Raw genomic sequence first — 576,716 nt, 5'->3', positions numbered from 1 at the left:
TTTAAAGTGAGGAGTTGAAGACTCAAATAAAGTCAAGTAAAATTAATTGCCGGTCGCACGAGACGAACACGGTAGGTCAGAATTCCATTCATATGTATGAAGTGCGTGCGTTACTACGTCATAATAATGACTCAGTGTCTGAAGCCGTCGTTACGAAATGGTCATAGACTTTTACAGATTTTGATAGTTAATTGGAACAATATTTCTTACTGTCTACTCAAATTCAAATTCATTTATCCAAACTTGACTGCTGAAAATCACTCATATACAAAAAAAAAAACTATAAGAACTGTTGGGAAGAAATGGATAAACTCCCCAACGACACATCTAACAAGAACGTATCAAAAATGTTGTATATTATATACAATGACTTTCACCACTCCCTGGGGAGCTCACGCTCTTATAATTAAAATATCTTACTAACACAAGCATTTAATAAAGATAATAAGATAATTATATGCAAAGAAAAATTGCCTCCAATCTATACTAATATTATAAAGAGGAAAACTTTGTTTGTTTGGTTGTATAAATAGATAAACTCAAAAACTACTGGACCGATTTTAAATATGCTTTCACCATTAAAAAGCTATATTATCTGCGTGTAACATAGGCTATATTGTATCCCGGTGCGGGCAGTAGCTCCCACGGGACGCGGGTGAAACCGCGGGAAAACGGCTGGTTGTTTATAACTGTAATAGGATATAAGGGAGTTAAATGTACAACATGAAGAATGAACCTAGTAGATTCGACTTGCTCTATATAATATTAATATTAATGTCGGGACACCTTTAATAATGTCGGGACACCTTTTCACACACGGTCGGTTAGCCCCATGGTAAGTTATTAATTAACTTGTGTTATGGGTGCTAACACAACTGATAAACTACATATAGCTACACATATACATATTAATAAATACATATTGTAACACCCAGACCACGGCTAACAAGCATGCTCATCACACAAATGTCGACCGAACCGGGAATCGAACCCGGGACCTCAGATTCGGCAGTCCGGCTTGGTGACCATTGCGCCATAGAGGTCGTCATCCGATTAGACCGCTTAACCAAATCTCGAAAATAAAAGATGTGTACAAAGACATAATACTACTTATACAAAGTGTGTAAGTAGTAAGTAGTGTGTAAGTATTTTTTTTTTAATCACATTAAATTAAATACGTTAATGTACTGGTTAATATATGTCAATTAACACTTTACAAACTTAAACTATTTAAATATACATATGTATCTTTTTGTGGAACGCATTACCTTCGCTTGGAATGTATTTTGTATTAACTTATGTCGGGTTTTTCTGTTTCATAACATAATGTCGAGTTGAAGGATTAAGGAAACATAAAAATCGTGAACATTTTTTGTCGATGGATCAAACTGAATAACTTAGCTAGTCGTCTGCATAACTTTATCACCATCTGCCTAGACTTTTCCCAGCTATGTTGGAGCCGGCTTCCAGTCTAACCGGATGCAGCTGAGTACTAGTGTTTTACAAGGAGCGACTGCCTATCTGGTTACCCGTCAACCCAATGCCCCTTGCAAAGACTGGTTGTCAGACTTCAAACAGTCCTTCTGACTACTCGTAACAACTGCCGAAACCGGGACCTACAGTTTGTGCCCTCCCGTTCATTGGTGTCCAGGAAATAAGTAGAAAGTACATACAAACTTAGAAAGATTGCATTGGAACTTGCCTGATCTGGAATCGAACCCACAATAATACTTGAGCTTTACCACTGAACTCCAACTAATCATTTAATACATTTTTACGATATTAGTGTGGTATGATTACAATAGGTGAATAAAACATTTGATATTTCCACGTAATTAATTAATGTATAATATTATTCAATATTTAAATACCTATGATGAATTTTAATACGGTTTTATATTGAGTCAATGAACAAATTATGTGAATATTATGTATTTAATTCGAGTAACCTTCATATTACCTAATACATACATATTTGACTAACGTATCTGTATCGTAATATTTATGTCTTCGTAGTTATTAAATTATCTACTCATAAAATTAGGTATAAGTATTAGGAGTCAGAATATTTGTTTGTTTACTAAGCTTCTTCACTTAAACGGCTTAACTGATTTTAAATGAATTTTATGGAGTGTATAGATAGGTTCTCATTAAGCCAATATCCTTAATTAGGAAAAGGCTAGGCAGATGATGATGATAATAATTTACCTCTATTTCAACTTCTCGTTTGCGTCATAAACTTAGGTTTTAATTCATTCATGAACACGTTTTAAATTGAAGGATGCATTAAAAGGAAAATGCACGACCAGAGCTCGGTATGTTGGTTAAACGTCTTCTATAGGAATTCCAGTACTACACCTTTACGTATTTATTTGAATCATCAATGACATAATGCAAGTGGGAAAACCGAATCTCTGTCGCATCCATGAATATTTTAAGGGAAAGAAGAAATAAACAGTTCATTTCACTCCGATAGTGTTAATCGGTATGACCTAATAACTAACCTATAAGTATTAAAATAGCTGTAAGAGCACACTGTAAACATTTAGTTGGCCGATAGTTTGTTTGGGTTCATAAATCAGCATGAAGATGAATGGTAGTATTTAGCCGGTATCAGACCGACTAAAAACATGATTAGAATCAAGATTTTTTCAAAAAATATTTTTGACACACTCCGGATAAACTTTCGGCTGACTATTTAGTCTGCAGTGTGCGCTTAGGTACTCTTCTAAGTACTCAGTCATAAATACTCCATTTCTGGGAACCTACTGGGAACTTGAAAAAAAATCCCATGGCTACCAATAGGAATATATGGCCAATCAATTGAGGTCAATTAATTGGCCTTTGCAACACAAAATAGTGAATCACAACCGAAAATTCGATTGGTGCCATTAGGTATTTACAAATTATATGTATACATAGACTATCGGCGCTTTACATGGATCAACTGCTTATCTGAACTTCTCAATCCACATGTTACTTGGCAAACCAATAATTTTTTATTTTATCTTCTTGTATGACTCGTTGTCAGACTTTCTGGCTTCCGACTACCCGTAACGACTGTCAAAGATGTATAAATGACAGCTGGGACCACACAGTTTAACGTGCCCTCCGAAACACAGCCATTGGTGTCTGAAATATACTTAGAAAGTACATACAAACTTAGAAATGTTGCATAAGTACTTGCCTGACCTGAAATCGAACCCACACACTCATACTTGACAGGCTGGTTCTTTACCCAATAGGCCACCTCAACTGACATGACACACAACTTATTTTCAATCACTGCTATTGGGAATACCCGCTCGTGGTCTCAGAAGTCGGATGGCTCGTGCCCGAATATTTAGCTAGACAGGTTAATTACAATATTATGAATCAGCCCATATAATATTATGAATCATAACGTGCTCTTTCAAAGACAGAAGTGCTTGCCATGACAAGATGGTCACCCATCCCTCAATCAATCGCTTCCACGAGGCAAGCGTTGCTTAATCTAATGATTGATTGACTTGTGTGGCTGTTACTTAGCTACGAAGGCTGTATTCAAACCAAACTGACTGTCAGCCGCCGAATGTGAGCGAAATGTTACGCAGTTTATTGTATTTCCATACATATTCACTTTTTCGTTCACATCCAACCGACGATACTATGCATACGCTGACATTCGGTGGCCGACTGTCAGTTTGGTTTGAACGCAGCCTAACTGCTTGTATACTGCTAATTATAAAACAATGGAAAATCAATTGTGTCTCGCGTATATCCGCGCTCCGGTGTACAAAGGGTTGATGATGATGATGTCCTCCTAGCCGAATATTGGTTATGGCGGCTGTTCTCATGTAAGGAGATAAGCCAAATGCGCAGGACATATTATAGTGCACAAGCATTTGCGCAGACACAACGGGTTAAGCATATCATGAGTAAAGTTTCTATGAACTTGACCCCAAGTCGTGACTTCACGAGCACAGTTCAGGAACATCGTACCCGCGCATATATCAGTTATAAATAGATGTACTATTAGTTCCGACACGACTATTCATTCAATAGTAAGAAGGTACAGCTTCTTTATTAGTCATTGTAGGTAAATAATGAGAACTGTGAGATGTTCAGAAAATAAACAAGAATGTATGCGGATAAAATGACTGAATATTTGTTTGATCAGAATAGACTTCGAAACTTCTTGACCGATTTAAAAAAATATTTCGCATATTCACAGAGGCATGTACACATAGGTATACGTGGATATAAATTGCAAAATATTATAAGATCTGAGTAAAATGAAAAGACATGTCATATTTTACTAATACTAACCAGAAATCTGAAATGACAAAGACCTGGTTAGATGACATAATACGTTCTTCACTACGATACTCTAAAGATAATTCTCATATGGCCTTAGAAAGAACATACATAGACTATTTTAAAGGTAAGATAAAGAGAAGATATTTTATTAGAAATAAGCGCAAATTACTTTTGAACCTAAATTCTTTCTTTCCTGTCGTGTTTCAATGTTGAGTGTGTTCCAAAAAAAACATAAATAAAATAAAAATAATAATATAAGATGATTGTATCAGATTAGGTTCGGGGAATACCATGCATGAGTCGCGTGTCCACTGCAATCTCTTCTTTACTACTTACTTCAAGGAAATAGCATGAATCGAATACCTATTAGTATCAAGATTTACCATGAAGCTGATTCGATTGAATCCTCTTTATGTCTGGAAGAGATCGCTCTTAGCGATAAGACCGCCCATTATGTCACCTACTTTAACTAGATTAAGATCAAAAATGTAAAATTGGTGTACCTAATAAAGTATATCTATCTATCTATCGATTGATTACTGTGCCCGGGACTTATTTTGCGCTCTCTGCTAACTTTACTTTTGAAAACCGATCAAGCAGTTATAAAAATCTGCCAAGCCCCGACTATTTTAGGGTCGACTTCCAGTCTCACCGAATGCAGCTAAGTACAGAGTTATAAAAGAGCGACTGCCTACCTGACCTCCTTAACCCCGTTACCCTGGCAACCCAATACCCTTGGCAAGACTGGTTGTTAGACTTTCTGGCTTTTGATTACCCGTAACGAATGCCAAAAAATGTTCAAATGACAGCCGGGACCATAGGTATCGTGACTGTATACAAACTTACAAACTGTTTTATTAAACAGGAATGTAAGATGATTGAATTAGATTAAATTCTAGGGGAATCTTGAGGAAACCTGGACTATAGTCTGAAATCACCAACCCGCATTGAGCAAGCGTGGTGATTAATGCTCAATCCTTCTCCATGTGAGAGGAGGCCTGTGCCCAGCAATGGGACGATGAAAAGGCTGTAACAGTAACAGTAAACTAGGGGAATTCCACACTGGTCGCGTGTCCACTGTATTTATTTACATCTGCAGTTAATAATTACGTATTCTTATGAAATATTTTCCTCATCTCGACGTAATAGCAACTTGTTTACATTTACAGCCGTTTCTTTGTTGAAAATATAAATAAAGTTAGCAAATTATAGTTGGTTATACCAATGTGGTTAATACTTTAAGCCATTTATTTTTACATAATTTACTGTAAGGTACACTATATGTAAAACTACAGTAAAAGTTGCTTTAAAGCCTTTCTTGATAAATAAACTACTCGTTCAAATAAACACCCAAACTCTTTCCTTATCTCGTGGCGTGTCCACCTATGTCATGTCATATTTATATAGTTCATCATAGTTTCTTAAAGACCAAGTTTGAAAAGGTCAGTTTTCCCAAAACAACTGTTTCACGTTCAATTTCTAAAGCATACAGTCACTTTAGGAAAACTGAACTTGGACCTTGAACATGATTCATCAATCGGAGCATTTTTAATATATTCCTCTTTATCTGCCCAGCGTTTTCCCAACTATGATGACGACTGATGATAACGGATACAACTGAGTATCTGTGTGTGAGTGTGAGTGTTCTGTCTATCTGACCTCATCAACCCAGTTACCCGGGCAACCCAATACCCCTTGGTCAGAGTGCTGTCAGAGTTACTGGCTTCTGAATACCCGTAAGGCCTCGGCCTCGAATTTTGCGGGCAGCGGGGTGGCAGCGGCGGCGGCGCGGGAGTGGCAGGATCTATAATCAAATGGACCGGCCCTCGAATACAGCGGCGCGGGAGCGGGCAATATGGACTGATTCGTCACAACACAGACATCATTTGAAAGATTGTAATAGATCTGATTTGATGACGGTTCCTCACCGGATGTTATTGGGCTATTGACGCCATACGTTACTCAACTAACTGTAAGCGATCTGACCTCAAATATTAGGTACTCTTGAAGGCCCTTTTTTACACATCAATAGTTTTTATTTAGTACGTATTGGTACCTACACATACACATCTTCTAACTCTTATTAGGTGAGACCAAGGCACGAAAACCATTCCGGTCTTGTGCAGCCCACATCCATAGAAACTGTGTATATAATATGTAACTAAAGTGCACAGATAACCAATAAGACAAAATAACTGTAATCACGGAATAGAAGCTATTAAAGGCAATCATTGTAGTTAATGTATTAAGCAATTAATCTGGCGCCTAAGGCTATTATGCAAAAATTTAACAATACTTCAAGAATAATTATATTATCATTATTAATGAAACCAGTTTAAGGAAACCCTCACTTAAAGTATTTTAAACTAGCTGTTTTCTCGCGGTTTCACTCGAATCTCGTGGGAACTACTGCCCGTAAAGGGATAAAATATAGCCTAGATTACTTGGAAAGAGTGTAGCTTTCTAACAGTGAAAGATTTTTAAAATTGCTTCAGTACTTTCCGGGCCTTTAGAGTACAAACAAGAAAATGTTTCCTCTTTATTAGTATAGACAGATGAATGAGAGTTTCAACTTTTATTTTATAGATACAGATAATATAGACATTCTTATAGTATGCCATAATTTTAGTATGCCAATTTATATTATTCTTATTATGCCTATGGAAAAGGAATTGATGTTATTGAATCGATTTATAGAAATCAGGGTGTGTTCGTCAAAATGTTTCGATTCGCTTCAAGGTCGTTAGCGAAACGTCACGTTTGACAAAGCAATTTGGTCTCCATTACTCACTAGCTTTATATATAATACCTACATATATAGTTAGGCACTGAGGGACTTTTTAGGGACTAAACCGGAGGGGAATTTGGGTTTTTTCGTAGACTACAAATTGCTTATAATTGGTTCATTAAAACACAGTTAATTGATTAAATAAAAACAAGAAAATGTATAATCTATACTAAGCTTATTAAATACAATGAAACATAAAGAAATGCATAAAAGTGCTTTGTTTTTTTTATATAGGTACTTACCTCTTTTTTTTTTCCGACGAAATTCTCTATTCGGATGTTTATACTTTTTATTGTTTTAACGGCACGGTAATATGTGTTTTCATAAAAAATTGTACCTAATATCAGAATTTTATTGAAGAAAACATTATGTGCTGTGTGCACCTCTTACGGGTAAAAATAACTGCAAAGTATTATTTTAATAGATTGTTTTTTATATTTTTAATTTATTGCGATTGGCGAACCTTAATAAATAACATATTGGATTCAAAGCTAATATGAATCAGTTTTTTTACCTATGATCATACCTCTTGTTCATACCTCTGATCGACCTACAGTTGTTACTCGCCAAGACTTCTTGTTAAAATTCCCTAAAAATGGTAAATACTAATAAAGTTACGGGTAAATCGAGGTTGAATGAATAATTATAATTATTAATCAATTAAACCGTCACATATACTATTTTCCTTATATGGTATCGTTCATTCAGGTACAACTTATACCATTAACATTAACATTCAGGAAACTTATAGGGATAATGTATTGTAATACACGTGCTCAGTTTTACCACAGGTTTTACAAATGTTTATATTTACCTATATTATATTATGTTATACCTACAGTACCTACATATGCGAAAACCACAGCTTAGAATCATGTCATGATGGAGTACCGTGGCTGTCATTTTAAAGATGGAAGCTATTTTTTTTCAGCCAATAAGAGACAAAGGACCTGAAAATTGAACGTCCTTGGCAGTCGTTACGGGTAGTCAGAAGCCAGTAAGTCTGACATCAGTCTAACCTAGGGGTATCGGGTTGCCCGGGTAACTGGGTTGAGGAGATCAGATCAGTCGCTTCTTGTAAAGCACTGGTACTCAGCTGAATCCGGTTAGACTGGAAGCCGACCCCAACATAGTTGGGAAAAAGGCTCGGAGGATGATGAAGAGACAAAGGACTATTTGTACCCATTTTTTACTTTGCTCAACAGTGATGAAACTCTACGTCATATGAAAGCTTGACAAGCACTTTATTTTATTATCATTTAACTGCCTTGTTGGTCTAGTCGTCGCAAGCGCGGCACCTCTGCACGAGATTTCGGTTTCAATTCCCGGGTCGAGCCAAAATCAAAACAAGGGTTTTAGAAACTTACACAAAGCAGCCCTGAGCCTGAAAGATGATGATTGATACACGTGCATTGGAGAACACGTTAATGTCTTTCTCCTGATCTCTCTCTCATAGGGCTATGAAGAGGAATAGAGAGTGCGCCTGTGTCTGCGCAAAGCCGATAATCGGCTAGGTGGACATCATCATTATTTTTTAATTATATGACAACCAAGACATTTAAAACATAGTTAAGTTAGTTACTACAATGTGTAATATGTAAATAGTGGAAAACATGTTGTACACGTTGTCCAAGTGCGCGTCAATAGGTTTTATATGCGATTAAGCGGAAAACAGCCGGTGTATTATAAACAACGATGTTTTGTTTGTTACCATTTCAGAAGGATCATAAGCCTTCACATGTACCTACAATACTATAAACAATTGTTTTGTACAAACACGGTTTTTACACATTTTCTATTCACCAATAATCTTTAAAGGAGTTGCGTTCTATGACGTGTGTATGATGTCATATTATAATGAATCGAGTGTCGCATTGCTGTAATTATTTTATTTCTTAAATTTCCTCCTTAATATAAGTAGTGGTTACGATCGGCAGTATAGAGCAGTCTTCAACAGACAGTGTTCAAGTGCGGGTATTCAAAGACCACCTTAAAAAAGAACGTCCTCCTTTTTTATAAGTCGGTTAAAAATGGCGCACTTGGCATTGTTTTTTACATCTCTATCACTGCTATTTTGCCTTGCGACTTCTTCTCCTATCTCTGTGGATGTGACGTCGGTGTCTGAGCGTGATGTGGAAACGACGAAAAGTGCCTTACTATCACCAGCGATCGATTTTGAACCTAGTGCTAACACAGTACAAGTGCTAAGTTTGATTGATAGAAGTTTACTGGGTCGTCTGCAACGAAAAAAGGAACAAGTTACTGACAGAAGTTTCGTGTTTCGAAGAACGAAAAGGAACGTTATGAACGTTCCTGGGTGCCCTGAAGGACAAGAATTTCGTAAATATAGATGTTTTGATGAAAAAGATGAAGATGGTGAAGAGTAGGTAAGTTTTAATGCATATTTTTCTATTACCCCTTCGCTTTGCTTTTGAAAGATTTAAGTTTAGCCATTTGACGGCAAAAAGTATAGCCAAAAACAAACCAAGTTATATTCTCATACTGCAATTTTTTAAATGGGAAAATCATCAATTATCCCTTCCGCTGTGGGTGCAGTGTGAGGGAGTGTCAGGCTCTTGTTGATTGAAACCCACCATGTTCCTTCTAAAGTCCTGTATGTACCAGGGCCGCGGTAACTCTTTCGAACAATCCCGCAGCCCCGGCAGGCTTTGGCCCTGGTGAGCCCCACTGGATACTGCGTATAACCAAGCTTGACTAAAAATATGATTTATGTGATCATTTAATTTTGTCTACTTTGTCTACCCAAGTTAGGAAATTCTACTAATTTTAATTTTGTTTTTTTTTTTCAGGTCACAGGAAGAAGCAGTCAGTTAAGGACCATTTTTCGATTCGGCTTGTATGGAAACGTTAATTTTTGCAGTATAATGCCAATTAGTATAATGTTAGTTAGCTTGTTAATAATATTGAAAGAATAAAAAAATCTAGTCAATAATTATAAAAGGTTTCAGACAACAATATTTAAAGAATATTATTTTAGTATTAGCCAATTTATAATTTATGTTTATATATTTATTTTTATTAAGCTTATTATGTAAATAATTCCAAAATTGTGTTATAGTACAAAAAGGATAATAATGAATTTAAATTGTGTAAAAAAACAATCATATCTAGAAACATTATGTTGTTAAAGAATATTATTTCTTTTTTTCTCTAGTCAAACCTATTTGATGTAATAAATAAATTTGTACTGAAAACTGTTGTTTTTGTTATAAACTAATTACTATTACATTACTATTATACATATATTATATTACATTATTATTATAAACTAATTAGTATTAGTTTTCATTCGACTGCCTTGCGACTGCCTCGTTGGTCTAGTGGTCGCAAGCGCGGCTGCTGAGCACGAGGTCTCGGGTTCGATTCCCGGGTCGGGCCGAAATCGCTTTGTGGGTTTTCTTAAACTTTCACAAAGCAGCCCGTAGTCTGGAAGTTGGTGATTGAATCACCCGTGCATCGGAGAGCACGTAAATGTCGGTCCTGCGCCTGATCTCTTTCCGGTCGTGTCGGATTGCCGTCCCATCGGGTTATGAGAGTGAAGGAATAGGGAGTGCACCTGTGTCTGCGCAAATGCTTTTGCACTATAGGTAATATGTCTTGCGCAGCTGGCCTGATCTCCTTAAATGAGAACAGCCGCCGTGGTCGAAATCGGCCGTGGACGCCATTATTATTATTAGTTTTCATTCCATTCATTTGATTTTTTTAAAACTATTGTAAATATAAATAAACAAGGTGTTTATTATTTGATATTTCTTTTTAATAAACTTCTGTATTTTTTTTTCCATTTTGATACTTAGGTACTCTTGGCCTTTAGTCCAATAACCATTAAGTATAAATGAATTAATAGAACTGTCCTAGTGATTATTATCTACTACTTCATAATCCGCAAACATATGATCCCAAATCATAATAATTAATGATTGTATCGGTTCTGTGTCACCATTTCATGAATACACCATTTCATAAAATAAAGTTGTCTCAAAAGAGCTTCAGCTTGTTGGCTTTGGTGGTTAAGCAGTCAGCCAATGTACCGCCACTTCAGACTAAGTCAGCCCGAACTTACTCGGTATTTTTTTCATAATAAAACCTTGATTCCAATAAAAATTTCAGTCTGTTTGAGGCCGGCTAAATACCTGATCTTTGTAATGTGCGTACTGCCATTATTTTTTATACTGATTTAGAAGCTCGAAAAAACTATCAGCCGACTGAAAGTTTGCAATGTGCGAGTACTCTAAGGGACAGTTTTCTTCATTTCTACATCTGTTTTTCACAACATGAGCGAGGACGACACTAAGGGTTTTTTTAACATGAATAAGTTTCTTTGAAATTGCATAGTTTATTATAAAAAAAGTCGTGGTGGCCTAGTGGGTAAAGGACCAACCTCTCAAGTATGGGGGCGCGGGTTCGATCCCAGGTCAGGCAAGTACCAATGCAACTTTTCTAAAATTGTATGTACTTTCTAAGTATATCTTAGACACCATTGGCTGTGTTTCGGATGGCACGTTAAACTGTAGGTCCCGGCTGTCATTGAACATCCTTGGCAGTCGTTACGTCAGTAAGTCTGACACCAGTCTAACCAAGGGGTATCGGGTTGCCCGGGTAACTGGGTTGAGGAGGTCAAATAGGCAGTCGCTTCTTGTAAAGCACTGGTACTCAGCTGAATCCGGTTAGACTGGAAGCCGACCCCAACATAGTTTGGGAAAAAGGCTCAGAGGATGATGAAATTGCATAGTTTATTCAAGTTGCGCAATAATTATGCTGTTGCAGTATTGAATCACTTTCTTAAACATATTTCCATTGGCTTATACTTACACCGTGTTTCAATCTGTAAAATAATAGTAAAAACCCATTAAGCTAAGCGTCCACTTGTCGGTATCGTACGCAACGGACGTATCGCACGCAACGAATCGTAGTATTATTTATATAGAAACTCAAACAAGTGCGTCCACCTGTCCGCATCGTACGCATCGCACATAATGTATAATAATACTACGATCCGTTGCGTGCGTTGCGTTCGTTGCGTATGACACCGACAAGTGTACGCTTAGCTTTATAGTCATACCTACCAAATCACGGGACTATATTTTTGAAAATCGAAGCCAACACGCTGAAGCCTTTTTCAGACAACTTTAATTAAATGGTGACACTAAACTGACGATTGTTCCCGTAAGTATACACTATAGAAATGTACCCAAGGACAATCCCCGGTTCGCTAAACTATTGTTAACTATAGAAGGAAACTATGTACTTGGGCTCTTGTGCTGGTGTTAGTGGACTAGGATATGGGAAACTATGGGAGTATGGCACCTGCTGATGACAAGGTATTGAATACATGTAAAAATGGCAATTGGAGACTCGCCAGCTCACTTACCGGACCCCAGGACTAGGCGTGAAAATTATGATCATTATTGTGATGATCCTGATGTGTGCGGATTATGTGCTGGTAGATAGTCGCTCGAAAAGATCTATAGGAAGCTGAAATAATTCTTCTTAACAACTTCCCTGTCCCACAGACATACTCGTATGTGATACACACCGATTGTCTTACTATTGTGTCTGCTTCGTGGACAGTGAAGTGGTTAATACACATTAAAGGAATAGCTGCGGATAATAAACCGAATGAAGAAATACTCTTTTCTTAAATTGCATCATTCAAGCAAATTAAACATTGGACAAGAGACTTATTCAATTGTAAACAAATTGTGTAATATCGAATAAGTAATACTGTTTGCAATTGCTATCATATTATATCATATGTCATCATCTGCCTAGCCTTTTCCAAACACCTTGGGTCTGCTTTCAATCTCATCGGATGCAGCTGAGTACCAGTGTTTTACAAGGAGCGACTACCTATCCGACCTCTTCAACCCAGTCACCCGGGCAACCCGAGACCCCTTGGTATGGGCTGGTTGTCAGACTATCTCGCTTCTAACTATCGTAACGATTGGCAAAGCTGTTCAAATGTCAGCCGGGACTCACCATTTTATCATGAGTTCCAAAACGCGGAAGAACCCACCCACCCACCACCACCCACCCACGGATCGACTGCGCTAAGCGTTGTTTAACCTTATGATCGATCATCGTCCGAAACGTCGTGGAAATAAAAAGGTATCGTTCCTTTACACGTATGGCGTTTAAGCCCCAATTATTTGTAAATATACATACTCGTTATTCAACGCTAGCTGTATACACATCTACTTTCCACCTTAAGAGCGCGCACACTACAGAGATTTAGTCGGCAAGTAGTTTTAGCTCATAAATCAGTATGAAGATGAATGGTAGTACACACGTAGCAATGATTAAGTTAGGTTAGGTTCGGTTTCAGGAAGCACTGGTACTCAGCTACATCCAGTTAGACTAGAAGCCGACCCCAACATTGGGAAAAACGCTCGGAGGACGATGAGGTTCGGTGTCCGGACGACTAAAAACTTTGATAAACCTTGATAAACTTTGAAAAATCCTGCCAAGGGCCGACTGAATATTCTGCAGTGTGCGCGCAGGCTAAAGGTTATAAAAAAAGGACACAGAGTTTTCTCAACATGAGTCACTGCGAACATAACCAGCGAGTGGCTGATAACTAACTGACGTAGCCGATCTTTCAATATTTAAACAAGATTCAATACGAGCTGTTTCTCATTCGCCGATTAAGCGCAGAGCTGTGAACATACCGTTATAAAATATGGCTAACTTAGTACTGGTTGTCCTCACTTCTCAGTTAATTTGCGCAGTATTTTCTCTGCCTCCGAGTGCGCGAGATTCAACTGTTTCAGTGAGTCCTGTGGTTGATTTGGGACGTGGAAGTGTAAAGACATTGTTATTGAAGTTTTTTGAAGCTGATGTTAAAGTGGGTGAAAGGGAAGGTTTCAGAAGTAGAAGATCTGTGATTACGGAGAATAGCTGTCCATCTGGAACGATTTGGTACGCGAATCAATGCATGACACGTGAAAAGTAAGTTGTACTTTTTTTATAATGTTAACATTTTCTGTTAAAATATACACGGTATTTGAAACTATGCATTTTTTCACGCCAATTATAGTATTGTAATTTTGTTTTTGTTCATTTATTTTATTTTATTTTTTTATTTTTATTCAAATGGAACTCCAACAAAGGATACACCTTACATGCGTAATTACAAAAAAGTTATTTATAGATTTGTGCTCCTTCAATTACAGGAGAACACATCATGCATACATCATCTTTAAGTTAAAATTAAAGAAAGATAAACAATATTAAATTAAACAACACATGAAATTAAATTTCCACTAACGTTTTTCACGATAAACGAAAAACACACTTATTATGTTACGCTCGTAAACTCACTTCTAAGAATGTATTATTATCGTCTCGTTTAAATAAACAAACACACAATAGGCTACCATATAACTCACACAAATATGCAATTATCACCTGTCTTCATAAAAACTTATTTACCTACAGACACATATTATAAAGAAACCAGTCTTACTACACTAACAAGTTTAGTTCTATAAAAAGTGAACACGACTCTGGTGAATACACAGAAGCACGTATGTTTAACTTCACATATACACACACATACACACATATACACATACATATACACACACATACACCTAAGGCTTAGTTGTGTTTGAGAAATAAAACATCTATACTTCCTATTAAACTCGGAAGGAATACAACTTCTCCATAATAATTATCTATACTAATATAAAAAAGAGGATTTTTTTTTTGTATGTTTGTTTGTACCGGAAATGCCCAGAAACTACCAAACCGATTTGAAAAATTCTTTCACTGTTAAAAAGCTACGCTCTCTCCGAGTAACATAGGCTATATTTTATCCCGATACGGGCAGTAGTTCCCATTTGACGCAGGTGAAACCGCGGGAACGGCTAGATTATCTATTTATATTCTTAATTCTAATATCACATGTACTAGTTGTTTTTCTTTGGAAACTACCGCATCTAAATCGGTCCAGTGTTTTGACCTCGAACTCATAATATTAAGTAGCAAACAGGTATTTTTAAATAAGGTTTTAATAATATTATTTTTCTTTCCAGATATAATCAGACGACTGGTGATGAAGAATGAATTAAAAAAATTCTTCTCTTGTAAAGAAATGGGATGGCCTCCTCATTCTCTCATCATTTCCTCATCAGGATATCAAAGGCTCGTCTGCATACAAGTGTGACTCAAAGGTCTTTGACCTTTTGACATGTGACTCAGTGCTGTGACTTATTTTATACCTTTTTATGTAAAAAACATAAGTTGTAAGTATTTATTGAATAGTTTAAAAAAAGGTAGGCGTATTTATTTGTTGAATTTATTGTTTCTGACGTGTTCTAGTCATTAAGGAAATCTGCATTTTATACCAAGATTTGTCTTAAAAACTTGTCTATAAAGACATGAATATATTATTACAGGAAGACTTTAAAATAAGTTATTTTTTTTTTTTAATCAATCTAAAGAAAAAACAATCTATTGATTTTAAGTGTGTATGTAGATTTGATACGTTGAAAACATGTAACTAATGAGTACCTATGTATGTACCTAGGTACAGAGTATAAATGTATGTATTTGTAGAGAACAATCAAACATTTTCCTTTGAAAATTATATGTATTACATAACTATGTATGTTTGCCATCCAGCGTGGCAATGCAGCCAGCCTTTTGGGCACGATCCCAGCTGACAGCGATGCGGATGAATATTTTGATACTTAGTTTTAATATTTCCCTATAATAAGATCATTTTGTAAAACTATTGATTAAAACCCTAAAAGTTGCTACGAAAACGTAATTTTGTATGTTTTGTTTGGTTCATGTTGTCTTTATTGTTAGATAAAAAAAAGATTATACATAAATGCCATAGAGCGAAATAATATCCTTTTAAGTAAATCCATTATGTAATATAATGTTGCTAATGTGTATGTTTGTAAATAAAATAGACTGAAGATAATATTTAGTTATTTTGTTGTAATATTTAAGGGTGTGTTAAATAGTGATAATGTTTGAGTGCCCGACTGAGAGCTTTTTAAAGCTGAAAGTGAATTGAAACAGTGAGACAAAACTTATATTTGGTAAAGTTATGATTAAGTTAAATGACAGTAGGTATATATTTACACAGATTAAATTATTTTGCTTTTATTTACTTATTGATATAATAATGATCATATTCAATCTAGTCAATAACAATCATTTCATTTGTTTTAGGCATCATTAATTTAATCGTAATAAAACTGAAATGTACAAATCGTTAGGTAGATATTTAAAAGATATATTTATTGTTTGTCTATTGAGTTTAAATAAACCGTTAAGATTCAAAACCACTTTTTTTATTTATCCCAGAAAAATATCTTTCCACATCTCACAACTAGGAAAAAAGTAGCCTAGGCACATCTCCTCAGCCTCCTCTCACATGGAGAAGGATTGAGCATTAATCACCACGCTTGCTCAATGCTGTTTGGTGGTCTCACACTTTATAGTCTAGGCTTCCTTGAGATGTTTTCCTTCTAACAGCCGGCTACTACATCTATAAATGTATATCGGGTGTGTCGTTCATAATCACATTAAATGAAATGCGTTAATATACTGATTAATATATGTCGATTAACACAAAGATAAAAGAAAAATACGTAAAAATAAAAAAAATGTTTTTTTCAAACAAAGTAAATGGAATAAAAATTTGCAAAAATTAGAACACCATATAAAAGTCAGTCATTACAAACAACTAAAATTCTCCCTTGAAAACTGACAGCTGTCAACTGATCAAAACATCCGATACTCCTAACTTTATCTCTGCTTTACACATGTTGTAAATTATAAAAACGAAAAATGACTCCTGTGGTTAAACCACTGAATGGATTAGGTTATTTTTTTTACAATTCGCCATAGAATATCATAAAGTATATGCGATATGATTTAATGTGATTGTGAACGACACACCCGATATATACTTTATGCTTCTCTACGTATATGTCCATGTTTGAATATAACAGTCACACTGTTTGTTGTGCGGTAACAAAGTATACATATACTTACAAAGATATAATATATGTAGGTGTTACCTTAAACTAGCTGCACACTGCACACTGAAGACCTAATGGTTTTTAAGAAAATCGTGAATGCAATCAAATTGCTTAGTTGGACTGATACCGGTTAAGTACCTGGGGCCCGATTCTCCTAATTTTACTTAAGCGACATACGATTCATGTTCGACTCGATTCGACTGAGATCCGATCCCGACTCGATTACGATTGAAGCGTATGTGGCATTCCGCTATCTTTTCTTTAAAATAAACGTTTTTATCCTTTTCTGTCATTCAATAATGAATCATTTTGTCTGCAAATAATTTACGATTGCAAAATGATTGGACAGCAAACTACCGTATAGACCAAAATTACCAAAATAGCAGACCAATCGCACACCAATCAAATGTCAATCGAATACGATTGGTCTTTTATTAGTAGCAGAATGCCCGATATGGTTAAAACTGCTATTGCGATCATATTGCGATTCGATTTCTATTCGATTTTGACATTATTAACTTAGGAGAATCGGGCCCCTGATCATCGCTATGTGCGAACTGCCAGTCGTTTCCATACTGATTTATGAGCCCGAACAAACTGCCGACTAAAAGTTTGCAGTGTGATAATAATCTTATTTAGTTTATTTGTTTGTTTGAATGTTTAAATGCCCAGTCAGTTAGGAGTCGTGGATCACTGAGATAAAAGTAATAACGTCTTGTATAAAGATAACTTCTAGAGCACTTATAATATTACGTGCCCGGTAAATGAACTTACTTTTAATAAGATAGATTCATTGATTGATTTTACGATAAACAATCGACATCGTAGTTTTAGATGATTCAAGTTCAATAAAGTTATCGAACAATGTTCAAAAAGCACTTTTAATTAATTCAAATATGACTGACGATTGAAGAATGTCCATAAATTAGTAGGCCCGAGGTTGACCGCTTTTTTTGACTGCAATGAGGAAATATCATTCAATTTTCTACTCTAAAACAAAGTGCATAAGATCTAAATCATTGCTTTGTTTTACGACCTTGTGGAATAGGACAGGAGGCGCCTATTGTAAAAAACGTGAGTCCTCTATATAGCAAACTATTAGTACTAAATCATTACTGTAAGTACTTGAGTAACCTTTTCTTCACTATCTTCATAATTAATTATCAATTCGAAGGTGCAGGAAGAGGAAGGTGACTGGGCTTTGGAGGTCAGATAGGCAGTTGCCATGCAACATTCTGGTCCTCAGCTGCATTCAGCTAATCTGAAACCGACCCCAACATAGTTAGGAAAAGACAAGTCAGATTATGACCTTGAAAGTGAAGGAAAATGATCTACAAATGTTTTTGGTAAACCCAAAATCCACCTTAAATAAGTATAGCGATCTATACTTCTTATGATAACTTTATCCTAACTTATACAAACATGCAATTATATTGGAATTCACGTTTACCGAATCCTTCTGGGAAAAGCATGACATCCAGTTATGTTAAGCCTACTTACATCTCGGTGGGATTTCCAAGGTGCAATTACAGAAACTCGATTTTCACACAAACAGTGTGTTAATTTTTTAAGAAAAAACCTTCACTGCCTTTTTTTAATAAACCTATACTATCCTATTGCTGGGGAAAGGCCTCCATCATATACACATTATATTAATCACAACGCTTGCTCATGTGGGTATGTGATTTCAGACTTTATAGTCCAGGTTTTCGAAATGTTTACCTTCACCTTTAATCAGTCTTTGGTGTCCAAGATATACTTAGAAAATACATAAAAACTAAGAAAAGTTGCATTAGTACTTGCCTAACCTGGAATCTAACCCACAAACTCTTATTAGAGAGGTTGGTTCTTTACCCACTAGGCCACATCTATTACAACGCATTACATTTATAAATAAACAAGTAACTCGGTCTTTTCGTTTGACTGACCCGACTTATAAACAGCTAAAAACTTATAAAGCGCATCAAAAAATCGGTCCTCATCGCTGTTACTTGGTAATACCCAAAAGGCTGGCAGCATTGCTTAATTGTACAAAATAAAATCCATCCTTTTTGTCACGGGAAGTTTCAAATCAAATCAAATCTCTTTATTTTCAGGCTTCATAGGCCCATAGATATATACCTTTAAGACTAACATACATATTATACAAAACATTGTTAGTATATAAAAAACTTAAATCTATGTTAGTAACACTTCACTACGCACTATGTCGCTCCGTGCGGTTCTGTGGTACTTGTCCGCGGAAGCGACGGAACACCACGCCCTGTGGCCAGAAGTTCTCGTCCAACACGAGGTGCAGGAAACACGTCGGCACTCGCACCACGAACGCCTTGAAGTTGGCGTTATGGCGCGACTCCAGCAGCTGCACTCTCGGGGCGTACCTCAGCTTCTGGCGCACGTACTCCGCGATGTCCTCCGCCTTAGTGGTGTAGTGCAGGCGGGAGTTTCAACCAAGCGCTTGGATAAGTCCTTGGCAAGAAGGATATTTTAGTATCTGAGGTAGTAGTACTTTCAATCTCAGTCGAAGAGTAATTACCATGGGACGCAGTTTGAATCGCGGGGAACGTAATGTTTATTTGTAATTGTCGATGGGTTTAAGGGCATTGCTCCTGTCTGTGATGTGACTCACAAGGATCTTGAAAATGTAAAACATATTTTGCAATAGTGTTGCATAATAATTTCATTGCATCGTTTTACGTATGTCGGCAATATCGACTGTGGAGCGCATAAAATTTCTTCGTTTTTGTTGCGCAATCCTGATAGTGTTTTAGACTCAGAAAATACAACAAAGTCAATAAACTTCATAGTAAAATTTTATTTTTGTTTCAAAAATTAGCAATACACTGGTACTCAGCTGCATCCAGATAGACTGGAAGCCGACCCCAACATAGTTGGGAAAAGGCTCAGGAGATAATGAAATTTCCAGTACAAATATTTCGAAACTATCGGGAGCTAGTCCTGCGCTTTCACTCGTGTCCTGTGGGAACAATTTCTACCATGCCTAAAAAAACATGCAACACCAAAAAGCTGCATTCGAAACTGGGTAAATAGAATAGCCTGGGTTTTCCCTAGTTTCCCGCTAGTGACTTACAACAATTTAATTGAAAAATGAATCAACATGAACGTCAAAATGTACTACTTTAGTATGTTAGCAACAAAATATAGGAAATACACTATAGAAATATAATATTATCCTGGATTAGTGACGTATTCATGACGACAAATAAACGATTTCGAGCTCAACTGTCCCGTCGTCAATGGTGACGATTTAGCGAGTGGAGTATAAAATAAAGTGGTGAGACCACTAGCGCCACACACACGATCTGACTGTACGAGCGACTAGACCTATCGACACGATGGCGAAAGAAACAGTTTTTGTATTTGTACTCTTAACTCTTGTGGCCACAACATTTTCAAAGCCTGTTTTAGAAAAAACCGATGTGCAAGTGACTGAAAACCATGCAGTGACGAATATGGATGTCGAATCAGTGAATTTTGAGAGTGTAAATAATTTACCAGTTCTTAAAAGGATTAAAAGAAACAACATTAAATATGATGAATGTCCAGAAAATACGGTACGATACGGAGCTAAGTGCATTCCGGAAGAAGAGTGAGTACAATTTTGAATATATTTTATTTTGTAATAATTGCTATAGTCTGTTTTTTAATTTCGTAGACTAAATTGACACTTGCAAATGTCAAATTTACAAATAATGTTGCCAGCTCTTTTGTACAGTGTTGCACTTACGATTTACTCACTATTTAAGAATTGCAATAAACGGACAACACTCGTAATGTCAATTTAGTCTACGAGATTAAAAAACAGTCTATAATTTAAATATATATTTTTCCTTAACTCATTAGTCCATGTGAAATAATATTTTTCCTTTTACAAATCTTGTTTTTGAAAACCCGTTATGGAATTTAAGACATACAACTTTTACGATTTTATATTGTAATGATAACGAAATATTTTTGAGATTTTTTTGTTTTTGATACTCAAATCCTTTTTATTCAGGAATAGTTTTTTCTCGTCTTCTGTTAACAAAACTTTTATCGTATTAAACTTTTTTTTGGTTGTGTGATTAATAATTTCTTTCTTTTCTTTTCAGGTACGATGACATTTGATCGACCATATTTTTTATTTATTTTTTGTCACGTGTGTCATGTAAGGACATCCATACATTCCGTGATATTTTTATTTACCTCCGAGACAACGATTTCGACTGAGACGAAATTTCGAAACTAGTTATTTATTTTAATACTTATTTACATTTCTAGTCATTTTAATTAAGTATTTATTTTGATTTGGCTCAACCGCATACTGCAGACTAAACAGTCGGCCGACATTTGCCGCGATGGTTGACAATTTTCTTTTCAAAGAAAATCTCGTTTCCAATCAAAGTTTTCAGTCGGTCTAATACGGGCTAAATACTGTGTAATATATTATGTAATGTGCGTACTACCATTCATCTTGATCTGATTTATGAGCCCAAACAAACTATCGGCCGACTAAAAGTATGCAGTATGCGGAAGCTCTTATTGTGTAGCTTTTACAAACTAGGTTAGTATAATTTATTTATTTATTTTGCATAACAAGTTGTTAATATGGTAAGGTCAATGTAGCTATATAATTTGATGAGAGAAAGATGATTTCGTACCATGTAAAAAAATGTTTTTTCAATGTTAACTTTCTTTTTATACATGAAAACTGAAACATGTTATATGTAATTAGTAAATTAATAATTACTGAAAATGTAATTATTTAATTTTACGACACTCTTAAACAATAAAAAACTGCTCAAATGTGTATTTATTATGAAAAAAAAAATATGTAGTATCTTACAAATACTACAAAAAAAATGTGAAGGAAGTGGGACTGTGATAAAATTAGATTTAACTGTTATTTATTTTATTAAGGCCAAATTGTACTACTACTCACTAAGTGTGTTTTTTTTACTTTTTTTATAAATCCAATTAAAAAAAAAAAAACTTTTTTACATAGCTAATGTTTGATTTAGTGATAAGTGGTCCATGTTTGTCTATAGTTAGTGTTCAAATATTTTTATATCGCATTTATCAAGACTCTCTAGCAACCAATGTATTTATTCTGATAAGTACGTAGTAGGTTTTCCAGTAATCTGTTTTTATTATAAATGTTCTAATGTTATGTATGACATTTGTTACGAATACAGTATTATTTTTATGTACCTATGTAGTATTCTTTTGAATTATTTATATATAAAAAAAAACAATATTTATTTTTCAATTCAATAGTTTAATTATGTGTGTATGTATAACGTGTTTTCTGGCACCTATATGTATCCAAAATAAATTTTATAAACCTAAAAAACCTGGACTATAATTTCATTCACCTCATGCTTAGGTCCCTATTCAAATTACGACAGTTTAATGAAAAGTAAACTATCATATATGAAGTTAGAAAAACGCATAAAATATTGCAATATTGCAACAAGCCTTTGTTTGAACTGTGTTGTTGCTTTATTGCATCACCCAGTACGGGAGTTCCCTGACCTGCCTTCACACACTTCATTGAGATAAAAAATTATGAAGTTGGGAAGCGAGCCAAATACTAAAATAATCAAATTACTCCTCCGCTATTTAGTATTTTTTATTCATAAACGAGCTTCCACGAGGTAACTAATTCCCGTACCCATGTGGATAAAAAGTATCATAAATCCGTTTATTTTTAAACAAGCTTTTTTATATTTTTTTAGCTAGGAAATTGCTTCTAATATATTACCCAGATAAGAACGTCCGTCTCTTGATTTTAAAATACCTCTCCACTAATATTCAGTCAAATCAATTCAGCCGTTCTTAAGTTACAAATAGTGTATATAACTACATCCAGAATTATGTCAATCAGTAGTCAAACTTTGAGGATATCCGAAGGATAATACGAGGGTCTATTACTCAAATTTCACTGTCCATCATGAGATGAACAGGTCATCTGAAAAGTATGTCTTTCCAAGCTGTATACAATTTCTGTCGCTTATATAGACCATCTAACACTGAAAGATTTTTTTTTAAATTGATTCAGTAGTTCTTGAGTACAAGTACCAATGCAACTTTTCTAAGTTTGTATGTACTTTCTAAGGATACCTTAGACACCAATGACTGTGTTTCGGATGTCACGTTAAACTGTAGGTCCCGGCTGTCATTGAACGTCCTTGGCAGTCGGTAGGGGTAGTCAGAAGCCAGTTAGTCTGACACCAGTCTAACCAAGGGGTATTGGGTTGCCCGGGTAACTGAGTTGGGGAGGCCAGATAAGTCGCTACTTGTAAAGCACTGGTAGCTGAGTACCAGTGCTTTACATCCGCTTAGACTGGAAGCCGACCCCAACATAGTTGGGAAAAAGGCTCGAGTAAGAGAAAGTTCTCGAGTACAGCGCATTTAAACAAACTTAAATTTTTTTTAAATCACTATTATACATAGTTTTGCATAATATACAATGGTCAAGTATAGTCCCTTGGGGACTGTATGGGCTTTAAGCCTACTTACATCGATCTGAATGTAAAATGACACATCACTGAATATTAATTAGTCTACCTACTTACATGTTCTTCCCAGCGGTTATTGTGGTAGGCCATGATTCATAAAATTGGTTAACTTTACATTTTATTTCCAATTATATGATATAAGTCAGTGTTGAGTTACGAAACTTTTTGTAATTTAATTATTATATGTCGTTAAAGTAGATCTCAAGTACCTTAAGTACTTCTTTTCTCTATCGTTTGCTTAGCTTTTTCCCAATTATGTTGGAGTAAGTTTCCAGTCTAACCAATGCAGCTGAGTACCAGTGTTTTATAAGGAGCAACTGCTCATCTGCCCTCCTCGAGCATCAAGCTAATTTCCCCGGGCAACCATACCCGTTGGTAAGACGGGTAAATTATTTAAATTCTTACAATGTCAACAGACGCAGAACACTCTCATTGTTCTATTAAAAGAATTTGATTGATAGATTCGCTCATTCATTAATGGCATTCGAATTTGGGTATCAAAATGCAGGTTACTAATAGGAAATTGGACACAGCCAAATATTTGAAACATGAATATTAATGTTGATATTGTGAATGAGTGTATGGATGACTCAACTGACTCATGGTGAAGTGTCAGTATCAATCATAATAGGCTGTATCCCGTGCGAGACGTAATCAAATGTAACCATTCATAATGGCGCTGTGATACATGTTATATAATTGCTTCCTCACCTATTGCGTGGCTAATCTATTAATTAACAGGTTATGAGTTAACTGGCTAATGACCTTTGACTTTGATAGTATTTTTTTACTTGAGTTATTTCTCTTTCAAATTAATATGGATTTTAAGAAGAAAGAGAGCATCTTTCTAGCCTTACCTAACTACATATGTTGGGGTCGGCTTCCAGTCTAACTGGACGCAGCTGAGTACCAGTGTTCTACAAGGAGCCTATCTGATCTCCGGACCCGGTTACCCGGGTAACCCTAGGTGAGACTGTTTGTCAGACTTACTGGCTTTTGACTGCCGATGCCGGAGATGTTTAAATGGCAGCCTGGACCTAGTTTATTGTGCCATCCGAAACAAGGAAGAAGAAAGAGACCACATGATAATTCTAAAATAAATCTTAACCCTAAAATTACATTAAAAAATGTCGTGATAAAACGTTTTTGCACGTTTTCAATATTCCTATGTAAGTCTCAAAATATCGACGTATAAGATGAATTCTGACAGCAAATAACAAAAAACTGTTGACGGGTTTTATCAATACCTATGTTACTTGGCGCTCCCAAGATGAACAATTAAATGGGGCTGCGGGTTGTTCGAAAGAGATACCGCGGCCCTGGTACATAAAAGGCCTATGACGGAACACGACGGTTCTTAGTCAGTAAGAGTCTGACACTCCCTCACCGCTGCTAACCCACAGCGGGAGGGGTCATTTGATGATTTTTAACGTCGGAAGAAAAAAAAAAAAGATGAACAATTAAATTGTGCAATATTACGTATATTGATCGTACAAAGTTAATATTGAAGATTGCACAACATTTTCTAGCGACAAAAATTTAAGTTGCGCAATAGGTATTGCATGGCATATATGGTCAATGGGCCACCTAAGTCGACAAATAAATATATAAACGCATATACCTGCTCCGTTCCGTCGTGGGTAAAAATAAGCGGGGTTGTTCAAAAAAGTTAAATACCGTGGCCCTGGTACGGAAAGGGCTCAAGAAAGAACATGGTGGGTTTTAGTCAGTAAGAATCTGAGACTCCCTCACACTTCACTCACGGAGGGAGGAGTTGTTTGATGATGTCCCACCAAAGAAAAATCCAAAAGGCACACTGAAAGATGAAACTTGTAAGGATGAATAGCTTTATCTTTCACGAGCTGTAATCTTATCATTTAAGAATGCTGTGATAAGTTATTACATTATTATATCAGACAGATAATAGAAGTTACATCATTTTGCAATACAAAAAGTAAGTATATGATGTCGATTTTCGCACGGTTTCACCCGCACCCCTGGGGAACTACAGTCCGTATCGGGATAAAATAAACAGAATTAATATAATTAAGAAAATACTTAAATAGTCTATTCTTTTCAAAAAATGGGGTTTCCGTAAATCGGCCAATACCTAATATGGCGTTAATCACAAACGACAGGAAAACCAAGTTATTTTACTATTTCAATTCACACTCAGGAACAATTCAACCTTTGACCACATACCATTTGTGGCGTCACAGTTCTGACGTTTGCAACTGACTCAACATACTGGATCAATGTAGGTCACAATCGTAATGTACTGAAAAGGCCCTAGGTGACCTGATTTAGTTTTATTTGAAATTCCCAACATCATCATCAGCATCCAAACAAAGCCTTTTCCAAACTATGTTGAGATCGGCTTCCAGTCTAACAGGATGCGGCTGAGTACCAGTGTTTTAAAAGGAGCGACTCTGTCCTCCTCAACCCCGTTACCCGGGCAACCAAATACCCCTTGGTAAGACTGGTGTCAGACTTACTGGCTTCTTCATCATCATCATCATCAGCCTATCGCAGTCCACTGCTGGACATAGGCCTCTCCAAGTGCACGCCACTGAGATCGATTTTCGGCTTCTCGCATCCAGCTCCTGCCAGCCGTCTTGCGCAAGTCATCACTCCACCGTGCCTGAGGCCGTAACTACCAAGGATGTTCAATGACAGGCATTTGAAATTTTTGAACATCATTGTTGTTGTACCTATAGTGAAAAATGCATGCATAAACGACCGAACTTTTAATGGTTTCTTATTAAAATTCCGGATTCAATTCCTGGTACGTTCAACATAGTGATGAGCATGATTTTGGCTGTGAGCTGGGTTTTATGATATCGTCTATATGCATAACAAATTATGCCACTTTTCGTCGTAATTTTCTAACTCAAGAATGTTCTCACCTATCCAAAACCAGTTTTAGTTTTGTTTTTAGTCAATTATTTATGTGAAGTTTTCACAAAATCTTACGAGCGGTTACTCAACACGGGGGCTTTTCCGTATTAGTAATAAGGTTTCGTAATATACTACACTCACGTTTTACTCGTAATCTCTTCTTCTTTTTGCCTTGTTCCGAATTTTATTAGGGGTCGGCTCAATTTTCTTCCGCTTCCATTCCTCTCTGTCAAACTATTTTATTCACAATTTGAATCTTGTAAATTAAATACATACTTCTCTCTGCAACAGTTTACATAGGTAACTTGTGGTGTATATGATGATTTCACTTGGAACAATTTTTCCTACTGTGGTGACATCGAATGACGTTGGTGAAAAAATCCAGGTTACCTTTTAAAAGTTACTGGAATCCAATGCTAGGTAAATACTAGTATTGCACTGAAACAAAAATAATTGATTTGTAGTTCTATTTCTTGGAAATGGGCATTGAGAGCGCGCGCTCTACAAACTTTTAGTGGCCCGATAGTTGATTTGGGCTCATAAATTACTATTTTTTTTTGATCCAAATAGGATTTTATCCAAATAGGATACTAATTAAGCCGACGCGTATATTATATGTTCGCAAACAATCTTGGTGGAATCAGCATATCGGTATAGACTTTCTGAGTAATCCTAAAACACGAACACTGAACAGTTATTTAGACAAGACAGATCTTTTTACCTTTTTGACTGAATTTTTTGACCTTGATTATAATGTTCTCAAGATAAAAAATCTTCTCGATTAAAATATAATCAAGGTCAAAAATTATTAAAAAAAAAATAGAGTAAAACATTATGCAACTGTTTTATTTGCATCATTAATTGAGTCATCCCGTTCATATAACGGAAGGGCGTGTCTGCCTTTCACTGTCTTGAACACATGCATTTCTCAACTGCGACCTTAAGTTCCAAGGTCACGGTGAGTATTTCAACAACCTGTGGCTACATTAAACTTGTATGTCATCATCATCTCCCGAGCCTTTTCCCAACTATGTTCGGGTCGGCTTCCAGTCTAACCGGATTCAGCTGAGTACCAGTGTTTTGCACGGAGCGACTGCTTATCTGACCTCTTCACCCCAGTAACCCGGGCAACCCAATACCTCATGGTTAGACTAGTGTCCGACTTACTGGCTTCTGACTACACGTAACGAAGGAAGTCTGCCAAGGATGTTCAATGACAGCCGGGACCTACAGTTTAACGTGCCATCTGAAACACAGTCATTGTTGTCTAAGATATACTTAGAAAGTACATTAAACTTGTATGTACCAAAAATGAATTGACGCAACTTCACCCAACTAACGAAACTCACCCATAAATCACATTGAACACATTAAAAGAGTAAGATTTAGGTAGGTCGATAAATACCTTGCCATCATCCTCCGAGCCTTTTTCCCAATCATGTTGGGGTCGGCTTCCAGTCTAACCGGATTCAGTTGAGTACCAGTGCTTTACAAGAAGCGACTGCCTATCTGACCTCCTCAACCCATTTACCCGGGCAACCCGATACCCCTTGGTTAGACTGGTGTCAGACTTACTGGCTTCTGACTACCCGTAACGACTGCCAAGGGTGTTCAATGACAGCCGGGACCTACAGTTTAACGTGCCATCCGAAACACAGTCAGTGGTGTCTAAGATATACTTAGAAAGTGCATACAAACTTAGAAAAGTTGCATTGGTACTTGCCTGACCTGGGATCGAACCCGCGCCCTCATACTTGAGAGGTTGGTCCTTTACCCACTAGGCCACCACGACTTTATACCTTGCAAAATCTAAAAAGTTGACCACAACTTAAAACCATTAACAAAAAACGATCTTTTACATAATGTTACTAAATATGCATACAAATTTTGTTTTTTTTTTTGGAAATTCCGAAGGTCATGGGTAAAACCGTGGGAAGCTCGTTATTTCTTTTAGTTTATGCGAGTGAAGCAAGCTTCTATTAAATGGTTCAACTAATAAAGTAACTCGATTAATTGAATGTTTCTTGTTAATACTCGTAAATAATGAAAGTACAATAAACATACATTTAATTAAGTACTGGCACACCCATCGCAACATACATTAAAGTGTGGCTTATTCAAAAACTTTGCAACAATTGCGCAAGAAAAACATCACAAAATAATTTCATAATAATTATCTGTCCTCATGCGTGTTTAAGTTGTTTTTACAACAAGAAATAAAACATATAAGAAATATATTGTAAAATAACTACTTAAATATCAATCTATCAAGTAAATATACGACTTACGTTAGTAGAAAAACGTCAAAAAACGCAAAAGACTTACAATTTTTATATTTTTATCAAAACAAAGAGGATGCTATTGTTAATAAAAACACTATTTCTTACGCTACCAGAACACGTTTAGAATCTAAATCAAAGTGTATAAGTTACAAAACGAGTTTATACAATACGTCACCGTTGTCTCAAACATATTAGAAACTCAAGTAGCGTTAAGTATTTATCAAAACTTGTTACGACATCGTCATGACGTCTTCGAGTTCCTTCCAAGTTGTATATATAAACTTAGAGCAGAGTTGAATCCGTCTCTTAGTTTCCAGGACGCGAACGCGTGCGCACGGCTCAAACATGGCTCCTATTTTCATCTTTTTTTCCGTATTACTAACTATGGTGGCCACTCAACCAATTGAATATCAGTTGTATGGAAGTGAATTTAAAACAATTATTGACGATAGTGAGAAAACTGAAGTTTTTCGTGATGTGTCAAGTGATTTAATGCCGCCTTTAAGAGTGAAACGTCATGCAATTGTCGGCAATGGATGCTCAGAAGATCGAATTTGGTACATGGGCAAATGTCGACCATTTGAACAGTAAGTTATGAGATTTTTTAAATATTTTATTTTATAATTTTGCTGGGGAGTTTGTTCCACCACTTCTTCTTCCCAGCAAAAACACATAGGAAGTGGTGAAGGGCGGGCGGTTTGGGGGCTCTCTTTTGTAGATTTGACGTTCAAAAAGTGCTGATTTTCAGTCTACTTTGAATAAATGACTTTTCATTTTTGATTTTGATACAATTTTCTAGTATATTTCTAATTTAAAACTTTACTTATAGAAATATGAAAAAAAAAAACACATAGTCGTGTTTCTATTTAACATACATAATCCTACTAATATTATAAACGCGAAAGTTTGTATGTATGGATGTATGGATGTTTTTTACTCTTTCACGCAAAAACTACTGAATGGATTTTAATGAAACTTTACAATAATATAGCTTATACATCAGAATAACACATAGGCTACAATTTGTAAACATATTGTTCGAAATACTAAACCTGCGCAGACGAAGTCGCGGGCACCAGCTAGTAGTGAATAATTGAGCAAAGCTGGTACTAGACTAGTCACCACGTCTTTATTTAGTTCATACATAAATTGTTATTCAACGCATTTATCCTTATCTGGCCAGAAAGCAGTACAATTTACACAGACTTTGAAATAAACGCAACCTCGAAACTGCTACGGGGTAATCCCTTTAAAATTGATGAATCGATCATAAAACCCTATGTTAAATATATATCTTACGAAATATTAGATAGGTAACCAATATTATATCCTAGCTATTTCGCATGGTTTCACTCATGTCCCGTGAGAATCAGCTTCTTTATACGGGAATAGTGCAACATTCAATCTGAGAAAGACTAATATAATATCTTATATAATATTATGATAATATCGATTCAGTAGTTTCGCAGATTTTAGAGCACAAAGATTTTTATAGATAGATTTTTGTACTTGTTTGAAGTACAAAAATCCCTTTTGTAATATTATTATCAATGTTTATATACACTTACGACATACTAAAAGAAATACCTGGATTTCTTTGTACGCAAGTAAAAATAACCGATGTCTAATAAACGCCACTTAAAGGAAAACGTGAACCAGGAAAAAACAGTTCGAGATAAATCCTCTTACGAATACAATTATTCTTTGATATTGAAATTAGTATAACGCGGGCTAATTAATGATTTAAATCTGAAAATAAATAAATAATTTATTCTTTATTGCACTCTTAACAATAAATATCTATATGTTTTCTATTGTTTTTTATTTAAAAATGTAAAATATATGTTTAAAAATAAATAAATGAGAAAATATCTATATAAACAATTAAGACAGTTTATGTACAACGGCGAGCTTAACCCAGAATTCAAACATTACACATTCAAATTATACACATATGTAGATTCAATAAACCCATTTAGATAAAGTACTTAAATCTTAACCTATATTATAAACCAATTATTAATTATTTATTTTTATTTAAACTTTATTATCAGGCATCAATAGTCCATAGATAAATTATACTAACTTATACATGTGTTTTGTCTGCAGGTACGAAAGGATGATTGCAGATGAAGATAAATGAGTCCTTCAATAGAATGTCACTATCGAAGGAGGGACCAACTTGGTGACAGCTAGTCTTCTATTTAATTAACTTATTTATTTATTAAGCTACGCAAGTACTTTCTTCTGCATTTAAGATATGAACTTTGCTTATAAAATAGTCAAGGGACTTTCAGTCTAAAACACAGATTTATACCTCGAATTTCGAGATCAGAAAAAAAAATAATAAAAAAAAACTTACACAATTAAATCGATAGAAATTGTGACAAAAATTACGACAATGATAACTTTATTTTATACTAGCTTCTGCCAGCGGTTTCACCCGCATCCCGTGGGAACTACTTCCCATACCGGTATAAAAAGTAGCCTATAGCCTTCCTCGATAAATGGGCTATCTAACACTGAAATAAATTTTCAAATCGGACCAGTAGTTCCTGATATAAGCGCGTTCAAACAAACAAACTCTTCAGCTTTATAATATTAGTATAGATTGCTTTCTAATTGTTAATTACTCTGTATTAAATATGAAGTTTGGAAAAGGGTTCATATAAAAAAAAAAAAAACTATGTAGATTATTATTACTATATAGATAAAAAAGTAAATAATAAACTGCTCACTGAAAGATAATGTGTTTGAAAGAATTCTACATTACCTTATCTGTAAAGTTAGACCAAATAATATTAAAAAATAAGTTTTTTTAAACCATCTAAATGTTATTTATAAGCTTGAAATTACATCATTATTTCATATCATTTTTTATCGACATTTTCTCATGTATACCTACTTACTTATGTCTAAGGAAATTCTCTTAACTTATTTGTTAAAAATCTAGTTTTAAGTTAAAACTTTAAAAAGCTATTTATTAAAAAAAATCTAGTCATCCTTATATTATATAGAATTTCCTATATAAGAAACCTGTGATGTACAAATATAAAAAATAAAAATAAGCATTTATTTAATTGTGTTACACCTACCCATATAATTAAATAGTTTCATGTCCACATTCTGTAATAAATTAAGTTTGACTTTGTACTGCACCCACAATAACTGAAGTTATCGAATAAAAAAATATCATAAACATTCCATAGATACACGAATCACTATTTGTTTTAATTTCACCCCTCTACTTAATAATCTTGGACACTTCTTTCTTTCCCCTGCCCTGTTCCCAAATTTTACTTGGGGTCGGCGCAATTTGTCATTTTCTTCCATTTTCCCCTGTCACTCGTCATACTGACACTCAGGCAATTCATATAATCTTGGACACCAATGGCTGATAAAAAGGTGAAGAAAAACATCTTGAGGAAAGACTATATTTACATATACCTAGTCTAAAATCACCAACCCGCATTGAGCAAGCGTGGTGATTAATGCTCAATCCTTCTCCGTGTGAGAGGAGGCCGCAGCCCAGCAGTGGGACGATAAAAAGGCTGTAATAGTAACATCTCACTCTGCTACATAAAAACACAATCATCTATGATATTCTTAGAGTTACCATATAATCATTTATTGGGTGATAATTTTGTAAATATGAAAACTAAGTTAAAAAAAAAAATTTAAAAAAATAGAAGACCGACTTCACATAACACTAAAAGGGATAAAATAAAACTTTTGACAAGGCTCTAGAAGTCGGTGTCTAGAGGTCTTTACTTGTCTTCAATAATTCTCTAAAATCGTCATCATCCTCCAAACCTTTTCCCAACTATGTTGGGGTCGGCTTCCATCCTAACCGGATGTAGCCAAGTACCAGTGCTTTACAAAAAGCGACTGCCCTATCTGAACCCAAATAAATATCCTTAAAATAGGTGATGAGTATGAACGTGGACGGATATAGTGGTAAAGAAACGATTGATTGGATTGTGTGAAAGCCGATATGGTAAGAAAGAATGTTTCTTGTGAGATGACGGCAGATAGAAGAGTATCGAAGGAGAAAACGTGCTGCCGACCCCAATAATAAAAATAAATAATGTAATGAAATTTATTGTAATATATCGGTCCATAAAGTGCCTGAAATTAGCGCGTTTAAACAATCAAACTCTTCAGCTCTATAAGTACTAGTAATATTAGTAACTGATAATAGGTACTGTAGGACCGGGAAATAGTTATCTTGCTCAAAAATGAAAAACTGATTCGATATCACGACGTTTATTGTTTGGGCTCGAGAGGTGAAGTGACACACTTCAATATAAAAAACTTATTCTATGGAACAAATCGAATACATTTAAAATGATTGCCCGGTCAATATCAATTTTGATGAATAAAACCTTATAAATGAAAAAGTTTCTAACTACGTTACACGAGCTACGCCCTTAGGATAAAGTCGAAACTTTATCACAAAAGCGCAGCTGTAGGCTGGCAATCATATTAAATGTCCCTATCTAAACCTAACTTAAAATTTACCTATGCACGGAATTAACAATAACACGTCCCTTACAATGGGATAGTTAACGATAACATGCGTAGTCAATGATTTAATTGTGCCATGTTGCACCACAATAACGCACGTTAGCATTAACTCGCACGCAACAAAAACCGTGCGAAAAAGTTGCGTGGCGTGTTGCTAACAGCAAAGGATATTCAAAGTGAACACCCGTCCTGAAGGGATTACCTTTCAAGCGAAGAAAAACTCTGTATTGATAACTTACAACTTCGCCGGACGCTAACGTGTCAGATGAAGGGATAAGTCACCGTTATCAAAGTTTCTTACCTATCGTAACATAATTAAATATCTTCTCCAATAATTATTTTTAAAAATTTTGGAATATTAAATAATAAATAAATCAAATATAGGGATCATAAATCTTCGGCAGAAACCATTGTGTCAAGCAAACACTCTTCGCGAGGCTATGCCCCTTATTGCGAAGTTGATCTCAACCTCAATTCACCATCCAAATATTTTTCTTCAAAACCAAATCAGATAATAATTTTCGGATCAGATTTACAGAGCAATGTTAAAAAAATTATAAAAATAACACAAGCTTGACCACATTGGTTATCTTCATCTTCCTTCGTACTGAAAATGAAGTAGCTCTGCCGTGGACATCATCTTATCCCTTCACCGGCAATGCTCGTACAACTCGTTCCAGGTAACATGTAATTACAAAACAAGTATTAGAAACATATAAATCAATCACAATTTTTCCTATATTTATATTTATTTACATTCTGTTTATTTAAAAATCCTAAATTATTGTTCATATTACGCAGTTGTATCTGTTTTTGTACTGCGTGTCTATCCTCCCCCCTGAAGGATAAAAATAATGGTAATCATTACTTTTCTTATCATACTTCAAATAATAAGAACCTGAATATTTACTTATTATCACCCTTTTTGGTGATGAAGTCTTTCTCAACTTTGAAACAACACGTGTGTTTCGTTTTTGCGAAACATTACTCCGATTATTATTCACTTTTCCTTTATTTAGAGAAAAAATATAATTAATTTTATTTCTGTTATTGTCACTATCTGTTATTTTGACATTATTTTTGTCATTATGGTGATTGTCTGTCAATGGTGATTGTCTGTAGGACCGGGAAATAGTTATCTTGCTCAAAAATGAAAAACTGATTCGATATCACGACGTTTATTGTTTGGGCTCGAGAGGTGAAGTGACACACTTCAATATAAAAAACTTATTCTATGGAACAAATCGAATACATTTAAAATGATTGCCCGGTCAGTATCAATTTGTGATGAATAAAACCTTATAAATGAAAAAGTTTCTAACTACGTTACAGTACACACACATATAACAAAGCTAGAAAAGCTAAGTATATAAAAGAAAGTCGTGTTTATAACTCAAGAATGGCTGAACCGTTTAAGCTGAAAATTAGAGGGGACAAAGCTTAGACCCAGGAAAAGAACATAGGATATTTTTTGTCTCCATCCGGGGCCCGAGTGAAACCGCTGGCAGAAGCTAGTAAAGTTATAAAAATAAACACCCGCATCTGACAAAAAAAAGTTTATTCAATTTTGTTGCATATAACAATGGGAAAACATACAGTAGACTGACACTTATAACGGTCGCGTGTGAGAGTTAGATACATAGTGGTCATACATGGGTGAGTGCGTCACCCATGACGTCGTGTACCCGACTCTCGAGCGATCCCAATAATGCGAACATGTTACAACTTCAATAGAAAGATGAAAAAATATTCTGAGTACTCTATGACAATCAATCCTCATTAACGGCCAGTTTCTTCATCAAAAGTAAAAGTAAAAGTAATGTCTAAAGTAAAAGTAACAGTCGATTTCGTTTCCTCAAGGCTAAAGTGACAGCAAAACTAATAGAAAAAATGAATTTGACCGTTACTTTTACTTTTGACATTACTTTGACTTTTACTTTGGCTTTTACTTTTGATGAAGAAACTGGCTGTAAATCGCCATAAATCTTATATTTCACATCTCGTCGAAAATTGCGCGGCGATACTTCAGACCAAAGGCACTAATATCATTTAATGGTAGGCGCATCTGTCAATTACGATCAAATGGAGAGCATGATATGTCACCTACCTATCTAATAAAACCCAGCCCAAGCTAATTAAGGAAGAACTGTTACAGTTTTTCCTTAATATAGCCAGTAAGTCTGACACCAGTCTATCCAATGGGTATTGGGTTGCCCGGGTAACTGGGTTAAGGAGTTCAGATAGGCAGTCGCTTCTTGTAAAGCACTGGTACTCAGCTAAAGTACCAAATAGGGAACTACTGATAGTGCTTGGTGACTTCAATGCGAAGGTGGGCAGTACTAAGGCGGATATTAATCTACGTAATATAGTTGGAGAGTACGGGTTAGGAGTGCGGAACGAAAGAGGCGAACGCCTGATACAGTTCGCGGCTGATAATAACCTGACTATTATGAACACAGTCTTCAAACATCACTTTAGACGACTGTATACGTGGACTAGTCCAAACGGCAACTACCGTAATCAGATCGATTACATCATGATCCGATCAAGATGGCGAAGCTCAATATCTAATGCGCACACATTGCCGGGAGCAGACTGTCTCTCAGACCATCAGCTGTTAGTGTCTACCCTGAAGATGAAGTTGCAAAACACAGTAGCCAGAAGAACAAAACAGCGTTTGCAAATATTGGACAAAGAGGCTTTTGCTAAAACACTCCAAGATGGACAGCACATGTGGATGACCGATAAGGAGAACAAAACACCAGATTCTCTGTGGCAGTCTGCCAAAGACTACATTAAAAATTCTGTGCAAAAGTCCCAACCGAAACCAGTTTGTGATAAGCGACAACACTGGATGTCCGAAGATACGTGGAGATTGGTCAACCGACGACGTGATGCAAAAGCCAACGGTGCCAGCATACAAGAACTAAATGACTTGGGTTCCGAGATTCAAGCTGCATGTCGCAGAGACCGAAACTCAGAGCTTAAAAACATATGCACTGAGCTGGAAAGACACTCGCAAAAGTTTGAAACCAAGGACTTGCATATGAAAATAAAAGTCATCACGCGTCAATTTAAAGCCAAAACTTGGGCGGTGGAGAATAGTGCTGGTGAGTCTGTTACCGACATCAAACTGATTGTGAAAGTATGGGAGGACTACTGTAAGTCCCTTTTCACCGACAGTCCCAATGCAACAGACGCTACAATCAGTTATCCATCACAACGGGAACCCTGCATATTGAGAGAAGAGGTAGCCGCCGCCATTAAACATCTGAAGCGCGGTAAGGCAGTCGGCGTTGATGAAATACCCATTGAAGTAATCAGGGACATGGGCGATATCGGTGTGGATATCATGCGTATCATCTGCACAAAAATTTGGGACACTGGAGAATGGCCAAGAGATTGGTCAAAGTCAGTCTTCATACCACTCCACAAGAAAGGATCGACGAAAAAGTGTAACAACTACCGCTTGATCTCCCTAATATCTCACGGAAGCAAGATACTGCTACATATCCTGAACACAAGGCTGCAGGCATTCCTGAACAGAGAAATTGCTCAGGAACAAGCTGGTTTCGTGAAAGGAAGAGGTACACGCGAGCAAATTCTCATCTTGAGACAGATAATTGAAAAGAGTAGAGAGTTTAATAAGCCCCTGTTTCTTTGCTTTGTCGACTTTCGCAAAGCATTTGATACAGTCAAGTGGAGTAAACTCTGGAATATACTCCTAGAAATGGGTGTACCGCAACATCTAGTGTATCTCATCAGACGATTGTACGAAGACGGCACAGCAGCAGTCCAGGTAGATGGGGTTGACTCAGCCAATTTCAAGACGCAGGCGGGTGTTCGGCAGGGATGCATTCTCTCCCCGTTGTTGTTCAATATATACACAGAATATATCATGCGCAAAGTGCTGGATCAGTGGGATAAAGGGATATCTTTGGGGGGTCGCATGATTTCAAATCTCAGGTACGCTGACGACACTACTCTTCTCGCTCCCTCACTACCTGATATAGAAAACCTTCTCCAACTTCTAGAGTGTACCAGTCTTGAGTATGGCTTGGCTATAAACCGCGAGAAAACCAAAATGATGATTGTGGATCGCAAGACCAATAATAGACCGGAGATCCATAACATTGGTAACTGTGCAGTTGTCCAGAGCTACATTTACTTAGGCTCTACCATCAACAACACCGGAAGTTGTGAGGAAGAGATACGAAGGCGATGTGCTGTGACGCGTCAGCTGTGGAAAAGCTCAAGAAGATCTGGAGAGACAGGCGCATAACTAAAAATACCAAGGTCCGACTGATGCGGTGCTTAGTCTTTCCTATCTTTCTATATGGAGCTGAAACGTGGACTATTCGTCAAAAAGATCGCAGCAGAATAGATGCGTTGGAGATGTGGTGCTGGAGGCGGCTACTGAGAATAAGCTGGACTGAACACCGCACTAATGTATCCATATTAAAAGAGCTTCACATCAAACAAAGACTTTCTTCGATTGTGCAACTAAAAACACTTAAAATGTTTGGCCATATCATCCGCAATGAAGACTCAATGGAACGATTAGTTGTGCAAGGGAGAATAGAAGGACAGCGTTCTCGTGGACGATCGCCAACCAGATGGACAGACTTCATAAAATCTGTAACATCAAGCTCAATTGTGGAGTGCGCACGGAACGCCACCAGCAGGGAGAAGTGGAGAGAAATCGCAAGGGCAGCCGCCAGAGACAATCCATGATCACGACCACTCTGCCAAGAGTGTCCGATTAAGAAGAAGACTCAGCTTAATCCGGTTAGACTGGAAGCCGACCCCAACACAGTTGGGAAAAGGCTTGGAGGATGATGATAGACTGATGAGCATAGATAAGGTCCAATCGGCAAAAGAAGAGTAGGAAGACCGAGGAAACGATGGGATGACGACATAACAGAATTAATAGGAAAGGAATGACTAACTATCGGCAAAGACAGAGATAAGTGGAAAGGACTGGAGGAGGCCTATACCCCAGGAAGGGACCATATCAAACCGAACTAACTCTTACTAACATTTAAACAATAAGCTAAACATATCTAGCACTAAAAATAAATAAAAAGTTGATTGATCCACACTTACATTTATGAGTCACTTTTTAGGGTAAATTAGTACAAAAATGTTCGCTGTAACTTCTCTATGGGACACATTTTCAAAGGTTCTGTGGTCCCTAAACTAGGCGCTGCCTGTATCTTGGGAACCTAAAACTAACCTAATCTAATTAAGGGACCTAAATCACTAACATACTAATACAAACAATTGAAATGGAAAATAAGGATAAGGAAATAAAGACTTTCTTATAATAGATAATGATCATGTTTCGAGGAATGTCTGGACTCGATCAAAGGTACCTACTAGGGAAATATTGTGAATGACATCACGACTGAAAAGAATGTTGCGGTGACATCACGTCAGACATAGAAATAAGTATAAAAGAACACTTCGCGAAAGCTAAATAAAATTGGAATAAGTGCAGGATGGGCCATATCATTTATCTTAGTTGACCTCTAATAAGCCGTTAGATATCAAAGATAATTGACAATTTTATTGTTTACGAGTAACAACTTATAAAATATGAATCTTACAAATGAGAGCTTTTATTGAGCTTGGATAGATTCCAATCTTTAGTTAACTATCGATTCTTACAAAATATTTATAGCAGTATAGTATGTTTATAAAATAATACTACCTATATTGCATTTGAGTCACTGTAAAGGTGGTTTCGTAGACCCCGACACTGCTTAGCGACGCGGGCGGCCCAGGAGCATGTGAAAATTCGAAACGCATTCAGTTTAGCGTGAAGTGTCATCGCGAACAGACGCATAACATGTCTTCTTTTACGACCGTCGCGTGCCTTCTAATTGTTATAACTGGCACATTCGCAGTGCCAATCTTGCTAGATTTAAATTCAGAACTACCAGTGAAAAGTGCGTACAACCCAGATAAATCTGTCCATAGTTTTGAAGATCCTGAAAATGGCAATGCAGATCTAGTGAAAAGTTTAATTAGTGAAAGTTTGATTGCTCCTTATATGGAAGTAAAGGATTCTCGTATTCTGAGAAGAACTGTAAGACATCTTATTCAGGAACCAAACTGCGCCAAGGATATGAAATGGTGCGAAGGTCAATGCAGGGATTATGAAAGGTACCTAATTAGATTTTTTCAATTAATTACAAAGTTCTGTAGGGACACATGTAAGGAACCGATCCCTAAACTCCTTTAGCTTTTTCCAGAGCCTAGTATTACTTCTAAAGTCAAAATATTGTGTACGTGAAATAACGTCAAATACAAAGTAGTGTTAAAAACCAATGTGATTAAATGATAATTACAAGACTTTTTTCGAAACCAAAACTAGTGCGACGTTTCGGGTTAGGTTAGGTTAGGTTAGATTATACGGTATAATAACAGTTGGGAAAACTACGAGAAAAAAGTCACACAGGTAAATCGAGATTTAATTTCATGAAATCCGCTCTGGAGCAACACAACTTAATGAGTGCGTCATCATCAGATTGAAATATACCAACAATACCAATTAGTGATTTTATTATTGATCAATAACATACAGTTTGTTACGAGATCTTAATTTACGAGAACGTAATATTCTTAATTACAACAGACCAACAGATTACGATATCGTTGAATTCGTCTTGATTAGCCAAGTATTTTTGCATGTTAAAAATCATCGTTATGGCGATGTCCTTAAAGAAATAATTATATATATGATTTATGCAAACACTGAGCGAGTTTCACAGGTAGTCTTATATTATACCATTTCATTTTATCTCTCAATATTGCAGCCGTTACGCTCACTGTTAAAAAAGTCAATGAGTAAAATAAAACAGTGTACATATGAACCTATGTTTCACAAAACTGATACATATTTTATTTCTCATTACAGTTGCAAGAAAATCCAAGAAGATGATGAAGAATAAATAAGAAAATCATTGTTGTTAAACTTATGACTTGACGAGCTAAGGCAATTGATGACAAACATGTACGTAAGACAGATAAGTGCACCTGCGCATACGCAAATGCACTCTCCGGTCTCTCACTCTCATAGTTTAATGGGACGGCAATCCAACATGATAGGAGAGATCGAGCGCACGGCCATTCGCCTGCCGGGGCTGCCGGGTAAGAGTCTGACACTCCCTCACCGCTGCTAACCCACAGCGGGAGGAGTCATTTGAAAATTTCCCATCAGAACAAAAGGGCTAAAATTTGAGTGCTCCCAGATAATCGCTTCTTCCTCCATGACTCTGATGCATGGATGTATCACCAACGTCCAGACTTCGTCCTGCTCGAATCATTAATCGAGCTAGAAACCAGTGTACAACTTTGCGATTGAAAACCAACAGAGAGAAAATACAAACACAGAAATACACAAAAACGATTATACAAGGAATTATCACATCACAACAATTAAAGTACTTATTCTAACTTATATTAAATGGAACTGTAAGTTTGTGCCAAAATAATCGTAAAAATAGATAGTAGGTATTTAGAATGAATTACAGGCAAATATTTCAGTAAGTAAAACGTCTTACGGTCCTGTAAAAGCCACGTGAATGTACTAATATAGTTTTTTTTTTTTATATAATTGTATTGTGCTGTGAATATCTTATACTATAGTATCTTGCACTATTTTATTAAGTTTAACTTGTCTATTTCATTAGTCAGTTTCATTTTGACTGTGTCATCTGTTAACTTGCAAGATAAAATTAAATAAATAAATGTACCTAAATGTTAGAAGGAAAAACTAAAATTGAAAACATCTCTATTACGAATCCAAAGAGAAAAAATATGAAGTAGGAATCGAACTCATGCCACTTTACAATGAAGGCCGTGCGATAAGGAACTTAACATTCCAACTTTAAACTGTAGCCGGAAAGCAAGAAAACGACGCATATTTTCTCTCAAGAAAGCACAATAACTACTTTGTAAATTGAAGAATTTCATAAATAGAGTAACTGGTAATTAGTGAGCGATACTTGAACACGTAATACTACTTTTAATTACCAACAATTTTCCCAAAAAAATACTTTTTCATTATTCATTCACTTAATCACAGTAGCGAAAAATTATGTATGACACTGAACTTACCAATCGTGCCTCCTTCCGATAAGAATAAAATCTAACGAGAATAAAAAAGCGTGTCTTTGGAAAATTTGTTTGAAATAGTGAGTAAAATCACGTGTCCAAGTATTGGTTACCAGTACTAATTACCAGTCAGCCTATATAGTAATATTTGGTCACTTTAAAAGTTTTGTCGTTAATAGAGAAGTTTCAAAAATAAGCTCTGACCAAATTGACGAATTGTACAGTCAACTTCAGGTCAATGGTAATAGTTTTATAGGAAAATCGTACTTATTACTATTGAGTTAAGATGCATGACAGTTACCACTGATGTGCAGTCTACCATACTTGTAGACTAAGCCAGCTCAGGCAGCATTTATGAATTCTATATGATTCTATCCCTATAAAATTTAATTTAATTTGAACATTCTTTGGTTGTTTAGTATAAAATAATTTAACAAGTAGTGTGTTCTATATAAAAGATTTTATATATTGGTGGGGATAGACTGAGCATTATGTGTGATTGAAAGACACAAAGTACAAAATAAAGACGCATTTATGTATTTCTAATAAAAAAGTCTCGTCAAAGAATATATTTTGTAATCTTTGCATAGTTATAAGTACTAGAAAACTCTATACTCTAAAGACGACTAACTAAGCTAATGATTTAGGTGTTAAAATACAATTATTGCATCATGATCCTCCGAGCCTTTTTCCCAACTATGTTGGGGTCGGCTTCGAGTCTAACCGGATGTAGCTGAGTACAAGTGCTTTACAAGGAGCGACTGTCCTGCCTGACCTCCTCAACCCAGTTACCTGAGCAACCCAATACCATTCATAACCAAGGGGGTTAGACTGGTGTCAGACTTACTGGCTTCTGACTACCCGTAACGACTGCCAAGGATTTTCATTGACAGCCGGGACCTACAGTTTAACGTGCCATCCGAAACAGTCATAAAATACAATTATTGCATATTTTTATGAAATTTTTAACATTGTCTTATAATCATCTTGTCATGCTGTTGTATTAATATGTTGTGCATATAATATTAATATGTTTTTAGTGTAAGATTGGAAAAGAAGATCTCGCGAATGATTCCATGCCATCAGTAGATAAGTAGACATTGAGAGTTTTGTGTTCAGTTGGACCTAGAACGTTCACTAACTGTGGATTTCAATAACGAAGCCATCCGTTGTTTTCTGAATTTGAGATTGAAAGACAATCTCTACTTATAGGTCGGTTATTGAAATCTACTGTAAAATGCTCAATGTATTTTTAATCATAATGTAGAATTATACAAATGTTCCTGTATTAAATAAACTAACTTTACTAACTTATTTGTTACCTAAGAATATTATTAAATACTCAATCTCTAATAATAATATAATATTTTGTAAATATATTGTTTAACTATATTCAGTTGTTTTTTTTTTTACAGACCTACACCTAACAGCCATTATTCGCTCCTTCAAAAAAAATTCTCATTGATTTTTCTACACATCTACTTACCTATTATTACTGTTACAACCTTTTTATCGTCCCACTGCTGGGCACAGGCCTCCTCTCACACATAGAAGGATTGAGCATTTATCACCACGCTTGCTCAATGCGGGTTGGTGATTTCACACTTTATAGTCCAGGTTTCCGCAAGATGTTTCCCCTTCACCTTTTTATCAGCTATTGGTGTTCAAGATGTACTTAGAAAGTACATACAAACTTAGAAAAGTTGCATTGGTACTTGCCTGACCTGGAAGCGAACCCACGCCCACATATTCGAGAGGTTGGTTCTTTACCCACTAGGCCACCACTAATTAGGCACATGATTATTTTCTGAGGCACGGAGCTTTTGATAATTGTAGCGATGCACACAAAACTGTAATGCACATTCCGAAACGAGAAATCAGCAGTTTTTAATAAGAATGAATCACTTTGCGCTTGTTTGTATCATTTTTACGTTAAAACAATTCAATGTCGCATTTTTCTAATCTGGCCACTGCATTTTACATGCTAGGACAGTTAATATTTTTTCTTGTTGGAAAGTGGACCCACAAGAGTTTAACTCATCATCCTCCGAGCCTTTTTCCCAACTATGTTGAGGTCGGCTTCCAGTCTAACCAGATGTAGCTGAGTGCCATTGCTTTACAAGGAGCGACTGCCCTATCTCACCTTCTCAATCCAGTTACCCGGACAACCTAATACGCCTTGGTTAGACTGGTGTCAGACTTACTGGCTTCTGACTGCTCGTAACGACTGCCAAGGATGTTCAAAGGCAGTCGGAACCTACAGTTTAACATGCCATCCGTAACACAGTCATGGATGTCTAAGATATAATTAGATACCGTGCCCAGCAGTGGGACGATAAAAAGGGTGATAATAACGTACTGCGACATCTAGGGGCCAAACATATAACTACTGCGGTTTCGTGACATCATTGCCATGAAACTTAAGGAGGAAAATTTGATGAAAGAAACCCCACTAACTATTAGTCACCTAATATCCTTATTGTTATGTAGATGGCGATAGTAGTATACATCAAAATAAAAGTAACCCTGTATATTGTACCTTTTCATATGTTTTAGAATTGATAAATTAATTGATGAAGATTTATCAGATTCAAAACATTACCCCATCTAACTTATCCCGTAAAATCTCGATATCTTTGAAGAAAAAGGTGAAGTATATTTTTAATATCTTGCTCATATACAGACAAATGAACAAAGAAAATATATATTAATTGAAGTGTACACAGGTACCTACAGTCATTATGTAGAAATGTTTCATTTCTTAGAAAAGATCAAGTTAGTTACATTCTATTATAATGTTTATATCTGAGATTCTAGACCGAGCTTCCGTCAAGGGAGGCTGTTCTCAAAAGAGTCAGCTATGAGGATATATTATAGAGCACAGGCATTTACGAAGATACGAGTGCACTCTCTATTCCCTCACTCACCGAGTCCATCCTCAAGTCGGAGATGGGAATCCATCCTTAGGACCGATAGCTTTACATGTTTCCAGAGGCACAGATTTGTGAAAAGTGGTAATTTGTTTGCACCTACCTATGCTTTCTCTCTCCACCCAAAGGAAAACTGGTAGAGAACACCTAAGTTGTTAAGTCCGCCATTGTACTGTACGTGCAAGAAGCGTTAAATAAAGAAATACATATTTTTTCAATATCCGTCAAATTTCATCCGAAAGTTTTGCTAATATTCTCATTCTCTAAAATGTAAAAAGCACAATATCACTTAAGGAAAAATTATGCTTGTGGCAGGAGAATATTCTTCAAACTAATGTTGTAAAGTCATATCTCAGTCAGTCATGGGATCTCCTGCTTCACCACTATTTCTTATGTTTCAATTTTAATGTGCAGGAGCTTAAGATAGGCAAATAGTCCAAATCACCGATGACAACCTAAATAATGATTATTAAATAAGGAGGTTATAGAGAACCAAGTGACTGCTAGTTGTTGTTTAAGTAAATGTAATTTTTAATTTTGGTCTGTTAAGTATACCTAATTTAAGCATGTAGTGTTCTCCTGTAAGTGATTGTTACACTGCAATGCTTTCGCTCAGCGTATGTTTTATAATTGAAATTGCGTAAACAATTGATGGTCAACCTTTGATAAGAAGAATAAATTAAATAAATTACATTTGAGTCGTACATAAACAAAATATTTTATTAATACAAATCAGTTCATTTTTTAAAGGTAGTGTAAGAGTATAAAATTTTGAATACTGTAAAATATCACAACAATTTTAATAAGTACACATAAATATGTCTATTAAATGCGCTACTGCTTACTTAATACAAACGTTTAAAACGTTATGTATCATATTCCTTTCTTTCTTAACATCAAGCGATGGATATACAATGATGTTAATGTCCTCCTAACGGATTATCGTCTACGGCGACTGTTCTCATGTAAGGTAGCCAACTGCGCAGGACATATTGTTATAGCCCACAAGCATTTGCGCAGACACAGGTGCACTCACTATTCCTTCACTCTCATAACCCGACGGGACGCAATACGCTTAGATAGAATACTATGTTTCTTTAAATTTGTACAAGTAAGCTTTAAGTTAATAAGCGTTTTGATAACTAAATAAAAGCAAAATAATACTAAAATTCAAGAAACAATTCAAAAGCAACACAAATTAAAGTAAATACTGTTTGTTTAATTTTAATTATAAAGGCATTGATAATTTAAAATTAAAATTAAAAACATTCAGTAAAGTGTAATAAAAAGAAAAACAAAATGAAATAAATCAGTCTTACCCTATTTAAAGCAGAATTCCTTACGTATTAGTTCAGTTTCTAATAGAGCCACTCAAAAAATAACGTTTAAATTACTACAAATAGCTAACAAATTCAGATAGCTGATAACAATAACATAGAGATACAATAAAATAACTAAGTTTATAACGTTATACACAACACATTTTGTAACGCACACACAGGTACTTTATACATACTGAAATCATTACGTATTCTACCTGAAATAAGCAACCTACAAAATTAACTCTTCCGACAATATTAGCAAAGAATGTTAAGGGCCGATATTTCTATTGCCAGATAACTTTAATCTGAAAAATGTCTTTGAGATTCTGACAACTTTTTATAGAAAATATGTCAAACCACCATATTTATCCCTCAGATAGAAGTTAATTGTCGATTGAATAATCGGTCCTGGATAAATAATCTTATCTTAATTTACAATGAGATCAATTTAATAAAGAAAAGCAGTCTTTAGCTATTTACTCACAAAACACACAACAATTTCTTACTCAAATCAGAACCCACCCCAGTTCTCTTCAAAGCTGAGAACAGGATAGAACATAGCACGATAAGCTAAGAAAACTTATGTACATACTTAGTTACAAGCCGCCCTAAAGTTTGGCGAGAAACACACTACCAATAAAAAACATATTATATTTAATACACATGTATGTGAACATTTTTCTAAATAACTTAATTACTGTATGTATTCACTTTTGCAGCGTTTTCACACAAGTAGAACTCAAGGTATGCGCACGACGTATTCCGAGAGGCTAAAATCTGTCCCTTAACTTTAAACTTCATAGAATGTTCGTTATTACCAAATTGTTTGCTGTCGCGCGTATAAAACCCAACAGAAAATTCGCTGGTGTAAAAACGCTCTTACAGTTAAAATAACGTCATTCACTTGTCATTTATCGTAAAAGTCATTTCATGTGTTCATACCTCGTCCTAAAGCATATAGAGACGGCTTTGCAAGCAGCTTTCCCTAGCTATTTCGTACTGTAATAATACAATATTGCACTCCACACTATCACATTACTTTTGGAAACAATTCATCTTAAAAAAATGGCAAAATTAAATACTGCGCTAACTAAAAGAGAATATTATGTGTTTATTTGTTGAACGCGCTGTTCTCAAGAACTAACAATCCGATTTGAAAAAAACAGTGTCAGATAGCCCATTTATCAAAGAATGCTATAGTTTCCAAATCTTTTTGAATAAAGTAAATAATAATAATTTGAGTAATATTTACTGTAAACGTAAGTTTATTAACCCTATAGAGAAACAATCAGCGTTCATGACTTTTGAATCTGTCTTTAAAATAACAATACTCAAAAATGCAAAAAAAGAACATCACTTTTAGGTGCAATTTTCGTCAATGTATCATCCGGTTGTAACAAAACGCATTGTCACCAAGAAATTTCTCAATTATCTCCTAAAATCCTCAGCGAAAAGGACACTCCCACTTAAATACAATCTTCTATCTCATATAAACAATTTTATAGCTTCATTAGATATACTTTTATCATCATTATCTATCATCACCCTTTTTAGGGTTCCGTAGCCAAAATGGCAAAAACGGAACCCTTATAGTTTCGTCATGTCCGTCTGTCCGTCTGTCCGTCTGTCCGTCTGTCACAGCCGATTTACTCGGAAACTATAAGTACTACAGCGATGAAATTTGATGGGAATATGTGTTGTATGAACCGCTACAAAAATATGACACTAAATAGTAAAAAAAAGAATTGGGGGTGGGGCCCCCCATACATGTAACTGAGGGATGAAATTTTTTTTTTCGATGTACATACCCGTGTGGGGTATCAATGGAAAGGTCTTTTAAAATGATATAAAGTTTTCTAAAAAACATTTTTCTTAAAGTGAACGGTTTTTGAGATATCAGCTCTCAAAGTCGTAAAAAGTATGTCCCCCCCCCTCTATTTTTATAACTACGGGGTATAAAATTCTAAAAAAAATAGAGGTGATGCATGCTAATTAACTCTTTCAACGATTTTTAGTTTGATCAAAGTATCTCTTATAGTTTTTGAGATAGGTTGATTTAACTGTAATTTACGGAACCCTTCGTGCACGAGTCCGACTCGCACTTGGCCGGTTTTTTACATTGCCCCAGTGGGGGGCTGGTTTCTTCTTATTTAGGAAAGAAATGGACTGTGATGTCAGACTTATTAGGTTGTATTACAAAAAAGTTAAACAGGCGTTCATAACGTGTTTAAGAAAAAAATACGGAGAATTTCCCTTAAACACGTGACGCCTATTGGACGAAAACATTATGCTATGCTATATTTAAAATACACTAGGATACACACATACGTTCATTATAAAAACTACACTTAGTAAGCCTGACTTGAAATTGAACCCTCAAATTGATACTTACTTAAGAGGCAGTCTGTATCATTATTAGTCTATTTTTATACTTACTTAAACTATCAGAGAAACACCTCTTCTCATATAAAGAAGACACGAGATTTGATTACCTCGCTAGCTCAAGGAGAATATTTTATATCTTACTTAACTCTTTACTACAACTACCATCACTGGCTTGTGATGTCTAATTTAGACTTAATACCTACCTTAAACCTTGTAGGAATCAATTTTTACTAAGGTAACGCACACATGCACTTTAAGTACACCTCTAAATAAATCAATAGGTATTAATATTATGAAACGAATTAAATCTATACTAATATTATAAAGCTGAAAAGATTGTTTGTATCTTTGATTTGCTTGAACGCCCTAATCTCAGGAACTACGGGTCCGATTTGCAAAAATCTTTCAGTGATCGATAGCCCATTTATCGAGGAAGGCTATAGGTTTTTTTATCCAGATTCTAGCAGTTCCCAGGAGATGCGGTTGAAACAGAAGCTAATTATTCATAGAACATACCTTAAACTAACTAATTATAAATTAAAATCCATTGCCACTATAATTTTGAATGCATGATATAAAAGCCTGTGTCCAAATGCGCGACTCCATAACTATGAGGAAAATAAGAAATTATATAGAACTTTCTTAGCAGCAAAGTGTGAGTCGCAAGTACGAAATAAACTACAGAAAAATGTATCAAAGTCTTCAATATCTGCAATTAAGACGAAATATCAACATAGTAGTGACTAAACGATATTGACGCGTGAAAAAATAGTAAAAACCCGACAAGGACAAAAATCAAAAACATATAGAAAATATTTAAGATATTGTGCCCATTTTTTTTATACGTGATATGTATGCATTTTGTTAATGGCACATAATATTAATACTAGAGTAAAAAATACTAAAATTTGAACCGTTTATTTTAACTTTGTCGTCGTCGGGTAAATAAGGACTACCTATCGAAATTTCCCTCAAACTGTGACTAGATAATAATAATACTGATCTGTTATGATCTTTCTTAAGGTTGTTAAGTTCAAAGCTTCTTAAATACGTAAGTTTGAGGAAATTTCCATAGAATAATATTGCACGGTAAATTGAATTATAACTGTAAAAAAATAAATTAGTTAATCTTAAAATAAGTTAATTAAATAATTATCTAATAACTGAGTAATTCTCTAATAAAAAATGCTGCAAGTTTATTATTATTGTAAATGATTTTCAGAGTCAAACATATTTATCATGAAAATCATCGTATTAAGCCCACCTGTACTGTATTGTTCTTTAAGTATTTGCATATGTCCAATAAGTATTTCTCTATCTCTTTCAGTCGGTAAAAGTTGACAACACAATTTCTCTTAGATTTGCTCAAAACATATGGTCAGCGTCAAAAGTAGCTGAACAAATCGAAATGTTCAAAAGTGCTTAATTACGTACAGGGTTATACTTAGAGATAATTTCTGAACAACATAAATGTCAAAATGTTGACTTTCTAAACTTCAAAAAAGGTTGATGAATACCTACTCTTTTAAGTTATTGAAGACACTGTGTCTAGTAATTTTAAAATTTAGATTTGTTTGGCTTTTTTTGAAGCTGACTGTACGTACAAGTGGATTTTAAAACATACCTCTTTATACACACTTAAGAAAATAAATTTAAAATGAATTCGAAACTAAAGTGTATCTAAACAAACCAATAATCACAGTTTATAACCATACTATGTCGACTTTTACTAACAAAAGCATAATTACCTTACCTTGAAAGGCCTTTTGAAGTATCACATACCCAAAAAAACTTCTGTACACATCAACACTGAGTATTGTCATAAAAATCACAAGAAGCATACAAAAATAGACTCTATACTGAAGCGAAATAAAGTCTAAATCGGCTTACTTTAACCTCAGTTGCTACATTCGTAAAAAAAGGTCCACATCTGTCAGCTGATCCTTTTTTGTTGCACGCGATCGTAGTGGGACAAACGGGTCCCTCATTGCTCCACGAAGAATACGCCCACGAAACCGCCCTTAACCCGATAAGGATCACCAAATCGTACAGCAAAGTAAGTCTTAACGCACACGTTTCAAAACTCAAAGTCCCTTGTGCAGGAATACATGCTGTATTGACAAGCTATTTATGTACGAGGATCATGTTTCTGTTCATTTGATTTAGTTGCGTTATGTTTGTATGTTTGCTGTCTCGTGGTCTTGACCTGAAAAGTATTAGAAATGTTATCGACAATATAAGGTATATCTGTTATATAACATACTAGCCGTTTTCCCGCGGTTTCACCCGCGTATGTGGTAACTACTGCCCGTACCGGGATAAAATATAGCCTATGTTACTCGTGGATAATGTAGCTTTCGAATGGTGAAAGAATTTAAAAAAACGGTCCAGTGGTTTTTGAGCCTATTCATTACAACCAAACAAACAAACAAAGTTTTCCTCTTTATAATATTAGTATAGATTAGGGTAGTTATAAATGAATGATGTATACATATTTCCAACATTTGTATCAGGCCTACTTGAAGTTAAGTTACATCATGGTACTAAAGAAGTAAGTATCAAGACGATCAAATACTAAAGCTTACACAGAACATAATTGTATCTACGTAGCTTTATAATCATAAGAAAATATCGCAATCAGAGCTACAAGCTGTGGTTAGTTTGTGGCTCAACGGTAACTTCTACAATGTAAAGTTGCTTTTTTGACAATAAACATTATTTTATTTTATTATAAGTTTTATCTTAGTAGCTGTAGTAAATACAGTAAAGGGTACTAGCACACTACAAACTTTTAATCGCTCGACAGTTTCTTCAGTCTCATAAATCAGTATAGAAATGAATTTATTTGGCCGGTATTGAACCGATAAAAGTTTGATTGAATTCACGATTACCTCAAAAATAATATTTTTTTTTAACCATCAAACCAACTGTCTGGCGACTGTTTAGTCTGCACTGTGCGGGTACTCTTTGATACTAAGGCTGACCACATCAACACATCAAAAATATCAACTAAGTGGCAAGTTCACAAAAAAAATCTATGAGTGTATAATAAAATTACTTACATTTCCAAGACACAACTTTGAATGTCCAATTCACGTCCTTTACCATCCGAAAATGAATATGGTTTTATCACAAGCTTTTGACACCATGTAGGTACCAAAAATATGGTCATAGGTATAACTTGAACATCTGAATACGACACTACGTCATCAACTTTACAAATTAGACTTTTATCATTATAAAATTCTGGAGATATTTTATTTTTATCTTTAGACTTTAAGTTTGTCATAAACACAGTCCCTAATTTTAGGGTTAAAAATGTTCTTTTAATTTCAAGATATTTTCACCTTGCTTTCTTGCGAAAGAATGAGATGGTTTTAAAATTGCGAAAGATTATATACTTAGTTTGTGGATGGGATTTCTTATGTCAGTGTTGCGTCACAACATTGTGCTAACGTGAACATTATATTTCATCACAAAATGTTTGCCTGACATAATTTTATGTTTCATGCAACTTGAAGAAATATTGGCCTTTTAGTATTGATGCGTATGTCTTTTCCCAGTCTTTTTGATGCGTGTGTCGTTTATTTGGACTTTTTCTCTTCAGTTACATTGAAATACGATTCCTTGTAGCACTAATTTCAATGCTTAGCCGTTGCCCGAAAAAAATCCAGCCGAGTTTAATTACGGTAAGTGCCAACTAGTCGCTTTGAAATGCCCTAAAGGAGCTGTGAATGCGACTCAAAATGGGTTACCAGAAGAATTTATTCCTAAATTCTTCTTCCCAGTAATATACTTAGGAGTTAGTGAGGTCTTCATTGTATAACTTTCTCAGGAATAGCTAAAAACTATTGTAAATAATTGTTATTTCTTCTTACCGGTTCTTCTCGATAAGACCAACTCTTTGGAACCGAGCAACGAGTTTGACGTTTCGAAAGAGCTTTCATAGGCCTATTTGGTATAAAAAAAACACTTTGACATTTAGTGGTATATCCACAGAATGCATATTTTCTCCGCTTTTGCAGCAACGCAGCCATCACAACACGCAGGTCTAGAAAGAAAGTGCAAGAATGTCGACGCAGGTTGCATCCCACACTAAAGTCCTACCCAACTTCCGCAGAAATTAGTTAAAAAGTATTGAAATGTAAATTAGGACAGTCGTAAGTTTCCCGTTGCGTGCGTCAAGAGTGAATCTATTGCGCAACTCGATACCTACGAGTACGTGGTTTTCTTCGAGGATTCTGACGCAACATCTACTACAATTATAATACAAACAATCGCATAAATAATAAAACATTTAGATACAACTTCTACCGCTATTACAACATTTTAATGTTAATTTGACTTCATCATCTGCGCGACGTTTTCAAAATTTTCAAAAAAAAACTTCTGGTGAAAACGTTATATATATGTACTTAAATATGTTGTACATCTATTTTATGGTTTCACCCACATCCCGACAGAACTATTGTCCACAAAAAAGGCCTACGAAACTCGTAAATAACGTTGCTTTAACCAGTAAATTTTCCAAACTCGGTTATAAACTACCTTTCTACTACGTGACTATTAAATAATCTGTGCTGGCACCGACGCCATAATAGGCTAGTTTCCTAAAAAATAATAATTAGTCCGTCTTGTAGATTGTCCAAAATTAAGCGATACGTATTTTTTCTTTTTTAAATTGGATCAGAACTTGTAAAGATATAGCGTGTTAAAGTTGAGTGTGACGTCACAAGTTGCTACAATTTTCAGGACACTGTGACGTAAAAGGCCCCCACTCCTAATTTTTGAAGTGTATTATCTTTGTCATTTTATGTTTAATTAAAAAAAGAAAAAATACGTATCCAATATTTTTTGATTATCTAAAAAGCGGACTAAATATTATTTCATTATTTCGACCCTGGACACTACCCTATTGCGTCCTAGTCCGTTCGTGCGTCTTCAAACATACCCGATGCGCTGTCCCTACAGTTCTAAACACATCCTGCTTAATATTATAAGTGCGAAAGTCCATTTGTTTGCTACGCTTTCACGCAAAAAATACTTAACCGATCGATTTTATCCGTGTACTTAATAGTTCCCAAGGGACGCGGTTGAAATCGCGGGAAAATGGCATATTATAATCATATATATGTAGGTCGTATATGGACGCCATTATTACATAGATTCAAATTAAATTACTGTATAAGCAATAATATAATTTCAAAGTGATCTACTTCCCATCCAAATCGACACTTACGTGGGCTATTTTCATTTGAAACATTTACCCTTACAAAGTATTTCTTATATAACATTGATATTTTTGTTCTAGAACAAGTATGTAATAATATGTGTCATTTCATGACAAAAGGTACCTTATGGACTTTGGCGCTTAAGTCATTTGGAGATACAAATTCTACAATCTTGCTTAGACTAAAAAAACATAATGTCGTAAGTGCCAACACCCATAAGGTACCTTTTACCGCGAACTGACACATGTGTGCTGCTTTAGAATGATCCTTAACGTCTTTATAATAAGGCTCATTTTCCTTAAATAGTGACTGCTGAGAGTTGTCATACGTCACGGCACGGCAGCGCTCTTGTGAGAACGGCAATCCTCGTTTCGTTCCCACATGAATGAGGAAAATTGAGTCTGATCGAGGAAATTACAATACTCTGACGTTTCAAGATCCGGTAATAATTTTTTGGAGAAAAATCTTAGAGGTGACAACAGCGTGAGTAAGGTAAATTTCATCGAGTCAAATTCATAACTTTTATAGAACTGTCAAAAATGGTTCTCTATGCAATATGTAGGAAAATGGAAGCTATGAAGTCACAGATTTTTACGTCAAACCTATTTAGCTACAACTTGCAATCAATCGTCAAATGACGAAAGCATGCTCATTAAGTGAGATCCATATAAGCAGTAGACTTAAATTACATGCAGGACTTGTAATAAACTAGCTTACGCTAGTGGTTTCACCCGCTTCCTAGCTAAACTCGTCCCGGTCTCGGATAAAAAGTAGCGTATGATATGGTATTCTGACGTGTAAGCTATAGGTATTATCGGCAAGTTTCATGAACATTCCTCCAGTAGTTTTAGCGTGGAAGAAGAACCCACATTATACATTAGTACTCTTTGCTTTTATGATATTAGTAGAATATAGAGATTATTAAATGGAAAAAATAATTAGTTAAGTACTGTATAGCGCGTAGCACGCTAGGGACCGGATCTCGGGAATATTTCAATAAAATAATGTCATAATTTTGAAAACTTCGTTTGTTTGATGGCTGAGGAGAAGTGACATCTTCAATATAAAAACCTAATATGTACTTTTTTACAAAGAACGAAAATATATTGAATAAACACTACTTATTGGTATTTAGACTCTACAGTACCTATTAGTAATATTATAAGCGAACTTTAACAGTCGCGCCGTCCATGGATGAGGTCAACGACCCCGATTCTGTAAATGTCTCTTCATAACAGACTCCTGTAAATTATGAAATTGCAACGTTATTATAGCATTATCATATAATAGCTACTTAAATTATATTATGCAACTGTACCTACTCTATATTTATATTGCATCAGTATTTCGTGCAACTGACAACTTCATGTTGCTTCCAGTAGTTCGTGCTTTGTACCCACTTATATAGATCAACATTATACATAGCAACATACAGTAGCTAACAATTATTTTCCACAGGAATATGATAATATCTAGCAGTGCCCACCTTATCTTATCTTCACCAATCAACAGCTCTGGAAGGATTTAAAACGATAGATCTCTAACTGCGGATTATAATAACCGATCCATCCATTTTTTATCGATTAGTGATTGAAAGACATTAGCATTATAATTATTTCAAATTCCAATCTCTAATCGAAAAACAAGATACGGTTTGGTAATCCGCAGTAAAAGGAAAATAAATAAAACGAATGAAATAAATAAATCTTTTTATTATCAAAAAATTACATAGTTTTAAAGATAAGTAAACCTACATCTAGATAATTTACATGAGAATATTTTATCTAGATACATATTATAATTAGGTATTTCATACACTATACAGAAAATACTGACCACTTTTATAGTAGTTATTAGATACTGCAGTCACCAACCACTTGACAAAATATTTAACTGGTTTTAAAAATAAACTTAAGCCAAAACTTGATGTAGGATCGTAAATTATACCGACATACAATTTTGGAAACAAATAAGTACCTAGGTAGATATGCACGCATATCCTTAAAACGTTTGAAACCAATATTTTACATCTTAGAACTTTTAACGAATGCTCTAATCTAATCTATTCACTGTCTTAACAATAATGATATGAATAGTAATGTTCATAACATATCGACCTTGTATTAAATGGATTTTTTAAAACAGCTGATGATGAGCTAAACACGTGATGAAATACACATATTTCTGGTAAAATTACTTCAGTATTTTAATCTATATAATCTGTTGTAAATTAAACACAATTGCTAGTAAGGGCATAAATGCCAGTCGAATACCGTTAGGTGTGACACGCGAGCAAGTTGACTCATCGACATCGACCATCGGGTGAGTCGACCTTGTGCTTGCCATCAGAATTAATTCATTACGATACATGTAATATAATCGACCACACATTATGTTTAACTCTTTCTAAGAAACACCAATTAAAGTTCTACATGACTGCAAAAAAATCGTAATCGTAGTCACACCTTAATAGACAGGTATATTAAACTAACTAGATTTTTCTATAGGGCTAGTCAAATCATTCTATTCATTAGTTATTCATCATCTGCCTAGCCTTTTACCAACTACGTTATGGTCGGCTCCCATTCTGACCATAGGCAGCTGAGTACTAGTGTTTTACAAGGAGCACAACGGGCAACCTAATACACATTTTATAAGACTGATTGTCAAACTTAGGTTCGGTTCTAACTACCTAACGACTGCCAAAGATGTTCAACTGACAGCCCGTACCTACAGTATTTTCCGAAACACGGAAGAACTCATTATGACAAGATCGTCACCCATCTACGAACTAACCGCGCCAAGCGTTGCTTAACCTTATAACCTATCGGTCCGTGCGATTTTAAGTTAGCCACGATCTCTATAACTGACCTATATTGATAAATTATTTCCTATTAATCATACTTGACACACACATTATCGAAGGCCGGATATTATGCTTAACCTTGATAAACTTGAGAACTTGATTCGTTTAATCGTTTATTGCCGAGTTCACTGCCAAGTAATCTTAACACGTAATTATATACATATTCTTATCAGCTACGTAATACACACTTCATAATATTTATGTATTTAAACTACACGTTCTTATCGCTACGGCTCGTGGCTAAGATAATTAGTAGCTAATAATTTTTGCGCCCTATTTTACAGCGGAGAAAAGTAAAATGGAAAAATTGAGAACGCCTTCAAGTCATATTCTGGGAACTTACTTACTTAATCTATATGGTACGTTGACCTTTAAAAAAGTATGGTTTTCTCCGTTGACTAAATTCTTTGTGTTTTCAAGCATATTAAGTCAAGTGACTTGACGACTTGTCAAGTCGAGCCGACAAGTCAAGTACCTAGTCAAAGAAACAAAAATACAAATATTGATTCTTTGATAATATTAGTAAAGATATACACACATGGTCTTACAAAAAAAAATAAAGATCTGTCGAACACTTGTCTAAAAAAAGTGTGGCTGCAAAATGGACCTTATTTCAACGTCATAATCTGTCATTTTTTAGACAAGTGTTAAACTGACGTTTAAAAGTTTTTTTTTTAAGAGTGGCTATGGAGTTCCTTGCACGTTCTTCTCCATAAGACCCACTCTTTGGTACCGTGCACCTAGCTGGGCACACATTATGCCTCGGTCAAACTAACACATTGTATAGACTGTATCCATTTCTAAGATATACCTAGGTAAATATCATTAATGACGCATTGTTTGTCTTCGTTTGTTATTGAAAACTGGTTGAAAACAGGTAGCGTCATAGGACACTATAACCTCATATAACAATCAAGTTATTAAAGACAATATTTCTTATTACACTCACGACCACTCGATGTACCTGCTTTTGGAGAGGACTTCTTCCTGTACCCGGATAAGAGCAGCCTATATTATGTGATGATGATGATGTCCTCCTAGCCGATTATCGGCTACGGCGGCTGTTCTCATGTAAGGAGATTAGCCAACTGCGCAGGACATATTATAGTGCACAAGCATTTGCGCAGACACAGGTGCACTCCCTATTCCTTCACTCTCATAGCCCGATGGGACGGCAATCCGACACGACCGGAAAGAGATCAGGCGCAGGACCGACATTTACGTGCTCTCCGATGCACGGGTGAATCAATCACCAACTTCCAGGCTTCGGGCTGCTTTGTGAAAGTCTTCTAAAACCCACAAAGCGATTTCGGCCCGACTCGGGAATCGAACCCGAGACCTCGTGCTCAGCAGCCACACTTGCGACAGCTAGACCAACGAGGCAGTTATGTAATAACTCTGCATAGTACAGAACAAAGTCGCTCATTCTGTCCCCATATCCCTATATGTTTCTTTGTACGCTTAAATTTTCAAAACTACGCAACCGATTTACGGGGGATTTCTGGCGGGTCGCTAGGAAGCTATAAAAACATACTACAGATGTTTACGTTTTTTTAGTACACCTACATAAGTAGGATGTATATTGCAAAGTTTGCTGCACTACTTAATGCAAACCAATTCCTATAAGGCAAAATCTTAAGTGACAGCCGTTAATAGTGTGAAAGTAGCTTGACAAGTCCTAGATTTATTAAGTATATCGCATAGATCAGCCTTGCAGAAAATATTCCACTTCCCATATCAGCGAATAAAAAGGCTTATTGATGACCAATGTAGATATCGATTTTGAGTCATATAAAAATAAAAATAACTATCTTATAACCGATTATGTCAAGAATATTTGCTTATATGAGTCTGCCGCTAAGCTAACAACATTGAAATCAAACTCTTATGTGTCATATTGTCACCTGTCTGGCGCCAAGAGCCTTGCCAGCCCCGAACCGAACGTTGAACATAGCCGGTCGGCAAACACGATTCATTCCAATCTCGATTCTCGAAGCGAACGGTAGTGTTTAAACAGTGACTCATATAATATAAAAGATAAATAAAAATGAAGTTTCTATTGCTGATTTTCTGCGCAGCGATGCTGTTCGCGTTTATCAGTGCAATTAAAGATAATAATAGGCATATTAAATCTGCACAGCGTACTAAATGTGCTTCATTGTCCGGAAAATGTGTGGTGAAAATTGCAGAAAAGAACTTCAGGAGCAAAAGGGTGCAACGAAGTGTCATGAATAGTGGTTCCAGTCCATGCCCAGACGGGTACATTTGGCACTACTATAAATGCTGGCGATGTGACAAGTGAGTTCCTTTTTCATTATTTCACCATCTAACGTTCAATAGAGTGTGATTTTCTGTCATAATTTAGTCAGACAATGACTTGATAAGGACATTCAGTGTCATGCAATATTATGAAACTTTAAGCGCTCGCTGTCGGGAACAACCCGGTTTGTTTTGATATTATGTGTGACGTTCCGTTCTTTATTTATAAATCTTTTTTGCGTGATAATAAATACAATGTTAGCATGTTTTATAACTGGTTTTAATACCTCCTAAAGGAGGTGCTAGTTCAACTCAGACAACCTCGTGACATTTTAAACTTTCGATAGACTGTTATATGTAGGTCATTGATCCGTATTAGGTACTGATAATTAACAAAGTTTTTTGAACTAAAAAAATTGCAAAAGAAAAAAATGGAGATTGCGAAAAAAGGCATTTCTCAGCAAAATTAGGTAATCCATATTTCGAACACAGGCTTAAAATTTAGAAATCAATATTCCGGAATTATTTTGAAATTGACCTAGATTACTGTGTCGATTTGTGCATATTTAAATACTTATGAAGGTAAAAAACGTACAGAACATAAGTATGAAACATTCTTCCGATAACACGTTTGAACAAATGATTCATCTGAACGGATAATCAGAGCCGGTAAATTCATTTAATTCCGTGGCATTCAGGTCTCTTAGGATATTTTTCTTTAATAAGCATCTACCTTTTAAATTAAGCCAGCTTACCAATTTTTAAATTAAGTATCAGATATTTTCATCCTGAGTCTACCAAATAAACAAACTCTTCAGCCTTATAATATGAGTATAAAAATACATATCACAAGGTTAATCGACGCATGAGTCATTGACATTATCAATTTAGCAACCATATTACTGAAATTCTCTAAACTTCCATCACTCATCAAGTTTCCTGTTCTGATAGGCATACTTAGTAATATCTTATATCTATTACTAACTACCTTCCCCCCGCGGTTTCACTCGCGTCTCGAGATAACTGCTCCCCATAGGTGACAAAAACTATCTAATCTAGGTATATCTATAAATTTTATTCTTGGTAAAGCCTGACCAAGGGCTCGATTCTGCGAATTTTACTTTAGCGACATTCGATTCACATCCGACTGAGATTGACAAGACCTTTGCAACAGTGAAGGTTGGGAGCTGACCTGATGATGGAGACCAGAGAAAGACGAGGGAACTCTACAACTGAATATGTAAAATACCTCGTTTGGACTTATATTCTTTGTATTGATGAGAACTTCCCACTTGTATGGATAGTGATAACTATTCGTATCACTGAAAAGCTTTAAACAAAAAAACTAAAAAGTAGAAAATAAATAATAGTTTTAAAAAAACTAAAAAACACGCTTTTTATAGAAAACCGAACTAAAAAATAGAAAATAAATTTAAATTAAGAAAATAGTGTTCAAAATTTCAATGAATATAAATTAATAATAGTTTGAATACAAAAAATATATTAAAAAAAAAGCGTGGGGTGCATGGTGTCAATAGTTATAAATATTTTATTGACAGATATGAGTAGAGTGATTTTCATTTCGATAATACCTTAAAAAGCACCCCACGCTTTTTTTTAATATATTTTTTGTATTCACACTATTATTAATTTATATTCATTGAAATTTTTTCTTTTAAATAGGTAATTCTTTTAATTAGGTAAACGTTTTTATCTTTTTCTGTGATTCAAATGATTCACGATTGCAATATGATTGTAGAGCAAACTACCGTATAGACCAAAAGGCAGACCAATCGCAAACCAATGAAATGTCACTGCATTGGTATACGATTAATCTTGTTAGTAGCAGAATGCCCGCTAAGGTTAAAACTGCTATTGCGATTAAATTTTTATTCAGTTTTGACATTAACAGACATGAGTTTAACTTAGCAGAATCGGGCCTCAGACTCATATATTACTCTTCGTTTATCACTTGATTCTACGAGTTTTTAAGAAGAAAGTGATACTGATAACACTTTAATATCGTCTTACTCTCGGAAATATTAAGTATAAACAAAATTATATGATAAGGACTTTGAATTTGATTTCCTAATAAAACTATGAAATTATGGGAGCCCCCCAAAATATTAATTTTATTCTAGTTTTCAGTATTTTTTGTTATAGCTGCAACAGAAACACATCATCTGCGAAAATTTCAGCTCTCTAACTTTCACGGTTCATGAGATACAGCCTGATGACAGTCGGACGGACGGACGGACGGACAGAGGAGCTAAAACAATAGGGTCCCGTTTTACCCTTTGGGTACGGAACCCTAATTAAATGATAACTGCGTTTATTATTATCTAGTCGCATATTTTTTTCACGGGAACATAATTGTACCTATGACTATTTGTCATAATAATGACAAAGGGTTGTTTTATTAACACTTTATTCTCGTAATTAAAGACCTGTCTAAAATATTTGTAAACTATTGTAGTATTTTGTAACTTCGTTAATAATTAATGTTGACCGTACTGAGAATCGAACCCGGGGCCATTAGTTCGGTATGTTGTAGTCCGGCGTGGTGACCATTGCGCCAACGAAGTCGTCAAGTAGGCAGTCAAGTCTAGCAATCAAGTCAAGTAGTCAAGTAGACGCTGGCAAAGGACGATAAGGAGATTGTCATTAATTAACTAAGGGTAGTATTTAAACGCAAATCAAAAAATATCCTTTTTCTATGCAATAAGATTCCGAATTCCCATCAAAATTACTGATTGCACAGCAAAATATTCAACTCAAAATATCACTAAACACACTACAATTTATTTTCGCAGCGTACAGCGATTTTTCCTAAAGCAAAAGCTTTTTCATCAATGCACAGCTAATAATCTTAATGCACATTATACATGTTAACTCTTTTTCTTTTAAATATAGCTTCTATTTTTATATTATTTACAGCAGTTTTTCAGAATGAAACAGCATTTTATTTGTCTCAGTCATCTTATTATTTATTAATTACGGCATAATGAGACCAGCAAAAAAATATAAAATTAAATACAAAATTGTAATTTATTGAATTATTAAAGCGCGTCTTGCTTTCGCGGGGCGTACACGTTTCCTTTTTTGCCCTAATAATAATAGGCAACATTTTTAGCTTCTGCAGCTGGCGCCACGTACTTGAGTCGGATCGCAAGTCCGATGATATGCTTGCATATACATACTATAGTTCTTTAAAAAAATAGGGCTGGTGCATTGTCAGTCATTGTCAGTATTTCCTTTTGGCATACATTTCATATAAGTAGTCATTAAAAGGCTACTACTATAATATCATATTTCAGAATGTTTATAGTCAGAATCATCTTTTGGCATAGTTTTGGAATTTTTATTTTCCTGTAAGAAGCATGCAAACAAGCCTGAAGCATGAAAGCAGGCATGCAGCATGTAACCAGGCATGCAACATGGAAGTAAGCATGCAACATGCAGCAAGCATCACTTCTGTCACGGCTCCGGCGCTTCGTGGCTCCGGCGGTCAAATGCGAGCTTATCGTCGCAGATGATTTTCACGCTCACCACCGCAGCTTCGGCTTACTGGCCGGCCGAGCCGGCCAGCCTCAACCGCGTTGGCGAGCGTTAAAATTACCTGCTCCTCAGCTCGCAGGCCGCCTCGCCCCTCCGCGCCTACGCGGTTTTGAATTGCACTCTAGGGGTAGGGCAGACAAGACTACGTGGAGTCGGTTTTGCAGCGATTTGTTTTCGTTACTAGCTTCAATTTTTAATACAATATTTTTTAATTGAACTCTATCTTACTCACTCGCGCCACTCTGCACTCCAGTGACGAAAAAGCGCGCGAAGCCGCGAACCTTTTTCAGTTAATTTGTTCTGTTTTTAGAAATAATGCAATGTGACAGGATTTTTTTGTTATAATAATCATTTAATTTGTCGAGCATGGCTTCTTGAAAATTAAGACAAATATGATGAACAGGTTTTGTTGTACTTACTGGTTAATATGCGACTGGGATAGTTATTTTGCTATGAAATATGGAAAATTTGCTGTGCAGTCAGTATTAATGCTATGTATGTAGTATTTTTGTACAAGAATAAATTTAAGTGTATTGCATTATAATAAAAAAAGCAATGTCATATTGATGTATAATTTCGAATTATCTGCAGTTTGAGTGTTGTTAAACATTTAGTTTATTTGTAGTGAACTAAGTTATTTGATGTAAAAAAGAATATAAATGATGAGTATTAATTGATAGGCGATTATTTATTTGATATGCAATTTATAATATCCCATTAACTAATGTACCTCTAGGTACCATCAGTAGATATAAAATAAAAAAATCTTTCATTGATGATTATATTATTTTTATTTGTATTATGTAGCATTTCATTTCTCTGATGCGATATCAGAAATGAGATAATCCGTCAGAGAACCAAGGTCATTGACATAGCCCACCGAATCAGCAAGCTGAAGTGGCAGTGGGCTGGCCATATTAGCCGAAGAACCGATAACCGTTAGGGTAAACGAGTTCTAGAGTGGAGACCACGTCTCGGCAAACGTAGTGTAGGAAGTCCTCAGGTACGGTGGAGATTTGCGCAAGACGGCTGGCAGGAGCTGGATGTGAGAAGCCGAAAATCGATCTCAGTTGCGTGCGCTTGGAGAGGCCTATGTCCAGCAGTGGACTGCGATAGGCTGATGATGATGATTATGTAGGCATAGGCTCTAGTAGATTAGAATACGTCCCTCGTTTAGTCTCACATAAGTAATGGCTGATCTCTTCTCTGTTACAATGTGGGTTTTCAATTCAAATCATTCAGAGTGGTTATTTACTATATCATAGTGTCTGTTGTTTTATTCACAAATACAATCAAATTAAGCAATAATGTCAACATAAGCTTCAAAAGAATTCATATCTTTTGTTTCAATAAAGTGTTGAAACAGAATCTGGAGTTTCTCGGAAACAAAAATGATAACACATTTCATAAAAGTTAGGTTATAAAGGTTAAGTCATTGCCATCTATATTTTATGCTAAGAAAACAGTTAAAGCCATACGCTTCTCGTAATTGGTGTTATCTTAACAAAACGAGGAAAAACTAACAATAATATTTCACTAAAACACTAGTGTACAGATTTATAAAAAAACATTAAACGGAACCTTCTAACAATGTTTTGCAATGACACGAAAAATATATTCTGAAAATATTCATCAACAACTTATTTCGACAAAAGCAAACTTTTCAACAGCTTGTCAAATCTTAATCTTAGTTAAATGATTTTTATTTTGTAATAAAAATGTATCCATTTACTTTGCAATCTTATATAAACACACTGACAACACAAGTTGTATGCACTTGATTTATTTACAAGTGTACACATAAAAACATTTAAGAACACAATATCATCATCATCATCATCATCAGCCTATAGCAGTCCACTGCTGGACATAGGCCTCTCCAAGTGCACGCCACTGAGATCGATTTCCGGCTGCTCGCATCCAGCTCCTGCCACAAAACACATCACACGATTTATAATTTATTACACTATACATTTTGATTTCAAAAATGTTCCTATAAACTTAGTTAAATACTCGGAAAGAAGTATTATATCTAAATCGAAACAAAGAAGTGACTTGCATAATTTCAATAATAAGGGTGTTGCTAGATTAAATATCATAATTATTAAACCAACGCGGTCATTTCATATTCATTACTTAAGAATGGAAATTAATTGTGTTATCGCGATTTGTGTCACTGTCACTTGACAAAGATAATAATTCAATGTTAATGCTAGCTTCTTATTTTTATTTAAAATAATTATTATCAATTATTATCTAACTTTTTTAAATAATAGTCTTTATTTTTTTTGCATGGTATGAATTATTTTTTTATAATGACAACACAGAATTGGCTATTGGAGGGGGCTCAGGCTCGTCATATTCAGTCGATTCTCATTTCTCTGTTAGAGTGAATAGGATTCGTGTCGGAGTCGGACGTGTTAATTGCCTTATCATAATGTCACCGTCCAGTGCTTATAAATTAAGTTTGCTTGTGTTTTTAATTCTTGCTATGATGATGCACTATGACTGCAGTGCTATAACTTATGACCAGTGTCCGGAAGGCACCGGAAGGATTTATTACGGAAGTAATAGTCTCTGCGTAATCTGTGAGCTGTAAGTCTTCATTTTTTCCCGCGCTTTTTAATTCTTGTGTTATTGCGTTTTGTTGTTTATTAATTATTAAATACCTTTAACTTGCACTTTCTGGACAATTCTATATCAGACCTAAAGTGGACTAAATATATTTGTATTTATTGTATATTTTGTTAAATATCGGAACAGGGTGTCTATAAAAATGGTGTGTAAATAGTGGTTAAAAGATACACTTACCTATTTTATTAGATTCTTGTAAAATCAAATGCATTCATTAAATTACTGGCTACATTTTCAACGTGCGGCGCCCAAGCTTTTGCCGTGCTAGCTCCACTTTCGTATAATGAGACTTTTGGCCTTGCACTTTCTAGAAAATTAGATTTTTCGAGAATTTTGACCACCCATCACACAACAGAGATTATGCAAGTGTTTCTTACTTTAATAGATTCTTGTAAAATGAAATGAGGCATTCGTTAAATTATTGCTGGCATGTTCAAAGTGCATGCGAAACGCGACAACCACGTTTTATAACGTGGTTGTCAAATTATCGACTTCAATGCTAGGTTTAGATTGTTGGTTCAAGAAGATGGTCTATTTCAAGACCACGTTTTATAATGAGGTGGATTTTTGAGGTTAAGTACATAAGATAGAGGTGGGCTTTCCCCACTGATTATGTCTTCGTATCCGATTTGCTATCGCACTCTACGTCATAGACGGTTCTGGAAACCACGGCCATGCATTTAAAGATTAATTACAATATACTCTATCTATTTATAGACAAAAGGTTCAAAATTCCACCACCCCGTCAAGTGTTGAGCTTTCCCCAATTTTGCGTTATTTATTCAGCTTTTTTTATTAAATAGTTATTCAGCCAAGATATGAATAGTGGCTTTCGTACTTGCATATTTCATACTAGTTAGATTTTCCGAGGTTTTAGAAGCATTTCGAGAGAATTGCTGCCCGAGCCGTGATAAAATACCTATAATCTTTATTTTTCGGACAGAGTGTTCCTTTTCAATAGTGAAAGAATTTGTCAAATCGATTTAATAGTTTGAGAGCATTAAACCAAACAAATAAAAAAGTTATCTCTCTATTATATTAGTATGTATATTATAATCTTTTTTTTATTTTACAGGTACGAGGAAATAACTGGGAATCCATGCTAATAGTGCCTCCGAAAATTACTTAAATTATTTTTTTCCAATTTATAAAATGAAACACATCACTGGAAAAAGCTGCTCAACTATTCATATAAATGTGACTATTTGCTACTGTTGCCTTGACAGAATGCCTTAGACATTCGAACATTGGTAAAGCCGAATTACGCCATACTTGAACAGTGCAAATATCCACTGCATGTTACCTCATCAGAACTGGCCTTGAAGCTGCAGCTGTTGCCATGACAACCCGTGTTATGTTAAAAACAACGTAAAACCAAATTAAGGAAATTATCTAAGGCGAACTTCCGATGGTGTGCGGTACCTTCACTGTTTCTTCTGGTCTACTGTCTCTAGTGAACAATAATGGAGTGCGCATATTTCTAAACGATCTGTGAAATTGCAACGTGTGTGCGGACATAATATGCTAGAAGTGATCTCGCCGACACGTACAAATGTGTGCGAACAGTTGTGGTGTAGTCTTGCCATAGGATTAGTGAGTAGTTAGAAGTTCCTGATGAAGTTAAATTAAAAAAAAAGATAAACAGAAAAGTATGTGTTTCAGGTTTTCGCCTGTTGTGTTATTAATCTATTCTGAATTAGTGGTTGTGTATGTTTTTAATGTATTACCTAAATTTTCTTGTAGTTAAGTACCTGTTACATTTCCAGATTTAGAGAATGCAATACCGAAAAAAATCGCCACATCTTAAAGGGAGAAATGCGAACAAAAAACATTCATTACGGCTTGGTATTTTGTCTGACGATTGCTGATATTATATTTTTCGCATCACAGGAGCAAAAACACATTGGTTTCTTTCAAAGATGATCTTTTTACTACTGTGTGATACTTCTAATTATATTCTCTAGATCTGCGATTGTAATGGCAATTATGGTCTAGGCATTTTGATCTGAAATGAAAATTACTTCAAGATTCCACCTTAAATACAAGACCACCGTTTTCATTCCAGACTACCTATATGTATTTTAAATATTCAATAATTAATTTAAAGTATTTTTTAAAACTGATAACAGATTATGGCCTATTTCTGACTGTTTTATAGTTCTATGATAACAACATGCTGTTTGTCATAGGTACTTAAGTGAAGTGCGTAGGTAAATTAGTCTGCAATGTCATTTCTAAAAACAGTATTACTGTAGTATCTTTTGTACGCACGTTCGTCAGCACGTATTGTTTGAGGCATTTAATTTAGAAATTGTGTAAAACAGAGTCATAATTTAATTTGACAGGTCCCGGCTGTCATATGAACATCCTTGACAGTCTTTGCAAACTGTTAGATTATTGGGTACCAAAATTCGAGTAATTTGACTGACGAGCGAGTGTTAAGTATTGCAAGACCTGAAATCAGCATTCCACTACTTAATGTATTATTGTAACATCGGCCTGTATCTCATCTTCACTTATCTGCATCTGCACACAAGAATCTGGGAGATTTCGAATTATGTTATATAATGAAAAAGTATTGTATAAAAGTATTTGCCACTATTTTTAAATTAACCTTGATTCTTGTGTTTCCGCCGTCTTTATATGTTTTCAATGTTAATCTCATTTCTCATTTAAGTAATAAGTTGCATAAAATATTCTGTCTATTTGAGGCGCTTATGGCTATGTTAAAGCCTCACGAGTAGGCAGTTTGTTCCATGGAAAATTTTAGATTGTAGATGGTTAAATTGTAGATCTCGGCTGTCAGAAGCCAAGACAACTGCTTTCAACCAGTATTGTACCAAGGGGTATTGATTTGCTCAAACAACTGGGTTTACGAGATCAGAGACGCAATTGATCAATGTAAAACACTGGTGCTCAGCTGCATCTGGTTAAACTAGAAGCCGAACCCAACATAGTTGGGAAAGGCTAGGCAAATGATGATATTTATAGCTATTCTGTATTTTTTGATATTGCTAATTTAAATGTTAAATTAAAGATTATTGCAGGCAAAAACTAATTCATTGTTTAGGTATCCTTATTAAAAACTAGCTTCTGCCCGCGACTTCGTACGCGGATCCTGTCCCTTATGCCAGCGACTATGGGGTCAGCAAAATCAAAGATCTGAATAGTCGCAATAGACGTGACCATAGGGATAAAAGTAGTGATTCTAATTAGACCGCATTTAAGTTGTGTGTGGCAAAAATATTACACGTAGGTATTATTTCGTAAAAAAACATTAAATAGATGACAAAGTCGTGGTGACTTAGTGGAATTCGTGGTGGTTTAGTGGGTAGAGAACCAATCTCTCAAGTATGAGCGTGCGTCTTTGATTCCAGGTCTGGCAAGTGCCTGCCAATGCAACTTTTCTAAGTTCGTATGTACTTTCTACGTATATTTTGGATACCAATGACCGTTATTTGGAGGGGATGTTAAACTGTAGGTTCCGACTGTCATTGAACATTCTTGGCAGTCGTTATGGGTAGTCAGAAGCCAGTAAGTCTTACCAAGGGGTAACCGGGTTGTGGAGGTCAGATAGGCAGTCGCTCCTTGTAAAACACTGGTACTCAGTTGCATCGTGACTGGAAGTCGACCCTAACATAATTGGGACAAAGGCTCTTGAGATAATAACGACAATAATAATGAGATATATGCACCGCAAGACATCTGAGGCTGATGACGGGGAGTAGCGACCCCGCGGGGCTATATATACTGAGTTCTCCAGGGAGAGTATACTGTCCCCCATCTCCGGCCGGTCGGAGTGAACCATGACGGGGGTAGGTCTCACGCCTCTGGCTTGGCTTGGCCGTCCAGAGTGGAGTCGCTAGAGCAGGATTAGTGGCCCTGCTCGGAGGGTAGGTGCCTCATGGTAAGCACAGGGAGCGCGTAATCCGCGTTTAAAGTCCGCCGAGGTATCCTCACCCTTCAGCCGCTCATGTCCCTATTGCCCTCTTGTTGCTATTCAGTGACTGGTTACAGTAAGTGAGGTGGCGAGTCTCCACCTGCCGTTTTTACATGTACCTAATACATTGTCATCCACTAACATCCCATCAAAATAGCCCAAGTAGTTTTCCTCCATAGTTAGCAATAGTTTAGCACAGAACCGGGGATTGTCTTTTTTTTAGGAGGTCCACCGGGGATTGTCCTTGGGTTCATTTCTATAGTGTATAAAGGGATAATCGTCGGTTTTGTGTCACCATTTCATTAAAGTTGTCTCAAAAGGGCTTCAGCGTGTTGGCTTCGACCCCACGTTTGCCTCCCAAAAATTTGGAACTCTGTAGTCCCGAGGTCTGGAAGAGATATACAAAATAATAATGAAGATAAAACGCAACAAAGTTAGAGAGTGGAGGCTCGTGACGCCACGTCTAGGTATGTAAAATTTGTACTAAGCAGTGACTTAACACGAAATTCAAGCGTTGTTGTATCTTCGTTATTATTTGTTTGTGAGAGAGAGAAAAGAAAAATGCGTGTCCATTATTTTAGGGTTATCTAAAAGACGGACTAATTACTTATTTTGATTCACTATACCTATTTCATAACATTCATTTCTATACATTTCAAGTGTAGTATTGCTCTTGAAGTTCCACATCAGGTGTTCCAGATCTTCGATGTTTACACGTCAATAGAGAGTGCTTATCAGATTGAACCACTTTTGCTAAAACGTCATATCTTTATAAGCTATAGTCTAGCTGGGCTCCTGGGTTTCCACATTAGGTGTTTTACATCTTCAATTTTTATAAGTCAACAGAGAGTGCTTATCAGATTGAACAACTTTTGCTAAAACGTCATACCTCTATATGCTATAGTCTAGCTGGGCCCCTGGAGTTCCACATCAGGTGTTTTAGATCTTCAATTTGTATAAGTCAATAGAAAGTGCTTATCAAATTGAACAACTTTTGCTAAAACGGCATACCTGTATATGGTACAGAGAAGCTGGGCTCTTGGGGTTCCACATCAGGTGTTCCAGATCTTAAAATTTATAATCTCAGCTGAAAATGCTCATCAAATGAAACAATTTTTGCCACGGCACCATATTTGTATCTCTTATAGTTTTATTGGTCTGTTGGAGTTCTGCATCAGGTCTTCAAGTTTCGAAGATAAATTATAGCCTATATGTTGACCAGGCCTAATACTGATACAACAAAGAAAAAATCATTGAAATCCGTTCAGTAGTCGGAAGATTAGCGTGTACAAACAAACAGACATACAGACATACAGACATACAGACATACAGACAAACAGACAGAATTTTTTTTTTGGATTTGTGCTCCATTACTGTTTCTAAACCCCACCCAATTATTATTTTTTTAATATATTCAATGTACAGACACAGTTTTTTTACAGATTTATTATATGTATAGAAGAGTAAAGATGTTGTGACCTATGTTAAGAATCTTCTATTTTCCTTTTTGACACCGAACCCATGTATCTGGTTACTAATGTAAATTATTTTTTGTGAATGTATTATTTCCATTGCATTGCCAAAATGTGACCAAATTCAAAATTCATCTGTTCTGGGTTCACAAAACTTTTTGAATTATTAATAAATGCCTGTTGAACTTTCTTTGCTTTTATTTTTTGATCCTCGGAACACGACATAGGTATCATTGTATTGTCATCAGAACTACATACAGCTGCAAATTTTCATGATGCGACGATTTGTGCTGCGATCCTTGGAAGATAGTTAAATTGATAACTTTAGGTTCCATTGCATAGTTACTTACCTACTTACAAGTCGACCTAATATATAAGCTTGTTAAAAATAGGAGTACGATGTGTGACAATGACTTTCGCCACGAGTTAAAAATAACACTGGACTAACACGTTTGTCTCAAAAACTTGGAAATTACAACTGCAAATGAGTTCGACAATAGTCTTTTTCAGTATTTTATTATCTCAATTAAAAGTCGGACCCCATAATGACCGTTATCTCACCCTCTGACGTCAGCGATCAACCAATGCAACTCACTTATGAGATAAATTATCTCACTGTCTAAAAGTGATAATATGTATCTGAAGTCACACGATGTCAAACCCCGGAGTCTAATATTAAAGAATAATAATAATTTATGTCACAGTAGAGACACAATAACACACATATATACTGATTTTTACAAAAACTTATACAAAGATTCATCAAGACCCTCTGACCCTATCGAATACCTCTGTGCTGACACTATCTCTCCCATTACTGGTGGCGAAGTTGATATAGCTTTAAAAAGCTTAAAACACAATAAGTCTTGGAGATGATGGCATCAGTACTGAGATACTGAAATTGTTCAAAACCACTTTAACACCACATATCACTAATCTTTTTAATTCCATTTTATATTCTGGCCAGATTCCGAAACAGTTTACCCATTCCAATATTCTTCTTATTATTCTATTATTTGTCGACCTCGATGGCGCAATGGTCACCATGCCGGACTGCCGGACCTGAGGTCCCGGGTTCGATTCCCGGTTCGGTCGACATTTGTGTGATGAGCATGTTTGTTGGCCGTGGGCTGGGTGTTACAATATGTATTTATAAATATGTATATACTAGCTGTTGCCCGCAACTTCGTCTGCGTGGGCAATATAGAATAGTCAAAATACTACTTATCCCGTAGGTGCATTCTTTCATGTGACAGTATAATTAGGATTAGCACTTAGCAGTCGCATAGATTCATTGATCAAGGTTGTGTTGTGGATGTGACCATTTATCTAAACAAAAGAAGTAAAGTTTGTGACGTTGTGAATATCTCTGGATCTAGTCAGCCAATTTGGAAAATTATTACGTATGGTGCGTGAGTAATTTTCACAGGAAACAGCTATAATCTATGTCTATATGCTTTGAGTCTGACAAAGCTGTCATTTGTACAATTTCTGCAGCTGCTGCGACTAACCAGAAGCCAGAAAGTCTGTCAGTCTTACCATGGATATCGTCTTGTGTAGTTGACTGGATTGAAGATAGGTAGATAGGTAGTCGCTCCAAGCAAAATATTGGTACTCAAACAGATTCGGTGACTGGAAGCCAACACCAACATAGTTGGGGAATAGCTGGATGGATTATAAAATGAGTCATCATCATCAGCAGGCGCATAGGATAGGATAGTTTCACTTACTCACTATGGTAAGGCTGACCCCACATTAGGCGTGCGTGATCCTCTTGCGTGTGAGTAGCGCGGGCGCCGCGCGTGCGTCGCGAGCGCGCTGCGTGAACGTCGCGTTTTGCTGCCCTGCGGCATGTGTGAAGAGTGCAAGCGACGCGCTCGCGGCGAGCACGCGGCGCTCGAGTTGCGTTCTTACCCCTTCGCCCGCTATCCCCGCCGCCCGTTAAACACCTTAGCAGTTAAACGTCAAGGAGAGCGGCGCGTGCGCGCCGCGAGCGCGCTGCAAATGCCGCAGGGCAGCAAAACGCGACGCTCACGCAACGCGCTCGCGACGCACGCGCGGCGCCCGCGCTACTCACACGCCCGAGGATCGCGCACGCCTAATGTGGTGGCCTAAGCCGGGACTCCACCGAAATGTTTGCATTAGTTCACGAATAGGCAAAATGTACGTATCTGTGAGAGTCCACTTCATGTGTTCATACTTGAAACCTGCAGTTTTGCCAAGATTTTCAGAATGTACGCTCGCAATTTGTCATTTCTTGGTGGAGCCAGCAAATCAAAAGAAACATAAGTGTTGTATACTGTGCGTCACTACCGCACACCGGGAAAATTTCGCTCTTGCGGAGGACGTTTATATACCATATTTTGTGTCACACGTAAAAAGGACGACAGTAAGTATCCACCGAAACACTTTCAAAGATCTGATGAACGAACAAATCAGACCTGACTTGGTCACCTGGGGCCAATAAGAGCTCTATGAAGCGATAATACGCTTTGGCTCCTACTGTTATTGTGGTTTCTGAAAATTTATTCACCTCATTCAACGATGAATGTAATTCTGATGGTACTATTAAGAACACTTGCTTAGCGCAGAAGCTGACGTTGGCAGGTCAACTCTTTTGACTTCTCGAATAGGATACCATTGGTTTTTGTGCAATGCACACCTGCAATGCATTCTGGATTAGGATAGGATATAGGTGGATAGGATTTGCAACAGAGAACAATTCTGTCTTTGTGATTAAATGACATCAAACGTAGTTTTATATAAAAGGTGTTTTTGTAGACTTGGCTCGGGTCTTACTGAGACTGTTCGTAATCGTGAACAGTGTATTTGCGATCAGAAGTTGAAAGTAAGCATGTCTCTGGTATGCGGCGCGTAATTTGTACGTTTTCAGACGCATAAAGCATTTTACGTGTGTATGGTATTAAATAGAGAAAGCTCCCATTTCTTATCTGCACTTTGTATCTGGGCTTGTTTTTAAAGCTACAGAATCCTACATTACCTACCTCACTCTTAGCAGCGCTTGCGAGAGATAGATCCTCATTTCTTCTAGGATTAAGTTTACATATTTTGCATCAGAAAAAATAATTAAGGTCTACTTAATACTACTCACTCAAAGTAATTTGTTTTAAGGCCACCACATTAGTGGAAGATAAGCTAAACTATGTTTATGAAAAAATCCTGATATGAACTCCATCTGTAACTTTAAATGATAATTAATTGTTCCACTAAAGTCATCATTTTTGACATAATGTTCAAAAAATAATTTAGATGGCACCGTTTTAAATTTGGCTGAGAACTATTAATTTTCTTTTCATCAAGGTAATAATAATAGTTGGATTTTGATGTGGCACGGCAAACTGACAAACACTATTGAAATGTCTATCGAAAAATTACACTACGTGTTAAAATATGGTGAATTTCGGAAAATACACAACTCCATCTGTTGAAATAATAATCCTCTATAAAGAATGTATGGTAATATTGTCATTTACCCCCTCGCTCCTTTGACAAATTTGATGTATTTTATTTACCACAGATGGAGCTACTTTAACCTTGGCTAAACAAAATTTTCATTTTTTTTTTCTTCCGAAGTTACTTATAAAGGTGTGATTTTCTGTGTAAAGATTGATAATAATAGGCCGATCAACTAATATAAGTACAACATTCAAATGTACAGTTTTGACAAATAGATTGCGTGTCGTAATATTTTACATCTTGAATTCACAAAATTAATCATATCTTTTGATAGAGTGAATCGATGTCGATGAAACAAAAACTAAGTAATACCCCAAGTTACGTAAAATTTTTGTATATAAGCATTGTCTGCATTTAATTCGTAGATTTTACGTGAATCGCGAACAAACAAACAGATAAACAGACAAAAATGACAAAAATGATGGAAATGGGTTCTGTTAGTTATCCTTTAAAATGCTGGCTATTTTTTTTGTCAATTTCTTCAATGTAACTAAATTACTTTTCTACAGATTTATTATATGTATAGATGTAGCTATATGTAGTTTATCAGTTGTGTTAGCACCCATAACACAAGTTAATTAATAACTTACCATGGGGCTAACCGACCGTGTGTGAAAAGGTGTCCTGACATTATTATTATTATCTTCTTCATAAAAAAGGCGACAAGTCCGAAATTAATAACTATCGCCCCATAAGCCTAATTTCCCATCTACATAAACTGTTTATAAAAATTATACATAACCGCATAAGAGGCCAATTAGACAAACATCAACCAGTCGAGCAAGCCGGATTTCGTCCTTCCTTCTCCACAACCGACCATCTGTTTACACTTAACCAAATAATAGAAAAATACAACGAGTACCATAAACCGTCATACCTGGCTTTTGTGGATTATTCTAAGGCTTTTGATAGTCTCAATCATACAGCGATTTTCACATCTTTACGCTCTCAAGAAGTAAATGAGACCTATATAAAGCTATTGGAATTAATCTACAGGGCCAGCACATCATCCATAAAACTACTTTCCCCAGGTCCATCATTTTCCGTAGAAAAAGGTGTCAGACAGGGAGACCCGCTGTCTCCTAATCTATTCACCTGCACATTGGAGGAGGTTTTCAAGAAACTCAGTGTGCCGTGGACATCTAAGGGTATCGTCATCGGAAACAAAAGGCTGACCAATCTGCGGTTTGCTGACGATATAGTTCTTTTTGCGTCTACATCAGCAGAGCTCCAAGAAATGCTCCAAGATCTGAGCAGGGCAAGCCAAGAGGTTGGACTTCAAATGAACATGAGCAAGACACACACAATGACCAACAGCACGAAACGTAGGGTCGAGGTAGATGGGCAAGCTCTACACTATGTCGACGAGTACATCTATTTGGGCCAGTTAGTTTCTTTCGACAACAGGCAGGAAAAGGAGATCGATCGCCGCATAGAGAACGCCTGAAAAAGCTACTGGTCCATGAAGCAGTACATGAAAGGGGACCTTCCCCTTTCACTCAAGCGAAAATTAGTCGACATGTGTATCTTGCCCGTCCTAACCTACGGTGCACAAACTTGGTCTCTTACGGAGTGTCAGAAGTCCAAACTCAAGGTTTGCCAGAGCAATGGAGTGAGCCTTTTAGGCATTAAACGGACGGATCGCATCCGGAATACCGTTATACGTTCCAGAACAGGAGTTGCTGATGTGGGCCGAAAGGCGGCAACACTAAAATGGAACTGGGCCAGACACGTCAGCCGTATGCATCCGGAAAGATGGGCCACTATTGTCACCCAGTGGACACCCGAGGATGGACACCGCAGGCGGGATAGGCCCCGGAAGAGATGGCGTGACGAACTGGACGCCTACTGTCAGGACTGGTGGACTCGATCGAGGGATCGAGAAGTGTGGAAGCGGGATGGGGAGGCCTTTGCCCAGCAGTGGGATATTATAGGCTAGTAATAAATAGTAAATATAAATAATAATTTATGTAGAGCCAAGGAGGGTTTTTTTAAGAATGTTTAGCGTAAGGCGGGCCGGCTATAAAACTTACGTAAAACTTACGAATATATTATGAACACCCGCGTCCCGTGGGAGCTACTGCTCACGCCGGGATAAAATATAGCCTATGTTATTCGCAGATAATATAGCTTTCTAATGGTGAAAGAATATTGAAAATCGGTCTAGTAGTTTTTGAGTTTATCCATTACAACCAAACTAACCAACAAACAAAGTTTTCCTCTTTATAATATTGGTACAGATAGAAGCTGTAACGACTACAAGGATGTTCTATGACAGCCGGAATAATATATTTCTACAATCATCCTTTCCTTTAAACAAATGTTTGATTCTTAAAACTGTATAGGTATTAAGAGGTTTGACTAACTTTGATAAACAAATTGCACAATTGCTGACCTTGGCATCGGTTATACGTTGGTTTGCGATTATCCACGGTTTTCATTTCAGTGATACTAATATGAACCTACCTTGCATAAGTGTCAAAATCTAAGTAGGTAAGTTCGAACAAACCAAACCACCTCGGACTCGCCAAGACACGTCGACCGTTTTATCAATGGCTAACTAATTCCACACCATTCAAACTGAATCCATTTCGCCACCTGCCAGAGAATAGGTTAAACGACGTGCGTTGACCTAATCGGGCCGCGTGGAGAGAATTAGGCCCCTCGCCCTCGGCTACTTTTTGTAGCGATGCAGTCGCGGTGCTGTCGCGCATAGGCATTGAGAGAGACGCAAAGCGGTGGCTAGCTGTGTGCCCTTGCCCAGGGGACCAGATTCAGTCCCTATTTAATTCAAATGCGATGGACGTCATTTTGCAACATTGAAAATTCAGAAAACTCCCTCAAAGTCAAAGTACTTATTTATTACTTGTAAAAGATAGGTAAAAATAAAATCCCTCCCCCTCTGTTCTCTCTCTGATGTCGTCCGACACAAGCGATTTTGTAGCGATACAATCGCGTTAGAAGAGATGCATCGCTACAGAAAGTCGCCGTGGGCGAGGGGCATAATCGGGGCGCGCGGAGAGAGTAAGCGCGCGGTAGGCCGGTGGACAGCGAACGGCGCACGGCGGCTGCGCGGGCGACAGAGGGGGTGAAGGCGCGGGGAAGCTTGCGGCTACGCAAGTGCGCAGGCGACGGTAGAGTATGTATTTCAGTAAAAATACAAAATATTTGCGTTTCATATTAGGTCAAAATGCCAAAGTTTAATAAGGGTTAAGTACCTAATGTTTAAAGAATCTATTGGTATCCACTTCCATTATAATGCACACCCTCTTAAACTATATATATCGACATATATTATATTAATTAAGTATATAAGGGATCAAGTGTATTGTAGAGTAATAATGGTAAATCTATTTAGGATTTAGTTAGTTACCTACTTTATTAATAGTAATTAATATCAAATATAATTATTGTTTCTCGTGGTGAAAAGTAGAGATCCCCTCAAGACTTGCAATCTTAAACTAACTAACTAACGCAATCTAAACTGCTACTTACTTGATCCCTGAATAACTTGATCCCTAAATAGGGACACTGCGTAAAACAGTGACGTGGGATCTTAATGTACAGTAGGTACAAACTCCTCATTTGAAAATGAAAATTTCATTGGCAGCTAGAGCGCAATACTTACTCGTATTTTCACATAAATTCAATTGACAGCTCTTTCAGTCAGTAGCTATATATAGGTATGGGTATATGACTTTTCAAATTATTCGGATTGAGCATTTTTGTAATATCTAGGTCAGATCGTTGTTTCATTCAAGAGATGTCGCTATGAACAACGAATGCGGCGTACGTGAGACCCCCTCTCCTCCCCACGCCACCGCTAATCACGCCACCGCGCCCGCTCGAACGTCGCCCGTGCCACTGCACACACAAGAACGAATAGGTGTAACAAATAGTTCAAAACACTAAATAACACGCTTTTTATAATGACGTCTCTTAGCTAGTCATGTAGTGTTGCCATCAGAACAGACGAAATGCACACGCTCTCTGTGCAAAATTTCATCCTAATCGAAGACCGGGAAGTGTGTCTAATTAGATTCCAAAATGTTCTTACTTACATAAGTAGTTACAAGTAGAGCTAATATAGGCGTGTTACAAATTACTGTAATCGAAATCATAGTAAACAGTTGTTTTCAGAAAGAAACGTTTATATTGTCAACTTGGGCTTGGTATTATTATATTGTGGTCATACTTGAGATCAGTCAGTCTGTAAACTTGGCGCATTCAGTTTGCCGATCTAAAGACACTTTTAGTTAAGACCCATATTTGAATGAAATTATTATTGGTACAGACTCCTTTCAGCCACCAATGGCCATTTCCGATGATGTCACTTATTATTAATATCTTAATACGGTATTACTATTATATTCTGAAAATGATTTGGTTACCTGGATTCTCCTAATTAGTTCTTAATCTAAATGCTCAGTGATGCATGTCATGTAGAAGTGCATATAGCTCTTAATAAACTTCTTCAGGTTGACGCGGAAAATAAAAATCATCATCTCCCGAGCCTTTTCGCAACTATGTCGGGGTCGGCTTCCAGTCTAACCGGAGGCAACTGAGTACCGGTGTTTTACAATGAGCGACTGCCCTACTGATTTCCTCAACTCAGTTGCCCGGGCAACATATTATTACCCTTAGGTAAGACTGATGTCAGTCTTAATGGCTTCTGCCAACTCGTACCGACTCCCAAGGATGTTCAATGACAGGCTGGGCCTACCTTCTCAGGAAATAAGAATATGTACTATTAAATAATTTCGCTCTAACTTCAATAATAACACTTATCGAATGTCCTTGCGGTTTCGTCAAGAAGAGGAGACAGCGGAGTGATTCTTTGAGTGATATACTTTATGATTTATCTATGTTAAAAAAGTTATAATAGTTTATCTTAATTATGTTCAGAACGTAGGTAAGTACAGTACAAGAGTTCAAAAAAATATCAAAGGTCCTTTACGGAAATCTACTCTAGCCAAAAATGCTGTCTTGATAAAAATATACTTAACTAGACGGTACTTTGATTACGCAAAACATTTATAAGAGTTTGCGATAAATGTGTCGACATTGAAGTTTGAACTCTATTTATAAATAATTTTTAGCATTTATCTGCGAAGAAATATACACTTGTCACTATCGCGTAACGAGGGTGTGTTCATATTAACATACGTCATATTACAGAAAGGCGACAGAGTCTGTATGAAATGATTGATACAACGTCCACAGAAAACCCAAAATTTCCCAATGGATTGACCTAGGTACTGTAAAGTTTTAACTCAAAAAGTTCGAAATGAATGCCAGCACATTATAGGTAAGTCTTATATTAAACAAACGAACAGTGATTTCAATAGTGAACTCAGATAAAGCAAGCATTTAGTTTTTATAACATGGTTGTCTATATGAATGAATTCTTGAAGACTTCCATTTAGCAGGATTCTTACAACAGTACCGTCTGTCCGTTTACACACACACGCGAATAAAGTGCATATGTGTGTTTAAACAATGCTATGTGTGCGTGCGGTTGGTTTTTGTCTTGTTTTTATTAACGGCCAGTTTCTTCATCAAAAGTAAAAGTCAAAGTAACGGTCAAATTCGTTTTTCCAAGGCTAAAGTGATAGCAAAACTAATAGAAAAAAATGAATTTGACCGTCACTTTTACTTTAGACATTACTTTGACTTTTACTTTGGCTTTTACTTTTGATGAAGAAACTGGCTATAAGTAGGTCAAATTCCCTGAAACGAACAGTCAAATTGGATAGTGGCTGTGAGATCCTGGATTTGGAATGTAATAAAGGCTTAAATATAGATATTGTTCTGCACGTCGCGTCGGCAAAATCAACTTATTGGAATTGTTTTTTTTTTATTTTATAGGTACGTAACTATAGTTATAGCTGATTTCCGTGGTTTCACCCGCATCTGGAGCGAACTTTTAAGATATAAGTACCCTATGTTACTCGGCAATAATATAGCTTTCTAACAATGAATTTATTTTTCTAGAAAATCCTTTGAGTAGAAACAAATATTGAATGATTAAAAAATGTTTCCTCTTTATTAAATTAGTACAGTATGGCGTCATTGTCTAACAGTGAGTTTAAAATGTTTACCCAATTGATTACAAATCCGTCGGTCACTAGGTATTATGAATTGTATTGATAAGGTAATTACGCTGGCCGCCTCGTCGCGTCGCGGCGACTGTTGGTCTGGGCACGGCATAATGTCTATTTAAGGCGATGACGTGTGCCCGCCGGGGCTGCGGGTTTCATCGAAGGAGTTACCGCGGCCCTGGTACATAAAAGACCTAATAAGGAACATGATGGATTGTTATCAGTAAAAGTCTGACACCCCCTCATCGCTGCTAACCCACAGCGGGAGGGGTCATTTGATGATTTTTGCCATCATAAAAAAGGCAATGACGCATAGGTACCTAGTTAATGCGCGACCGTTTGACAGCCATAAAACAAGCTCTAAGTTCGCACTGATAACGTGGCTTTAAGGTGGAATTCAACTGCACATTTATCTCTAGATTTGCTTATTGAAGATAGGAATTTGACATCACTTGTCCATACTAATATAATAAACAGGAAAAACAAATTTATTGTACCCTAAAGTCTCCGAAACTACTGAACCGATGAAAAATTCTTTCACTGTTGTAAATGCCCACTTCTCGATTAACATAGGGTATATAAAGCCTAGGATAAAATATATTTTATGCCGGTAAGGGCAGTAATTTTCACGGGACGCGAGTGAAACCGTGGTAAAATACTTTTATGGCTGGTGTTATATACTTTTATACAATAATATAATCACCATTGAGAGTGAGATGCACCCTTTAACTATGATGATAACCAAGCCACAACCGGCCGTGATTGCCGCCCATTGGTCAATTTACGATTTAAAAGTGAAAATGCATCTGTTATCTTTATTCATGAAAAGTGCTATAAAACACAATTCGATCGAAAATACTTTTAGCTTCGAAGTTCTATGAGTCGGTGGCGTTTTACAATTACCTGTAAACAACAGTCATCATCATTTCCCGAGCCTTTAGCCTTTTGGGGTTGAAGTCTAACCGGATGCAGCTGTGTACCAGTATTTTACAAGGAGCGACTGCCCTATTTGACCTCAACCCAGTTACCCGGGCAACCCAATACCCCTTAGTTACACTGGTATCAGACTAACTGGCTTCTGACTACCCGTAACGACTGCCAAGGACGTTCAATGACAGCCGGGACTTACAGTTTCACGTGCCATCCGAAACACAGTCATTGGTATCCAAAATATACTTAGAAAGTGCATACAAACTAAGACGTAGACTGTAAACATCACACGTCTAGAAACATAAGTGCATTGACATTGGATGCATCATCTGTTCTGATCCAGCCATTATTGTAATTTCACGCCGATCGTGACGTCAGTCGCTTTTAAATTCCACACTGAGCTCAAAAGAACTTATGGCCTTCGAGGTCTTGGCATTCCTGGTACCATTAGGATGACATGGACGAGGTCCATGACTTACCTACATCTGCACGTTGAAACTTCAGTTAAGATAAGGTACCTCTAAGAGGCGTTGTAAATGGCAAACCGAATGCCATCCGAAAAGGAAAATGAGTCTCGCAACTATGGGCTACATCTATTTCATTTAAGTTAAAGCTCACACTACCTACCTATAGGGTAATTGAAGGCACCAGCACGTAACAAAGCGAAATACCCACCCGCGTGCTCTTGTCACTTGCCACTTACGCATGTTGAATTGCTCCAGCTACATGCTCCGAGTAGACGCGCCACGGCTCCTCAACAACACATAGCTAAAAAAATGTCACTCGGTGCTTTGCACCGTGTAGTCAGCGACGCTAAGCCTCCCCGCCGCGCCCCTCCCTTCACTTCACTTCTCGGCGCGTTTGCTGCCGACGCGTAGAGGTCACGCTAGGCTGACTCAACTGCCGAACCACATGCACAGGTAGCTCATCGAAAACCATCTAAATTGATTATTAATTTCTTCAGCATTTCTTAAGGAATATAAAACGAAGAATTTACCAGCGAAACTCTATCATACAACACCTTCTCAGCCCACATAGCTGCTATATTTATGGTTTTATCAGTAAATCCATTAAACCCAAAGGCGGGCCGACGTAAGCCGAAGCTGGCCGAAGTTAACCGAATCAGTGATCCGCCATCCCAAGCTCCGCCTTCTCGACGGTACCCATTGCCGCTTACTATAGTTCGGCCATTCAGAGAATGCGTTCCTGACACGTCGCGATTGAACTGACGACGTAACTACATTCATTGATTATTGATATAATAATGTTGTTTTAATGCTCCTCAATTGTTAAAACGGTAAACAACCAGCAAAAATATTTTTATCGTAACTGCAACGCCATTGCAAAGTTACGTCGTCAGTTCAATCGCGACGTGTCAGGAACGCATTCTCTGAATGGCCGAACTATAAAAATAAATATACGAACGACAAAAGGTTCGTTCTACCGATCGTTTATACATGTCAGCTGTCACCAGTCAAAATATTTCAAGCAAATAGATTATAGGTAGGTACGCGCAACACATTTGGTTTTATAAACGTCATTGATAGTTGTCAATTGTCTGTTAAAGCGCGTTTTTCGTACGAATAACGAGCGGTGCTGCTCAAAAACCCGCCAATCCGCCAATCTGTAAAAGATAGTACTCAGTGCTATAACTATAAGCTAATTTGTACTCAATTACCTAAACATGTTATTACCTATAAGTTCGGCCATTCAGAGAATGCGTTCCTGACACGTCGCGATTGAACTGACGACGTAACTACATTCATTGATTATTGATATAATAATGTTGTTTTAATGCTCCTCAATTGTTAAAACGGTAAACAACCAGCAAAAATATTTTTATCGTAACTGCAACGCCATTGCAAAGTTACGTCGTCAGTTCAATCGCGACGTGTCAGGAACGCATTCTCTGAATGGCCGAACTATAGTCTGACTGCCTGCCACGGATATGCGTCGGTACAGACATATTATCGGCCGATACTTAGTTTATTTTTGCTCATAAATCAGTATGGAGATGAACACACGTAACAACGATTAGGTTACATCTTTTGGTTCATTAATGTCGTTACAAATGTCATTTCGGAAACAGCACTCAGCCTCATTCAAGATTCGCTAACTGCGCAGGAGATGAATTATAGTGTGCTACAGTTCAGTTTAAAAACACGGTGAAATTAAAAAAAAATCTTCAATTTTCAGAGCATGTTTCGATGAATAGAAACATGCTCTGAAAATTGATCATGAATCCTAACCAAAAAAATTACAAATCGCACCCTTAGAATGAAAGTGACCGAATCCAAAAAATGCAATTTGTGGGAAATGAGCAAAATCGTCATCAAAAAATTATATTACTTAATACATCTTAATATATCTCTTCCGTTTTTAATGGCTTACTATTGATTTTTACCAGATTTGTGGATTAGCCTTTTGAGATCACAATGACAATGCAAATTTATGTTTATAGTATTTTTTTATATATATTTTAACATAAAATATAAAGTAGTTTCAAATTAAGTCACTTTATTTCAAAATTATGTTTTCCATTCTATGTTTTTTTAAGAATTAAGTCTGTTTATGACACATATTGGTAATAATTCCGTAGACACAATAAATAATAAGACACTGTCATACTAAAAGTTATTTGGACATAGGGTATTAAATTAAAATGCAATGTTATAAAAATCTGAATGTATTTATTTATTTCAGTCTTAATAACATTTATTCAAGTAACTGATTCGTTATCAGTAATTGAGAAAACAAAATCTACGGGACCTTTGCTTGTGTTTGTGAATAAAATAACAGAATGTATCCAAATGAGCAGGCAATGTCTATTAACCTCCTGCTTCTATTGTGGAGCCTTGTGTTGGCTATAAGTAGAACAGAGGATCAAATTCCTACTTAAGTCTGCACAAAATAACAAATCACTTCTGCAATGAAACCTTTAGTGGCAGAAAAGTGATAAATATATCTTTTAAACAGTTCCGCTAAAAAGTCTACAATTAGCGTCTTTATGCAGTTCTAACGCGTACATCAGCGGCAATAGAAACTTTTTAGCAGTTTTTACCTTTAACATAATTTTTTGAACTCTCTTTTAAAGATGTAGGCTGCAAATGGGTTGTAGAATGATCTCTTGTAAAACCCAGAGTGACATTTGGTTCAGTTTCTGCTGCCTTTAGTGATATTTACAGCTATGAGCAGCTATGAGCAGCTATAGAAGCAATAATAGAACTTAAAGATACTTTCGGAACCCCTAAAGCACTACTGTACAGCTAACAGTTGCCAAATAGGCTGCTATTTCCACTAGTGTGCTAGTTGAGATGGTTCTACTAGTTGGTTAGACCACTGCGTAGTGACAGACGCGGCGTGGAACACTGTTAGAGACGCTAGTGTGCTCTATGACGTGTCTTGGTCGGACCATTTACCTCTAATTATAAAGTGTGATCTTAAGTTATTAAGGCCAAAAGTTGCACTTCCTAAATGTAACAAAGTAACATGGGGTGACAGAGCTTTGCAGCAGACTGAGTTATATAGCAATTATTGTAATGATCTCTTGAAAAATGTAGACTTTCCCTTAGAATTTACTGAATGTAGTAAAACTAGATGTAGAATTAAGGAACATTTTCCATAGTTTTGACTGCAGTAATGGTATAAATAAGTATAACTCTGTAACTTATTGTAAATGGTGTGCATACCTGTAAGTGACATATTCACACAGTAAATACTTACGTAAGAAATTTTGTAACTATACTTGTTTTCGTGTATATGTTGTTGGTTTGCCTTAATAAATAAAATAAAATAAAAATAAATAAAACTATTTTAGACAATATTTATGCGGAAATTGTGCGTATACTCTATGAAGGTGCAATCGCAAGTAACTGTAAGAACGGATTACAGCGCAAAAAGAGTTACATAACGGGCTGGAATAAGCATGTGAAAGATGCACACAGACAGGCTCGGATTTTCAAACCTGGACGTTGTTTGGTAGACCGAAAAATGGTGATTTATATGAAAAAATGGTGGAAAGTAGAAAGGTTTTTAAAAGTAAATTGAAATGGTGCCAAAATAATAAGGACCAAATAAAAATGGACATCATTGCAAGTCATCATGACGCAAAGAATTTTGGTAGTTTTTGGAAAGCCACGAACAGGTTGAATCAAAGGTCGTGTCCATTTCGACCGCGCGGCCACCTCATAATTTTTGATGAGACTTTGCCAGGAATTAGTAGTAATTTGTTACTTTTCACTCCTCTTTTCCTGAATTTGTTACAAAAAAAACCAAGACGCTATGACAAAGAACAGTTGGCCGCTAGAACCGCCACTTGCCGTAGTCATCGCCCGTGATTACTCAGAAACTATACAATGCAGATAGGCGAATGATACATCAAAAGAAAGGTCTTAATTTGTTAAATTTGTTACAAAAATAAAAAAAGGTCAAAACGTAGATAAACAAAAAGTTATGCAATGTTAAGTTTTCAGGTTATGAGTAGGTACTCATAACCTGAAAACTTAACATTGCCTCTATTAATTTGGTACCTACGGTGATATACTTACCTAAGTATAGGCATATTGCCGTCCGCGCGGCCAACTAAAAACGACTCTAACATATTATTGAACCTACTTTCTAGTATTTTTTTGTCTTTTTTCGCTGTAACAAATTAAAGACTAATCTACTATATAAAAATAAGTCCGGTTTTCCTCCCTGACGCTATAACTCCAGAACGCACGAACCGATTTCCACGGTTTTGCATTCGTTGGAAAGGTCTCGGGCTCCGTGAGGTTTATAGCAAAGAAAATTCAGGAAAAACAAAAAAAAAAATATCACCAAACAATATGTTACATAAAACGAAGCCATCTGGTGGCGGAACGGAGTTCGCCGGGTTTGCTAGTTTTCTATACACATTAGCCTCTATTAATTTGGTACCTACGGTGATATACTTACCTACTCATAACCTGAAAACTTAACATTGCATAACTTTTTGTTTATCTACGTTTTGACCTTTTTTATTTTTGTAACAAATTTAACAAATAAAGACCTTTCTTTTGATGTATCATTCGTCTATCTGCATTGTATAGTTTCTGAGTAATCACGGGCGATGACTACGGCAAGTGGCGGTTCTAGCGGCCAACTGTTCTTTGTCATAGCGTCTTGGTTTTTTTTGTAACAAATTCAGGAAAAGAGGAGTGAAAAGTAACAAATTACTACTAATTCCTGGCAAAGTTTCATCAAAAATTATGAGGTGGCCGCGCGGTCGAAATGGACACCAAAGGTCGGGTCTGCCTGTGAGTATTGATGGCCTTAGTGATCCTGGTGATATCGCCAACCTATTTAGTAGAACCTTTAGGGTTGGGTCTCCCCTGGGTACGTCGTCTGGTGGGCTTGAGGTGGTGGGGGGGTCTGAAGACATGCCTATTAGGTTTACGGCCAGGGAGGTAGCTACTGTCATACGCAACTTAAAGAGAGGCAAGTCGCTGGGTCATGACAGCCTAAGTATAGAGCATTTGCTGCATGCTGGTAAGCACTTACCGCGAGTGCTAGCAATGTTTTTTAGCTTGTGCCTGAGTCACTCGTATCTTCCAGCGGATTTACTTAAAACTATTGTTGTGCCTATTGTTAAGAATAAAACTGGAGATGCGAGTAAAAAGAGCAACTACAGGCCTATATCCCTGGCTACCATCATTGCAAAGGTGTTGGACAGTCTGATTGACCAGCAGCTGGATAAGTACTTAATACTTAACGATGCCCAGCTTGGTTTTAAGCCAATCTTATCCACGGAAACAGCTATACTATGCCTCAAACAGACTGTTCAATACTATACAAGTAGGAAAACACCCGTATATGCATGTTTTCTGGACCTCTCCAAGGCTTTCGACCTCGTATCTTACGACTGCCTATGGAGAAAATTGTGGTGAAAATGGAGAAAATATCAAGAACTTCCCAAGCGATATCATTAGGATGCTAAAGTATTGGTATAAAAACCAATACAATTATGTTAAGTGGGCGGGTGTCCTGTCGGATGCATACGGGTTGGAGTGCGGTAAAACGATGTAGGAAAAAAGCCACATCAGGTTAATAAAATCTTATCATAACGTGTTGGAAAAGTTTAAAGTGAGCATCGATCAATAAATTGTAGAAATTCACAGATCTGAATACACTGATGTGTGGCTCTGTGTACCTAAATATCTTAACATACCACACAACTTTAATATTATAGGGGCATATTCCAAAAAAGTTACATCTTAAACTTTTTAATTTTAGTAATAAACAGGTTCAATATTAAGAATAACAAAAATAATGAATATGCCTTTAGTCATATACAGACCTATTATTATAAGCGTCGTTTGTCTTTTATAATTATTTTTTACTAAATAGACCTAATCCTTAAAAGGTCACTGAATACTACCTACATATTTTGTTTTATAAAGACGTATTAATCAAAATGTCACTTTATGGCAAAAAATATTGTGTAACTTACCGTGGCAGTATTCGCAATAAACGGACACTTTTTGAGATTCGCCGATGTTTTACATGTTCACTCGCAAGCGCATCTGACGTAATACTAGTTCTGGCTCTTTCACACAATATGCGTAAACGAATAGCGGAACCAGTGAAAGAGACCGAAATAAGCGTAGTCTCTGTTATAGTTAGAAATAGGTCTCTTTTTATTTACAGGGTTATAGATTATGCTTTTTAAGGTCAGTTTATTGCAAAAACGAGTATTACAGGAATTTTGAATTAAGTCACTTTCATTCTAAGGGTGCGAAATGCTAATTAGCTTTTGTTGATTTTACAAAATCGTCCGTGAACTTATAAAAACGTACCAAATAGGAACATGAAAAATGTCTAAATACGTATGAAACAAATATAAAAATCTGTCGCGACTACGATCGAATTCAGAACTTATTTTAGAGTAGGTTAAAAATAACCTGAATATCAGATAATTAAAAATCACTAACACTGCTCTTACAATTGTGATTTTAGTCAAATACCTACCTACTTGGTAATTTTTAACCGAACAACTCATTTGCAGAGGACAACCACAGCTGATCATTGAAAATCTAAATTATTTCATACCTTTATTGTGCCTATTATTGTATATTCTTTATTAACATCATTATAGTTACTATTATTTACATTTTAATTAAAATCTATTCTAGTATCTAAAAACCCAAAAAAACCCTAATTACAACTAAAAAAAAAACCGGCCAAGTGCGAGTCGGACTCGTGCACGAAGGGTTCCGTAAATTACAGTTAAATCAACCTATCTCAAAAACTATAAGAGATACTTTGATCAAACCAAAAATCGTTGAAAGAGTTAATTAGCATGCATCACCTCTATTTTTTTTAGAATTTTATACCCCGTAGTTATAAAAATAGAGGGGGGGGGACATACTTTTTACGACTTTGAGAGCTGATATCTCAAAAACCGTTCACTTTAAGAAAAATGTTTTTTAGAAAACTTTATATCATTTTAAAAGACCTTTCCATTGATACCCCACACGGGTATGTACATCGAAAAAAAAAATTTCATCCCTCAGTTACATGTATGGGGGGCCCCACCCCCAATTCTTTTTTTTACTATTTAGTGTCATATTTTTGTAGCGGTTCATACAACACATATTCCCATCAAATTTCATCACTGTAGTACTTATAGTTTCCGAGTAAATCGGCTGTGACAGACGGACAGACGGACAGACGGACAGACGGACATGACGAAACTATAAGGGTTCCGTTTTTGCCATTTTGGCTACGGAACCCTAAAAACTAAGACTAAAAAGCGTAAAAAAAATCGTATCGTGTGTGAAAAGTTAGATATGATTGTAAGTGTGAATGTGGAGCTGTAAACTCTGTCTGAAATGAAGGCTTATTATTATCATTGTTAAGGTTTGAAGGTCATGTAAGTGCTTTCGAACTGGCGTACGTGACTCGTGGGCAGGCGTAGCGGCTTTCGGGTTAATGTGCGTCTAGGACAGAGATGGCGAACCACGAAGCTAAATAATTTGACACGCCATTATTCTTAAAGTTTTCAATTGAAATTATGTACCATAAACTTGTACGGATCACATAGGAACTACTTCCCTTATCCAGAATAGAGCCTTTTTTACTAAGAGATCTGAGCATTAACGTTAAAAGATTTTATGAAAATTTTGCAAATAAAAAACAAGTCCCTTCTTCATAACGTTTTACTTTTTCTGTTTACTATTTGCCATAAAGGCACGCCGCTGTAATTATCATTGTGTTTTTTATTTAAGTATATCTTAGACACCAATGACTGTATTTCGGATGGCACGTCAATTGTAGGTCCCGGCTGTCATTGAACATCCTTGGCAGTCGTTACGGTTAGACAGAAGCCAGTAAGTCTGACACCAGTCTAACCAAGGGGTATTTGGTTGTCCGGGTAACTGAGTTGAGGGGGTCAAATAGGGCAGTTGCTCCTTGTAAAGCACTGGTACTCAGCAACATCCGGTTAGACTGGAAGCCGACCTCGACATAGTTGGGATAACATTTTTTTTTATTCAATAAAGGTTTGCCATCCCTGGTCTAGGGTGTTCGGCTCGCGCCCGGCGAGCGCAGCCGCACGGCAGTAATGATGTCACCGATAACCTTCGGAATTATCCATCGTATGATCGAGTTAAAGAACATCTATAATTGATATTTTTAACAACCATTGACAATATATTTTGTGATTCGCTTTGTCTTGTGATTTTGTGACTTTTATGCATTGAATTAAAAGAGCTCAGGTACCTATAGCTTTTTCGGTCTTTGAGAAAAATAATAGTAAGAACCGTGATAGCAAGAGCGCTGAAATTTTCACAAATGATGTATTATTGTTGCCGCTACAACAACAAATACTGAAACCTAGAATAAAATAAATATTTTGAAGTGCTCCCATAAAACAAACGTGATTTTTTTGTCTGTTTTATAAATCGGTACGGAACCCTTCGTGCGCGAGGCCGACTCGCACTTTGCCGGTTTTTATTGTTGACTACTTATTTTGAATATACCTATGTGCTCAGGTATTTGGTATGTTTTCATGAGTTCTCGGACGATTTTGTAAAATCTACGCGAGCTAAGAATATATTTTTAGATTAAATTAAGGAATTTTGTTATTCTGATGTACGATTCATGATGAGGTGACATATTCTTGGAACTTCTGTAACAATATAGCTAGCATCGAAAAATACTCTGAAATGTATTGAAGATATTTGTTATTTTCACCGTGTTTTAAAACTGAACGTGCTCTATACAACACGTAACATCACTAATTAGTATCACTAATTAGTACGTCACTATAGCTTCTGTTTTAAGTTTATATATACCTAGTTATATATAGTTTCTGTTATAAGTATATCTTAGACACCATTGATTGTGTTTCGAATAGCACGTTAAACTGTAGGTCCCGGCTGTCATTGAACATCCTTGGCAGTCGTTACGGGGTCTGAGAAGGCAGTGAGTCTGACACCAGTCTAACCAAAGGGTCAGATTTCATTTAACCAAGGTTGCAGCCATGGCTTATGAATGTATGACTTCATTTATCGTAGATACAAATCAATCCATCTCCCAAGCGCAAAAACTTACAAATTGAAATACAAGTTACTAGCAATTAAGCCGTATTTGGCAAGTCCCATTCATCTTTAAATGGATGACTTCATTCATTCATGGCGATAAAGTAAAGCATGTTGAGTCCGTTCAAACAGACCGGCTCGGAGAGCATCGGCGCGCATTTTTCTTTTCATCGGCTGCGCGAGCATTAAAGTGCATACAATCGGAGCCAAACGTCAAGAAAAAGTAGGTACGCGATCGGGGCCGGTCGGTTCCTCTTATTATTTCACACAGGTCACCGGGCGCCTTCGAGCATTCTTAATGACAAAAGCAGTGCACATCCAACAATAAACCTTACAACAATTACTAAGTACTCGATTTTCAACGTGTTAAGAATTTGCTTTTCTCTCCGAGCCGGTCTGTCTGAACTGACCCCAAAGGTTTCATTACGAATGTTTAATTATGATGTCAATATAAAATCTTTCCTCTTATAAATAATATCAGACCGCCATTCATTAGGTACATCTGTTTTCATTGTAGTATTTATATAATTTACACTTGTTCAATTTATGTCTTCGATCGGAATACAGGAAAATTATTGTAGTAGGTACCTATGATAATTCTATAAATATTACAAACATATGTTTCTTAGGTCATTAAACTGTTGACTTAATACGGAAGGTTAAGGTTAAGTTTGTATATCTATGTATAACTTTATCGTAATGTACAGTTATTTATCCTTACTTAGTATTAGATAAGGCTGATAAATGTCTTCATTTGGAAGTGCTCTCTTGAATATGGAAATTAAAATGATACCTTGTAGATTGTAGATTACTTTGCTCGATAAAAAAAAAAATATTTATTTAATTATTTTTATCCGTCCACGTTCATACTTATCACTTTCCTCACAACATGACTTTCATTCCTCCGCATCACATGCCAATACCATGACAGCCGGTTTCCACGCAGTTTTTCTAATACCGGCGCCACTTTCAAACTTCCTCTTATATACTCATTCCTCACTCTATCCATTCGCGTAACACCACACATTCCTCTTAACATTCTCATATCTCAATCGCATAATCAAATCGCATACCTCAATCTCAATTCTCTCACACTCGGAGCTCGCATCTTACGCCGCACCCACCCGTTATGGTGTTATTTAATTTACATTATTATCCTAAATATAAAAACTTATATAATATATAAGTATATATTATATATTATACCTATAACTTATCATAAAGCATCGAAAAACTCCTCATCGCTGCCCGCTGGGAGCGTACCCAAAAGGCTATTATGAAATAGTTTTCAGTTTCATTTATTCAAATCGATACGGCAGCTTCTAAGATTGCTGAGCAACAAACAAACTCTTCAACTTCATTGTAATACAGGTTGTTCTCAGTACGGTCGCATTGTTAAATGACATCATTCATAATAAATCAGCTCATTTTGGCCTTGCGTGAAATTAGATAGAACAGCTGCAATCTACATATTTAGCAATATTTACTTAATAACAGGAAAGCCAATTGTTTTGGTAATATGTGGTAATATGGTACAAATATATCATGATCCCTGAACCTTTTCCCAACTATTTTGGGTTCGGTTTCCAGTCTAACTGGATGCAGCTGAGTACCCCGGGCAACCCAATACCCCTTGGTTAGACTGGTGTCAGACTTACTGGCTTCTGACTACCCGTAATGACTGTAAAGGAAGGAAGGAGAAATAGGGTACAAGTATATGATGGCTAGAATTCAGATATAACAAAAAAACCGTTTACCAACCACAAGCCCAATGCGGTGAGTAAGTACAATAAAAAGCGAGCACATTACGAGGATGTATGCTCATAAATCAGTATGAAGATGAATAGAAGTGCACACGTAAAAACGATTAGGTATTTGTTCAGTATCAGACCGACTAAATACTTTGATTAAATACACGTTTTTTTTCTACTACAGGCCGACTAAACAGTATGTAGTGTGCGCGTAGATTAAACACATATAAAAAAAGTCAATTATACTATTTAAAAAACTTAAAGGAAATATACCCCAATTAGGTACCTTGTGCTTCAGCTGTCAGTCATTTTTTCTATCGTTATTCAACATTTCACTTCTATTAAAAACTGGTCAAGCGACTACTACGTCTATGCAACTTACCTACTTTGAAGACTCACATTTTTAAATGACAGCAACTGTTCACAATAAACTTAAAAAATGGACCTAAGTACTGGTTCTTAATGGTATTTTCTTCCTATAAATATATATTTAGATTTTTCATAGAACTTGACACAAAGAAATAAATATCTTTGCGCCATTTTTTTGAGATAAAGCCCACAGCCAAGCATAGTTTTTGTAGCGAACTTGGCTCTCCTTTTTATGTTTTTGGTAGTAGGTATATGATCAGTAAAACGCATAGGTATAATAAAAATCGTAACTACAAAAATGTGAGAATAAAAAAGACTGGACGTTTACCTACGCATCTTAATTCCAATGTACAAAGATCATTAATATTTTACCTTCCTATAAATCAAAACAGAAAATTCTTGAAGTAATTTTCGAATTTGAAGCGTAGAATGTTTATCGAAAGTTTGTAAAACAGAGACAAAATTGGAGCAATAACCGTACCTTAATTTACCACTGATCGTTATGTTTAATTAAACGGTAAAGAACTACAGAACTATTGATGATTTTATTAAAAATATGTATTCACACACGACTTCGTTCAGGCAGATACTTACGTTGACAAACAATGTTCCTCTACGGTTTATCATAGAGTGGTACAATCTCAAAACTGTCGTTTTATTAAGGGTTATGACCCATTAATCAAAAACGTATGTTCCCGTGAATTAGTTCTCACAAACTGAAAATGATACGTTGAGACGCTGAGCTGCGAACAATTATTTTTGTAATCATCAGTTAGGCACACCGTTGAGCTACATAGGGAGTGTACCTAAATTGAAAGGCCGTGAAAATTATCCGAAATGGACTTCGCAGCGGAGAATTTTCTCGTGTTGAAAGGTAACACGAATGTTACAGAACCCATAAAAGATGCAGCAGATGCGAAAACCAAAGAAATCTTTGGTCTTAACATTGATCCATCTCAACTTTACTTACCTATCAAAACATCGAAGACAACTAAAGAATTGTACGGAAAACTCAAACATGTTTGGCGATTATGGATTTACCAGAAGAATTGGCTGTATGCCCTGATATCAATTCGTTTGGAAAAGTGTGCATCCATGTTTTCCTACGTTGCTTAAATAATTGCAACAAATCAGTAGATGGATCGGGGTTCAATATAAATCATGTGTGTTCGCTGCTTCTGTCATGTCTCTATAAAAATATTCGCTTATGATTATAATGAATCTTATATTAAGCTGCAGTTTATTTGTTTAATATGTAAAACGTCAGTTGAGGAGTATAAGTCCAATAATTTTAGTAGACACTATCCGTTTTCTAGCCGTTCTACTACTGCCTGTACTGATATAAAATGTAGCCTGTAAATGTAGTTACTCGCAGCTAATGCAGCTTTCTAATGGTGAAAGAATATTTAAAATTGGTTCTGTACTTTTTGAGTTTATCCATTACAAACCAAAGAGCAAAGTTTTCCCTTTATATACTAGCGTTTTCCCGCGTCCCGTGGGAACAACTGCCGTACCGAAATAAAACATAGATCTCAGGAATATTGTAATAATATCCTACATATTAGTGAAAGAATTTTGAGAATCCGACCAAGCGGTTCCAAAGATTAAAACCCTACATACAAACTCACAAAACCTCTTTATAATATTAGTATAGCTATATAAAGTAAAATTGAGTAAAGATGGACTCTCTGGTTTTAATTTAAAAACATGAATACCGCGACTATGTCGCGTTATCTCCGGTGAAGTAGGTACCTCTCCCCACGCCTTGAGCAAGGCCAATCATAGCTCGTGCCAGTCTGTTTGTCAATGCCCCACTGTTCCGCCTCATAAAATTCAATGAGCGGCCATTTTGTTTCCCCATGTGGGTTTACGATTTAGTAGAGTATTAAGTAAATAAGTCTGTCAACCAGAATAACCAAGGGGTATTGGGTTGCACAGGTAACTGAGATGAGGAGGCCAGATAGGCAGTCGCTCCTTTTAAAACACTCAGCTGCGTCGGGTTAGACTGGTAGCCGACCCTAACATAGTTGGCAAAGGACTCGGAAGATGTGGGTTTGCGATATAATCTAAAGGTGATTTAAAAGAACCAAATATTAAGTAATAAATGCATTTATTCCATATTATGTTACTGGTTAACACGACACACCTTATGCTATTGTTATTAAGAAAACAGAATTACAACATAGATTTTCAGTTCAGAAAAATAAGAGACTACAACTATTAGAGAGAGACATCTTCGCTTCTACTTAGACTAATAGTAACTTTTTATATAAAAAACGTACATAAATGTATATAATAATTAATACCCTCCACCTAGGAATTGACGTACTTATAAATACAGTGTAACATGACATGAGCACATTACTGTATTGTGAACATTGATTGATTAAAAAACATTAAAACACACAATTTCCACTGGTCAAGACAAGCAATATACAATCATCGTATACAACAAAGACAGTAACTATCAATAATAATATTCAGAAGCAAATTATTGTAATAATATTATTTCATAAACAAACATTTCAAGTGCAAATGCTAAAAGTCGACGACTTCCTTCGGAGCTTTCGTATAATAAGTCTGAATATTAATACAATCTTTGACTATTGCTCAATTCATCAACTTTGAATTTCTTAGATCATGGAATTTAAAATACTGTGATTAATACAATACTTGCTTATATATAATTACATATACAACACTAGTTTACAAAATTGATAACATGTGAAACCAACATGAAGCATACACTATACACGTACACTTTCTTGTAGATTATTTGATACTTAATCAAAGCCTAGACCACAAAGTTATTCTAAAACATTGGATTTAGAGATATACCATTTTTTAAGTACTAAGTATTATTATTATTTAAGATATTTTAATGCAAACAGTAGATCGGTGCACATAAAAATAACGAAACTCTTAACATGGCTATTCATCGTCAGTATAGACTATTCAGTACAGGAGACAATTTTACCTAATGTCCATAGTTTTTCAAAAATGTTCTGAGGTAACAGAAATCTACCAGGAATTAATCCAGAACAAAGTTGAACCAGTTTCTTAGCAATTCTCCAAAATTCAAATTGACGCTAGATACGCTCTTACGCATGCTTAGGTAACCCTTTCGATGCTATTAACATATTCCAATCATTCAAACTTTTTGAACCAACCAACCAACTCCTTAAAACCAAGATTTCGCATAGGTGCCCGCTTTTTTTGCAAAAGATACTTTATAGATATCGAGCGAGTCAACACTAAGGCTCAGTTAAGTTGATGTTCCCATCAACGTAGCCGCGTTTACAGGAATGACATCGTTTCTTTTTGGAATGAATTGTGAGCAACCTCTTTTCTATAAAACCTACTTTTACATTTATATAAAGGCACAAAACGCTTGCTTATCTATCTAGGACAGTGGTTCTTTACCGGTAGTCCCTGGATGCATACCAAGTGGTCCGCTAAGCTTTGCTTCCCGACAATGCTATCCATCTTACGTATATGTATATCCATCTTACTTGACCAACAGAAAAAAATGTACGTTTGGGCTACATTTTACGTAACTTTGGTTCTGAGTCTTAAAAAATAATTAAATTTTTGATGAAATGGTCCCTCATGACTAAAAGGTTAAGAACCACTGGTCTAGGACATACCTAACTACCATTCCTCAACTTTTTTCTCGAGTTTGTTTAGGAAATAACATAATGTCATGCTTTCTCATACGTTAAAAAAACGATGATTTCATAACAATATTGCAGAAAGCATAAAAAATTACATTTGCATTATTACAGTACAAGTATTTTTATACTCGCCAAGTTGGGAGTTTTTAACGTCGAGCTGAACACTTTTATAATCGAGACAATTTCAATGATTATACGTCTGGATGGACTACGATAGTCAGTCAATAATAGCTGTCGATTTTGAACTTCCTGATTTTGCATTTATTCATCCATATGATTTATAGAAAACTCCAAAGACAAATTCAACGATCATAAGGCCGAACCATGGATAACAAAATGACTAGCGGAGGTGCCGAAAAATCGTCTAAGAAAGTATATAGCGCGTCATAATGTGGATGCGCAGATGACGAGGAACGTTACTGTTTCCGCCTATTTTTCGTAATACCAAAAATCACTGAAAGATGTCTCGTTAGTTCACTCCTAACTGACCAAAAGTCATGCCCACCGTACGAATGTGATCAAGAAGAAGGCGCCTGACCACCATCCTTATGCGGCAACTCCGCTATGTTTCTTCCCTCCGTGGGCCGAACGGATTACGACAATCAAGATTGGTTGGAAGTATAAGAAATGTCGTATGATCGCTGAATTTGTCTAGGTTAAAATTTCGAAGATATGAAGCAAAAAATAACGTTACTTGCATAGGGACCGTAATGACAGCTACTCTTCATCCTAAAGTTTTTTTGTATAAGTTTTGGCATCGATGTTGTAGATGTTCACGTTAAATATTTTCAAAAAAAACATGTTTTTGACTTGAAGAGAGCTTGCCGCTGTCATCGGTTGGTTGTAGTTAATCCCTGTCCTTACAGTCTCTTCCAGTAAGTCCTTTGTATCTGAAACAAAATAAATAATATGTAATAAATCAAAATCACAGGCCTTGTTTATCTTTTTAAATTCTAACTTGGTCTTCAAACCTAATAATTAAACAGATAGAAGTACGAATTGGAATTAAAAACCTAGTAAGTTTTAAGTTAATATTTTAAGGTTTTCACCTACGTGATAGAAAATAGGACAATACATAAAATGAGATAATAAAGACAAATAAGTAGTTTTAACGTTGATTGTTGGGGTAACCAGAAACAATATAGAGAATTGTTGTTCTGGTAGAGTTCGTCCTTTACCGTCGAAGTGATATTTAATTGATTTATCTTTACATCCGTAACAGTTATAAATTAAGAAAAAACATCAACGTAGTGCAGCTGTTAAAACTTTACTCAAAAATAAAAAATCACGCATTTTCCCATTTCATTCACTGATAGTAGAGAAACACTTTTTATGTCTGCACAATATAGCTCTATGAGCAATACATTTTTGTATCAGTACGTAGGCATTCCTTTTGACAGAAAGGAAAACTATATCTTCTTAGTAATGCAGCTGCACGATTACGGAAATCACTTTAATTGATTACGATTTAGATTGAAAATTGACCTAATGCCGGCCATACACGCTACGGTCTACCGGTAGACCGGAGTGTGTGTGGGAATAGGTCGCCTGTGCAGGTTCAAAAAACTGCACAGGTCTATTCCCACGTGACACATTCCGGCGCAGACATACCGGCACAGGTGGACCTCCTGTGCGGCCGGCATAATGTTGGCATGCGCGTGCAAGTTGGGCGTGGCCAGCAATTGGAATCTCCATGTCACGATAAAAATGAGACAATCAGCCTAATTTGTATTGTCATTCATTAAAAAAACAAATAAATTGTATTCAGAACAATAAACAAATAGTCATTTTAACCAATAAGAGAATCTAAAATTGCAAATCGAACTGATGTCATGAAGTTAAATGTAAGCACGTAATTGAAAGTTGCGAACTATGAAATCAATTAGAACTAAAGTAATTAGGTTGGTACTTACAGTTGACAGGTGACACATCTGTAGAAAAACGAGAGGTAACCTTTAGCACATCTGCCATAACTCAAGATACTGCGCTTAAACCTTGCGTTATATTCCACGTTTCCACGGAATAGATTTTCAAAATCTTCATAGAGTCCGAGATTTTTTTCAGAAAGCACTGCAGGGTAGGCCAAGAGACAGCTGCAGAGTAACAGGATCAGAGCGATAAACAGGAGCATTGAAGCTTTCATTGTGATCGTTTTAAATACACTTAGTGAAAACGCGATGAAGGAATAAAACTTTAGATTTTATCTGTCACTGAGAGCGGTCACGTACGAGTGTTTCCGTAGAGGCGATCTGTTACAGACTGTGGTGGAAACGTTCGAGCTTGTTTTATATGGCAAGGCGGCGTGGGCAGCGGGCGGCGAGCGCTACTGGCCACACGGTGGCGCGTGCGCCGGCGAGGCGCGGAGGCGCCCCGCGCCACGATTCCCAATCAGATCCACCAATAGCGAGTCAGGCCGTCTTATTGTCAGTCATAAAAATAATTCAAGTATGTTGATGTTCCAATAAAAAGAAAACATGCTATTTTCAGTTCACAATAAACAAAAAATTGCAATCAACGTAAGCAGTGTTATTATCATTTTAGTATTTATTGAAGTCACTTCTCTGTTCTATAATCAGTACGACCTACTTTCATACCGATAGCTTTTTTTTTTATCTAGTCTAGCAACACCTAAAAAGCTTTCAGATTTCATTTTGTTAAAATTTTGCAGTGAATAATTAAAAAAAATATTGAATTTTTTGCATATATTTGTGGAAAAATTGTGAGTTTTAATAGTGCAGCATGTAAAATAGATTGATGTTCAATTATTCAATTAGTGCACTTTATTCTTATTTTCATAACCAAAGCTAGCGGAATGTGGAGTGCGCAGTATGTCCGATGTGCAGAAATAGATCGTACTCGCGTAAAAGTATGTATTTAGAAACTGTTTCAATTCACGACGCCTAGTTTTATCAGCTGAAATTAATGAGCTTTTATCATCTGAAATACAAGTTTTCGTGGTTAGGTTCAATCCAGGTTTTCGTTCAGAAGTACAAAGTTTTCAGTGATTTACAAAAACAAAATGGCGGTATGCCAGTCATCATTACGGAAATTCGCATAGATCTTGAATTATCAAAATCATTAATATCAGTTCTCAAGCATAATTAATGATTATATTATTATACGTGTTTAATCAAAAATAGTATTAACAAAAATTTCGTTCGGCTGTTTCATATATCGTAAATGAGGTCATAGTTGACAATTATTGTTACGTACGTTGAATATCAGCTAAGTAGGTATATTATCTTTCTTCGTGAATTCTGACCTTGTTTGTTTTTTATTTAAATATAATTTGATCGTAATATACTTCACCACAGAAAAATTTCAGCGTAATAAAGTGTTTATATGTTTGTAAATTGCAGATCCATGCATCGTCACAGTAATTTTACTTAAACGTAAACTGTCGCGCAATAAGGTACAGCAATGGTAAAACCTACATTCATCGGTTAATAGCCAGCACTGGGTGTGAACAAGGTAATGAAAATCAGTCAAATCTATACATATAATAAAAACTTGCTTTAATTTTTATGACTTGCTTTGTAGATAGAAGAGCAAGCGAGTGATTTCATGGCATAAGTATAGGTAGCGTCATTATTTAAATATTACAAGAACGAATACCGATACGACTTTCGTGTAACTTAATCGTAAGAACAGAATTATATACCCAAGATCACTTGAGTCACACTATCTAGTAGAAGTGTTCATCTTGCGGCATCCGATGACGTGTAGGTACATTTTTCATGGTGAAAAACCGTTTCTATGTTTGTATTCATGTGATTGGAGCATTCATGCTAATTGGATTTGTTGGTAGACACCAAATAAATGTTATTAGCGATATGATTGACAAAAGAAAAAGCAGTTTTTGCAGTTGATAAGGGGTTTGAATAAGGAGCATATTGAATTGTGCACGCATGACCATCTTCAGAGGGTAGTAAAACACTTAGCAATGATTATCTTCAGTAAAGTGTTTTGAACTTTTTTTTGGGTCTTATGGCCGATCCACATTGGTGAATCGAGCCGAACGAAAAATATCAAATTATCAGATTCGCTTTATTGAAGTTTCTGGGATGAAAAATCCCAGGAAAACAACGAACAGGAGAACATCGATAGCTTACTGGCGACACAGACGTGAAAGTACACGGTTTAGATGCGAGTATTAGCTTTGTCTATATTGGAGGATACTGAAGTTCATTACAAGTGTCTGGCACTGTCATTTATATTTACGATTATCATAGACCCTAAAAACATGACTGGGAGTGCTTATTTCCACGTTTAATCATATTATACTTACGCCCGAATTCCCATGGGTGGTTTTAACTATTTCCAAAAAAGAGAAGGGAAATAAAGAAAACTGACTTCACAAACCATTTCATCATCATCCTCCGAGCCTTTTTTTCACCTACACCTAACTGTAGGTCCCGGCTGTCATTCAACATCCTTGGCAGTCGTTACGGGTAGTCAGAAGCCAGTAAGTCTGACACCAGTCTAACTAAGGGGTATTGGGTTGCCCGGGTAACTGGGTTGAGGGGGTCAGATAGGGCAGTCGCTCCTTGTAAAGCACTGGTACAGAATGTAATAATTTCTTGTCGATAAAAACGGCATTTTCTCAGTTCCTTACCTTTGTGTTTTAACATTACAGGTGAAATAAGGTGACTTCGCCGAGCAGATTAGGATGGCAACATAGAAAGAGTAGGCAGGTCCTAGGTAGGTAGGTTCTGGACTGGATGTATACGAGTCTAAGCGATTTAACAAATGTAGGTATGTAAAATGTAGAGACGTATTGATAATAATAGAAATAACGTAATATAATTTTGTTACAATTGTAGGTAAATGTATGCCGTTGGTAACATTTCTTCCTCTATCAATTAGTACATTAAAAATCTTGTTTTTTGACACACTTGATTAGACATTTAAATAAAACTACTTTTACGGATTTTATCGCGGTTATATTAATATTATTTAATCCCGATGTTTCAGATCCTTTACAGCACCCATGGTCACGGGCAGACAGGTCACAGGATCAAGACGACCAACACCTTAGTCCCTACACTCTCTGCACCGTGATAAAATCATTAAAAGTAGTTTTATTAAACATCTTGTTATTTTGTCCTGGATACTTCCAACACGAGTATTAAAGTTTAGATCTTACATTATCTGTACTCTTGATAACTTTACTTTATTTTATGATTAGGGAATCCATCCACAAGGGTTGTAATAGCAAACGTGTTACCCGCAGATAATGTAGCTTCCTAATGATGAAAGAATTTTTATAATCGGTCCAGTAGTTTTTGAGTTTATCCATTACAACCAAATAAACAAACAAACAAAGTTTTCCTCTTTATAATATAAGTATAGAAAAACAAACAAAGTCATAAACACTCTTTTTACTATTAGTATAGACAAGCTGTTCCCCGCGGTTTCACTCCCGTCCCGAGAGAACTACTGTCAGTACCGTGACAAAATATCCTATGTTGCTCTGGAAGAGTGTATCTTTCCAGCAGTTAAAGAACTCAAATCGGGTCACTAGTTTCGGAGCCTTCAGGGTACGAAGAAACAAAAAACTGTTTCCTCTTTAGTATATTTATTAATATAGATATGTATTATTTTATGATAGGTACTATCTGCTATTGCTACGTAGGTATGGCTATCAAACAGGAAAATTTCAAATTCCAACAATGATTTCTTTGTTCAAAGAACTCAATGGAGATGTCAGTTGTTAGTGTTGGCCATCGCTGAAAACCAGCGCCGCGACTCTGTCTCGCATAGGGTCGCTGCATATGCTGAGCGAGGGCCATTTCGCGTGATTATGACGCGTATTTTCCTCTAACCACATTCTTCTGTTTTTTTTTTGTGTGCTTTATATGTAAATTCCCTTTGTTTGTGGGTCATGAACGCGAATAAACGTTTTGATTTGATTTGATTTCTTGCGAAAATATGTATAAATTAATAGGTGTGTCAGACATTCCAAAGTGTAGGAAATATTAAATTCGGTGTTACTTTTGTGCAGGTACCTGCACTGAATGATACATACATGTGCATATCTCTGTAGAAATATATTCATAGTATTTTTTTATGGTTCACGTGTGTAATGAGTTTATTAACAAAACTAGCCGCGGTTTTCCACTACTTAGTTACTAGCAGATATGTAAGTAATCTTACTTTCTAATGGTGATAGAATTTTATTTTTTGAGTTTATCCATTACAAACAAATGAACAAAGTTTTCCTCTTTATTGTTATAGTAAAGATATAAGGATACCGCAGTCACAGAGGATTATTATTTAGTTTCCCGCAGCAGTCGCGAGGGGGCGGTGCCAACATGGCGATCGCCATCTCATGTTGCGCGTGGGCTGTATTTTAATGACAAAACGACAACAAGCCACGCAATGAATTCTGTCCAAACCAGAACTAACTAGGTACTTTAGAACATAAAATTCTTTTTACATTTGATACAGAAACTTTTGAAGTATGTTAGAAATTTTAAAACTGATACATACGCCGTCTTAAAAGTCGGGTAAAACGTATTAAGGCAGATGGTAGCGTTATAAATGGGCGGGTAAAACAAAGTGCGTGAATGCTGTGGGCGGGAACTGCGCAAACAATTATTGTTTGTATGAAAGATCAAGCCATACTACTTGTCTAAAGCAAATAAATGTTATTTTAACATCGACTGAACATTACTGGCTAATTCTGGCGTGGATTTCAAGGTAACATGGTCTGTATCAATATAATACAGTGTCTCTTTGTAGGCGCACCCTTAAAACACATAAAAGTAAGGATCAGATCTTCAGTTCTGTAATTTTGTTATTTAGGAAATAACGATTAAGAGCATCCAGAGGCCCGATTCTGTTAATGTTATAATCTGACAATTGGATAGCAATCTACTCGCAATAGCAGTTTTAACCTTATCGGGCATTCTGCTACTAAAATAAGACCAATTGAATTCCAATGACATTCGGATGGTGTGCCATTGGTCTGCAATTTGGTCTATTGGGTAATCTATTCTACAATCATATAGCAATTGTAAGTCATTTGTAGACAATATGATTCATTATTGAAGCACAGAAAAGGATAAAATCGTTTATTTAAAAGGAAAAATAGGGTAATGAAACTCTTAATTGAGTCGTGATTAAATCTTAGTCAGATAACAATTGTAAGTATGTCGCTTACATAAAATTAGCAGTACCTGAGCCCGTGTTATGTTGTATCATCGATTATTTTGAACGACGTGTCGCCGGCCTTGAGCGGTTGAATGCACTGCATTTGGTCATCTTAACAGGAACCCATTATTTCTCATGCGTTTCAAATCACGTAACTTCTAAAAGCATGTAGGTATTATCCATGTTACAGCGGTCTGCCTCTCGTGAAAAAAACAAGAAGAAAATAAGCTTTTCTTACTGACTTTGTAGTGAACAAAATACATAACACAACCTACATAGTTAAGATATTTAAAACTCTTAATAACGGTGCCGTATTTGAAAATCAGGTTATTAGAAACAGATGTTTATCGATTTATAAGTATGTAGGTACAAAAGATGTAAGTATTTTATTTTATTTTTATTTAAAACTAAAAGTGCATCAAAAAATTGATTGTCATAGCTATTTCTCGGTAATGTATCTATAAGGCTTCACCTTTGGCATATGATATCACACAATTCAATGTTTGCACCGTTCATCTCATTGAATTATGACCATGACTGCTTCTGTGTCTACGTTCGTAACAAACACAGTAGGTACTTAATATCGTGGCTTTGAAGAAGGTTTAGGTACCAGTAGACTATCAGTAGGTACATAAATAAAGAAATAAATAAATAAAAAATATTTATTTCATTTATTACACTTTTTGCACACATTTTACACAAAAACAATGTACAAAGGCGGACTTAACGCCTTAGGCGCTCTCTACCAGTCAACCTTTAGGTGGAGGAGAAATTTCATGGCAGGTGCACTAAATATAAAAGAAAAATCGAAAATATATACGTACATAGAATTATTATACATACACATATACATATAGATATATAATATTTAATAAACTTTAATACATATATAAATAACACAAAATTAAATGCACAGTTGTGTTAATTCTGCAAACTCTGGTGAAGATACTCACGAAGCTTCAATTTGAAAGTGAATCGGCTATTTACCATCCTAATTTCCGAGGGCATCTTGTTCCATAAAAGAATAGATTGGACAAAAAAGGAGGAATGAAGGAAATCTGTCCGATGTGAGGGACATTGGAGAAGACGGTTGGATATTTTTTGGAATCAGAACCTTGCTGAAATCCATGACATGAAATTGTGTCACGTCTCGTCAATAATTGTTAGGGACATAAAAATAAACACAGAACAATATTGTACTTTTTTATTAGGTACCTAATCATAGAAATACTGAAATATTCTGCTTAATTACATCAATTTGCTTAAAACTAATTTATTCACAAAACAACAGAAAGAATTTCTTACAACAAATACGATTCAACATTCTAATATTTTCTAACTACCTACTATTAGCACTTATTAAATGTTTTCCTATAACTTTCCGTACAGAAAAAGGTACGCAGTAATATTTGTTTCTCATTAAGAGTACACAGCAGACAAAATATTCGGACAGTTGACCCGATAGTCGCCATTTTTTTAAAAAGAAAATCTTGATTCTAATCAAAGGCTTCAGTCAGTTTGATACCATGTAAATACTAGGATATATCTTCGTTTGCGTACTAGGACCATTCATTTTGTTTTATGAGCCAAAACAAACTATCGGCCGACTAAAAGTTTGTAGTTTACGGGTACTCTAAAGGTCTCTGCACACAGCGGGCGCGGCGCGGCGGGACGGGATGGCGACGCGACACAATGTACTAGATCGTTGCGTCGCGTCGCGTCGAGCGGGACGGCTCTGTGTGGCGGCCTCCGTAATATCTAGTACATTACAACTGGTCGCGTCGCGTTTCCGTCCCGTCCCGCCGCGCCGCGCCCTCTGTGTGCAGAGACCTTAACTCTTCGTGGAAAAATAAGCGGTAATCTTAGGCTATCATTTAGTACTATAATAAATAAATAGTTTTAATTACCAGAAATATACTTTCTAAGTATATCTTGAAGTGATGACTGAATTAAAGTGAAGGAAAACATATTAAGGCAACTTAGATTGTAAAGTCTGAAATCGCCAACCCGCCTCGAGCCTTGTGCAATCTGATAAACGCTCATGCCTTCTCTGAGCCCAGAAAACGGTCGCATCAAACGGGTGCATCGGCCTAGAAGTCGGTGTCTAATGGATGTTACTAAGTTAATTTTGCCACCGACTTCTAGGCCGATGCACCTAAAAATAGTTTTTTTTTGCTTTTTAGTGTTTTGGGAAGTCGGTTTAATTTTTTTGTAAAAAAGTTTTTTATTTAAAGCTTTTCAGTGATACGAATAGTTGTCACTATCCATACAAGTGAGAAGTTCTCATCAATACAAAGAATATAAGTCCAAATACGAGGTATTTTACATATTCAGTTGTCGAGTTCCCTCGACTTACTTTCTCTGGTCTCCATCATCAGGTCAGCTCCAAACCTTCACTGTTGCAAAGGTCTTGTCAATACAAATAATTTAAGCCCAAACACGAGGTAGTTTACATATTCAGTTGTCGAGTTCCCTCGACCCTCTCTGGTTTCCATCATCAGATCAGCTCCAAATCTTCACAGTTGAATAGTGCTTTTAGGCGTACACCTGAGTGTCAAGTTTTTACCCTACGTATGCCTACAACTTTCGAAGGTTGCCCTCGATTTCTCAGGGTTTCCATCATCAGATTCTGACCTGATGACTATGGGACCAACTGGCAGCTATTCCGAGTCGAACAAAAAAAGAATCACGTAAATCGGTTTATAAACCTCGGAGTAATCGATGTACATACATAGAAAAAAAAAAAAAAAAAACATACCGGCCGAATTGATAACCTCCTCCTTTTTGGGAAGTCGGTTAAAAAGACTGATGATAAACATGTTTGACATAAGAGAATCATTATCATTTCCCGAGCCTTTTCCCAACTATGTTGGGGTCGGCTTCCAGTCTAACCGGATTCAGCTGAGTACCAGTGTTTTACAAGGAGCGACTGCCTATTTGACCTCCTCAACCCAGTTACCCGGGCAACCTAAGACATAAGAGAATCTTACTGTGATGTGTGATGTGATTTCAATAAGCAATCTATCGTTATTTTGCGATTAAATATTGAATTTTGAAATTAGCATGATCGGTCATTGAAATCGGCAGTAAGTCGCAAAAGAGGCAAAAGTCATAGGTTTTTTAATTAGATTTCAGGTAACATATTTTTTCATTTCATGTTAATGGACTTTTTATATAGTTTTAGGTAGTCATCTTTGCGTGATCAAAGACAGTTGACAGTTTTGAGCGTTATCTTATAATTATGTTACGTATGCAAACTGTCATAGCAATAAATATGGATTCTAGTGATCTGAAATCTCTAACTTTTTTCATAAGATTTGTACTGATAATATAATTTATTCATCGACTTCAGTTACGAAGGTTTACGTGGGACTAATACTAAGTCTATAAGGAACGTTCTATAGTTCTTTACACGTACTTTATGTTGAAACTAAGTGATAATTTGAACTGTTGTACAGAACCACTTAACGATCAGCTCTGTGTCGATAAACTTAATAAATTCATACTAATATATTATGTATCTTAAAAGCGAAATATCACTTCATTTTATATTATATAACAATAAACCCTTCCGCGTTATTCTGTACTCGAAATAATAGCCAACTATAGGTACAGAAGCCAGCAAGTCAACCTACCCGGATCTGCCAAATTGTACCAATCGAACATTAACCTTCAACTATTGTGATAAGGTTGAAAATCTATTGAAGAAATTTGAAAGATTGCGGTACATAGGTCAACGTGTAGTCATAGGTACAAGTATGTAGGTACTTTTCGCTAGTAGATGCGTACGTTAATGGTCGGCTAATCTCTCAAACTACTGAAAGAATATTCATGCGGTTTCCCTCACTGATACGAGGTGTTTTGAGGAATGTTAAACACGGGGTCTAGCTAATTAAGTATTAAATCCTAACAACAGAACTTTTTACTAAGCATCACAGATAGGCCGGCTAACATCGTTGTACTAGGTTTTACAGTGATCGAATTTGACGCCACCCTTTCTTGAATAGGTTCGCAGTTTTCGTGGTGGTCTTCTGTCAGACACATGGCGTATGCCATGAGGTGTGGGACTACGTTCTGCTCGTAGCTGGCTGTAAAGAGGTGCTGCCAGGGTCCTGAGGCATACACTGCAACATCCTCTCCCCCATGCGTCTCCGAGTCCAACGGGACGAGACTAGGGTACGCATAATTTGGATCACCTGAAAATCATACGATTACGATCAGAATTTTGGTTACATTTATATAATAACGACGATCTTATTTGTTTGTTTGTACCATGAAAACTCCGAAACAACTAAATTGTAGCTACTCTATTCCCGAGTAACATAGGCTAAGTATATTTAATCTGGGTAAGTACGAGCAGTAGCTCCCACGGCATTCTTTTGTAACCGCCGAAACAGCCTTTTCCCAAACTATGTTGGGGTCGGCTTCCAGTAGACATAATAATTACTATATAATAGAAAAATGAGTCAGTAAAATAACTTAAGTCTTAAAATTAGCTAATACTTGTCATTTATTATTGGTAAGTACTTTGAATTAACTGTATCAAAATGTATGCGGTTGCGGTTAAATACTCGGAAACTGATGAGCCGTTCCACGTATTGCTTTAACACTAGCGTAAATTAAAACAGACTTTGATCCTTAGGTTTTTCTATGGCGTTCTTTCTTAAGGCAGGTAGGAAATACAGCCGGTACTTCCCTATTGTTAAAAATATTGACATTTTAATGTGTTTTTCGCAGAAATGAGTGATTTGATAGTACCTAGGTCTAAATATTATGAATCGATTGTTTGCTTTTTTGCTAAAACAGTTATTGCACATACTTGCTTTTTTAACCAGTGTTGAGTAGTGATATATGTACCCACCCAAAACAAAAACGTGAAAGGTTGCCAAGTTCGATAATATAGGAATGGTTCTTGGCAAGTTTTCACACACCTTGTTATAAACCTACTAAACGCAATGAATCAAGTATATAATTTTCTATTAAAACTTGCCAAGTAACATCATTAAAAAGTAACTATTTTTAACTGAGGTATTTGTATGGAACTTGGTACTCATTCAGTTCTCACTTCTTTTATAGACGAAGCATTCCCATATTATCGAACTTGGCAACCTTTCACATTTTTGTTTTGGGTGGGATTTCATTTATTTTTGTAAGGTTGTTTATTTTATTTTTTTCTTATGATTAAGTTAGTTAAGGAAATGTCTCATTTATACTATCTTTCAGATTTTTGAATATGCACTATGCTTCTTACAAAGAAATGAACTAGATTAACTAAATGGAATAGATTTACCAACTGACTGACATGACATGTTATCATATATTATGTTCGTGGATCAAAGTTACACATTCGTTATTTTCGAAAGTGACTCACACTTGGCCGTTTTCAGATTTTTACTTTACTTTGACTAAATACAAACCTTTGTAACGAATTTCAGATCGGTACGACCATTCGAAGATATATTATATAAATATAGATAAATTTAGTTCGTTTTAGTTCCTTAGGGGTTTAAATTTACACCAGGTATAAAACACTTTCATTATTTTGAAACTGACTCACACTTTGCCATTTTCAGATTTTTCCCTTTACCTTGACATAAAGACCTATCTCCATGCCAAATTTCAAGTCAATACGACCATTGGAAGTGGTCTAGGTTTTTGATGAGTGAGTCAGTCAGTCAGTTAGTGAGTGTATAGTAAAAATAGCGATTTTCTGACGTCAATATCTCAAGACCTACAAAAGATATATTAATTAAATTTTGTATTTTAGATAAGTGAGGGGGTCTCAACAGATACTAGAAATTTGATATGCGTAAATAAAATAGATTTTGATTTATAGGGGGGTAGAATTTGGCTCGAAATGGTTCGTGTAATATAACCCACGGCCGGTGTGTCGCTTTTTTTTTGCTTGAACTTGGCGGACACACTGCCGTGTGTCTAATTATTGCAGTTTGCTAACTGAAGCCTTATATTTTACGAACTGAATGAATGCGATAATCATAATTGTCAATGTATTCTGCGTTATACAAGCTCGCCACTCCAGTAGTTATTTTTTTTATTAAATTGATCGTAGTTATTTTTTTTATTAAATTGCAAATAACACCCATATTTGAAATTCGTTCTGTTAACTTACAAAGAACAAATGCAGAAACAACTTACGTATCGAAAATTCATTTTGCAGTGTCACGTCGACCCGCGTACCATCCGCTCCAATCGAATGTGCTTTACCATTCGCGTAGCTAATAGTAGTATACGGCTTCCCATCTAGACCAGCTGCCGAGTCCACTGTTCCAAGAATATCGTTCCCTCTGGATGGGTAGCCAGCTACAGTCATTGTATGAGCGTGGTCGGAGCTGACAACTATCAAGGTATCTTTCTCGCTTGTTAAACTTCTTGCCTTTTTGACGGCTTTAGAGTACTCCACTGTCTCATCTAGTGCTAAGTGAGCTAAGCTGTCGTGGTGGGCGTGGTCTATTCTGCCACCTGGAAACGGAAACATTATGTTATTATTTCGCGACATTCCACTATAAACAGGGATTATCAACCTCAAAATATACCTTCACACCATTTGAGTACACTTAACTAAACATAAACAATTTTGATGTGACCTTTTTGTTTTAAAACTCATGTTAGAAATAAAATGCAATGTAAATACACCGAAATTAGGTACTTAACAGAGCGTATTTTCATATTTCCTATTCTTTGTATTCTCTTATGTTCTTTTGACTATCAAACTATTATTTTAAACCTATTTAACATTACTTAAACAAAAAAGTAAATATCCCCGCGGTGAAAGTCGTTTATCGGTGGATTTTTAATTTTATTTTAGCATGTTATTGGACTCAAAGTCTCAGTTTCTCAAAGTACTAAAGAAAAAATTACCTTCGACAAATAGAAAATATCCTTTAGTACTTCTACTAAGCATTTTGATGGCCACTTCCACCATTTCTTCGAGAGTTGGTTGGTTTTCAGCTTTCAAGTGATAGTCCATGTGGTCATCGCGAAACAGACCTAGTAAGTACTCCGGGAGATCATCCGAATTGAACACCTGGAAAATGTGAAGAAAATACATTGAAACAGGTTCCTACTTGCTCATATAAATATGGGATTTTTCAGGCATTGCGCCAAAAATGCGTGGTTCAGAATCAATGAGAGCGTATCTGCATTCTTAGTTCGCGTATTTTCATAGTTGTCATATGTCGACAGTGACTCAACGTAAGCTTTAGGCTAAGTGCAGTTGAACGCACGATGACGCGCGGTTGGCTTGGTTACAAATCAATTTTGCTGTGTACGTGTAATTGCGTCATGCACCGCGCGCAAGATCTTCAGTGTTGACCCATTGGGGGCCCGATCCAGCTAAGTTTATAATGTGAAAATTGAATCGCAATAACCGTTTTAACCTTAGCGGGCATTCTGCTAATATAAGACCGTGTTCCAGTGACATTCAATTGGTTTGTCGTTGGTCTGCCATTTGGTCTATACGGTAGTTTGCTTTACAATCATAAATTGCAATCGTAAATCATTTGTAGACTACATGATTCACTATTGAATCACAGAAAAGGGTAAAAACGTTTATTTAGAAAAAAATGCAGAATGCCACGTACGCTTCAATCGTAATTGTGTCGTGATTGGATCTCAGTCGGATGTGAATCGTATGTCGCTTAAGTAAAATTAGCAGAATCGAGCCCCTGGTGAATCGCGCGGCAGCCCGCGTCTCGTGCGTTCATCTGAACTTAGCCATATTGTGACGACGTCGCTTGTTGTGGATTTCCCGCGCAACCGCCGGCGTCGCGATCCCTTACACTCCGTTTTCTTTAGAATTAGTCACAAGCAAGATAGAAAGATGTCGGATTATATGAGTTACGAGTTCTTTACGACGTGCCAGTGTCTGCAAAGCGATGATCTATTTATTTTTACTTTATGTACAAAATGGTACATTGGCGGACTTAATGCCACAAGGCACTCTCTACCAGTCAACCAGTTAGCTACAAAAAATAAAATTTTGAAAATTTATGAGCTGCTCCCAGAATTTACGCGTCTCGGAGAGTATACCCTCACTCAAGGAATCCATAAGGTCCCCAACGAAAGAAACATTTTGGCAGTGACCCAAAGTCTCGATTCATTTAGAAACCCGTGCCACGCCCAAGGGTCCGGCAGACAACCACTGGCCGTCGAAATCGAAGACCGAAGTCTAAAATTTTTTGAGCAAGACAAATACAGACGCTGCGCGTGAGATCGGCAGTTGCATTCACCAGTTCGCTGCTAAGAATTACGTACATAGTAGGTATGACGTAATCACGTAGTAGGTGGTCGCTTCATCGATGCGCCGCGCCGACCGGCGACGTTTGACCGTAAAGTCTTTTTTTAAAACACACATCTTTTGTTATCTATCAATAACTTTTGTTTTGTATTTTAGCAATCAAAGTAAAACTATACGTATCTATAATACTTGTTTAATAATAAATTGTCAAAGTTTGCGCACTGATCAAAAATTACTGATTAAAATTATTCCTGTAAAAAAGTGCTACAATATCATGTGGAGCCAGTTTCAAACCGTTATTATTTGCCTCCAATAACGAGCAGTTTCTACCGAATTTCATCTCCCTCGAGGTTTTACCAGAATAACTATGGTGTGCAATCCACCATGACAGTTTTACTTACCTTCAAAAGTTCCTGTCTATCAGTTACATATTGATGCGTGGCGTTCAGATTGACTTTGTCAACATGCCACAGTTCAGTTAAGTCTACACCATCTCGTCTCTTTCCTTTAGTGTTGCCAACTAGACTTGTTACGTTGGGAAGAAATTCTCGCCGACCACCGCCCATGATAACCTGAAATAAGTATAATACCTACATCATTTTAAATTAGACCAAAGTCAAGGTCATGGCCATTATTTGGCAACAAACGAACAGTGATCAATATAAACTTCATTTACATATTTATAAAATGATTAATTCTTTAAATAATGATTGGCACTTCATAGAATTCAGAATTCACAACAGCACCAAACATTTTCATCAATAGATACTTTTTTTAGTAAATAGTATGTTTGGAAGCTAGAGCTTAAATACTTTCTATTGAAAATATTTTACACCACTCTTGATTATCTGACCATTTCAAACATTTTGTCTATAATGAGTTTTTCAAGAAACGATAAATCGTCGATATGGGCTTAGGCAAACATTTTATCGTTGCTCATATTAAAAAAAAAAAAAAAACACTAAAGAAAGGAGCCTATCAGGGAAAAAACATTTTTAAAACTACACTATCGTCTAATCTATTTGGGTCCGGAAAATAGTTTCTTCGGAACGCTGGTGAAACCGCAGCTTGAATATATTAAGCCAAAGCCATAATCATCATCATCCTCCTGCCTTTATCCCAATTTTATTTGGGGTTGGCACAGCATGTTTTCTCCTTCCATACTCCTCTATCTATCATTGTTCTTCGCACAATCCATCCATCGTTTCTCTGGTTGTCCTCTTCCCCTATATCCGTCCACTTTGATGCTCAAAACCTTCCACAGAACAAAGTCAAAGTCAAAATGTACCTTAAAATGTCTTCCAGGGGATTCAGTAACGAGTTGGTACGCGATGTCCCTGCAGCCAGCTGCCAAGCATTCTGGTGGTACATCTGCATCAGACTCCCAATTGCGTTCCGAAGTGTGAGCGTACATACCGGCGGGTGAAGCGTGGGTCACTCTGGTTGTTGTGACTACTCCTGGAATTTGATAGAACAGGGTTTAGTATCTTTGAGGGATGGTTCGAAAGAATTATATCGCGGCCCTGGTAGATAAAGGGCTTAACAAGGAACATGGTAGGTTTTAGTCACTAAATCTGATACTCCCTCACGCTGCACATTTATTTGATGCTTTACCAAAAAGGGGTCAGGTTCTGCCAGTAATGAAAAATTATTTAAGGTTTTAAAAGATGGATAACAACATTTTGTTTCCAGATTAGTTTTGAGTTTGTGTTTTCAAATGCTCATTCAATAGCTTCTTTTGCTCTTTTTATTCTAACTGAATAACTACAAACTGAAGCACTTTAACGACTTTACATAAAAGCATTCTGTAAAATATCTGGCCCATCCGTCCATCTACTACCAGCGCCATCTGGCGGAAAATTGTGAAATTACGATCGCAGTTGTCACCCGTAACTTCCAGTTATTTCAAATAGATGGCGCTGATGGAACCCAATGGCAAAAATTGGGAGAGTAATCTACACAGCTTACCACTTGGATAGTTTACAGTTTCACATAGTAAGGAATATTGAATTTTCATTTATAAATAATTTTCGTTGACCGTGATAATTTTTGGAAAAAAATATGAATGAAAAACCTTACCTAAGTAGGTAGTAATTAATTCTAGTGAAGCTTAACCATGGATGAAAATATGCATCGAAAGATTAATTATACTATAGCTTTGCGATATTATTTTATCCATGTGACCACCAAATAATTTTTAACATGTTATAGTTGCAGTATATCTCACACACAGCACAGTCTCTTCTTCTTCCTATTCTTGACTATGCTGATGCCAGCTATCTTGATCTCAGAGAGGACCAGCTAAATAAACTTGAGCGCCTTCAGAATGTTTGTATAAGATTCATATTTGGTTTACGCAAATATGATCATGTGTCAGAATTTCGTGTTAAGCTCAAGTGGCTTCCAATACGACTTCGCCGGAACGCTCATATACTCTCCTTGCTATATAGTATTCTTTTTCACCCTACGTCCCCCGCTTATCTCAACAGTCGTTTTGAGTTTGTTTGTGATACGCATTCAAGATCACTCAGGTCATCAGAAAATCTAAAACTGAAGATGCCAGTGCACTTTACGTCATTTTACGACAAATCGTTCGTTGTGCAGGCCACTCGTCTGTGGAATGCACTGCCAGTGGCAATAAGACGGGCGCAGTCGATTGCAGTGTTCAAAAAAATGGTGAAGGATCACTATCTGGCTCAATGACTACTGTCGCTGTATTGTTATTCTTTTATCTTAATTTTTTCTACTATTATTACATGTATTTTATATATTTTATCGTTTATTGACTATTTATTTTCTATATCTTTAGTATTTATCGTACATTTATCAATTATATGTACACCCTAAACTACCCATTTTTAAACTATTCTGCAGATAAACTCCATCCAAAGGTTGTCTGGAAGAAATTGCTGATTAGCGATAAGACCGCCATTTGTACTCTTCTTTGTGTATTGTGATGTCCTGTGTTGTAAATTTTCTTTTTTCTTGGTGTACAATAAAGCATAATCTATCTATCTATCTATCTATCTATATCTCATGCCACTAGCATAGTCAAACTAAACATATAAGTAAATCAGTAAGCAGCTATTGTATTCTCTAATCACCAATTGTTCCTTTTTTGTAACACTTAATATACAACTTGACATCAAAGAAGAAGATCAAAATACATTACGACCACTAATCTAATAATTTCCACTACTAAAGTACATAATATATCGCTTATTGTTAGTGAAATTTAAGTGAATGACCTTATAAGTATACCTATTGCAAAGAAAAATAGAGGTATAATACTTGCGGCAATGTTAACCACTGCACTGCCTATGGTTTCGATATTAAAAAAAATCTGTATGTATGATATCATGACTCATGGGACAAAGAAAGTTATAAAATAACCAGATTGGAAATTGACTATAGTCTGTTTTTTAATCTCGTAGACTAAATTGACACTTGCAAAATGTCAAACTTCCAAATAATTTTGCTAGCTCTGTGGTGCAGTGTTGTACTTACGATACCGGTACGTTGAATCGTAACTTTTTACAATAAGTCATCCTGAAATAATGGGCTTATCCTTGATGATTACGCATGGCTTTGCGTGGTCAGATATCCCTGGCAGTTTGTAGCACGTCGTACAGCCATGTATACGTACGTGAATTTTAAATATAAAACTTTGAATGAATATTAAATTCGTCTATTATAGATAAAAAGTTACGATTCAACGAACCGGTATCGTAAGTACAACACTGCACCACAGAGCTAGCAAAATTATTAGAAAGTTTGACATTTTGCAAGTGTCAATTTAGTCTACGAGATTAAAAAACAGACTATAGGATATCACATTTTTTATGGAAAACATCACAATCGCTTCACCAATTTTAGCAAGAGAGCGTAATCAACAAATATGGCATAACTTTCACATTTATCACATTAGTAAGTATATCAATTTAATTTATTTATTTAAATCAGGCATCTTAGGCCCATAGAAAATACTATACTTATAATCCAGGTTTCCTCGGGATGTATTCCTTCACTTTTTATCAGCCAATGGTGTCCAAGTTATACTCGGCTCAACTTTTGTTCCTTCTACAGAACCTCGTCAAAAAGTATCAAGAAAAATCTTTGAAGTCTTTGAGTTAAAAAAAAACTAAAAAAACACTCTTTTCTTAGCCAGTCATTGTCATCCTGATCGAAGGCACTTGCCAGCCTTCTGGGTCTGATTAAGATTCCAAGATTTCCTTACATACAACTTAAGCTAATATAAGCGTGTCAATAAAAATATACTAACCGACATCCATTCCTTGATCTAGAGCCCACTTCCCGATAGACGACGCCCAGTTCGGTTGGTGCAGTTGTGAGAAGCAGGAACCGCGAGTGACATTGCCGTCGAGTCCTATTACCCCGTACTTGGTCTTCACTCCGCTGAGGTAAGATGTGGCTGTGCACGCTGAATCGGGCACTTGAGCATCTATGCAGTAAGTCTGGAAGTAAATATGGATACTTTTATAATGGCGTCCAAGGCAGATTTCGATCAGCCAGCTACGATGGACATATTATAGTCATCATCTCAGCCATAGGACGTCCACTGCTGAACATAGGCCTCCCCCTTAGATCTCCACAGATACCTGTTGGAGGCGACCTGCATCCAGCGTCTTCCGGCGACCTTTATAAGGTCGTCTGTCCACCTTATCGGTGGACGTCCTACGCTGCGCTTGCTAGTTTGAGGTCTCCACTCCAGCACTTTTCGATTCATGTTATAGTACTCTCAATATTCCTTTACGTTCATAGCCTGGACTGCTTTGTGAAAGTTTCTAAAACCCACAAAGCGATTTCGGCCCAACCCGGGAATCAAACCCGAGACCGAGCACAGCAGTCGCGCTTGCGACCACTAACTAAATATGGATAGAGTTGGCATGTGAATGAAGTGGCTCGTGGTTTGGTTATGATTGGATAGTGAATCAATTGGCAAAGGCAATGGTTTGTAGATCTGTGCTATAGAGAGAATCCTGTACAATTTGACTGTATTTTCTGTAGAGTTTTGGCAAGCTAGAAAGCCTGATTTTACTAAAGATGGGTAAGGGAATTGTGTTATGCTTTCACTTTAAATACATATGTTAACCTAGAACTAGACACTAGGTTAACATATGTATTTATCTGGTGGTGGTCAGTTCATGATGATTGGTGCAAAGCCCCTGAAATTATGCTCATAGCAATATTTTTTCAATAATTGTTGCAAGGTCAAAAACAGTAGGGTTCCGTACCAAGGCAAAACGGAACTCTATTGTTTTGCTCCTCTGTCCGTCCGTCCGTCCGTCCGTCTGTCACCAGGCCCGTCAGTCCGTCAGATCTTATGAACCGTGATAATTAGAGAGTTGAAATTTTCACAGATGATGTATTTCTGTTGCCGCTATGACAACAAATACTGAAAACTAGAATAAAATAAATATTTTGGGGGCTCCCATACAACAAACGTTTTTGCTCGATATCCATAAATACATATATATATATATATAGAATATTAGTTTGGATGGTACGGAACCCTGCGTGAGCGAGTCCGACTCGCACTTGGCCGGCCTTTTTTTTATCTTTAAGGCATGCCTAAGTATTTTCACCTCAGTGTTTACGCTTTCCTGTAGCCTTGACTAAGAACAACTTGACAATGATTTAATTACCGTGAAAATAATATTGTACGCTTCCTTCCTCGCATTGTTTGAGAATATGCATGTCACTCCGCATGACAATACGGTAGACTATGTATTACAATTGACTTACTGTGGTAAACTGATAGACCTATGTACACTAAACTCGTGTTTGCTTATTTGAAAACATATCCTACATCTGAATTCATACTTCAAATACCTACTACAAGAAAGAGTGCTGGACCTGAGTAAGGCACGTTAAATTGGCAGGTACCTAAGTCCCGGCTTTCATTTAAACATCTTCGGTAAAACGCCAGAAAACCTGACAACTATTATTCTTATTAACAGTTGCCCGAGTAATTGGGTTGAGGAAGTCAGATAAGGAGTCGCTCCATTGAAACGCTCATCCTACACAGCTGCATCCATCTAGAAGCCGACCTCAACATGGGATAAGGCTAGGCAGATGATGATTCTATACTTTCTATAAGCACCGAATAAATGTTTCAGGTGAATGACTTAGAAATCAACCTATAGTTTTCCATTATAGACTATCATCTTCAAAGACTTATTTTACAACCCGTCCTATTTCGACAATGGTCCCTAAAACGTATATATCGGGTAGTCGAAAACTGCATGCATCCATATCTATATTTCCTGCATATAACACCCAATTCACAAAAATAAATAAAAAAGCCTGCATGTAAGAAGACAGGGACAAGATTTCAAAAAGATACCACAAAAAATCATTAGCTATTCAACAAAAAAAAAACTTTTAAAAGACCAAATTATCTCTAAAAGGAAACAATTCGCAAGGAAGAGAGTGTGACGTCACATAGTGTGCGCGACCTCGGCGCGTGCGCACCTCTCCTTGAACGTGACACGTCGTATGCGCGGTCAAGCGCGTTACCAGAATCTAGAACGCGTTTTGTGTATATCGATTTATCTGAATAAGATCGATCTATGGGACATTAAAATCGAGACTGGGCAAAGCAGTGGATTTATTTCTTATATGATAATGATGATGTTTGGTGAAATATATATGTTGATGTAATTCACTAGTGAAGCCACATTTGTTATACTTGATTGAAATATGGGGCAGTGCACCAAAAACAAAACTCTCACAACTACAAATCACACAAAATAAACTAATAAAAATGCTTTTCAACTATCCATACCTAACAGAAACGACAAAGATATACAAAGACACAAAATTAATGAATATAAAACAATTATACACTTACAACATATGCATTTTCATCAGAAAAGTTCTTAACAAAACCATACACTCAAATATTACTCTTACACAACACAAACAAGTCACTCAATGAAGTACCCGGCGAGCAAGTCTATTAGTTTTACCAAAAATAAGAACAAATTATGGCAAAAAAATGCTCACATATGAAGGAGCACAGCTATACAATAAAATAAAATACCTTCACGCATAAGAAACCTGCACTCATTCAACGCATTCAAAACTCAACTTTACAAATATTTACTAAATCTAAATCAAATACCCGAAAAATGAATGTGTTGAATGGGACTTGTTTATTGTCGTGTTTTGTCCAGATGTTGTCGAACCTAACCTTACCTACCTATGTTGTTATGTTCTCAAGTAAGTGACATGTATGTTATTATTGAGAATAAAGATTCTTTAAACCTAATTAAGAGATTTTTTTAAGGCTTCATAAATACAGAATCGAATTGAAAAAAAAAAATCACTGTTGGAAAGCTACACTAGTATGAGAAGTAATTCCCATAGTACGCGAGTGATACCACGAGACAACGGCTTGTAATATCTGTGGTTAGTTTTTAACATACACCCAGTTACTCCAAGGTCGATAAAAGCCTAAATACTTAATCTTTAGTAAAACTGGAAGCTAGATTGTGTACCTTTTAAACACTCGTAAACATTTTTAAAGATCCATAGATATCAGTCAACAGAAGATCCAACGAACCTAGATAGGACAATACGTCAATGTGGGATCCTATAATATTGATACAGACCTATGAAACAAAAGGACATGGAATAAATAGTCTCATCCATTCATACTAGTTCATCATCATCATCTCAGCCATAGGACGTCCACTGCTGAACATAGGCCTCCCCTTTAGATCTCACCAGATACCTGTTGGAGGCAACCTGCATCCAGCGTCTTCCGGCGACCTTTATAAGATCGTCTGTCCACCTAGTTCATCTAAACGTTTATATAGCCTTGCTTTATCAATTGTTACAATAGTTGCTAATCCAAAAGCAACTAATTAACTAAAATATTTAAACAAATATGTCATGGCGAAACTCCATTGTTTTAAAGCCTTAGAGACTGCGAAAAATAGAAATATCCTCCTGACGTACTTAGGAAAACCTTGTTTAATATAATGGTTAATGACTTTCAGATGGTTTTCTTTACAACTGTCTTAAGTTGACATGACAATATGACAATGTAATTTTTATGCTAAGGCCAGTAGTAAGCGTAGTATGAGCCTCTGAGTAAGACGTTTTTTATGCCGCGTAGTTTACGCTGTTTTAAAAGACTTTTGTCTAATTAATAGATGCTCTAATCGTTTGATCTCTAAAGTTGATAAGTTCATGGTAAGTTGCAGTATTTTAAAAATCTTGGATGAAAATAAACGACTATCTCTGCTGGTTGAGAAACCTTTGGTTGCAATCAAGGCTACATTACCATTTAAATATGTACTTTTTTGTCTATCATACTTTTATTAACATACATAGTTGGGAAAAGGTTAGCCAGATAATGATGATTCTCAAGCCTTTTTAATATGAAAATAGCTTGTTTATTTGCTATTATCCATGTGTAATAATAATATTTACCCGTGTATTCAATACGAAGAATTTCGCAGTTATATTCTAGAATTAATTGTTAAGAACATCAGATACATATTTTTTTAATTGATTACTAAGAATTTGATGTTCTCGATCAACAATTACACGATATATGAACATCTATGCATATTAAACAGTAAGTTGGAACTACGGAATCTTCCTTTGGATTAATAAATAAATACAAACATAAACATGTGAGTATTATGAATTCATGTGATGATATTTAAATAGGTACACAGCTCTTTGGGAACAGCATAAGTTTTTTTTTAAACTAATTGCAATATATACTTTGCATTTGATGCTCCAAGGAAGTGGATAATGTGTACGCGTTTTCTTGATATATTTTGACTATCGTAAAGTTACTGAGCTGAGCTATCTGACATAAACAACTACAGGCCCATTAGCTTAGTCTCGCATATTTACAAAGCTTTTATAAAAATTCTTCACAACCGGATCGATGCCAAATTAGACTCCCATCAACTACCCGAGCAAGCCGGATTCCGCCCTAATTTCTCCACAACAGACCATCCCCAGTCACTTAACCAAATTATCGAAAAACACGTTGAGTTTCAGAAACCATTGTACTTGGCATTCGTAGACTACACAAAAGCATTTGATAGCATTAAACATCCAGCGATATTCTCAGCATTGCAAGACCAAGGCATAGAAAAAACCTACATAGACATCTTAAAACAGATGCTCCAAGAGCTGAGCTCTGCCAGCCTCAAAGTCGGGCTTGTGATGAACCGGTCAAAGACTAAAGTAATGACTAATGGCGCGAAACGTAGGGTCGAGGTAGACGGGCAAGAGATACAACATGTCGACGAATACATCTACTTGGGCCAGTTAGTGTGCTTCGAAAACAGGCAAGACAAAGAAATCGATCGACGGATCGAAAACGCCTGGAAGAGCTACTGGTCCATGAAGTCGCTCATGAAGGGTGAGCTTTCTTTGTCGCTGAAACGGAAACTAGTCGACATGTGTATTCTGCCCATCTTAACCTACGGCGCTCAGACTTGGTCTTTGACCGAATCTCAAAAGTCCAGGGTAAAAGTATGCCAAAGGAGCATGGAGCGTAGCCTGCTCAATATACGGCTTAATGACCGGATACGAAACACCATTATCCGGTTCAAGACATAGTCGATGTGGGCAATAAGTCTGCAAAGTTGAAGTGGGATTGGGCGGGTCACATCTGTCGAATGCACCCGGACAAGTGGGCCAACATCACCACAAACTGGATCCCTGAGGATGGAAGGCGACCGAGAGGGAGACCAAGAAAACGCTAGAGAGAAGACTTGGACAGCTTCCTCTTGGACTGGCCACAAACAGCGATGGACAGAGAAAAATGGAAGGCTATGGGGGAGGCCTTTGCCCAGCAGTGGGACAGCATAGGTTAATTAAAAAAAAAAAAGTTACTGAGCTACATTTCGGCCTAGCAAAGTACTTAACTGGAGAATAGTAACCTATTATACTGCTTTACAAGAGTTACCTTCCTTGCTTGTAGGGTCTGGTTCAATCAATATTTAGGTCATAGAAAAAAATATCACGACAGTACAGTCACGTAAAACTGCGGTTTGTTAGTACATAGTTGTACTTCTTCGTGTTTCGTGTTCCGCTTGGTTGAACAAATTGATCTCTTTTTGTATATTTCGGACAATACTTTATGTAAGCGATTGTACCTACTCTTGCGCTTCCTTCCTTATTTTGTGTTTGTTTTTTTTTTCTTTTATTGCGATTAAGAACGTTTATATAGAGTATGCGAACACTACAAACTTTTAGTCAGTCGATAGTTAGTTTTCGCTCATAAATTAGTGATACGCATATTACACAGATCGGGTATTTATCCGGTATTAGAAAGTCAGAAAACGTTGACTGGAACCAAACTTTCTTTAAAAAAAAATTGCCATACATTGGGTCAACTGTCGGCCGGCGGGTACTCTAACACCACCTCATACTTATTTATAAGCCCTTAATTTTCCGTTACTAAAACTGACTCAATGTAATACATATCTCCTAATAAGTAAAAAAACTTTGGATCATGTAGATACACTTTATAATATACTAGCCGTTTTCCCACGGTTTCACCCGCGTCCCGTGGGAGCTACTGCCCGCACCGAGATAAAATATAGCCTATGTTACTCGCATATTATATAGCTTTCTAATGGTGAAAGAATATTTAAAATCGGTCCAGTAGTTTTTGAGTTTATCCATTACAAGTATTACAACCAAACAAACAAACAAAGTTTTCCTCTTTATAATATTAGTATAGAAAAGAACTCACCCTAGCCAATCCGACGACTGGAAATCTCTCGAAATCTAAGACTGACTCTTCTCCAAGACTTTGCTGAAGCTGTCCAGAGAATGTCCTGGCCGCCATAATGGTTGCCAAGGACATGCCATCACCAATGAACAGGATTCCATTCTTCGCTTTATTAGTGTTCGGTTTCTCAGCAAGCTTGGCCTTCAGAGTCTGTGCTGCTGACTTCTTCCAGAAAGATCCATGTTTCTCTTCGGCCGGTATGTATGCGGGGTTCATGGTGGTGTCCAAAACCTTCTTTGGTTTTGGGGTCGCTACATCGCCTGTCGAAAAAAGGAAATTCAATTGTTATTTTCTTGGTTCACACCGTTTTTTGAAAACCTACTTTAATGAATTATGGATCACAGCATAAACAGCGTATTGAAGGTAATAATGAGGAATTAGACACATTATGAGATTATCTGAAGAAATAGGGGTTTTGTTTGTTTTTTTTTCCATTATATTACACAGATTTAAATGAATCCGATACGAATTACAACAGTAGGAGCAATGTACCTACAACTCTGATATATAGACAGACATGCTTTAGAAGTTACACCAATTGTGTACATTTTTATATTAAATCGAATTACTTATACTAGGTGACATGGCGGTCTTATCGCTAAGAGTGATTCCAGACCACCTTAGGCTGGATTGAGATAATTGAAACGAGAACCAAAAGATTGATGAAGATGTGGTAGGCAGTTAGAAACGGTTTGATTGTCATTGATATGAGATTGAACTACCGTCAAGTTCAGAATAAGCGCTCACCACAATGTTTCTGTCCTAATTGTCTAAAATACATGTTATTAATATTATTCAGTATTTTACGCAAAATGATAGTGGATCGCAAACTCACCGGCGTCTAACCTTCATTTGAGCTAAACCGGTTTTGGTGCAAGTCTGAATTCATAGCTTTAGAATATTAATGAACTTTAATTTATATTGTTTAATTTACCGATTGAATTAGTCATTTTGTTAGAAAAAAATGATGGATTGGCTAAATGAATTAGCATTAGCTGTATAGCCACAATTGACTAGGTTTTAAAACCAGTGAAAAATATTGATTAAATAAGAAATGCGTAATAAATATAGTAGATATATGTCAAGATTTTTGAAATAATGTTTTGTATTTTAGTGTGAATTTTGATATATGAATAATTTGATTTGATTTGATTTTGAGTATCAAATCACGCAATAAAAAATATTTAAACCCAATAGTGTACTGCATGATCAAAAATGATCATTTGAAAAAAAAAGGTAAGTCAAAAAGGTGCCATAAAAACATAAGTCAGGTTTACCTCATTCATAAATTATGGTTAATAATGTAACTTATTTCCTCGTATTCCGAGTATATGAGAAACCTTGTTGTCTTGTTACGTCTGTCCAACAATTTGCGCAAATTATGGTCATTGACACCTATTCGAATTGTCTCATGATTAGTAGGTACCAACAGCAAAAATGATGCTACTACAAGCTGGTAGGTATACTCATTCTTGAAAAAAAAATACTTTCCGCATACAGGTAAATACTACAATAGGTTATAGTCTATCTCAATGAATAAACTATGTAAACACCGAAAGAATTTTTCAAATAGCCGCAGTACCTAATTCCTGAGATATATATTTATATATGCGCTATAAGAAAAACAACAAATACTTCAGCTGTATTATTACTATAAATATAGATAGTTAGTTTTCTTAAGGTAAATGCCATATTTCTAGTTCGAAAATTCAGAAAATTCAGAACTCGTATTCACATCCGATCAATGTTATGATACGTACATCTTATTAATTTATGTTGTAATTTACGTGAACCTCTGTTTAGTAATGTTGCAATCCATTCAAATTAAACGATAAAAAATAATCGCTATTTATTGAAACTATCACTAACATACGTGCTCCTTTACTAAAAAACTCATCTATACGTGATATATTCTAAAAACTATCTCTATGTTACAAATCTCGCTTAGAGTGCCTTATCAGTGGAGAATACAATGTAACGCAAATTATACCGACTGCCGGATAATGGCCGATAAACTGCTCTTCACAAAAACGTAATAAGCAGGTTCAACTGAACAAAAAATGACTGGCATATACTAACTCTTCAGTGTACGTAAATGTTTGTTTTCGAAAAAATACTTCTATAATGCCTAGGTAATCAGATATCAGTTTCAAAAAAACTACTTAGGTACTTGTACTTAACTACACAATGGTTTTCTACTGTTCTATGATTAGTGGCATATAAGCAGTTAACATACAAACATGTGAATTGAGAACCTCCTCCTTATTGGAGAGGAAGAAAGTTTCTTCAAGACCTTCACCTTTACTTGGTGTCCGACAAACACTTAGAAAATACATTCCAGATCTGGAATCGAACCTACACACCTTGTAATTTAGAGACCGATGAATTAACTACTAGGCCACTACTATGTTTTAAGAGGCGTAATCTGCACTATTTACACTTATAAAGAGAAAAACTTTGATTGTTTTGTTTGATATGAAAAAGATCCGAAACTACATACTTGACTGATATGAAAAATTCTGGGATCACTGGGAAGCTACATTATTCCCGAGTAACATAGGCTATATTTTATCTGGGTATTTTGTAGTTCTCACGGGACGCGAGTAAAACCGCGGGAAAACAACTTGTCACCTGATTAAAGACTCTAGTGTAATTCAGTAAGAAATCATTATTATTGTGGATCGTTCAAGTTTTCACATAGAAGAGAAATCCGGTTTTTGTTTGATTGCGTTTGGTGACAAGTTTTTACCGAAACAAAAAGTGTTTCGGTGATTTGACGGAGATAAAAAGATAAGTAGGGCCCAATAGACAATATTATAGTAGTCTTAGAGTACCCTTACATATTGCAGACTAAACAGTTGGCCGACAGTTGACCCGATGTTTGGCAAAGAAATAAAGAAAATCTTGATTCCAATCAAAGTTTTCAGTCACCGGTTAAAGACCTGATCTTTGTCATGTGCGTACTACCATTCGTTTTTACACTGATTTATACATATATCAGCCTAAACAAACTATCGGCCGACTAAAAGTTTGTAGTGTGTGAGTACTCTTAACGCATAACATTGTTATTAGTATCCGAAAAACACTCAGGGGCTCGATTCTCCTAATTTTACTTAAGCGACATACGATTCACGTTCGACTCGATTCGACTGAGATCCAATCCCGACTCGATTACGATTGAAGCATATGTGGCATTCCGCTATTTTTTCGTTGAAATAAATGTTTTTATCCTTTTCTGTCATTCAATAATGAATCATTTTGTCTGCAAATGATTTACGATTGCAAAATGATTGTACAGCAAACTAACGTATAGACCAAAATCACCAAAATAGCAGACCAATCGCACACCAATCAAATGTCAATCAAATACGATTGGTCTTTTATTAGTAGCAGAAAGCCTGATATGGTTAAAACTGCTATTGCGATCTTATTGCGATTCGATTTCTATTCGATTTTGACATTATTAACTTAGGAGAATCGGGCCCCTGGTATGAAAAAATAAGTACTTAATCCCATAAATTATTTTTTAAAAATAGACTTCAATTGTTATTAATTCGTAAAGATTCTTGCATTTTAAAAGGAAAAAACCTACATTGTAATTCGTAACAGCTTGGCAAATAGATTTACGTGGTTTTCTTTTGTAGAAATAATGTATTACTTTTCATTCTTACTACTGTAATTTACATAGACGATTTGTTATGGTTTTTGAATGGAGTATCAGTAACATGTTGTTTTACAATTTAGTATACATGGAAGATTATTGTTTCTGCTACCTATTTAGTATATTTTTACATTTTAAAGTGAATTTTAAATTGGTTCACGTACTTAGTGTCACTTTGTATTATTTATGTTTTTTAGAAATTTTATGTAAAAAGACTTTAAAAAACAGTTCTTCTGTATACTAATTTGGTAATTTTGGGAACCTCTACATATATATTTTTTTTTGCTATGTATGTGTACCTAAAGAAGATAGTAATTCAAAACCCAAAAAGGTTTTATAAAAAGTATCATCCTCAAAAACAAACACCACCACTTTTTTCCAAATTTTGAAAGAGCTCAATACCAAAAAAAAAAAACACGAAACACACATCACAATTTTTTTCACAATTACGCACCTGAAACGAGTTTTGCGGCCAAGACGAATAATATCGTAATATGTACGCGCGCCATTATTGAGATACTGAGGCGTCTGCGCAGGAGTCGCGCGTTTTATCAACTGCAATTCACTTCATTTTCGAGGGCTTAATGCTAAGGGTACCACGCGTTTGGCGAATGTTACGGACAATCCTTTCTTGTGATTGCTTTGTTAATCTTGTAAGATAGACAGATATATATATAGATATACTTAATTATGTAGGTATATTTTTTACATTGTTGATCTAAGAACTAATTAGAGTAGGACATATTATATTTTTACTGTTACAGCCTTTTTATCGTCCCACTACTAGGCATAGGCCTCCTCTCACACCGAGAAGGGCATTAATCACCACGCTTGCTCAATGCGGGTCGGTGATTTCAGACTTTATAGTCCAGGTTTCCTCAAGATGTTTTCCTTCACCTTTTATCAGCCATGGGTGTCCAAGATATACTTAGAAAGTACATACAAACTTAGAAAAGTTGCATTGGTACTTGCCTTGATATTTTTTTTACCGAAACTTAATTACATGAGTTTCGTGCATCTATCCATGCTTCTGCATTACATAAAAAAACGTTTAAAAGAAGACTAATTAAACTCATTGATGAACTCTCATAAAGGTAACATTGTTTTTTTATAGCCAATATTTTGCACTCTAGTAAGTAAAACACGTTTCGACACAGAACATATGTTTTGGTTTAAGTTGGTTATATTTTAGTGGTTTGTAAGAAAAGTATTCCTGCATGATCAAAAAAATTGTCACAGTATAAATATATAGACTTACATTATACTTAGTAGACTTTACATTATAAATTTAAATAAATTAATAGAGTTAAAGAATTATGCTTTAAGTTAATGATTAACGTGCCACAGCATATTTTTCTTTATTAAGGAAAACTCTACAATGCCAACTGAAAGGTTACTTATTGTAATTAAATCATTGTTTTAGAAATTAACTATCTTTGAACAAAAATATGGGCCAAAGTTGTTGAAATAAAATGCATAATCAATGATTCTTTGTAATTTTTGTTGTTTATTGAATAATTATTGTTTTATTTATAGCGTTTACTGAGGCTTGCCACGTGGCTTGTAAATTATCGCAGTGCTACCTATAACTACTTTTATTTAGTTTATTCGAACGTTTTTATCGAAACTTTTTCGATGTATTTTAGATTGTCATAAAAGTCTTCTTCTCAAAAAGAGAATAGAAGCTGAGTGTGTCTGTATGTACTGTACATATATGTCTATGATATATATCATATATACATATCATATATACATATTATCTATGAATACATCAATCAGCTACTAAGTTAATTCATGTCTTGCGCAGCGCATTGATGGTCTGCAACTAAATTCCGAAAACACGTCCGATAATTCGATGACCGATTTTTTGTAGAAGAAAAATAGATCACTGATAGCAGTAGGTTAGGTAGCCAACGCACATGACCTAGAAAAAGTCGAGCGGTGAAACATAGTACGAACGTCCTACAGAAAATCGGCCCGATTAAATATTTTACAAAAAGTCCGACGTGGATTGGAAGCGTTACTGTTAAAAACTGGGAGTGAACATGGCATTGAAAAATCACTACTGAAATTTTTGACATGACAACGATATGCAGTCGTTACGGGTAGTCAGAAGCCAGTAAATCTGACGCCAATCTAACCAAGCGGTATCAGGTTGCCCGGGTAACTGGGTTGAGGAGTTCAGGTAGGCAGTCGCTCCTTGTAAAGCACTGGTTATTCAGCTGAATCCGGTTAGACTGGAAGCCGACCCCAACATATTTAGTTGGGAAAAGGCTCGGGACATGATGATATTAAAACGATATGCTCTCATAATATTTAGATAGTGAATTACTTAGATCATACTTTGATCTAAAAAAATATAGATCATATTGAAATTCACTCTCATTGAACGTAAAGGCTCATATTTTTGGAGTTGCCTCTCCAAAAATATGAGCCTTTACGTTCATGGTCACGTTATTGTTAAATATAAGAACGAAATACCTACGTACGTAGAATATTTACTAATTTCTAAGAGTATTATAATTAGAGGTATGTTTAAAAAAGTCAACGGTGTTACTAATTATCACAAAACATTGACGTCACGCACGTTAGTTTTTTTTTCTAAACATTTTCTTCGGAACTATGATATGTCATTTTAAATGAAATAATGTTAATAAAAAAATAATGTCATTTTAAATGACGGTAAAACCTTCAGTGTAACTTGAACTTGAATGAAGGAGGAATGTTGTGAAAGTGTTGACGTGCAACATTTACGATGATTTTGTTTTGATTCATGACTTATTGTTTTTATAATTAAAAAGTTTTTTTATTGTCTCTTTTTCCTGTTAAAAAAAAAAAACAGGCTATAAAAATAATTATTTCCGGGGAAATCTGTAATGAAATTAACACTACCTAGTAGTTATTGTAGTTTCTGTAGACAAATAGTTGAAATAGTCGTACAAAATGAAATCTTTTATCCCAATATTTCATGGTCACCCTACCGACGAGTCTCCCTGAATATTAATGAGAATGAGTCAAATGATTACATGTGCAGTTTTGGTAGTCGAATATCTATACTTACATATTGTTATGTATTTAAACAGGTAATGCCCCTGTCTTCAAAAATGTGTTGATCAATATCTTTTAAAAATGGCCTGTTTTGGTACGGAAGAATTTATTTGATCCCATATTTTTTTATTATAAAAATAACTTTTAGGTACAGTTTTTTTCCTCTAAAATACCTTATACTCTATTGAGGCAGGCCCAATGATACTTCTCGATTACACAGTAATTACTTAAAAATATTTGATTAAAAGTGCACTAGATTATTACCTTTATTTATCCCCATTTGCTCATCAGCCATATCATCTCCCAAGCCATTTCCCAACCATGTTGGGGTCGGCTTCCAGTCTAACTGGACGGAGCTGGATACCAGTGTTTTACAACGAGCGACTGCCTATATGAACTCCTCAACCCAGTTAGCTGTGCAAATACTCTTACCTAAGGCCCCATTTACTCGTCAGCTGTATTTATAAATTAATTGAAGTATTGCTTACCTTATTGAACCAATAAGGCAAGTAATAAAAAATACTCTTTATGACGTTCACAAGTAACTTCCCTATCCTTTACCTACTCTGATTGCGGAGATTCTGATCTTTAAGTCACAACATGAACTGAATAACGGTAAAGGAAAATATAATCCTGGTTCATTTGTAGGTACCTACACTAAGTTTATTTGGCCTGTAATGATAATTAATATAACATAAAAAGAAGTTGTTATTTGCACCCTAAAGGCTCCGAAACTACATAAGCGATTTGAAAAATTCTTTCACTGTTGGAAACCTGCACTCTTCCAGAGAAACATAGGCTATATTTTATCTCCGTACAAGCAGTAGTTCCCACGGGACGCGGGTGAAACCGCGGAAAAAGGGCTAGTAGTAAATAAAAATGATAAAGGTATAACAAAACACTGTTATCTCAGTTGAAATTGCAAGTAAATACTAAGATGACCGCTGATAGAGATTATAAAAAACACTGAACATTAACATGATCTAAAAAAAAGTTTGGTATCAGTCATCTTCTTTTTCATGTATAATATAAATATTGTTATTCAATTCGGGTGTACCTAGTATTTATATAATTATGATTAGTTAGAGATAAAAAGCAAACAAACAGACGGTTTTTCTTAAATAGTTTTATGTAAAAGCCTCGTCAAGGTAAAATGATCTACCTACTTCTTACCACAGCTTCTGTACTTTCCCGGCCCCGTCACTTAAAATAACCTACTTTTTTCACATCGGTAACCTGATAAGTATTTGTCATTCAATCATAAGTTACCTAACAATTAATTTTGACAGCTCTCAAACTATCGGAAATCCTCTTCAAAGCTGACATTTCACTGTCGACCAATGACATAATCTGAGTTCGGTTACTCGTAACTCGATTTAAAAAAAAAAGTAACTTGTTTCTGATTACCGTGAGGTCGATGGTTTCTTTTTTTGCAATCGCTACCGAAACAAGGCCGTTGACCTCGTGCGCCTGCACAATAATTTGCAGCCGATGTCGAACGGGTTTTTGGGATACTAATCACGGAGCAAGGAAAGGTGAGTGGAGGTGAATTAGTACAGGTAGGTCAGCCGCCTCCTTCTAGATCAAATACGTATGATGGACATCACCAAAACGATCAGTTACAAGTGAACTAAGGAGGCGTCCGGGTTCTTTAAGCGATCTGTTAACGATTTTTGGTATTACAATAAATTGTCGGGTCCAAAGGTCTATAAGGGTAAAGACGGTAACGTTCCTCGTCCCCCGCACACACGCATTTTGGCGCGCAACTTTTTTAGGATTTTCTATTTTCTGTAATGGCACCTCCGCTAGTCATTTTGTTAACCGTGATACAAATCCTTTGCGATTGACGTCATGACAACGAGTATACGGTTTCCATTATGGTTCTTTATTTGAAGTTTGTATTTTTTTTTTATTGCATTCGAACATATTTTATGCCAGTGTTATTAGAAATGATTTATTTATAATGTTATGAGAACCTTTTCATGTTTAGCAAAAAAAAATATGTACCTAACCTTTTTGGATTTATTTTCATTAAAACAATGTCAGTGGGTTAATATTAAAGCTTATTTTGGTGCAGTTAACATTAATTTGCTGTCAGTCAGTACAAACAACGGTATTATCCCTTGCAAACTACTACTAGACGAAACAGTTTAGTACTCATATGTGGTTTTCCTATATGAAAGAAAATCTGCCCCAATACAATCATAGAGATCTATTTTAGTTTAATATCATTACCAATTACAAAATCTGGTATGTTTTAAGTAAATAATATACATTTACCGTTCGAGGCCAACTTCACTCACCAGTTTAAATACTGATAAAAGTATATTATCATACGATTTAACTTGTTTTCATGTTTTTATATTAAATTCTGTAGACACAGCTGTCGCATGTTAATTCATTAACAAATGTTAAATTCTTTTAGCAGTAGACGGCAATTGGCTGATATGATTATGATGAAACTCTATCAAGAAAATGTTTGTAATTTTCATTTGCACTTACAATTTGGTCATTTATTTTGTGAAAACCTTTTTTTACATTTACATGTCCTTATGCAAAGCGCGTGACTTTTTTAAAAATTGCGTAGGTCGATCTAGGTTAAGCAGCGTTTTGCGCGGTAGTTCCTTGGATGTGTTGACGTCATATCGTTTTGTTTTCCCTTTCGGCCACAATAATTTTATGCTTACTTATATATGTGTTTATAAAAATATGAACAATAAATTAAAAAAAAACAAATAAATATCAGAATGAACCATACGATAAATATAATTCGTTCGAATCTAGCATTGTGTGAACAGTCATCATCTACCTAGCCTTTTCCCAACTACGTTGGGTTCGGCTTGCAGTCTAACGGGATGCAGCTGAGTACCATTGCTTTTCAAGGAGCGACTGCCTAACTTACCTACATAACCCAGCTACCCGGGCGGGTAGCAACGTGAGAACCATAGGAATTTAATAATTAATAATTACGGAAAATGTGTAAAGATCGACAGGAACTTGCATTCCATTTTCTCTTCATATTTTACTCTGCTTTTCACATATTATTTTCTTGCATACTAAACAAGTTAGTCATAGGAAGATAATGAAAAATATTTCTTTGCATATATTATGAATAGATAAGAATACCTATATTTTCTTAGAAATGATAAAAACACCAACAGTGAATTTTTTTATTTAATATTAGTCTGAAGGATAGGCTGTGACTGTTATATGTGTGACATTGAATAAATAGGCCAATGTTATATGCTGGAAAAAATACTTTTAATTAATACGATAGAGTAAAATAAATGCGTAATTTCCTCTGTTTATGGTGCCTGCAATGCTAACGATAAAAGATCTCATCAAAAAATTTCATGACATGGTTACCCTATTGCTAAAATTATAAATTGGGCATCACTTAATAGTATGGTCTCCAATAAAAATATAAATATCCTATCTTAATCTAGGTTTATTTCAGTGATTGAAATAATAGATTTGGATAGTATAAATATATCTTGCTTTAATTTATTACTGAAAAAGAATTCTCAGATTAACATAGTTAATCAAAATTGAGCAATATCTGTATTTTAAAAAGCACCGCTGTAAATTGCGTCAAATTATAAGCAATAAAGATTATTGAAAAATATTTAGATATGAATATTAAACCCCGTATGGTGAAATATTTAATAGTTCAGCTGATGTGTTAATACTTTTATGTTGAAATTCTTAATGACTGAAAAATTATATTTTTTGAATAGAGTAATTTAGTAGTTTAGATATTCATTATTGTGAAACAAATAAAACGTTCACAGAAGTTTATCATTTTGCTTATGAATTTTTGATACAATTTTGGGTGAATATGGTTAAACTGTTTTAAACAAGTAAGTTATTGCTTGAATCCAGATAGGAAGTTTTTTGCGAAAACTTTGCAAGATTACGCAAAGCAGGAAAAACTAAGAAACTCAGTCATATTTGTTCCTTAACCCGTCGTATGTCAGAGCGCAGGTATACACGAGACACAACTGATTTTCTATTGTTTCATAATTAGCGACCTACAACAGCCTAAATTCAAATAAACAATTTTTGCAATTAGTGCAATTGCACAGCAAAAACTGACTACAATATTATTATTTATACACAAAAGCATACTTGTCCGTATGTTTATAAAAGAAAAAATGTCGATCTGACCTTCGGCTCGTTGGTGTATTGTGTACCACTTAGCGTTACCGACCTGCGCAGTGTCGTACATATGTTATTCTATTTGTGTGCACTTTGAGTGAAGGATTCTGGAGATATAGATGGTCCTTTTCAGTAGGGAAATCTTTCTAGGATGTGGTAAAAGCCTTAAACAGCCGGCTGTTATTAAACTTCTTTGGCAGTCGTTACGAGTAGTCATAAGCTAGTCGGACAATCAGTGTTACCAAGGGGTATCTTGGTTGAGAAGGTCAGATAGACAGTCGCTTCTTGTAAAAACCCTGGTACTGCCGCATCCGGGTTATAGTTGGGAAAAAGCTAGGCATAGATTGTCGTAATAGTATTAAGGAACTATTTTTTCCTTATCTATCATCAATAACTGGTATACCATTTTGCAGCAGAGGATAAAAAAATATCAAATTCCGTGTTATAACAATTAAAGTTCGGAACCCAATTACATAATGTATGGATTAACCTCTTGAATGCCGCTAATTAGAGAACAATAGAAAATCCATTATGTCTCGCATATATGTATATACGTAGCGGCATATAAGGGGTTAAACACAAGACATTTCGTCAACTCCAGCTCGGTATATGAGGCAGTAAATGACCTAGTATCACTTGTTTTTCAAAATTCCAATGACAATCGAATTCTTATCTTTAGTAACTTTTAGAGTTTCAGCACACTGCTCACTTTTAGTCGGCTGTTAGTTTGATCGGGCACTTAATAAGTATGTAGATGAATGGTAGTACCCACATTACATAATGATGACGTCCTCCTAGCCGATTACCGGCTACAGCGGCTGTTCTCATGTAAGGAGATTAGCCAACTGCGTGGGACATATTATAGTGCACTCACTATTTCTTCAGTCTCATAGCCCGATAGGACGACAATCCGACACGACCGGAGAGAGATCAGGCGCAGGACCGACATTTACGTGCTCTCCGATGCACGGGGTGTATCAATCACCAACTTTCAGGCATCGGGCTGCTTTGTGAACGTTTCTAAAACCCATAAAGCGATTTCGGCCCGACCGGGCATCCAACCCGGGACCTCGTGTTCAGCAGCCGTGCTTGCGACAGACCTACGAGGAGTTACATACATGGCCATTACATACATAACCGGTGTCAGACCGACTGAAAACTTAGATTGATTCATGATTTCCTAAAAAAAATAATTGCCAACCATCGGGTCAACTGTCGACCGACTATTTACTCTGCAGTGTGCGGCTACTCTTAAGTTAAGTAGGTACTGAACCAACGTCATATTATGAAGTAACACACCCATATGTTAGCGGCATGGAAATCATGATAGGCCTGTATGATGACTACTTTACAATTTACTAACAATAGACTTTATGTCCACGATTTAAGACTGAAATTACATTGACAGTTACTTGTTTTTTGTCGATTCAGCGATTGTTCTATCTACCCTGATGACCTTATGTTTGTTTAATATATTTGTATGTATTACATATTTTAATATCATCCCCTTGAGCATGAACTTTAATCCATTAGATAAAAGTTATTTTTCGGCCGATATATTAAGAGATAAGTGATGGATAAGTTCTTATTTACATTTATAATTAGAGTCACGAAGTTTTGACGTGTGGTTTCCGCAGATATAAGGCCACACCCACTATCTGAGCTAGTGATAGTCAGCCTGTTTAGAGTAGGAGTTATCTATAGTTAATTGGACTATTATGATGTTATTAGCGGGATTGTGTGAACAAGGTAATTGACAAAACACTAAAAGTTATGCATATAGACAAAGTTGTATGAGAACGTCTTTTAGTGCTAATGGTAACTTAATATTGAAATAAGTAACAATCGCTTCAGCGTGAAATCAAATTCTGGGAATATTTTAATCGTGGAGCCAAAAATAGTCCCAGATTTGCGAATTGGAAGGTGGATTCGAGGACCTTCGTCGAATGATAAATGATGCGTTGCCATCATGAACAAAAGACAAGTCTCAAAAATGTAGCCGTAAGACAGTAGTGATACTCAGTCACGGACAAATATGGAGTTTGTGAAGTCCTATGCGAACATCCAAGTATTATGGTGTGTCCAGATCTACCGAATGTGATCACACACTGCGCGCATTTAGGGTGTACCTAACTTTGGGAAAGTTATTTGTGATCAGTAGTCGAAACACGTGTTCAAGTACCTATCGATCACTAATTACAAGTCATCATGTAATTTTATTTAGCCACCCTGCAAGCACTTCATTTTTGGAAATAGGTGTTTTCGGCAATATTCTTCTTCATTGGAAACTGCGATTATTTTAAACAAAGAAGAAGTATAGCTGTACTTTAGTTAGGCTGGTTAAGACATTGTTTCATTGCAAATTATCTGAATATTTCAATATGCAAATTAAATGCTAAGGTGTCAATGTTTTAAGGACTAATCTTCATATTTAAATATGCAAATTACCTCTAAATGCTAAAGGGTCAATGTTTTAAGGACTAATAGAGTTATCATTTAGGTTAGTAGGAAATGGGTATAATTCGGGTGAATTAGTCAAGTTTATTTTCTGAATTATTGAAAAGATAGGTAATAATTGCCTAATTCATATTTGAAGAGGTGTAATATGCATAGCCTACAGTTAGTCCAAATACGCACTAAAAAAATACAATTTATTGTCAAAAGAGCAACTTTACATTGTGGTAGTTACCGTTGAGGCACAAACTAAGCACAGCTTGTATCTTGTGGCTATTCTATTTCGTAGTACTTAATTATTGCGTTCTTTATATTTAGTAACGCAGTGATTCTCCTTGTTTTAATTATTGCTTTCTAGTAATTTAGCTACTAACCAATTTGGTTGCTTTTAATTTACTATAAAGAACTCCCTCATTAGACGGTTATTTTTTCCAAGCGAATATTAAAGGATAAATATTGCTACACTAGAAAAAATATATTTTGGACTTGACCTTCCTACTAAGTACCTATGTATTTTATTCGAGACTATAAATATAGGTAATCCGTACTTCTCTCTGTGATAATAATCGAAGAACTTTAGAGTAACTCTAGCGTAATATGAATTCCTAAAACTATTTCCATGAATACCATACAGTTAACAAACTTACCAGTACAGTCAGCAACAATTAGAAAGACAAACAAAAGTACAGTCGGCAACATATTGACGGGCGTGGTCAGACAAATGACACGCGATTGTCAACTGTCAAGATAATCTAGTCCGAGACACTTTATAGTTAATTGGTAACTATATACTGTCTGTTCGGCAATTTGATACCGACTTTATAGTAGAGATAAAGTGCTTGTGGGCTCGGCGTTATATGGGAGGTTTACGGAAGTTCAAAATTAATTTTCATTATTGTAAAATTAGTTATGTAAAGAGAGCTTGTTACTTGTTAGTATAATGCACTTTTTTCCTATATTTTTTCTATTTTTCGGAAAATGTTGCTAGGTTTATTCCTATCAGGAGACAGCTTCAATGATGTTCGTAATTCTATAAAGCTATGGAGAAAATTACAGACTTTACGTTAGGTGCTAGTTATTTCTAGAGTGGCTCAGTAGGGCCAATGCCTGCCGGGGCTGCGGCCCTTCTACATAAAAGGCCTAAGATGGAACATGATGGGTTTTGAATCAGTAAGTCTGTCACTTCCTCACCGCTGCTAACCCACAGCAGCAGGAGGAGTCATTTGGTGGTTTAAAATAAAAAAGATGCCAGTTATTTACACCAACAGTTTTTCTGGTATTCGAATGGATTTTTCTATGTACAATACAATTATTTTATTACTAATGTCCACACTATTTCTACTTACATGCTAATTAAAATAAAATTAAATGTATATGAATATGAAACAGATGGAGGTATACGGTTGTTTTCAATACTTAGCTCTGGTATTGATATTAAGCTGCATCCGATTATCCTGGCAGCCGATCATAAAATCGCTGGAACAAGCTTCTGAAAACCACGAGACTTCATTGTCTGGACAAAAATGAAACATCCCATATAATATCACCACGCTTGAATCCCGTGGGTCTAACTTATAAGCAATTCTGACGCATTTCTTATCACCACATTACTTACTTACATATTATTTCATATTATCTGTTTGATAGAGCAAATTAAGTTTTTTTTTATGTTTAGGTAATTATTAAAATCATTTGTTTAAGGCTGTGGAAGTAGGTTTTGTGCTTTTGAGATAGGTTTATGGCTAAAATGTTTGACTTCTTGGTAATGTTATGATGAAACAGTTCAGGGTACTGTTAATTTTACAATTTATTTTGACACATACAAGATTGTAGTAGGAACGTATAGATGGGTTTTAGTAAGAATAAGACTGACACTCGCTTTCGTTACACCCAAAATGGGAAGAGTGATTTGTTAATGAAGTGCTAATAGGCAGTACTTTTCGTAGTCCTTTCATGGCCACGGGTGAAACTACAAAAAACAGCTCATATTTTTATAATGTAGGTTGCAGGAAAAAGCCTTACAATAAAGATTACTGGTAACCCAAACCGGAATTAAGAGTATGCCCTCAAGTACAAAAAGTACAAAGGTCACGCATCCAAGAAATGGTCGGTGCAAGGGCAGTATAACCTCTAAATTTTAAAAGAATGGATTACGAATTAATCCGTAAAGAATTCTGTACAATGACAGATGGGAAAACCTACAATAGCTTGTAAACACAATTGAGTAACAGTGCATTCGTACTAGCGGATTGTGTTGCGCTGTTTTTGTACGTTTGACACATTCCGCGTGGAAATAGAAGTTGTACGACTTTGACTGTTTTTGACAAATGAAACAGTTGTCAACTATCGATCAATGAATCCAACTCTTGGGAGGCAAATATATATGAGACGAACTGTAAGTAAATAAAGAGGAGCTCGTGGCTAAGTGAAATCGATAAAAAGGTCGTTATGGGTAGTCAGAAGCCAGTAAGTCTGACAATCAGTCTTACCATGGGTATTGGGTTGCCCGGGTAATTTGGTTGTCGAGTTTACATAAACAGTTACTCAACTGCATTCGGTTAAAGTGGAAGCCTACCAAAATACTTAATTGCGAAAAGGCTGGACAGATGATGATGTACAGGTTCTGATACCTAAGGGACACCCGAGGTCTCGGAGCAAAAAGGTCAGGTGCCTCAATATTCAAATGCAATACAATGTGCGCTATTATAGTTAATACTCGTATCCTCTTTAGTGCTGAATGGAGCCTACGCAATGTGCAAGCGAAGCGACGTATTGTAATCAGGCGCAAAACGTAGGTAGGTCATCCACCTAGGCTACATAAATATATAAGGTGCTAAAAATATATCGGCCACTGCTGGAATGGGAGATAGTATTATGTATACATCATTAGCAAAGATTAGTTACTTATTCAGTATAATATAAGTAATCATATTTTTTACACAGTTAAAAGTGCATAATATAAGTTTCACTTGATGACATCCGATAGTTTAAAATCAATTATTCCGGTGTACAAAATTTTCCTCACCATTTCCCATTAAATCCATATGGATAGGCTAACTTGAAAATAGAGCATGGTCTTATAGGGTCTTATGGTCGTAGAATTAAGAAACAGCTGAACAGGTATATAGATCATATGGTTCAGTCACACTTGGTCCGTGATTGTGTGGATGATCATCATGACATGATTAATTTCTTCGTGTTTTGTAAGACACGTTTTTCGTGGGTTCCGGCTGAAATTCGAACAGCATTGGGCGTCGTTATGTATGTGTGGTCAAAAGCCAGAAAAAAACCTAGATGGGGTAAAGAGACCTATAAAAAAAAACTCAGTATGATAAAAAAGAAATGTTTTATATTTAACTAGCTTCTGCCAGCGGTTTCACCCGCATCCCGTGGGAACCCCTGCACGAACCCGGATAATAGCCTATAGCCTTCCTCGATAAATGGGCTATCTAACACTGAAAGAATTGTTCAAATCGGACCAGTAGTTCCTGAGATTAGCGCGTTCAAACAAACAAACAAACAAACTCTTCAGCTTTATAATATTAGTATAGATATTTAAAAATGTAATTTATATGCCTGAAAATGAATAAACAAAAAATGTTTTACTAAAGTATTAAACAAATTCTAGAAGTCAAATAATATAAACAAGTATTCAATTTGATTATAATTTTGCATGCCACATTACATTTGCTAATCATATCAACAAATTGAAAACTGATTGTTACAAATGTTATACAGCATTGTTATGCAAATATACTATTATTATATAATACTTATTGTGTAACAAAGAACATTGTGTTTTCCATAGCTAAAGAGTTAAATCAAATTGGTAAGGCGATTATCACACTGCCCCGCATGATGCAGCGTAGTGCGTGGATGCGTTTTTTTTCCGTTGTATGGAAATATCTCTGTTTGCATGGAAAACACGCATAGTCCAACACACTGAAAATGCATCCACGCGCGTTCATGCGGATCACGCACTTACATGCGGAGAAACACGCACCCCCGCGCGTAGGTGCGGGGCGAGACGCAAGGTATGGCACACTGAATCCCGCAATGCCGCGCGTGATTTTGAATGGGCGTGACGTGTATATTTGAAAACGGAACTCGCTGTGCGTGAATTTACAAAACGCACCTACGCGCGTGAGTGCGTGAAAAACCCGCACGATGATGCAGATCTGCACTCCCGCAGGAACGCGCGTAGGTGCGTCGACACGCAAGATGCAGCGTGATGCGGGGCAGTGTGAAGATCACCTAAGTTTTGAATTTCTTTAATTTACGGTGAACGCGGCAATACTGCAGTGTAATTCTATAAGACTTCACTCTAAACTTCGCATCTGAATCCGCCGTGAGTTACTACACTAGCGCTACTCTTGCGAGCGTGTTTGCGAGTTGAACTAAATTAAACTCGTGATTTTGACAGATAAAGTATGAGATGACTTTTAGAACGTTTTGAACCGAATGCGAAGTGACAGGGAATAGCGAAGTGAAATGCGAGTTGTTGTCTGAATTTTATAAAATCGACGTACTGCTAACGTCTTGGGTTCTTTTAGCACCTGTAAGTTTTGAATAAATTCTTGTATTGTACCTCTAGAAAGTCTGACAAGCAGTATTAACAGAGAGTATCGGAATGCCTAGGTAACTGGGTTGAGGAGGTCAGAGAGGCAGTCGCTCTGTGTAAAAAGAACGTACTCAGCTGCATCCAGTCAAGACTGGAAGCCGACTCCAATATAAATAGTTGGAAAAAGTCTAGGCATATAATGACTTCACTCAAAATCGAGTCTATGCAGTAACAAGTAGTGAATGAATTGTATATACCTAGCTAACTAAACAACAAACAATATTTTAAGAGCACATAGTTCGGCGTATGCGCCACTAAACGACTGACATTGAATCTCGTTCCATTATTCTTCTACATACGGCCTTTATAGTGTCATATACTCTATTCATTTAATAAAAAAGTTGACTTTGACCTACCGTACGTGAAAAGATGTGAAACCATTTTGTGTACCTTGTACCAGAAAGGGCTTGATCGACACTGATTCGAGATTGTCCTAAATATTAGGAGCGATGACCGGTATCTCATTTCAAGGCCACTTTTGTAAAACTGGTTCAAATGCAGGTATTAATATCGAAAGCTTTAGGGTACTTTTGTATTTTAAAGTTACAATAAAATAGTTATCCATAATATGCGTATTTAAAGGATTTCCCGAAAAGGAGTTTCCCAAAATGTTTGTGTTTTTTATTTGTTGTTTTACGCACGACACATTCAGAGCGCTAAAAAGCGCCAGTCGCCGGTTCTAAGTGTCATCATTTGAACTGTAGTTATGAATTAATTGTACGATATGTGAGTTGCCGTGCAGAAAATCGGCTAGTTCGAAACGACTTAAAACTTAGCGCTAGTATGAGCTAATAGTTCGCGTCAATTTACTCTGCGGCTCCGAATTTTGTGAATTGCAGCCCATTTTTATTCGTTGATTTTTACTGTTCTGAAATGGAAAATAATTTCGGAGCAGCGAAGTTAGAAAACTGAGTTTCTTTCTTGCAAATATTGATGTGTAAGTGTGCTTCAAATAATAAAAAGAAAATGAAGTTCTTAGAAAACTAATTTACGTAAACGATCATCAATTTGAGAACTGATTTAACTTGAAACATTCGTATGATGATCCTCTGCGGTTTATGGTTGCCGTAGACAATGTATTGTATTCTTTTATTATGTTTGCATGTTTTTATTATCTGTGACACGGTCTCGGTGTTTGGCGGGAAATGAGCGTGAAAACTGCGTGGATCTTCGTGGGTATGAATGTTGAATAGATTACAGATTAGGGTATTAGACTTATAGTTTGGTACAATATACATTTGAATACTTTATTGAGTCCTATATGCAACTAGAAACGTTGTCTGTTAGCAAAGTGATTAGCAATGTAACTGTGAATAATTATCTCAATGAATCAACATTTTAAAAAGTTATGAAGCAAACTTGGAACAAGACATATTTTAACCCACTTTTATAAGTGTAATATCAATGTAATATCTAATGATTACCTCTGGTAAAACAAAATACTTACTGCACAATACTTAAAATTCTAGTACGGGCCAAGAAATATTGATTCTGATGTATGTGTATTGACAAAACTTAATAAAAATCTACGGGGCAATCCCGTTCATAGAAAGTACATAAGTCCACAATAGTCAATAACTCAATTGATTGTTAATGAAATCCACACAAAAACCGATAAAATATAAATATATATCTTATTATCAAACAACAAAAGCGTGAAGGTTTTCACGATAAGCTATGTGTATATAACTCATATATATTAATAACATCTAATCTTTATCCATAATATACATGTGTAAATATTACAATATTGTATTGAAATATTGTGTCGTAAAGATAAGGTAAGTGTAAAGATACCGCTTTAATCTTTATCTTTTGTCATTATAATGTTAGTAGATAATACGGTAGTTCTTTGTACTGATTGAGTAAGAGAATAATGTTAATGTCAGATACCGTTATCACGTTTTTAATGACTCTCCAATATTCAATAGATTGTGGGTTAAGCATATTTTAATTTCGTATACAACAACTTTCTTCTAAATATGGCTTTTACCAGCGGTTGTACCCGCATCCCATGGGAACTTCTGGGCGTACCTGGATAAAAAGCCTATTATAAGTAGCCTTGCTCGATAAAAGGACTATTTTTTAATTTTAAAACCATATATTTTCCATATGTTTTATAGTTTTTTAAGGAACTATCTTCCATTGAAAGACTGTAATTCTGAATAGCAGCATGTGCGTTCGGCAGCTAGCATTGAAAACATACCTTTAAGCCACACGTTTATATTTTTTTATTGGCTGTAAGTCTGACACCAGTCTAACCAAGGGGTATTGGGATGCTCGGGTAACTGGGTTGAGGAAGTCAGACAGGCAGTCGCTCCTTGTAAAGCGCTGGGTACTGAGCTGAATCCGGTTAGACGGTAAGCCGACCCCAACATACATAGTTGGGAAAAGGCTCGGGAGATGATGATGTTTATAATTTTGTATTGACTCATTTGTTTCTCAAATATTATCAGAGCCAAAATGGCTCATTTGTACAGAAAGATTATATTTTTCAAGTTTGTTGGTTTATGCGTATTTCAGGATGATGAAAGCGTGAAGAAGCTTTGAAAAGTAAATTTCATTTTACTCAGAAAATTTTGTTTACAAAAGTATTTGCTATGCTTACAGTTTACTTTGTACATAATTATGTATGTTTCTTATCAGTTTAATGAATTATCTTTTTGGGGCGTGAACGACTAACGTGTCACTGAGATTTGTAAGGTTAAGTTAGTATGGAGTAGGATTTCGTTTATATGTAATTATTTTTGCCCCATTATTCTTAATTCAGATTTTTGCATTTTTTTGGGTTTCTTATACAAAACTAGGCTTGTACAGTTAGATGATTATTAAAAAAAAAAACTACATTTTAGTATTTTGGTTCTTATTTCCAGACATTCAGAAAACCAGTTTATCAGACATGTGTAATAATAGCGTCCCTACATTCAATTGTCGCTGTAAGTTAATAATCTCCACTTATGTCTACTTGATCTATCTAGATTACACAGGATGATAACGAGAAGTATATCTGAGACTAAACTAGAAAAAACTAAACTGAGGTAAATGAGACAGAGCTAGTTTATGCGGTAACTGTTTTATTTTACTCCTACCGCTTTCCCGTTTACATTTATACCTACTTCAATAACTGAAAAGAAAATCTATTTAACACTAGCTTCTGCCCGCGACTTCGTACGCGGATCCTGTCCCTTATGCCAGCGACTACGGGGTCAGCAAAATCAAAGATCTGAATAGTCGCAATAAACGTGAACATAGGGATAAAAGTAGTGATTCTAATTAGTCCGCATTTAAGTTGTGTGTGGCAAAAATATTACGTAAAAAAACATTAAATAGATGACAAAGTCGTGGTGACTTAGTGGAATTCGTGGTGGTTTAGTGGGTAGGTCATTGAACATTCCATTCTTGGCAGTCGTTATGGGTAGTCAGAAGCCAGTAAGTCTTACCAAGGGGTGTTGGGTTGAGCGGGTAACCGGGTTGTGGAGGTCAGATAGGCAGTTGCTCCTTGTAAAACACTGGTATAGTTCCCGGCACGTAACTTGGCAAGAATCGCGAGATGAAAACAGGTCCTATTTTTTTTAAGCAGACATATTCTCCAATAAATGATGTCACTAACCATAGACTAATGCATAAGCAATAACAGGGACCACTTTTTTGTATAATTTAGTGCACTATGTGCGAGCTCACACTCATTAAAGGTCCCAAATCCTTGCCAACTTATATGCCGGCTACTATACTCAGTTGCATCGTGACTGGAAGTCGACCCTAACATAATTGGGACAAAGGCTCTTGAGATAATAACGACAATAATAATGAGATATAGGCACCGCAGGACATCTGAGGCTGATGACGGGGAGTAGCGACCCCGCGGGGCTATATATATTGAGTTCTCCAGGGAGTGTATACTGTCCCCCATCTCCGGCCATGACGGGGGTAGGTCTCACGCCTCTGGCTTGGCTTGGCCGTCCAGAGTGGAGCCGTCGCTAGAGCAGGATTAGTAGCCTTGCTCGGAGGGTAGGTGCCTCATGGTAAGCACAGGGAGCGCGTAATCTGCGTTTAAAGTCCGCCGAGGTATCCTCACCCTTCAGCCGCTCATGTCCCTGTTGCCCTCTTGTTGCTATTCAGTGACTGGTTCCCGGGGGCCCAGTAAGTGAGGTGGCGAGTCTCCACCTGCCGTTTTCACATGTACCTAGTACATTGTCATCCACTAACATCCCATCACAATAGCCCAAGTAGTTTTCCTCCATAGTTAGCAATAGTTTAGCACAGAACCGGGGATTGTCTTTTTTTTTAACGACGTCCACCGGCGATTGTCCTTGGATTCATTTCTATAGTGTATAAAGGGATAATCGTCGGTTTTGTGTCACCATTTCATTAAAGTTGTCTCAAAAGGACTTCAGCGTGTTGGCTTCGGCCCCACGTTTGCCTCCCAAAAATTCGGAACTCTGTAGTCCCGAGGTCTGACATACAAAATAATAATGAGATATAACGTAACAAAGTTAGAGAGCGGGGGCTCGTGACGCTACGTCTAGGTATGTAAAATTTGTACTAAGCAGTGACTTAACACGAAATTCAAGCGTTGTTGTATCTTCATTATTATTTGTTTGTGTAAGAGAGAAAAGAAAAATGCGTCAATAGAGAGTGCTTATCAGATTGAACCACTTTTGCTAAAACGTCATATCTTCATATGCTTTATATAGTCTAGCAGGGCTCCTGGCGTTCCACATCAGGTGTTTTACATCTTCAATTTTTATAAGTCAACAGAGAGTGCTTATCAGACTGAACAACTTTTGCTAAAACGTCATACCTCTATATGCTATAGTCTGGAGTTCCACATCAGATGTTTTAGATCTTCAATTTGTATAAGTCAATAGAAAGTGCTTATCAAATTGAACAACTTTTGCTAAAACGTCATACCTGTATATGGTACAGAGAAGCTGGGCTCTTGGGGTTCCACATCAGGTGTTCCAGATCTTAAAATTTATTATCTCAGCTGAAAATGCTCATCAAATGAAACAATTTTTGCCATGGCACCATATTTGTACCTCTTATAGTTTTATTGGTCTGTTGGAGTTCTGCATCAGGTCTTCAAGTTTCGAAGATAAATTATAGCCTATATGTTGACCAGGCTTAATACTGATACAACAAAGAAAAAATCATTGAAATCCGTTCAGTAGTTCGGAAGATTAGCGTGTACAAACAAACAGACATACAGACATACAGACATACAGACATACAGACATACAGACATACAGACATACAGACATACAGACAGAATTTTTTTTTGGATCTGTGCTCCATTACTGTTTCTAAACCCCACCCAATTATTATTTTTTTAATATATTCAATGTACAGACACAGTTTTTTTACAGATTTATTATATGTATAGATAAGTAGCACCGACGAGTAGTACGATTAGTAGTACCGACAACATAAACGGCACTTTCTTAAAACAATTATTTAGTTATGTAGTATCTAGACAGATGTTTAACGCAAAAATGACGTTTATTCTGTCAGTGAAGATGGACCTTAATTACTTTGTAAATGATAATTACGATATCTAAAAGTACCATTTCTCCAATAGCTCCTCAACCAAGTACCAAATGATTAAAATAATCTTTTAAGGCTGATTTACATTGAGTCAGTAACTGACGTCAGTGTAGGCGCCGAAAACTGACGCGTGCTATTTACACGAAGTCAGTGTAGTGTCAGTGTTTCGTCAGTAGTACTGTACTGACTTCAAATCAATTTACACGATGGCAGTGCCGGGTCAGCACTGACTTGTCAGTGGACTGACGTCAGTTACTGACTCAATGTAAATCAGCCATTAACGACAGCAGCCGCTTCCACTCTCAAGAGCCTCAGTCGCGCATGCGTGTGACGCGTGTGTTTTCGTCTGTGTGCGCTCGGCACGTGCGTGCGTGACAGGGCCGTATTGTACCAAGTTAGTTGTCTGGGGCCCGATTCTGCTAAGTTAATAATGTCATAATTGAATAGAAATTGAATAGCAATAGCAGTTTTAACCTTAGCGGGCATTCTGCTACTAATATAAAACCGTATTCCTATGACATTCGTTTAGTTTGCGATTGGTCTGCCATTAGGTCTATACGGTAGTTTGCTCTACAATTAAAAATTAAAAAAATACATTTTGCTTCCTAATCCGCCTCTGCACAGTTGTCATAAACAGACATACTGATGATTTTAATTTGAAAGACGGGTGTGGTGTACCGTTTTATTACAAACACTTACAAACGTTCCTAATATATCTGTGGAGGCTTGTTATTAGCAACTGGAAAATATATTTTTGTTACATATTATGTTATTAGTCTGTAAGCCTTCTTAAAATAAAATAAAATAAAATAAAAAATAAAAATATTCTATCTATCTGTTGTTTTGCTTTCAAAGATACTTTACGAGCTCTGCCTCATTAAGACGCCATGTCGAAGTCGCCAGCGGCGCAGGTCTGGCTATTTCTGGCATCCGAAGGAAGAAAACGCACGCTGACTGGCGACCACACTGGCGACTGAGCGATATAGGTGCACTTTACCGTGTACATTATAGTGGCAACCGTGGCAACGTCGCCAAGACTTACGTAGACGCCAGAGTAGCCAGAAACCACGTAGAGAACTGTAGCTCGTAGAGAACGTTTTGGCAACGTCGCCAAATTGGCGTAGCCAGCGTACCTAGCCAGCGACGTCGAATGATCGTCTTAATAAGCAGAGTTCTAACAGAAGTCCCATACAGTTAATGTTTTATTCCTATCTCTGATAAGCATATCAAGAACAGCGGTTAATCGGTATCATTTTTTTTTTTCAAAGTGTTTGCAAGAATGATACTAGCTTATGTTAACTTTAGACATTAAGTCTGTGTGTGAGTCTAGATGTTGCTGGATGATAAAGTTTCAAGATTTCATAGATTTTTCTTTAGATACCTTCAATTTCAAATACAGGTTTTATTGGAATCAACGTTGACTACTGTCAAGAGTCAAAACCTACGTAATGATTTAATTTAAGTACCTGATAAATCTCAAGTTATCTAATACCTATGCAATATCAATTGATAACCTTATCGTAAAAGCTTACAATCAGTTACTTTAATATTTATAATATTTAAAACTATCTTGAGCCCGGGGTTTCATCCGCAACCTCCTGGGTTATCTCTGGATATACCTATTCCCATGACTTGGGTAAATCTTCCACTGACTAGCTTTCTCCCAATTATATGTATAGGGGTCAGATTCATGTCCAGTGCGGCCAGTGTTTTACAAGGAATGACTGCCTATCTGAACTCCCCACCCTAGTTACCCGGCCAACCCAATACCCCTAGGTAAGACTGGTTGTCAGACTTTCTGGCTACTGACTAACCGACTGACAAAAATTTTAAAATGAAAGCCAGGACCCACCAATTTATTGTGCCGAGATGGAAATGGTCACACATCCACGGACGAAGCAAAGTAAGGTTAGTGGTGAAAGGTGAAGGTGAAATAAAATAAATTAATTCACATATCAATTTTATTAAAACTCTTCTTGTTTCATACGAAGCTTGTATATTGATCTAATTACATCAAATATCTAACTTGCATATAGGTACATTACATACATAACTTTTATACATTCAATATTGATTTATACATAAATGTATTAAAATTCAACTGATTTCGACCCAGTCGTGATGAATTTCGAGGTCTTTTTTAAAATAAAATTAATTATTAGGCTTTAAAATTAACAAAATAACTGAGACTGTTACATATTATATTTGCAATAAAAGTATATTCGGATTATTAAACTATTTATAAACCGAATTCAAAAGTTTTAAATATCAAAATAAGCAGCACACAATATTATTATAAAATAATAATTATTAAAATGGATTTTATTCTATACATATCTGGCATTTTAACTTTAAGCATGTGTATATTATTTTAATCTTATAATACGTGATTGTGATTGTCGGAATAATACAAAAAAAAGTTATTATAAAATTTAATTAAAATGACAATGACACCTATTAAGTAATATTCAGCCCAATTAGTTTTGTTTATTTATTAATGTAATGTAATATTATATTATTATGGGAACATTCTAATATAATTTCATTCATGCTATTGATTTCTATATTGGTTTACAATAGTTACCATTACTTTAACACAATGCGTTACCAAATCTACTCATATTAATATATTATTTTATAATTCCATATATATTTATATGTCATGTTTGATATCGTACATGATATAATAAAATATGAAATAAATATTTTTATTTCGACATAAAACTTTGTTGAATTTAATTCAGTAAATTGTCATTTAATATAATTGATAAATAATTTTGTACTATTATTACAATTTAAAATATTATGTGATAAATAAAACGATTTCCTTTTAATTTTAAATATACTTTGGTTTTAAAATATTATTTCTCTATAAGTTAAAATTTGACCTATTTTAAAATTAAGTAATTTTATTGTCATAAAATGCTTTTAATAATCAAATAAATACTTAGATTATTTCTAACGTATCTTTTGGTATAAAATATAGTGAACAACTGTAACGTTTCTGTATATAATCATGTATTTTTAATTTTGTATGACATAAATATTTTTTAGAGTTGTAAATAAAAGCTAAAATTAACTAAACAAAAATGTTTAAGTTTACATACCTAGTTACAAAATCTATACAACTTATTAATCACAAAATAACTTTTAAGCAACAATTTTTAATAAAAATCAACCAATTATTGGATTTAACGTGAAATCTTTCGCTTCTCTCTAAATATACTATTCTAATAAAATAAAACATTGCATGGTAGGATGATCTTAAACTCCTAAACGTTTCCATTAAAATTTTATTATAGTCTTTAAGAGCTTAGCAAAATGTAGAAATTTTTACTATTTCGTTATATTATATAAGTACCCTTTTCGCTTGATTTTGGTAAAATTCCTCCTTTTTAATTAATTTTACAATTAAATAAAATCACCTTAGCATTACTTCGCTAGTACTATAAATATTTTTTTTTTCGATTCCTCGTAACATTAATGAACTCTGGTAATATTTGGCTCATTCAGTCACTCCACATTTTGGAAGACTAACGGAAACCTTTCAGTAGACATTACACATTTTTTTTTTTCTAATTTTATCTACACAAATTCATACAACGTGTATACGTACGATTCTAGAAACTTCTATCATTTTACTGTTTTTACAAAAAATGTTGACACAACCGAACATGTTATAATAATAACTATTTTTTATTCTCTTTAATTTTTATGTTGTCTTAGTCCACCTATTTCAACTATTTGCTTCTAATATGTATATTTGAAACACCCGCACACTGCAGACTAAGGCCTCGGCCTCGAATTTTGCGGGCAGCGGGGCGGCGGCGGCGGCGGCGCGGGAGCGGCAGGATCTTACGCGTATAATCAAATGGACCGGCCCTCGAATACAGCGGTGCGGGAGCGGGCAACGAGCGGTGCACTCCAGTCAAGCGGTGACCGCCCGCGCCGCCGCCGCTGCCGCCCCGCTGCCCGCAAAATTCGAGGCCGAGGCCTAAGGGTTATGAACTTATTTAAAGAATCATTACACTAATCACAAAAGCATGACACTGAGACGACGTATATTACATTTAAAACGTGTAATGAATCCTTAAAATTTTAATTTTATTGTAATAGTTATTATAGGTATATTATTTTACTTTACGGTTATGAAAAGCAATTATTATTTGCAAAACAAATTATTTTTTGTATAAAAGTAAAACGCAGTGAACCCTGCTTTCCGTAAGTTACAAAAATGATGAATTAATTTACAAAATAAAAAAAAATGTTATTCTGTCGTTAAAGGACGATGGGCGTTTTGGTACCCTGTCCAACAGTGTTGATTCTAGTACCATTGCGTAGGTCTTGGCAAGGCAAAAAATGTTTACTATGACGACTAGTCCCAAATCCTTGTCCATTTCGCGTGACATCGACTAATAGAATGTGTAATGTTCATAAATCATCAACGTAGATGTAGTTCTTAAATCGAACTGTATTTAATAAAAACTGGTAAAGTAACAAAAAACAGGAATTAGGCCTTCTTAAAATGTTTGCCTGCCGACTGCTTTAAAAAAAGACTGTGCAGACCTTTGCAGTTCACGCAGAACTAGGTTATGTATTTGATGAAAGTCTTTCAGTATTTACAATCAATTAAGGTTGAAAAGTTAGGAGACGATGTTAACATAGTACATATTACGACTTAATCTTGCTCCTCAAGAGTTGCTGAGATAATGATGAATTTCTTCTTAAAAAAAGATGAATAGAAATGTTTTGAACTTTTGTCAAATCAGATGACGATTGTGTTTCCGTAGTATGACTCCATAGACTATTACAACCTTTAGATTATAATAGAGTGTATCTCAAACAATGTAAGATGTCTATTAACTGAGTTTAAAATTATAACACTGACGACATAATATGCCTCTTAATGAATTTGCATATATGGATGACATACTTGTTTCTATGTCGATTCAATTTTTATCGTTACTCGGATCGGACAGCTAATTGAGGCAGGCCCCATAGTTTTCATTATTCTTCACGCAAATACCTTTCTAATGATATATCATACGTTACTGTTGGAGCGGGTACCAAATCCCATACAAAGTGCCCATTGTCCTTTTATTACAAAACCGTTAATGCACATCGAAGCACTTTTTTAAGCATATTTTTTATATCAATTACTATTATTTTATTTTCTTCAATTACTTACACATAGTTAACATGTTAGAACGGAACTTGCAAAGTCTTTGTTCGAATAAAGACTATTATGTAAATATTATTTTAGTTCGAAATGCTACCATTAATTATTTTGCTATAGTAAAAAATGACCCAATGCGATATTATCACGGAGGAGAAAAGACTAGCGGAGATGCCCTAACGAGAAATCTCCTAACAAAGCAGCGCGCCAAAATTCGGGTGAGCGGGGGACGAGGAACGTTACTGTCTCCACCCGTGCTCCACCCTTATACGCCTTTTATGGGAAGCCACCCATTTTTTGTAAATCCATCTAGCGTGGAATAGGATGATTAAAATCGAACCCTAAACTAACATCGACCACTAGTGACATACTCAAAAGTAATGTAAATACTCAAAATTAATAATTCTTTTAAAATAGTAATTCAATTAGAAAGTTTAAAGAAGCATTCATTTGAAATGAACGAAGAAAGAGAGAGATATAAAAAAGTTAGAAAATTAATTGTTATATAAGTATTATTTTGTGCAGAGAACTTGCCCCACAACAATTTATTTACTCCTCCAGAAATGAAATAGGTATCTAGGAACCATAAAACGGAGACTCGATGAAAAATCATTTTTATTCACCACGGGTGTAAAATACCCCCATGGTGTAATTTAAGTATCAACTTATGGCATTGTGTTAGTTCGTCTACTAGCCGCTATGGCATCACAAGCACGAAAATTCGTTCTATTTGTTCTTGAACCGTGCTGCGATGACTGTTGTTATTTTCGATGTTGCCACATTACGATATTCACCAAGAAAAATGGGAATTAAAATTATAGGGACAGTGTTTATCAAATTAGAGTTTTCACAACTGTATCATAACGGCGCATCCACTAAATAAGTAGCAGACTTTATGTGAGTCGGATGTTGCTCTGAGTAAAGGTACATTCAAAAAGTATGTACGGCAAGAGAGATATACCTATGTAAAACATTGCTGATCTATTCTAATATTATAAAGAGGAAAACTTTGTATGTTTGTTTGGTTGTAATGGATAAACTTAAAAACTACTGGACCGATTTTAAATATTCTTTCACCATTAGAAAGCTATATTATCTGCAAGTAACATAGGCTATATTTTATCCCAGTGCGGGCAGTAGCTCCCACGGTACGCGGGTGAAACCGCGGGAAAACGGCTAGTAATTAATATAAATAAATCTACATAGTTAGAGTTATGATTAATTTTAAGATAATTGCAGCTTTTTTAAATAAGACCTTTTTTAAGAATGGGTGATTGCATTTTCGATGTCTGGTAGCACTTAATTTTGTAACGGGCCTCTCTGTCTTGATGAACACAATTTTACTTCAGATATACGTAAGTCGACTACTTACCGAAAGATGGTGTTTTTATAATATTAAATTTTCATGATAATATATCATATGTTTTGGTTTGTAAATAATCTATAAAAAACTTGTAGAATGCAAGGAAAAATGAAGCTGCTTTTTAAGGCAAAAATTGGTACCAATAATATACATTGATACAAGATTGATACGAAAATAATACAAATTCACTTAGAGGTTCTAGAAATGCAGCTATTCGACGGCAGATGTCTCTAGCAAAAAAAATGTTTTAAAGTTAAAATATTACTTACACGTGAAATGTTATCCTATGGTATGTTTGAGTTTGGGTCCTGAGCAATTTCTACAACTAATGATAGCGCATTTCATCGTTATAATCGAGTAACAAATAAAATCTGTTGAAATTGTGGTAAAAATACAACCATGACAAGATGTCAGTTTGATGTAAAGGACGGTATATGGGCGGTGTCCAGCCACGCCTGTCGTGACGTAGTCATGACGTATTTGACCTACCTGAAGGCGCGTGACCTACCTGCGTTAGGGCATCTCCGCTAGTCTTTTCTCCTTCGTGGATATTATTTTGGCCCGTTGCACGGAGGAAGGAAAGTTAGCGGAGATACCATCCAAGGTTCAGATGCCTTCTTGTAGGTCAAGTAATAAAGTAATGTACGGTAGGCGTGGTCAGTTACTATAAATGACGAGACGTTTGGGTTCCTTGTCAAATCAAAACCAAACTGTCAAAGATTGGTCTTGATTGATTCGGGTTCCATAGAAGGTGTATAAAGTCGGACCTAGTAACGTTCCTCGTCTCCCGAGCACTCGCATTTTGTCTCGCTACTTTCTCTAGAGATTTTGCGTTATGACATCTCCGCTAGTCATTTTGTTCTCCATGGCCCGATGCTATTAAGTTCGGCAATGGCCAACACTTACGGCAGTATTAATGCCGATTAATGACCGATTCAATCGTATCTTTTATTAACTGTTTCGTAGATCTAAACATTTTGTAAAAGGGCTATCTACTAGAGTTTTTTAAGAAAGAATAGAGAATATACTTTGATAGAGTTTATTGGTCACGTGAATAATTAAGTGTAGTCCAAATTCCCAAAAATATAGAGAGGAGATCGATAAACCGGCAAAACGTTTTATAGACTGTCCGATACTTTAGCATAAAGTAACGTCTTCAATGAATTTGTCTGTTACGAATTGTTGCTTTTACAGGTCAATAATATTTAAAAGTTCTTGTCAAATAAGGAACAATATGTTCCATGGTTCGTGGTGTCAAATTATTACTATTGAAAAAGGACATTATAAATTATTGCAAACTTTAACGAAAATACATAGGTGGTTAGTATTCTCTCTACTCTATCTTCTAAAGTAAGATAGCCCTTTTTGCGTTGTTATAAAAAAATCTATTCGAACCGTTCGTTTAGCTTTATTATTTTAAAATATTGTACAACATGACATGTTATCTTAAGGCCTTATAATATGACACTTGAAGCAGTATAAAAACTTAATTATCTGTCACACACCAAATTTACTAATCAGTACTACACATTAAAATTCACATTGTTGCGACAAAATAATCGCAAGTGCGACAAAATAATCGCAAATGCGACAAAATAATCGCAAGTGCGACAAAAAAATCGCACTGTACTGAAATGTGCGCGGAAACTGAAATAAGGGTACGTATACACTGCCACCAAGCGCGTTCTATAAAATGATCCACTTTAGCAACACGTCTATATTGTTAGGACTAGATAAGAGTTTCTTTCCCTCCGTACCGCTGGAGGTACGAGTATGGGCACTGGCTTCCGGGAGGTTCTCTCTTCGGCCTGTGGTCTGCATACTAGTTTTTCGACGTCAATATTGTCACGAACTCTGGAATTTGAAAAGCGTCAACTTTAGTATAAACAACAATTCAGCAATTTTGATATGCATGCTGGGACAAGATTTTTACTTCACATTATCAAGTGCCTAGCCTATACCAAATTATATTCGGGGCGGCTTTTAGGCTTAACCGGTGAGAAGAGTACCAGTATTTTACTTGGAGCGACTGCTATTTTTCCTCCTCAACCTACTTACCTCAACCTTTTGCTAAAACTAATTTACAGATTATTGCGGCAATATGGATATTTATTGCATACCACGAACTTGCTACTTAAGCCAAAACATGTCCTTATCATTGTAATTCACCATATCTGCCTTAACCATCATTGTCTGTCTTAGTTATAAAATTTAAAAATTTAAAATTCAATAAAAGTTATCTCATCATCGTCATTTAGGTACTATGCTGTCACTATAGAGGCCTGCCTCGCAAATCTCTCCCCGTCACATATTTACACTACCTTCTTAATTTGGGTACTTCTTAGTATGCCTATTGGCTTAAGAAATATCCTTACCATCGTAATTGACCATGCCGTCACCATCGAGGTCTGCCTCGCGGATCATGTCGTCGACCTCCTCTTCGCTGAGCCGCTCTCCCAGGTTGGTCATCACGTGACGCAGCTCCACCGACGATATCAGCCCGTCGTTGTTCTTGTCGAATACCCTGGAATTACGAATAGCTTCTTTAATATGATCCAATCATCAGCCATAGCTGTTATTCTCATACAAGAAGTTTAGCCAACTGCACAGGCCATAGTGCACAAGCATTTGCGCAGACACAGGTGCACTCACTATTCCTTCATTCTCAAAGCCCGATGAGACGGCAATCCGACACGACCGGAGAGAAATCAGGCGCAGGACAAACATTTACGTGCTCTCCAATGCATGAGTGTATCAATCAAACTTCCAGACTCCGGGCTGCTTTGTGAAAGTTTCTAATGTATGTAAGTTTATTGGAACGTGTATTTACCTGAAAGCCTCTCTCAATTCATCTTCCCCATCAGCCCCACGCATCTTTTTGGACATCATTTGGAGGAATTCATTGAACTCGATGGTACCGTTGCCGTCCTGATCAACTTCTTTCACCATGTCTCGAAGCTCCGTTTCTGGAATATACAGGGAAATCATATCAGAACTGGATCTGACTTAGGCTACCGATGTATTTTTGGGTTTACGGATTTTTCTTAATGGTTAGGAGTGAGCATATGTCGCACAGAAAAGGAATAGTTTCGTCCAATTTTGCAATTAATACCATTTATTGATAAATGGATTAGTATAAATAAGATAATCTTCCGCCTCAGAACCGTCATTACCGTCTTAGAATTAAATGTGAATTAAAAGAAGTTCCTCCTTATAAATGAGGTATGTAAAGCCCCATATAAAAGAAAACATTAACACGTTTATAATAAAGTAGGTACAATATACACGTATTGTCCCAAACTCAATATTATCATACAAACAGAAAGTAATATCCTCGTAAATTATATCAAAGCGCCTGAGTGAACGTTTTTGCTGAAATAAAAACTACATCAAATATCGTAATAGGTAGACATATTGATTTCTAATACATATTTATTATTTGTTTGAATCATTAAATGTTATAGTAAATAGGCAATAAAAAGTGTCAAAAATGTAATAAAATAAGGAATATGAATTGGTAATTTATGTGCGCAATTTGTAGGATGACTCATATAAGATAAGCGCACTTGTATATATATAAGTAGGTAGGTATATAAATAGTGTGTTGCGTAATGTTAGTACCTACATATTTGTTTAAAAATGAAAAAAATACTGAAAGTTTTCAAGTTTGTGCTATTCATCAGAGTACAAAACTTATGTACATCACAATTACATAAGCTATATAAAATCCGGGTGAATAAAGTAGTTCCCTCACGAAGTCAGGCAAATTGTTAGCAAAAGTTACTGATTCATAATTTCGGCTCTCGCACCCATCGGCGCCGTGGCTTAGTTGGTTAAAGCGCCTGTCTAGTAAACAGGAGATCGTGAGTTCGAATCTCGCCGGGGCCTTGGTTGTAATTCTTTTTGGTCTTTTAGAAATACGTTCAATGATTCAATCAGTGTTTTTTATTATTTTGCCTTGCATTATTATAGAAATTATTTTAATATTTGCTATAAAATCATGTATAAAAGTATGCTATTAACCTCATTTAAAATAGAATTGCATCGTTCGCATATTTGGCAGAGTTTCTAACATAACGTGAGTTATGAAAAGGTGAGGATTATCAACATTTCTTATGTTTATCTTTTAACGAATAGAAACACGAAATACTTTGGTCACCTTGCTATACGGCCGGGAGTCTCACGAGTCATCCTAAGCATTTGGGTCGATTAAAAGGACGCTGAATAAGGTTCATTGAACTTAAATACAAGTAGAGAAAGCTCATTTAATATACTTATTTTTCATTTAAATCAGATACACTCTAAGGAAATTCTTTACCATAACATTGAGCTCCAAATCATAATGATCTCCATAGGCAAGACGAAATGGTATTTTCAAATAAGTGTCCCAAAACTTTGAAACCGCAGATATTCGATATTTCCAAAGACACAATAGCAGGGCTGATATTCAAATTCACCCGGATCTGACCTAATTTTATTCACAACCCTCGAATACCGAAACCGGTCAAGTAATCCGACTTTTTAAACTTCCCTCCATATTCAATAAAATTTTATGATCGTACCTAACCCGGAATATGGACCGTATTGGGGTATAAAACGGATTTATTTAGGATACTCATAATTTTCTAAAAATTAATTCTGGATGTTTGTAAATTTATATTTTATGACGATCTGAAATACCGTCTGTCCCTAAAATTAATTTATTTGCATGTTACCTAAAAGCATATTAGCAATACCAATCTGTTTTGTTTAGTCTCATGAAGAAGAAAAACACATCGAACGGAAACCGCCATGGCTCTTTCGAAAGTCCCATGATAGAAGTCATAGTCAGAAAATGATATCAAAGGGATATTAAATAACTCTACGTAGCCCCGTAATTTAAACTTGTAAAATCGAGCAAAAGACTGTCAAGTCATGTCATCAAGTTTTAAGGCTGTAAATATCTGTAATGTAATGTAGTTACCTACTTATGGTCTTTTATAGAAGTGATAGTATGGTTTTCTGTGTTTACATACCTGAAGGTCTCTGTCCAAGCGATCTCATGACGACTCCGAGCTCCGCCATCGTGATCGTGCCATCCTCATCCTTGTCAAACAGCATGAAGGCTTCTTTGAATTCTGTGGGACCATTAACATTTACAATAAGTTATTGCAAACAGTATATTGCCAAACTAGTCAACAACCGCTTCCAGCCTCTCCCAATAGTCTATCTAATCTGTTGTTTTGCTTACTAGAGATATAATTCGACAATACTCATATGGGGCTTTTTTTAACGACGTCAAAAGTCATCAAATGACCCCAATGGCTGTGGGTTAGCAGCGATGAGGCAGTGTCAGACTCTTACTGACTACAAACCGTCGTGTTCCGTCGTAGGCCAAAAGGCCTACAGGCCAAAATGCTTATTGTTATGTACAGGGCCTAAGGCGGCCCTGGTACCGGCCTGGTACTGGTACAGGGCCGCGGTAACTCTTTCGAACAATCCCGTTGCCCCGGCAGGCCTCGGCCCTGCTGTTCTCTTACTCATATGGGGCTAATGTCAAAATTCTATCTCTAGCAAGCAAATCAAACGGTAGATAGAATATCGCGAACGGACGTAAGACCATACCGTATTTATTTTAAATATAAGTAGGAATGAGTTTGCAAACATCATCTCTTTTTCGGCATTATCGTCCCCCAATAACTGCGAAACGGTTTTAGAAAGCTCTTTTTTAGGTTTATTGAGAAAATATTTGTTGTTGTTACCTGCAACTTGTTCTTCCGTGAGGCCATATTCAGACTGAAATTGAAAGAGATTCTAATTAAACACATGATATAGCAAATAACCTTGTATGTTTTGATTAGTTTGAGTGTGGCCTCGAGACTGTTTCTCTTTTTCGAATCTTTGGGAATGATAAAGTGTTAGTGTTTACGAATAATAGTATGTATATTATGTTACAGCCATACCTACTTAATAATAAAAAAATTGTTTAAATCTGATTCTGTTTTTTTTTTTTAATCTGTTTATTGGTACTCAAAAATACAAGCACGTTATTTCAAATCTTTAGTCAATTAAGTTACAAAAGTTTACGCAAAAGAGTTTGATGGTGAGAAGCGCTTGTTAATTACTTATTTGTGTTTTAGTAGCTATAGAAGATTTTGTATGTTGTATTTGTTAGTTATGAATTTGATTTAAGATTAATGCTCATTAGAGATATTTGATAAACCTATGTTAGCAGTATTATTTTGAACATTTCGAGTATTACGTACTGAAACCTGCCGAATCGCCAAATCACTGGTAAGCCTTCTCAGTCTTCTATACTCTTTGTGATAAATATCCTCAGCTGGCTTCGCAGCCGCCATTTTAAGTTTCTTTCTATATTATCAAAAGTGTATTAAAAAGTTATTTTCAGAACTAATTAGAAACCCATTACGAAAATGTTTTGGAACACGTTCGCAAAAGGTTTTTAGTTTTAGTTAGTTAGTACCTATTCAAAGCTCTAATTTATGGTCGTTGAAAAAGTTTTATATCTATTTTTGAAAACTTTTTAATCATTATTTTTTAATGATCGCCTTTTAAGTTTATTACTTTTCAATTATTGATTGATTATTATTTATGTTCGATAGTAAGTTTGAAAACTCTCTACTATGAATTAAAACCACGCTGACACTTCACGCGTATTTATTTTTGAATATCATTGACGTTTGTCATCAAATCACATTATTTTTATATTCAAGGTTTTGGTAGTACACTCTACTTTTGCTACTTTTTATTTTAAACAAAATGTTTGAAAGAAAACCATTATAATACAGTGTACTTACAACAGTACCTACCTACACTTGAAACGGAGTTTGTATTATGGGCCATATGAACTTACTAAACAAAATAAGCATTCTACTGGATAAAAGATGTCAACAAATAGTATTTAATCATCATTAGATCAACTTAACGCCTTACGCTGGTGAACATAGGCCTATCTCCCAAAAGTCAATCATCCTGGTCTTGGACAGAATGAATCCATAAGCTGTCCGCCAACTTCTTCAAAAAGTTGGTCTAAGTACCGCAGATATTCCTCAATACACAGTACTAACTGTGTTTAAACCCGTTCAAATTCATTTTCTAAATAATTTAATACGCATTTTAAATGCAACAACCACTTATTTTAACTAAATTACATGTTCGATAACTAAAATCACACCAAATTCTACCACTACACTAAAAGTCACAGTTATGTAGCTTACGCTTTTTTCACTTATTGATAAAAACCGCACGACTATTTGATTATCCAAATTAAAAACCGTTTCGAACGTATTTGCACAAGCTCACGACAATTACTACAAGTAAACAAAGCCAAAACAATATGGCGGTGGCGCCAAAAAGAAAAACACATTCTTTTTTTAATTGTTTTCTTTTTTTAAACACGAAACCACGTGAAGGACAATTTTATTTTTAAATAGATATTAGCACAGACACATATTTTTCACACTGAATACTCCTTGGGTTTTTACTTTTTTTTTTTTGCTTTGTTAATTTTATGTTACGTTTGTATTTATTTTTAAAAACGATTAGTGTTATCGTACTGGCGATAATATGCGCGACGCGACATTGTCAGCTTGGATATAAGTGAGATTCTATATTTAAAATAAAATTATTTTCGCTTATTGCTCTAGGCGAGCGTTCTATAATGGTGACAACGCGAGCAAGATTTTGATTGAAATAATCTTGCTTGTTTTCTTCATACGTATATTTTTTTATAAGTTGAAAATGAGGTTTTGATAAAAATAATGAAAGAAGAAGTTAGGACGTATTTTCAGGTGGTAAATACATAATATTTTCAGGCACAAAAAACATTATTTCTCTTTAGTCATCCTCAACCACGTGAGCCTTTTTCCCAACTATGTTTAGGTCGGCATTACCTAGATAGTATCGTATGTAAATAATTGAACACAAAAAAAAATCATTACCAATATTAATAATAAAAAAAATCGTTTAACTGTGAACCGGAGTGCGATATTTAAAATAACCAAAAATAAATAAATATTTATACCCAATTTCATTATCATAATTACATAAAAAAAACGCAGTCAATGTAGAACAAATAAATATTATATTCGGTCTTCTTGGCACAACGCGTGTCATTTGGAACGCGAAACAGTTTTGGCGGGAAAATTATAGACTCATCAACCCGTGACGTCACTAAATACCGAGTATATATGATTTGCTAAAATAAACCATATTGTGTAAGTTTAAGTGTCAATTTGGTTTATCGCTGCATGAACTTCTCGATTTTCGCTATCTAGCGAGGTTAGTCACGACATCTATTGGGAAAACCGTAAAGCATTTGTTATATTGTTTTAGTTTACTTTGGACATAATTAAACTATTTGATTTAAGTTTTTTTTTTAAACTGAATTAATTCAGCTTTAATTAAAACGTTCACGTAAATAATATGATGCGTGTCCCTTTCTTTAAAAAATCAAGCAGCATCTATACTGTAAAAGTATAAAGATTGAAAACTGTGATGGTAAAAGCGGGAAATAAGTGTATGCTATTCAATGTGGGTCTACTGAAACATAATGTACATAGCGAACTGACATGTACAAAAAATATAATCTTCAGAAAATGTTTAGTTCGCCTGTTCATTTATGCATAGCAAATGTTTTTATTTGCACACGAGAAGATAGAAGGATGAAAAGTAGTAGGCACGTAAAAAAATATTTAGCGATGAATAAATTAGCAACCAGGAGGTATTATAAGTATATATAATAGTCGTTTTCTAGTGGAATTCAAATGTTAATTGTGTATTTATAACTATAATTTCATTTTAGCACTTGTGTCCTACCCTTTTGTCCTCCGTGGTCCTACCATTGCATCTGACTTAATCAAGTCATTTGTCTAGCCTTTTCCCAACTATGTTGGGTTCGGTTTCCAGTGTAACCAGATACAGCTAAGTACCAGTGTTTTACAAGGAGCGACTGCCTATTTGACGTCCTCAATCCAGTAACCCGGGCAACCCAATACCCTTTAGTAAGACTGGGTACAATAAATAAAAACCAACTTAATTTAATGTACCAATATTCTCTATACAAAAATACTTAATGTGAAGCATTACTGGCACACCTGATTTTTTACAATAAAATAACTCCCTGATATTAGAGACAATAAATTAATGTTATCCACATTTTATTTGCCTCGTAAAAGCAGTCTACATGACATTGAATTTTTGATACATTTTAATGTGCTATAGAAATAAAAACTGAGCTAAAGTTAGAATGCCCAAGGTTATGGGATAAGAATGAATAGGTATATGGATTACAAAAGTGCGTAAAACCTAGGATAACTTAGTACTGTAGTAGGTACTGGATACTACGAACTAGCTTCTATGTAGGTACTATAAAATAATCGATTATCTTGAAGAAATACAAAACTTCACTAATTGGTTTTTTTCCGCAAAAGAACTATTTATTTGATAAATTAGATTGACTCTTTTCTAAAGCTATTTATTTTTAAATAAAGTAAAGAAGATATTGCTCTTATCGATATGTAAACTACCATACACTTGAATGATGTTTCAAATCTTACTAGAAGCCGGCAGTTTCTAGATAGTTGTCTATTTAAGAACCAAGTTTTTGAGATCAGGACGTAAAACCAAGCCAGAAAACTTTTCAGCTTTCAAATTTTCAAATGGCCACAGGTAGGTAGTTATTATTGACCTTCAAGGGCCTATAGCTGCTAAAAGAATTAAGAACTCATTTGACATTTATGTCACATGTCATAACAAGAAAATTATGATTCCGACGTTCCATCCATTCTTATAATGTGGGCGAATGTGAACACTGGTCATATAAAAACGCCCTAAAATCATAGTGATGAAGTAAATACAACTGATAGTGTCATTTTAACGATCGTCTTTTGACAAAGTATTCAAGAAAACAAATTGTAGCTCTTAAAAGTATTTTGGTTGGTTTTTAGTACTTGGTCAAGGTTTTTAGAACATTCTGAGGTAAAACTTACTATAATCCTATAGTAGTGATTTCTAAAAAGATTCAATGTATGAAAAACTACATTTAACCCCAGAGTTTGTTGTACCTTTTACTGAGTTAGACTCAAAATATTTTCGTATAAAACACAACATCAAAATAAAATATGTAAAAAAAAAAACAGTTACGCTTTCCAAACGACATTCGATAATCCAATCTCATTGACTATTACGTATTCCGTATCTGCAAAAAGCACGCAAGAGGGACAGCAGATATAAAAATGTACAAGTTAGAAAGAAACGGAAGCTAAAGTTTCCCGCGATAAGGCCCACTTTATGTGGCAGTTTGTTACTTTGGCTAGTTTGTTTTGTTTTTGAAATAGCGGTTGATAACGGTTATAGGGAGAATAGAATAGCTGAGTACTGTGGCAACTTTAAGGAACAATATCCTAGTTTTCATTGATCAGGTATTCGATGGGGGAAAAATTGATACGTCCTCAAATTAATTGGTTCCGTCAGTAGACTGGTTTCATTTGAGGTAGACTGATTTCATTTGAGGTAGAGCTCAAAAAGTCGCGGAAAATAGTAAAAATAAGTGATTATCTATGCAAGACCTATTCATTTGTACCTACGACCACCTAATTCTCTGAATTTATGTAGTAAATTAGGCTTTATTAAATTAATCATATGAATAGTTATGCTTCTAAGCGGGTGGAGACGAGACGTTTTAGTAACGATATTGACTTGGTAAGTAGTTCAAAAACTTCTCCAGTTCGCTCTGCTTTTGTGGAATCTAGGCCTTAGAGTTTGTATCTGGATAACGTAGTGTGAGTGTGAGGAATATTGTGTATTTTTAGACACCTATAGTTTCATAAGTAAACAGTCTTCTATCAGGTCTACTCACCAGATTGATGGTAACAATGAGCTCATACTGCTGATGCTTATGCCCTTTCTTCTTCTTGCCCTGAGGAGTTTTGACTGCCGCTGCCGCTGCGGCCTGTTTCGGGGGCGCGGTCTTCGCTGCTCCTTTCTGTGCTGATGGCTTTACCGGGGTTTTTGGGCCACCTATTGTGGAAAGAATAAAATACTTAACAATTACGTAACTAAGGCAAAATCATTTAAAAGGAATTGTACCTAGAGGACTGTTTTGAATAAAAATGAAAGTTAAATTTTATCAGAGTCCCGTAAAAATCTTTTTTACGGATGAGATGTTTCTCCATCATATTGAATCAATAGACAAATTACATGAATTATTAGAACTGGAAATTAACATTTGTACCATAGCTTTGACGGCCAATCTTGTTATCATTCTATATCCCCAGATCAGTGGCGTAGCGTGGGTATCTGCCGCCCGGGGCAGTTGTCGATTTTGCCGCCCCTTCCCGTGTTTTTTTTTAACAAGTGTTACTGGCCGTTTGTCATTTTTAACCGACTTCAAAAAAAGGGGTTTTTTTTGTATCGACGTTAAAAATCATCAAATGACCCTTCCCGCTGTGGGTTAGCAGCGGTGAGGGAGTGTCAGACTCTTACTGACTAAAAACCGTCGTGTTCCGTCGAAGGCCTTTTATGTTCCAGAGCCGCGGTAACGCAGGCTAGCGAAGTAGGTAACTATAAGTATATATGGAATTGAAATAATTTAAAAAGCGGGGCTACTTTAAACTGTTTAACAAATTAATTTAATTTACGGGACTAACACTTAAACTAGTTTCCATGAAACTATACCTAAGCGTGAAATTTGGCTTGTATCTAGGTAGGTATTGCTTAAGCATTCAAGTTTATCTAAACCAGTGAGTGGTTCTTAACCTTTTAGTCATGAGGGACCACTTTAACTAAAGTTTGTCTTGCCGGGGACCACCTCATCGGTTTACCTAAATTAGCACTCTGCTAGACGCATGTCGGCAGTTGTGTAGGTAAGCAAAAGCAAATAAAGAAAAACTTGCCTATGTTGTTTCCAAATTCGCGACCGAAGCGAGCGCGAAATTTTTATCGGACTTAAACCAAATATTACGTAAAATTTAGCCCAAACGTACCTACTTAACTTTTTGTTTGTTGACAGATGCAAAAACAAGGGCGTAGTGTTTTTGAATACGCGAGCGAAGCGAGCGCGAAATTTTTAGCGGACTTAAAACAAAAATTACGTAAAATTTTGCCCAAACGTACTTAACTTTTTGTTTGTTGACAGATGCAAAAATAAGGGCATATCGTTTTTGAATACGCGAGCGAAGTGAGCGCGAAATTTTTAGCGGATTTAAAACAAAAATTACGTAAAATTTAGCCCAAACGTACTTAACGTTTGTTTGTTGACAGATGTAAAATTTAGCGCATACAGTTTCTGAATACTACGCGAGCGAAGCGAGCGCGAAATTTTAATTATTTTTTAGTTAAGACTCAAAACCAAAATTACGTAAAATGTAGTGTTACGTGTGTTTTAAGTACCAAATTTTAACAATAATTAATTTTAAGTTTAAAAAGTTTCAACTTTCTTGTTTAATGTTTTGTTATTGTTAGACAGTTTTATGTAGCGGCGCTCATACTAGTTGCGAACAATTTTTTTTTTAATTGGCTAAATTTTGCCGCCCCCTAAAAGCTGCCGCCCGGGGAATTTGCCCCCCCTGCCCCCGCCACGCTACGCCACTGCCCCAGATTCAAAATATCCCCAGTTATGATAAATACTCTAGCCGACACACAAACGAGGAGGATCTCAATTCAGATATTGATGATCTTGCCACTTCTTCCCAGCAAACACACATACACAGTGGTGAAAGGAGGGCTTTTTAGTGGTTGTCTTTTGTAAATTGTTGACGTTCAAAAAAGTGCTGTTTTGCAGCCGTCAGAATAAATGTTTTGGATTAGTACCTTTTTGACAAGTTGTCGTTGATTTCTGTCCTGCAGCGTTCTTCTGGTTGACGTGGCCACCACCATCGGCTGGTTTGTTCCGTGCCTGCAAACAAGATTAAAACAAAATAAATAATCTTCCAAGACATTTCGTGATCAATTACCCATACTATTATTACACTAGATTATATAGTTTTCATGAAAACTAGAATAAAACTTTGAAAAATATTTTCTAATGCAATATTGCTGGATGACTTGATGACTAAATCTGCAATTCACGGCGATATGATGGGTATCTCTAATAAACTGGAATAAAAGTGTATGATTAAAATAAAGATCATCCAAAAGTATATAGACTCCTCGTTGAATATCAAAGTTGATGAATAAATGATGAAAAAGGAGAAAATATACGTAATTAAAAATTTCAATTTGGTACATACTATTATACACTATAATGCTTGATAACTTCCCTGTCTCATGAGTCATATGTGCATCGTTGACAGTAAATTCTGGTTCAAAAAATCATATTAGACAGAAAATTACTACACAATTTTCCCCTACCAAGAAAATATTCAATTTCAGTAAACGAATACGTACTCAAGCATATGAACTGGCAACACAAAATACCCGAACAATGTTTCCCATGTCAAGCCAGTGTTGCCAGTGGTGACGGATGAGCTTCCTGCGACAGCTGTCCGGAAGCGGCCGACAAGTGTATCTTTTTGAGCATGGCAACACCGACGCCTAACGATGTTTTCATGAATTTGTGTTGGTAGGTACTGTTGTGTGGTGGTTAACAGGTCCGGTGTGATAGGATAGTTACGCATATACTCTAGCTCAGTTTTGTTTGTTCATTGTTCTATTTTTCAATCCCCGATAAGTATGGACACTATGCAGACTATGCATAGTTTGCGGTATCACAGCTTAAAAAGATTAACTAATTATACGTGATCCTTCGAAGTTGGAAGCTGGTTTGGTTGTATGTTTCCTCAGCTGTAATGTAATGTGTGGGATACGAAATAGTAGATCAACAGAGGCAGACATTTATAACCTTTCTCACAAGCAAGGCACTTAGCAATATTTCATCTCAATCGGCTCAACCACATTCTGATTTATTTATATTAGTAAGTATTATAATTTGTACCTATAATGGATACCTGAAGCGATAATAAGTCCTCCCAAATAATTGTGCGAATAAAAATCTTGTCCTACAATACAAAACTCTACTAACAATAGTTTTAAATTTAAAAGAAACTGTAAAAAAAAACATTAAATTGACTCACACAATTCCTAAAGAGGCGTCAGAAGTTTCAGCTTCAAAGAGGTCTAATTAAAATTAATTTTTCAACGTTAAAAGTCGTGAAAAATTCAAACAAATGAACGTCATTAAGGCCACAGCTAAAAACCGGATGGCTCATAGTTAAAGTTTTTACTGGAAACAATTTGGTAGAAGAAAATTGCGGTTTTTTAAGTTCATTCTCTGAGATTTCTATTGAGGTCTGTATTTTGGCTTAAAAGTAATCTATGATGAGCTATTAAAAAGTTATTTTAAGTGGCTTTGCCGTCATCTTCGTGTTCAGTCTTAGTTAGCATTTTAGAAAATTACTTATCATCAGTAAACATCCTTTGGTTTTCTCTCGAAAAACTGGGGCACAATTCAAACCAATTATGTTAAAAAAGATACAGCAAAAACTTTTACTTCATAATGTGCGAGCCTGAAATATTCACATTTTTCAATGAAAACCTACGAAATAATACAAATCGTGTAACTTTTCCCCAGACTTCCGTATTTTTTTAAATCAACTTTTGTTGAATATCTAGTTCAGAATTATTTCCGTATTATAAGATCGTAAAATTATAAATGTCACAAAAATATATGAGATAAATAAAAGTACAGCATATAATTTGTAGTGCTATAAACGTCGACAATAGTTTGTAGGCGAGGCAAGCCTACATGACAAACTATAAACTTTATAAATCTGAACGCCGTGACTTTGTACCTGCGTCATTTTTATTATTTATTTTAAAGGTGTGCTATGAATAATATTTTATTTTTAGAATCAAAAACGTATTAAACATTTTAAAAATATTCTCATCTTTAGATGGGAAATAGGCATGTAAAAGTATTTTCTCTTTATATATTTATTGAATATCTCTAACGTAATTACTTAAAACATCCTGATCTCCAAATTATAATAAACATTATAAATTCCAAGGATTTACGTTCCTCATGGATGTTTCAAATAATATGCTAATGAAAATTATACAGGCAATAGACAAGTCAAATGATTCTGAACGGAGCGTCGCGGGATCAGGAGACAGCCAAGTCTATGCATAAATTAACCGGATTACATCAAACCCGTCACCCTTAACGTTATAGAATTATTTAAAGTGATTATAAGTGGAATATTATATTTCCCTATTTAATGTAAGTGATGTGGCTATTTTGAAACACATCCTTTATCAAACATTATGCCTTTCAGTAAGTTTTCCGAAGTTGAGTTTAGCTGAAATTGTACAGTTTTGTGGTCAAAACTATATAATTTAAGAAAATTAAGATTACTTTAAAAAAAAGACAAGATTGGTTATGTTGCTGTTAAAAGTTAAAAGTAAAATAGATTACAAAAAACATGAGCATAAAATACAGGCAATATTTGAATACGAGAAGAAGATCCCTTGAGATCCGAGTAAAACAGTGGGCAACATCTAGTACCAAAATAATTCCTTATTTTTCCAACAAAGAACCTATACCTCATTCCAACGTTGTATCGGAGTGTTATTTCCTTGGAATCGCGTAAATCTCAAGGGGTATTGGCTTATGGACCGTTGTAAAAGCGATGATTGGCTTGCTTGCCTTTCTCGCTAAGATTTCTCTTAAATCCCTGTTGTGATAATGGTTCTTCATCTTCTTTGAAAATGTATTTATCCGAGGAATTTTCTTAAGGACAAAAATATCTGCGTTCCCTTAAGAATAGAGTGGATTGATAATTTTGTTTTGTTTATGATATAATAGTGTAACTTAAATGCAGGAAACATTGAATAAATCTGGTTGAAATATAAGCATTGAGAATGTCGTTTGGTTTATAAATCACACACACTATAGGCACTTTTTTTTTTAACGACGTCAAAAATCATCAAATGACCCCTCCCGCTGTGGGTTAGCAGCGGTGAGGGAGTGTCAGACTCTTACTGACTAAAAACCGTCGTGTTCCGTCAAAGGCCTTTTATGTACCAGGGCCGCGGTATCTCTTTCGAACAACCCGCAGCCCACACTATAGGCACTTAAGTGACCTTTTATTAAACCACCGTCTTCGAATTATTTTAAACATGGTTAAAAAACAAACCATAAGAGACCTGTAAGAATCTATTATGTTAAAATAATATAGCAGAGAACACGAAATTAAGATAATAAAAATCTAATTTAGACTTAATTAAATGTCTAAACGGTGAGAGGAGACATTCTCTTGGGCTTATATTAAGAATACTTGCACTCTGCAAACTTTTAGCCGGCCGACACTTTTTTCGAGCTCAAAAAAAAAAAAATATGAAAATGAATGGTATTATGCACATAACAACGATCAGGTATTTCGGGTATCAGACCGACTAAAAGCTTTCATGATTTTCTCTTAATCCATCCAAGGGTTGTCTGTCAGAAATCGCTTTTAGCTATAAGACCGCCCATTGTGTCACCTAAACTGGTGTTTTTGTAATTTTAAATTGGTGCACATAATAAATATATCTATCTATCTATTGTTTTATTAATTTTGTTTTTTTTTTTCAATCATCGGGCCAACTGTCGGCCGACTGTTTAGTGTGCTAGCGTGTACTCTAAATGCATACTTTTTCACGGCGCGCAGAACATTTTCTTCAAAAGAATTTTACGCTATAAATTGTCTCTAAACATTTTGCTGGCAGAATGCAATTTTATTTGATGAGTTTTTTATGAATATTCAAATGTTTCTTATGGTTACTTTGCAGGTTATCATAACATTATTAATCAATGAAAAATGTACTACAATTTTTTCTTTAATGTAAGCGTTGAGCAGAATAATTTTTAAATGCAGAGAAATGAAGCCATTTTTTTTAAAGAAAATATTTTGTTTGATAATTTTTGCACTTGTAAAATGAGTTATTAAGCGTGAACAGTAAATAACATTTTACAGTTAAATAACTTTAATCGAGTTTTAATTAAAAAAGGAATCATTTGAAAGTAGTTAGCAGATACAGTGGGAATTCTGAAAAAGGTTTATAGGTATGTTAAAAAACAAAAAGTCATGCTCAGCTGAAATAAATATGTTTTGTAATTCTAAGCTTGCGAACAATTATAATGTTAATTATCTTCATGATTTATGTAATATGTTGAAAAGTTATACAAGATGAAACGAAACAATCTAGGTACGTAAAACTACATAAAATGCTTGATTTATTTAGTAATAACGTGGGAACTCAATTATTATTTAGAAGCTGTCTAGATCATTTTCTTTTCAATATTTTTTTTGACGACCTCGATGGCGCAATGGTCACCATGCCGGACTGCCGAACCTGAGCTCCCGGGTTCGATTCCCGGCTCGGTCGGCATTTGTGTGATGAGCATGCTTGTTAGCCGTGGTCTGGGTGTTACAATATGTATTTATAAATATGTATATATGTAGCTATATGTAGTTTATTAGTTGTGTTAGCACCCATAACACAAGTTAATTAATAACTTACCATGGGGCTAACCGACCGTGTGTGAAAAGGTGTCCCGACATTATTATTTATTTTTTCTTATTTCAGTACACATTATAGACGTGTCGTTCGCATAGATTTCTTTTTCATAAAAAAGATAATCAACGCTATTTTTGCAAAAGAAAATGGCTACCTACCTGTAGGTTTTAAATCATAGCCTCTTTAGAATTTTCAATTTACCTGCCGTGGCAAAAATGCAGGGATTTTAAATACCTTGGGAAATCCGGTAGAAATGTGTACATTGAGACCGTTTGAAAGGGTAGAGTGAATATAAATGATGATGTCTCTAATGTGAAAAATTAGTTGCATAGTTATTCTATCATTGGCTACTTAGCTTCGATCATAGGGAAGTAGGTACATTATTAATTTAATTTTAAAAATTACATTGATAAAATACAAAAATAAATTCTAGGCCGCCGCTACAAGATCACGTCAACCAAAAATTGTCCCGATCAAGCATTGTGCTCGTAACACCTAGTTTAAATTTCGAACGTGTTCCTTCTTACCGGCCAGTATAGTGTACTCGCCGCGCGCGTTGGCCAGAGCCCGCTTATTTTTGAATTTTTGAATAGTTCCATTTGACATTTAATAATTCCAAAATGGTGTGTTCTTTTTTATTGAAAATAAAATTGGTTTTCCTTTTTCTTGTGATAGATACTTGTTTATTTTAATTTGGGCAATAATGAGATTTTTAGTAATTGTAGATATTGTTACGTGTTACAGAGCCGAAGAAAGGATCAAAGGGATGATGGACAAATCATTAGTAAGTTTTTTAATTCATATTTTTTTTTCTGATATTTCATCTTATTAAAATAAAAACTTTTGAATAATAATGACTCTACAATACCTATAAAATCTTGAAAGATAAACCATTATAAAGTATCTATGTCAAAACTATCGGACGTAATTTATTATTATAATAAATATCAACAATACATACATAAATTATCTCCATTAAAATCATACCTCTCTATACGCAAAACTAAATTAACATACTTATCAAAAAGAAAATAAAAAGACACAGCTATAAAAATATTCTACCTAAATTGAAATTTCATATCTCAGAATACATAAAATGCAAAATTGCATGCATGAAGCAAATTGCTAAGCCGCATAGTGCTCTCGGCGCCATTTTTATTTTATCTTCTGGCCACGGAAGGCATATATTCAGCCTAGCCGTAAAAATATGGGCAGATCGGCTACAATATTGTTGCAAATTAAATTAATTGTTTATTTTGAAGTTTTCATTTGTTTGGATTTAAAATGATACTTTTAATAGTCGTTATTTTTATGATGAACAAAAGCAATTATTTTTAACTGATACTTTAACATCAAAATGATACTTTGGTGTCAATAAAAATGTTAAAGCAAGAGTTTTTAAAGTGTCCTATAATTTTTTTCTTGAATCGGTCTTAAGTTCTTTTTTAATCATTATACAAAAAAATAATTAGGTACTCAGTAGTATTAATAGCTTATGCCTTATATTTATATAGACCTTTTTCTTACTCCCCTATAGAAAATAAAAAAAAAACTGTGTAATAAGCACTTATTCAAATATTATCTACGACAAAATGAATTGGAAACATCTTCAACCCCTATCTCGATACAAAAGTTCTGGCAACTCTTAAAGAAGATCCGAGATAGTAAAAACTTTTGCAATTTTATATTTTTCTTTATCAAACAAAGAAGTTTCACTTTACCCTATTCGTCTTTCGCGCAAGCGATAAGCGAAACGCGTGACAGTAAAAAATATTTAACATAAATAATTTGATCATCATCATATTAGCCAATTGCCGTCCATTGCTTAAGGTAATGAATAAATTAAAATAACCCTTTTTGAATATTAATATAACCGACCAATAACTGTTAAAGTGACGGAAAACATATTTAAAAAACCTGGACTGTAAAGTCTGAAATCTCCAGCCTATCATAAGCAAGCAAAGAAAAGCTCTATACTTCTCTGTTTGAGAAGAGCCCGTATTCTGTAGCCGGACAAAAATGCTGATGACGTACTACGCGGAGAATATATGAAATTATCTCAGTATGCGAGTTAAGCCACGGCAAATTTTGCTAAATATATCTAAAGTTCACAAAAATAAGTTTTAAGAACAACCTACAAAAGGGACGAGACATTTAACAAAACAGAAAAATAAAAAGCAAACCTTCGCGAAACGAAGTTTTTAAAACTTCCAAATGGAGAACACGTTTACGTCTAATAAATAGACAAGTTTCTTTCTTTAAAAGATAAAAAAAGATGTTCTCGGTGATCTTTTATAACTGCAGAACAATGATGCGATGTTGAATGAGACAGTTTCAGTATCTTTGCAAGCCTTTTCAGGCAGACAGCTGTGTTCAACAATGTTGGATTAAAATCCACGTCTTTAGAATATTAAATTGAAATATCTCTTTGTCCATTGTGATGGTATAATCTTAGGGTTATAAAATGGCTGTTGTTTATTTAAACAAATGATACTGAAAAATATTTTTCCGAGAATTAGCTCTTCCGTCTGCCAAGCCTTCACGTTGATATCACAGAACTGATTTAATTAAATTAATTATATTTAGTATTAATTAAATATATGTAGTCTACAACCTGAGAAATGAAGTTAAATTTCTTTTTATCCGGTTAAGGGGGTATTTCACTCAGGATAAACTACGGTAAGCAGGTTGTTTTACATGTTTCTTACAATTAAAGTTTTAAGAAGTCTGATGATATTTTATAGAAAGTAAATATTTAGAGAACAAAAATATTAATATTTCTACAAAGATATGGTGCTGCATTAGCAATATAACACGCATCTCACGCACACATACCTACCTCTACACATAGATTTTATTCATAATGTCACCATAAAACGACATGTTTCACGAGCCAATTAAAACCCGTGTCTACACCCGTAAAGCAGCTTTATAATTTCCAGCGCCTTCCAGCGACGACCTGGCTTAATGTTAATGTCGCGAACGTTTTGTCCATGATATGCAGCGAAGAGCGTGCAGCCATTAATTTTGCTGCAGCGCTTAATTGCCATGTAATTATGTTTGTACAGCGTCATTGCTGATGCAAAGACTTGTGCTTATGTCGTTTAGGTTTTAAAAGGCTAAAGCAAGAATACGGATGTTCTGTATAACATTTTGTATGACATGTGTGTCTCCTCACGTCGACAAAAGTTATTTTACATGGTGCTGTTCTGATGTATAATTTACATTCCAATCAATCCAACATCGAAATTCGTTTAGATGTTTTTGCGTCAAAGATGAACAAGCATCTATTCATCCATCCATTACCTACATACAAACTTTCGAGTTAACCCGCTGTTAGCTGTTAACCCACGGTTTCATCCGCGTTCCCTCTCGTACCTAGATAAAATATAGCCTCTTTCATCATGTACCATAGGATAGTGTTATAACTTTCCTGTAACGAAATATTTTTTCAAATCGCTTCAGTAGCTTCAAAGTCTTCGGGCTACAAACCAACAAAAAAATCCTCTTAATTATATTTAAAGTATATACCTGAGTATAAACAAACTTCACGATTCCCCCATCAGTTTACGAGCCCGATCGACTTCAGATTGCCGACGCTTGATAAGGGTAGCAGCCTGTAAACTGGTTAATGATGATAACTTCACGCGTATCGTTCATGAAGTTATTTACGTAAACATTACGTGCTACGTGAAGGTTTGCGTTTGACGTTTTGACAGTTAAGGAAGTATATTTTCTTGTAGTTAACTTTTAATGGGAAATATTACCTACTTTACAATTACTAACTAATGATGTATGAAAAGCACATCATCAGCCTTTTTTATCGTGCCACTGCTGGGCACAGGCCTTCGCTCACACAGAGAAGGATTGAGCGTTAATCATGTACAGTACAATATTCTTAAAAAAGGTTCATCATCGGCCTAGCTTTTACCTAACTATATTGGTGTTGACTTTCAGTCTCACTGAATGCAGCTCAGAACCAATATTTTACATGGAGCGACTGAATATCTGACCTCCTCAACCAAATACCCTAGACTAGACTGGTTGTCAGACTTATTGGCTTCTGTATACCCGTAACGACTGGCAAAGATGTTCAAGCTGGGATCTTCAGTTTATCGTGCTTTCCGAAACACGGTAAAGCATATAATTTTCTAAAAATCTTAAAACCTAAAATAATAAATGGCAATTTAATTTACATACGCCACACCAATTATTCTAACTGTTTCAAACCTAAAATGCCCAACAAAGCCTAAATAAATTACAGAGAGAATTTAAAAACAAAACGGTCCAGAGATTTAAAACAGTAAAACTAGATTTTTGGGACCACAAGCAATCAATTTTAATCTCCCGCCCGACATTACTCATTCGGTGTACACTAGAGGCCAATAAGAAAGGGTAAAACTACAATATATTTATCTCTCGCTAAAACACTTTCAATATTACACTACAGATTTTTGATAAATCGAATTTCAATGACTCTAAGCTAAATATCAATATTTTATTTTATAAATTTGTTTGAAAACTCTCGAGCAATATTTGTCACATTAGCTGATGATTAATTGATTTGAATATAGTAACAAATGATGGTTTTATTTAATGAATTGAGAAAATGTATTAATCACAACAGCTGCAGTAATAGATTATAAGTTCAGTGATAAAATTATTATTAATTTGGAATAACATGACTTGTTACTATAGCTTGTTAGTATATATAAAAGATAACTAAAACCGCATCTGTGTCAAATTAGAAGAACTTGACTTATTATGATCCTCTTGCCCTTATCCCAATTTTATTTGGGGTCGGTCATGTTTTCTCCTTCCATACTCTTCTATCTGCCGTCATCTCAAAAGTAACATTATTTCTTACCATAAACTTGATTTATTAGTAACTCATTTATTAGTTAGAATTATTTTTTTACCTGGTGTCACATTTATAAATAATCTGCATATTAGTTTCTTTTCATTAATGACCAAATATTTTCTGCCTCAAGTGTAAACCAAAAACGCTTTGCTCTTAAATTGTTTCGGCTTTAGAATGCCAAAGCTGGAGCCGGAGTTAGGTTCGTAAAAAGTTTAAAGCCACAACTGACAGAATACTTGGAATTCGTAAACGTGTTTCGTTTATTGTTACCTAAAGTATTATGGACATTCAAAATATGTAGAATTGTTGCTCTTTTAGAGTAACTAGGATTTTAAAAAAAGTAAAGACATAATCATTTACGAAGCTGAATTTTCATAGGAACTAGTAGTCAAACCTGAAACATGGTTACAATATTGGATGAAACATTTTCCAAGAAAGACCAGAGGTCACTTTTATTGCAATAAACACGAAAAGGTTTTTATGAAACGTGAACGAAACCATGGGCAAAAAGAGGCTTAAGTTAATAGTAAAAATGAAAAAAAAAAACCTATAATATAATACCATTTCATTTAAAATTTCATCACCAATATCGGAACAAAATACGTCAATACAAAGTTTGTGGTGACGTTGTACCTATCGCTTTTCCGCAAATACCGGTCTCTTTGAATTAAAAGGGTAAAAGGTTCGCCGATCTCACAGAGCGCCGTTTGAAATTTAGACGCTTTCAATACCAGTAACTTTTGTCGCTTAACTTTTAACGGGTGAAATCAATACTAATTTGTGGCTGTTTTGAGGATGTCCGTTTTAGATAGCGAAGTTCGTTTACTTTTAAGATAACGTTATGAAGTGTCAAGACTTTATAAAATTATTTTCTACCTAATAGATATTTAAACAAGCCTCTACCTTATTGGAGAAATATGGGAACATTTTGAAAAAAATCAACTCTATATTTCATGTACTCTCATGTACTCTCATGTACTTTCGATAAAAAGAATATTTAGACGCCATATTTTTCGATGATTGTACCTACTTAAATCTAATTTTAAAAATAAATAAACATCAATTAATAGGGTCCTTTTTCTGCTTCTAGTGCTGAGGCGCGCATTCAGCATGTTCGACTCGGAGAAGCAAGGCCGCATAGAGAAGGAGAAAGTGCGGACAATACTCAACACTATGGTGCACAACTATGATGACCTTGAACTTGACAGAATGTTGGACAGCGAAGATGCTGAAGGTAAATGAATAAGGTTTTAAGTTTCACTAACTCTAAATGCCCTTCAAACATGCTAAACTTCTGAATGGTTTTGTGAAGTGTTCTTAATATAAATTGGTATAATAATCATACTCTACAGTCGGTTATGTTTCGTTAATTATGTTCACCAATTAGAATAAAATATTTTTTAGTTAATTAACGTCATGCAATAGTAGCTTCTAGTGGTTCATAATCTGACGTTTGCAACAAGACAATTTTCAATTTGAAAGATTAGTCTATTTCTGAAGTAAACATAAAACAGTTCTACAATTACTTTAACAGAAATAACCCCAGTTAATCTCGCCTTAACGCTTTTAAAGAGCGAAGTTTATGTGTTCGCGACGATAAGTCCAGAACATAGTTCTGTTTTCCTTCAAAGCGAACTCACAGTTTATCCAGAGTGCTGACATTTTTATTTCCTGCTGACAATCGGCCGTATTTTCTGCAATACACTGTACGACATAAAGAACAATTTAAAATTGAAAAATTATCGTTTGCGCGAAACTTATAGCCACTCCCACGTTTTGATTTTGACAAATTCGAGTTTAATGTATTCTATTTTATTCCGCGGGATTATAAAATAAATTCCGATGTAACGTGTGACTGAGTAATATTATTTGTGTTATCAATTTAACTTTTTGACCAACCAAAACATCAAATCATCTATTGGTGTTGATTTCGCTTTTGCAAAGTTGACGATTTTATCTTGAATTGTATAGACTGCACATGCATGTATAACTGACCCTCAATGCACCCTAGACTAACAGTTCGAATGTATTTATCAATGATATATACGGAGCAGGAAGAAAAGGTCCACTGTTTTTCAAATTGATTCAACGTATTACTAGCACATATTACATTACTGGTAGAATCGTAGTTATCTAACTCAATTAAATATTAGGAGTACTGTTTCTTGCATTGGTATGTTGTCTTAATTAATTCTTGTAGATGTTTATCACAATATAGAACTGATAAAATGACATTCGACTAAGGTAACGAACCTTCAATGCCGAGGCTGCGGGATTGTTTGTGCCGACATTGTAAGAAGGAACGAACACGGCAGGTTTTAGTCAGTAAGACAATGCTACTCCCTCACGCTGCACCTATAGCGGGAGGAGGTCATTTGATAAATCTTACAAAAAAATAAAAATCCCAACTCATTACTCCACAAAATTCCGCACGCCCAAACGTTGTAACGAGGTTACTCCTGCGACGCATACCCCGTCAACTGTCACTTTAGTGCACACCGTCCGCTTCGTCACGGCAATTTGTTCCGAGACGCGATCGCGACTTCAATTAGAAGCCGCCATGTGCCGCGATGGAAATAGAAGTCAGGTGCTTTTTATTGGGGATAGAGAGCGCCAAAAATTCTGGTAATGTATCTGGATGTTTGCAATTTAAAGGTGAATAGTGTTATTAAAGGTCAAACGAAAATCAAACGTTTTAACCGTAACATTTTTGCTGATAGGTACATGTAGAAATAATGCAACTACATGTTTACCTATGAATGAAGTAGATCAGCTTATCATCTACTACTATCTTACATAGATTTCCAAACAGTTCAACTTTAAATATATGAGTCACAGCAATATGAAATACTTAGACGATCGTCTGTAAGACATCATTGTCAAGGACCCTAATAAAACATTATTTAATCAAAAATAACCACATAATACGAAATGACCGTTCTCGACCCATTTCCCTTCCAATAACATACACTTAGAAACAAACGGTTACTAAAAAAAACACTAAAAGGTCACTAAAAGGGGACAAAAAATACCTTTATTAAAAGCCCAATTCTTGCTACTCAGCTTTGTACCAAGTAGGGATCATCTCCATAAGGTCAAGCGGAGGTTTTCTTCAACAAATACGTACTTAAAAAAAGATTACGAGTGATCTTGAATGGCACTCTTGGTTTTATGAAAAATAACTCGCCTTTATGATGACGAATTGTAAAGTACGGCCCTTGAGCCCATTCGCTTGAGTCTCGTTAGACTATCTGATTTGGTCGTATGAAAAAGGCTGTTGAACAATAATTTGTTGGGTTATAAGAAAGGCACGTAGCGTAATCATATACAAGAGTATTCATTATTCAAATTAAAAAAATTACATACTTATTTATTTCGCATGTAATACCAGACTCTACTCAATTATTTTATTCTGTTACAGTTTTAATATTTAATTTTGCTGTGGTACTGATATTTTTCTGTAATGTAACGTGTACTATATTCATTAAGTTTCATTAAATGAAACATTCAACAACTCGAATTTTACGCTTAATTTAATAGCGAATAATTTTCACGTTTGACGTTTGCAACTGTCAAACATGTTCCACAGATAAAAAAATATCTTCAATTTTGAAATAAAAGTCCGTCATCTTGACACCTGTCTTCGTAATGAGAAAACAGATGCTTGTCTATTGAACAAAAGCGTAATTAACGTGGTATAACAGCGAATAACATTTCAAGTGACATGAACAGCCATTAGGAAAGTAATTAGAGACGGCTCAGATGGTCCTGGGTTTAGTACGGGGCCAGTGTTAGCGGGATTGCGCTAAGCACATTCCCGTAGCGCAAATGCTTCTTGCCATCGTCGTCGTGAATTGACACTGTGACAGCGTAAATACGTATAAGAAGAATGACAGTCACTAGTTTGTTTTTAGTGAAAATCAGCTCTTTTTATAGACAGATAGATGCTAATAATCAATTTGATATAAGTTATAGTCGTCGCCTAGGCAAATAAAGCTGTTTGTCGGGGGTTTGCAGGTATTGTCTGACTACTAAGGCGTAGGTAGGATGTTCGATGAAACGGAGATTATGCAAAAACAAGTGGAGAGCTGAAGACTGAGTTTTCTGACATGCCATTTCTTTGCAATTTACCTACTGAAGAAATCGTACTGACAGACCAAGAATGAAGTCACTATTCTATTGATTTTATAACTTATAAATATGTCAATGCTAAGTGCTGGGATGTGGGACCCAACCCTTAACTACAGTCCAAAGCTACAGCATCTTCGTATCACAGCCGTCTGAAGTTTACACTGCCATTGCAAGCACTCGCTCTTTATATTTTGCTATGAATCAAGATATTAAACTAACGAGATCAGGATATATGTACATAGCTGTAAGATCATAGAAAAAGGTCCATATTTCGCATGCCTTTTTCACATACAAGCTTAGGATTTAAGATTTATCACATTACTGGAAGATTATCTTGCACGTTACCAGCGTGTAAATAAATATTTACAAACTTTCAACTGTCATGAATTCGAACTCAAGTTTAAAGCATGCAGTCGAAGTTTCCTACAACTGGCTCTTACGAACGCGTCAGGCAGAGTAAGAGCTCTTGACCGCACCAGCAATTTTGACCGACGTTGTAGAGCAAAAGAATTTAGTTTGAGTCATTACAAAACTCAGTGATAACTACTAAATTACTTAGGGATTACTACTATTATTAAAATTTTCCAAAGACTGGTCACTTTCCGCCACCCTTTATACCGGTATAAAAGGTATAGAGAATACCTTTTATTTCGGCGAGCGGTTTTTTTAATGCCGTTTATTAAGTAGTGTATAAATTACTCAAGTAATTAGTGCTGACCACTGAAACCCCATCTAGCTTGATATCGATGCACTAATGGCTATGTAATGACACCATTTAGTTTGTAATAGCCTGGATCAACGTCTTAGGGATTATCTCTGAATCCTTGTCTATGTCTTGTTGCGGCTCGTAATGGATTGCTCGATAATAATTTATGGTTTTGTTAAGTACGTAGATAACTATGACAACTGTACTATAATTATAATGACAATATCTGCAATATTGTATCAAAAATCCCTACCGCTCAATTTAGAAATAGTTTTAACTTTAAAAGGGCTGAGCCGATTTTGATGACATATCTCTAAAAACCAGCTTTCATTTCAAAAATTGCATTGAATTCGGTTCATCCGTCTAAGAGTCACAGTGCCACAAACAGATACACAGGTACACAGTCATATAGGCACATATTTTGCATCTGAGATAATAAATGGAATTCTGCAATAATAAGTAATTTTTTAATTTACTTTGTAATCCAAAAAGTTACCAATAGTCCAACACATTTCGAATTATTTAATAAATAATACGATCTAATTAATTTCATTCATTTCCAGCATGTGGGAAGCTGAATTTCGATTCGTTCGTTCGAGTCGCCATCCACTTTTTAGAAGAAGACGATGAAAAACTACAAAAGGAACTGAAGGAAGCCTTCAGACTATATGATAAAGAAGGTAAAGTATTTTATAAATTCATTTTTATGCTAGCTGTTATATGTGGTTCCACCTGCGTCTTGAAGGAACTTCTTCCCGTACCCGGATCGAATATGTCGCCTAAAGAAAGATTAGATTCCCAACGGTGTAATATTTTTTCAAATTGCTTCAATACCTAGAGCCTAATCTTGCTAAGGGGTACAGGCCACCCCGCCTGGGTTATTGGGTTGAGGAGGACAGATATGCAATCGCGCTGGTACTCAGCTGCATTCGGTTGACCCAGACTGAGAGCCAACCCCAGATGGGATCCTGTTCTGTGAACACAAACCATCAAATCATCCCCCTAGCGGTTAAGACAATATAATGCCAAACACATTCTTGTCAATAAATCACCAGTACCTATTTCTACCATCCTTCTCAAAGCTACAAGCGTGAAGATTTTCACAAATTTATTGTAACAAATTCCTCTTCAAGTCTGGAGGCTTCCATTAAAATTTTAATTGAAATTTCTTCGCGTTGACTTCCTAATTTATATCTGGTTTATGTGTTTGGCTCCGTAATTACTTTAAGGATTTTTGTGGATTAATGTTTTATTGGTTCAGACGGAATGTAATGAAAATTTCATCATCTGCCTAGCCTTTTCTCAACGATGTTGGATTCGGCTTCTAGTCTAGAAGGATGTAGCTGAGTGCCAGTATTTTACAAGGAGCGACTGCCAGTCTGATTTCCTCAACCCGCGGACACTCCTTGATAGGACTGGTTGTCAGACGTTCTGCCTCATACATAACTACCTGTAAAAAATCAAAGACTGCCAAAGATGTTTAAATGAGCGCCGAGATACACCAATTAAACGTGCCTTCTGAAACATGGAGGAATGATTTATAGTAAAGATATAGTGAGACTTTTACTTATTACTTATTCTATCGGGTGTGTCGTTCACAATCACATTAAATGAAATGCGTTAATATACTGGTTAATATATGTCGATTAACACAAAGAAAAAAGAAAAATACGTAAAAATAAAAAAATGAATTTTTCAAACAAAGTAAATAGAATAAAAATGTGCGAAAATTAGAACACCATATAAAAGTCAGTCATTACAAACAACTGTAATTCTCCCTTGAAAACTGACAGTTGTCAACTGATCAAAACATTCGATATTCCTAACTTTATCTCTGCTTTACACATGATGTTGTAAATTATAAAAACGAAAAATGACTCCTGTGGTTAAACCACTGAATGGATTAGGTTATTTTTTTTTTACAATTCGCCATAGAATATTATAAAGTATATGCCATAGGATTTAATGTGATTATGAACGACCACGGAGGACAAAAGACTAGCGGAGATGCCCTAAAGCAGGTAGGTCACGCGCCTTCAGGTAGGTCAAATACGTCACGACTACGTCACGGCAGGCGTGGCTGGACACCGCCCATATACCGTCCTTCACATCAAACTGACATCTTGTCATAGTTGTAGTTTTACCACAATTTCAACAGATTTTATTTGTTACTCGATTAAAACGATGAAATGCGCCATCATTAATTGTAGAAATTGCTCAGGATCCAAACTCAAACATACCGATAGCATAAAATTTCACGTGTAAGTAATATTTTAGCTTTAAAACATATTTTTGTTAGAGACATCTGTCGTCGAATAGCTGCATTTCTAGAACTTCTAAGTGAATTTGTATTATTTTCGTATCAATCTGGTATCATTGTATATTATTGGTATCAATTTTTGCCTTAAAAACAGCTTAATTTTTCCTTGCATCCTACAAGCTTTTTTATAGATTATTTTCAAAGGAAAACATAATGATATCATGAAAATGTAAAATTATAAAAACACCATCTTTCGGTCAGTAGTCGACTTAACATTTGAAGTAAAATTGTGTTCATCAAGACAGAGAGACCCGTTACAAAATTAAGTGCTACCAGACATAGAAAATACAATCACCCATTCTTAATAAGGTCTTATTAAAAAGCTGCAATCATCTTAAAAATAATCATAACTCTATAGTCTATGTATTTTTTTTGTTTTATTTAAGAAAAAACAAAAAGGTAAAAAAGTACTTTTGTAAGAAGATTTCTCGATACGTATATGTGAATATGATTTTTTTGTTAGGGTGGATGAACAAGGATTTTCCTGTCTATCGCTATATAGAAAGAATATTTTTCAATTAAAAATAAAATTATAGATAGGTACTGTGTTATTTTAAATATAATATGTGACGAAAATTGGTGTTGATTTATTTATATTCATCATCAGCAATGTTTTACATAGGTATACATATCTCTCTTCCCTTACATACTTTTTGAATGTACCTTTACTCAGAGCAACATCCGACACACATAAAGTCTGCCATTTTGTGGACGCGCCGTTATGATATACATAGTTGTGAAAATTATAATTTGATAAATAAGTTAAAAAAAATATAAACAGTGTCCCTATAATTTGAATTCCTATTTTTTTGGTGAATTTCATAATATGGCAACATCGACAATAACAACAGCCATCATCAGCACGGTTCTAGAACAAAATTTCGTGCTTGTGATGCCATAGTGGCTAGTAGACGAACTATATAACACAATGACATAAGTTGATACTTAAATTATACCATGGGGGTATTTTTAACCCGTGGTGAATAAAAAATATTTTTAATTGGGTCCTCCGTTTAAAGATCAGATCCTAGTAGAATTATACCTTTTCATTTCTGGGGGTGTAAAAAAAATTGTTGTGGGGCAGGTTCTCTGCATAAGATAATACTTATAAGTATTATTTTCCTAACTTTTTTATCTCTCTCTTTTTCTTCGTTCATTTCAAATGAATGCTTCTTTAAACTTTCCAATTCAATTACTATTTTTAAAGAATTATTAAGTTTGAGTATTTACTTTACTTTTTAGTATGTCAGTAGTGGTCGATGTTAGTTTAGGGTTAGATTTTATTTATCCTATTCCACGCTAGATGGATTTGCAAAAAATGGGTGGAGGTCCCATAAAAGGCGTATAAGGGTGTAGCACGGGTGGAGCCAGTAACGTTCCTCGTCCCCCGCTCACCCGAATTTTGGCGCGCTGCTTTGTTATAGGAGATTTTACGTTAGGGCACCTCCGCTAGTCTTTTGTCCTCCGTGTGAACGACACACCCGATATAAAAACTTATTAGGGCACAAAAAAAACCTTCAAAGAAAATAAATATAACGAGCAGCCGTTTAGCGCTTTCGTATGCTAAAACCAGACATAACTGGATTAAACTAGTTAAACTTAAAACGTTGCTTGAAACAAGTACTTGTTTCACATGGAAATTGTATTGAAAAGTTTTCGACTTTCGTAACAAGAAAGCTAATATTCAAGTTGAAGGTTTATGAACGATTTTAGGCCTTATTTATGAGGGATAAAGTCGATTTTCGTTTAGCCGTCTTAAATTATTCGATAGAGTTTGTGAACCGTCCTTTATACAAAGGTGGATAGAGATTTGTGTCATATAAAAGTTTGTTTGAATTTGCATCTTCAGAATTTATATTCGCTGTTTTGGTTTATATCTAGTCGTAGATTTTTACTATGAAATGAAATCAATAAAGACAATGTCTTGCTCTCTGTCCTGCTTGACTTGTACAGTCTTACATTTTCCATTTTGACAATTTATTTGTTTGCTTGCACGACCTAATCAATCTCAGAAACACGACTGATTTGAAGAATTATTCACTCTATTAGACAGCCCATTTGATGAGATGGGCTATAACCTACTTCTTACCCGAGTTAGGCAACTATCTTAGGAAGCGGGTAAAACCACGCCTGGAAGCTATCATAATAAAAGACTTTATACTACAAAATACTAAGTAGGCAGGTTATGCACTGTGTATGTTTAAATAATGTGACTTATTGACGGTTCACTGACTAACATAACTCCTTCGCAAACCACCAAAAGAACTTAATAGTGAGAACATAATCATTTCAACAAATCAACTCCAATCCCCCAACAAAATATGAAAAACATTAAATTAAAATATTAAATTCAATCATTAATCACCATGAAAATCACCAGGTTTCCCAATAAATCGCGTTGTATCCAATTTATGGTGTTCACTGTATGTTTTCAGCAATAATTGTTCGCAATAACCGTAGATCGATTCTTTGGATCGACGCCAAGGCCCCTACGATTTGTCGACGACAGAATTAGTAGTGTAAAAAACTTTTAAGTTAAACGGTTTTATCTTATGTGCACTGAAAACTAGAAAATAAAAAAATAGTTACTTACCTGTCAACCTACGTAGGTGGTCTTGGTCATATTAGACTAAAATAAAAACGTGGGGCCCATTAACTGTTGCTGTAGTACTTTCTTCTAGAGGTATAATAGGTGTGGATTGCATCGACTTACTATAATCGTAACTGGAGATTTTGACAATCAATAAATCAGCCGTAGCGGCTTCACCAGCGAACGCCGAGCTCATGATCTACCAAAGTATAAAGATATGCTTTGCCATAGGTAGGATTTCAGAGGGGCCCCACGTTTTTATTTTAGTCTAATATGACCAAGACCACCTACGTAGGTTGACAGGTAAGTAACTATTTTTTTATTTTCTAGTTTTCAGTGCACATAAGATAAAACCGTTTAACTTAAAAGTTTTTTTACCGATTTTTTATTTTCTAGTTTTTAGTATTTAATGAAAATGCCTACCGAATATTCCTCATTCTATCTAATTCATTTAGTGCATCATTATTACACGGTCTCTTACCTGATAATTTATTACAATCTAATTCCTCAATACATAGCCCTTCCAGGTACTTTTTTTTTTAACGACCCCAAAAATCATCACATGACCTCTCCTGCTGTGGGTCAGCAGCGGTGAGGGACTGCCAGACTCTTGACTAAGAACCGTTTTGTTCCGTCGTAGGCCTTTTATGTACCAGGGCCGCGGTAACTCTTTCAAACAATCTCGCAGCCCAGGCAGGCCTTGGCCCTGTTGGGCCCCGCTGGAGTTACTGACAGTTTTCTACTTGTGAAGCCCTTTCATTTGATACCCATATTGGTGGGATTGATAAAAAATTGTTATCAGCCATTTGGTAGCGGCGGCCATCTTAGATTTCAATTTTGCATAGTAAATTGTATTCTACTTGTTGAGACCCATCAACATGGGTATCAAATGAACCTAAGGTATCCGCCATTTTGTAGAGGCCGCCATCTTGGATTTTAATTTTATATAGTACATTGTATTCTACTGGTTGAGAACTTTCATTTGATACCCATATTGATGGGATTGATAAAACCTACGTTATCCGCCATTTTGTAGCGGCCGCCATCTTGGATTTCAATTTTTTATAGTATATTGTATTCTGCTTGTTGAGCCCTTTTATTTGATACCCATATTGATGGGATTGATAAAACCTACGTTATCCGCCATCTTAGATTTCAATTTTGCATAGTAAATTGTATTCTACTTGTTGAGACCTTTCATTTGATACCCATGTTGATGGGATTGATAAAACCTAAGTTATCCGCCATTTTGTAGAGGCCGCCATCTTGGATTTTAATTTTATATAGTACATTGTATTCTTCTGGTTGAGAACTTTCATTTGATACCCATATTGATGGGATTGATAAAACGTACGTTATCCGCCATTTTGTAGCGGCCGCCATCTTGGATTTCAATTTTTTATAGTATATTGTATTCTGCTTGTTGAGCCCTTTCATTTGATACCCATATTGATGGGATTGATAAAATCTACGTTATCCGCCATTTTGTGCCGGCGGCCATATTGGATTTACAATGTTATTGATATTACTATATTGTATTGTCATCGGAATTAAAGGTGTATACAAAATTTCAGATTAATCGGTTGACAGGAAGAGGGTGAAATTTGAATTACTAAATTTGACCCAAGAATGAATAAAACAAACTGGGTGAGCTAAATAAAACCGTTTAAAAACGTTATAGTGTATATCGCGTGACGAGTTCCAAAGTGATAAAGATGTGAATTTATGTACTACTAGTTGCGTTTTGATGGTAAATCATGTGGTTTTTTATGTATTGTCGCGGTATGTATATAAAATTGGTGATATATGGTTTTGAATTTGAATACTTGATTTGAGTGAGAATTGTAGACAGATCTTCTATCTAGAGTGACTCAGTGAAAATAACTGTACAGAACAAAGTCGTACGATACATAAATTACTCGGTCATGATTCATCTTCAAAGTCAATTGACAAGGTATTTGAGAAAAATTGAAAATTAAGCTATTTAACCAATACAGTGAGATTCCAAGCTGTCTTAGTATTTTTTTTTCTAGTTGTATTCTCAGACAATATGGAAATCGTAATGATTATATTATTATTTATTTAAATCCTAAAGAATCATATTATGTACAAAAATAATATAAAAATACGAGAATTATAATTAAAATGCAGAATATTATATAACCCTGTAAAGTACGTAGTAGTTAAAAGACTTGCAATTGAAAGATTGAATTAATATAATATTAATCAAACTTGATACTTTAATATAGTCTACGCTTTATGTTATTACGTAGTACATAATCTCATAAAGTCTTCATAAAACTGTCATATTCAGCTGTATATATCGTTAATAAACAGACTTAAGACTTTGCATTTGATATACATTTCAGAGTACGCGCATACTACAAACTTTTAGTCGGCCGATAGTTTGTTTGGGCTCATAAATCAGTATGAAGATGAATGGAAGTACACACGTAGAAAAGTTCAGATATTTGTCCGATATCAAACCGACTAAATCAAGTACCTATATCTTAAACATCAATGACTGTGTTACGGATGACACGTTAAACTGTAGGTCCCGGCTGTCATTGAACATCCTCGGCAGTCGTTACACGTAGTCAGAAGTTCAGAAGCCAGTAAGTCCGACAGTCTAACCGAGGGGTATTGGGTTGCATTGGGTAACTGGGTTGAGGAGTTCAGATAGTGCAGTCGCTCCTTGTAAAGCATTGGTAGTCAGATCGGTACCCACCCGTACAGGTTTGTCTGTACCGGCAACCTGTTTCTTTATGTAAGCACCCTTAGACTGGAAGCCGACGCCAACATAGTTGGAAAAGGCTCAGAGGATGATGATGGGCCAACGGTCGGCCGACTGTTAAATTCGAAGTGTGCTCGTACACTAAGCTCCCATCTATCAAAAGCAACGACATTCTCGCATTGGGTATTAAAAAGATATTTATATACGAAATATTACGGAAACAGGTCTGGTTTACGTATTATTTATACAAAGTAGGGAATTAATATTTTGTATATAATGTGAGGTATAAGTATACAAAATGGGTCGGTAATTCTCATGATGAATTGAAGTGTATATTTTCGACTTGATTTTCATAAATGTATGCGCCATTTTTTTTTATGAAATATAACTCATCATCGTTACCTCTTTCAGAATGGTCTGGTCATCTTTAAAAGTTGATTATTTTCAAAAAACGAGGGCAGCATTTATATTTTCCCTTTGAATTTTTATCTTCATTTATGGATAAAAAAACACCCTGAAATCAATTAATAATTGGAGGCCTTCCCTTGCAACATTATCATAAACTAATCAACTTGGAAAATAGGTATTTCAATTATAATTTATTAGCACCACCATCTATGTCATTTGATCCATGGGTTCTTTGAAGGACACCCTCTATATTTACATGTACTTTAAAAATCTTGATATCAGATAAAAAACTAAGTCATTACACCCAGAATTTATGTTTCTAATGATAAAGAAAATAAATATTACGCGTGTCTGCGTTGCCAAAATATTTTGAGTGAAAGTCACGTCTAGTACAAAATAAATTGCTTCATTAGAGAACTATATTTTATTTAATTCAAAGATTTTTCAACGAGACTAAAATTTATAAGTCAGCGAGTTTTGTATGATTCATCTAAAAAGTGTTTCAACTTATCAAAAAGTTTTTTTTAGAATGAGTATAAAATATTTCATAAATAATTTTTCAAAACTATAAGATATGCCTGTTAACATTCGCTTTGCAACAACTGTTTTTTATTTTTTTAATCATCATTAATTTAAGAGCCCAGCTCTTGTCGGTGCAGCTCCTTCCATTTACACCTATCTAGCGCCAACTCCTGAACTTCTTCCTTCAGGAGTTGATTTAATTATAAAACACAAAATTATAAATAAAGTATATCTAAAGGAATACAAATTATATTTTGATGAGTAGAAATTTATTCTAATATTTTACTTTTCCTAATCTTTTATAGCAAATCCTTAATGGGAGATATTGCTTAGATTTTTAAGAAATGATAATAGTAATTTCGCTTTAAGTTCCTCATCAAACATTCTTAGCGCTGCAAAAAAACAAAATCATAAATTAAAACAAAAGACAAATTCTAAAACCAAACAATTACAGAAAATGCCACACATATTTTAATCAAAAAAGCAAAGAAAATCTTCAACGATGACACTTATTACAAAAATGTCAAAACAATCGGTCGTAGTCGGCCGTTGTACAATATTTACGTGGTGACATCACGCAAATGTCACCAGACAGACATACAAGGTTCTCTTCAGCATAAATTATTTCAATTTCATGAATTTTTAAGTTGTCATCGTAGATAGAACAAACATGTTTAAGGATTTAAAAAGAGAGTTTGCAAATAAATGCTTGCTAAAATACGTTGAATTACTTGGATACCAAGTACAGAGTGATTAGATAAATTATTATTAGAAGAGGTTTAGAGCCCACTGCAAACTAAACTGTAGGCCGATAGCTCGATCAAACAATCGGCCGACTAAAAGTTTGCAGCGTGCCCTTAATCTGTAGAGAATTAAGCATGACATTCTCAATCTATCTTTGATACAGTACGATACCATTTTAATAAGGAGCGGTTTTTTTATTTGTATAATTTTCTACTTTTATATCCTATCATTAATTTGCGTATGTTGGTTAACCTGTAATTGGCGACTGTGTAAGTCCTAGTAATAACAGAAATTGTACTCTAAGCTTTATCTACATAGAAGCTGTTGGTAAACCCTTTAATAAATAAATAAATACCAATTCTAATCTGGACATTGTGTTAATATAAAGCGTAATACAGCCCATTAAATATCTGTACATAATAACATTAGAGGGTTGTCAAATCCAAGACTAAAGTAAGTAAAATTAACATTTCAGGTAATGGCTACATCCCGACTTCAAGTCTCCGAGAGATCCTGGCAGCTCTTGACGAACAACTGACCCCCGACCAGCTCAACGAAATGATTGCTGAGATTGACACTGACGCTTCTGGTACCGTGGACTTTGATGGTAAGCTTTACATAGTATTTACCCTTGAATATTAGCTGAATAACAGGTAGAAAATATTCTTGAGTAGCGGCCGAGAAGCAGTAGATGCGGGTTGTTGAAGACCGAGCAAAGCTGAACCTTCCGGGGAGGCATTTTTCTAGCAGTGGGCGGTTTTCGTATGAAACGACGAGTAATTTTGTGCTTGCGATTGTCTGTTTTGAACGCATGGTCAGACCCCAATAGAAAACTAAAGGACATTTAGACTGCAGACTGCGCACGTTTGGTTGGCCGATAGTTTAAATTTTAATAAGTTTGGGGATAGTATGCACCGGTCAAACATAGAACTACTAAACAGGTTGATGTCCGTACTTTCAAACAGTCTGCTATTTATCGGCCGATAGTTAGCTAACATTTATTCTGCAGTCTAGTTCCAAAAGCCTGCTTATGTATTTCACACATGAACCCAAAATAAAACGAATAAAAGCCATTTTGAACGGCAAAAGCGAGTACAAACATATTCAAACATTACTTTAACGACTGTTTCAGAATTCATGGCGATGATGACAGGCGATTAAATAGACACTGGCTTAGAAGCTGAATTATATTATGTTAATAAAATTATGCTTTAGTTTTTTTGGATGTTTTATTTTGACCTTTTATCTTGAGTTTTAGATCCAAGTCTTTATATTCACCACTCTAACCTCCCCACTCAGAGACATTTAATGGTTACTTAAGTCACTCCTTAGTGACGGAATGTCATACAAATCCTTCACTAAGGAATGGCTTAAGTAACCATTAAATGTCTCTGAGTGGGGAGGTTAGTCCTTTACACAAAACCACCAAAATATAAAGTAAAACACCACTTATTACCCATATTTTCGTTTTCAAAAAGGTCATTGACAAATATTATAAAGACCGGTACAGAAGGACCAAAATTACCAGCAATAAACCTATAACAATCACAGAAAAAAGCCTCGGGCCCTTCAGACGACACATTAATTCTTTTCCTTGGAAATCGGACAAAGGCCCTTTCAGACCAGAGGGAAAGAGGGTCTTAATTAACACATGAAACGAGCCGCCTAAGCTTAGCGTTCACAAAGAAAAGTATACTGCTTTGTGGCAACTCTTAGGAATTTAGTGCGGGTTTCATGAATTTTGTTGTAAGAACGAAAGCTTGGAAAATTAACAGAAATAATATTTTGGGGGAAATTATACTTGGGGTCGGTTGTATTATGTCTGTTGTAAATTAGTTCGCAAAATATGAATGACTGATTTCTCAGTGTCTATCTACTTTGATATAATTAACTATTTCAAATGACCAAGAGTAAATGACGTCACATTTACCTTTCTGACAATTTTTATTGCAGTTTTAAATTATTTTTATATTCATATCAAAACAAAAATATTGCTACAGTTATTTCTACCCACAAGCGGATCAGCTAACGACTGAAAAAAAATCAACAAAGGCTGCCTAACTTCCAACAGTCATTAAATTACACTTAATTTACATGACAGTATCAGGAAATATTTCCATACAATACATATCTCTTTTTCATTGAAACTCGTTGGAATGTAATTTTATCCCTTTGTATATTCATAACATACGTTTTTTTTATGATCTATAACATATTTTATTGGGCCGTATTTTATGTATGCTCAGGTGAAATGGCCATTGTGCGGAAAATATTCGCGCTATAATAAATAGGTTACACCTGGGACATTTGTTCACGGATAGTAGCTTAGGGCATAGAGATTAGGCTCATGCATAATCTAGATTCAAGTATCTAGGAAAGTTCTGTTATATAAGAACGTGCAAACATCGGTATAATAATATGAAGAGCTAAAGAACCCAAATCAATGAGTTTTGAGTACATAATTTGAGATTCTCTGTCAGTATCGTTGTGATAATTAGGTATCTACCTAAGTATTTTCTTGCGAGACTGTGTCTTTTCATAAACAGTATTATTTTGAGTAAAACTTTTCCTAAATGTTAATTTTTGTTACCGCATCTCATTTTTTTACTCTATGTCTCTATGAAATACCAAAAGACTACATAGGCAATCCTATCTTTAAAAGCCACAGAGAGAATAATATATGTGTATTTACTCGACTATAAGAAAAGAGGGCGTTGCTCGTTGTAAGCAATACGCCCGAGGTGCCGCCAACACTCAGACATTTCTTTCAGAAACCTTAGGGCTAAGGGCTTGGCAACATCGTTTGAAAACCTTAAGGCCCGTACAAGAACCACACAGGAACAAAGCAGGCTTTTGCTATACCTAAGTAGGCATAGTAAGTATGGCGTTATCAAAAGACTGCAATATCTCATTTTTATAGGAAAACTAGCACTTTTTCCGCAGTTTCACCCGCGTCCCATAGCCGGATGGTGACAAAAAACCTTCTCCCGGGTCTAAGTTCCTAACCTCCCCTCCAATTTTCAGCCAAATCGGTCAAGCCGTTTTCATGTTATGTCGTGACAACGGAAAGTGGGTTTCATTTTTATTTATATAGATTAATGTTAACGTTAATATAAAACAGGAAAATATTTGTTTCACAATTACATAGCTACACTTGAAATTAACAGAATCATCAAAATCAGTTCATCTGTTTTAGAGCTACTGTGCTGTCACACACATCGAGCAATAATACTTTTTTGGATGGAGACACATGATGAAATGATAACCTATATATTTTGTTATTACATATCGTTTCATTTTGCAAGTATTTGTAGACAAATAACATCACTTCAAGTAACTGTAAGTAAAAACTTAACTTTACCAAAACTATAACTTAAATAGCCATCCAATATTCACCTAGAGAAAGCAGAGCGCTTCAGTAATCAAGTCCGCGGCCTCACAATGGAAATTAACTGTCATCGCTCGAGTATTCGGATACTCTCGACAATTGTCGGCTGTCATCGGCAATTGTTAGCTGGTTGTGACAATGACTGTTTTGAAATTTCAGCTGTGTGAAACATTTTCATTATTGTTATATCTGTACTTGATATTAATACAGCTGAAGAATTTATTACTTTGCTTAATGAAGCAAATCTTAGGAACTACTGGTCCAATTTGGTGATTTTTGTCATAAACGTGCAAGATGCAAGAATGTATCAATTAGACAGCAGCTAGGAATCTGGAAGCTTGTTCCAGAATCCTAGCTGCTTTGAGAAAGTATTTAAAATCCACGAAGTGATTTTAGCACGGCCCAGAAATCGAACCCTCGAACCCTAGACCACAGCAATTGCGTTATGCGACTACTAGACCAATGACGCAGTTTCTTGGCGCTTATTATTTACCACGCCATCTTAAAAACTCTAACAAAGAATAAATGTCCTAGTAAATGACCACAACACTAAATTAAAATTCCTATCACTTCAGAAGAAAAGTCTGCCAGAATATACAGCGTCAGTAAATAAGCCAGATAAAATATGAGCGTAGTTATTAAAGGTGCTTATTGTACCTTACCTTTGTATACACCCATTTATCTTTAAGACACTAACAATCTTGTTGAAACAGTCTCTTTAATCTGTTAAAGGACCTTCATAAATATCGCTGGGTATCAAACAAACTGGTCCTAAGTACACACGTTGTAAAGTAAGGTACTTATTACGTTGCGGACGTAAAGACCAAAAATTGAGACGTTAGGATAAAATTGCCTGGTGCTCGTATATTTTTAATGTTTTTATCCGAAGATGGAAAGGCTATTTTATTAAGGCTAATGTTATGTTTATTATATACAATAACTGTATTGAAGATACTCGTATTTAATATTGTGGACTTCTATAAGTAGTACCTTGCTAGCATCAAAGTACAATTTTATTGAAGAACCGAAGCTGTCAGTATTTTTACGGAAAATCTATGAAGTTTATTCGTTTATTCAATGTGCTAATATCAGGAATTTAATGTCTGATTTGAAAAAATATTTCAGATAGTATACTCGAAGTAGTTTCTATGAGACATAGATGTAACCACTGGCGGAATTTATGAGTATTGATTGATTTATCAACCTAATGAAATCAGCACGAGGCCTCACAGATACCTACATTATATACCACAATCATAGAATACTCCCAAAATGGTTACAACACTTGATTTCAAATCAGACTCAAGTCGAAACTAATTCAAGATAATTATGATAGTTTCTGACGCTCGCAGCTGGGAATTTCACACTTCGGGGGTAGGAAATAGGTTTTTGGGTCACAGGACCGTTTGCAAGGCGCCATTTGTATGGTATGATTGGGTATTCCAAGCTCTGGAGACTGGGTTTAAATGGAACTGGAATATTAGTCAGTTTATACTTTGTTTGGGTGGAGTATAAATATTGGAATTTTTGTGTGGTTGTTTTTTAATATTAGACTGTTAGGGGCTATTAAGGTAGGGCCCTTATTTTTAAGTATATTTAACAGATCAATGAAAAAATGTAACTGTCTTGGCATCACTTTTGAAAAAAAATTGGTAAGACTAAGATGGATGGATCGCGGAGTCTTAGTAATGAGGTACTGGTTATAGCCTCTAGGTACAAAAAATAATAATTACATTATAATATCATTAAAGAAAAACCTAATATTTACCACTCCAACAAACAGAATTACAGGGCTTATTTTCCACACACCAAGACTACGATAATCAAGAAAAATACCACCGCCAACAAATAAAGACACTTCATAAATATCCAAAACACCTCGTTGTCTTATAAACCTGTATAATATAACAATATGGCGGAACCTAGCAACCGAAAGTTGATATCGGACCCTTAATATAATGGCGTGGGTAAGTACGGAATTTACATAATAAGGTTAACAGTGCTCTTTATATGGAATAATATCATTTACAGCGGTGTTACGTACTTATTATTATTTTGTGAAATATACAATAGGCTGTTGTCTAGGGGATTACTGAGTATATCTACAGGGTTACTTGTAATTCGCTGATTAGCGGACCCTACGTATGTTCACTAAGTCCCGTAAACAGAGCAATACCTTTCAAGATAGTTTAACTTCCACTCTTTTTATAATGCACTCCAAAAATGTTCATTTAATACTAATTTCTGGAAAAGTTTATACTCTTTTTTTCTCTCTGTTACATTGCATTTTTGACATATAACTAATCTAAGTACTTTGCCCATCCATAGGGACCGCACTATTAATATTAATATTTTATTGCTATACCTTCAGATTTCCTCCTTTCAATTACATATTACGTCAAATTAAAAGTAACGATATATTTTAGTTGATCAAAATAGCTCGTTAAAATTTTTCGACAGGAATTTTTCACTATAAAGAAGTGAAATGAAAGAGTCATTACGTCACGAAAGTAGGTAAATATATATAGTGCCAACATCCAAACCCCCACAAAGAGATACTTTGCTATAAAACTCTTTGCATGTGGTAAATGGGCTTTATAATGGATTCCTGTCCGAAGCAAAAGGTTTGGGTCTATTCCCCAACCTTTTGGGCTCAAAAACTTTTGGGTAAAGCTTCTAGCTTAGAAAATGTACAAAATGTACAACGTTGTTCTGTATTATTAAGACTAAACGGTCATTTGTGGTATAAAATACATTTTCATTCATAAAGTATTAATCGTATTTCTGTGTATTTGATTTATAGCCGTCCCGAGAGTTATTTCAATCAATCATGTTTGTTTCTCAGGCTATTTACTGTATTATCTACTTGAAGTTTTTTTTACCTTTTTGGCATCTGTAACTTTAAGTTTGCCATTTTAATTATCAAATATAACTAACTACTTTTAAAGTCTAAAACCTTATTTCTAACTTTAGACAGTCAAAAAACACTTATAGGAAAGATCACAAGAGAAACCTCTATCTATTGGCTAAATAAATTCAATGCACGTCTCTTAAAAGGTATTGATAACAGATAAAAAATATACCTACTTACGATGGTGCATAAAAGTTGACTTTTCAAAAGAGCTCCAACCAACATTACTTTGCAACATGTTCCTAAGATACGTATAAGCTTGGAAACTTTGCGACATGATTCCGTATGACGTTGCATAAATCTTGCAACTGCACCGTTGCAAGATTTATGCAACTATTAGTTTTAAATTTCGCTTTCCCTGGCCGCAAAGTTGCAGGAATTGTGTCGGCTTAGCAAGATTTTTAAGTTTATCTTTAGAATGTGGGGAAAAAGATTTGCTTCTCGTATGCACTTTTTGCAGTCAATGTTGTGGAATTTTGTGAATCCCAGAGTGCAGTTGGAAATGTTGTTTTTAAATCCTTGAAATAGGTTGAATTTTGGAAGTGATTTTATCTAAGTAAATGCTCGGGATTTTTAGTTATTTTTTTCTGCTATACACTACACTAGTGTTGATTGAGATAAAAAATGCGTGACTGCTAAATTAATAGGACGAGTCCTGATTGATTGAGGTGATTTCAAAATAATTTATTAGGTAAATCAAGTAGTTCTAGCATTTCGGCTACTCTTGCTAATCATATTCTAAGTGATCTAAATTATTTTGATATCTAATGACTAGAATCAATTGATGATTGATCTAATTTAATACAGCACATTTGGTTTTTGAGCAGTTTAGATTCATTATGCTATATAAGATATCTCTATCGCTTTAAGGTTGGCTGTAAGAGAACCCAATTCTGGGTTAAGCTCGCCGTTGTACATAACTGTCTGTATCCCGTATGTATTTACTGTTTAGTGTGCAATAAAGAATAAGAATAAGTATGTAGATTAAAATTAGTCTAAGCTTGATTGGAAATGAAATAGTTAGATTATACTTTTGTAATTATAAATTTTAGGCGTTAGATGAAGACGGGTTGTTTGACCATATTTTGCTATTAGTAATTACTAACACAGAGCTTAACAATTTTCATTATGTACTCCAGTTTTCATTATGGCAATATAGGCATAAATCATTTATAGATCTATGAGAGTACTTTGGGGTACACCAAATATCTACCAAATATCTACCAAATATCTTCATCTGATAACTTATACCTTCCATCCAACGCTGCTTGCGACGTTCTTCTTCATCAAATTCTTCAGATGATTTCCGTAGTCTATTGATAGATTGTAAAAAATCTACAATGATGTGTGTATCGTGAAGTGTCGCCACTTACCGTTCGCAGTTTCTGATTCTACGCGGATGGAGATGGGCTACTGCTAAAACAAACTACATTTTATTACGCGTATGAATAGTGACAAGAATATTTTTGGCAATGATTTTTATTACACCGACTTTCTTTTACGAGAGAATGGAACAACTATTGGGGTTTGCAGAAGATGTGCCTACTTCAAGTGGGAGTGTTATAATGTGGAATTGCTTGAAAGGTATAATTTTGTAGACCAATGTTATAATGAAAAAAAAAGTTACCCAACAAGGTATTTTATACCCTAGATTCCACTGCTATTTCAGCTGAAGAATGTTGAACTTTTTTCAGTACTGGTCCTAAGTAGAAAGTTTGTCGGAAGGAACGACTTAATTCGATAATGATAAGTATTTTGACCCAAAACATAACAAATTTGGGAAGAGACATTTTAGGGGACAATATTGCGGATAATAAAATTACGGAAAGTATCCATTAAGATAAAAGGATATTGCCCGACTTTATCTATAAAAATTGGAACAGAGGGTTTCTAGGAACACTTTGGAGAAGAGAGTAGAATTCATGTTGATACCGAAAGTCCTGTTAAGACAGGTCTATTTTGATACCCTGGTTACAAACATTTTAAGCTACAAAAGCAGTACAAATGCCACCATAAAAATCATTGCCATCTAACAAACGAAATCAAATGCTCTGAAATGGACAGGCGTGATCAAGCGTTTACTTTTCATTACCTGACTTACACTCCTAAAGCTACTGGTGCTAGCGCTCCGAGCCTGAAAGAAGAAACATTCGTTCCTATACACTAGCACACACAGCTTTTGTCACAACGACCAAGAAGATTGACATGCTCAATGAACAAGCTGTTTTCGAGGCTGTACAACGGTCAACTTTTAACGTGTCTGAACAGACGCATTCGATATTTCAAAGTTGTTTTGATAAATTGCTGTTCGTATTTCTCATTGACAATACAAAGTTTGCGACGTTTAAATCTTTGTGCATCAATCTTTTCCGATGATGGTAATGATATTTCCGAGTTTGTGCCGCTAGAGTTCTCTGTGACTGATGTTTCGTAATTGCAAAAAATAAATCTCGTTTTGCCCATCGGATTGTATCGAATTTTGGTCCTTCGAGGCAACAAATAATTTCATTTATTTTCGAGGAACCATGCGGGTTATGACATAACTTCGTCTATTTCGAAAATTCAATGGTGCTTTCAATCTTTTTATATCCCACATTTTATATATATATAGTCGACAAAAATAAAGTTTCATGTATCACTGTTTAATATTTTAACAAATTCGTTGATATATTTTTAACGAGTTTTATTAGGACGTTTATGTTTCTTCGGAACACGTTATTTCACTGTGAGTTGATGTAGTGTATTAGCGGTTCCATATTTTGTTAAATTTATTGCTTCTGAAAAACCGTGAGCAACGTTTTTTTTTGTACCAAAGAAGTTAAGGTTTGGTTCAGACATAAACATAGTTTGCTACTTTACTTTTTTCTGCATTTTTTAAACTCCATTTTTCGTGTATTTTGAATAGCAATTTATCATTTTTCAATTATTACAAGTACCGTTTTAGCATGTAAACAGCTCGTCAGTGCATCTATTGTGCATAGGCGTTGGAAGAAGGAGACAGATCGTGCTGCATCATATCTTGTTGGTCGGGCACACAAGAAACAGTTAGTCAAATGTTTTATGCACAGATATTGGAGCTTAATTTGGAATAAGGAAGCCAACATTACCGGGATAACATGACCAGAAAATTAGGATCATTTTTTGGGAAAGACCAAATTGAAGGTTGTTACTTACAATGTATGTTTTAAAAATGGCTTCAAAATAACAAATTAAGCTCCAAAAACACACATAACAATTAAATGCAAGCAATTTGTTCGTTTGTGTAAATAGAAATATCGGAAAAACAGTGAGTTTGAGTCGTCATACCGCCAGAGGGAAGCAGGATAGATAGTTTGCAACCAACACTTAAGTGGCTCTTTACAAATTTTTGTGAAAAAAATCAAGAAAATTTTGATAAAAAATCGTGCGCTTTGTTTGACAAAAGTATTGTGCTGAAGAAGGTATTATTAAAGTTATTATTTTTTTTTAAGTAGAAGAATAAAAATAAACATTTTTACTTGCATTCTAAATTTCTCCAAATGTCGATCAGGACCTAAGATTTTGTCAAAAATAACGCACAGAAGTTACGGGTCCAATTGTCACACATTGATAAATTAAAACACAAATTTCGTTGTCCATAGATTACGATTATAAGTATGGCTTAGTAAATCGATACTTATAAAGGTATTCTTGTAAAGAGCACTATTATATTAACATTTAAAGCATTTGCCAAGACGATCAGCAACACTTATTTACAACAGAGACTCAATTCTGCGTATAACGGTAATGGCTGATGTCAGTGTTCAAGTAAAGGGTTTACGTCTTTTTGGTGTTAAGTTTTAACTGGAACATCTGTAACAGAAAGGTTAGACATACGAAGAAAACCATTTTTGTTCGTAGTAAAATCATACCATTTTTAGTATAAGTATAGTCTTTTCATTTCACATGGAATTGTAGACAGTTACCTACCTGATTAAAACATTATTAAAATGACATTTAAACAAAACACTTTCGTGTCCCCTTTTAACCGTCAATAATATTTAGCTTTCGCCATAAACTTCGCTGTACCTATAAAATTTCACAGCATCTTAAACGCATCCTATAAAATATGCATTACGGAGGCACTATATCATTTTCCAATACCTACTAAAGTCTGCCTAAAGTTAGTGCAGTAAATCCACTATGATCCAAAGTAAATCGGTCCAAATCTTCAATTTTCCTAGAGTTTCCTCCGACGCTCGCCCACACAATTTTCCGTTAGGTAAAAATGGTAAAAATATTATTATTCATTCATATTTTGTCGTCTCCCATAAATATTGTATGAGGAAATTAACTTTTTCTCCGTCTAATTTGTTTGAAAGCGTATTTTGGTAGAAATATTTTGTTGCTACTCTGAGGAATGTGTCAAATTTTTTGTATTTTTTTGATAAAGTTACTTTACTTAGGTACTTACTTTTTCCCAACGTTTCCTAAATGTTCTGTATTCGGGTTCTGAATATTTTGACAGATATTATAAATCTTGACATGTTTTACATAAAAGTGAAAATAATGTAAAATTACAATCCTAGTTCATTTTTTGTTGACGTACGATAAATATAGCTGACGCAGATATTAAGATTGGTTGCATTACTGGATTATATGTTACAAATTCACCCTATTAGTACTCATTTTTTTTTTCAAGTTCCATGGGTTATATTTTCAGAGTGTTTATTAAAAGGTTTTATCATACAAAAAAATTGGACTTCATCCTAACCTTTCAAATACACCCAATAAAGAATATCCCAACATATGAAACCCATCAAAACCCCATTCACTTATATGTGTGTTACACTCGCAATAAAACATAACTTTTTATTAGATTCCTTAGTTGTCGACTCGTGTAATTCCCGAATCGATAGCGAGCGAATCCCGGGGGCATCACTAGTTATTCCGTCGAGTTCACCAAGAATGCCTTCTGGGAGAATCTGATGACAAACTTTATGTTTACTGTTGCCAGACAGAAGTTATTGTTTTGTAAGAATTTCATTTGTTTTTCTTGTTGTTTATTTGTGTGAAGTTCTAATTTTATTTGCTTGGCGCTTGTTTTAGCTTTATGCTGATGCAAAGCGGTTATTCAGAGAATGTAGCTAATTGTTGTAAAACCTGTCGAGGTTGCTGGATTATTTGAAAAAGTAACCATAACTCCAGTAGCTACTCAAAAAAAAAAAACAAAAGACAGACACAGAGATGGGTTTCGTCAGTAAAAGTCTGACACTCCTTTCCCACGGAATGGGTTCATCTGATAAATTCATCTCAAAAATAAGGTATGCTGTTCATATATGGATGGAAGTTCAAGCACAAATCATCAAATTTTAATATGACATCAAGTTCCAGGTAAACATTGTCAACCGTAAACACAACGGTACATTTTTGTCAACAACGCCCATATTTCTTAAGACTCCACAAATCAGTATAGCTTCCTTCAAATGTTTGCAGAAAGTTCGCGAAATCTCAACTAATTACTGCTATATATCATCGAAACCCTTTATCCTGAAATTGGGTCACGATCCGTAGAAATCTTTGTATATAAATCTTTCCTTGACTTAAGTTTGGGTACAGATAAATACGGTAGCTAGTCTGTCAACTGTTGGCGGAACTATGCGGTGTAAATATTAGCTGAGCTACATCCCACAGAGGGATAAAATGTAACTATATGTTGTTCTGATGTATTAGCTATATAATTGTTAAGTTCCATTAAGAACTGTTCGTTAGTTTTTGTGCGAATGAGTGTCAAAAACCTACGACATCCAAACTTTCACGTTGAAAATATGAGTAGGAACAAACAGAGAAACTCATTGTGATATAAAATAGTCACACATGCAAAGACGACCACTTAACAACCCATCTTGCAAGTCGGCTAAAAACCTCAGGAAGTTGTTAGAAAAAAATTACCTAATCGCCTAGTTTTATACGTACATAGAATGCGCGTTGGACTGTAAGCACGGAAGTGCGGCCTCCATTGCCGGATATAAGCCGGACGCGGCACGGAAGGTTAATAACTGAACGTGCAATAAACGGAACGGTTTTCTGCGTACTAACCGTGACTTGTATGTTTACAAGATTGTGGTTAGTTGCAGTAATAGGATTCAATATCTTTTTTTTTGGATTTTCTTATATGCGGAACAAGAGTTTTTCAGCTCATTAATCTAGTAAGTGTGTATTTTAACTGTGGCGATAGACGTAATTCTTCAAAGATATTTTAGGATTGAACAATCAGGAAATCAGGAAGGCAGAAACTGTGGGAAACTACAATAGTAATGAGAACTCCCAATCACTTTCACTAATTGTAAGAGATACAATTAGTTCCGTAAATACAAAAATAAAACCAATCTGTCATTACTATATTGAAGCTTTCAAACCTCGTAACGCCAATCAATTAAGTTAAAAGACACTCCAATTAATTGGCTTTCCAATTAAATCTTTACCAAAATACAAAGGCTATACAAACACATACAAATGATCTGGTACAGTAGACTGCACATCAGTGGTAACTGTCATGCACCTTAACTAATAAGTACTAAGTACAATTTTCCTATAAAACTGTTATCACTGACCTGAAGTTGACTGTACACAATAAATACTTGTAAACAGAGAGGTATTGACAATATCGAACAGTTGCAAGTAGGTCGCTTCCGTGATCGGAACAAATAAAATATTATCTCGACATATCAAAGCTGTAGAGGAAATTGCTATGAGTATAGAAAAGCACAAACTTGGCATGGACTTAAGATGTTCAATTTCCAAAAAAAAACTATGAAAATATTCAAATTGATTAGTAGCGTGAAGAAGAATAATAATTAAAGGAGATCACATCTCTATAATAAGTAAGAATAATCTAAAGATTAATAACAACAATTACTATGTCTCCAATCAAAGTATCAGAAAAAATCTTGGAATAGAATATTGATGTTATCAAAACTGGAATGGCAAAATAATTACATTTTAAATGAGATACCACTTTTATGATAATTTGCAGAACTGCCATTGACACTGTTTGGTGATCATTGACCACCAGGCTGTGGCAGGCAGAAGGTAACGTGGCAGGCTTTCAATGATAAAACCCAACACTTACTTAAACTCGAATTGAGTTTCCGAGGTTATAAAAACTCTTTCGAACGACCCAACAATCCAGACTAAGTATTCTTTAAGCTCCGAAGGTACAACAAAATAGAACCTAAAACATAGAGGCTACATATACGTGAACTTTGCAAAACTTTTAAAGTATCCATCTTTCCCCCCGGCCGCAATCAATACCCGGGCTGGCCAGTCCAGCCGGTTTATCCGGACCAATTGCGATTCATCCGGTGGACTTTTCGACTCCAAGAAGGCTTTAAGTCTCGCAAAATGTATTCATTCTCAGTGAACTAGTGATTTGAATGGAAATTGAGATAGACGGCGTTTGGGTAAAGGGTCCTTTGTTATCGGGAGTGAATAATAGTCGCTATACAATCACAGTTGCAAACTATCAAGTTTACAATATTGTAAACTTGATAGTTTGTGTGTATGAATTTTTGTAAGTCGTTCACTCAAAAACAATCACATAGGCTACTTTTACAGGCATTTTTACGGGGATAATAAGTGAAAAGAAACTAGTATTTTTATTACTAATTTCTTACAGCATATCAGCTGCACATTAATGTAGGTATTCTCCAACAGTATTTTGATGTAGTTCACAGTTGCCGTCAGTCAGAACGAACAACGGTATTTTCCCTTGAAAACTGACAGCTGTCGACTGCACAAATCATTCGGTACACCTAGGTACCCCCAGATATCTCTTTGTCAGATCTTTGTGGCAACTTGATCTGCCACTCTAGCAACCAGGCATAAACTAAAGCGCCATACCAAAATACACCTTCAACAAAAAAAAACTCAAGAACTAAAGGCCCTGTATAACCGAGTTTCGGTTACAAAACCATTAAAGGTGAAAACTCATTAAAGTTTATAATGATTTCCTATTCCGCGCTGAGATTGGGAACAAGCGAGTTAGCACCACTTGGCTGTTTGTCACACCGTACTGTAACTTTATACCTGTATAATTTACCCGACCGCGCTGCAAAGGAAGGTATTGAGGTGATTTTAGTTTTAGGTAGACAATGACATGCGTCTTTTGATAGGTATTTAGAAACGTTCGGTCACTTATCAAGAATATAAACTACAGCTAATTTAATTTTAAATAAAGCATTTTCATTCTTTCTACGTTTGGCAAAACGTATTGCTGTCATCATCGCACTAAAGAAATTTCACCAATCAATTCGAAGAAATCATAAAAAATCATCATATTTTTTCTCATAAAACTTTTTCAATACGGTGTAACAACCATCCTATTTATCCATGAAGTTCGACGTGGCTTAATGAGCAATTTCCGAACGAACCGTACTAATGAACTGATCTGAAATTATATATCACGGGCTACGGTTACTTTTCACGTTTATTTTTCAATGAAGCTAACTAACCATGTATGTATTGAAGCCTTTTGGTTATCATTTACGAATAAAAATCAATTTATAAAAGCATAGGTATTTTTGGATTTTTTGTGTCAAAAAATATTTTTTAAATCAAACTGCACAGAACGTGTCTATGAAAGTCTTAAATGTCAAGATATAATATCTGTCAAAATATTAACCATTCACCAATACAAATTCAAAACCAAAATCTAAAATACAAATACAAAATTCACCTCTGATTCCCCATTTCGCTCACTCGAACTAATATGTTGCGCAAATCCCGTAAATCTCAAGTGCATCCCAATTGTAGGTACAATTTCCAGTAGTCTAGGCAATTAATTATTTACCTGTCACCTGATTGGCTAAACCGCTAGCAAACGCACCTGCTGCTTACTAATTAGGTAATAAATCAGCTGACGTTAGCACCAGGGAATGGTACTTCTGCAATTGTTTTGTTACTCTGACTTGTAGGAAGTCACTGTAGGAGTTGAATCCCCTATTGGACTGTTAACGAAAGTCACTTTAGGAAATGGACTCCTAGAATTTTTTAATTAAAAAATCTCCTACATTTTTTTTTGTTTGTTAATGAAAATGGTTATTTTAATTAGAAGATAATACCTTGCTTCTGTTTCTGGGATCCCTGAAGTCTTCTTTGGATGCCTTCCGCCGCTTGTCCTTGAGGATCATGCGAGCTGCCGCGAACGCCATTTTGATGCTTATAAACCGCCTTTTCTTTCCAAATTCCACTCTTCACTTTAGTTGTCCCCAACGTGGTCCCCAACACTTTAGGCCCCCAATATTTTAGTAGCACCTCACACTTTAGGAGCCCCCAACACTTAGGCCTTATCACTTTAGGGGTTAATAGAACTCAATCACAGACTTTATATTAAATTGACGAATTTAATTGCTTTTTTAATTTAATTTATAACACTAATTCTATTCTTAGGTCAGTAGGTTACTTTATCGATATTTTTTTAATTTTATTTCAAAAACACGAAACTTAACAGTTATTGCCTTTCTCGTTGTTAAAATCAACGACAACAATTTTATTATTCAATTATAACAAATTATTTAACACTATAATTGAACTTATTTAATTGAAGATCATTCTTGACCTGTAATTTGGAAATCATGGTTCCATATGTTATTATTGTCAGTTTGCAGTTAATTATAAATTAAACAAAAATATTTTTACACCAAGTTATTCATTTTAATCTTGAAATATTTACATCTTAAAACCCTTCCAAATTAATACGATCTTGTAAAGAATAAATCTTTGAAGTACTTAAAGTTAAAGATGACTAGTCTAGCCTTTACTCAATCAACTCGCAGTCAAAAGGCTGTCTATTACAAAGCCCTTTGAGGCATTATCCGATAAAAGGGATACAAATATAATAAAACTATTTGGTTTCTCTCTCCATTGTAAAAATATTAATTTATATTTATTAGATGAACCTTTATGAAAAATATTATATTGACTTTATAATAATAACGAATACTTTTATCTGCGATTCAATTCTGTATCTCGTTTTGTAGAAATAAAAAAAATACTGTTAAAAAGTTTCAAAGCAAAATTCTTATGTAGTCTAAGCAATTATTATCATCTGACATTTCTTATATGGATAGATATTTTGATCCTGCCCTTTAATTACTTGATGCAGTTCACAAAACAATGTTTAGAACTCTAAGAAAAATAATGAGCATGATTTCTACGTGTGTATAAAGTTATTCTCTCTACGAGAATTAACTAGTATGTAATGCTAGGGAATAATTTAGCGAAGGCGAGTAACAAATCAAGTGTTATGCAAGTGCCGTGTTTGCATTTTCAGACGTTGTTTGCACATTTGCTAGGATAATTTACAGTCTACTGGCTTTATAGTTTTGTGCTGTTTTGTGACTGAGGTAAAGTGAAAATTGAAGTGGCAAGGACCATTTGTAAACTTTATGATATAGCTGCTTCTCGTGGTTTCATCCACTTCTCTATGGAAATACTTCCCAAATCCGGGTAAAAAGCATAGGTATATCCTTTCTCAGGCTCTAAACTCTGTCATTGAAATCGGTTCAGTTATTTTGGCGTGAAAGCGGGACAGACAGACTGAGATACTTTAAAACTTTTCATATAATAGTAAGTATATTGCTGTTCTAACTTCGGAGTGATTGTAAAACTGTATAGCTTTTAAAGGCTCTTGAAAACGTTTAAAAGAGATTGTCACAAAAATGCTTAGTAGGGCAAAAATTACACTAGCTGCACATTTCATCAGCACCCAAAAACAAAACACATTCTACAGAGACGGAGTGCTAAAAACAAAAAAAGTTGAACATCAATTGTGTTGTAAGGACCCCTCTAAATGAGATGTAACTACGAGTACCTACATTCGTTGGTGTAACAACGGAGCTTTGAGAGTCATTGCGATAAGAGCTCTCTGTCACATCAAACTACCTACATGAATCACGACATGGGAAAATGAACCGTATTGTTTTAGTTATAGGGTTGATTTTGGTGTGATGGAAATTATAATAAAGTTATGCAATATAAACTGATGTTAAGTCAAAATTATTGAGTTTATTCCCAGTTCAGGCTGTCGCCTCTTGGTTAAGTGTGGAGGGGATAATGTTAGTATTTTTGTGAGCGAGTTTTGAGGTTTGCTGCTTGCGAAGTCATGTGGAATGAAAAATTGGGAAAGGGAGCTGATTTTGAGTTATTGCATATGTAATGAACAACCTTTGAAAGTATAGTGGTAGTTCAATAAGGTCTTTCAATAATTTATGAAGCTGATGAGTTGTTTTGTTAATCTCAGGCACTATAGGATCGAATTGTCATTTTTTTCCGTCTTAGATAGGCCATTCACCAAGAAAGGTGAAGTAGTTTCCAGGGGACGCGGTTGAAACCACTGGTGGAAGCTAGTTGTGAAATTGCCATAAAACTGTTAATTCAAACCCTAAATGTACGGAAGTTATCTAAAGACAACCCACAAAAATTATCAAAAGACGCTTAACGTTACAAAAACAAACAGCCCCGAACTACGAACGTCGATTACCTTCGCTAACAACATAAAATCGATGGAACGCACGAATTGTATGCAACTTACAATCGATACGAAACAGATTATGCTAGATGTACTAAGGAAAACAATTCATTAGAGGTAGGTTTCCCGGAGCTGTGGGATTGTTCAAAAGAGTTAATGCAACACTCGTACACAGAGGGCTTCAGAAGGAACAAAGAAATAAATAAGTAAGAGGTTATGTTGTGTCATCATCATCATCCTCCTGCCTTTATCCCAATTTTATTTGGGGTTTTGTGTAAGACTAATACGAGTATCTGAAAGAAATCAATTATTTTCTCAATAAAGAAACTAGTAAGTTCAGACGTTATCTGATTGTAAGCAATCACTATTACTACTATTGAAAGATACCTTACAACTGAATTCATGAAACGGAAAATATGAATCATAGTCCTCAAGAAATTTTAAAGTCATTAGGACGAATAACTTGCCAATTTACAGCTTCAAATAAAAATTGATTGAAACTTAGTTTCCAAAGTAATTTTCACATAAAACTGTCCTGAACATTAAATCGTACTAACTACCACTGTAAACTACTGTAATGATCGATTTTGTCTATATTGATTTTGATTCGATGCATCGACCTCGCTTATATATGAACACATCAATTATTTATGTGTGTGTGTTGTACATGGTCACTGTCATCTCCCGAGCCTTTTCCCAACTATGTTGGGGTCCACTTCCAGTCTAACTGGATGCAGCTGAGTACCAGTGTTTTACAAGGAGCGACTATCTATGTGACCTCCTCAACCCAGTTACCGGGGCAACTCGATACCGCTTAGTAATACATGTCTTGGTACTTTGTAATACAACGCATTGTGTATTTTAATTAACAATTTTACAGACAGCTAGGGTATGCATATTGTTACAAGAATTTTAATTGGGTCAGATCTGGAACTAACGTAAGAGTACTAAATACTAAGAGTACTAAATGGGTTCAAAATATAAGTGTAGGTACGCTCAAGAGATAATATTTTAGTATCACATTTTTGTCAGACTGGATATTCACCCAATGAAAGAATGTAGAAAAAGAGAGGGTCAGAGTCTCACTGACTAAAAACCTACCACGTTCCTTCTGGAGTCATTCATGTTCCAGGCTCCCATTGCTATTTATCTTATTAAAGTAGTACCAAATCTAACCCAAATAGGTTCAACCATTTTATCATGAAATTATAACCCTGAAACAAATTCACATCTGCATAGCAAGTACAGATCCTGCCATTGACCGACATGAAACGATCGTCCAACAAGAATAAAAAACCTAAAAGCGAATAAAGCGCTATTATTTCAGTTCATCCCATTCTCTAATCTTTTGCAGCAAAATGTTACACAGCGCTTCAGCGCTGTCGTGTCGACAGTTTCAATCAGCGGGCCACATGGCTGAATAAAAAATAAAAAAAATACTATTTTCACGGAGTCTGTATTCGACAGTGAATGAAAGGGAATAAAAAAACATGCTTCACTTTATTTGCCATGGATTAAAAATATTGAAAAACCTTGTTTTTATTATTTACTTTAAGAGTACCACCTCCTTTTTCCGATGTCGGTCAAAAGCTACTGAAACCTAATATGTAGTAAAAATAGATTATTAAATTAATTGTTAACTAGATTTTTTTAAAGGGCGACTTTAAACAGTAAACAGACTGGTTTAAAACTTTAAACAACACGTGTAAGCAAATAAATAAATAATGCAACAAATCGATACATCGTAAAACATCAATTTCATGAACAACCATTTGTGCAATAAAACTATGTTCAATGTGCTGGTAAAGTTATTAACAATGTAAAATCTATTCATTTTTTTATTTGTCACTTTCACAGTTAATAATAAGAAATACTTTGTATTCCATAAAAATAAGGACAATTCATCAACTGACTATCACGGTAGCAATCCGAATTCCCGACAAACGTAACATCCATCAATCACAAAAACAACAGCCTGTAAACGAAATCAAAATACAGGCTGTTGTTTTGACTCTTAATATTTTCATTAAGGTACGTTTTGAATACTAGTTGCCGACTGCAACTGCCAACCGCACGTTAAATCATTAAATCAGCCGCAGCTGCACTACTGGTTTGTATGTATTTACATGAAACCGTTTTGGATCGAAGCAGCACCAGCCTACAGTGACCAGATATCGACCAATTTCATGCAAGTGCGGTGGCCAGTTAGCTTTCATCATCATCATCATCGTCGGCCTAGCCTTTTTAACAAGTATATTAGGATCGGCTTTCAGTCTAACCCAGAGTTCCAGAGTTATACAAGAAGCAATTGTATATATCTGTCATTCTCAACCCAGGCCACCCAATACCCCAGTAAGACTGGTTGACATACTTTCTGGCTTCTGACTACCCATATCCACTACCAAAGATGTTCAAACAACAACTAGTACACAGAATCAAAATACAGGCTGTTGTTTTGACTCGTAATTTTTTCATTAGGGTGCGTCTACACGGTGCAAGTAGCTTGGGCATATTGAGGCACATGCGCAGGTTACATGCATTTTAAAAACGTGCGGATCCAGCGACAGCGACGAGCATGTACCAAAGCAAGTAACTCGCGTTTTGGGCTGCGGATTGTTTGAAAGAGTTACCGCGGCCCTGGTACATAAAAGGCCTACGACGGAACACGACGGTTTTTAGTCAGTAAGAGTCTGACACTCCCTCACCACTGCTAACCCACAGCGGGAGGGGTCATTTGATGATTTTTGACGTCGTAAAAAAAAAGCAACTCGCGTGCTCTGCTGGGTGCACCGTGTAGAAACACCCTTAAAATCACAGTGTGGAAACAAAAAACGAACAAACACATGCTTGATATTAAATTGTTTGTATGTAGCCGCGCCTCGAAGTTATCCAATTAGTGGTGTGACCTTATAGGGCTGAGACACGCGTAAATATGTTCACAATGATATTGTGACCTGGTGGTTTGGGGTTAACGGTACAGTTTTTTAGAATGTTTGACTCGTAATTGAGGTGTTCTTTTTCGTGTTTGTGTGTTAAAGATAATATTTTGGTATGTATAAGTATTTTTACATTGAATTTGCCTGAAAAGGCTACGCTTATATATTTTAATGGAGCCAGCATACTTTATAAATTACTTAGCATACAATTTACACATTTGGCATATTTCAATAAAATCTACCCTTATTTTGATTTCTCGTTTTTTTTTGGTTTTACTTTGACACGTAGCTAAACGTAAACAGACGTAATTCCAATGTAAATACCTGACTACCTCTGTAACAGAATCAGTAGTATCTATTGTAACATGATTAGATACCTAGTAGCAGTGGCGAAGGGTGGTTTAATGAAATAGGGAAGCCGCAGCAAAAAAAAAAAAACTGGGGGGGGGGAGTACTCAGGGATGGGGGGAGAGGTAATGGAGGTAATTTCTCAGTCCACCTTTTAGCACTGACTGAGAGACTGATAGTTTGAACATGTTTTCTCGAGGAATTCGGCAGATTATTAATATCTATAAAACTTTATTATCTTTAGTTAGGTATATTAACTAGGTACTAGAATCTGAGAAAACTTGGCACTAGAAACAATACATTTTAAGTATTTAATTTACAACGGCCTGTTAGCCATTGATATTTATCGTAGGTATTTATCCGTCAGGACGTTAGTAATTTTAATATAGACGTAATATTGGTAGGTAATTCACCCGAGTGGCGTGCCCGAGTTTTATAACACGTTTTTATTCTCAAAACTTAACCTTGAAAAATAAGTTCCTTCCTAAAGTAAACAATCTGTCGGATCGGAAAACAGTCTCTAATGCGATAAATGCTATAGGTACATTAAAAAGAAACCTGATGCCAACTGTCTACGTATCAAAATACATCATTTCAACGTAGATATCTCTATTTTCACTAGGTACACACACACTGACCACTGTAGTACTGTACTTGTACTGAGTACCAGGTCACACAGTGCGATCGCGGGAATTAGGTAGGGAGTAATGATACTGCCAACTATTTAATCAAAATTATCAAAATTATATACTTGGTGTATTCATAAAAATAAATAAATTCCCAACTAGGGTCATTAAATCGCGGAGAATCTTAACACCGCGATTCAGGATTTGCATAAAAATGCACAACGCCATCTATGTTGACATAATGTAACTAAAACACACACACGAACTATGTTATTTCCAAATGATACACACACTAATAAATTCAATTAAGTAATACAAAGAACAAATTGTTAATGGTATTATCTAAAACAAAATAAGAACAATGAGAGTGAATTTGTCTGATTTGTTTGTTTACATATTTGAGAAAGCGCTGTCACTCGCGCGTAGACAGATATAGCTACTCTACTCTTGACGCGTTCTTTCTCGTTCACTCGCGAGTTTTGATTGGTGGAAGCCGCTCCGTGAGCCGGGTTACCGCTCGCCCTTATTTTGCGAACATCGCGCGGCGCGGCGTGGATGACGTCACGCAAGCGTAGTTTTGTATGGAGGAGGAAGCCGCGGCTTATTTAGTAGGAGCAAAATGTTTCAAGTAATTTATAGACAATTTTTTTTACGGTGGTAGGCGTTTTGTTATACCTACATATTTAAATTGTGTGGTTTAAATGATTATATTAATTATACCTATACCTATATTATAACTTATACCTATGCTTCTTTCTTGAAATTCGAAAGGGAAGCCGATGGGAATCGGCTTATAAGGACGCCTCGCCACTGCCTAGTAGTATGTCTACACAACAGGTACTAAAAACTTCATCATCCCACAATACCCTTTGTTCTCAGTAAACAAAACAAAACACAGCCATTACACTAGAGGCACAAGAAAAGTAATCACAATAATGCACTCTTAAGTCCGTATAGATTCCGCCCTCATTACAATTCTTGCAATAAAAAGACGCCACGCAGTCGCGTTTGTTGTCTCTAGCCGAGCCCGCGGCACCGCCCACCTAGTGTATTATTATTATTTTTCCCGGAAAACTGTAAAGCTGGTGGTTACTTTGTACAGTGTATTACTGCAATTATCTAGGAGACATTCATTTGTATAAACGGACCAGTGATTTTCTGAGAAACCAATTGCAGCTAGACGGCTGTTTTATACGCGGATAAAATTATTTTAGAATAGTTGTTTGATTTTTAAGTCGTTTAACACTTGATTGTTATGAATTACCTCTTTAAAAACACAGAAAGTATTCCTCAGTAGTTAGTGACAAAAAGAAAAACAACTCAAAATATTTTATCATTTAATACAAAATCCGCTTATATTTTTAATAAACAAAGAGAAGACGAAGTAGGGATCACCGTTCCTGATTACAACTGAGTGCAAATAAAATGACGCCAGCTAGCCGCGTTGTACTTGATTACAATGAAGGCGTCTCATTGGTTGATAACAAACTTTTCTAAGTCCAGCTATTTACCGTTCTTCATATTTTTCCTTGTTCGTGAAAGAACTGTGAATCAAGTTTGTTAAAAAGGCTCAATATTTGGAAAAATCAATCTAGCTTATAGGAATCATAATTTACTGAATATAAATAAGGTTAGTTATTTTAGTTTTAGTTATTTAGTTGGGTTGTATTAATTTGTTTGTTAGACTTTTGCTGAAGATCGATCTAAGTTTTAAAACAATAGATGTAACAGGTTATCTGCTACTTATATACTACATATAGCTTTAATTTGTACTTGTTTTGTATTTGTGTTATTCATATTTGTTTTCTACTCGTCAGGAGAAAAAAACAAGTAAATTATTTTTCATTAAAATGTACACAGTGCAGTTTTCAAGTCAGATTGCCTTGTAAGAATTCTTGTCACAAACAGTGGGTTCGAAGCCGGAATTATCAAGGTGTTGGCAGTACGCCAGATCAGGTCCATTTGTTACTTGCATAATATGAGATAAGGAATACACAGACAGTCTTTGCCTGGTCTTTTTAAATTTGTAAACAATACTTCTGCAATAGAATAGAATTTTATTTTTGTTATTTTTAAAGTAGGTATTTACGGAAAGAAAATTGCAATTCTAAGCAGTCGGTTTACCTATCTGAAATTGTGATTTTTCTTAGTGTGATTTTTACAAAAACTATGGGGTATTATTTCATTTATTTTGACTATCCTTTGCCAGGGGTTTTTCTTCGAGAGAAAATCACCAAAGAACTTCATAATTTTTTTCCCCCAATCCCAAATACACAATCCACAGTCAAATTAAAGAAAAATACATTTTCAAAAATTACCAACGTAGGCACAAAAAAATATTAAGGTAAATAACCTACCCGGGTTAATCCCGGATATAATCAGGCTCAACCCGGGCATACAAGAACCTACCCGGGTTCAAAATCCTGTAAGTAATGGGATATATCTAGCCACCCGGAATTGAGCTCTAGGAATCGGGAACGTGACATGTTAATTCATTTAAACGTATTTACGATTCTATTTAGGATGGCAGGATTGGGATAAATTCAGCTTTCCAACAGTGAAAGAATTTTGTAAATCTGTTGAGTAGTTTCGGAGCTTCTAGTATACAGAGAAATAAACAAATGTTTCCTCTTTATTACCTCTATATTAGAACAGATATCTACCCTCTATCAGTGCATTAGTTATTGAGATTATTGCGTTCCATCAAACAAACAGGCTTCAGATCTACATATAGTATAGAAAAGCAACTATGTAATCAAACACAACTTTGACTCAACATTCATTAAAACATTAAACTACAACCAATTACCGTCTACTTGACTACCTTAATGCATCCATTTAAAGCCATCAGTCCCCATTACATTAACAAGCTAAAACATTTTACGATCAATTTAATGGTGTGCCATTTCTCGTGTCCGCTAGTGTACTACGTCACATGGAGAACAGAATGACTAGCGGAGGTTCCATATCGGACGTTAGATGATTCCCGGCTACCGTGGAGGTGAGTTTGGTTGGCTCATCGCTCATGTCTACATAGACAACAGACCCGTGTCGGCGGCACGCGTTGTTCCACGCCCTCCTCAAGGAGATGTCAGCAACCCCAGCGGGGCCCAGCAGGGCCAAGGGCTGCCGGGGCTGCGGGATTGTTCGAAAGAGTCACCGCGGCCCTGGTACATAAAAGGCCTACTAAGATTTTTAGTCTGTAAGAGTCACACACACTCCCTCACCGCTGATAACCCACAGCGGGAGGGGTCATTTGATAATTTTTGACGTCGCTAAAAAAACGTTCCATAACTAAAAAACTCCTAAGAAAGTTACGCGCCAATGTGGGTGTGTTGGAGACGAGGATCGTTACTGTCTACGCCTACCTTTGACCCGATCATTTGTTGTAATAAGTACCAAAAACCGTTGGCAGATGTCTCAAAGAACCAAAACGTCTCATTACTTCACTCGTAATTGATCGTTGGTATTGCTAGTTTGGTCGTGCCTACCGTACGTTTTGGACCTAGAACAAGGCGCCTGGCCTACCTGCATTATGCCATCTCCATTTTCCATACTCCGTGGTATTACGTCATAATAGCGGTCAGTGTGTGCGTGTATTGCAATCTCGTATCTTATAATGGATCTATGTATGTGGATGACATGTGGATTGGCTGGAGTGCGCTTTATGAATAGATCTTTACGCGCTAGGTTATACTGGGTGAGTATTGTGATGCTTTGGAATTGAAATACCTTAATTAAGTGGTGAATGCATTGAGCTCATGTTCACCATTAAGTGAATAATACGATACTACATACTTTAATCAGCTGCGTCAGGTTAAGACTAATAGGCGAACTCAACATAGATTGAGAAAAGAAGCAATGCAGTTGATTAAATGATAATGAAAAAATGCGAAGAGCAATATTAAAACCCCAAATTCTCGAGAGATCAAAAAGAGCACATTAATTTCAAAATCACCCAATTCAGTTTTTTCAATCAAAGTTTCAATCAGGCTGTTTCATATTTTTTATCAATCTCAGTTCTGAAAGGGATCGGAGGATGCCGCTGACATTTTTCAGATTGAATGAAAAACGGTTCCGATTGGCGCCCAACTTCGAACGCGCGAATTTGACTCCAAACAAGTTTTATAATCCCCAAAAGTTTTGATTGGATTTCAATAAATATGTGTGACTATAATAGATATTTATTACGCGTCTAAGTTATAGTTGTTTACTGCCATGGTTAGTTGTTGTTTCTCATCAATTTTAGGAACAAGTAAAGTATCCTGAGGAAACCTGTACATAGTTATTTTGAAAGTCTAAAATCTCCAATCTGCCATAAGCAAGTGTGGTAATTGATGTTCATTCCTTCCTTCTCTGTATAAGAACAGGTCTGTGACCGGCACTGGTTGGAATAATAAAAAAGCCTGATGAGGAAGCTTAGGATTGTTCAATAGTTATAAAACTATTTTCTGAACAATGTCAACCAGAGTCCAAAAGCTGATTCAAGAGTTTCACTCAATTCAATGGGAGTAGTTTCTCGTCCACTTGTATGTAAAAACATACAACTTTTCAGCTTCAAGCTAGCTAAAACTTCTCTTTGAAAAACCGACCGGCTAAACGATTCCGCATTTCAAACACAGCACCGTCCGTTCCGTTCCCGTATCGGGTAAAAACCGTATTGAATGGTATACACCGGACGGCCGGCAATTACGTAAATGGGCCGAGCCCTGAATGGTTTCGAAACGCACGCGAAGCGACAAATGCAATGAGTGTGGTTAGAGGATTTTTATGTTTTGCTAGTTTTTGCTACGGCTTCATAAAGAGAAACAGTGTACGGAGTAGATACTGAGATTAGAAATCATAGCGTTTCCCTAGGTATGTATATCTATTTACTGTACGGGCCGTGGGTGTGTAACTCTCAGTGTACTGTAGTCCCGTGTAGGAATCAAAAACGCAATACGCTACGCAGCAACATGCTAATAGATCACTTCTACATATTTCCAAAACTATCAAGTAATACTTAAGGAAGTCAACAGAAGGAACTTTTGTATTAAAGTTTATATTGAAGATGGGACTATACAGTAAACATAATAAAACTAGATGAGAAAGGTCAGGACCATCTGCCACCATATTGACATACTTTTTTGCTTCGTCCACTTTCAAAGCGGGGGTGGACAAACACCTTTTTCCTTTGGCCTCTTTCTTAATATGTATTTCGGAGGTAAAAGACGGAAAAATAAAAACGGTTTTGACCATGCCTCATGTGTCCAAAATATTCATAACTCTTAAGAATGTATAAGAAGATAGGATATCACTTTTAAATAAGTGGAAATCTTTAAAGTAATTGGAAGTGCCTACAATAATTATAATAACCACGGCAGCCATTCTTGGAAGATCATCCAACTGCGCAAGATATTTACGATTGTTATAGGACAATCGGACGACAATTTGATACGACCGCAGAGTGATGAAGGGCACGAAGGAATAGGTTATAGCACACAAGCCATACTGCTCAACTCAAGAGTCAGATTATACAAATACAAATATTCTTTATTTTGGTACATAGGTAAACAGTGAGTTGTTACATGGCTTTTAAATTGTACACAACTATGATAATGGCATACAATAATTTTAAGGTAACATTTTATAACATACGATTAGATTAAAGATTAATTTTTACGATTAATTAAAATTATACCTACCTACTCCTTTATCTACTCCATTTTAAAGTCACATCACTAGATTAAAAGTGTTTCCGCACATAGTTGTGTCCAATCTAATTGTATAGTTAGTATTATCATCAGCCACAGTTGCCGACTGTGGACTTCTGAACGAACAAAGTTTTAATTGTAGTTACGAAGTTCCTGGTGTTTGGTGACCGTTTGCATTCTGAACTTTCTCTTATACTGAGAGCATGTAATGCTGAGTCCCTTGCACTTTAGTGGCACTATTCAGAAAATGGGCCTAATATTAGTAAAATATTTTTTGCGATATTTCAGATGAGTAAAGGTTTAGGTTATGTTTAACCATAATCCTAAACAAGTTTTGAAATAAATAAAATAAAATATTTCATGAACTTCACTTCTATCCCAAGGTTTGTGGGAATTAAGGACACGCTAAACCACTTCAATACTGTGATAAGTGTCGTATTAAATACCTTTAGGTACAATACCTGAATCCCATATAGACTTAGGTAAGTTCAGATGAAGGTAATATATAAACCAATTAAGTACACATATTCTTGCCCACCGATAAACAATTGGCACAAGACAATAAAAACTTAGTTCTTTCATGCAGACTAGACTAAACTTTCCTCTCCTTGAGATAACAAGCCTAGTTTGTAGTTCTCTTATAACGTCACTTACAACTTGTAGAAAACGTTATCTATTAGATAAAACTTGTAGTCTCTATGTTGCTTGAGAAGAAATTAAAGGATAAAAATGACATATTTTTTAAATTCATCACATACAAGTAATTTAAAATGACCGTCCCAAATTAGATGACGCATTTTTGAATCTATAGATGCTGAATGCGGAGCTCTGGGTCAGAAGGACGCTAATATATTTTCTGTGGAAAATTATTGTAACTATTGTTTCGGTGGCCAAGTTTTGATAAATATTTTTTATTTTGATGTAATGATAAAAGTGTTTCTTAACTTTTAAAATTTTGAAGGACACACTCAATACTTTGACCTAATAATGACGTGATAAAGTACAAGTTAAAGGGAAAGAATTCTTACTGCAGCTATTAATAACATGTTTATAACTAATTTAAGGCTCATTAAGGATCTCATATCACAGAACTTGCAAAATTATAATTATAGTAACTTAGTTCACTAGTTGAGTATGTACTAGAGTTAATTTCATTCAATTCGTTTCGTACTGCAAGCAGGCCAAGTTTGCGCCAAAAATTTAGTGCTCGGCACACTTGGCGATTAGGAACTTGGCTTAATTTGCGATTCTACACATCTGTGGTGTTAGTTACAAGATCCCTATAAGTTTTGATGTTAAATATTGCAATTAAATATCATTTTTTTAAACATGTATATTGTTTTATTTATTTTCTTTATAAGACTGGTCCTAAATATCCGTTAAAGTCATATAATTATTATAGTTCGGCCATTCAGAGAATGCGTTCCTGACACGTCGCGATTGAACTGACGACGTAACTTTGCAATGGCGTTGCAGTTACGATAAAAATATTTTTGCTGGTTGTTTACCGTTTTAACAATTGAGGAGCATTAAAACAACATTATTATATCAATAATCAATGAATGTTATTACGTCGTCAGTTCAATCGCGACGTGTCAGGAACGCATTCTCTGAATGGCCGAACTTTAGCTGTATATAATTTATAACATTAGAAACAGAAAATACGAATTCGACATTTAAAAATTAGTCTCATTAAATAAAAAAAATGCTCACCACCAATTTAACCCTTAAACACCAACCTCTTTTCTCAAATCTTTCTTTTATTCTCGCAAAAAAGTTCCGAGTCCGCAAAAAATAAACCGAGACAAATTACTTGGCCCACTTTGCGTGGCAGCCCTGACGGGGTTACGTCACTTAAGTCAAGTTGACAGTTGATAGGGTTGACAGCTCGACTTTGTTTACTGCTACGAATGTGTACGCTGAAGTACTGTATTTCAGTGGTTTTTAGGCGGTGAAAAAGTGTATGATGCAGGTATGTTGAGGGTTATGTGGGTGGATACAGTTTTTTGGAACGCTAATATGGCTTTAATATGGCCAAGGAGTGTAGAAAAAAATCGGCCTTAAAATATAACGTTGAGTTCTAGAGTTCGTCTAAACGTTGTGTTTGAGAGCAATAGGTATTCATAGGCAATTACTTTTGTTTTGTCATTGTTCCTGCTAAATAATACGTAAAAATGAGATGAGTGTTAAAAAAAGATATTTTATTATTGCAGAATGTATCCATCATAATTACGGAATATTTTTTATTTACTATAAAAATGAAAAACTGTACATATTTCAGTAGTGTTAACGTAATCTTTGGCTGCCAATTCTAACAGTGCTTTATCCCATCGGGAATGAACTGTACGGACTTTTGTGAATTATCAAGTGGATACGCGCCCTGCATACCGTAATATTATTTTTATAAAGGTAGAATTGCGTACGGTATTATTGTTTTTATGTCTGAATAGGAAATTGTTCTGTTACACCTACCTTGTTACCAAACAATTGTGTTTTACTATTATTCAAAATTAATTTATTTGGTTCGGTCTGATATGACTAATTTGTCTTGAGCAGGCGTGGTGATTAACGTTCATTCTTCTCCTTTCTCCGAATGAGAAGAGGCTTGTGCCCTGATGTTTTTGTGCAAAATATAACAGTAAAAAATAGCTGACTAATTTTTCAATCATCAAAAAAAAATTGATTGTCGTACAAAACTATTATTTTGTCAGAAACCAATTGCTAAAATTGTCGTGAATTTCCCTATTTTTATATAAATCACAGTGTTATCACAGTCCACAATACTGAGGAAACTGTAATTCACCAAAAAGCGTTTTACCAGAAGCTGGCAACCCTAGTATTACGTCATGCGCGCCTAACAAATAGGGGTGACAGGCTAGAGTAGTTTGTTTACAGGCCAGTATTCCAGGTAATTCAGTACTGTGTGTTTAAATGAACGGCCATTTTCAGGGTAATTCTGACTTCAATAGATTGCTGGCTAGTTCTAGGAGTTAATTTAGAAGCTCTCTCTATGTTTAACTTGACTTCGAATGTTTCAACCGCAAAGATTTTGATGGGGTTGTAAGTTGTGAAATAGAATATCTACTGCCTACTTCAAATTGTCAACCTGAAAATATTGTTTTTTCGCGAATATCAAAAAACTACAAATTCGAAACCAACCTTCAAATAATCAAAACCGTGACCCGAAAATCGTGGCCACAATTTCCTTCATAACCACCAAATGCCCGACCCCAATCGGAGTTTCATTCATCAATTCAAAATTGGACTCTCGTACAGACAGAAAAACGTATAGATAAATAGTGAAAATCCAATGTCTTTTTTTTGGTGGGAAATCATCAAATGATCCCTCCTGCTGTAGGTGAGGGAGGGTCTGACTCTTACTGAGTTAACCCAACATGTTCCTTCTTAAGCCCTTTATGTACCAGTGCCACGGTAAGTCTTTCGAACAATCATGCGACTCCCGGGTGGCATTAGCCCTGGTGGGCCCCACGGGAAAATACTTATAAATATCTCAAATAATTGACTCCGACTTGTTTTACTATCCTTATAAAATCCTTATAATTCGCCCAATTTTTCTCTACCGTAAATTTTTCTCATTCAACTGTCAAACAAAACAGAATATTCAGAATCAGTCAACCGTCCAAACCGAAAAAATCACACATGTTTAGCAACAACCCACCTTCTTTGGCGACTGTACTACCCGTAGCTTGGCATTGAAATAGCGAATATTAGAGAAGGGTCCGTCCAACCCTTTCGTATCCAGGCGTTACTTTAATATTATCTTTATTGATTCCGGACGAAGCACTTATGATTTCAGGTCAGGTTTCTTTGCCAAAGATTTCTTGCGCTCAATCTTATTGTTTGTGTTGCGGAATTAGCGAAATATTTTGCTTAAGTACTGGTTTGTTGGAGTGGCAGAAACTGTGACTCTCGGGTTTGTATTTCTCTTGTTTTGACTTAAGGTTTGTGAAGTTGAATATGCGGTTGATGTTTTAACGTTTTTGCTATTTTACATTCTCAATGAATACTTTTGAGTTCATTGATAAACCGAAAAACATATAAGCAGCAACAAAACAATAATTTTAATACATGTAATCTATATAGAATAAATCAATAAACAAAAATCAAAAACGATAATTAATTTACTGTTGACTTCATACCATCAATATTTACTATAGAAACAAAAACAAACACATCACTATCACACTTTCCATCACTAACGTGTTAACACAAAACGCTCTAACACAGTTAATACAAAACAAACGTTGTAGACATAACACTTATAAGGGCCATAATCTTGGTTATAACAAGTCCCTTGGCGGTGAATTGTCATGCAAATGACTTTGTGACACTTTCTGACTAAAATCTAAACAGAACTGTGCCTTACAAACTTTCATAAGAAGGTGTACCTAATTGTACTGACTGAGAAGTCTTGGTGAGATTTTGTACGAGAACCGAGAAGCTAACTAAGCAAAATAGGTGAGTGAAAAAAAGCGAGAAACCAAACACATTCGCGTTTCTCGGGTATTCTAGACGTGATCTGTACCCTCTATAAAAAACTTTTTAGGTACAATAAAATAAATTAATAAATTGTAATTTTCAAAACACTAACTTTTAAATAACATTTAGGTACATCGCTCTAAACAACGATTTCTGAAGCAATGGACCTAAAAGTTATTCATTCAGTGTTTACAGAAATCGTATTATTTGTGTTTTTATGCATCTTTCTATCGTCCCCTTGTCAACAATATTTCAACAACATTCAGCGTAAGCAAGTAACACTTATAAAGGCAGATAATCTGGGCGTCATGACAAGTCCCCCGGCGGAGAGTTCTCATGCAAATGTCCCTGTATCCCCCTGCGAGGGGGGAACAAGCGCGTTAAACTGTAGCCCAAGTTTTAATGTAAGCTAAACTGTTGTTGGAGCAATCAATTTATGGTTATGATGATGAGTATTTTAGGATGCATTTAGTTGAAAGAAAATTTAGTGCATTTTGAGTAACATAGTCTCTATAATTTAAAGATACTATGGTCTTTATAAAATATTTAAAAATCCAGGAAAAGTTGGCTCTCCAAAAAACAACTACACAGATTTTTTTCCCTGTCCTTATCATAATTGCTTATGTGAAGTCGGAGCAGCACGTCTTCCTCTTCCATTATTCTATGTATGTCTGTCATTATCTCACGAGTTCCTAACAATCATTCAACCGTCGTATATCGTCTTTCACATAATCCATCCACCGTTAATTTGGTCATCCTCCTCCCCTATATGCATAGCCCCAAGTAAATACATTAATAAATACTCTCTATCTTAAAAAAAAATCAAAGCAAATCCCGATTTTACTCTTTCATCCCTATACAGCCTCACAATTGATTCTGAGCGTGACAGAAGTGACCCGAACGTCATTACCGACCGGACCACGTTGCCATGCTACGTCACAGTGGGTGTCACGGTTGCACTTCCGATGGGTCGGCTAACGCTTTTCAATGGTAGGCTTAGAAATATGGCTTTTAATTATAAATAGGAATATTTATAGCAGATTTTGTTTGCAAATTGGATTAATTTAATAAAGATATATATTGATTTTGAATTCATTCTAGATATGTAAAATTTTCGAGTAGACACGTCAAATAAATACATGTTAATCACTGTCACTGTCATTACTGTTCTCATCATCTGCCTAGATTTTTGACCTATGTCAGCTTAAAGTCTAACCGCTGAATTTCAGCCTAACCAATGTTTTACCCGGGCAACCCATTATTCCTTGGTAAGATTTTTGCTCAGAAAGCATTATACTTACGTAAAACATGAAAAACATTAACTCCTACCACTTTTTGGTCACTCCCAAAATAATAGCCGACCATTTCATACCTAAAACCAGGAACAAAATATACATTATCATAACGAAAATTTTAATTTAAAATGAAAATTCCGTTATAATTCAGAAGTTGGACGGGGCGTCAAATTTTGAAGTTTAAATTAATTCGGGGCTAGGGAATGACGTTCATAACTGTTGAGTCATTTCCAGGCTTTGTTATTTAAGTTTGTTTATTTGCAGTCATTACCATCTTGAGTAAGTTATTTTCTTTCGTTAATTAACCTTTAATAAGTACTCGTAAATATTTTGGGTAGGTAGATATAGCTTTTGTAGTGAGTTATTTGTATCTGCAGAACTAACGGCCAAAAAAGTCCTAAAAATAGTCCCCTTAACTTAGGTAAACTTCTAAAATCATAGTAAATCCCTACTTAGTAAATGCAAAAGTAACTGTATCTGTCTGACGCGCTTTCACGCTAAAACTGATTTCTATCCCAATTTAATCCGATTCCAATGTTTACTTTTAAAGCAGTTATGAAAAGTGGTCCTACCGGCTAGTAATATCATAATAATGATTTGTATATTTCAATGATACACTAGTAAAATCGAGTCGTGGTGGCCTAGTGGGTAAAGAACCAACCTCTCGAGTATGAGGGTGTGGGTTCGATTCCAGGTCAGGCAAGTACCAATGCAACTTTTCTAAGTTTGTATGTACTTTCTAAGTAATCTTAGACACCAATGGCTGATAAAAAAGGTGAAGGAAAGCATCTTGAGGAAACCTGGACTATAAAGTCTGAAATCACCAACCCGCATTGAGCAAGCGTGGTGATTAATGCTCAATCCTTCTCCGTGTGAGAGGAGGCCTGTGCCCAGCAGTGGGACGATAAAAAGGCTGTAACAGTAACTAGTAAAATACTGAATTGTCATCAAGAACAATATGTTACGAGAGTCTTAAAAATTCTTAACAACACCTCAAAAGAAATGCAAACCTCACCCCCGACAAGGAACAAACTAGCAGTCATTATACAAAGTGGAACCCAAAATGAGTTTTCAAAATGGTTTTTAAAGCACCGTCTGGTCGTTAGCTGCCGGTTCTAGTGACCATGACGTCACAAGAATAAGAGTACGCGCATACGACCAACATTTCATCGGCCGACAGCATAGTTAGTTTGGGCTCCTAAATCTAATAAAACAAGAATCTAATAATAATAAAATAAGATGAATGAAAGTACAGACGTAACAACGATCAAGTATTTCCCCGGTATCAGACCGACTAAAAACTTTAATCGAATTCACGATTTTTAAAAAAAGAGTTATTTCCTACCTCCGGGCCAACAGTTGGCCGACTGTTTAGTCTGCAGTGTGCACGTAGTCTAAGGATATTGGTTTTTAGGTCATTTCCTTAGCTTAAAGAACAAGGTCCGGTGATGGGAGAAGGTAATCATATGACGTTGCAATTTATGGGATATTATTTTTCTAAACGATGTGAAAATGAAATTGGATGAAGCGTCTTGATATTTTTACGTGTAGTGGAAGGCTGGCCATTTTTATTAAAAATAAATGCAATTACGTTCCGACAGTTACATAATTGGTTTCCTGAAAACGCTTTCCAGAATTATTTCAATTCTCGGAACCGTCAACAGACAATGCATACGTTTTCAATGCAGGACAGCACTATTAAAATCGGAACGTGTACCCATTTTTCTGAGCACAGCACTTTTTCCCTCGAAAAGGTCAAAAATGAGAGATTGCTCAAACAAATCACATTTAGCTGGATATAAAACAGCGAGCCCCTAGTGGCTGCCACTTACTGATAACAGTACTCTATGCATTTTTCACACCGAAAAATAACCAGTGATTTTTCACTCGTAAAAAATAACAGCTATTTTAATCGCTCGGAAAAATAACTGTTATTTTTTCGTTCGTAAAATATCTGTTACCTTTTACGCGTGTTAAATATTTTTTGTTGTTTTTGTTAAATAATTACTGTTGTTTTTTACTGTGTGAAATATGACTTGTACGTGTCGTGTATATTATTCGGTTCAATAAATAACATTGTTCACGCTTTTCGTGTTAAGCTGTGTGGTTTAGACAAATGTTTTTTTTAACTTATTCGTTTGTTAAACAATAATGGTGGGAATCAACTGTTTTCAGCAGTTTTTTTTTTTTGTTTAGCTTTAAAAATATTCAAAATGGTGATAAAAATATTTAATATTTTTCTATATTAATTCGTACATATTTGAAAGATGCCAGGCACCTGATCGCGTATGATCTGCTATGTAATATAACATATCCCTAACCAAGACTTTAAACGTCCACGTTATTCACTAAAACACAATATATTAACGCAATCACGCGTTCCCGCCATTTCTGCGGCGGCCATATTAATTGGCAATTATACTCCTTGTACATGCCAACTAGCGTCGTGTAACATGTTTGGTAAATTGAAACCGTGTTAACGGGCTGTAGGCCTGTTTCTGGTAAATAATATGGGGTAAAAATAGCCTTTGGGATGGTTCCAATTATTGGAGTTGTGGAAGTGATTGAAATATGGACTGTCATTATTATTTTTGACTTAGTATCATAAGGTTAAGCAACGCTTGGCACGGTCGGTCAGTGGATGGGTGGCCCAACTTGCCGACCCCGACATAGTTGGGAAAAGGGTAGGTTTTGATTGTTATTTTGTTATTGTATATTTTTGTTATTTTTCATAATATATTATTAACGTAATCACGCGTACCCGCCATATTGATTGGCAATTAAACTCCTTGTTCCTGCCAACTAGCGTCGTGTAACATGTTTGGTAAATTGAAACCGTGTTAACGGGCTGTAGGCCTGTTTTTGGTAAATAATATCGGGGTAAATATTGTATTTGAGATGGTTCCAATGGTTGTGGTTTGGAAGTGATTGAAATATGGACTGTCATTATTATTTTAGACTAAGTAACGTGTCAATCTAGCATAATGTTAAGTAACGCTTGGCACGGTCGGTGGGCGGATGGGTGGCCGATCATGCCGTCCCCAATATAGTTGGGAAAATATTGTAGGTTTTGATTGATTTTTTAGACATGTTATCAAAAATACTCTCCAGTACCCGTAAATGGCACTCAAATCATATTTTGAAACTAAAAATGGATAATGCTCGTATCAGATACTTAAAGAAAATTAAACGAACCCACAATATTTTTAGCTAATGCTGGGAGGAGCTATACTATTTTTGTCTTATGGTGATGTATGTTTTTTACAGCTTTTCCTTATATGGGCTGGAGATGATTTACGATAAATACGTTTATAACAAAAGTCTTACACAAATACATATACAGTTATATACACCCTAACGTTAAGGACACCTGTATGTAATGTTAATGAAACAAGAAAAGTGCAACCAAATAATTTTGCTGCTATACCAAACACTAATGGCCTTACTACAAAAACTTTAAACCCTGTTTTACACTTATCTAATAAAATTTTGGCTGCAAAATGAACCATATGTCAACGTCATAATTTGACATTTTTTTAGACAAGGCATAAACTGATGTTTAAAAGTTTTTGTGGTAAGACGGTAAGTTGTTCTATGTTCCACTGCACCACATACATACATTTATTCAGACACAAAGCTGCATTTGCTATTCGAGTTTCAGTGGCTTGGGAAATTATGTTACAACGAAAGTTTTCAGCTGTTTGAGCATCACCACTCGTTAGAACACTTTTCAGGCTTTCAGGTTGCTGAAAATGTCAGGGGCGTGTTACATAAATCCTTTATTTCAATTAGAGCATTGACTGACTGTTTTACACTGAAAAGGTTGAAGGTTAGAGGTTTAATGAGTTGATTAGTAATTGTGGAAGTTCATTTTGTAAAAAAGTGAGAAAGTCTTGTAGTAAGTTAGCAATTGCGAAAAGACATGATGTATGAGTAGCATTTTTCGTCAACTATCTTGTAGGAAAAGTGGTAGTATTCTATGTATTGAATTTATTTATTTATTTATTTATTTATTTAACACTTTTGTACACATAGAACACAAACAATAATAAATAATAGGAAAAAATTGTACAAGGGCACAGCTTATCTCTAATGAAATTTCTTTCAGCAGGCCCGTTATGGGAGAGTTAGAAATAGAAGAGATAGGTACAGATAGACAGTTTAAATAAAGTATCAGGACTAAAATGTGTATTAAAAAGGATAATGGTTCATATTTATGTTACCTCTTTTTTGAACGCGTGGGAATTCCACGCAATCTTATTAAAAGCAGCCTAAAGCCTTCTCCAACTCTGAAATATTTCTTTGATAAAAAGCTTATTATCTACACTAATATTATAAAGAGGAAAACTTTTGTTTGTTTGTTTGGTTGTAAAGGATAAACTCAAAAACTACTGGACCGATTTTAAATATTCTTTCACCATTAGAAAGCTATATTATTTGCGAGTAACATAGGCTATATTTTATCCCGGCAGTAGCTCCCACGGGACGCGCGTGAAACCGCGGGAAAACGGCTAGTAATAAATAAAATAGATAACGCTTTATTGTTGCAGTACATTTATAATAAAAAACGCAATAAATCATCACTAAATTACAATCCCCAGTTATCAAGTGAAAGTGTTTCGCAGCTAAGCCATCGATCATGATGAACAAAGTGCTGACTCACACAAACACGTGCTAAGATAATGAGGGTGTAATTTACTGCTAAGGCAATAAGCAATATCCTGTTTTAAAGCAATTTTCTAGCACGCTATTCTCTCATGCCTAGACGTACTTTTTATCGTGTAGGCAACTTCATTTGCAGCGTCGTGTCAAGACATAAGTTTATGCCATCAGATTAACCACACATGAATAACCCTAACACGTGGTAAGTACATATTCGGTAACCACGGCCAAATTCAGAAACTACTTTTTTAGATAGGTGGGAAATATTCAAATTATCCCTTCAGCTATGGGTGTCGCGTTAGAAAATGTCTGACTCTAAATTACTAAGACACACTGCAAAGAGTAACTCTTTTGAACAATTGCATCAGCTCAGACACTGACACTTTTAGGTACATATAATTCGGCTATAAAAGCCACTTATCAACAAGCCATTTAACATTACACAACTTGATGCAAGAAAATCGCTGCATTGTGGATACCTCACCTATCATAAAATCTAACTGCTTCCAGTCTTACCAAAAACATACCAACCTCATAAATAGTAAAACGCTTTGAATTTAATGTTGAACTGTAAAACACCTGCACAAAGCCTAAGTCTACCGACACACTGAAGACTTTTTAGTCGGCCTACAGTTTGATAGGCCGCTTCATAAATACAGAGATGTATTGGAAACGCACATAACAAGGGCTGCGGGATTGTTCGAAAGAGTTACCCCGGCCCTGGAACATAAAAGGCCTACGACGGAACACGATTGGTTTTAGTCAGTATGAGTCTGACACGGCTCACGGCTGCTAACCCACAGCGAGAGGGGTCATTTGATGATGTCCCATCAAAAAAGAGACGCACATAACTAGGATCAGGTATTTAATCGGTATCAAATCGACTAAAAACTTCCATAAAAAATGCTAAACATCAGGTCAACTGTCGGCCGACTGTTTGGTCTACAGTCTACAGTTTTTAAACGCTTTGAATTTAATGTTGAACTGTAAAACACCTGCAAAAAGCCTTATCGTTTACATAGGCGTGCCAAACTCACTAACTTATTCAGAAATAACGGGTTCCTTTACACGTTTGTAATCCTACAATTTTAGCTAACTTTCTGTCAGGCTAAATTATGTTCTATTGTGGAGATGTTAAGATTCATTTTCGATTGTGTTGAAGGTCCGTTTTAAATATTATTTTCTACTGTTAAGAGGACGAGAATGGGCAAGCGGCTAGACAAACATTTAACGTTTATTAACACTTCTTAATTGTTTTTGTGAAGAAAATAATGCTAAATAATTTTACACGATTATGTTACAGTAATGAAACTTCTTATTCTTCTTCTTCTTAGCGTTTATCCCGTCTTGTGACGGGGTCCGCTTTCCGTATCTTCTTCTTCCACAGTAATGAAACTAGTTACTTCAAATATTCCAAAAGCAAAAAAACAATTAATTAATAATAAAGTCAACTCCTTATAATGCAAATAAAATGCACAGTCCCTTCATTGTCATTATGCAGAGTTTTCACTGTACATGAAAAATAATATAACCAAACACCTTTTGCCCACAGTATTTTTCACCAGCGAAAAAAACACACTCACTGGATTATCATGATCTCTATCTATAAGTAACAATAAAGTATTAATTATTCGAAAGATAGTAACTGATGAATTTCACCTCAAACTAATGAAGACAGAGTGCATTAGCCTCTGATCAACTCGAGAGGATTAACTATAAGCTATACGTGCTTTATAGTACGCGCCAAGTAAAGGCCGTAGCACACATAGCAACTTGGAAAAACTTGTACATAATGTTAATTTTCGTATTGAAATAGTAATTATTGAGATTTTTTACAAGAAAGACAGACATGTGTTGCTGGGGAGTTTGTTGCGCCACTTCTTCTTCCATACACCCTTATAGGAAGTGTTTCAGCGTGGATGTTTTTGAGGCTGTCTCATGTAATTCTGACGTTCGAAAAGTGCTTTTGACTCAACTTTGAATATACATATTTTGACTTTGAAGTACTAGAAATTATATCCTTATATACAATTATACTTTATATCCAAAAACGCAATTCCAAATTGACGCTGATAAAACCGCGAGTTTAAGCTAGTCGTTATATAACCTCGCTTCGGGACAATAGGTCAATGCACGTTCGATGACAATAGGTCGGGTTACGATCCGTTTCCGACTAGATATGTGTGCCGCGACCTTTAATTTATCTCATCGATATTATGACGTCACAGATGATGAAATATGGTGACGTAGCACTCAGATATATCTGCCAAGTCACGAACATCTGAGGACTTTGGGAATATTCCATTATAAATATTATTTTTGAAATAGACTTAAAATTATTTGGGACATGTTTCAGTTTCGCTCAAAGATCAGTTCGTGAGCATGCTACATAGAAACGTCCTCTATACACAGTCAATTTAATTAGTTTTCTACTTTATCCTCTTGCAATTTTATAGCCACTGTCAAAGATGTTAAAATAACATAACCACAAAATGTACATGTTCAGGAAGATTAAAATTGTTCACACTCAACTCAAAATATTATTGTAACACACCAAGCGAACCATCCATGGACTGACCCCACCAAGAGTTGCTCAACCTTATGTTCGATCGACCAGTGCAGGTGTTACTTAGCCCTATCCTATTACCCGTTGTATCAATTTTTTTGAACAAAAATATAGGCAAAGATATTTACACATTACCTACCTATCGCCTACATTTTTATAGGTAGGTACAAATATGATGTCTTAATCCAAGCTTAAACGAAAAAGATAAATCTCTTAGCAACGAGAGGTAGCTCACGATATCTCCGAATCACGATGACTGAGCTAAGATCCTCCTTTTGTGAGATAGATTCATTGGCATCCATGATATTTCCCTTTTTTCCAATATTCCTCTTTATTTCGGGGATTAGGTTGTTGTATTAATAGAACATCATCATCTTCATCAAGAAAAGGATTGATGGTTACCTAGCATTAAATAAATAAATAATATTGAATATGCTAACCTTGTTGCTATGCCCAAAATATGAAAGCTAGTAGACCTTCGTAAATTACTGGTATGGGTCATCTTAGGATATGGAAAGGAATTAGCTGCAAATAGAATTTAAAAAAAACTTTTCGAAATACTCATTGAATTTTGATTGAGAATGTTTTTCGGTAGCACCTACTGTAACTTGTGCTCACAAATAAATAATTGGATTGAAAAACAACCTTATTTCGTTTCATAAAGATTTATTTTTAAACGTCACTACAAAATAAATCCAATCAGATATTGATGGTGCAATATTTCTCAAGCTAGGTGTACCGGCTTATAAGCCAAGTAAGCCGGAGATTTGTTCCGTCTAATGCCAGCCAGACAATATCTCAGTAATATCAACTGCTGGAGAAATGGCTAGTGTTTGGAACACATCCAGATTTCTCTATTAGTTGTATTTAGGTAAGGTTTCTATGTATGAATGTTTTCGAAAATAGATTCAAGGTAAGTTGTTTTAAAGTTATTTGTATGGTGCAGTGTTTTTGGAGCCATTAAATGTATTTGAATTCTAAGAACACAGTTTGTTGGTCTGTCAAGGTCTTGAAGATAGAAAAATTACTTACATACCTGTGATTATATTTCATCAACTCTAGCAAATAACATCTTTACATAGGTACAAGTAATGTCTAAAACAACAATCACATTAGCAAAACGTAACGAATTCAAAACACGTGTCAATAGCAATTACGAAACATATATAAAAGTATAATATCTGTCCACCCTTCTTACAAAACAATATTACCAGAAACACAACGCCACACAATTCCGTGCCAAATAATTCAATAAAACAAGATTTCCGACAATATTCGTGGTCGCACCCAAGAAACATGATTAAAGGCAAAGAATTAATGAGATTACAGTACGTAAGCTAACCCGCACACCGCAAACTAAACAGTCGGCTGAAGTTGGCCACAAAAAAAATCGTAAATTAAATCAAAGTTTTTAACGATCTTATGCCAGGGTAAATATGTGATCGTTGTTATGTGCAATATGTGCATCTCCATTTGGCAGTCATTTACTGTAGTCAGAAGCCAGTAAATCTGACACCAGTCTAGCCAAAGGGTATTGGGTTGCCATGGTAACTGGATTATTGAGGTCTTCGTTCATTGTAAAATACTGATATACAGCTGTATCCCTTTAGGCTGCAAGCCGACATAGGGAAAAGGCTAGGCAGATGATGATGATGCTATGTGCATCTCCAATACGAGTACATCTCCGTACTTATCAACCGTCGGCCGACTAAAAAGTCTTCAGTGTGTCTAACTCCTACCTTACCGAACCGCAGAGTTTGCAAACTCTGACAACTATATAGGATTACGAATCGTTTCAGATGGCAAGCCGTCTGATCCGGTTCGGGTGACCGTATTGCTTTAACTTAATACCGTTTGCGGTAATTCAATCAGAAGGCTTTGGTCGTCGAAGTTTTATTAATTTTTTGGAAGCTCGGTTGGTATTGATATCAGTGATCGATCACGGACAACTGGTTGGCAAGCGATGTGATTTCTTTGGATTTTTTCGCGCCTACGCCCTTTGAGAACGCTGTCATTCTTGTAAGCGTTAGAAAGTGCTTTTTTTTTGTATATATTTTTTTTAATCAAATCAGTAGTCCCTGAGATTAGTGAGTATACAAACAAACCTACTAACAAACTCTTCAGTTTTATAATATTTTTAAAGATTGAATGAAGGAAGATAACGAAGAGTTGGGTCAATTGGGATATTGAGGTGTGCGTAGTCGTGTGCCGTGACTGGAAGCAGCATGAATCTTTTTTTATTGGAAATCATCAAATGACCCTTCCGCTGTGGGTTCAGCGGGAGTGACAGACTGTTAGTAACTGTAATCTACCATGTCACTTCTTAAGCCCTTTATGTACCAGGGCCGCTTTAACACCTACGAACAATGCCTTAGCCCCGAAAGTATGTACCTACGTCATAAAACGAAACTCTACTAAGTACGTAACAATAATCCGTAGAAGTAAAAGAATGTTTGCTAGTAAAGCATTGGAATGAAGCTCCCAGCAAAAAGAGGCTTATCTCGTACGGAACTGGGATTCAAAGAGCCGGAATACGGACTTTTGTAGGGGGAACAAAAATACTTAGACAAAAGCCCACTGTTGAGTACATAAAAGTAATGTACTGACTTGCCATTAGTGTATATTTTTTGACTTTTTTTATTCTCATTTTGTGGCTTGAATATTACTACTTAAAAAGTGGGCCATAACTTTTCTTTCGGATATTGAAAAAGAAAAATGCGTTTTTTTTCAGCAAAAATGTTGTTCATGATGTAACAATACGATATTGTCATTCAGCTACAAAATCATATATACCTACAACAATTAGCGTGGCTATAGCTTCAACTATTCACTGCTACTCAAATAATTTATCTAAATCCAAAAATACGCTATGTTTTTCAATATAATAATAGTAATTCCATAACTATGTGTGGGGTTGGGTAAGTCAGATAGGCAGTCGCTCTTTGTAAGACACTGGCACTCAGCTGCATATCGTTAGACTGGAAGCCGACCTCAACATAGTTGGAAAAAAGGCTATACAGATAATGATGCCATAACTATGTGTCCAGCTCTAACAAATCTGTGAAGTTAGAAAATAAAGAGTATCTTCAAAACTACGTCTTTTGTCCATCACAACTCCAGCTGCCAGTAATTTATATCGCCGTTATAACAAACTACATTATGTAGCAACCTCGCTTTATGAAGCAATCACGCGGGACTTATCTCCCGAGCTTACAAGCAATATTGCTTTATGATGCTCTGGTGACAGCGCTCCTGGCCATTTGGCGAAAACTAAAAATCTAGTTGTGTAGAGGGTGATGCAGTTTCCTAAATATATGACATGCCTGACTGTGTGTTTAGAGTTGGAAGTAGACGACTTGTGTTACAAGTTACTAAATAAAACTATTAAATTAATACAATCAAAATAAGCATTATGTTGCTATGCCTATTACTATTACATTTTGTAAATGATGCAACGGGAAATATTAAATGCCAATGTCGCACCAGTAGACATAAGACTATTAACATAGGTTAGCCGGACAATGTCTGTCACGGTTTTATTTTTCTTAATTATTTTATTTGAAATATTGGTTGAATAATTGTAGGGAAGAAGACAAGATTTTTTCTAGTAATATAGGTATGTAATATCGCTTATCTATAGCACATTGTGGTTTTCTAACAGTTCCCATTGAAAACACAAAACACATGACCTGAAAATCCACTTAAACTCTCCCAAAGAAAAAACAGCCAGAGTGACATGAAAAAATATCTTCTTCCTCCCCCATTTTCGATTTATACCCCTCCGTGGGGGGTTGTCAACCAAATTTATGTGCCAGCGATTAGCTGAATGCTTTTTAAATCGGCGTTGTCGAGTAAGTAATGGCCTCAGACGATATCGGACCTTTGTGGTGTTCCATTGTTATTTTTAAAAAATGTGCCGTAAGAGAAAAGATTGGCTGGTAATGTTTCCTCTTCTTCTTTTTTTAAATTTATTTTAAAGTTTGGGAATTTATACAGCCGTTTTTTGTTGCAGTTGAAAGATGCTCTCAGTCAGAATAAACAACGTTATTTTTCCTTGAAAACTGACCGCGTTCCACTGCACCCCTATATGTTATTCAATGTCTTCATATAATTATACTTACGAGTTATAATTGTACTGCATACATATGTACATTATTCCTAACCTACATAAGTAATCCGAGGCACAATAAGGACATTTAACATTAAAAAAAACTTTACTTACTTTTACTTTTTATTGAACTTATAATAAAAACAAAGGCACGCCCCCATAGACACGCCCATATGGGCGCTTATTAAGTTATTATGTAAACCGAATAAACGGTTGTTATTCCAAATTGCTATTCAATTAAACAGCAAACAACAGTGCCTTATTTTGTATTGCCCAAAATGGGGTCGGAACCTCCCTTAATCTTGGACGGGTAAAAAATTATGGCGGCCCGTCACCCGGACGAGACGTGGACAGAATTGGACGAGACGGTTTAATGAAAACCGCTTACAAAATAAGCCACTGTATAGATAAATCCAGAAAAGTAAGACTGTTAAGAGAGATTTTCAATAAGTTGATGTGTTCCATTTTCAAAAAGTTGATGTGTTTCAATTATATTTTTTTTTAAGAATTGAATAGCATGCATGATTTTAAATAGAAAAGTGTCCTACGAGTTATACTATGCCCTTTTCAGGACACAACATAGATACTCCTCGAATTAAGATAAAAATACAGTATTTTATAACCCTCAGATGGCTCCCGTTGCGACTTCTAAAATAATAAAATGTTTGCTTTTTACACATGCTTTGTATGACATTGAGTAAAAAGTCTAATTTCATAGTTAAAACAGTGAGTATTAATTTTCCTGCAGACTTAACCTTCGGTGTAACACTTTGCTAAGAGGACCCCTTAATGGACGTATTTTCTATACTGTTTTGGTAAACATTTAAGACTTTAAACGCAAATTAAACAGCTACAGATTACTTTTAAGGCACGTCATTCTATATAATATGTACTACCTCTAATCGATAACACATAACTAAGCTTAGCTTATATAGATTTAAAAGATACTTCCCTCCGTACTCGGATAAAATTAGATGTTGGTTCACCTGTGATAGGCAACTATGTAAGACAACCTACTTATTATCCTTTTATTTTGTTAATTTATAAATAAAAGTTGTTGGTATTCCTTTTACTAATAAATAAATAAAAAATATAACCAATCTTGCTCGGATAGTAGTGTTGCTTTCCAACAGTGAAAATAATCAGTAGATTTGGAGCGTTTACGGTACAAAGAAACAAAGAAAAAATATTTCCTGTTTATTATATTAGACGTAGAATAGATGATATGGTGCAAATGTTGTATTTAAGCTCGATCGCAATAACCATTAGCAACAAGCTTGTACTACCAACTTAAGCCGATAACAATTAATTATTAATAACAATACAAGTTTGCGTGCGAACACACAATTAATGTTTTGTGCAGTGCGGCAAAACTGTTGGTTTTTATTAGAATTACTAGCTGTGATACGCGGGTTCACCTATAGTTCGCGGATTCTGCCGAACGCAACATAGGTATAGCCCATAAATTTTCCCCCTCTTCTTAGTTCTAAAAAGCCACCCACAATGTCTTTTTTTTTTCTGTTTAGATTAAGTTTTGCTTTAACATTTTTCGAATTGTACCGCCCGCATGATCATTTTGTACTTATTATAAAGTTAACTTGTTTTCTCATAGTATTTAAGTGAATTGTATTCTTTTTATGAGAAATAAATATCTTAAACCAGAAAAAGGTATATCATGCACCCAAAAGTTGCGCTATTAGTCATCATCAGCCTATCGCAGTCCACTGCCATAGGCCTCTCCAAGTGCATGCCACTGAGATCGATTTTCGGCTTCTATCGGCGCTATTAGTGCAAACTGAAATTCAAAATTTTTTATTCAAGCTTGTTGAACGTTATTTAAAGAAGACAACCCCCAAAACGCCCACCCTTCACCACTTCGTATGTGTTTTTGCTGGGAAGAGGAAGTGGAGCAACAAACTCCCCACCAAAACGAAGAAGTGCAAAATATTTAAGTTAAACTATGGCAGAGATTAGCATGTTAAAAACAACAACAAACCAACTTATCCGTAGCATATTTTTCAATAATTACCGTTCTAAAAGTATGAAATAAGTGCAAGTTATTTTGTAACACAAGGAAATACGTCTGAAGGATTAACTTAAAATGTTAATTATATTTTGCTGCAGTTAAAAACTTGAACAGCACGCGAATTTATACTTTACATGTTTTGTTTAAAGTAATTAGTATTTATAATTATTTAACGATAACATTTAGTCCTTGATTATTAATTAGTAAAGAAGACAAACAAACAAATCTAAAAATTAGACTAAATTCCGATTTCGTAAAAGTCTAACAGAAGGGTAATTTTGAGATTATTTATTTTTAGAAGTTTTTCTACCAATAATCAAAAATCAAGAAAAAGTATATTTTTTGTAGACCTACATACATTCATAGAACATAATATACCCAGCACGTTTTAAAGCACCTTTTAAATTCCAAATGCAATCTGTTAAGCTGTAGCCCACAAAACTCCTATAACGAAGCAGTTAAATACAAAATTCTCATTCTAAATTCCGTATAAATGTTTCAAAACACGTCCCTTGACGTACATTTTCAAAAACTTTTACGGAAACACGTATTTCAGACTTGTAATACCAGACTCACATTTCAGTGTTACAGGAAAATCACTCTTATTTCTTAGGACATAAGAATATAATCGGTTTCCGCGTTTCACGAATGCAAGTTAATAAGTATTTCACGAAAGGTAATCTTTAAGGTATCCGCAAACGTTTGAGTATGTGAAATGTAAGATAATTTTACATACAAGCTGCTGAATGCGATTTTATTCATGTTGGAAGGGAATGAATTCTGTCATTCGAATAAAAGGTAGCCTAAATACCGAACATATTATCTTCGTAACAAATCTATTACCAAGTTCAGTGACTGATAAAGACTAGACTATATTTAATTAATCGAGGAAGGCAATGGGCTACTTTTTATATGAGTGCGCAGAGCAGATAGCAGAGAGCGAAAACATTGTCAGAAACTTGTATCAGTATACCTATCTACATTCATTTGCTGCCATTTGAACATCTTCGACAATCGTTACGGGTAGTCAGAAGCCGGTAAGTTTTACAACCATTCTTACCTAGAGGTATTGGGTTGCCCGGATAACTAGTTTGAGGAGGTCAGATAGGTAGCCGGACCTAGTAAAACACTGGTAATCAGCTGCATACGGTTAGACTGGAAGACGACCCCAACATAGTAGGAAAGATGATGATACCTATTTACATTCATATTTTTTTGTACTACCTACTACTAAGATCGGCCTTTTATAGATTCCTTACTTACTAAAATAAGTTCATGAAGTAACAATTCTAAGGTCGTTCGAGGCTCCTTTCTCTTAATGGTAGTTAGCCTTAGGTTATTGTCCCATTTGGATCTAGTCCAAGGATACACTCAGTTTCTGTAACTTTGAACATATTTCTTTGTACTAAATGAGATAAGGCATTATGGTGATGGTAATCATCTTCAAATAGAATTAATTGAATAGAATATCGACAGATTTTTCTACACTTTTAAACTTGATTTTATGAATGTGTTAAGTAGTTAACGATAGTAGAAAAATATCTTGGCTTCCTTATCATTATAAACTATTTATTTTCGCACCGGAAGGCACAGGTAAGCAATCTCCTCAAACGGAGATAAATATAAATCTGTATTTCAGTGTATAGTAGATTCCCTATAAAAAAAATTGTAACCTTATGAGGACAAAATATTATATACTACAATTAACATCGATAAAGTAAGGCCCAGACCAAGGAGTGTGGGCCTAGTTGCTGGAATTCTAGCAACGCTTTGCCATCGAGCAGTGCTAAATTCCTAACGTTATTGACACTTACCCTAGCAACTACATAAATAACTAGATCTGTTCACTATTGACCAATGGTAATGAAGGTTTATAAGCTACTTTGGTTTTATTGATGCGTATAATATTCAGGATGCATTTTTTTATATTATAAGCATTTCTAAAAGCATTCCCAGAGGAATCTTCCATTCAAAAAAATACTACATACTAAGAAGCTAAAGACTTTATCAGTAGAATATGTTTGCTTGTAACCTAACCTACCCTCAGCATCTACCGTTAAAAACAATTACTAGAAAGAAAAAAAAAACTAATTCATTATTTCCTAAATATTCTTCAGATCTTAATAAATTACAACGCATGATTGCATATGTGTTACGATTTTGTAACAAATGCAGAAAACAGGCATTAGCGTACGGTGCACTTACTTCTTCAGAGTTAACCACTTCTTTACATATTCTTTGCCGCTTATCTCAGCAGGACTCGTTCCCTGAAGAGTACAATTTGCTCTCAGCAGGCAAAGAACTACCTGCTAAAAACAAACTGCTTTCCTTGTCTCCATTCTTTGACGCTAACTGTAATGTAGTTCGTGTCGGGGGCAGGTTGCATAACTCATTTTATGACTACAATGTCAAGCATCCCATCTTGTTGTCCAGCTCTAATGTTGTTTGCAAGTTGTTGTTCAATATGTTTCACCTACGTTTGTTACATCCAGGACCTCAGCTCTTACTTGCCACGATACGTCAACACTTCTACCCTATTGGGGGCAAGAACTTGGCTAAAAAGGTCACACATCAATGCGTGAGATGCTGTAGAATCAAGGCAAGCACTATCCAGCCCATGATGGGAAACCTTCCAGAGCAACGCTTGCACCTAGAGTTTCCGTTCTTGGATTCAGGCGTCGACTATGCTGGATCTGTCATGATAGCTGACCGTAAGGGACGAGGGTGTAGGCTCATTAAATGTTTCATCTGTGTTTTTGTGTGTCTAGCTACCAGAGCCGTACACCTCGAACTAGTGTCGGACCTTACAAAAGAGGCTTTCCTAGCTGCCTTAAACCGGTTTATTGCTCGCAGGGGGAAACCACGTAACATCTTCTCCGACAACGGTACAACGTTTGTTGGGGCTTTCAATGAGTTGGCTAACTTACTTTCACAGGACATTAACCTAAACTTAATTGATCCAGGCATTAACTTTTCATTTATACCTGCGTACACTCCTCACTTTGGCGGATTATGGGAGTCCGCAGTTAAATCTACAAAACACCACCTTAGGAGAGTTCTAGGTTTAACTAATTTAACCTTTGAAGAGATGGCAACATGTCTTATTCAAGTGGAGGCCATCCTGAACTCCAGGCCCTTAACTCCACTCTCCAACGACCCTTCAGACCTTACTCCATTAACTCCAGCACATTTCCTGATTGGACGCTCACTCGTTATGTTGCCTCATCCACAGATCGAGAACACCAACATCTCCAATCTGCAACGGTTTCGACGCGTCGAATGTCTGAAGCAGCATTTTGGAATCGTTTCTCTCAGGAATACATAGTGTGGCTGCAACAGAGAACGAAATGGCATCGGTCATCGGGAGAGCTGAAGGAAGGAACACTCGTCGTCATCAAAGACAAAAGCTTACCGCCTTTACTCTGGCTTCTAGGGCGCATCACTCGGGTGCTTCCTGGCAGAGACGGCATAGCAAGGGTCGCCGACATCCATACACGAAAGGGTGTCATTCGGCGCGCCTTTAACACCATCTGCCCTCTACCTGTCGCTGTTGAAGACTCTTCAACGGGGGGAGGATGTTGAGTCACATACTCAATACCATCGTGCCGGTTGGAGCCACCGGCGACTGCACGAGCGACGAGCGCCGGCTGCCCCGCGCGCCCTTCACAGCAGTCAGCTGTTGCACCGCTCCGAGCACGGCTGCGCTTACGCATTTCTTATTTTCCGTCGCGTTTAATATTGTAACAGTCATTTATTTTATTATACCATTTATACAGTCCACCAAGTTTAATTTATCATCCGAATCATCTAATACAATCATCGCACTGAGCTATCGTCGAGTTCAGCTATAATATAAGCTTTTTATACTGATAGAAAAGTTTCCAAAAGTATAGAATAGAAAAGTTTCAAAATAAATGGTAGATACCAGAACCTTCAATACAATCATACGTACCCAAATCCGATTCAAACTAGCTCGCAACGTTCATCGACCCTAGCGTTCAATTGTTTTCTCGAGCCCAAACTTTTACGGTGAGTATAGACTACAACATTTACTTGTAACAGAACAACGAGCCGCTCTATGAGATGTTCTATGTATCATCCTTTTACCAACAAAACGTCAAGTACGCTGTTACGCCTGTTTGTTACAAACCAACGAGCATATTGGTGTAACATTTCGTCGAGCCAAGTGCGCGATGCGCGGTTGCGGGGTGACGCGGAAGGAGATGAACGAAAGACGCACGCTGTGAGCATTTACCCGTAACATAACGCCGAGCATTCGCGCGAACGTTACATTACATGGAAATGCTTTGGAGACTGAGCTTTTGCTTGTGTTTTACCATTCGCTAGAATGTTATATTACACAGAAATGCTCCAGAAAATGTTGTAGTCTATACTCACCCTTACGGTATTTTTTCATAAATCTAGAATTCGGGAGCGGTAAGGCGCGGTTGTATCCAACATGGCGACCAGTGACGTCACAGCTATATTTCATTCCCGCCCAAGTTGCTATCGAAGTTTTGTTATTAGCCCGCGGTTCGAGAGATTTGCCCGATATCGCGACGATAAGTAAGAATAGTGTGCGATTTGTTTGAAATGTATAGTTTTCACATTTTATTATATGATTAGAAAATGTATTTTTCTATATACGTAAAGTCAAATAAAAGTTTTTTTTATATGACAGTTGTTTATTTTTCAATAAAATCTGTACATTATATTTTAAAATAAACTAAATCTATATTTACATAAAATAAATAAAAATTAAAACTAATATAGCGCGTTGAAAAATTGATCCTAAATAAAATAATAAAAGTTTTTGTTATTGTAACTTGCCGTAGGTATACAAAAAATAAAAAGAATATTTTCAGAGTTTTGAAAATTATATCCTACTACGCATTTATGTGCACCATAGAAATAACAAAGAAACCGCTTTAAAATACACTAATTATACTAACAACAGCGTACTTTCAGGCTGTTCCTTAAAAGTAAAAAAAAGATTTGAATCAGGTAAACACCATTTACAAAAATCGCGTGCCATTCAAATTCAAACATGAACAACATTTCTTAGAACCATTGAGTACGTACTAATTTACTAAGCGCTAATAAGAAATAATTACAAGAAACTCGCGTTTATCAAAACTAACGAAATCACGCATACATATAACACGTCAAATATTAAAATACAAATATCCTACTAATATTATAAACGCGAAAGTTTGTATGTATGGATGTATGGATGTTTGTTACTCTTTCACGCAAAAACTACTGAATGGATTTTAATGAAACTTTACAATAATATAGCTTATACATCAGAATAACACATAGGCTACAATTTGTAAACATATTGTTCGAAATACTAAACCTGCGCAGACGAAGTCGCGGGCACCAGCTAGTAAATATAATAAAGAAGAAATATTTGTTCGTGTGTACTCCTAAAGGCTCCGAAACTATGGAAATGATTTGATAATTCTTTCACTGTCGGAAAGCCACACTTGACTCTTCCCGAGTAACATAGACTATATTCTATCCCAGTACGGGCATTAGTGTCTACGGAATGCGAGTGAAACCGCGACAAAACGGCTAGTAAGAAATAATTACAAAAGTAACAGAGTCACGCATACATACAACACGTCAAAATATTATAATTACTTATATATTTTTTAATAATTAAAAATTCCTATGACCTAGTTGGTTTAGATTAGTGGCCAGATATGGTTGGGTCGAGCTAACGCGCCAAAACAAAATAGTTTTTTAATAGGAATCATGCACGCGAGTTTAATGAAATGCCGCGTATTAATTAACGCCTACCTTTTTAACCTACTACTGCATTTTGTAGGTAATTGTTTTAGTGAAAAGATCCGTGTAATGCTTTTGTAGGTACATCTTACTACTAAGGCCACTTCCTACAGAATCATTTCTGCAATAAAGCGAAAATTCAGCTTAAACTTACTTCTATAGCTTCCGTCCATAGTTTCACCCGTGTCCTGAGGAAACTAGTTCCCGCACATGGATAAATAGTACCCCAATGTTATTCCATATACCTATGTATCTTTACATCCATAGTCCATATAATATAAGTAGGATTTAATGTCAAGAAATATAAGTATTTATAGAAAATTATGCACCAACGATCAAAAATTTTTTTTACCGAAATATGTACCTATAAACCTAGAATCCTATCACACACAAACAACACGACCTCACTATATAAACAATGTATGTATGTACCCACAAAAACTGTCGCGTATGCTTTGTCCCGTTGCCAATGGTTCCGCACATAGTATGTGACCTTTGGCACCGCGTGTACTATAGTTTCCCCGTAAAATTACCATACGTGATGTTTTCACAGGATGTTTTTGTCCCATAGAGTTTGATGTGTGATGGTTTATGATTTGAGCAGATTTTCTAGGAGTTGACGAATTTTGTTGACGTTTATCAAGTGTGAAGCATTTCAATAGAAATTATAGTGAAAAAAGTACCTAAGAAAAAACATCACAGTAGAAGCTACGCTATCTGGGTGTATGTCATATACCCGTAAGGAACGTAGTTCTTTTGGGACCTATGTGAAACTAAGACTATAATAAGAAAGAAACTAAACATATAAGAAAGCTATAAAATATGTTAACAACAATTTATTTCTCGAAGTTTTATTATTTTGGCTCTTACAAGCGCTTTCCAAACACGGTACCCTAAAATTTAATATCACTATGATTTGTGATTACTTTACCTAAAAGTTTTTCTCAGAAATAAAAGGAAAATATTTAATGGAAGGACGCCACAGTGGCTTCAATTCTGATGCAGTTGGCTTTCCTCCAAACTTTTGTAACCAGTTTAAGCTGACCTCTGTTCCTTCCCAATGAGATGGTACATGCAAACGTTTGTACAACTCACAGGGGTCTTTGTAAAGCGGTCATAATACCACAGTCGTTTTGTAACAAAATACTCCGTGTTGTCGATGTGGCTCTTTGACAAGGAAGGAGTTTCTTGAAGTCGAGTGCAAGATAGATGCAATATTTTATGTAAATAGTACGATAAAGCAGTGAGTCTGCCAAATATAGCATGAGATTAAAATAGTACATAAAATAGATATACAAAGTTAGACTTCTTGTTTCTGGATACCATTTTGACAACTTTTGAAATCCTAAAAAGGCATGCCTGGTTTGATTACTTATTATCTTCTTACTATGCCCAGATTTGCAGCTATTCTTATTTTATCAGTTCTGTTAGTTTGAGGATTCAAAACAAAAAGACAGTTTGGAGACTGATAAAGAATAAAGGACTTTTTAGTTGATTGTGGATAGTATTTTTTCCGGGACGTGGATGAAACTGCGGGGAACGGCTAGTAATTGACAATAAATATCTAATTTAAGCTACCAATTCACCATTTACAAAAACCAGCCAAATCCATCAAAAACTGCACTCTCCAAAAAAACCCTGACTTTCCTTACCACAAACTACAGTAACACCGTAAACGATGTTAAAAAAATACCATTAAGAAGCCACAACCTTCAACTTTGGATAATAATCGAAATAAATCAGAACGCAGTACGTATTCGCACGCAATCCTCACAAACATTTTAACTGCTACTTATCGTGTGTAAAGCCAACACGCATTTCTGGTTTTGTTGAGGAAAAGTTATTATTATTAGTTATGTTGTGAAATAAATTGCTTTATTTTTTGTACAAGGAACTAGCTACTTTCCGTGGTTTCACTCACGTTTTCTGTACTCACGTCACGTGGAAACTACTTTCGGTATCTTAATAAAATGTAGCGCTTATATCATCCGGAGATAGTGTGGCTTCCCATCAGTGAAATAATTTTTCGAATCAATTCAGTAGTTTCGGCGCCTTTAGGATACAAAAAACCAACCAAACAAATTATCTTTAATTAATATTGAAGTATAAATGACGCAAAAAAGAATGTGGTTCATCAAACACATATTATGTGTAGCGATGATGTGTGAGAGATGATAATATCATCCTCTCATACTCGTTACTCATTACAAATTACTTATTTCTTAATTTAATTTAATTTCAAATTCCCAATACCAAACAAAACTTGACAAAGTATTGAACTCGGCACTTTCCGAAACGTATCAATCAGTGTATTGATTGACAAAACTCTGAGCGACACAGTTTCAACCGGCTTATTGTCAGGTGTCGGTGTCACTGTTAAAATGGGTTAAAGAAAGTAATTTAAAAGTTATGGGACTAACTAATAGTTTAAGTAACTTTTTTTTCGGTGGCAGTTATTTTGGGGATTGCTGTATGAAGGAAAAACTTTTTAACTGCTTGTTTGTTTACGTGACAAAACTTGTTCGAATACAACACGACAAGTCTGGTACATACTATTTAATGACAAAAGCATTTCTTTTCATCTTTCAAATGTATGAACAAAATGTTCAAAACCACGAAAGCAGAATCTCCTACATTTCATAATAACTCCAAAATAAATTAGATTCATTAAAACAATTACCTAAATGTGGGTAAAAACGTTAAATTTTCACATCTAAAGCACCCTCAAAGTTTAACCTACTTTTAAAATGCGAGGCTCTAAAGAAAACATTAATGCTAAATTCATTTTAATTGCTTCTTCAACTTGCTACGGCGTAGCGGCGTAGCGCTACGAGATAACTACGAAAATCGTAGGTGCAGCGTAGTATTAAATTTTAAAGAGTAAACGTGGATTTATTAAAAGATATATTTTTACCTCTATTTTAAGAAACATGTGACATTTGAAATGGTCATTTACTGAAATCTCATTAGAAACACCTCTAAATGAAGATATGAAATATTTTTCTGATATTTAAAAAGGAAAAAGCTACACTTTTCTTTAAATAATTTATATAAGGTATATGAGTAAGAAATAAAAACAAATGTTCCAGCATTTCGTCAGTGCGTGCGAATTTATCAGGAACTCGTAAATAATGGGCGAGTCGTTACTTAGTTGTGAAAGAGGCGAGTTCTGATCACTCACCGCCAATCTCACTAATTAGCTAATAGAATACGAAAGCGAGCGAATTGTTTCTGTCACTGAAAGTTTTTTGGATAGACAAAGAGAATGAATAAGTTATTACAAAGAAAAAAGGACCGGCTTTGAACAACTTTGTTTATTTCGAGTAGTCAAAAGCCAAAAACTCCGACAAGGGGTATCGGGTTGCCCGGTGTCATTTGGATATTTTTACAGCCGTTTCGGGTAGTCAGAAGCCTGACAGCCAGGTATACCAAGGGGTATCGGGTCGCCCGGGTAACTGGGTTGAGGAGGTCAGATAGGCAGTCGCTCCATGTAAAACACTGGTATTCAGCTGTAACTAGCAACATTGTAACTGACCCCTTCATATTTATTTTTCTCAGTATATTTGGAAAAGTTTACGACTTTTTTGTCATGTAACACAAATAATAATGATAAAAATATCAATGACAATAAAATAATGACCGAACGAAGGGTGACCAGATCACGACCTTTATTCATTAAAACATTCCAAAGAACCCAAACTAAACAAATAAATAATTCATCATTTGAAAACTGAAAACTAATGGAAACACAACCTAGATGCATTAGTATCAGTTTACAAGTAATTATGACTGAAACGCACCAGCATATTCAATTTGTATACGTCAGAAAACGACCACGCATAAGGGGCTACGAACACGGAGGAAGGAAAGATGACCAGAGATGGCATAAGGCAGGTAGGTCAGGCGCCTTCTTCTAGATCAAATGAATGAATGGCTACAGTGATGTTGTTAATTTACACTTTGACTCTCTTTATAAACTGAAATCTACACTCAGTCGTTTACCAAGTGTCTGCTAGGTGTTGTTTAGATTTAATTTTTAGATTGGGTCCGTTGTAATTTAAGCATGAGGTGTTCAACTGTAAGTAATTGTTACACTGCAATACGACTATTAAGCATGTGTTTTATAATTGAAATTGTGTGAACAATTGTTGGTGGACCTATTATAATAAATAAAAAATAAATAAAAAAATAAAAAAAATCAAATACGTACGGCGGCCGTGAGTAAAACGATCAGTTTACAAGTGGACTAACGAGGCATTCGGGTTCCTTTAGACATTTGCCAAAGCTTTTTTGTTTTATAATAAAATGGGTAGGTTCCAAAGGTCCACGAACACCTGTATTTTGGCGATGCTATTTTTTAGGACATTTTCCGTTTTGACATCTCTGGTCATCATTTTGTTCTCCTTGGGCAATGCCTATTGTGTGTCCGTGCCCTTATATATTGTCCCGTTTGAGTCATTAGCAAGTTAAATTGATATCACACTGCCCTTTCATTTCAACGCTAGGCATAGTAGCCTACCAGCTAAATTAACTGGTACCTCATTTATAAGTGGATGATTTGATTCCAGGTTATGGGAATGCCAACGTAACTTTTTGAAGATACCTATATATTTCTTGGAGACCATAATTATTTTCTAATAGTTAAGAAAAATATCGTGAGAAAACCTGGACTTAAAAATTCTAAAATTACCAACTAACAACAACCCCCATTCCTTCTCTGTATGAGAAGAATGGAACAAAAAAGGCTGAATATGAAAACAGACCACTATACCTAAATTACAAATAGGCCACAGTTAAAGGGCAACTGCCTATCTGCCTAGCCTAATATAATCATTGACCCGCAGAAGTCATTAGCAAGTTAAATTGACATAAGGCTCGCCCACACAGTTGTAAATCGGTTGCCTAAGTGGAATTGTTGATGAAATTAAAGGCTCCTGTTACGTTTGAAACGGCTAGACCTAAACTGTGATGTAGGTATCTCTTTGAGGATTTAGATTGGTTTTAGATAATGTATAATAGATAGTGTGTTATCAAACAATGAAGTAGAAATAAATGTCAATCTAGATTTTTGATAGATAAACCTAGTTTTCTCTTTGTTATGGAAGAACAGGTTGGATATTGTAGTTTTAGTATTTACCGATCATGACATAGTTTTTTTTCCAGTATATGATTAAATCACACATTAAAATAGAATCGATTCATAAACATAACAAAGTAATCTATCTATACTATGTATTTCAACATTAAGTGCGACTTGTTACAAAACACCACAGGTACACCAACAAAAACACAGAAAGAAAAAAATAAACAGAAAATAATTAACCTTCTCTCTTTCTAATACCCGAAAATAATCTCTCAGAAACACGCGAAACACCTTACAACGATGACACAAAACATTTGAGAATTAATTTGTCAGGAAACGGCTTAATTCAGCTATTTGGAACATCGCCAAGTTCCCGAGGTTGAAGCATTGTATATAATATTTTATAATTGAGAAAAACTGAATTCGTAGGGATGAATGAAAATAGTAAAATTGAATAATGAACGCATAATAGGCAATGAGTTAACTATACCGTTAATAACGTTTATAATAATAATGTAGGCTACTATTCTAGTAGGTACATCATCCTTTTCTCAACTATGAGGTCGACTTAAAGTCTCACCGAATGCAACTGAGTACCAGTGTTTTACAAGAAGCGACTGCCTATCTGACATCCTCAACCCAATCACCTGGGAAACCCAATACCCCTGAGTAAGACTGGTTATCAGATTTTCTGGCTCTTATTACCCGTAACGACAGGCGGACCCACATTTTATTGCATCTTTCGAAATATTAAAAACCTTAATATGACGAAGAGGAATGGGAAGACATATTGCACCAACCCCAAATAAAATGAGGAACAGGGCAGCAAGAAGAAGAAGATAAAAGTCTTTAAACTTGCTAAGCACTGTACTAAGTTTGACCTATACATAATATATGTATGTAAAATGCAGTGCATCAGCGGAAAGTAGGAAGTGGGCGTCTGAAGTACCGTCGGCAAATAAATGCATTATTGATGAGCTCTTTTTTAAAGTCGATTGATGGACTCGACCCCGTTGTAAAGATTGCTTTTAGCTATTTTTACATTTTAAATAGGAACCCTATGTGTGTGATTTTTATTAGTATTGCATGCCCATTCAATTTAAAAAAAATGTATTTATCATTGCTGAAAAAGTCAGTTAGATATTTTTACATAACGTGTTAAAGTGTGCTTATTACTATGAGAAGCTCTGTACATATAAATGTATGTAATACAGAACTTGCTTAAAAATAAATAAAAATAGCAAAATACAGCTAAAATTTAGTTTTGAATGATGCTGTCATTAACAATCTTCACAATACCGTTTTTTTTTTAATTTAATTAAATAAAATAAGATCCATAATATTTTAACACAAAATATTTCTGCAGTCGCTACAGTACAGTCGCATACACTATCTGCAAGCAGGCACAGGACAAATTCATTGCTTTTTGGCAAACTGGTTGCAACTGTACTCGTTATGTCAACAGCGACCAGAATAGAACGCCCACGATTTCTTTTGAGAAACCTCAAGCAAGCAATATTAGTTGTATTGAGAGAAAATTAAATGAAATGATAGTATTTTCATTTTGAGTCAATTTGCTTTTAACATTCACATTTTATAGACTTGTTTTTTATAGATGAAATTAAATATTTTTAATATTTGTTGAAAATACTTATTACACTCTGACAAAAAGTTGCCTATAACTTTCCTCATTAAATAGAACTAACATTGGAAAAGTTTTTCAAACCAGCAGTTCATTAGATTAGCGCAATCAACCAAACAAACACACTCATCAACTTCATTATTATTAATATGGATAATCGAAAAACCGTTAAACAACATCGAGTATTTGAAATTTTATCATGTTTTTACTAAAAGGATACAAATAAAGGTTAGCGTCAGGACCGCCGTCACAATTCTCCGATCCTCTCGAAATACATATAGAGAGTTGCTACCTAATTGCTACCAGCTACAATCAGTTGCTACCAATTGCTACCCTCGTGGTTTTCAAGATATTCAGCATCCAAAGGTGACAGCCATTCTGATATCAGGATGGCTGTCACTTTTCCCAGTGTGAAGAAACGGCGCAAAAGTATTGAGTTTTTTTTTCACCCAGAGTTGCTACCTAATTGCTACCCTCCAGAATTAAATTTTGGGCCACAAAGATTTCCTGGATAAAAAGATATTTAAAAAATGAGTTTTTACGCCCTGCCAAATTAAATTAGCAAGCAGTCAGTTAATACAAATGAGTACTTTTGACGTAGGCGCTATCTATTATAATCCGACAGCTGATATAAATGCGGCCGAAAAGTGAACTAAAGCAAGCCGCCATCTTTGAACATCATTTTTGATTAGGTGTATTTATAAATGTTACCTGTTGAATGAAATTTCCCGAAATGCATGAAAAAAGTATTTATTATAATTACCTCAGCCTTCGATTGTTAATACGAAAACATCCAGTAAGGCCAGTCGTGTAAAAATCATACCCAACTCTACGTAAAACATGAACTGATTTGGTCACAGTAAAACAATATTGATTTTATTAAAAAATATTTTTATTTCAGTCACTGACTTAAAATATACTCTTTTGCAAAAAAAGCGGGCACCTATGCGAAATCTTAGTTTTAAGGACTAAAAAATTTTCAAAACACCGACGAACATTCTGCCAGCGATTAGTCCAAAACAAGGTTTACCAATTTTTTAGCAATTTTAAAATATTCAAATTTAGAATACACTCTCACGCATGCTTGGCTAACCTTTTTGATGCTAGAAACATACTACAATCATTAAAACCCTTTGAAACACACATAAAGTCCTTAAAACTAAGATTTCGCATAGGTGCCCGCTTTTTTTGCAAAAGAGTGTATATCATACCCTGACATGATTTAATAAATTTTGAATTATTTCGTGTTAACAATCGAAGGCTGAGGTAATTATAATAAATACTTTTTTCATGCATTTCGGGAAATTTCATTCAACAGGTAACATTTATAAATACACCTAATCAAAAATGATGTTCAAAGATGGCGGCTTGCTTTAGTTCACTTTTCGGCCGCATTTATATCAGCTGTCGGATTATAATAGATAGCGCCTACGTCAAAAGTACTCATTTGTATTAACTGACTGCTTGCTAATTTAATTTGGCAGGGCATAAAAACTCATTTTTTAAATATCTTTTTATCCAGGGAATCGTTGTGGCCCAAAATTTAATTCTGGAGGGTAGCAATTAGGTAGCAACTCTGGGTGAAAAAAAAACTCAATACTTTTGCGCCGTTTCTTCACACTGGAAAAAGTGACAGCCATCCTGATATCAGAATGGCTGTCACCTTTGGATGCTGAATATCTTCAAAACCACGAGGGTAGCAATTGGTAGCAACTAATGGTAGCTGGTAGCAATTAGGTAGCAACTCTCTATATGTATTTCGAGAGGATCGGAGAATTGTGACGGCGTTCCTGACGCTAACAAATAAAGGCTTAACTGGTATCGAACCATCATATCAATAATAATGATGACCCCAAAAAACACCCAAACGACCTTAATTAGGCTGTCTGCTTAATTCTCTTTTAAGCCTTTTTAATACAGAAATCGAGATAATATCATAACCCATTAAAATTATGAGTACAACCTCATTTTTCAGGCCTGCTTTCACAAAAATGTCAGACAGAGAGATTAAAAATATATTTTTGTGAGCGGTCGTTCGAATTTCGAAGTAAGGCTGTGACAAATGACACCCGGGTGTAGACCGGTGTCGGAGTATACTTATAATAGGATCGACATATGAGCAGTCAAGATGTTACCTACGAAACGATATTATTTTGAGGAAGACTTTTAAAAGGTTATATGGAAATTGAAGTGAGTATGTTTTTAAGTGAGATGAACTTTAGTAGAGCAAGCCACTTTTGCACCTACATCATAACGACAGTTTTTCAAACGCTTTAAAAATTAAAATTAAAATGTAGTTTGCTAAAAATGAAGTTTATATTATCAGTGAAAATGCACCTAAATACCTTTTACGAAAAAAAATATTATCAATTATGAATATATGTATGAAATACATATATATCTTTCTAATACATCTATCCAAGTATATATAAAAGTTTTTTTTTATAATTCGATTAACAAACTGACCCATTTTTTATTTCACTCTAATGACTGCTAAATAAAGTTATTTTCAAGCCTACAATATTGAATGGAAGAATAATTAATCACTAAATAGCATGCTTGCATGTAGTACGGAATTTTACAGGTGCACTAATATCATATCCCGCTAGCCACGTTTTGTTTAACAGCTGTCTGATATCGATTCTTGCAGTATAGAAAACTACATAATTGCGGTACGTAAAGTGTGAATATGGTGGTGTACTATAAAAAGGCTTGTTTCTTATTGCTTGTTAAATTCTGTAGATTTTTAGATATTCACTTTCTTTATCCTCAGCTTCTTTAATTAAATTAATCAAACACATTAATGTCACTAACATTACAAATGCCAAAGGAACTATCGCACTTTTACGCCAAACTGACTGATTAAATATATATTCGTTATAAATCGACTAGATTTTGGAGCCTCAGAAATAACATGCATAAGAACTCATGCTGCTTTTTATCCAATTGCAGGAAGAAGTTGCTTTAAGGCGTGGCTGCTAGTTTGTTTATAAAATGTGTATAGGTTTGTTTTAAAATATAACTTTTTAAATAATATATTATAGAGGCACATTTATATCAGATACGAACCTACACCTATCTCAAACCTACGTCTACCATAATAACTCATGTACCCATGTCGCATAACTTGACATAACCTGAAAGGGTTGCAGGGTTAGACATCACCCAGTCCCATTCATTTTTCATGATAATTAGTTACGAATCATAACAAATTATTATAGGGTTAACGTGTGTTATTTGAACATTCGGTGTGAATAAATATAAAGGTGAGAGACAGGTTAATGATAAGCGGTCAAAAACCTTAAGGTCCAGATTCCACCGAAGCGAAGTTGAGAAGTTTTTAAACAACCAATGCAGACTATCTGACCTCCTCAACCCAGTTACCCGGGCAACCCAATACCCTTTAATAACACTGGTTGTTAGACTTTCTGGTGGCCAGTGACGATTGCCAAAGATGTTCAAAAGGTCCCGGCTAGACCCCCCAATTGAACGAACCTTCCAGAAACACGGAAGGGCTCGTCATAACAATATAGTCACCTATCTACTGACCGACCCCACCAAAGCGTTGCTTAACCTTATACGTTAAGGCTAGACAGGAGCCCATTAGTACCAATAGTTCATCGACCAACAATAACTAAATAATGAAAGTTACCCTTTCAACCAACCGATTAACCTTGAACCAATCAGTGATGTTAGTCACAGGTTCAATATCAAATCATCTAATTTTAACCCATTGAAAGCGAGACTGGGGTAGTGTGAACAAGTAAGCTAAAAATACACACATTGTGGAATTCTCTGAGCTGAATGAAAATGAACTTGAAATAGGACTCTTGGTTTTTGTTTGATTTATATTTCAAGATGAATGAATATTCCTTTTGCTAAGAAACAGACTATTATGGTAGAAGGTCCTGGGTTTAGTTCTAAATATATCCGTAGTAGTATCTGGTATTCCTTATAAATGTCAATAAAATTGCCTCTCAATTTTACGGACTAACCCAATACCTGTAAGTAAAACGGGTTGTCAGACCAACTAGCTTCTGACTACACGTAACGACTGCCAAAGTGGTTCAAAAGACAGATGGGACCTACAGTATATCGTGCCATAAATACATACAAGCATTGAAAGCTTTTAATATTTTTTGTTTTCAATTATTGTAGCCAAAATTGTTGCCACACAGAAGTTACATATCTGCCAAATCCCTAGGTATACTATAAACAAGCGTTTTTGAGTTTATCTTTGAATGCATTTTATTTTCGTATCTGTATGCACAGCGGTGTCACAATGGTACTATCTGAAACTAGCGCTCGACGCATTTTACCTTTTTTTGGAAAATGTCACATTACAATGAGATAAGGACATTTTTTAAGCTACATAGGTACGTAGTAAATAAATGTTGCATTTTTTATTTATAAGATTAAACTCGCTTTATTGTGTACGTCACTAAGTGGAAAGCTATTTTCATGCAAAAAAAAGTTATAAGTGATGAGTACACTTCAGGGCAATTTACACAAATATTACCAAAAGTTCATTGATTTGTATTCTTGAAAAAATCTTTCAGGTACATACTACATATACCCCCTTTATCGAAAAAGGCTACCTCATCATCCCAGAGCGCAGAGTAGTTCCCGCGTAGTAGTTTTTTTATAAAACTGAATTCAGTCACAATCTCTGCCCTTCCTTCACGCGGTGTCCTGCGTGAGCGACGAACGCGACGCGACGCGACGCTGCGAACGCGACGAACGCGATCAACTCAAAGGAATTCCCTACATGCGGCCTATGTGACAGTCTGCGGCGAGACGCGACGTAACGCGTACTTGTTTTGAGGGCGACCAGACGCGACACCGCGAACTATTCAGAAGCGTTGATTGTTGTGGGACAAAAAAAACATAAATATTAAAGAAATCGTTTATTAGTACAAACAAGTTGGAAGATTGTTGCTGTCTGTACTTTAAATATGAACTTTCAAGCAAAATTGTAACACAACTTCTCCATGATTTGAGAAGTAATGACCAAAATCACGTAGGACATCTGTCGCGTATAGCATCGCGTCGCATTACGTCGCGTCGTGTTGCGTCGCGTCGCGTCGCGTTCGTCGCTCACGCAGGACACCGCGTTAGTCAACGACGTGATGATAACCTTCCAAAGTAGAAAGATACTGCATACGCATTTTGCACGTACATTTATGAAAGAAAAGCATGTTGATAGAATATTCGATACTCTCATAGCAGCCTTATCGTTATCAGCACACGGTAGCTCTATGGGAGAATACGTGAGGGGGGTTGTAAGGGGGGAGTATGGGGGTGAAGGTACCCCCCCTAACCCTTCGGGACCCTCAACCGTGACTTTTATTGTGTTCGGTATTTTTTTCGCAATCTGAAGTTATTTTCGGCCTTCATTCTCTCGACTACGTGAGAGGAATAGATAATTTTATCATATTTTTAGTGTAGTTCAAATTAAATGTAGATATTCCCTTTTATTTATTTCTTCTTCGTATTTTTACAATAGGTATTTATAGAGTGTGAAGCAGTAATTTTTATATGATTCATTGAGATGTTATAATCTATCCTTTAAAAATATACAACATTTCTTCTTCACACACTGACAAATAACAACACTATGCTAATCAAAATTGTTTTACTATTAAAAATAATAACAGAAAAAACTGTATCACAAAATTCCCTTCCGCGTACAAAATATTTCAAAAATATTTTGCAAAGAATTCTTCGGTCCACTTTGTCATCATTCGCTCCACAGCATCGTAAAAAATAAGTGCAAAATAATACTATGGGCCAACTATACGGACATTTTTCAATAACCCGCATTCCGAGCGCTCCAAGAAACGTTCAAAATACTACATTATTTCTCTGCAAACGTTTAGAGAATGATAAAAGTTTTACGGTTGCTGACAAATTATTGAATTATGTTATGTAGAAGCTTTTCTTAACTTAGGCATGTTAGATATTTACTAAATCTTATATTACTTTTATAGATTAACATTATAGTACTGAAGAAAGCAACTGCAGCACCTACAAGAAACACCTACTGAAAATTATCTACACTGAAATTCGTTTGCTCTGCTGTAACACATGTTAAATTCTTTCAATGAAAAACGCAAAAAATGTTTCACACTTCTCCCTAAAATAATTAGATATAGAGAAATTAAATGAGCTGTCAATATACGAGCTCATTTTCAACAAACAAGTAACATTTCCCTTATGCTCAACTCTGCTCAAATTACCGACCAATAAATGGGAGTTCAACAACCGAAGCACTTAATATTACCATGTCGATGACACCACGAACTTTGCTAAAAGGAAATATTAGGTAGGAACACGGTAATGTGCAAATTAACCTTAAAACCCTGGAATTGGTGTGGTTTTATTGTGGCCAAAAGCGTCTAAAATTATAAAATAAAATATTTATTTCAAACAAAAATCCATAGGCACGGCAATATTGCGAGTAACAAGATTTCTTATAACAAATGTTTGTAACAATAACTTAAAGAAAAAGAGAAATTAAAAATATTTAGAAAAGACTAGACCCCCTGCACACTGTAGACTAAACTATCGGCCCATAGTTGCCCTGATAGTCGACTGACAGTTTATTTTGAAGGTAATTGTAAATCCAATCATACTTTTTAGTTGGTCTGATACCAGCCTGATACCTGTCAGTTGTAAATTAAGCAACATCTCCATACTGATTTATGAGCCCGACCAAACTATCGGCCGACTTAAAGTTAGCAGTGTGCTCTTAAAGTCTAGTCTCTTGTTGTATTTTCAAATAGGATAGTAAAATGTAATGAATTTTAAATGTATTTTATGACAAATTATGCATGTTCTAAGCCATATTGTAATGATCTAATACATATGAATGATAACGTATGTAGTGTGTAATTGTTGAATATTATGAATGAAAATGCACTCTAGTTGGTTGATTTAGTCATACATATTCTAGAATGTAAATATTTCAAACACCCATTATTCAAATGTGATAAGAACACGTCTGTTTCTTAGAATATGTTAAGTGCAAATATTTTGTTTATCAAAATAACGATAGACCGCTTATTCACGGCTGGGTAAGATTAATAATATTCTGTCTGACGCGCTTTCACGAAAAAACTACTAAATCGATTAGTATGAAATATGGTACACATAGAGTCTGCAGTCTGAAATAGGAAACAGGCTACCTTTATCCGGGTATCGAAAGTATCCTAGTCACACGTAAAACTAAAACAATCACGAAGAAATATAATTTTAAAATACGTCCTTCAAATAAACCAATGACAGTTCGCAATTAAAATTGTAATTATTGTCAATTTCACGCGTTTTCCATTCAGTAATGACTTCCAATCGCCGACACGTTCATTACTGAAGTTACAATTATTGGTAATTATGTATCTGACGTCATAATTATTACGTTACACCTTTATTAATGAGAGGGTTGGACAATTGTAGGTAATTTTGTTTAATGTGACTCGTGAATTACAGTTTACAATCACTGCAAGCTATGAAATTAATCGTTTTTTTTTTTACATTAAAATTCGTTTATTAATACAAATGTGTGGTATTTTTTTTATGATAAAAAAAATATAGTCCATTTTTGTGAGAAGTAAAATTAGATAGTTTTTTTTTTAATTTTGTTTGTTGTACACTAATGTGTAGAGTTGTTGGTATACAGGTAATAAATTATGTCATAAATTATCTTTTTTTTATTTTAAGTTAGAGCTGTGAAATCATATTCTATGTGGATCATAACATCATCATAATAAATGCATTAGTGCAGTATTATGCTGTTAAACACACATAACCTTCTTTCATATTATCTAAAGCTAACCGCTATGAGTACCAGATAAAACAATTGCCAAACGCAGAACCTATTTCAATTTACTGCACCATTTACAAAGAAGATAAAAAACGAGCTAGTGAGATTCAGATACGCTTCATATATTCACCGTCAGCTGTTTTCCAAAAGACGTGGAAAGCTAGACACAGCAATGAATCGTTTTAATGAATAATAATATGTTAGCAATTATAAATTGAGTTGTATAATAATTGGTCTTTTTTGTGAAAAATCATCACTTTTTAGATATTAGAGATTTTTAGGTAAATAAAGGTAAATGAGCCTATTTCATTTTTGACATGCAGACAGGTCAATGTTGTGTTATAATTAATGTTTACCCAAGACTTCAATTTATAGGGTCCTTATAATTGTATATTTTGATTGATGAGTATTTTTTGTTCTTATGAATGAGTAATATACAGGGTGTTTGGCGCATGGACCGACACAATTTTTTGGGGGATTCGTGAGGCCATGTACTAGTTTTCACTCATAGACCCAATGTCCTATATGTCACTGTATTCGAGATACGATTTTTTTTGTTTGTTTTTAAAAATTACCGGAACTATCACCTTTAAAACGCTATAACTTTTCAGTCTGTTGTCGAATTTACACCAAATCACTTTCATTGCGTTCTCTGATGTATTATTATTCCAAATAAAACATAAATTCATAGCACTAGATGGAAAAAAAATACTTGTTGAGCTTCCAAAGTCTTAAAAATGAAAAAACGTATGAAAAATGTCAAATTCAAAATTAATTATAAAAAAAAGTAAAAGCTTTTATGAACTTCATTTAATAAAAAAAAAATGCCTACTTAATACCCTTTCCAACGATATGCCACATGGGTGTGAAATCATTAATAATGTCGTCACAAACCTAAAGGTACACATTAACCAGTGCCAGGGTAATGAAAACACAAAAATGTTTTAAAATGTTTTAATTAAATTTAAGTTATAAATTATGTTCAAAATGACTGCCTCTGTTGCGAATGCATGCACGGCATCTTTTTCTAATTTCTACAGTCGTCGTCCTCAGTCGCATTTCTGCTTTCATAATTTCAAAGGCGCAATTTATTCTTTCGATTAAAATTTCTCTTGTGGGTACTTCAGTCGCATACACAATTTCTTTTGCACGGCCCCAGACATAAAAATCCAAGGGCGTCAGGTCTGGTGAACGTGCAGGCCAAGGAATTGGGCCGCCTCTTCCGATCCATGAATTTGGAAAACAGTTGTCCAAATGTTCTCGCACGTCTCGCTGGTAATGTGCTGGACAGCCATCATTTTGGAAAATAATTGGTTCTCCATCTAATACTGGTAATACCAATTCAGGTAAATCTTCGAGTAAAAAATTCAAATAATTTTCTCCGGTCAGGCGCTCTGGTAAGAAATGTGGACCGATCAGGTGTCTTCCAATAACCCCCGCCCAAACGTTTACACTAAACTTAGTTTGAAAGGAACTTTGTCTTTTCTTGCGGGGATTTTGTCTTTTTTGCGCCCAATGGTGAAGGTTGTGGAGATTCACAATTCCCTCGTGATTAAAATTGGATTCATCAGTCCACAAAATTCTTTTTAAAAAATTTGTATCATCTACGTCCGTATGCATCATAAATCGGCAAAAATCGAGCCGTCTCCTGTGATCATCATCTATGAGACCTAGAACAATCCATTAAAGACTGGTAAAAATTCACTTTTTGAATGGCAAAAACTAACATAAATTTAAAAGATAAAATTAGAAAAAATAAAAGTTACTAGGTATTTATTTGAAAAACGAACCAGTAAAGCTACAAGGATATTTGTAAACGTTTAAAATAAGTGTATGGTTAAAACCATTTTAAAATACAAGTTTTTTGGGTGCAAAATTTCAGCACAATAAGGTCGAAGATAACTGGTTCAAAATTTAGTTTTACGATTTCGCCTGATAAAATAAATAAAGTACTTAACGTACCTTGAACAGAAGTGTAGTGATACGCATGCTTTCCATTTTCCCGAAGAACTGACCAAACTTTCCAAACCGACAAGTGAAGTCTTTCAGCTACAACTCGAATACTTGTCGTTGGATCCTCATCAAAAGCTTGCAAAATGCTTTCATCAATTACAACATTATGTTGCCTCACATTAACGCGAGGCTCTTGGAAATTTATGTTTCCAGTCTCCCTCAGACGTCGATAGGTTGTAGCAAACGTCTCGTGGTGTGGTATACGCCGGTTAGGATAACGCTGCTGGTAAATTCTACGCGCTTCACGAGCGTTACAATTAGCGCTGCCATATGCCAACAACATGTCAGCATACTCTTCGTTGCTGAAGTTAGGCATTGTAACAAGCACGGTGAATACACCAACAGTTTAACAGAAAAGTTCAACAAACAAAACTTAACAAAAACAAACTTTAACAAAAAACAACGAAATAGGAAAACGTGAAATACACGGACACTTCCGATAGCAGAGATAGTCAAATCTCGACTAAACAAGGATCACATAACAAACTCCAACCCAATGATAGACAAAGACAAGAGATATTTTTCATGCGTAAGAAAGAGACAGGCAGTTTACCTGCCAATTACCTGCTTACCATTGTTCTATCAAACGGGTTCGTTGTTAGAGACGTTAGAGTGCGTGTTCGTTCCTGCTCTGATTTTGACGACATTATTAATGATTTCACACCCATGTGGCATATCGTTGGAAAGGGTATTAAGTAGGCAATTTTTTTTTATTAAACGAAGTTCATAAAAGCTTTTACTTTTTTTTATAATTAATTTTGAATTTGACATTTTTCATACGTTTTTTCATTTTTAAGAGTTTGGAAGCTCAACAAGTATTTTTTTTCCATCTAGTGCTATGAATTTATGTTTTATTTGGAATAATAATACATCAGAGAACGCAATGAAAGTGATTTGGTGTAAATTCGACAACAGACTGAAAAGTTATAGCGTTTTAAAGGTGATAGTTCCGGTAATTTTTAAAAACAAACAAAAAAAATCGTATCTCGAATACAGTGACATATAGGACATTGGGTCTATGAGTGAAAACTAGTACATGGCCTCACGAATCCCCCAAAAATTTTTGTCGGTCCATGCGCCAAACACCCTGTATACTTAAAGTAAATGAGAGATGATCAATGTGGTTCCTAATAGATTCAATGGAGAGATCAAACCGCATAGTAACATGAAACCGCCCATTTAAATAGTCGTTCATCCCAAAGGACTAAACTGGCGACTTCTTACATACCGCTATCCTTACGTAAGCCGTGCTTATCTTAACTGCTTTTAAATACTCACATAACTTCAAACCGACAACAACGACTCGGAACCACAGTTAAAAACGAGCTTATTAATTGATAATTAATCACTCGTTCATTAAATAACTAATAACACGATATTATTGCTTCGTCTTGCTTCAATTCCTTTTGAATGCACTTGAGTGACAGTTCGAAAAGGCGCGAAAGCTTAGGGTTGTGCTTCGTTCGATATTCGATTTTGAGTTTTTTTTTTAAGAACGCGTTGTATGCAGCCAGGGCTTATCGTATTTGTTTATTTTTGTGGTGTTTACGTGAGCGAAGGGAGCGCGCGCCCTGGCTGCCGACTACCGGCCGAGTAAGCGATCATGCTTAGGGTTGCGCGCGCATTCAGTAGTGAAATGCGTCGATTTTATACCGTAGGTGTAATTTTAAGCGTTTGCTTCGGTTTAATTAATCGCCCATAGGGATTGAGCGGCGAATTAAGTTGATATTGTGGTCACTACGGGAATCGATGGAGCTTAATTATAATGTTCGTTGGGGGGCGTAATTAATTTTGGTTTATTTTTATTTTCATTCGTATTGAACAGTTATGATTCGATACGCAACGAAACACTCATCAGGTTTGTTTATTCCGGAATAATATACAAAAAAAAATCTTCGAAAATCTTCGAAAATCTGAGAGGAAGAAGGAAAAAAATCACCGCAGTTGACTGCTCTATTACCTGCTTGTTACATAAATGGCGTAAGAGAAAGATAGATCGTATAAACTTTGTTTTGTCGCATAAGTTATGATGTTACTTTTCTATGAGCCCATTGTGGAAAATAGGTCAATATGATACTTCAGATTATAGGTAATTTTCTTGGATATTGTTCAAGTTTCGAACACCTCGATGCAGATAAAAATGTGGATTTATTAGCTATTCAAAAAAAATATTACGTAGAGGTAGATATCGATATAGTTATACAACTTTTCTGTTTTGACAACCCTACCTGTCACTCAAAGTTTTATTAATGAGCAACCATTAAAACTCACTTCAGTATATTTTTTCCGTGTAATAAATTTTGCTTTTTATGCTGCGTTCCCATCCGTCATGTTTCAATAGCTTAACTTAATCTGCATTTAACGAGGTCAGATTATGGATGGGTGGCAACCTTACTTTCACACTCGAGCCTGTGTTTGTGTTAATTGTCATAGTTCAAAATTAAGGTTATTAGAGTGACACGTCTGTGCCTACTACTAATTACATTATTTTATTAGAACGCTAATAGCCTTATACATACCTGACCGAGCTGATGTGGCTTTTGTTGTGTTTTATGAAAGACTAGCCTCCGCCAGCGATTTCACCTGAGTCTCGTGGAAACTTCTTCGGCCACTCGTTTATAAAGTAGCCTATCTAAACCAATATCTAACACCGAAAGAATGTTTAAAATAGGACCAGTGGTTCGTCATATTGGAGAGTTCAAGAAAAAAAAATAAACACACGTGCCGCTTTGTATATAATATTGGTATATATTTTGTCAGTAATGGATATTTAGCTGCCTTTGCTCGAGAATCACAAATCATCTCTTCGAATGCGATCTCGCCGTCGACAACTGACGGTAGTCCACATGTGGACGAGAAGTTGACCACGCAAGATCCAATCACTGTTTGAAGGGCTACTTGATTGACATCGGTAACCTAACGACGTCCACCCGTTCCCCATTTGTTTACTACGAGTGGACCTTGAGTGGGAAAGGCGGTGCAGCATTCGGGCCAGGTGCATAGTCCGTAAAAGTGACCTTAATTTTGATGTATTAAAAACAAAATATAATTAAATTTGATCAATGACCACAGACAACTTCGAGATCTTATCAAGCCTGACAAATAATGTAGTACAAAATTTGTACATACATTTAATGTATTATTTAATCTATTGAATATAACACAAAAAATACTTAGTTTTTATTTTGTAAATATGTAGTTTAGGTGGGATATGTAAGTTTTTTTACTAGAATAGATTTTTAATTTTAATTGTAAAAATGTAGATATATTTTTTGTCAAAAAACACAAAAAATATATAACATTTTATATAAACACGACAGTCTAATAAGTGGCTTCATTTGCAAGAATATAGCGTGTGACCTAACAGCCATATATTTATATTACAAGGAAGACAAAACAAGGCTTCAGGAAAATGTTATTTATTTTTATGTTCATAGTATTTGTATACCTACTAAAATTGTTTTTATTCCAGTCACGAGTTCTTACGTATCGGTAGGATGTAATAATGTCAAAAATATTACAGAGGCTTTATTGTTCTAGGCTATATAATATTTTGGAAGTCATTTTTGTACGGCAAAAAGGAGGTATAATGCTATTTTAACGCATTTTTTCTAGGTGATTGAAGACAAACCGAAGTGGTTGATTTTTAGATGTAAATAGTCACTATTATGCTCTTATACATTCGGTGTACATAGATATAGAATAGTAGGTAGATTGGCAATCGAATGTGAGTTCAATGAAGCCTTTTTAGTGTCTGAGTAAATATCGGCCTCATCTTAGATATCATTATTCAATCATTTTTCAAAATATCGCGGGCTATATACAACGGAGCCGCTACAGGCCCCTAGCGGACTAATACCATAAAAAGTTACCTGTCATGCGTTGCCAAACTATTAAACCGTACGTGGAATTTATGGTCATATGTTACACATTACATCGTCGTATAGTACATAGATCGCTTCATTCGGGAAAAACAATGGTGTTATAGGTAATAGAATAAAACTGACACTTCACAAATTTTTAACAAAATTGTTCTTAAATAATACACGAGTACCGAAGATACCTAAGCACTTTTTAGATTAAGACAGACCAAAAAACCATAAAATAAACATTTACCAAACTTCAAAAACATCAAAGAAGAGATTCCACACTAACATATTTTCTGTATTCATTCTAATTTCATCCACGAACTCTAGTGACCTCAAAAATTAATGACATTCGCTTCGTTAAAATTAATTTATTTCTATCCTTAAATGACAAGTTGAGACCTTGCGTTAAGACGGGTCTTTAAACGTAATTAAAAGCGGTCCTGCTGATAATAATGAAATACCATATTTCATTTGTATATTGAGTAAAATAACGTTATTCTCGTTCTGGATAGGTTAGGGTTAGAAAATGATATATTTATTTTAATTGGGGTTAGATATTGTTGTAGCCTACCAATATGTTTTCATAAAGTTTTAATAAAATAAATATAGGGACACGGTTCAGATATAGAAAGATGATACTGTAGAGATGTAGTACTTTTTTTTCCGACGTCAAAAATCATCAAATGACCCCTCCCGCTGTGGGTTAGCAGCGGAGAGGGAGTTTCAGACTCTTACTGACTAAAAACCGTCGTGTTCCGTCATAGGCCTTTTATGTACCAGGGCCGCGGTATCTCTTTCGAACAACCCGCAGCCCCGGCAGGCCTTGGCCCTGCTGGGCCCCGCTGGGGTTGCTGACATCTCTTTGAGGAGCGCGTGGAACAACGCGCGCCGTCGACACGGGTCTGTCGTCTAAGTAGACAGAGGGACGATGTGCCACCCGAACTCACCGCCCACAGACCCACGCCTACGGTGGCCGGGAGTCATCTCGCGACACCCGGCGCCCATGGTGTCTACCTGGTCCAGCGCGGCGGCCGGGATGAGAGGTGCGAACTCACCTCGAACGAATGAGAGATGTAGTACTTAGATACTCTTTGGTGGTAAGGTTTTATTTATTATATTGAATTCCTGGCCGGACAATTATTTAAAGACATTAGAATAGAATAGTTTTTATACTGAAGTATGTCACTTCACCCCCAGTCCGTCAATAAACGCAAAGTTGAAGTTATTTGAGATCTTTTAATTATCGTATATCCTGAAGATCCCCGGTCCCTAGCGCGCCACGCGCTACAATACCTAGCTAAGGACACTATCACAGAAACATAAATGTCATATGTCATAGACCAAAATGACTCCGTTCCTACTCGGAAAAAAGATGTATCTACTACGTTGGCAGCATGATTAGAAAGTTCTCAGTAGTTATTTTGAACAATTTTAGTAAAATACATATGACAAAGTAAGCAAAAGTTAGTATTAGAACAGTAAGTATCTCCATATCTATTTCGCATTACTAATTAAATATCATTGTAGAAACAAAAAAGTATGGCTAGATTAATAAAAATCTTAAAATTTATACATAAGTATTTTCTTTATAAGTAGTCTTATTATCAACAAAATAAATTAAACTTTATATTATTATCACTTACCTCGGCAGCGTTTCTTATAGTAATGATGGATGGATGATAACTATTGACTGTTGATAGTTTCACACCGGTACATACCTGCAAAAAAATAACAAATCAATAAATTATTGCATTTTTTTTGTCATTTATTTATCTTACAACATATGATTTATATTTTTAAATATTCGATTATAAAAATAAAAAAAACAATTACAATTATTATTAATGTAAGGCACAGATCATTTGCTTTGACTGTCGGTCTTATTCCTCACTCTCAAAGACACGACCGGAGAGAGACGGACGACCGACAGTGGAGGAATAATTTTACCACAGCAAAACGTCAGTTTCTTCAAAGCAACACAAAGTTCAAAGTTAATAGTTGTTTTAAGAAAAACGGACCAAACCTACCATCAGGTAACCACACACACACACACTCAGGTTGGAAAAACCAACTACCAGGTAGTTGGTTTAATGCAAAGAGGTGGTGAATACATCCGTACTAGGGAGAGTACGTTAAGAAGGCCCATTTTCACCGACAGCAAAAACGTCCGTTTGGTAGATACTACCTGAGTTCTACTGCTTTGAGATAATTTCTTAAAACCAAACAAACTGGATCGACCCGGGAATCGAACCCAATACTCTTTACACGACAGTCGCGCACGCGACAACTTGTCAATTATTTTAATTACTGACAAAGGAATTCTAATTTAAAACCTCTACCGGTCGCACGCAAAGTAAACAAGGTATAAAAACCTTACACCTTTCTTGGCAGTCGGCTAAAAACAGTGTTCTACCACAAGCCTACGCATAAAGACTACGCGTAATGCTACGCCGTAGCATCTGGCTACGCTTTCGTAGCTCGCATTAAATCGGTCATTACGTCAATTAGACCGCATATTGGGTGCTATGGAGAGGAAATGTTCTGTAACAGCTGTTGCTATTGTATGTAGGAACCTAGTTTAGTGTATATATAGTGTTACAGCTGGTTACTTCAAGCACTTAGAAGAAATATTAAAAAAAAAACTTAGATACAAAAAAAAACGAGAAATCATGAGTCTAGCTAGCTAGCGAATAGCGTTGAATCCTGAAATTTCTGACCAGTTGCAGTAGTAAAGCAGTTTAACACAACTCCATATTTTCTGGCTATTACTAAGAATGTTCCCCTGAAATAGACCATTCCATTGAAAAATTCAGTGTTAGCGCCTACAAGTAATAAAATGATTGGTCTAAGAATAACCAAATCAAAAACAAAAATTGCAACTCAAAATCAGTGCCCTCTATTGATGCAATCCAAAACTATATGCAATTCTAGATTCAAAATTCAACAAGTTATTCAGAAGTCCTCCAATGAATTCCGTCATCTCCTCGAGCATGCAAACCAAGTGCCCTCTGTCGGACATTGTACTAAACTCTCAAGGCTGACTTTGCAGTAAGCTTTCGGGGCGGGTAACGTTCTTAGTGCCGGCGAGAGATGGCGCTGTTTGCAATTCCTAGGTTTTTTTAAAGTTCAAGAATATTGAGCTACATATTTATTATTATGTAACGCTTTATAATGATAGTATTAGAATGGCAGTTTAAAAAAATATTAATTTAAACAAAATAAGTTTAAAAATGCTAATTTACATACTACGAATATTTAAATGAATAAAATCCATCAAGAGAACTCGCCATATTTTTCTGCTATTTTTACATTGATTTACATAAACTCCTAGTGTAAAATAAAAACGAAAAACCCGTAGCCGTCCTAATTACGTGGAACTAATTAGTCTACTCTTCCCTTTAGGAGGCAATTGCACGCAAAGTTAATTGTCCAAAGAGCGTGTCGGTCCCTATTTGTATACTTAATTATTTTGGACTAAAACTTTGAACTGGCTTCCTTTCGAGTCTGTTTTATTTTTTTGAAATGGACTTCCTGACCTCAATTCTACCCGGTAATTAAAGTATCTAGTATTAACTATTTTTTTTTTTTTTTGTATCTCTTAATCTCCAAAACTTTTGAGCCAATAAGGAAAAATATTTCAGTATTTTGAAGCTACACCATCCTAGGGTGGCAAAGGCTATATTTTATCCGGGAACGAGAAGTAGTTTCCACGGAAAGCAGATAAAACCGCGGAAAATACCTAATATAAACTGAAAGTAAAATCATTATCTAAATGATTTAAATATTTTATTACTCCCTCTCGTTACACAAACAGTACCTCATATTAAAAATAAAAGTTAACAAATTCCAGCAACTGATGAGCATCGATAACTTTAGGGTTCAAAAACAAAAAAGGTATTTCAACAATGAAAATTGTTTTTAAAAGTGCCAGCGCTTTTTACGTGGGCGGCGCGTTAGCCTAAAATTCTTTCCAAAAAAACCTTTTTTCATTTCCCAAAGCCTGAAGGTCTGAAATCCCTTAAATAACTTGACCCTTAAATGCTCACGACTCAATTCCCTAAGCCCGCATACATTACGAATTTTCCTCTTCATAAATTTTGTTTTTGTCAGGGCCCAGGGGAACTAATAACATTAATTAAAAACATTTTATTCCTTCCGCAATTTTGTTGTAGTGATATTGAAAAGTGTCCTTGAAAAATGCGGGTGTAGTTAATAACTTAATTGTTTATTATGACTTTTTTCCGTAATAAAGTGCTATTTAATTAATTTTACAATGTACACACTATATATACAAACTTAAACTAGGTACTTATCTTATTATGACTTAAATGATAGAGTATTCAGTATACATACAATACAATAGTATACCGCCATTTGTGTAGGCAATCCATCTTGTTAAAACTTTTTACACAAGTTCATAATAAGGTACAATTGATTGAGTAATTGTGTTCTATTATTAGAGGTATTTAAATAGATTTTTTGCATTTTTTTTATACGGAATGTTTAATTAATAAATTATTATTTTTCTTTACTTAATTTCGTCACTAAATATACATTTTTGCTTAACCTTTCCAAGAAAAGAGGTGTGATTTTTTCTTCATTCGTAGTAAGTAAGGGTATTTCCTGACTACCGCCGCAGCATACGTTCCAAGGCTAAGCATATTGAGGTCAGCTTACATCTTATGGTGTCGTAAAACCGTCTATGAGATTTTGTGGGAAAATGTTAGGTACAATATTTAGGACGCTGTGACGGCAAATATGAAGTTCAGTGAAAACTTTTTTTTTACTCAATGAACATTTAAAAGACTTTCACACAAGCGGATTTCAAGCCCATTTTTTTCGCACGGCAATGGTTGGTTTGTATCAAGCGTCAAAAACAATTGACAACGATCAGTATATATGACGACACATGAAACCGCGTGGCAGATATTTTCCGCTCTGAATTCCTAGAAATAAGACTCTAGTTTGAACACATTGTAACATATGTTATATTCAACTACCTCTTTTTAAAACATACCTACGATAACGAAGACAGTTTCCATAACAAACTATAGAATATTATATACAGAACCAATCACAACTAGGTGCCCCACTAGTAAGTAATCACACGGTCTAATTCCCTCGGTCGACTCTACGGCTTAGCCGGAATTATACGTGCTGTATTAGAACTCAAACAACTGTGAACAACGTAGGGGTAAGTATAAGGTGGGTGCCTTGTGTTATTGTGATTTCTGTTTATTATATAGATTGTGATTGGTCTTTTCCTGATATTGCAATGAGCAATAGCACCTTGTTCTTTGCAAGGTTGTACGTTACATCTCACTTAAAATTGTGTATGTACCGAATAACATTTTAGGTCCTTTTTCATACAAAATATAGATTTATTTTATTTTAAAACATCTAATCTTTGACTAGTTTTAGCATTAAATGTTAGGAAATATAGCAAGTTCTCACGGAATCAATATCTTTCCTGACATTCTTAATGTCATGGCTAGGCGTTGCATCGCCTGATTTCGTAATTTATCTACATATTTTTTACCTTTCCTGAAGGCAAAGCCGAAATAACTTCATTCCTGTAGCTAAAAGTTGCAAATAATATCACACAGACTTCCTCTGTACTTTCAACTAGTACGTAGTTTGAGCCGAGTTGTATTTATGTACACAAATCAGACGCGGTCGGTCTAATCCGATCATGCAAATGGGCCTCGATCTCTGTCCTGTTCGACGCCTCTTCAGAATAACATACAACTAAAAGGACCGAAGGCCAGATATAGCACTTACACAAGCGGCTAAAATCATTCGCTAGGTTTTGAATGTCATCTTTCGCTACAGTAGTTGTAAATTGTTTGCTGTCACTAACAAAAAGGCGTCGCTCGAAAACATCGAACAAAAAATCTGCTAGTGTGTGCGTAGTATGAAAAATATGTCGAAGTCATAACTCTCAGTTCTTAATTTTCATAGCCCGATAGGATGACAACCTGACAGAACTGGAGAGATATGCACCGGATGCACGGAGACCGCAAAAGTGACGGAGCCAGCCTTCAAAAATATGCCCAATACCTATCGGGGGTGCAGAAGAATGCTTCGGTTATAACCGTTCATTCGACCATATAGGTACGTGAATGATTTTTGGTGATGATTTTTTGGCCGGCTAGAGTCCTACTCACCCCTCCACCGACCGAAAAAAGGCACAGTACTGACATATTAACGTACTCTCCAAGACAGGAACTCACATTTTCAAGGACCCCTCAAACATAAACTTCTGCTCTTACTCTTATTGTTACGTAAACACAGAGCACTCACGTCGTATGTTTGTCTCACTATATGCACATGTAATAAAGCGGGACAGTGGACTTGTACTGTTGTTTGTTTGTTAGTCAGACAGTCAATAATCATATTATATTTCCGAGTTACTACTTTATTTGTATAGACTTGATCTTTTTGATCCAATGATGTAAATGAGGGGTCAGAAAGTATGACCAATATAGGATAAAGAATATTAAAACGCCGTAGGTAAAGAGTAGGATTTTCAAATAACTCTAAATTAATTGCAATTTCAGCAATTTTCATGGAAAAAATATACGTAGATACTAGCGAAAGTTAAGTACGAGATAGACCCCTAACCATACGTTTCGCATTTACCATAGCCAACCCAGCTTTGTAATTACCATTTTAATTAAAATATCGTTAACCGTTTAATGAAGGACTCCAAGGCCATGTTCGTAATAAAGTTACTCATTATGTATTTTATAGCGCGTTATAAACATTACACTGCCTATGTACTATATACTTCTCGTTAATATTTCTATATAACTCGTATGTATATTTTATAATATAGGTTACGACTTTACGACCTATATATATGTATTTGGAAAACTGTTATCGCCTTCTATTTACCTATTAACTAACTTAATTTTCTCGATGTTTCAACCTGTTGGAAAGTACATATTTTTATATAAAAATATATCAATAAACATGAACCCAACCTATTAAACATACAAATACTTGAAAAAGTTCTCAAGTCCCAAATTTTAATGTCAAACAAAATAATTTGATCGTGTTAAACGCTTATTTTTTAATTAACACTCGTATTTCAAGAACAACGAAATTATTTTCCACATACACTATTTTCATATTGAATGTACCTAAAAAATCAGGTCACCAAGCCAAGAAAAGTAGCGAATGATGAGGTCAGGACGTCACCAAACTCCTTTCTTCCTTCATGAGTTATTTCGGATCATTTTGGACAAAGTGAAAGGATATTCTGAAGATATATGGCCCGTTTATGCCGAGATATGGGTCATTTATGGACTGATGATGGGCTTGCCAAAGTATTGAGCTTAGGTTACAAAGTTATAAGTTGTATAAGAAAGGGATGAAGTTGACGACATTTTGATCTTTTACTTTAGTTTTCTTTGGATAGTGTCTTTGGTTTTTTTTTTAGATTTTTAGCCTGACATGTTTCGCTTCAAAAGGTAATCAAACAATAATTCGTGTTATACCCAATATTTTCAATTTTTATAGCCAATCTTAAAAGATATAATTTTTATCTAACACTGCCTTCTGACCGCGGTTTAACCCGCATTTCAAGGGCACTACTTTCCGCACATGGATAAACAGATATTACTGTAAAGTTTAATCAAAATCAATCGAGTAGTTTTTGCGTGAAATAAGTACAAACATCCACACAATCTTTAGTAAGATAGTAAGATTAACGACCCATTTTCCTTTGCAATAAGTTTGAAACTTGCATCGTTAACTTATATGCTATGAAATCAACGGTTTACGGTTAATCCGGTTTCCAATAGTATTAAGGTCACCATTCATTACACAGAATTACGAACGTTACCCGTTTCCATTGATTAAAGTTGCAGTCTGTGATTCTGGTCAAGGGGCTTACACAAGAAGCTGTATCGTTATTAAAGCAATGATTTGCATATCATACAAATGATATATGAAAAAATATAAGCACTATAGTAATTATTATATTAACAAATCAGTTGGTCAAAAACATTACCCTCCTTCTTTGGCAGTCGGGTAAAAAGAAGAGGAGTATTTTAGTTCATCTCGGCCTCAAAAAAATCCACCTCATCGCTGTTGTTGGAGAAATTTTTCAAAGAAGCTGATACATTGCCGCCACGATGTATAGCAGACTCCTTTAACTGTAGCTTGAAACCTGACCCTGTTCACAGCATACTTATCAAGTAAAAGTTCTTTTAAACATGTACCTATATGTTGTTACATGTTGTGCCCAACAAAGTACATAATTGTGACTAAATTATCTATATACCAACAACCTGTATACATTACGGTACGCAATAAAGAATTGAAAATTCTTAACGACCCCTAAACGACCCCATCGTGAACTTTTAAAATATTCATCTCCGTCCGTTGTCAATACATTTTAAAAGGCAAAATATATCGCCTCTGTCAAGAGCAAACACATTTAAATTCATTAATATCTGAATACACTCAATGCTAAGTATTCTGTAAAATCAAGCAACAGAAATACTACGCTATGAATAATTATTCGGAATCAGAGAGCTTTTCATTATTTTATGTTTAAAATTGATCTCTCAATTAAAGTTTCATTGTTTTGCACACAACAACGAAATATTCCTCACTTTATACGTATTTACGCGTCCACCCACGATTTCACCCGTGTCATGTGAGAACTACTCCACACACCCAGACAAAAAATAATCTTACTCGATAAATGGACTATTTAACACAATTTTTTTTACTCTCTCGAGTAGCTACTTAAATAAACGCATTGAAGCAATCAAACAAACGTACATATTTTATAATATTAGTATAGTCTCTTGTAGTTTTTATTTATTTTGACAATATTGTTTACACATAATTGAAACCAACACAGCATAACCAGTTTCTATCAAAATCAATACGAAACTAAACGAACAGACACAATAACTGCTCAAAATTGCAAAAACCTTCAAAATGACATCGATAGGATATCGACAAAAACAAACATAACACATCTAAGATTTTATTATCTTCGGCAAACAATTGTGAGCGACTCTTGGCAGACAGCCAGGAGCGAAGGTCAGTGGACACACTGATGAATAAAATGAAGAGCTTATGAGCCGACAAATATTGTCAAATTTTAACTGGATAATTTCGCAAACTTTATGTAAAAAAAAATAGATCATTTCGTTAACATATTAACACTAAAACTAAAAGACGTTATAAAACTCCTCATCGCTGTCGACTTCATCCTTATAAATTACCTCTTTGTCCAGGATAGCAGACAGCCTTTGGTCGCGCGAAGTATCCGCCGAGTAATTTTTATCGATTGATACAATAATGATATCTGCTGCAGTAATTGAGTAATTATGTATTTATGACACGTATTAACACACGACAAAGAAAAGTAGTAGCGCCCTAGTGGGTTAGCTTCCAGGTCAGTCAAGTACCAATGTGACTAGTTAGATGTACTTTCTAAGTATATCTTGGATACTAAAAACAATAACTGAGTAAGTACCTAAATATAAAAGAAAATATCTTTAGGAACCTTAAGCTGTAAGTCAATGACCTCTGCAACTAGAATTAAGCAAATTACAGTCAAGTATTATTACTGCATTCTTATAAATAAGGTTCTAATACTATGCGTTATTCATATCCGTGTGTCCCAAATCCGTCAGTCCGTGGCACTCGCTCATAAAGACGGATATCACGACAGCTCCAATACTCGGCCGGATATACGAATTATCCGTCTTACCGCCCATATATCCGGTTCAATTTGATATATTTTTAGACCTCACCCGCATTTTACGTAAAAGGGCACACGATGTGATTGCTACTGAAATCGAATATACGGGCTATTTTTGCTACTCAATGCATTGAAAACGTATACGGAATGTTTAATCAGGATTACAAACGAAAATATGTTGCAAACGAATGTTGAATGACTCAATATTATTGTCTTTTTACAAATCAGATTGCTTAGATTCTAACATAACAACTAACTCTAACATACAAGCACAAAAATGAATTTGTTAGTTTGCTTGTTTATTGCGTTTTGACACTAAAACGACTGAAAAAGAAAATGAAATGGTTGGCATGGAGATGCAGGCGACACCATGGGAATGTAGATGGGCTTAGTTTTACCTGAGGGTGAGACCTACTTCCCTCAGACATAAACGTAGGAAAAGTCGCGAGAGAAATCAAGTATAATACCTACCTTTATTTTATTTTATTTATTTATTTTATTACATAGGAACAGCAAACAGCCAGAATATACAATATACAGCAGAAATAAAAACATGCATAATTAAAATTAACAATATTCGGGCCCACAACACTGTTCACAAATAAACAAAAGTATATAAAACATAAAAATACGCTAGGATAACTTACACTAGGTACAAATTAACTTTAGAAGGTACTTAATTATACTTATCTCTCCATATACTTAAATACTAAAACATCTAGACATGTGAAAACTAAGCTCAGCGGGCAATATCTAGCTAGAGGAAAGTTCCTTAAGAATAAGTCCCTTGAACCTATTGAGTGAGCATGCAAAGATGTCTATATGTTCAAAGGACCTATTGTAGGAGTCAACCATTCTGCGGATGGGTGAACGTAAGCCAGAGTTTGAGTGACTAACACCCACTGCGAATAGTGTTCTTGCTCGAACCCTGCGTCTGTGAATTGTTCTGGGGGACAGCATAACACAGCATATTAGATAACTCGATGCAGTCGAATTTATTATTCATCATCCTCCGAGCCTTTTTCCCAATCATGTTGGGGTCGGCTTCCAGTCTAACCGGATTCAGCTGAGTACCAGTGCTTTACAAGAAGCGACTGCCTATCTGACCTCCTCAACCCAGTTACCCGGGCAACCCGATACCCCTTGGTTAGACTGGTGTCAGACTTACTGGCTTCTGACTACCCGTAACGACTGCCAAGGATGTTCAATGACAGCCGGGACCTACAGTTTAACGTGCCATCCGAAACACAGCCAATGGTGTCTAAGATATACTTAGAAAGTACATACAGACTTAGAAAAGTTGCATTGGTACTTGCCTGACCTGGGATCGAACCCGCGCCCTCATACTTGAGAGATTGGTCCTTTACCCACTAGGCCACCAGGACTTTTTCAATTCATTATTATATGTAATAAAGTCGAATTTATAGTTATAAGTATGTTTCTAGGTTTACTTATACGTAACAAGATAAATCATAATCCAATAGTACGTAACAGATGTGTTTACTTCTGGCGATTTCATGAATAATTCGAGCTATGTTAGCGAATGTTCGCAAGACAAATAACATGATTATAGACAATGGCTGGTTACTGGTCAGCTCTTGCTTGTAAGTTATAATCCTTACAAATATTAATGAATCCTGGAAGTTATGCGTGAATATTTCAATGTGGAAACAGTTTACCCTATACTTGTGGCACTAATGCAGTAGTATTTGGTCATAATTTTTAGATTACCAGCTTAAGACACATAAAGCCTTTAAACAAGATCTACTAATACTAATTAAACTGAACTGATACTGAAACTAATCAAATACGCAATCAGACACGAAAGCTATTTGCTGGAACAGTATAATAGACACCTCGTGAAAGGGCAAATTAACAATTTTGTTAATCTTCACCTTAATAATTCACCTCTTATTAGAATTCTTTAAAACTTAAATATAAGTAAACTTAGTTTCTAAATAAGCAAAAGTAGGTATACCTACTTCAAATCAGCGTCAAATAGAAAACCATTTTAAAATCGTCACTGAGATAGTAACAGTTTACATAGGAGGTAAACCTTAGGGACCTCAAACGCTTCGACAAAACAATATTTGCTGTAACTCCCATTGTCCTTCGGGACAATCGTTTTCATATCTCTTTGGTAAGCGATGTCCCATAAACTTTCATCCCTAACGTGACGCGATTTGAACCGCGATATTATTAGATCCCACATGAATGTCACGTCATATCGCTAAGTGGTTTTCGCTTAAATAGAATGAAGGCTTCATTGCAGTAATTGTGAATTAATTTAATACCCGCACTTGTCACGGTGGATTAGCCTGATGGACACTATATAGGTTGGTCCGAAAAGTGGCTACAATAAACAGATATTTGCAAAATAAAACAATGACAAAAAAACAACACTTTACTTAACAATAGAATATGTACAAACATATTCTAAAATAAAATTCTGTTTTATTTATTCTGCAAAATCTTGATTCCTCAATGCTTTATGATCATCATAATACACGAAGCCCCGATGTTCGGCGATTTTTGTGGTCTTCTAGGTACATTTTAATTAAAAACCCGTACTAGTTATACTAATATCAATCGGTAATCCACACGGAACGGATACCATTTATAAAGAAACCAGTGACCCATCCATCAATTGACCGCAATCGCTACAGCTTTACCACTCCGATCTATAAGCGGTAAGGCCGTATACAGAAAGATAGCCCATAGCAGGCGACAATCTTACAGCTTTTATTGGAGCTGGTTCTTTCTTTTATTATCAGTGCCTATTGAAGCATCATAAAACAAATATAAATGTTACCAGAATGGACTAATGCCCATAAACGCTGGTAGATCAGCGACATATTTTGTTATCTGCCTAGCCTTTTCTCAACTATGTTGGGGTCTGCTTGCAGTCTAACCTGATGCAGCTGGGTATCAGTGTTTTACAAGGAGCGACTGCCTACCTGACCTCCTCAGCCCAGTTAACCGGGCCGTATTCTGTATTTAGCTGTATAGCTGTTACGTTAAACTGTAAGCCGGTGTAATATAACATGCATTCCAACTTCAGTGTGGCTTGCATAACTGTGATCAAAAGCTTAAGAAGTTATTTTGATACCAGTTTTGAGTTTGTGTATAATGTTTTTCAAATTAAGATGGCAGTTAAATATTATGCTTTTTAATGTATAAGATTATGAATCTTATGTAACTTTACTGATGCTAAACAAGTTATTAGCGTGTTAAAAATCTACGAAGGATATTATGGAATTTTGTTTTTAAACGGTTTTCAATGCTTTCAAAATTATTATTAAACAAATTGTTACATATTTGTGAAGACATTATAAAACATACATCACTATTTATCTTCACGCCAAACTTACTACTGACCTAACAAACACAGCAACATATTGTATAAACAACCCATATACTACCTAACTCTAATAGTGCACTGCAGTGTACACACACACACACATACACACACACACCCTAACACACATACATACACTCACACAGACAGACGGTCAGCACTTAATCTAAATAACAAAGGACTCGACAAAAGAGCAACTGACTTGCATTCCTTTGCTTTAACTAAAAGAGTTTTCGCTTATAAAGTGCTAACATTTGTTACGGAGCACATAAAGTCATATAGAGAAAATAGTTTGGAGTTATTTTGTCAAAATTATGTGTAAAGTTAGACTTACGTAGAGTTACTTTACGTTTTGCCAAATTATTAAAATGCTTATGACCAAAGTATCTTTTGGCAAGATAAAGTTTCTTACAGCATTATATAATTATTCTTACCAATATTATGAATGCAAAAGTACCTGTATCTGTCTAACTTTCGAAAATTACTGAACCAATTCAAATAAAACTGTCTCATCTGGGCACAGTACAGAGTCTAAAAAGGGACACAGGCTACATTTTATCCAGCTGCTAAAAGTCATTACTTCGGGATGCAAGTGAAACCGCGGGCAATAGCTACAATAGAATAAATTATTTCGTTAACCAGTAAAACCTCTTCCTGAAGAACACGAGTATGTAACGAGTGCCAAACAAAAAGTAATTCTAAAAGTATTCAAATAAGATTCATTTTACAACATTATGACATGCAAATACTCATAGCGTGGGAAGTTACGAGTAATGGCTGCAATAAATAATCTCACAAACAAGGTCTTCTAAAAATAAAAACAAATCTTAACCTAACAAGGAATTATTGCTCATATTTTCTAACCCCCGTAATTGGCTTGACTTAAAAATAAATTGGAGGGAGATTTTCCGAGATGTGTGCACTATGTATGGTAAGATTGTATGAGTAAGTTGTCCGATTCTAAATAATCAAATATTCATGTTTTTTTTTTAATGACGATTATATTATTCCTGTACAGAAATCGAAAACTGAATCGCATCTCTTTTGTTTGTTTTTTATCACATCTTGTAAACAGTCTCTTTGGAAAAGTCGTATTTATTGGTGTAAGATTCAATATTCAGAATAAAAAAGGAAAGAAAGAAGAGAAGAAAGAAAAAGAGATTTATTAATACATATAACAAAGACAAATACAGTAGTAATAAAAAAAAACTGCCGAGTGGGTCCAGTTCAACATAATGGTAGACAGCCAGTGCCTGATGCTAGTTTTCAACTAGACCTAAGGGGAGTTACAAATTACGTATATTTTTTTTTCTTTGTAGATACACAAAACTATATCTATACTACAGTATAATGAAGAAGAAAAAAAACTGTTTGTAATGGATAAATTAAAAAAACTACTGGACCGATTTTAGATTTCGATTCGTTCAATGTTGAAAAGCTACACTCTTCCTGAGTGACATAGACTATATTTTATTTCGGTACGGGCAGTTCCCACGGATGGGACCGCGGGAAAACGGCTAGTTGTGTATATACAAATGTATATGTGAGTGTAGAAGGCAGCAAAAAATATTGCTTGTGCCAATCCAATCCCATTTTCTGCGAGACGAGATTACGACTATACGTAAATGTCAAATTTGACGCGTATTTTCTGATTTGCGGGACCAAATTATGTTTGTAGCGTAAGATTGATTGCATGAATCCTTATATAATATATTTAGTTTGAACATAAAAGTATATAATAATATGTTCCAAAAATAATATTCAATTATCTTTTCATATCTCCAAAACTTCTTCCCTTGTATCCTAAGGACGGTTATATCTAATTTAAGCCCGTTAAAATAAATACGTTAGGTACCTCATATTTATAACCATTGACCAAAATAAAGTGCTAGAAGACTATATATACTTACCTACTCACCTTTTCTTCAAAAAGTTCAAAAAATTTAATTTTTCATCTAAATAAAACTATTCAGAATTATCTACTTAGTTCCAAATGAAACTAACTAGTCCGAACAAGATAATAAAATCATTTAATCAAACGAAGTGCTAACGAGGTCAAACACAGTCCAGTGTTAGTTATACCTATTAATTTAGGTCATATATGTATGTGTCAAGGTTAAGGTAATAAAATCATGTATTTAATACTGGACTCTTTGGCCATCATTCTCGTCTATCAAGTATTGCTTGCAATGCAAATATGTATTAATAGTTTAATATCACATATTCCCCTCTCAACAAACAATTAAGGAAGTTATTATTTTTATGATTCTGAAAACCCGAATATGTCTGAAAAGTGACTGACTTGACACTTATACAAAACAGTTGGGTTTCGAATTAAGCCGTTGTCAATTTATTATAACGAGAACCTTGACACCGTGTCGTGTTTTAGTGACGGTGAGTTGCACCATTTAAGTAGGGTCCGTTCAGATAGACCGGGTCGGAGAGCATCGGCGCGCATTTTTCTTTTCACACAGACCGGAGCGGATCAGCTGCGAGAGCATTAAAGAGCATGCAAACGGAGCCAAACGTCAAGAAAAAATACACGATCGGAGCCGGTCGGTTCCTCTTACTATTTCACACCGAGCGCATTCGAGCATTCTCAATGACAAAAGCAGTGCGCATGCAAAAATTAACCTTACTTCAAATACTAAGTACTCAATTTTCAACGTGTTAAGAATTTGCTCTGCTCTCCGACCCGGCCTATCTGAACGGACCCTAACAATTACTACCATACTTTAGTTAGCTGTCAAATCGCCAATTCAACCAATCGGTGGTAATTTCACTGTTGGTTATGGTTTGTTTATCATTATACATAGTTAAACCTTACACCTTAAATCACAGAAGAATAAAAAAGAATCTACGGCCTATAAACGACAAGAAATAATTTTAAGAAAACAGCTTACTAAAATCAATTTACTCCCACTAACTTAAGGAAAATTTTTACACGACAGATTACTTAAGAAAAAATACAGTACCTACATAAAACCTGCTTCTACTCAGTATGCAAATCTTAAACACGAGTAAAGCAGGGCGGCAGACTATAGCTAACAAAAGCAAACAACACAGATTGTTCCTAACATAATCTTTATTATTATTTTTACGAGGAGAGGAAAAATACAAGATCATTTAGATTAACTTTCAGCTGGCTACCTGATTAACATAATGCGAGGAATCTTGAATAAATTTGGCTGAAATTATACTAAGATGGGAAGCTAATGAATTCTCTAATGTAATTTTTTGAAGGAACAACAGAAATGTGTTGTACACGTAATTTTATCTTACTCATGAATACTTACATATATTGTCGAAAAGCGAATGAATGCCGTTTTGCAGTTTTTGAGTAAATTACGAATAGAATGACAGACGCGATTAAAGAATTTATATTTCACAACATACGAAATAAAGAACGTTGGCAGAAAAAGAAAGTTAATTTAACCCTACAGGTTTCCAGGGTCCACGTAGAATTTTATCAAGGATTATATACCTTCAAAGTATCAAGAAGTGCGATCCGCATAACGACCCAATTAGTTTCAGATAACGAAGAATGACCTTTTAAAGGTACCCGGTATATCTGGGTACTACTTGAAGAGACTTGGTTTTTGATGCCACTAATAGTTTGAAAAAACCCTACTTATAAAATAGTATAAAATAGGTAAAGATAAGTATTTACCTAGCTCTTATAAATAGTAACTACTTACCAATGAATTTCGAAATATCTTTGGTGTTCCAAACTGAGCAAAGTTCATGATAAAAATGCCAAAAATGTTGAGCTGGGATGATGTTACAAAATAAATAGTAATTTCCGGTAGGTAATAATAGTAATAAGGAAAAGATTTAGCTTAATTGATAACAGGAGTTTAATGATTCATTTAATTGGCCTTTATCCATTTAAGATATAAATAATTATAATGTCTAATCACAGTAAATCTATTTTTATTGAATTATTGAGGTAATCTTCCATAGATTAACGTAATAAAAATACTGTGATAAAATACGATAAAAAAATATTACTTCAGTATTATTTAGCGCATTTATCGAGAAAGTACATTTTCTCAAGTCTGTACAAGTTACTATTTACCCGGGGGTGTGTAGAAGTTCCCACAGGACGCGGTTGAAACCGCTAGTAGAAAGTAGTTAAGTAAATCGAATGTACTACCTAATGTTAGTTAGAGGTTCTATAGAGTGAGTTGCTCAATTTAACTACGAGTACATGTAACCATAACCAACACATAAGAAAGAAAGAAAGCCATAAAATAGCCGCCCGTTTTTCGGATCGGCTATTTCACAGCTCAAAATTATTTGGTTATACCACTATCAGAGTTTGAAATAAAAAAAATATTATATACAGCAGTTGATGATTAATTTATTTAGTCAACAGTTACAATATATTAACAGTCCCGAGTTTCTTCAGTAACTCCATCAGACACAGTCATAGTGCATTTGAAATGTTGTTCAACCATCTCTGGCGCAGAGCTCCTGTCAGCCGTCACATCCCTTCCCCAAATATCAGCAATAACATGAAGACCTTTACCACTTTGAGACGTGACAGAATACCTGATGAAATTGGTCCCAAGGCCAGTGACGGAGGAAACATAAGCCCCCTGAGGTGTGCCTTGCTCCTTGAACGATACAGCGTTAGCAATGTATTTCGAACTCATAATGGGAGTTATTGTTACTGTAGTCGCATGACCTGGTCGTGGTCCCGCACGGGCTAGGGTACTGAAAAGAACATACATTTAAGTATTAATCTGTACTTATATGTATTATAAAGAGGAAAACTTTGTTTGTTTGTTTGGTTGTAGGTAATGGATAAACTCAAAAACTACTGGACCGATTTTAAATATTCTTTCACCATCAGAAAGCTATATTATCTGTGAGTAACATAGGCTATATTTTATCCCGGTGCGGGCAGTAGATCCCACGGGACGCAGGTGAAACCGCGGGAAAATGGCTAGTCCATTATAAAATGCGCAATTATACTGAAGAATTTGTTTGCGTGTCTCAAGAACTACCGGAACTATTTAAAAAATCTTTTAGTGTTAGATAGTTTACTAATTAAGGAAGGCTTTTAATCTGACTGCACATAATCGTTCCCACTGACTGATAAATTATGCTCACTGAGGATAACTTAGCTTCCCAACAGTGAAATATTTTTTCAAATATCAAATACAATTGATTGGATTTGAAATCGGTCAATAGTTTCCAAGTCATTCATATCAAACTACAAAAACAATCAAATAGTTGCTCTTTATAGTAAGTAGGTATATACATTAGTATTATATTATATTAGTATTACATATATATTAGTATTACATAGTATACATATATTATATAGGTATAAAGGCTAAGAAGATGATAACAGTCAGGCTACTCACCGAAAAAACTCATGATCTCCCGGTTCAGCAACTCCCACGGTTGTGGGAATGTTAGATGGCAATGCTGCGCCGAGGCTCACTGGCACTACTGCCAACAGCGCGAAGAGAACTAAAGTTTTCATGCTGAAAAGTTTTTTTTATATTTAAAGTTTATGTATATGGAATGTTCTTCGACCATAAGAAAAAACAAGGTCGTATTCAGACTCAAGAATCTCGGCTCTTATTTTATTAGTTTTCATATCAAACATAATTTTAGTAGTATCTAATAATTTCGCATAATAGAGAAGAGAAAAAAACATTACTTAAAAACAGAAGGTCTATTCATTTAGTCAATCAGTATCCAATTTGTCTACGGAAAAAATACCTAGCATTTTAATAATTTTATCATGAGGTATATACTTGATCATACATAAAAAAAATATAATTAGGTACTTACATTATTGCCATTGCACAAGCTGTCGTCTTCAATATACTAATAATATTAACTTTCCACTCCTTAGGTCAGGATTTAAATAGTACGAATTTACACAACAATAAGATAGTGAGCATAGATTAACTATTACTAGTATCATCGTTTAGATAAGACACCGGTATTTTTCCCAAACAAGGATATGATTCAACGGCTAATAAATCAGTACTCTTCGAACGTCAAAAACAAAAGACAGCCCCCAAAACGCCCACCCTTCAACACTTCCTATATATCCTATGTATTGCTGGGAAGAAATGGAGCAACAAACTCCCCAGCAACACATGTCTGTTTATTAGGTAATCTATGTATCCTATCCTACCGATTCACCTTGAAAATGTTAGTCATTTCTTTCATAGCAGGTGTTATAATACCTACTTCTCATTAATAGAAACTAGTTGTACCCTACGGTTTCATTCACGTCCTAGGAGAACCACTTGACTTTCTGCAGGCGGATACAAAGCAGCCTTTGTCGTTTTTTAGACTCTGGGCCTATCTATCTACCATTTTTAATTTAAATCAGTTCTGAAGTTTTGGCTTGTAAGAGAGACAAACAGAGTTTCTTTAACATTTATAAGATTTAGTAAAGATCATTACTTTTGCTTAAATTGACAAACATTTGTACAGAAGGTCCAATCAATATTATCTGTACCATCTTAGGTGATGATCAGAATTTTGATACTCCACAAATAACTATTAGGTTACCTATATTTAAAATAATACCGTAATAGTAACCAAATAACAAAAAAGGGTACAACGGGGCTCTGTCACGGATAGACATCCGTAAATTAAATTGGAATGAAAAGTATCAGATTAGGTTTTACTGACAAATATAATAAGATTTACTTTGATTAAACATTTGATATTCATCAATCATCATCATCATGACATGTGAAAAAATAATGAATGACATCAAGCCCTGTTATCAAATCATTTTATTTTATCTCTTCCTTATTATTAAGTTATTGTCAATTTGTAACTGATTTTGAAATAAAAAATTGTACAGAAAAAAAAAATGAGTAAAACCAATCTCTTCCTTATATCTCCCGTAAATATATGTCGGAGATAGTCAATAGTACGGTCACTGAACGAGACGCAAGCGCGCCCTCTGGCGGCGTTTCGGGTGAAACAACATTTTGGCGCGCTTGGCGGAGTCGTGGCGGTCAGCGTGGCGTCCGCGGAGCTCAGTCTTAGCGCAGTCTCGGTTGAGTCTTGGTTCAGTGTTCGTTGGAGTCGTCGCATTACTGCCCTACGTCACGTCTAGTGTACCTAATGTTATTGCCTAGCGTTGTAGTACCGTTGTAGATCCAAATGTAAAGTGTCTTGTGAACTTAAATTGTAACGGTTCTTCTAACCTAACAGACAGACATGTGTTGCTGGGGAGTTTGTTCCGCCACTTCTCCCCAGCGAAAACACATAGGAAGTGGTGAAGGGCGGGCGTTTTGGGGGCTGTCTTTTGTTCTGACAAATTTGAATAAACGTTTGACTTTTGAGTTCTTTTTGAGTTATCTCTTTGCTCGATTACCCTACCTGATGTCGGACGATAGTGCCATCCTGATGATGTGTTCGCTCCGACATATATTATCTTGTCAAACAAGTTTAAACATGAAATTAGTTTTTGACATCTTCTACACCTGCAATTATTATATAACAAAGATAAATACTTATCTCTGCCGTATTCGATTAAGATTATAGAGGTTTTATAGAAAAGTTTTGCCCAAAAATAAAAAGAAGTGGAAACATATAGGTAATAAAAATAACAATAACACCATTATCATCATCTCTTGAGTCTTTTCCTAATGTTGGGGTCGGCTTCCAGTCTAACCGAATTCAGCCGAGTACCAGTGCTTTACAAGAAGCGACTGCTTATCTAACCTCCTCAATAAAAATAACATTCAACACAAATCAAAACAGAAATAGCCCTCTTCGATAGTCAAGGGATCTGATTTTCCCTCCAGACTTCCCTCAAAGTATTCTTTGTCCCACAATGACGTCACTATTTCTCTCCAGTCCCATAAAACAACCAATTTGCGTACTAAAGTGGTAACTCTTCAAAGAACTTGGGACCTTAAGACTACTTTCACAGAGTTGCTTTTAGCGTGATGATGAGATGGTAAGGCGGTTCTGAGAAATGCAACGTTTGAATGCAACATTTGTTCGGTCATAAATCAGAGGTTGGTTCGGAATATTGAAGTGACTGTTTAAGGGTATTGAAAGAAATAGTTTTTAATGCAATTTGTATGGAATATCTAAAAGGTGCTCGTGACTAGTAATATTTTAAAGCTAAGCGAAACATACCTACACAGATTTTTTAGGCATAATAATTGAGAACACCTATAAATAAAAAATACAACCAATTTTATACTAAAATATGAAACTATAAAATTACACACTAATTAAACATGGTCGGTAATATCAAATTAAAATTAATTATTAAACATTATTATTTTCAGTTTTCCGAAACTGAACAGAAAATAATTGTTAGCGGTGCTATGAAAACAGATAAATCATTAAATGTCAACGATACATGAAATATTGCATTTATAAATTATTTCCGAAGGTATTTTAATTAACATTTTATTTAATTAAAGTTCAGATTTTAAATAAAGTGACATTTTGTAAGGGTTTTGTAACAAAATGTCATGCAACCATCTTTGGATATAACATACTGATGTAATAATGATATTTAATGTAAGTTGCTTGTGGCATTTATTCGACATAATAATTTATTTGACTCTATGAGTCTCAAAATACGAGTATGACTTAGTTTGAGAGTCAGTGTGTTAACTTGTATTATGCAGCTGTACAATCATCTTAAATTCTAAGTTTATATTACCGTCATTATGTCGTTGTACCTACTTAAAAAAAATATATTATTATATTATTTATACATTTGTATTTGTAATTTCTCATCTCTAACTAACTCAGTTTGGTTGTTTGAATATTTAATTAAGTAAGAAATTAAATCCGTAAATATTTCATCACAATCACTCTAGTCCAATCATTCTCAAAAAACAATCACAAAGAGTTATTTCTACACGTTTTCTAATATTGGCGTGGATTTCATCGCATACAAATCAAACCCAAATTGAAATTGAAATGTAACACTCAAAAAATGAGCTTTTCAAATCGAATTGATTTACTTGTCCTCCACTTCAAATCTAGAAGTACCATTGAACTCATTTTTCGTTTTAAACATTCAATTTTAATAAATAAAATTCATCTGAATTTAGATTCAAAACGAATGTTTATTTATTTATCTGAAGTTATTCGTCAATCATCTTTAAAAATGTTGAGTATTTTCAAAATACACAGCTTTCCATTTTGAAGTATTTCACAAATATTTTAATAGTAACGCAATTATTTAAGATTAAATCAAAAACTTTCAAATTATTATTTTACTCAAATAACTCATTTACTTCTAGTTCAAAGAACGTTCTTTGATTTATCTAATAATTTTAAAAGTTAATTTCAGTTTATATGGTTAACGTATTAAAACCCGATCAATCCAGATGATTGACGAATAACTTCAGATAAATAAATAAACATTCGTTTTGAATCTAAATTCAGATATTTGTCAAAAAAACCTCTTTACATTATTCTTATCCTAATTGATTGAGCAATTTAACACAATATTACCATTATATACAAATTAAAACCAATCAATTTTCCAATTTGTGATATAAATAGGTAAGGTTCACACAATCGGTTACGCACAACCTCATAATTACTTATATCAACCTTTAAATACCAACTTTCTAAAAATAAAATTAACATTCAGTAACAACACGCTAACTTACCAACGCCTACTTATTTTTGGAAGCTATAAAACGCGAACAATTTTTCAGTTAGAAAAGACATTAAGAATAACCGTACAATGCAAATATTATAGTCGCCCGATAGTTTGTTTGAGCTGATAAAGCAGTAGGAAGATGAATGGTAGTACGCACGTCACACAGATTTAGATTGACAAATATATTGCAAAAATCGATAACTCAACAGATTTTCTAGATCTTAAAATGTGTATAAGTGATTTCAATTGAATTCTTTTTGAGTATTTACAATGCGTTATAAATCTAAAACTAATTTTGTAACAATTACATCTACTATCTAAAATGGAATAATAATAATAATTACAAAATGGTATCAATTGGAATCAAGATGTTCGTAAAAAAAAGTTGTCGACCATCGGATCAACTGTGGGTCGACCGTTTAATCTGCAGTGAGCAGGTAACTCTAAACCGTCATTAATCGTTCAAGTCAGTAACGAGCATAACTTTCTACACCACGTTGCCAAGATAACGGTAACATCACGTAACGTTACCTGTTGTTACCACAAATTGTGGTGACAAAAGTACCGAGTAAAGGTACCGAGTTATAACATTTTAATACCGCTATACTTTTAGGAAATGTTATGTTATCTCGTGAAGAACTAACTAACCTGCACGCTCACTAGTTACTACCAAAGTTCTTCTTTCTCGATTTAAACGTAGACTAGCTTCAGTCAGTGATTTAGCCTATAGATTTTATCGATAAATATGCAGTCAATAAATAATACTGAAAGCATATCTTCGTCGTTTTTTTCAATTCACCGTCATGGTTTTGAGATTAGCGCGTTCAAACAAACAAATTATTCAGATTTATAGTATTAGTATAGATATTATGTAAGAGATATTCTATATTCCAATGCTCCGAGTATTAAAATTTTGTGGACCTGACCTATGTTACTGCCTACTACCGTAGTTTAAGGACTTTTAAAAATAATTAGCAAAGTAATTAAAAATAACTTGGTGACCAGGCAGATATTTTATATAATAAAATATTATAACAACAAAAATATAATATTTTTGAAATCCTCACTCGTATAATATCCGATAGCTATTTGCGCGTGACCTTTTCACAAAGAGATTGAGGTTGGATTTTATTCTAACTAGATGTGGCTGAAAATAAACATATGTTGCAAAACATGTTACGCGTTGTTATAATTGTATGATTGATAAAAATAGAAGGCTCATGTAGGTTTGTATGAAATAAAATATTTTTAGATTCTATGTAGGTACCAAACAGTTATATAAACGTACATTGGTGAAAGAGAAAATTGTCTATTGAAAAAATAAAAATAAAAAAATAACTAACCCTATATCATATTGCTGATATAAAAAGGTTCGTTTGTATATTACTCGTTACAGTTCAAATTTTTCCGTTTTCTATACTTATGTAATAAATAAAGAATAAACATTTTTTTTGTTTATTTCTTTTATACAAAGAAAGGCTTCGAAACTATTAACCTACTACCGATTCGAAAAAATCTTTCACTGTTGTAAAGCTACCCTCTTCTCGAGTAACAAAGGCTATACAAGGTGTTGATTTGCATTTGTGCCATACGTCAGGAGGAGGACATAAAATACGTAAATAATCGATTGGAATTACAGTAGACGGGAAATGGCTAATATGCACTGCTTTTTTTGTCATTGTAATGTCGTAGTATTTCAGAAGTAATCCAATTTTATGAATGAAATTTATGAATAATCGTTGCGTATGCTTTGTGTTTGCGTTTGTGTGAGGGTGCAGCACGGTTTTAAGGCCAGTAACACACGCGCCAAGTTTAAATACGGCTAGATGACATTGACGGAATTCCGAAAAAAATATTTTAAAAAAATTACGTACCAATTTTTTTTGTTGATTTGGGTCGAGAATCATTAGCATAATTACGTCCTTGACTATGGCACGGATGCAAATCAACAGCTTGTATTTTATAGGTTAAATGTTAAACCGTGTGAAATCGTGTAGTTTATTCTACATTTATTAAATTGAATTTCTATTTATTTTTTCTACTATAACCGCGCACTTTGCCATACTATTCAGTTTCCTGGCGTCACGTGCGACGAACGTGTTTCAAAAAGTTGAAAAATTTACAGTGCAGTCACAGTTTAAATGCTGTTAGTGAAACTTTTGCACACATTTAGTTCTGACAGATTTATTTAGAACTTAACTGCCACTGTCATAAAGTTCTTTTTTGCACTTACTGGAAAATCAAAGGTTTATCCAAAGTTCGAAAGTGCTTTCAAAAGGTCACGTTTGCTTCGAAATATTTTATTTTATTTGTTGATAGAAAGTTACGGCATTTTTAGTTCACAATCTGTGTTTTGAAAGGACCTGAGGGATTTTTCAGTTCTGCACAATAGTTTATATTTTCTTGACTATTATTGGCTGTAAACTTTACAATCGCGACGTCCATTTTTTGAGTTCCGTACTCAAGCGGGACCCCAAGAAATCTCTTTCCGTCTGTCCATGTTGGTCTGTAGTTAGATAGATGACATTTTCACAGATATTCAAATATAATTATTGCTACAATTACAAAATATTCTAAAAACTATAGTGTTGAATTTTTAAACTTAGCCAAAATATGCGCAAAATAAATCAAAAGCTATTTCGTTTTATTTCTGCTTCATTAGCTGATTCTCTTTGCTAACTAAAGACCTCTTTCACTAGGAAAAAGCTCGATTGGATACTATTAATCACTGTCAAGCTAACTCAAGGAAAATTGGCGATTCAGACCTTTCATTTCTTATCCATTTTGAACTTTTAATGGCATTTATAAAACTAAAAAGAAATCATGAAACTGTTAGGTAAATATTTTTACTAATGTAGCATTTCTCATTATTATAAACACAGTTGTAATTGAATAAAAATACTTATTCATTCATTAATTTTCATTTCAGACATAGTCCATAATAAATCGAATACAAAACATTGAAATTAAATCATACACTAAAATAAAATATACTTGTTCATCTTCATAACACATATTTACTTTTTTCAACAAACACAGCTACCTAATTACTCTCTGAAGAAAGAAATACCGTCCATTTCCATCGCCCCACAATTACTTTCCCACAAAAGAAAAAATGCTACTTCATTCTCAACAAAGCCTCAACTTGATAAAACAACAGCCTATATTTACCCGACCACAATAAAAATACGAATAAAAACCTTCTTTTCACATCCACTGGCCGTTCTATTTACAAATAAAAAACGGCCCAAGGTTTACAACCAGCAATGAATAAGGAACTCGAAGATTGTCAGTTACGTCATTGCACGGTGGCATTTCTAAGCAAGACAGTAAAATTAAGGTCTAAGGAAGAATTCGATTAGAGCCTAGAGGGGGGGGAGGGTTAAATGTCACTGGGTCAAGGGTCAGAGTTCAGTTCTTGTTATTATACATTCCTGGTTGCAAGGAATATTTTGCAATGCAGGGAAATTGAGAATGGTTTGGAAATGCACCTGCTATGCTGATCAAAGCTAGGAAGCTATAGGATTATATGTATAAACTTTTCAAAATTCGGTTTGTTAAATTTTTTGGATCAATATTTATGACGTATTGTTTGGTATGTCATTATATTGATAAAAAAAATCTGATGTAAGATAGCTGTTTAATCTATTAAATAACGTTATTTAAAACCTGAAAGTTAGTATCAGATAGTATCATTACGTGAATCTGACATAAAGATGTTCTAAAATGGCAATATGACTGTGTTATACTCAAAACCTTTCATATGCCGTTGCTACGGCCGATTTAATCTGTGTTTATTTAACTAAACCGCAATTATGTAACTTACACTGTGGTCAAATAAATTCACGGTTAGAAAAAAATCGTAACAAAAAACCGTACTTAAAAAAAAAGGTCTCATAATATTTGTTAACACAAATTGCCATAAATTAAAAGATTGTTAAATATAGCTTTGGACCAACAATTAAGTATAATTTTCTCTTGTAATTAACGCTTATTGGCTTATTGTAGGCTTCGCGTAACGAAAGGTCGTGCTCAATTTAAAAGTTGATTTATGTCTGACGTAAATTTTCTCGTGGTCATAACCAATTTAGGCGAGGTCTGAGTGATGACGTTTAGCGGAGCGGGGAGTGAGCTAATTAACATGCCTTTTAAACTGCATACAGAAAATGTTTAACTGTTATGTATAGTCCAGTTTTCGTATCAAATAGTTCAAGGTAAAATACTAGCATTACACTTTTAAAAAACATGCCTCGAAAAAAAGTCTGCACTTCCAAACTGACTATTCACATATAGACACATTCAATCCGCGAACAGTGTCGCCTTGCCTTATTACGCAGTTTGTTTTTTTATGGTTTTGTTCAAGTAACGGTTGTTAAGCATGCGTAGGTAATAAATTTACTTTAAACCGACTTCTTAAAAAAGGAGGTTGTCAATTCATATACTTTCAAGCAATTTATTGTTGGCAATAATCACAAGTTATTTGATGAATATTAACTTAAATTGATTGCTGTATCTATCAACTTACATCAAAGAACTTTGCATCTAATAATATAAATTGCCATACGCTTTCAAAATACACCACTTAGCAACATTTTGTTGCCAATTCTGTAAAAGCTTTTTTAAATTATCTGGAGCACTTTACATTTTACATACGAAACATATTATCTCAAAGAGCAACAAAATTTCATAGGTTCTATCTATATACCTACATATAATAGGTGTTTATACATACACGTAGGTTTTAACATTGAAACGAGATTAACGACCCTTAACTTATTACCGACAAAATTCCTAAAAAATATTGACTACAATTCACTGTATGTTAAAACGTATAAGTACATTGAAATAACATTTTTGCTACGTTTCAAGTCAAACAGTATTCAGCATTTCACCTTCTACATACAGCTAAACAAAAACCTATACCCATCAAAGTGAACCGACCACAAAAGGCTTGCTTTATCTATAATCTGGAACAAGCATCTTATAGCGTATTGACGTCAAGACGATAAGTGCTTATCGACAGCCTGAGACTAAGCTGCCGGTGTTATCTTACGAATAAATTTACAATATATTTGTAATAGCCGTTTTCCCGCAGTTTTGCCCGCATTTCGAGCGAACTACTGCCCATACAGGGCTAAAATATAGCTTATATTACTTTCAAAAAATTTAAATAGTGTAGCTTTCAAATTGGTTCGCTAGTTTCGAAGCCTTTAGCATAAAAACAATAAAGCAAAAAAATAATCCTCTTTATTATCCTATTAATATTATAAATGCGAAAGTCCGTTTCACGCTAAAATTGCTTAACATATCAAGATGAAACTTTGTACACATATTATTGGCAGTACTAGAACGAACACACATGGATACACTTTATCAACACACCATGTGGGTGAAGCTGCGGGCGGAAGCTAGTATTCGTATAAATAAAATTCATTCTATGTATGCATGTTCAGCAGTTTACCTTCAACACAGCTAAACAAAAATTGTATTCAAGTTAAGCAACCACAAAAGCCTTGCTTTATCAAGAATCTAGAACGAGTGTATCTTATAGTGTTTATCGACAGCCTGAAACTTAGCTGCCTCTGCTATCTGACGAATAAATTTACAATATATTTATATTGAAATCGTCTGATAAAACAGGTAGCCTAGTACTCGTACCTAACTAGCATTTTTGTGAGACTCATCATACGTGACTTGACGTGTACTCTTAGGAACATAGATAAGAAAATAGGACTTAAATTATCTGTATATTTGGATTAAGTATTTGAATATTTTGTAAGTATACTTGTTTCATTTTACGATTGTCCGTAAAAAATGTTTGGTTTTTTATATGAATTTGAAATATTTAGGTTTTTTTTATTCCATAACAGCTAAAATAAAAATTATAGCCTGTTTTTATTCTTAGCTACCGAGTACTGTTAGATGCATTAAAACATGTTTTATTATTTTGATGAAAGTAATGGTTATCATATTTTAATTGGAATAATTAAAAAAAAAACATAAATTGTTTTTGAAGTTGAAATATTAAATAGCTAAAGTCGAAATTAACATAACAGAGTTATTTTGAACTTTACAGAATTTTAGCAAACCAACACTATAAGAACACGCGTGTTACCTCATTTAATTATTATCTTCTTAGATAATCAATTTAGGTGAAAATCAATACTATTTGCTGATACAATAACGAGCTATACAAAGGGATTGTTATTAATTAATTACTGGCTCCTAATGGATTGTCTATCAAGGTCTAGATTAATTACAAAACCCACAAATTGAAGGCATGAGCTAACGCCTTTAAAAGAGATAGCAAATTGCTTATTATTTCGATCGCTTTTAGCGATAAGACCGCCCATTGTGTCACCGACTTCAAAATTTTTGTTTGTTCTTGTTGTTTTTTTAATTGGTGTGCATAATAAAGAATATATCTATCTATCTATTATTTATAAACTAACTGTTTCGTCCGGGTCCTGAGGAACTAATTCCTGCACCCGGATAAAATGTAGCCTTATAAGCCTTCCTCAATAAATGAACTATCTAGCACCGAATGATTTTTTGAAAAATCAGTCCATTAATGCGTGAACTCAAATTTGAAATCATGTATTCGAACTTGGCTGCAAATCACCACTTTTGCCTTACAATGTAGGCGAACATTACAAAATACAGCCCTCAAAACGCCCACCCTTCAATACTATATATGTGTTTTTGCTGGGAAAACCAAAAACCCCAGCAAAATATGAACACAAACATATAAAATATTGCCATAAATATACTAGAGATTATTTAATTTTACACTGAAAACCATCTTCCAAGACATGTAAGACATCAATAGTCCAGTAGCAACAGGCCGAAGGCTAGCAACACTAACGGGCTGTATATTATGTAGTTGAGCAAAGTCGTAAATATGGCAACACCGTCCCATCGGCATCGTTATACTTGTATGTACTAGATTTGCTGTTTGAGGTTTAGTTTCTTGGAGTATTTGGTATTTAAAAGTTAGGGAACAAATTGTGTGTTAAGAAATTAGATAGATAACCTTCGTTGTAATTTTTAAGGTCAAATATGAGTGACAAAGTAAATAGGATTTGAGAAATATTTTGGCAATGGTTCAAAGCATAATTAAAAATAATTATTTGTTTGGTAGCTTTAATAAGCTATCTTCGGAACAACGTATGCGCCTTGAAAAAATATTTTAGTAGAAGGTTGCTATATATTGAGAAATGCTAAAAGTTACTTTTTATCTGTCTACGCGAAGTAGTTTCGTGGCCAAAAACGCAGATAAAAGCTAGTATTTTATGTTAGTAGATAACGTAGTTAAATGATTAATGTTCTTATCGTTCCAATTAAACTGATTGCCAATCGATATTACACTTTATTTTATAGCAACAAAGATATAATTTTACAATATCATTTACGAAACGACTGCGGTTTATGGCTACGACACTACGGCGTAGCTCTCGTAGCACGTAGCACGTACGAGTTTACGAGATACAAATTTTCAACGTTGCTCCTATATAGGACCTTAAAGTTAATATTTCAGTATCAAGTATTGTGGATCTGAATATTTTATGGTAAAATAAATATAGAATGACTGTCAAAAAACTTTGAAAATCACACTTTTCTGGAAACTATTACAACTGATGTGTTTTTCCATACATTTCTTTTTTAATAAACTATCATAACAAAACCATAATATAAAATTTTTTATCCCTTCTGATAAAAAACGAGGTTTTCCTAAAACGTTTAATTATGATTTATAGTAACGGCCATTCATTATCGCACCATTAGAGAGGGTAATATTAATTAGTTAACTTTTTATCTTAGCTAAAATTATCTTAATTGCCTACATAAAAAAGTACCTACTAATAAAGTTTTTTCAATATCTTTTTCAAATGTAGCTATGTAATCTACTGCTACTTATATAAAATCATCGACTGATTACTTAGCAAACGAAAATAATATTAAATTTTTAGAAAAAAATAACCTACTTAGAAATAATCTAGCTTCTATGTATTGGAATATTAAGACAAAAAGAAGACTTCAATCTTATCCAAAATCTCTCTTAAACAAATGAATGAATGAAAATTTTGATATCAGTACTTACATAATTCTCCAAAATACACAAGTACCTCAACTAATTTCACAAATAATAACCTTGTTGTAAACATAGAAAGACCAATTAATTACCATCCATTCACTATACATAAGACAATTAAAATCGCTCGCCAAGTGAATCGATTTAACATTTCTTCTCATCAGATAACTGGCCAATTTCGTATAACTGAAAATTCTATGTAATTTCCTTTTAAATCAAAGCTATCGAAATTTGACCCTTATGACAAAAAGCACAAAGTTGAGATTGCAATGTAAGAGTGGGGTCAAACTAAAAGTATTGTAATTCAAACTTTATTACAATGGGAATATGACACTAAATTGATTGTTTTATTTGGAGTGATTCCAACAGCTGAGAACATTAATTAGGACTTAGCGAATGGTTTTTTAAAAGCAATTTGTTTTTGAACTCTCAAATTACGGTTAACGAGCATTCGATGACATTAAAAGGATTCAATGGTTTAGAATCTAGACCCTAGATTTTCAGAATTTAGTGGAAAAGAAAGAATTAGATTTTACAGATTTTTTTCTTTTGGATTCATTTATTTCAAATAAAACCCTTAAAAACTTTTTAAACAATGTCCTACTGCCTTCATAAACGTGGACCTACTTACCGTTTAATATGATTAGCTATGTAGACCACAAGAATAATTTTATGGAGACCACAAGAATATATCACCTGCCTCCAGGACCCAGGACAAACCATTACCCACAAATAGGTAAAAAGTAGCCTATAGCTTTCTTCAATAAATGGGCTATCTAACACTGAAAATATTTTTCAAATCCATCCAATAATTGCTGAGATCCCTAAGCAAACAAACTATCCAAGTGTACAAGACTAGGAAAGCAATAAAAGTCTAAAGGACTTCCCAGTTGGAAGACAGACATCTTTCAAATCACATTGACGCTTGTCTCGCCTCACGACGGAAATTGACGGAAAATGGAAATATAATTTGATTGGAAAATTTTGCAATTTCCTGCATTATTAGCAAAAGCCTGTTTTTTGCCAATTTTCTCAGTTACCAATCGAACTGTCCTTGGTTTATTGGCTGTACTTAATTGAACTTATTTATTTGCTTCTACAAAGGTGATTTGGTTAATTATTATTTTATATCCTTTTAGGACTACAGATATCTGTATATTCTAAACATATATTTTAAATCAAAAAGCGTTTTCGATGTTATGTAGTTTAGCTAGTTACATAATGCATATCACCATTATATCAGTCTAAGCAACTCAGATACATCTTTCTATTGTCTATACACTATACACCTCTACTCGTATTCAGAACAATCACCTCTGTCTTTTCGTAGAAACACGTGTGATATGAACCAATATGTTGATACTATCCTAATAAACAAGAAACATAATGTTCGCGTACATATTGTGTGTATGTTTATTAACAAAAATACCTCAGCTATGGAACCGATGACCGGGAAAACTGCGTGGGATGAACCGAGATATTTGTGTGGGTAGATGGTAATATTGATAGCTATTCTTGTAGTATGTAGTATAGTGATTCTAGAGATGTAGGATATCCTTAGAAAATTAACTTTTGAACTAGTTTAAATTCTTCTACAGTTGAATTTAAGCCGACGGAAGAAAAAGTCCGCCTATTGTCCTATTGTTTTGATCTAATGGTGTACAGTTAAGAACATACTACTCTATTTATTCTGATTAAAGGTTACTTTAGGGACGCAAAATGTACAGGTACTTTAAAGTGTTATTATTTGTTCAGAAATTGAAATTGGGCTTAACATTGCTCCTGTATAGTGTCTAGAGGAGCAATTTTTATGCAGACGACTGGTACAAGTTGCAAACAAAAGAGATTATTCGATATGGCAAGTATTCTTAAGAAATCATTATTTCTTTATATTTTATCATCAATTTCGTTAAAAAAAATTGCAATTTATGGTACAAGACAAAACTTTTTTTTTTTCAATAATATGTTATCTTTAACCTAATCAAGGCATCCATTGATAAGAATCTTATCTAGCAGACAAAGACTAAGATAATTAAAACATACAAAAGAAAAACTTGAACCCTTTAACTTCACAAACTCACTAGCGACAATTATTCTGTCAAAAACATAATCGATTCCGTCGCGACGGATCGTGTCGACAGCAATCAGACTGTCTGCCTCGTTACAGTCAGAACCTTATCGTTATGACAATCAGCTGCAGACCAACTTCAGAACTTCGAGTTAGACGTCTTCACAATCCTAAAGTTTTAAGGAGATACTTAGTTACAAACTTTTGTTTAAGTTTCTTGACCTTTTTGAATAATCTGTGTTATAATTTTATATAATATGGACATGCTGGTTTCCTGCTATTTTACCCATGTCGCGTGGTTACTATTGCCCTCAGTGGGCTAAAATTATAGCCTATGTTACTCTGGAAGAGTGTACCTTCCTAACAGTGAAAGAAACTTTCAAATCTGTTGAGTAGTTTCGGAGCCTTTAGAGTACAAACAATAAATAAAATGTTTCCTCTTTGTTATAAGTTGAGATTACATTTGATTCGGTTTACGTTAAGCGTTAAAGCGTGACACCAAAAATATTCCCACAAAACAGGGCATTCACAAAATAACCCTAAAACATTAAAACAAATAACATTGTAAATTAAACAACCAAAGCGCTTTACATTAGGCCGTGCATATAATTAATTTTAAGCGTTTTAACACGGATTTTGAACAAACACCGACTCTCCTTATCTCTATGTAGAGACCTCTATGTAGAGACTCTACGTAGAGCCCTTATGAGTAGAGTCGAGTTGCCAACAATTATTCGGGCGGCTTTGTCACGTAAATTATGTCTGTAATTAAGTAAATTAGTAGGGCTTCGTGTAAGCTTATTAAATTTTATTGAAGACTAGCTGTGTCTTGCGGTTTTAGTCATGTTTTGTATTTACTTTAAGACAGCGGATAAAGAAATCTGGTAGCGTATTTGATAAATAAGAAATCTCAATAAGATTTCAAACTAATTACTCAAATAACACAAAACGAGCTACAACCAGGAAAATGGGTTATATCGGCAATTTGACGGTATGATATAGTAAAATGATGCAACCCTCCCTAAAACCCAACTTTACATCAATCTTCAAACCCACCCAGAAAACAGCCAGTAAATTCCATCCAAAACATCCAGAACAATGTGTACGAACATTCATTTGAAGTTTTTTCTCGTGTGTCAACAATCTTTTCGTCCATTCAGAGTCAACAAACAGCCTATATCTTTACGTACAGAGGCCACATAAAAATTTATTCCCTCTCGACGTCGTTGGGTACACGCGCCATCTTGCCAAATATGGGCCTGACAGTTCACTACTTTCAAAAATAGAACGGGGATGGAAAGAGGTCGGTTGTAACTTTTTGCGAATTTTGTCATGGTACTGGTACATTCATATTGTTTTCTTCTTCTTTCAAAAATAGAACGGGGATGGAAGGAGGTTGCTAATTTTATCATGGTAGTGGAACAATATTTTGTTACTTTTTTCTTTTATATTAAAATAAATGTCTCTGGCAAGTGTTTTCTAACCCTTTTCCAAGAAAATCATTATGTATTTGTTAATGTTTAAATAAAAAAGGGTGATTTAAAGTGATATCTATACTACGAGGTAAAATATGCAAACCTATTTCAGTTCAAACTAACAAAAATCATCAATTTTGTCACAAAAAAGCTATAGCTCAAAGGCCTAGTGCTTAAAAAGGCCTTAATATAATACCCATCTAGAAAACTTGACAGCGGTATTACTAGACAAAAACCACAGGCTTCCCAACTTAATACCCATCTAACAAGATTGAGGTGACCTATACAACAGTTTACATACAATCTCTTGTAAACAGTTGTGAAGCTACGTACTAACGTTGGTAACAAAGTCACTCACACACACATGCTCGATGCACGACACTCAGTACTGACAGCACCGATAGAACCGGTAATAGCTCGTCGATACACAAGCGTGTGTGAGTGATATTTTTACTAAAGTTAGTAGGTTCACAACTCATCATCATTTCCCGAGCCTTTTCCCATCTATGTTAGGGTCGGCTTACAGTCTAACCGGATTCAGGTGAGTACCAGTGTTTTACTAGGAATGACCTATCTGACCTCATCAACCCAGTTACCCGGGCAACCCGATACCCCTTGGTTAGACTGGCGTCAGACTTACTGGCTGATGATGATGGCTGGGAGATAATGAGTAGGTAGCTTCACAACTGTACTTCTTTATTCTATGGTTAAGGTGACCTGTACTATACTTAGTGTAGTGCTAGGTAGTGTTTGTGCCGTGGCTTCGTCTGTTATTGTGGTCAGTCCTGGTAATAACGCTTGCGGCTTATGTATGTCACATGTCAAGTGAAGGGATTGTGACGTCCCGTTTTGACGTTTGGTTTGGCGGTTAACTAATACTATGTGTAAGTGTTTGTGTTGATCGTTTTGGTTGAGGTAACAGTGATGGAAATTAGACTTGATTTTGCAAGCCTTGGCGTACCACATTTTCTTTGTTAACAAAAAGTTTAATTCTTTTTACGACGATTCAACAAATACCAGACAATGATGATATATAAATTATTTTATACAAACACGATTGAGTCTCGTTTATCCCTCTCTCAATTATAGATAATTTTACAGCTCATTTTAACACAACTTCATATTCATATCCAAAACTTTAATTTTCAATACATTTAATACCTGAAAAAAACCTAAAAAGCACATCAAACCCTATTAGGTACCATCTTAAGCATCCTGCCCGAACTTCATAGCCGTACTTACAGATAAGAAGAGGTATAAGATGGCGTTTTGATGTCCCAAAGCGTAAAACATGAGTATAACGCGCTACATGTATCGTAAAATTATTATGATACACACTGGCAGTCGTATAAACGTAGTGTTACAGTAATGGAGAATAAGAGCCATTGAGCACTGCAAACTTTTTGGCCGCTGATAGTTTAATTTACGATTGTATTAGCTGTAAACCATTTTGTGACACCTGTTATAAATTGAGTAATGCAAATAATATAAATGTGAATATGATCAGGCCCATAAATCAGCATGGAGATGAATGATATTGCGTGTATTACATAGATCAGTACAGGCATGAATGGTAATGCATAGATTACAATAATCAGGTATCCGATCGCCTAAAGTGTTGAATTTGATTCACGATTACCGATTACACGTATGGACCAACTAGCGGCAGACTTAGACAGCTCTTGTATGTGTGGATGTAAATAATATATTTTATTTTTATTTAATAAATTATTCAGGGAATAAACTAAAATTGTTGTAAAAAAATGTTACTTTTTACCTCAGCATCGAAACTTGAAGTCGACGCAGACAAACTCACAAGCAGATGCAAATGATTTAAATTATTACGTATAATATTTGGTATGATTCTACATACAAGAATGCTTTACTTATTACCTTTAGATTTCGTATCAGTTTTTTACTTTCACAAAAACTATTTTGGTTTTATATAAAAACAGGCAAACAACGACTGTTTTTTTCTACATAGAAGCACCAAATTTTACCCTCAAGCACCTTCCTTGTAATCATATTTCTCGAGAAGAGATCTTAAATAACGAAAATATCCTTAGGTAGGTACTACACACGAGAATAATACAATAAGCCTGATCCTATATCATACAATACGTGTATGTACCATTACAGAGCACGTGAACGCCCACGATTTGTCTTCCAAATCCTGAAGAATGACGTCATATTATTCGTGAAGCTGAACATTCAGGCGCTGAAAGACGCCTGGGACAATACTTCGCCTTGAAAGTCTGTTCGTTTGTAGAGCTATTGAAGCGATCGATGTTTTTGAAGTAACGGACATATTTTTGCTATAAAGACTAGTGTCAGGTGAAAATTTTCATAAAATTGTTTAAGTAGGGATTTATTACAGAAGGTCATTTGTTGACGAAAGTTCATTTTGTGTTCAAAAAGGGCACTTTTGTCTCCAAGGTCACATTAGTACCTAGTCTATCATCATATATCACATAATAGCTCTCCCTAAAATTCCGTTTTTTTTGGTATCAAACAAGAGATCAGAAAGTAGGATTTTCCCTCTAATGTTGTCTTAACGGGTGGATCTCACTATAACTATACCATTACTAGTAAGTTGGTCCGTAATAAGAAAAGGAAACCCCTGACTTTTTTATTCAAAAGCCTTCCCATAACTTTCAACTGCTCGACACGCCAATTTCACCCTGAACGAATTTTCTCCCAGTTACAAGCACAGGATCTTCCACTTCGCTTCCTGTATTTGATACATCCACGGTTCCCGGTAGAAACTTGTACAGAACTTTCTTTTAGCTCGAATGTAGCCTGACTTAACTTAGAAAACTTGCTTTTCCAAGTTTCCGAACTCATGCATAAAGAGATTTTTGAAGAATCTCATGTTTTTTACAGTTGGATTTTCCTGGCCATATTTCGTTTTTAAAGTTTTGTAGTTTAGTTATTTGAACTGCATTTATTTTTATATTTCAGGCTGTATTATTACATATTTTGTCTTCTGAGCAGTCATTATCCATCAATCCAGCTATGAGTATTTTGCCCAAATCATGTATGTTATAACGTCATTAAATGTTTAACCACTTTCAATGCTATACAGCCTTTGCTCTTATAAAACCTTTTTACATAACGGACACTTTCATTATATTGTGCAAATGCTCTTAGAAACCAGACAAGAAAAATGTCCCAGTCAAGTTTTTAGAGTGTTATATCTCATAGTATGTCATCAGATACAGGACTTACTAGCCCCAAATGTGTAAATAAAAAGTTTTTACAATATAAACTTTTTTATATTAAAAAAATACTTCAATAAACTGTGTTAAGTATTATGAAATCCTAATCATTTAGTTAAGTTTACTATCAAACATTTTAATACGTTTAAAAACAGATCCACCAACAAGAAATGGTACGGTAATCATATTCAAGGTTTATCATAAAATTCGCAATTCCCTTTTCTTCGTGTTATTAATTTCCCCAACAGAGCATCAAGCGTTATCTTCTATCTCTCTTACACCTACTAATTATACTAAACGTGTGACAGAGATGTAGTGATGTCTGATGACTCGGCGGTTGTAAATTGTCAAGTCATAAGCATAATTAGTTTACTTGATGGTGTTGTAAAATGTTAAGGTGGGTGTATACTGTATAGTACGGTATGTAGCACCTTTTTTTTTTTTTTTTGTTGTCGCTGGGCTAAAAATGCTATTACGCATCCCCTTCCCGTCGGGGGACGGGAGAGGGGTATGTGGGACTCCCCGGTAAAAACGTTCCCGGTATACCCACTAAAAAGGCCCAGCGGCACTCCGACCTCGCCTGAGTGGAGGGGGTCTGGGAATCTATGGCAACCAGTCCCCCACCGGCGACCAGTCCCCCACCGGCGAACACGGTATGTAGCACCTACCTAAAAAATTATATGTTTTATACAAACTATTTGATGATCCTCGCAATTTCACTTATATTCGGGAAAATCACTTCTTGCAACGATTAGACTATCTGTGTATACAGAGTGGCCCATCCATAGGCGTCCAAAAGAAAAATTTAGAAGCTCTAGGCTATGGGGTATCCGAATCACCCCCATGTATGTTCAGCGATTTTTTGTACTTTAGGAGCTAGAATAATTTTTATTTTTTTCCGTAATTTTCATTTCAACATTGTTTTTTCTATTTTATCTTTTTTCCTAACGTTTATAGATGTTTTTTTTTTGTGTAATTAATCATCATGATTGTAGCTAACACCAGAAAAAACCAGCTTGGCTAAACATTCTAGAACTTACATAAAATTTTATCTGAAGTTCACCCTGTATAATAATGCCAGTAATGGCTTATAAGCAAGCTGGTTATTGTCAGATGGGTACAACTGAACCAACTCGGTTACCGTCAAAGAGCAGATTTTAACAGTTTGTGTTTACAGAATACTAATCGAAAGACTGAGTATAAAGCAGGTAATCTTCTATAGGTATGTTTGTAATGGGTAGTAAAATTGGTGTCCTAGTTTTATAGTGAGAGTGGGCCATACAGATAGACAGACTTTCATGTTTATAATGAGTACCATGGGCAACAGCTAGACGTTTATAATTAACGCACTTTTTAACAAACAAACTTTTTGTACTTGGAATTTTCCTCTTAAGAAAGTTTTTAAGATGTTTGCTAATTAACTGGAGATTATTAAAAGTACTTTATTAGTCTAAATTTTCCACTGGCTGGGTTTCTCATTGTAACTGCTTCTGATAATTTAGCACATTTAGCAGATACACTATGAAAGGCCCACAGCCATGGTACACCATACGTCACATGCACGCTATCGTCAATGAAGATTGATAGCTTTTTGCGTTGATAAAGTCAGAAATTGAATCCCTTCAATCGTCATGTGTTCGTCGTGTTTCAACCCAAGATGCATAAAACCGTCATCAATTCGATGATAAACATCCTCAAGGATAAAGTCTATCATCGCGTCAAAAAGTGCCTACATTTTATACTTTACAAGACAACTATAAAAATATAATATACAAACGTTCATTCGTTTATCAATTTCACTTTCCAACATCCGAACTCCGCAATAGAAAACAATAGTACAGTAATAGTTTACCTTGCCATATAAACCGGCACAATACACGCTGGTACTCCAGATAAGTGCTATTTCATGGACGGTTTTATGTCCACAATATGTTCACACATACTCCCTTTTATATCGGCCATCTTGGATACGAAGTGACGTAAAGTAAATACATGTATGCTATTGTTTGAATTGAATTTTTTGCCGATAGGTTTGCTAAGCAATCTCAATTTGGCAGCTTTAAATCTGAGTGGTTAAAAAAAGGTTCTCTTCTTGCCTCAATGGTTTAGGATAAGTAGGCCCTTTACTTTAGGGTTTGTTAGAGCAACATATGATAATTACATTCCAGATTTGATTCTTGTACTGAGCAAAATATAGGGACTAGGGTATGTGAAACTGCGAGAAACAGCTAGTGTTAAATAATCCTGTTACCTGTTACAGCCTTTTTATCGTCCCACTGCTGGGCTGCGGCCTCCTCTCACACGGAGAAGGATTGAGCATTAATCACCACGCTTGCTCAATGCGGGTTGAGTGTTAAATAATATCCTAACATATTTTTCGTGTATATAAGGGGAAAGGTTACGCGGATTATTGTCATGTTAGTAAGACATAACCATATTGTTACCAGAGATTTCCTTTTTTGCAGGCCGGAAAATATGAAGGCAAAATATAACTATTATTATTTTCGTAGTACTAATTTTCCAAGAAGTAAGTAAACATAGACACGCCTCTTCAAATTACAATATAAAAACCTAATAAAAGATCTTAAATAAATGTCACCTGTTTGTTTTACAGTAGAAGATACCTAAAAAGTCACAATATTCAACAGCAATTTTTTAAACATTTAATTTACTTCACCAATTTATAAAACTCCCAAAAAACTCGTCCACACTAATTTTCAACCTAAAAAAACGTAATTAATACGCCGCATTCATCACAGCCCTTTTTTCTCTGTATATAAAACTACATAAAAGCTATATAAAGGTTTTATATAAACTGGAGTATGAAGTCCGAAGGTCGAGCGACTCATTCTTCATTGGGATCAGCAGTGAATGGTAAGTAGATGGCACGTAGTATTTTTTCTCCCAGTTACATAACTCAGAAAATGGTTTATGCAAACTGAATTCAAATGATGGTCATATATATTATTATTATTATAGAAAGGGAAAGATCCTTGTCTCGAAAATATATTGGTCACGATCAAGTGGAAATGACCCAGAAATTCGTTTGTTTGAGATTTGTAGGTTTACAGGTAATTTATCTAGTTGATTTTGTACATATTTATTTACACGAAATAAACATTTAATAAATGTTTTATCAAACAATACCTATAACAAACGTTAATCACCAACCCGCATTGAGCAAGCGTGGCGATTAACGCTCAAGCCTTCTTCAGGTGAGGGGAGGCCTGTGCCCAGCAGTGGGACGATAAAAAGGCAAAAAAAAATTTTTTTTTTTTAGTAAAAAAAGCAAACCATTCGTGTGCTTTAATGTAAATGTACAATGTCTTTGTTAGCTCGGGAGTGTCATCAAAAGACAATGTGCATGAGTGAATGTACACACACACACCTTCGTATGACTCGTCAATGGCGCATCATCATTTCGGCATACAAAACATCAAGAACTTAATAATAGCTAGAGTACGAAGTAACAATATTGACTATCTTACGGTAGGTTATAATCCAAGTAACATAACTATAGTTCACAACCCCGCCATTCAACACCACATACCATTACGACTAACTCTAACAATATCCCAAAATACAATACAAACTTAAAGAATGACGAACTTCAAAACCCGAAACTACAAACAAGGAAAGGAAACTTTGAACTCCAACAAAACGAGAACATCTCCGAAATTCCACACATTAACCAATTCAAACAAGTTGGCGCGAGTTACGAACTCGACCGAATTCCAAGTTCGTCACATTATGACGTGAGTCGTGACGAACTGTGACGAACTCACACAAGTCAATTACTAACTCGTAATTTATACTTGTTGGTTACAGTTAGCGGTTCAATAAGTACTTTATATTCGGTAACTTTACTCAGGTGTTTCAATTTAGAAGTTAGGCTTATTTTAAGTGGTATTCACAGCTGGTTTACGAAGGATGCTGTTATTTATTTATATTATAGGTAAGGACTCTTTCAAAAGCTGAAGTTTTGTTTGAACATGGTAGTCTCAGAAACTACTGGACTGATTTGAAAAATAATTTCAGGTTTAGTCAGCCCATTTATCGAGGAAGGCTACTTTATATCCAGTTTTGGGATGTTGTTAGTAATGGCACAAGTGGAATTTTGGGGAAAAGTTCATTGCTTCCTGTTACGTTATGTATTTACTTGTCTTACTATAATAATATTACAATTATACTTATTAATTACATCTTTCTGACTAACTGATAATACACGAAATTAAATCAATACAAAAGAAGAAAACCACTTATCCGAATTGTTATTACTGCTGACAAAACGCGGAAGAGTAATCCCAATAAAACTTGGCTTAATCAAACTAATAACACTTTGGATTACGAGCTCAGAATAGACCAACAAAGTAACCACGAGATTGCACGTTAGATAATACAGTAAGTTTTCACCAAAGCCCCCAAGAAAAGACCTTCCTGTTACTATCAGATAAGTTTAAAACAAAATCCATTACTGGGCTTATCGCATATCCATCGGACTAGAAGCATCTACACGACCACAGATACCGTCCCATATACACGAGGGAACAAAACTTGGTATCGAACACTGAGAACAAAACTAGCAGAGATGTCATGACGTAAAATCTCCTAAGAAACTAACGCTACAAAATGCAAGTGTTTGGTAACGTTACTAGCTCTGCCCTACACGCCTTCTGTGGAAACCGCCCATTAGGTACTTTGAAAACCAAATGACTAATCAATAATGACCAATCTTTGACAGATTGGTTTTAATTTGACAAGAACTTGAACGTGTCGTTAGTTTTAGTAACTTGCTTGACCTACAAGAAGGCACCTGGAAGGCACTAACCTTCCTTATGGCATCTCCGCTATCTTTCCTTCCTCTGTGGTATCGAAATAAAATGCCAGTTCTAGCAAGTTTTATCCACGTAATTCCGTTTTACGGTAACCGTTGTACCACAGGTGTGATGTTGGAAGTAAGAATGAAATTTAAATTTAAAACTGGCGCCTGTTTTAAAGGTTGGGCTGAAAGCAAAGCGAGTCGATAGCGAGACGGTGATGTTTTGAGGTTGGCTACAATATCGGTTCAAATTTTAATGCGTTACAGGTAGAGGTACAGTATTTCTGCATTAATTTTGTAACGATAAGATTTCTCATCTATTTAAATACACTGTTCGTTGAACAGTGCTCAGTGAACAGGTGCTCCCTGCAGCCATAATAGTAAAGGATGGAAAGATAACATAGTGCAGAAAGCACAATATGTTTCACGTTGGAATTTTCGTTTCTCGGTATGAATTTTTATATGTATGATATATTCGACTGCTACACTGCGACTGCTGATTTATATGTACACCTAATGTCTTCACATTAGGTACATGTGAAGTTAAAATAAAATAAATCTACAAACTGTTAGCTTTTGCTTCGCTTTTGTTACAGCTATTCCTTAAAACAGGGTGTTGAGGTGATTTTATTTAAAATGGCCGCGGATTATTTAAATTGCGGATTACATGGTAAGGCCGGGTTTCAGAGGGTTACGCGATGAAATTATTTCAATTGAATTTTGGTGGCCTCGCGGTTATTCTACAGAAATTAGATTATGGGTCAAAAATTATTCTTAAGCATACCTAATATTTTTATTTTAGCATTGTTTTAGAGTTTGCAATATCACATTAATTTAATACCAATAACAAAAAAAATACCTATGTATAGCAACTATGTAGCTCTCTGGTCATGAAACTGTTATAACATTTTGTTAAAATTTCTTTAAATAAAAAAATAAAAAAACTAGTCCTCTGGTCACAGAGGCGGTTTATAATAATAAATTTTATTTTTCTTTTTAATTAATACACTCTCAAAAAAAATGTACCCCTAGCATACAACCTACATTTTGATAAAGGTGAGCTAGACGAAGATAACTCTGGTATAAGGTAGTTTCTAGTCAAGTCACGTAGCTAGTTTGTCTACTTATGGTACGTTACGTCGTTACGGCTTTTTTTCTAAGTCTAGTTTACGATATCTTAGGTATCTTGAGGTAAACCTCTATTGTGTATGAGGATCTTATTTTAGAATTTACTCTACTTTATATTTGAATAGATTTAGGTCAAGAGGCCACTTTGGATATTATATTTTAGACTTATCATCCTGTGCCTGAACAATTGCTGTAAAAATCCCTACTAATATTATAAATGCGAAAGTAACTCTGTCTGTTACGCTTTCACGTCTAAACCACTGAACTGATAGTTTTTATCCCGGACTTTAAAAGAATTCTATTGGAAACGCGATATAACCGAACTCTACGCGGGCGAAGCCGCGGGCGGAAGCTAGTTACCAATAATTTTGCTAGAACAAAATTTAAATTTAGGTTGTGTTTGGTTAATCAAATAATTTCAAAGCATCTTTTAGACAAACACCTGATTTTTTTACCAGTAGCGGAATACGATCAGTTCGGGCAACACACGGCGACAAATTGTTGCGCGTAAACGCACTTATCCTCTGAAAAACCATATGATATGTACTAGTTTGACAACGCTTTAAAGAAAAACAAATCTTACAAGAAACTCAGTTATTTTAACACTTAAACTAAATCACTCCTCAAATAAAAACACTGAAGAAAAGATGTAATTTCCGAGGTTAATCCCACAGTTGCACCAATTAATCTCCAATGAAGAATCTGTCTCATTCATTTCAACTACACTACAAAGGATTAAAATAACTACAAGTTCAGTGAAGTCTTTTGTTACATTTGTAAAATCTAGCAAGCGTGGTGTAAAGCTGTGGTCACAAGCACAGCGGGGAATTAAAGTGTTGGTTTTCAAATAATACGTGGTAATTCGGTCGAATAAAACATGGGCAATAAAACCTTGTAATATCTAGAATTACTAGTAAAAGATGTTTTCTTTTTGTGTTAGATACCTATGTCATGAGGAAGTCTACTTGGCAATTTTCGTTTCTTTATCGTGGTGTATGAAGTAATAGAACAGCAAGTAAGAATCGAATCATGTACCTTGGAAAAACCTAGCGGAAAATTCGTAAATATAAAAATTACAATTGTTAAAGTTAAATATGACGTTTTGGTAGCAGCACGAAGGTATATGATTTTTACCATTCCATTAGAATTACACTATCGCTTATTACCATTCTCGCTATTAGTCTAACCAAACTCTTACACTCTACAGATATCTCCGTGCGGCACTTCTACATAATTTTGCTCTATCGCAGGGATGTCTGGCACATTTTATAACAGTTTTAAGAGCTCCCGACACTTTTGCAGACTTATAAATATTTTAAAGGTACTCCTTTTTATAGGGGTAAAATAATTTATGCTCTCTAAAATTTTTTCTAACAAAGTTTTACGTATTTTGAAGGCATGGTATATTAGCGTGTCTCGTGTCTCGTCTGCGTTTGTGTTATTAGGTGGCTATTTCACGCAAACTATGAGTCATGTTTTTAACCGAAATTAGTGCTTAAAGCTAGGAATTTACCTTCTCCTAGATTAGTTAGCCACACCTGGGAAATAAAAACAACAACAAATAAAAATAGAGAGGTAGCAGAAATACAATCTGACATTTAGGTAAACTCCAAATATTATTACTAACAATGAGCTGCGCAAAATAAACTGATATTTGTTTGATGATCTCATTTCCTCAATCCCTTTTTATAACTATCTCGTTTCCCATATTTTTCCTGTTCATTTTGTTTTGCTGAGCCAATCTCTCGTTGAGCAAAAGTACTGCATCAGCCATCAGATAGTTTTAATCGATTACACAAACATAATCATTTGATATTCGCAGTGAAATATAAAAGATTTTTTTCTCTAAAAGTATTTTCAATTGGGCACTTAAAACCAAATTCTAATCTGCATAGGATAACTTCATTCTATTTCCTTTACATACAAAAAGTGACCTTATTCCTACTTAACAAAAACCTTGAAATATTTTGTCGAAAATCCGAGGAAAAAATTGCAAAGACATCTGGTAATAAGGATAAGGGTATCGAAAACCCACCCTTATATTTTATTTATATTGGAACTGGCAAGTTATCGGTAATTCTATTAACTTTGGCTTGGGTTTAATATTGATTCTGTGAACCTACATGATTTTCGTTGAAAACTTTTGGTAGTAATAATTGCATTGAAAAAGGTACCCGTTATTATAAGCTTAAAATCTGATTATGGATTGCAACAGTACCAGTTCTGTTTATATGATACTCTTACTTATGTAATCATCTGCCTAGCCTTTTCCCAACTATGTTGGTGTTGGCTTCCAGTCTAACCGGATCGGAGCGACTGCCTATCTGACCTCATCAAGTCAGTTACCCGGGCAACTCAATACCCCTAGGTTAGACTGATTGTCAGACTTACTGGCTTCTGACTACCCGTAACTACTGCCAAAGATGTTCAATGACATAAGAGACTAGTGACATCGAAAACAAAAAAACATCCATTTCAGTTCTGAAATTCGTTATCCAAATACGCATTTATAAAGATAACTCAATAAGCAAGCCATGGCCATCCTGCTAGTACTAACAAAACATGAATCATCCTTCTTTAGATGTCGGTTAAGAACCTTACTATTCACACTTAGAAGGGCTGTGAAAAGACTCTATTACCCAGAAAGCCTCGGAGGTAACCGCTTTGTCTGCCGAGGTTTGTAGAGAGAAGTGTAACACCCTTGAAACTTTAATGGTGTTCTCAACGGCATGGATGTTCAACCTTTTCTTGTCTAAACAACAATATATATCCTCTATCAATTGATAAAGTTTCTGTGGGCTGTCCGACATTATTTATCATTGATTTTGTGGGTCGCTATAGTATACCAACCGTGGCGGACTGTTTTGTACAATTTTAACCGACTTCTCAATTCCCAAATTACGGATGATTGTATTTTTATGAAATTGAGTTTTAAAATGGTGGATATAATTCCTGTTTATTCTTGCCTGTCTTAATGCTCAAAAAATTTAAACTGTCTATGTAAAACATACTTAAAGTAAGCATTCTCACAAAATAAAATCGACTTACACATTCATAACTTATGCTACACTTTCCAGCTCTTGAAAGAACTTCCCGATTTTACATAACTTCGGCTGTTTCCGTCAACCTTCGGCTCTAGTCGTGTTTGTTCGCATTTGCATTCTCGGCTGATTTACATCGGAACTCATTCTCATTCCTATCGGAAACCATTACTGTATGTATGTTAACAATTTCCATGTTTATTGTGAGATATGTTGCTTTGTATGTATGTTTTGTACGTTTTTATTGTTATTGGACGCACGTTTTCTTCGTCATTTATTTTTGTAGTAAGGGGTCTTATTCTGCGGTTGCTTGGTTAAAATTGCGTGCTAGAAACTGAAGGATTTTATAAGTTTCTGTAAACTTTAACTTTTTATATTTGGCTCTAATGAACGATTTGTTTCGTATTCGTACAAACCTAGTAACCTATTTAAAACAAGTTTGGCTTCCTAAATAAGAAAAAAACTAATCAAAAATAATCCTATATCCTACACTATTGCAAAAAACAGTTCCTAGCGTAACAACTCTATCGACGGCCCGTTCCACTTATTCGTCAAAAACCTTATTCTCCAAAGTCACGTACAACATTGCTCGGCTTTCTAAAAAATGTAGCTTCAATTGGACCCTACAAATCCCCGGTTGCAACCGTAACCGTTTCAACGGGAAGTGGTCCCAAATTCCTGAGGGTATCGGTCGAATACACTAAAAGAAGACGGATCACAATCCATACAAAATTGCCCCACGTCCTATAACAATGTGACGTATCTCAAAAAAAAGATGAAAATGTTTAAAAAAATATGGCATACTCTCTAATTCATTTTTTTTACACCTTCATACGAAAAAAATGCTTTAAAAATTGTTCAGGCGCTGTTATGAAAACATCGTTCATAGGACTATTTATGGACTATTTTATTAAAATATTTTTTTGTTTGATAGGGTATACCTCACAGGTGGTCCCATAATCATCAGGCCAGGATCTCATGATGGAAACCCTGAGAAATCCAGGGCAACTTTTGAAAGTTGTAGGCATGCGCAGGAAAAAACTTGACTATAAGGTGTATGTCTTACAACAATATGCAACAGTAAAGGTTTGGAGCTGACCTGATGATGGAGACGAAAGAAGGTCGAGGGAACTCGACAACCGAATATGTAAACTACCTCGTGTTTGGGCTCATATTATTTGTATTGAATAGACCTTTGCAACAGTGAAGGTTTGAAGCTGACTTGATGATGGAGACCAGAGAAGGGCGAGGGAACTCGACAAGAAAATATTTAAACTACCTCAGAAGTCGGTGTCTAAAGGATGTACCTAAGTTTATTTCCCCACCGACTTCTAGGCCGATGCTCCTAAGACTATTTTTTTTTTGCTTTTCAGTGTTTTTGGAAGTTTTTTTATTGTAAAAAGTTTTTATTTTTATTTTTGGCTTTTCAGTGACAAGCACAGTTGTCACTATCCGCATAAATGGAAAGTTCTTATCAATACGAATAATATAAGCCCAAACACGAGGCAGTTCACATATTCAGTTGTCGAGTTCCCTCGCCCTTCTCTGGTCTCCATCATCAAGTCAGCTTCAAACCTTCACTGTTGCAAAGGTCTATTCAATACAAATAATATGAGCCCAAACACGAGGTAGTTTACATATTCGGTTGTCGAGTTCCCTCGACCTTCTTTCGTCTCCATCATCAGGTCAGCTCCAAACTTTCACTGTTGCATATTGTTGTAAGACAAACACCTTATAGTCAAGTTTTTATCCTGCGCATGCCTACAACTTTCAAAAGTTGCCCTGGATTTCTCAGGGTTTCCATCATCAGATCCTGACCTGATGATTATGGGACCACCTGTGAGGTATACCCTATCAAACAAAAAAATATTTTAATAAAATAGTCCATAAATAGTCCTATGAACGATGTTTTCATAACAGCGCCTGAACAATTTTTAAAGCATTTTTTTCGTATGAAGGTGTAAAAAAAATGAATTAGAGAGTATGTCATATTTTTTTAAACATTTTTATCTTTTTTTTGAGATACGTCACATTGTTATAGGACGTGGGGCAATTTTGATCCATCTTCTTTCCCGGATGTGTCGTGAGCAAACTACGCAGGGTAGGCTACAATTTCTAGCTATAAGGCTTCATTAATTTGCAACCAGTTCAAAGCCTTTGACTAGAAATCCAATATATTTAAGGGCCTATAGTTGGTCAGTTTCGTATGACGGTAAATGCAATGTACTTTGACAGTGTGTCGGGCTGTCCAAGTCAACTCAAATGGGCATTTGGGTTGACTTACATTCAAACAAAGTCAGAGATGGACAGACGTGAAGTCCTTTGTTGTGATACTATCTTAGTTCCGACCTCATCATTATCGCTCGTGTATTATTATGAAATACCTGAAATGAAAAACATCCTTGGCAGTCGTTACGGGTAGTCAGAAGCCAGTAAGTTTGACACCAGTCTAACCAAGGGGTATCGGGTTGCCCGGGTAACTGGGTTGAGGAGGTCAGATAGGCAGTCGCTTCTTGTAAAGCACTGGTACCCAGCTGAATCCGGTTAGACTGGAAGCCGACCCCAACATGATTGGGAAAAAGGCTCGGTGGATGTGGATGATGACCTGTACAAGTACCCTGAACAGTACTAGATTTGCCTTTATCTAAGTAAGGTCGAATAATATTCATTACAGCTGTGGTCCCGCGATTTCACCCGCGTCCTGAGGAAACTTATTCTCGTACCAGGATAAAATAGTCCATGTTACTCATAAGCGTGTAGCTTTCCAGCAATGAAATAATTTTTTAAATTGGTTTAGTAGTTTCGGAGCCTTCAGGATACAAACACAGAAAACGTTTCCTCTTCATTTAATAGCATAGATTACAATATTATCAAACGTAGGTATAATACAACGCAATTAACCACAGATAAACAACACAAAACAAGCAATTTAAGGACAGAATTACGTATGCAAGCTCCATACAGTTCACACAATAGTATGCAATTTGTATCATTTGCTTAACCTAACCTAAACATGAGGTTATTATTCCGATACAACCGCAAACATGGCTCGGTTTATTTATTTATTTATTTATTTAAAATACTTCTTGCACACATAGTACAATGGCGGACTTAACGCCTTAGGCGTTCTCTACCAGTCTACCTTTGGGTGGCGGAGAGAAAGCGTTGGTAGGTGCAAACAAATCTGAAAAACTAGTGTGAAACATATACCTACATATATTACAATACACAAATAAATTAATAATAATATATATGTATATATATAACTATATAAATATGTACACTACAAACAATACTACTAACATACCTTCACGTGTGTATAAAAATCTTAGAGCATTTAACCGAATGGACGAGGAGCCCATATCTCTATAGTCTATCTATACTAATAAATTAATCTATTATTCTTAAAAAAAAAAAAAAAAAAAAAAAACAATAGAAAAACAGGCTTTTACAAATGCACGTAAACATGAAAAAGTTCCAGTTCATATCTTCCGGCAAAACCATCAGATCAGTTTGACTGTACTATATTATTGTCTTGTGATCAGAACTACATACAGCTGCCAATTGTCATGACCCTAAGATCCTTGTATAATGGTTAAATTAGTTTCATACTGTTCGACCGCGACCTGTAAAAGCGCTTAAAAAGATTTTTGATCACATTAATATAAATGGTGATATCGTTTATTTAACAGTGAAGGAGGCGAAGCTATAGCTTCTCCAGTACGTTACAAAATCTAAGTTAAAAATCGAACACAATTCGTTTATGTCGCGCAATTTCCAACGTATCTGCATATTTAGACGATCATATTCAGTTGAATGTATAAAGTTTGGCGTGTCAGCTACCTCATTTTGGATTTTATTTTATGTGCAATAAAGCTCACATTCGCTCTGCTTTAAGTATATTTTCGCCTTGTTTGTATGACCTACCTTGTTGTATATGGAAGCAATATTTCCTTCCGATTTCTATTACGAGGATTGTAAGCCAAAGCCTTTATTTATGATTAACTTGACGCCCTAAGTTTTGAAGCGAGTATGTAGGTATTGGGCTTATTAATAAAACGGGAAACGCAAAAGACGACTTTCTCCAATGTCAAGTGATGAAGAAATGTTTTACAATTTCTAGTGAAAATCAAAACACCTTTGCTCTCTAACCTTTCTACAAAAAACAAGCGTAAATAAGAATTAACATTTGTAAAACGTAACAACACATTTCATGAACCAAGGCTTAGAACAAACAAAGCTCGTTGGCTAGAAATACTCAGAAAAACAACCGACGATCGAAAATATCAGGTCTCAATTCAATTATCAGTATGAAGGTTGAAATTGCATAACACAGTTTACCAGCTCTGTTTGTGCGAATGCATGTTCGTCATACACAGGTATATATGCTATGTAAACTACGAACATATGTAGTCGTACCTGCAATGAATTTAGGGGACACTAGGTTTTGACTGCGGTGTTGCCTGCGTTACAAGGGAACTATAGTTCCCGCACCGTGAGCAAAAATAGCGCATATATTACTCTGATGTATAAGCGTTATGCAAATGAAGCCTCCTAATAAATCTATTATGTACACTGCAGACTAAACAGTTGACCGACAGATGACCCGATGGCTGGCATTTTTATTTTTTTACTAAATCTTAATTATGTCTGATACCGCCTGATCTTTGTAATGTACGTACTACGTACTACCATTCATCTTCATACTGATTTATGAGCCCAAGCCGACTCAAATTTTGCAAAGTAGGTACTGCAGCTAGAGTAATTTAATTTGCAGTACGAATCAAAAAAGCTTCTTACAGAAAATATTACTTCCGCCTCCTTTTCCCAATGAAATGCGGGTTACTTGCGTATCAAAATAAAGCCCCACTAAGTTTCTTTGAGCAAATAAAATATTTACGAACTCAAGATCGAGCAAGTTTTGATACGAGGTGAGGGAATTATTTATCTCTGATGTTATCACTGTTGAACTTTTCCTTCAGTTGTGAAAACATCTAACGATTTTCGTTGATAGAAGAAACCGGTGAAGTTATCCTTATTACAGTACAATACAAACAGTATTGTGTATGAATATAATTTCTAATATTATGGTTGAACATTGAACATTGATAAACACCTACCCTTTTTCAATGTCTTTAATTTTTGTACACTCAGTCTCACACACAGACTTCACTCCCATAGCCCGATATGGGACGGCAATCCAACACGACAAGAAGAGAGATCAGGCGCAGATTTGGACTCTTTATCAGAATAGTGAAAACATTTTTTTAATTCAGTCCATTTCTATATTTGCTTGTTAATTTTAATTATAATTCAGTCACTAGTATTCTAAAGATTACATACTGCATGAAAATCTTAATTTTCCTATTTACATAAATGAGCGACCCGCATCTTCTTACATGTGCTTACGTAAGCTTAATTTACGGGGATAAAGACTTTTCGAGAATTGTAAATTGGCAGCTTTTTCAACAATTTCTACGAACACAGTTTTAATTTTGTGTGGAATTTTTAATTTTCCTGAAATGTTACGTTTTCCTTTAAAAGAATTTCTTAAAAATACTGGTGGTCAGTTTAAAAATACCTATACATATATATTATGATCCTTTCTCGGGCTTTACATTATTTGTGAACCTGGTTTCATTTTGGTTCAGTAGTTAAAACGTGAGAGCCCAACAGACATAAAAACCTTCGCATTTTTAATTTTGGATATTTAATCGAATAAACGAATATCCAAGTCTCATAATTTTACAGCCTAAACTTTGAAACCCGATAAAAATCAATGGTATCAGTTTATTTGGCGCCCACACTAAGGTGCTATACATATTAGCCATTAGTGGGAACATCGCGTGTCGAGCCACTCCGAACAAAGTGGCTGTATCGGATGGTCTTCCTATTGCACTAACTATAACTGACTGTAGCATGCACGGAACGTTTAAGATTTTTATCGGTAATGGTGAAAAAAGCATGTTTTTACGATATTCGGTAAGTTGTTTGATCTATTATTGTATCTTGAATGTTTTTGCAGAGAAATGGCAGCTCTACAAAGATACGGAGGAAAGGGACTACCACAGGAATGATTATGACTGAAAAGAATGAATGTTGAAATGATGGCAAACAAAGAAGCCATACAATAATAGGTTGTGATGATGATTTCGGTATATACTTACGTTAACAAATAAATTATGGAGAACATATCATCTAGTCCTAATCATGGAGCATCGAACCACTGCCTGCAATCTTCAGAAAGTGTTCCACATTGAACTATCAGCCGATTTGAAGTGACGTTTTAGTCTGTTTGGCAATCCTACGATTAGTTTCCATTACGCAAATCTACTTAAAATACTTGAAAACCCTCAAAGTTAATGCCAGTTTCATGCAGTAAGTAACTTGTTTGTGTGTACAAGGATTATTGATTTTGTGCTATTCTGCGAACTTTCAGAACAAACCGCTGGTTTTGCGAACTCTTCAATTGATAGTTTTGTTTGTTCTTCCTAAGTATCCTGCTTCCTATTGATGTTAAGTTGAGTTTAAGTATATTTTCCAGAAATGTTATTGACTGTTATTCGGAGAATATTTGAGAGTTTGTTTTGCGTATTTATAGGAATACTTGTAGTAAGACTTTGTATTCTAAAGGTCACGGTGGGTATTCTAATTATGTTTTATTTTGTTGTGATAATCAAAGGCAGGAGGATGATAAATTAAACTTCCTACGTATGATTCTAAAAGTATATACAGTCGACTCTTGTTAATTCAAACCTGCGATATTTCGAACCTCTCGAAGTTATCACGAGTTCCCTACAAAATCTCTTTATATTTCGAACTAAATCAATACATTTTTATGCACTTGGTAATTCGAACGAAAAAAGCATTGCTATATAACAAAACGACGCGTTAATTCGAATTCTTAGTCGTCCAACACTCGAGAATTCAAAGTTGCAGAGAGAAAGAGGCGGAAAGATTGTAAGTTAGAGTCAGAGAGCAGTCGTAGTAGCAGCAATCTGTTTTGAAGCAGTATGACGGAGCTGTTTCAAAAGTATTAATTTATTCACATTATGAATACCTACACACAAATGTGTCTTTAAACTTTTGACATTGTTATAAAATAGCAGTTAACAAATAATAATTGATCAACACTTAATAATTCGGAGTTTTATTTATTTTCTCTCACAAATTTCGGACCATTTAATATTTCAAAAACTCGATAATTCGTAATATTTTAAGAGTCCCTCAAGTTTCGAATTAACGAGAGTCGACTGTAGTTACATACTCAAACTCAAAATACTACTACTCAAAATACTCAAAATAATACTACTAAACTCAAAATTTTGCTTAGCAGGCATTTGGCATTAAAATTGTCACAACAGCTACTTAACATGAAGTAAAAAAAATATCTTTTAAAAATTCCCATTTATTTCAGCGACTTGAAACTACATTATACCTGAGTACTATAGAGGTTTCCGTTCACACAATACTCAGGATATCGTGGATACGGAAGCTAGTACATTACATTTCTCTTTTCCTTATAAGTGGGAACTGTAGCACTATAGCACACAATAGGAAGAGTATTACTTACCACACACTGCAAACGTTTAGTCGGCCGATAGTTTGTTCGGGCTCAAAGATCTGTATAATGGCGTCCACGGCCGATTTCGGCCACGGCGGCTGTTCTCGTCTAAGGAGCTCAGCCAGCTGAGCAGGACATATTATAGTACACGAGCATTTGCGTAGACACAGGTGCACTCCCTATTCCTTCACTCTCAGAACCCGATGGGACGGCAATCCGACACGACCGGAGAGAGATCAGGCGCAGGACCGAAATTTACGTGCTCTCCGATCCAGACTACGGGTTGCTTTGTGAAAGTTTCGAAAACCCACAAAGCGATTTCGGCCCGACCCGGGAATCGAACCCGAGACCTCTGGCACAGCAGCCGAGCTTGCGACCACTAGACCAACGAGGCAGTTCTGATAAAGATCTGTATAGCTGGGTACTCACTTAGCAGTGTAGCACGTAACGTATCAGATACGGTATCAAGTGAGTACGTAGGCACGAGCCCGCTGCGAGCCGCTCGCGCGTGGAGCGCTGTAAGCTCGCAGTGACCCGCCGAGTGGCGGTTTCACTGCGAACACAAAGGCGGCTCGCAGTGTGCTCGTGAGGACCGTGGACGAGCCGTACCCACTTGCAGGTTGATACCGTATCTGATACGTTACGTGCTACACTTCTAAATGAGTACCCAGGTTATGAAGATGAATGGTACATATATGGTCATATTACAAAGATCAGGTCTTTAACCATCAGACGGACTGAACTTTGATTGCAATCAAGAGAAGAAAGAAAAAAAGAGTGAAAAGAAGAAAGAAAAGAGTGTCTACGGAGTTTCTTCTCCATAAGACCCACTCTTTGGTATCGCGCAACTAGTTTGACGTTTCTCAAGCACCTATCATAGGTCTACATGAAATGAAAACTTTTGAATTTTGACTTTGAAGATTTCCATTCAAACATTTTTTTGCCAACCATTTTGTCAACTGTCGGCCGACTATTTAGTCTCTAGTGTGCGGGTACTGTAACAGTGCGATAGTGTTGTGTTTAATCCCTTCCTTAACCACAGGGTCACGTTTTGCCCTTGTTGGCAATAAAGGGTCCACGATATAGTATGTTACGTCACTGTGAGATTCTGTATGTAACTGGTATTAGGGGTCAGTTGCTTTATTTTATTGTAAAGGACGATTGCTAAGCTAAGTAGGTAGGTATGTTAGTGTCATCTCACTATACAATTGTGCTGTTATGTGGGTTCACGCAAATGGTCGTTGATTCTTGTAGTAATTACTTTTTTTTAAGTGAGTAACAGGCCTAATCGTTTTCTTTTGTATGTGTAATTTATTCAAAAAGCTTAAAGAAAGGCAATGAAATCAGACATATTATGTTTTTATTGACCACAGACGACCACCCATAGGACTTTTTTTAAACTATAGGCTTCATGTTCTCATAATTAAACAAAACGGGATCCCTTTTCGGGTCAGCTTATTTAAATAAGTGCGTAAATCGTATATTTTTCTTTCAAAACAATATGATATTCAAATCGTCAGTAGGTATCACACAGACATGAGAGTTGAATCACGTAAAATGCTCATACCTATGTGATGTTTTCTTCACGCCGGTGTCCTAGATTTGAAAAGGCTTCTGCATCACGGGTCGCGGTGCGTTTACTAACACAAACACTCGTATGGATCTGGTTCCAAAGTAAAGTGAAACCTTGTTGGGATGAGATAGCTTGGATGAAGGTAGATAGGTAGGTACGGTAAAGGTAACATAATTTAAGATAGGTAAAATTTTTAAATAGAGATAACTTTAAGTAAAACAGTTAAATACACATCAGGAGTTGACATTATTGTCTTTTTTTTCTTTTAATTGTATTATCTATCTTGTTTACTACGTGTTATTATTATATACCTACCTAATGTTTTATTATTCACACACAATGTTATTGTTCCTGAATAAATAAATTGAATTGAATTTGAGTCTTACTCTTGGTCTAACATTTTTCTGGCATTGAATCTGGACCCACACGTTAAAGACAGGTCGTTTTGAAAATCAATGGGGGACCAATTATTAAGAAAAGGACCCGTAGAAAGCTCCCTGCATCCAGCACCTACCCGCGATCTTTGTTAGACCGTCTAACCACCTCGTTGGTAACCAGGACAGTCGTCCATGCTTTATTTGGCAGCAGTCTTTCCTCAAAAACCTTCCACTTTCGAACGCTAGTACAATTCCTATTAAACCTATATCTAAATACCTACATGCATTATACACAGTACACAAATTGATGACCGTACTAACCAATATATTTAGACCTTTCTATGAATGAAACTGACTCAGTCGGATAGGTCAATGCATAATGGTTGATTTGCCTTTGATATGCATTTGATCGTGTTTAGAATATAATGGACAATATTTACGCTTTGACAATGCGTTGTTATTACAACAGGTTGTGTGTTTGTTGTGCACTTGTGTAAATGATTGCTTTCATCAGTATCAGCATTTTAATTTTCCCACTGCAGGGCACTGGCCTTTTCTGAAAAGGGAAGACCGTTATTCACCACGCTTGCTAAATTGATTTTGATTGGTGGATTGCTTTCCGAACTAGGCCACTTTCATGGTAAAAAAAACTAAATAAAAATACAAGCTGTTGATTTGCATCCGTGCCATAGTCAAGGAGGTTAAAATTAAATACGTAAATAATCGATTTGAATTACGGTAGGTGGGAAAAAGCTAATATGCGCTGCTTTTTTTGATGTTGTAATTTCATGGTATTTCAGAATTTAGCCCACGGTTAAACACAAATCATAACAGAATTGCCCCGCGGCCACAGTGTGTGCGTGATGGCAGCTATGTGTGCGTAGACAGAGAAAACTAATGTCTACGTGTGTGCGTGAGTGTCGATGTGTGAGTGTCTTATCTACGACATGACAGCGCGAGCGCGCGAGCGAGCGAGACCGAGTGATACGCGATAGCAATCATTTTACCTAAAGTTTCGAAAATCACCTTCATTATTGTCATTAACTTCGATTTACTTTACTTACTAATTTTTGAGCATAAATTTAACACAGATATCTTATTAACTACAGTAATAAGCAATACTAGTGCGCGAAAGAAAGTTCACTAACATGTTAACAGCTGATTGATAAAATGTTCGTTTTGCTTTATCTTTCAGCATAAAGTTTTCGCAGTGATTTAGTTTTTATTTTTGAATTAAATTGGTTAATAATTAGAAATTTTGCTTCCTTCTTAACGGTCTTAGGACCTTGGAACACGGAAATCTTATTAATGACGTAATACTAGTGCGCTAAAGGAAAGTTCACTGACCTGTTAACAGCTGATTGATAACATTTTCGGTTTGCTTTAACATTCAGCGTAAAGATTTCGTAGTAATTTTGTTTTTACTTTTCGATTAAATTACTGAAAGATGTGTTAGTTAAGTGTAGGCACGAGGTGATTCTTTCGGCTCGTAGGTATTATTGGCGTGGTTAAGAAATCAACTTATTTACACTAATAAAATTGATTAAGCTGACTACGTATTTACAAAATGTACAAATAAATAAATTACCTAGTTTAGTTACCCGGAGGTACTGTTCAAAGCTGTCACCTTCACACTCTTGGCACAATCGAGCACGACGAAGTAGCTGGTTGTCCTTCAGCTAACATAACACTATCACATTCGTTTTTAATGTGTCGAAAGCACTAAGTTAACGGTCCTAGCACATAAGTCTGTCACATGACCAGCATGACCCTCCGTGATGAGGGTTCCCGGTCGGTAAACATTTCCCGGAACATAGGTATGTACGGCTGTCATTGCACATCCTTGGCAGTCGTAACGGGTAGTCAGAAGCCAGTAAGTCTGACACCAGTCTAACCAAGGGGTATCGGGTTGCCCGGGTAACTGGGTTGAGGAGGTCAGATAGGCAGTCGCTTCTTGTAAAGCACTGGTACTCAGCTGAATCCGGTTAGACTGGAAGCCGACCCCAACATGATTGGGAAAAGGCTCGGAGGATGGATGGCTGTTAGTACACTGTTGTCACTGATGGCATACAGGCGGACCATCGCCACCAACTCGTGTTCGTGTAGTTTTCCGTCATCTCGCACTTTGTACCTACACGTCGCGGAATTCAAAGCGCACGTACGCAGCAGCGGCGGCGACATCAAACACACTGCTTGCCGTCGGCGCTTGTTTGTTCCGGCTTCAAGGGCACGCGGGGAGCGGCGAGGCGAGTGTGTGGGAGTACTCGCACTGTGATTGGGTGAATTTGGGTAGGCTGGATGATCTACGATTTTTATTGAACGATCGTTGCGTATGCTTTGTGCATGTATCGTTTGCGTTTGTGTGAGTGCGCAGCGCGGTAGTAAGGCTAGTAACACACGCGCCGAATTAAAGTACGGCTGGGTTACACTGACGGATATACGTAAATAAGAAAAAAACATGAAAAAATTACCTACCCATTTTTTCGTTGATTTGGGTCGAGAATCATTAGCATATTTACGTCCTTGACTATGGCACGGATGCAAATCAACAGCTTGTATTTCATTAATTCATAAGGAAGGGATTACCGACATAAACTTAAATAGTTGAAAGTGAATTAGTGTTTTACATACTTACATTCAATTCAGTTACGAAATGACTCACATTAAAACGTCCTTTTACATTTAATTTTTCAAATTTCAATAATCATCCTACAACAACCAAAGTACACACTAATAAAGGCGAGTACACACAAAGCCATAAAAACTACATACACCGCAAGTTGCTCGTATACACCGCCCCTAATTTACATACATGCGAAAGTAAAGACCAGTAAAGACTACCTTTTATGAGTTTCATAGTTGATAACCCTTGAAAAGCCGTCATTACCCCCCAGGTATGGGGTAAATAACTGTCAGTAATACGGAGAAAGGAAATATAGCGGAGATGCCAGGAAGGTAGGTCAGGTGCCTTCTTGTAGGTCAAGCAACGTACAGTAGGCGTGATAGTAACTGCAAGAACTAACGAGACATTGGCGTTCCTTGTCAAATAAAAAAAAAACTGTCAAAGATTAGTCTTGATTGATTGGTGATTTTATTTTAAAAAGGGTTCCATAGAAGGCGTGTAAGGGCGGAGCTAGTAACGTTCTTCGTCCCTCGAGCTCCCGCATTATAGCGCGCTACTTTCTTAAGAGATTTTGCGTTATGCCATCTCCGTTAGTCATTTTGTTCTCCATGGTCAGTACTATACCTGAATACTGCGCGCCTGTTTGCTTGACATACAAAGGTGGCATGGTGTATGGTAATGATTCTGCACTAATTCCTATATCATGTCACAGTCAAACCATTGCAACGGTTTTGTGGGGCTTAGCTAAGATACATATAAGATGATTAAAAGACTCTTTTACTTTGTGAAATAAGATAAATAATAAAATAATAATATTTTATAACAAAATCCTCAGCCGCGTCTGTTCGCAATAACATCGAAAATTGTGGCACTGATTTTCATGTGAATTTGCCAATAAATAAATAAATAAAGAGATTATTGAGGAAATTTTAAGTAATACTTATAGGAATATCTGGAAAGGCACCGGATTGCAGCAGAGCTTGGCGGCTATTAACAATAAATTTTGTTACCTATTTCTCCACGCTTAAACGCATGCACTAATTTTGATGAAATTAGCTACAAAGTTTGCTGATAGCAATAAGTACCTACATGGACTATTTACGCAGGTAAACATCCACTATTAAATATAATTACGATGGCTTCATATGCGGAATGCTAAGTACGAGGAAGTATTAACCTACCCTTGACACAATTACGACCACCCTCGGTTTTGTAATAACATTGTCATTGCGGCCGCTTATGTACAGTTTGCTGTAAATGACTTTGTGTCAGTTTGTACATCACGTGATACTGGAGGAATGGTTTTGATGCAGCTTTCTAGGTTTAGGAAAAATTTCGATGTATTTAATTTTGTTTGTACTTTCTAAGTATATCTTAGACACCAATGGCTGATATAAAGGTGAAGGAAAACATCTTGAGGAAACCTGGACTATAAAGTCTGTAATCACCAACCCGCATTGAGCAAGCGTGGTGATTAATGCTCAATCCTTCTCCATGTGAGAGGAGGCCTGTGCCCAGCAGTGGGACGATAAAAAGGCTGTAACAGTAACATTTAATTTTGTTAATTAGACTGGAAATTGTAACTGGATACCGCATATAATTTCAATACTGTAGGTTATATTTAAATTTTACTAAGACTTTAACAAAAAAACAGCTTTAATGAAATGAGCCGCGCCCTTAGCCGTCAGTCCTACTAAAGTCCGAGACAGTCTCACTAAGAGCGATTTCAGATTAATGTATTTTTTCACGCCTTCATGGTCAGTTCTGTATCCGCAATAATAACATTCTACACTAAAAAAAAACTGATACGTTTACTCGAGCCTTACCATCTGTATTTGATCGAACCTGTACAGTAAATTGTATGGGGCTAGATTGAGCTAGTTTATAGACAAGTTAACCACCAAAGGTTTGTCATTTGTATATGCACGTCAACGCGTTTACAAGACTGTGCATATACCTACGCTTTAAAAGAGGTGCTAGTTTGAAACCGCTCTAAGGCAGTCTCGTGAAATGATTAAAGTGGGCACGCGAACTGGCCAAGCCACTGCTGTGACAAATTTGTATTGACATAAACCCACTAATAGGCCTACTTAAGCAATTTGGTGTTCGACGCGGAACGAAAACAGAACTTCAAGTTTATTTTGAAGGTTAATATTCAGGAAATACAACATCTAGAAATATTCTTACATCGTTTTCTTTGAAGAAACATATCAAACCACCATGAAAAGGCAGTTTCTTAAATATAGAACGGAACACCACATGTTCAATGCAGATTTTCAAGTCACTTTAATCATCATCATCCTCCGAGCCTTTTTCCCAACTATGTTGGGGTCGGCTTCCAGTCTAACCGGATTCAGCTGAGTACCAGTGCTTTACAAGAAGCGACTGCCTATCTGACCTCCTCAACCCAGTTACCCGGGCAACCCAATACCCCTTGGTTAGACTGGTGTCAGACTTACTGGCTTCTGACTACCCGTAACGACTGTCAAGTGACTTGACCACTTTAATGTTTTGTCCAAAAATATAGAATATTCATTCAGAAAGAAACATAAATGAAACCTCATACAAAATCATAAAAGAAAGATGTAGCTACCAACTTTAAAATTTTGTTGAACTGCTCTTATTTTTCTACGCAATGGACGTAACAAAATTCTATCTAAATACTTATAATTAGCGACCGAACTTAGCGTACTAAGCCCCGAATTTCGTAGAAAACATCGACGAAATGAACAGACTGCTAAATGAACGCCAAACTTCTTCATTTAGTCGCATTCTTCGCGAAGACATTTTCGTTCAGAAATGTTTGGGAAGCCTTCACTTAATGAAGATTTGGTACCTACTTGAAATGGAACGGAAAAATACCTTCGTGGTTTGCTTAAAATATTGCGAGCAAAGTTCCTTTGCGTTCGGTCGCATTTTAATTAAGGTCAAGCCAGTTAATGTAATTTTTGGGTCCCATTCTTCTTTGTCAACTGTCAATCTATCATTGGGATTTTTCAGAAGGAAAGGCCGGAGGGAAAAGAGGTGGGTTTTCGGTTTTGGGCGCAATTTAGCATAGCGGAAGTATGGTTTATAAATATGGGCAAGCGTACGAAATAAAAACTAGATTAGAGCTAAAAAAAAGCTTGTAAAAATCGCTGAATTTAGTAAAGGTCTAACTAATTGATTTCTCGTCTACAAAAAATACTTTAGTATCACCAGTATTCAAATATTTTGATAATTTCAAAACATTTTCGTGCATTTTCCTTACATTTTATAATTATAAATAAAATATCGGATTGCATATCGAATAACAAGCAATAAATATTCAATTTACAATCGCGCAGTCGTTCAAACGGCTGCAGCAGAAACAATTGAGAACCGAACCGTTTAAAATTCAATTCAATCAGCGTAACTTATTCCGCACAATTCTCCAATACTCGATGCTACTGTTTATCAATATTTAACTAGCTATTTCCCTCTGGTACACTTACATTAGACTAACAACTTCACGCATATGGGAAAACTATCTTTATTACGCGCAAAATGCAATAGTTCACTACACTTTCCCAGTAAAAGTCATAACTCACTATGTCAACCTGGACAGCGTCCGTAAGCCGAACCGCCCGCTGCCGTTTGGTGAATATGAAATTTAAACGGTGAGCTATGACCTTAAAAAAGGCAGGTCCGAATTAGGTATATGAAATTCTGCATGAAGAGAAATATTCTTTGGTCATATTAGTGGTTACCCTAGGTATATAGCAAAGTACAAGTATATCGTTTTCAATCGATGATCATAAAACATTTTCTTATCAATGCATTTGTTTAATCGCAAATTTTGACAGACAGAGTCATTTTAGCTTATTTATGTATGAAAAGGTAGGATATGTTTCAGTCTCTTATTTCGTAATATTAAAGCGAACCGATATAACCAATTTAGCTTGATCCCATGTAGATTGACAGTTATTATGATAAAATTTAAAAAGCGTTTCGTTACACGTTGCTTGCGACATAGTAGACGTTTCAATTATTATGAATAATGATATGGAGGAGTATTTCTTATATCGAACATGCATACATTATGGTAGCATGACAAAATGTGCTCGCAGACTTAAAAGTAAGCATATTACTGTGAAAGGCACAATGGACCTGTAAGTGTATTATATAATGTGATATTATATCGTTTTTATTGTTTGTCTAATCGCAAATTCTATAAAACAAAGCCGCTTTTCGTCAAACGTAGTACGAAAAGAATAATATTAATAACAACCCTCTTGCATTTGACGAATTCTTGATTCTATAATTGATTAATTAAAAAATTGAGTCACTCTTGCAGGGAATCACAAGCATAGATATAATATTACTAAACAAGATTGCGCACGCTCAAAATATATATTTACGAAAATGAACTCTATTCTAACGCAATAAGGTACTAAATTGGTTGCATAATACACAGAGGCAAATCCGAGCCGAGAGGGATAGTTCGAACGGAGGCTGTTTGTCTCTTTCTAACACCTTGCCAGCATAAAAAAATGTTGTGATCAAAAGTTTTGTCTTCCCAAAAACAATTGAATCACTATTTTTATCTTATTTTAACAATTGTAAGTCAACAAATTAATAACAATCGCATTAATTTATTCGTATTTATTATTAAAACATAAACAACATAAATTTTTATTTTGCTTTTTTTTATTTTCTAGCGGTAAACCTGAACATTCTTGGCGCGTAATCAGCATTTAAAATTTTGTTTATATTTTTTTGTATTAAATCAATTTAAACTATTAAAATGGTGAAAAAGTGTTGCGTTTCTACTTGCAAAAGTGAATCCTATGGTGGTTGCAATATATCGTTCCACAGGTTAGCTAATAATAACATTTTCGTAAACCAAACAACTAGGGTGCCCATGAATTCTTGTAACGAGTCAAAATATGGGTGATGGATTTTAAAACTGTTGTACTATTGTTATAGCTTCCCAAAAAATGAAGAAAGGCGACATAAATGGCTCAGCAGTCTATATATGAAGTAGAAATACAAAAAAAACAGTCTTCACTTCGAATCTTCCTGCTTTTATACTGCTAATTTCCGCTAATTATTAAAAGCCTTTATTAGTATCTTAAGGTCACAAACTGCGTAAGTTAAAACTTCAATACTAATCTGTGTTTAATAATCTTAGCAAATTCGGATTTGTCTCACATAGCTTAATCTCATAGTCACCCTATTAGAAAGGGACAGACAGCCTCCGTACTAACTGTTTCACTCGGCTCGTTTTTTGGGTTTATATGCGCAGTCCTGTTTACTAATATTATGTCTATGATCACAAGACAGTTGCATGACATTTCCAAAATGGCCGCTCACTTACTCATTTACCCAATAACAATAATATCGTCAACCAATTTACAAGTAAAAACTTTCTTCCATTTTAAACATCATATCTCGAAGACTAATTACTAATTGGAACAATTTCTTTCATAAATAAAATGAGGAATGAAAAATGTTTCCTGAAATATAATTTCCTTGGTGGGAAATTAGTTTCACGGTTCGAAGTACCTTCGGAGAACTAATTGTAACTTTAAAAGTACCAGCACACTGCAGACTAAACAGTTGACCGACAGTTGCCAAAATTGCTTTTAAAGAAAATCTTGGTTCTATTAAAGATTTTAGTCGATTTAAATACCTGATCTTTTTCATGTTCGTTCTGCTATTCATCTTCATAAGATTCAATTTCAGCCAGTAAGTCGGACACCAGTCTAACCAAGGGGTATTGGGTTGCCCGCGTAACTGGGTTGAGGAGGTCAGATAGGCAGTCGCTCCTTGTAAAGCGCTGGAACTCGGCTGAATCCTGTTAGACTGGAAGCCGACCCCAACTTAGTTGGAGTAGAAAAGCCTTGGGGAACGATGACTGCTATTCATTTTCATACTGATTTATGAGCCCTAACAAACTATCGGCCGACTAAAAGTTTGCAGTGTGTGGATACTTTAAGGCTTCATTTATTCTTAGTTCCAGTAACTAGATGCCGATTTTACTTCGATATTGATAAGTTAATTTGCTGATAGACTATATTTAGTGGAGCTGAAATAATCCTGTTTCTTGTTTTAACTTCAATCAAAATATTAAATTACTTAAAAACTGTAATAAAATTTTATCTTTCACTAGCTTCCGCTGACGGTTTTATTTGCACGACAATTATATAACGTTAAAATAACACATCATCTACCTAGCTTTTTCCCAACTATGTTGGAGTCGGCTTCCTGTCTAACCGAATGCAACTAAATACCAGTGAGTACGCAGGCGTTGAAATAACACATATAAATAAAATATTTTTTTTTACAAAGCCACCAATTTTTCACCCATTACCACACCAAAACAACTACCCGTAACGCCGATATCATCGAAACCGCGGTAACAAAACGTAATATTCTGGCAACATTTTCCCAGCAATGAATATTTTCCCAGCATTGAACTAGTTAGTAAATGGAAGTCGCGGCTGACTGGGCAATACCATCACGCTCGATTTCCTTCACAGGGGAGGCAGGAACCCGGGTAATGTTAACACCTTGTTTGTAGAAAAATTGCTGGTACATTACATCGTATGACAAGCGTTTCAATGGTAAGTTACACTTGCTGGTGTGATTTTTGGCTATATTTTGTACTTAATGTAATTGTAAATGATTAGAGATCAGTCATAAATAAGTTAAATAGAAATAATTATGATTTTTCTGATCCTTAAATGATTTATTAACTGATACCTTATGCACGCATTGCGTACAATTCTAGTACTCATAGCGAGCTTAACTTCTCAGCCGTTCACAATCGTTTTGCCTTAGAGAGTGGTGAAATATGTAGTTGTGGTAGAGGATTGAAAAACCACATTATTTATGTGGTTTTTCAATCTTTATCTTGTTTTTCAATCTTTATCTTTCAATTTTCAATGTGGTATATTACAAGTAAGGTATTGAATTATTACCTACTCATTTACTTCAGCCTTTATTTCCCCGTTAACTGTGAAAGTTATTTTATCGATAATTGTATTGACGCATCATGTCTGTATCGAATATCGGAAATATTGTCTACTTAAATTACACTTAGCAAATTCCTAGTAAATTAAGGTTCACTTAAGCTGTATTTAAATTCATTAACTGACCTTCATATTTAAAAGATAAGTTACATAAGTTTTTTTCAAAGCTTTTCGAAGTAGGTATTACTATTCTTACTCTAGTTTTTACTAGCAATAAATTTCTCTAACGTCCTTGTTTTTCTTATTCTCAACCTTCAATATAGTATGTAATACATATTCGCAATATTATATTATTCCCGAAGGCTCGCGATATGTAGGAATGGCGTAAGGGTGCGTTCTCGACTCAACAAATATATGTTCATACATACAAGAATCAACTATCGACCGTGTATAGATAATTGGATAAATGCAGACTTTTTAAGAATTTCGCACATATGAATTTTTCTTTCATATATCAATTAAGTAAGACAATATTTAAACTGGCAGTTTAACTGCATTTTTTAGTTTTTTAAGCGCTGTAAAGTTTATTGCTTGGACTGCTCCCAATATTATATGTTGATTTACTTACTAGAAATAGAAGTTTGACATTTGGCACATACAAATTACATAAAATTCCGATCATATAAAATATCGAAAACGGCCGTTAGAACATAAGGATATAATAAAAAGAAGAATTATTTAATGTCGACAAATAAATGTATTTAAATACTTCTACACAACAGTAGAAAACCTTAACATTTTCCTCTACTAATATATACATGCGGAGTCTACGAATACTTAGCATATTTATGAACAAACATACAGACTATCTTACAATAAAGTATGTTAGTGTTTCTCTTTCCTACGAGCATCGTAAAGCGACTTCGAACGTTGTTTGCTCAGCTCGGAACGGTAAACTAGCGGGTTTCATCTTTTGCATTCTTAATGCCTTAAGCCCGATTGCTGTCCTAAAAACTTTCCCAATACCAATAAATCTTTTACTCTCAAAGAAAATCCGCTGTCTTCGCCAACATTAATTATGTAAAGAGATACGTAAATATCGAAGCTGTTGAATTTTTATTGGAGAAACTAGAATACGCTGCAGGTATTTTTTTTGTGAGTCGGTTTTGACAGATAAGATTACCCAAATTTTAGACCGAAATATCAGGAAAACAAAAACACAGGGTGTGGTCGGGAAGTGGCATTAATACGTCAAGACATCACAACCTGTAGAGCCTCCTGACACAACCTGTTACACAGCGAACAGCCGACACCTTTATATATACAGATATACACAGCTACGCATTGTACATACCCTTCGCATCACCCGCAGAGAGAACGACGAAGTTTTCATGTTTATTTTTTTTGCGGACACCAACAACTAGACAGCAAAAATGTTTCAACTACTGCAAGTCACCACACTTCAAGCACTCGCGATTTTCAAGGCTAATGCAAAAATAACTCTCTTCTATTTAAATATCTATAAATATTTATGTTATTACAGACGTAATTTTTGCTGTATATATATTAAAAAATATACGAATATAGCTAGTGTTTATGAGTGTGTGTATATTTTTTCTGCGGCCCGAGAGGGTTCGGAGCGGGCGACGCGACGGACGGTTTATACGCGACTGATTACATGCCCGTGGTGGAAACAGGGTGAAAAGGACACACTGATAACCTGAAAGCTTAGTGACGTAAATGCGAAAACCTCTACTGCAAAACCTACTTTACATTCCGCAGCATAAGGTCGAGATTATAACGGAAATAAAGTTAAACTTTGGAAGGATCCGTGTTCCTATCTTGCTCCCACATTCATCTGGTTGGACGGAACACAGATACAGGATGAATTGAATTTATACCTCCACTACGAAGTTCTATCACTTCGATTTATTTGACGCGTTTTGCTATACTGTGTAGTACAAGGCCGGCTGCCGAACCGATCACCGTGTCACTGTGGAATAAAAGCAGCGATGGATCGAAAGGTTATTGGAAAAATGGAATGTGTTGGTGCAATAAGAATTTATCTCATCTTATCTTACATGATTGTTCTTACGGAATCCTAGATTATTTGTAACGGAAGATGCTGAAGGTTCCATTAAAGCAAGCTCAATTTTCTTTGCCCTTGCTTTAGATTCAGTGGGAGTGTTAAGAGCTTATTCGTTGCCATGGTTACCGAAGGCTGAATGTGGGTGGTAAAATGTGAAAATTTAATCGAGATTGACGAGTTCGCTCTTAAAATAAGTTTATCTATTTTAACAGGCGATTTTAAGCTCTTACTAAGATGTTTTTTATTCATTTAACTTTAGAGTTGATCCAAGAAAAATACTTTCTTTAAATATAAACGTATTTTTTTCAGCTTATATAATTTAAGAAAGTTAATCTGATTACACTGTTATATTAGGACAGAAACCTAGAGAAAATTTCCACCTCCTATTTAAGTGTTCCTAAAAATTAATACGAATTTACCTTAAAATGTTTTTCTATGAATTTAGCTGGTACAGTACTGACAAAAAATGTATAATAAAGACTAGTTTTGAAGATAGGTACATCCTTAGTCAAACGACTTCACAAAAAGGAGGAGGTTCTCAATTCGAATGTTTTAATTATTTCCTGTTAATCTGGCCTTAGACCAATTCCATGTTTCCAGTAAATATTTTTGAAGTAATTCAATAAACACATAACTGTTGTTTACTTGTAACTCTAGAACATTTGGACATCAATCTAGAGCAAAGTTTGCAAGAAGTAATTATTGCTGATGGTGTTACGAACAAACGTAACGTCTTATTGTATTAGATAGACTTGTTAGTGCCTTGTGTTATTGTAGTTTTGTGTTACATGTTTTTGTTTGTTTAATTAAATTGTATGTAACTTTTAGACGGTATAAATGTGAAGTTTGTTGCTTTGATATGTTACACGAAAATGGATAATAGCTATTTGGTTGAAACTTTGAACAGAAATGAATGGGATCATGCAGAAGCCAGTAAGACCGACAGCCAGTCTTGCTTACCCTTAAGCTGCCCGGGTAAACTCTGGTACTCAGCTGCTTCTTTAGACTAGAACTCAACCCCAACATAGTTGGGAAAAGACTAGGTAGGTGGTGAGATGATGAATGGTATCTTACAGACGTAGAAAGTTTGCGTATATCTGCCTAATTAAACTATTCCAAGCGAACAAAAATAATAAAACCCTTGGGCGATTACTAAAGTAAACTATAATTTGCTTAAAAGATTTTCTCAGTTATAACTTACAAAAATAAAATAGAATAAACTTCAACTCATCCGTTTCGTTAGGCCGCACTTTTTTTAGACAAAGTTTGATGAAAAAAGGTCTCCCACCACCCTGAGCCTGGTCAAACTTTTGCGTACAATTAGCTACGGGGAAATACTGTTTTTTTCTGTCTGCGTCCAGTTAAACTTTATTTTACCTGTAAGTTTGGATGGTTTGCTAAAAGTTCCGATAACCAATAAGATGAGAAAAAGGTAACAGATACCCATTTTATTTATTTTCATAGAAAAAGTTAAGTTCAACAAATACCAGTGATAATTCAAAACAAAACCATTATACTTCACTTTCTAAAATTGGAAACGTGATAGCTCGTATTATATTGATGGATAACTGCGAAGTTCCTACGGGTAAAACCGCTGGCAATGGCTAGTTACTATCAACCCTAATTGAATGTCTCACTGTAAGGCATAGGCCTGTTTTCATACAGAGAAGACATGCACGTTCATCACCACGCTTGCACAAGGTGGGTCAAGGATTTCAGACTTTTAAGGATCACTTGAGGAAACCCCTTAAGATACGATATTTACCTTTATCTTTTACCCAGTTATTTGAAATAAAGATGTGCTTGAAAAGTACATGTTTTTAATTTGTTTTATTTTACGGAAATAAAAATAACATAGTACATTTTTATAAACTTTAAGCCTACTTGGCAAGGATTCAGGCAAATAAAACGTATGAATTAAATATTAAAAACAATTTGTGTTCATTAAATATTGTTGTGGTAGTAGTACCACAACAATATATTACGACTCAAATTATTGTGCTTGACCTAATTACATGCATGATAAATGTTTTACATGAATAAATAATGTATTGCAACACATACATTAGACCACGTTTTGATTTATAACATAGGGGAAACAGGTTCTTTTTAAACTTGCTAAATATAAATGTTCAACATTGGAAAGAGTTGAAAAAGTGGGTTAAGGGCTAAAAATAGCCCAAAGCCCAGATTAGCCAAAAGGTACATCCTACCTAAAATAAAAATCCTACAGCTTATTTTGAGGGAATTTTAGTCATACGTAGTTACGTACCTTTGAAGTAATCGTAGCATACTTACTACGGTTACATTATGCTCGTAGCCAGTGCTACGAATTTTCGTAGCGCATCAAGTTGGGTAGCGTAGCGACTTAATTGAAATATTTTTAACTGACTTCAATATAAAATGATGTATTATTTCAATGCAATCAATGTCTTTGTTGAAAGAAATACATGCAGCTATTGTATTATACAATGTACCTATACCCAAAAGTGAGTAAAGTAGTTTTTATCACTAACAAAATAAATTATGACAGCAAATTCTCAGTTATTTTGCAGCACCATAAATTCTAATTAGCAGTTCCAAAACAAGACAATGGAGTAGCCAAAACGTTCCACTCTACGGAATTGAATGGCGTACTTTACGTCACTGGCAGGCTTCCAGCCACGGTACGTGCATCGGTTACAAAAATGCAACACAACAGGTTGTAAACCCAATTTCTTTAGTTTATTGTTTTAAATATTCGTTCTGTTAAATGTAGAAGAAAATTATTTCTTGTAAAGAAAGACAAATCATTTATTTAGATAAAATGACGCATAGAAGTCGAAAAGTACAACAAAATAAGGCAACCAAACAGTAAACCAAACCAAACTACCAAACTAACCAAATACTATTTATTTTCCCGCGTTTTCACACGCGTCCCGCGGAGTTCCCACTGGCCATAACGGGATAAATTATAGCTATGTTACTTGAGAAAAGCGTAAACTTAAAATAGTGAAATAATCTTTCAAATCAGTTCAGTAATTTCGGAGCCTTTAGGGTTCAAACAAACAAACAAATGTTTCCTATTTATAATATTACGTAGTCTGCTCTCAGCATAAATGCTGTGCTTGCGCTCAAGATTTCGGTGCAATTAGGCCGAGAAAACAAAATCGACGATTGTGTATAAAAACCTTAACTTATGTATAGTTCAAAAGGCAATATTAACCAAAGAACAAATTACCAATTTTCCGTCAACAACTAGAGATTATTATCTAGATTCCATCCGATAGTACGTTCCTAGTATTCACGCTATTCCCCAATTAGAACTCGACTGATTCAAGATAAACCCTAAACATTGTAAACGATGTCTGTTTAGATATTAAACGATAGTTAACTGCCCCACTAACTTGTTTGTTTTGTAATTAACAGCTTTGTTGGAATTGCGGGTAAACGTTTTGAATTATGTTTCAATTTAATATTGCGGGGAGTTTTAATACCTGCGGTAGTGTAAAAGTTAATTTCATTGCGAATAATTGTTTTTTAATAGTGGGTTACTTGTTTTCCACATATCTACTGTAGATACATTAATTACTGGCTATTGCATTTTGTTTATGGGTCATAACATGATACCCATTGTTTGTAATTGAATTATAAACATTATTTCATGCTTGTGATAATAGCGTAAAATTTTCGTAATATGACAACAGTTCTTGCAGATTACAGAGGAGTCCCATAAAATTATCACATTCCTTATTTCATCATATTTTATAAACTTTAAGTTTGGATGTGACTACCGCACGGTTGACTTTGCCGCAATTACTGCTAAATGGATAATGGATTTTGATGAAACTTTACAGTCATATAGCGAACACGTAGGTACGGCAGAATACTTGGCTTATTTTTATCCAAGCATGGAAATGCGTAATTCTCTCTAGACATGGATACAGCAAGTACAATCTGAAAGCAAGAACGGTAGCAAGATACCTACTATTCAACTACATCCGTTCAAATTGGAAAGCTTTCTGCAACTTGGATGTGAAATTACTAGTCAGTTATCAAAGATCGTATGCATTTGAGCATATATTTATTCATAAAGCATACTAAAAACCTTGACCGAATGCACGAGCGATCCCCAGAGAGGGCCATTCAAATGGAAACCTATTTAATATACGTAATGGGCCCCTCCCATGGAGTGACTCACTATATCGTATAGTGCCTGTATGGTGCGGTTCTTTCCATTATAGTAGAATTATTAACGGAATTAATTAGTTTATTGAGTACCGTGCGTTAAAGTTGTAGATTTGATCGGAAATTTTGATGGTAATTTCTCGTTTACTTTGAAGTTTCTCGTTTACTGAACTAAGGGGTTGTATCTCTGGGGCCGAGAGCACGCCTCCTTGTCAGGGATATCCAAGGAACTGTTTAAAACTTTCCTGATCCGAAGGCTGTTTTTTTAAATTATGTTGACCCACTGAATATGAATTACATTACAGGAACGACGTTGACGGAGACATAAAGATTTATTTTTGTTTTTTTTCTTTGCATGATTTTTAAACTATGTTTAATATACAAATCAGAGATGAGCAGTTTGGGTACAAAATTTTCAAATTCAAAGTGACTTTTCTTATACAGAAAAATAGTTATTCTTACAGACATAATGGATGAAAATTTTCCACAGAGTTTTCCTGTTTCCTTGAGTATTTCCTACGTCTTTCTGCCAAGGACGACGGGGTATTTCTAGTTGCATTCATGCAAGTAAATGAGCTTATTAAAGTGTTATCAATTTCACTGATTACACGTTTATGTCGTGTAAGTTTCTGTTGTATCGTGTACAACGCTGGAGTATGTGTATTTGAAAGTATAAAGAAAGTTCTTTTGACTAGAATATCTTGAAATGTTTGGAAAAAATACATTGAACAAAATTGCCTCTTGAAAAAACCTCTGAGGTCATTTACAGCAACCAAAGTACACATGCATGTAAATAGGACGACCATAACTTGTACTTTGATAGGGTTCAAAATTGATTTGTAGGTCAGTCAAAATGAATAGGTCAATTTTGAGAAAAATAAATAGTAACACATTTCATTGACTAAGTCTGTTACTTATCATACCTCTATAAGAAATACCTATTCATTTCACTCTCATAAATTGGCATTATTTTTCCCATACCCAAGAGTAGATTGCGTTCCGCGTACTTACACTGTAAACGCTAAAATGTGGACGGATTTATTATAAATCCGTTTAAATCCGCCTAACAAGATTTTCCTTAAAAGCCTGCTGGCCTTGAAAACTCTCGCACGTATCTTCTTCGGTACATTCATACTCAGAAACAATCCACTAGATTGGATAAAATGTTATATCAACTTGATTTTATATTATAGGGACACCTTAAGGGTTAATTGCACCGTTGCACCATTTAACTGCTTATAACGATGACTCCCAAACCCAGATTCAGGCCGCCCAGTGTCCGTCCTTAACGACGGCAAAAATCATCAAATGACCCCTCCCACTCTGTGGGTTAGCAGCGGTGAGGGAGTGACAGACTCTTACTGACTAAAAACCGTCGTGTTCCATCTTAAGCCTTTTAGGTAGGTACCAGAGCTGCGGTAACTCTTTCGAACAATCCCGCAGCCCCGGCAGACCTTGGGCCTGCTGGGCCACGCTGGACCCAGTGTTCGTCCTCAGTATTACATTTTTGTTTAGGTAATGAAATTCTTCTTGGACCAAAATCAGGTCAAGGTTCGGTTAGCTATATCCGACATACAATTGTGATCATTCAGCTGTTTCATGACCACGCATGTATCTATTACTTCCTTTTTACATAACATAAGACAGCGACCCAATTTCTTATATGTATAGTTTCAAGATAAATAGTATTTTCTATATGCTGCCGCCAGCAGTTTCTCTCATTTCTTGAGGAGACAACTTCCAGCGCCTGGATAAAGACTACTTGTGTAATAGTTATTCTGATAGTTTCATTAAAATCCTTTCAGCGGTTTCCGCTTGAAAAAGTTACAAATATACACACACTCATAAACTTACTTACCCCTTTATGATATTGTGATGAGACTATAAAACGAGGAATGTCGGTAACCAGATCTGGTTAAAAACAAAGAACTTACTTCAACAGCTATATTAACAAAGTCAAACTGTCCAAAGTTTAATAGCCCACATCGTTTTCCACTCAATTACGTTACTATTACAACACTAATTAATATAATACGTAAGTATCGATAGGACGGCGAAAGTATGGGCAAAGTTTCCATCCCTCTAACTAGGGATGTCTCGGCCAAATTGAAGATTTATGCACGTTCCCCTAACGTTGGTGAGGCACGTTCTGTGAAAATTGTGCTGTTAACACCCTTAAAGAATGGCTGTTCGGGAAATATGGAATGGTTTCTTGTTAGTAAGAAGACTGATATATGTATATGTAAATATGATATATAAAAATAGCCCATAACTGCAATAGATAAATGGTCACTGAAGAATTACAAGTTTATTTATAACCATCTGATTATCTGTCTACTTCTTTGCATTAAACATCTTAACATTTATTTATTAATAATATAAAAATCCGTATCAGTGAGTAATACCAGCTGTGTCCAAGACAAAATAAGATTGCCCTCGACACTTTCACGAGTCCAAACGATAACCTTTTGTTTTGATAATAATTGTTACATGATAAGCGTTAAGTTAATAAATAACACCAAAAAAAATGGTGTTCGGAAAGTCCTGAATATCTATTTATCACGTCCTGGTACACAGAGGGAAAAGATTTTGATGATTTCCCGCAAAGAAAAGTGGAAGGTATTTTGAAGATTCCCAGAACTTGCACATATTAATGATGTAAGCACTGGTTACTGTGCTCAATTGTTCGTATAGTGGCGAGCGATTAGACTCAAAGTTGCAGAAATTAAACATTTATAACCAAAAAATATGTGATACCACATAATTTTAATGTTGATTTGCATATTAAAGCTTGCTGTAATTCTTCAACGTTATTGTTCTAAGAGATACATTCAAAATCGTTGTGTAAGAAGAATTATGCGTCCATGTTTGTGCTGATATCTAGGCACTTTCTTCTCCCATTTCTGCTACCTATTAAAACGTTTTCCTGAAAAAAAAAATGATTTTATAAGTACCGTGATAGGAAATTCATATTTTATTTTGCCGGTAGTATCTATACATATTCTTTGTACATATACAACATGTAACTTAATTCACGCACATCCTGAAATTAGTTTGTTCAGAATCGTTTACTGAATCAATTTATGTCATTTTTAATATAGGTAATTTTTTATCCCAAAAATAATTAAAACTACGGAAATTATTGTCATATTAACCCTGTACAGTCAAAACAAATTCAAATAGACCGTAACTCAAAGTAATGAGACTTCGTGTATTGTCGGCTTTTTCCGTAGTTTCGTTATGTTGTGTCGAGTCGAGCGGCGCGCGGCGCGATATTTGCGTGCGTAGTAGTATGACCAAAAAGTTCTCCAAGAATTGGTATAACTAATTTAGTAAATAATAATAATTATTATTTAAATTTATTAAATCAAAAATTCAGTGTATGTATTATGATTATAACATAAAATTCTAATTAGGGTGTTTGAGGGTGTGCGTTAATTACGTTACATGTTGTATAAAATATTACACTTACTTGCATATTCCATTAGAACCCAACTTATATCCTGGAGGACACTCCGCCGGTTTGAAAGGCACGACTGGTTTAGCCAGGGCAATGGTACTTAGAGCCGCTAATACCACGAACAATAAATATAGCAGCTTCATCTTAAATGTTCACTTGAACTCGGCTGAAGTATAAATGGTTACTGAACTGTTATTAGATAATACGATCATTTATATAAATTAATTTATATAAATTTATATAAATTAATTTAGTGCACTAGTATTGCGGTCTCATCCGCCTGCGCTATTATTATCATCTTTTTTCCGTAAGACTTCTTCAGCCCATTTTTACTGACAACATAAGCATTCGTTACACTTAAAACCATTGCTTACTTTGAAAATTTAACGTGTAAATTCATAGTAAAAATTGATATTTCAAAGTTACGGTGGCCGAACGAATACACAGATTTATACATACAAATGTATATAGAGATTATGTAGACACATGTTTTTCAATGTTTTTGTAGGTTTCAATGTTGTTACTGATAAGCTCGCGATTACTCATTTCATCGGGACGTGCTAATACAGTTGTTTTATACCTATGTACATTAGAGCGTGTTTTTTTTTAGTGTTGTTATATTATAATCGTTACGGAAATAAAGGTTCATCGATTTATATTACAAATCGAAAAGGTCTGCTACCTTGTATATAATTAAAGAGTTTATGAATTCGATCTAGCGTCGTTGCGGGTGTTCAGAAGCCAGAAATTCTGATACTTGTATTACCAAGAGGTATCGGGTTGCCCGGGTAAATGGGTTGGGGTGGTTAGTTAGGATTGTTTTCTAATCACTGATACTCATCTGAATCCGGTTAGACTGTAAACCGATCCCAGCACAGTTGGGAAAATGTTACACAGATGATAATTAATTTGATCAAAAATACATTAATCATTTTCATTATGAAAATGCATTTTGCATATCGTAATTATTTTGACTGTGGTAGGATGTCTATAGATAACCTCACGAATAGGACCATATAAAACATGACCGTGACTTTAGTGAGAATACTAACTTATCCCTACTAATATTATAAATGCGAAAGTAACTCTGCCTGACTGTTACGCTTTCACGTCTAAACCACTGAACTGATTTTAATAAAATTTGGTACAGAGATAGAGTTGACCTTGAGAAATATACAGGGTTACTGGTAAGTAGACCGCATCCTTTCACGAAGTGATAGTATAGGTCAATACGGACAAATTTGACCATGGGATACACTGGGCAAAAGTTAACCCGTTTCAAGATAATCGAATTTCAAGATCTTTTCTTGACAAGTCGTCTAGGTACACGTATAAATTTTTATTATTAGTTGAAAGTCTCGTTTTGGCGGATTGAGACGTGCTTTGCTTGTTTGGCAGAACTCATAAAACTTCAGTACCTATTAAGTTGTCCATTTATCTACGAAGCCTGTTACAGCCTTTTTTATAGTCTCACTGCTGGGCACAGCCCTCCTCTCACACGGAGAAGGATTGAGCATTAATCCTAGGATAACTGTGTGCTCGACGTAGTTCCTGAAGACGTGTGCAAAGCTAGTTAGGCATTTGTATATAAGAAATAAAACTAAAAGGTAACGCAAAGTATTTCCATAAGAAATATTATCTCAATCAGTGTTCTGAAAATGCACCCTCATCAGTGGAGTTCATACGAATGTTTATCTTTTAGTTACAACTTTTTAATTGTATATTGCAAAATGGTATCAACATAAAAATAATACGTTAATAAAACGATTATCAAGTTATGATAATCTCAACTCATTAACTCAATTAAGTTTTCAAAGCTTCAGAACTTTCAGAATAAAATATTAATTTGAACACGAGTACACAAAAACACTGTTTTACCATATCAGAAGGAAGTAGGAACGTTAGATTATAAAAATGTACCTACCTATACTATATAAATGAGGCAAATAATATTAGAAAAATAGTCTTATCGAAAGAGCGCGGTTGAATCATTGTTCTCTATCACATTAACCAAATTGTAAAACAAAATAGTATAATACAAAGTTCATAATGAAGAAATCTACAATATTTTGCATATTACTCATCATAGCTTCAGTGATATCACTAGGGCTCGTCGTAGCATTAACTATAGGAACCATTCATCTGGACATGAAGAACCTTTTGAATCCGCCTCCTAGAGAACCAAGGGGCTTCACAATGGTAGCCAATAATCACAGTTTCGAAGCACTACCCATGAATGATGGACAAAGTGAAGAAGTAGCAACTGTGAACAATATAACTAGATCAAAAAGAGCGGAGGTAAACGGCACGAGCAGTGGAAGTGTGACAGAAATTGTATCAGAAAACGCGAACAATAATGTAACAACCAATGGTAATTTAACAACACCTGATAATACAAAACTACCAGAAGACATGGGAAAAAACTTCAACAGCAGTGACAATGAAACGAACCCTTGCAGAGAGATGGCACCAAAATCGATAAAAAGGTACATGTGTGAACTAAATAATCCGCAACTAGATAAATACTATCAATAGTGAGTAGTGCAAACAGTGTAGAAGGTACATATTATTGTTCATTAATAGTACGAGTACAATAGCGACTAGATTAAGCATATAAGTGACAATAAAATAACACTCCCGGGAATCAACGAAACAACCACTACAGAATACTTAGGTGCGATCGAAACTCTAAAATATGTAGTTCCGAAATGGCAACTTAAAACAAATGCAGAGGACTTGACTATGGTAGCGACAATGTTAACGCAGTAAAAGTGTAAAAAGGAAGAAAGAGCATCTTTAAAAACAAATGATGAAAAGATAATGACTGGGAAACCGCAAAAAGGGCACGATTGTCCATTCTGCACTAGTATCCGTAATCCACAGTAGGTAGCGCTGCTGTCGGCATTTACTTTTAAAATAGAGGAAACCAAAACTAGTAATTATACAGAAGAGGAAATTAACAGTCGCGCTCACTACAACAACAGTTATTACTAAAATTCAGGCCTTTTCAAAATGAATAGAGCAACTAAAGTTTTTATAATTCTGTGTACGACGGTAGTGTTCACAATATGTGTGCTTTTCGCCATCTTCAATAGGCCGGAAAAGAACTATTGGACAGTTATTGGGAAGAAAGAAGAAGTGTATCATGATAGTGAAAGTATGTCAGAATTATTGTATGCGAACAAAATCTCGGCGGAAAATGTGAAACGTAAGCCGATTGACGTTATTTTTGGACTGTTTAAGCAGTATCTTAGCTGCCCTAAAGGTGCAGTCAAAGTTGGTAATGAGTGCTGGACTTTTTGAACTTTTGCTTTTCGGTACATAATCAGCCTGTCTTTATCGCCCCACTGCTGGGCACAGGCCTCCTCTCACACGGAGAAGGATTGGGCGTTAATCACCACGCTTGCTCAATTGTTGGTGTGGGTTGGTGATTTGTTTTTTTTTATTATCTAGCTGTAGATGTTCGGTGATTACAATGGATCAAGATATTTTTTCTTTTTCAAATGTTGTACATTTTATTTTTGGCGGAGTCTTAAGGACTATAATATCAATGAGTTGATATTCTTTTTTTTATACTCTTTTTTTATTAATGGCAGTATTTTAAGGATTGTAAGATCAACCCAGAACCCAGATTCTTTACATATTGATAATTATATAGAAATAAAGCCTAGGCACATAAAAAGATAATTCGTTATGTTTTTTTTTATTAGATGTATAAGTAAGATTTAGTTAGGGAGTTTCATAAATGTACTTTTGTAAAAGCTAATGTATTTTTTTTAATATCACAATGTTACTAAATAAAGTGAATTCAATTCACCCAATAGTTGTTTATTTTAATTTCCGTTACTAGTACTTATGTACTGTAAATGAATGTACTAAATCAAATCAAATCAAATCAAAACGTTTATTCGCGTTCGTGACGCACACACAAAAACGAATACATATAAAAGCTCACAAAAATAAAACAAAACAAGAATGAAAACGAAAAAAAAAAGAGAATGGGAAAAGGAAAATATGCGTCACGATCACGCGAAATGGCCCTCGCTCAGCATATGCAGCGACCCTATGCGAGACAGAGTTGCGGCGCTGGTTTTCAGCGATGGCCAACACTAACATGTGACGTCAATCGTACTGAAAATGGTTTTCGTTGTCATGATTTCAGTTCAGGTATTTTATAATTTTGATTGTGTTAATAGACTTTTGTTGCTGACTGTACCCTCACAAATGCAATTAATTTCTTAGTTAAAAATAATATTTATTCCCAAAATGTTTAATAGGTACTTATTTAACGTAGTTTTGTTATCGAGTTCTTTACCTCATTAAGAAATATCAACCATGAGTTTTCCTCCTTCTGATAGCAAAAAATACCCAAACTTAACACATTTCCAGTTTGTGCCAAAAAGTTCCTTATTGATTTAGAACAATTTGGTATGACGATCTCAAACACGTCTATAATATAGCGACAGCTTGTACCTGCCGTGATGTTGTTTCATCGCCGAATTCAGGTTTAGAGGTAGTCACGGGTCTGAATGAAAAAAAAGGTAAGTAAGCTTGTATAATAACACATTTTTTACACATCAATATAATAACCCTAAACAGTGCATATTTAAACTCAACAAAGACAGAACATAAAACACACAGCAGCAGCCGCAGCAGCGCTGCGTAAACGGCTAAAGTTTCGCAAAAATATTGTATGACAGAATTGTTCACCTTTAGAAGTTCTAAAAAAAAAGTCCGCGACAGCATATGTCTATCTTTTAAGGTTAGCTCACTGTAACCTTTTTTATGCTAACCGTTCTAAAATAATGCATTATTTGCGCAGGGCTTATCCAAATAAATACATTATTCATAACAAGTATTTTTTTTAATTGCCCTTTACATCATTCGATTTGAATGAGTTTCTTAGGAAATATTGTAATTTTAAAATAACAACTCGGCAGAATAATGATCGAGTACTGCGCGCACAATGTGCAAAGTATATGAGGGGGAACAACAGACTACATAATATTAGATTATAAGACCCAGTACTTACTCACCGCGTTAGCCCAAAGTAACTATTCCTATAAATGAAATAACAATAATTTCGCAAAATATGTCTTTATTAATATCTATCAAACTTATTTTCATTTACATGATCACAGAAGGTCTGTATATTCACATTAAAATAGAGCATTTTATTTTCAAGTAATTATTTGTGACATTTCATAACATAATAAATAAACACAAAACAATTATAAAAAAAAAATAAGAACCAACTTTGGTTTACTTAATCGTCTCTTATTTTGGTATCAGAAAGTGTTTTGGCTGATTTTTATTGCACGATAAATATTAATCTCATTATCTCACGGCTATCTATTACTAAGAACTAAAGAAAAATAGCAGACAAAATATAAGACTTCTTCCAACATATGTACATAAGATGATCAGTATTATATAAATATCATTACTATGTTAGGTACTAGCAAGCGCAGCGTAGGACGTCCACCAACAAGGAGGACAGACGACCTTATAAAGGTCGCCGGAAGACGCTGGATGCAGGTCGCTTCCAACAGGTATCTGTGGAGATCTTAGGGGGAGGCCTATGTTCAGCAGTGGACGTCCTATGGCTGAGATGATGATGATGATGATGATGACTATGTTAGGTGAGTAAAAGTAGCTATTTGAAATGAAAAAGGAATGTCTGATACATAATAATATAAGTCAATAAATTAAGAAAAATATAATATGTCGATTCTCACTTCATACAATAATGTAAAAACTTTTCTCCAAATATAGCTGCCACCAGCATAACAATTTATCTATTCTTATTTATTTACTCTTATCTATACATATACAAGATGTACAATTTACTTACATATGAAAATATTGGTATTTATACAAATTGTACTATGATACAAACCCGTAACAAAGTTGCATTTTAATTTGAAATCCAGCCACTGAATTCAAAGCTCTCGCGTCAATCGTTTGTGAAATTCGAATTAACTAAAATAATAATCACATTTTTATTGTTTTTTTTTTTTTCTTATAATCGCGAGGTTCTGTTATTGAATGTGTCAATAAGATTTTAGCACATTCTATGTCAAGCACTGGCCATGTCACGTTTGTAGTAAAAAAGTAAATGGGGACGCGTGAAGGTAGAAGCTTTTTCCTTGTTCCCTTACACATAACTCTTCCAGTTTTTTAACTTTATTACATAGTATACTCAGTTAACTCTTCCTGTTACATTTACTATATATTTAGTATTACAATCAAGAAGACTGTAAAAGCGATGACGCAAAGATCTGCTGCATAATCTGTGGCAATGCGGCCACGTCCATACACACGTGCGCGTGACCCGCCGGCAGACGACGCAGGAGACTGTAAGAAACAAATATAGTTTACATGGGAATATGAAGTTGAACTGATAGGACGAAAATCAGGTAAGTAAGTACGAATCATCGCACGAAGACTTTTTAATTTGTTGGTTATGTTATTCTTATTAATGTCGACCAAAAATCGGCATAACTTCACTTTTCGTTTTGTTTTCACACAGGAGTCGCATTTTTTTATACTGTTTTTTAAATGGAAGTTGAAACTTTCATAAACTTCAACATGAATAAAATAAATACAATAAACTTGATTTTTGTGGTATTATTATTGATAATGTTACTGTTATTATTTAGTAGATCCATTTTATTATTTATTTCATTATAGTACTTACGCGTTAGCTTCATCTCCCAAGCTGCCGATGAATATAACGTGCGCCTGCACTCTATGATCCGATGTCAATATCGTGCCTAAATCTTCCGGTTGTATACCGTATCTGCAGAAAAGTGATTAACATTGATTTATTTTAAGGATATGGATTGGTAATTCCCGATTTTATGTAAAGAAAAAAAATCTTTTGATATGCTTGATAAGCGACAGTTAGCTGGTCCCCGCAGTTATGCAATGTACCAAGTGTTATATCAAAATAGGTCCAGCCTTTTGAGCTTAAGAAGTAAAAATATAAAAACTCATTTTTATAACATACAAGACCATCAATGTATGCATACAAAAGCATAATTCTAGCTTGCGTCACGGAAAATCTGTTCAACCAACACAACATTTTTCATTGCAATAAAAATACTCCAGTTTATCCTTTGCAATAGCCTTTTCCCATATTCTCTACTGTTAAAGATAGTTAGTAATTTTGACATTCAGAGATATATGGAATATTGAGAACCGCTAATAAACTTACCGTCTCAAATTAGCGTCGGACAGTATAAGCACTATAGCTTCGTCCGCGTCCTCGGCGGCGACGGTAGCGATGGCGTGCTGCGCCGCCGGGAGAGTGTTGTCGCCCGACCAGCAGAACTGCGCGTGAGCATGCATCAGCCGGATTATCTGAGTACAAATAGGAGGGTTAAGTTTTGTTGTTTGTTCAGAGGAGAGCTTTTTGTTCGACACAAATATGAATTTGTTGATGAATAAATAAATCTTAACGAGGAATATTCTTCATCGTTCTCCTCTCCTTATCGCTGTTTGTTATTTAGGAACGGCAGAGCATGTTTTCTTCTTACATATTTTCTTATCTGACTTCATTTCACATGCTAACTACATTCAACACTATTTGTAGACTAAAACTATTTGCAACTGCAATATATTGTAAATATTTGTCCAACAAGAGGCATGATTACATTTGCTTCATGCGTATATGCATAAGAAAAGGATGACATCCTGCATCCAAGACAAATGTTTTTGTCTCGCATAATTAACACCAAGTTAAAAAATCTATATATGTATCTCAAATCACCTTTAATCTCTCCTTCTCATTGTCCGGGGGTCGGTCGACTGTGACGAGCTCTAGCGCATGTTCCTCCCCCGAGTGGCCGAGCATGTCGTATCGGATGCGAGCCTCGTAGCCTTTGAGTGCCTCTGTCAGTAGCACTACCGCCTCCATCGAACGTTCTAGACGACCGTCGTAGGAATTGAACCTGGAAGATTAATAGATATATAGTTGTTTTATTCGCTGAGTAGACGACATTTATCACACACAAATTTAATTTATTTAAAACAAATTTAAATGCAGCGCCTAAAAATTTGTAGGAGTCCTCTATATACTCAAATGTTCTTAATGTGTTTTAGTTGTAGGTATTTAAGTAGGTGTGAAAGAAATGCAATGATAGGCATAGCTGCACTTCAGGCGTTAGTCGTAATAGATGCAAAAATTCAGCTCATTTCAATTTCAAGTCATTCCGTAAATAGGAGTTAAAATGCTTAAAATTACAAGGTTAATAGAAGTAGATTGAAACAAGTATATAAAAGTAGTTATAGAATCAACAAGTAAACATACCTATACATGCTGCCAGACACGTCTACCACTAATCGCAGTCTTTTAGGTTTTTCTGGTGGTGCACCTGGTGGTGGCTCCTGGTCCGTACGACGACGGTATATTGAACGCTCGCCTGCTAAACCTGGGATTATGGTATAATTAATGAATAAAAATTTTGTATTTTGCCTCTTATATTGAGAAGGAATGAGCATTCATCACCACGCCTGCTCAATGCGGGTTGGTGATTTCAAACTTTCTACTTCAGGTTTCCTCAAGATATTTTCCTTCAATCACACACATACATTAGAGGTTGGTGCTTCACCCACTAGGCCACCACGACATTACACGACATATACATAACTTTGAAAAAGTGTATTGATAAACCATCAGCAGAGAAGTGAAGGCTTTGACGATTAGGCCACTACAGCAATTTTGTTTACTAGACTTAAAATCTTAACTAAGAGTAATATTACCTTCAATGATCTTGCCGTCATCCAGTTCCCCGCTAGTCTGATGTCTGCTCCAATGACGTTCCTTCTTCTTCGCTTGCAGTTCAGCTAACACGCCACGAAGTGCCCCTATCTGTAAACAAAAATAATATTCCATATTTTGTCTTATGTAGGGGGGTCTACCTCCAACTAACGGTGTAATTATAACTTCCAAAAAATACTTATACGAAAAATAATACTTTTCTTCTTTACGGCTCCTTTGAGATTACTGTCGTGTTAATTTAATTTTATTTTATTTATATACATTTCCCCGCATAAATATAACACCTGCACATTATTGTTTTGTCTTAAAGTATATAATTGTTAACATACCTGTGGCTGCACAGCCCTATAGAACTGTCCATATAATTTAGCATCGAACTCGCTCATGTTGATCTCTTTGAGTCGTTCCTCGAAAGCTTTGCGGTTCATCTCCCGCGCGGCTTTCTTCACGTGCTCCGGTACGTCGTCCTTTTCAGCGTCTGAAAGCTGGAATTTATGAGTTGCGTATAATGTAGTAAACCAAGATATATTGTAAAAACTATAATGGTATAATGATTTGAAACTAAAATATGACTAATTGCAACTAATTAACACTATTAATTAGATGTTAGAAAACACGTTAGCCTTCTCGACAGTTGGTTAAAAAACAAAAAAAAAATATACAACACAGAACGCTTGCCTTTTCCATCACTGTTAACATACCAAAGCATAATACCAGGACAATAATTTTACCAGAAGCGATTGTATTTTACGCAGAACATTAATTATATTTTATTTGCATTTTATATCTATCATAAAATAATATATTTATTTAGCTCAATCTTCCAAAATGGAAGCAAGAAGAAACTACGTGCAATGTGTACCTAACTATCCTTTTTTGAGAAAAGACAACATTACTGCCTTTACACATACCACCCTTTGCTCTTCTTCTATCTTACCTGATGAACATCATGACCCTTATCAAGTCTATAAGGTCCGCCCTTCCCGCCCAAGCCAGCAGTGTCCCGCCCGCCGGTACCGCCCGCCCAGGTATTCCCGCCCACGTGAGGATCGTTGTTCGGGTCCTCTTTACCATGCTTGGGTGCTGTTGTGCCCAATCTGAAAATTATTTGTATAAGTTATTGAGGATCAATTATTATTATTTGGGAACAACTCAGAATATTTTTTAGAATATTTATACATTTGAGAAAAAAATTAGAATGTAAGCAAGAGTATTTCTAATGCGAAAAATCTGTTCCGAATTCCTGAAAATCTGCACCTACGGAGTATAAACGCCGCAACAAAACGCTACTCAGTGGCGACATGTTCCTTCAATAAAATATATTTTCTATTATTTACATATGCGTTCCCTACATACTTATAAACTTACATATGCTTATAATAATAATAATATATGTACTTCTAGATGTGGTATTCGGTATGTCACTCTGCTGTAGCAGTCAGTTTTTCTCAAAGGATCATACCGGACCTTAGCTCGAGGTTACGCATGGAAAACCGCGAGAAACTCCTAGTATAAACTTAATAACCTATATAGAAACCTACTCACCCGCTATGCCTATCAATGGTCATCTGTATTTTCTTAAGCGCCTCTTTGGACCGTCCCTCAAGTACTCCCTCGACGGGTAGTCCGCTCGCGTGCAGCACTTCCAGTAACGTGTCCGCCATATCTTTGCTGTAGCGATCGAAATCGAATACGTTGCCGATTGCCGTTGCTAAGTCTTCTGTGGGATATTTCTGTAAATAAATGTTTTGGGTTGAAGATATATTTATAAATAGTGAACAAAAGATGTAAATTACAGTGCGGAGCCAAAATGAGAAAATTCTGACGATGTGAGAGTAGTTCAAAAATCCTTCGCACTCTCTTATATACATACTCCCTTATAAACTCCCCCTTTGTACTACTACTACTACTATGTACCCCTCCTATGTTCTCCCTTATGTACTACATAGAGGGTAGTAAACCCTTATGTATTAATTAATTTACCACACATTGCCGAATCTACAAAACACATTATTCCTTGTCTCCTTTTCTCTCGCTATTTTTGACTCCTACTGTTAGAGACTTCCAAAAAAAAACTACCAAAAAACAGCTACTGAAAACACACACACAACAATCAAATAATTAATTTCACTAACCTGCAAATGTTTAACAATATTGACGAGCTCCCTGGTCGAGTAGGGATAGGTCAGTTGTCCCTGATCGGCCTTATCCCTTAGTATCGCGAACGCTTGCACCAGTTTCTTCATGACGTCGTGAGGAACATCCGGCCCGTATGAACGGAGAAGTTCCATTTCTGACTCCACTGAAGGGTTGTCGACGGCGTGACAGGAGAATAGGTCACCTAGGGAAGGAAGAAAGGTATTTAGATTAAAATAGGGGAAAAGAAAGGGCCACTAGGCAAGGCAAAAGCAAAGTTAGACCATAACTGTATTTGGAGCAAAAATCTAAGTAAGAATCATATGATGATGATCAAAAAAGTAAAGGTAAGAACAAGTCCACACTGATAATCTCTCAAGGCATCAAGACCATAGTGAAATCAACTAATAAATTATGGGAAAAAATATAAAAAAGTTTGGACAGGAAGACATTGAAGTGCTAGTTAAATAAAATTGGTTGAGATGAAAATCTTACCCAAAGACGCGAAGAAGTCATTTCCCAAGAATGGGAAACCTGGTCTATTAGCCAGCACAATCATCCTAAAATCGTCATGTACCGGTATAAAACTCGACACATCACCCCCAGAACTCTCAAGCATATGCTTAGGAACTATTCTTCGACCATCACTGAGGATCATTTCTCCATTTTCCACCAAAGTCTTTAATATACAAGTCACGTGAGTTGGGGCTTTATCAGCCTCATCTACCACTAAGACATGACCATATTTCACGGCTTTAACTAAAGGAGAATCTTCGTAAACCACGACACCGTCTCTTACAGTTGGTTGTACAGTCAAAGATTGGACTGTAGTGTCTCTGTGCAACTGTATGTATTCTCTTGGACGGTTCAATAGTTGTAAAAGTCTGTCAGCGATTTTATTCTTCCCAACGCCCTGGTTGCCGACGAGTAATAAGTGGTTGCCAAGCAAAAAGTCTTGTAGTAACCATTCTAGCAACCGCATATGTTGGGGAACATCGTAGAACAAGATATCTGGGACTTTAGTCAAAGCTTCGGTTTTAAATATCTCTGTGCTTGTGTTTCCGATAGTTAGAACGTTGTTTTTTACGGAACATTTGACTTTGGTTTCTGAGGGATTATTTCCGAAGATGCCTACCCTTCTTGGAGGGTCGATGCCTAGTTTCTGACTTGCGCCATCTAGAGCTCGTCTAGCTAAATTAGGTAGGAACTTAGCCAAGAATGTTTGTTGAACGGTTTCGTAAGCTGAGTCTGTAGGATACTTGGACATTCTGCTAGCTATCCTTAAGAGTTGGCGTGTGGATAGAGACGTTGAAAGGTTCTTCAAAGTGCTGTCTTCCGATCTTCTGAGCTCATCTGCTAGGTTGATTATTGAGTGGAGCGGTTGGGATATGTCACCAAACTAGAAGAAGAATACAAGATAATTTTCAAAGAGGAAAACTCCAAGGCAATAACGAATCTATTCACATTAGCTTAAGGCGCCATTTAGCTCAACCGATTCAGTAGCTTACCAAACTATTAATGATGAATATTTCTTCAGTCTTGCTCAAGTTTCTCATCTCGTGGAAGATGAACAGGCTGAGTATTTCTGGCGAAAGCCACTGCTGGCCCCGGCCTAGTACCGGTGGTTCCGCTAACGCTACTATCCTGAAATGTAGGAAAACATGATTTATGTACAACTGTGTAGGTATGTATTTCAAGAATGGCGTAGCTTCAGGTAAGTTGTAGATGAATATTTTGTATTTTAACCTGAATTTTAAACTAGAGTCCCGCACCACGATTCGAGTCCAGCGGAAAAATTATAGTACTATTTATTTTTGCATGTCATTACAAGGCTATCGGTCTTAAGTCGTGGCTCAGAATCTATATAAAAGTAGTTTTTTTTTCCTATTACTAGTTCGGAGGGAAACTAACCATTTCCATGCCTTCGTGGCAAAAAATGGCTGAACTTTTAAAATGTATCCGTGTCACCTGTATTGTACCTAAATTTGCGAATAAGATCCAAACAAACCAATATTTCTTCTTGCTATTACCTGAAAGCAGGATGTATCTTCCTAACTCCATTTTCCTGTAGCTGTGCTTCAGTAATGCCTGATTTGAGCAGCTCGTCGTATCGGTCGTGTCGCAACAGTCGCGTGCCGTCGTGCAGTTGTAGTTCTCTGTCGTGAACTAGCCTAAAATAGATAGGTTGAAAACCTTCAAATACTGTAAGGATAGAATAGTTCTGGCAAAAGAAATTGTTTATAAACAGGCCTTAGGTCACGAACCAAATGTTGGACACTTAAACTTGTGTGTAACATTTAAGTATGAATTTTCTTGAAATAGGTATTATCTTATAACTTTATTTACGAGAGCACGTAAATGTCGGTCCTGCGCCTGATCTCTCTCCGGTCGTGACGGATTGCCGTCCCATCGCGCGCAGAGTGAAGGAATAGTGAGTGCACCTGGGTCTGCGCAAATGCTTGTGTACTATAATATGTCCTGCGCAGTTGGCTAATCTCCTTACATGAGAACAGCCGCCGTAGCCGATAATCGGCTAGGAGGACTTCATAATTTTCTCTCATACATACCTATGTAAAACAGCAAGTGTACTAGCATGTATTCTATGCAATCCGTCTAAAACCGCCATATGTCCTTTCAGCGCCGCTTCGACTAACGCCGAGTTCCTCCACACGGTATCCCCATTGTCCAATGTAGTTCTTTGCTGTACCAGGTCTCTGGCTGTCATGTCCTGGTAGAGGACTATAGGCTCTATTGTGTAGCCTAATAAGGACGATAGTTGCGAGACGAGGAGGCTCTTGCCACAGCCTTTTGGACCTGTAAATAGAAATATAGATAAATACTATTGTTACAGTGTTATTTTTTTATTTTATTAGCAGTAGCTTTACCCACATTCTAAGAAAATTTATTTTCGCTGTCAGAATACATGACTGTCCTCTGGGTTCAACTGTCATCATTGTGTTTAGTGAAAACAAAATATGAGATATACTTAAGTTCCTTACAAAACGCATTGTCACACTAGTTTTGCTAGTTATGGCTGCCGCAATTTAATACTAACTGATTAATCCAAAGTAGATGATCAATTTGATAACGCAACAAAAAATATACATACCAATAATACAAAAATCTCCAACACTATGACTCAGCAACAATTCATTTAACAGTTCACTCTGGTACGCCGTCTTCACAACCCTTCTATCTTCAACTCCCTGCTTCCTCCCACCATACGGCACGCTAAACTCAGACTTAGCGCCGTTGATTTCCATAGCCACTAAGGCATGGTTTCCCTTGATGTCGACTCCTTGGAGCGATATGTTCCATTTTGGTTTTGTGTTTACGCTCAAGTTGTGGAGTACCGCTTCTACGTTCTTTACGTGTTCTCTTGTGAGGAATGAATGGTAAGGGTAAAGGAGGTAGATAAGCTTGTGTATTGGGATATTTGGGTTTCGTTCCTGTAAAGAAAAAAAAAATGTTTTAGGTACATATACAAAGTCTATCAAAGAGAGACTATTCGAAACTATAATTTAATTTAATTTTTTTATTACACAGAATTCATCATCATTCTTCTCGCCTTTTTCCAATTCTATTCGGGGTCAGTGCGGTATGGGTTCTTCTTCCATACTCTTTTATCTACTGTCATCTCAGGGTGCGTCCACATCTGGCGAATGTGCCGCAAATGCGCAGCACGCGAGCCGATTGCGAGCCGTCTGCGAGCTGCGCGCGTGCAGTCACTGCGATAGTTTGGTGTGCCTCTTTAGCGCAACTCATGCAAGGCTCGTATAGAGCGCGCGAGCGGCGCGCGATCTGCGCGCACTCAGTTCTCGCCCGCACAGTTCCGTATACTGGCTCAGTACTATCGAAGATGTCAGACGTCGCGCGCCGCCTGCGCGCTGATCGCGTGCGGCGCTTAGGTCGCGCGCGAACTGCGCGCGGGCGGCGCAGAAGCGGCGCACGAACAAAAATGCACGCGCGCAGCTCGCGGGCAGCGAGCAAACGGCTCGCGAGCTGCACATTCGCGGCACATTCGCCAGATGTGGACGCACCCTCACAAGTAACGTTCTTCTTAGCCATATCGACTTTCACACAATCTGTCTATCGTTTCTTCGTTAAACTATATCCTACCACGTTCAAGCTCAAAACATTCCTTATAACATGATGCGCATTCCTTCGCATCACAAGCCCATACCATGACAGAAGGTTTCCACGTAGTATTTTAAATATAAAATTATTATTTCACCTTTTCTAAAAATGAAATCTCAACTTCAGTCGTTTCTTCCTAAATACATTTTGATGAATCAAGGTTAGAAGCTTACAAACACACCTTACAAAATAACTACCACAAAAGATAAGGGAGATACATTTGACCTTGTTCGTCCCTATCATATGCACGCGATCCCTTCATCAGGTAACTTGTATTCAAGGTCAAGATGACGCGTTCATGTTTATAGTTCGACAGTTCTTTTTGGTGTCATTTTATGTTGGTGTTTTTTATTAGTTATTTTATTAGGCTTTTTGTTAAGGAAGGGTGAAGATAGACATACTATAAAATGTACTAATAACAGTACTCTATGTTACAAAGATATTTACACCACATACCGTCAGTTGCACAAAGCTCCATTAAAGTTAAAGCTTCTTTAAATCTATTGCTGACTCTTTCTTTGTCAACAAGATAAAAAGTGTCAGCAATAGATTTAATGATGCTAACATTAATGGAGCTTTGTTCAACTGACGGTAATATATGCTACGTAGACAGGAAAGCACTTAGAAAACAAATTATTTTTTATGAACTGACTTCTATTACCTGTATGAATATCAATTATTATGTAATACAAATACATAGTATGCAGAAAATAAAAACTGGTGTCATATATTTAACTTATGAAGCACACAGGATTTTACTCATGAATTTCTCAACTTAAGGTAATTATCTAATTAAATATGTAGTATGTCTATCTTTAGAATACATACACACAAATAAACCGCATGCTATCGCAGTAGTCAGATACCAAGTCTAACTAGTATTCACTAGAAACTTTACTCATTACCGTCTCAGATTAGTGAATACCGTGTCCTAAGGCGATTAATACAACCACAAGGTCGTTCGTTTGCATTTTAAACATAAAACTTTGAAACCTTACAGTTCAGATACCTAATACAAAGAAATTACTTAATTAACAAAGTTTTCCAGTTATTTTATTATTACTGTCAGAGCGAAAATGCAAAAATGTTGACACGCGATTATTAAAATTTTCCATTTCCTTGATTGTTTTGTATTACAACTTTTTCAAGTTGGTACCTTGTGTATTAAATTGAGTCCTAAGTCTGACACCTGGATTTCAGAGACACATAAATGTTTTTGATAATACTTTTCTGGATAATTAGGTTAGCGGGGAGCACATACTATCTAGTTCTCCCATACTCTGCCCATTCTCATGCTCTCTTGTTGTTTGAACACATTCTCTGCTTAAATTCTTCCCACCTTGCTCTTCACCTACAATTATCATAACACTCCAAAAACTACAAAGTCTACAAACCAGTATAAGAGCGGCCGCCTGCAAGCTGTCCACAGGGAAGTCGGGCAGGCTGACCTGCTGCAGCTCAGGGCTGATCAGCGCGTACGCAGCAGACAGCACCTGTTCCAGCTTCACGCTGTCCACGCGAGGAGCCTCGTCCTTTAATACGCTTAGGTGTTCCTGGTGACAATGAAAATGTCTTAGGTTTTATGCAATAAGGTTTTTAAACTTAAAATAAAATGTTAAAATCATCAAAATTAAGAACCTCCTCTTTATTGGTAAGTTGTTTCGTACGGACACTAATATCGAATTTTAATTTAGTTATGCATTTGACAAATTGACAATTAAAAATTACATGGTGAAATTATAAGCACGGAAGAGCACCGCCAAGTTCTATGGTCTGAATGTTAAAATTAATATACTTAAACTATCTTTATGTACAGATCTTGAAAACAATATGCACAAAAAATCATAATACTTTCTCCAAAACCCTAACAAATTAAGCCTGCTGTATTTCAATGAACCATACCCAAAGTAAACAAAGACATAAAAATACTTGATTCGACAAAAAAAATACCACAATACTAAGCGACCGTAAATCAAAAGAATTTACTTTAGCGAAACGGTAAACAGAATCAACTAGGGTTGAAAGTCGGCCCGAATTAATTTCTGTCTAACAATTATGATAATTAACTGACTGTGTCACGAAACTATGCGATGTTTGTATAAAGCACGAATTCTGAATATTTTGATGGATGACTTTGAGCTTTTAATGTATTGCGGTTTTAATGAAAATAGATAATAATTGCAGATGCGTGATGCGAAAATTACAATAGTAAATTACGAGATATTATTTTAATAGCAGTTAATATTTAAGACATTATACACTGTGAATGTTGCTGCTGTGAAACTTGCTTGGAATGATGAATGATTTTTACCGAATTTTGATATATAAGATAATGCGCGACTCGATCTTTTATTATTTCTTACTAGGTATTTACTTTTAATTGCGATTCTTTATTTATATTTATGATCCATTACCCATAGCTTAAAGTGATGATAAATACATATACAAGTTTATATGAAGTAAACGCAATTGTATTACAATAATGAGTCCTAGTTTTGCCTGTTTTAGGTACAAAACTATTTCATAAAATACACATACATTTTTCACGCCATTACACAAGGCATCGTCTACCACTCAACTGGTATTTTATAGCCGATACAAAGTTTAACGTACCAAAATAACGTTCTGTCGGTGTAAAAATAAACAACAGTTGCTGCCTGAGACCTATTTCGAACATATTCAAGCACGCAAACGTATGAATATGCCATAAAGCCGATTTAGTGCGAACTATGTTTAGCTTTAAGGTCAGCTTATGGTTAGATTTATTGTTTTTTTTTTTTTCTTAGCCCTTATTGTCCCACTGCTGGGCAAAGGCCTCCCCATTTTGTCTCCACACCTCTCGATCCTTAGACTGCTCCCACCAGTATTGACTTTAAAATAACTTATTTTATAATATTGATATGCCTATTTTGGTGTTTTTGTTAGTATTTTGGAGAAATTCTTATATAATAGAGGTAGGTATACATTGTTTCTATTGAAGATATCTTTATTATGAGTTATAACTGTTTTTCCCGCGGTTTCACCCACGTTCTGGGGAAACTTCTGTCCTTAATCGGATAAAATATGTAACTTGGGAACAGTGTTGCATTTCAACAGTGAAATAAATTTTCAAATCAGTTCAGTACTCTCGTACTTCAAAAGTTATTTCATTCTAATCAAAATTCACTGTTTAATAGTTTTACCCTGCTACAATAACCAATTTACTTACTATAAGAAACTCCAAATTAATTTCCGCGTTCTATTACCCACAATACCATGTTACCCATTCATTACACCGTGACACCGCAAGCAAACGTTTGAGCTCATGATTACCAGACCACCACCAGATGGCATGTTAGCACCCCATTAGTGAGCCGACACGGAAACAATTCTCCCACAATTAATACACACTGAGCTATTAACTGACGACTCATTTGTTAGTTACAGGCTTTTGTGTTTGTTTGAAACTAAATTATGCGAGTCATTCTATTTTGTAGAGCGAAAGAACTTTTGGAAATAATGATCATTGTATTTTATACATCTAATGTGGTTACACAGAATATTTTATTCACATTATATTCGCGCCTCAAAATTCAGCTCAGACTGTCGACAGCACAAAGCCTAAAGTATTTAGTGCTTGAACTTATATGTGCCATATAAAGCCACATTCCCAGACAGTCTAAAGACCGCAAAGATTCTAACTTTTATTACATGGAATTCAGATATTCTACTCACCTTGCAGCAATAAATTATATTACACACAACATTATATAACATTTTATGTCGATAGTCTCGACATTACAATAATATGGAAACGATATCACGAGCATAAGTAAGTACATAAATAAGGCTATAGAAATGATTCATAGTAACAAAATTTGTCTATGATATTGTTATAAAGATATTTAAAAGAAGGGTGATTATGGAGCTTCCAGCGCACCAAAATAACTGTTGTTGTTTCGTCCCTAACATTCTGTAATACAGCACACAAGTTTTAAGATTTCACCAAAGTGCCATTCCCCAGCCGATAAACTGAAACAAAAGTGAAAAAAAATACTGTAGCACGATTGCAATACCGAGAAACTATGCTAGTTTCTATACATCCCATCGTGCCTCCCAAATGTCGGTACCGCTTCCCACGTCTTAAAAGCACTAACCTGTTCCATTTGACAGGGCAAAGTGCTTCAGCAATAAATAACTTCAAAGATACGTGATCGCAGGTACATAAAGCTCACGTAAAGTAACTTCTGGCTAGGTTACATGCTATCTGATGGTATCTTATAGGGACTGATTTGCATAGCGTCGAGTTAGGTAAGCGTTCGTGAGTCAAGTGCCTGAAATGTCGCTTTGTAAAGGATGTGACATGTGAAAGAAAATAATTGTATTTTAATATTTAATCAAGATTAATGGAAATGTTTTATTTAATTTCACACATACTTAGCACACGCGTTAGATTTATAATTACCGCAAAAAAGATGAGATGCCCTTTTTCATGCTTGGGATTGTCTCCATTCTTTTGAAGCATATCTTAAGAGCTTCCGAAAACATTTTAATTTTGCTCGTAAATAAGAATGAACTGGTATATAGAATTAAAATAGTTCTCATTACAGAAAAGCAATTTAAACCACCAATCCACAGCAACGTTTTATACCGCATTAAAACACTTAATAGCTTCTGTATAATCCCCTCCAAAGATTGTATCAGCTCCCAGCTATTAGCGCAAACTTTACCTATCCCTGAGCTCAGCAAACTACTTATTTACTACCATAAAACTTAATGTTCCGTGCCCCAAACAGTTTGGATCATATCCCCCCGAAATTATGCAAACCGAATAGGATTTATGCAAAATTTACAATACAACAATATTTCGGAATAAATTACTAACTGTCGCACGACAGGACGAATAATTACTTGCTAAGTATGCCGTGCCGTCGGCCCTGATGTTTGCCAAATATAGAATTATTCAGGTGCGCGCTATCCTTAAACTGGAAAACTATAAAACAACCGAAAACAGGGCTTGTTGGTATACTATTCATGGAAGGAATTGTAAGGCCTTGTGCAGAATTATTTGTTTTTGTTAAAGTTTTTTGGTCCATATTGTCCACAAAAACATGTGAAATACCTGTTCATGTCGCTTCGAATGTACTAGTTATGAAGTTCGATTTTCTAACGTACTTCTTTAAATAAATATACACTACCTACATATCTCTAAACACAGACGCTGCATTACACATTTAATTTTGGATGGAAAAAACATTGAATGACATATGCAAACAAAAACATTATTTTTATTAGTTCCCAGATAATAAGCACTGCCAAATAAAAAAGTTATGATCCGAACACACATACATTGCAACTTAAAAAAAAAATTAACGCAACTTAAACGCCAACACAGAAAACGCCAAACATGGCATTAGCGCAAATGATTCACGAGTTCAACTTGACACATGTACCCAATATATTATTCAACCTTAAACCCGAATCGTGTCATCGCGTGTGTAACTGGCTTTAGTTGACGACAAAACCGCTCGCGAACGGGGAGCGACGACCAGTCACTGCTTGCAAGGAAATAAGTAACGACGTTCGCGATTGCACCGATACTTACGAAGAAACAAAAATATTTTGCAAAATCTTATTTTAAAATCAACAGTGGAAGAGGACTTGGCTGTATTTTTTAACAAGTGATTATGTGATGCTACTCTCGTAGGCCAACGCTACGGTTCGTAGTATGCTACGAAAATGCTACGGTTTCGTAGCCGATGCATAGATTTGATAAGGGGTATTGATTGTAAGTAGATAATATTTTGTATGCTTTGTGATTCGGGTTTTAAACAGTTATTCTCATGCAGTAACGATTTTGTTAGATATTTGGTAAACTTCTGGCATTTTATTCGAAAAGTCAAAATCTGCGTGTGAACCAAATCATAGATTTAGGCTCTGGCTAACCAGACTTTATCCTTGTTTCCTTCGTAATATTATTTTTCCTTTTTAATAAAGTGACTGATATGTTTAGCCCGTTTAGCCTTGTCACTTTCTGATAGATTGATTTGTGCCGTAGAAAGTATAATATTACAATTATTTCATAACGTTTCTCTAATAATTAAGTAATATTTTGTGAACATTTGAGAAAAAGGTAATATTGCAGGTTCATACGATGTTTTGAGTGCTCTATTTCGAGTTCATATTAAAATATTAATTAGGGCCCTCTAGTAGAACAAAATCAAACATGACTTGAATTTAAGATGAGCTATTTACATTTCCAAAAACAACCCTTTAAGTACACAAGAGACATAATTTGTTTTCTTGTTAGCCAAACATGGACAAATATGTACCAAAATAAACAGAATCATGACAAGACATGCGTGACCAATAGATTATTCATTAACACACTTTGTGTCTTATAAACACAGCCTTCTACAAAAGAAAACCTTAAAATACAAAATGATATAATAATATATTATTAATAAACATTATCTGTTAACATCACCAACGAGGAGCAATTTGATCATTAATTTTTCAAACCGCAGCAGAAAATTAAAATGCCATGCAAAAGAAATGCATAGACATGTTACATGCCATAATTGATTAGTTTCAAGTAGATTCCCGACAGCTGAATCCCCACGTTACGTCGCCTTTGACTCGCAATTAATCATTAGCTACTATAACGTTACAATAAGCTAAAGGGGTACCAAGATCAAACCTCAATGACAAACAATAACATAAATAAACATAACATCGTTAACATCATCAAAAACGGCCAAATTTTTAATTATTTTTTCATCATCAAAAATTAAATTATGCAAAAAAAATCATAATCACGTCTAAATCATAATTGATTAGTTCCTAGTAGGCCCGACAGCGGAATCCCCACGTTACGTCGCCTTTGATGCGCAATTAATCATTACTATAATACGGTTAGTAGTAGGGGAACTAAACTGTGTTAAATTTTTGAGACTTGGTAAAATATTGCCAGAAAGTATTGAGAAGCTCCTGTCTTTTTAGAAGTGTGGTGAAATTGATGGAAAAATAATTTAAATTATTTTTATTTAAATTTAAATTAATTTAAATAAAAATAATTTAATTTCTTTAATAAATGACTTGTGTTGCTTCTTAAGGATTTAGACATGATTGCTCAAACTTCTTCACTCTATTATGTTATGTATACTATTATACACACAACATCATTTTACTTTTCAAGATAAACTTAATACCGTGTATGCAAGACGAAATATTTATTTTTTACAATAGCTGGTCACCCTACGGCCTACTAACAAGGAAAACAATTTACAAGCAACAGGCGGAGTGCATAATTAATTGCTACAAACTGTTTTATATAATGATGTCTACGGAAAACTAGTTTTATCGTTCCGGCACGATTAAAAAAAAACATTAATTTGTTTGGTTTTTATAAGTTGACTAGATATTTTAATTCCTTAATATTTTTTTTTAAGAAAAGGCCTAAAATTTGGGTTAGCCAATAGATATGTGGTACTAAGTAATAATACAAATCCGTGTCAAGTTTTGCTCATAAAATCCACCTAACTCGTCTAAACAAATGGCACCTATTTCAATTTATACTAAAGCCCCATTCATAAAAACTATCAAATAAAACTCCACCATTTGTTCGCAGAGCCGTCGAAAGCCGCGCGATAGATGATACGAATCAATTATGAAGCCTCAGCCGACTCGTGCACGCACTAATAGAAAGGTTCGCGTGACTCCCTGCGTTAGGGTGTAGTTCCGAGTGGAACATGGTCCTGTGGCAGTCCTCGCAGCGGCCTATGTACGTGAGGACTGTGTGGGTGGGCGGCTTCCGACACGCCATACTCACACACGACGACCCCTACTTACTCAAGCTCAAGAGACGAAGGCCCAATTCCTCGGCTAGCTCCACCAGCCACAACAAGAGCTCCCGCCTCAGTCCGCCCTCCGACGACCTGCAAGACTGCTTGAGGAAGCTAAATCTCGTCCTCACGAGCGACAAGTCACGCATCAACCAACGCCCGGCTACCTCGGGAGACATAGAACACCTCAACTTGCACGGTGTAGACCAGGACTTTGACGACGAATTGTATGTGAAAGCAAGTCCGCAACCTTTGAACGAATCACATATAAGTAATTACGATAGCCTCAATATCAACATGAGAACTTTGAGAGCTAATAAAACTGCCAGAGCCGACTCTAAAGAGAACACCGAACTTTCTGAACGTGTTCTACAATGGCTGGACTTGGCGGGAAAAATAGATCTGCTAGCGCCAGAAAACGTGGAACGAATGTCACAACCACGTCACAGCTGGCCGGAGCTACAACGTCGACACAATTTGTCGAAATCGAAAACAGCAAATGACATACATAAGGAGGCCGGGCGAACATCGCCGAAAGGAGGGGACAGCCCAAAAGCGCAACAAAGTGGAGCTATCGATCGCACTGATTTTTATGTGCCGACGTCTGCCAACACGATCGAGAACTACGCGCGACAGTCACGGAACGTGAAGAGCACGCCACGGCAGGAGATTAGCGTCAAAATAAAAGACAATCACAACAAGAAGTCGAGGGACCTCAAGACGAACGTGACGGAGACGCGGCTCAAGGTCATCAATGAGAAGACGGCCATTGAGAAGCAATACGCAGATATGCTCAATAAGAAGTTGATCCCCGATGTGAGCAAGAACCCTAAGAAACAAGTGCACATCTTCATGCCTGAGCTGCCCAAGAAACTGGAGTCGACCACGCCAAGTAGAACTGAAAGTTTACTGTCACAGCCGTCTTATAAGAGTTTGAAGTTTGACACAACATTGAATAAAAAGTAAAAAGTTATATTGTGATTTTAATTAAACTGATCATTTAAAATTTCTAAAGCAAATACGTAGTATTTTAGCCGGGATTTTATAGCAGAAGGTGTGCTCATAAAGGCGATTATCACACTGCCCCGCATGATGCAGCGTAGCGCGTGGATGCGTTTTTTTCCGTTGCTTGTAAATATCTCCGTTTGTATGGAAAACACGCATAGTCTAACACACTGAAAATGCATCCACGCGCGTTTATGCGGATCACGCACATACACGCGGAGAAACATGCACCCCCGCGCGTAGGTGCGGGGCGAGACGCAAGGTATGGCACACTGAACCCCGCAGTGCCGCGCGTGATTTTGAATGGGCGTGACGTGTATATTTGAAAATGGAACTCGAGAGCCGCCGTGCGTGAATCTACTAAACGCACCTACGCGCGTGAGTGCGCGAAAAACCCGCACGATGATGCAGATCTGCACTCCCGCAGGAACGCGTGTCGACACGCAAGATGCAGCGTGATGCGGGGCAGTGTGAAGATCACCAAAGTCTACTATTCCTTGCCTGTCTACGTTCGAACGTTTAAATCGAATGCCGCCTGCAAATGGCCAACAAAAGAAACTTTTAAAGTACCACCGCGATGTTTATTACGGCATCTTTATTGCTCAATCGTAAGAATAACTTGGCTTTATTTGGATTTATCGGAGTTACTAAACTTTTTACTTTGAACGATGAAGTACGATGAACTTTTGACCTGGATTCTATCACAAACAAACATAAAGTGGCTATTCCCTTTTCTTTATTTAATTATTACTCTGTGTTGCTTAAACATACTCATTGTGCTTTTACTTTTCATCGGGAGGCAAGAATTTTGATCCGCATGTGCATTGCATCATCATCAACAGCAGCTTTCTTTCAGAGGCCTCCCTCCTCTCACAGAGAAGGATTGGGCATTAATCACCAGTGGAGGTTTCCTCGAGATGACATTTATTTTTCACACTGTCCAAACTAAGCGTCCAGAAAATTATAAGCAAGCTTTAAATTATAAGCTGGACATAAAAATATACTTCAGCTTTTAGAAAAATGTATGCTTTCTTATATCCTAAAACTTACCGAGAATCCAATAGTAGCAACATCTCTAGCTTGGAACCGAGATCGCAGCGGAGGATCGAGTGGCTGCCCGCTGTACCTAGGTACCGGCAAACCTAGTGCTATCACGCGGAAGTTCTCGTCGACACGGACTAAGCGCCATTTTGATACTTCTTCAGCACCATGTTCCTGTTAAAGAAGGGAAACGCTGAAGAAATGTAAATAACGTAATAGCGGTGTTAATTTCGATTCAGATAACTTCACCGTTAGTACGGGCATAATAGAAAGTCATCTATTGTGAAATAAAATACTTAGTCACATTAACTGCAATGGCAAGTAAATTAAAAACCCACCTCCAACAGTTTATCGTATCTAGAAGCAGGCACCAAAAACCTTCCATCTTCTAAGTGCATCTCCCTGTTTTCAAGCAAGTTATTCAACACCGGCAACACATTGCGCTCTGCCTTTTCTATTCCTTCTAGAACAAGCACGCGACCTTCTACTGCTGCGCGGACGGCGCTCTGGGAAAAACAATTACTGTATCATCCTTATATCACAGAGTCGAAGATAATGTTATTTGAAGGAAGATTCTTAGTCGATCAGTTGAGGTAAGTAAGTCAATCACTCAGGGAAAATCATTCAATAAGTCAGTTGATCAGTCAGAGTAAGTCACTCAATAAATCAGCGTAAGGCAGCCAATCAGTAAGAGCAAGTCAGTAAATCAGTCAGTTGATCAGCAACATCACTCACATGGAAAGGACAAATATTAGGTTATTGAAGAACTATTTTACCAGTGATATGTTTACCTGGTCAAAATACTTAGCAGTGGAGCTCTGGATCTCTCTCCTCTGCTTGAGGTCAGCTTCTGTTGTGTCACGTGACAGTGCTACATATTCCAACTCTCTCTGAGTCAGCTCAAGGTATTGAAGGGCTACTTTCCTCCTAAAAGTTATAAGAATTTGAGCATAATGTTTACCAGTCGTATAAGAGAGATTCTACTAGCTAACTTAATTTTGTATCTTAAAGATAGTCTATTTGAAACAAAATAAACTGTCATACAATATAATATAGACATACATTATTTATCAATTTATTTGTTGCGATACAATACCCACTTATCTTCATTTATTTAACATGTTGAACTTCAATCTTTTCCTATTACAGCATTAAATTGTTTGGCAAACAAACCTACTTTCATATGTGCAAAGTCCAAAGTACTTTATCAAATGTGTGTAAGTTTTAATAATTTTATCTATGACTAGCTTCTGCCAGCGGTTTTACCCGCATCCCGTGGGAACTACTTCCCGTACCGAGATAAAAAGTAGCCTATAGCCTTCCTCGATAAATGGGCTATCTAACACTGAAAGAAATTTTCAAATAGGACCATTAGTTCCTGAGATTAGCGTGTTCAAACAAACAAACAAACTCTTCAGCTTTATAATATTAGTATAGATTTTTTTACAAAGGTGGATTCAACCAGAACTATAAAGATTTGTATGCAGCATGACAAATTAATAAATTAGTTCCATATTTGTTTATATGCCTAAGTTACTTTTTTCCATTAATAACAGGTGTATGGTAGAACTTACCTGCTTGGTCCTGGCCTGCCTAGTAAGAACATGTCCTGCCCAAGTAAATCCTTTTGCATCATCCATCTTAGATTTCTTAGAGTACTCTGTGAGAGTGATTTTATTTCTGCATCTTCAATAGTTACTGTAAAAAAGTAAAAGAAATTTACTGACAAAAGACTTTTAATACATTAATGTTATTTAGAGAATTTACTTTATAGTACGAAAAACCTTCGAAAACTTTCTGGGTTGAATAAAATATTATCTGAAACAGAATACAGTTGGAATTGATCCAGTATTTTTTTAAGTAGGTGGCATAATAAAAATACAAGACTTCACTCTTTAATACATTATATGAGAGTGTGTAGGTTTAAAAGGTTTTTATTTATTAGATAAGCCGAAAAACATGATTTAAACTGCAATTTTTAGGTTATAAACTGAAGTTTCAAGGTAAACACTTACAATACTTCCGAGGCACATATTCAACTTTTTTGGGGTTCTTAATCTCCTTGCTGACATCTCCTATAGTCACTTTATCTTCGCTAGAATAACTTCTCACTGGATTTGCAGCTAATATAGCTTTACGATGACCCAAAATACAAATCAAAACATCGATCCTTCGAACTGTTACCGCGGGATTATACATGATTTTATTTACACAAAATCTACAGTGGGTAATAATATTAAGTATATATTTTAATAATTATGCCATTACGCAATTTTTTATGGCTTATTTAATAGAAAAATTACAATAATCTACGGGTCAAAGTCTAAACATTGGATATAATTGTCAACTGTCAAAAAGATGTGTCAAACTGACGTTTCTATCCAAACAATTTTACAGATTAAATAATATGTATATAAATTTGATTAACGCGAGTGATGTAATTATGTAATAAATGCATATTGAAAATCCAAAAAAAAAAAAAAAAAAAAAAATACAGATAACAGGAAAATACTTGCAGCAAAAGAAAGCGTTCAAAAATTCCTGCCCATCCACGACTCTGACCCAAGACGACAATGCTCATCCTTTATTCAAAGTAATAAAATAGCCAGTCTTAGAGTTACGGAAAGCTTTAACTAGTTGCTTCGAAAACGTGTGCTTTCGGATCCTAGCACCCGACGGTTTCAACTGCAAAGGGAGGCTACTATTCTGCTGCTTTAGGTTTTCTGCAGAAGCTACACAGTACGCAGATTTTGCAAGATGGTATCATCTGGTCATACAACGATACATGAGCACGCCGAATACAATCGACATACTTACGAATTGTATTGAGAATCTGTGCATGTAAACGAGACAATTAACAAGGATCTGCAGCAGAGGACTGATAAATATTAATTAATGAACCCTCGAAGACGTGCAGGTTCATTAGTACAGCGATGCTTGCATCATTTGAATGGCTATGGGAAAATTTCGGGTAAAAAATATATTTGAACAGTAAAAATTACTTTATTAAACCGACAACACTCATCTATTCTCAAATAGCATACAGTACTAGCCATAAAACTGATGAAAAAAAACTGTACTTACACACTAATATCAGTTACATATTTACAACGTGCTAAAACTTATAACATCTCATAACGTATTACTTTCTATAAATTCCTATAGGTATTACACAAGACCTCTATTTACTATTCTATAAATACACATTTACTAATAATCCTATATTTCTTCTTTTCAAAATTCAGTTATTTTCTTAACCACGCCTTCTTTTCGCCTCATTAATTAGATTATAACAGCGGTTTTTCGGACATATTCCGCACATCAAAAATACGTTATAGGTCATACAGGGCTCCAAGCGTCATCGTTAGAAGCATTAATTCTCAATTGTGTGCTATCGTCTATACAACAATCGGCTAGTTTGAACTACACATTCTCATGAAGTTCATCATCCATGGGTTCGATTTTAACACTAACAAAATCAGTAGGTTCTAACTCTTGATCATTTTGTTCACTTTCTTCTTTGCCCTCTACTTTAATGGTTACTTTCTTTTCTTCATTCTCATTGTCATCTGAATCCTTTTCACTATCTCTTGACTGTTCATCTTCAGATTCCGACTTTTCATTTTGTGTTCCTTCTGCCTCACTTTCTTCCTGCTTTTCATCTCCTTTCTCTTGGTTAATATTAGTTAGGGTAACATAATCTCCTACTAAGATATCTGTCATTTTTCGCTGTGGGGGTCCAAAAATACTGGTCATGATGGGTTCGTCGAGGCCAAGGTTACACTCTCTGGGGTCCAGCCTGGTGTAATACTCTTTGATGTTAGACTCGGTGCCCTTGAATCCGTGTCGACGTCGGAAATGTTTTATCATTGTCCTCTTCACTGAGTACGCTTTTGGACACATTTTGCACTGGAACAGGGGAAATGTACAATTAATTTATCAATTTGGTAACACGTAAATATTTTTTTTGAATAGTTTCTATAGAGCTGTTGTGAATTATTTAAGAATATTGTTACATTTGCTTAAAATGCACAGAAAAAACCCATATCATCAATATTTTATGAATGTTATGTATTTTTTCGACTACATGTATTGACGAACGATTGTCAAAACATAGTTCTCGCTAAACTTAATGGCGACCCGTGACTACTTCCAAGCATGCGACTATACCTGTGAATCTTCGCCGACTGCGTATACACAAAAGCGATTTCTTACCCAGTATATTCCGAGCCGCCATTGACTTCAACACACTAGTACACTCACCCTGATAGTCTTCATAGAGCTGTGAGTGATAACGTGATGCCTCAACCCTGCGGCGCTGGTGAGCGTCTTGCCGCAGAGCGGGCACGCGTGCCGCGCGCGAGTGTGCGACGTGCGCAGGTGCCGCAGCATGTAGCGCTCGTCTTGATACAAGCGCTCTGGGAAAGTATATAAAAATATTTCAGAACTATACACAGAGAAAAAACAAAGTATGAACATGGGCAGCGATGAGAACTAATTGTTTGACGCCCCTTATTAGTTTTAAGTCTTGAATTTTAATGTAAATATAGGTTTAATTTTTATTGTAAAAATATGTCACTGAATAGCAAAAGCCAGAAAATCTGTCAATCAATCTGACAAAGGGGTATCGGGTACCCGTGGGTCGAGTAGGTTAGGTAGACAGTCCTCTTTGTAAAGCACAACTCAGACAGGAAGTTGATCCTGACATAATCAAGGAAAGGCTAGGTAGATGATGTTATGATCTTACCACATAGTGGACATTTCACCGTTGCTTTCTTAGGCTCATGTATTTTCATGTGTTCACGCAGGGAACAAGCGCTTGTAAATAGTTTGGAACACACTGGACAGGTCTCTAGGTCTGAAAATTAATTAAACGAAAAACATGTTTATTCTGTTGGTTTTGGTAATTGGGGGTTTTCTATTTATATTATCGACAATTTAAAACAATGCGGGTGTATTGAATTTATAACTGTCCATTGGTGAAATTACTCACCCATTTGACGGCTGGTTTTGGTTTTGATTACCGTTAAAGTTAAATGGTGTAACCCAACCTAAAGGTATATTGAAAATTCCCATAAGACAAAAAATGGCATATGCTTTTTATATCTTGTTAAAAAATTATATTACTCTATATTCTATGGTGAATACTCACTCTCGCCAGTATGTTTCCTGATGTGGTATGTAAGCTTGGACTTCTGTACGAAGGTTTTCCCGCAGTACATACATGCATACGAGGTGTCCTTCAGATGGGTCCTAAAAATAATTATGTACGGGTATTGTAAACGACGATAATGTCATCAATGTACATTTGAAGATATTTATAAGTAACTAAATACGTTTTCGTTGGTTGTCCAGTTTGGTTATGTTAAGAAATTATATCCTCTTTTTACACTTTCACCAAAGCATTGAAAGGAAAAAAAATAGCAATCATAGCACACATGCAAGAAAATGTCATTAGATATTTCTAATAAGGTGGCACATGTCTATATTATTTACCACACCTATAAGGCTGTAGAATTTCGACCCTGACGGCATAACTGAGAGTCATGCCTTTTTTCGTCACGACATGAACGATCCCAATCAGACATCATCAGCAACACGTACCTAGCATGAGAATTACAAGCGCCCTTGTCAGCGAAGCTCCTGGGACAGTGGGGGCAGGCGTAGGGCCGCTCGCCCGTGTGGCGCCGCTCGTGCCGCAGCATGTTGGAGCGCTGCACGAACCGCATGGGGCAGTACGAGCACGCGTGACGAGGACCTTCGTGGATTTGGACGTGTTCACGGAATGAATCCCGTTTCTGTGAATACAAATGCTCTATTATGTAAGTATGATTGTGATTAACACCACAGATAATAAACTGGTTTACAATCTACATAGCCATTTCCTGCAGTTCTTTCCTTGATGGCCCTGACATCTTCACCAAAAACACAGTGCTGATTTACTCAACGAAGTCAGCATCATAATTTATTTAGACTTAAATTTTTGAATGCGGCGTAAAATGACAAAACAGAAGTGAAACTGAGAGTTCTCCCTTTGAAACTATCACATCCTCTTAATGCAATTTTTATCTATTTCATTGTTCAGTCTACTAAATACTGCGATTTGTTTCACAACTCACCATGAATATCTTCCCGCAGTAGGTACAGGTGTAGTTCTGCTTGTTAGGCAGATGATCTTGTTTGTGCATATACAGGGACGACTTGTACTGGAACGACTTGCCGCATTCCGTGCACTCGAACGGATGCTGACCAGGGTGACTGATAAGGTAGTGGAGCTTTCTGAAATTTTAAATATGTGATTGAAAAATCTTGTACTTAGTGCCTCTAATAAATAAGAGTAGATAAGGGTAGTAAATAAAGAAGTTTGTATTATATAGGGAAAGTATACAAGGGAGTCTACAGAAAGAGTACACAAAGGAGCACAGTCAAAGGAAGTACATAAGGGACTAAGGTACATGAGAAATAAGTAAGGCAGAACATAAGTGTAGTAAATAAGGGAGCTTATAAAGGGAGTTCATAAGGTGGAATAATATTATTGTAGGTCGAGCTGCTGAACTCGCGCCCTCACGTGTGCATCGTCTGCGAGTGTTAATGCTCACCGCTCATCCATAGTGTGCAGCACCTCGCGGCAGAGCTTGCACTTGAACTTGCCGGGCCCGTGCGCCTGCGACATGTGAGCACCGCACGCACGTGAGCTGCTGAACTCGCGCCCGCACGTGTGCATCGTCTGCGAGTGTTAATGCTCACCGCTCATCCATAGTGTGCAGCACCTCGCGGCAGAGCTTGCACTTGAACTTGCCGGGCCCGTGCGCCTGCGACATGTGAGCACCGCATGCACGCGAGCTGCTGAACTCACGTCCGCACACCGCGCATTCTACTGAGCGCTCAGCTCGGGAGCGGGATGTGTGCATCGTCTGGGAGATCAAGGCAAATATATGAGTGTCAATGTGACGACGTGACAAGGAGAAATGGAAGGGTAAGACATATTGCACCAACCCCTAAAATTGGGGCAGGAAAAAATAGAAGTATCATTACAGTTCTCGCAAAATTCTTTGGCGTACCGCAATGAAATACGTAGCCCTCGTACAATGCACACAGTATATAACTAAAGTAAATAATGAATATGTTTGCACAGAATTCTTATTTTTACATGTCTTGAGAGAAATCTTGTTAAACTCAAAAGTTACGTTAAATACCTAAAAAAGCTATTCCAACATCTAGATTAGAAAACAACTTGCCCAAATGAAAACATGTCTGAATCTTACCCGCACGTGCAGCTTAAAGGACTTTCTATGGCTCAAAGGCTTGTACTGACATGAGTCCAAGGAACAGAACACCTTCCTGGCTTCAGGGTGCTCCCAGTTGAAGTGAGTTCTCATCTCCTCGATGGTTGGTAGCACCATGCAGCAGAGGGTGCACTTTAGCAAGTACAGTGGTACCTTTTCAGGGGTGCTATGCTTTTCTAAGTAGTGGTGGACAAACCATACCTAGAAAGAATTGTTTTTTTTTTTTAATAAAACAAATATACATTCGAGGAATTGAGGGTATTCAAAAAAATTACCTTATCACTGAAAACTTCATTACAAGGCTCACACTTGTAATAAGATTCTTTATTATTAAAGAAATGAGCACGAACTTGATGAGTTTCTCTGTCAGTCTCATGCCAAAACAGTGTCGGACAATATCGACATTTGAAGCCTAAGTGAGGACTGAAACAGTTGTCATATTCTACTACTTCCCAGTGTTCAGTGAGATGCCGTCTTGTAGCTTCCCTGTCATCAAACTCCTTATCACAGAATTGACAAATCCATAAATCTTCAAAATCACCCAATTCATGTGCTGTATGATTATCTAACTCTGCTTGAGATTCAAAAGTAGTCGCACACACTCTACATGAAAATATTGGTAAGGATTTCACACAATGCATCTTGAACATATGTGTTACAAAATTGGATAAGGTACTGTACCGAACACGGCACAACGTACAAACAATATCCATAGCAACTTCAGTTGTAAGCTTCTCGTAATTAACACTAGAGTGCTCATAAAATGTTTTAGCATTGTAGTCTGATAATATATCACTAATGTAGTCATGGTAACAGTTTTGAACAACTATCAGCTCCATTAGGGTCACATCAAAGTCATCATCACCATTATAGTTTTTGTAAACATCATCATAATCATCGTCTTTGTTTGTTTCTGTCTCATCATTCTTCCCTTCATCTGTGACCATAACTTCTTGCTTTATTTCTGGTATGAGGACTTTCAGCAAGTCTTTAGTGTCATTAGGATCCGCTTCTATAGCACAGTCAGTGGGCTTAATTTCTGCATCAACATAGCCATACCTAGCATGTTGTTTTAGTTGTTCTTCAACAAATTCTGCCCTGAGGTCAGCACCATATACTGAGAATGGGGGGTCTCTGCCTGACACTAGTGCTGTGAAACATTTCAGAGTAAAATGGTGGTACCCCATGTAATGATTGAAGAATGTCCTAGTTGCGATGTTAGTCTTAGTACAGAGTAAACAAACGAAGTTAGATGTACCATCATATTCTAACTCCCAAAAGTTTTCCTCGTCCTTGTTAGATACATTGGAGACATTGTGTTTTTGGAATAAATGTGTGTGATATGCATCTCCGTCCATAACTCGGAAATGACAAAGTCTACAATGTACAAGATTATGAACACTCTTCAAGTGGCTTCGTAACTCTATTTCTGTTTCAAAGTTCTGAACACATTGTGAGCAAGGCCAAGGAGTATGAAACTTAACATGTTTCCACCAAGAATCTCTGTCAGGTACGAAATATCTAGAAAAACAATTAAAATAAATTAACAGTGACTCAAACATTTTTAATGTTTTTAGGCTATACCTTCCCTCTTATAAAAGAGTACTTACCTACAAATACCGCAAAAGTCTTTCTTATGATTAAGGACATAGTGAACAATAATTTTCGATCTGTTTATGAACCAATCTGAGCAAAGTAAACAACTATAGGGCCCTGAAGGGTTGAGATCTTTTAAGTAAAGCCACACGTCTTCAGGACGCTCTATAACTTGTTGTTGCTGTCCAGCCTTCTTCTTCTGAAGCTTTATAGTGATGGACAGCCGTTTAGGCGGCGGTAATTTCTTCTTTTTCTTACTTTGAGTCTCGGAATTATCTGACGTCGCCTCCTCATATTTATCTGGATCTAATTTCTTATTTGCCGCTATGACCGACAGTGGCTCGTCGTCCGACTCATCCGAATTCATTTTAGCATTGATATTCCTATCTTACACTGAACTTAAGAAACTCATTACATTAAATAATCGTAATTATTTGTTTGCATTAATAATTTATGTTATTGCCGTCTGCCAACAATTTGACAGCTGTCGTCAAGTCTTCGAGGATATCGATTGTCAAAGTCTTGTTGCCAAATAAAATACAATTTCCTTGTGGCAAACGCAGTCATTGAATGTCTATAAAATTAATAATTAATTTATCCACTACCACTCTTTACTAATCGAATAACAAATCAGTATCAAAATTTAGTTTTTTAAGGATATTGTAAGGAGGTTCATCTAAATTCAAAACATAGACAACATTTTTAACACGTTTCATTTCTCCTGGATGTAAAGAATTTCAGTTCAAAATCCACTTTAAACTCACTTTAATGTAACTTTTCACTCGAATTAATATAAACTTAATATAAAAAATCTTCCCGTCGCTTTTTTAACTCACCTTAGTTTACTTATTACGTTGGAAGTTATAGTTCATAATTATTTTGTCTGAGTGATATTGCATGTGTTGAAACGTATTCTAAAAATGTCCTTTCGTGGCAGCCATTTTATAGAATAAATGTTTGTCTATGGTGAGCCAAAGAAAGGCGAAGCTAAACAAAAGGCTAGCATGTAGATAGCATTTCCTAAAATAACAGTAAAATTTGCGTAAATACTGACTTGAAACACTTATTTTTATGATATAACAAAGTGAAGTAACAATTTATATTACGAGTGTATCTTATAAGTTCATAAAATGAAGCACAATGCATCGTGTAATGGTGGCCATTAAAAGTAATAATTATGTATATTGGCATACTTACTGCTTTACGGACCAGCAAATAAACATTTAAAGAGTTACACAGACTGGTTTATCATAAGTTCTAACTGGACAACATGTAAACCCAAGTGATATTTGTGATATGTGAGCAAGGAAAAGTGCCCAGTGTAAATAGACCATTTGGCACGAACCATGGCCCAGAATCAGGGGGAGGTTCAAGTGGGGACACCGAACCAACCCGTAAAGGAGAAAGATATTTACGCCTGTTTGCCTGATATGCGGACGAACGGGCCGCTTGGACCCGACGAACCGTGTTCAGGTGGCGAAGAGCTCCGGTGGCTGCCCGCACAGGCCACAGACCGTGATCTGGTTATGTACTTGAGAGCTGCGCGCTCCATGGCAGCATTCGCTGGTATGTGTGACGGGGGCTCCCCCGACGACGGCTGCGTTGCCGCCAGTCGCGACGATACCACTATCAACGCTTTGGATGTCCTTCATGACTCTAACTATGACCCTGGCAGAGCTCTCCAAGCTCTTGTGAAATGTCCAGTTCCCAAAGGAATTGAAAAGAAGTGGACGGAAGAAGAGACTAAAAGATTTGTCAAAGGAATACGGCAGTTTGGTAAGAATTTCTTTAAAATAAGAAAGGACTTATTGCCTCATAAAGACACTGCAGAGTTAGTTGAGTTCTATTATCTGTGGAAAAAGACTCCTGGTGCTAGTAGCAATAGACCACATAGGAGACGACGACAGGCATCCCTGAGACGTGTTCGTAATACACGGAATTCCCGTGCTGGTACTCCCAAAGAGCAGACTCCAGAAGCTACGCCTGCAGTGCCTGACACTAATGGTTCAAGACCCTCACCTAATCCTAAAGAAGCAGGTGAGATGAGTTCAGTTACAGAAGATGAGAATTCTGAAGAAGATAGTGATTCCAGAGATGCTGGGGATCTAGCCAAAGTGGACAATGTTAGACCAGAAAACCCAGATGATTCACCAAGTCGAATGAGAACCCGCAATAAATCTAAAGAGCAAAATACACCAACTACACCTAATGGAAAGAAGGGCCAAGATGAAAGTGATACCGATTCCAAGCCTCCTAAACCTAAACCTGCTAAACCAAATGTACAAAGTACAAATACTAACAACAATGTACCTGACAAGGTGTTATCTTCTCCGGTCAGTAAAGACATAAAGAAAAAGGTTGTGGCAAATGGCAAAGTAGATGTGTCAAAAGTTAAGAAACGTCTCCCAGATGACACCAAGCCAGAAATTTTGGATGGTGATGTTCAAATGAAAAAGAAAAAGCCTGTGGAACCACCTGATAGTCCCGCAGAAAGTCTCACTAATGACAGTTTTCCTGCTATGGATGAAACAGAAACTCCTGAGCCAGAGCCAGAAGCTTGTGACTTCAGTTTTAACAAGACTGATAAGGAAAACACTGAACAAAATAAGGAACCAGAGCCTGAATCGCTTACTAAAGCCACTGAACCTCAAATTAAAATGGAAGGTAATCCTCAACCTGTTATTAAAACTGAGAAAGATCCATTACCTCCAACTTTCCAGATGGCTACAGACAAAGATGAAAGGAGTGCTCTTGATCTGAAAACAGATCCTAACACAAACACAAATAAAATGTCTGAGGATATGGAGCCAAGACCTCTTGTTATGCAAAATCCAATGTTTCCTAAAACTGAACTCATTATACCTAAAGTTACACCCATGTGTACAGATCCCATTGAGAAGATTAAAATCAAAGAGGAAATAGATACAGATGAGACATTAAATCTACAAAAAGAGGATTTCCCAAAAGATCCATTGTCACACAATTTCCCAGGACATCCTGTGAATCAGTCCAACAAACCTCTCAATTTGGAAAATACCAACTTCTTTGTGAAAGACAGTCACATATACAATCCAAAAATAGGCCACAGTATAAAAATAGAAAATGTGCCTAATAACATATTCAATCCTTTAAATATTACAAAAGACAGTTCAATTATAAGAAGTGCAAAAGACTTTTCTTCTGGTATGCCACCATTCTCTTATCCACCAAATATGAACTTTTCTAATGATCCTTCCAAACATAATCCTCATATGAATCCACTTAAAACAGTGATAAAATTGGAACCGAGAGATGAAGCTAGTGAAATGAAAAATCAAAATACACCTGAAATCTTCACTGCAACAATTTCATCAGGCAACAAAGTTGATTCTCCGAATGCTCCTCGCTTGGATTCACTACAGAGGATGAGTCCACCACCTACTAACCCACGTGGGTCATCACCACCTCCAATGGAACATCCTACAACACTTAATACAGAGCCTATTTCGCCAGCAAACTCTCAAGAGAATAAAGAATCTGATGTTGATGATAAACAACCAACTGACTTAAAGACTCAGCCAATGCCTAAGTTGGATGCCCAGAATAGAGACCTGAGGCCACCCTCATTTTCGCACCCAGTGAGACCAGAAAATCTTGGAATAAGATCTACAGAAGCTTCTATAACACCAGTTTCTGTCCAGAACATGCCACCACCACTTAGCCAGCCTTCAATTGCAGGCCTGCTACCACCCGGACCATTAATATCCGTTGGAAATGGAGCAAATGTTGGACCTTATGGGTTTATGCCTACAGCATTGTATGGTCATACAAGTCATCCTGGTCATCCCGGGCATCCAGGACTTGATAAGCCAGGCTCAATGCCTCCTCTTATGCAACAACATCCACAACCACACAATTTACAAGGAAGTAATCTTATACAATCTTCTTCCAATCAAAACGATCCATCAATGCCACAAGATCTGAAAATCAAGCAAGAAGTGCCTGACAATGTACCAGCCAACTTATCTACTCAGCAAGTAGATCCACTTCAATCACTCAAAGAAGTCAAAGTGCCAGGATATCCTATTGGAAGTGCTATAGCACAACATTTGAATACTGAGAGGGACAGGGAATCAATATCTAGTGTTGAAAATAATAGTAGACCACCAAGTCAACCTACTAATGAGAATTCCAATATGTCTAGTGCTTTCCTCGGCCCAAGAATAGAAAGTATAAAGAAAGAACCAGAATTCTTACACCAACCACACCTACCACCAACTTCTACAAGTCAAAGCAGTGGATCAGAATCTTCTAATCATGTAACACCAGTGAAGAGTCCACATACGCCAACGCCCATTAAAAGTCAACCAGGTCACAATGGAACACCAATGCACATTGCTCACTCGTCCTCTACCACATCGCCGTTTTCAAGGCACCTGACGAGTCCTTCGCAACCGAGACAAATCTCAGCGTCGCCAGTTCAACCAAATACTCCGGTGTCACATTCGGCGCTCAACTTGATGAATCCAACACCATTATCAATACCAGCGACTATACCTGGCCCCGTAATGCATTCTGGTCAACAGCCACATCCGTTTGCATCGCCGCTACATCACCCACATTTACTTCATCCTTCTATCTTCCAATTGTCTGCAGCAGCGGCCCACGCTATGCATCCGTACTACCCGCATCCACACCCGGGGTATACAATGCCTTATCCATATCCGTATGGACCTCTTCCTCAACCACATCCTATACCGCCGATGCACCCTGCGGTAAGCACGGCCGGACGCCATGACCCAGTGAAACCATCAACTATTGAGTCCACGACGATGCTCAGCTCGCATCATAGTCACAGCACTAGTTCTTCAGTCACAACAAGATCTCTTCGAGAAATTTCTGAAAGCTCAGAAGATCCAAGAAATCCCAACGCGACAACTGAAAGACATCAATTGCACGAGACAACGATGACTCATCATCATTCGACTAGCCATCATAGCGCTGTACACACTAGTACAGAGAAGCAGCCAAGTCATGTTGGTGGAGGAACGAACCACACGCTATCTATATCTCATTCGACTTCAAGCAGTTCGTCTCAATCGATCCAGCATAAAATCAATACGCAACAAAAGAGCAGTTCACACTCGAACTCGCCGCATCACTTGTCGGCCAGCGTGTCTCAGACAACTAGTTCGTCGTCTAGCGTGAACGTTACGAACAATCACAACCACACGCATCATCACTCACATCACTTAGCACATCATCCTGAGAGACTTTCTCCAGCTGACTCAATGTTGATGCGTCATCACCCGAAAATGCTTCCTGGCAATCCAAATCATCTGATGATACAACCGCCATCGATGGGTCACCCTATGGGACTTGGCTTACCTCCAGGGCCCGGACCTAGTTCTATTGAAAGCCTTCGTCTGCACGCGCAAGCCGCTGCTGGGCTCCAAGCATCACACCCAAGACCCGGCTCGCCGCACCAGCTACCTCACGGTCATCCGCACTTGCGCGGCCCTCCGCGGCCCATGCCGGATGAGAATCCAGAGCTAAAACTAGAAACTCAATCACAACCAGAGGAGGAAGAAATCCCGAGCCCTGCGCACATACCGCATGGACCTAGTCCCGAACCCAAGATTGAAGATACCGAATGTCACAGATCACAATCGGCTATTTTCCTCAGGCATTGGAATCGCGGTGATTATAATTCGTGTACAAGAACAGATCTCATCTTTAAACCGGTGCCAGAATCAAAACTGGCACGCAAACGAGAAGAACGCCTTAGGAAGCAAGCTGAACGAGACAGAGAAGAAAGAGAAAAAATTGCTCAGCAAGCACATAGAAAGATAGCAACCCCAGAGAAACCAGAGACAAAGCCACCGTCAAGAGGTGCCATTGAAACAATTTCATCTCCATACGATCGATTCCCCCGGCCGCCTGGGTACCCTGACACGCCTGCACTGCGTCAATTATCAGAGTATGCTCGACCCCATGCTGGCTTTAGTCCAGGAAATCTTCCGCGCCATTGTATGGACCCTATGCTCCAATACCAACTAAGTTCAATGTATGGTGCTGCTGGCGCGCGCGAGCGTCTCGAACTAGAACACCTCGAACGTGAGAAACGAGACCGAGAAATTCGAGAACTGCGTGAACGTGAGCTTAACGACAGACTGAAAGAGGAACTGCTTAAAAACAATGTAGGGCCACGAGCACTGGACCCGCACTGGCTGGAGATGCACCGGCGGTACGGGATGGCGCCACCTCCGCCTCAGGGCGCGATCCCCGTTCAATTCGGACTGTACCCGCCGGGGCACGGGCCAGCCGCGCTCTCTCAACTCGAGCGTGAGCGGCTCGAACGTCTCGGCATCCCACCGGCAGGAGGACAGCAACAGTCCGTGCCGACGACCATGTCGCAGCAGCATCACCCGCACCACCCGCACCCGGGCGTGGCGGCCGCGCAGCTCGAGGCGGCGGAGCGGCTGGCGCTCGCCGCCGACCCTATGGTGCGGCTGCAGATGGCGGGCATCAACCCGGAGTACCACGCGCACACGCATGCGCACACACACGCGCACTCGCACACACACCTGCACCTGCACCCGGGGCAGCAGGCGGCGGCGCAGGCGCAGCAGGAGGCGGCGCTGGCGCTGGGCCCGTACCGCGGCCTGCCGCACCCCGACCTGCTGGGGCGGCCGTACGCGGAGCAGCTGGCGCAGCAGGCGGCGGCGCACGAGCAGCTGCAGCGCCAGCTGCTGCTGGAGCGCGAGCGCGGCTTCCTGCACCCGGCGCACCACGAGGACTTCCTGCGCCAGCAGCGCGAGCGCGAGCTCAAGGTGCGCGCGCTGGAGGAGGCGGCGCGTGCTAGCCGCCCCTAATGCCTGCGCCGCGCACTACAGAACCCACTAACTTTCCAAGTGTTCACGCGCCGCCCGAATTAGGGCCGAGCGGTATTTTCATGTGTGACGATACCTGTAATTTATATTTATGATAGGGCCGTACCTTAAGTATTTAAGTTTTTATAATATTTTTATAGTTGCATGGTCGTGTAGTACGCTTATTTTCCATGCTCAAATTTATTTCTTACCTACTAGTCATAACTAAAATTTTATTTGTGAATGAAATAAAGAGTCACACGTTTTTACGTAGGCTATTTAGATTAAATTATTGTTTATTTTAAAATAACAAAGGCCTCGATAGCTACTAGTGTAGCCTGATCGCCTACTCGACTACATACAAAGGAACTGTGTCACATTACGTTGCTGACGGAAGCCGCATTTGTTCTACACCAGTAGCTTTCGAATGAAATCATAATGCAAATAAATAAGGGTGCTGGTTAGCATTCATGTGAATGGACCACATGATTACAGTAATTATGTTCAATGTAAACTACATTGCTTTTTTATGTTCATAACATGACATAATAATATATAACTATAAATAAGTGTTTATTTAAGTATGAGACAGAGTAGGGACTGTGTGGACTTGCCTTTCTAATCAACTTGCCTTTTACGTACTGTCCCGTAGTGACTTTCTCGCTCTGTGTAATCCTAAGGAACTCCTATTTCACTTAAATTATTTACATTTTTAATAGAAATATATATTTTCAAATAGTACCTATCTAGCTCTCAATGAAACGTTCGTGAGTATAGAGTGATAATGTAGACCATTCAATTAGACATGAGAGGCAATCGTTTGTGGAACTAATTACACTCACATATCAATTATAAGATTGAAGTATCGCCGTGAGAAAATTGTTACTAATTGATATGTTGCCTTCAAATGTTGATATTGGCCGAATGCAATAATTCTATATTAGCAATGAAAGGTGATTATGGCCTTGGTGTTGTATAAGATCGTTTTGTACAGATTGTGATGGAATATTTTATTGAATGCAATTTTGTTCTTTTATGTTCGCTGTTGTATGGGATCCGTTCTCAGTTATGACTGCTAATAATACGGTACGGACATAATGCGCGCGTTTTGTGTAATGAGCGAAAATAACCAACCGCGGTCCGCACCATTATTACGCACAAAGCCATGTTTATTACATTTATTTATCCCAGTTACTTACTGATATCCAATTTAACTTAATGTCTATTTGAACATAAATCGCAATTAATATTTTTATTTCGTTTTCAAACATTAAAGAGTACAATCAATCAAGAAATAAATGTGTTTGGGTTTTTTTCTATGAATTCCGTTTTTATTTGCATAATTTAGAGTGGTATTAGCAGTCATAATGGTTGAGAATAGAAAGCCACAAAAAACTGCAAATTCAATAATTTGAACTCACAGTCAGTGAGTACTCTGTGTAATTAGGCAACACTTGTGTCCCCTGACATTATGCTGATGTGTAATTTTCTTTCTCAATCTCTCTTTCCCATTCGTAAGTCGAGAGAAAGTAGGTTGACATGTCATCTTATTGCCTGGGACAAGTCGGAGAGCCGACAACTTTAAATTGTTGACTGAAACTCACAAAACTCCCTTCATTTCGTAGACAATACCCAAAATTATAAAGCTAACACAAAATGTACTTTACGTCTACGAAATAAAGGTAATTTTGTACCCTAACAAAGTGTTTATATTGTTTAAAGATATATCGATAGTAGATTAACACTAACACAAAAATTATGTACTTATATTGAAATTATTTTGATCTTGACTCTATTCTGTGTAATAATAATACTAATGAGTGGTTAAAATATTCTTGTAAATTTTAAGAGTTGTAATTAACGCCCGTTGTACACATTCAGTAACTCTGCACTAAATGTAATATAAATTCCCTTTGTAAGAAATAGGCGCTGTTAGAAACAATTTTAAAGTTATATTGAGTATCTAGATTAACTTTCACAGTGTCGCTTCGTAGGTGTTATGTTGGTAATGCCATAGTTACTTTCTGATATCTAAAGAGAAAATGAGTATTATTTTTAGAGACAAATTATATCTTAATTAATTAAGAGGTTGCGTGTCGGTTTAAAACTTCATTTATTTAGACAATAAGGTTAAATGGATGTCTTAGTGCTTTTGTGTAAATTTTTTTGAATAATATATGTGAAAAAATTCAATCCTGTATTATTATTTTCTGCTCTTGACCTATAACATAATCAAAATCAAAATCAAATCAAAATCAAAAGTCATTTATTCAAACTTGGCTGCAAAACAGCACTTTTCGAACGTCAAAAAAAAAAATTTACAAAAGACAGCCCCCAAAACGCCCACCCTTCACCACTTCCTATGTGTTTTTGCTGGGAAGAAGAAGTGGCGCAACAAACTCCCCAGCAACACATGTCTGTCTGTTCGGTTAGAAGAACCTTAAACATTGTTTGATATGTACATTTGTATACAATTTAATTTGTATATTACAAAAGAGGACAATACAGTAAAAATAATGTATACACCACATGCTAGCTAGCACTCACCCTACATACCTTAACTAACTCAAGCATTGAATATGTTTGATGAACAGAAAATTATAGCCTCCAAATATTTACACTTAATAGAATATCAGGGAGTGCCCACCTACATGTGCTATTCTTTTGTAAACTAGTAAATTAGACCGCTCAGCCAGAACATATGTAAAATAAAAAGAGTTTACAAATAAAAACAAAAAAACTAATAGATAGTCAGTAAGACGACCTGGCACCACAAGCAGCACCCGTTCACGAGCATAACGCGAGGATCAGCCATCGCCCCCCTCGCACATTTTTGAGGGAGGGAGGCAACCCGACCGCCGACGCTACCGCAAGCAGTGCCGTCTAAGGGAGCATGACGTACTCACTGCTGCACAACTCAATATCAAGATTAAATTATCAGTTCCCGCTAAGTAGTATTATTTACTAAAATCCAAAACAGAAAATTAATACAAAGAATGTATCTTGTCAATAATGTAAAAACATTAAAAAATAATAATTAAATAATAAATCAAAATAAAATAAATGTCATTGAGTCAAGAGATTGAATGGGAGAAATTTAAATTATCTAAATAATATAGCTAATATAAAAATAAAAATAAAAAAAAAATAAAAATTAATAATTTACATATATATTTTATACATAATGTATTGAAATACCCAAAAAAAAAAGCAAAATAGTAATACGACTAAAATGAAATACGAGAAAGACGACAAGAAACACTTTAAAAAATCAGCAATGTGCATCGGCTATGTGAGAGAAAACAAATCATGTTGACGAGAGCGGCCCACCTACGCGCACGAGTACCACCTCCGGGATCGTCGCTCAGCTCCGCATCGCCGCCGCCGGACCCCGGACCACCAGTGATACCGGCGGCTGCAGCTGCGTCGAGCTCGAGCGACGAGTACTTCTCTCCGCCGACGTCGCCACCACCTGTGCGTCGGCAGGGGAGACGCCGGCCACCGACGGGCTTGGGATCGGGGGACCATCAGGTCCCTAGCAGGGTCCCCGCTACCGGTGGTTGTGTGCAGCGCATGAGATGGACTCAGAAAATGAATGAGAACGTCATGCGCGCATACTACGGGTCCACAGAGGGAGGAACTAACCTCACTGCGTACCGTGATAGGATGCTGTCTCTGTTCCAGGTGCTTGAGCCAGCCGTCAACGTATCGACCCAACGACTGTCGGATCAGGTGCGGGTTATCCAGCGCAATCACAGACTGGACGACGCCGCACTTGATCGGCTGCGCTTAGAGATGCTGAGCAGCCCTATGGTCACCACCTCGTCACAGGCCGCGGTGCCACCGCCACCTTCAGGCGGAGTCACGCCGCGGTCCAATCTCGTTGAACGGGATGAGGACAATAGGGCTGTAACGGTAAGTACTCAGTGCAACGAACGTGTGAGGAGTGCTCTGGAGGATGCGATTCAGGAGTTTAGGTACTCACCCGTTGAAAACCGACCGCGACTACCTCGCTTGCCTATGCACAGACAGAATAGGGCGTTGGTGTGTGCTCTGGATTCGCTGTTGGAAAAATATTTTGAAAACAGCGAAGACCTCCTTGATACACACTCAATTATGTATTGCGCGGCTGTTGCTGCATGTCGTGTAGCTAATGTCAAATTCCCTGACAGTAACAGAGCTACACGACCAAAATCAGCGGTACCAGCTTGGCAGTGCAGGATTGAGCGTCGTATCGAGGGGGCCAGAGTACTCATCGGCAAACTATATTGCTTCAGGGAGGGTAATACCCGACCACGGGTGATGCGCTTTGTGAGACGTGCATTCATGGGGACTGGACTCAGTCCTCATGAATATATGCCGCGTATCGCGGAGCGCATCGACTTCCTGAAGCAAAAAGTCTGTGCATGGGCGAGCCGTATTCGAAGGTATAAACGACGGGTAGAACGTTACACCCAGAATCGTATGTTCCAGAGTGATCAAAGATGGGTATATAGAACTTGGGAGCGACCTGAACAATACGTGATGGACGGGAACCGGCCGGATGATGGTGCCACAAACATGTTTTGGCGCAACCTCTGGTCGACGCCCGTATTTCACGAGGAGGGTGACTGGACACGTGATGTTGAACGGGAGTGTGAACAAATACCAGAAATGGAGGAGGTGAATATTACCTCCTCCGACGTAGCCTGTGCAGTTCGTCCGATGCAAAACTGGAAATCACCAGGACCGGATGGACTGCACAATTTCTGGTTAAAGTGGCTGCAAAGTTCACACCCCTGTTTAGCATCACAGTTTCAGTCATCCTTAGAAGCCGGGTCGCTCCCACAGTTTCTAACAACAGGAGTTACCCATCTGCTCCATAAATCAGGCAGTACCGCGGAACCCAAGAATTATAGACCGATCACTTGTTTACCGACGGTCTATAAACTTCTTACATCTATTTTGAGATTAAAAATAAACCAACATATTGAAAAATATTCAATTATGTCAGTTTCTCAAAATGGATGTAAGAAGGGGTCCCGTGCTACTAAGGAGCTGCTCCTCACTGATATGGTCATCAGCCAACAGGTTCGGCGATCCCGAAAGAATTTGTCGACATGTTGGATAGACTATAAGAAGGCCTACGACTCGGTCCCCCATACATGGCTTAGGAGGGTACTGGAGTTGTATAAAATAAATACAACTCTACGCGCCTTTCTTGCGTCATGTATGGAGCAATGGAGAACGGTTCTTCACTATCCAGGATGTAGACAAATTGAAGGGACTGGCGATCCTATTAAGATCGAGCGGGGAATATTCCAGGGTGACAGTTTGAGTCCACTTTGGTTTTGCCTGGCCTTGAACCCTTTGAGCACATTGCTAGAGGGTTCGGGGCTGGGCTATCCTTTGCGGAGAGGGAGTCAGGTTATATCCCATTTGCTTTATATGGATGATCTGAAACTGTTTGCCACTACAGAACTGCAGCTGATGAAGCTACTGAAGATCACTGAAAATTTCAGTAGTTGCATCAGGATGGAGTTCGGTGTGGACAAATGTGCAGTCATGCATGTAAAGCGAGGGGGAATTGTGGAATCTGAGGGAGTACAACTCTCAGATTCCATAAATCTGAGATCACTCTCCGCAAACGATACATATAAATACTTGGGTATGGCGGAGGGGTTAGGCATCAATGTGGCTGTCATGAAACAGACATTGCGGGAGCGTTTCTTTGGCCGCCTGAATAAGGTCCTAAAAAGTTCCTTATCAGGCGGCAACAAGGTTCGCGCCTATAATGGTTGGGTCATGCCAGTCCTGATGTACTCCTTCGGCATACTCAAATGGACTCAAACTGAATTGGATGCCTTGGATAGGAGAGTCCGCACACTGCTGACCGCAGAACGAATGCATCACCCACGATCGTCGGTGATGAGACTGTACATCCCACGGAAATGTGGAGGCCGAGGCTTTTTAAATGCAAAGACGCTCCACAACCGTGAGGTGTGCAGTCTCAGAGAATATCTTCTCAAAAGCGACGTGGGTATGCATCGTGATATGGTAGCAGTGGACAAAGGACTCACCCCGCTATCGTTGGCAAATGAGAACTGGCGCAGACCTGTGGTACTAACTACCCATGATCGCAAGGAAGTATGGCAGAGCAAACAGCTACACGGACGCTTCTTCGGGGCTATTCATGGCCCCGATGTAGACTTCAATGCGTCCGTATCTTGGCTACGCTTCGGTGACTTGTTTGGAGAAACCGAAGGGTTTGTATGTGCAATTATGGACGAAGTTATCCTTACGAATAACTACCGGAGATATATCGTGAAAGACGGGACGGTTGACATATGTCGGGCATGTCACCATCCGGGTGAGTCTATCAGACATATTATATCTGGTTGTTCTCGTTTGGCTAATGGTGAATATTTGCACAGACATAACCAAGTGACCAGGATTATCCACCAGCAGCTTGCTCTGCAATACAACCTTGTAGACCTTGAGGTACCGTACTACAGGTATGCGCCCGACCCAGTTCTCGAAAAGGACCATATCACGTTGTACTGGGATCGATCTATCATCACTGACAGGACTATTGTAGCCAATAAGCCTGATATTGTGGTGATAGATCGATTAGCGCGCCGCGCGATGATAGTCGATGTCGCCGTTCCGCATGACGAGAACCTTGTGAAAGCTGAGAAAGAGAAACAAATAAAGTATCTCGACTTAGCGCACGAGGTTGTCGCCATGTGGAGTGTCGACACGGCTGTTGTTGTGCCGATTGTCGTTACGGCCAATGGTTTAATAGCCAAGAGCCTCGACGAACACCTCAGGAGGCTCTCGTTGGGCGGCTGGATCAAGGGACTGATTCAGAAGGCAGTACTCCTTGATACGGCACGTATTGTGAGGAGGTTTCTGTCTCTGGGACCCTAACCACCGGTACCTTGGACTCTGTGCCCGATATCGGTGGCAACCTATTTTTTATATTTTTAAATGTTTTTTATTTTTATATTTAATATTTAAAAATGTAAATCATATGTTAGAAAATAAATAAATGAAAAAATAGCTAATATAGCTGTCTTGCGTTCATCATGGCGACCAACTATTTTTATCATTCAAATAATCATTGATGGTGTAATATGCCTTTTTTATAAGAACAGCCTTAATTTGTTCTTTGAATTTGTTAAACGGCAGTTCTTGTAAGGTCAAAGGAAGCTTATTATAAAAACGAATACCTAAACCCAGAAATGTGTCATGCACTTTATGAAGCCGGTGATAGGGTACACACAGTTTATGCTTATTTCTAGTATTAATGCTATGGACTTCACTTTTTTTGGTATATAAATGTAGGTTCTGTCTAATATACATAATGTTGGCAAAGATGAACTGTGATGCTACAGTGAGAATACCAATTTCTTTAAACAACTCTCTGAGGGAAGTTCTGGTACCTAATTTGTATATAGCACGAATAGCACGTTTTTGTATAATAAATATATTCTCTATATCAGCGGCTTTGCCCCACAACAAAATACCGTAGGACATGACGCAGTGAAAATAGCTGAAATACACTAATCGCGCAGTGTCGACGTCAGTGAACTGTCTAACTTTTCTGACGGCATAGGCAGCAGAACTAAGCCTTCCCGCGAGGCTAGAAATATGTGAACCCCACTGAAGTTTTGTATCAACTGTTATACCCAAAAACACGGTAGATGCAACGGTTTGAAGAACCTCGTTGTTTAGGATAGCATTAGGACCTAGGTTTTTTACATTAGGCAAAGTGAACTTAATGCATTTTGTTTTTTTAGCATTTAGTACTAAATTGTTTGTTGTAAACCAGTGCGTAACTGTTGAGAGTGCACTGTTTACGTCGTCAAATTGCTCTCTATTTCTGTCAACTTTGAAGATAAGAGATGTGTCATCTGCAAATAATACAACATCGCAGATATTTTTAGTTTTCATTCCAAGAATTCGAACTTATTTCAGAATTTGTTATAGTTTTTCAATACTTTCTGGCACTGGCAGATGTTTTGTCAGAAAAATCTTGCTTTTTACGAAAATATTATTTTATCCATATCGGAATTCGTTTTTTCCTTCAAGTAACTAGGTGATAGTTGGGTCGATAACATACGACGACGCTACGTACTCGTTACAGGAAATTATTGAAAATAATGTGAATAATGGGGCTTTTGAGCAATACAGGCTTATTGGCAAGTGTTGCTCCGAAACCTGCATATTACCAGCCAAAGGTTTGCACATTAGAGTTAACTTACCTACATCATAAAATAAAAACCCTTCTATTTTGTAAACATTAGGCCCAGGAGAATGTTACGCAAGTTTGTTTAGAAGAAGCTTAACATAAACTAGAGCATTTTCCTGGTGATATTTTTATTTTAAGCCCACCTTATCAGAATTCCTATTGCTTCGTTTAGTTACCTCACTCGTCAGACCGAATCCATGCCAAAAAAAAAATAACCTGGATAGTAAGTAGTTAAGTACCTATAGGCATTTTGGTACAGTAAATAAGAAGCGTTACTTAGGTATTATATAGTCTTGCACCAAATTCTAATAGAAACCACTCAACATACTTAACTAAAGGACTCAATTTCAGAGTATTATAGATCTGCGATGCGAAGTCACTCCTGCCCCGTTTATGCTGCGGCCCTACGCTGGCCTTTACAACCCGTTCCCCTTTGCTTGCTCCGTGCTCTGCAATCATCCTGCTGACACCGAGGCTAAGGATGTTGTTAAACGGGCTAAGGATAACTGGGTGTGTTGGTGCTTTAAGTTATTTAAATAGGTGTATGATGACCAGACTGGCTTCCGAAACATTTGAAATTCAGACTGAATCATCGTAAGTTCTAATTTCTGGATACCTACATTTTTTAATACCTACTTATACATTATCTTCAATTTACTTACAGATAGAAGGCAGAGTTCATTATTTCCAAGAAGATTTGTCGAAATTCCAAGATGGCGGCGACAAAGATAAGAATAGAACACCCCATGATATTTTTACTGAGGATATGTTTAGGAGGTAAAGTTATCCTACCTACTTCATCACGTGTTATCTGGATGCACCAAACTTGTATAGTAAGTAGAGCAATATACCTACGTTTAAAATGCCCGTAAAATGTTAGATCTTGACCATAAGATGCGTTTTAGAAATTACCTACCAGTAATTTTATGATCTTTACTTTGTAGATATGCGGAGACAGACTCAAGACCGCTCACTCCGGCCCCGACACTTGCCAGTGGCAAGTCTAGGGGTTCTCGGCGATGTCTCACTCCGGACCAGCCACATCAAAGAACTACTATTGTATTGGACCTGAGACGAAGTCACAGTCAGGTAAAACCAGACGATCACTTATGTAGGTGCTTGTTGTATTACTTTTTAAGGAGTTAATCTTAGGGGATTTTTTTACTGTAACCGATACATATCTTATCAATATCAAGATATATTTTCAATAGTGTCGGAATCGGGGCTTCTATTAGTGCTATCAGTGCTATGAATACCTACCCTTAATACATTATACGCATTTTTTTATTTATCCAGGAAACTATCTACTACCACGGCTACACGACTTCAGAAGCGACAGCTGGTCAGAACACGAGCCCCACCAACGAGAGGTCCACATTGCCATCACTGAACCTGTCAGAGGGTGCCCACAACCGACTACTTAAAGGACAGAGTGAGCAGTTGCCTCCTCTTGCCTCTCCCGTCGTGTTGTCCAAGAGGGCCGTGCCTGTGAAGGAGCCTCAAAGCGTTAGGATTGCGAAAAAGGTAAGATAATAAACAAATAATTAATTGACATTAGTTGCAAGAAATTCAGTTGTTCAAAAAGAATAGAATACTTAAGATGTATGGGCAGGTGGGTACATGTGTTCTTTGACCTCTTAACATTAGCGTCATACTGTGGGTGTTGTCTTGCAAATGTTTGTCGCTTGACATCATCTGCGTAATGATGCATCATGCTATTATCAAATCAAGAAGGTCACACCAAATATATTTCACCTCCTAATTGTGCTCATATACCTAACAGCTGGATATTGTAGAAGTTTATGGTCAATAAATACTACCAATATTCGCATAATTGCTTTGTGACCTATTATGGTAAAAGCTCAAAACTTCTAATTATGTGGCTATTGGCCATGGATAAATTAGGTAAGTAAACTATCTTTATACTTCAATGCGAAACGTTCACTAAATATTGTTACCTCTAATCTCTCACGTGTCGCGAACGATATCATCAACTAAATCGTGAATTAATAAAGCTGTGCCAACGAGACTTAAATTGCGTCACAACTGCTATCAACGTACCTAAGTGTTATAGCGCCAGCCTCGAGCTCTTATCACGTATGGAAACTTTCCCCACCAGCCTATCCAAGAGTTACTAGAGCGTTACTCCAAACATCATTCCACTGTTGATAAACATAGATCGATACAGCCGTTGATGTTAGTCTGATACGCCAATTTGCACGGATTAGTCGTACTAAGACTGAAATACAAACACCATATTTTGCAAAAATATGTTACCGTTTCTGATATCTAAGACAAAGTTATTGCCTGTAAGAAGTAAGCACAAAGATGTGGCAAAAGATAAGAAATTGAAGGAGAAGAGTTTCTTTGTGACTGGTGATAATTTGTCCACTTTGAAATCTCTTCGTATTAGGCGAAAGGCTCCCAAGCTTCCTCCGTTAGTGCGGGCGAGGACATGCGACTGCAACTCGATGCACCTCACGAAGATAGTAATTAGTTACGCTCCTAGGAGTAGGAAAAGAGGTGCGTCGAACATAGTTCTATCGATGACCGCTTGGGGCACGACTGGCCAAAGGAAGCGAATGAAACTACCAAGTGTTAAATTGACGAGAAAATTGGTTACTAGCGAGAAACCTTTGTCACATAACACTGATGAGTTTTTTAAGAAACTTGAGGTAATTTTGTTGTGTCGTTGTGTGTTTCATTAATTCTTAGATACCGGGTATTAAAAATGAGTACTTATGAGGTAGACAGAAATTAACCTAATTTTGTACGAAAAATAAAACTTTATGTGGGTAATTAGCCAAACCATAGTTGGAACCGGTCTGTTAGTTTTATTAGTGACTCCACCAGAAATGTCTCGTAATAAAAACACATCGTTCCAGAATCAACTGAAAGCCTTAAACCTGGGTAAACCGGCGAAAAATAATAAGAACAACGGAAAGGCTGAACCACCAGCGTCACAACGATCCAAGGCAGAAAAGGAAGCTAATGAGGCGAACGAAGCTGGATCCAATGGAGAAGAAGGAGGTACGTCCCACACAGTATTGATGAGCGTTAATATATTATCGACGTGTTTACTCCATTAGTCATAGAATTATATAAGTACATAAGTGAGATTCCCTTTAGCAGCTTACAGCCAGTTTCTTCATCAAAAGTTAAAGCCAAAGTAAAAGTCAAAGTAATGTCTAAAGTAAAAGTAACGGTCAAATTCCATTTTTCTATTAGTTTTGCTGTCACTTTAGCCTTGAAAAAACCTATTTGACCGTTACTTTTACTTTAGACATTACTTTAACTTTAACTTTTGATGAAGAAACTGGCCGTTAATGTTGTAGCTGTTAAAAGTTGTGTAACCAACGTGACATAGAAACATTTGTGTATATAATAGTTAAAAAATATAGTAAATTAGTAGGACGTCTTAGAAGCAATAAAAAGGATCTTCATTAGCTGGTTTTGTGACGTTTTCTCTTGTTGTTTCTAGGTAGCGGTGAAGGACGTAGGCGTGGCAAGAGAAGAAAAAAGGGACGTCAAGGAGGCAGTGACCGATTGACGTCAGCTGGACTCGCGGCGCAGGCGCAACAGGATCCAGAGACACAAGTACAAGCCTAATCTAGTTGTAACTAAGTTGGAGTAAATAAGTCAAATATAGCCATAACTCTTTAATTATGACAACATAAAAAAGCAGGTTTTATTTTTCATTGTGAAGAATCAACACATCAATCTGAATAATAATACTCCTATCTATTTCATAACTACGTGCCTTCACTTAATTTAGCTCATTTGTTTCACCAGATCGCCGGCATAGGCACTGACTCCCACAACCCCAGCTCCCGTGGTTCCATAGCCCCAGCTCAAGAGGATGATGTCATTGTACTCCCGGTCATCAGACAGATTGCTGCTAAGAAGACCGACTCGTTCCTTGATGACGATATACTGAAGTATCTGCATCGGGAAGTCGATGAGGAGGCTATTGAGACTGAGTTTAATATAAAGGTGAGTGATTAGTCGCACCTACCCGTATTGAACAAGCGTGGTGATTAACGCTCAATCCGCCTGTGTGAGAGGAGGCCAGTGCCAGTAGTAGAACGATAAAAATACTGATGATGATAATGATTAGTTAGTCCTAGGTTGCGAAAGGCGAAACCACAGCTACATACTTTATCCCCAAAAAAGACGACGTCCTTCGACATCGCCCGTTTAATACAAAAACTTTTTTACTGCATACACTGTCTCTAAATAGATAGTGCATATTTATTTAAGTTCAAGTTTTTAATAACCCTCTTCATAATTCCAGCGCCGCTACGTCTTAGAAGAAGCCATGCGCACTCGTCCAGAGCGCGCATACGGCCAGGAGATGCAGACCCTACTCCGAGAGCTGAAGGTACCCGCAGTCAGTCTGGGCGACTGGCTGCACATACCCAGGGTCTTCTCACGGCAGAATGCCCAGTTTGCTCTGCCCATCGACACCTATGCGTTGGAGAGTGAGTGTACCTTATGTTTGATGTAGGAGAGTTCATTTTTGTATGGCTGTTCTTATTGTATTGATGCTGCAGATAAAACAGTGGTCTTCCTACTGACAAGTAGGTTTAGTTACATTAGGCTACACTTTCAACCTTTTGTTGGATATAGCAGAGTTATGTACATTATTTAATTGCGGTTTACCTTGATACTCAAATATCAGACACATACATAGGACGTGTTGTACATAGTTTTTATTGAATGTTTACAGGTCTAACTCCGATGAACTACGCAGCACGTTTCGTGACGCTGAAGAAGTCGAAACAACTGCTGTACCTCACGGTGCTCAGAAAATTCCGGCCACATGGATACAGAATGCCAAAAAAGGTAAATTAAAATGTACCCACTTACTACTAAGATAAATAATATAATAGTTGCAAAGATCAGACCGAATGAATGAAAACTTATGAAATCTGTTATGAAAATGATCGCATCTCTATTTCTTTGTCGAGATGTGCAGGGGATTTCCCGAACTCGTGGGTACTTCAAACGTGTTATTCGACCATAGACAAGATTTGGAAATGAAAGCTATCAACAGATCTTACTTTTTTCCGTTGCGTTTTTTTAGCAATGCCTTAAATGCCTCTCGACTAGAATATTGCTTTCAATTCTTCTTTAAATTCTTTGTCGACCCTACTTATTATACTTACCTTCGCTCACTATTTTCAGAACATAGAAGAAGGCCTAATAATGATGATGGGCGGAAGCCTGTCAGCCGATCAGGCAGAGCGCTTCAAGGAGATCATGGAGTGGGCCTCTTACGAGGAAGAGGACAATATTCCCGATGAGATCAAAGTTACGCTCCTCGAGAGCTACAAGAAACCCCCTATCAGTTCTGAAGCTGTGGGTGATAATAATGGAGAAGTAAGTCTGTTGTATGCAAAAATTCCTACCTACTTCATTTATTTCTAACCACCGGCGTTCGGGGAAAGTAATGGGAGTTTTCGCTTTCTTCTCAGAAGAATGACGAGGATTTACTACTTATGCAGTTATTTTTTTGTTTAGTTTTACTATATACTTATTCTCAATTGTTTTTCAGTCCGACGAAGATACGATAAAATATCGGACTTGGTGTGGTCTTTGTGCGATCTGCGAACGAATGTATGGACGCTTTCCGCCCAGAGACAAAGATCCACCTGACGGGGTAGGTTCTTCTTATAAAAATAGAAACACCCGATTTAAGTGCCTCCTCTTTTGAAGTTGGTTAAAAATGGGAAAGTTATTTTTTTAATATTGTTTTTCTTTGTTACAGATAGAGTTAAGCGACTTTTCTATGGTCGAATCTAAATTGCCCGCACTCAAAGTACACAGTGGACTTAGAGAAATTTTGAATATTATAAGAGAGCGATAATGATGCGATGGGAAAAAGCGATAAAAGAGCGATAATTTTTGTAGGATTTTTAGCCATGTAATTATTCAGGAATTATATAGTTATTTATTTTGTTATAATGAGTAGTCTAGAATTTTTAAAACTTTGTAATAAAATAAAACAAAAATTGTTTAAAAATTTTGTTTTTTTTGTTATAGTTCGGCCATTCAGAGAATGCGTTCCTGACACGTCGCGATTGAACTGACGACGTAACTACATTCATTGATTATTGATATAATAATGTTGTTTTAATGCTCCTCAATTGTTAAAACGGTAAACAACCAGCAAAAATATTTTTATCGTAACTGCAACGCCATTGCAAAGTTACGTCGTCAGTTCAATCGCGACGTGTCAGGAACGCATTCTCTGAATGGCCGAACTATAACCATATTACTACTTTATATATTTTAAATCAAATACCTACTTACGTACTAGCTATTTCCCCGCGGCTTCTTCTGCCGCCAGGTGGCCTTAGGGTCATGGCACAGTATACCGGCACCGCAACAGCACAGCTGCAGCACGGCGTCGCCTCCGTTTGTTGCCCGTGGTACTACCAATAGTACTACCAGTAGTACCACGGGTAAATTTTTCTTCCCGTAATACTACCAAGCGGTCTGGTAGTACCACAGGCAAGAAAAAACTAAACGGGCAAGGTGCAAGCTCGCAGTCCGCGCGCCGGCCGCGAGTTGTAAGCTTGCTGTCACCGCAAACTCAATATTGAATCAATAATGAACACGCCTAGGACTTGCTTCGCTGTCGACTCGGAGTCGGCGCGTAATGAGCATGCCGTCGGCGCGCTGCCTGTACGTATAAGGTCCGCTCGCTTGCAGCACGCGGGCTGCGAGTCGAGTTGTGTGGTAGCGGCAAGCGCGCTGACTGCCCGCCGTTAGCTTTTTCATAATGACATTTTGAAATATACTATTCATGATTTAATGCTCTAAATTGAATGACAAGTTAAATGCTGGTGTGGAGCGGTGCTGTTGCGGTGCCGGTGTAATGTGCCATGACCCTTACTCGGACAAAATATAGCCGATGTTACTTGGGAATTGTGTTGCTTCCCCTAATAAGGAAAGATTTTTTTGAATCTGTTCAGCAGTTTTGAAGCCTTTAGGTTAGATATGTACAGTCAAACAATAAGTATAGCTTTTTTATATTGAATCAATCAGACATCTAAATTAACTTTAATTATTCATAATTCCTACATCTTGGCATTAACTTAAGTCTGGGGTTTCTTATTTCAAGTGAGGTTTTATTAATTTAGCATTGAACGAGTGGTAAAATATTTTTATTTCATAAAATAAGTTTATTTACGTTTTTACGGTGCATGTATCCGAACACAATTTCTTTGACATTAAGGTGACAGTAGTGAAGCAACTACTTCAACAGAATTGTCGATAAATAAAAAAATAAGTGACGGATATTATTTAACTTCAACATCTTTTTGAATTACAAAACCATAGATTGGTTAATTATACCTCCCGCACTTACTTTTTATACTATGTTATGTATTTTGATGTATGCAATTTAAATGCAAATGGAGTAGATTGCTGAATATCAGCTCGAATGAAAAAAAATTACGTATAAAAAATATTTACAATGAAACAGTACTCTTTAATATGTAAACAGTACATTTCTACACTAAATGGAACAAAGAAATAACAGATAGTATTTAACACTATCGATATCGATAAGATTTGAATTAAGGTTATACGCGTACGTCACTTCAAATGTTAAACGGTTTTATTGGATTGAAAACTATTTTTGTACTCCGCTCTAGCGTAACGAATTATTTAGCTAATGAAAAACAAACAATATTGACCGTTAACGCACAAGCGTGGTTTAATTCATGTACAACTAGTAGTAATCTATTTATTTTTGTGTAAATTCGTTTGTATCTTGACCAACGACACAATGGATTTGGATAGATCGGGATTGAGTGCGGACGGTAATGTTTATAATTAAACACCGCGTTGGTTCGCGTTTACAGGAATATTTACTAATTATAGTCCTTTTTCAGAGTATTACGTGACGGCGCTGCAAATATTTGATTATTGTGGCGTTGAGAGTACGGGCACGTTGCGTGTTGACGCTTTGATGGACAAATTCGCACCTTTCGTGAAAACTAACAAGTAAGAATAACATGTATTCTATATAAACTTAATTGGTTATGAGTTGAGTCGAAAGGTCAAATGTTTATGTATGAAAATAGCCCTGTTCTGAATTTAATACTTCCTGTAATAACCACATGTTTATGTTGACACAGTTCTATTTTCCGAAAATGCTTAACTGTTCAAACAATTCTCATATTTCGTTTTAATTTGTATGCAGCCTCTTGTTGGTACATGTTTTCCTTAAACATAAATATCCAAGGAATCTTTTTTGTTTGTATTGATATAACAGTTGATTATTTTCATTTTTGTCCTCTAATTTTCAAATATTAAAAGTTATCAAAACTTTTCTAGGGCTGAATACAGCTTCCTGAAAGCCTTGTTGGATCCAGAAGAAGATAATCCAGAAATAAATGTGTCAATGTTAGCCAAAACACTGCACAAGTACAGTGAGAATCAGAAATCAAAAGATTTGGATGAAAGGTAAGAGTTTTTGAAATGAATCTTTACTTAAAATGTTTCAAAAGCATAAATAAAAGTTTAGTTTATAGTACGCCTGTCACCGGATTGGATAATCCTGGAGGAACTCATTACAGCACTTTGTAACTAATGCTAAAACATGAGACATGTGAATACTTTGAAAGAGGTCTCCAGTAAATGGTCAACAAGTGCTTATAATAAGCTCAGATTGATCTTCTGGTGAAGATAAATGTAGACTGTTATTGAGGGTAGAATAAAAAACGATTGTCTATATTAATTTAATAAAGAGGAAACATATTTAATGGTTTTGCTTGAAGCTTGTGAACTGATTAAAAAAAAAAATCCCTGTTGGAAAACTACGCTCTTCCCAAGTAAAATGAGCTATATTTTATACCGGTACGGGCAGTCATTCCCACAGGATGCAAGAGACACCTTGGGAAAACAGCTAGTTGTTCATAATTTTCTGATCATATTCATAGGCATATAACACTACTACATAATCAATAACAGCTATTTATTACTACAATTAAATGCATAAACAATGTGATAACAACATTTATAATTGTTCAAATGAAAATAGCATAATTTAATATGTTACAATTAAATTGTGACCATTAATAACAAGTACCTTTGTATAACCAATAATATCCTTATAATAACTTGATACCTCTGACTTACATAGATGAACAGCAATTAGCATTCTACGTGTTTATCAACAATGTAAAATAAACACTTAAATTACTCCGTTTGTAACAAGGCAAACTTTATCATTAGACAACCCAAAAACTGCAATTTACATTACCTCATTCTGCCATCAGGTATCCATATACAAACAACTTAGATATTTTATCATTTGCACCGATAAGATAACATTTTCGCTTGCATCAGTGACCCTATTATGATATTGCAACTTTTTGTTATAATTCCAAAGAGTTTGTATACCATAGCTAGAGTAATTCTACAACAAACCTTAATGGTTCTTACTTAATGAATTTGTTAAGCCATTGTCCAGTAATAATGTTTAAATGGGTTCATCTATCAAAATTCCAACACAAGATGAGTCACCCTTAGGGCCAGTGCACAACATGCTTTATAAACGCGATGTCAACGAGTGTTTATGAAACGATATATTTTTAAAACAGTTTGTTTTTGTTTGTAGATAAAAACGCATGTCGAAACGCGATGTGCATGGATCATAAGTGTTTTAAAACTTGCTACAATTCTCTTCATAATTAACAAAATAAATGTTTGTTACAGTTTTAATTTAAAGAGTGGAGCGCCTCAAGATTCGGACTCAGGCATATCTACAGATGGTAAGTCTTTTTAATAACAAATACTATATATAGCCCACAACTCTGTACTCATCCTAAGTAAAGTGTGTCCCGCATCCTTTTTAATAATATGCGTCCAGGTCCAGGATATACAGGGGCCCGATTCTCCTAATTATACTTAAGCGCCATACGATTCACGTTCGACTCGATTCTACTGAGATCCAATCCCGACTCGATTACGATTGAAGCGTATGTGGCATTCCGCTATTTTTTTCTTTGAAATAAACGTTTTTATCCTTTTCTGTCATTCAATAATGAATCGTTTTGTCTGCAAATGATTTACGATTGCAAAATGATTGTACAGCAAACTACCGTGTAGACCAAAATCACCAAAATAGCAGACCAATCGCACACCAATCAAATGTCAATCGAATACGATTGGTCTTTTATTAGTAGCAGAATGCCCGATATGGTTAAAACTGCTATTGCGATCATATTGCGATTCGTTTTCTATTCGATTTTGACATTATTAACTTAGGAGAATCGGGCCCCAGGAATAACAAATCTGCAGCAATATCAAAGATGGTCCTATTTCTAAAATCAAATTCAAAGTAGGAATAGATATTAGGTCATCAAAAAGTTATGTGATGCTAATCCATAAGGTCATATCTTGCCTAACATGCCACAATAAGCTGCGTTGAATAATAAACACCATCTGTTTGGAATATCAATGAAGTAATGGTAACTATCATGGTAAAAATACCTTAGGGTGCGTCCACATCTGGCGAATGTGCCGCGAATGCGCAGCACGCGAGCCAATTGCGAGCTGTCTGCGAGCTGCGCGCGTGCAGTCACTGCGATAGTTTGGTGTGCCTCTTTAGCGCAACTCATGCAAGGCTCGTATAGAGCGCGCGAGCGGCGCGCGATCTGCGCGCACTCAGTTCTCGCCCTTACAGTTCCGTATACTGGGTCAGTACTATCGAAGATGTCAGACGTCGCGCGCCGCCTGCGCGCCGCTCGCGTGCGGCGCTTAGGTCGCGCGCGAACTGCGCGCGGGCGGCGCAGAAGCGGCGCACGAACAAAAATGCACGCGCGCAGCTCGCGGGCAGCGAGCAAACGGCTCGCGAGCTGCACATTCGCGGCACATTCGCCAGATGTGGACGCACCCTTATGTTGCCAGTGTTATTTTTGACACAGTTCTATTAAGAACCAAGTTAGTTACAAAAGCAGTTAAAATCAGTCCTATTAATCTACAGTAATTTATTTTATTATATTATATACAAAATATACTCCAAATTACTTAGATTCTGCGATAAGTCTATGTTTGTCTGTTATTCTAAAGAGTGCAAGTGTTTTTATTTAACTTGTGTTTTCCCATCCTTTTTCTAGTAAGTACCTTCCCCTTCCACGTCTGTAAAAACAATTAAAGCAATCAAGCATATAGCAAAATACTTTTGTTTTCACTTTCAGACGTCCTAAAAAAACAAAAGAATAAATAAAAAAAAAAACAAAGAATAAACTTATGTATTGTACATAATACCATATACATAACGTTACATACATTCATAAAAGTTTGTATATTTATCAGGATCCCAGCTAGTAGAAGACCTGCAGTGTGAGCTGAGAGAGAAGGCCCACCTGGCTCACCAGCTCCGCTCGCAGCTGGACTTCACCGACCGACAGCACGAGGAGGCGCTCGCAGCACTCACCGCTGAGCGGGACTCGCTGAGGGCACATCTTAATATGTAAGTGTTGATAAGAATAATAATTATGAAAGGGGTAGATCCAGCCCTCGAAAAAGTATAGCAGGCACACTAATGATAAGGTTGAAAATTAACATTGATTTAATTCATTGACTATACATATAACAGAATACATAAGGAGGAAGTACTGGCAAGCAGGGACTGAATAACCGAAAAAATACTGGTTAAAACGGTAAGCGGTATGACGTCATACCTTTAAATTTCGATACCTTAAAGAAACGGTACCGGTTTATTTTGGTATCGTAATATTGCGGTATCATTATTTTTTTTAGATATTTAAATAATAAAATTGAGGTTTTCTTTGTATCTTGCCGCCCGCGCTAGTTAAGAAATGACGTTGACAGCTCGCTTTCATAGATTTTTTTTGGGTACCGAAATTATTTCGGTTAAGGTACTAGTAATGTAAGGGTATATTTTTTAACGGTACCACAACCGTTATTCTCTACCTTTTTGGGTATACCCATAAATCAAAACTATATCGTAATTCTATACCGGTACCATACCCTTATACCTTTACCGTTTTCAGTCCCTGCTGGCAAGTATATAAAGGGGAACAGAGGGGCAGTATAAGGGCAGTTCATAGGGGGAGTACATAAGAGCGTTTAGAGACATAAGGGAATGTAAGGAGAATTCATGAAGTTGTACATGGGAATATACATAAGGGAATTTATGAGAGGAATACATAAGTTAAGGAATATAAGGGAGTACAGATAGTTTTATTCTTAATTATAAGCCCACTATGTGAGATAATAGCGACTCGAAATTATCTTCCAAGCTCGCTTACCCATTTATGCCTACCGCGATGTTCCGAAGTATCATTTAGTTTTCTCTACATTCAAACAATCTCCAAACCAGGTTACGCGAAGAGAACATGACTTTAACCCACGTTCGCCGCGACTACGAAGAAGCGTGTGAGCGTCTGTGTAGTAGCGACCGAGCGCTGGAGGAGACGCGCAGAGAGCTCGACGCTGTTAAACGACGCTCCAAGGTCATGTTGGAACAGGTCTCCACGCTGGAGAATGATGTGAGTAAACCACCTAGAAAAAAACATCAACAAAATGATGTTTTAAAAAGCTGTATGGATAACTCTAGACAAATTGATACCATATAATTAAATTTGTTGTATTTAATTGGGATAAATTAAAGAAAATGTATGCAATGTGCAAGTAACTTTCTCGTCATTTGCTTGTTTGAAGTTGTCTAGTAGTCTAAAAATTATGTGAATGCATGAGAAGTGAAATGGCTGACTTCAGAGAAGCAAAGTTATTTGACAGAAACGATGACCTTCTAATATATTTTATATTCTTAATCGTTTCAGAAACTAACCCTACAAGAGCTCCTAACAAAATCAAAGGCGGAATGCCACCGCATCAACGAGATGTATGCTGCCCGTCAATCTGCGCTTCTAGAGCAGAATGAAGCGCTGCGCACTGAACACGCAGACCTGTCCTCACGCCTGCAGGACCAGGAGGAGTTCGTGCAGCAGATGATCAAGGAGAAGGTAATAGCCAGTAATAGCCCCGATAGCCACCACATCATGGGACCTGACCTTCAAGACAGAAGGGGCAAGCTATCCTTGGAAGCTCAATAGACCCTTGTTTAGACTTGCTAATTTATTGTAGGTATATGCTGTAACCCAATACCATGTCTACATATAATTCATATCTACACTGACACAAATTTCATAAGAAGCTGGTAAAAGCACAATAAAGGGTTTGTTTTGAACACACAAATTTCAGGATATGCTGGACCCATTTGAGTTCTTTTAGTGTTAGTTAGCCTACTTATCGGAAAGGCTACAACTTTATCGGGGCCCATCGAATAGTTCCCATGGAACGGCAATTATGTATATGTAAAGTCAACATCCAACAATCCAATAGCACTTTTACACTGAACTTTACTCTTACATTTTAATCTCCAGGTACTTCTCGAGATGGAGCTAAAAGACGTGCTAAACAAGTCCAACCAGACACAGTTACGTATGGACCGCAGCATTGACATCAGCTACACAGAAGAACAGATGCTCACCGCTCTCGACAGTCTCAACGCTGACACGAGGTTTTCTTCAGGTTAGTAATAACTGCTAGATGTTTTAACTTATATTGTACATGCGAAAGTAACCCTGTCTCTCGCACTTTTAAGTCAATGCTACTAAATCGGCTAAATGAAATTTGGCACACTGATAATCCAGAGCCTAAGAAAGATAATAAATACTTTTTATTCAACTGAGTGATGTATTTTTCTCGGGATACGGGTGAAACCGCGAGGAACAACTAGTATTTGTATAAGTGTAAATAGACCAGAGAACCATTCAAACGTTCAATACATTTCCAAAGCTGTATTGAACTCTTGAGTGTTTCAAAAAGATACTATCAGCTATATTTATATTTTGGTGTTTCCATTATTCACTTGCCAGAGAATGTAAATACGCTACACATGCAATTAATGTTAAGCTAGTGTAAATAAGCTATGTAATATTTGTCTAAAATTACTCCAGTCGAGTAAGTATTATCAATTTTATGAATATTAACCTCTTTGTCCTACCAATGTTCGCTTCTGTATGTTTTTAACACCTGAAAAGTATATTAATCATTAATTCGCCTGCATTAATCATAATCTGTAATCGTCTTTCATACTCATTGTGCCTTTCCCACATTCCTTAGAAAACCGTATCCTAGACGAAGAGTCATTCATGAACGCTTTAAAAGAAGACCAGGGTCGAGGAACCAACATGTCCTTATTTGACGAAATACGTTACAGCTTCTGTAACATGTCCCGCCTCAATAACACAGGTTCTAACAGCATTATCTATGACAAAAACTTTGATTGCTCCTTCACTAATACCGGGACACAAACAGATGAAATTCTACCCAATGACTGTTACGATAAAGTTGATAACACTAAATCAAGTACATCGAGTACTCAGACAGAGGATATAGAACCTACAAACAATAATAACGTCCATTCTAAATGTCTAGAATGTGAGAAAGTGAATAGCTATAACGAGAAGTTAGAGAGAGACGTTAATTTGTCCCATCGGACTATGAATGATATGCAATTAGAGTTAGAACGATACGAAGGTAACTTGAACTTGCTTGAGAAGTTTGTAGCTGAGGGTAATGAGAGGAACAGTGTGCTGCAAGGCATTGTCAGGAGTTTGGAGTCGAAGATCAGCTTCCTAGAAGTGGCGTGTGCTAAGCAAGGAGACAGGCTGGATAGCTTGACGCCTGAGTGTTCCGCTTTTACACAAACCCAGTGGGGTATGCTATATGTTGCTCCAGGTAGTCACAGATTATGTTCTGTACAGAGCTTTAAATCCAGGGACAAAATTAGAAAAATATTTTTTTCATTTATGTACCTCATTTACTTTCTCATTTTAGTAATTAGTTCTCCTTTACTATCCAACATACTAAGCCTGGTTTATATCAATGTCGCGGCCTATATACTTGCATACAATTGCATTTTTTTTATAAAATCTTTACGCCCTGCATCCTTAGTAATCAGCTTTATTTCTGGCTAGTCCATCATATTGCCATACGTGATTATATTTCCACAGTTTCTCTGTACAGTATGTAATCTGTGGCCTTTGTGTTTTGTGACGTCATCAGGTGGTGGTTTTTATGTTTTATTTTGTACATTTAGTTATAGAATTATCAGTTGTGTTGTGTACTTGTGTTTGTGTTGTCAGGTATGGTTCTTATATGTAGTCCTTGTTATAGTTTTTTTTTTATAATATTATTGTACGGTTGATTGATTAAAAATCGCAGGTACCAAAATATTGTAAAACCTTATCGTATAGTCCATTAGATTATTTAGTTTAATGTAGTTCAGTAATTAAAATAGTTGTAGATTACTATAATCTACCTTCGTAAGTATCAAGACTAATAAATGTTTGGTAATGTTTCAGATACAGCTAACGTGTCGACACAAATAGACGTGCCCTGCGTCGACTGCGAGAAACGGAACGCCGTCGTGCCACATCGCAGTTTTAGGAAATTCTTATGGTGCGTACTACTTTATTTTAGTTAAAAATTGTACTTGTATTATGTATGAAAGTGCTTATATAGTAAAGTTAAGGTTGAAAGAAAGCTATAATGCTCAAATTGTCTGTACAGTGTAAACCACTTAAAAAGAAAAATTCTTGTTAAGAGGAAAGCCTAATGTTTTTATTTTGTATCATCATACCTATGCTCTTTCTAGATTTATTCTTTATTCGTTCGATGTTTATCTTCATTTTTAATACCAAGTATTAATTGTCCCTTTAACTGAGTTTCCAATAAAATGTACCCAACCCAAATTCCATTACCCCATCCTTTCCCTCCCTCCACAACCTGACAGTGGTATTATATTCCACAGTTTGTGATTGCAGGGAGCCACTCAAATGTCTATTCCAACTGTTCGCCGTGGTATGCTTCCTCTGCGCCATCTCCGTGCTATACGGCGTGACGAGGCGAAGCCCTACCGCCTGTGTCCGCGAGCCGCTGCCGTGGCGCTGGATGGACGCTCAGGACATCATGGACCTATTGCTAAGAATAGAGTATGTGGCTGACGTACCTATGTAAAGTCACCTTTGAGGTTGGTTGTGTTGTCTATGGAGTTTGGTGTTGCCAGTTGTAGAAGTCGTTAGAGCTTTTGGTAAGTTTTTATTTGAATTGATATGTCACAAGATAAAGAAGGACTAGGACGACATTCATGTAACTTTAATTCAAAATTATAATATTTTAAGATCGATTTGGAAATAGAATACAGTAAAACCCCTTTTTTTTCAGTCTGACTGATTATTTTGGAGATTATTGTGTGTCTAACGACTTTTATAGCTGGTCAAATATGATGGAAATAACCATAGATCGATGGTCTATCATTTGTTGCTCGAAAACATTTTCAAGTCAAAGATGTTTTTTTGGAATAAATAATGCAGGACAAAAACGTTTGTCGTAAGTTTTTTTCAATTGATTGATTGTAAGGCAAGTTCCTTTAATGACCAAAAGAACGTACATACTACGTTCAACCTTTAAAATATCATTCTTTTTCTATCGGTTATTTCAAATCGATAGAGGTAGCGTGATGTTTTAGAAAAAAATACTGGAATTGTATGAAGGATTTTAAAAGCAGGCCTTATTGTAAAAAAAAGTATTTTTTAAAGGTTTTATGACAGTTTATACAATAACCAATAATAAATATTGTATTTAATTAGACGCTATTTCTTTATAAAATCGACTTAGCTCGAAATAAGGCTGATACGGAGTTTCTTAAAAGTGTAATTTATTTCCAGATCTGCAATGCAAATTGTTGTAAAAAACATAGTACTCAATCTATTAATACAGTAATTATTAAAAGTTGTTTCTTTATACTTATTTTCCTGATAACTAACTCTTAAAATTAATTTGTCCTTTATCTGCATTTAAAGAATGCCTTTGTCTTTTTTATAATTTGCATGATAGTTTTATTATAAAATGTAATTTCATGTTGAAGTCTGTAATTAGTGCTTTATTTTATAAAAATAGGTTGTGTGTTTGTAAGAAAACTCTTGACCATTGAAAATATCGAGTGATAAATCAATTTAATTAATTGTAGAAGAGTATTTTGTCAAAAATACTATATTTCTACGAGTTTTATAACTACATTTTTTCATTATTATAAACTTTTCAGGTTTTATTTTTATTTTTAAAGACCTAGCGTGAGCAAGTTAATGAATGATTGTTTAACATCTAATATTTTCATTATTATAGGTGAGAACAAATTGCATACACCCTTGGCAATGCCCTAACTACTAGTTTATGTAATATTTTTAGCAGATTCCTATTCAAAATAATTAGTAACTCGAAACAAACCATTTCTGTGATACAGCAGTGCCAGTGAATTAGATTATAGATATTTAGCATTTATACAACCTAAGACTATTTGGTATTATCTAACTTTGGTATAAGTTTTAAAGTATGACATTTTCAAATTAACAAAAAAATATTTACCAAAAATTAAATTTTATTTTGTCTGCATTGTTTTTGTGATGCATAGTTTTTAGTTAGTTAGAACTTAGTTTTATAGACCTTTTGATAAATAAACATGGAACCCATTTTAAAGTCGCAATGTTATTATTTTTTTATTCATCAGCTTTGGCAAATTGATGAATAAATTTAAGCCAAATTCTGTATTTTTTAAATTTGTAAATTTAAAATATATAGTAATATAAAATATTATTACTTTGACGACAATAACTTTTCCTTCATAAATAAAAGGTCTAAACTCTATATTATATTTGCGAAGTTTACCAACTTAAGTATTGATATTATTGTAAAATATTCACATAATTTTGCTTTATTTTAACTAACTCGGCATTTACGATGCATTTATTTTTAGTAGATCTGTTTTTGTAATTTAGTTTAGTCGATTAATCGAGTCGCGTTTGCGATTGCGAATAATCGATTGTCAGTGCATTTATTGTTTAGTTAAGTTTGTGAAATGTGCGCGTGTCGTACTCAATATGTTTAGATTGTATTATTATTGATTTTATTTATGGGATAACGTGAATTGTGACCACAAAAAATGCACACTATTATCACCATAATATACTTGTATAAGGCAATATCTTGTACTTATAATTTATAGCTTTCTTTATTTTTCAAAATTGATCCATTCAAAATTCCTTACTAACAAAAGAACTGTGACATTTCGTCGTAAGAATGTATGTATGTGTTAATTTTGTGATCACAATTCATGTTTATTATTTTGTTTAATTATATCAATTTTAATCACTTGTCGTTCTGTATAGCAATAAACGAGATCTTCCTATTTTATGTTTTATTTCAGAATTTAATCCCGCACGTCAATGTGAAACTCATGCAACCCATGACAATGTTTTGCCCGTTGAGGCGATCTTCATTTTGCCTAGATTATTTTCTTCGTAATACACACTTACATTACACCATCAACTTGCTGGATGATTACGAAAGCAATTGTTATCGAGGCTCGCCATTTTTGGCAATCGGTCAAGAGCGACAAGCGCTATGCTGTGTGCGCAAGCGCATAAGTTCAGTCTATTTACATATACCTGTGTACTTATAGTTCAATGCGACAAATAACTGAGCTTTCCTATAACCAACCTATATTATTGAAAGACATTTAATATGGAGCTAAAATGAAAATTCATTTCCTAGTCACAAAGCAAAGAATAGATGTGTTAGGGTGCGTCCACATCTGGCGAATGCGCAGCACGCGAGCCGATCGCGAGCTGTCCGCGAGCTGCGCGCGTGCAGTCACTGCAATAGTTCGGTGCGCCTCTTTAGCGCAACTCACGCAAGGCTCGTATAGAGCGCGCGAGCGGCGCGCGATCTGCGCGCACTCAGTTCTCGCCCTTACAGTTCCGTATATTGGCTCAGTACTATCGAAGATGGCAGACGTCGCTTGCGCCTGCGCGCCGCTCGCGTGCGGCGCTTAGGTCGCGCGCGAGCTGCGCGCGGGCCAAGCAGAAGCGGCGCACGAACAAAAATGCACGCGCGCAGCTCGCGGACAGCTCGCGATCGGCTCGCGTGCTGCGCATTCGCGGCGCATTCGCCAGATGTGGACGCACCCTTATAGAAATAGTAGTCAGAAGATAACAAACAAAGGATCGACGACTTTTTGTTCTTCGGGTCAACTATACAACTAATTTTATTTTAAAAAATCTTTCTTCTTGGTCGCTATCACTTTGGATTCTTACTTCTATTCAAGTTTGTTTTAAATCGACAAGTATTTAACGTAAAATAACATGGAGAATTTTGTTAGATAAAAGATGACTAAACTATCGTTGCATAATATTTTGTAAAAACTGGTTTAAATAAGAAATAAGTACTGCTGAAGGAGAATAGGCTCTGCTGGACAGATGCACGTCACAAATGTGAACCCTAGTTACCAAACTTGTGGGAATCGAACATCTGTAAGTAAGTAGGTATATAATATCCCCAACCTACACCCTATAAAAATAAGTGCAAAACAACAACTAAATACATTAAAAATGACTCCCACAGTCAATGTGAGCAGTATCCGCTTACAAAGGAACCGGTAATCTTACCTTTTGTGGTGTTAACAAAAGCCTGGCTGTCAAGGTGCGATCTCACAAAAGATCTATTGGCCCTCAACTGAGAAATGCGTCCGCGAAAACTTCCCACAACGATACGATTTTTTGCAAAAAGGGTCAGCCGAAGAATACGTCTGTCTGCGAGTTTTTGTGACGGTGTCCAAGATGTTTATCTCTGTAATTAATTTTGAAACATCGGTGTTAACGACACTTGAGATTTTGAACGATTTATGTTTCTGTTTGTTTTGTTTGTTGACACGCGCTGGGTCTGAAATGGGAAGATACTTTGCAAATAAACAGCCTAGATGTTGGCATTTCTTGACTTTAATAACTTTTATGATCCATAGGCAGGAAGAGTAGTTGGAGAAGACTTCATTTAGGTATGCCTACCATACAAAATTCTAAAAGACTACAAATGCGTCATTAGGATGTACCTACCTAGGTAAGTATTCAGTTTACGCAAAGTATCTGTGATTGTCTTATGCTTCTGACCATATAGGAAAACTTGGGATAAAGATTTTGCCATTATTATAATTGGTGGGTGATGAAATGGCTATATACTTTACGGTGGTGATAAACCCTTACCTATTGCATAAGATCACTTTGGGAGCTTCGGAATCGGACTTTTACTGACTACCTATCCCGTAGCTAATAAGTTTCGTCATATTTACTCACCTTTGATAACCGTTACAAGCCTTTCCAAATAGCCCCTATTAGGCATAAACACCTTTATTTAACTCTTTAAACACGTAATAGTTAACTATATCGCACATTAAACAACCTAGGGGCTAGTGAAGATAGTGGTCATCGTTTACAAAGCAAATTCTACCTTATTACCTTAGTTTAAAGTCCATTTTGAATGCAGCAAGTTGTAATAGGAGCCCCTTTGCACACCTGTCGCGATCCGTGGGAATATGTTTATGAGGAAGGACAATGTGTGATGGAATTGAAACTGCAAGTTGTGTATCGGCGCTGTATGCATAAAATATAGGGAGATTGACCAGGGTATAAAGCTGCATGCAAATATACTTTTGTTCTCAAATATATGGGGTGTGTGGTGTGTTCCAGTTTTTGTTTATAGCTGTACCTATGCTGTTTCGACTTTAGTATGCAGCTCCTAAGGAGATTTGTGAATTGTTTTATTCTATACTTGCTTACACGGTTTCTTAATTTAGTGAATAAATAGAGAATATGATTAGGTACCTACCACGTAGGTACTTAAATACTTACCAATATAAGTCGGAAAAACGTCCTCTGCCTCTAGGACAGGACGTACCTACCCTAAATGAAAAACGCAACTCTTACTTTTTATGACCCATTTTTTACCACCACCCCCTTACCTTAAAAACTCAAAGTTTTCCCAACAATTCTCACGTTGTAAGGTGAACTAAAAACATTGACCCATCAATCGCTTTTACAATAAACTTTTTGTCATAACATCGCGACCCGGAAACAGCCCCGGATACGAGGCGTTTTTTCTTAAACTCCTCTCAATAAAAACGAGTTGATAGTCACAGCAGTTTTTGTAAGCACCTGTTTGCATGGGAACTTGAAGGAATAGATTTTAGGCGGAAGTTTTGTGGCAACTTTAATGAGAATGTGTTAGTTTTTTTTGAGAAAGAAAGTTACTTTTTTGTTTAAGATTGTGGGAGTGAAAGTTCGGCTGCCTATGTAGTAAATAGTTAAAAGCTTTTGGGTATCTAGCTTTTAACTATTTAGGTACTACATAGGCAGCCGGACTTTCATTGCGGTAAAGAAAACTATGGACACTTAAAAGTGCGATAATAAGCATACATGCAGAGCTTAGGACAGACCTTCAAAACGTAACGTTTACATACCTATAAAGAATTGCCATTAAAATGCCGAATTCTTTTCAATAAAGTACCTATTTCTAAATAAGTAATTAATAATTATTATTATTTTCTTACGCAACGCGGAACAAAACTTTGACAATGTTTCCCAAAGCTAAGCTACTCAAACTCCCAGCAAAATCATCCCCTCATTTATCTCGCAAACAGATAAATTATCGATTAAGAAGACAAGCTGACCGGGCCGTGAGAAAGCAAAGTTCCTTTGGGTAAAAAAATCGAGGGTCCTCCATATCGAAGATTTGTGTATAATACAACACGCCCCCTGTTTGCGGGCTGTGTCCGGCGGAAGGAAATCGTTTTGTTGTATTTTGTTAGATTTTAAGGCTACTTTTTAAATGTTGTCTGTTGATTTATTTATCTCTTAAAGTTTTGGCACAGCTGTTTGGAAGACAATACGAATCTCATATGGGCCTATGTATCTTCATTCATACTATAGCTACATGCTTTCCTTTATCGTAGATAGGATACAGAAAGATGCTGATGATGCTTGCAAGCAATCGTTTATTATACTAAGAAACATTAAATCAAAAACTTGTTACCTAATTCCTGTATTACAAACTTCGTCTCTACTCTCTGGCGTCATCGAAATCTCACGTAGGTAAACCCTCATCGGCGCATAGGTACGCATCGTGAGAAACGCAACCTTGTGAGGTAAAAAATGAAGGGTGCTTGATCCTACACAATAAGAGATTAATCTTTACAATATGTGAGAGGGTCGAACCCTCTTCACAGTCGGAAGGAAGGAAACGCGACTCCGATGTAATTTGTGATTTATTTGAACGTTAATTGGTCGATTGCTTCTAAAACTTTGCAATTTTAAGAAACAGACTGAACTTCTTGAGTTCGATTCTCAGGTGGAAATTGACTTATGATTTTTGGAAGATTTCTATTTTTAATTGGGAAGTCTAATTTTTCCTCGTCGATCATCTTTTTCTAAGGACTTAAGCAGGCATTCTAGTCAACAGGTGACTTTTTTTATCTAAAATATTGAAAGACAATTAATCTTTGTTCCATCATATTGACCGTATCGTGAGAAAACCTGCATCATCCTGGCGCAAAAAACAAATTGGGGTTGCTGTAAAGATGTTACTTACAAAACAAACTTGGGAAGGAAGGAAGCGACCCGTTACGTTTATGATAAACTCCCAATTTATCCAGATTGGTTCACACACGTAACCGATTGTAGTAGGTTGGTATGTCCGGGATATGATAGTTTTTGTTTAATACCGTTTTAGTGGGATGTGGTACTTGAATTTTGTTTGATTTGGGGATGAAGTAAGGAAATACAGAAATAATGATACGGTAATGTAGGGTTTAACGCCCAGGTTCAGTTACAGCTTGGCAAAAAAGAGTGTGGAATAAATGAGGTCAGCACTATCGCACCTGTGGCAACCCGGAGTACTACGACTCACAGATTTTGATATTTGTTATTTTTGAAGATATTCAATCCTAAGTAGGCGATGTCCCTTGGACACTTCAATGTCCAGTATTAACGATGTTAACAATTTTTATTTGATTTTGATTTTTAGTTCCAACTGTCACCGCGTCAGACTCTTTTTTGCCAAGCTGTAGGTACATTTGCATGAAATAATAGATGCCGATTTCTGTATTCTTTCTGATTGTAACGCAGTGCCTATGCCACAATGGTAACGATGTCTCTGCATCTAGTGTCAGTGTTTGTAAGTAGGTAGTTATAAGTTTATGCAGCTGCAGTTTCGTAAGCCTGTAACTGGAAAATTTAGATGTAATGTAGGTACCAAAATTCACCCTAAAAAATATTTAACGCCTTTACCATCTGGTCCATCCCATCCTCGCCCCCCTTTCCCAGATCATCACGTTAATAAATTAATTACTTAGATTACGAACAAACTGTGAGTTCTCACCACCACAGTCCCGTCAGCGACATGTGACATTCTAATTATTCACCATTCATTAGTCTCATCACGCGATTGCGTGGAATATCGTCACACTTGGCCACTCCTTCCACCAACACTTTTTGCAGTTCAACAGGACCTGAGCTGTGGGAGTTTGAACCTTATTACAGTGTTCTAAGGGCGAGAATGACATTATATGAACGGCACAATTAATTTTGTTTTATTATCCTGACAAAATTAATGATGCAGTCTTTCAGATCCCTATCACAAAGGAATAAGGTTCATGTTTCAATGGTTTCTCCCAAGTGCTGGTATAAAATAAGTTTGTCATAAAATATGAGTGGCTACCGTGGGAGAAATGTCTGTTAGTCTAATTAAATATTTATCAGGTATGTATTGTCCCGGAGGAAAGGTCGTCTGAACACCTGGATGACTGTGTTTACGGAAATATTACGACATTATGGAATGAGGATTATTTGTATAGATAGAGGATGTTAGTTTATCTATCTTTGTAGACAAGGATAATATTGTATGTTTTATATCTACTAAAAGAAGTCTCATGTAGGGGCTCTATAGGTATATGTTAAATGGGTCAAGGAAGCCAAAGGTCCTACCTACTTTATTGTTACGTACTTACTTATTTTTTACGCATGATGGGTTTCTTTCAATTTTCAGACGCCCATTTGAGAGTGACGCAATTCGATTTTTGCAAACAGTGAGGAATTAGGTGTGACCTATTTTTACCAAAGTAGATACCTTAGTACTATATACGGGTATTGTAGGTAATAAAAAGGGTGAGAGAATCATAGGGGTTAAAAAATATAACTGAAAACCCCAAAGTACACAGCTATGCAGCAGCTACCTACCAAATACGCTAACATAGTAAATAGGTAGGTAAGCATCGGACTTAGAACGTCACCTAAAGAAGAAGCATTCATTTACTATTTGGATTTTCTTATCAGGAGGTCATCAGTCTACCTGTAATACGAAAACCACCGAGACCAAAAAAAGCTCAAAAAACGCACCAAAAATGAGGTGTTGCAAAAACTGGAGTGCATAGTAAACAAATGAATCGAACATAGCGTCACTAGAACCCTTTGCACCTAGCACACATTCCCACACTCCGTGGGAAAACTCACTCACCCCCTACCATAAAGTACCACAATTACCTGCGAACACACGACGACAAAAAAACTTGAAACTTCATACTCCACCTTCCCTTTACGCTACGTTACACCCATGAAGTAGCTGGTAAAATGAACAGTTTATAGTGAAAATAATCATGGGACTTTATGGAAAGGTATGGTTCATGAAGTACGGGGTTTTTGTGCGAAGAGGGCGGGGTGAATGATTGCGGTTCTTGATGTGCGTGCATACGGTCGCATTCCCATAGAATACAGGATAAGGGAGCGCAGGTGTAGCTTCACTCCGCGTTATTGTTTAATTTTATATTGCAGTGTAATGTGCAATTATTTTTAAATATAATGCATAGTTTAGTGTGTAATTATTTTATTTGCATTGTCTTTTTTTCTAAAAAAATATGTAAAAGTGATTTAAGATTATGTAAGCTAGTGGAGTTTGCCAAGAATATATTTATGAACTTCGATAGAAAATTATGCTCTTTGTTTGGGAATAAGTAGTTATTTTACACATATTTTTCCACTTTTACAATAATCTGTGAACAATTAACAGTTGTAGTAGTTAAGTTCTGCATTCAAACTTTCAGATAAATTATAATAAAAAAAATATCAAAACAAAAGAGCCCACTTACCGCAAAACCCACCTGGAATCGAACGTAAAACAATCGACAAACTAACCGCTGCACCCAAACTCTCCATTCACAACGTTCCCCAAAAGAGCGAGACAGCACGAAAACAAAACATTCCGACACAGTTCCCAGCGCCCTCCACCCTTAGTTAGACAGAGACGACTGTATTTTGCCAGTACACTTCCTAAACGGGATAGCAGGATACCGGGCAATTGAAAAATTTAACTTGTACAGTTGCGTGCGAGTGTCCTCATAAGGCGATCGGCCATCGTCGTGAGCAGACGTCTCGTGAATTGAACTAATATATTAAAAGTGCCAAAATGCCGTGCAGTGAAGACGATGACTCACAAACCGGGTTCTCGGAGCCCACCCATGGGATGTCTAAAGCGGAATTGCGAAAGGTGGATACTCGTAATTAAATTCGTTGAATTTTAAACTGCGAAGGAGTTCAGTGAAAATCAGCTGTGAAGTTTACATAAGTTTTTGTGAAATTAAGTGAATGAAGTTGATTAATTTTCTTATTGAGAAATAATATTAGGTTTTGTCCAGTCCAAAAATGTGCGATTTTCAATGTGAATTTTCGTAATTTCCAGACGAACAAACCGATTATGGAGAAGAAACGGCGCGCGCGCATCAACAACTGCCTCAACGAGCTGAAGGATCTGCTCATCGATGGAACTGATAAAGACGTAAGTTTTAACTTTATATTTATTTAATTATACATATAATATTGATTCCTTTTTCGACCTTAATTATTTATGAAGTCAATTAGCAGTAGTTTATGTTGAAGGTTTTACAATATTTTATTATATTATATATAAATTTTATTATTTTTGTATGTGTGTAGGTATTGTGGACACCACTATCGAATTGGTATTACACTGTAATGATAGTGTGTATGTTTTTAAATAAATAAATAAAAAATTATTGCCCTTTATTTTTCAAAGCTTATGGCCCCAACTATGCTTAGTAACAATCAAATCAAACTATGTACTATTTTGTTGAGGTTAAAATCAAAATTCTAAAAAGATTCCAATAAGCATCATATTATTTATTTTTTTCTTTCCCCTTACAGCCAGCGCGCCACTCCAAACTAGAGAAGGCAGATATCCTGGAACTGACAGTGAAGCACCTTCAGAAGCTGCAGCGTCAGCAACTGGCAGCAGCCATCGCTGCCGACCCTGCAGTGCTGCACCGATTCAAAGCCGGCTTCAGTGACTGCGCAGTCGAAGTCAGGAGATACCTCTCCCGCCTTGCAAGTGTACCCACTGGACTACGTCATCGCCTCGGAAACCATCTAACATCATGCATCGGAGGCATGGACACCCTCCAGCCACGAGACTACGCCCCTCTCGTACCGGACCCGCTAAGGCTTGACGACGAGAGGCCCAGTGCGTTCCACTTCGTCAGATCAACAAGACCTACTAGCCCGCCTCTCAGTCCTCTATCCTGTGACTCAGCCTGCGACTCCTCTACAGAACTCGAAACGCCACCACGTCCCGTCCAGACTTTCCCATTCCCCACACCACCCAGCCGATCAGCATCAGACCAGGACTCCAGCCCAGAAACACAGAAACAAACCGTCTCCTCAACGACAATATCACCAGAAAACAGACAAGAACCAATGAGGACCAAGAAATATATGGAGCCGTTATCAATAGTGATTGACGTGGAGAACTATAAAATCGGAATCGACGCGTCACCAAAACGAGCCATGGATTACTCCGTCAGACAGAAGTTGAAAAGACCCGTAGTGGACTTGACCGGACCTGCTCCGAAAATACTAAGAACCGAAGAAAAAGTTGTTACTGAAAATATCTATAGAACACCAGAGAAGTCAGCATTCACGAGAGTATCAGATAGAATACCAACGCTTCCTCACAAAAGGCTGACAATCCCTGAAAGTATACCTTGTGTGGGCGAAAGGCCTTTGGAAGTTAGGCCCCTACTCCTCCCTACCGCTCCTCGGACTGTGATAAGCCATACCGCGGCGTCACTCGCCCAGTCTTCTCAGCGGGTATCTCCTAAAGAACTCAAAGTGGAAGCCGATACAAGTTCCAAATCGCCCAAACAGGGATCGTCATCCAGTGCTGAGATGTGGAGACCTTGGTGAAAACTGTATTGAAAAAGGATTGTTAATTGGAATACGTGATATGTAAAATAATATTTGGAATCAAGTGATGAAAAGCTTTAACCTAACAGACATTGTTCATTGATACTGTGAAACATTTTAATTTTTAAAATATTTTTTTTTTTAGTTAAATGGATTAATTTTATGGCTTTCAAAAATTGATCTGGATAGGTTTGAAAGTTTTCGATTTTAAAGAAAGTTATTTGGATAATTGTTATTTTTATGTTAGAGAGGTTTGTAGACGTATCTATAGCCTCGCATAAGTGCCTATATAGCTTTAAGGACGTACCTGTGTGGTATACTTTTACGTGATATTAAATATTATTGATATTTTGTTTGCAATTTTGAAGTTTGCAATTGAGTTGTTTGATTCTATACCCCTCATAAGTAAAACTTAGGTAAGTTTCATTTGCCTTACTTAAGTAAATAAGTTAGAAAAGAATATCCAAAACATTTATTTACATAATTTACATCATCTCTGAATACTAAGTAACTTCGTTCGTAAATAACAGACTGAATCGAAATTCAAAAATACTTTATTTATTGGCAAGCATCACAAGTAATAATTACTTACTACTCGTATAGGTAATAAATTAATACGATTACAAAATCAAGCACAAGTCACACATATACGAGAAACATTGTGAAAATTAAGCACACACAATAATAATTTGCTTTCACACAAGTTTCAAAGAAGTACATAATTTGAGAATAATTTCATCGTATCGCTACCCTAATTATATTTCTGCTAAAATTAATAACAAAGAAATAAGTATAAAACTCCAATGGACGGAATCGTAATAAATTAAAAACATTTATTGCTAAAATAACGTCAATGTTTTAAATTAATTAACAACTGAGGAGAATCACATAATTAATCAGTATTTGTATTTATCTAGCATTGAGCAAATGTTCACAACAAAACAACATAAACAAATAATAATTAATATAACTAAGACATAATTCTTTGGTATTTTATGCAATATGCCTGACACATTGGTGTAGCCAGCATTGAAAAAGTTTCGATAGTGGCAGGAATAATTTCTGACCATGGTCTTTTGAGATGAACCTGACTAGTTTCGTTACAAATGTGTAACTTATAATGGCAGTTTAGTTGGTCTATAAAGATTGTTAACCTTCATATAGCTTATTTTTCTGTAGGTAACTTAATATTTTTCAATTTTATTTCCCATTTTTAAAGTAGGCATCGGAACACACTGACATATGTATATGAAAATTAAACTCGTTGACAAAACAGTCTATAAATAACTTTAAAACGGCTGAGCCGATTTTGGTGAAACATATATCACCACTGCTGGAAACAAAACACCGCATTCAAATAGATTCAGCCGTTTACGAGCACATTTACACAAAGGGGTGAAAAACTTGAGCGTTACCTTATATTTTTGTGTTGGCTTATAGTGTTACTTTTTATTGAGGAAGTCTTTCCTCTGCTGTTGTAGTTTCTGCTCCAGTAATGTTATCTTCTCCTGGTACTTGGCCGCTTCTCGTGTGAGCGCCTGAATAGCAGAGTCCTTGCGAGCCACCGCTACTTTCACCCTAGAGAGATAGAAATTGTATATTAAAAGTGGTAGATGGAATAGATGAAATGTTATAGATTTTGGAATACAACATATGGAAGGGACAAAAAGAGGGCTTGTAAAAATAGTCATAACCGATGGCAAATATTTAACTGCCGTGATGGGGTCCTAAGTTAATATAAAAAATAACAAAACAGAGTTAACCATTTAACCACTCCAGCATGGCCAAAAGTATTTTAACATTTTGACTGCCACGAAGACACTAGCAGACACCGAAGTTGGTATTTTTGGTTGGCAAAGAAAAGCAAAAGACCAGGAACCACTGACCTCTATATTTACCACTGGACCGGCTATTCCGTACGTTTGACAGCAATTTTTTTGTGCCCATTTGAAGCGCCAATATCGTCTAAGCGAGTGTCCACAGAACTAATTTTGACGTATAATTTCAAATGGCTGTGAGAGAAGTGTTTGTTCATTGGTTCACTGTAAAATAATTTTAGTACCACGGACACTCGCTACGTCTAACAGCGCCAAAATGGCGATTATCAAACGGGCACAAAAGCACGTTGACAACAGCCTGTCCAGTGGTAAATATAGAGGTCAGTGCCAGGAACTGTACACAGTCCAAAACTACTACAGCGCCATCTATGAAATAAAAGAAGAACTAATGTGTAATGTAGTACTAACTTGGCATAAAGCTGGTGCATTTGTTCCTCATGTGTCTTCTTAGTTTCGTCCCTCTCTTTGAACAGCGCATCCAGTTTAGCCTTCCAAGATTCCTCGCAGTTGGCTTTTATCTCTTCTGCACGACTCTCTAGTTGAGTGTTTTTCTATGAAATCAATCAAGAAATAATAATTAAAAATTGAGGTGAATATCATGTAAGGAGATGGCCAAAAACACCCAGAGTCGACAGAAACTTTATGAATTATGATTGGATTCAGTATAATGTGAGGATTAAAAAAAATATTTCATACTAGCTTCTGCCAGCGACTTCGTCCGCGTTAGATTAGGACTTTGTGCAAAGAGAGGAAGAAATAATAATCATCAGCCTAGTTATCTAAATCTATGCCTATTGGGATGGGTGAGAGAGTTATAAACGTCAGAGTAGACAAATAAAATCAGAAAGCTCTGAACTGCTTAGCAATCGGAAGTTACACGTGTTATTGTGAGTCAACCATAAAAGATAGACATATACTGTCGTGGGATATTTTTTACATAATTTAAAGGAGAACATTTCCGTCATACGTGGTTTCTATATAGCTTTAACCATTAAGGCTGCACACGCGACGGAAGCTTAAAAAATAGAGTAACTTTTCCCGTTTTCCCAACATTTCTCTTCACTGCTCTGCTCCTATTAACCGTAGCGTGATGAAAGGTATCCTATAATCTGCCCAGGAGTATCAAGAACATTTGTGCCAAGTTTCATGAAAATCCGACGAGTAGTTTTTGTTTCTATAACGAACATACAGACAGACAGACAGACAGACAGACAAAAATTTTACTGATTGCATTTTTGGCATCAGTATCGATCACTAATCACCCCCTGATAGATATTTTGGAAATATGTTTAATGTACAGAATTGATCTCTCTACAGATTTATTATAAGTATAGATCACAGAAAAACCAAGGGATTCTATTTTTATAAAGTTGTTTTCATTGCTCTCGATTCTGGGTTTTTTATATGAAAATTTAGCCATCTCCTTTGTTTAAATAATATTATTCTTTCTTACCTCAGTCAGAACCCTATTGCGCGTCTCCAACTGAGAGATGGTAACTTCTAACTCCGCGCCTGTAACAATATATATAAACTAAACAGTATTAGCCAAAAAAAAAAAAACAAAATTGGAAATATATAATACAATAGAAAACGTTTTTTACAAAAGAATTGATATACAAATACGATGTTACCTAAGCCTTAAACATTCCTCGCACATAAAATAATAAAGCTTAATTAAAACGATAAGCTATATTAAAGACTATAAATAAACTTAAAGTTATTAAATCGATCTACAAAATATCTCTTACAGATTAATAGAATTTGCTTATGTTTATTTTTGAATAGTTTTGAGGGTAAATATCAAATAAACAAACGTCATACATTTATCCTCAGTCTGTCTTATCCTGGCCTGCGCGTCCTGGTACCTCCTGAGCGTCGCCTGTTCAGTCTCAGCCAACTCCTTTAGTTCAGCTTCATACTGCTCCTTGTTCCTCCTGCAATTAAGGAAAAAATATAATGACGTAGATATATAGGCCTGACTGATTCATCAATACGGTAGATTACAACAAGTCATATACAATACTTATAATGAACTGTCAAAAACTGTTTCTTTTTTACGCAGTTTGTGTATAAATGCGAACTATGACATCACAGATTTTTCACATCAAGCTGTAAGATACTTATTTTACTTATATCCTTGACTCTCTCCTTTGTCTTGCTTAGTTAATACTTGAGTAACTGCCTCGTAAGTCTAGCTGTCGCAAGCGCGGTTACTATGCACGAGGTCTCGAGTTCGATTCCCGAAATCGTTTCGTAGGTTTTAGAAACTTTCACAAAGCAGCCCAGAAGCCTGGAATTTGGTGATTGATACATCCGTGCATCGGAGAGCACGTTAATGTCGGTCCTGCGCCTGATCTTTCTCCGGTCGTGTCGGATTGCCGTCCCATCGCGCGCAGAGTCAGAGAGTGCACCTGAATAGTGAGTGCACCTGGGTCTGCGCAAATGCGTGTGCACTATAATATGTCCTGCGCAGCTGGCTGATCTGGTAACATAAGAACAGCCGCCGTGGCCGATAATCGGCTAGGAGGACATCACCGTACCTGCCAGTGTTGCTCAGTATAGTGTACTAGCTTATGCCCGTGGTTTCACCATCGTCCCGGATGGTGACAAAAATCCTATGTCCTCCTTCAGGGTCTAAGCTACCTCCCCTCTTACTTTCAGCTTAAACGGTACAGCCATTCTTGAGTTATAAAATGTGTTACTAACACCACTTTCTTTTATATGTATATAGATAACACAATAACTATTAGTTACCTGAGTGCGTCTTGTAACTCCTTCCTCCCGGCCTGTGCCTCGGCTTCCATGCTCTCTATAGCTCTCTCTATCTCCTTGTCCCTCTCCTGTTTGTGTTGGGCGGCTATCTCTGCAGTCTTGCGCTTTAAGAGAAGTTGATGTTCAGCCTCTAATTGTTTCTTGAATTCTTCTAGTTGATGCTGCATTTCTGTCTCTTTTTCTTTCGTTAGTTGCTGAAATTTTATTTAATACATATTTAAATAAGCCAAGTATAAAAAAGTTTTCTCTGAAAAAATGGGAGCGTCTAATCATGATTACTAGTCAACGTAAAATTAATTGCGAGCGAAAGTGCTTAATAAGCAGAGATAATATGTTAAACTTTAATAAGCTTTATGAATATTATAAATCCGTATTTTTTCAGTGTCTCTAGGATAGCTCACCTCTATTTTCTCTCTTTCCTTCATAGCTTCAAGTTCCATTTGCTTACGCTTCTCCTTAATGTCATTCTCTTGGTCTGTTCTCCACTTCTCTAAATTACAAACGAAAATATTATCATTAAGTAAAATGCTGAATGCTGAATGAGATGCACAGATTATAATAATCTGTGGTAAAAAAATTCTGCTGTTCGGGACAGTGGTTTAAGCTTAGTTCTAAAACTACTTTTTTAAGACCACGTTTTATAATTATGTGGTTTCCGTCAGTTGCAGAAAAAATCATTACCATTACAGCTTTTTTAAATCTATTGCTTACACTTTTTATTTATTGAAAATAAAGAGTCAGCCATATATTTAAAGAAGCTTTAACTTTAATGGATATTTTTTCAACTGACGGTTATTCACCAGAAAGCTCAAAACTCACCCATTTCTTCCCTCATGGTCCTCTCTTTAGCAGCTAGTTCATTGGCGACACGTTCGTTTTCCGCTCGCATCTCCGACACCAGCCGTGTACGCTGCTCTTGGTAAGTCAACTCTATCTCTAAGATCTGTTTCTCTAGCCTGGAATTAAATATCGAGACACCTGTCACACGGTCGATAAGCCCAGTGGTAAGGTATTGTTAGCTTGTGTTATGAGTGCTTACACAACTGATAAACTGCGAGTACTATCTAGTATGAACATATGATATTTATAAATACATACATATTATAGCACAAAGACTACAGCTAACAGACATGCTCATCACACAATTTTTTACCGTACTAGTTGCACGGTTCTAAGGAGTCGGTCTCATGGAGAAGAAACGGCAACAAACTTCAAAGACATTTTCTATATGTCTTACCTAGAACTGGCTAAATGCCTCTCCTTAACCAAGGCGGCCTCCTTCTCCTCCTCTAAGATCCTCCTGAGCTCCTCTAGCTCCTGCGCATGTTTCGCTTGCGCTCGGCCACTTTGTTCCGCATGCGACATCTTCAAGTCTGATATCTCCTTTTGCTGTCGTTCAGCCATCTCTCTCAGCTCTCCTTCTAAGCCTTTTACTGTTAATTCCTGCGGTTTGACAATGTAAGGGCGTATTAAATAGTAGTAACAGCTATATAAAAATAATACTACTTGAGTATATAATTTTAAATCTATATGATATCATTAAGCTATTATTATACATTGATGATGTTTATACGTTTGGAGAATTCCAGGATTCCAGGAAAGACTGGTTCGATATGTTCCCACGCGAAGCGGGTGAAACCGACAAAGCAGAGGCTTTCTTATAATATACGTATAGACAATAGAGTAAATTCGTTTTAGGGAAAGCTAGCTATGATAATGTATGAGCATACCTTGATCTTCTCAGCTTTCTGCCGGACCCAGCGCTGCCTAGCCACCTGTGCGACACAATGATGAATAAGTGCAACCACAGTATGATATGGGTGCAATACGACTTTATATGACACAGCATTTTATACATATACTTCAACGCTGGTTAAATGAAAAGCAGTACAAATTGTAAGATTAGTACTCTATGAAATTGTAAGATTAGTACTCTATGAAATTGTAAGATTAGTACTCTATGAAATTGTATTGATTGAGAAGTAGTTTGTGATATATCAGTAAGTATGGCATTTTGATACACAAGTAGTTGCCTTGCCTCCGAATATTGCTGAATTGAAGGTTCAAGAAGCTGAGCCAGCAGTGTCTGAGATTGAAGAGTGTTTCATTTTGTCACAAGTACAAAAAAATCTTCTAAACAAGGATAATCAAAGTTGTAGGTATACACAATAAATAAGCATTTAAACAGCAAGGCTTACATACAGAGTACTTATGTGTGATTACTATATACAATAATTACCCAAAACCAGCATGATTTTATAAGCATCGAACTCGACAGCTAGACTTGATATGATAGAAAGATTGTTCTAGGATAACGAGCCTAAATACTGGATTCAAAAAACTAATGTAATATACCTGTTGAGCAGCCTGCATCTTATCATGTTGATTCCGCAGTTCCAACTTGTACCTGTCTTCGAGCGCCTGAGCAGAGCGCTTCCAGCGCTCCTCGAGCGCTCGACGCTCGTCCACTAGTTGCTCTATACGATGGTTCAGTGTCTTCTTGTCGTTTATCAGCTAGAAAACCAACTTCAATGATAAAAACGAGGAGGTCACTCAGCTGCATCTGGTTAGACTGGAAGCTGACCCCAACATAGTTGGGAAAAGGCTGGATGGATGATAATGCTGTTAAGAATGGTTAAGAACTGCAAAGACTGATAACAGGTCAACAGTAAATGAGTATTTGTGCAGACTAGTTGAATGTTTGGTAACATGGTAAACACAGCTTAGTCCTTACTTAAACGTAGGTTCAAATTAATAAACTTTTTGTACCTGATCAATAAAATTCTGGTGTCTCTTGATAGTCTCTTCACATTCTTGCTTCACTTTGTTTATGTTCCGATTGGACTGTTTCTCCAAATTGCTCACTTTGTTGATCATCTGAAAACACGAAATGAACACTGAAATTATTTAGTTTAGTCACGCAAAGCACGACGAGCTGTTTTAATGTTGCGTACAATAAACCTTCATTTTTTCGGAGTTTGTTCAAAATTCATTAAACAAATATGCACCATTTTTAGATCAGGTGCCCAAAACTTCCGATTTTTGAGTTTTTAAATTAAATCACCCAATTAGTACTTTGACACGTCTTACCTGTTCTTTATGGTTAGCAAGACTTTCTTGCAACAGCGCAATACAGCAAGACCGCTCCTCAAGTTGCAAGGAAGCCGTCACCAGCCTCTGGGCCAACTCCGTTTGTGGTAACTTTAGAAGCATCTCCAATCTAAGATAGAACAGATGATGATGTCCTCCTAGCCGATTATCGGCTACGGCGGCTGTTCTCATGTAAGGAGATTAGCCAACTGCGCAGGACATATTATAGTGCACAAGCATTTGCGAAGACACAGGTGCACTCCCTATTCCTTCACTCTCATAGCCCGATGGGACGGCAATCCGACACGACCGGAAAGAGATCAGGCGCAGGACCGACATTTACGTGCTCTCCGATGCACGGGTGAATCAATCACCAACTTCCAGGCTTCGGGCTGCTTTGTGAAAGTCTTCTAAAACCCACAAAGCGATTTCGGCCCGACTCGGGAATCGAACCCGAGACCTCGTGCTCAGCAGCCACACTTGCGACAACTAGACCAACGAGGCAGTAAAAGATAGAACAGATAGATAAGTTCCTAGATAGTTACGTACATAGGGTGGTTCTTGAATTTTCGTTTAGGGACTTACTTGGGCATGGTTTGTGGGGTAGAGTTAGTAACCACGGATAAAGCATCATTGGCACTTTGCTCAACTTTCTCCAGAAACTCGAATATCTCCCTTAAAAATAAAATTACATATTTGTCAATCGTAGAATGTTGTCGTAGAATGTTGATTACATTTTTATTCTTGAGTCTGCAAAAGGCTTCAATAGGGAAGATTAAGAAAAGCAGACGGCCTCCTAGGAGTAGCTAGAAATATTCAACTCACATGAAATTATCTTTGGGCGAAACATTTTCTTCATCTTTCTTACTCTCATTGTCAGATAGAATCTTATTAGTTACTTCTGTCACGGGGTTCTCTCCGTAACTTTCAATTTCTTTTAACATTGAATAAATATCTAAAACTGTTGAATCGGAGCTCAGTTCTTTGGGCGTCTTTGGTCGCGTCTCCTCCGCAGGTAATTGCGTTGCTACTCCCGCTTCTTCTCTTCTCTCTTCAGGCAGAGATGTTTCAGACTTCTTTGGTTCCTCTTTCTGTATTTCTTCACTTTCAAGGATTCTCGGCGAAGGAGCGCTGAGAGACATCCACGAATCAACATCTTTGTCATTCTGAACGCTCTCGATCCTAGCGCTCATAGGAGTGCGAATTGTAAACATATTTTTTTGAGCTTGATTTCGTATGTTCACTGGACTTTTGCCACCATTTTTAGAGCTTTTGTTATTCCATTCCTGTTTAAATCCCAAAGAATTCTCCCCTGAACCACCATTATTTAACTTTTTGTCAGCTTTCTTCGTGAGTTTTGCGTTGCCATCTTCTTTTACTTTTAAATAGTTTTGTATTAGCTCTTTTGTTGAAATTTTGGAAACGTCACGTTTAGCGTCCAATGAATTTTTGTTCTTAGGTAACAAATTATTATCTGCTCCATTGCTTCCTTGCGAACTTTCACTACTATCCTTTTTAAGTTCAAAATTAGATGCATCTTCAAACATTTTGTCTATGTTCAGGGGCGTTGGTGACTCGGCATCAGTTTTTATATCTTTGAGGGTGAGGTCATGCAGGTTGTTTATAGCCTCTAGCTCCTTCTTATAATCTTCAATAACTTTAGATGTGTAGGCTTTAGTTGTACTGTTTATGAGATAGGATGGGTAATCTAAATTGTTATCAGTATTCTCGGATTTCGGTTGATCAGTTGTTTCACTACTTCCAGGTATAGGAACGTCAGTCTTGGTCGGAGAATTCTGTGGAGGCAATGCGATGTGTCCTTCTTTCTTTAAGAAGAAATCTTTGTAGAGTAAGCGGCTGTGGTTTAAAGGTTCAGCCCATTTACCCTTTTTGTCTAGAGGGTATGTTTTCTGATAGCCTTTGTCATTACTATTGGTGGAGATACTGTCCAAACTCTTTGGCTGTTCTTCAATTTGATCATGAGAGCTAGATTTCTTCAGTACTGATGTATTTGGCAGCGAATAATTCTGTCTGTAAAATCTTTCATCATTCGCTCCACTGTCTGGATATCCGGAATCCTTTGACGACGAATCTGTATGTACTACAGTACTGGATAATTTATTCTTGTATGAATTAATTGGGTTCGTGTTGAAGTCGTCGTAAAAGCTCGAATAAGTCCGCGGTTCACACATAAAGTTTTGAGTGATCTTATTGAATTCATCATCTTTGTAGTCCAATACGAACGTATTCCTACTAGACAGATTGTCATTATTATCGCCCTTGGCGATTTTATCTTCGAGGGACGTTTCCGGAGACAAACTGGACATGTGCTGCGAGGGAACGCTATCTAAGTCCTGAGCGGACTCTTCTTCTACCAAGGATAGTTGCTGCTTCGACACAGTCAATCTGCGTGTGTAGGTGTCTATAGCTTTGTCTACCTCAGACTGTATACTGTTGTTATCACTATAAGACCCGTGGCCTTCTTCAGACTCTCTCCTATCAGACTCAAGGGGTAAAAAATACGATTCATATGCACGTGTCTTGAATGAGGGCGATAAACATCTTCCTTGATACACATTTCTGTTCCTCATTGGCGATGAAGCTCGCTCGATAATTTTCACTTCTAAACCAAATTCCTGAGTGGTTGCATCTTCACTAATAGTATGCTCCATAGGCTTACGTGTTTTCTTAGCTATGTTCCTATACTTGGCGTAGTTTTTTGAATTATTTTTCTTTGAGCCTGACTGTGCTTTAGCCTTTATTTTAGTTCCTAAGCTAATATACGTATCCTCCGAACCATAGTCTGAAACGTTACTACATATTTCTTTGTTTTTGTACGAGTTGGGCTCAATGGATTTTGTATCTCTCAATAGATCAGTGGTTGGTGCAACTACTTTGATAGTGGTTGGTGAATCTGCAAATAAATTATTATTATGAATCAATATTCCTTATATTACTGATATTCTCAATTAAATATATAATTTACTGTTATATGACTGCAGTAACTCAGCGCTGAATGCTTTCAAAAAGTTTCTGGTTGTTGGTGCCCGTTCCTTTGTGTCTGCGGAAAATGGTCTCTTGTATCTCTCTGGATGATCCTGAAAAATCTATGAATATGGTACACATTAGAATACCGTTAAAGATCTTTATGAATAGGAGCAATAAGTCAACATTGTGCACTTTAGGGTGAATTTTAGTACATAGAATGAAAACCAATGAGTAAATAAGCTGATCATTAAATAAATCAATATTGTAAAGGGATATCAGTGTAATATCTGAAGGACACATTCACATCATCCGTTAAATATCAACTTCTGGACATGGAGTCCTATAAACTATTTGCATGCCATGTCAATATCTATCACCATAATGACTGATCTATTATATTTGTCAATAAGCACCCACAAAATATTTTACCTTTTCAAACCTTATTCTCCATCATCAAATTAAAATACTATGTCAAAAACAAAATGGTAAGCAATAAAATGCATTTAAATCACTTGTAATAATTTTCTTCTAATTTAAGTATGCGTGACAGTTGGTTAGACATTATGGAAAAGATGAAAAGGATAATCACCATGACGACAGAACTTTTTGTTAAAATTATAGATAATTTACGAAAATATTTAGCATTTTACGCATTTTCGATTAATGTAAAAAGGGTTTAATAACACAAATATAGTGTTAAGAGTGTGAGTATAATTAAATTGTGTTTAAATTGTTTATAGTTAAGTACATGAACAGAATAATACAAAAAGTGAATACCGGTGTAACGCAAACTGCGCTTTGCAGTGCAGACCTTGGTCGGTTTCGAATGTTTCTTTTGTCGTCTTTCTTCTTGCCTCTGTACGATAAGTTCACAGGCGAGCCTAGCAGCCTCAAATTATTGTTTTCTTTCGACATTTCACACTCATTCCAGTGACAGAGTCACTATAGCGTAACGGTATTGACACAATAATTTGTTTATTTATGAGTTGTCATGGGCCGTTGCCTAGCAACCATCGTGTTCCAGATCCCAGACGCGTAAAATTTATATTGTTCAGCATAACAAGGTTAATCAAATGATCACCGTATAATTTTTAATGTATTCTCATCGCTTTACTTAAAAGATTTATAAATTACGTTACAAATAATTTAATTAATAAATCTACTTGAAACAAAAGTTTTGGTCATACATGAAGAGAAAACTTTTATAAACAATCAGTTGACTACTAAACCGGAAGTTCATAAAATGACATCAGTGTTGCAAAGTAATCATATATTCTACGAATTAGTAGAAATTAACAAACAGGAAAAATAAAGCGGACCCCTCTAAACAATATTAATCTATTTCTATTTCATAAATAGGAATATAAAAGGATAATCTTTCAAAATTCTTATTAGTTTTTATAAATATACCATATTAACTAAACGCAAAGCAATGACGTCATCGATAAAAATACAGGCGGTTCATATATCATCCGCATGGGAAATGTAACTTTGAGTTTGTGCGGTCAAGTCGATTTTTGTTGAGTAGAACCTTGAAAGGCATTGCAATCGCACCGCACTTTGTAAACGCGTTCCGTGAAAATATATGGTGCAAATTGTTCCAAAATATTGATCGTGAATACTCATTCAGTGTTTAAATTGTGCTAATAAAATAAATATTCATCAAAATGTTCAGTGGAATCGCAGGTCCGTATTTTTATTTATATTTGGTATAAAAATTATGACGACAATTTACATAAATTAATTTTGAACCTTTATAATGTACTTGATTATAATTAATATAAACAAGTGCGTCAAGAAATTGTAAGATGTTTTTATATCTTTATCTTTTTTTATATAAAATAATATTTAAATGCAAGTATGTATGCAAATGTAGTAATGATTGGCCACTTTAATTTTCTCAAAATTTGCACTTTTTTAAACTTTGTAGAATTTGTAGAAAATTGCATGCTTGAATTATTATTTTTTCACATTTTGAAATAATTATTTTAGGTACGTAATGACTACTTGCTAGTAAAAAATATTACGTAAATATGTATGTATTCAGAGTAACGTAGCAAAATAAGAATTAATATAAATTCACTGAAGTTATTTTTCTCGTAGATATTTTGGATATATCCTGCATTAGGGATGTAACTACGTAGTTATCGAGTATTAGTAACAGGTATCACAGTGATATTTTGTATTAGTTCCTCTGTACCTATATTGACCGCATGAATTTGCTAAAATAGGTTTCTCACGTAGCTTGTGATTTATTATTCAAACGATGCATAAGTCATTCATATTCATTACCAAAAATAAGTAATGACATAATTTCGTGAGTCGTCTGCGTTTTAAAACTACTAGGGCTTACTCATTTGGCTGAAAAAAATAGATACCTATATCGGCAAAAGCTAACGCGAGCAATAAGTTCTTCAGCTGAAAAGGAAGACCTGGGGCCCGATTCTCCTAATTTTACTGAAGCGCCATTGGATTGACGTTCGACTCGATTCGACTGAGATCCAATCCCGACTCGATTACGATTGAAGCGTATGTGGCATTCCGCTATTTTTTCTTTGAAATAAACGTTTTTATCCTTTTCTGTCATTCAATAATGAATAATTTTGTCTGCAAATGATTTATGATTGCAAAATGCTTGTACAGCAAACTACCGTATAGATCAAAATCATCAAAATAGCAGACCAATCGCACACCAATCAAATGTCAATCGAATACGATTGGTCTTTTATTAGTAGCAGAATGCCCGATATGGTTAAAACTGCTATTGCGATCATGTTGCGATTCGATTTCTATTCGATTTTGACATTATTAACTTAGGAGAATCGGGCCCCTGACTCTCCACCTTATTGACGTAGGTAAACTATTTTATAAATCTGATTTTAAAAGCGAAGTATATCAGTCTAAGTCTAAGTATCCAAGACGTTAAGCTTAGAATAGCTGACATCAGGAGTTTTGTACCTACATAATCCACTCCGAAAGTCGGCTAAAACTGGGATACCGGCTCTTCTGTCCTTAAAATGCGCAAAATTACTGGTCATCTATAAGGAACCAGAGAGAGAGAGACGAGCTTCCCCTTTTTCTGCTACTTGTGCGACCTAATAAAATAACTAGTCCGCATTATGGACTCCATTTACTCCGCAGCGGGATACAAAATTAATGGACAGCAGCATTGCAGTGCTGTTATAAAACGACCTCTTTCCTCAGAAATCGATATTGAAAACAATGTGCTCTTAAACTGCATTAGGTTATCCGAGTTTCATAATTCAGAGTTCAAGTTCCGAAGTTTCAAATTCCAAGATTTACCTTGATGTTTTACTTGCTTATCAATGTATAAAGAGTACCTACTAAATAAATCGTTTCTTGCTGCTACTGTAAAATCCAAACTAATATTATAAATGCGAAAGTAACTCTGTCTGTCTGTCTGTCTGTCTGTCTGTCTGTCTGTCTTTCTGTCTGTCTGTCTGTCTTTTCTTCACGCCTAAACTACTGAACCGATTTGTGTGAAATTTGGTACAGACATAGTTTGAAACTTGAGAAAGGACATAGGATAGTTTTTATTACAAAAAAAAAATAAAAATAAAATTATTCCGGACATATAGCGCCATCTATTGGTCAAATCAAAAATCTGCTGGTAGTCACTATTCCACGCGAACGAAGTTGCGGGCAAAAGCTAGTACCTTAATACGTTAGTGGATATTCTTTCTCACTTAGAACATCACAGCATCATGAATGCGTGATTCAAACCTAAACGCAAAGAATCAGGGTAGTATGTACTTCCTTAATGGATTCTTATTGAGTCATTGTGTCACTCGCTACCAATGGACTGATGTCATTGTTGCAATCGTTTAAACACCATTTAGTTGCCTTTGAGCGTTTGTAGCTTTATCTATCGTATCGAGGCACCATTTAAATACTCTTTTGAGTATACTATTCCTTAGTCGTAGGAGAAACTTAAATGCAATCTTTAGAAACGCCATTAGGCAGGTATTTATTCATCTTATAGATTTTAAGACGCATATTTGGGTCAGTATGATTCCCCTACACCGCAAGGTTATTGTACTCAAAATATGTCACACGCCCTGTCTAGCAGAGCTAGACTTTGGTCGCATTCATAATATGAATTTTAATAACTAGGTCAGTTTTTAAGATGTACTTAGCTAGTTGTTGTAATATAGGCGTTAATTACAAATATGTTTCGGAAAACATTGAGTACGAGTACATATTAATAGCTCTAACCATAATCGGCTACACAAACAATATAGAACAAGTTTGAGATAAATGTGGATTCAGAAGACATCTGTCACATCAATTAATCAGTTGCACAGAAAGAAAAACAAAACTCGACAAATCCATAAACAGTCAATTCTATTTTTAAACTCAGCTGTCACTGCATAAGTAGGTGGAATAGCTTGACACAGAAATAATGTAAACAGTTGAAGTGCGACATTACAATGATACGTGACAGCGCCGTGTCGATGATAACACGTCGCTGGGAGTACCGGCGGGAGGAGCGTGACCGCATGACCCGCAGACCCTCGGCATGTCACGCTCTGGCGATCAGATGAATCAGTTGTCATTGTGTGAATCATTATCACACAATAGGACTTTGTTTATAAGCTCGTATTTTTGTTTTGACGTGATTCTGTATCATTAGTAGCCGTATCGAGGTGCTCATTGAAATTAAATAGTCCTTTTTTAGTCAACCGTGCGTGGGAAGGTATATCAAACAGGAAATTTTAGATAGAGTTCTCGTTTAAACTAATAATCGGACTAAAGAAAGGCCTAAAAAGTCTTTAAAAATTCGTCGTTAAGGAAAAACATTAGTATTAAAAAAAACCTTACAAATTCATTGAAGTTATGTACCTACTTAAAGTTTAAATAATAAATAATTCAATAAGCTTAATAATAGAACAACGACCAGTTTTGTGACGCAAAAACCGGAATCAAAAGGAATATTTAAGACGCAGAATCCAAAGTTATGAAGTAATAGGAATACTACGCAGCGAACACACATGGGTCATTCCTAGCACAAAGTTGTTAATGGCGTTATAGCGTTTTAAATAATTTAACGTCCCTAGTCACGTTTTCATTCGCCATTCGCGCCAAATCTACAAAATATTTATGTCAATTGCTGCACTTCATAAAATCGCTTCAATAACTGTTCCGCAAAATATTAGCACAATACGTGATCTGTCCCATCTCTAATCTTGTGGATTATTTCATTCATCATTCGTTCCGGTTGTTATATTGAAGGTGTAAAATATTTTATGATGATCGTGTCCTTGCTTTCAATAATATCTAGAAGAGTAATCTGTGTACCGAGTACGTCATAAAATGTAAATATAAAAATGATCGATGAGAGAAAATTTTGTTCAGTAGGATACAAGAGAACTGACACGATATCCGTGGTCCTGAAAATTACTTCTTTGCAGTATCTTGCTACAATACTACTGCATTGCGACATTTTCCTGTTACGAAATCTTTTGTAGGTACTTACCTCTTCTCCGTTTCTGACATAACCCGACTGTATACCTACATATAACCACAGACTAATAAAAACTAGTCCATGCATATAACTAATGTCAGCAAGATATTCATAGTTCAAAGTTTTAAGATTCTTATGGCAAATATTTTATCTGTTAGTACCTACTTATAGGAGTCTGTTTTAGCTAGTTAGCACGTAAGAATGAAGCAATATGAGAGAAGCCTGCTAATACACTTGGAGCTGACTAGACAACAAGGAATGAATTGACCGAGGGCATGTGCACTTGGCTTCTTCAAAGTCAAAGCTCTTTATTCTACGTGATATTGATTAAGTATCGGACGACGTTAATTACATTACTTTGTTGTGGAAAATGAGAACTCTGGACTCCGCATTTATAATATAAACAGAGAGAACTAGATCGCAAGAATACATTGTATATAAATATATTCCATGCCAAAAAATCTAGGATTTCGGCCAAATATGGCACAATAGCTTTTGAAATGGATGGAATTACATATTAATTTCAAGGCATTGTTTTACACGTCTGTCTTAACATTCACTGCGTCTATAAAATGCTTCTATTCGGATAAAATGTTGTAAATAAAAGTGCACGTTTTGAAATTTGATTTCAGGGTCAATAGGACGAATCGAAGCAGTTATTCAATAATGATGAATCATTTGTAAGAACTGCGGAATGGTTTGTGAGGAATTTGCTTTGTTTACGTGCCAGATATTACGTTACGCGGTACCCGAGTCTATTTAGAGCCTGCTAAAGTACCGCATGTTTTGATTGTAGGTACAATGATTGTACGATTTTGGAGTTATTAGTAAATTCTTACCACAAATGCCGGGCACACGTTTAATCATAAGGATTGAAAGAATAAAAATAGAGAGTTTAAGAACGCAAACGCAGATAGACCAAAACACAGCGTGGTTTGCAAAAGCCGAACGACTTTTTCGTAAACGTAAAAGGCTTTGATATAAAGAAGAAAAAGAAGGGCATGGCTTGTGTATATGCGCAGTTAGTAAGTAGATACCTATATTGCACTGACAGTGCAAGTATGATGTCACACCAACGCACCCCACGGTTGAAGTGACATCATTACTAAGAACGCAGCGAACGAACTTAAAAAGGCTTACGTCACTATAAGCCTTTTTTGAAACGATTCAAGTACACATCAGTGCCCCTTTTATACGAAGAATAATGGCATCCAGAAAGATTTTGGGTCAAGACGGCTGTTCTCGGAGGAGATGAGCCATCTGCGCAGAATTTACACAAACTTACTCTGGCCCCAATTGATTCAGTCATGTTAGCTTTGATCAAAGGTATGACAGCCATTGCAAGCAATCTTACATCTAAGGAGATACTTAGGAAGGGTTTAAGGAAACCCTTCCTAAGTAGCCTAGGAATGTGGAAATTGTCAACAGTTATCAATAGAAACTCTTAGAATGGGGTGCTTTAGGACAACCACTTACCGGTTCTTATCTAGGGCCGACCGTTATACTTACCAAAGAATTTCGTTCAACTGTGCCTTGTTCAGATTTGAACAAAGATCCCATCGTTTCCACCAGAGTCGTTGAGACCAGTCCAGCTAACGAGGGGCTAGTTAAGACAAAGATCGGAATTCTGCTCTTAGAACAGTCATATTAGGTATAAAGTTATTCGCTTTGTTTAGTCTCTTCCGGAATTATTATAATTAGAATAAAATGTCTTTATGATACAATTGCAAACATTTGAAACATTTTGGTCGAATTTTCTCTAGTGTAAGAAAGGAAATGAATCATGCATTCAAAATCTGCTACCGCAAAAACAAACCGGTGTCTGGCAACAGATGCGTCCCTGCGAAAGCGAGTACATAGATATATCAGTTAATACAACACAGTCAAAGTTCATGGAACGCAGACGACGTAGGTAGCGAACATAAATTATGTTTTTGAATAAACATGAAGGAATGGAAGTACTCCTAGCTTGTAGGTGTTGCTGCCGCACTGTCGCGACACTCAATTGTAGCAATCAGTTTTGGCTCTTCCATCCATCCGCTGTTGGTCGATTTATGAGAACAATCTGAATCAGAATGGATAAAATTACACCCGATCTCAGCGTGCGCATCGCCGTCATATGCTGAATTTAGGAGTGGATGGGATTCAAGATATTTATAATTTGAATTACACCGTTATAACGTTTTCTGAACAAGGGATGCAAAAAGGACTCCAAACGAGGATGGTAAATAAACTTATTGATTTGGAAAATGGAGTGAAATAGTGGCCTACAAGACACTTTTTGGAGGACTCTCTACTAAATAAGACTATGGCTGACTCGTGTATTCCTGGGACCATCCTAGATAGAGCAATCTACTTATCTGAAGTCACTGGTCACATTTCAAACAAACAATACTATTCTGTGAATGTTAATCCAAAGCCATTGACTGATTAGATAGTGCAGAGCTTATCATTTTAACTCGTATTAAGTAGTGGATACAATTACACATTTTTGGGATTAGCAAGGGGTCATCGATCATTTCTTGGTCTATTTTTTGATGTCTTCTACGCTGCTACTTTGTATATTAGGCAGATTATAATGTAGGTAATATCTGACAGAAATAGATAATTTCAAGTTTTATGTATTGATTCGATGGGAAGCCAAAAAGTCATCAACATAAACAAAATAGTTTTTGAATTCTATCCAACCAGAGATCCGTTTGATTCTGGCTTGAATGTGCATTTTGCATTTATAATACCTACGTTAAATGTGAATCAAGAGACTTTATTATCTCCTTGGCGTAACAACGCAATTCGTATTATTAAGCTTCTATTAATATACATTTGCTTGTATTCCCTCGATGAAGCAGCATTTGCATTTTCTGTGAGAATGCATTACTTAGGCAAAACACGGCTCCTAATTGTTACTTAGAAGATACTCCGACTTGCATAGAGGGGAGAGGATATTTTTTCGCAGCTAAAATGTTCAAATGTGTTGAACAGAACCTACGCATACCAAGATCAGGTTGATATTGAGTATTAAAGTCTGAGAACGTGTAAAATTAGAATCGAATTCTCAATGCCGTGTTTATTGATCTAATTGGAAGAAACAACTAGGAAGCGGAGATAAAGAAAAACAAATTGTTTTATTGCTAAATATTACTTCGTACAAAGTTGATGAATATTATGTTGACGTCTTACAAGTTATAATAATCTACAACCCACACACACATCTATGATAGGTAATTAATTTTCTATCCCACGGTTTCCTTGTGATAATGTAATGTTGATGACTAATTCAATGCATATTTGTGAAGATCAAGGTAACTAAATAGGGGTGGGTCAAGACCGTTCAAAGTCACATAAGCAATAATATGTGGTCAATCATTCCGTATACCAATCATCACATTCCTGCATAAATTACAAGAGTAATACAACCTGTGCTCGTTCCGGCGACCAGCTCATCGGAACGCGAGATAACTCATTTCCCCTTCGACAAACATTATCAAGAGGTCACATAGTTCAAATAGCGTTGAATATGCATCGGATCTAGTAAACAGTGTCAACAAAATTAAATCCATCGTAACAGACACGAAAACAAATCCGCCGGTTGCACGATGACATCACCAAGGTCAGCCGGTACCAGGGCCCGCCATTATATTAATAACTGAGGCACCTCTTACATCTCGTCCTCACGTGCCGCAACATAAACAAGAGGAAAAAAGACAGATATATAACGAGATAGGTCTTACGCAAGCTCTGCAGGAATTCTTTCTTGGCGTTTGCAGTAATTAAGCCTTTGGGCATCAGCAGGAATGTTGGTACGACATGTTAGCTAAGAAAAAACTAAATTATAAAGGAGAAAATAAAATAAAACCGGAGAAAATGAAGCATGCTCTCAAATTAGTTCAGCCTGCCAGCATTTTATTGATTACTCACTTATTTTACACGGCGAATATCGCTTTTTAGAGGTACATACCTAATTCAAAAGATTTGATTGTAAAAGATAAATTAATGCAAACCAGTTCTTCCAAGATATTCGAGATTTAAACATCATCGCAGATCAATGATATTATTAGAATTATCTTTGCCAATTTGCAAATTCTTATTACTGACAAGTATCAGTAATACGTTTTTTAAACCGACTGAAATCGAATCTGATTTCTAAATGTCGCGTAGCAAATTCCGTTGATTTTGAAAATTGAATATTTAAGTACCAGGTATTAAATAAGTACCTATATTCATTCTCTGAATGCTTTGTCTCCGATCAATCATTTGAAAATCCAAGTTGATGCAACGGTCAATCTGAATATAAATAGTGGCAAGTTTCAACGTTAATTAAGTCATTAGCAGGGGCCATCTAGAAGTGTCTATTCTCGGTAGACAATAGGTCCTAATCGCCGTGACTCATGCACATTGATAGCACTATACCAATGAATAAAATGAATAGAACCTAAAGACTCCTTCAACATTTTTCCGTCACGTAAAAAAGATAAACCTTAGGGATGGGACACGTTGAACGAACTACAAAAATGTGGAAACCATTCGGTCTTTTATTTGACGTTTAATCAATAAAGTGTATCACATTTTTTTAATCACGTTATTCTCAGGTGTAAAGTAATCCATTGTTTTATGTGACCTTGCGGTCGCACTGCGGCCGGCTATATGTTACTATATATACCGTATAATATGTAGATACGAACAACTAATAATTATTTTTGTACAATGACCGCTGATTAGTTAAAACGCGTACTGCGTGTTTTACCAAATTTCAAGTCAGTTTAAATAATACGAGATAAAATCTAAATTAAATAAAAGTTTTAGTCGTGTAGCAATTCTATTGATTGTTAATTTTGATGGCGGTTATAAATTGTTTCTCGGAAGCAACTTTTAAAATAGTCATACTACAAATTGCGTGTATATTTTCTGAGTCGTAATGACATCACGGGCGGTAGATGGATGTGATGTCACGTTACTTGAGACCGGATATTTATCTCAATTGGTTACAAGCTTGTATCGGACAAGGAATCTGTAGGTAACTTATGCCTACACATACTGCGATAATGACAGCTAAATTAGATGGAAGAGCTTCTGAGATTATGCTTCATACATTCAGAATGGTAATGTAATGGTGCAGGACGATCATACAAATGGACTTTTACATGCCTCTGATGCGAAGCGTAAGCATATATTTTCCGAATAGTAACTCTATGCCATTAAACTATTGAGTGTTAAGTAGACATCTGGATATGCCTACAAAAGTACAAAAATGTAACCCTTAGCATTTAAAGTTGGAAGCCAACGTTTCACGTGGGAGGGTCGTGTCCCAGGTCACAAATGGTGCCGCAGTGCTCATAAAACCAGTCTAGCGCAAACCGATCGATACCTGGATCTAGACTTTCAGGGTTTGTGAGGCCGAGACCTAGACTAGCAGGCGGCTATTATATTTATTGCTGTTTTCTAGGAACTTGAGCCAGTTAGCGTGTGAGCTGAATATTTTATAAGCGAATAAACACGTGCAGTCATTTTATTCAGTTCATGTGACATATTTCAGATGTTTAAAGCGGTTTTATTCGACGCAATATGTTATCGATCACTCGGTCATCGTCGTAATATGTTATGACTTATGGAATTATTCCGAGATGTAATAGAATTTTATGGTCACTTCCAGGGTTTGTTATAACTTCGCATAGCTGTAAAAATGATGTCGGCATCAAATGTGATGTTTCCATCAACCGAAATTACGTTTTATTTCTGTTCCGTGTAGTACCTTTAACATACACAAGAAAATATTTAGATCAAGTGCACTATTAGTAGTACTATGAGTACAATTTTAGTGCGTGTTCAGAATTTCTCGCAACATCTTATCTCATAGGATATTTATAAACTAGCGGTAAATATAGGAAACGTTCGCGGACGGCCACTGAGCGTCATACCATCGTAAATTTTATCTCTTCGGCTTTTTGATGATATTAATTTATGCATATTAGATTTTTTATAAGTAACAACATTTGACTAGTAGAAAAGAAAAATAAAAGACGATCTTGAAAGGCGTTAACCAAAAAATCACAATAAGTACCTAAGATTCTCTAACACAAATGCTATATCATTACCACTTGAAAGCTATTTGGCTATCAATCAGTGCGAGTTATGAAACAGTCGGGAAGCGAGCGATGATCCCGGGTTGACCGACTCGACACGCACTACTCTATTTTCGTTCGGTCAATCGGTCGGACATCGGCCGGCCAACAGTATCGATTGTATTCGATATATCAGCTCGCCGAGAGACGAGATAGTGTCTGAAATTTATTGCGACAGAGGAATTTATTGCATTAGGAATGTAGTAATCTAAGTTATTTAACAAATAATCGATTGTTTGTTTGATAACTGTAACAGTGAAATAGATGAATTTATAATCTTCGCGACGTATTTTAACTGTATATTTTTATACTTAATCCATATTACATATTAGAATCCGTAAACATAAATCAATATCCTTCTTTTCACCTTGAAATAACTTTGTACCATAATCGTATCGTAGAAATTAGAAATTCATGTGAACATAATATTTGTACCTAGTATTTTATCATAATCCTAGTGTTGTAGATGCACGTATCAAGTAATGTCTGATCACCACACGATCACCATATTCGTCCGATATCCTAATATTAAGTAACCGTTATTTTTGTGACAATAATAATCACAGTTCACGTCACCATTTTAGCTAGAAGTAGAAAAGTAACAAGTAAAGCATGGATTTAGTTAGTTTTTTTATTAATCTTCAAATGATTTGTTAAAATACGAATAATGTTGAAATGTATTTCCACGCTTTCCGATAGACAAGAACCTTGGTGAGTTCTTTTATTGTATTTATTGCATTTTTACAATGTTCACTCATTGCATCTGATACAAACATGGTATTAACTATTTGTAACAAGTTTGGATACTTGTCTCCATCGTACCTGACTATAAGTAACTGATTCACAAATGTCATCTCTTTGTTATTCTTACTGGCAACATTTATCACGATGGATTTGCCTCCTTATGTTTACAATAGAATCAAAACATTCCCAGGAAGTATGATCATAGCAAGCCCACGTACCCTATGAATATACCGTCTACGGTGGGTGTATCGGGCAATTTGTGGCTCTGCCCACAGCAGAGTTCACAGGCCTCTAGCGAACTGCGAATTCTATCTGATTAAACTGGTTATATCAACGGCTTTAGTGAATAAAATGTGCTTTGCGATAGTCGTCGCTACGTGGCTGAAGCTACCTTGACCGGTCTACTTCTGCTATGAAAATCAATAAAAAGGCGTCACACAGTCGCGAACAATATGGAACATTACCTATGGCTTTTAAACAAAATCGATATTGAGCTTTTAAATGACATGTGTAGCTTAGGTATTGTGAAATAGATTATTAAGGCTGTTATTATAAACGGTAGTCATAAAAGTAACAGTTCTTTTTGATATCTTATAAAAAATAACTGTTATTTTTGGAATATAAATTTTGTTATTTCTCATATTTAAACGACGAAAATATTTGTATGAATTCCCAATTTCTGGATAAGACAGGATCAATTATTATATGAGTCTATCTGATTAATATTCCACTGGCGAAGTTTATTTACGTTTAAGGTCCCTTTCTATCGTTAAAGTTTATAGTCCATCCGATTCCCATTAGAATATATTATGACAAAGCGGTGCTGGAAGTTGATAAACAATGTTTATGACCACCGTTACTCCAGTTTCTTGAAACCACCGTGAACTTAACTCGGGAAGAAGATCAAAGTAGTTATGTATGTTATCCTAGAGTAGGTACATGTAGTACCACACTAGTACTTAGTGAATGAATGAAAATACTGTCAAATAAATAAATTGAGTGTCGTTTTTTTATTTCCATATTATTAACTAAACTATTAATGGATAGGTTAATCATTTTCAAATACGTATTATAGTTCGGCCATTCAGAGAATGCGTTCCTGACACGTCGCGATTGAACTGACGACGTAATAACATTCATTGATTATTGATATAATAATGTTGTTTTAATGCTCCTCAATTGTTAAAACGGTAAACAACCAGCAAAAATATTTTTATCGTAACTGCAACGCCATTGCAAAGTTACGTCGTCAGTTCAATCGCGACGTGTCAGGAACGCATTCTCTGAATGGCCGAACTATACTACATATTTTAAATCTACAGGAATATTATGATCGTCATTTTTTAAATCATTTTAAATTTTGACACTAGTGCTGTACCAATACTAATCGACTAAATTTGCAGGGGCGTTCCGAAGCATCGGCGAAAAGACTGCATCCCTCTTCGAACGCAAGAAGAAGGATGCCGAGCAAGTGGCTTCAGAGAAGGTGCAGGAAGCTGCCCATGTCGTAGAAGACCAAGTCAAGAAAGCCGGTGAAATCATCGGTGGGGCACAGAAGACTGCTACCGATGCTGCGGGCACTGGTATGTAAATATAATGTACTTACTACTTATATTGTTTTAGTGTGTGTCATTTTAAATCAGATAATAGCAGACAAATTGCGTTCTATATTTAGGTTTCCGTCGTGTTTCCGTAAACAGTATTTAATCGGTGTGTGCTTCACAGGTGAAAAGGCTTATTTGGCATTAATTGAAGCCTTTGTGCGACCGCTCTCCGTAAATATTACTCTTTTACAAATTACAAGTAACGACGTTAGTTTTACTGCTAGTACCAAAGATCCTTGTGCCACTGTCTTCAGGTTCCATAGCTCGGATCTTAGTTAGAAAATTAAATTTTTTCAATCAGCCTCAATGTAACAATTCCAACTGTTCCGAATTAATTGAAATCGTAGTAGTTTCTATAAATAAATCTAATCAAGTAGGCCCACTTGCATTGTAACATTTCCGTCCGTTGACCCTTGCGCGCATAATTAAGTTATATATCTTCCTTCTTTGTAATGGTTATTTTCCGGCTGTGTGAACAAAGTACATAGAGCAACTGAACAGATACCTATAGGCATGGATAAAGGTTACAACCTTTTACATGACGTAAATTACAGTTTTTGCAATAATATTGTCATAACGTGCTTAACAATAGATTGAATCATGCTATATTTCGTATTATTTGCTACGATGACTGAAGACAAAACATATATAAGCCTTAAATTATGTATGCAGATGACTTTAACATTTACCACGTGCAGAATTTCTAGATTTCTCTCTAAACGTGTAGGTTCTCAGGAAATAGATATATGAGGTAATAATTAAAATGCAATTTAAACTACGATTAATTACGTCTGCCATTAAAAAATGGGAAGCGCAGTAAAAACGTGGAATATTAGAACGATTGATAATTAATAAAACAAATAATTTCATAATGCGTTTGAAACAATTAACCCCTTTTAGGTTGCGTAACACTTGTGTAACATTCGTAATTATATGAATCGATTGAGAGCATATCGTCTAATCGATTACTAGGCAGTAATTAGTGGCACTTCGAGAGGGCATCCCTATTTGTTTCTTTTATCTGGTTGCATATTTTTGTAACATACTCTGAACGTACCTAACAAATCTGTGGTCATTAATTCTATTTGCGGCAGAGTTATTTATGATAAGAGGAAAGAGGAAATATTAGATAAGGTGAACTAACCAACATAGTGGTAGTTTGCCGTGAGTTCAATTCACGCATAGATTATGCGTTTGAAATGAAAACATTTATAGTCAATACAGTACCTAATCAAACCTAATACTCGTAATATAGTAGGATAGTATAGACACTTTTTGGTACGAAGTGACCTAAAGTTTATTTGTTGAATCATTTCTGTTCTTAGTCATATTCTAGGTTTGTTATTATTAGTTCGTACGTCACGTGAAAATCTTTACCATACATTATAAAAAAAAGTGTTAACAAATATTCTGATTATTTCTGATGACGTTGCATTTTTCCTTCCTTGATACCTTAGTTTGCGGCCACGACAAAACTATTCAGCAACATTACTTTTTCTTTTTACAACAGCTAACGACGCAAAGCACTCAGCCATCGATGCTTTAGACAAGGAGTTGTCGAAGGTGTCCCTCGCTGCTGGTGAGGCGCAGGACGCGGCCAGCAAGGCTTTGGCTGACGGCAAGAAGGTTGTCGACGTCACTAAAGGTAGGGCTGCTCTTTAGTCAATTTGTTTGTGGTTGTTAGTCGATTTTTCTTGTAGGGTGGTGGATATCGATTGTGAGTAATTTAAAGTTAAATTTTAGATTATGTTTTGGGAATTATTATTTTGTAGGACTTTATAAGTAGTTTTATTTTAGTTAGTTGCTGTATTTGTATTTCCTTTGTTGATTGACGGTTTCTGTGAGTAGTCAAGACAGTAGATAAGCATGTTTTGAGTTTTTTTTATTGTAGTTAAATTCCCTTACTAAGTGGTAGTTTGCTAAACACATTTGTTTATGATACTCCCCTTTTAGACACACTGGCGACGACCGCAGATAACACAAAAAAGGCAGCTGAGTCAGCGTACAACACTACAAAAGGTAAGTTTTCAACAATACCCAACTTCTTAACCTTTCTTCTTCTTCTCTCTATCTGCATGGACTAACTGAGCACTAGTTAAATAGGTATACTTATTTTTGACAAATTAAAATGTGGATAGGTACTTAATTAAGCCGTTGACACCGGGAAGTGTGAAAACTCGGCCAAAGGTAAACAAACCTCTTTGTTGACTGCCTTTCTTGAAGATGGCGGGACGGAACTATTTAGTTTTTGGCAAGAAAACAATTTTTGCAGTCTTTGTTAGCTTTGTTTTTATTAGAAGTAGAAAATGCTGAAAACTAAAAAAGGTACAACTACCTTTTTGATGTTTATTGTAGGTACATAATTAGTTGCTTATATTTATTATCTTTTGTTTTGATTTATTATTTTGTAGATACTGTGTCAAGCACTATTCAAAGTACCGTAGATACCACACAGAAAGTTGCTCAATCGGCTATTGATACCGGCAAAACTTATGCCACAGCCGCTAGAGGTGGGTTTCACCAACGATCAGAATTATTTTTTTATATTGTTCATTTTGTTATTATTATTTTATTTTTTTATTTTAGATTCAGTCGCTAACTCGCTCAATAGTACAGTAGAAAATACAAAATACGCCGCCCAAACGGCTGTAGACACGACAAAGTCTTACGTAGATAGTGCCAAAGGTACCTTTTTCTTATTATTTTTTTATTTTGTGTTGTTTTTTGACGTTGTGCTGTGACTAAAAACCGTGTGTTTGCGAATAACGCTTTAGATACTGCCCAAAATACGTTTCAAATGGCGTACGATGCGTCTGTTGGTGCTGCTGGCTCCGCTTATAATATGGGCTTGTCCTATTTAGAGAGTGCTAAAGGTAATTATTTTTTGTACCTGTACTAAAATATATAGTTGTTTTTTTGTCATTGAATAATAAGTTTTTGTGTTCTTTAACCATTTGTTTTTCGTTACCAAAATTAAAAAAATATATTTTTTTACGTTTTTTTATAACTTTTTTACAAAAAATATTCAGATAATTAATTTTGACATATTTTGACGTCGTAGATACGGTAGCAAGCACAGTAGATAGCACAAAGAAAACTGCACAAAGTACACTAGAAACTGGGAAAAGCTACGTCGACTCCGCCAAAGGTAAATAAAACATTCTGGAACAAGCTTTGTTTGTTAGCAATTACGCTTTCAATGTTTGATAAATAATTGTAATTTTAGATACGGTTCAGAGTACAATTAATACGACAATAGATACGACTAAAACTGCTGCCCAAACCGCAGTAGAAACAGGAAAAACATATGTTAACACAGCCAAAGGTAAATCGAAATAAATATTTCATAACATTTTTCATTATTAATATTTATCTGCATTAAATTGACTTCCATAAATATTTTAATATTAATAAAAATGGCGTTAATGTTTAGAAAATACCGCAAAAACCTGGTCAGTGAAAACTCTGTGGTATTGCGGTTCATGAGATACGGTAACATAGATACGTACGTAAAATTTAATTAAACAAGAGTAGATTTACCAATTTTTTATTCTTACGTATTATTCTTGTGTTATTTTGTAATTAGTCTCAAACTGCATTTTTAAGCACCGTAGATTCAATTGTGCTTGTTTTTAAAGACATTTTCATATTTTTTACATAATCTATTTCACGCTACATGAACATTTTTTCATATGTTTTTTTTTTTTTCATTCTTTTATTTTTATTTTAAGTATAGAAAATACGTTTTCTTTTAGATAGTGTAGCGAATACGGTTCATACGACTGTAGATACCACGAAGAATGTCGCGGCAGCCGCTGTTGAGAAAGGCACAACTATGATTGGCACTGCCAAAGGTACTTAATACAAAATGCTTTTATTTGAACTGCTGGGGTTTAAAAATTTTACAGTTGACATTGAGCTCTATAAAAGTTGTATATGCTGGGAGTCTAGTAATTAATGCTCAGTACTTATGTACTTACTAAACTTATGTGACCTAACTAGACTTATTTTGGGCAAAATTAAAATGACTGATCAGAATTAATTTACCTTTCAACATGGCTCATTTGAAGTATTTATATATTACCGAGGTTGCTTTTGTTTATTATTTTGTTTTGCTATTATTTTAGAATCCGTAGCAAACACTATTAATACAACTGTGGACACTACTAAAAATGTGGCCGCCGCTGCTGTTGACAAAGGCACAACCCTTATTGGCAGTGCTAAAGGTATACTATCATTTAAATAAACCACTGTCCCGATAAAAGAAAGATTTACCTTATTACTTTATCTTTTCGACAAGTCCAGCCTTAAGTTATCAAGTCCAAAAAACCGCTCAATTCGTACACAAATCGTGTAAATTTTCCTCAACTCTATGTATGCATATAATCAGATTTAGTTGTATTTCACTCGTTATATCCTTATTTTTTCCTTATGTTCACTAGATACGGTTGCAAGCACAGTAGACACTACTAAAAATGTAGCGGCTGCTGCTGTTGATAAAGGCACTACATTCATTGGCACAGCTAAAGGTAGTTCACATTTATTTTTACGATAGTATTTACTTTCACTTATCGTAATTCACTTTCATTTTTGTTTTATTTTTTACAAATAGATACCGTAGCAAGCACTGCACAGACTACTGTTGATTCGACTAAGAACGCTGCCGCATCGGCTGTGAATCAGGGAAGCACATTCATTGGCACTGCCAAAGGTAGTTTCACACTACAATATTACGTACATTTACAATATTACGTACATGTTTGTAAGAATATAAGTACTTATATTTTGTTAAATGCAATTATTTTTGCTAGATAATGTTACAAGCACAGTGCAATCGACAGTAGACAGTACTAAAAACGCGGCGTCCGCAGCAGTTGACAAGAGCACAACACTTTTTGGTTCAGCTAAAGGTAGTACACCAGCAATCATTTAATACAATAGAATATTTTCTATCATTCACTGTATGCTTCATTTTCGTAGATACGGTAGGAAGCACAGTCCAAACTACATTAGATACGACCAAAAATGTAGCTGCCGCTGCTGTAGAAAAAGGCACTACTGCGATTGGCACAGCTAAAGGTAGAGAACACACTTCATTATTCAGAACTAGCACATATTATTTGTTTGCTTTGTCGTATCGCTAATACCCATTGTTGTTATGTAGATACGGTAGCAAGCACAGTTCATACAACATTAGACACAACCAAAAATGTTGCTGCCGCTGCAGTAGAAAAAGGTTCAGCAATGGTTGGCACTGCTAAAGGTAGTTCAAATTCATTTATTATACTGAATACTGTACCTCTAGGTATGCTTTGTGTTGTCGCTAATTTTCGTTGTTTGTATGTAGATACGGTAGCAAGCACAATTCAAACCACTGTAGACACGACTAAAAATGTAGCTGCCGCCGCAGTCGAGAAGGGCACTACCGCGATTGGCACAGCTAAAGGTAGTTCACTTCCATTCATCATACAAAACCTTCATTGATTATGCTTTGTTTTGTGGCTAATGTTCGTTGTTTATATGTAGATACGGTAGCAAGCACTATTCACACTACAGTAGACACAACCAAAAATGTTGCTGCGGCTGCAGTAGAAAAGGGTTCAGCAATGGTTGGCACAGCTAAAGGTAGTTTAAATTCATTCATTAAACTGAAAACTGTACCTCTAGGTATGCTTTGTGTTGTCGCTAATTTTCGTTGTTTGTATGTAGATACGGTAGCAAGCACATATCAAACCACTGTAGACACGACTAAAAATGTAGCTGCCGCCGCAGTCGAGAAGGGCACTACCGCGATTGGCACAGCTAAAGGTAGTTCACTTCCATTCATCTTACAAAACCTTCATTGATTTTGCTTTGTTTTGTGGCTAATGTTCGTTGTTTATATGTAGATACGGTAGCAAGCACAGTTCATACAACATTAGACACAACCAAAAATGTTGCTGCCGCTGCAGTAGAAAAAGGTTCAGCAATGGTTGGCACTGCTAAAGGTAGTTTAAATTCATTTATTATACTGAATACTGTACCTCTAGGTATGCTTTGTGTTGTCGCTAATTTTCGTTGTTTGTATGTAGATACGGTAGCGAGCACAATTCAAACCACTGTAGACACAACTAAAAATGTAGCTGCCGCCGCAGTCGAGAAGGGCACTACCGCTATTGGCACAGCTAAAGGTAGTTCAGATTCATTCATCATAATAAATACTTAAATGTATCATGCTGCTATTTGTGTTAAAAGTCATTAACACATTTTGCTTGGGTTTAAATGATGTCGTGCTAACTTTTTACTTATTGTTTTTTATTTAGAAACGTTAGCGAATACTGTACACTCGACTGTAGATACCACTAAAAATGTAGCCGCGGCAGCTGTTGAAAAAGGCGCAAATATTATTGGCAGTGCCAAAGGTAGAAATTACAAAAATTTGTACTTATATGGTTATTATTATTCTTTTAATTATAAATTAACATTAAACACTTTTGTAGATACCGTAACAAATACATTTGACTCAACAAAACAGGCTGCGGCTTCGGCTGTTGACACTGGCGTATCTTACGCTACTAGTGCCAAAGGTACACAAACAAAATATTTATAACATGTTTTTATTATTATTTTTGCTCATTGTCATTGATTTAATATTTTTGTCTTTCTTTTTATTTGTAGACACGTTAGCAAATACCGTTCATAGCACTGTAGATGCCACAAAGAATGTAACATCATCCGTTGTAGACAAAGGCGTATCTTTAGTAGGAAGTGCCAAAGGTACCTGTATCTTTTTGGATTATTTCTTATTTTCATTTTATTTTATTTTCTAGTTTGATTTATTTATGTTTTATTATTTTATTCCGTTTTGTAGATACCGTAGCCCATACTTTTGATGCAACCAAAAACGCAGCCGCTTCTGCAGTTGGTACCGGCGTATCTTTCGCCGCTAGTGCTAAAGGTAGTTTACCATGCAATCATTCATTTATCTTTATTTTATTTCTCAGTTTTATATTACTTTTTTTTCTTTCGTAGACACGCTAGCAAACACCGTACATAGCACTGTAGATGCAACAAAGAACGTAGCATCGTCAGCTGTAGACAAAGGCGTATCTTTAGTAGGAAGTGCCAAAGGTATACTTTAGTGTTAATTTTGGTGCTAATAGGTATATTAAGTTGAGCTTGATTTCTTATTATTTTAATTTCACCGTAGATACATTGGCAAGCACTGTAGATACGGCTAAAAATGCGGCAGCTGGTGCCGTAGACACAAGCGTTTCATTCTTAGGATCTGCTAAAGGTATTTTTTAAGCTTGTGAGATTTAATTATATCTTTATTTTAATAAATGGTTGCTTAATGGTGTGCCTATATTGTAGATACGGTTGCAAACACAGTCCACAGCACTGTAGACACAACAAAGTCAGCCGCGGCTTCGGTTGTCGACAAGGGAGTATCTTTTGTCGGAGGTGCTAAAGGTATCGACGAGTTTACAACTATAAATAAAGATGATTTTCTTGCCATCATTGTGTTTAACTCATTTCGATACCTAAACTTGTTCCATACATTAGATTTTAGGATTTTTTTAAACGCATGCTGCATGACTTTTAGTACTTTAGATCTTTTTCTGTTTTAACCTTATTTCCGCTAACTTTCTGTAGATTCAGTAACAGAGACACGCTTTAAAACTGAGGAGGTGGTGGAAGATGCCGTAGACTCAGCTGAAGGTAACACAACTTTCCCTTATCTTTTATCCACTTACCTATTTCTTTTACTAATGGTGATCTGATAATATCAAACTTTGTGTGTGCTAATTTAACTGTTTTCAGACATTTTTTTCAGCGTTATGCAAAATGAGTGTAAATAGTTTGTTTTCATTTTAATAACATAACATACTTTAATTATTTTCTTAGGTGAATAAAATTAAAATATTATTATAGGTTTAATCGAAACGAACCTTCAAGGGCCCAAAGATTCTACTGAAAACGTGCTGAGCGAGGGTGTAGAGACATTTGAAAATACAACCGGTACACAAAGACTGATGCTTAGACAGGCTTTAGACATAACAGTTGACTTACTTAACTACTTATTAAAGCTACATAATTGCGTTGTGAAGTTATCGAGTGATTACTAATTTTAGTCCATAATTAAGTCCACATCGATCGAAATCACAAAGAACATTAAAAAATCTATTAAAAAAAATCCCAAAATAAGTATTGAATTAAACATTCCAGTTGGATTTATCGTTTAAATGTAACATAACAATCCTAGGCTAGTAAAGTAGGTCCTACTACTTTTTATTTTCTCAGTCAGGTACAAATAAGGCACTAAGTCCCACTGTCCCTTTTATGGAACCGTACCTTACGTCACTAAGCAGACTATTTTTATCGACGTGGACCGAGTATCAGTGTGTTTTTCGCCCTAACAACAAAGCGTGTTGATTGAATTTGAGGAAAACTTAAAAACAATAATTTTATAGAACAATAACAGAAGTTAATGGGTTGTACAAACATAAGTAGGACAGAGATTGGTGATTACAGTTTGCACTTTGAACAATGACGTCATGCCTTTAAGGTCGACTAATCTTTGAAGAGTTTCTTTGTATTGTTCTTAGGAATGTATGGCACATTGCACATTCCTATAGTGATATACATTGGGCAATAGATAGGCACAATTGGACGTAGTTATGCAGAAACGTTCCAACCCACAAGTCACCCGAAATCGAGTTATTGTGATTGAACAGCCTAAAATTTAGCATATGGTTATCTAAACTCAATATAATTCAACAATAAAACCTCTAGTATCTTTACTAGTTAGAATAAAAAAGAATACAACTGAAACGCGTAAATGCTTATATCTCAAATTCAAGTTTAATTTGAGATATAAGCATTTACGCGTACAGTGGGTTGGAACGTTTCTGCATAACTACGTCCAATTTTGGCATAATGGCCTGAGTAGAAATACTTTGTCATAATCTTTTACACTCAGATAATAATTGTATTATCATCTCTACGACGTCCACTGCTGATACCTATGGGTCCGCGTTTTTAAAAAGACCGATACCTAGATTGTTCAAAAGATATCGATTCCATACATAGTCTTTAACCGAGCATGCAGGTTTTATCACAACAGTGTTTCAACAAAAGGTTCTTACTAAGCTTAGGTGTGAAACCTCACATCATTTATAACCTTGGAAACATTGTGTTACATACCCGTTCTCGTCCATAGGAAGTTACTTTTTGGACCTAAGAATCAATCTTATTTACCTATATTTTTATATACATTCTTAAGATGAAGTTTCCTAACCAAGACCTGTTGTTCTGCAGATACGATCAACACCACAGTGGACGCGACTAAGAAGGCCGCCGAAGACGCGAAGGCGCAAGCCGCTAAGGCCGCTGAAGACGCGAAGGAGAAGGCCAGACTCGCTGCTAAAGCCGCTGAGGATGAGGCCAAGAGAGTTGCTAGTAAGTAGAGGCTAGAAGGATCTTCTTGTGTCATGCATACTTTACTTGATTAATGGAAAAAAATGTGTTAGTTGTTTTTATTTGAGGTAGATAAATTGTTCGGTATGGGGTGGCCAATGTTCATAGTGCCTAGATTCTCGTTCAAAATATTTTGGATTTTGATGAGTTGTATTGTCAAGGATAGCACCAAATTTTTTGGAAAAAACATATTATTTACGTATATAATTAGTATTATTGTAGTTGACAGTTAATTATTTCAACTACCAATCAACTTCAACTTCTGTGCCCCCGGTAGTGCAACCAGCCAAGTCCAAACTCAAAACCAATTTGACTTTCAGACGCCGCTGTTGAAGAGTCTAAGAAGGCAGCCGAGAAGGCGGCCGCAGATGCCAGCAACGCCATCAACAGCACCGTGGACAATACCCTGAAGAGGGTGGAGACAGCCGCTGACGAGGGCATCAAGAACGCCAGCAATGTTGTCGACTCCAAGCTCAAGGAAACTGACAAGTACCTCAATGAGAAGAGGGATCATGTATGTACATTTGATATTTATATTAATTTGTTAGTAAATGCGTCTTCATGGTTTGTTCAGCTTAAATGATAGTAGTGAAGCACTATATTCATTAAACCAAGTGGTGCATAAAGTGATTCGATAACCTACGTGGTTGTACCAAACAAAAGCCCAAATACGCATATAGAACAATAAAGTTTGAAGCTATTTTTGATTCAATGTTTCTTCATACATATGTATTCAAAGAAGGAATTCGAGTTAAAAAAAACTTGTGTTAAAAAAGTTCTTCTAGATCGTAGTGTATTTACTATTTTATTTGTAAAATACTTAAACGACTTCTCATTACTTCCAGCTGCTGTCAAACCTGTCGTCAGCCGTCAATGATGCGTCAACAGGCGCCACCGGTCTGCTGAGCAAGGGCCTGAGCGCCTTCCCCAAGTAGACGCTGTTCCGCATCTACCATCACCGCTACCTTCACGTGTGGAAATGGAAATATAACAGGCTTTCATCGGATTTATTACAAAATAGGCCTAAATACAGCTAGAGCTATGTGTGTTAAGAAGTTTCTTTATTTTATCACATGTATATTATCTTTGTAGTTTTGTAATGACAAAATTATATAAGGTATTTTTATTCTGATTCGTAATTTTTTTGAACTTGGCTACTATTTTTAACTTTTATTTTAATAACGTCATACGATTTATAAATATAAAACATGATATTCCATGTCTGTGAAAACCTGTTATTTTCCTTTGTTACATATTTCGAATAGTCCATCACATTTTGTTTATAAACATGCACATTGTTCGTAAGTTTTGTTTTAATTAATAGTACAATATTGTATAGTTTCTAGTTAGTAAGTTTTACTAACATAAATGTTAATGGACATTGCTGAGAACAAAATAAATATTGTATTACTTAATGATACTTTTGACACGTTTCTATCAATGATATTGCTTTGCATATTATATCACAAAATCAATTTGCATTATTTTATATTTAAGTCACAAAATTTCAATCTCATGTGTAGGCGTCTATATTATTTCTTAAGATAAGTGTAAGTTATTTTAAGCTCTTTTTATATTTTTTGGCATTTGAAATGCATTTCGCATACACATGTCTCGAATTTCTTGCTTGGCTTAAACCGTCCATGAATAGCCTTTTACAAAATATGAATAAGGAAATATTTACCGTGTTCCTACAATAGTACCTAACTCACAGCATTACAGAAGTCTCGCATATTTATGTGATAGTGTGATCACAAAGCCTAAAATATTATGTATATTTGTTACTGCTTAGCAGTCTATTTTATGATACGAATATATACGGATGTTAAAAATATAGTAGGTAGATATTTATTGTAAGATCAGTCATATTTCTACAATGGCGCTTAAAATTTTATTGTTGCTTTATAAATTATGTAAATGTGTTATATCCGAGTACCTACATGTTTTAATCAAATAATTTTTCATTGTAATAATCTTGTTTATTTTCTATATCTGTTAAATTTATCATATTACTTACTATGTGTTGTTCAATAAATACATGCGACCCATATTGCACTCTTTTATTTACAATATTCCAAATAAATTATTGAAAATCTTATGAAAAAATCATTATCTAAGGCTGTAAACGGAAAGTATGCAATTCAGTAGCAATCGTAGTAATAAGTAAGCGCACAAAACAAATTTGTGATATTTTCTTTTTGGATTATTTCATTTTGCTTCTTGGACAAGGTTAAAATTACGCGGTATTTTTAAAACGGAAGTTGAAAAATCGTTCAACTAACGGGTTGCCAAATCAAACCAACTTCTACCATTCCACAAGCTGCAACAAAACGTATATTTGACAGTTCGTCATTGATAGTGCTTCCAAGATACAAGGCTACTAACCCATAATCGAATCTCAAATCGATTTCAAAATAATGTATTATATTACTTAATTAATTATCTTAGGAATCTTTAATCACACTGCTATAACAAAGATCGTTCCATAAAGATTCATAAAATGATTAGTAAAGATAAAACATACCAGCCCGCATTGAGCAAGCATGGTGATTAACGCTCAATCCTTCTGCGTGTGAGAGGAGGCCTGTGTGTGCCCATTGTGCCCAAAAGTGGGACTATAAAAAGGCTGTAGGGGAAAACATAGTACTATCCAATTATAATATTTTTAAATTAGAAATAATATGTACACTGATTACAATTTTTCGGTCTGCTTGATAAATAAAAGTTTAAAGGATTTTTAGCCACCCTAACAAGTTATTATTCTTGGAATAGGTATTATATGCAAATACAATGTCCAATCGGAATTAAACTTCACCGAAGTGTATTGATAGCTTGTCTCGATTTTTACTTCACTCACATTTCTAATCGAATAGAGAAAAAAATTGACATGCCTAAATGTGACATTTTCACAACTTTCATATGTCATTTGATTTGGTGACAGATTATAAAATAAATAATAAACATGGCGGGGCTGGTAAGAGCTGGAGTTTCTTTTGCAAAAAATGCAGTATTCTCCACAGCCGTACGCTCAATAGCCACAACAAAACCCCTATGTTTAAAGGAAAGTAAGTGGTAACAATTTTTATTTACAATATTTGTTACGAATTAGAAACATAACCTCAAACATGTTTGTTCCACAAACCTTTACATAATTAGAATTCATGAGATACAAAGTGAGCCAATAATTTAATCCTTCTCTATTATTTATAGTTCGTGAGAAAACTGAGGGCGCAACGTTGGTTGTTGAAGCAGTTTCTGTGCCGTCACCTCGCACGGAGCTTTTGATTCGAGCTGAGAATCTAACTCCAAAGGAGAATGCAGTCGAGAGTTCAGAGAAGCCACCGTGCTACATGTGTGCACTGGGGCTCGATGTGAAACACACCGATGTCCTGATTCTGAGCCAGTTCGTAAGATCGGATGGCTGTATGCTACCTCGTAGGATTACTGGGCTGTGTCGCAGACAGCAGAAGAAAATGGGCAAATTGGTTACTATGGCGCAGAAAGCTGGTGCGTATTACATTAGTATTTTTACTTTATTGCTTCTAAACTTAACATATTAATCACAAAGTGTAAATCATCCTCTGAGCCTTTTTCCCAACTATGCAGGGGCCTGCTTCAATCACAAAGTGTAAAATTATAAATATTTGATGAATGATTTCTTATCATAATATTGCAACTTGCCTTCTTGTTCCAGGTCTTATGATCAACTTGACACCGGACAACTGCAATAAAGACCCAAGGAAAAGAAGAAACCACAAAAAGTTCAACACATACTTTGATGAGCGAACTATATTTATGAAGAAGATTCCCAAGCCTGTAGATAGATTCAAGCGATAATTTAAATAATATAAATAAAGCGTGTAATTAGTTACGATAATTTGTTTTTTCTCACCAATTAATGTAAAAGTACAAATCCTAGAAATAGCAGTAGTGGCTAGACAAAGTGTTTGTATAGAAATCCTCCGAGCCTTCTTCCCAACCATGTTGGGGTCTGCTTCCAGTCTAACCGGATTCAGCTGAGTACCAGTGCTTTACAAGAAGCGACTGCCTATCTGACCTCAACCCAGTTTTCCGGGCAACCCGATACCCCTTGGCTAGACTGGTGTTAGACTTACTGGCTTCTCACTACCCATAATTGAGGAAATTCATATTGGAGGGCTAAATAAGAGACATTGATTTTTGTAATAATTTACTTTCAGTTTTCGTTGTTTTAGTGATGTTTTGATATTTTACAATAAAATTATCCAACACTAAGCTGCTTTACCAATAAATGCATTTGATACAAGGTACGGCAATGTTAATGAATAATAGATTGTACTTCCAGTACAGTTATAAAACTGATTGTTATTACAGGAAAATCATGTACAGCTTAGTTAACATAAACATTTAAAAAAGTTAAATGTTATTATAGCTTGAGATTCCTTGTGCAAAACACACACGAAATGCCTTCAATATGCCTAAGCGGTTACAAGGATTACTTCTAATGCAATAACTACACGTAACTGTCAAACTACAAAACAGGTAAAAGTCTTACGTAAAAATTGCAACACAAAAGCATTTTCTATGCAAAATAATTAGATAATAAAAAATTTATTAACCTAATTCAATTTCTTAACAATTTGTTTTTTTCTATAAAATAAATATCGCCTAAAAGTTGTTTTTATTAAAATCTCTTATTGTTTACATAATACAAACGCAGTCTAACACAGAGGTTCGTATCCCATACAACCTTGCCAGCGATTTTTGGTACAAACAAGTCACTAGTTATACATGATCATCACAGCCTTTCGTATAGGTATAGGTAGCCGAGATCTTTGGGCGGATTTTCTGATAGGGCCACCTAGAACAAAATAACACAAATCGTTAGTCATACAAATATACGTATGTAGTAGAACTATGATTAAGTATACCAGCCTCAGTAGCCAACTTCGGAAGAGTATAATTATTTGACGTGAGCCATATAGTACGTACCTTGTTATCATTGAATATGACCCATCGTCCCTCGTGCAGCACGTGGCACACGTAATGGCCCACCATGGACGATGTGCCCATGTGCGAGATAAACGCCACCAACTTGTACTCTGGAAACAAAATGTAATATACAATGAAGATTTTTTTTCAAGAATTTTGGATACATCAAGATATTGAAGATTTGTTTTACAATTTTTTTAGCCCACTACAATGTTTATTTGGGAATAACGTTAGTCACACAATTTATGACCCATTTACTTTAACATAAAACTTTAGGATAAAGATGAGAGGTGTCAACTATTTCACATTGTTGTTGAACTCTAATATAAAATGTTTGTAAATTGTCAACACAATTCCATTAGCAGTAGCCTCAAACCGACCATAACTTTTACTTAATCAAATCGCAGATCGCCTTAACACAAAACAACACTCACTCTCCGGGCCGTCCCTGCAGCCATGCGTATTATCCTGCACAGCAGGTTGCTCGGGCGCGTCCAGCTCGTCAGCCCGCGAGAAGATCCAGTCGAGCGCCCGCGGCACGTCGCCGCGCGTGGCGCCCAGCGCCCGCGCCGCCTGCGCGCGAGTGAAGCCCATGCACATTATCTGCTCCACGCTTGCTTCGTCTACACCGGCCGCGCCCACTTCCGCTGCACCTGAGAAATGGAAATTAGTTTTTTTTTTTTTTATATAAAACATGTATTTGTATTGGTAGGCAAATTAGACGTTGAATTTTTGTTTTAAAAAGAAAAACATTTTGATAATATTAAGGCAACGACAGCTCGTATGAGGGTGTTCAAAAAGGGTGACACATTCGGTTTTTTCAAAGCAATGTGCTTATCAGCCTTTGTTATAATTCCACCTCGTTGGGGCCGTTGGGTGCATTTGCAAAAACTCTGACACTAGGGCTTGTCAGATGATTAAACCTGCAACTCACTTGATGAGAAGAAGATAGGAACACCTCCCATTAAACCGTCAATCTTGAGTGAATAAAACGTGCAATAAAACTTATTTTATTACTTTCTTTGAATTGAAAACAGAAATACTGCGTACCAGCAGCGCCGGGCGGCGTGAACTTGTTGGCGAAGTCCCAGTCGGTCATGTGCTCCATGAGCCAGTTGGAGGCGGCCTCCATGCCGCTGTTGTTCGTGTAGTACAGCGCCTTCTTGCATGCCTCCAGGGGGAAGCCCATGTCCAACTGTTGAGAAAAGATATTATTATTATACTGATTTCATATAGACTTTTGTAGTTAGATAAAGAGAATTATAAACAAATGCATTTCATGTCAAAACCATTTGTGCTGGATGAGGCTGGCAAAAAAACCCAAGGGTTACTTACAGTTTTACAGAAAAGATCATTCCAGACACATCAAAGAAAGATCATTCTAGCTAGTGTCATAGCAATTTAAGTAGAGTTGTTCAATTAGCTGGTAAAAATTTATTTGCCTTCATTAGCGGAAATCTCCCGTTATTAATTTAAACAAAGCTCCACAACATAGTAGGATAAAATAAGATTTTATTGTGAGGAGGCCTGTGCCCAGCAGCAGGTCTACAAAAAAGGTTGATGATGACGATGATGACATATTATGTGACGTACAAGTTGTGAGAGCAAGGCTTCATCAAAGACGGGCGCGGGCGTCTCCGGCGCGGCGTCGGGCAGCTGCGTCTCGTCCGGCTGCAGCCCGCGACCGCGCAGGCAGCTTAGATCCACCTGCAATATATATACATTTACTTAATAAACATAGATAATCCCTCTATATTCGGCCATGGATGCTGTTATCGAAGGAAATCAGACATCTGTGCGTAACTTTATTATAGTGCAGAAAAGATACAAAGAAAAAAAGAACATATTTATGTCTGAGCAAACATACACAAGTGTTTTTTTCTGTGCATTGCGTTTCACAGGTCAACGTATGAGTTTTTCGACTACAAAATTGTTTTTTTTTTATGACTGCCTATAAATATAATTTTAGAAAGCCAGGGCTAGACACAAGAGAAGTTTTTGTTTGCTCTTATATTCAGGGGGCCTCAAGTTTGCCGTTAGGCGTAAAAATAATAAATTCCGAGAAGCAAAGTTTTTTGCCGGGAATTGTAAAGACTACGTACGTGTCTGTGTACGTACGTACGTGTGATATGTTATGACTATATAACGTGTATTTATGTACGCACCTCCCAAGGCATGTCGACGGCGACATCAAGTTTGGCGGGCGTCCAGTCCTCCTTGATGGTGAACTTCTTCAACTGCAGCAGCAGGAAGTCGGGGAACGTGGCTAGCCGAGTGATTCTAAAAAAAAATTACATCAACGTTTAGTTTACTTACAATTTAGGCTAGTAGGGATGTTGAAAAATAAAAGTCAAGTTTTACAAGAAAAAAAAAATAGACAGCTTTTTTCCGAAACAACATAAGCTTTGGGGATTTTAAAGATTTGAGTCAGTTAGAAATGTCGTGGATTGTATAATCTAATCATTTGTTATACAACAGTAAATAGTTGTTGTAAGAAAAAAAATACTCTTAAGTAGTTGATGACCTCAGGTCTAAGTGGATTGTAAAATTGTCCTTTTTCTCAAATAAATAAAATAAATTCGTGGTACTAACTTGTGAGCAGTAACCTTCTTGTTGACGGCACTGCTGAAGAACTGCTCAACTGTCTCCTCCTTCATGAAGCTGTCCAGACACGCCTGGAACGGAATGTGCGGCCGCACTACTTGCGACGGGTCCCTGAATATCAAAATATATTAAACAACTTTTAAAGCCACTAATACAGAACTTTATTTTTTTTGCTGTTGAGAAGCTAAACTATGTATTTTATTATACTTCATCCAAGTACATCTATACTAATATTATAAAGAGGAAAACTTTGTTTTAAAATCGCGGCTAGTATGAAAATAAAACGCGGAAAACATTTATATCTTATATTAGGGCCCATGGTAAAAAAAAGAATCATCAAAATCGATTAATAAATGGCTGAGTAATCACGTAACAAACATACAAAAAAAAATATATGGTCGAATTGAGAACCTCCTTTTTTGGTAAGTAGGTTAAAAAATATTAAAATTCGATATTATCAGATATTGGCTGATTTCATGTCGGCAGCTGGCTTCTAAACCGTACTTTTAGTGACGTAAACCCGTTTATCTTGTTAAAAAGTATGTACTCACAGCCTCTGTCCGCTGGCCTCGGCCTGCGCGCGGGCCTGCTCGTAGCGCTGCAGCTGCTGCGCGTTGGTGGCGGCGGCGAGCGGCACGGGCAGCGGCAGGTGGTGCTCGGCGCGGCGCGTGTAGCGCACGCCGCGCGTCGCGCCGCACTGCACGCGCTCCTCCACGCAGAAGCGCAGGCAGTCCGCCGGGTTGGGCTTGTGGCGGCTGTGGCGCTGCGGTGGTCATATACAATTAGTAAGTTAAGTGTAAAGTTCTTGCTTCTTGTTATGTAAGTAAGAATCTGGTGTCTTCAGACTCTCGTTAGACGCTGGTCTCCAATACTTAATCGTACCCGCCCTTCGCGATTCTCTATTGGTTTGAAAGATACCAAAACTACACGCTGGTAACCTATGCGATGTGGTATCACCAAGTGACTGTAGTGCGAAATACATTATTGAGCTTCGGAAGCATGCATTGCCATGAATAGATTTCAATTACACAGAGGACATTCACGGCGTCGCTACATTATACTGAATATTTTAATCCCTTTTTTTCTTGGTGGGAAATCATCAAATGACCCTTGCTACTGTAGGTGCATCGTGGGGAAGTATCAGACTCTTGCTGACTAACCACAGTAACTTTCGAACAATCCCGCAGCCCCGATTATTTTATTTTCTACTAGCTTTTGCCCGCGACTTCTTTCGCGTGGAATAGTAACTTCCGGTAGATTTTTGGTTTGACCAATAGGTGGCGCTATATGTCCGGAATAAATTTTATTTTTATATTTTTTTGTAATAAAAACTCCTATGTCCTTTCTCAAGTTTCAAACTATATCTGTACCAAATTTCACACAAATCGATTCAGTAGTTTAGGCGTGAAGAAAAGACAGACAGACAGAAAGATAGACAGACAGAGTTACTTTCTCATTTATAATATTAGTTAGGATGAACAAACCTGCAGCAATGACAAGAAGTGCAGATAGAACTCGTGTGCGTCCTGCTGCCGCTTGGTCATGAACTCGGGATGGTCCTTGCCGACCAGGTTGCGGTACATGTGCGGCGACACGCCCGCCTGGAACCCGCCCTCAGCGCTCGGGAACGAGTAGCGACCTGAGATCAGCCCTACACCCAGTTTGGCTCTGGAAGAGAAATAGTTTACAAATTGAAGAACAAATGCAGTCAGTTATTATCTCTATTTATTTTTTGTGATATTCACGAGTTTCCAGCGACTTCCATATCTTGTTTTTTATTTATTTATTGCTATATAACATCAAAGAATAACAAAAATAAATGACAAAATAACAGATGCAAAATTGAAGCGAAAACATTTTTAACTACATTACACATACTTTTAAGAGCATATTTATTATGTACATCAAGAATATTGATACATACGTTTGCACATTGAAATCATTGACGGGATCTTCGGGGAAGGTGGAGAATATTTCTGGAGCACCATCCACGAAGCGACGCACGAAGTCGGGCATGCGGAACATTACCTAAGGGAATAAAATTCTTGTAGTTTTATGAACATATGCCGCGTCCAGTGAAAACTTCTTTTCGTATCCGGATAAGATATAGCCCTTGTCACCCGGGAATAGCATAATTGCCCTTAGAAACAAAACCTTCAGTGTTTAGTGGTTGGTAAAAAAAAAAACAAAGAAAAAACATCTTTCTATTATTTTTAGTTCAGAAGTTTAGATTGATTCCTCCTTTGCGTAATACATCCAGAGAACGTAAATGTCGGTTCTGTTATGAGAGAATTGAGAGTTAGAACACACCGAGTGTACCTGTTTTTTGCGAAAAGGCTACAATAGAAGACCCTACTGTATTACAAAGTAATATAGCTCAATTATACCTGCACCACACTATTGATATAGCAAGTATTGCCGAGGTTGTTCAGCCCGGTGAGTGCCGGCCCGTACAGCGGTCGGAGTTCGCTTCCCGACTCTTGCAAAGTGTTCCATTCTCCACTTCGTTGGTTCAGTTCTAACTCCAGTTCTATCATCGATTTGTCCGTCTGCAATGTAGAGTTGTTAGTTATTGATAACAATAGCTTCTTTATTGTGTTTTTTTATCTCTACTTATAAAGTTGACGAATATGTTTGCCGGATATGAAAAAATATTTCAGTGTTAGTTAGCCCATTATCAAGGAATGCTATAAAAACTACTTTGTTGCTTCTTCTATCTTTGACATAATTTGTCTTAGAAAATCTATCAACCTTTAAAATTGTAGCTCGATTTAAACATCTGCACTTATGTTGTGTGTTGCAACTTTTTGTATGCTAAATAATAATAAGAGTCTTATCACTTATTATGTATATCAGTTATTTCGAGTAAGCCTTAAGAAGGATTTATGGAAGCGGTAGTTGCCAAATATATAATAATTCAAATATATGTATACAGAAACAAAAAACGAAATATTATCTACCTTCTGTAACTGCTGCACGTTAATGCCGAAATGCTTGAGATGGTCAGCCAGGTAGGGGTCCTCGACCATATCGTCTTCTGCATACGAGAAGACATCGCCCTTGCCATCAGCCGTGATCGTGCCAAGCTTCACGGCTAGAGGGAAACCCGTCTCGCGGTAATGTTCCACCTGTTCGTAAGAAATTATTAGATATTTTATTAAATCATTATTTAAAACTAACTAGGATTACAGTTATATAGATTCATAATAAAGAAGATATCATAAATTTCAGTTACAATCTAAATGTTTTTAGCTTTTTTCTTTTCATTTCTCCTTATATGAAAATATATGCTTATTCGCAAATCTGTTCTCTGATGCGGGGAATGGCTATCCAACGTGTGCCTTAGAGTAGACACTGTAATGGTATATCCAGAGAGTGACTTATTCAGATCGGCAGATGAAGTCAGAACTAGAATTCGTCTTTTTCTTCACCCCCACTTAAAAAAGATGACTTACAGCATGATCATTGCCCCCTGAGCCGTCGAAGAACCGCCGGCCACACAGCACGGTGTCGTCAGTGAGGTTGAGCCACAAGTTAGTGGTCAGATCACACTTGTCACACTTCCAGAAGGCGGGATACTTACAGCATGATCATTGCCCCCTGAGCCGTCGAAGAACCGCCGGCCACACAGCACGGAGCCGTCAGTGAGGTTGAGCCACAAGTTAGTGGTCAGATCACACTTGTCACACTTCCAGCCTGAAGGCGGGATCTTCACGCCGTTGTCTAACTGCTTCAGGTCTACCGCATGTCTGGAAGTAAATGGTTATTTAAATTTGACATATCAGTGGATTTTAGAGCATTCAGATGTTCCAGGCTATAGGCTAGGCCCCAGATGCTGTATCATCAGTGTGTTAATGACTATAGGAAACGAAATTTAAACCTGTAAGGACTTAAAATTGTTTACAGAATACTGTTTGTAAAATTGCAAAGATATGATGGTATAAGTAGGCAAACAAAGGCATAGACAATGCTATAAACATTACTATAACAATAATTGTAAAATCCGAAAAACTAAAATAAAATGTTTTAAAAAGTGGCCACATGCCACATGTAATGGTTATTTTTTTGTAAGACACCAACTTACACAGAAACTTCACGTTTCTCTCCATCCCACGTGCCCTGAAGAGCTGCCATCTCGGCGATTTTGAATGGAGACTCCGCGTCGATCACTGCCTGAACTGCTTTGTTCACCTGGATAATAATATTTTTTTAGTACAGTTCCTGCCAAACTTAATGTCGGCTGGTATAATTGCAAGAGTCACTGCAAAAAAACGTTTTTTAGGTATAAGCGGATGATGAAGGTATGTGTGTGGCATGGCTTAATACGCTCAGAAATTAATTACGATTTGTTATTATGTTTGGCGAGAACTGTACAATTATTACTTGAGTTGTAAGTTAAAAATAAATAGACACATCATTTGTATGTGATATTATGTAAATAAGCTTAAGTCCGTATGCGAAATATATATACCTTATATTAGGCTTATATTTTTACCATCACTTTTTCAATGAAAGGTACAAATACCAGGTTGTGTATGGTTCTTATAAAACAGTGAAACAATAAATTACTCACGACTTCAGGCAACGCAGGATTAGGCCAGGGATACGTATGAAAGCCGGGCAGCACCACCACATTGTAAATGTCTGTGAAGGTGAACTTGGGTTTGCCACAAGCGGGGTCGAACCCCCCTTCTACGCCGATGGCTAACCGTGTGATCTTCTTCTCTGGACCATCGCCCGTTTTCTCTGGCTCTGGGACCTAGTAAAATTATGCTAATGTTATAAATCTGAAGAATTTGAACTAAATTCAAGAACTACTGGTCCAATTTGAAAGAAATATGAGTGTCAGATAGACAGTCTGTTTACCGAGGAGGGTTTTAGGCTACTTTTTTGACAGGCGAAAGCGAGCCTTACATAAAAAATTGCGTCTAAAACTTTGTGACACGATAAAAGGATTAATGTAAACTACTTATGGCACCTTGTAATAGGCACCTACTTAGCTTTCGTGTTTCAAAGTAGTGGAAAGTCACGAAGCTTTATACTCAAAGTAGATTTCTAGGCATCATTATGGATTGTCTGTGAATATCTATGTTTGCAATAGATAACTTTGACTTTGTAAACTTACAGGCTTCTTCTCCCTCTTGATATGAAGAAAGACATTGTTTCCTGTCTTCTGGAAGTATTGCTCGACGTAGTTGCGACCGAAGCCGAGGTAGCTCACCAAGGATATGTATAGGCCTGTGTCTGACTCCTGAAACAAAATTAAAAATATATAAATCTATCTGAAGAGTTTGTGTGCTTGAAAGTAGTGATCTCAGGAACTACTCGTCCTTTGCCTGTTCCTGTTTAAAAACATTTGAAGTTGGGATGTCTATCTGATCTTAGGACATCAATAGAAATATAGAATAATCATCATCATCCTCCGAGCCTTATCCCAACTATGTTGGGGTCGGCTTCCAGTCTAACCGGATTCAGCTGAGTACCAGTGCTTTACAAGAAGCGACTGCTTATCTGACCTCCTCAACCCAGTTACCCGGGCAACCCGATACCCCTTGGTTAGACTGTTGTCAGACTTACTGGCTTCTGACTACCCGTAACGACTGCCAATAATGTTCAATGACAGCTGAGACATACAGTTTAACGTGCCATCCGAAACACAGTCATTGGTGTCTAAGATATACTTAGAAAGTACATACAAACTTAGAAAAGTTGCATTGGTACTTGTCTACCTAGAATCGAACCCGCGCCCTCATACTCGAGAGGTTGGTTCTTTGCCCACTAGGCCACCACAATATAGAATAATCAATGTTAGAAAGAAGACGGATCACAGTCCATACAAAATTGCCCCACGTCCTATAACAATGTGACGAATCTCAAAAAAAAGATAAAAATGTTTAAAAAAATATAGCATACTCTCTAATTCTTTTTTTTTACACCTTCATACGAAAAAAATGCTTTAAAAATTGTTCAGGCGCTGTTATGAAAACATCGTTAATAGGACTATTTATGGGCTATTTTACTAAATTATTTATTTGTTTGATAGGGTATACCTCACAGGTGGTCCCATAATCATCAGGTCAGGATCTGATGATGGAAACCCTGAGAAATCCAGGGCAACTTTTTAAAGTTGCAGCCATGCGCGGGATAAAAACGTGACTATAAGGTGTATGTCTTATAACACTATGTAACAGTGAAGATTTGGAGCTGTCCTGATGATGGAGACGAAAAAAGGTCCAGGGAACTCGACAACTGAATATGTAAACTACCTCGTGATTGGGCTTATATTATTTGTATTGAATAAACCTTTGCAACAGTGAAGGTTTGGAGCTGATCCGATGATGGAGACCAGAGAAAGTCGAGGGAACTCGACAACTGAATATGTGAACTACCTCAAGAGTCGGTGTCTAATGGATGTACCTAAGCCGATGCTCCAAAGAATAGTTTTTTTTTTTTTTTGCTTTTCAGTGTTTTTGGGAGTCGGTTTTATTTTATTGTAAAAAGTTTTTTTTTCTCTTTTCAGTGACAAGCACAGTTATCACTATCCACATAAGTGGAAAGTTCTCATTAATACGAATAATATAAGCCCAAACACGAGGTAGTTCACATATTCAGTTGTCGAGTTCCCTCGACTTTCTCTGGTCTCCATCATCAAGTCAGATGTAAACCTTCACTGTTGCAAAGTCCTATTCAATACAAATAATATAAGCCCAAACACGAGGTAGTTTACGTATTCAGTTGTCGAGTTCCCTCGACCTTCGTTCGTCTCCATCATCAGGTCAGCTCCAAACCTTCACTGTTGCATATTGTTATAAGATATACACCTTATAGTCACGTTTTTATCCCGCGCATGCCTGCAACTTTAAAAAGTTGCCCTGGATTTCTCAGGGTTTCCATCATCAGATCCTGACCTGATGATTATGGGACCACCTGTGAGGTATACCCTATCAAACAAATAAATAATTTAATAAAATAGCCCATAAATAGTCCTATTAACGATGTTTTCATAACAGCGCCTGAACAATTTTTAAAGCATTTTTTTCGTATGAAGGTGTAAAAAAAAAGAATTAGAGAGTATGCTATATTTTTTTAAACATTTTTATCTTTTTTTTGAGATACGTCACATTGTTATAGGACGTGGGGCAATTTTGATCCATCTTCTTTAATATCAAAGCATCTCTAAAAGAGTGTAAAACTTAAAAATACCTCTATGTATAAAGCTTTGGGCAATAAATATAATATTGGTAAAAGTTCTGTTTTATGCAAAAACACAACGCATTTGAAAAGTGCCCTCATAATTTACATTCCTGATAACAGCTATCACTTCCCTGCAAAAGCATGGGGGCAGACATGACTCATTGTTCTTACAGCACTAACAGTATTCAGTCAACACTAAATAAAACATTTAAATCTTTTTCCAAATGTTTGACTCAGTAGACTTGTATTTAGGAAGTTTCCTCATACTGTGTGGCTTTGCCCTAAGCTTGTTCAATCTAAGAAGAATCGTAAAAGAAGGTAATGCATCCTTTAAGACAGTGTTACTTTCAGAAAATATACTGCTAACATGCATTGGAATCGCCTTCATAAGTCGAGCAGTTTACAAAATAAGTCCAATGAATGTGGAAATGGCCAACATGGAACAGAGATCCACAGATATGATGAAGCATGAAGATATTAGCTGTAGTTTCATGTCAATTCTTATGAGCTATGGTCCTCTGATAGTGTCTTTAGTAAACAGTTTCTTAAGTCTGATTATTGACAACTACATGCATTACAAAATGATAGCTAATGTGAAGAAGAGTGAAGAAGATAGTGAAGTGCATGAAATAGGGGACAACTTCCGAGTAGAAAGTAGAAGTACTGTTAAAAGCTTATTTTCGTTCTGGAAGAAATATTTCAGCTTTATCACTGTGGCTATTCAGTGGATATTACCGGTTTTACTTACTCTGTCCATGTATTCCATGGATGTGAAGGAAAGGAATATATTTATGGGTGATACAAGAAGTTTAAGTGAATCCTGCATGGCCCTGCTCGATATTAGCAAGAAAAATTGTTCCACTATTTATGACCAGAACAACACTCAATTCCGCACAAACACAGCAAATTATTTTGACATGTATGAGAACTATACAAATGAAACAGGAGAAAAATTTGATTCTATAGTGAATAATGTCTACAGAATCATTGCCAATTTGAATAATGAAACTCATTTTGCTGATATTAAAGTAACTTCAGCTCCTTTGTTCAGAAAACCAAAAGTGAACGAAAATTGCTTGAAAATATGTTATGTGGAAAACAAAAAAATACTTTTATTCATGTTTGTTATGACTATTGTGAGTTATTTTGTTCCTATCACTATTTCTACAGTAATATTGACCAAGATACATGTGATGGAACTTAAAAAGCAGATTGTAAAGACTTATGTTAGCAGGGAGCTATTGTACAACATTTTATTTTGGAGTCCCGTGATGCTCGATACATTTCTGTCCCTCACGTTATGTTCTTACACTATGAATGGAATGAGGACATCCATATTCAATGTAATTGCTAATGTGTATCAAGCTGTGAAGAACTTCATGAATACAAAATATTTTAAAGATAATGCTGTAAGTCCCATCTGATTTATTATTTAATAAAATAAGCAAGAATTTAAATTGATTATATTTCTAAATAAAAACATTCTACTGAGGTTTGGATTTTATTGATTACCTTCATAACTATTCAAAATTATGAAATGTTATGAAGCATCTAAGCTATATGTTAAAGCTTTTCTTTCTTCTCTTAGCTTCTCTTTTCTGGGTTGGTGCATTATACTATTGTTTGAACCTTAGAGTATTTTTTACCTAAGATATTGTAGTAACCGTAGTAAGATTTACTAATTATTTATACATATTAATTGAAGTAAGATTTCCCTTAGAGAGAGCTAGATGACATGACCATTCTAACCAGATAACTATATAGCACTCCATCATCAGACAAACGTAATAGGTTCCACCAAACTATAAAAATACACCGGTTTGGATGTTACAAGGCTAAAAATAGTAGACTTCATTCTAAATAATGCTTAATTTTATTAGCTACCAATATATCTTGTAGGTTATAATAAAAAGTGCAACTCACCGGATTGTCAAAGGAATAAACACACTCATCCTTGTAAATCAGTTGCTGCGGACCAGGTATTTTGATTTTAGATAAATGCGGTGTTAAGAGATCTAACGACGCCATGGCGTACTTCAAAATAGTAAAAGAATTTTACAAAATGTATTTTCTTCTGACCAAAATCAGCGTCGCACCAAAAATACTTGATCTTGATCTATTTGTGATGGGACACTAACGATAGGTTTTGACATGTAAACTTATCGATTTTCTACAATCGTCTAGAATATTTCTAACTAGACTATTACTTTGTATTATTTTTATATTTAAAATGCTATATTGTTTAGTATTATTTACTTGTAGTAAAAATAACGTGAATTTCGAAAGCTAAAGAAATATTAAAAATGTAAGCTTTTAGTAAGTTTTATTTGAAAGTGACCTGTGCATTCTACTTGCCTGTTTTTTTAGCACCAAAATTTAAACATTAAATACATTTAAATTTCCTGCATTTTCCTTGCTATAATAGATGCATATTACATTATCGATGCAGTATCCTTAGTTTTAATTTTTACAAAAAGATATTGAAAAGGAACGTGCACTGAAGTTTTGATCATAGATGTAATATACTAAACAAGATTGCGCACGCTCAAAATATATATTTACGAAAATGAACTCCATTCCAACGCAATAAGGTACTAAATTGGTTGCATAATATACAGAGGCAAATCCGAGCCGAGAGGGATAGTTAGAACGGAGGCCGTTTGTCTCTTTCTAACACCTTGCCAGCATAAAAAAATATTGTGATTAACAGTTTTGTCTTCCCAAAAAAAATTGAATCACTTATATTTTTATCTTATTTTAACAATTATAAGTCAACAAATTAATAACAATTGCATTAATTTATTCGTATTTATTCTTAAAACATAAACAACATACATTTGTATTTTACTTTTTTTTATTTTTTAACGGTAACCCCGAACATTCTTGGCGCGTAATCAGCATTTAAAATTTTGTTTATATTTTTTTGTATTAAATCAATTTAAACTATCAAAATGGTGAAAAAGTGTTGCGTTTATACTTGTAAAAGTGAATCCTATGGTGATTGCAATACATCATTCCACAGGTTAGCTAATAATAACATTTTCGTAAATTAAACAACTAGGGTGCCCATGAATTCTTGTAATGAGTCAAAATATGGGTGGATGGATTTTAAAACTATTGTACTATTGTTATAGCTTCCCAAAAAATGAAGAAAGGTGACATAAACGGCTCAACAGTCTATATGTGAAGCAAAAATACAAAAAAAAACAGTCTTCACTTCGAATCTTCCTGCTTTTATACTGCTAATTCCCGCTAATTATTAAAAGGTTGTATTAGTATTTTAAGGTCACAAACTGCGTAAGTTAAAATTTCAACACCAATCTGTGTTTAATAATCTTAGCAAATTCGAATTTGTCTCACACAGCTTAATCTCATAGTCACCCTATTAGAAAGGGACAGACGGCCTCTGTACTATCTGTTTCACTTGGCTCGTTTTTTGGGTAAAGGTGCGCAGTCCTGTTTACTATATTATGTCTATGGTTTTGATTGACATTGACGCATTGAAGTCTTACTGAAATCAAACAAATTCTGTCAAATCGAACGAATTCAATCAAGCAAATTTCAACTTTATTATCACTAAAAAGCAACCCAGTACACATCAGATTCCCGTAACACGTACTATTGTTTTTATCTTGAGTATTTATAGTCCTGTATCTAAATATTTAATAGCTTCATTGATATTAAAAAAACACAGTTGTAGAATAAAAAGCGTGGTGCAAAGGTCACCATCATTGCTTGCGCTCTCATCTTGAACAAATTAATTCAATCATCAAAAGTTACTTAATAGGCACTAAAATCAATTATAAAATGTCTTTAAAATTATATTGTGATCTTATGTCGCAACCCTCAAGGGCTTTATACATATTATTGAAATCAATAAAGTGTGATTTTGAGGTGAAATTCGTTAATTTACGTGAAGGTAAAGTACCTATCTTACATTATTTATGTAACTTTTTTGATGCTTTAAAAGTTAGAACTTTTAGTTCTGTTGGTTGCTTGTGGGAAATGGGAGAAATATAGTCATTTGTTTTTTGTATTTATAGACCTCCAGTCGCCCACTTACGCTCTTTGATTATATATATGTCTAGATGGAGTGTCACCATACAATCCCAACAAAGAAGCTGTGACAAAATTGTTATGCATGTGTGCGTGTAGATGTCATTTTACACTGCGCGTTGACGTAAATAATGATACCAGCTTCTAAGATTCTCCCATAAATAATGAAAAAAATAGACTAATTAAATAAGTTTGTATACATAGTGTTATTCGGTTTAACTATAACTTTATAGAAAATTGAACCTTGCTTGTCACTGCTCCTTTTGTAAGTCTTCGGCGCCCTATCTTGTCGACAGTACTCATGTCCTTGCTGCGTAAGTGATCGGAACACACTACGGTATTTTTTGTTGGTGTCCACATCGCATCTCCGCGGCTTTTTTTAATGCAGTCTATCCACTGACTCCTAACAACAGGATCACTTGGAATTCTATTAAACAATGATGTTAGGTTGATGACCATAATTTACTAATCAAATAATAGTAGATAATATTTTTTTATATAAATTATAACTATTTTTCTTTTGCCCCATTTTTTAAAAAATATCCTTTATACATAACATAAACACGTGAAGTTGGGAAAATGAAAAAAAGAAACTGGCAACACTGATACAATATGGCGTGATTTAGTAAACATAATTACAAAAAACAAATATTTATTTTCTGGGTCAGTAACCGATGATAGGTAATGTTATTGGCACTTTTTAGCCTTGCTTTATAATTCCAGCAGACTTTAATTGCACATGGCGTCATTTTATCTCTGTTATTTGTATTTTAGTTAGCGCGCGTAATACGTTTTGACAGTTAAGCGGCACGATCTGTTCTGATTGACGGGAAAGCTTCTGTCGATGAACAGTACATCGACATTTTTTTCCACGCTTGCGCGCACTCGACGCTACATCTAGACATATATATAATCAAAGCTTACGCTATTATGTGGCACTGACAATAGAACCTGACAAACGGGTCATCATTTCTCATTTTCCCAATGCCAGTTTTATAAAAAAAAAATGTAAATGTTTGTTTGCTGTTAGGAATAAATGGTGCATATTTTTTAAAGGCAGTCTTTTTTCCAGCTGAACATTATTCGGAGGAGTTTAGTGAAATTAATAGGTTTCAGCGGGTTCCAGTAATAGATCACAATGGATTTATTTTAACTGAAAGGTACAAATTCAATGGAACTGATACATTCATAATTAGACAATACTTAATGATACATAGTGTTTGATAAATCAACAAATAACCAAGCATATATTATCATATTTCAATGTAAATAATATGAATATTAATTCAAATTCATACAATAAGGTAATATTTTCAGTGTTGCCATTCTCAAGTACCTGTCCAGAGAGAATATAATACCAGAGAGTTTGTACCCAAAGGAGTCTAAAGCTCAGGCTCGAGTGGAAGAGTTTCTGGAGTGGCAACATGCAGGACTGAGGCTGCACTGTGCCATGTACTTTAGAGTTAAAGTAAGTAAATAAGTGTTTCAAGCCACTGAATTTGCAGCTGTTTTGAAATTATTTAAGGGCATATATCAAAACAGATGATATATATAAGGCAGTTAAGCCTGCCTCCTACAAGTGGGTAAAAATAAAACTTGTAAAGTTAAACAAATGCTTGATGGGCTTTTTTCTACCCCTAGATTGCTCATGTGATTGCCAACATCACACCACAATATGTTGGCAAACCTTTGAAAGCACTTGCTCTATACTTTACATAGTAGAAGTCCTTCTATTGAGTAGCCTAGTAGGCAAAAGATGACCTTATATTTTTCCTACATTGTTTCAATATTACACCCTGGTTGAAATAGCTGTTCAATCAAACATCAGTTCAGCAGGTAGAGGCACTCAAATTTTCACTATTACAGCTGGTCTATAAAATACTCCAACCCAAAGATACCCACTGACCGAGAATTGAAAAGTTGCCATATTGTTGCATCGCAGCGCTAGTTGGTCGCAAAATTCATATCAAAATCTTCCATTGCAGTATTTAAACCCAATAATGTTTGGGAAGCCAGTGGATGCCAAGAGTCTGGTTGGATATGAGAGTCGCATGGTGTCTGCACTGACTGATTTCAACACCAAATGGCTTGGTAGAGGCACCGATTTTATTAATGGCAACACTCCCACTGTTGCCGACTTGTTAGCCGCTTGTGAATTGGAACAGCCTCGTGAGTATTATATTATTACTTGACAACAAGAAATTATCTAAAAAATAACCAGATATAATCATCGGCAAGGATATTGAGCCCTGACCTTCACCTGCGCAGAAGTGATTTATTGGTTTATTGCCTTAAGTGTACAGTGCGCAAAGCGATCCCCACTCTTCCGCCGAGACCTCAATATCCGTGCCGATAACTATAGACATACGTATCTGTTTACTTTCCTGAGCTTTGATGGCTTCTCAACTTTTTGACGCCTTTAATATGTTGATTAAGTAAAGGAAATTAACTTGTCTCGAGCTCTTTGTTATTTTTATCAAAGTCCAAACAGATTGTTTAAAATGTTTACTTATGGGGTAAAAAAATCATAAACGATTTAGTTCTCGCCAAACTTTACAGCAATCCGGAAGTTCGCGCCATTTGATTAAGTTACAATGGGCTGCGGAGGTGCGCGACGAGTATGACCACATTCGCGTAATTGTGTTCATTTAGTAGCGAGCCGCCATAAAGTTTGGCGAGAACGAGAACTTTAATAATGTACCTATATAACGTATGTTTTTTGTTTAAGGAATGAGTGGTTATGATCCATGTGAGAATTTTGCGAACATTGCAGTATGGTTTAAGAAAGTTCGAGAACACTTCAACCCCTACTATGGCGAGGGACACGTGATAGTCAACAAAATAATTAAGAAAAATTCTAAAGTAGCTTCTAAGGTTTAAAATGTTAGCACTAAGTAAATATGTACATAGGGATATATTCGTTATTTCAGTGATTTATAAAGTTATAAAAGACATACGCATTTATTTTTTTACTTCTGTGTATGTTTACAATAATTTTTCGATTTTACTATTATTTCATTTAATCAATTTTTAAAGTTGTTATCATATTGTGCGTTTCAGTCAGTTTTTTCCTTAACTATTATTATATGACGAACTCAGGTGCTTAGAATTTTACTCATAGTTTAATGGCACAAAGTGCATTTTTAATTTTTATGGGGATATCTAAAACTTTGGTATGAATTTGTGATGGTGTATGATATTAGTGAAATAAAATTTTATGCCATTTCTTTAAAAATGGGTTGTTTTATTTTTACTTCTTTCAATCTTTAATCTATATATATAAAAATGAATTGCTGTTCGTTAGTCTCGCTAAAACTCGAAAACGGCTGGGCCGATTGAGCTGATTTTAGTTTTAAAATGTTTGTCGTAGTCCAGGGTAGGTCTAAACGGTGAGCAAATAAGGAAAAAAAAATTGCGAGTAAGATTCCCGGGACGGGAGTGATTAGACAAAAACCAACTTACGGAATGCCGCAGAACCACAAAAGTAAAGTACTAGGACAGCATAATTCACCTTAGTAAAGTATACCAATAATGAAATTTCGATGCAACTGCTCACCATGTACCAGAGCGGCAAAAAATACACCGGGCGCGGGTAATATCGCGGGGAACGGCTAGTATTAATATAAAAAGATGAAGTTACTGCAATGTAGGTAACATTGCAGTCTTGTAACAGGTAACAGTGCATCTTCTACAATGAACGCGCCGACGGAAAAGTGCGTTGTGTTGAGAAATAATTTCTATGAAAACAAGAGGATAGAAGGGACCGCTAAAGATCTCTATTTAATCCATCTCCTTATATAGAAGGTTATTTTTGAGAATTATGTGGGCCGATCCCGGCGGTACTGCAATGCCGGGCCGACCCGTGACGGGAGTGGAGCGAGCCCCGAACATCCCGTCAGTTTACAAAAATCAGTTTAATATACTGGTCCCTCAGTGAGGGAACTTTCAGATATTAAGCTGAAAAGAACAGATACTACACTTTGATCTTAGCCAAAAGGCCGAGAAGCGATACCGAACTGAAGTGGCAAGCGAGGGTCATTGAATCGCGGAGAATCTTAACACCGCGATACAGAAAGTAATGCTAATTGCACAGCGCCATCTATCGGATTGTTGAGGAACTATAAAATTAGGTATGGGAGTAGGTATTGATATTATGTACATCTTCAGCTGTAGGGTAACTAAGACCCTAATATTTGTTTACCCACTTACTATACCCTATTTCTGGAAGAGACTTCCTATAAAGCTAGATCGTGTGGGATTCTATTCAATTTTATCTATTTGTTGTGAAGATTTGTCTTCATAACGTAGGTAACTGGCTTTCATCAGAGCGGTTTCTACCGCGTCCCGTCGGAACTACTTCACGTATCCGAATAAAAGCCTACCTATAGCCTTCTTCAATATGGGGGCTATCTAACACTGAAAGCATTTTCAGGTTACCTAGATTAATGATGTCAATCCATAGTTCAAACTAATTAACTCTACAGCTTCATAAATACTATGGCTGATATCTTTGGAACTTTGCACCTACGCAACTCGTAACAGGGTTTAGTTGTAATACTTGCATCGAATATTTCCGAATTACTGCATTATGGAATAAGTAGGTAAGTATAATTTGGCGGTAACCGGTAATTCAATCACATTTTATGGTACGTTCACACGCGCGCGTTCAAATCGACATTCAACGGGCACTGTCACGTTCACGAGCGTGTAAACGGTACGCCCGAGCCCGTGAACGCGCCCGTGCCCGTGAATGCCGCGAATCGGGCGAGTGTCGGTTTTTTGGCAATGTTCAAAGGATGAATGTGCGGGCGCCCGGCGACTGTTTACACGCGCGCGGGCAATCAGTCTCTCCTGCGCTTTCGCGACGAGTGGATCTTCATTCAACGTTCTAAGAAAGTCGCTACGATCGGAGATTACAACTTGGCGGAATGGTCAACGTCGTTCATCATTTTGTTTCTTTTTCCAATAAAAATAAGTTAAGTCAAAGGCTATGACAATAACGTAGCATTACAAGTTTTTATAATCGTACCTAACCACACGGTCAGTGCGCTAATTTATTGCAACTACCTACTTATACTTATATGACTGACTGTTTGTACTTACCCAGATAAATGTTTTAAAAAATGTTATAAGTATTTAGTTTTAGGCCTTAGTTTGTATATTTTAAAATTGCTGTGCCCAAACAGGGTCCATAATTGTTACTTTTACCTGTAAGACTAAAACATCTATGTACAAACATTGTGGAAAGCAAATAAATGAATATGAATATGAATATGAAATATTACCTACTTAAGTTACTCGGGGATTGTCTAGCTTCCTAACAGTGAACTAATTTTTCAAATTGGTTAAATATCTAAGTAGGTACTGTCGTACCAGGAATAATTATCTTGCTCAAAATGAAAAACTGATTCGATATCACGACGTTTATTGCTTGGGCTCGAGAGGTGAAGTGACACACTTCAATATAAAAAACTTATTCTATGGAACAAATCGAATACATTTGAAATGATTGCCCGGTCAGTATCAAAAATATCTAACGAATAAAACCTTACAAATGAAAAAGTTTCTAACTACGTTACAGTACCTAGTACTGGAGCCTAGATACAAACCAACAAAAGAAATCTACACATATGGTTATTATAGATATAGATTTCATAATAAAAACATAGGCCAGGTTCCCACTACGCCGGACCGGCAGATCTGACGCGCCGGTAAATCTGCCGGAAGAGCTAGTGGCTGTACAATTTATATGAAGCTATTCACATTATCCCGGGTCCGGCATTTTTGCGGGGCCCGGCATTTTTACCGAGCGTTTTGTCACTACGAATTGCCGGCAGAACGACCGGGCCAAATATTTGTTCTGGGCAAATACATTGTCTGAAACTTGTATCTCGTACTCTTATGTCTAGTCGTCCCAGTAAATCGTCAAAAGTGGTTGCTGTCATTCGAAAATAATTGAAGAACTTTCATTCGTCTCTTCTAAGTTTACCCATTAGTGTTCCAAGTGAAAATCTTTCCCGTAAAATAGGGTGTACCCAATGTTTTCTTTTATTTTGCCTTCTATTAAGATACCACCACAACACAACAATTTCGTCGTCCATTTTACGCGCACGCAGGTCCAAATTCAACTGAGGTACTGTCTGAATTTCTTCCGGTATCCGATGTAATGTGAACACTCTGTCCGGTGTCCGGTTTTCGGCAGATCTGCCGATCCGGCGCAGTGGGAACCTGGCCATAGGGTATGTATAATTTAATTTCTATAGGTATCGTTGTCTAAAAGCTCTGAAATGTATTGTTTGCTCATTTTTTATCGTCATTTTTCTAGTAAGGAAACGAAAAACACATCTTACTATTTCCTCCTGAAAAGTGTTTTTTTGTTTTCATTTACGAGGTTTTTGGACGTGTATTAATGTGGACTCAGTTAGGTATTAGGTACCTAACACATCTTATTGTCGTATCTTAATTAGAAAATATAATAATGCCGAATTGTTTTTGTTGTCCAAAAACTAATAAAAAGCTACCTGAAAACTGACTGAAATATTAATAATAACAAAAAGGTTAGTAACGAAATAAGCATAGAGAAAATATTATGAGAAGTATACCTAAGGTTAAAGTAAAACCCGGGGCTGCGGGTTGTTCGAAAGAGATACCGCGGCCCTGGTACATAAACGGCCTATGACGGAACACGACGGTTTTTAGTCAGTAAGAGTCTGACACTCCCTCACTGCTGCTAACCCACAGCGGGGGGGTCATTTGATGATTTTTGACGTCGGAAAAAAAAAGGTTAAAGTAAAATTTGTTTGATACTGTTCCCAGCGGTTCACAAACGTCAAAAGACAGGACAATCACTTTGAGCAACCGGGAAAACGAAGGTATGTCCTTTATTAGGCTTTAGCTAGACAACCAGTTTAATTCGGTTCAGTAATAGTAGGACGAAAATTCTTCTAATTGAGTGTGCGCCAGGTTTAATCATCTTACAAGCCTTTTGATTATAACAACGACATTGTAACTGACTGGGTAGTATTCGGAGACGCTGGCTTCACGTGCCCAGAAACAGAGCCCGATCGATAATAGCACATCTTTATTTCTATATACTTACTAATATTAGGTATATAAAGGTATAGATAGTTCAACTCAGATTTGCGCGCGGCCCTATGTGTGCGTCGGCTTGTAAATATACAACTTTCATTCGTGTGACAGTGACGTCGTCCGAGCATGACGTGTTCTCATCGCTTTTTGTTATGGGTACAGTCGTTTACGAAAATGTCTAGTTCTTCACGGAGAAAATGTTTTAAGGAGTCAGGTAGCGTTTCAAAAAATGAAACAACATTCAAAGCTTTTTATTATTACATTTTACAGTTTATAATTATTTTCTCATACGGCTTTTCAAATTGACATTGACAGTATCTAAGAAATAAATGAAGTGAAATATCTAAGATGAATTAAATACTCCTTACATATTTTCTAGCTCGGGGTACGCGGACAATAAATAAATGTGTGGACTAAGAATGTAAAAGACCTATAATTTAGTATAATAATGGAAACAAAATGTGTGGGGAATTTTAAAAAATTATATTGCTTCGCATAATGTCGACCTAAAATAAGACGGAAATAATGAAACTCATAAATGAACGTTTAAGTCAAATTGATGAAGGGATGTTGGGTAATACTTGTCGACATGTACAAAAGAAAAAAGAAGAATACTATAGACGTTTTGACATGGAGTCAGAATTTATAATTAACATTGGTGAAAGTAGCGAATCCGAAAATTCATCATTTGATTTTTCAAGTAGCGATACAGAATCATTTTAAATAAATAAACTAAATTACGTAATAACTGTACTTTAAACAGCCGTATACAACCCCTAAATAACTGTATTTGTACCCGACTGTACCTCTTGTCACGCACACAAAGTCACTGTATATGTACAAGGGTTACCCACACATAGGGCCGCGCGCACGACTGAGTTGAACTTACTATAAAGAGTTAGATCTTCCTACGCGCTGATCCAGCACAGTGGTATAGGTACTGGATTCATTAGTTGTGCGTCGGAAAAATATGGTCACCCGTCACCTAATTCATGTATGTTCTTATAGAGCTAATAAGAAGGGAGGATGAATAACAATTAGACTACATAGATATAAGAGGAGGCATACTAAAAAATCGAGTAGGTGTATACTAGGGCTTTCAATACCGGTATTACGGGATCCCGTAATACCGTGATCACGGATATATTTTGGTCTTTTTTCAATACCGGTATTGACGAGCCAATACCGTGATTACGGTATTACAATCTTTTTATAATTTTAATTATTGTGGTTAGTTGTAATAAGTAGCAGGAAGTAGTATTAAATAAGATAAATAACTACGTACTCGAAAGATGTCATCATCATCCTCCGAGCCTTTTTCCGCCAATCTACTTGGCAACGCTGCAGGGACTCCAGAACAGACCAGATTTCAACGGAGTCAAAGGCCTACTCATAGTCCACAAATGCTTAAACACAGGGGCTGATTATACTTTTCGGTCTACCGTATAATCTGCCGCACTGTGTGGATGTTATCTATGGTGCCGTATCCGCTCCGAAACCCAGCCTGCTCCGGTGGTTGGAATTCGTCGAGTCTTCGCGCAAGTCGGTTCGTGATCACTCTTGAGAACAGCTTATATACGTGGCTTAGGAGGGAAATGGGTCGATAGTTCTTCAGCAGGGTTTTGTCTCCCTTTTTGAAGAACAGGACGACAACACTCCTACTCCACGCCTCTGGAGTTCTCCCTTCAAACAGGACGGCGTTAAAAAGCTTCTGGAGCTCACCCAGTACGGGCTTACCTCCTGCTTTTAATAGCTCTGTTGTAATGCCATCTTCGCCAAGGGCTTTTCCATTTTTGAGCTGTCTCAGAGCGATTTCGATTTCGCCACTGCTGACTTCTGGCAAGTCTTCGGTGAAATGGCGCGTTAATGTGGCTCTAGAATCCTCATTTCCGGGATCAGGTCGATATGCATGCGATGCGTATAACCGGCCATAGAAGTTTTCCACTTCCGAAAGGACTGCCGGCACCGAAGAAATGACTTCTCCACTTGTTGTGGTCAGCTTCGTCAAGTGGCTTCTTCCAAGAGATTGTACGAACACCTTTGACCCCCGATTCAGCTCAATTGCTCTTTCAATGTCAAGAGTATTGGAGCACCGGAGGTCGCATCGTACGTGCTTGTTGGTCTCTTGATTTAGAGCCCGCTTAGCTGACGAAGTGACAGGCGGGTTTTCGCGTCGTTTCTTCATAAGCCCTAATGTCTCTTCCGAAAGCTTTGATTTCTTACCCTCACGCTGCATGTTACAAAATCTCGAACCTTCTTCCCGGAGGATCCGAAACATATATTTGTGGTTCTGGTTAACGTCTGTTGTGGTCTCCACGGCGGCAAATCGGTTCTCCAAATTTGACTAGAACGTTTCAGATCTTGAAATGGTTTGGAGCAGTGTTGGTCGGAGCCTGGCCTTCATCAGACGGAAAGTTCAACCTTGAAGTTGATATTCAGAGAGCCTCGGATAAGTCTCTTAGTCGGTATTAAACCTATTGATCACGGAGACGTCTCTGAATATATGCTTCTTGTTCATCATGATGAAGTCAATCTCATTTTTACAAGCTTTTATTTTACAAGCTTTTATTTAACTTGCAATGTATGTATGTATGTATGTATGTAAGTATGTAACTGTGTGTTCGGGTGGAATTTTACAACTCAATTTTAAGGCACTTGCCCTCAACCGATTGAGCTGCAATTTTGCATACATGTTTAGTTTGGATGACAATGCATGTAACATGTAACAGGATGACGTCACATAGCTTAACATGCAGCATGTTAAGCTATGTGACGTCATCCTAAATCCAACATGGCTAAATATACAAGATGGCGGACTAGTTATTTTTAAACTACCTATACAATATGGGTATCAAATGAAAGGGATTGAGTAGTAGTACTAGAACACATTGCACTTTACGAAATAAAAATCCAAGATGGCCGCCGCTACAAAATGGTGAATAACCTATTTTTTTCAATCCCATCCATATAGGTATCCAATGACAGGCAAGTAAAATAAAGTGCACTTTACCAAATCAATACTAAAAAGTATAAAATAAATTGAGGTAAAAAAATCTTTAAAAACAAGCTTTTATTTAAATGCGCTAAAAATAAAAAAAATAAACTTTTACTGTAACTTTACTGATTTATGTTTTAAAAGCTTGTCGCGAGATTTAAGTACTCGTATTTACTTTCTTAGTAAAATCGCGACAAGCTTTTAAAACAACAAAGCTTGTTTTTAAAGATTTTTTTAGTCATAGTGTCGGGGCTATGATTGAACGCTTTTTGAAACTAAAGAATTGTGTTTTAAAAGTTCTAATTGATCTAAAATTAAACTCCGATTTCGACTTAGACGAATTCGATTTGGCAATATTAAAAAATATTTACAACAGCCTTTCTGTAGTCAAAGTAACTGTAATAGAAATTTGTAAACGGGATGCCAATTTACTAAAAGCGGATATTGCGCTAAAATTTATGTTGACGAAGTTAGATGGTCAAGCTAATGACGTAAGCCAAAATCTTGCAAAAGCACTTCGAAGACGCATAAACGAGCTATCTGGAGTATTGCAATATTTGCATGACCGACAATACCGTGATCACGTGATCACGGTATTGAAATTTCTAATACCGGTATTGATACCGGTATTGAAAAAATCCGGTATTTGAAAGCCCTAGTATGTACATTAGAGCAGGAGGATGATGATGACGATGTAGGTACGTGAGATCTCACGAGCCACGCGAAACTTTCAAAAATTATATTCTAATGAATGTTCTAAGCCAGCGGTTCCCGAATTCTTTTGGCTTCGGAACCCTTTTCGTTTCACCATTTTTTGGCGGAACCTTAGCTTAAGTAAGAAGTAAAATAAAGACGTAAATACACTTAGGTACGGCTCGTGGCGCGTGGTAGCGCACCAAATGGTTATATGGTTAGAGACATACTCAGGCGTAGCATGGCTATCTGCCACACGGGCCAGAAAACAATTTAGCCGCCCTTGACTTTGTGTATTATGTGAATAGTTTTCAGTTTGAAGACTGCCAAAGTAAACGCAAAAAGAAATAGATTGGGTTTGTACAGGTGCGAGGCGAGCGAGCGCGATTTTTTTTAACTAAAAGAAGAAGTTCCAAACACCCGCTAGCATTGAAAGACATTCAGTGGTAGCCGGTATCGCGAGCGAAGCGAGGGCGAATTTTTTTTAGTTTAACTACCTACACAAAATAAACAAAACCACTGTAAATTAATAAGATTTCAAAAAGTACAATATCCACAAAAAAAACAAATGCAAATGAATAAGCAGCTAGCGAAGAAAGCGGTATTGCTTTTTCTGAACCAGAAAATAAAAAATAAATATCAAAGGAAACTTCAACGGAAGAGCGCGAAATTTTTTCGTTGTTGGTTACTTGAGCAATTAAACGAACATAAAAGCATCACACGCAACATGGAGTCGCGAGCGAAGCGAGCGCGAAATTTTCAGATTCGCGGAGATGCAAAAATTGGAAATAATGTCACTTTTTGATTCATGGTAAAAATAGCCACTGGAGACACTCGTATGCCGTGTCATTTCACGTCCTGTCAAATGTATGAAAACGTATAATCCTGGCGATGAAATAAGCCCAAAAAATGCGGTGATTTTTGGCCGACTCGCTACCTACTTTTGCCGATTGCCGAAAATCTAGAGGTATTAAGTTAATCTACAATTTGTAAAAAACTGAATTAAATTATCTGCTGCCGTGGCCTTCCCCCGCCACTTGTCGCGAAAGTACGAGATTTACACTCCCGAGTGGTACCCACCTACATGGTGCCTAAATGGAATTTTGGAATGCAATATTTAAAACAATTTAATTGAAAATGAATAATAATTTAATATTGTCAAAACTGAAACGATTTACCATATGGAAATCTTGAATTTTCCACGGAACCCCTGAGGGCCTGTCACGGAACCTCAGGGTTCCGCGGAACCCCATTTGGGAACCGCTGTTCTAAGCATTAGTTTTTTGAATAACTGAAATTCATACATATTTCTACTAACACTTGTAATGAGTAGAATTTTAGGTGACTAGCCGTGTTTGCCGAGTCAGATAAAGTCTTAAAATCGAAGAATTGCTACAAGTTTCAGCATATTTAAGGAAAAACATTGTCTTAGGTAATAATATTATTATTTATCAACGCAATTTACTAACTGAAAATATTGAAAAGGATCTTCTTGAACTCGGTGCTTTTTAGTTTATTAATTATATGTATACCTACTTAGCACCTGAGTTTGCATAACCTTTTCCCAACTAAATTGGGGTCGGCTTCCAGTGTATTCGGATGCAGTTGAGTGCCAGTGTTTTACAAGGAGCGAATGCCTATCTAACCTCCTCAATCCGCTTACCCGGGCAATCCGATATCTACCCCTAGGTAAGACTGATTGTCAGACTTCCTGGCTTCTGACTACTCGTAACGACTGCCAAAGGTGTTCAAATGACAGCCGGGACCTCGAAAACTGTAGGTCGTGCTTTGTCTATGAGTATTGATTTCAATATACACAGCGACTCCTACTAATGAGCTAAAGAATACAACAAATAACATTTCAAGAGACAAAGAATACAATAGACTCCTATATACTCAATACTTATGTACACAACTAACTATGTATGGACAACCACATAATTCTTAGGTACCGCCATTAAATCGTTATGTGCCTGCCTCCATGTACTGAATTATCAAGTATTTACTGAAAGGGGGGACAATTCTACAGTATTGTTACACCACTACATTTACACGAAAAGTGCTGGTGGAATTTAAAACTTTATATGCATCACGGTTAGGTATATAATGTGTAGATGTAAGCTCGTAAAAAGTAATGGAGACAAAGGGTTGGTGCGTACAGCGCGCGCAGGCTTCGCGTATTGGCCGACAGGACTCAGGGGCAGTACCTTCCTCAACCCTGGCTCTGTAGAGGCACGACATTAACACGATCAGTCTTCGTCGAGCCTCGAGCAAGGCAACACGTAGCCACCTCTAGCTCCTAACCATCCCCTAACTCGTGAAACTTTCAAACTTCTTTCCATTTTTGAAATTCATTCAAAAAATTATTCATTCTGGAATTTTAGATTCCAATTTTTTATTTCGGAGTGTTCGGAATAGAATCTTCTTGTGATTGTGTGTCCAGGATGAAAAAAACTACGAATAACCTCTATTATATATACGAGAAGTACGAGGTCGAAAAGAGGAATAGACGATTTGAAAAGGACTTTAAGAAGCACAACTGGCTGTTGCAGAAGTTCAACGACGTTGACAAGGAGAACAACCCGGTGAACAAACCGCTGGAGAATGAGAAGCAAGCTTACCAGGGCAACAACAATCAAGAACCAAACCCGTAAGTAACTATACTTAAACTTAACTTTACTTCACTTAACAATCACTGTATGATTTTCCGGATTCGACTCCCGAAATATATTCAAAAGTTTCCATGAATAGTTTTGGTGTCATTTCAACTTGATATATTTTTTTGGAAAAGTTTTTAGAAGCTCGTGTTTTTTCACGAGACTTTTTCTTTGTTTCAGTGAATACGGAAATCGAGATCAAAACAATAATACCACCGATGAAGTAGCTGAAGGCTTGTCTATGCCTAATCTGAATTAATTTTAAAATTATCTACCTACGTTTCATAAATATTCGGGTTAAGATTTTTCAAAGTATTATTTTGATTTTACTACAAAATTCTCCGGTTATTCGAGTAAAAGTTCAAAATTGAGTTCATAACTTTTTTGAAATCTCGTACTAACTTTAGAAATCCCTATCCATATATTTAAACTACATTTTCTCTTTGTTTCTTATAAATAATAATATACATATCGTTGAGGTGACGTGGACAATAATTTAATTACGAATATTAGTATTTTTCGACTCGTCAAGATAGAAGGACTAATTAGAGAAGTCGTTTTATTTATAAACAAGGAAAAGCCTTCTGCAGGATAAATTAAAATAAAGTTTCAAAATCGTCTGATTCGGTTGGGCGCCATAAAATGGACCTTCGCCAAAAATATTTCGATGATCAAAATTTAAGACAGTATTTTGGTCTGAACACCGAAGATAATAAAACCAGCTTAGGAAGAAGTTGCCGTTGCGCTGAAATCTTCAGGGATATCATATTGCAAATGGCACCATCTACTAGTCGTTACAAACCATTGGACACCGGTCCATCACGCCACCAAGAGGAAGAAAGGCAGGCTATGAACATTTTGAAGATTAGGCCAAAGAGGTGCGTATCAACCCCCTCGGTACCTTCTTTACTTCTCTGAAACGAATGCAGTTTCCAGCTTTACATTACAGCAATTCTAAAAAAAAAACATATTCTGAGTTCTTATTTGACTCTGCCTACTTACATTAATTCTAGACTTAACTATTAAAAAAGTATAAAAAAACTTGAGGAAAATATACCAGACCTTTCACAACTTCATATTCAGGGTCGGGATCCATACGAAAAACATTCCATTATATTTTTTGTTTGTTCGCAGGCCCCCCGGCGCATAAACACCCCTTCACAGCTTTGGCGTCAGCCTTCAGCTTCGGCGTTTCCAACAAAGAAACCTAAACACTAGAAATAAATAAAAGCTATCTTCGAAAAATTCAACAAAATTATATTAATTTGTGTGGAAGAAATACGTCATCTTAAGTAGCTCCATCATTATTTCGCACATCAATAATTATTATTTTGAAAAATACATATTGTTCAATTTAAGGCATAGCATTAGATAAATGTAAATTCGGTAGATTTTCTCTTAACATCTGAATAGTTAACTTAGGTAGGTATTTTACCGAATTATAAATGTTCTAGTCATAATTTAAGTCATATAATCATCATAATCATGTTCCATCATATCGATAGTTATATATAATTATTATAATAGTCGGCCATTTGGCCAATTAGAGTTAAAAGCATTAGGTTCAAGTAGCGATAAGTCACTGCGTCTCTGGATACCTACAATAAAAACAGTAGTTTGCTTGTAATAATTGCTATATAATTAGTAAATAAACAATATAGTTAACTAGGTACTTAAAAGCCGTGGTTAAGTCTAACGCCTACTTTAGCACCACGAAAATCACCATTGCTTAGCATCGCGGACTGCAAATGAAATCACGACATTGGCTTCGAGTGTAAATATAAGTAAGTGAAACGTTTCAGATCCATAGGATTAAGAAGGGTAAGATGGGGTCAGGAGTAAGATAAGGTAGAATTAGGGTAGTCATCGTTAAATTATTAAAGTAGTCATTATATTTGGTGTCAATTATGGTGGGTATGAACATTTATTAAAAGCAATTTCTTTTTGTAGTTAGTTTAAGCATTTTTACAAACTTTTTGGCAAAAAAATATACATCTCTAGAATATTTTTCTGAACTGAGTACCAAACCAAAGTACCAAATCATGCGCGGGCGCCACGTGGCGCAACGTTCTCTATAGACTTGCAAAAGTACAGAAGCGGCTCCTTGCTGCCATTATCAGATAATCCAACCATGTCATTTATGACTGCATTTTCATCCATCAACATCTCAAGAGCTTTTTTCCAAACATATTGTGGTCGGCTTTCAGTCTAACCGGATGAAGCTGAAAAGCCCGTGTTTTACAAGGAGCGACTGCCTATCTGACCTCCTCCACCCAGTTACCCGGTCAGCCCAATACCCCTCGGTAAGACTTGTGTCAGACTTATTGGTTTCTGACTACCCGTAACGACTGCCAAGGGTGGTAAATGAAATTATGACAAGATAGTGAGAGCAATTTTCAATGCCCATCATGATTGACACCAATGTTTATTGAATTGCTTGAAATTTTATTTGCATTTTTTTAATTAAGTGCGTTGCGAGCTTTAAAGTGTAAGTAGATTGTCAATACACGTCATTATGTACAGTTAGTTTTAATCAATAATACATATTATTAAGATAATTTTAGTGATACGCATAAAATGCATTTGATTTTTATTGTGACGTATCGAAAAGAGTCCGCTTTTTAGAACGTCATGGTAAAAAATACAATTTTTAAGTGCATGCTAGCTTAAGAGTAGCTTAGGCCCAAGGCCAGTATAACTTAGGTTACGAGAAAAAGAGCTCAATTTGATACGAATTAGGTAGTAGTAGAGTCTAAATTAATTGTACATACAGTAGTACATAGTGCTATTCTATGATGTTCGACTTCGAATTTAGTGTCCATCGAAATTCGAACTTACGGACTTTCGGAGTTTTGAACTTGGGGCCGAGTTGTTCGAATATCGAAGTGACGGTTAGAGAATAGCTGCATCTGGTTTCATCAAAGCTGAATATGTGATGCTATTGTTAGGCACAACAAGAACATATTTTGCGCTTCGCAAAATTTCTTGACGTGCAGTAGGTACGCTTATTAAACTATTCTTTGCTCTGTTCGATCACTCCATTTTAGAACGTAGTTTAAACACGTATAGGTAGGTAGGACTTTAGATGTAGTTCAGCTTAGTTTTAGCGGCGCGAGTTTTCATATGTAGGATTTTTCTCATGTAAATATTCATTCAGTAGTTTTCATTACATGGCTCAGGAAGCGTATTGACGTAAGAGAAACGATCTCATTTGAAAATTAAACCACTCTTATTTACCAATTATGCTTACAAACTATTACAGACAATCATTGGTTCCAAAAATAACAATAGAAATTACGTATTGTAACTTAATAGTCACATTAATTTTCTAAAGGTTTAATTTTCCACTCTCCAATGTATTCAATTCAAAATTTCTGATAGAACTAGATTTAGTTGTCACACTCCGTAAATTTCGTGAAAATTACGGTAAAACATTTTCCATTTCATTTCACAAATTCAAAATTAACCAGTTCCCTTAAAACCCACTCAATTCGTTTCCTATGCCAATGGAATTAAGATAGTAGATTTAAGACGACTATAGATTTTTTTACCATCAGTACTTACAGCTTTTCAATCAATTTTGATTTCTATCACGTTGGTAATAAAACAGACTTAAGATTTAGCAAGAATTCTGCTATTACGTTCTGTTCTACTTCTAATATACCACCTTAACCCAACGGAATAAAACTCAAAATCGTTTGAAGGAGCTGTAAACGCAGAAGGATAAAAATTCTAACGTTATTTAAAATGGATTATAGTTACTAACAGGTAGATGACCGAAGTTAAAGACGTCCGAATATCGTAGAGTAGTGTAGTCATCTCTTAGAGATAATAGAAATATTTCAGTTAAAATTACAATCTTAATTCACTGTACCCTACCGGCGACATCAGGGAATAATTAAGGACAAGTACCTACCATGAAAATATTCGGTAAGGGAATCTTAGGATTAGCTTAGACTAGTTTATTTAAGGCCATCTCTGATTTAAATTACACGAATTTCATGTTTTTTGAAAATATTCTCCGGTCTTTTCCGTATCATCTCATATTTCTATCAACATAATCATCACATATTTACCCATTTCGAATTTAACATCATCTAATCTCATCTCACCCTGAAATCAAAAGAATTCAAAATTTTCCATAGATGACAATCGAAAAAAAGATTTATTTTTACTTATCTGGAAATATCACAACTCATTTTCATACATTGCATACACAAAATTATTATTATCATTATTTAATTTGTGATTTAATTTGTCGATGGCTTCATCATAATAACATCTAGTTATAGTAATTTTTCTTCTAGTTAGGTAGGTCCGATTTTTATATAGGCAGAAAGCTTTTCTCTGATGAATAAATGGCGGTTTGACATATATTCTATAAAGAAGCTGTCAAAACGTCAAAAATCTTCAGGTAGAAGTTATCTGGCGATGGCAAAATTGGCCCTTAGTTTATAAGGAGTACGTAGTGTAGTCACTAGGCTAGTTAAAATTAGTCTACTGTTGGCCATAGGCTTAACATGTGCCATATCATTGCTCATCATAGTGTTTGTGAATAAGTGTATGTCATTGTCATATCATCGTAGTCTAGCCTGTATTTATCACTAGCATGTAAGATGCACCTACTTTTAATTCATCATCTCACATTCATCAACCTCATATTTCACTCATCATTCCATTTTTCACTCATTATTCCATTTGTCACTCATCATTCCATTTTTCACTCATTATTCCATTTGTCACTCATCATTCCATTTTTCACTCATTATTCCATTTGTCACTCATCATTCCATTTTTCACTCATTATTCCATTTGTCACTCATCATTCCATTTGTCACTCATCATTCCATTTTTCACTCATCATTCCATTTTTCACTCATCATTCAATTTTTCACTCATCATTCAATTTTTCATTCATCATCTTATTTTCGTTTTATCATTAGAGTTATCTTCATAATTCATCACTTCTCTAGCCATGATCATCATCATCTGTCTAGGCTTTTCCCAACTATGTTGGGGTCACCTTGCACTCTAACCGGCTGCAACTGAGTACAGTAGTGTTTTATATGGAGCAACTGCCTATCTGACCTCCCCAATCCAGTTACCCGGGATCATCAAATAATAAAATTTCCTTTCGCGTATCGAAACACCACCATCGAACACATTTCATAGCATAGGTGATGCATTACACTTTTTTCTAAATTTCTAGGTCTTTTCTAGGTCTTTCGGTCTTCCTCTCACTCATTTTAAATTAAGGTCTAATATTATGTAGGTATAAAGTAGTATGAGCTATAAACGCTTAAAATAGGCTTACAATATCTCTTAAAATAATTAATAAATTATCTTATAAAAGCGTGGCATAGCCAAAATAAAGTAGGCAGTTTTTAGCTGAAGTAACCATGTCGGGTGAACAGTAAATATGTAGGTCCTTAGATATAAATAAACAATTTAATTAAGCTTTCTTAGTTTTCTCCATAGTTCGCATAAGCACGTAAAATTCATTAGAAAAAAAAAATACAAAAAAAATGTTCTAATTTTATGCTATTGCAATAGGTAGACAGTATTGATAGGTATTCCAAATCTACGATAGTGCATATATACATATCTAGACCAAATAGCAATCAACACATATTTTAAAAAGCCAATGTCGTGATTTTGCATGCAATTTAGATAATCTCACCGTATAAACAATTCAAAATTGTTTAGCTGTGTGTCAAAATTTATCATTACCGATCTATCGCATGATTCTTGACCATTATTAGAATTAAAATTAGGAAGCTTAAATCAATATTAGTAGAAGTTAAGAACTTGTTTAGTATATGAAATAGTTTTTGGCAATATTTTTCAAAGCTATAAGCTGACTTGCACCATTGTCAATACGTAAATTGATTTAATTAACGACTGCAGTCTTAAATACGGGACACATTTTCCAAATTAGAATTGCACTTTCATTAATATAATTTCAGATAATGGAGTTTGTCCTTTCACAGAGTCTAGACCAACTACCAAATTTCATCTAAATTGTTTTATTAATTTTGGTGTGAAATACGAGTATGGATTACGTTACCAGATTATAAAACTCAGGAACCTAATAAATTAAATATTTTACCTTTACTTAACTTTGAAGAATGTTAGAAGTTGCCCAAAAAGTTTTTTTTTTATATAGTCTGCAATAAAATACTTTTGGTTTTAATCAGTGAACAGTGGTGCAAGTTGTCTTCATCGCTTTTTAGAATTAATATTAATCTTACAATACCTTGTACATTTGGCATGAGAGGTCGTGCGTCGAAAAACCACAGCTTTGTCAATTAGAATAGTTTATACATATTGAAAACATATGAGTAATTGTATATACGTTCGTTAGTAGGCGTAGGTTAAGGTATAAGGGGTGATTCATGTTTTACTGTTACATATTCGAGGTGCAAAGAATTTGCAATAAAAATTTTGAAAAGAACATATTTGGCTATGCTATAACAAAAAAAAAGTTAAGGAGTTAAAAAATAATCAAATCCAACTTCCCTTTTTGATGTTAATTTCGGCGCCCGTGCACCTCCGTTTATTCTCATATTGTAAACAGATGTATTAAACGATGAAATTCAATATACAACCTTCATGAAGTTTTCAGTTCGTTCAGTTTTGTGGGCGTCATTCGATCTTGGATACGGTTTAACGTTAATCGTCCCTTATTTTTATCTTCTGTATTATATGCATGAATGAAAACTGCACGACAGAGCTTAATTCATTAAGTAGCATTGCAAGCATATCGCGTCTTTTGTGAGAGCGTGTGACTTTAAAATTAAATTCTAATCATATGAATTTTAAGATAGATAGGAAAATACATTTGAAATTGTTGTTTAAGTGGCCTATTACATTAATTTAATTACTTATTGCTTAGTCTATAAAATTAAGTGCCATATGATTGCTTGTTCTACGGAATTAAAATATGTAATTGGAATGTGATTTGGGATCAGCGAAGTTGATGAAGCTCAAAAGAGGTTAAAAACTTGTATTGTATTTTGAGGGTAGTAAGATAGCTTAGCTTGCGTCATTATATATATTTGATATATATTTTTTATATTGCGGTAGCATTGTTTTTAGCGCCATTAATTTTAAATTCATGCTTAAGATTGCCAATTTCCATTCATCATTTCATAGTGTCAGAATTGTAAATGTAACTAGGGATTCCGAGGTTTTATACACATACCTTATACTTGAAGCATTTTTTACCTAAGGGAGGATCAGTTATCTGATAGTGTTTTGTTTGTTAAGAAAAGTCAAATGCAGTTGTACATATTTACCTTTCCGTATCCACGTTCGTCTCCTGTAATTAAATTAGAGTGGTAGCTCCGAATCTTAAATTGCTTTAAAATAGTTTTTATTTGTCTTTAAGTTTAAATTTCAGAATTACCAATACGGTTTATTAAGGTATGTGTATATCAATATATCACACTTATCTTAGACATAATGTAAGTTAATCTTTTAAATAGTTAAGATCACTTTCATCGTCATTCATTAAATCCATTCACAAAATAAATAAATCTGCAAAAAAAAAATACAAAAAACTGTAAAACTCCAAAAAATAGATGTTGTGTAAAAAAAAATAAGAAAAATACAAAAAAAATCGGTGTCGTGTAAACATTTTTTTATTGTAGTTTAGATACCCTTTTTAAAGTTCTCCCAAAACTGCGAAGCGATGCGTCATGCAATGCGAATTTCTGCTATGCGATTTTTTGCGGCAAACCATTTTTAGGGTGCCTTGTACCTTCAAGTGTAGTCAGCCATTGTACCTACGTGTTTTTAGGAAGCGCAAGATGGATCGCAAAAAGATGGATGCACTGCTGTTATTGTTAAATAGATATAAAAGAAAATAAATAAACTCTGATTAGAACTACTTTCCTCGAAAGTACCATGGGCTGAGAACTGAAGATTTTTTTGGTTATTTTAGAATATGAGCATATATCTTTATTTATTTATTTGTTTAGTTTGGCTATTTGAACAACTATTGAGTTTATTATCATCATTTTCACCATACCTGCAAACACGATCGTACTAGGGAAGAATTCCTGTTTGCCAGGGAAATGATGGGCCTAACTAATGACTATCAGGAAAAGTAAAACAAAAGGTATTAATTTATTTAAATTTCAATTGTTTTTTTTTTTAAATAAATAGGGCTCTTAGGCATGAATAGGCTAGAGAGGTTTTAGAATTTCATTCGATTGCACGAGATAGTTATCATGCTGGCGAAACCAGGGGTGGTAGCTAAGTCTAAATATTCCAGAGAGTAAGTATCATTTTTAAAAAGTACCTAAATACAGTAAAAGCTACAAATATACATGCTCTTGCACACTGCTTTTAACGATTCAACTCCCATGCAACAAGAAGGCGCTCCGTATACGGTCAATATAATTGAGCAATATTACGATAAAAATATTTTGCAATTAAAATGTTGCTCATATTTTATTTAAAACTTATTGGGCAATCTTCAATATTAATCCTAAGCGTAAATTTTGCCCAATATCGTAATATTGCGCAAAGTTATTGTAGGTCTAGGCACCGCCCAAGTAAAATTTTGTGAAATATTGGCTCCTTTGGTCAAGATAGACATATTGGCTACCGGCTAACAATATTTTAAAACAGTAAGTTAAAATTATAACTAACATGGGTTTCAAAGTGCATATTACAAAGACATTCTATAGTAAAGATCTATGTTACAGGCCAGCCTTTTAATCGTCCCACTGCTAGGCACAGGCCTCCTCTCACACGGAGAATAGACAAGATTTATAGATAAAATAATATAAAATTTCATCTCAATCAGTTAGCAATTTAAGGCTTACATAGCCAGAAAATCAGAAAATCGTGAGCCAAGTAATAAGATGTGGCTGTCCGTCTGTCACCCGGCTGTATCTCATGAACCATAACGAATAAGATAATTATTTTAGATAAATTAAAGAGTGTGTTTTATTTTTCTGACCTAATTACATCGAGATTTGAAGTAATTAACCAAATACCAAGCAGTCCTTATAATGACTACCTACCGCTCAGAGGATTCTGAGATTTTCATGTAAGTATAGCTATTTGTGTGTAAGTATGCTGGTTATGAGACAAACTGGCGATGGTAGGACTTCGTTTCCCTAAATCACCTGCCTGCGTTTTCCATAAAATATTTTTAGATGTCAATCCTCCTTGCGCCCATCCTGCACCGAGCAGGCTGGCAAGAAGAAGAAGTTAAGACGTCGACTGCGATGACAGACCTTCAGAATTGACATGATTTCCAAATTATCTTGAATGCTGTATTTTTAATAACTTCGTTTTGATATCGTTAAATCATTTATAAAAGTAATGTTCGTAAGCAATAAAACTTGCACGGTTGTATGTCTATGAATTATGTGTTTTTAATGTTTGTCTACCCCTTCTGATCTGTCTTTTAAGATCAGAAGTGGGATAGCCACGCGTTCTTTACCGTTTCGTTTGCCGTCTAAATTCAGTAATTATTTGTTCTGTTATTGAAATTACATCTCAACCGTAAATAAGTTTTATTCTTACGCTCGAGAGTATTCTGAAGAAAAAGTATGAACTATAATAGTTATAGTTCCGATACCGTTGCGATTCTATGAATGATCCCTATGTACTGTGACACAACCACGATATAACCGACAGCACATTGGAAGCCACAACATCAACATTATGGCAAAGAACTGGTCGAAGTCTTGACTAGAAATTGCAAGAGGAAAAGTGACAGCTGCTGTGTCTTGTTTGTAAAACAAAAAGCGATCGAATACTGGAGATACTGAAGATAGCCCACCAGCTGGAACTGCCTCAGTTCGATCTTACGAAGATTCCTTACAGCAGCAGATTTGTGTTTTAGAGTGAACCTCTTGGATTTCTTTTTCAGGATGAGTAAAGCACTGAAGCTCGAAGACAGTGGCTCTGAAAAGCCGTGTTGAAGTTTTACAAGTTGCAGATAATAAATTTATGACCAATATTTTATGATTTGGACAGTTTTGGATTATGAATTTTGCAGATAGGGCTGAAACTTTTCAACTTATCATAATACGAGGTATAAGTATGTCTGGCGTTGAGAAGGAAAGAAGAAGCGCTGTATCGTGTCGCTACCTTTTACCACGCTTTTAGAAAATGACTTCAACAAAAAGCCCTAAAACTGCCAACTGTTAAAACAAATTGAATATTCTGTGCGATGCATGATTTGCTGTACTAAAAATTTTGTTGAAAGAAGAGTATGGGTGTTGTTTTCATTATTCTTGGATACATTTTAAGAAATAATGGGAAATAATTTCTACTTATATAAAAAGGCCGGTTGTAGCTACAAAAAAAAAAAACATCACCGGTTTCCATGGTGACATATCAAAGTTGTTATCCAGATATTGTGTTTTATCTTTCATGTGGTTAATTTGTCTTATGGCGAGAATAGTATCTAATACGTGAGCTGGAAACATGTATCCTGTCTGTCGAGTGAAGCAGCTCATCAAGATATCGCGAGGTCGCTCGTGCTTTTCGTGTGGAAGGAACCTCTACTCTTGTCTCGCTGTGGTGTCACATAATGTGACTCCCTGCTGATTATAAAGCGCTAAGGCCTAGCGCTGTTTGCAGAGATATTACAAGAAGCATGGAGTGATAATGCTTGGTGAGATCAATCCAGTTCTTATGTATCTTATCTGTTATAAATAGTTAAGAAATTCAGTCATACGCAACTATAGTAAATCCTCTTATTGGCTTGCAGTGCGCGACGACTCGGGTTCGATTCTCGAAATGCGCCAGAAATATTCGTATAATTTTAGTTCTTAATACAAAACCTATGTTTTGAAGTTTGCGAAAGTGTTTGCATGACAGTGAAAACTGCAATAATGATGGCTAAATAGTAGAAGCAAAGAGATACATCTTCTATCTGCTTTTGAAATGTTTTGGCTTATCACATTTAACTAAATGTCTTTGCATGCAAGCTAGACTAAACAGAGCTCAATGAATTTGCTTCATATACTACCCCATTTATGACACTTTCTACTAAATACAGAAATATCAGTTTGCTGCTACCATGGTATAACTACGTTGTTTTAACCAATTGCTTACCTATTATTTATAACGTACACTGACTGAGTATACCTCAAATTGTGCGTCAGACTTCAGATTGAGGTGTAGAATTACCTATACCTTCTCAGTACACAGTCACAATCGTACACTCACAGTCACACACTCACACACTCACAATCACTAAACAAGTTTGTTCTTACGACATCGCTTGCTAGGAAGCTCACAATTTAGCCTTACTGGTTCTTCACCGTTTAGCCACAGATTGCTTTATAGTTGACAAAGGAAAATGTCAATGGCCTTAGCAGAAGTGTGCACTAAGTTGCGCGAGTTCTGGAATATTGAAATTGGGAGCTTAATTTTCTAGCAAATTTATAGGTCTCACGTCCAGTACATTACCAACTACTAATTGTTACGAGTTTTTACTTTATTAACATTTAACCTTATAAATCTACTTAACATTATGTTTTGCTGTACCTACGTTTAATTAAGGAGTGACTCGGAATATACCCCTGTAAGGCCTTTGCATTGGCATCGCGGCGACCGGGAATAGACCTAGCATTAAACAGTCAGTGCGCTTCCTCCTCTCTCCTACCATTGTATGTGCTGTGCCCGACAGGGTCCATAATTGTGACATAAATTACCTATAGAACAACAACTGTAAACATTATGGTGTGCATTAAAGAATTGAGTATTGAGTATAGAGCTGTTTCATATTTGTAATACTCTTGCTCTGATGCCTCCCGGGAAAGTCCCTGTAAGGTTTGGAGGACTGATAGCTGAGGCATGGAAGACAGCATTAATGTAAGATTTGTTTAGAGGAAGGCATTAATTGAAATGACTACTCCTAGTAAATGGCAATGATTCTTAACAATCTGGAAGCCTGACTAACAATGACAGCTTAGTTTTCGCTTTCTTATTAAAATGATTATGTTCACTTATAATCCTTACTAATAATGCATGAGAGTTCGTCAATTAATGTTTAAGTACTCAGATGTCTGAATCTAGCCCAAAGCCTACTTCTTTAACCTTCTGTCTACAGATATCGGAGACAAACTGAAACCTAAAAACACAATGAGATTAACTACGTGAGAAGCACATAATTTGACGACGTATGTGCTGCAGTTTCACACTTCTTGCGCTTGCTTTATTCCTGCATGCTGTACGGAGTGCCGACGGTCAACACATCGCACGACATTGCTCGCATGATGAGAGCGAGTGGATAGTATGCCTGGTATATCATGCATTCAGGCGATCAGGTGATCTGTTTTATTTTCCATGTGGTTCTCAAGTTGAGTTCGCATTGGCCTCATTGGTCTGGCAGACGCACAGCACGACTGCTGTCCAGTTTCGGGTTCGATCCCCGGGTCGGGCGGAAATCACTTTGTGGGGAGAAAAACTCCCAAAAGTAGCCCGAAATCTATAAGTTCGTGATAGACATCTATCCATCAGTGAGTTTATAAATGTTGATCATGCGCTTGATATCTCTCCGGTTGTATTGGTTTACCGTCTCAACGAAATGTGAGAGTAACAGTGCATCTGTGTCTGCCCAAATGCTTGTGAGCTATAGTGTGCCCTGCGCGGCTGGCTGATCTCCTTAGAGAGAATCGCTGTTATGACCAGCAACTGGTTTAGACGCTATTCAGTCATACATCCGAGACAATTTTTCTCTTAGCTGAAATAAGTATTTCAATTGTGATACCCGTGAGATGACGTCACATAATAATGCATTTACGAATAAGACTTATTGAGCCGAGCTCAATTATGGAACAGACTAAGTTAAGCCTGGTAGTTAAGTCCTCGTAATTCCTCGTGTGGCTCGTACTGGCACTGGTAAATATTGTGCGTTACATTGGATCAATGCTCAGCAGCAAGTACCCATGCGAAAACTACTGTTAGTTGCAAGTGTTACTAGTAGTTAAGCGACGAAGAGTGCCTGTGTGGCTTTAAAGATATATCTCGCTACGTCCGACCTTTAGAGTTACGTTTTTGCTGACTACTTAGTGAACACCGTGTGTTTACGGTTCTTTCGAACAACTGGAAACGTACTCGTTTGTTTGTTCTAGTGTGTCCACAGAATGGGGAACTGTTGGGGACTATCAACCAATCGATATCTTTTTATGGTCAGAAGTGACCGAACGAAAAGATTTTCCTTGGTATTATTTCTGTTACAGTGCACTTACACGAGGACGTGTAGAGCGCAGAATGGCCGTGTCGGCGCGGCCCAATATTGCTGGCTAATTCCTTGTTGGTGGTCGTCATGGTGTTGTAAGGTGGCAACGTCAATTGAAATAACCTTATATGGAGTCTTAAGGGAAGTCTGATCTTATATACTTTCAATTTGTTGGTCCCATCATGACCTTTTACCATTATTTTATAAAAAAATGATTAAAACTACATACGTGTCAATTTTAACCGTTGATCACTTATGTTTGTTGGTACGTGATTAACGATGAGTAACGATGATATTTTGGATTACTATTTTGATTTTATGTGTCAAAGTTATGTGTGTCGTGCAGCTATTGGCTTATTTAGCCATAAAAGAAAGTGCTTGCGGCACTAATAACCGCATAGACAAGCACTGCCACAATCATCTGACCAAGATGCTCTGTGGCCAATGATGATGATGATGATGTCAAAGTTATAATTAAGTCATGGATTTATTTCTTTGAAAACTTAAATCGTTCAAATGAATGGTCAGCAGTGGCCGAGCGAAATGCACCTCTCATAAAAGTTTGTTAGAACGCCACTGCTTCCGCTGTGGCGAAGCAAGTGGACACCTCCTCAGCTTTCTTTGAGAGCTGCGAGGCAATTTGACAAGGACAAGGACTTTGAGGACGTTCGAATGTACATGCGTGAGTCTCTGTGTGCGTGCCATGAAAGGGTGCATGAATATTGATGTGTTGATCTAATTGGCCTACTTTCAATGACTGATTTTGACCTAGACTGTGATTTTAGCTTGGAAATGGTCTTTTCTTTGATTTTGACTTTGACACACTGGTGGTGCTAGTTGTCTAGACCACTTTGAGAACGTATGAATGTACGGGTCTCTGTTTATACCGTGGCGGTGTTACCTTGGAGGCCGCTGAGAGAACATACGACGGTATGGGTCTCTGTTTCACGTCGTCATAGTATGCAACCTAAACGGCTTAATTGCGCGCCTATGCTATGAAGGCGTCAAATGACATGCAAACCTTTATGACGTTGAGCCTCTATCACGAATGACACGCAAACCTTTGTTGAGCCTCTGTCTCCAATGACACGCAAACTTTGGTTGAGCCTCTGTCTCCAATGACACGCAAACTTTGGTTGAGCCTCTGTCTCCAATGGCACGCAAACCTTGGTTGAGCCTCTGTCATCAATGATATGCAAACGTTGGTTGAGCCTCTGTCACCCGGCAGTGTATGGGGAGTGATGGAAATCCGGATTCTGTCATTCACTATGCACTGAATCACATTTTTCCATCCGTGATAAGTCTGAAGCTACTTTTTCTTTTTGTTTTAATATTTTTTATACATTTTTGTCTGTGGGCGCTTGAAGTGCACACATGCGCCCATGGTACGTACGAGTAACAAATAAAAGTAAAAGGAAGTTTTATTTTATTTTCTTCAAGATGTATGCTTCAGTCTTATTCACGACGCCGGGCAGAATATTGATATGTTTCCCACATATGTTTCAGAATACGAGCAACCTCATGCTGGTTCCCTTGGGGAAGATAGACCTGAGGCTAATGACGCGAATGATGGTGAAAGCGTGGATGAAGGTGCAGTCAACGACGTGGATGAAGATGCGGTCGAGGACGCCACGCCGTCAGGAACGGCCGTTTTAGATGTCAATCCTCCTTGCGCCCATCCTGCACCGAGCAGGCTGGCAAGAAGAAGAAGTTAAGACGTCGACTGCGATGACAGACCTTCAGAATTGACATGATTTCCAAATTATCTTGAATGCTGTATTTTTAATAACTTCGTTTTGATATCGTTAAATCATTTATAAAAGTAATGTTCGTAAGCAATAAAACTTGCACGGTTGTATGTCTATGAATTATGTGTTTTTAATGTTTGTATACCCCTTCTGATCTGTCTTTTAAGAATATATTATGTAATTATGCACTCGAAGAAAGATGGGAAACCCAACTCTACTTTCAAAATGAAAGAGTAAGTATGAATAAAAAGTTACTTAAGTTCATACGGTTAGGTAGGTATTTAGTTTTGGTTGTCACCTTACAATGTCAGTTATAAATAACGGCTCAAAATTTAAATATTAAAAATAAGGTGAAGTCTACCTACCTGCCTTTCTAAGATTGCAATTCTGCAACCAGCAGAATTGCAATCTTAGAAATCAAGTTAAGTTATACCAAGTTTCAATAACAATACAACATCAGCGTCTAAAATAATTCCCTTCAACAACTTCAACTATGTAGCTACTCAAGTATACAACAAAGCATTTCAAATATAATTGCTCAGTATAGTAAGTTCAACTCAGTTGTGCGCGCGGCCTTATGTGTGGGTAACCCTTGTACATACACAGTAACTTTGTGTGCGTGACAAGAGGTACAGTCGGGTACAATACAGTTATTTAGGGGTTGTATACGGGGGTTTAAAGAAAAACAGTTATTACGTAATTTAATGTTTATTTATTTATAATGATTATGAATCGCTATTTGAAAAATCAAATGATGAATTTTCGGATTCGCTACTCTCCAAGAAGAATTATAAATTCTGACTCCAATGTCAAAATGTCTATAGTATTCTTCTTTTTTCTTTTCTACATGTCGACAAGTATTACGCCACATCCCTTCATCAATTTGACTTAAACGTTCGTTTATGAGTTTCATTATTTTGTTATTTTGGTCGACATTATGCGAAGCAATATAACTTTTTAAAATTCCCCACACATTTTCTTTACATTATTATACTAGATTATATCTCTTTTTACATTCTTAGTCCACACTTTTATTTATTGTCCACCTACCCCGAGCTAGAAAATATGTACTTAAGGAGTATTCAATCAATTAAAATTAAATTTCAATTCTTAGATACTGTCAATGTCAATTTGAAAAGACGTATGAAAAACTATATTTAATAATAAAAAGCTTTGAATGTCGTTTTATTTTTTGAAACGCTTTATCTGACTCCTTAATAATTTCTCCGCGAATAACTAGTATTTTCGTAAACGACTGTACCCATAAGAAAAAGTGATAAGAACACGTCATGCTCGGACGACGTCACTGTCACACGAATGAAAGTTGTATATTTACAAGCCGACGCACACATAGGGCCGCGCGCAAATCTGAGTTGAACTATCTAACAAGACAATAGACGATCACCAACAAACAGACAGACAGACAGACCGCATCGAATAGCAAGCATCGCATCACACGAAACTCGATCCAGAATTCGTGTAAAATCGATACAGGTCGTCCGTCAGATATTAATTTAATTAAGTATAATAAGAGCGCATCGAGGTCCCGGGCAACTGGGATGCGTTGAGCTCAGCTGTTGCCATGGCGACGGATGGGTGGCGGGTGCACCGGCCCGCCGCACACAGGGTACCTGTATTCCAGCTAAATGCACCGTGTTGCTGGCGTTCGTCTGTTTTTATTACGAGTTTATTTGTAAAGTATTTATGTACGGTTGGGAAAATCGGTTCGAGTTTTCTTGTGTGTCGTCTCGATATTTTGATTGGATGCTGTATTTTTATTTATTTTCCAAGTACAGGTACTTGATTCAGGCATCAGTGAGTTATAAGAAGGAACTGGTATTGCGAAATACTAGTTCCAAAATGTAAAAAAATATTTCATTAATAAAAAAAAAAAACTTTCGCAAAAGCGACAATTCAAAAAGTTAAGAATACCAGGTGCATCACGATAGGGTACCGCTAAGTTCAACGCAGTACCTCAAGCGCTAAATACTTTTACAAAAACATACAAGTAATAACTGAAACTTTCCCCACACGATATTAGCAATAAACCACTGTAAAATAACTAAAAAACTCATCATAAAGCGAGCTTTAAAAGCCAGCGATTTCGATTATCTGATGGATTTGCTAGTTGCTTTGCGGTCGGACGCAGGGGCCAAACGTTTCACGCGCTCAGTTTTTTTTTCCCACAGTTTATTTGCCAGCCCTTGCACAAAGGCCTGTGGCTTCACTCCACATTAACATGCTTTACATGGCAGCCAGTCAGCCAGTTTTAAAACAATCGCGTGTCATGCTGTCAATACCTTTTTTTTGGATAATAAAGTAGGTGTTGAAGGCTTTTGAAAGGAAAGCGTACAATATACTGCAAGCATAATAATAGCGAAGGCGGTGAAGACAGGTGCTTCAGTATCGAATTTAGTTCTAAGTGGTAAAGTTATTAATTCATTATCCTTATCACTAACATTACAATACTCACAATCTAAATCGTTAGTTACTTATCTAACCAATTTAAATCATCATCATCTTCCGAGCCTTTTCCCAACTATGTTGGGGTTGGCTTCCAGTCTAACCGGATTCAGCTGAGTACCAGTGCTTTACAAGAAGCGACTGCCTATCTGACCTCCTCAATCCAGTTACCCGGGCAACCCGATACCCCTTGGTTAGACTGGTGTCAGACTTACTGGCTTCTGACTAACCGTAACGACTGCCAAGGATGTTCAATGACAGCCGGGATCTACAGTTTAACGTGCCATCCGAAACACAGTCATTGGTGTCTAAGATATACTTAGAAAGTACATACAAACTTAGAAAAGTTGCATTGGTACTTGCCTGACCTGGAATCGAACCCGCGCCCTTATACTCGAGAGGTTGGTTCTTTGCCCACTAGGCCACCACGACTCAACGACTAACCAATTTAAATATAATTATAAAAGAAAACACAGACCCTTCTTGGCAGTTATAACGCGCTATCTAACATCGTCTTGCAACAAGAAGATGCATACGATCAATAAAATTACTCTAAATACGGTTACAATACATATACAAAAAATACGGCAGTAAAACGATCTAACGCCACCACTTTATTGCCCCTAACATTACCAAAACCCGGTTTATCCGACAAAATCTCTAATACAGTGCAAACTGTTTCCATTACGCTACTAAAATGATGTTCAAACTTGGTATGTTTGCAGTCTCGGTGGGATGCAACAGGCAGATGCCGAGTGTCGCCCGGGCACCCCGGGAGGGCTCCTGACACCCCCCAACGGGGAGGCGAGCACACCTATTGTAAAAACTTTTTGTACTTAACTCAAATATTGCGAATTCCCTTTACAGCTCTGCTCAACAACATTCTATTTTCATGTGCATAGAATTGTTAATAATTGGACTTATTCTGTTTGATTGTACCTGTTTGAAAGTTTAATAGAGAACTTATTTTTTTTACTAAACTGCATTCATAGTACTTTTTACACTCTTTGAAATGAGACAAAGCGCGTTTAATGTAAATATTTGATTTAAAAATAAGGATCCGCGCAGTGTCGTCTTAAAAATGCATAGACAATAAGTTGTGCACCTCCTTTAATACAAAGAGGAGCCGTAGTGAAGCTTTAGTTTTTACTTGAATTTGAAGCTCCACTTTGTTTTGCAGAAAGGGAATTAATTTAATAAACATGCACTTTACCTATAAAAGTCGACGAGGGAATATTAAATTTTTCTGTGAAGTCGTGCGTTCTTTGTGTGTCGTTCCGTTTTTTGTACGGCAGTGCGGTTTTTTTGTCCGGCGGCGGCACGGCTTATTTGATTCCGTGGATGTTTTTGTCAGTGTTCCTGCATTGAGAGATAATTAATGTATTGTTTATAGGGTGTCCGTACGTTCGTCAGGTTTTAACAAGGGGATTGTTACCGCGCGATGCACCCTGTATATTGTAACAACGCTGGGATTAATTGCGCTGGTGTGGGTGTGAATTCGTCTGTTTGTGCATGTGTGTGCGTGTGCATGTTTCATCAAGGGCTGTGGGGTTATTAAATTGTTTCTTTTTGTTGTAACCGTTCATGAGCTTGATGGGGGAGTTTTAATTTTTAATAAGCGAGTGAAGATTTTTTTAATGGAGTGGTTTTAATATTCGTTTATGAACACTTGGAATTGTTTAAAACTAAATGAGTGGATAAGCAGTTAAGTATTGTTCAAGCATTTTATTAGCTGTTCCGGATGGTCTCGTAAGCTAGCAAATATAGTGTAACTAAACATCATTTTTATTGAGGTTATACTATATACTACGTATTTTCACTAGTTACACTTTAATAAGATAATAAAATAACATTTATTACAAGGTTTTAGAACTCACAATTTCTACTACTAAGTACATAGCACAACCTTAAACTTTCACCTGCAGTTATTTAAACTTCAGAAGGGTACGCATCGCAGCATCACAATCTTGTTAGGATAACAATAAAGCTTTCAGATGACGCAAGTTTAACTCCCACATAACTTTCCATTGAAACTATGTTTATATTAAGATACTAAGCAATTTTGATAGTTATTTTTATAAAGGACTTTTTAATTTTGCTACTAGATTTGACAAAAAAAACGTATTTTATATTGCTTAGGTACAGAATTATATCACAAGTACTCTTAAAATGGTGGTAACCTATTCAACAAAAGTTTCCCACATTTGGTTAAATTAATAAAAGCACGTGGTGGCTTGGTAAGTCTGTCAACCAGTCCTATGTAGGGGTATTGGGTTGCCGGGAAACTGGGTTGATGGGGTCAGAAAACACTGGTACTCAACTGCATCCGTTTAGCAGAAGCTGACCTCAACACAGTATGAAAAAGCCGAGGCAGAAGATGAATAAAAGCTTCATTTTAAATTAGAATGCGCTACGCGACTACTCGCTACGCCGTAGGTCACGTGCTACGCGCTACGGTGTAGCAATGCAAGTTGATTATAACATAATTACCTCGATGTCAACAGGATAGGAATTTTCAGCACGATTATCTTTTCTTGACATGGTAATTATGTGTTGCTGAGGTTATACAAAATAGCAGTACCTAATAACCCAATGTAATATTTTTGGGCCCAACTTCACCAACAACATAAGCGTCAGTTTTCTTATAACAAGTATTTACTTTATTTATATTTCACCTGAACCTATTAAATGTTATTGAAAAACTATTGTTTTATGTGACCAATAAGTAGTGCTGTCGTAGTGGCCTACTGTTTAAAGCACCTGCCTCTCAATTACGAGTGTGGGTTTCATTAGAGATCAAGCAAATATCAGTGTAACTTTTCTTGTTATAAGCAAGTGTATCTTGGATACCTACGACTGAGTAAAAGTACAGGAAAACATCTTTAGGAAACCTGGACTGTATAATATGAAATCGCCAATCTGCTTTGAGCAAGCGTTGTGATTAACGCTCATATCATTTGTTTGAAAAGAGACCTGTGATAAAAAGGTATTACCTAGCTAAAATTATTAAAATGAATATTCAAATAAATTATTTGTCTAAACTATTCATTTGATATCTACTACCGAACTTTTTTTGAAAATAGCTTGTAAATTCAAAACAATGGAGTTTCGAATATCAGTACTTCACTATCTCTGCACTTTTATATTTTTTCGTTGAAAGCTGAAACTCAATCCTCTCGGTTCGATGCGGGTTCAAACATTGTGGGATTCATAACAGACGCATTTACATACAAACTTACTGTATGTATGTTTTGTGGTTATTTAAAGCTAAACGTCTGTTTAAACAGAGTGTTTAGACTGCGCTCAAACTGACTGTCAGCCGCCGAAAGTCAGCGTCTGTGAACGTAAAAGTGAATATGTATGGAACGTTCGCTCACATTCGGCGGTTAACAGTGACTACTCGCACAGTGCAGACTTTTAGTCAGCCGATAGTTGGTTCCGGGTATGAAGATGAATGTTAGCACGCACATTACAAAGATCTGGTATATAGCCGGTATCAGACTGACTGAAAACTTTGGTTGGGTTCAACATTTTCTTAAGAAAATAATTGCCAATTGTCGGCCGATTGTTAAGACTGCAGTATGCGGGTACTCTTGCACACGTGAAGTTGGAGGACCAATGAGGGTTTTCTAAAATGGCGTCCACCAGGTGGCAGCACCGAGTCGTCAGGTCCAGGTAACTGTCAAAGTGCTTATCTTTACTATGAATAGTGAACGATTTTTGTGTTTTTTTTTTATTTTATAATTAAAGCACTGCATTATTGTTTTACTATTGAGGTTGAGTAAATAAAAAAAACTAAATCATATTGTGTTAACAAATTTTTCAACAAATGGTCGCTGCACACAGCGGGCGGGGCGCGACGGGACGGGACGGTGACGCGACGCTGATCAGTTGTAATGTACTAGATATTACGGACGACGTCACACAGAGCCGTCCCGCTCGGCGCGACGGTAACTGTCGCGCCACGCCGCCGTCGCGCCGAGCGGGAATACAAGTCACGTATACAACGCACACGAATACAGGCGGGGCGGGACGTGATCGCGCCCGCAGTGTGACCGATACCGTCGCGCCAGCGCCGCGTCGCCGCCCCGCCACGCCGCGTCCCGTCGCGCCGCGCCCGCTGTGTGCAGAGACCTTTTCCTTAGTACCAGTGACTTTTGCACCCTCTCTCTTAGCTCAATTTTTAGTTCGGAAACCTTATTCTGACCGTAGTCCACAATAAAATCAATAACACTTCCAATATAACAGAATTTCAATAAACAATAAGTTCGGACCCTACAATTCCATACTATTTGACAGCTGTTTGGACCTGACGCATACGAAGCGCCGCCTGGCGGCAGAAAAAGTATCGAAAACCCTCATTACTTAGCATTATTTCCGATTTCTTTAAACTTTTTTTATTCTTATACCGATTTTTTTTAGCACTAGTTATGCCACACGTCTATCATGTTCAATATCTGTAGATATGAATGAACATTACAGCACTTAATATCTATTGAAATGGAATAACGTGACTGAATTAAAAAAACTTGCACCTGCTACGACGTAGGCGCAACTACGAAGTTGTAGCAAGTTGTAGCGAGTTCGTAGCAATAATTCAGTTCATTACATTTACAAATTGACTTCACACGGACACAGTTGTATCACAATTTAGGTAATAATAATAGGTCTTTAACTATGAAATTGCAGTTTTGTATGAAAAAATTTAAACCTTTTTTTTTCATGTATTTTTTATTTGTATTTATCAAAGTAATTACCCATACAATCAATGCTTCTTTGCCAACGCAGTGGCAGTGAATTGATGCCCTTCTTAAAGAAATTAGCTGGACGGGAGGCAACCATTTGTTCAACGGCATTTTTTACTGCCTCTCGGGTACTGAATTTTTTACCCGACAAAAACTTATCCAAATTCTGGAAAAAGTTGTAGTGTGTGGGCGCAAGGTCTGGTGACTGGCGGACGACGGAAAAAATCATTCATTTTGTGTATGTTGAGCAGTGCAAGGCACGTCTCGACGCGTACTTCGCGCTAGCGTTCATTGAGTTCGTGGGACACCCATTTGTTAAGCTTTTTTACCTTGCCAATTTGACGCAAATGGATCAATATTGTTTTGACGCTAACGTCGAAAGCTTTAGCCGTAGATTGTGTATCATCAGCTTCCACAATCGCCTTCAAATTAATCGTTGTCGACCAAAGTCTTCGGTTCGACTTTCAGGTCGAAATTTCCAAAACGGAAGCGAGGACACCAATAACAGGTGGTGCGTTAGTTAGCAGTGTTAGCTCCGTAAACGTCGTTGATGTTACGTGCCGCTTGTGCCGCGTTGCTGCACCACGGTACTCATATTCCATAATAACTTGATTTTTTAACGTATCCACGATGAAGAAGAAGATTGAAATGCGATGAAAATGTAGCACTAATCAATAAACTAATGACTACTTTTGGAAGATGAATTCCATGTCTTTTTAATAATATTAATTTGAAATTACAATTCTTAGCCAAACAAAAAATATTATGATTTGAAATGGCCGTTACCGCAGAACGGCCATTTCATAGGTACCTAATATATTTAAACTTTAATTGTATGTTTAAAATATGGTTAGACTATTTTGAAGTTTAATAAAAGGCAGGAAGCGGTCATCAAGAAAACTTAGAAATAATTCGTTTCTCAGAAAACACGTATCGAATAGAGAAGAAAGTAATCTCTCATTTACTCATGTTTAATAAACATGGTAGTTTCTGTTAGTCAAAATAAGATTGGATTTCTGTTATCCAGAAATAAAAAAAAGAACACGTTACATACTATTAGTAGGTACTAAAGTTCTTTAACATAAAATAGGTTCAAAATGTTAGTCAAATATTTATAAACTGTTGGCATTTCGAATATGACGAACGGAACATCAGTTGCATGTCGAGTGTAACATTTGAAAAAATGCGGCTGCAAGCCTTTAAATAAAAGTTGATTTTGTATTCAAACAATTAATTTCGTTAGCTACTTCGAACGTGCCTGTCTGCGAGCACTTGCATATGACGTAATGAAAAATTGAGATATAAAATGTATTTTTACAAGTTTTTTTTGGGTGTTAAAAGGTAAAATCATTTGGAAAAATTATAGCTTGATACTCTTTGGACAGGAGTAGGTTGATATGATAATGATGGTGGTCTATGGCGAGAAAAACTGCCTTTGTATTTTTGCTTATGTGCGTGATTTATCCAATATAACTTAACTTGAGGTTATAACGAATGTTTTCAGCACGTATTGCACTATTAGCGAATCATATTTTTATAGATATTCATGGCATCCTTGTAGATATAGTGTGTCTTATCACCCGAGTTTGAGGGGTGTCCTAATTTCTGTCCACAGCCTTTCGCAAATTATCATGCACACTACACTCACACTAGATACAGTTAATCAATAGCCATTAAAAAAAAACCCATTCGAAATACAAACTCTTTTCGTACAGTCGCATGGAAAAGGATTAATAATAAAAATAAAATGCAGTGATAATATAGGTAGGAGTGATACTGACCCTCGCCACCGCATGTAATATCACGGGGTTGGGGATTATACTCCCCCGCTCGCGGCTGTTTGTAAACGAGTGTGTTCCTATCTGACTACCAGTGTACCAATAGATTAAACACACGTAAATCTGTGGTCAAAGAAAAAGGTGTAAGTGGGAATACTCCATTTTACGCTTTGATAAATAGTAATAATTTTTCTTAATGTGGACAAATATTGAGCTTTATAGATTTTTCCTCACTATAATACCTCGTTATTTAAAAGGTGACAAATAAATAAACGATACTTTTAGCAAAATCTGTTCCATGAATAGAATAAGTACTCACCAAGCTTTAATATCAAACCATTTGGAAGGCTTCTGACAAATTACCATGTCAATTCTCAAAGAATATCTCGGAATGCCACGTATAAATATCAAAGTCGTACCATCTCCTAATTGGGCATGCAATTATCCTGTCTGCCGGCATCAGATTATACCAATTAGAGTTCCCACGTAAATATTGGGCGATCAAGGGCTAGACGCGTGTGTTCACCTACGCAAAAATCATTTGATACCTTGCAAATAAACTACCTTTACAAAAGCTCCCCGCTTGAGACGTCTTCACGCGATTTTCTGCTCTACAACAACGCGTTTAAGTTCATTTTATTTTTCTGTGAGAGAGGGTCAGTCCGTTGCGTTTTGTGAGTAGTGAAAACAATTAGGGGCTTTTGTAAACAGCTGTAGGATAGCGTTACACTGGTTTTCAATTGAAATGTGTGATACCGTACTAATTAAGCATCTGAATTACAGTCTGAATCGGTTTTATCCGGTGCCCTTCAAAGGATGCAGTATCCATATTAATACCGGTATGTTTGATGGTATTTTATTGGTTTTCATTTTGTTTGGTTTCGTCTCGTTCATTAGCGGTGGAGTGCTGCGATACATCAATTAAAATTTCACCAATGCATGTGCAGTGATGGAAGAGTGAATATTCTAAATATTTGTCAGAAAGCGACAGGTACCGACTGTCTGACCGCTAAATATTGTGGTTTCATATAACTGGCGCGGTATGAAACGGCCGAATAAATTACATTTGTATTGAATGTTACGAGTACATTCCATTTATTTTCATATTAATTATCTTTATGTCGTTTGTGGATTTAGGCTTTGTAACACTGAGAAAGAACTTGCTGCTGATCTATTCAAAACGAAATTCAAACATAAATTGAATAGACAACTCAAAGCGAATTACCAGTAGCATCAACATGAATATAGACATCAAAACGCCCCTTTTTGTAATTAAAACCTGCGTCCAATCCCATAGTGCGCTATCATAGTATTGCAAACGGATTTTTTGCAGTCCATTGCGCCCCATTGCGTTCTGTTTAATCAAATCCAACGGTGGCTTAGTGAAAACAGCATCCGAACGCCAATATGTCCAGTCTGTCAACAATTGTGCACATCAAAGGGCTGGCAGCCGGTAAGCTTGTTTGAATGGCCGGGACGTCGCTGCATCGATTGCGTGCATGTAGGTAGACGTACGCTACCTGCACGCACACTATTGCACATTACACAGAATTCCCGGGCTCAGCTCCGGCCGGCTATTCTCAACGACATCGATATTGCAATTAGTAATGTTTCCATACATGAAATATATTTGTGTGCGTTTCGAGTGTAACGTTCCATTTAATTATTTCGTGTTTTGAGCTTTTAGGCGAACTAGCGGAATGTTTAGCGCTCATTTTAATGGGAATGTGGAATATGTGGGTAGTTTTGTGTTTATGAAGCTGAAGCATTATTGTGCACTGTTCAGTTTCGCAGTACTTCATTACGTAAAGTGAAATTATCTCGACTTTGTGGTATTATTTCTTATTTCATCTTTTTTCTATCACAATTGACAATATGCATGTGAGAGTATTCACGGTGATCATACAAAAACGCTTTTCATACAGAGCTTAACCGGTCCAGTGTTACATAACCATTTTCAATTACGAACATCACAAAAACATTCTATAAACAAAACGCACAAAATAATAACTGCAACAATTAATTCTCGGAAACGAATTTAATTTGAAGCAGCAATACTGAATTTTACTGAATATGAAATACGCAGAGCTTTTGATAGAGATATTACATTGGAATATTAATCCTCTTGAATCACAAAGGTGTAGTTCCTGGTAACAGGAGCGCAGCGACGAATGAAAATTGTGGAGTACATCATAGAGCGCCGAGTTCTCGGTAGTGGCCCGGGCGAGCTCGCCAGCTTACCTGCACAGTGCAGTACGAATGTACACAAACACCGGTACACGCAAAGACTGATCGGTAAATACGGTATTTCAATTTTGTAATATTAGTGATGGGACAAAGGGCTGCATGCAACGGAATATTTGTTGGTTTCCCTTTGACGTCGAGATGGAATATGTTGTTAATTAAATATTGCGACTGTATGATGTGATGTATTTGTGCAGTATGTATGTTTGTTTGTTCCTGTTGGTTCTGTTTTGGGGAGAAGGGATTTTATTACACAGCGGTTTGTTTACCGTGGTCATCGTTATTTTAATATGCAGCTTAAAGAAAATTTGTAGTACAAAAATGGCATCATTTAAAAATGTTGTTTCTACATATTTATATCCAGTGCAGATTGGACAAGGATGGTCGTACATATGAAGTGACAAATTGTCTTTTGCAGAGATAATGTATTATGTAAAAATCTATGTAAAAAATGTATGTAATTTCACCAACACCCTCACCAGGCCCCATTCAAACTGCGTTGTAGCAACAAAAATACTGATGCAGTACATTTTACCACACTAGTCGCTGCCCAAAGAGCAAACAGTGCCTACATACACTCCATTACATACGCGTGAATTAAATACCTTTGTCGATGTACAAAGCTGAAATGTTTGTTAGCTGGTTTTAACAACTGACCTGTGAAACTACAAGTCAGATTTGATTTATCGAAATTATTTTAGAACTATGATAGCTTTATCAGAGGACATGCGACACAATCAATTGTATAGGGAAAATCTGTTTTTTTTTTTTTTTTTTTTTTTAATCAGTTGTTTGATAGTTATGTTTAAGGTTAAAGTCATCCTAATAGATTATCTCTCAAACCTTGTCTGTGAGAGAGGCCTATGCCCAGAAGTGCGACGATATAAAGGCTGATGATGATTAATAGATTATTTAAAAAACCGCTGTCAAACCAAAGTGTAAGCTGCTTTTATTGCTCGCAAATATTTCCATAAAATATTGTAGACGTAGCGTGATCGCTTGAATATAACTCGATTCAAGTAGGTACAGTTAGTTTCCGATTCATATGAGCCGAGTAAATCGTGGTTGCTGAATTAGAAATAGAATAAGCGGGATATTTTCTACGACGTGCTTGAGAAATGTGCGTTGCATTGTTTTAGAGTTTTCTTGTAAAATATGGCATATATTGCATTAAGTATTTATTGAGATAGTCAAACGTAACTAGTCAAAAATAAACTTTAAATAACTTTAGACTTTTACTTTAGACTTTAGATTTTTACTTTGATACTTTTAATTTTTATTGTAAATATATATTTGTGGTTCTGTAAATATCTACGTAAATAGGTTTTGAAATGATAAAGAAAAAGTCAGAATTTTTAGAATGACGCTTGCTAAAATATTAAGTTTTAGTATTTTTAGGTAAAGAGGCAACTGAGATACGACGTTTGTCACAACCGTCTTATTATCACGGTTCATGAGACCGCCTGGTGACAGACGTCGAAGTCTAAGTACCTAAAGAGTTCCTATTTACCCTTTGAACACAAAACCCTAAAAGAGTACAATGAGAAGCTACAAATTAGTCAAGCAGGAGCCAGTAATACGTTTACCTTCGCTAAATCCAGTTCACACTGAGAGGGCGAGAGTTATCCAGATGCACAGAAGAGGTGACATCATCGCTAACACGACACTGCTTAGTCTATTAACAATGACGTGTCATGGCGGCCATTAATACAGCTAGCCTTTCAACACGGTGTCACTCGCTTACACTGTGTTTAGGCAAGCGTTCTGTTATTGTATGTAGACTGGCTACGTGAATTTGGTATTATGTCTGAAGGTATATGCATCTCTAAAATTCTGTAGGTAGGTATATGAAATTGTTTTGGCTGAATGGGACAGACACCATTTTTTTGCGTTCGGTTTTTACAAGCTTGTCATGCGATAAAAAGAGCAGAAAATCCGCCAGTTTGAAAACGCTCTTATGGTTTTCAATTTTTAATAATGCAACCTTTTCCATCTGTTAAAAAAGTATGGTAATATTTTTATTTCATTGCAGACATAATTAAAATTGCTTATAAAAGTAACGTAACTAATAAAAAAATCAATCTAGCAGTTACTTTGATTACACAAACATTCGTTTGGTTTTGCAAAGAAAAAGTCTAATAAGATTGACTCTTAAAGGGTTGCTCGTGTCTGGATTGGAAGTCAAGCGGAAGCCGGCACGACTTTCTAGTTAGCTTTGCAAACTAAACTGAGTACTTACTTACTTACTTTTATATTCACGTTTGTGTTCACGAAGGGTGAGGAAAACCATGAGATTTATTTATTGTAATGCTTTCATTGTGATTTATCTTAGCTTCTAGTACTAATCCTTTACAAGATCTATAGGACAAAGTGTTGATAATGATAATTATTTTTGGGAAATTATAAGTGTAGCCGCAAAATTATTTATTTGACACATGATTAAACTTCTAATTTTATAACTAAGCAACGGGGAAATGACATAGCCTCTAATAAACTAATTCGTCTTTTTTAGAACGCCAACTAAATATTCTATAGAAAGCTTCAAGTAAAGATCATCAATTATTGTGACTTGTCCTTCTTATTTATACATTGTCATCTAATTTACTAACTCGGCCTCGTTTTTAGTATATTGCAATTTATAACCTTCAATTAAAAAACATTGTATTAAAAATTGAAGATAGTGACGAAAACGAATCGCTGCAAAACCGACTCCACGTAGTCTTGTCTGCCCTACCCCTAGAGTGCAATTCAAAACCGCGTAGGCGCGGAGGGGCGAGGCGGCTTGCGAGCTGAGGCGCAGGTGAGTGTGAAAATCATCTGCGACGATAAGCTCGCATGGGACCGCCGGAACCCCGCAGCACCGGAGCCGTGACAGAAGCGATGCTTGCTGCATGTTGCTTGCTAACATTTTAAACGTACTGAGTTAAAAAATTAGAAGCTAATTAAATATATTTTTATGATGTCATTTAATAGTATTTTAGAAGTTTACTGTTAGAATGCATGCTACAAATTTAGATGCTAAAAAATAACCATCATGCTGAGGTGTATTTAGAGTGGTTTACTTAGAAGATAACTAGTGGCTAAGATAGTATTATTTAGATGCTCGTTAATTGTGGCTGATTTAGTAATTTAGAAGGCAACATACATTTTTGGGGGCGAATGATGATATTAAAAAGAAGCCTGTTTAATTAGCACCCATTATTTTTGAGTAGTATAGGCCCAAGTTTTGATATTTTATGTTCTCATTTCATACACCGTCTATCGCGCATTTAGTTGCATAGCAGTGGGACATGCGTATTGCTAAGTTTAAAATAAAATCGTTTTAAATAATTTTCCAAACAAACTGACAAATACATCATTCGAAATGTAGCTGCGTGCATACACAGTAGTCTCCATCCATTATCATTGATTAATTTATTTAGAAGGTGCCCGTTACCCGCGTTATCAACGTAAAAGGATTACCGAATTGACATGCAAGGTGCATTATAGTTTGCATCTGATCCGGTCCGGTGCACCTGATAATGCTATTACGTCAACGTTAGCCCGCGGGAAATTGGTGACGGCGAGGAAATTTATTTACAGGGATTTTTAAAAAGGTTAGTTTTCGCCCGGGCTCCAATTAATGCGCAAATTTTTAAAAGGTTATTTTTCCTGCAGGTAATGGAACTTCCCAGTTTGTAGCGCAGTCTGTTAACAATGTAGGTCGTAAAATAAATAGACGACAAGGTAGAGTTGATCAATAATCGGTTGCAGAAGGCGAGGTAGTAAATGATAAACTACTTCGGTACTTCGGTAGGCAGTGATCCGTGCGATAACCTGATCTTAGGCAAATCGAAGGTGCAGACAGACATACGATGCTCGGAGACGGAGTGTAAAAGTTTTGCAGTTTAATTGAAGGGAGTTTATTCTCGTAGGGCACTTTTACCCTTCAAGTTTTGATTTCACAACAGTACAATGGATGTATCTGTCAGAATGGTAGTAAATTGGATATCTTTTGCACAATACGTGTATTACATACAGGGTACGAGTTATAATAAGAAGTTAGTACATTAATTGTTAAATAAGACCTATCAGTAACAAACTAAAGTCTGCAATTGACATTGACCAACACTAGCCAAGCCAAATTGAATTCTAAAATTATTCTCTATTAGAGTTCAAAACAGGACGATCGTGTTCTGTTTCTGACAGCTTACCGGAGTTTCTATTTAGCAATATTACCTATATGCTCTATACCTGGAATTCTCGTGATGATGCAAGCCGCTTTTGTCGACGCCCTGACGCTCTGACGTATGATTGAGAATAGACATTCAATCCCATACGTTAGCTTATTGTTTCAGCGGTCTCAGGCTGGGATAGGCTTCCCTTTGACTTCAGGATTCGCTAAAATAATGGAGTACGGGAACAAATAGATTCTACGGGGAATGTGTCAAAGTTGAAGTTCAAAACAGGTACAATATTCTGGATATATCTAGTAACATTCAATAAACGTGAGAGGAAGATATAAAATGATTATCTTACGAATAGCATAGAAAACTATCTATACTTATAAATATAACAGAAAAACTATGGCGTGCCACAATTTACGAGGTAACAGAAATAACATCACCACCACCTCTGTTTTTGACGATAACCTTTATTATTACTATTCAACCCTCTATCAATAAGAGTTCTGAATATGTATTTTTTTTTGTACCAAACATCATCCATTGAATCTCGGTAGCTTAAGATCCATGTGATTGTTGAACCATTTCATATTTTTTACTCTGTATCTGAAATATCCCTTTTTCTTGACTCTCCCAAGACGTTGTAAAGTCTTGATGAAGGGGAGGAATCGAACCAGGCCATGCAGCTCGTCTCCAAGGCAGAACACGAATGCTTGCTCCACGTAGGCTGAAATACAAAAGTAGTTTATTAAGAGCTATGTATGTAGCTCAAGTCCGTATGGAGTCAATATGTATGGAGCGCACATGTTACCTCGTGATAACTGGGTGACATCTCTAATTGTCCCGATTACAGACACGATTTGAAGATTTTTTACACAATACTAAATGACTTACATTGCAATTTCTTCTAACTCAATTCATTCATTCTGTTCCTTCACCCCCGTTTTGTCTAGAATTGAATAATAATTATATGCTTGGCTAAACATAATTGCCTCTCACTCCTACTACATAAAATATTTTTACCATTTTTAACACAGTGTAAAGATCCCCGTATAAACATATAACGAGCCTCTATGCTAAATAAACAGTAGCATCCATTAAAATGCACTTTTCATTTAGTCAGTCAAGCTAATCTGAGTCTAAAAGCCGTGTATTGGATTGGAGGGATTAACGGTTTCCATAGGGCCCCTTTAATCCGCTCCACGCCTATGTTGGGGCCAACCAAACTTAATTTTAGTAGGCCATTTACGATATGCAGCTTTTTGTTGAAATAAAACTTGTAGCTTTAAACAAAAAAACTAAAGTGGTAATTTTTATAGAATTTCTATTGAGGGCTTACAATCCTCCATATAGGTACCTGTCTCCATTTTATAAAACTCGTTGTTAAAACGAACAATACTTAAATGATAAAAGGCAGACTATTACAGAGCTTCTATAAAATATTTTCAGGTAACAAGGCAAGGTTCCCTCACAATTTAATATTTTATCGGCTTATTATGGATGGTATTTATTTCTTGGAAACTTTGTTGCTCTTGCAACCTACGCAGCACGAAGAGGAACATGGAGTATGAAGATACGGAGTGCCACTGAAGAAAGAAAGGTTGCTTAGACGGACATCTTCGTAAAGACTACCAGTACTCTATTCGAGGAGGTATTTAATTAAAGATTCACAATCTTGATGGGACTTTTTACACAATTACATTAAACAAATAAACTACTGCCTGAAAAACGTATTTTTTTAATATTTTTTTAACCGACTTCCCAAAAAAAGAAGCTTCTCAATTCGTCTGGATCTTTTTTTTCAATAAAAAAGCCATATCAAAACTGTATACCATTAGTTAAGTGCCTACTCAAATTAGAAAATACTGTACGTTTTATATTATGGCTTCGTAAGAACTTCTCGAATTTTCGTTATATAACTGACATTATTATATTAACAGCGTGTCTATTTTTGAGGTGTTTGTACCTACGCACTCCATTTTCAACTCATCTAGGACCGAAAATAATAAAATACTTGAACCTATTATACGTCAGGTAAGTAGGTTCGCAGACATGATTCTATGGAGGAGCAGAAAATCCTTCTGAAGGGCTTTTATATGGAAGCTAATTCTGCTACGTTATTACTAGAAATTTAGCAGAGAATTAGCGGATGCAGGTCTGAGGGCATTCCTCTATTGTTCCTCTGAGTAAAGAGGTTTAAGTCCTTGCAGTAACGTTGTTTATAGAAATGCACTACAACGTAAATTATTACCTATCGTTGGTAGCTGATTTTAGTTTTCTAGTCTGTTCTGGTTGTGGATCGTGAACGTTTTCGTACTTATAATCATTTATATATTACGCACTATTTATGGATACATAAACATTTTCGAGAATATAATGTACAAGGGCGAGCTTAACATAGAATTCTTACAATGATTGTTATTAATTTCAGAACATTCCACGAACATGAGCAAAATAAAAAAAATGCTATAAAAATACATTGAAATCTTTGATGAGAAAAAGATTTTAATTTTCATAGAATTCTACTGTAATAATGAGAGCTGTCTGTATTTTGTTTTGGAGCAAACAATTTCAGAGTGCATACTCGTCGCGATATTATTGAATACGCTTTGTAAGTAGTCGACAGCTGTGTCTGGTCTCATGCAAGACGATGTAAATACTATCTTTGCAATAACTGCAGGATTGTACACTACATTGTATTTAAGACTGTCAATTGTATTTAGGTGCCTAACATTTGAAATTACAGAACGGGAAATTAATATTCTGTTGCTAAAAAGCTCTGAAACTATCATTCACTTTGGTACTTGTGTCGGTTGCGAGATGACAAGGTATTTTAGATAATGTTCAATTAAAATTTTTATGTTTATTTAATTAGTGATATATAAGATTTTCAGTTTGCATGTCCTATAAAGAACAACACTCCTGTAGGGACTTTTGCAACATACCCCACCGTATGTACTCATGTGGAGATGCCAAAAAAGCTATACTTTGCTCTTTGTGTAAAGTGGTGAAATAATGGGGAAGTGAATAATACAGTTCGAAGACAAATGACTGTCGCGAACCACAGCGTCATTTGATAAAGTAAGTAAGTAGAAATGCTCTCACGAGCCTCGTGAGACTGTCGCGTGTCTCAGAATCAGTTTCATACATTACCACCACACTCGGAAGGCCAGCTTTACAAGTTTTTTGATGCGATTAAAAAGCAATTATTCATATAACTTGTATCAAAATGCAAGAATTGTGTGAATAAAATTGCTGGAATTTATTTTGAGTTCAATTTTGTTGAATTCACGATAGTTATTGAAGAGTTTACTTTGAATTTATCATTTTTAAATTGCAGCTCCAATATAGAGATACTTGGAAATATACCAATTAGCTTCGAACAGCAATAAATACAAAAATGGAATCGTTATTAAATTCTGCGTAATTTCTTCTAAAAGGATTTCAACTGGAGATCTATTTATATTTCTTAATCAGTATTTAAGAAAGACTTTGAAAGGCTTCGAGTTAAACATGGGACGAGATGTTTGTCTTTTCTCAAACGTGGCAGACTTTTATTTTTGTCTCGTCCGTTAGGGAAGGGTGCAACAGAGCAATAGGGTGCAACAGGGCTTTTTAATCATAACTTTGTAAAAAAACTGAACTCTATCAAAATACTCAACTACAGAGGGAGTCCATTGTGAATCAATTTTGTGCTTACATGTAGATTTTTTAATTTCTGATGGAACATGTGTCATTTATTTTCGGTCGCGTAGCGTAGCGCCAGTATAGGCTAATATATCTATGCTAAAACATGAAATAATTCACGCCTAACTGACGATCCGTCATTGCGTCAATCATACATTTACGATACGCTCGACGCATTTTCCGTCAGATATGAACCGACCCTAAAAATCGGGAGTTGCATCTCTCTGACCCTAGATTGTCATTTTTTCATTACCACCTCTTTTAATACCATTATGAATATCATAAGGCGAAATCCCTACTAAAACATATAAAATTTTTCCGTTATTTATCTACCAAAGATTTATAGAACATCGCTCTATTGCACGACGATAACGTAACAAAAGAAGTAAAAAATAACACTTATTATTTTAAGGAAAATACACCCGTTTCCAAGATACGTTAAGTGGCTTACAATAAATACAAGAAAAATTGCAAAAACAACGCTAATTGGGCATCGATTAGGATAAAAATACAAATAACCTTCACCTGGTATCGAATGTCGGGAAAAAGGTTCAAATAAGTCTTTGCTTTATTATTGGCTTATGTTTAACTGATCACCAGATATAGTAACAAATAACAGACAAAAATAGTAAATGATCACCAAAATGAAACTCGCATTTCAATGTAAAACTATAACCAAAGTTTTAACACTTTGCTATCCTATTTAAGTGAAATAACTCCAAAATAAATCATACGTAAGCCAAAAATAGTAAATGATCACCACAATTAAACCACCATTTTAAAGTAAGATTATAACCAAAGTTTTTAAATTCTGCTATCCTATTTAAGCAAAATGACTCCAAATAAATCATTGTTATCCCAAAAGTAGTAAATGATCATTAAAATTATACCAGCGTTTTAATACAAAATGATAATTAAAGTTTTTACATCTTGCTATCCTGTTTAAGTAAACTGACTCCAAAAAAATAAGTTCGGCCTTATACAATAAATGTAATAACATTATGGGGACCCTTTTCCTGCACTAGGGTGGAAAATTGTCTATTGCATGCCTCTAAACAGTGCGATAAGAGTGTGTTTTCGAGGGAGTTTATTGAGAAACACATACTCTTTCTTCTTTCTCCTGCCCTGTTCCCAATTTTACTTGGGGTCGGCGCAATATGTCATTTTCTTCCATTTTCCCCTGTCACTCGTCATACTGACACTCACGCATGCATTGCAAGCCGGAAACATAACCTAATATGGCATCATAATACTTTATTTGGTAATAAGCCTACATTTTATGGCAATCACAGTGACTTATTTAGGCAAAAATAATACATTAATCTGGTCGTCAAGAGTTGGTGATCATTTACTAAATTTGGTGGTCGAATACAATTTAAAGTGAAGTCGTGACTAAAATAGCTGGTACTATTACATTTTTAGACTTTATTTTTCTGGTGTTCAGTAGATATTTCTGGTTACAAAACTAAGGGTATCAAAGCATTTTATGGTGGTCATTATATTTGTTCCCTTTATTATTTGTCCCGTCTCGTGTCTGGTGCGCCTGACCAACCTTTTGACAATATTTGCCGTGGTGTTTTAATGTCGTATTCGATTTAATACAAGAGATGGTAAGATTATGTAGGATGCAAGAGTTTAGCCTTAAAAAACCATTACGCAAGGCGCTTTTAATTTTTATCTTACCCTTTGTAAAGTAGTTTGGCAAAAAGGAAATATAAATTGTCACCCAAAAAATACAAAAAAAAATAGTAAGTTGTCTAAAAGAAAGCTACTTTTTTAATTCATGTTTTATTCAGTTAAAGTCAACAAGAAGGAAATAGGCGGTAAGTAACGTGTTGTAAGTACGTTTGGCAAAGCTCACAGGTATGAATTTGTAATTATACCTACATTAATTTCAATTCGCTTAAAAACAGTCGATGGATTGTGTGATGGCAGGCCTTAATGTTACTAATTGTGAGATGACGGAAGATAAAGTATGGAAGAAGATTTAGATAACAAAATTGAGATACTGACAGCATAATGTCAATTTTCAATAAGCTTGGCTGCATAAAAAATACTCAGTATGGGTATGCCCAATATTACTTATTTTAGACGTAATTTTAGGCCAGTGCCTGAATTTTGGTTTGTCTATTCTATGCAAAGAAAACCTCCGACAGAGGTACACAGAAGTTATACAAAGGGCAGGTCAATCCCCTCATAATTTAAATGATGCCCTAGAACTATAAATACCTGAAATAAGATGAAAATGAAATGACCTGTTATTCTGAAAGTCTAGGCCATTTTATTACAGCGCCGCCGACGGGCGCGAATATAGTTCAGAACTAAGTATTTGTTCGGATTGCAAACATAGTGCTCCCCTAGTATTTTTTTACTGTAATGTGTAATAGTGCAAAGAGGCCAAAATACCTTCTTATGTATTTAATATCATAATTATTACTGAGTAACTGCTAGCGTTTTCACCCGCTTCCCGAGGGAACTTATGAACACACCCGGATAAAATGAAGCCTATGCCTATATAATCCCGTATATAAGTAATGTGACTGCCAGGTTTTTGCATGAAAGAAGAACAAACACCCATACATACGCAATCGCTCGCTGAATATATCTTTCGCAATTACAATACCTATCAGTAAGGATAGAGTTTGAGGGTATTGGGTTGCCCGGGTTACTGGATTGAGGAGGTCAGAAAGGCAGTCGCTCGTTGTAAAACACTAGTCCTCAGCTGCATCCAGTTAGACTGGTAGCCTACCCCAACATAGTTGGGAAAAGGCTCGGGAGATGATGAGTGTTGTGTAATGAATTTGTGTACCTATTAAATAAGATGTTGTCAAGCAGTGATGTGTTTCATTACAATGAGATCTTTGTATAAGAACAACAATGTAAATCTCTTACTTGTTCCTGCATACTCGTCATCGGTATCCCAGGTGAGCTTACACTGCGCCGCGTCCATGTAACAATGGTTCTGGAACATGAGGGACGGCTCCCTGACCTCCATGCCGGGATTGCCACATACTGGTGCGTACGTGTCAGGACATTTCTGGAAGACATGAACCACCTGGGTAAAAGAGCTCCTTATTTACAGCGGTTTTTCCGCGAGTAACCGAGTAACGCGGAATGTTCCGAGCGCCAAAAATCTGTCACTTGGTTTTGAACGTCATTTTTGAACTCAGTATCATCAGGCTATTTTATCATCCCACTGCTAGGCACAGGCCTACTCTTGTACAGAGAAGGATTGAATGGTTTCCTATCATCACGCTTGCTTAATACGGGTTGGTGATTACAAACTGAATAGTCCAGGTAGCCTCGAGATTCTTTCCTTCACCTTTAGTCAATCATTGATTGGTGTCTAAGCTATAATTATAAAGTACAAACTTAGAAAACTTGCATTGGCACTTGCCTGACCAGGAAACGAACGCATACTCATACTTGAGATGCTCGTGTTTTACTCATTAATCCACCACGACTTATATTTTTATACTGATAAATGACGATTGTTTTTTGTCATAATTATACCGACTACAAAGCACCGAGTATTCCACCAGTGTGAAAGCCTTCTTATAATGTAGACACCTTCAAAAGTTATACATATTAGAATATTATCGGCCAGTGGTTTCACATAACGAAAAAAAAGAAGCCAATATCCTTCTTTGATAAATGAGCTAGAAGTTGTAAATATGACCATAATAGTAATTATTACTTCAGGTACCACCGAAGACAACTACAAATTTACATGCAGCAGCTCATGAGATGGTGCCATCCTTATCACACTTTGAAAGCCTATATAAAACTAATAAAGAAAATTTATCGTCTGTCTCGCTCGCACCTCCTCCCGGGCGCGCGCGCCACCATGTTGGTCATTACGTGATTTTGTGTTGTCCGAGTCACACCGTTATTATTTAAATTATTTATCTTTCCTTTTCGTGGAAACTATGGGTAAAAGGAAACGTTCGAGATCGCGATCTAGAAGTGATATACGTAGGAAAGTGAAAAAATTGGAACGAAAACTGGAGAAATATAAAAAATGTGCACCAAGGTCATCATCGTCGGAAACATCGGATAATCCAGGTAACAATTCATTCATATGAGTACCTATAATCATTTTAAACGTTCTTAGATACTTGTAAGTCGAAACCATTGGTGCTTAATAATGTAACAAACAGTATTAACTAGAATTTAGATCTTTCTTTAACAATTTCTTTTCGTTAACTACCCTCATGCCTAAAATAAATAATATGTTAATATTATTATAGAAATATGGTAATAACGTATTTCGTACATGCAATATTTGTGTTGCCTATCATGTTAAAGAGTATTTATAAGACTAATATTAGGTAAATTAGATACCGTTTGGATCCACTTTCGTTTACTGTAAAAGCAATTTATGCTCACGCATATCGTATCAACACGTCTATCGTGCCAAGATATTTATTATCTCCACGTCCATAGTTTTGAGATGTTTATATTTTCACGTCTACCGTATTAAGACATTATTACCTCCACGTTTATCGTGTCGAGACGTTATTACCTCCACGTTTATCGTGTCGAGACGTTATTACCTCCACGTTTATCGTGTCGAGACGTTATTACCTCCACGTTTATCGCGTCGAGACGTTATTACCTCCACGTTTATCGTATCGAGACGTTATTACCTCCACGTTTATCGTGTCGAGACGTTATTACCTCCACGTTTATCGTGTCGAGACGTTATTACCTCCACGTTTATCGTGTCGAGACGTTATTACCTCCACGTTTATCGTGTCGAGTCGTTATTATCTCTACGTTTATTGTGTCGAGACATTTTTTACCTCCACGTTTATCGTACAGAGTGTAAATTTGTATTGAACAAGTACTTATGTACTCTTGCAGAAAGAGAATGGTCAGCGGCTGAATTCGAAAACACAGATAATTTCACAAATCCAGATGACGTTTTCACACTGGATGATGAGGAACCTCTGCCTGGCCCATCTAGATTGAGCGCCCCACCATTGCCTCCGTCAATGTCGCAAGCGACCACTACAACAAAAGATACCCTTACCATCAACAATGAAGAACTTATTAATGAAGGTCAGCCGGTGGACGAACCCTCTAGTTTGGATCCTGAAATCCTGCAGATTTTAGGTGAGGATCCTTCTAATCTCAAGGAGTATGGCGAACATCTTCATAAAGACTTAGCATCAAGATGGTCTCATATAGTAACGAATGGACTAAACAAAGAAATCAAACAGGAACTTTTAAAAAAGTACCTTACACCGGAAAATTGTAAAAACCTAAAAGCACCTAAACTTAACCTGGAAGTCAAAGCTGCACTAAATGACTTTAACATAAAGAAGGATTCCTACAATCAGATGAAGCAAAATCAGTTGTCAAGTGCACTTACCGCCATAGGATCAGCCTTGAATATGATACTTTCATCAAAAGATTCATCAAACCAGCAATTACAACAATTAATACAACCTCTTAGTGATGCCGCTCGTTTAATCTGCGACTGTCATTACAAAGAATCTGTGTCAAGAAGATTCGATATCACTAAGATATTAAACAAAGAAACCAAAGATATGGTAAAAAACAGTAAAATTGATGAATACTTGTTTGGATCAGATCTAGCCGATCAGTTGAAGTGTCACAAAGCTATTGCCAAGTCGGGGTTGGAGATGAAAGCAGTGAGCACCGCACGCGTGGCATTTAGACAAACTCCGACAACCCAAACACAACGAGGAGCTTTAAACGCGAGGGGGACGACGCGGGCAACTGCCGGCGGGACGCGTCGAAATCCCACACCCCGGAGGCCGGCGCCGGCGCCCACGCGAGATCGGCAGTACACGCAGAACACATCCAACTCCGGAACGACGCCGCGGAACTACAGCTCACGCGCACGGACGACGACGCGGAGGCGCCACTAAATAACCAGGTACCTATAGCAGGGAGACTACAATACTTTATCGATGAATGGTCTAATATAACTGATGACCCCGTGATTCTATCATGGGTTAGAGGTTACATAATACCTTTTAAAAGCGAACCATTTCAAGGGCCGACTCAAAACATAAATCTACAATCAGATACAATATTGACTCAATGTGTTAATGAACTTCAAAAATCTAACTTCATATCGCCGTGTAATCCATGTAAAGAACAAATCATTTCACCAATATTTACAGTACCTAAACCTAATAATAAACACAGATTTATTCTTAATCTAAAACATTTGAACAAATTCATTCAATTAGACCATTTCAAAATGGAGGACTATAGAACTGTATTAAAATTATTAGATAAAGATTATTATATGGCAAGCTTAGATTTGAAAGACGCTTATTTTCTTATTTCCGTCGACAAGGAAAGTAGGAAAAAATTACGTTTCCAGTGGAAAAATATTCTCTATGAATTTAATGTTTTACCTTTTGGCCTCAGTACAGCCCCATTTGTGTTTACGAAACTTCTGAAACCTATTCTTCAGTACTTACGTAGTTCTGGTTTTCTTTCGGTTGCATATCTCGATGATATCTTGTGCATTGGGAAATCATACGAAGAATGCCTATTGAATATTAATACCACAAAAAATCTTTTAGAATCATTAGGTTTTGTGATTAATACAACCAAAAGCAACTTAGTACCTGGTAATATTTGCCAATATTTGGGTTTTGTGTTTAACTCAATAGATATGACAATTTCATTGCCAAATGAAAAGAGACAACGTATACTAGACCGAATCAACGCGTGTTTAAGAGTAAAAAAATGTACTATACGTTATTTCGCTGAATTTATTGGACTTTTGACTTCCGCATGCCCCGCAGTTCGTTATGGCTGGCTTTATACAAAGCTATTTGAACGAGAGAAACTTTTGGCATTAGATAACACAGATAATTATAATAAAAAGATATTACTACCTTCCAGCATTCACAGTGACCTCAATTGGTGGCAAAGAAACATAATGTCATCTTGTTCACCAATTACTACTAACAATTTTCACATTGAAATATTCAGTGACGCTTCTGAAACAGGCTGGGGAGTAGCATGCGCAAATCAAAGTTCTCATGGTAATTGGACACTATCTGATATGTCATGTCATATAAATGCGTTAGAGTTGAAAGCTGCCTTTTACGGCTTACGAATATTTACATCCAATTTAAGTAACTGTGATATCTTACTTAGAATCGACAACACTACTGCCATATGTTACATTAACCGAATGGGTGGTGTGCAACACCCACACTTGAACCAATTGGCACGTGAGATATGGCAGTGGTGTGAAGAAAGAAATATTTATATATTTGCATCCTACATTAAATCAGAAGATAATATAGTGGCGGATAGGGAATCAAGGAAATTAAAAATTGATACGGAATGGGAATTGTCTAATAACATATTTTCGAAAATTATTAATACATTTGGTCTGCCTGAATTTGACCTATTCGCAAGCTCACAAAATTTCAAATGTCATAGATTCGCCTCATGGAAACTTGACCCGCTTTCAGAAGTTGTAGATGCTTTTACTTTCGAATGGAAAAATATTTACTTTTATGCCTTTCCCCCATTTAGCATTATTACAAAAGTTTTGCGAAAAATTAAGACCGATAAAGCAGAAGGCATATTAATAGTTCCTAACTGGCCATCACAGCCATGGTACCCACTTTGGTTGAGTTTGGTAGTGTCACAAAAGCTATACTTCGGACCTAATAAACATTTACTGTATTCACCTTTCAGACAGTGCCACCCTCTGCACGCAGACCTTATCCTGGTGGCAGCGAAATTATCAGGAAGGCGCTAGCCAACAGCGGTATGCCTTCCTCTTCCCTAAATATTTTTATGGCGTCATTCGCTCAAAATACTCTTAAACAGTATGATTCGTATTTGAGATCATGGTGGTCATTTTGTAATAATCACAATTATGACATTTACAGGGCCAATGTGGTTCAAGTGATTGAATTTTTAACCTCGAAATTTGAAGATGGTTGTGGTTATAGTACATTAAATTCAATAAGATCATCTCTAGCCATAATATTGAATAAACAAACTGTGGGTGACAGCCATATTAACAGATTTCTTAAGGGAGCCTATAAATTGAGGCCATGTGTCCCCAAATACGATGTAACGTGGGATACCAATATTGTACTTAATTACTTGGCTCAATTTTTTCCTCATCTTGAATTATCTTTGAAAGATTTAACTCTCAAAACAGTCACCTTATTATCGATTGCCTCTGCACAAAGAATGCAGACATTAAGTCTTATTAAACTGCAAAATATTTCTACTCAAAATGATGAGATCATGATTAGAGTTCCAGATTTTATAAAAACCTCCAGACCTGGAGCCTGTCAACCATTAATTCGTTTGCCTTTTGTTCATGAAAACCCTTCAATTTGCCCCGCATTGGCTATTCAAAATTATATTGAGAAAACTTCGGGTTTGAGAAATAATACGTCTGAAGACAATTTATTCATTAGTATCCGTAAGCCACATAAAAAAGTTGGGTCACAGACCTTGGCCCACTGGGTTAAGGATGTGCTAAAAAAGAGCGGTATAGATATCTCAATATTTGGAGCGCATAGTACTCGCCATGCCTCCACGTCAGCCGCGCACAATTCGGGAGTTAACTTAGAAACCGTTCGACAGGCTGCAGGATGGAGCAATACATCAAACGTTTTCCTTAAATACTATAATAAACATGTGATAAAAGATACAAATAATTCATTTGTTAATGCGATATTTCGTCAATCATAGAATCAGATACATTTATTGTATTAATTGTTTCATAAATTAAGAAGTAATAAATGTACCTTGATCTAAAAATTTGTGATTTATAAGCTTGAAAAAATATAAAAGATAATTTTTTGTTCTAAAAATATGTTGTCATTTCACTCTAAACATCTGCATGTAAATTTGTAGTTGTCTTCGGTGGTACCTGAAGTAATAATTAAGAATCAAACGAACTTACCTTGTGAAGTTTGATTCCAATTATACGAAGGTTCCACCGAAGACAACTACAAACCCACCCTGCCCCAAATACCCAAAAGACTCTAAAATAATGACCAACATGGTGGCGCGCGCGCCCGGGAGGAGGTGCGAGCGAGACAGACGATAAATTTTCTTTATTAGTTTTATATAGGCTTTCAAAGTGTGATAAGGATGGCACCATCTCATGAGCTGCTGCATGTAAATTTGTAGTTGTCTTCGGTGGAACCTTCGTATAATTGGAATCAAACTTCACAAGGTAAGTTCGTTTGATTCTTAATTATGTAAAGGGCACTTATTTTGAAATATGTAAATCTACATTGATACTGAATTCTCCATACGCAATGTGTTATGTCTGAACAAAAGAACTTATTTATTTTTAACACGCTTATATCAGCTTCACTTGTAACTAATGTAAGAAAATATTGTAATCTTAATTTTACCCACATTTCGATCTTCGATTATGATGAAATTTTGCACACGCTCTGAGATCTGTTGACAATCCATGACTAGCGTATTTTTTTTTTAATTTTCTAAACTATTACAGCTTTACTTATAAAAATCAACTAATCATCTTTTTTTCTCCGTAGTCTAAATAATACTTTTTTAAAGGCTTTTTGAACGAGGAACAATATTGACCCAATGTCGCCTGCAGCGTTTAGTGCACGTCTATTTATCGGATTGGATTAATTATTATTTTGATGCAAAAACAAAACGTGGATCGACTATTTTTTCATGAATTTCCATGATTGTTTATTGCTAGTATTATTTGCTTCATTGAAGAGTCTTCGAAGAATTTATGTCTGGCTTTCCGTGTCATACCTATATATACATTTTCTGTACTAATAAGCTGAAGAATTTGTTTGTTTGCTTGATCGCGATATCGATCGGATTTTTTTTTTCAGCGATAAACAGCCTATTTGTTAAAGAAAGCTTTAGGGTACTTTTTATCTAGGTTTACGAAGAGACGTTGGTGAATCTGCTGGCCAGTAACTATATATTCCTGTAGAAACCACAATTCTTTGGCCAATATTTAGTAAGAAAGGTTTAGGAATTTTTATGATATTCGTAGGCGGTAGTATTTATAAACATTAATCTAAGCACAAGTATGAGGCTCTGTTTAATGGGTAAAGTGACATTCGGAATGAAACTGAGAAGAGTAATCTATGGTTAGGTTGTTTTGTCTCTAGCCAGGTCGAGAATGAACCTTGACTAACGTGTATTGTTTCAAGTGTGTTAACTATTATTAAGGACGTCCCAATAGCCTAGATGAGATACTACTTAGCTCTAATTTGAATGTCAAAATCAAAGAGTATTTTATACTGGGAGATAGACAGTTTTCTGATAACAATCCGATTTTAGTATCACGGTTTAATTTATTAGAAAAAGTTCCCTGTCCGGTGTAGAAATAAAGTACCTATGTATTTGTGTGTTGCTCTTATTTATACATACTAATAACTTACCGTTGGGCACTTATGAAAGCAAGACGATAGCGTAGGTGAATGCCAACGATCTTCACTAATATTCTTCGGTATTACGATAAAAGGAGTAAAAACCTTGACGGGCCCAAATATACGTATCATTTTCCTGCGTGCGCTTTCGTTCAGCATCGGGTACATCTCCTTCAATCGTAAACCAGAAGTATGGGTTGCCGCAAAGAACTTCGAAATACTTTGGTTAATATTCCGAGGGTCTAACATAGAACCATCAACAACTACCAGGTTCTTTGATTTCACAACGTCATTTGATGTATTATTTTCTGATAGCACTGCTTCGTCATCATATATCTCTTCTATTTCCTCATTTTGAGAGTTATTTAAGCAAATAAAGTAATCAGTGATGGTAAAATTTAGACCGGAGTCGCAATTGTGTCTTCTGAGCTGGCATTCATTCTCGAAGGTTCTAACTTTAAATCCTTCACCGAAGCGTCGGATGCCGCAGACTGAGTGTCTGGCCACATTCACGCAGTTTGGACATACGTCGGTGTCCACTGTCCTCGGTACAATATTCTCTTCGTCTATTGTAGGTTCGCTACAATGTCTCATGCTTATTACGCCGAAGGCTGTAAAAATATTAAAATTATAAGTGTAAATATTAGAAGTGGGCCTTTATCATCAGTCATTTTACTGTCCCATTGCAGGGCACGAGCCTCTTCTCAATTAGAGAAAGAACAAGAGTTACACCACGCTAGCTCAACATGGATTGGTGATTTCAGACTCCAGTTTTCCCCAAGATGTTTTCCTTCTTCTTTATTGAGCTTGAACTTATGAAAGTTATATTGGTACTTGAGTTTGAAGCGCATGCTAAAAAAAGTATGTCAAGCGTCAATGTAGAAGGGTGGAGGCAGTGGCAGAGGAAAAGATAGACTGGCTGACAGAAAAAGAACATGAATAAGAAGGGAGTGGATGTTACTATGATGATTGACAAAGGGAAATAAAAGCGGGAAATATAGGAGCAGTACCGACCCTAAATAACTTGGGAATAGGGCAGAAAAATTTGGTTCTTGCTTGGCTTAAAATCGGACCCGCACACTCATACTTGACTTGCTGGAGCATTTACCACAAGAAGTAGTGAGATCATAAAATATTCTGTTCCTATGTAGGGAATTAGGCAAAGACTTCTCTTCCTAGGTTTGAATATTTCATGCCCTGCACTGGATCGATACGATTAATCTGGGCACAGAGCATTTGTGAGCAAAATTTACTTTATTTTAAAAAGAAAAATTACATTGAAATAATTTTGTGAATAACTTTTGGAAAAATCTAACATTTTAAGGCCTAAACTGCCCGTTTTGTTAATCGAAACAGAAAGTAAATCTTATAACAGATAGATATTATTGAATTATGTAAAGCTGTTAAAAAGAAAAAGTTTCGGCTTTTAAAAGGAGGTATATCATCATCATTTCACCGAATTAATTTCAAAAACAGCATGATAAATCAGCTCTCATTTCAATCAAAAGCATAAAAAGTCCTCGCTTTTACAAGAGCTTATAAATTCATAAACCAAAACCGCATCACTAGTTCAGGCGTTACGAGGGTGCATACATAAACAGACTGACACTCGAATAGCTTCCGATTAGGGATCCGCAGTAATTCGGCAAAACAGTGGCAATCCCTTAAGACCCTTGTTTATCGCGTCAACAAAACCCTCTGCCACAACAACAGAGGCAATTTGCAGCATTATGGCAACAGGTTGCGTTCCGATTGTTTACCGGTTGTCATGGTAACTGGGAGACAACTGTCAAAAAGTGCTAAGGCGCCAACTTTGCTTCTATTTGGCCGTGCGGTACTCTTCGGCGATTCCACAATGAGTAGGTAAACAGTGTAAACGTAGTGGTACTCTTACGGCACTTTATACAAGTACCATCAAAGACTTTATTAAAGTTATTCTGAAAATTAAAGTTCAAAAAACAATGTCGTCTTTATTTAAAGCGGGGTTGAAATATCACTTTTCAATTCCTCACTAGACGCATGCTTAAAATCTCTTTTCCCTTTGTAATGACAATATTAATTAAATTAGAAAACCACTCGACGAAACTTTTGCAAATGCAGCTAAAACAGCAACAGCACTTGCTTTGACGTCCTATTCTGAAGTCTCAAGTGTGAGGACGCTTGGAGATTCATTTTCTAATATCGAAATGGACATCAAGTTGTTTTCACAAAAGTCTACGTCTCTAACGAGGTAAAAGGTTCCATTTAATTAGTGGTTCAAGAACAAACTCATTTGATTTGAAATACATATTTGTAAACTTGGGTATGTTATGTACGTGCAGAGGAATGCTTGTTTTTACAAGTTTTGGGCTGGTTTTCAATTTTTTCACAATCTTTAGATCGCATTCTGAATTCCGAATTGAATGACACGTAAACGATAATATTCATATTCGTAGAAAAAAAAATTGTCAATGAAGAAGAGTGATCTCTTCACGTCTTTGTGAAAAGCATAAAAACTGTCAAAGCTACTACTAACACTACAACTAAGCTAACAAATCCAAATCAAATTCTATTCAACCTAATCAATATATTACGCATTCCTGTTTGTCTACCACTATTAGCATCCAATATTGACATTGCAATATGATAAGCTTAATTCGGCAATACACCTCACAGGTATTAAATGTGCATGAGGTTGAAAATCGGGGGATTGACGTTGTCTACGTACGTATATCTATATTGAATAACCTGTCTGGTCAACAGGGAGATGGGTGGGCTTACATTTCCCCTTTGCCAAACTATCGCCACAGCTTTGTAGTAAGCCGGTAATGTAAAACAAAGGTGCTGAGTCTGAGTGCATTGGATAATAGAACACTCAGATATTGCTTCGATATCGACTGATTAATCTGTAAACTAATTAGTAAATGCAAGAGATGTTATCACCTGATAACATTATTAGGCTATACATATGTTCTTATCAGGTAGGCCTTTGTGTTGATTATGTCTGAAAGATAGAGGATTAATTAATAGGTAGCTACTTAGTTAGTTGATAAATCATTAAATATATTGTTTTGTCTTTGGCATTTCTGTACTCAATACTAACTACGCCTTTGCCCTGTGTGAACTACTAAGGCAACATAGATAAAAAGTTAGTAAAGTTTTCATTAATAACAGACACTGAAATAATTTTTCCCACCGCATTTTCCGATATTAAAGCAAATAAAAAACTCTTCAGCCTTATTAAGTAGGAGTACCTACCTACCTATTTATAATTTCGTATACCAAAATGGACGAGGAAACCCCACACTTCCAAAGAGCGGGATTTGTAAAAATAAAAAGGGGGAAGTTCACAGACAACATTCAATTTCATTTCATTGCTTTTGATTATTTCCTACTGAATGCATTCCTAACTGCACCTAGGTAACACTCACATTATTGAACCTGTATTTTATATGGTTAAAAAGATTGAATCTCTACGGCATGACATTGTTCGAAAGAGGGAGGTTGGCAAGCTATTGTGAAAATATAAGCTCTTATTGTGCAAGGCTTAAATTGAAGCTTTGGTACAGGCTTGAATAATTGAGTGACCCGCCAGACTCTCGATGAGTTCAAAAGGGTTTTTTTAGTCGTTAGTAAGGACGGTAGTTTCCTATACTAGTTATACAAGCTGTTGATTTGCATCCGTGCCATAAAAAAGAGTTGTAATTCATTGTAGGAACTCCCTAATGTGTAGATGATGAGATTCTGTCAGCGATTTCACCCGCGTACTTATCACACACGGATAGATAGGTACTTAAGGCCATTCCCAATAATCTATCTGTCGCTTGTTTTGCCTATCAGAGATAGGAATTTAACAGTACTTGTATGGGGTTAATATCAAATTCCTATCTGCAGTAAGAAACACAACCGTTATAGGTATATGACATTGGTAACGGCCGTTAGTAGATAGCCTACCTCATCTTCTATGTAGTGTACCTATGTAGGGATTTTCCAAAGTAAAACCTGAGCCTTAGCCAGTCAAACCAACGAACAAAATAACTCTGCAGCTTTATAATATAAGGAGGTACACTGTAGATACGGGCGTACATGTAGTTAAATACCAGTGTTGTACTATTTAACATGAATAAAAATCTTGTTAACAACAGTAGAAAATCTATTTCATATGTAAGTATGTAAAGTTACTTACTTTGATTATCATCAACTTGACACCCATAGATCATCAGCTTACACTCATTATCAAAGAGTCTGAATATAACTTCATCCTCTTCGTACCTCACACCACAGACCTTCCTGTCGTCACTCTCATCACACTCAAAATTGTCACAGAACTCCCTCTTTTCATTGTGCAGTACTTTTCCACCAGTTTTGCTAAGGAAAATAACTATAAGGCAGAATATTTTCATAACGTTAAGCCTGTGTGGGCTGCCTCTAACGGTGCCTTAGCAAGGCAGCTAAGTACAGTTAAATTGCACGCATACTACCGACTAAACAGTCGGCCGACAGTTGATGAGATGGTTGGTAAGTTTTTTTCTCAAGAGTATCTTGATTCCAATCAAAGTTTTCAGTTTTCAAATGCCGTCTAAACACCTGTTCTTCGTTAATTGCGTACCTACTACCATTTATCTCCATACTGATTCCAAACAAAATATCGGTCGACTAAAAGTTTGCGGTGTGTTCTTACTCAGGTACTTCCATATTTTATGGAGAAATAAAATGGCGACGAATATTTAAACAGGTATTTTTATTACTAATTTCAAACTAATTTATTACCGTGTGGGATGGAATTATAGTTCTTTGGGAGAAATTGATTAATTTGGTTTCTTATTAGGCATACTTACCATGAAATAATTAATTGAGATCTGTTCCACTGTAGGTGTGAGTAGGATAATTCGTAAGAACGTGGATGTTTAGATTGTGATTCAATAAATAATAAGCTTGAGATTCAAATGGTAGATAGTAATATTGGAATTTCGAAAATACAATAGGTTCTAAATTACTAATTCCATCTTCATCGTCTGCCTAGCCTTTCCCCAATTATAGTTTCTAACTATGTCGACTTTCATTCTAACCGAATGCAGCTGAGTGCCAGTGTATCACAAGGAGCGACTGCCAATCTGACCTCCTCAACCCAGCTACCCGGGCAACCTTTGGTAAGACATGGTTCCCAGATTTACCTACCCATAACGACTGCCAAAGATGTTCAAACGCACGTAGCACGAACTCTGTAGTCAGCGTAGCAGCCAAGTTAGATGCAAAGGAGATGGCTAATATAAAAAAAAAAAAAAACCAGAATCGACAGCAGTGAAATGTTAACCAATGGGTTCATTATGATAGACCGATAGACCTTTGATGTTGCCAAAAAGACCGGCCTGAAATCCATGGAGTGTAGAAGCTCTGTCATATTATCACAATAATAAGTTGAATTTATCTTGATTATAAAGATTATTTAGGTACATCAAGGAACATAAAAACAAGTTACACTAACATTATACAAGCCAATAGTAATATCCCCATAGTTGGCCTGGCGATGAATAGTTCTTGTATTTAACCACTCCAGATACGATTAAGCACCGACCTTAGCTATTTGGAGAGGTTTCGCAGTTACGGTTGTGGTCAACTAATTAAAGACACTGTTGGAATCTTAACTTACATTTCATTTGTATTTTTCTTTCAATAAGTATTAATATTGGGTTTATTTCCTTTTAACTCAATAACAGTACGACATCCCTGAACGAGCATGCGGTCAGTTTTGTAGAAGTCGCTAAGGGAATTTTCTCCCATTCTTAATAAAAAATTGTGTAAAATTGATCGATGATCCATGCACGACTTATTGCCATGGTATTTTTCGCCTGTTACCAGTTTCTTTTTCATTGGATTTGCAATAAGCCAAACCAAAACCGTCATAAGTTGCCCGATCAAAGAGTCATTTTACTACTCTTGCAGTGTTTTTCAGAACTTTTTTAATTTGGAAAGTCCTAATGACCGGTAAATTATGCTTAGCTTATAACAATATGCTTGTTTCTGAAATATTATAGTATTCTAATCGCCTAATTATAATAATACCTTTCTGAAGGGTCTTACACTAAACAGTGGCGATCAGCCCCTCACCATAACATTTTCGCCTCCTACGTTTGAGAACTTTCTTGGAGTACTTTGGTTCCATCACATGTTTTGGAGGTGACTAAAATTAATTATTTATTTTAGGATTCATCAAATCCTTTTGTTTTATCAGATAAAAAAATAATTTTTCAATACTTGTTCAGAGCAACTTTCGCCTTTGATAGAAAACACCAACTACAGTATGGACATGCGGTGCTTTTCCAAAAGTAGCATCTTCCGAAAAGTACATGCACTACAGGTTTTCCCGACCCAGCTGTCATCTTTCATCATCATCCAGCTGTCCTTTTAGCATCAGATGACTCCGAAAAAAACAATTTCGTATAATATGAATGGTTCTCTATTTTCTTATAAAGTCTGTTTGCGGACAAGTTTTCCTTGGCGTCGGTTTTCAGTTGTTCTCAAACCTTGACTTTTTTAGTACCATTAACAAGGCATCTTTAATAATAAATTAATTACCATGTCCTTATTACAATTCAAGTGGTATGAATTAATTGTGATGTCAAAACTTTATTTAAAAAAGCCTAAAACATTTTACTTAACAGAATTTTTGTTTTAGTCGTACCTATTGATTGGACTAAAATGAAAAATTTTAATGAAGGAAGGCTAAATTATTAACTAATTTGAGTTTTCATAAATATTTTACTCACTGTAAACAAAAAGTATGGCGACTATTTCTATCTTTCGTTTTTTTTTTCTTAACTCGGCTTTTACTGTCTTTAATTACCTGACCAGCCAAGTATCTGCTACAAAAGTTAGTGTTCAGTTCCCATAGAGCGTTATATCTTAAGTACTAAAGAAAGTAAACATTTTTTGTCCTTAATTTAAAGAACACAATGTAATGTTTGTTTTAATAATAATTATATTACATTTTATACCGTGCTTAAGCTCATGTCAGTACCATAACTATTTATTTCACTTCGAGTCAGGGGGTGTCTTTAATTAGTTGACCATGACTGTACATGCAATCTTCATAACTGGCTGGCTATTAAACTTTTTTGGAGAAATTGTCTATGAAAATCGCGCCATGTGACATTGTCAAGTATCACAAATTTGAATAACTTTAATAACTAGCAATGAAAAAGGGTCCAATCACGAGTCTGCATTCAACTTCTAATGTACATCTATCTATTATCTATTATTACATATAATAAAATGATAGGAAAGTCAAAACTGTACATTGAATATTTTTTTAGAAGAATACTTGGGGGGTGATCCATAATCGATTCTGAACCCAAATATGTAGTTTTTAGAATTTTTGTCTGTATGTCTGTTTGTCTGTATGTTTGTCCCGGATAAACTCAAAAAGTACTGCATGGATTTAAATCAAATTTTGCATGACTATTACCTGGGGGCCAGTTCAACACATAGGTAGGCTATATATTATCACGCTATCACTTACGGGGGTTGAGCAATGAATGATTAAATAAACAAAATTCGAAATTCTATATTGCTCATGCAGACGAAGTCGCGGGCAACTGCTGTTGCCCGCAAACTACATATTTGGGTTCAGAATCGATTATGAATCACCCCCCAAGTATTCTTTTAAAAAAATATTCAATGTACAGTTTTGACTTTCCTATCATTTTATTATATGTATAGATTATACTGAATCCAATCACACATGTCATACATATGAAGTTTCTGTCGACTCTGGGTGTTTTTTTGCCTCTCCTTTTGTACAATAGCTTTGAATAAGAACTGTTTCAGATTGTTATGGTATTTCGAACGTGCATCATTCATTTTCAGATAAAAAAATGATAAAAACACACTAAATATTTTAGCCTTTACATAATTTCCCGGGCTTTAGTCTGTGTACCCATTAAAAGCGTCAGTGGTTTTGTCGTGAAAGCGCGACAGACAGACGAAGTTACTTTAAAGTTTAAACAATGGTAGGTAGGTATGTGTCGAAGGATTTCTGCAGAATAAAAAAATGGGTATAATTTAGGCGATCACCAAAAATATTTTTAAGACTCTAAGCTGAGGCACCAAATAAAATAAACAACTCCAAAAAAAAAAAAATAACTTTATTAAAAGGGCACTAAAGTATATAATATTATGATCCAAAAAAAATAAAATAACATCAGAAAAATCGCAAATCTCGCACAAATATTATTTTTGGTTCCCAAAATGGATTAATGGTCACCAAATTCTATCCAACTAAAAGATTAATATTACTACCAAAATCAAAGTTAGTGACGAAAACGAATCGCTGCAAAACCGACTCCACGTAGTCTTGTCTGCCCTACCCCTAGAGTGCAATTCAAATCCGCGTAGGCGCAGAGGGGCGAGGCGGCCTGCGAGCTGAGGCGCAGGTAGTTTTTAAGGCTCGCCGCCGCGGCTGAGGCTGGCCGGCAGAGCCGGCCAGCAAGCCGAAGCTGCGGTGGTGAGCGTGAAAACCATCTGCGACGATAAGCTCGCATGGGACCGCCGGAGCCCCGCAGTGCCGGAGCCGTGACAGAAGCCATGCTTGCTGCATGTTTCGTGCTTACATTTTACTACCTACTAAGTTACACACAAATTCATATAACAATAAATAAGCGACGTACGTTTTGGAACCCCAGTATATTAATTGGTATTTGGGAAATATTCTAGCGATCGTTAGCTTTTTTAGTCTAACAAAAATGACCAAATTAGGAGTCATGGTATTACATAATTGGTAACATCTAAGTAGTGACAATATATAATATTTGGTCTAAAGTGTATTTTAAAGGCGTCCATATATTTTTTTAGTAGTCAATAATACGAAAAAATGGTTTTACCTAATAATATTTTTGGAAACGTTATTTGGTGACCATTTATCCATTTTGGTAACCGTTTAGAATTTTTTTGGTAGTAAAATAGGTACTTTTTTGGGTGGTGTTTAAACACAAGCCTAAAAAAATCTATCAATATATTCTACAAAATTATTTTACTCGATCATCTAGTGTCATCTAGCGTCTAAAAATATAAACATATGTGATGTATTTAGTTTTGCAATGTGAAGGTAGATGTCAGCACTGGCGTGATAGATGATAATTATTGTGAGTGGAATTGCAAAAAGTGATAAATTATTGATTTATAATATTTCGATTTATTTTAGTTTGAATACAATACATGTAAATGGTTTTGTAATACTGGAAAATCCTAATGACTTCCTATATTACCTGTGGTTTTCCGTGACAGTGACAGCACTAAACTGTCAGTTATGTGGTGTTACCACTTTTAACCGATTTGCCTTGATTAAGGGAAATTTGTATAATGATTGATACCACAATAAAAAAATAATTGCAATAATCTCCAATTCTCCTGTGCGAACTAGTGCTAAATATTGAATGATCAAATCGTTTAATAAAGTGTCTAATAGTCCGTAAGTCTGACATTTTATGGTAGCTTCAGAAAATATAGAAATGTCTTAATAAATATATTTCAAGTTTTATGCCCGCTTATTGTTCTTTTAGGCGAGAGTATTAGGCCTGGCATGGGAAAATATTATTCTGTGGGTTGGAAACCCTGATAATGTCACTGAAAGTCACATTTCATTGATCAAAACTGTCAAGTGTCAGATATGTAACTAATTACTGTTTTACAATCACCACGATTTCCAAAAATTTATTGCACAACATTATTTTTTTCATTATTGGCTAGGGCCGCCATGTGAAGGAAGTGTTTGTATTAACTTGTGCAGTTTATTAATATAACCTACAATGGCGTCGAAAACCGAATTCGTTCGAAGTAGAATCGTCAAAACATACGATTTAGATGAAATTGAGAAGTTGATCAAAGATGCTAAGGTTGCTCATATTATGCTTACGGACCCAACACCAGTTGGTAAGTCTACTCATATCGGAAACATTAATTTTTTTAATCCTCAAGTGCCTATAAAGTTTACGAGTAAAAAATACGAGGAAAAACGACGTCAATTAATTCATGAAACACATGCATCAATCATCAATCAATGATATAATATAATGATAAATGTTTTCCTCATTCCTTCCAACTATTTCATAACTTATGTAGTTAAGTTGTAACCTAATGTTGAATGAAATGTTTCACAATTAGGTAAGTATAATGAACACATTTGATCAATGAAAATACGATTATAAACATTAGTAATTTAATATTAGGTATATATACATAGTTGTTAATCTGTGGTAGTGGTAGTTCCATGTCAGAGGCCACAGGCTAAGATATACATATCTTTAATTATATTTCTTTCTTCTAATTTCAGTGGATGAAGAGAGTGTGATGACCCGTCTGAGCGCCCTCACTCTACGTAGCTCGGACGGCATGAGTTGTTCTTGCTGTGGTGTGGGACCGTTCACTAACAGAGCTCAGCAAACTGCCCACTACAAGCATCACTGGCATACACACAATCTCAAACGTAAATTGTTTGGAAGGAAACCAATCTCACTCGGAGAATATAATTACCGTCAAGGTATGTTATTTTAGAGATATTTGAGGAAGTTTTCTTAATTAACTGTGAGTTAAAATATCAGTATATGAAATTCGCATTTTTGACCATTATTAATGAAAGTGTCAGAAATCTTCGTCTTGATGCTGTACCTTAACTATCAATTGTAATTTGTATTTATCAACATCTTGTATGTTGTCAAGACAAATCTGGTCATTTGATTCAGTGATATTGGTAAGCTTTTAATTTGTTATATATTAATGTTATTTACAGATGAAAGTTCCAACGTGTCAGCGAGTGACTCTGAAGGCGAAGACAATCCCAACACAACAGCCACAGAGCTGTTTGCAGCCGCCACTCGACACTGCAAAGCCTTCTACTCTAATCCTAAAGGGCAAGTGTTCTGTATCTACCGCTGCTTGCTACATCACCGGAAGGTAATTAGAAAATAATTATAAAGAATAAAATTTTTATGTGCCTATTTCTGTAAATGTTTGAAATCATCCTTAATCTTCTAATCCTATAAAACACTGGTACTCAGCTGCATCTGGTTAGATTGGAAGCCAACCTCAACACAGTTGGGAAAAGACTCCAGAGATGATTATGATGAATACATATTTGGCACTTAGCTATACATATACAACATGTAACGTAATTAACGCACACCCTCAAACACCCCAATTAGAATATTATGTTATAATCATAATACATACACTGAATTTTTAATTTAACATGTATATGCATTGTTATTTACTAAATTAGTTATACCAATTCTTGGAGAACTTTTTGGTCATACTACTGAAGTTGTATAGTACTGCAGGAGCTAGTATACTACTTGCGATCGAACAGCGTGGCAATAGCAATAGCGGCGATGACGACAGGCGAAGGAATAAAATACACGGTAAGAGTTTAGAAGCTGTATTACGTAGCAAGGTTACAAGCGTAATGAATTAATTATAAAAATGCACAGGTATTTATACATAAAAATACTTAAGAAAAAACAGCTCCCGCTTGGCATCTATGCGCAGGAGTTTACGCCCCCTCATTAGCGAGGACAATAGGCGAGTGCGCCGCCATCTTGGCTCACTAGCGCCACCATCTCGGCTCACTAGCGCCACCAACAAAAGATGCGCAGACGCCATATTGAAAGGGGCGGCGCTAACTTGTTTATCGTCGCGGAGTGGGCGGAGCTTCCCAACTTGTTTTGCACACGGCACGCTCTGACGAAAAGTGGCGTGATCTTCATGCTGCGTTTAGTCGTGTGTTTTGCTTGCCACACCACTCCCCCGGCGAGACCGTGACTACGGGCGATAGTAATTAGGGAATTTTACTGTCCTGCCGCTTTTTGTTCTTCTGAGCGGGGAATCAGGTTGATTTGGGTTTGAGGTTTTAATTTGTTCTGAATCCAGTTCTTCTCTCGCCCTGTACGCAGGTTTTACTCGGTCGATCGTCACCTTTTGCCGTTTCCCATTGACTTCTATGTCTATTGTTTTCTGGCCACGAGCTAGGACCTTGTGTGGGCCTGTATATGGGGCCTGCAGTGATCTTCGACCTGGGCCTTCACGTAGGAAGACGTGTGACGCTGTGTTCAGGTCCTTCGGGATGTAGAAAGGACGGCTGGAGTTCGTGTGCCACGACGTTGGTTGTGGCGTCAACTTGCTCATGTGAGTGCGTAACCTGTCCACCAGGTCACCCATGTCCGCGGCGTCCCTTGGGGCTTCTGTGAGGAACTGTCCAGGTAAGCGGAGTGGCTCGCCGTAGACGAGTTCAGCGGTTGTTGCACCTATATCCTCCTTCCAAGCGCTGCGTATGCCTAGTAGCACCCATGGTAAGACCTCTGTCCAGCTTGAAGTCGCATGGCACATAATGGCGGCTTTCAATTGGCGGTGTAGTCTCTCGACAAGGCCGTTGGCTGCGGGATGGTAAGAGGTGGTCAGATGGTGAGTAGCACCTATGAGGGCGGCGAGGTTCTTGAAGGTGCGACATTCAAATTGCCGGCCTCGGTCCGTTGTTATGTGCTCTGGACAGCCAAACCGAGCTATCCATCCTGCGGTGAGAGCAGTGGCGCATGTCTCTGCGGTAATATCTTGCAGTGGGTACGCCTCAGGCCACCGTGTTGCACGGTCGACAATCGTGAGGCAGTACTTGTAACCGCAAGACAGTGGTAAGGGGCCAACTAAGTCGATATGGATGTGGCGAAAACGTGTCGTCGGTGGTTTGAAAGGCTGCAATGGAGCAGATGTGAAGCGTGTCAAAGGAGTAAAGTGAAGTGGAGTAAAGTGTGGCTTCGGAAAGGCTCCGTTTGCAGATGTTGAAAGCGTCTAGCAGTTCCGGTGTCATGATAACCGGGTGTGATCCTTTGACTTTTGGACCTGCGAGCAGTTGGTTGAGCGGTGCTTGTGTTGAAGCCGCTGCCGGGATGAAACGGCGATAAAAGTTCAGCATCCCTAGGAATCGCCTTAATTCCTTGACGGTCTTCGGTTCAGGGAAGTCTTGAATAGCCTGAACTTTGCATTCTGGTGGCTGCGTACCTGCTGCGGAGACTTTGTATCCCAGGAACATGACCTCTGTCTGGCCGAAAATACATTTGCTTGTATTTAATAAAACGCCGTACTTGGCCAGACGTTCGAAAAGTAGTCTGAGATGTTGTTCGTGCTGGTGAATGTCCTTGCTGAAGACCAGTATATCATCCAGATACCCGTAGCAGAAGTTTAAGTCTCGCAGAACTTCATCCATGAATCTTTGGAAAGTCTGAGCAGCGTTTCTGAGTCCAAAGGTCATGTAGGGAAACTCGAATAACCCAAATGGAGTTGTTATCGCTGTCTTAGGTATGTCTTCTTCAGATACAGGGATCTGATTGTATGCCTTCACTAAATCTATCGTGGAGAAGATAGTACTGCCCGCCAACTCGTGAGTGAAGTCTTGCAGGTGTCTGATAGGGTAGACATCCGGAATGGTTCGAGCATTCAATGCGCGGTAATCACCGCATGGGCGCCATCCATCATTCTTCTTAGGCGCTAAATGCAGTGGTGAGGACCAGGCGCTCTCCGAAGGGCGTGCCGTTCCGTTTTGCAGCATTTCCTCAAACTCCTGTTTCGCTATCTTGAGGCGTTGTGGGTCCAAACGACGAGGACGACTAGAAACAGGAGGTCCCGGCGTGGTGCGTATATGATGCAGCGTGTTGTGCTTTGGTACCCCTGGCTTGCCTGCAGGACGCGTGAGGTCTGGAAACTCCCTCAGGATGCGGTGATAGTTGCCATCCCCGGTCATGGTGCGGACAGAGGATATCGCTTCTGCCGGTTCGTACTGCGGTGCCTGAGTCGTAAGTGACGTCATGCTGTCTATGAGACGTTGATTTCGGCAGTCGACAATCAGATTGTAGAAAGCTAGAAAATCGACTCCGATTATGGGCTTGGTGACGTCGGCAACTATGAACCTCCACGTGAATGCGCGGCGAAGTCCTAAATCGAGTGTTAGTGGATGAAACCCGTATGTGCTTATAACTGATCCGTTTGCCGCAAACAACTCGTATTTTGTCTTCATGCGTGGTCCCCGTACAGCGGATCGTGGGAAGACACACAGGTCTGAACCCGTATCTATAAGAAACTGTATCTTCGTGGTGCGATCCGTAATGAACAGGCGGCTCGATATTGCATGGCAGTCATACTCCGCCCTTAGTGGCTGCCTTGGTGGTTTAACGCCTTCGCGTTATACGAACACGGTTCCGTGCATTTGCGGGCTTTCTCGCCAAATCGGCTGTGGTAATAGCAGTACCGGTTGTTTCTGGAGCGGGAATGTGATCGGTATCGGTTTTGGCTATACCGACTTCTGGAGCGCGAGCGGGATGGTCCATGACGTAACTGCGCGCTCATGACCTCCAGCTTATGTGATAAGTCAGCCACGGTTCGAGTCAACGCCTCGATAGCACTTCCTTGTTGACTCGTCTCCTGCTGTGAGCAAGCTTCTTTCCCGGGCACTGGAATGCTAGTTGCGGCGACTTGCGTGGTTACTGGAACGATGTCATTGATGCGGTCCACCAATTCTGCTACGTCTTCGAGGCTGGAACTTGCTTGCATCGTTACTATCGTTTGGAGGTTCGTCGGCAACCTACTGCACCAAATCGACCTGATGAAATCAGTTGGGACATTAGGTCCGGCCAGTTGCTGTAAGTGGCGGAGAAATTGGGTGGGTTTCCTGTCTCCTAACTCTTCATGCATGAGTAATTGCTTGATCTTCCGCTCCTGCGAGGCGGATAGTCGCTTGATCAGCTCTGCCTTCAGTTTTTCATATCTGCCGGTGGCGGGGGGGCTCACTATGAGGTCACGCACTTGCGCTGCATGTTGCGGTTCGAGCTGCGCCAGCACGTAATAAAACTTCGTGTTGTCCGTGGTAATGTTGGAGAGAACGAACTGACCTTCTAGCTGCGCAAACCATAATTGTGGGTCGTCTGCATTGAAGACTGGTGCCTTGACCCCCACTCGGTACGCCATGAAGAAATCACTGTTAGCTTCTTTCATCGGTTCTGTCATAATTGATGCTTGCCGGGCTTAGTTCTTGAATCCGGAACGAACGTCGGTGGTCACCAGTGAAGTTGTATAGTACTGCAGGAGCTAGTATACTACTTGCGATCGAACAGCGTGGCAATAGCAATAGCGGCGATGACGACAGGCGAAGGAATAAAATACACGGTAAGAGTTTAGAAGCTGTATTACGTAGCAAGGTTACAAGCGTAATGAATTAATTATAAAAATGCACAGGTATTTATACATAAAAATACTTAAGAAAAAACAGCTCCCGCTTGGCATCTATGCGCAGGAGTTTACGCCCCCTCATTAGCGAGGACAATAGGCGAGTGCGCCGCCATCTTGGCTCACTAGCGCCACCATCTCGGCTCACTAGCGCCACCAACAAAAGATGCGCAGACGCCATATTGAAAGGGGCGGCGCTAACTTGTTTATCGTCGCGGAGTGGGCGGAGCTTCCCAACTTGTTTTGCACACGGCACGCTCTGACGAAAAGTGGCGTGATCTTCATGCTGCGTTTAGTCGTGTGTTTTGCTTGCCACACTACTACGCACGCAAATATCGCGCCGCGCGCCGCTCGACTCGACACAACATAACGTAACTACGGAAAAGGCCGACAATACACGAAGTCTTATTACTTTGAGTTACGGTCTATTTGAATTTGTTTTGACTGTACAGGGTTAATATGACAATAATTTCCGTAGTTTTAATTATTTTTGGGATAAAAAATAACCTGTATTAAAAATGATATAAATCGATTCAGTAAACGATTCTGAACAAACTAATTTCAGGATGTGCGTTAATTAAGTTACATGTTGTATATTGATAGGAAGATAATACTTTTCAATCAAAACAAGAAATATAGATACCTACTTAAAGATAGTAAATCTAAAAATTGAATTGCTAATCCATTCCAGGAAGAGATGTCACTTGACGGCGAAGGGCATGTTTGGTCTCGCCGAGTCAAAGAACTCCTAAGCCCTGGCTTTGGCCGCTGGGCTGTCCTCATGGTTTCAGGCGGTCATTTCGCCGGCTGCATCTTCACTGGAGGCAGTGATGCCATTCATAAAACCCTTCACTCTTACACCACTCGGCGAGGTCAGGGAATGGCACAAAGTACTAGAGACCAGACCGGCAATGCTCCGAAGTCGGCCGGAGCTAGTTTGCGAAGATATAATCAGGAGCAGTTCCTTGCGGTGAGTATACATGAATTGCACTTCTTATTAAAAACTTCGTTTAAGTATTTTCTACTAAGCTAAGAAATGTGGAGAATGTGGTCTACTGACTCCAAAAAAGCCTTTGATTCTGTTCAGCTGAGCGTTTTAATGCGGAATAAATTCAAATAGCAAGTTTTTCGTTAATTACATTTACAGTAAGCTTCTTTAGATGGAAGTGGGGTAGTGACTTGGGAACTCAGGGTTGATACTGTAAGTATCATTTGCCTTTTCCTGTAGTTGTTATGAGACTTACTCAGGGTTCAACTATAGGTCCACTTTGATTTGAATGAAGTAATATTGTACATTACTTATTAACTTGAAACAATCCTGATGTATTTTAATTAGAAAAATGGTAAGCATTTTTGGTATTAACAGGCTAAAAAGTATACCTACTTTTATAATTAGGTAGGTATGCGTTTATTTAGATACTCTCGATCATTAATAATATAATTATACATATAATTAAAGGCATATTTTTTTTGGAACATTCTCTATAACAGCATAGGCTTATGCATACAAAATTAGGTAAAAGTCATTTTTGAGTCTGTACAATTTGGCTATCAGCGTGGATCGAGGTAAGGCTTCAAAAGATACGCTTTCATCAGGATTTGGGAATAAGAATATTATAATGTCTGGGCCTTGTCACCTTTTGCTAATACGTAATTGTGCTCTTTTAATTACCAGCTTGTCAATCTAACCATATATGAGTGCTAAGGCGTGGAATTTTATGAAATCTGGTTAATGCTTATGGTAAAAGTTAACAGTGTTTGTCTAACCCAATATACTTAGATTATATTAATCCAATCAATTTTTGCTCGAAGTCAAATCAACCTAAATCAACGAATTCTTAAGCAGTCCTATCATAGTAATGGAGTTAGTCGTAAGTAACGGATGTAGTTAAAATTTTACGGTTCATAATGTACTTACAATATCATCATTCATTCATGTTTCCATTCACTCATTGACTGGAGCAGACAACCAAAGCGCCCCGGTATTCTGGTCAAATCTTGAGGCGCTTCAAGTACAGCAAAGAGGATTTCCTGATGGTAAGTGTGACCATGCTTTCTTTGATCTTGCCATGTCGCATGAGCAAGTGATAGAAAGTAATGTGCACGCAGCGAGCGTAAACGAGGCATAAGACTGGTCGAGTGCGTTCCGTTATGCTCGGCGAATGCTGTTTCATCATTATAAGCACAGTGCAATGGTGTGCACCGTGCATCGTTTATGAAGAAATTATTTGACAATTGGCTGATTCGGGAAATCGGGACTTTAATAAGAACAGCGGATAAATGCTACCTTTTTCGTTTCGTCTCAAAATTTAGGAATGAAGAGTATAAATTGCTCGAAGATTTCTTACACAGTTTCAAATGCACGGTGCAGTGTTACCAGTTTCATAGAGTAAATGTTTCCATACAGCTTAGAATATGAAGTTTGTGACTGTAAACAGCTTTTGTGTCTACTATGTACGTATATATTTTCTGTACATTTACCTCTATATGCCTCAAGATATCAGAAAAAAGTTGACTGAGATCACCTTGATAGCTCACTCATTTCATCGCGTATTTTTTTAGTCGAACGTTTTCCTGATTGGCAGTTAAAGCTGGAAGAGACAAAAGAAAATTTTCAAAATTTATTACCATGGGAAGAATACTAGTTTTAGATTCGGGTTTGGGTCAAAATGAAGCGTCGTCGTTGTTTTAATATCTACTAATTTCAATATGTTTCTATATTATGATACTTTATGTATTATCTATGTAATATTTCTGTGTTGCATGCATGCATAATTATTAACATTATGTGTTTGCACGTTCGAAAATTGCACGAATATATGTTGCACGTATGTAATAGAACAGATAATAAAATAAATGAAAAGAAAAAATCTTCTGATAACTTGTTTTATTTCTATTGATGTTATTCGAGCCATTCTATGTATTTAGAATAGGGCATGCAATTCCGGTAAAATAAAAATTACCGGTAAAAATTCGGTAATAAAAATATTTTTACCGGTAAACCGGTAAAACGGTAATTTTTGTAATTTTTAAAATGTGATATTATAACAATAAGATTGGGTAGTCTAAAAGCAAAAAAATAAATAAAAATACAGGGTATAAGGTGGTAAACATTTTTTGTGACGTGGGCCGTAACAAAAAAACATGTTAGTACCATCCGTACGCGATGTCGCCGACAATATGCAAGAGAAACGGCTGCGATGGTACGGACATGTAGAAAGGAGACAACCTGAATACATCGCCAATGTATCTACTCAATCTCGATATACCCGGACAAAGGCGCAGAGGCAGGCCGAAACTGTGGTGGTTGAGTGTCGTAATGAATGACATGAAAATCTGCGAACTCGAAGAGGAAGATGTCCTGGAAAGAACATCTGAGTGAAATGGAAGAAGAAGATACGGAAAGCGGACCCCGTCACAAGACGGGATAAACGCTACGAATTACTGTGAAAAAAAATTTTTTTTCATTAAAGTAAATCGTAGGCATTTTATGGACCAGGGTCGCGGTAACTCTTTCGAACAATGTGTAAAGCTGCGTCTACGCTAGGAGAGCCGAGCAAGAGCCGAACACAATTCGTCTATAAGTGTGGACCAACTTACAAGCCTCTAACGAGCGCGCTGCGAGCACTTCGTGCTCAGCTGCGTTCCGCCTGTTGTCGGTTTTTGTCGAACACAAAGGGATTTGCTAACAGTGATCGTTGTAGGTTCGTTGTGCGTCCACACTTGACGCCGCGAACGATGAAACCGAGAACGGCTCTGCTTGTACTTCGCTCGTGCTCGGTTCGTCTAGACCCGCCTTTACAACGCGCGAAGCTAACACGGGTCTGTTATCTATGCAGACGGAGGAACGATGAGCCACCCGAACTCACCGTCCACAGACCGACGCCTACGGTGGCCGGGTGTCGTCTCTCGACACTCAGCGCCCGTGGTGTCTGGTCCACTACAGCGGCTGGGATGAGAGGTGCGATCTCGCAGTCACTCCGCCGTCTCCTTCTCGAGCATGACTGCTTCGCAGAAGGAGGCGACGGCTTCCCATTCACTCAGGACCATGGCCTGAACCACGACCGGACGCGAGAGGTCACCGCTGCCTATTGCCTCGACGACGACACGGCGGTACCCTTTTCCCAGGCAGTGCACACCTAGACTGTGTGCTCCACCGTGTCCTCAGAGCTGTCCGCATGGTGGTGAAGTAAAAGCCCTTACTCAGCAAGATCATAGAGTAGGTAAAATAAGCATAAGCTACATTTTTACCTAATATGAGCTGACAGCTATGAGGAAAATCGGAATAACCGAATGAATAAAATTTGTTTAGATATTATAAAATAAGATGAGAATGAAGATTTGTATCTAACCTAGAGATAGTAAAGGAGACGCAAGTTTACTTTCCTAAAAACAGCAACTTCAACACACTTACAATATGTAATGTATGCAATATTACATTATTTTCAGGCTATATAACAAAGATTTGACGTTAAATGAACAATTGCTATATTTTATCACAAAACGTAAAAACCGGTAATTTACCGGTAACATATTATTTTTACCGGTAATTTAAAAATCGCGAAAATGGGCGGTTTTACCGGTAAACCCGAAACCGGTAAACCGGTATTGCATGCCCTAATTTAGAAGTATTCAAAGCCGAATATTCCAATGGCACTTTTGCTGGTACTTTAATCTTTATATCCTAAACTATGTGATACAGCGACAGCGATAAATATAAAGGTGCTACATAAATAAAGTGACATTTGACTATACGCATATTTATGTTCCAATTTTAATGGCCTTACTACAAAAACTTAAACACCAGTTTTACACTTGTCTAAAAAATTTGTGGCTGCAATATGAACCATATGTCAACGTCATAATCTGACATTTTTTTAGACAAGTCTTAAACTGACGTTTAAAAGTTTTTGTGGTAAGGCGGTATATGTTTTAATTTTTTTATAGCATGTCCAAAACATCTTAGTGGGCTGGAATGACGACCTTAAAGGTTGTTCGTTGGTCTTCTACCGAGCAGTTGGAGCAGTCAACCAGGCTGCTATCTTCGGCAAACCTTCGCCTTTAAGAAAGGAGGATCCCAGAGTTCGACAGTTACCATTTCCTACCAGGAAACCTACATTCAAGGAGGTCAAAAGGGTGTTTCAAACTCTGGCCAGTATTGAAGTTTATGGTACGTTCCTTTTTCAAAGGGAAATCGATCTTATTGACTATCTGCCAGTTGCACAAAGCTCCATTAAAGTTAAAGCTTCATTTAATCGATTGCTGTCACTTTTTATCTTGTTGACAAAGAAAGAGTCAGCAATAGATTCTTAGAAGCTTTAACTTTAATGGAGCTTTGTGCAACTGACAGAAAGTCTCAAAAAAAAATTCAAATGTATTATAAATTTTAATTCGCAGATTCGCTACAAGACTTCCAGAAGGCTTTGCTTTCATTGTCGGGCGGCAAACTGCCAGTTAAGACAAATTCTGACGTTAGTATCGCAGAGCGCGCGAAAAAGGCGCAGAAACCTCCAGCCAAGGTGTTTGACAGAGCTAAATCGAGGTTGGTTATTGTTTTATTAACATCAAGTACAAGTAAAAAGAGAAAAAGTAAACCGAATATCCACCCTGGCTTTTTTAAAGCATGAACGTAGATCTTTTTATCATGTTTAAAAGATGATGACTATTCATTTGTGAATTCAGATTTTGTTTATTTCTTTTGATTTAGAATTATAATGTACTAGAGAAATTATACTAAAAAGGTATCCAGCAAAAAAATCTTAAACTTACATTAGTTAATGCATTAAACAATCCTACAGTTGTAAATCACCATTACTTACCACTTTACAGAGAGCGTGCCCCCCGCGAGTTACCAACACAAGTGACCTCCAGCGAAGACGAGGGTCCCTGCTACATCGACTCCGAGACCCCAGCCGACTGGATCAAGACCTTATCCGAACAGAGTACCAATGGGGTCATCACCAACTCAAGAAAAGACCTTCTAAACGACTGCGTAGTACCCAGTTGTGTGGAATCTGACAGTGAGAGTGAAACCGTGGAGAAGAAAGAAATGAAAAAGAAGAAGAAGTCGAAAAAAGTAGAAGATAAGACTTCGGTTACATCGATTAAGAAGGGTCCACCTAAGATCCCAGCTAATCTGAGAAAGGTTGGTTTTGCCTTAAATCCAAAAATACATAAAAGTACATTAAAAGTTACTTTAATATATTTTTTTGTAGAGTACAAATTTTCACGTTACAACGAAATGTGTTATAAATATTGAACACTATCAAAAGTAAAGTATGAACCGTCAAATACCTACAATAACCCACTTTACATTTTTAGGGAAAACTTTTGCCATTATTGTAACACCTCAGGGTCACTTTGTTTCTATTGTTGTGACGGCATTCTCTCACCATTTTCAACCGGCATCCAAATAAGAGGAGGTTCGATTCGACTATTTTTCCTTTCTGCAGATGTGGAGAACAATCATGGACAAAGATTACACGACACTGGACACGATTATAGAAAGTTGGGAGGGGGACATTCAAGCTGCTTGCAACATTCAGGATCCTATTGATGGCAACACTGCCTTGCATAAAGCCGCGATCGCCGCTAAGCCTGAGATGGTCACGTGAGTAGAATCTTTATTATAGTCTGTTTTTTAATCTCGTAGACTAAATTGACACTTGCGAATGTCAAAATTACAAATAATTTTGCCAGCTCTTTTGTACAGTGTTGTACTTACGATACCAGTTTTTTGAATCGCAATTTTTTGTCTATAATAGACGAATTTAATTTTCATTCAAAGTGTTATATTTTAAATCCACGTAAGTACACACGGTGCACGACGTGCTACAAACTGTCAGGGACATCTGACCACGCAACGCCATGCTTAATCATCAAGGATAAGCACATTATTTCAGGATAACTTATTGTAAAAAAAAAAACTATCCTACTATATAACGCTAAGTTGCGGTTGTGCCACATCACTATTTAAGAATTGCAATGAACTGACAACACTCGTTATGTCAGAGTACGAAATTAAAAATTGGACTATAGAGTGTTTTATACCGCGGCTTCACCCGCGACCCGAGAGACCTCCTTCCAGCACTTGGATAAGAAGTAGTCTATATGTTATTCTGACTTATAATACAAGCTATGAGTATAATACTGCTAAATTTTTTTAGTAACAAACTTCCAAACGTGCTATCTTTAGGTTTTACAATATGTGGTATGCAAGTGATTTTGTTTATTCATTACCTAATCGTGGCAAAGCTGCGCTGGTAAAAGTGGTACCTCGGATTGCGAAATATGCTTCTTTTTATTGGGGTGTTTTACAGAGTGATCATTTTCAGCAATACATATTTTTCTGTAAAAACTCTATTTATATACAACATCGATATTTTTCAAAGTAAATCATGTTATGTTTTTCTCATGTCTCATCCAATTTTATGACATTGAACATCCTTGGCAGTCGTTACGGGTAGTCAGAAGCCAGTAAGTCTGACACCAGTCTAACCAGGGGGTATCGGGTTGCCCGGGTAACTGGGTTGAGGAGGTCAGATAGGCAGTCGCTTCTTGTAAAGCACTGGTACTCAGCTGAATCCGGTTAGACTGGAAGCCGACCCCAACATGGTTGGGAAAAAGGCTCGGAGGATGATGAGGATGATGATGTCTCATCCAATTTTAATCATACTTATAAACACACATATATATTATAACTTGTAGTCAAATCCTGTCAGCGGGCGGCGACCCGTGCATCAAGAACCACGGTCTGCAGACGCCGTACGCCGCCACGCCGCACCAGGACACCAGGATCGCCTTCCGTCTGTTCCAAGCGCAGCACCCTGATAAATATAATTATTCTAAGGTATGCTACCTGTGATTCAAATCTATACTTATGTGATAAATCTCAGGAGTTTGTTGGAGCGCGCATATTCAAGTAATATGGCCTGGTTTGAATGTTTTTCAGTGATACCGCCCATTTAATAAGATGGCTTATAGGCTATCTATTATCCAGATGCGTGGTGTAGTTTCTATCGAGGCCCCTAGTGACTCTCCCCACTACTCGACCCAGTCTCAGTCACTGGTCTAAACCATGTTTCACCAATTACCACGTTTCATTGCAATCGGTTTAGTAGTTTTGACAAGAGAGAGCCGGAAAGAGACAAACAAAGATTCTTTCGCATTTGTAATAGTAAGCATTTCTAAAATTCAATTATTTTAATTCCAGTCCCAAATCCCCGGGCCGGTTACAGCCGAGCAACTAGAACAGGAGAAAGAGAAGAAAGCTCAACAGAAGAAGGCAAAGAGACAGCGGGAGAAAGAGAGACAGATCGATAAGTTGAAGGCTGCCAAGTTCCTACAGCTCCCTGATGAAAAGAAGGTAAGGACTTATAGATTATGCCGAGTTTAGACGAACGCAATTTTCTTCATATATCATACCTTCATGCTGCGCCAAAATTTCTTTTTTCTAAGCGCCGACTTCATCTAAATCCTCCGCTTATATGAACATTATTTTTTTCCACATATTTACTCTGTCTAAAATATTTGTAATGATTGTTTCTAAAGAAGAATGTAAGATTATTTTGTCATTTTAGATTCAAGTAGCATTGACTGTTAAATATTTTTTTGTTGTAAAATGGGTTCGCGAACTATGGCACAAAACCGCTGGTGGACACTAGTGTCCTATATTACAATTAGTGGCCCAGTAGGTCCAAAAATCTTCGTAACTTTTCACCTATTTTATTGTTCTTTTCCAGAAAAAAGTGCCAGAAGAGGAACAACGTTGTTTCCTATGCGGCAACCAGCTACCCAAAGTGCCCTTCGAGTACGACGACTGTAAATTCTGCCAAGTGCCTTGTCTGCACAGCCATCGGAAGATCAGGCCGCTAAACATGAGCGTTTAACTAAATGGCGGCCAGTATACTAGCTACTTAATAAGATTCATGAAGTTTGTGTCCATTTTTGCTGACGTCACCCTTTTTTAGGAAGGTTTTTAGAGATAAGGGGTTGAAAATACAAATGTAGTACAAATAGTCGGTTTTGTATCACCATTTCTTTAAAGTTGTCTTACAAACCCTATGTTGGCCGTCCTAAAATCCTGTGGTCTGGTTGTTTCTTTTGTAAAATCTCTCTTGCAGATTGATAAAACTGCAGCTTGATGGTATTATTATGAAGGGGATGTGGGTGAAAATGGACGCATGATTAGGTGACAGATTTGAGGAGAGTAGTAATAAATCGATTACAATTTAGATATCTGTCAATAGAGTTTACTATTTTATTACAAAAATCTTATATGTATATTATTTCTCTATAATCGTGTTTAAAATAAATAATTTCACGTAGTTTGTGTATATTATATTTAAATTCCGTTTTATAGCAGAGTTATTAGCTATATTAAAAAATTACGTCCTCAATTTTTCACCTATAGTTCGGCCATTCAGAGAATGCGTTCCTGACACGTCGCGATTGAACTGACGACGTAACTTTGCAATGGCGTTGCAGTTACGATAAAAATATTTTTGCTGGTTGTTTACCGTTTTAACAATTGAGGAGCATTAAAACAACATTATTATATCAATAATCAATGAATGTAGTTACGTCGTCAGTTCAATCGCGACGTGTCAGGAACGCATTCTCTGAATGGCCGAACTATAGTTGATTCATCGAATCTTGATACGGGATTATTTATTGTAATTTTTTATCTTTGAAAGTGAACAAAATATAATTTTGTATTACTTTTTATTTTGTTTTCTCTTTTAGTTCGTGAATTTTATTCTTCACTTTTTCAATTATTTGCCTATGCGGCTGTAAAACAGATGCTGTCTTGTACAAAGCTTATGTATTAAGGTATTGTCCTAAGGCGGTAAAGTATTTTGTATGTCTATAATAGTTACCTTTAAATGTACATATTAGGTATGTCGATATTGACGAAATATAAAATAAAATGCCTTTTTACACACTGCCATATAACACTAGGCCAATTAATTAATGCCTTCACACCAGTTCTCATAATCAAACTTAAAGGCGGTCCACAGGTAAATTCAGAGCACAAATACGCGAATGTTACCCATAGCATTCCCTCACCTCCATCGTCCGTCGATACTTAAAATAATTGGAATTATACCTACATTAACCACTTCACTGTCCACCGTGTAGACACAATAGTTAAACAATCGGTGTGTATCACATATGACTCATGGGATAGGGAAGTTATTAAAGGACAATGGGCACAAATATATGGGACCTGGTATACCCCACCAATAGGAATGTCATATATATCATTGGATAGGCCTTTTTATGTAGGACAAGATTTACTATGACAGCTTTGCTGAAATGTTTGTCCGTTCTGAGATATAGATCAAAAACTGTGCTAAAGTTAGAACTAAGTAATCTATTGATAACTCAAGTTTTTAAAGGAAAATCTAAGTACTAATAACTTTAAGTCTTGTAAGTACTACTGTGCCCGTTAGGATCCATAATTGTTACTATTATGTAGCATTTCAACCTTTTATTGTACCAACTGGATGTTGGGCGTAGTGAGAAACCGCACCAATAGGAAAGTCATACATATCATTGGATAGGTCTTTTTAACTGGTACAACATTTACTATGACAGCTTTGTTCTATTGTTTGTCCGTTCTGAGATATAGATAACAAACAATCTTAAAACTGATGCTAATCAATACTGTAATCTGATTTTCTTTCATATACAAGACTTACACTTAGTAGTTCTTAGATTTTCCTTTAAAAACTTGAGTTATCAATAGATTACTTAGTTCTAACTTTTGCACAGTTTTTGATCTATATCTCAGAACGGACAAACATTTCAGCAAAGCTGTCATAGTAAATATTGTTCTACATAAAAAGGCCTATCCAATGATATATATGACATTGCTATTGGTGGGGTATACCAATCTGCCCATTGTCCTTTGTCATACAAGCTGGGTCCCGTGTTCGTCTCATTAAGGCATCAGCTTGGCAATAGCCTGACTATTCTTTGTGTCTTTTTCGCCTAGATTCCGAAAGTCCTAGTAACACGTTGAATACAACATAATGATAGGACCTTTCTTGATGCGATATAGAGGTAAATTCGGTTGCCAGGAGCACACAGAAAATTTTGCAGATACAAAGAACACCACATATTCGTCGCGTCGCAACAAATAAGTGAATTTGCGATAATCCCAATATGTAGACGTCAAAGTAAATGTTTTGACATGATTTAAATCCCAGCACGTAGAGCTGAAAATAAAATTATCTCCAGCGAAATAATAATATCAACAGTCGATTTGACAAGAATTTGTTCGAATATGGTATTTCACTGTATGTATTTTTTAATAGAATTCCATAACCTGTTCAAAGAAAAACTAAATCTTGATAACATGATAACATTGTATTGTAACGGCATGAGTCAAACATTTTAACAGGTGCCGTAACAATACACCACACTAGCGGTTTCAAGCAATACGAAGGATTGCTTGTCATAAATTAAAGTCATATTTCGGAATATTTCAGTTTTTATTATCTACCAACACTACACATTCATATCACATACATCATGAAAGCAAAATGGACTGAAATGCCACTTATACTGGCTATTTAGTGATATTACTTAGAACATATAGTTAGAATGTGCTAGCTACATCTACAACAATCATATTCTAAATTTTTTGAAAAGTTCATATTAAAAGCATAAACGAGTATGAATTGCTGCGAGTATTATATTTTAACATGTGAAGTTACTTTCTCAATTCGGCGTTTATACAATATTCTTTTTATTGAAGAAATAATATAGTTTGTACATACCTCTAGAAAAACAAAATTGTAAATACGGACTGTCTTTATAAAGTTTATAGAGTAAAAATTCAAATGGTTTTTGACAATACTTTTTCTAAAATAAAGAAGGTGGGCCAAAGCAGGACGAGTACAAAGTTTGCTTTGGCCCCAGAAGTGTTTTTTGGCTGTTCGTTCATTCCTGCACATGTTGATGAATTTTGAAAAGTTAATCTGACTCATGAAAATTTTTATGCATAATGTTTTCGTATAAATAAAAGTTAGTATTATGAATGAATGGGTGTCTATTATAAAATTTAGTTTTTATTATAAAAAGTGAATTAAAGTTATGATGCCCGCGAAAAGAAGTTAAAAAGTATGTATGTTATGGACCATGTGATTAATTCGGGCATTATTAATAATGCCCGAGCATTATGAATAATGTCTAGCTTTATCGGGCCAAGTGATTAATAACTATCTTAACTTCATTATTTATCACATTGCACGGGCATTATTATATTGCTACATGACAGTTGGGCAATTTGATAATAAAGCAAAAAATTGAAGTTAGTGACGAAAACGTATCCCACGTAACGGTTGCCCGGGTAACTGGGTTGAGGGGGTCAGATAGGGCAGTCGCTCCTTGTAAAGCACTGGTACTCAGCTACATCCGGTTAGACTGGAAGCCGACCCCAACATAGTTTGGGAAAAAGGCTCGGAGGATGATGTGACGAAAACGTATCGCTGCAAAACCGACTCCACGTAGTCTTGTCTGTCCTACCCCTAGAGTGCAATTCAAAACCGCGTAAGTGTGGAGGGGCGAGGCGGCCTGCGGCGGTGAGCCGCAGCTGCGGCGGTGAGCGTGAAAACCATCTGCGACGATAAGCTCGCATGGGACCGCCGGAGCCCCGCAGCACCGGAGCCGTGACAGAAGCCATGCTTGCTGCATGTTGCTTGCTTACATTTTAAACGTACTGAGTTAAAAAATTAGAAGCTAAATAAATAAATTTTATGATGTCATTTAATAGTATTTTAGAAGTTTACTGTTAGAATGCATGCTACAAATTTAGATGCTAAAAAATAACCATCATGCGGAGTTGTATTTAGAGCGGTTTACTTAGAAGATAACGAGTGGCTGAGATAGTATTATTTAGATGCTCGTTAATTGTGGCTGACTTAGTAATTTAGAAGGCAACATACATTATTCGGGGCGAATAATTATATTAAAAAGGAGCCTGTTTAATAAGCACCCTTTAAATATGACTTTCCTTAACTTTTAAATGCAAAAACTAGTGGATTTTTAAGGCAGAAGTCCTTCATAATTAATCCAAATCATGAGGCTGATTATTTAAGTGGTTTAATATTTAGTTTATTTTAAATTAAATGGCAATAACAATAAAAAAATGAATATAAATATGTTATTACTTTGCTTGTATTACTTTGCCCAAAAGGTCACGGGCAATATGTATAGTGCCCGGTCAATTTGATTATTTGAATAATTATTATCAAATTGCGCTCTCATATTGGGCATTTTTCATAAGGACCGGGCATTATGTATACTGCTCAATTTATCACTTGGTCCATAACATGTACATAATACCATCATGATGGATCTTAATGGAAATAAGCTCACACTTATAAAGTGACAATCAAATTTGAGACTTAAGAGTATTGAAATAAGGATTTTAATAACGTGCTGTTTGTGGATGACAGTTTTAAATAATTAAAAGTTTTCACTGATGTTCCTTATGTCGAATAAAATATTATTTACAATTTCTTTATCTTTATTGAAACATCTTGATTTATACTAAGTATATTTAACTACATATAAAAAGTGTTGTTGTTTGTTTAAGTTCATACAAATTAATTTATATTCTTTCGTCGCTACACGACAATAAAAAATATTGTTTCTAGTTCTGACTTTGACCACTTTGATGTAATTATGAAATAGATGTCCATATTGTACTGCTTTTACATTGGAATAAAGAATTTCTTAGGAAATGTGTGTTTTTGTACCTTATTATGTTAGTACCTACTTCGATAGGTACATTGCGGCGATAATTCGACACCTATCCGATAGAGGTCGGTAGCAGGACAAACTTACGTGCATCGGCACTAAGGATTCTCTAGATATACCTTTACCTATTAAGATAACGGTTACCCATCCATAGACTGACTGCGGTTAGTGTACGCTTAACCTTGCTATATAATCTATTAATCAACATCGTCGTTGCTTAGCAACGGGCTCCATCGAAAGACCTTTACAAGTTTTTATGGACTCAAGAAACCTTTTATGGTTATTACGGGAACACTTGTGTCATGGCTGGCCAGGGAGCAATACTTTTTGCATCTTCCGGTAAGTTCCTAGTTTTTATACTGAGACATATGCTGGTTTTGTCCGGCCATGTGCTAAACTTTGAAGCGTGCATCCAATTTGAGAGCTCATTGAAAAACTTGTGAGAAGTTAAAATAATAGCTGTCGTAAATGTTACATTTCTCAAACAAAATAAAAGCGAAATGGGAGAGACGCATCCATAGTGGCAAAGGAGCTGAAGGTATCTTAACGTTTAATATTTTTTGATGAAAAACTTAGCGACGGTTAATTTAGCTGGAAGATGAGTCATAGCATATCTTGCAATAAAGGATTAGCGACATCTGCCTTTACCTACTTTCACTTCGGAACAATAATGTCTGAGATATAGGTTTATTGATTTATTATGTATAACATGCTGGCTATTTTTTTTGTCAATTTCTTCAATGTACAAAAATTACTTTTCTACAGATTTATTATATGTATAGATGTCTCTGCCATGCACTCGGGACTACAGAGTCCCGGACTTTTGGAAGGCGAACGTGGGGCCGAAGCCAACACGCTGAAGCCCTTTTGAGACAACTTTAATGAAATGGCGACACATGGATTTATTATTATTATTAACTGATTTATACCTATCCTTAATTAGTAGCTACCTTATTTAACGATCGCACTTAAGATTGTCATGTAGAGAAAATAAGCGTCGTGTTTTTCTATACTAATATTATAAAGAGGACAACTTTGTTTGTTTGGCTATAGGTATTTTATCCCGGTGCGGGCAGTAGCTCCCACGGGACGCGGGTGAAACCGCGGGAAAACGGCTGGTCTATCACATTTTTTTGATGACTCATTTCATCTAGCTATTGCTCCCACGACTTATTTTCCACTACAAAGTCTACAAAAAAACTACTACAACTTTGAAACTAACGTAACTGTATGTAAGCAAATATTCGTTCGTCAGTCTTTGAGACTAATTGAGACATATGCTTGCTGTGTAGCGCACCTGAGCCGTACTCGAGCTACCGATACCCGAGCCATATTTACTCGTACCCCACATATGCAACTGCAACTACTGTACTTAGCTCAGTTGTGTTTGACGACAAAATTAGCCGTGGAAATTGTTACTTGTTGGTTCTTACTGACCAATGTGCTCAATTTCCTACTTAGTAGGTGTGGTAGCGCAATTTTTTGAATGAACTATCGAATTATATCGGTGAATTTTACCGTGTCATCAACGTATACCTAGTAATACGTAGTCATATTTTTGTAAGGTTCTACCTAATTCGACGCAGGTGTCACCACCATGCATAAAAATATGCATTTATTATGTTATTGCCATCGAAAACAACCGCACCGCAATCAAGGTTCAGTAAAAATGTAAACAATGACTAATAAAAACTGCATTTGCAGTATTCCATTCATTCGTAATCCCTCCAGCGCATTCCATTTTACTGCGTAATTCGTACGTCTTTATCTACTATACCCAATTTTTTTAGTCGACGCTTTGTTTCTCCAATCGCCTTCCGTAACAATACCTTCAATAGGGTGACAACGTTTCTATGCGCGTACGCTCTACAAAACTACGAACATTATCATTAAGCGCAAATACTGTTATAAGTGGAACTTTATAATAGACCTTATTACGTGCGGATAAGGGCTAGAGAACGGCAAAAGTTAAGTTTGTCTTAAGTTACGTTTCGGTGCGGTGCACATGGAGTCGGCAGTCGCGCGCCCACCGACTGTGGTTCCGGTGGGGTCGATCACCACCGCGTAGTGTATGCGTGCCTTTACACACTTACATTCCGAACTTTACTCGCGTGCATAGTGAACGCTTCGCGCCAAATTTCTCGTTCGAAATTTGAATTTTGAAGTTCTTTTTTTCGTAAATAGAGACTGGATTACTTTTAGTTTGGAAATTAAAATAAGAAATCGACTAAATTGTTACGTGCTTGTGAAGTGACTTATTGTTTTTTTATTATGCAAGGCAAAACAATTATTGTGTGTAGATATTTGGCAGTAGTTAAGTAATTACGTACGATGAGTGTGGTTTATTAGGATTATAATTATTGTGCAATGGTTGGTGAACTATAAAAAAATCAAAATGAAGCTGCGATGGAACTTTTTAGTACATTTATTTGTTTTATTTGTATTTGCGACGTGTGTCGGTAAGTAATTTGTATATTTATTATTTCTTTATTTTAAATAGGATATTTAATATAATCTGATTATGCATGAACTATTTATTAGTCTTTACATAAATATTTTATACTTAAGTCCAACATAATATTAGGCAATAACCATTTTCCGCGATAATAATAAACCGGGAAATTCCTCATTAGGTACCTACGCAGTCAATTACTTCAACTGAGTTTACTCGATATTGGACTGCTCTGAAAACTTTTTATGCAGCATTAATTTCCGCCATAAATATTTCCAATAAACATTGAATGTAAGTATTCTTCACAAAGGAATAAAAACTGATAGCGCATTCATGACAATAAATTAACGTGACAAGATTACAGTCGTGAAATGCAAAGAATTTAAAAATGCAGAATTTAAACATTTCCAGGACATTAATTTACTCGAAACAATCATAGCTCACGCTGCTTGACCATGCAGGCCGAATATTTTAAAATTCATTGTCTCTGGCTTATTTAAAACGATTAAAATCTCCCGTACACACGGCATGAAAGGGAAACACGATAGAATTATGTGATGTATGAATAATGGCTGCAATTTTGTGCATTGCAACACGTAAAGATGCTTGTCTTATTTTGTAATGTTTGATTTAGATTGTATTTTAATTTGGTGAACGTTTCTGGCGGTATTTGCTGTAATGCGCTCGTTTTTGTGTAAATCTTCGCTGGTTGACCAACTTTTGTAGATAATTTAGAATATTTTTGAATTACAGTTGCATGTACAGTTTCAGTATCTATATGTATCTAGGTACCTAATGAATTTCTTTTGAATAAGTAGGTTAGGTACCTACTATAGTGTATTAATAAGTAGGTATGTCACTGTGTGAACGGGGTCATTCATTGGTTACTTGCCTAAACAAACATACTTATTGAAAATTGTTTTGTCAATATCTAACCCCGCATTGACAAAACAATAAAATTAATCATAAGCAAAACAATTAATGTTATGCTTTAATACTGAAATATTATTTATCCTTTGTATAGATATTTTAATTTATGAAATAACAGCTAACACAATCATTGCTTGTGGCACAATAGATGAAGGAACAGATTCGTTTTTCTTTAATTTTCCGGGTTTTGTTTCAGTACTTTTATTTCAAATGCAAACTAATTCAGAAATTCAACATTTTTTAATACAGATATCGCGTAAAATGTACCTACCAAAAAAAATAAGTACTCAACATCTCTAAAAAAAAACTTATCACGGCATTAAGAAAAGGCCATAAGTATCCATAACCCAAGGCATTAAACCTCTACTTAGTCTATGAACTTTCAATAAATCGGCGCAGATCCTTTCCCACATATATCTGGGATATCGCCTCGTTATTCCTCGGGTCTAAGGCCGGGCCGCTATGATCATTTTATCGAATGCCCACAGATATTTAATGCAACTCCATGGGGATGAAGGAGGATAACATTGAAATGAGGTTCTGTAAGAATAAGTTACAGATATATTTTTTACATTGCAACATAATCTTCGTATTCTAAGTACCTATATCTTGTACACCAATGACTGGGTTTCGGAGGGCACGTTAAACTGTTGGTCCCGACTATCATATAACATCCTTGGCAGTCGTTACAGGTAGGCAGAAAGTAAGCCTGACAACCAGTCTTACCAAGGAGTATTTGGTTCCCCGGGTAATTGGGTTGAAGAGGTCAGATAGGCAGTCGTTCCTTGTAAAAAACACTGGTACTCGGGTGCATCTGGTTAGACTGGAAGCCGACCCCAACATAGTTAGGAAAAAGGCTCGTTAGATGATGATTGCAACATAATCTATATGTAAAGATAAGTAGCATCGCTCTAATCATATCATCTGGCTAGGCTTTCTCTGAAATATTGATAGTGGATTTCTGTATAAACGATTGCTTGTGATTATTAAGTTGCTAGGAGACACGACACTGGATAATAAGATGACTTTTACTTACCTATCAGTGTGTTTAGTACTATTACTGTTGAAGTAACGTTATAAAATGAATTTAGGAACGAAACGGGGTTCGAAATAGTCACCCATCCGCGTCGAATCCACTGACCGTGGCAAGCAACCTGGCTTTTATCATACGACCGTATTTGGTATCCTATGTAAATGTTAGAAATAAGAATTCAATCTCATAAAAAGCTTTAAAAAATATTTTACATACACATAAAAAAATATGACGTTACAAAAAACACTGAACAAGAAAATTGTTCTATGAAAACTTTTTCCATTATAAGTCCCTATATCTCAGTAATTTTAAATAATTAAGTATTTAACCGCAGTTCATAATTAAATGTTTAAAAGTACGTTTCAAGTTTGCAACGCCATGATTCAATAATTTAGTGTTTATAAGCTCGTCACGTGAACGCACGTAAGTCTTGGCTGTGGAAAGGCTCGTGTTAGTAATAGATAGTGGTCTAATGAGTCGTTAGTCACGACATACCATAATTAACATAAGCGTTTAACTTTCCTAACATATCTTTATGTGACTGTTTTGCTAATCGTCGCTATAAAATTGAACAAGGCATTAAGTACGAAACTTGGTCATTTTTTTATGGGAAATTATCATAAAACACACGAGTTGTTTGATATTATTTATTTATTAATTTAATTTTCTCCTCGACAAACAAGGAAGCTATAAAACCCTTCAACGTTTCAAAGTTTGTAAATAAATGTTTAAAAAACTTGTGATGTTATGAAACTTAATACAAAATTAACGCAGCGACCTACAACTTGGAAGGTAATACAGAATTTAAGTAATATACACAACTTTACTTCCTCACATTGTTTTCTGGTGAACTTTCTGGAAATTAATCCTGAAGTGCACATAGATCGTATCTCCTAACAAGTTCACAGGCGAAAATTTATCTAACAGTCCAGTCTGTGGATCGTACTTCCAAAATAATATATTACCAGCCAGTCTAGATCTAGTGCTTAGACGCTGAACTTTTACAAACATTTAAAATAAAACTTTTCACTGTAACACAAAATGAAAATCAATAAAGTGCTTATATAGGTCTTTCTATCTAGTTGGTACCTTGGTACAGTCACCTTTAAAAAGATTTGACCGCTGACAATAGACAATTTTTATTGTCCTTGTTTCATGGTATTTTATCAATTTTAAGAGCTACAAAACATTGCATTCAGCGAATTTCATATGTATTGTACAGATACAATTTTTCTCTTGTATTCCCACAAAGTACGCGAGATTTAATCGAGCTGACTTATCATAATTGAAAATAGAAAAAGACTCTTTTTAAAGACGCTTTAACCAATACAACCATAGATTATACACTTAGAATACGACTTTTTTGGGGTCAACGTCAGTCGTCAGTAAGTCATGGTTAACTGCCAAGAACCATACGATTAAATCTCAATAATTAGACTACCAGAAACTGTTGGATCATCTTACTTTTGAATCTGACTGTATTTAGTACCAAATTGAAATGTTAGTCTTCAAAACCCGCCATAAAGCGTAGATAGTAAAAAAGTTGCCAGTACAAATGACATATTTAGATAAACTCCGATGTCTTCGAGCCGAGAAGAAGTTCCTACGTCTAATAAAACTTTTTATTGGACTTTACATTGCCAGACTTCCTCAGACTGTAAGCTGATACTTTATACTCACAGGTTCTATTGCTGTAATAATTATGAAAATAAGCGACAGTTGTGTTGCAGAGTTTTTGTAATTTGTCATAACTTTCAGAATTTAGGGGCTTGTTTAATAACTGTGATCTGTGATATAACTATCGATATTTTCATTTTCTCAACAAAAACTAACTGTGCTTTAATGGTAGTTTAGATATTTAGTTTACATAGAAGTAGACAGTATATAGTTGTGGACAATATGCCGTGGCGCAATTCTCCCTCGCCAAAGCATTTGTTTGGTAATCTTCAATTTGTAATTAATTTAATTCTACTCCACCACTCGTGTGCCAATTGGGTCTTTCTCTAAAGAAAATGAGTTCCACAACGGACAAGAAAATGGTTAGATTATGGAAACAATACAAAACAGGACCAGTACACATGCCATCGAGGCTCATTACAACGTGTGACGAGACTCTAGATAGTTTCCTTATCCGGAAAAATCGGATCAATATAGTCTGAAGCTATGCAATATAAAAAGAGAAAGTTTATTAGTTTGTTTGCCCGGCTCTCGGGCACCCATACGATAGTTTTAAATCGATTTCAAAGCTTATTACCCGAAGAGATAGCTCGGATGGCTGCATTGCTAGCCGTGGCTGTAATAAACTAGGGTTTCCACGTAGGTGACGTTTAATTAAAAATGTCTTCTTTTAGTCGATGGTGTGTCGATTTTTTTAATCGACTAAAAGTGTCCCAATTTCAGGATAATTAATTCGAATGGAAATTATGGATAGTCCACTCTAATTATAGTAAACGGATCTGTTGATTGCTTCAATGTTATTTTGTGGACGAATATTATAAGTCGATTTGACCTAATTTCTTTATTATTTTCTAAACTTAGAATTATAATGGAAAATAAATGTCTACTTCCTTGTTAGTGGTTAATAGGTACCACAAAAATACATCAGCATGATTGTTGGTTTGTTTTGATACCCACAGAAATGGACTGATGGATTTACGTACAGTTTTTTCTGGCTAGCTATATGGTAGTTTTCCGGGCAACGTGAGTGACTAGGCATACTTTTTAGCCTGAAAAATGTAGGTACGTTTCCTGTGGGACCGCGGCTGCAAACCCAGCTGAAGTATATAAAATATATTTTCGTATGTTCCGTATATTTCGAAGTAATAAAAGTGTGAATAAGTGTATCCGACATGTAATTTCTGCTTCCTACAATATTATAATGTAGATTTTTATCTTGGAAGTTATCATGAAAACGCAATTTTCTATGATACAAGTCCAGGCGCTTGCCAAGTCAGAACTCGCGGTAATTAGTTTTGGGATTTGAGTTAACTGCAGTGAAACTAATATCTGTAGACATGTCGTGGATTACACAAAATTCTAGATTCAACAGAGTTCTAGCGACTAAAGTACATTTTAATTATACGTAAGTATCAATTAAAAATGTGCAACCTAATTATTGTTTTGTTGTTGTCTGAACATTGCTTGTTATTTTTTTTAAAGTCACGTTTTGTATCCAAATGGAAGAACTACTCTATACTACTCTATACGATGTCTAGATATCTACTATTGAATAATATTTACTTATTGGAATTATGAGTCCTTCCTTACTAATGTTATACATACATTCGAAAGTTACTTTTTGTACCTAGTTGAGATCATAAATAATAATTTGTGTTCACAGATTTATACAGAACCCAGCGATTCAAATAAAACCAATCATTCGTAAAACAGTGAAAGATGCGCATAAAAGTAAATATAAAAATATTATTACAACATCACAGCAGTAATCGTAATTTGACTTGAACATTTATTTTTTATCGTTTACCAATATTTCCAATGGTTTTACAACGATCGACTTTTTGTTAGATAAATCGAAAACGATTGCCTTTTGTGGCATTTTCATGATTTTTTAAATATTTGAGTTCGTTATTTTTGCAGCGAAATCCAAACGAATTAATGTTATTCCTCGTTTCTAAAATGAACAACTTTTTTGGCTAATTGGAACAAGCAATTCTCTTTGAATATTCAAATTAACTTGTATGAATAATTCTCAAAGGTATAATCACAATAGACAGGTGAGTTCATAAGACATACTTAGCAACTTAATGAATTTGAAGCGTTATTTTGACTAATTCTAACTACATACTTCATAAAAGTAAGATTCTTTTTCATTAGCATTCATTAACACATACCTACATAAGAAATAGAGTCTCTCTCTTACTCTAGTTATTTACAGGATTTCTAGAGAGAAACAAATCAATTCAGTAGTGACGAAGATTATCCTTTTCACTCACAAAAAGCAAAAACCTCTTAATCATATTGGTATTCACAGACGGTAAATAATCTCCAATAATTTAAGATGGCTTTATGAAGCAATACTTAAAAAAACAATTTATCTTTTTATTTGACTATCGCATAGCTTTTAAATACAAATTAATCACCGCGGCGGGACTGTCTAAAGATTTATACGGCTATTAATATCATTAGTAGTTGAGAGGAAGAGCATTCTTCACACCTAAGTTTTACCGCTTCATTAGTAGGCGGATGAGAAATGATTAGTGATCATTATCAAGATAAATAAATATTAAAATGAATCGTATTAGCCTAAGTGGTAATTTTGTATGCGTAGAGATATTTATCGTTTATTTTTTTTTAATTTAGTGTAGGTGTCCTGTCTGTTGGTTGTCTATTCTCAGGTTAGATTCTTGATAGATTATAAGAATGTTATGAATAAAATTTTCGAGTATTCTGATGTTTCTTAAGTACAGTAAAATGTTGCTGTTTGTAGTAAATCATAGCAATACAAAAAGCGATTTCTATGATACGAATAAAATGATTACATAGCAGGCCGATCATCCGAGAGCGATTCATATTAATATATCATAATCCTTTCGAGTTTACTGGAGCCCAAATAATGTATAATGGTTCGAACTAGTCATAATTCCAATTTACAGCTTATAGCTAAGTGAGTAGATATTTGCAACGATTTATTTATTATGGACTGAATTTTGTGCTCGTTGAAATGGACGCAAAAATGGAGGGTTTCGTCCCACTGGCACAAAACAATAAACGTCGGGTGCATATCTCCGTGATTATTGCAATGCGCCGTAATTATAAATTGATGTATGGCGGTACATTTCACATTTCAATAGCTGAAAAAAATACTTGCGACGTTCCAAAAATGTAGGTAAATACCTACATCAATTTTAATTATACGTCTGTATTCATTAGTGTACAATTATGAATTGTACCAATTTCAATTAAAAGTAAGTAGGCAGCTAGGCAGACAGGTCTTCGTTTAAAATTAATATTTTAATACAAATTAAAATTTTATTTTAAACGACTTCGAAAGTGGTTTTCGTTTTTCAGTAATTACATCTGCATGTGGAGGATTTTCTTGGAAATCGCTGAACCGTATTGAGTGAAACTTTTTGCTCGGTGTCTGTGTTATTTCTAGAGCTTCGGGAACGGTTCTTAGTTTACGGAAGTTATTTTTCCTTCTATTAAATGAGTTGGTGGAGGATTGTATAAACATTTTTAATGTTGATCTAAAACTTTACGAATAAAATTAGTCAGAATCCCGAATCTTCCTTGGAATTTTCCAACCACGTTTTTGAATCGTTTATATATCTACAAGCGATTGAATTCAGTGATATTGAAGCCTACAATACTATATCTGTACACACAATTAAAGCGTAAAGTTTCCCTTAAACATACACCCTTAAAAAGTTGCTTTCCACCGTTGCCATGGCTCATCAATACCTCATGCCTTCATCAGCCCACTGCCAACTGAAATCTACTACTTACTCTACCTAAATGATGGCAATCGCTGTCATTTGGCACGTGAGTCTGGATTGATCATCCGCCAGGTGGATTTGGCAGTCAGACGAAAAACGATACATATGTAGGTACTGCAGTATTCGACATATTACCTTTTATTTAAATTGATGCCGACCTGGTAGTTTAAGTTAAATACCAGCCTGGTAGTTTAAGTTTGTGGATTATATTCTAGGTTAGCAAGTACCAATGAGTTACATTCTAAGATGTATCTACTTTCTAAATACCTTGATTTTAAAGTCTGAAATCGCCTATAGGTAGGTACGCCTTGAGCAAGCGTGGTGATTTACGTTCCTTCCTTCTTTGTATGAGAAGAGACCTCTGCCCTACAATGGGGCATTAAAAAGTCTGCATGTGATGATGATAACGCGGTATATACATAACAAAGCAGATACATATGTTAATGTGACGAATTCAGAATAAAAATAAATATAACTGCTTTGTTAAATAATACACAGGTACATGACACCTACATCAAACGATTAAACGATTACAGGCCTACAGTTAAATCTCTATTATTTTTGAGCAAATTCATGAATATTTATTTGCGCAAAATCCACATGTTTAATGTAGTAAATATTGTGCTGGTATTTTCAATCATGCTGTTTTAAATCAAACGTGCAGTGCAAAGTTATGCGTTAATCAAATGACAATTAGTTCAGCATTGCACAAAATAAACGTGGGTGAAGTTTAATTTTTAAACCAGCCGTTTTCCCGCGGTTTCACCCGCGTCCCGTGGGAACTACTGCCCGTACAAGGATAAAATATAACCTATGTTTCACGGGAAGAGTGTAGCTTTCTAACGGTGAAAGATTTTCTATCAAGTCAGTTATAGTTTCGGAGCCTTTTGGGTACAAACAAAAAATTTTTTCCTTTATTATATTATAGTAAGTATAGATGTATTGGCCCTTTAAAAATATAGTGGGCGCCTTAAATAAGAACGTTCGCACTCGCAGGTATTCAAATCGATCGGGCTGGTGATTGATGACGACCGAAAAAAGGTGTAACTGTTTACTCGATCTTTGTCGAGTCCTTGACTTAGTTTTTTTACACTTATCACTATAAAGGTTTGACCTTTTATATTATAACCTAGTCAGATTTCTATTTTATTTCGCTTTTACGTATAAAATGAAGCATATTATTAGATTTTATTGTACCATTTTGTGTGTGTGTAATAAAAAATAAAACACATTGGTTTTATTTTTTATTCCTAAAGATATTGAGACTTTCCGAGAATCGATGTTATAATTTCGTATGCAGACAGAATCATCACATTTGCTCCAGACTACTCAATTTGTTCAATTATGTCTAGAATATGTCTGTTATTGAATCAGCAAACATTCAAATACTTGCATAATAGGTAAAACAAAATCGGCTCTAAAGTCACTTACAAGAAACGATAATTAATTAAGGTTTCTGAACTTCGTGTGAAAAATATATTTTAAAGAATTCTACGAATAGAAAATTTATTTCGAGCCATGTTCTTAACTCGAAGAGACCCGAATGAGGGCTTAATTGAGAACGTTATGAATTAAGTTTAATTAATACTGAGTAATTTTCTTAATTTTGTACTTACGCGACTTTGAAAATATTGATAAAACTGTCAAATTCATACCTTCTACCTATGAGAATGGGTCTGCAAATACGATAGAACGTACACTTTTATCTGCAAAATATTCTCAAGGGGAACGTATACTTTTCTGGCCCTTTCCCTTTCACAATAAATTATTTCCTTTCGAAATATAATAATCCTTGCCAGTGAAAACATGATCGAGAAACATTACTTTGTCTTAAAACATTGTTTGTCCCTGTTAATAAAATATGTATAAGGGGAAAGTGGGGTCGGATGTGTAGTAAATCAGGCCGTCATGTAAGGAGGCTTAAATCAGAAAATATTGTTGCTCGGGACGAAGATTGGGGTTGAGTTTCGTCCTGACATTATTGGATGATGAAGCTGTAATATTTGTTATATTTTCGACTTAGTTTTGGCAAAGTCTTGGCTAGAGAGTCCGCTTGTCTACAATGTTACTGTTCATAGTCATATCACGTGTTTCTTACTGTATTTGGGGACTATCTACTAAAGGTGAATGTAGAGATCAGGATATTATTGATGGTAACCCCCCGAGGGTTATAAAAGAAGTAAAATTGACAATCTGCATTGATTATTATGGTTTTCTTTTTGAATGAGAGAACATAGGTATGGTTGATGAGATGTATTTTTATTCAGTTTTATGTAATGCAAGATCTGCATTTACATGTCATAATTGACATTGAAACGGGTTGCATTGTAGGTGCATTAATTAACCCAGCTAGACTATGTAACAAGGGACAAGGTTTTTTTATTGAAATAAATTACGTGTTGGTTCCCGTGGTCTTTCTATTTTTTCAAATACCCGGGTGTTCTGTCTGCATTTGCCTTTTATTTTACTTCACTTTTTTAATCCTAATGGACAACGTAACTGCAATAAAACTACTTTAAAAAATAAACCGGCCAAGTGCGAGTCGGACTCGCGCACCGAGGGTTCCGTACAAATCCTGGTTAGATAAAAAGTGAGTCTCGCGCCAACCGTTCAGTTTAGAACAATCATAGTTATGGTAATTTCGTGAGAGTCAAAATAGCTAATATTTTTTATTTTATAATATAACTAAAATAGTAGGCCAGTACCTTGTAAAAGTTATTTTATTAAAGTTATTTATATACAACATTTTATAGTCATCATTCAGAAATCTGATTGAAAATAACTAATTATGTCTTAAAGGTCATTGGGCATATCTGACCCGCTTTGTAAAAAGTGGCGGACATGAATCAAAGTAGTTTTAAATCGTGGAGAATGGTATGACGTTTCTTTGAATGTCCAGGATCGTTTGAAAAATATAATAGACAAGCAGTTTCAGAGGATTTTACAGGTTGCAATGCTAGTTTTTATTGTTAAAGACTTTTCATAAAGAAAGGATCTGGAAACCCTGAGTAATCGAGGGCAACTCTTGAATATTGTAGTCACGCATCGAGTCAAAACCAGACATGTGAGTGTATTTTTGAGGGTACTTGTAAACAGTGAAGGTTTGGAGCTGATTTGATTATGGAGACTACAGAGAGTCGAGGGAACTCCTGAACGGTATGTTGCAACTACCACGTGTTTGGGCTTATTTTATTCGTATTGGCGTAGACTTTCCACATAGATAGGTTTAACTGCCATTGTGGGATCGATAGCAAAGATCAGATATAGTTATGGGAACTCCTTTACAATTTATAACGTAACCTTGTGTTGGAGCTTATTTTATTTTAGGTGATGAGAATTCACTACTAATGGGATCTATTATTTTTTTAAACATGCATAGAGTTCTCTCGACTTTCTCACGTCTCCATCATCAGGTAAGCTCTAAACTTTCACTGTTTGATAGTATCACCAGACATACATCTGAGAATCAAGTTTTAATCCTATGCATGCCTACAATTTTTTATAGTTGCCCTCGATTTCTCAGGATTTCCATCATCAGATCCTGACCTGATGACAATGGAAATAAACGGCGAGTATACTCTTTCACTACAAAGAAATGATTTCTCAAATCCGTCAAATTTGGTCGTTTAAATTCCCCATTGAAATGAGGAAAATATTTGATGTTTACACCTGATTTTCTCTAGATTCTCACGGTTCACATAGATGCGACTAATGCCATAGTAAATCAGAGCCTTTATCATTATACTGTGCTATATTTCGTTCGTATCCGCCGTGGGTATGGTTTTCATACTAAGGTGCCCAATGACCTTTGAATGATTTAAAATTTTTCATAGTTTAGTGGCAATTATATTTAAGAAGTGTTTGATATGAATTTCAACTTTAATATCTCTACGCGTTCATGTAAAAAAGGGTAGTTAGTAAGTTTATAATTATTAAAAAAATATTTTATGTCGTGTAAGCAAAAATAATATTTTAATATTTTATGTAACTTCAAATTTATCATTTTCGCAATTTTTCCTTTATCTGTACTATATAACGCTGCTTCGTGGCGAATTTCAAGATTCTGAGTTCACGGGAAGTACCTTGTAGGTTTTGATTCCCTAGCGTGTGACAGAAATTCGTCTAAGGTGTCGGTATAACTGCTGTATCTTTTGATCGCGTTAACTTAGAAGTTTGTTTTTTTCACTGCCTAAAGGGACAATAGACTTAGGTATTTGGTATAAATTTCAATTTGATACCTTTATTCGTTCGTGAGAAATAAGGTAGTAAGTTTCATTTTATTAAAATATATTTTTTTATATTATATAACTAAAAAAATGAGATTTTCGTATTTTTTCCTATATTTGCATTATATGACAATACTTCATGCCAAATTTCAAGACTCTGAGTTTACGGGAAGTACCCTGTAGGTTTTGATTCCTTTGCGAGTGTCGAGAATTTGTTGAAAATATCGACATAATCGGTTGTATCTTTTGATTGGCTTGGCTTAGAAGCTTGATATTTTCACAGCTTAAAGGGACAACAGACCTGAGCATTTCATGTGAATTTCATCTTGATACGTCCACGCGTTCTTGAGATAAAGGGTCTTGACAGACAGACAGACAGACAGACAGACAGACGGACAACAAAGTGATCCTATAAGGGTTCCGTTTTTTCCTTTTGAGGTACGGAACCCTAATAAGAATTGTTCGTTACAAGTTACTAATAACGTTGAGTGTTCTTATAAATATATAAACAAATCTGTTAAATGTTTTCAATAGTTGTAAAATATTGTCTTATTCTTAAATTCATTCGGCTAATACATCACGAAATCCAAACTCAGCATATTATTATGTAGTCGGCGCAGTCCCACGGTCACAATTAGTGCATTCCTTGCACAGCGACGCGCGCGCGCAAGCAAATCGCGCCACAATGATATTTCTACTCCTTTGTTATTGATAACCTGATACTCATGTGATAGTGGCGTGCTTCTGTTTTGTAATGTAAGACTGTCACTGTCAAGGGAATTTTTACTTACAGTATATTATTTAATTTTGATATCTGCTGTTGGAACTACGTTCATTAACGGCTGTTCACAATATTCTGTCTACCTATTGCCTTGTCTACTAGAGACAGGAATTCGACGTAACTTGAATGGTACTAATATCAAAATTATATATCCAGTAATAAGCCAATCAACAGATGGAATATTATGAATGGGCGTAGAACTATTGACGCAGATTTTTATTTATTTCACTCACTCACAAATGATTTTATTTCTCTATCGACAACTATCTATCTATCTCTATCTATTGGGATAAGGGCAGGAGGACGATGATGATGATTGACATAAAAAAATGATTCAACACAAGGATTTACTATACTGAAGGCTTAAAGCTGCAGACGCTAAATACTGCATCTTTACGTTATTAAATTACATATTAATGCAGCTCTGATCCGCTTACAAAGTGAGTTAGCTGAGCATTTATTTAATGTGGTAAGCTTTAAGCTGAAATATAAATACCAAGATTTTGGTTATTTTCATTTAATCTTTATTAGTATATATCTTTACTAATAGAGGTATAATAAAGAGGAAATATATTTTTTCTATAAACAAACAACCGACTAAAACTTCGAAACTTCTGATTTTAACAATTCTTCCACAGTTAGAAAGCTACTCTCATCCCGAATAACTGGCAACATAGGCTACACCTATTTTATCCCGGAATGGGCAGTAGTTCCCACGGGACGCGGACGAAACCGGAGGAAAACATCTAGTCAATAATAACATTTAACGTACGGACAAGATTTTCTTGTTTGAACTGTGCTTCTAAAAGTTTGAACGTGTCATCTTTCAGCACTGATTGAGCGATTGAATATCTGAATATGCATGAAAACTGATGAGAGGTTTTCATCACTCATGTCCATTAATCCTAGTGGGGATAGAGCTCGGACTATTAGCAATTTACCCAACCCACTATTTTTACGCTCCTTTATGACCCATTTCTATAAGGAGGAGGTTTTGCTTAAAATTATTATTTTTTATAAGCCTCAAAGAATAACTTTAGTTACCATCCGTAAGCAAAACGAATATCTAGTTTCTTCTTTACAGAGACCAGACATTTCTACTAATGACGGAAAAGTATCACATGAATTGATGATTGGATGCGTACGATATCAATTCATTACTACTGTTCGAAGTAGCCTTTGAAGGTAGATACTCGAACTTCACAATCGTGTTTGCACTCCTCAAATGTATTTAAAGATTATTCCATGAAACTGCTGTTCCGATTAAGTCCGAACTATGTATATTATAATCTAAAGGCTTAACCTACATTTAATTGGAAACACAACACAGGGCCATATTGCATTTATTAATCTCTGTATTCTTCATTAATAACAAAAGAGTAATATGGTACGTAACGTTTCTTTCTACTGAATTTATCTACAGACCAGAGGTGAGAAATTTGTAAAGGGTCTGTGTATTTGTGCATTCTGATTGTTTGTAACGCCCACACAAAAAGTGTGAAGGTACAAGTGCGAACAGTTTATTTATTATTTACTTAACCACTTAAGCGCTGACCGCGTAAAGTAGAATGCACTCAGGTGCCATCAGCCTTTGGATACTGAGCGTTTAGCTCACGTAGAACGAAACGTAAATTGCCGAAGTTAATGTAGTATTAACTCTTTTCCTATCAAAAGTATCGAAGTAAACCGGGGATGGGAAATGCTTTTGCCGCTGTGGTTTACAAAAAAACTTTAAAGAGAGAAAAAGAGTGTTAGTACCAAATGTTCGGTAAGTATGTCAAGCTTCAGCTTACGTTAGTTGTAGCTTACAAATGTGTAGAAATGTTTAAACCATGATCGATAAAATATAAGGATTCAAATTCAAAAATTCAAAATAACCGCTGGTTTAAAGATTGCCGTATTTACATATTTTAAAATGGCTCTACTATTTAGTAGAGCCATTTTTTTGGGTGTATCAAATGTAATACGGGTAAATCTATTCTTACGTACACATTAATGTTTTTTATAATGTAATGGTATAACCAAGAACTCAGTGTTTCCCTGCTACCAAATTCTCGGCGTTCGCTAAAGAGATTGGTATATTTACGTAGTAACAGCACCGATCAGTTTGCATCCGTGCGTGAAGATAGGCCGCCAGCCACAACTACGAAACTATCTATAAAACTATCCGTGAATAACTTATCTAGATGTAGGACCAACAATTCCGATAACTTACAAAATATTCCGGGTTTGAGGCCCCGTCATAACGCGGGAAAAGTTGTAATTTTTCGGGATAAAAAAGTCTTTCTCCTTTTTGTTTATAGGTATTGTAAGTTTCATTTCAGTTGAAATCATTCTTTGACTGTAGGTTTTTTCATGACTTTTCTTGGTATTAATTAATACATCCGTTACTCGTAAATGACATCGAAATATCTGATGGAACCTTTGTCTTTTTTCCCGGAGTTACAGGTTTATCACACAAGCGCTGCCTGCACGATTTACGTGTTAGTTTTTATCCATAATTTATAAATTGTTCACTGGCTTCAGCATACATTATTCCACCAGTAGAGCGAAACTGTGTTGCAACATAAAACTACATTTTTTGTGGCGTTCCGTAATACTTTATAGATTAGATTTTTTATACAATTCAGTCAAAAATTCAACTCGTAAATATAGTGTAGGATAGATTTATCGGTGAGATCGGGATGGCGATCACAGCATATCATAAAACAAAGTCCTGGGTGCCATCCATCTGTGATGTTTTGGACTTTGAGCTAATCTCACAGTTGTCCGCTCGAATTTTACCAGCACGAGCCGCTCATTGTTTTTGTTGTAAGTTTATTCGACGGTAGAAAATTTGTGGAAACTTTGATTAGGTTTTTGCTGTTGTAGGCGACCAAAATGTTTCTAGTTATATTTTTTATCATATTCCCACGTAAGTTCTGAGTAATTTATTCCCTACCTAATTGTGAATCTATTTTAATCAAATCAAATGGTTTATCTAGTGTACGTCATTTAAATATTGATAAGTTTCTCTCAGCTATCCGAAAGGCAAGTGTAAAAGTTCTAGCATATCAGTTTGAATTCTCAGGCGACCTGGGAAAGTTTTATAAAGAAAGTACCTTCGTAGCTCCAGCATAATTCACTCTTCCCTCCCTGAGGAGTTCCCTTCAATGCGAGCGCGATATGGTCAGGTAACCATATATTATGGTGAGCAAACATGCATATCAGCCAGGAAATGCATTATTAATATCAAATATTGATGTTTGAGGATGTTTATCGGATATTTGTTTAACATATTATCTCTATTGACTATTGATGAAATTGGTAATTAAAATTATGGAGGTATTTGCGTGAGTGTGAAGAGTTAACACATAATGTGTTAGTTGGATAATAAAGGTGTGGAATTACGGATGTATTAGAAGGTTCCAAATATAAAGAGTATAAAGTTATTATAAACTGCAGAAGACAAAACAAGAGACGGTTTTCGATATCTTTCCATTGGAACAACAGTTAGTCATATTCCGTCTGCAAAGTAATTCTAAGCAATTATGTATTTACCAACGAACGTATACGGACATTGTTCAAAATAAGAAGAATTGTACACACACTAAGTCAGAAAGGCAGATAATATTTCAAGTGATCTGACGGAATCGTCCTAAAGCCACACGATCTATAAAATTAAGCAAGTACCGTTATTATATTACGGAGTTTACCATTGTCTTTGACAATCAACAAATTGTATGCAAGAAAACTGAATTATTAATTCCGAGCTCGAGTTTGACAAACTGTGGCAAGATAACTAAATGGTGGGTTAGCCATTTGTTAAGCGTAAGAACGGCCTTTGTTGCGTTCGGATTGTTCAAGCGATTTTACCATCCCTGTTTTATTCATAGAGTAGGCGAAACCGCTGATTTAAAACTTATGAATCTGATTGACGTAATTTGTTGATCAGGAAAGAAAACTTAATTTTATGAATTATCTTTGAACGCTCGAGTTGAAAACTAGGAAACTGGTGAAAACTGGTTGGATGTTATCGCTCGGTCTTATTCGTCAGTCATTCTGTCTGGTGCTCTTCACTGTCTTGGTCGGTTCTGACAGCTCACACTTGAGTTTAGACGTCTAGTGCCAGATTCTTCTGATGTACCTATTCTATATTTTTCTATAGCGATTTTGGTTGTGAATTGTATTCAACTCAGTTTTACCGTACGGACATGTTACCACCAATGAAGGTTGGTACATCTGAATGACCGTCAAATTAGACCAGGTTGACGAAGCCTGGCTTACCTCGAGGCGACTGACCCCCAAACAAGACCCTATCCTGTGTCTACGTCAGTGGGCTAAAGGGCCCAAGGAATCCATTTTTTATCAATACCCGCGTTCGTCTAGGGTTACCTTACACATCTATTTTATCTTTCATGCAGTACTATGCCTACCGGTATTAGCATTTGTATTTCACCATTTTTGTGACCGACAAAATGCCGAACCGACATATAGAACAGGCATGGCACCCCTTTCAGTTCCTGTTTGAATTTTGATTAAAAATTGAGTTGTATTTTTGTTTTGCATTTTTCCGACGCTTTGTTGAAGTGAATCGCTTTCGAATGGGCCCCCTGAGGCGTGACATGGTGGTATGCATGTATCGATTAGCCTGTACACCGTAAAATTGGTTCAAGCAGCCACTCAAGGAAAGCGTTAATCGGTTGTGGTATTGTTTTCTTTTTGGTAGGTGGAAGTCGATGTATTGTTTAATCAGCAAAATGTATTTTATGGCTCTGAGTGCAAGTCTGATTTTAAACTTGAGCGTGACTCTTATTTCTGAAATCAACACTGAAGAAGGAAATCTAATTTTTGCCATATACATACGCCATTAACACAACACATCAGGGTGGGGCTTTCTCATGAACTGGCGACCTCTCGATTACCAGGCAAGGCCTTAGTCATTAGGCTACTACAAGTTCGAAGCTTAGCGTGACCAATGCCTACTAGTATCGAAGACGGTTCCCCGACGTGGAATATACTTTATAGAAACCAGCTCGTACTTTACGATTTCCTTTCATCGAGATTACTTCAGTAATGTAACTTTTTTACTCGTTCCCACTTCTTAATGAACACTATGGCCAGTTTTGCGTTTTTGCGCGCCTTTTTAGGGTAAATTTATGGGTGGACCCTTTTTTGTAACATACTCTTTTGTCGGTCGCATTTGTAAACATCACGTGTGACATACTATCAGTCAATTAATTATCCCTTTATACTCGTTTAGTCATACGCATGATCGAAAACCGATAGGTATAATTTTAGTAAAGTGTCAATTTCATCAATTGAAATGATTAAATCATGTGATTTATGGCTGATGGGTAGTATTTATGAAGCAAATTTTAATGTCATTTGCGATTGGTGTTTGTTCCCAAACTAGTCATGTTTGTGAGTGATCAAGGCGCCTTCCACCCTCACCCTAACATCGTGAGGACGCTAAACAGGCTGGTACCAATCGGTACCACTGCCGTCCCCTGATTTGTTTGTGTATTCATTTTTCAATTCGTTAAACATGTTTGTGTCTTTATGTTCTTCAGCAACGACAATCGTTATCTGATCATTAATTTTATGATTATCAAGTGGTATCAATAATTTTACGATTATCAACCTACTCATCATTCGTACGGAGAGTTTCAATTTTACTGGAAACGGAAAAATAAAACCGTTTCTTTTCTCTTTTTGTGTAAAAAACCTCAGGTGTAACTAGTGTTGTGGTTATCCACAACAAAGTATATTTCTTTACCGCAAAAAGAAAAGGAAGTTCCATTCGCCATTTGCCGGGTTAATATCTAGAAAATATCTAATCTTATACCTTCGAAGAAATTTTGATGTATCACGCGGAACCCCCTGGAGTAATACAACAAAATATAACTTAGGTGCTTATTTTTGTACGTGGCTAAGTCTGTTGTACATCCAGTTTTGTATTTTGGCGTAAAGCCAAAGTGAAACGGTTGGTTTTAACCAAAAGCCGAACGCTTAGGCATTTAGCTAAAAACAATCTATTGTGAACACCTGTGACACGGAGCGAGAGTTGAGCTTACCGTTCTATGTGTGTTACGTATCTAATATTTTGGGAGTGAGCCCATTCAATATATTGTTTGCATACGGGACCATAAAACATTTTGTCGATATCAATTTCCTCCTGAAATACATTTAATAAATATTTACACAGGCAACACGTATAGAAAATGGAGTTTATTAGTTGCTCGGCGTCCGTACAAAGTTATAAGTGGCAACTTAAAGACATGGCTTCTTAATGGCAGTGGTTGGCAGGCAGCCAGCAATCTGTCATCATTTGGTGTTGGTGTTTGCAGTCATAACCATACGTAATACGCTATAAATGCTACCTCGATACGTCTTGCGGAAGGTGCTGAAAGGAACTCCTTGGCAAGAAGGAGTTTGCGTAGGTTTTATTTTAATGAAATGGTAATGGTTGGAATTTAATATGGGTAAAATATGATTTTTAAAATATTGTAGCGCCTAACATGATGTTCATAATATTCATGAATATAGTTACTGTTTCAAACATAATAATGGTAGGGACATCCTTAGCTTAAAGTATTTTCGATGACCCTCCGCGCAGCTTCAGCTGCCTTTTGAGTACTTGTAGATAACTATGTTGACAAGATATATTGGAAAAGTCTAAAAAAGGTTCCGTCCCTTATACTTCATATCTGGGGCAGTTTTATATTACATACGAAATACCATAATCTTTGTTGGTACAAAAATAGCATATCGATATTATTATAAAAACTAATATTGACTCCGATATCTACGGGACCTTTTCCTTTTTCGTTCAATACACTATTTTAAATAGAAAATACGATAAAGACCTTTATCGTAAACTTTGATGGATTGGAAGGCAAATAGGTTTACTGTTCAGAGAACTTGAAAGCAGTTTTGATAAGGAGGGTGCTTCGCCCTTCTATTGAACCTTTGCGTCCGGTCGGTCGACCGTCTCACGGCTTATGATTTCAATAGGGGTCTCACTCCGCTGGCTTTGAACAAACCCCAGATATAGATACGATGAATTAAATGTTTGAAACTCGGTGATTTGACTAGTTCCTGCTGTTATTAATGTTTGTTTCCTTTGATCCGTTTGCAGCGCATTTGGATGTAGAGATGAAATAGATATCTGGGCGGGAAGAGTTTAGCCTATTTATTAAAAAAGGTGGTTAGGTTGTTCAATTTCGATTGAGACATTTGATAACAATTTACATCCGAAATTCTGGACTTATCTTCAAATTGTAATTTATCTCTTAAATCTTTATACAAGATTCAGTAGCTTCAACTTGGCGGACGCTTTCTATAGAGTCTATCTTTAGTAACTCTTTGTCCCTATCGCGGAGGTTTAGCCGATGTATTTACTCAGCGTTAATAGAATTTAAAATCCGTTCACATTTTTTGTGAATTCTTTAACATCGACCTTTGGTTGACAAAAACTGAATGTTACAAGTTTACAAGTCATTGCCATGAAAATAAATGTAAAACGAATTAAGATGTAAAAAGTGGTATCCCACAGGCGTCACGGGGTTATAAAGCAAATATTTGTTTACAACGAGATTGAGTGTACGTGGGGCAGTCACGCTTGGCTGCGCGCGCGCCGGGGAGTGCTCAGGAAACCAAGCCAATTTCATATCGACTTAGCACTCACTTTTATTGTCAGGTTTCCGGATTCATTTCCTTTACCGACGTGTAATTAATTTTGTTTTCACACTGGGTGACCCGACTGTCGCTATTTGTTACTAAACGCATGTGAACACAACATTCACTATTTCTGTTTCCAAGTGCAAATATCAGTTACATATAACTGAATTTGGCGAGCATCAGGTAACTCGATTATTGTCCGCTAAATTGGAGTAGTTTGTAGTGTTAAATTGAACATACTCGAAAAAGTGGGTTGTTTAGCACACTCGGCAATAACTGAATTGAGAGCTCGCACCAGTTAGCACTTCATTTTGTAATGTACTTATTTCTACATTCATTACTGTCTTCGTGAAGGATTTTTAATTATTCTTAGTTTGCTTTCACATTCTAATCAGGCTGGAAATATTCACAATCTGAAACTAAAACAATATGGTTCTCAAGACGTCGCAAAAGTTATTCAACTGTTTACTCCAGCTTTATTTATCAACGCTAAACATCCATAATTCATTTCGTCGCGCTAAACTGCCTAAACTTATAAATCATCATAAATTCCAATTTCCAAGTTTGGGAACCGAGATGTATCATTAAGTTGGTCCGACACAAATCCATTTCAATAATTCATATCAATCCCTATCATTTCGTCCCCCATCCCTATACTTTCTCGCGGTCCCTATAATTACCTGTTTATATTCGCTTTGCTTGGTCCAGGGTTTGTTCATTGCTTTAGGCAAACTGAGCAATTATCACATCGCCGCCGGACAGTTCCCACGGGATGGTAAAATTGTAACTCACATACAAACGTGTCGAACCTCGCGGCTCACACTTTTTGTAACATTAGGCTCGCAGTAGGATATTGTACTGCGGTCACTCTTGTTACGAAGCCTTAGAGCGCATCCTTGACGGCCGTATCGTTGCTCTCGTTTTACATTGCTGCCTTCCTTCCACTTACCGTAATGTTGTTCCTCAAGTGACGGGAGATGGGTCGAGTGCTCAAGAAAGTGGGCGTTCAGGTTTCGGGTTACAATGACGCGGTACTGGTTTTGTTTGCTCGAGACGCGCGCGATCGCGTGAGAACCTTCGGAACTGCATGGGCGTGACATCGGACTCTTTTTGTCGTACTTTTTTTAAGTTATTTTCTTTTGTAAGGCTAATATTGAGCTGTGAGTATCGGTAATAGCTATACAGACAACTTTCCGACGTGACTGTGACAATGCAGTTCGTAAGATTGTAACTACGGATGATTTTATTATTTCAATAGTTTGACTTTGGGTTCGTCATACGCATTGTTTTGCATGAATAATTACTGTGTGGAATTTCATAAGAATTCATGTACAAGTGAACGGGTATACAATTGTATTTGTGTTTAGTCACACGCTGATTACGCGCGTATTAGTTGCGCTTTTTCAATTGTTTTTTCATAGCTATCGGCGAAGTTAGCAAGAGAAGCCTGTTCGGGACAGGATTCTATAATTGATTGTCGGCGATGCTATTAAAAAGACATT

The 576,716-nt window shown here is 36.2% G+C and overlaps 20 protein-coding genes, 8 long non-coding RNA genes and 2 other non-coding genes across 81 annotated transcripts; 17 read left to right on the top strand and 13 right to left on the bottom strand.

Moving 5' to 3' along the window:
* Positions 1 to 13,566: 13,566 nt before the first annotated feature.
* Positions 13,567 to 15,536, top strand: LOC124637617. The gene is made up of 2 exons (XR_006985260.1): positions 13,567 to 14,056; positions 15,145 to 15,536. It is a non-coding gene; the product is annotated as an uncharacterized LOC124637617 (long non-coding RNA).
* A 23,652-nt stretch (positions 15,537 to 39,188) lies between these two features.
* On the top strand, positions 39,189 to 40,293 carry LOC124637268. The gene is made up of 2 exons (XM_047173601.1): positions 39,189 to 39,505; positions 40,260 to 40,293. The coding sequence occupies exons 1-2, from the start codon at positions 39,189 to 39,191 to the stop codon at positions 40,291 to 40,293; spliced, it is 351 nt and encodes a 116-aa protein (XP_047029557.1).
* A 17,879-nt stretch (positions 40,294 to 58,172) lies between these two features.
* Positions 58,173 to 67,701, top strand: LOC124637751. Its single transcript, XR_006985283.1, has 2 exons — positions 58,173 to 58,490; positions 65,719 to 67,701. It is a non-coding gene; the product is annotated as an uncharacterized LOC124637751 (long non-coding RNA).
* Positions 67,702 to 94,336: 26,635 nt separating this feature from the next.
* On the bottom strand, positions 94,337 to 98,224 carry LOC124637794. The gene is made up of 2 exons (XR_006985290.1): positions 97,831 to 98,224; positions 94,337 to 96,807 (listed from the first exon to the last, which is right to left on the bottom strand). It is a non-coding gene; the product is annotated as an uncharacterized LOC124637794 (long non-coding RNA).
* A 320-nt stretch (positions 98,225 to 98,544) lies between these two features.
* LOC124637580 lies at positions 98,545 to 101,073 on the top strand. The gene is made up of 3 exons (XR_006985257.1): positions 98,545 to 98,783; positions 99,277 to 99,388; positions 100,554 to 101,073. It is a non-coding gene; the product is annotated as an uncharacterized LOC124637580 (long non-coding RNA).
* Positions 101,074 to 106,382: 5,309 nt separating this feature from the next.
* LOC124637630 (membrane-bound alkaline phosphatase-like) lies at positions 106,383 to 126,361 on the bottom strand. Its single transcript, XM_047174229.1, has 8 exons — positions 126,240 to 126,361; positions 122,086 to 122,384; positions 115,612 to 115,804; positions 112,618 to 112,787; positions 111,731 to 111,901; positions 109,952 to 110,117; positions 109,229 to 109,552; positions 106,383 to 107,268 (listed from the first exon to the last, which is right to left on the bottom strand). The coding sequence occupies exons 1-8, from the start codon at positions 126,292 to 126,294 to the stop codon at positions 106,979 to 106,981; spliced, it is 1,668 nt and encodes a 555-aa protein (XP_047030185.1). The 5' UTR covers positions 126,295 to 126,361; the 3' UTR covers positions 106,383 to 106,978.
* A 26,343-nt stretch (positions 126,362 to 152,704) lies between these two features.
* On the bottom strand, positions 152,705 to 328,734 carry LOC124637644 (calmodulin-A-like). 3 transcript variants are annotated; one of them, XM_047174253.1, is made up of 8 exons: positions 328,420 to 328,734; positions 164,960 to 165,044; positions 163,008 to 163,168; positions 157,891 to 157,924; positions 157,165 to 157,266; positions 154,980 to 155,115; positions 154,525 to 154,673; positions 152,705 to 154,003 (listed from the first exon to the last, which is right to left on the bottom strand). In XM_047174253.1, the coding sequence occupies exons 1-8, from the start codon at positions 328,456 to 328,458 to the stop codon at positions 153,972 to 153,974; spliced, it is 738 nt and encodes a 245-aa protein (XP_047030209.1). In that variant the 5' UTR covers positions 328,459 to 328,734; the 3' UTR covers positions 152,705 to 153,971. The 3 variants fall into 3 exon arrangements, with proteins under 3 accessions (XP_047030209.1, XP_047030210.1, XP_047030211.1); XM_047174254.1 differs by lacking the exons at positions 163,008 to 163,168; positions 164,960 to 165,044; positions 328,420 to 328,734 and adding exons at positions 158,395 to 158,500; positions 159,706 to 159,755; XM_047174255.1 differs by lacking the exons at positions 163,008 to 163,168; positions 164,960 to 165,044; positions 328,420 to 328,734 and adding exons at positions 158,395 to 158,500; positions 159,367 to 159,737.
* On the top strand, positions 155,964 to 156,037 carry Trnat-agu. The gene has a single exon. It is a non-coding gene; the product is annotated as a tRNA-Thr (tRNA).
* Positions 170,182 to 189,880, top strand: LOC124637646 (troponin C-like). The gene is made up of 6 exons (XM_047174258.1): positions 170,182 to 170,268; positions 170,390 to 170,429; positions 175,597 to 175,740; positions 179,907 to 180,023; positions 189,137 to 189,268; positions 189,794 to 189,880. The coding sequence occupies exons 1-6, from the start codon at positions 170,266 to 170,268 to the stop codon at positions 189,820 to 189,822; spliced, it is 465 nt and encodes a 154-aa protein (XP_047030214.1). The 5' UTR covers positions 170,182 to 170,265; the 3' UTR covers positions 189,823 to 189,880.
* LOC124637647 lies at positions 204,362 to 259,065 on the bottom strand. Its single transcript, XR_006985270.1, has 2 exons — positions 258,840 to 259,065; positions 204,362 to 204,537 (listed from the first exon to the last, which is right to left on the bottom strand). It is a non-coding gene; the product is annotated as an uncharacterized LOC124637647 (long non-coding RNA).
* LOC124637645 lies at positions 278,857 to 280,425 on the bottom strand. The gene is made up of 3 exons (XM_047174256.1): positions 280,330 to 280,425; positions 279,894 to 280,016; positions 278,857 to 279,237 (listed from the first exon to the last, which is right to left on the bottom strand). Exons 1-3 carry the CDS (start codon positions 280,338 to 280,340, stop codon positions 278,907 to 278,909), a joined length of 465 nt encoding a protein of 154 aa, XP_047030212.1. The 5' UTR covers positions 280,341 to 280,425; the 3' UTR covers positions 278,857 to 278,906.
* A 7,325-nt stretch (positions 328,735 to 336,059) lies between the features above and the next one.
* Positions 336,060 to 336,947, bottom strand: LOC124637792. The gene is made up of 2 exons (XR_006985288.1): positions 336,794 to 336,947; positions 336,060 to 336,247 (listed from the first exon to the last, which is right to left on the bottom strand). It is a non-coding gene; the product is annotated as an uncharacterized LOC124637792 (long non-coding RNA).
* A 4,915-nt stretch (positions 336,948 to 341,862) lies between these two features.
* LOC124637514 (von Willebrand factor A domain-containing protein 8) lies at positions 341,863 to 364,067 on the bottom strand. Its single transcript, XM_047174028.1, has 21 exons — positions 363,724 to 364,067; positions 363,283 to 363,406; positions 362,500 to 362,635; positions 362,047 to 362,214; positions 361,718 to 361,882; positions 353,234 to 353,392; positions 350,812 to 351,151; positions 350,270 to 350,516; positions 349,733 to 349,873; positions 349,211 to 349,346; positions 348,198 to 349,101; positions 347,702 to 347,907; positions 347,112 to 347,299; positions 346,504 to 346,663; positions 345,896 to 346,051; positions 345,548 to 345,656; positions 345,096 to 345,216; positions 344,556 to 344,736; positions 344,001 to 344,146; positions 343,482 to 343,583; positions 341,863 to 343,138 (listed from the first exon to the last, which is right to left on the bottom strand). Exons 1-21 carry the CDS (start codon positions 363,905 to 363,907, stop codon positions 343,030 to 343,032), a joined length of 4,182 nt encoding a protein of 1,393 aa, XP_047029984.1. The 5' UTR covers positions 363,908 to 364,067; the 3' UTR covers positions 341,863 to 343,029.
* Positions 357,365 to 360,635, top strand: LOC124637515. Its single transcript, XM_047174030.1, has 2 exons — positions 357,365 to 357,606; positions 359,449 to 360,635. The coding sequence occupies exon 2, from the start codon at positions 359,570 to 359,572 to the stop codon at positions 360,626 to 360,628; it is 1,059 nt and encodes a 352-aa protein (XP_047029986.1). The 5' UTR covers positions 357,365 to 357,606; positions 359,449 to 359,569; the 3' UTR covers positions 360,629 to 360,635.
* Positions 364,068 to 364,691: 624 nt separating the features above from the next.
* On the bottom strand, positions 364,692 to 371,168 carry LOC124637696 (zinc finger protein 814-like). Its single transcript, XM_047174315.1, has 10 exons — positions 370,605 to 371,168; positions 369,270 to 370,515; positions 368,974 to 369,195; positions 368,456 to 368,622; positions 367,828 to 367,987; positions 367,313 to 367,506; positions 366,861 to 366,961; positions 366,456 to 366,566; positions 365,972 to 366,126; positions 364,692 to 365,617 (listed from the first exon to the last, which is right to left on the bottom strand). Exons 1-10 carry the CDS (start codon positions 370,955 to 370,957, stop codon positions 365,132 to 365,134), a joined length of 3,195 nt encoding a protein of 1,064 aa, XP_047030271.1. The 5' UTR covers positions 370,958 to 371,168; the 3' UTR covers positions 364,692 to 365,131.
* Positions 371,169 to 371,552: 384 nt separating this feature from the next.
* On the top strand, positions 371,553 to 379,634 carry LOC124637395 (arginine-glutamic acid dipeptide repeats protein). The gene has a single exon (XM_047173822.1). The coding sequence runs from the start codon at positions 371,937 to 371,939 to the stop codon at positions 377,442 to 377,444; it is 5,508 nt and encodes a 1,835-aa protein (XP_047029778.1). The 5' UTR covers positions 371,553 to 371,936; the 3' UTR covers positions 377,445 to 379,634.
* Positions 379,635 to 385,594: 5,960 nt separating this feature from the next.
* Positions 385,595 to 391,680, top strand: LOC124637605. The gene is made up of 13 exons (XM_047174197.1): positions 385,595 to 385,663; positions 386,026 to 386,184; positions 386,339 to 386,451; positions 386,619 to 386,763; positions 386,971 to 387,198; positions 388,560 to 388,704; positions 389,156 to 389,271; positions 389,467 to 389,667; positions 389,969 to 390,155; positions 390,404 to 390,519; positions 390,862 to 391,056; positions 391,232 to 391,336; positions 391,445 to 391,680. The coding sequence occupies exons 1-13, from the start codon at positions 385,595 to 385,597 to the stop codon at positions 391,541 to 391,543; spliced, it is 1,878 nt and encodes a 625-aa protein (XP_047030153.1). The 3' UTR covers positions 391,544 to 391,680.
* Positions 391,681 to 393,291: 1,611 nt separating this feature from the next.
* Positions 393,292 to 403,972, top strand: LOC124637626. The gene is made up of 11 exons (XM_047174226.1): positions 393,292 to 393,506; positions 393,579 to 393,690; positions 394,024 to 394,152; positions 395,407 to 395,462; positions 397,009 to 397,165; positions 398,039 to 398,207; positions 398,502 to 398,684; positions 399,105 to 399,252; positions 399,847 to 400,443; positions 401,091 to 401,187; positions 401,553 to 403,972. Exons 1-11 carry the CDS (start codon positions 393,473 to 393,475, stop codon positions 401,743 to 401,745), a joined length of 1,875 nt encoding a protein of 624 aa, XP_047030182.1. The 5' UTR covers positions 393,292 to 393,472; the 3' UTR covers positions 401,746 to 403,972.
* LOC124637628 lies at positions 398,152 to 405,997 on the bottom strand. The gene is made up of 3 exons (XR_006985266.1): positions 405,912 to 405,997; positions 405,231 to 405,411; positions 398,152 to 398,220 (listed from the first exon to the last, which is right to left on the bottom strand). It is a non-coding gene; the product is annotated as an uncharacterized LOC124637628 (long non-coding RNA).
* A 4,998-nt stretch (positions 405,998 to 410,995) lies between these two features.
* On the top strand, positions 410,996 to 413,214 carry LOC124637627 (hairy/enhancer-of-split related with YRPW motif protein 1-like). Its single transcript, XM_047174227.1, has 3 exons — positions 410,996 to 411,150; positions 411,343 to 411,438; positions 411,825 to 413,214. Exons 1-3 carry the CDS (start codon positions 411,070 to 411,072, stop codon positions 412,860 to 412,862), a joined length of 1,215 nt encoding a protein of 404 aa, XP_047030183.1. The 5' UTR covers positions 410,996 to 411,069; the 3' UTR covers positions 412,863 to 413,214.
* Positions 413,215 to 413,399: 185 nt separating this feature from the next.
* LOC124637805 (centrosomal protein of 131 kDa) lies at positions 413,400 to 424,670 on the bottom strand. Its single transcript, XM_047174472.1, has 16 exons — positions 424,328 to 424,670; positions 423,549 to 423,669; positions 421,388 to 423,476; positions 421,148 to 421,237; positions 420,563 to 420,692; positions 420,242 to 420,349; positions 419,828 to 419,986; positions 419,203 to 419,247; positions 418,710 to 418,915; positions 418,292 to 418,428; positions 417,874 to 417,962; positions 417,455 to 417,666; positions 416,522 to 416,634; positions 416,154 to 416,212; positions 415,109 to 415,251; positions 413,400 to 414,440 (listed from the first exon to the last, which is right to left on the bottom strand). Exons 1-16 carry the CDS (start codon positions 424,463 to 424,465, stop codon positions 414,305 to 414,307), a joined length of 3,975 nt encoding a protein of 1,324 aa, XP_047030428.1. The 5' UTR covers positions 424,466 to 424,670; the 3' UTR covers positions 413,400 to 414,304.
* Positions 424,671 to 425,012: 342 nt separating this feature from the next.
* Positions 425,013 to 449,011, top strand: LOC124637549 (perilipin-4). 50 transcript variants are annotated; one of them, XM_047174065.1, is made up of 33 exons: positions 425,015 to 425,236; positions 435,854 to 435,865; positions 437,302 to 437,481; positions 439,013 to 439,147; positions 439,456 to 439,521; positions 439,914 to 440,012; positions 440,089 to 440,187; positions 440,277 to 440,375; positions 440,564 to 440,650; positions 440,729 to 440,827; positions 441,258 to 441,356; positions 441,630 to 441,728; positions 441,945 to 442,031; positions 442,115 to 442,213; positions 442,314 to 442,412; positions 442,483 to 442,581; positions 442,667 to 442,765; positions 442,850 to 442,948; positions 443,029 to 443,127; positions 443,212 to 443,310; positions 443,391 to 443,489; positions 443,574 to 443,672; positions 443,805 to 443,903; positions 443,982 to 444,068; positions 444,160 to 444,258; positions 444,353 to 444,439; positions 444,514 to 444,612; positions 444,692 to 444,778; positions 444,856 to 444,954; positions 445,417 to 445,503; positions 446,803 to 446,943; positions 447,282 to 447,475; positions 447,807 to 449,011. In XM_047174065.1, exons 1-33 carry the CDS (start codon positions 425,218 to 425,220, stop codon positions 447,894 to 447,896), a joined length of 3,240 nt encoding a protein of 1,079 aa, XP_047030021.1. In that variant the 5' UTR covers positions 425,015 to 425,217; the 3' UTR covers positions 447,897 to 449,011. The 50 variants fall into 50 exon arrangements, 49 of the variants coding, with proteins under 49 accessions (XP_047030021.1, XP_047030024.1, XP_047030030.1 ...); XM_047174068.1 differs by lacking the exon at positions 439,914 to 440,012; XM_047174074.1 differs by lacking the exon at positions 440,729 to 440,827.
* An 852-nt stretch (positions 449,012 to 449,863) lies between these two features.
* LOC124637556 (28S ribosomal protein S18a, mitochondrial) lies at positions 449,864 to 450,832 on the top strand. Its single transcript, XM_047174118.1, has 3 exons — positions 449,864 to 450,026; positions 450,172 to 450,468; positions 450,656 to 450,832. The coding sequence occupies exons 1-3, from the start codon at positions 449,924 to 449,926 to the stop codon at positions 450,796 to 450,798; spliced, it is 543 nt and encodes a 180-aa protein (XP_047030074.1). The 5' UTR covers positions 449,864 to 449,923; the 3' UTR covers positions 450,799 to 450,832.
* Positions 450,833 to 451,137: 305 nt separating this feature from the next.
* LOC124637553 (ubiquitin carboxyl-terminal hydrolase 5) lies at positions 451,138 to 463,879 on the bottom strand. The gene is made up of 17 exons (XM_047174116.1): positions 463,654 to 463,879; positions 459,662 to 459,787; positions 459,110 to 459,295; positions 458,621 to 458,727; positions 458,120 to 458,285; positions 457,497 to 457,664; positions 456,924 to 457,085; positions 456,461 to 456,564; positions 456,021 to 456,204; positions 455,088 to 455,299; positions 454,525 to 454,647; positions 454,098 to 454,212; positions 453,526 to 453,639; positions 452,983 to 453,127; positions 452,367 to 452,585; positions 451,933 to 452,042; positions 451,138 to 451,801 (listed from the first exon to the last, which is right to left on the bottom strand). The coding sequence occupies exons 1-17, from the start codon at positions 463,756 to 463,758 to the stop codon at positions 451,739 to 451,741; spliced, it is 2,409 nt and encodes an 802-aa protein (XP_047030072.1). The 5' UTR covers positions 463,759 to 463,879; the 3' UTR covers positions 451,138 to 451,738.
* A 1,390-nt stretch (positions 463,880 to 465,269) lies between these two features.
* On the top strand, positions 465,270 to 469,021 carry LOC124637554 (glutathione S-transferase theta-1). The gene is made up of 5 exons (XM_047174117.1): positions 465,270 to 465,649; positions 466,859 to 466,946; positions 467,104 to 467,254; positions 467,772 to 467,955; positions 468,515 to 469,021. The coding sequence occupies exons 1-5, from the start codon at positions 465,538 to 465,540 to the stop codon at positions 468,664 to 468,666; spliced, it is 687 nt and encodes a 228-aa protein (XP_047030073.1). The 5' UTR covers positions 465,270 to 465,537; the 3' UTR covers positions 468,667 to 469,021.
* Positions 469,022 to 469,603: 582 nt separating this feature from the next.
* On the bottom strand, positions 469,604 to 469,796 carry LOC124637890. The gene has a single exon (XR_006985299.1). It is a non-coding gene; the product is annotated as a U2 spliceosomal RNA (small nuclear RNA).
* A 19,016-nt stretch (positions 469,797 to 488,812) lies between these two features.
* Positions 488,813 to 489,510, top strand: LOC124637642. The gene is made up of 2 exons (XR_006985269.1): positions 488,813 to 489,039; positions 489,113 to 489,510. It is a non-coding gene; the product is annotated as an uncharacterized LOC124637642 (long non-coding RNA).
* A 20,603-nt stretch (positions 489,511 to 510,113) lies between these two features.
* On the bottom strand, positions 510,114 to 528,049 carry LOC124637888. Its single transcript, XM_047174629.1, has 4 exons — positions 527,833 to 528,049; positions 523,680 to 524,278; positions 516,157 to 516,301; positions 510,114 to 510,304 (listed from the first exon to the last, which is right to left on the bottom strand). Exons 1-4 carry the CDS (start codon positions 528,047 to 528,049, stop codon positions 510,114 to 510,116), a joined length of 1,152 nt encoding a protein of 383 aa, XP_047030585.1.
* LOC124637887 lies at positions 517,141 to 521,387 on the top strand. The gene is made up of 3 exons (XM_047174628.1): positions 517,141 to 517,329; positions 518,131 to 519,172; positions 520,969 to 521,387. Exons 1-2 carry the CDS (start codon positions 517,194 to 517,196, stop codon positions 519,162 to 519,164), a joined length of 1,170 nt encoding a protein of 389 aa, XP_047030584.1. The 5' UTR covers positions 517,141 to 517,193; the 3' UTR covers positions 519,165 to 519,172; positions 520,969 to 521,387.
* A 5,256-nt stretch (positions 528,050 to 533,305) lies between the features above and the next one.
* LOC124637354 (ankyrin repeat and zinc finger domain-containing protein 1-like) lies at positions 533,306 to 548,229 on the top strand. Its single transcript, XM_047173737.1, has 11 exons — positions 533,306 to 533,573; positions 533,974 to 534,180; positions 534,430 to 534,593; positions 539,596 to 539,874; positions 543,852 to 544,074; positions 544,302 to 544,446; positions 544,734 to 545,049; positions 545,357 to 545,514; positions 546,612 to 546,753; positions 547,117 to 547,269; positions 547,646 to 548,229. The coding sequence occupies exons 1-11, from the start codon at positions 533,450 to 533,452 to the stop codon at positions 547,790 to 547,792; spliced, it is 2,058 nt and encodes a 685-aa protein (XP_047029693.1). The 5' UTR covers positions 533,306 to 533,449; the 3' UTR covers positions 547,793 to 548,229.
* Positions 548,230 to 576,716: the final 28,487 nt, after the last annotated feature.

Source organism: Helicoverpa zea, chromosome 16 (assembly GCF_022581195.2).
Source record: "Helicoverpa zea isolate HzStark_Cry1AcR chromosome 16, ilHelZeax1.1, whole genome shotgun sequence".
NCBI classification, from domain to species: Eukaryota; Metazoa; Arthropoda; class Insecta; order Lepidoptera; family Noctuidae; genus Helicoverpa; species Helicoverpa zea.
This window is presented reverse-complemented; position numbering and strand designations above follow the sequence as displayed.

Excerpts from the sequence above, each read along its gene's own strand:
- LOC124637515 (XM_047174030.1), top strand. The coding sequence starts at position 359,570 with ATGGTCCTGTGGCAGTCCTCGCAGCGGCCTATGTACGTGAGGACTGTG.
- LOC124637554 (XM_047174117.1), top strand. The coding sequence starts at position 465,538 with ATGTCTTTAAAATTATATTGTGATCTTATGTCGCAACCCTCAAGGGCT. Across the intron at positions 467,255-467,771 it reads CCATGTACTTTAGAGTTAAA|TATTTAAACCCAATAATGTT; the intron begins GTAAGTAAATAA and ends CTTCCATTGCAG. Across the intron at positions 467,956-468,514 it reads TTGTGAATTGGAACAGCCTC|GAATGAGTGGTTATGATCCA; the intron begins GTGAGTATTATA and ends TTTTTGTTTAAG.
- LOC124637644 (XM_047174253.1), bottom strand. The coding sequence starts at position 328,458 with ATGAAAACTTCGTCGTTCTCTCTGCGGGTGATGCGAAGG. Across the intron at positions 163,169-164,959 it reads AACGACAACTTGTCAAAAAG|GTGGCCCAAAAACCCCGGTA; the intron begins GTACTAATCCAA and ends TTTCCACAATAG. Across the intron at positions 157,925-163,007 it reads TCATTGTTACCATCAATCTG|TCTGAATATGGCCTCACGGA; the intron begins GTGAGTAGACCT and ends TTTCAATTTCAG.
- LOC124637553 (XM_047174116.1), bottom strand. The coding sequence starts at position 463,758 with ATGGCGTCGTTAGATCTCTTAACACCGCATTTATCTAAAATCAAAATA. Across the intron at positions 457,665-458,119 it reads CAGGGGGCAATGATCATGCT|GTGGAACATTACCGCGAGAC; the intron begins GTAAGTATCCCG and ends TCTTACGAACAG. Across the intron at positions 456,565-456,923 it reads ATATCAATAGTGTGGTGCAG|GTAATGTTCCGCATGCCCGA; the intron begins GTATAATTGAGC and ends TTATTCCCTTAG.
- LOC124637354 (XM_047173737.1), top strand. The coding sequence starts at position 533,450 with ATGGCGTCGAAAACCGAATTCGTTCGAAGTAGAATCGTCAAAACATAC. Across the intron at positions 533,574-533,973 it reads TACGGACCCAACACCAGTTG|TGGATGAAGAGAGTGTGATG; the intron begins GTAAGTCTACTC and ends TTCTAATTTCAG. Across the intron at positions 539,875-543,851 it reads ATCAGGAGCAGTTCCTTGCG|CATGTCCAAAACATCTTAGT; the intron begins GTGAGTATACAT and ends ATTTTTTTATAG.
- LOC124637630 (XM_047174229.1), bottom strand. The coding sequence starts at position 126,294 with ATGGCGCGCGTACATATTACGATATTATTCGTCTTGGCCGCAAAACTC. Across the intron at positions 110,118-111,730 it reads ATAGACAGGAACTTTTGAAG|GTGTTCAATTCGGATGATCT; the intron begins GTAAGTAAAACT and ends CACATTTTCCAG. Across the intron at positions 109,553-109,951 it reads ATATTTTCTATTTGTCGAAG|GTGGCAGAATAGACCACGCC; the intron begins GTAATTTTTTCT and ends TTCCGTTTCCAG.
- LOC124637887 (XM_047174628.1), top strand. The coding sequence starts at position 517,194 with ATGGGTAAAAGGAAACGTTCGAGATCGCGATCTAGAAGTGATATACGT. Across the intron at positions 517,330-518,130 it reads GGAAACATCGGATAATCCAG|AAAGAGAATGGTCAGCGGCT; the intron begins GTAACAATTCAT and ends GTACTCTTGCAG.
- LOC124637268 (XM_047173601.1), top strand. The coding sequence starts at position 39,189 with ATGTCTTCTTTTACGACCGTCGCGTGCCTTCTAATTGTTATAACTGGC. Across the intron at positions 39,506-40,259 it reads CAATGCAGGGATTATGAAAG|TTGCAAGAAAATCCAAGAAG; the intron begins GTACCTAATTAG and ends TTCTCATTACAG.
- LOC124637514 (XM_047174028.1), bottom strand. The coding sequence starts at position 363,907 with ATGTATAATCCCGCGGTAACAGTTCGAAGGATCGATGTTTTGATTTGT. Across the intron at positions 345,657-345,895 it reads ATAGGGCTGTGCAGCCACAG|ATAGGGGCACTTCGTGGCGT; the intron begins GTATGTTAACAA and ends TTTTGTTTACAG. Across the intron at positions 343,584-344,000 it reads TCCGACGCTAATTTGAGACG|ATACGGTATACAACCGGAAG; the intron begins GTAAGTTTATTA and ends ACTTTTCTGCAG.
- LOC124637605 (XM_047174197.1), top strand. The coding sequence starts at position 385,595 with ATGGGGCTTTTGAGCAATACAGGCTTATTGGCAAGTGTTGCTCCGAAA. Across the intron at positions 386,452-386,618 it reads ACTGAGGATATGTTTAGGAG|ATATGCGGAGACAGACTCAA; the intron begins GTAAAGTTATCC and ends TTTACTTTGTAG. Across the intron at positions 391,057-391,231 it reads TGGGTGATAATAATGGAGAA|TCCGACGAAGATACGATAAA; the intron begins GTAAGTCTGTTG and ends ATTGTTTTTCAG.
- LOC124637645 (XM_047174256.1), bottom strand. Across the intron at positions 279,238-279,893 it reads GGAGATCATGAGTTTTTTCG|TACCCTAGCCCGTGCGGGAC; the intron begins GTGAGTAGCCTG and ends TGTTCTTTTCAG.
- LOC124637395 (XM_047173822.1), top strand. The coding sequence starts at position 371,937 with ATGGCCCAGAATCAGGGGGAGGTTCAAGTGGGGACACCGAACCAACCC.
- LOC124637627 (XM_047174227.1), top strand. The coding sequence starts at position 411,070 with ATGCCGTGCAGTGAAGACGATGACTCACAAACCGGGTTCTCGGAGCCC. Across the intron at positions 411,151-411,342 it reads CTAAAGCGGAATTGCGAAAG|ACGAACAAACCGATTATGGA; the intron begins GTGGATACTCGT and ends CGTAATTTCCAG. Across the intron at positions 411,439-411,824 it reads TCGATGGAACTGATAAAGAC|CCAGCGCGCCACTCCAAACT; the intron begins GTAAGTTTTAAC and ends TTCCCCTTACAG.
- LOC124637888 (XM_047174629.1), bottom strand. The coding sequence starts at position 528,049 with ATGAAAATATTCTGCCTTATAGTTATTTTCCTTAGCAAAACTGGTGGA. Across the intron at positions 516,302-523,679 it reads GCTTTCATAAGTGCCCAACG|AAATGTCCTGACACGTACGC; the intron begins GTAAGTTATTAG and ends CATGTCTTCCAG. Across the intron at positions 510,305-516,156 it reads TGACGAGTATGCAGGAACAA|CCTACGTGGAGCAAGCATTC; the intron begins GTAAGAGATTTA and ends TTTGTATTTCAG.
- LOC124637556 (XM_047174118.1), top strand. The coding sequence starts at position 449,924 with ATGGCGGGGCTGGTAAGAGCTGGAGTTTCTTTTGCAAAAAATGCAGTA. Across the intron at positions 450,027-450,171 it reads ACCCCTATGTTTAAAGGAAA|TTCGTGAGAAAACTGAGGGC; the intron begins GTAAGTGGTAAC and ends TATTATTTATAG. Across the intron at positions 450,469-450,655 it reads TACTATGGCGCAGAAAGCTG|GTCTTATGATCAACTTGACA; the intron begins GTGCGTATTACA and ends TTCTTGTTCCAG.
- LOC124637549 (XM_047174063.1), top strand. Across the intron at positions 444,259-444,352 it reads TTTAGTAGGAAGTGCCAAAG|ATACCGTAGCCCATACTTTT; the intron begins GTACCTGTATCT and ends TCCGTTTTGTAG. Across the intron at positions 445,204-446,802 it reads TGCCGTAGACTCAGCTGAAG|ATACGATCAACACCACAGTG; the intron begins GTAACACAACTT and ends GTTGTTCTGCAG.
- LOC124637805 (XM_047174472.1), bottom strand. The coding sequence starts at position 424,465 with ATGTCGAAAGAAAACAATAATTTGAGGCTGCTAGGCTCGCCTGTGAAC. Across the intron at positions 419,248-419,827 it reads AGATGCAGGCTGCTCAACAG|GTGGCTAGGCAGCGCTGGGT; the intron begins GTATATTACATT and ends TGTGTCGCACAG. Across the intron at positions 415,252-416,153 it reads GCAATAGGGTTCTGACTGAG|AAAAACACTCAACTAGAGAG; the intron begins GTAAGAAAGAAT and ends TTGATTTCATAG.
- LOC124637646 (XM_047174258.1), top strand. Across the intron at positions 170,430-175,596 it reads GGATGATGGACAAATCATTA|TGCTGAGGCGCGCATTCAGC; the intron begins GTAAGTTTTTTA and ends TTCTGCTTCTAG. Across the intron at positions 175,741-179,906 it reads GGACAGCGAAGATGCTGAAG|CATGTGGGAAGCTGAATTTC; the intron begins GTAAATGAATAA and ends ATTCATTTCCAG.
- LOC124637696 (XM_047174315.1), bottom strand. The coding sequence starts at position 370,957 with ATGAATTCGGATGAGTCGGACGACGAGCCACTGTCGGTCATAGCGGCA. Across the intron at positions 367,988-368,455 it reads CTGCACACTATGGATGAGCG|AAAGCTCCACTACCTTATCA; the intron begins GTGAGCATTAAC and ends TTAAAATTTCAG. Across the intron at positions 367,507-367,827 it reads ACTGCGGGAAGATATTCATG|AAACGGGATTCATTCCGTGA; the intron begins GTGAGTTGTGAA and ends TTGTATTCACAG.
- LOC124637626 (XM_047174226.1), top strand. The coding sequence starts at position 393,473 with ATGGATTTGGATAGATCGGGATTGAGTGCGGACG. Across the intron at positions 398,208-398,501 it reads TCTCCACGCTGGAGAATGAT|AAACTAACCCTACAAGAGCT; the intron begins GTGAGTAAACCA and ends TAATCGTTTCAG. Across the intron at positions 399,253-399,846 it reads TGACACGAGGTTTTCTTCAG|AAAACCGTATCCTAGACGAA; the intron begins GTTAGTAATAAC and ends CACATTCCTTAG.